This window comes from Pinus tabuliformis, chromosome Q, assembly GCF_031772625.1.
Source record: "Pinus tabuliformis cultivar Carrire ecotype Pingquan chromosome Q, CPIR1, whole genome shotgun sequence".
Taxonomy (NCBI): domain Eukaryota; kingdom Viridiplantae; phylum Streptophyta; class Pinopsida; order Pinales; family Pinaceae; genus Pinus; species Pinus tabuliformis.
Genome location: NC_142296.1, coordinates 201348854 through 201925569, shown reverse-complemented (window position 1 = coordinate 201925569; position 576716 = coordinate 201348854). Strand labels below are relative to the sequence as shown.

General features: G+C 39.3%; 1 protein-coding gene and 1 pseudogene across 1 annotated transcript; one reads left to right on the top strand and one right to left on the bottom strand.

Moving 5' to 3' along the window:
• Positions 1–143770: 143770 nt before the first annotated feature.
• Positions 143771–495919, bottom strand: LOC149218893 (Nuclear transport factor 2 (NTF2) family protein). The gene is made up of 8 exons (XM_089382500.1): positions 495753–495919; positions 398987–399110; positions 277538–277621; positions 277357–277396; positions 144750–144818; positions 144506–144580; positions 144337–144371; positions 143771–144225 (listed from the first exon to the last, which is right to left on the bottom strand). Exons 1-8 carry the CDS (start codon positions 495850–495852, stop codon positions 144090–144092), a joined length of 663 nt encoding a protein of 220 aa, XP_089238626.1. The 5' UTR covers positions 495853–495919; the 3' UTR covers positions 143771–144089.
• Positions 230992–233678, top strand: LOC149218894 (DEAD-box ATP-dependent RNA helicase 17 pseudogene; annotated as a pseudogene).
• Positions 495920–576716: the final 80797 nt, after the last annotated feature.

The following is a 576716-nucleotide window of genomic DNA, read 5'->3' as shown; positions in this document are numbered from 1 at the left end:
GCTTCTCAGGTGGTTCCCGTCTTATACCCATTGGGCCATTAGGGAAGGTCCCATTAGACTAGGATGAAAGGTTAACCTTCCATTTAAGGTGAGATAACAAGATCATGGTCCAAGACAATCCTATTTCCATATCACCCATAATTCATATCAAATTCCCAAATACAAATAAGCATAAGCACCCGATCGCAAAATGATTAAAGTACCTTTTGAGAGGAATCCCACCTTTGTCCATGTGCTCATGTCCGATGGTGAGAAGCATATGAATGATGCAAGTGGCAGGGATATAATGACATATCATCATCTAGTGGTGGCTATCAGGGGTTGTTGGCTATGTGGTTGACTAGATGGATATCAATAATAAGAGAAATTTTGTCTCCTATAGGTTTATCCATTCTGGTGGGTAAAAAGTTGCATAAGGTATTGGTAAGTAAGAATACACCCAAAGTTAGGACCTCACCATCCTGTTTTCCAAGGATAGTGTGGAATTTACTGAGGTGGGAACGCTTGCTAAGACACATTAGAATTATAAAACTGGAATGGATAACTCTACTGATAATAAGAAGGAAATTGTTGCACATGTTCTAACATTATACTTGAGGTTTTGGCTTCCAAGTATTCTTTGGTGCTAATGCACACAATTTCTTAGTTCCTTGATATTCTTCTTGGTACATTTCCTTTAGCCCTAGTAGAGAAGGACACTCTTATATTGAATGTTTACCTGTACAAATGGAACAAACATTAAAATTATCTGAAAGGGAATTCTTTAAGTGGATGTTTTTTTCTACATTTAGGACATAAAACAGATTTTTTTTTCATCTTCTTGATTTTTTTTGAGTTTTCAGGTACCCAACCACATACTTAGGGTTCCAAGAAGATCAATTTTGAAATTATCTAATAAATGTCCTAACTTTTCTCTAGTACACCACCTGTAGCTAACTTGGTAACTTTAAAAAAGGTGACTGGAATTCCCTTACTAGATTGAGCTTATCCCATTAAGAACCTTTTGCAAAGATCACCAGTTTTATCAAAGGTTAGCTATGACACATCCCCTACTCCCATCAAATTAGGAAGATTAATTGATTCATTAGAAACCCCCTAAAAAATATGGTTCTAATTGTGTTACGATTAACCTTATTTTTTGTTTTTTTTTCATATCTTTGAAGATTATATAGGAGTTGTTCTAGATAATCCTCTATAATTTAATCCTCTTTTTGTGCCATTTTGAAAATATCTTTCCTTAAGTCTCTAGATTTATAGTAATCCTGATATTTTGTAAGAAAAATTGTAGACACTTCATCCCATGTTTGTATGGTATTCTCTACCAATCCCATGAACTAGCACATGGATGAGTCCTTGAGAGTGGGAGGAAATAGCTTAAGTTTTTGTACATCATTAGAATAATCATAGCTATGGCACAATATATCGAATTCAAAGAGAAATGAATTAGGTTCTTCAATGACCATACCTTGAAAATGGGGAAATACTGATGGGGGAATATTTTTCATTTGAACATGTGCAATAATATCTACAATAGGGAATCCAAATGTTACCTCATCCTCATCTCTTATGTGCATGTCCTATTCTTCAAGAATATGAACTCCACCTTCTCTTTCCATATTCAACCCTCCAACAAAATTGAACTCCATGTCTACTGGAGGAGTCTCCATATCTCTAATTGAATTGGAGATGATTTCAAGTTCTATAAGCTAGATTTGACTTCCTAAAATGGATGTCTCTACTGTGGGTCTCTTTTGAGGGTTTACAGGTTCCATGGCCCATTTTGTTTTTATTTTTTAGATATATAGACTATGAGGCTTCAACTTTGTACCTATTAATGGGGTATTAACTATTGATATCTAAAATGAAAAATTGCTTGCCCCAATTGTCTTCTTTTAGACCCTCGAACTACTTTCCCCAAAGGTTGGATTTGCAAGTGGAGTCTTTTTTGTTTATCTTCGTTTATATGTACTTGCTAGCATGTTAGAATTGAAGGAGTTTACTTATCAAAAGTAACTACCTTTTCTCTTCTTTTAAACCTACCCATAGTGTCTCTAATTATATCCCTATTTATGTATTCCTAGCATTGCTTTTAGAACCAAGAAATAAACTATTGGATCTAGAATGCCAGTGTAAAAAGGAATTCACACAACTTGATTGCAACAATTAAAACTAAACCATCAATGTACTTATATCCTTAGTATCTCCATGGTAATAGTGCCAAAAATGTTGGTCTATTTAATTGCTTAAAGGACTTGACATTAAAATTATCAACCAAGATGTTCATAAACTTTGAGATACTACACTATATGTGCAAAGGTTAGATTACTGATGGACTTCTATCCTATCACTATGAAAGGAAATGACATGGAAAACCAAACCAAATGAAAATAAACTCACAGAGAACTTTTTCTCTAGACAATATACTTAAGGAAGATGGTGATAGGAATTTCACGAGATTATATTATTGCATAGGACAAATGTTAGATTCATATGTTATTCAAGTGACCTCAAACTAAGTCTTAGATTTAGGTTTATTATGAGGGTTAAAAAACCACAAGAAAAGGCATGGAAAACAAAAGGATTCTAAGTCTACTAGGGCCACTGGGGTTTCCTACAATGTCCTTGATTGACAAGACCTTGTTTGTCACGTTGACTAGACCAAATGATCATTGTTGTTGGAAACATTGAGAGTGAGGTGAATCAATATTTTTTTATCAATTAGTATATTTTTAATTCCACATAGAATTAATTGTTATTATCATAATATAAACATAAACATCATCAACACCATTTAAGAATGCATAACAAATAAAGACAATAGACACAAAGTTTTTTTAGGTGAAAACCCCTCCAAAACAAAAACCATTGAATGCTTCTTAATACTTGTCTTCAAAAGATTTACATCAAATTTTTAGCTCCAACCTATAGGACACTCCAATGCCCTATTTACCAACTACAACTAGGAGGGCACTCCAACACCCTAGTTTATAGGCTTCAACATGAAGGTGCTCCAACACCATGTGTACCAATTGCAACTGGATGGATACTTTAATGCCCTGTGTAAGCTCCAACTTGCCTAAAAACCACCCTACTACCCTGAAGTGTTCTTAGTCTCCAAACTGGAGGAGACTCCACTCTCTTTCATTGCACCACCCTACCACCCTAATAAGCCGATGGACCATGTTTCACAATTTTAAGACTAGATCCACCTATGCTCAAATAATAAATATATAAGAAATTGTTTTACAAGAGATCTACAACAAAAACTATGCCAATCAAATCTTCCTCTGCTCAATATACATACTAGCTCTAGCTTTCAATTGTCAATTGTCATAAATAATTCACCCCTTGTCCACTTTGCACATCAAGCCCTAACTGTCAATATTGACTATCATAAGCACTTCACCCTTTGTGCACTTTGCACATCAAGCCCTAGCTGTCAATATCAACTGTCATATGCTACATCAACTGCGAAAACCCTAGTCACTGTCATATATTCAAAGCACTATCCTAATGATCACTATCTCATCAAAATATAAGGTAGGTCACTATCATGTCACTATCTTACTACTACTAGCTTATTATAATTACAACATAGAAGTCACTATATGCTTCAAATAAGACAATGCTGTTGGCATTATGATTCAGGTGTTGTCCTTGATGGCAAACCCATTCAGGTGATAAATCAAGAAGGACGCAGGAAATATGTTCAGAAAGTGCGTCCCCGCAGGTATACCATACAGAACCCGCGTCCAGGGACGCAGGCCAGCCGTTCAGGAGGTGCGTCCGCCCAGTGCACACATTTCAAGGCAGAGAAAAGCACGTGGGGGTTTCTTGTGTGGTATCTAGCCGACGGTTTTGTGTTTCTATGGTGTCGGCTCGTGGTTTTGTTCCATGTTTTGGGGAGAAGCTTGCCTATATAAAGCAAAGGAGTTCATTTGGATTATGCATCATCTTGGTTGAACATCTTTTGGTGAGATCTAGTCCAGATCTATGAAGGCGAATCTTCTAATGGACTGTGATCTCTATGGCGCATGATCAGATCTGTGGATCTGAGTGTTTGGGTTGGTTCTGAAGTCCTCATATCTTTTATATCTGAAGGGACGCAGGTTCAGTGAAGGGAAAGTGCGCCGGGACGCAGTACAGTAAAGGCTCAGGTGCGTCTCTGAGGCAAAGGACGCGGCGCGACTGTGTTATTGGGTGCGTCTCTGAAGCAAAAGACGCGGCGCGATAGTGTTTCTGAGTGCGCCGGTCGCAGCAAAGCATAGAGGAACAGTGCGTCGGCACGCAGAACAGTGGAAGGTAGACTGCGTCCAGTCGCAGGTCACAGAAAGAAAATATGCGTCCCTGTCTTAAGATGATCTGTTGACTGTATATTTCTGTTCATAAGGTGTTCTGGGTTATTTCTGTAATTACTGATCTGATATCTGTAGTGGACTGTATCTGTTGTATACTTGTTGATCATTTGATTCTTCATGAAAAGAAGTAGGGGGTTGTAGCTCCCTTCCAGGGGAGACTGGAAAACGAGAGAGAGTTGTAGCTCTCTGCAGGTTGCAGCCTGCGTGCTGGTAAAGGACTGCACCAGTACAAAATCATTGTAAAAAGAATTTCTTGAAAGAAGATAGAGACATATTGCAGCAGGTGGTTTTCTCCCGCATTGGGTTTCCACCTTACATCTTGTGTTCTTTGGTGTGACTGTCTATTTTCTTTATTCATGCTCATTATTTTATGGTACTGATATGCAAGAATAATTCAAAAGATCAAATAAGGAAGATTTGGTAAATTGCTTGATAATACTGATTCACCCCCCCTCTCAGTATTATTTCCAACAATTGGTATCAGAGCAGGTCCTTCAGAAAAGCTTGATCGCTTGAAGGTAGATCGTTCATCATGAGCAACTACGAGAGAGAAGCATCAATCAGGCCACCAGTTTTTGATGGGACAAACTTCAATTATTGGAAGGTAAGAGTTACTGCATATCTTCAATCTCTTGGTACTGAAGTTTGGGACATTGTAGAAACAGGCTATGCTTTTCCTCCAGCTACTCCTACAGATCCAGCTGAGAAAAAGAAGTATGAAACAAATGCAAAAGCAGTCAGTACTCTATTAGGAAGTATATCCCAAACAGAATTCATGAAGGTAATGCACTTCAAATCAGCAAAAGAAATATGGGACAAAATGATCACAAGCTATGAAGGAGATGAACAGGTAAAACAAGCCAAACTTCAAACTCTCAGAATTCAATATGAAACTCTCAAGATGTATAATGATGAAAGTGTGGCTAATTATTTTCTTCGGGTAGATGAGATTGTAAATTGTATGAAAAATTTGGGTGAAGAAGTAAAGGAGTCTCTAGTAGTTCAAAAGATTCTAAGATCATTATCCCCCAAGTTTGAATCCAAAGTATCTGCAATAGAAGAAAAAGAAAATCTCCGTGTTCTTACTATGTCTCAGCTACATGGAATTCTAACTGCTTATGAAATGAGAAAGGGAGGACCATCAGACAGAAGGGAGGCTGCTTTTAAAGCATCAGGCAAAGAAGATTACTATGAAGCAAGCCATGATCCAGAAGAAGAGGAAGAAGAATCAAATTTTGTCAGAAATCTTCAAAGAGGTTCTGGAAGGTTCAGAGGTAAGCTACCTTTCAAATGCTTTGCTTGTGGAAGAGTAGGTCATTATGCTGCAAAATGCTCTTATAAGGATAAAGGAAAGGAACCAGTTAGATGGAACAAGAAACAAAGCGCAAATAAGAAAAGCTACTACACCCATGAAGATAGTGATGGCTTATCAAACAGTGATGAAGATGAACAAGGTAATAAATATAGGTTGTTAATGGCATTTGAAGATGATGATTATGAGGATGCTGTAGATGTGGATAACCTTTATGATGAAATTACTAGACTCAAGAGATGCATAGAAGAAAAGAACATGATTATTGATACTCTACAATTCCAAATTGATGAAAAGGAAAAACATCTTGAAAAATTAGAAGGTGAAATTGTTGGTCTTAGAAAAGAAATTGAGAAAACAAAAACTATTAATCTCAAGTTTGTCAAAGGATCTGAAACTTTGGATGAGATTATCAGTGTGCAGCGGTCTCCACTAAATAAGACAGGTTTGGGCTATAATGGAGAAACTTCTCAAGCATCCACTTCAAAAAGTTATCTTGATGCAGCAAGAAGAAATGAGCAAGAGCACAAGGAAGATCATCAGGTAAAGTAGGGACAAATGTCAAGCAGAAACTATCAGGGGCAATCCAGCTTAAGGGTGAACAAAAGCCACAACCAGCCACAGGTAAAATCTTCTCAATTTGGTTCAAGAATAGATGAAAATAGAAATTACAATCAGTTGGCTGGTAGATCCAATAATCCAAGAAGCTTCTTCAATGGACAATGCTTTTCTTGCCATAACTTTGGTCACAAAGCAGCTCAATGTGTTGCGTATAAAACAATCATGACTAGGGAAGCTCAAAAACAAAGAAGTATGACAGGGATTACAAAAAGGACCTATAACAACTTTTCAGCTCTTGAAAATGAAGTTGAATGTTCTATTTGCAATAATTTTGGACATAAAGACTTTGAATGCAGAAGCAGGTTTCCGGAAAGAAGGGTACAAGAGCAGAAAAAGGAACAAGCCTCAGGCGCCAAAACATGGAGAATAAAGGAACCTCAAACAGAAAGATGTGGGATAGCTTTTTATGCAGAAGGACAAGAAAATCTATGGTACATTGACAGTGGATGTTCGAAGCATATGACAGGTGATAAAGAAAAACTTGAGTCTTATTCTAATTTAGAAAAGGGAAAGAAAGTCTCTTTTGGAAATGATACTCCTGCAACTATAAAAGGAAAAGGTATTGCTCCTTTAAAAGAAGATGTTAAGGCTGGAAATGTTTTGTTTGTTGATGGATTGAAGCATAATCTACTAAGTGTCAGCCAGATGTGTGATCAAAGAACCGAGGTTATATTCAGATCAAATGGATGCCTTGTTCGTGATCTTGATACAGGTAAAACAGTTCTCAAAGGAAAGAGAACTCCAAATAATCTATACATATTTGATGAAGGACAACAACAATGCTATCTAAGCAAGAATGAAGAGCACTGGTTATGGCATCGAAGGTTGGGACATCTAAGCTTCTCACAAATAAGGAAAGCTTGCAAATATCAAGCAGTTCGCGATCTTCCAGATATCAAATTCCTGACAACACCATATGCAGATCATGTCAGTTTGGAAAACAAACCAGAACTAACTTTCCAGAGAAAGAAGGATCAGCCAGCATGCCTCTTGAGCTAGTACATACAGATGTATGTGGACCATTCAGAAAAAGAACACCTAGAGGAGAGGAATACTTGATATTATTTATTGACGATTTCTCCAGGTTTGTTTGGTTAGGTCTTATGAAGCACAAAGATGAAGCATTCGAAAAATTCAAAACCTTCAAAGCCTTGGCTGAAAATGAATCAGGTCACAAAATTAAGTGCCTCAGATCTGACAGAGGTGGGGAATTTACTTCAAATGAATTTTTCGATTTCTGTGATGAACATGGGATAAGGAGAGAATTCTCTACAGCTAGAACGCCTCAGCAAAATGGAGTTGTTGAAAGAATGAACAGAACAATCCAACAAATGGCTCGTGCTATGCTTGATGAATCAGGAACCCCCGCAACCTTCTGGGGTGAGGCTGCACATACTGCGGTTATTATTCTCAACAAGACAAATGTCCGGGTGAACAGCACTCAAACCCCTCATGAGCTCTGGAGTGGTAAAACTCCTTCGGTAAAGCACTTCAAAATATTTGGGAGCAAATGCTATATCAAGAATACTGAGGAGCAGCTTGGCAAACTTGATCCTAGAGCAGATGAAGGCATTCTTCTTGGCTATTCTCCACATAGCAAAGCATACAAATGCTACAATAAAAGACTTGGCAGAATTGTTGACAGCATTGATGTAGTGGTTGATGAAAAGGGATATATTCCTAGGCAAATACATCGTGAAGACATCGAAGAAGATGAGAGCTACCCTCAAAGACAGAATGATGAAGAAGAAGAACCTCAAGAAGAATCTCAAGAAGAATCTCAAGAAGAACCTCACGAAGAAGCAGAAGAACGGACAAGAATAGAAGAAAAGACTCCATCCAGATATGTTCAGAAGAACCATCCAGAATCTCAGATCATGGGACAAAAAGAAGCAGGTATACAAACTAGAAGAACAGTTGCAGAAGCTTCAAGCTATTTGGCATTACTTTCCTCCACCGAACCACAAAATGTGAAAGAGGCATGCAAAGATGAATGTTGGGTGAAAGCAATGGATGAAGAACTTGAGCAAATCGAAAAGAACAACACTTGGGAGCTGGTTCCTAGACCAAAAGATAAGAATGTTATTGGAACAAAATGGGTCTTCAAAAATAAATTGAATGAAAATGGAGAAGTAATTAGAAACAAAGCCAGACTCGTCTGTAAAGGGTATGCGCAGCAAGAAGGAATAGACTTTGAAGAAACTTTTGCTCCTGTTGCAAGACTTGAGGCCATCCGAATGTTCCTTGCTCTCTCAAGTTTTCAGAACTTCAAAGTATTTCAAATGGATGTGAAATCAGCCTTTTTGAATGGAGACTTGGAAGAAGAAGTGTACATTGAACAGCCAGATGGGTTCATTCTTGGAAATGATCCAAATCTTGTATGCCGATTGAAAAAGGCTCTCTATGGTCTCAAACAAGCTCCAAGGGCTTGGTACTACCGGTTGGACAAATATCTTCATCAACAAGGTTTCTTAAAAGGTTCAGCAGATAGTAATCTGTATATAAAAGTTGAAAATGACAAATTGCTAATACTTGTTGTGTATGTAGATGACATTATTTTTGGCAGCAATGAAGAAGCTATGAGTCAAAGCTTTGCCTCAGTCATGCAGAAAGAATTTGAAATGTCCTTGCTAGGAGAACTGACATATTTCCTTGGTTTGCAAATCCAACAGAAGGAAGGAGGAATCTTTTTATCTCAAACCAAGTATCTCAAGCAGATTTTGAAGAAATATGGCATGGAAGATGCAAAACCAGTATGTACACCCATGGTCACAGGATGTAGTCTCAGTGCAAATGATGAATCTGCAGCAGTACATCAACCAACCTACAGATCTATGATTGGAAGTTTACTATATTTGACAGGTACCCGACCAGACATCATGCATGCAGTTGGAATAGTTGGAAGATTTCAGGCAAATCCGAAGGAGACTCATCTTCAAGCAGTGAAGAGAATTTTCAAATATCTTCAAGGGACTCAAAATTATGGCTTATGGTATCCTAGAGATACAAATCTTACTCTTCATGCCTATACAGATGCAGATTGGGCCGGAAGCGTGGATGACAGGAAAAGCACAAGTGGTGGTGCGTTCTTTATGGGTCCCAGACTGGTCTCTTGGTTCAGCAAGAAACAGAGTTCAATTGCCTTGTCTACAGCTGAAGCAGAATATGTTGCTGCTGCATCTTGTTGCACCCAACTCCTTTGGATGATGCAGAATTTGCAGGATTATCAAATCACTTGTACTCCTCCAATCCCTATCTTATGTGACAACACAAGTGCAATCAGCATCTCAAAGAATCCGGTTATGCATTCAAAAACCAAGCACATACCAATCAAGTACCATTTTCTCCGGGAACAAGTACTTGAACAGAAGGTCAAGTTGGAGTATGTTCCTTCTAAGGAACAAGTTGCTGATATTTTCACCAAACCGTTGCCCAGGGACACTTTTGAATACCTCAGGCAAAAGCTGGGGGTTGTTGATGCATCATCTTACTGTTGATCATCTTCCTATTGGTGGTATAGGCTCAGGGGGAGCACATAATGCATTGTTGGCATTATGGAGAAGGAGATCTTGGAAATAGCTGCAATATGTCTCTATCTCCTTCATGATGGATTTCTGGTTACAGATCTGGAGATGCATGAGCATAGGGGGAGCATACCCTTTGCCCTTGATGTCAAAGGGGGAGAATGAAGCTGAAGATTATGTGGTTGCCATCAAGTCCAAAGGGGGAGATTGTTGGCATTATGATTCAGGTGTTGTCCTTGATGGCAAACCCATTCAGGTGATAAATCAAGAAGGACGCAGGAAATATGTTCAGAAAGTGCGTCCCCGCAGGTATACCATACAGAACCCGCGTCCAGGGACGCAGGCCAGCCGTTCAGGAGGTGCGTCCGCCCAGTGCACACATTTCAAGGCAGAGAAAAGCACGTGGGGGTTTCTTGTGTGGTATCTAGCCGACGGTTTTGTGTTTCTATGGTGTCGGCTCGTGGTTTTGTTCCATGTTTTGGGGAGAAGCTTGCCTATATAAAGCAAAGGAGTTCATTTGGATTATGCATCATCTTGGTTGAACATCTTTTGGTGAGATCTAGTCCAGATCTATGAAGGCGAATCTTCTAATGGACTGTGATCTCTATGGCGCATGATCAGATCTGTGGATCTGAGTGTTTGGGTTGGTTCTGAAGTCCTCATATCTTTTATATCTGAAGGGACGCAGGTTCAGTGAAGGGAAAGTGCGCCGGGACGCAGTACAGTAAAGGCTCAGGTGCGTCTCTGAGGCAAAGGACGCGGCGCGACTGTGTTATTGGGTGCGTCTCTGAAGCAAAAGACGCGGCGCGATAGTGTTTCTGAGTGCGCCGGTCGCAGCAAAGCATAGAGGAACAGTGCGTCGGCACGCAGAACAGTGGAAGGTAGACTGCGTCCAGTCGCAGGTCACAGAAAGAAAATATGCGTCCCTGTCTTAAGATGATCTGTTGACTGTATATTTCTGTTCATAAGGTGTTCTGGGTTATTTCTGTAATTACTGATCTGATATCTGTAGTGGACTGTATCTGTTGTATACTTGTTGATCATTTGATTCTTCATGAAAAGAAGTAGGGGGTTGTAGCTCCCTTCCAGGGGAGACTGGAAAACGAGAGAGAGTTGTAGCTCTCTGCAGGTTGCAGCCTGCGTGCTGGTAAAGGACTGCACCAGTACAAAATCATTGTAAAAAGAATTTCTTGAAAGAAGATAGAGACATATTGCAGCAGGTGGTTTTCTCCCGCATTGGGTTTCCACCTTACATCTTGTGTTCTTTGGTGTGACTGTCTATTTTCTTTATTCATGCTCATTATTTTATGGTACTGATATGCAAGAATAATTCAAAAGATCAAATAAGGAAGATTTGGTAAATTGCTTGATAATACTGATTCACCCCCCCTCTCAGTATTATTTCCAACAAATGCGAACCCAACACAAAACTCTTAGTTCCTTAGAATGATAAAACCTTGTATGTTATACTGTTGCAAAGGAGATATAACTATTTGTTTTTGCTTGTAGATGCCAACTGCTATCTAGTATATTTCAGTGCGTGAAGCAACTCATTAAAACCTTGATTGCCTAATCTTGCTACAACAAACTCCAAAATGATGACTGTGAAATGTATTGCAATATATATATATATATATATATATATATATATTCTGCATTTCTATTCTAACATTGTTGTCTTCCTTATCAAATGAATTCAATCCTTGTTGAAATTTCGAATTCTGTCTTTAGACAAGGAACACAAAATTGTGACTGCAACAATCTGCAAGAGGAAACCATACCTTATAAGATTGAATGCAAATACTGTTATTGCATGGTTTCAATCTTGAGATGCTTCAGATAGATCCACCAATAAGTGTCCAAGTATGACACAGTGATTGGCCTTTCAAACACTTCAGGGTCCTTTCTTATGTTCATAAATTTGTATCTAAGGAACACAATCTTCAAAGGATGGATGCTCAGAGTATCTTTGCAAAGATGAAGACCTTGGTGATGCCCCAATTGTGATTAGATTCTTCTTGGTGAAAGGACAAATACTCCTTCATTAAGCCACAATACTTGAGATGGAAAACATATTAGGATTAGACCAATGCTTCAAACATGCAACATGCCTCTAATTGTGAGCCCAATCAAATCACTTGTTCACTTGTTACAAGATATGCAAGACATTGTACAATTTAGAGATGTGGTGCCAAGAAGGTTATGCCAAGATCTTTTGTGCTAGAGAATTTTGTGTTTTAGATGTCTTATGCCCAAATGCTCGATGTTATAGGCTTAGATATCACATAGTAACTTCAAAGAATAGGCCACAAACATTTCTCATAGTCTGTGCCATCAACGAGTCTTCATCAAATTTCCTATGTGTATTGCGACAATTTGGAATGTGATTACAAGCCTTGATGCCCTTCAGAAAGGACTGGATGATATTGTGACAAACATTGGTTCCTTTTTAAGTATGAAAATTATGTACCAAGGATAACCTCCACCAAAAAATCACATAGATAATTCTTTGGTTCAATATTGATACCCTAATAGAGGCCAAGATGAACAAGACTTAATTGCCAAAATGTTCCAATATGTGACCTTTTGATGTGTTGACTTCTTTTTGAGATTGTGGCTAGGAAAATAAGGAAATCCAAACACATAGAACTGTAATAAAATACTTAAGCCCATTCAAACCCAAACAAATCCGTAAGAAGTGCCAATAAACCCTTCACTTTCTTAGAAAAGTAGTCCTATCTTAGGAAAGGAAAAGTTCTTTTCTTCGCTGATTTTCAAATCACACAAAAATATATGTGTGATCTCAGAAGTAGGTCAATACATGAAGATAAATATACTTGCAAAAATTTGCAAACGAATCCCCAAACACCAACCAAAATTGAACTCAAAAACCCTCTCTGTTGATCTTACGTTATCTCCTCAGGGGTCGAAATATTTTAGAGATTAGTCACAAAATGAGTGTTTAACTTTTCATACTTTTGGAGGTGAATATGACTTCCTTTTATAGGATTAGAAGGGATTTTCAAAAGATATAACGAGTCCTTTAGTTTTAGGGAGACTCCAAATTTAAATTTAAATTTTGGATGGAGACACCTCTCATAGGGTTTTGAATCTTGAACTTAATTTTCCTTTTAGGCCTAAAACCCCTTCTCTTTTTTCTTTATGATTAAGATAGATTTGTAAAATCCTCCATAATAAACTTCTGTCATAAATAAAATCTTTTGGGAAGGGCCTTGTAGTTTTGACCAAAGAGATGCTACCACCTCAACACCCTTTTGGGTTTTTCCCCTAAATTGGGTCCTTCAACTTCAATCAAGCCTAACTTACAAAACATGAGGGCTCTCGTGACATGCCACATACCACGGGAAACAACTTGACAAGCAAAATTCATCAAGGATGATATTGAGGTCAATTTTACCGCTCTTCATCTTAAAAAACCACTACGAATACAAGGCTACTAGGGTTTCCAACCATCCTTCGATTTGAGCTTCCAACTGATGCAATTTAGACAAATATTAAGAATGTTCATTAATGGATGTGAGCATCAATGAAAACACCGTTCAAAAATTGTACAACCAAGAGGGAAGAATAACTTGATGATATCCTCAGTGTGCTCTCTCACACTGTGAAATTCAGAAGTAAAGTTGCAAAATCAATGAATTATGTGGTAACAAACGAAATTACACGAGGAAATGAAACCTATCTATGTTTGCATGGAAAAGAAAGGCGTGGCCAAGATTGGATTTCGTGGGCTCATATATAGACTGATCATATGGATCAATGCTATATTTTGGGCAAGTGAAAAGGTCTATTATGGTATACCTGCAACACACTCAACATCAATATTCATACTCATACAAGATGACATGAATCTAGGAAACACTGCATACTTACATCACAATAAAATGTTAGCATAACAATGTATATGATAGAGTGAACAAAATGAATAAGATCCACAAAAAGCATAATAATACACAACCAAAAATGTGTGAGAGATACACATCAACAAATATATTTCACAAATAAAACCAAGATAGAGTATATAAGACAAAGAGTCACCACACACATTCAATATATAATGTGCAGAAGAGATGCAAGGCAGATGTGGATGGATTGGTTGGCCCTCCCAACTACACACATCGCTTGAGTTAGCTACCTAGATGAAGCACAAAGCATGTAGAGACATTCAATGTGAAACACCAACACACTGCATCATATTGATTTCATCCCAATTAAATTACATGTTAACTAGCATAAGAGAACCCCAAGAATGGGTCAATCTTATGATTGGATTAATGAAAATTATTTTTCTCCATTAATTCTTCTTCTCTTCTCTTCTCTCAATTGTTAAATATATTGCTTCTAAATTAGATTATAAGTCCTCTAGCAACTTGATCAATTGGATCTTGAAATCAAATGTAAAAACTAAAAGAACCATTATAGATCCAATCAACATAAAAAAAAAACAAAAATATGCTTATATTAGACCTTTATAAACCAATGATTCATCAAAAGTATTAGAAGATAAATATTCCTAAAAATAAGGCACAAGATAGAAGGATATTTTGTCATCATCTTAATTATAAAGGGCATCATTAAATTAACCCAATGTGAAATCAATATGAAAAGCGAAGTGAAGATCCTATAATATTGAAGAGAAGCTCAAGTGTGGAGTCCTATCATTTCTCAAATCATGAAAATTGTTGCCACATAGTTTCAAAGAAAATTGAGTGAGGGTGGTTTGACCCTTTCATAATAAGACAATTTTTCTAAAAGCTTCATAGTTGATATTATCTTGTATCATCAACTATTACAACTGCAAGAACAAAAGATCATGAGAAAAAATTATGATCTAGAGCAAGAAATAAAGCCTTTTCCATAAATATGCTTTGAGAACAAAATAATTCTAAAGGACAATAGTCTTTGTAGTAAATAATAAATAATGAAGTGGCACATGGCCATTCAAACTACATGACTAGTCAAAATGTATATATATTATCACGAATGTCATTATACATCAGTCTCTCATCTCTCATATTACATATTCAATACATTATTCTAAATTATACAGATTCTTTTATTTTATCCTATTTATTTTGGATATTCAGTTCATAAATAATGTTGTTAATTTCATATGTAGTAAATGAACTTTGTTCATTTCAACAATCATGCAATAGGGCCGATGTTGTTATTTTTATGCACCAAATTATATTTTTTCTCACTCAATGTGCATTATCTTTATGTCTTTGTTTTGAATTTCTCCCTCATCCATTTCCATTCTTGATGCTAAAATTTAATTAATGAAACTAAAAGTTTATGCAATTTTATTTGTAATTTTTACCTTGTTCCGAGGTATTTTTTGGTTCTTGATAGAAGCTTAAGTGTGCCAATCTATCTTAGTTTCACATGCAGATTTTATATATCAGAAAACAATGCACAAAAACCTTATGCATTGACCCCCTATGGCTAGAAAAACACTACCTTGAAAGAAGAGGAATCAAGTGGCCACAATGTTAGATTTCCTATAGTTATCTTGTTTATCTATTCCTTTTTCTTAGTGCATATTTGTGTGATAATAGTTCTCTAGGAGGAGGCTAATACATAGGTTAATTCGCTATCAAAATTTCATTTTAATATGAATATGTCTCTCTTTCCTTTCTTTCATGAGGCAATTGTGATCTCATAACCATTTCTCCCATTTTATGGAACTTATAAAATGAAAGGAAATGGAGGAGGAAGGATATTAAGAACTCCAATTTAAAATGTCTCTAAAATTTCTCATTAGCCATTCTTGTCCTCAAGGAATTGATGCTAACACTTGCGAGTGCAAGTTGTCTAAGAAAATGTCACTAAGAAGAATAATGTATGCTGTCTAAGTAAACTTATTAATATTTGATATATATATTATCATTTACCAATTTGGACTTCGAACATATTAATATGTTTTAGAGAATTTCATGTGTTATTACGGTTTGGATTTGAAACCTCCTTGTAAACTTTCAAGATGGTTTAAGGCTCCCTAGAAAGTAACTTATGGAGATAAAGTTGACTTGATTAATAAGTTCTAGATTTTCCTTTACCAATTTATTTGGAAAATATGCTTCAAAGAATTTCCTATCTCATTATGGTTTATTCACATTAGAAGCCTCTTCTTAATCTTTCAAGGTGGTAAGGGTTTCCTTGGGATGCTTAAATTCCATCAAAATTTCTTCCATAAACAATTCATATGCCATACATCGTTTTGTTTCAACATTATGTGGAGTTGATACATCGTTTTGTTTCAACATTATGTGGAGTTGAAGTTCAATTGTAGTTCAATTGTGTACAAAGATTTGATGGTTGAATGTATTATATTATTTTATGGAAAAACAATAATTTTGGCAAATAAATCTATTTTTTCTTCTAATTTTTTAAGGCTCTTAAGATCGATAACTTTGACCACACAAAGTTTACAATATATGTTTTTATTTGTTAAAAAACATTCAAAATTAAGACTCAATGTAGAATATCAAAGAAATATTATATTTTACTTGTGAAAGCTTGTTTAAAATAAAAGTAAAATAAAATATAAAAAAATATTGTTTTTAACATTTTACCTATTTAACAAAGAAATTAAAAAATAAATCTTAACATTTAAATTATTTTACTAAAACTTTGGTTATGGTACTAACAATTACTTTACCAAAAACTAACATTTTCCACCATTTAATTAATCCAATTCCTTTTTTCCACCATTTAATTAATCCAATAAGGAACTAGAAACATTCCATACTTTCATGGAAATTACTTTACCAAAGACTAACATTTTCCACCATTTAATTAATCCAATAAGGAATTGGAAACATTCAATACTTTCATAACATATAGAAATTAAAACAACATAAATTGGTTTTATCCCAAACTTCTCATTGTAGCCCACAAAGGTGTCTGTTTGTTTCCACAACTAATTTTAGCATCAAAAGGGACAATTGAGGTTTACAACCTAAGGATTTATTTATTTAATTTGATTTCTTTTATTTCCCACTTCACAAAATCCACAAGAAACTTGTATAAAGTGGGATCATTATTTTTTCCAAAGCTCTACAATTTTTTTTTTTAATGCATTAGAAAGAATGGATAATACAATTTCAAATCATAGTTTTAATATTCTTAATTGGGATTTAAAATTATATTTAAATTTTTCTGAGATTTTGAACCTATCTTCTCTTGAAGAATGTAATTAGCACCAATTTTCATAAGTGTATTTGAGTCATGATGTAATGTATTTGTCAAAAGAAAGGAAAAATAATTTTATTATTAAAGAAATTGACTTATTAAAGCATGAGTTTCAAGTTTGGGTCAATGATTTATAGGTCAAAGCCTCCATTGTAAGCTTCTAGGGTTTATGTCTAGTGTCCTTGCCCATGTCATAATGTAATAGACCCTTCTTGGGAATTATCTGCTAGTTTTTGTAGCATCAAAGGTGTTCTAGTCTCGAAACTTGGTGGAGAGGCTAAAACATAGGAGTTCTCCATAACCCATAAATCATTTTTGGAAATTCCACCTAAAAGTGTCTCAAATAGATTATTAACCTATTTTTTAATATTTCCTAAGTCTAAAATTAGGAAATCTCATTAATTAATTAGTATTAAATGAGAAAGGTGTGAATCATTTAGAAACTCACACGGATCTATTGAGATATGATCTCAACCATCGATTATGTTTCAATCTTGGTCGTTGGAGTCGCAAATGGAGATTATAAGAAGAGGTTGATGGGTAGATGGAGAACACACCAATTGCAAATACTCAGTGATTAAGGCAATTCAATTCTCCAGTAGCAGGTTATTCAACAGTGAGATCGAGCCAGTGATCGAGTAGCAGGTGTCAGAGGGGCATAGATAATGAGTTTGAAGGAATTCTTCCAGTTCCAGAGAGTTAGAAAGAGGAGGTTGATATTTTCTCCGAGAGGTTGCGCAGAGGTAGTGCATAGCCTCAAGAAGGTAACTCGATCCAGTTGAAGAGGAATACGCTTTCAGTTCCAGAGGCCAGGAAAGTTTTCCAGAGGTCCACATAAGCGTTTTCCTAGTCAACAATAGGAAGGACGACTTGATTCGTTGCTGATTCAAGTAGAGCATTTGAGGGACTATGCTAGGGTGACATAGGGCCTGCGCATTGCTAGTTGGACGACTAGATTTTCAGTGGCATTCAAGTGCCAAGATTGCTTGGAGTGAGAGTAATTTCCCTTAGATAATTTTTGCTAGTATTCCTCCTGGATAGATTCACCAACATGGGGATATTTATTGTAATCAGAATTCTCAATGTTGCTTAATAATAAAAACCCTCAGCTGCTGCACCGATTTTCCCAAGTTGGGTTTTTACAGAGACTTTAGTCCAAAAATAAGTGTGTCAATTTTTTTGTATGTGTGTGCAAGGATTTTCTCAGTTTCTAGTTTATCTTTCGCAAAATTTTATCTGATGAAAATTGTAGTTGTGAATTATTCATTGTCTGTGTGGGAAAATAAATTGTTAATTAATTTAAAGTTAGAAGAATAATTTCCAGTTGCTGCAATCATTGAAAATTTCACATGGTCTCAGAGTGAGGTTCATCAGATCAATTGCTCAGAAATGATGAAGGAGAAATTCGTTTTTCAGAGGGAGCAACAACAAAATTTCTCCAAGGTCTGCAAAGGGCATACCCAAATAGTGCGAGTGGTAGAGAATACGTTCAATTTCCAGTTGCAGAGTGGTAGGAAAAGTTCAAATTTCTCAGAGCAAAACTCCAACAGGTAGAGGTAGAGCCGGGAAGCATTTCGGGAGAGCAGTGCAACAAAATCATTGAGCAGATTCAACAGGAAGTGGAAGAGAAGTGCACACACAAAGGGTAATTTCTGTCAGGGGTTTCAAATTTCAGAAATCCATTTTTCTAGTTGCAGGTTGGCAAAAGTTGTGAGAAAATTTCGTCACTCCAGAAGGGAGTGCGAATAGAAAATCCAACAACCGAGCTAAGGGAAAGAGGGAGATTTTCAACTAGATTTAGAGATGGCCACCACTGGGCTTAGAGATCAGGATAGGTTGGAGGGAGCCTCCAACTATGTCATCTGGAAGGCTATGATGTCCTTCTTACTAGATGAATATGGCCTAAAAGCCTACATGGACAATGTGGTAGCAGTATTCCAGGATGCAGATTAGATGAAGAAGTACAGAAAAGAAATGGTGAAGGCGAAGCAGATGATCTTGGATGGAGTCCGAGATCATATTGCCTCACATGTGGCAGACACAGGTACGAACAAGAAAATGTGTGATGCTATCTCCCAACTGTATTAGAGTACTTCCAAGCAAAAAAATATGTTTCTCCAGGAGAAGTTGAGAAGGATAAGGATGCAAAAGGGTGAAGGCATAAATGCCTTCCTCACTAGGATTAAGGAGGTCCAAGATAATATTGCAACCATTGGGGAGGCACCTCAACCAACAGAGCTTGTATGATTGGCACTGAACAATACCTAAGAGGAGTGACAAGTGTTTTTCCAAAGTATCTTGGGTAGATACACATTTCCTAGATGGCACAAGATGTGGGATGATCTACAACAAGAGGATTTGAGGCGATATTTATTGAAGAGCACCATCAACGGAAGTAATAACAAGGGCATGAAGGGTGAGAAGGAAGAGGAGAATGTGGCCCTAGCATTGAAGGGTCCCAACCAGGGACAGGGGGAGAAGAAGAAGAAGAAGGACCTAATTAAGGTCAAGTGCTTTAGATGTGGCGAGTTTGGCCACTATAGTGCTCAATATCTGATCCGAATTGGAACCATAGAAGACTGTCAAAGAACCATGACTGTATCAGGTGGGAACAAAACCCTAAAGAATCCAAAACAACGATCAAAAACACCCTGAACCAGTGGCAATGGCAGCTAGTGTGGAACGACGAGGACCTCGGTCAAAGCGTGCTGACTGAGGCCCATGGAGACTGCGCGGGAGGCAGAATTAGCCCCTGGCAGCCTCGAATCGGGAAACGGAGGCGCCTAGTGCTAATAATGCATCGCTGGGTGAACAGGGCCGAAATGGAGGAAGTCTGAGCACTTGGTTGTGTTGGGAGCCAAAGAACCGCAGGCGGAAAAGGTAAAAGCACTAAAAGTACAAAGGCGAGACCCACGCTTCGGAAACTCGCAGTTTTGATTGGGGTGCCCTTAAATGGTAAGAGGTTTTGGAGGAGAGTGGAGTGATTCCATACATTGATCGACGCGTGGCAAGCAGAGGTGAGAGAAAACCGCCGTTGATCGCGTGTTGTCGGTCAAGCAAGTCAATCGCGTGAAATGTGCGTATGACATTGGATCTGGAGGACTCAAATCAGATAGCTGCGATTGCGCCCGATGGAGGAAACAGAACCAACGAAGGATTACACCGCATTTTAGAAGGATTTGGAATCCATTTGACTGCCACGGTGGGAGGAAGAATGCATCCATGATGTAATTGAAGAAACGAATCGACGGAGCATGCTGGCGCCGTTTAGAGGAGGACAAGTGGCCACTCCCTGAGCATTCATGATGACGCCGAACAGGGAACTCCAAGCACAGCTGCAGAAAGTGAATCGATAGAGGCAGAAGAGGAACCCAGTAGGCATAGGGGAACAGATGGCTAAAAGCCATGAACAGAGACAATCGAATCAAGGAAGTTAGATAGCTAGTTGAAGTTGAGAGACAAAGAAGTGGAATAGTGAACCCCGAGAGGAGGACTGAACACAGAGGATAGTAAAGCAAAGCAGAAGAGATAGAGGGCTGAGCTGACCAAAGGCAACATCCAGCATCAGAGTGGCTTGAAGATTCAAGCTATCCCATAGAGGAATCTGTCCGGATTGAGCATCACATTTGGCTCTTTCCACTGTAGACCAGAAGGTCACAGAGCTGGTAGGCGAGCCGAGTCTGTGCACTCCAGTGGCTTGGGGAATCCAAGAACCACCCTGCCAAGCAAACCTGCTTCAGGAGAACTCATATCGAGTCCCTGTATTGTAATTCTCTACTTAAAGGCACAATAAAACAAGGCCACCATTGAAAGCTGGACCGGAGACGTAGCCTTGGAGAATAGGGTGAACTCCTTATTAAAATTTTCTTGTGTCTTTGTATTTGCTTACTGCATTTCTCTGTTGTCTTTCCATTTAAATGTCTATGTATTAGCAATCTGATCGATCCGTTGCTTAAATAACACAGAACACACACCAACACATGAGTCTGTAATACCTTTATTTAACAAATATTTAACTGATGTCACTCATAGGGTGAATATCAGATCAAGTGGTATCAGAGTTTTAGGCTGTAAGGTTAGACAAGCTTGTGTTGGTTTAGTTGTGAATGCTCATAAGATCAAAGCTCAAATTAGGAGGAGAGTTGGTGGAAACTAATCCTGAAATTGGGAGAGTCTATTCTCAGAAGACAATGTCAGAGGAAGGTTTTGTTAGGCCAGACCCTCAATTCATAGAGAGTTTCCTAGCCATAAAGTCTATGGTAGAAGAAATGTACAGAGACTTTAGAAAGCATAAGGTGGAAGATTCATCAGGTTCTAAACAAGATAAAGAAGAAGATGAGTCTCACTCCCATGACCACTCCAAAGGAAAGGGGAAAGAGGAAAGCATTCTCACACCTCCTAATTGCCCTGTACATAATAAGAAAGCATCTTTGATCAAGCTAGATGTTAAATTTGATTTGCCTATATATGATGGAGAGCTAAATGTTGAAAAGTTGGACAATTGGATTAGACAAATTGATGTGTATTGTAGGGTATAGAACATAAACTTAGACAAGAGTAAGATTTAGCTGGCAAGCCTACGCCTAGGAAGCACTGCCTTGGTTTGGTGGGAAGGCAGAACCCAAGCTGATATGAAAAAACATGGTAAGACCATATATGTCTGGAGTGAATTTGTTTCTGCAATCAAAAAGTAGTTCTATCCATTGGCCTACATGCAACAAGCTATGACGAGTTGGCAAACTCTTCGACAGTTGAAAGGGAAAAGTGTGCAAGGGTATACTCAAGAATTCAGAAAGAGAGCATTGATGTTGGGTATCTCATTAGACTCACCAAAGACTCTTTTGAAGTACATTGGTGGTCTACACAGCTACATGAGGCATATCATCCTCATGTTTTGTCCAACTAGTATAGATGAGGTATCTGTACAAGCTACTCATCTAGAAGCTAGAGGAAAGAATGGAAATCCAGAAGTTAGGGGATCATCCCAACACACTGTAAGCAAGAGCAAGGAGAAAAGAAAGCAGAAGTGGAAAGCAAGGAAGGCTAACACTGCACAGAAAGCCAAAGCTTCATGCACTCACTGTAAAAAGGATGGGCATGATGATGAGCATTGTTGGATTCTGCATCCAGAGCTAAGACCTAAGAATTCTGAGGGCAAGAAGAAGAAGACTGCTGCCGCTATTCAGAAAGATTTGGGGTCAGACTTGGGAGATGAAACAACTATAGCAGCCACAGGTATAAAAGGTTGTCTACTTTAGAGAATGCTGAAATCAAGAAGTAGGTGCAGGAGTTGCTCGAGAAAGGATTCATCAGGCCTAGCACATCACTGTGTGGGTCACCAATCATTTTGGTGAGAAAGAAAGATGGCTCATGGAGAATGTGAAATGATTACCGAGCACTAAATAAGATAACAATAAAAAATCGTTATCCCCTTCCTCGCATAGATGATCTCTTAGATCAATTAAGGGAAGCTTTTTATTTCACCAAGCTGGATTTGCACAGTGGATACCATCAGGTCAGAGTTGCAGAGCAAGATGCATGGAAGATTGCTTTCAAAACAAAGCAGGGATTGTATGAATGGCTGGTTATGCCTTTTGGCTTGACCAATGCTCTTGCTACTTTCATGAGATTAATGAATGATGTACTCAGACCTTTTCTTGATGATTTTGTTATTGTGTATTTGGATGACATTATGATTTTAGTAAAACGTGGCAAGAACATTTAAAGCATGTTAAGCAGACATTAGATGTTTTGAAAAGAGAAAAACTTTATGTTAAACTCTCAAAATGTGAATTTGGCAAAACATCTCTAAACTACTTGGGTCATATAGTAGGGGGAGGTGAATTGAAAATAGATCCCTCTAAAGTGGTAGTCATTGTGAACTGGCCTAAACCCAGGTCTACTACAGAAATGAGAAGCTTCTTAGGAGCAGCACAATATTGGAGGAAGTTCATTTCTAAATTCTCCTCGATTGCAGCACCCTTACATGCTTTAACAGGATTGAATAATGTGTTTCAGTGGGGAGGCAACCATCAGAAAGCCTTCGACACCTTGAAAGAAAAAATTAGTACAGCACCTGTACTAGCACTACCTGATTTACAAAGACCATTTGAGATCCAAACTGATGCCAGTGACTATGCCATGGGAGCAGTGTTGACACAACATGGTAAACCCATATGTTATCATTCTGAGACCTTTAATCCTGTAGTAGTTAACTATCCTACATATGATAAAGAATTGTATGCATTAGTTCAGAGTGTGAAAAAGTGGAAACATTATTTAATGGGCAAAGAGACAGTAATACATACTAATCATCAACCACTTCAATATCTACACTCCCAAACTAAGTTGCAGCAATCAAGACATTATAGATGGATGGGTTTTCTACAACAGTTTCATCTAGTCATCAGATATAAAAAGGGCATACATAACAAGGTTGCAGACATGTTATCTAGACCTGTTATAAATGCATCTACCATACTTAAGCATAATTCTGTGCTACATGAGAGCTACATAGAACAATATGCTCAGGATATGGACTTTAAGGATGTATATGCAACTTTGAGCCAAGGCAAAAGAGTAGGAGAATTGGACTATCATCTGAAGGACCGACTCTTATATCATTGTGGGAAACTCTGCATTCCACAAACTGAGAGGATAAAGATAATTAGGGAAGCACACACTTCTTTGATATCAGGTCACTTTGGGGTAAGTAAAACAGTTGCACAACTGCAAAGATTCTGCTATCGGTCGAAAATGAATGAGACAGTTTCTAGGTATGTAAGAGGGTGCACCATGTGTGCTAAAAGCAAGCCCAGCAACAGAAAACTAGGCTTGTACACTCCATTGCCAGTTCCTTCTCACCCTTGGGAAAGTGTTTCCATGGATTTTGTTGGAGGACTGCCTAAATCTAGGAAGGGTCATGATTATCTATATGTTGTTGTGGATAGGTTTAGTAAAATATGTATTTTGGTACCTTGTAGTAAACAGGTTACAGCTGAACAGATTGCAAAATTGTTCTTTGAGCATGTATGGGTTCATTTTGGATTACCCACTTCCATTGTATCTGATCGAGACACCCGATTTGTGGGAAAGTTTTGGTCGAGTCTGTGGGAACTGATGGACACCAAACTGAAGAAAAGCACATCTTTTCATCCACAAATAGATGGCCAGACAGAAGTAGTAAATAGGACAGTGATCCAATTACCGAGAGGTTATTGCAGCAAACATCCTAAGCTTTGGGATGAACACTTGTGTTATGTGCTGCATGCTTACAACAGAGCCAAACACTCTTCTACACAGAGATCTCCTTTTGAGACCTGTTTTGGTTTCACACCAAGGTCTCCTTTGGATTTTGTCTTTGGTAAAGATACCATGGTTGATGGACATAGTGATGTGGACAAGGAAACTAGGTTCATTGAACAGATCTAGGAGATCCACCAGGCAGTGCAGGAATAGTTAGAAAAGAGCCAGGCCAAGTATAAGGCTAGGCATGACAAGCATCGTATGGAGCATAGTTTTCATGTTGAAGACCAAGTCTGGCTGTATATCGGCAAGGACAGGATGCAAGGTGAAGGTAAAAAGCTAAAGCCTATCAGGTATGGACCCTTTTGGATACTTGAGAAGATTGGTGAAAATGCTTTTCGCCTTGATCTACCAGCTTACATGCACATCTACTCAGTCGTAAATGCAGATTGCTTGAGATTGTTTGAACCTTCAATAATTGAGGACCATGAAGAGCAGAGTCAATTGCATTCTATTGATGTCTTGCTACCTGAATGTCTTAATGAATTGCAGGAAGACACAGTGCTGGATAGGAAGGTGAGGACAACGCATAGGGGGGATTTCGAGTACCTTAGGATTGGGCTCAAAGGTTCAAAGCCAAGCAGTGCAAAGTGGATTGAGATTGGACAAGTGAGAAAGCAATACCCTCACTTAGTCGATGCTTGAAAACCAAATTTTGGTGGTCCAAAAGCTTTTTCAGTGGGAAGGTCGTGATCCGAATTGGATCCATAAAAGACTGTCAAATGACCATGACTGTATCAGGTGGGAACAAAACCCTAAAGAATCCAAAACAACGATCAAAAACACCCTGAACCAGTGGCAATGGTAGCTACTGTGGAATGACGAGGACCTCGGTCAAAGTGCGCTGACCAAGGCCCATGGAGACTGCGCGGGAGGCTGAATTAGCCCCTAGGAGGCCCGGATCGGAAAACGGAGGTGGATTTTGATGCACGATTAGCACGCGCTAGTCACACATCGCTGGGTGAACAGGGCCGAAATGGAGGAAGCTCTAGCACTCGGTCGCATTGGGAGCCAGAGAACTATGGGTGGAAAAGGTAAAATCGCTAAAAGTACAAAGGCGGGATCCACGCTCTGGAAACCGACGATTTTGATCGGGGTGCCCTTAAACGATAAGAGTTTTTGGATGAGAGTGGACCGATTCCATACATCGATCGACACGTGGCAAGCGGAGGTGAGAGAAAATCGCCGTTGATCACGTGCTATCGATCAAGCAAGTTGACCACACGAAATGTGTGTATGGCATTGGATTTGGAGGACTCAAATCAGATAGCTGTGATTGCGCTCGATGGAGGAAACGGAACCGATGAAGGATTACGCTGCATTTTAGAAGGATTTGGAATCCGTTTGACCACTACGGTGGCATCCACGACGTAACTGAAGAAACGAATCAATGGAGCATGCTGGCGCCATTTAGAGGAGGACAAGTGGCCACTCCCTAAGCATTCATGATGACGCCGAACAGGGAACTCCAAGCGCAGCTGTAGAAGGTGAATCGATATAGGCAAAAGAGGAACCAAACAGGCATAGGGGAATAGATGGCTAAAAGCCATGAACAGAGACAGTTGAATCAAGGAAGTTAGACAGCTAGTCGAAGTCGAGAGATGAAGAAGTGGAACAGTGAACCCCAAGAGGAGGATTGAACATAGAGGACAGTAAAGCAAATCAGAAGAGATAGAGGGCCGAGTTGACCAAAGGCAACATCGAGCACCAGAGTGGCTTGAAGATTCAAGCTATCCCATAGAGGAATCTGTCCAGACTGAGCATCACATTTGGCTCTTTCCACTATAGACCAGAAGGTCACAGAGCTGGTAGGCGAGCTGAGTCTGTGCACTCTAGTGGCTTGGGGAATCCAAGAACCACCCTGCCAAGCAAACCTACTTCAGGAGAACTCACATCGAGTTCCTGTATTGTAATTCTTTGCTTAAAGGCACAATAAAACAAGGCCACCACTGAAAGCTGGACCAGAGACGTAGCCCTGGAGAATAGGGTGAACTCCTTATTAAAATTTTCTTGTGTCTTTGTTTTTGCTTACTACATTTCTTTGCTATCTTTCCATTTAAATGTCCGTGTATTAGCAATCTGATCGATCTGTTGCTTAAATAACACATAACACACACCAACACATGAGTCTGTAATACCTTTATTTAACAAATCTTTAACTAATGTCACTCATAGGGTGAATATCAGATCAATATCCACCGAGGAAGAAGAACAAGTAAGAGAGGTAGGACCAAGCCGAAACATCCGCAAAGATACACAAGCTATCCTCCAGGTTGGAGAAGATTTTGCAATGATGGTAGCTATACCTCTAGGAGTGAGGTGGGACGATATGGAGCTATAGTCCCATAGTTGTAGAGGTTGGGAAGGATACATTGCTATGGGGGCCCACAATATTCAATAGAAGGATCGATTAGTGTCAGTGATGTAGTTAGATTCCTGAGTGATAGTTGCAGACTAGTGGCAGTCAGGTGCTGAGGAGCGCAGTGTAGAGTTGGAAGTAGTGCAAAGTCATGAGCAACACAAATTATTTAGTGGACAGTGGAATGGCTAGTAGAAGTCATGAATCAGGAGACAAATGCAACATACACAATTGATTCAATAGTTTGGATGCTTCTCAGTTGCAGCAACAACATATGAGAGGGAGTTGCAATACAGATGTAGGGTTGGAAACAATATAGTAGAGTCATTAGCAACATAGATCCAATATCAGAGTTTCGCAATGGTTGGTGGATAGTGGCAGTTAGTTACAATGGCTAGACATCAACAATGTGATAGAGGGTGATACAGAGATAGGGTGTTGTAGCAGTGGTGCATCACTAGAACACCTTCCTTGCTAAGAGGGAGTGTTAATTTTTGCAGCATTAGAGGTGTTCTAGTCTAAAAACTTGGTGGAGAGGCTAAAACACAATAGTTCCTCATAACCCAAAATTTGTTTATGGATCCACCTAAAAGTGTCTCAATTAGATTATTAGCATATTTTTTAATATTTCCTAAGTCTAAACTTAGGAAATTTGGTTAATTAATCAATATTAATTGAGAAAGGTGTGAATCATCTAGAAACTCACACAGATCAATCCAGATATGATCTCAGCCATCGATTATGTGTCAATATTTTCCATTGGAGTCCCAACTGAAGATTATAAGAGGAGGTCGATGGGTAGATGGAGAACACACTAGTTGCATATACCCAGTGATCAAGGCATTTTGATTCTCTAGTAGTAGGTGATTCAACAGTGAGATCGAGCCAATGATCGAGTAACAGGTGTCAGAGGGGCAAAGATAGTGAGTCTAGAGGAATTCCTCTAGTTCTGAGGAGTCAGAAAGAGGAGGCCAAGATTTTCTCCAGGAGGCTGCAAGGAGGCAGTGCAAAGCCTCAAGAGGGCAATTCGATCCAGCTGAAGAGGAAGGTGTTTTTAGTTCCATAGGCCAGGAGAGTTTTCCAGAGGGTCGGAGAAGTGTTTTGCGAGTCAACAACAAGTAGGATGACTTGATTGGCAGCTGATTCAGGGAGAGAATTTGAGGGATTGTGCTAGGGTGATGTAAGGCATGCACAAAGCTGGTTGGACGACTAACTTTTTAGTGGCAGTCAAGTGTCGGGATTGTTCGAAGTGAGGGTAAATTACCTCAGATAATTTTGTTCTAGTATTCCTCTTGGATAGATTTTCTAGTTTGGTGATATTTATTGAACTTAGAATTTCTCACTACGGCTTAATAATAAAAACCCTCAATTGTTGCATCGGTTTTCCCAAGTTTGGTTTTTCAGGGGATTTTAGTCGAAAAATAAGTGTGTCAAATTTTTGTGTGTGTGTGTGCCAATTTTTTCTTAGTTTCCATTTATCTTTCGCAGAATTTAATTTGGTGAAAATTGTAGTTGTGAATTATTCGTTGTTTGTGTGGGAAAATAAACTATTAATTAATTTACAATTAGAAGAATAGTTTCCAGTCGCTGCAATAGTTGAAAATTTCACATTATCAATCAAGAAACAAATTTATTTTGATGTAAATTAGGTCTTCTAGGCCTCCTCCACCAATTCATCCTCAAACTAGACAAGCCAGACTAATTGAAGAGTAGAATCTCCTATCTAAAGGCAACAACTCGACCTCATTTGGAGCACTCACTCATCAAGTTCGATCTGCAATTTATGGAATAATAAAAGGGTGCGAATTTCAAGGAACAAGGAGGAAAGGGCTAACAAAAAATAAGGACTTTGTCAAGCACTAGAAGTCAAAGTTTTCTCTCTCCTAATCTCACATGTGCGAAGTTGTTGGATTGTTGTTGGGTCGAAGTTCTGAAGTAGCTGGGGTCAAAATTATGGATTGTTGCTGGGGGATGAGATTCGAAAGTTGTTGGGGGATGAGATTCGAAAGTTGCTGAGCTATAGCTATTGAACAAGAAGAGACTACCGAATTTTTTTGAATCATCTTGGAAGGCTAACTTGGTGGAGGAGGAAGGTGTTTACTAGTGGAAGAGTTTTACTGAGTTTTCCCCTATAGAAGGGATTTAGCCCTGACTGAGAGCCTACATCTGGTGTCACTGATCTTCATGTTTTTGTTTTGATGATTGCTTGATGATACCAATATAAAAGAAAAACATTAAAGAAAATAATAAGAACACAAGTAATTATCAACATTAATGAAATGTTTCTTCCTTTTTGATTTTCTAACATGGTATTAGAGCTAAGGTGAAGAAGGAAGAAAATGCAACTTGAAGATCTATTGAAGGAAAAGGGATCAAAGGAAGGTAATTAAGGAAAAGAATTATCTTAGAAGAGAAACCTACTATATATAGGAATTATTTCAACTACAATGAAGGGATAAAACAAGCTATAAGGGGCCTCCAACTACAGGGCATGGAAAAAGAGGATAGATCTTATCCTCGCTAAGAATAAAGCTTTTGATCTTGTTCAAGGAAAAGTAAAAAATCCTACAGATGGTGTAGAAAAGGATAAGTTTAGAGAAACCGAAATCTTGGCCATGAATCTAATAGTAGATGGAGTAAAGGACAATCTAATTCCATACATATCCAACATAGATTCTGCTCAAGAAATGTATGAATCTCTTTCCTAGGTATTCACCATTAAGAACATTGGTTAGATAGCTAGGCTCAAGAATGAACTAAGGAGAATAAGGATGAAAATAGATGATACTATGTCATCATATTTTGTAAGGATATATAGAATAAGAAATGAAATCCAAGTTATAGATGAAGTAGTACCATAAAAAGAATTCTTAATTGCCGCTCTTCTAGGTTTACCAAAATCTTGGAGTGCTTTTGCATTAGGAATTAACAATTGGAAGGATACTCCAACCTTCGAACAAATGTAGAATGCATGTAGTCAAGAAGAAGCTCTAATATCATTAGTAAACAAAAAGGAGGAGGATGAGGAAGAAAACACATATAATGCCTATTCTGCTCATGACAAGAAGAAGGGAACCTTCAAGAAGTTCAAAGGACCAAAGAAGAAAGTTGACCTAACCAAAATTGAATGTTACAATTGTTATAATATGGGTCATTATAAAAATCAATGTCCTCAGAATCCAAGGAATAAGAAGAGAGATAGGGAACAAGAAAATATTACCGATGAATCTCCACCCAAGAAGAACAAGAATAAAGAATTGGAAGTCAAAGACTTATACTACTAAGTCCTCTCTTACATATCCTTCTTAGTCTTCTATTCTAAGTTTTGTATTGTTTTCCATTATGTTTTCGTTTCTAGAGTTTGTAGGTCTAACATTTTGTGTTAGAACAATTTTTTAAGTATTTTGATAAGTTGTAGATGTCCCTAAAAAAGATTGAATTAAGAGGGAGACTTCACCATTTTACCAAAAGATAAGTATATTGTTCCTTGTTTTTTTTTTCTCTTTTATGTTTGGTTTCCTCTTCACATCAAGATTTGTTTGTATTGCATGCTGATAACTGTTTTTTCACCTTGGTAGGAAATATTGAAAAATACACATAGGTTATGGAGGAGACTTAAAGCATGGGAGAAATCCTGTTGCAAAGAAATACCTTCAAGAATTGATGTACTACAAGTTTTGTTAAAAGAACAACTCAAGGCATGTCTTACACTAAAAGTTTTGGTAAAAGTTTCTGTTCATAGTAAGGGTATCATAATTTTATTTTGAATTTTGCTTTACATTATTGACATCATTATGTCTAGGGTTTTGAATCTTAAAGATTCTTGTTAGGGCAATTAATCATTAGATTGAATCTACCCCTGTTATACTATCATTTAATCATTCTTGTGAAACCATAACCTTTAGGGTTCACTATAAAACCTTAGCCTCTTATTGCTAAGGGTATGTTGATGTTATATAATGAAACCCTAATCTACTTAGGGGTTGTTGATAAAGTCTAGAAATACTATTCTTTTTAAGTTTAGGGTTTTGATAATGTTACAGTAAAAACCCTAGTCCTTTAGGGTTTGTTTTTTATGTCTAAGTTATTTCTTCAAACCCTAGATCTTTAGGTTTTGGTGAATTAGGTTTTATGAACAAAACCCTTGTAATAGTTATAGTAAAATCCTAGGAATGAAACCCTAGGTGTATGTTCGTATGTTTGATCGAAACCCTAGCCTGGTGAAAATTGTTGTATATCTAACTTCGATGTATTGATGTTTGTTTCTTGGGTTTACCTAATTGATATTGATGTGAAATGCTAGTGCATCCTAGATATGTATATGCGAGTATGCTAACTTAATGTTTTAGCTTGTGAAATCTAGGGTTTGTAACAAAACCCTTGTAGAGATTGATATTCTAGAACATGATGATAGTGTTTTCTATTTTTGATATGATTTGGCCTCGATAATAGAATCTAGTGTTTGCAACAAACCCTAGTAGAGTTTGACATGTAATTCTAAAAAGAATATTGCTGAAACCTTAGATGTATAGTACTAAAATTGGATTTTTAATTTGATTGAATATAAGGCTTTATGTCTCGAAGATGAAGTCTAGGGTTTATGGAAAAACCCTAGCAAGAATTTGAAGTCCAGAATATAAAAGATATAACCCTTGCTGATTATGAACCTAACTAGGTTTAGGTATTTGATGTCTAAAGCATGAATGATTTGATGCTTCCATTGTAATGACATGATTTTGATATGGTTAACTTCATGCTTCTATATATTTGGTTGTACTTGCTATTAAAGTTTTGTAGGTACATGATCTTCAAGATGTTGAAGATGTTCATAATGATGAGCATGATGTAGGAAGCTATAAGAATGATGATGATCAAGATAACCTTGATGCCATGACTGAAGCCTTGAAAAGATGAAGTTACTCCAATGTTATGAAGCTGTTGATCTCCCTAAGTTGAGAGGGAGACATGGATAGAAGAAAAAGGGTATAGCTCCCCCGTTAAGAGGGAGGGCATATTATGATAGTCATAGTAAATACCTTGGAGAAAGAATGAAACTAAAGAATGAATGAAAGTAATACAGATGGATTTGCACAAGACTTAAAGAGTACTCAAACTATTTGGTGCCATTGAAGAAACAAAAGAAGAAGAATACTTTCGACAAGTTGTATTCAAACAACTTGATGACGATATAAGTAGCATCAGGATGATTGAGGACCTCAAAGGTTTGTGTTTACTTCTATATGTATGTTTAAAGGTTATTACTGAATAGGGTTGTAATTGTGCAAATCTATCCATAAATAGATTTAACATTTGAATCATGCTTGGAAGTGGTAGATATATATCTGATTTAGTTTATAAGGAGAGATGGAAGCATCTTATGGCCAGATGCTTGGGAGGACATCTGGCCAGGCTATGTTTTGATGTATAGATCCCGAAGTAGGAAGGCTGGCATTGGTCATGTAGCTCCAACCTTGGATATGCACCTAGATCCTTGGGTTGGTGATAGATCTTAAAAGGATGATGGTACCTGGAGTGGCTAAAGCTTGAGTTCACCTTAGTCCCACCCGATTAGAGTACCCTAGTCGGGTATCTAATATATAACACTGGGTGTGCTGTGACTCTTCATAAAGTATATAACTTGAGATCTTCCATGTATCTATGTATATATGTAATTATGAATACCTCCTTAGATAAGAGGGAGTGTATAAGAATGTAACTAGTGTTGGTCTTCATTTGAGTCATGATGTAATGTATTTGTCAAAACAAAGAAAAAATGAATGTTATTATTAAAGAAATTGACTTATTAAAGCATGGGTTTCATGCTTGGGTCAATGGTTTATAGGTAAAAGCCTCCATTGTAGGCTTCTAAGGTTTATGTCAAGTGTCCTTGTCCATGTCATAATGTAATAGAACCTACTTGGGCATTATTAATCAAGAAACAAATTTATTTTGATGTAGATTAGGTCTTCTAGACCTCCTCCACCAAGTTGGACTCAAACTGGATAAGTCGACCTATTTGAGGAGCACAATCTCCTATATAAAGGCAACAAATTGACCTCATTTGAAGCACTCACTCATCAAGTTTGATTTTCAATTTTTGGGACAAGAAAAGGGTGCAAAATTCAAGGAACAAGGAGGAAAGGACTAGCGAAAAGGAGTATTTTGTCAAGCACTAGAAGTCAAAATTTTCTCTTCTTATCTCACATGTGCGAAGTTGCTGGATTGTTGTTGGGTCAAAGTTCTAAAGTAGTTGGGGTCAAAATTCTTGATTGTTTTTGGTGGCCGAAATTTTGAAGTTGCCGAGGGTTGAAGTTTTGAATTATTGCTGAGTTATAGCTGTTGAACAAGAATAGACTTCTGAAGTTTGTTGAATAATATTGGAAGGCTAAATTGGTGGAGAAGGAAGGTCTTTTGGGTCTAAGGTCTTGGTCTATCTCAATTTGATTTACTAGTGGAAGAGTTTGACTGGGTTTTCCCCTATAAAGGGGCTTTAGTCTTGGCTAAGAGCCTACATCTGGTGTCGCTTATCTTCATGTTTTTGTTTTGATGATTGCTTGATGATACAAAGATAAAAGAAGTAAATTAAAGAAATAATAAGAACACAAGTAATTATCAACATTAAAGAAATATTTTTGCCTTTATGATTTTCTAACATTCTCATGGATTGCAAATTTTTATGATAATAGATTTAGTTTTCCAATTTCTTTGCCAATTTCCATAGCCATAAATAAACCACAAGTGATGCCCACTAAAGTGTTTACCCACCATTAAACTTGGAATACGTGTCCCATGACCTTGGTATTATTTTATATTTACATGGAAAATCAACTAGGGCTGTTACAGTTGACACTCTTGGGTGGAGAAAGTTGGCCCCTAGATTCCTTGTGTGTTTATGGTGGAGACTTGCTTCTCTGGAATCCCTGGTTGTGCTTGAGTAGAGAAGAAGCCTATGGATTCCCTGTATGTTTGATTCATTTCCATTAGGTAGATGAAGGGTAGACGCAACTGGTCTTTGAATTCCTTGTGCATCAATTAACTACAGAGTGGCTGGTGGTTGGAGGAAGGAGTTCCTCTAGAGTCCATGTTTTAGCTGCCAGTTGGTGTTTTCATCCCTTGAGAAAAACCCATTAGTATTTGGAATTTGGCTCGGGGGTGACTATTGCAAGTGAGATTGGTTGTGACATTCTATGCTTGGGTGGAGAGTCCTTTTCCCAGACTCAGTTTCCCAGAAACATTCCAAGATAAGTACTGTTATGTATTTACAATACTAATCAATGTGTTCACATTTCTAGCTTGAAATGATGCTTGTAAATATAATGAACATGTGTTCACATTTTTGGATTGAAATGTTGTGTTGTGTGAACTGTTTGACTGCATTGTTAATAGCACATAATAAATAACATACTGTGGAAGGTATAAAAACATTGAAAGGATCCCCGAGGATATGAACTAAAATATGACGACACTTGACACAAATATCTCTTTTATTAATGTAGAATGATTACATTGAAGACAACATGTTTGACAGGCTCTGTATATATATGTACAGGCTGCAAGCCATGCTATAATTATGTGGAATTGTGTTGATGTCGAGCATGACTTCCTCTCTTAACTATATTAACCCATGACCTTGCATCAAGGGCTTCTCCAACCATGAATTTTCAACAACAATTACCCCAGCTTCATCGGCACTGCTGGTGAACCACCTAATGATGGACTCTGTTGTTTGTGCCATGCCTTGTAGCCGAATGTCCTGGAAGCCATCAACAAGTGCCACAGTGTAGCCGATAAAGGCGATGCAAGCTATCAGGTTGATGAAGGCGATGCAAGCTATAGGGCCACTGGGAACCATTGGGTGTTCCTTGGCGTGTGGCAGGAGAGGTGGAAGCCCTTCAATAGTTCACTACCAGTCCTCAGTAGAGGGAAATCGAGGGATCACCAGTGTAGGCACGCCTGGAACTCCCTATCCACATGGGATAGGGAGGAATAACTCTTGCATAGGCTCAGGAGGATAACACTAGTGGGTGTTTAGTAAGCCATAACATTTATGGCAGAATGCTGATGCAGATCCAAACGTTTACAGATCCACTACAACCAAACCATAACTAAATCCATGATGAATGGCTAAATTCTGCATAGAGTTGTGCGCGACGAAGTAAAGCAGGAACTCAATTTATAATTTTATATACTAATCCTTATCCTTCAAATCTGAGGAAAACCTAGCCGTGGAAGCCAAGGATTGGATGAAGAGATTACCCCTTATCACCATTGGATGAAAGAAGGGTGACATCGTCCGGAGGTCGCATCCTGGAGATTCTTGATCGACAACACAATGAGCTGGCGAGGTGACGTAAGCCAGGCCACAGTGGCAGACATGTGAGTCCGACAATCACGTTATTGGATGGGGTGGACCCACCTAACTAGTCAACCTATTCAATAAACCCTTGAGTATTCTCAAGAGTACATGGGAAAGGAAGTGGGGTGGCCAACAACAGGATGTCATGGTGCTACCACAATGTGGGCCAAGAGAAATCAAGGGTTGTGCAGTGGTATGGTATGTCCCACTAACCATGTGGCATGAAGACCACACACCAGAAGATTTAATGAGAAACACAAAGGAAGGGCAGGGTTGGGCACTGGGCTAGCTAGGCTCATAGATTGGAGGCAGGGAGAAATCGCATTAGTTAGGATGGAGCCCACATGACAGCTCATCCCTGCGGTCATATCCTGGGAGTTCCTTTTTGTAACCCCAAGGAATGGTAGGGATGACCGAGCATCGGCTGAGCTGGGCTCATATATTGGAGGCAGGGAGTGTTCCCATTAGTCAGGATGGAGCCCATATGACAACTCATCCCTAAGGCAAAAATACCGTGAGCTAAAAAGGTAGCACATTTCGAAAAATGGGATGGCGTGGTAACGAGATGACTCAGCATAGGGTGTCATGACTCTAAACCTCATGGGCCAATAAGAGACTATAGTATGCATAGGGGAATGACTCACAGTCTTCACATAGCCGGAAGGTTCCATCCAAGAGGTGCGTGTATGAGTGGAAAAGGGAGTCACTAAGATGAAAGCACTAGGATGACGTGTCCTGGAGGCCCCACTTGGGAGGTGCAATAGGGAGTAGTTATGGAAATCACTGGGATAAGGCGCAATAGGATGATGTGGCAGTTGGAGAGAGGGGGCCCCTCTTGATGTCATTCAACTGTCAGCGAAATCATAAGCGGGTTTGGAAAATTGATATTGCCTTCTCCGACACCCATTACAATGGTTTCAAAAAGGGTGAGGGAGGGTGTCAGAATGAACGTGGGTTGTCAATTTGGAAATTGAGGATATTCCCTTACTGCCCATTCCAAGGGGTGACCCTCTCATTACCTTTGTGCACGTTACCTTATAGGAATTGCGTGCGATGACTTTTCTCTTTGTATGAGGGAGGATTCACCTGAAACTTGCACATCCTTTATGTGACATGACAGGGACCACTAGAGCAGCGACATGGAGAATTGTCATTAGCACTGGTGCATAAAGGCAAGCTCTATTGCATATGGGTGGCAGAGAATATAATAAACCAAGGTAAGGCATGGCTAATTGGAGTTATATATATGTGTGTGTGTGTGTGTGGCAGGGCCAATTATGAATTAGAAAATTATAATTGAAGTTCCTAAGGGAAGGATTGATAAGGAGGAATGTATAACAACAAAAGATTATTATTTGATTCTTCTAATAGTATAAGTGGAATTAGATTATCAAGTAGCAACCATTCCACTGGGGCAGGTGGGGTGGTTTGTTACAAGTGGTATCAAAGCATCCAGTTTCAACACTTGCGCTGGATGGGTTCTATCATGAGCAAGTGATGATTTTCAGAAATTAACTAAAACAATTGCTTAACACTGACTTAAATAAATTAACTGCATGCCTAATTGGCATATTAACTCTTTGATCTACTTAAAATAGCCGTAAACTAAATAATAGACATGTTTGATTAAATTAACAGCTGTAACAATTTGTGAGTTTGGTAGGCCTGAATGTTACATTTACTAATTTACTGTTTTGTTAAGAACCATGGGATAATGTGGATGTTTTGTTGCAGATAGGTCATCACAAAAACTTTGTAAGAGCAAGATCATGGACATAACTTTTCTGTTTATTTATTTATCATGCACTAAAAATTGGAATTTCTTGTATATGATTGATGCATATGAAATATACAATATGATTGAAATACTAACATGGTTGTTTTTTCATAGCAAAGATAGCCATGGAAGCTCCATGAATACGAAGTTCATGATCATGGTTGTGTTTATTTATTTACCACATGGAAAACGTTGGAGGGATTATTGAGAAAGAATTGACTTGGACATAATTTGAAAATCTCTTCAGAGAGCAATACTTATCTGAGCGCTACTATGATGGTAGAGCAAAAGAGTTCTATGAACTCAAGATGGGGTTGATGACCGATGATGAACATGTCACTAAATTCTTGGAACTATTGAGGTATGTGCCATATATCAAGGATGAGAAGACCAAGATTCAAAGATTTATTAGTGGGTTGCCTATGTTATTCAAAGACAAAATTGAGTTGTTGGAACCTCAAACTCTGAAGGATGCCATCAAGAAGCTGGAACACTGCTATGAGCAAGTAAAACACATTAAAAATAAAAGGTGATTGGAAGTCAAGAAACAACACTGGAATTAAGAAGAATTGGCCTAAGAAAAGTTCAGAAAAAAGGGAAGGTAAGTGCCCAAATCATACAAAGCAATTTCAACAGAAACCTAATGTTGATGTTAAGAGAAATGTGCAACAACCAACATCAAGGCATGATCTAGGTGGATCTTTAGATACAATGGCATGGAAAATCTCAAAATTCAAAGTGGTAGAAAAGCAAGTATCCTGACATCAGATCAAAGTGATCATCGCCCTGATTCCAATGGTGCGAACGACACTCCAATCCAAGTCTGGATGATGAAGTTGTGGCAGAAAGAGTTTGCCTTAGTTCCTTTGAGGCATTTTCTCTTAAAAATGGCTTTAAGCCTTTAAAAGGAAAAATCGCAATTGGAGGGTCCAAAGGGGCGGACTTAAGGAGCAGTAGCAGAATCCCCGATCAAGGATCTTCGATTAATTAGAGTCGGGGGCAAGCGATTAGCAATTGCTATCGAGACTTAAGGCCTACGATCGGTATCGGCGATCAGAGTGATCAGCTGATCGACGATCGGCAGGACCAACGACTAGGACCCCTGAGCCATAGCGATGCAAGATGCCGATCCGATAGGGCCGAAGTGATATGCCGATATATGCGATATCGACAATCGGCGGTCGGCAATCCCCACTAACATGACCAATGAACCAACGATATGCCAATTGCGATATGGCAACCAGACCCGATAGGCAAATAGAGATGATTTTATATATTTTGAAGTCCGACCTTTCGGATTTTTCAATGTTTTTTGTGTATATCGCTTTGAGTGGAAAAAGGGCTATTTTAAAGGGTTTGTTGTGCCCGTCGATCCTTCTACTCCACTGGTTTCCATTATAAACAAAACAACCCCGATTTCAGTGGCCTTTGTCACAAAAGAGACATATTAAAAGCCCAATGATTGGAAAAGTACGGAGGAGGGATTTACAGCACGCAGTTCGAGGCAAGAGAGCTTTCAGGTGGCCGATAGTGCACTTTTTCTAATTTGGACAAGTTTTATATGTTTTCAACCCCTCTCAATGCCACAGATGCATTGGTGCTGTCCATTTCTCCATATGAGTTCTCCATTTCACAACCATTTTCCATAATGGAGATATAAGCCTCTTTTTTATGTAATTGGTGAATGTAATTATCTTCTTTTCATGCCATTTAATATATGAAGCATCCCCATTGATCGAGCAGGGCCTGGAGACATAGCTCGAGTTGGATGAACTGCGTTATGAAGTCTTGTTGTATTATTTTTGTGCCTTTATGTGTTCCTTCTTCTTTTATGTGTGCACATTAGATTTTTGTGTTAAGCTGCAATTTCTACATGTGATTCTTTTCATACATCTATAAGCAAAAGATCCTTGGATCAAGTGGTATCAGAGCAGGTATTTTTAGATGTGAATTGCATGTTTGTATGCTAACAAGAGACAGACTCTGAAGAGGTGAAGGGGAATTAGATCCTTTCAATCCCGAAGTGGGGCGTGCAAATCGAAGGAGAAACATGGAAAAAGATGAAGCTCATCTTAAAGAGGAGCGCAATTTCCGCAAGACCTTCTATTCAATGGCAGAGAATATCAATCAGTTGGTTTTAAAGCTGGAGAATGTATAGGAGAAAAACCCAGAAGAACAAGGTTCAACACATGGGAATGGTGGAGAAGAACCCCCTCCTTCTCCTTCAACGAGTGAAGGTTCTCCTTCCTCTCACCACCACAATCGTAGAAATTCAAAGGATGCATCTAAGAAACCTTTCTTTAAATTAGATGTTAAATTTGATCTTCCCATGTTTAATGGTGAAAGAAATGTAGAGAAGCTTAATAATTGGATTAGGCAGATTGAGGTCTACTACAAGATTCAGCAAATTGTGGAGGATGAGGCAAAGATTCAGCTGGCCTCTCTACGGCTGAGCATCACCGCTCTCGTTTGGTGGGAGATCAAATTGCAGCGCAGTAAGAATGTGGGTAACCTCTTTTCCTCATGGCCTGATTTTATTTCTGCATTAAAGGAACAATTTTATCCCTTAGGATACAAGCAAAAAGCTTTAATGAATTTTAAGACAAGGTAAAGGTCAAGATGTTTAGAGTTTTACATAGGAGTTTAGAAAGCAAGCACTGAATTTGGGTATTGCACTTGATACACCTGAAGTTGTAACTAAGTATATTGGCTCATTGCATAGCTATATTAGGCATTCATTGTTGTTGTTTGAACCAACCACTATTGACTTAGCCAGTGTAAAGGAAATTCATATTGAGAACAGGGGAAAAAATGAAAGAGATGATCATTCCAAAAAACCACCGTTCAAATCTCCCAATGGCAAATCTAAAGCGAAATGGAAAGGAAAGGAGAAGAAGACGGCAACAGCCAAAGAAGGAGAAAGGCCGTATTGCAATCACTGCAAAAAGGAAGGCCACGATGACGATCACTGTTGGAAGCAGCACCCAGAAAAGCGTCCAAAGAAGTATGGAGGAAAAGGGAAGCAGAAGATAGTGGCAATTGCACAGTAAGACCTTGGATCGGATTCGGGAGATGAAGCATTGATCACAATAGCGGGAACAAAAGGTATTCTTACACCTCATGTTAATTCTGAATCGCATGAAGGCACTAGTTCTGTAAATGAGTCCCTTCCTAATGATCGAAAGAGAATTGAACTATTTCATATCAGAGTTGTTGTAAATCATACTAAAGTTGAAACTCTGTTTGATACTGGATCCCAAGAAAATTTAATTGCAGAATCCCTGGTAAAGAAACTTGGCTTAGAAACAAAACCACATCCGAAACCTTACCCGCTTGGATGGATACATGATAAAGCAAAACTAAATGTAACCAAGCAGTGTAAAGTCAAATTTGTAATCGCTTCTAAGCTAGTGGACGAAGTAGAACTGGATGTAATCCCATTAGATATCTATGCCATGGTGTTGGGGAGTCTGTATCTATATGATAGAAAGGAAATCTTTTTTCGTCATGAAAACAAATACCAAATCACAAAAGATGGGGTAGAATATATAGTAAGGGCTCATCAAAATAAAATCAATGCCAGCCTTGTAAGCGCTGGACAAATGAAAAGACTGGTGAATTCCAGTAAGGGTTGCATGCTTATGGTTGTAAGGGAAAAAGAGGCAGAATTAGCTGATGCTTTCCAGGGCTGCGATCAGGAACATAAACATGAATTATTTGAATTAATTTCTAATTATGATGAGTTGTTTCAGGAACCGAAGGGATTACCTCTGAAGAGGGAAATCCAACATGAAATCCATTTGCAGCATGACGCTCCTTTGCCAAATATTGGCATGTACAGGATGTCGACCATTGAGATGGAGGAAATCAAGAAACAGGTGCAGGAATTGCTGGACCAAGGGGTCATCAGGCCGAGCACTTCTCCGTGTGGCTCACTGATTATCTTAGTCCCAAAGAAAGACGACACATGGAGGATGTGTGTGGATTACCGCGCATTAAACAAGATCATGGTGAAAAATCGCTACCCTCTTCCACGCATTGATGACTTATTAGATCAGTTAAAGACTGATGTTTATTTCACCAAATTGGATTTGCGCAGTGGTTATCACTAGGTCTGAATTGTAGAGTGGGATGTATGGAAAACCACCTTCAAGACCAAACAGGGGTTGTTCGAATGGATGGTGACGCCATTCAGACTTTGCAATGCTCCAACCACTTTTATGAGGGTCATGAATGATCTCTTTCAGCCTTTCACTAATGAATTTGTTCTTGTATATTTAGATGATATACTTGTCTTTAGTAAGAGTTGCGTTGAACATATGTGTCATGTAAAGAAAGTGCTTGATGTACTGAAAAAAGAAAAACTCTTTGTAAAGTTGTCAAAGTGTGAGTTCGAGAAAACCTCTTTGGGTTACCTAGGTCATATTGTTGGTCATGGTTAGTTAAAGATTGATCCTTCTAAAGTTGAAGCAATTGTAAATTGGCCTAAGCCTACTAGTTTAATCGAGTTCCGCAGATTTTTAGGTGCAGTCCAATATTGGGAGAGATTTATTGCTAATTTCTCTATTATTGTAGCACCTTTGCACACATTGACAAGTGTGAAACAGGTCTTCCAATGGGGAGGAAGACAGTAGAAGTCCTTCGAAACATTGAAGGAAAAGATCAACACCATGCCAGTCTTAGCCTTACCCAATCTACAACAACCATTCGAGATCAAAACCAATGCCAGTGGTTATGCCATGGGAGCTGTATTGATGCAACAAAAGAAGCTGATTTGTTACCATTCTGAGAAGTTTTCTCAAGCTATGATAAACTATCCCACTTATGACAAGGAGCTTTATGCCTTGGTGCAGAGTGTGAAAAAGTGGAAACACTACCTGATTGACAAGGAGACCATCATCCATACGGATCATCAGCCCTTGCAGTACCTTCAGTCACAAACCAAGTTGCAGCAATCTCGTAATTTCAGGTGGATGGGTTTTCTTCAACATTTTCATGTGGTAATAAAGTATAAGGGCACTAGCAATAAAGTGGCCGATATGCTATCCCTCCTATTTCTACTTCTGTTATTTTGCATAATGCTTCGTTGTATTTTGAGAGTTATGCTGAACAATATGCTAACGATGATGACTTTAAGGAGATTTATGCAAAACTAACCCATGGTTCACAGGTGGACAACTATCATTTGCAGGGGAAACTGTTGTATCACCTTGGTAAATTGTGTATTCCCACAAGGGAAAGAGTACATGTAATTCGAGAGGCCCACACCTCTCTTGTGTTTGGACACTTTGGTGTCGAAAATACTTTATGTCATGTACAAAGATTTTGTTTTTGGCCTCATATGAAAAACATTGTGACTCGATATGTAAAGGGTTGTGTGATTTGTTCTATTTCAAAGCCCTCTAATAGAAAACTCGGGCTCTACACACCACTCCCTATTCTGAGTTGTCCATGGGAAAGTGTGTCAATGGACTTTGTAGGAGGTTTGCCTTTGTCTAGAAAGAGTCACGACTATTTGTATGTCGTTGTTGACCATTTTAGCAAGATGTGTATTCTTATGCCTTGTAAAAATTAGATCACTGCAGAGCAGACTGCTTCTCTTTTCTTTCAGCATGTTTGGGTCCATTTTGGATTACCCACATCAATTGTGTCAGATCAGGACTCTCGCTTTCTTGGAGAGTTTTGGACCAGCTTGTGGAAGATGATGGACACCAAATTGAAAAGAAGCACGGAATTTCATCTGCAGACTGATGGACAGACAGAGGTTGTCAACCATACCGTGGTACACTTGTTACGAGGCTATTGTGGGAAACATCCCAAGTTGTGGGATGAGCATCTCCCATATGTACAACATTCCTACAACCAAGCAGTGCATTCATCTACACAACGTTCACCATTTGAGACATGTTTTGGTTACCTACCAAAGGACCCTTTTGATATGGTCTTTGGAAAGTAAGATGGCTCTAGTGGATGTAATTATAGGGACAAAGCTTAGCAATTCATTCAATGAATCCAATTGATTCACCAAGCAATATAAGAGTAGTTGGAGAAAAGTCAAGCCCGTTACAAGGCTCGACATGACAAACACCGAGTCAATCATCAATTCCAAGTGGGCGACAAAGTGTGGTTCCACATCAGCAAGGAAAGGATGAAGGGAGAAGGGAAGAAGTTGCGACCCATTCGGTATGGTCCATTCACCATATTGGAGAAGATTGGAAACAATGACTTTCGTCTTGATTTGTCGATATATATGTAGATGTACTTAGTAGTGAATGTATAGAACTTAAAGCTATATGAGCCACCATTGATCATGGACACAGATGAGGTGGGCACCATTCCTACATTTGATGATTTTGCACCAGAATATCTCGATGAGTTACCAGAAGACATCATCCTTGACAGAAGGACCAGGACTTCACAGCAAGGAGACGTGGAATACATTCAAGTGGGTTTTAAGGGAATGCACCCCAACAAGGCCAAATGGTTGGAGAAGGAAAAGGTGAGGGAACAATTCCCTCACTTGCCAATTGACTAATGAAAGCTTTTGGCAGTCCAAAAGCTCCTCAATGGGGAGGATTGATCCAGGTGGATCTTCAAATACAATGGCATGGAAAATCTCAAAATTCAAAGTGGCAGAAAAGAAAGTATCCTGACATCAGATCGAAGTGCTCGTCGCCCTGATTCCAACGGTGTGAATGGCACTCCAATCCGAGTTCGGATGATGAAGTTGTGGCATAAAGAGTTTTCCTTAGTTCCTTTGAAAATGAGGTGTTTTCTCTTAAAAATGGCTTTAAGCCTTTGAAATGCAAAATCACAATCGGAGGGTCCAAAGGGGTAGACTTAAGGAGTAGCAGCGGAACCCCCGATCAACGATCTCTGATTAATCAGAGTCAGGGGAAAGCGATTAGTGATTGCGATTGGGACTTAAGACCTGCGATCGGTATTGGCGATTGGAGCGATCGGCCGATCGGCGATCGGCAGGACCAAGGACCAGGACCCCTAAGCCACAACGATGCGAGATGCCGATCCGATAGGGCCGATGTGATATCAACAATCGACGATCGGCGGTCGACAATCCCCGCTAACATGACCAGCGAACCAGCGATATGCCGATTGCGATATGGGGACTGGACCCGACAGGCAAATAGAGCCGATTTTATATATTTTGAAGTCCGGCCTTTCATATTTTCAATGTTTTTTGTGTATATCGCTTTGAGCAGAAAAAGGGCTATTTTAAAGGGTTTGTTGTGCCCACTGATCCTTCTACTCCACCGATTTCCATTATAAACAAAACAACCCCGATTTCAATGGCCTTTGTCACAAAAGAGACATATTAAAAGCCCGATGATTGGAAAAGTACGGAGGAGGGATTTTCAGCATGTAGTTTGAGGCAAGAGAGCTTTCAGGTGGCCGATAGTGCACTTTGTCTAATTTGGACAAGTTTTATATGTTTTCATCCCCTCTCAATGCCACACGCATTGGTGCTGTCCATTTCTCGATTTGAGGTCTCCATTTCACAACCAATTTCTAGAATGGAGGTATAAGCCTCTTTTTCATGTAACTGGTGAATGTAATTCCATTCTTTTCATGCCATTTAATATATGAAGGGTTCCCCATTGATCGAGCAGGACCCGAAGACATAGTCCGAGTTGGACAAACTCCATTATCAAGTCTTGTTGTCTTCTTTTTGTGCCTTTATGTGTTCCTTCTTCTTTTATGTGTGCACATTAGATTTCTATGTTAAGCTGCAATTTATACATGTGATTCTTTTCATACATCTATAGGAAAAAGATCCCTGGATTAAGGAAACTCAATACTAAAGGCCGAGAGACATTAAAGTGCTGGACATGTGGTGAAAACCATAGGAAAAGAGACTGTCCATATCAATAGAATGTTGGACCAAAGATTTATAGTGCCTAAGAAGCTCACACAGTGGGTGATGTAGCTCAAGATTTACCCAGGATTTATGCAGTTGTAGACAACCACCAAACAGATTACCATGCATCCATTATTGAGATGGAAGGTGGAACCAGAGGGAGAGTTCCAACCAGAGACATTGTGTATTCTAGACCAGAGGATTCCAATGTTCTAGAATCGAGCCACAAAGAAAGTCAAAGTGTAGTGGAGGCACTTTGGGCTAGAGGAAGCTACTTGGGAAATGGTTGACTCCATGAGAGAAACATATCCAATTTTATTTGTCGGTTGAAGAAAATGTGTATATATTCGTAAATACTATGTAGAGATGTCTGTATAAAGCTCCATGAAACGGTATGTGTTTTATGTTGTTTCCTATATTGCATATGAGCAGAAGAAAAATCGAGGGCGGTGTTCCCTCAAGGGGGAGAGGCCTATGACAACCCCAGCCTGGGTTTCCTCATGAAAATGCAATGTAAATATTTTACAAAATATAAAAAAGGGTAAAGTCAAAAGGGACACAATTTCCAGAGCTGAGGAGGTGGCTTGATTGGGAAGTATGAGGTTTCCTTATGAAGGAAACATGGACTATTTTAATAGCCATTAAAGGTTGGTTGGTGTGATTTTAGTAAACTAGATTCTAAATTAAATTTGGCTGCAAGAGAAGTATGCAGGCCCATGTGGTGTGAAATACTTACAAGGAAAAAAAAAGGGACATGAATTAATGAAAGAAAGGGAATGTGCATGCAACATAGGAAAAAAGGAGGAAAAGAGGGGTTCGACCTCATGGAAGTTGACACTCATTCGAATATGGAGCCATGGAAGTAGGTTTAGGGAGAAGAGCAGTATCCAACAGAGAACAATGCAGAAGAGAAGAGAAGAGAAAGAATTAAAGAATATAAGAGAAGACAACTATATCGATTCGGTTGGCATGACTGGCATGAGGATGTCTCTCCTTGGTGAGGAACACCGCCTCTCGAGTCCCTGTAAAGCTAGAGGGTGGAGATGGTGTTCTATGGATTCCATTGATGGTATGGGTGGATGATTGTGTCCTTGGATTCCTAGATCCAAGACCTCTGAAGCTTGTCTTGTTGTGATCTTGCAGTGAGTTCTGGATTCCCCAGAGTGGATGGAACCACTATGTTTACACTCTTGGGTGGAGGAAGTTGGTCCCTGGATTCCATGTGTGTGTTTAGGGTGGAGACTTTATTCTCTGGATTCCATGGTTGTGATTTGGTGGAGAAGAAGCCTTCGGATTCCTTGTATGTTTGATTGGTATCCATTGGGTAGTTGAAGGGTGGAGGGAAATAGCCTCTGGATTCCCTGTGCATTAGTTAATTGTTGAGTGGATGGTAGGTGGAGGAAGGAGGTACTATGGAGTCCCTATTTCAGCTGGTAGTTGGTGTTTTCATCCCTTGAGAAAATCCCCTTTGTCTCTAGAATATGGCTCGATGGTGACTGCTACAAGTGAGCTTGGCTGCAACAATCTATGGTTGGGTGGAGAGTCCTTGTCCCAGACTCAGTTGCCCAAAAAAATTTCCAAGATAAGTGCTCTTATGTATTTACAATGTTAATGAATATGTGTTTGAATTTGAAATGGTGCCTATAAATATAATGAACATGTGTTCACATTTCTGGATTAAAAGCACATAATAAATAACATATTGTGTAAGGTATAAAAAGCATTGAAAGGATCCCTGAGGATATGAACTAAAACACAACAACACTTGACACAAATATATATGTTATTAATGTAGAATGATTACATTGAAGGAAACATGCTTGAAAAAGTCTGTTTACACACACACACACACACATTGGCTACAAGCCATGTTACAGTTATGTGGCATTGTGTTGTTGCCGAGGATGACTTCTTCTCTTAACTATATTAAACCGTGACCTTGCATTGAGGGATTTTCCAGCCATGCATTTTCAGCAGCAGGTACCCATACTTCATTGAAATTACTAGTTAACCACCTCATGCTGGACTCTATTGTATGTGCCATGCCTTAGGGCCAAATGTTCTGGATGTCTTCAACAAGCACCACATTGTAGTTGGTGAAGGTGCTACAAGATATAGGGTTGTTGGGAACCATTGGGTGTTCATTGGCATGTGGCAGAAGAGGTGGAATCCATTCAGTAGTTCATTACCAGTCCTCAGTAGAGGAAAACCAATGGACCACCATTGCAGGCATGCTTGGAAGTCCTTGTCCTCATGGGTTAGGGAGGAATAAATCTTGCATAAGCTCAGGAGGATAACACTAGTGGGTATATAGTAAGCCATAATGACCATGGTGAAATGTTTGTGCAGATCCATATATCCGTAGATCCACTGCAACCAAACCATAACTAAATCCATGACGAATGGCTAAGTTTCAGATAGAGGTGTATGCGGTGAAGTAAAGCGAGAAATCAATTTTTAATTTGATTCCTCATCCTTCAAATCCAAGGAAAACCTAGTCGTGGAAATCAAATATTGGCTACCGAGATTATGCCTTATCACCTTTAGGCGAAAGGAGGGTGACGAGGCCCAAAGGTCACATCCTAGAGATTCTTGATTAATCGTGAAATGAGAGGGCAGGGTGATGTAAGCTGAGTTACGGTGGCAGACACTTGAGCTCGACAGTCACACTATTGGTTAGGGTGGTCCGACCTAACTAGTCAGCTCGTCCAATAAACCCCTGAGTATTCTCAAGAGTGGATGGGAAAGGAAGTAAGGTGGCCAATAGCAGGATGTTGTGGTATTGCCACAACATGGACCAAGAGAAATCAAGGGCCATGTGGTGGTATGGCCCACTTACGACATGGCCCGTAGAATAGACTTTGGAAGATTTTATGAGAAACACAAGGGAAGGGCAGGGTTGACGGGGCGTCAGGCCAGTTGGGCTCACATATCAGAGGCGAGGAGCATTCCCATTGGTCGAGATGGAGTCCACATGATAACTCATCCCTGTGGCCATATCTTGAGAGTTCGTTTTTGTAAACCCAAGAAATGGCAGGGATGACTAGGCGTTGGGCTCATAGATTAGAGGCAGGGAGTGTTTCCATTGGTTGGGATGGAGCCCATATGACAACTCATCTCTGAGTCAAAAATCTTGTGAGCTAAAATGGGAGCTCATTTTGAAGAAGATGATGTGGTGACGGGATGAATCAACATGGGGTTCCATGAATCTAAACCCTTTGGGCCAATCAAAGGCGATGGTATGTTGAAAGGAATGGTCCATAGTCTCCACGTGGCCCAAAGGTTCCATCCTAGAGGTGCATGTAAGAGTGACAAAGGGATTCTTCAGGATGATGTGTCCTAGAGGTGCAATGGGGAGAAGTTATAGAAAGCGTCAGGATAAGGCACAATGGGATGATGTGGCAGTTGAAGAGATGGGGCCCTGTTTATGACATGCTCCTGTAAGTGAAAACCATAAGCATGTTTGGAAACCTGATACTGACTTATCGACACCCCCTGCGGTGGCTTAAAAAGGGTGAGGGAGAGTATCAGAATGAATGTGGGTTATTAATCTAGAAATCGACGATATTTCCTTACTGCCCATTCCGAGGGGTGACCCCCTCATAACCTCCACACATGTTACCCTGTTGTAATCGCGTGCGATTACTTTACTGTTTGTATGAGTAGGGAGCCATCCAGAACCTACACATCCTTTATGTGACATGTGGAGACCACCAGAGCAAGTGACGTGGACAATTGTTATTGGTGCTAGGGCGTAGAGGCAGGGTCCATTACATATAGGCGACAAAGCATATAATAAACCAAGGTAAGGCATGGCTAAGTAGAGTTATGTATGTATGTATGTATGTATGTATATATCTATATCTATATCTATATATATATATATATATATATATATATATATAGATATGGCTGGGCCAATTATGAATTAATAAAAAAATTTAAAGTCCCTAAGGGAAGGATTGATAAGGAGGAATGTATAACAAAAGAATAAAATTAATCCCATTCTTCTAACAATATAAGGGGAATTGGATTATCAAGTAGCAACCATCCTTCTTTGAGTGAGGTAGGGTCTTTGAGGTCTTATTCTTCTTCAAAGTGTTGTTTCTTCTAGATGGTATGATCATTGTGATGAGATGGGTAGTCCTCTTTGATACTCCTTAGTTCATTTCTTCAAGATGTTGTGTGGATTGGTCCTTTGTGCTCGTCCCTTATGTATCCTTCTTCAATTGATGATATTCTAGCTATCTCTTATTGTCTTGTCACCTTAACTCTGATACCATTTTATTAATCTAGGGGCAACTATATTAGGTGATTTATCTTAATTTATAACTTCTCGTGATATATTTTTACTTAACTTGACTAACTTCTTCTTCAAATTGACTATTATTATGTTTTATATCATCAAATAGCTACCAAGAAATACATATCAATAAGAAAAGAGGACACAAGATATAGGCTATCAACCATGGCCAAAACCTCTCCTCTTGAGAGGAAAACCCACCAGAATTCTTCCCTTCTTATAAAATCTTCAAATGATGAATTCTAAGACCTAAGACCCTTGAAAAAGACCCCTCCAAGAACAAGTCAACCTTCCTTCTTGATGAGATTTCCTTACACATCTTGTAGCTACAAACTTTGACCTTCTAACAACAAATTCGACCCCAACAACTTCTCCATCAACTTCGATGATAACAACTTTTCCAACAACTTCGAACCCCAACAACTTTCGAGCAACTTCGCCTTCCAACAAATTTCTAGCAACTTCATCCTCCAACGAATTTCCAACAACTTTCCAACATCTTCGACCTCTAACAACTTTCACCTCACAACTTTAAAATTTCATTGCACTTAAGAGAGATGTTGGGAAAAATAATGGGGTGGGGGGGGGGGGGGGGGGGGGGGGGGGTGAATAAGTATTTTCAAACCATTAACCTTTTCAAAATCATATCCTGATTTATGTACACGACTTTACTGAATATAACTCGCGTGTGTATGCGACTATTATTCATACAACTAGAGTATATCCAGTAAAACATATTTTTTAGTTAATTTAACTTATGTTTATCTTAAGCCAGTGCATCAATACTTCATTCAACATTATATAAATAGAAACCATGTGTAGTAAGAACAAAATAAAACATAACACATAATCAACACACATGAACACCAAGATTTAAGGTGGAAACCCAATGTGGGAAAAAACCACCACTGCTATCGTATCTGTCTTATTTTTAATATAAAGAAAAACTTCTTACAATCTTGTACTGACACAGACTCATACCAGCATGTAGGCACCCACCTGTAGAAGGCTACAACCTTCATTCGTTCTCCAACACCCATTGGAAGGGAGCACCAACCCCCTGATATCGTTTACCGACACCCATCAGAAGGGAGCTCCAACCCCTTGATCTGATTTACTAGCTACCACTGGAAGCAAGCTTCAACTCCCTCATTGAAGGCTCCAACCCTCAACTCTTTCGGAGATCATGTTTCATAAATTTTCATACTGGATCCACCTGCTACAACACATGACAACTTGTAGGCCACGTTTCATCAAATTTTCAAACTAGACCCACTACCAACATTTAATCCCAAAACCAATTATCAAAATTGAAACTGATATCTGCAACAAATCACTCAATCATCATCTGAAACAAACAGTTTCTAGCCCAACTGAATCAGCCGAATCAACCAAAACTCAACCAATCAATTGAAACCCGAATGAATCAACTCAAACAACCAGAACAATGAGATCACAATAACCAGAATACTAATCAACATACCAGAACCAAATTCTATTACTACAAACCTTGATCAATCATATATCAAAATATATATGTTACTGTATAGTAGCAAACTCTCGTGTGTACGTGCTTCCCATGAAGCATACCCGGATACATATCTCAAACCATTGAATCCTAAAAATTGAACCACTGTCACTCTGAACTAAATACTGAATCCTACACAAATCCAATGCATCATTCTGAAACAATCACAAAACCTTCACTGAACTTCAATCACACACAACAAGTATCTTCGTCATTCCTCAATCATCCAATTAATCTTTTAAACATTATTGTTAAGCCCAAATCATTAAGAAGACTTCATTGGCAGACAACAGAAAGACAATAAGACTTAATAAACTAATCATACATCCTTCTCATAAAAACCATACTTTTTGTACACGCTTTCCTTAAAGCATATCCGCATGTATGCGCGCTTTTCAGGAAATAAACCCGCGTATACATATATGCGACTTACCAATATCACACCCGCGTGTGTATGCGCTTTGCAGGCTATAAAACCTGCATACAGATCTGCAATTTTAGAATCAAACCTTTAATGCAACACATAATTTCAGACATACACAGAAAAATCACATGTCAAGAGACTATCAACATAGATCGAATCACCTCATAATCAAGATCGTCATCTCATATCTATTGGATTTGATCTATCATCAAATTCCCGAGTGCATACTTAGATTTATATAAAGAAAAACATCAATAACCCATTACATGCATATTTTCTTCAGATCTAACTATTCATAAGATTTTCATCACTTTCACACCTGTCACTTTGATCTTCATCTCCTTATATAGCTTAACCTTTATTCAATACCACAGGTCAAAACCATACTCCAGTTGATGGTTTTCTTAGACGAGATCAAAACATCCGTTACAGGGCTCAATACCATAGGGCAATACCATGGTAAGGACCCTTGGTATTTAAAATACCATGGTGTGGAAGTTGTACGCGCCTTTTCTTCTTTATACCCGCGTGTGTACATGACTTTTCTTAATAGAACCTGCATATACTTCTTAAAATTTAAACTTTACCATTCCTCTGCCTCTAAATTGCTATGCCTTTGATCAAATTGTATGTCACATGTAGACACATCCTGTTTACATCTTCATCAAGTAGATTTCCATAAAAGGACAACTCATCAAGTAGGTTTTCATCAAGGACAACACATAATTCATAATGCCAACAATCTTCCCCTTTGGACTTGATGGCGACCACTTTGGCGTTTGGTCACCACAACCTATAGATACCTGTAAAACATCTCAAGCTAAGCACCAAGATTTTTCAAACACCAAAACACCAAGTTATGCCCACCCTTTTACATCATGGGCAAAGGGTTGACCGATGCTAAATGAAGGCTTCCGTAAATCTGAACTGTTGAGTACAAACACTGACCATGTTCCCCCTGAGCACATGCTGAAATTTATGAAGGATGTACAATGAAGTGAAAGACTCTATGACTCATATGACTTGTCCTATCATTAAGGACTCAAACTTACATCCATCACCCAATCACAGTGGGTTTACATATTTGAAATCATTATTACATCAACTTCCCAAGCACATCGAGGTTACAAATTACATCACATGGCCAAAAGGACTTGACCACAATAGTCCATACATGACTAAATTTTACAATGAGTACATCATAGGTCTTTACATGACCTTTACATCAAATGATAGATATGAAATTTATAACCAAGACAAAGAACCTCAATAAGACCATGATAGTCATCAACAACTATCATACACCATATATGATCTACACCATGAGCATCTATCAACAACATCAAGAACAACAAACTGTATATTTCCATCATCAATTTGCAAGATAAGACAATGTAGTTTTAATATCATCAACCCATGACCAAGTATGCCACATAGATATCTGCTATCAACTCATCCTCTTGACCTCATCAAGGCCAACTTTCTCTTTTCCCTTAGTAGAAAAAGCCTTAATCCATGTTCATCAAAGCATAGCTTTTCATGCATCAACTAAGAATATGCCACGTCTCCAAGCAGTGATAACCATATCTTCACATATCATCAACAACATCATCATCATAGCAAGAACTACATGTTCTTTCCCCAACATATCAAACATGTATCATTACTAGGGAGTTTTATAACATCCCACATCTGATAAGAATCAACCATGATTTAGCAACTAATGCATCAATCAACATATGTGAGAATCAAGCATGTCATCATAAAGTAAGATAGGGAGAAGTATCATCATTCCTTAACATCATCAATATGAGACTAAGTATGCCATGTCTTCATGAAACCTACAGTAACACCATTTTCTTGTCCCATTTTCTTCATGCAAGAAGAACTATGCAACTTAAGTAATCATTCATAAGATCCTTATATGTAATTCATACATCATAGAGATAGCATTATGTATCTAGCTTCTCATCAATGAGAAAAGACAACCATGAGCTCATCGTTATTTTTCAAACTTTGTTAGTAACTTATCTCCTTGATACCATCAAAAGCAACAATCCTCAAACAATATACCATGTTCAACTTATCATGTACATGTTAGAGCCAAGCACTATACGCGTCATCCATAGCTACATCATATGCACATCATGCATGACAACAACATAAAAATAATGAGCGACATTCATCAAATCAAGCTCTGTTTATCTCTTTGAATTTATGTAGATCACCATGTAACTAACATACCATATTTACCATATGCATTATCAAAAGAATCATCCATAAATTTGATCAGTAGTATGATAACAACTATGTGACTCAAGAAATATACAAGTATCATCCATGATTTCATCATAGGCAATCCATGACCACAACATGGCATGATGCATCATTTAAAAACTTCAGCAACATAAGCATCATCACCATTGATAATCATTATTATGTACCAACCAAACATAATGCCAATAATGCATTATTAGAAGCATAGCAAATGCTCCCCCTGAACCTATGCCAACTGTCCACTGTTAGATCTGATCACATCAATTCATCCATCAATTAGGACATCAAATTATATTCGTCAATCATTCACCTATCAACTTATAATAGACTGTAATCATCAACCATCAGAACAGGAAAGCCAAACAATAATTGACTGAAGCATATCAGACCCTTTTCCTGAGTCTGTCCCACTGTTTCTTCATCATACCAAGATATACACGATTGTTCAGTTCATAACTTGCATATACACATGACTTTTCTTTATAGGATCCGCATACAGAAAGTGAAATACTGAAATTTCACACCTTCAACTCCCCATGAGTCTGTTATTTCTATACCTGTTTACTGTTACTACACTAGAGGCATTGTCAATATTATAAGAAACATGAAAATAAAAAACAACCATGGGAATCAACATCAATACGAAACATGTATTACTCCCCCTGCGATTATACATCACTGATTCTGAGGACATAATAATCATCTTTGATCAAGTACCCCTCACCACTTCTGTAGTCACTATTAGAAATATTCATTTAAGAATAAGGGATTGCAATAGGCACCATCTTCTTTTACTCTGAGTCTGAATCTTTCTCATATTTATGAGAATTCCATTCTTCAAATACATATAATTTGTCTGGATTTCTATATCCTCTTGTTATGACTTTTCTAGTTAATTCATCCATAACCTTGCACTTTGTTGATGTAAACACAATTTTATTTCCCTTATTTTCCATTTTAACTACACTTAGAATATTCTGCTTTAGCCTTTAAACTAATAAAGCATCAGGTGCTCCTCCATTTTTATTAATTTTGGCTTTACCTTGTCCTAGAACTTTTACTGAAACATTAGTTCCAAGAATAACATTACCTTGTTGGTTCTTCTTGAGAGACTCCATTTTATTCTTATCTCCAGTCATGTGATGAGAACATCCACTATCTATGTACCATTCATCTTCATCTTTAAATGAGCAGAGAGAAAGACCACACCTTATCTGTTCTTCTTCTTCCTGCTTATTATGAGAAATGTTGGTGGATCCATCTTTTTCAGGTCTTCTGACATTAATGTTCTTATATGGTTGCTTACCATGTTGTCTGCGACGATCCATAGACTTGTTCCTACATTCTTTTGCTACATGCCCAAACTTGTTACAAGCATAACATCTTATATGTTTCATATTCCTTCTATTGCAATCAATGGCTTTGTGACAAAACATATTGCAAGCAAAACAATATCCCTTAAAGTACCTGGAAGCTAATGATCTTTCTATGAGACAGTTATTAGCTTGAAACATTCTACTTCTGCAATTGGCTGCAACATGTCCATAATTATGACATATAGAACATTCAACATTATTGATCAGAGGAGAAAATTGATTGACGCTTTTATATGTTGGGAACGGGTCCCCTAGGGTCAAATTTTGGGTTAAAAGCCCAAGTTTTGGGGCTAAAGGCCGAAGTTTTGTATAAAGAATGTAAAGTCTCCGCATTTTGTGGTCATGCAGCACGAAGATCTAAACAATCAAAAAGGGTTTCTGCCCTTAGTTTAGATAGCTTGTGTTGGCTTGATCAGATTCACCCTTGGTCCGCAGACCATGGGAAAGTATAAAAAGGAGTCTTAGAAGAGTCTAAGGCAGTTCAGTTCTTAGTAAGTTTATGGCGCAATTGATCAATGTAATGGGTTTGTGAGAGCTAAGAGCAAAGAGTCTTAGTGTAGGAAGAGGCTCTGCAACTGAGTGCGTAGAGGCCTAGGGTAGAAGTCCGCAGCTGAGTGCACAGACCCCTGCAGCTGTGTGCACAGGGAAGTTAGAGTTTGTACTGGAGATTTGAACCATCAATAAAGAGAATTATTCTGGAGATATCTATGTATGAGCTATTTTACTTCTGTTATGAATGTTTGTGGTTATGTTATGTTGAATACTGGGTTTATGATTTAATGCTATATTGATGCGCAAATCTATGTGTTTTACTTTGTCATATGAACGCAAGTAAGAATATCTGTTTACGCGAAGATAATCATAATGCATGTTGAAGTTAACCAATACTTAAGCTAATCTGGGTAGACACAGAAGTAAGAGTAATTACAAAGGCACATAAGTGTCTGAATTGACTATTTAGGGTCCGCGAAGGACGATTGGAGACCTTCGCGAAGGTTTCAAAGCCGAATAAAAGAAGTACATTGATAAGCCCTAAAGGGCTTATAGCTATGTTGCAGGAAACGTGGTACAGAGGTCCGTTTCCGTACGGAAACTAGTATGAAACGCGGAAATGCGTTTGGTACGACCGTGAAACACGTTTTCGATTGTAATACCACGTTTCCTGAAACGGAAACATGGCAAATACGGTCGGAAACGCGTTTCACGGCCGTACGACCCACGTTTCCTCATTAACTTGTGTTTTTTTTTAATTTGTTTTTTAATTTATTTTTAGGGTATGTTAGTGACTTCTAGTTGCTTCTACATGCGTGTCTAAAGTTATAAAAGTGAATTTTTCCCTAGTGTTGATACGCAGTTCATCAGGAAGTTTGAGGCATATGCAGTTCATGGTAATGTTAAATTCTTAAAGTAAATGTGATATTCTCCTTTATTTTTAATTTTCATCCTTTTACTTAAATTTTTAAAATTACCATGAAATGACTCAGGATGTTTGAGAGTGGTTTCACCCTCATTGGATTTCATATGAAGAAAGTAGAATTTTAGATCTCACTCAAAATCCAGCAGACTTATCTGTTTTTCAGGATTTCAAGATTGGGGGGATTGCAATGTTTCCATTGGATTTTATCATGTACTAGGGTATGGAACTTGTATTTAATCAAGAGAACCAAGCCCATATGCAGGGGAAACTCCCAATAATCAAGATCATGTAGGGTACTAGGGTATGAAACTCGTATTTAATCAAGAGCACTAAGGTCATTCGACTATGTAGGAGGAGACTCCCAATACAACAGTGGTCCTTCTAAAGAATGGGATGTGGATGCAGAAAATCCTGATTTGGATCTCTCTCTTGCAGCCTTATAGTCTTTATTGTACTTGCAGCCTCATATATTAATATAAATAAAGGTTGATTTTGAGATTTGGATATATAATAAAGGTTGCTTTTGGATATTCCGATATTTTTATTTTCATTATGTGATCATTCATGAGTAAATGTGACGTAAATTAAATCTTAATGTTTAAGTGTAATAAATTACAATGTGCCATTTATGCTTTATGATTGCACATATATATATATATATATATATATTTAAATATTTTCAATATATATATATATATATATATATATATATATATATATATATATATATATTCGCGTTTCCCCGTTTCCAAAATTTGGGGAGGTTGCGTTTCGTATCGCTTCCCGTTTCAGAAACTCGTACTTGTTTCCCCGTTTCATGCAACCTAGGATTATAGGTTTACACGAAGGAAGGGTTCGGGTATAAAACGTCATCACAACTATATTAGGGTGCGGAAACTTGGTTCTTGCATCCCCCCATACTGCTTCGGGTGAGACTTCAGTCCGTGCTCCGCGGATTGATGCCGAAAGGGCCAGTAGTGTAGGGATTTTCTTGGCTAATTAATGTTGAACCTGGGTCAGGGCCCATCAATCCAACACTATAGTTAGGAGTAAATGATTTCTTTGAAGATTTTCTTTCCTTGGTTGTTGATGGGGTTTACTTCTTATCTCATTGTTGAGCATTTCAGATTTTGCATTAGAATTCCTTGCCTCAGCTTGTGAACTAGATTCTCCTTCAATAGTTCATGAAAACCAAGACCAGATTTGATGGTAGGAGACCTTTTACTACTAAGAATATTATCCAAAATCTTAGTACTATCTTGAAATCACAAATGTTTATATTTTTCTTCTAATCTACCTTTTAGGATATTTACCTCAACCCGATATTGCTTTTCCTTTTCCAGATATTGCTTCTTCATAATTTCTTCAACCTTCCTTCCTTCCCCCATTTGTTGTTTTAATTTGAGAATCTCTTCTTTCAATCCATTTTCTTGTTCTTCAAAAGCTTGAAGTAGTTCTCCATTCCGCTTATCTTATTTTTCAAGATTTTCTCTAAGGTAGATGACCTCAACTTTAAGACCTTCACAATATTGGTTAGATACCATACTAGCATGGTCCTTGTTATAATAAGCATGTAACTTATCGTTAAGATTAACAATATTTTTTAAAGCAAGATCAAGTTTTGTTCTAAGATCAAACTTTTCTTCTAACCTGTCTTCTTTTGAATCAACAACTCCATCTGTCATTTTGGTCACATTGTTAGATATAAGATTACCTAAGAAATCTTCCTTTGGGTCTTCTTCATGTATTTGTAGCTTATCCCACACTTGCTTTGCAATAGTATACTGCATAACCTTATTCAATATTGAATCAAATATGATATAAAAGACGTTACTCAAAGTCTTATTGTTGTTTTGCACTTCCTTGTCTAATGGAGGAAACTTGGTGTAACCGTTGCACACTAGATGCCAGATTATACTTCATATTTCATTTCCATTGTTGATAATTATCTTTGCTTAGCATAGGCACATCTTCATTGTCCATTGATTCTAACTTGCCTTGATATGCTGCTTCAAGAGACATCATTTTTGAATATGTTTTCTCTTTAGAGTGCTTACTTTCACTTTTACCCATAAGTGAAAGCTTAGTGGTTTCACTATCATCATCACTATCATTGTTGCATAGAAAAGAAAATGGATCACATTTTGAACAAAAACCCATACTTGATGATGCTTTGTCTTCTTCATTCTTGATCAGTAGAAAGCAGGTTGCTCCCAAAATTGAATATTTGCTGACATCTATAACTGTCACTGCATCTGATATATTCCTGTCAACGTTTTCAATAAAATTATCGTTTTATCCTAGGCCATCAAACTTATTATTAATTTTATCTTCAAATTCCATAAGTAAGTGAAAATCTTGATCAAACTCACCTTCTTCACCATTTGAAAGACTATCACTCTCTTCATGTGTATAAAAACTTCTTTTATTTTCAAACCTTTTCCTATTTATTTTTGCAGCTTTATTTCCTTTCTCCTGATTTTCTTTATAGGGACACTTAGAAGCATAATGACCAACTCTACCACAAGCAAAACATTTGAAAGGAATCTTAACTCTGAATCTTACAGTACCCACTTGGAGTTTCTTTATGAAGTTTGCCTCTTCTTCTTCTGATAAATAACCTGATTCTTCCTTTTCTTTCCCTTTTACAATAGCGTTGAAGACTTCTTCTCTCATGTCTAAAGGACCACCTTTCCTCATCTAAAATGTTGTCAATATTCCATGGAGTTGATCAAGTGTGAGACTTTTCAGATCCCACATTTCTTCAATAGCAGAGACTTTGGAGTCGAACTTCGGAGTCAGTGATCTCAAAATATTTTCAACAATAGTAGCATCTTTTATTTCTTCACCAAGATTTCTCATGGAATTAATAATTTCATCTACTCCAAGAAAAAACACTGTAATGATTTCATCATCATGAATTTTCAATGTTTCATACTGTATTCTGAATGTTTAAAGTTTAGCGATTTTTACCTTGGTGTCGCCCTCATAACTTTGGATAATCTTATCCCACATTCCATTTTCTGTGTTCAGCTGCATTACCTTCACAAACTCAGACTCAGCCAGACTTCCCAAGATGGAAATTACAACTTTTGCATTGGTTTCATATTGTTTCTTTCCTGCAGTATTTGAAGGAATAGAGACTGGATATTCATATCCACTTTCAACGATTTCCTTGATATCGTTTACCGACACCCATGGGAAGGGAGCTCCAACCCCTTGATCTGATATACCAGCTACCACTAGAAGGAAGCTTCAAGTCCCTCATTGAAGGCTCCAACCCTGGACTCTTCCAGGGACCACGTTTCATAAATTTTCATACTAGATCCACCTGCTACAACACATCACAATTTGTAGGCCACGTTTCATAAATTTTTTAGACTAGACCCACTACCTACATTTAAGCCCAAAACCAATTATCAAAAATGAAAATTGGTCTTTGCAACAAATCACTCAAACATCATCTGAAACAACCAATCAACTGAAATCCAAATCAATCAACTTGAACAACCAGAACAATCATATCATTGTAACTCGAATACCAATCAACATACTGCACATCACAAAAACCAGATTTTGGTACTACAAAGCCTGATCATTCATTTATCAAAATATATACGCTACTTTACAATAGCAAACCCGCATGTGTATGCACTTTCCATGAAGCATACCCGCGTACAGATCTTAAACCACTAAATCTTGAAAGCAAAACCACTATCACTCTGAACTAAAAAATAGAATCATATATAGATCCACTACATCATTCTGAAACAATCACATAACCTTCACTGAACTTCAATCACAAACAACAAGTATCTTCATCATTCCTCAATCAATCAATTCATATTTTAAACATTATTGTTAAGCCCAAATCATCAAGAAGACTTCATTAGCAGACAACAGAAAGACAATAAGATTGAATAAACTGATTAGAAATCCTTCTCATCAAAACCATACTTTCTATACGTGCTTTCCTTAAAGCATATTTGCGTGTATAGGTGCTTTTCAGGAAACAAACCTGTGTATACGAGACTTACCAGTATCACACTCATGTGTGTACGCGCCTTGCAGGCTATAAAAACTGCATATAGATCTGCAATTTCAGAATCAAACCTTTGTTGCAACACATAGCTTCAGACATACCCAGATCTCGGCATACACAAAAAAATAATGCGTCAAGACACTATCAACACAAATCAAATCACCTCATAATCAAGATTTTCATCTCAGATCTATTGGATCTGATCCATCATCAAATTCCTAGGTGCATACTTAGTTTTAGATTAAGCAAAACAACAATATCCCATTACATGCATATTTTCTTAAGATCTAACTATTCATAAGATTTTCATCACTTGTACACCTGTCACTTTAATCTTCATCTTCTTATATAGCTTAACCTTTATTCAATACCACATGTCAGAACCATACTCCAGTTGATGATTTTCTTAGACGAGATCAAAACATCTGTTACTGGGCTCAATACCATAGGGAAATACCATGGTAAGGACCCTTGGTATTTAGAATACCATGGTGTGGAAACTGTACATGCCTTTGCTTCTTCATACCCGCGTGTGTATGCGACTTTGCTTAATAGAACCTACATATACTTCTTGAAATTTCAACTTTGTCATTCCTTTGCCTCTAAACTGCTATGCCTTTGATCAAATTCTCTGTCACTTGTAGACACATCCTGTTTACATCTTCATCAAGTAGATTGCCATAAAAGACAACTCATCAAGTAGGTTGCCATCAAGGACAACACATAATTCATAATGCCAACAAGAGAGAGAGAGAGAAAGATCCAAAACATTTTATTTCTTCTTGAACTTTTTTTGCCTTAGGATTTCATCCTTCTAAAATCGAACCCTTTTTCTTGCTTCTTCATATGTCTTGAATGTGTGTTCCAAATGAGGTCAAACACATCCTATATATATGCTTTCTAGGGTAATAATTGCCTCCATGAGGCCGAATTGTTGCAACTCTTTGACAAGGTCTTGGAGGGTATTTTATGACCCAAATAAATTTCTTTTACATAATAAAAGATGCTCAAAGGGGTCTTACATGTATGACAATGAATCTTTTGACTTCATAATTCTATGAAAAACCTAAAAGCGCTCAATGTGTGCTTGTCCTACAAACAAATTTACCGTGATCATGAAACCCATGCATCAAGAATTGAAATAATAAATTTATTTTCTCTTTTCATCAAATATAAAAATCATGATTACAATAGACATTATGAATACCAAACCTAGTTACGTATTTCAACACTCCCTATTAACAAAGGAGGTATTCATAATACATACATGGTCTTTAGAAATTCTCATACTAAAGAATTCTCATAATAAGAGTCAAATTGGTAATCCATATCATAAGCTATTAATTCAACTTATCTCATTGTATCTCATCATACCAACCAACATTGTCACATAGCAATGCCTTGACTAACGACTCTATTTCTCCACAAGATCAGAGCACAATGTTGGTGAGACAATGACTGATAGACACCATCATCATTGTCTCTCAAGGAACATACCCCACCCAATACAAGGTATGTCCTTATAGGGAAATTCCTATCTTGGATTACCACATCCTCAAGGAATTTCCTCTTCAACTACTCTTACCTATTGGATTCCCTACCACATCCTCAAAGAGTATCGAAAACTAGATGCTTACCCAATCCTCCATTCTTTCTTCATAACATGAAGATAAGAATGATGTGTCTATCTCTCCCTCTCAACTAGGGAGGAAATATTCTTTCCTATAAGAGGAATATACCTAAGATGCCTTTCAATAAGGGACTTTCCCAAGCTCCCTCTTAACTAGGGACTTGTTACCAAAAACAACTATCTTCTCTTCAGTGGAGATCATGGTACTATCAGTTGCTTGTAGAGCTCCTCCTTTCTGCATCATCATGTCATGGATGAGATTCAACTTCTTCATCATGGAGCCATCTTCTTCAATAATTTCTTTATAGGACATCGATCATCTTCTATATCACTTTCTTTTTAACGAATTAATAGCCATGTCATCCTTCTCTTCATAGGAAAGCGATCTTCTAGTCCACATCTGGCTATCCTTCATATAACTACCTTTACCAAGTCATATTTATTTCATGATCTTTCATCCATTCTCATGAGTAGATGTTGTAGGTGACTTTCTACAACCCTATTTCGGTAGCCTTGTAACAACCCAACCAAATGTTTTCAAAAATCAAAATGAATATCAAATCACAGTTTCCTTTTTATGATGACCTTTCGTCATGACATCAACTTATTGCAACATCAACATCCTGCACATGTATTGTTGGCTTAAGGGGGCTTGACCCAGGTTCAAAATTATTCGTGCCAATCAACAAAACCTAACTACTGGCCCTTTCGGCAACAACCTGTGTAGCATAGGCTGCAGTCTCACTCGAAGCAGTATTGGGGGATGCTAAAACTAGGTTTTTGCATCGAGAGGCCTGTGTGATGATTTCCTAGGGTTCTCAGGGTTTAGATCTACCTTCGCACATATCTATTCCTTCCAACTGTCAACTACTGCAACTTTATCAAAATGAACTTCAGATCCTCGTGAAGGTAGTTAATTATATTTATCATGTAAAACATTACAGATCTAGCAGTTCCATGTAGTAAATGTGTATTTTGAAGCCCTTCTGGCCTAGATCTACTGTCACGCAGATCTACCCTTTCTGAACAACTAACTACAACAGATTTATCTAACAACTTCCAACTCTTCGCGAAGGTCTTAAATCATTATTAACATGCATAAAAGATATAGATCCACTACTTTCATGTAATAAACAAGCATTAATTCATATAAGTCATAATAGATCACAGAGGAATTCAAACTTAACTGAAATAATAAACAAGACACAGATGCATAGATTCGGCTCAAAATAGTCTTTATTATGAATAAGCTTTCAATTACAAACTTCTCCTCCCTGCGCACTCAGCTGCAGGGGCCCGCACACTCAACTTGCGGACTTACCAAGGTCTCTGCGCACTAACTGCAGGAGCCTTCCCCTTTCACCTAAGTACAGGAAACAAACTTTTCTTGACTTAGTACCTTGCCCTTACAATGTTTCCTTACAAAAAGTTATCTTCTTAGACTCGCTATGACTCAACTATATATAGCCTTTTGATTACAATACCCTGGTCCGCAAACCATGGGCGGGTCTCAAAACCATCTTATCACCTACCCATACCAGGGACTAATGCCCCTTTGACTCTTACTTAGCTTTGCGCCTATTTCCACATTTCACGGAGACTTTACATTCTTTAACAAAAATATTACAGAAATTGACTTTAGTGACAAAAATTGACCTTAGGGATCCCATCCCAAAAGTCCCACAACACAAATATGGTGACTCACCCTCGAGTTACTCAGCTGGCTTCTCCACTTTAGTACAGAGGTCACTGAACTCCAACTTCAATACTTTGAGGTCCACTATGCTTTGTACTACGGCCTTCTGCACTTCTTCGACCAACTTCTCTGTAGTTGGCCCCTCCATTGCAAGGCACATGGTCCTTTCTGTCTGCTGGAAAGTATTCAGATTTTCCTGGATGGACATAGTACTCTGGCTTGCTTCCTTTGTCCATGGTTGAATCTAAGCCTTCAAAACTGCTTCTTTGTGCTGTAGCTCCTCAACCTGTGCCTACAAGAGCTTCATTTCTTGTAAGCGCGAAGTGTTGGACTGGTGCCAAAGTGCTCGCAGTCGCCCTAATCTCATCAACTTGCTACTGTGCCTCTCTGATCTTTGTAGGTAGTCACTGTAGGTTTGAGTCCTCCTACAACGTAGTCCATAGCTTAATTGAATTTTCAAAAAGACCGTTGCAACCTGATACTGCATTCTCCAAAGTAGACATGTGTTCTTTGATGGTTGCGTCGCGCTGCTCCTTGACCTCTAGCAGAGTAGTCGGTTGTAATTCTCTTCATCTGAAAATAAAAAGTAACTCAAACTACCTCATCCTTAGACTGTCACAACGCAGCGGCCAATTTTTGTATCTCTTCTGACGCTGCCGCATCCTATGGAATGTGTAGTTCTAGTACTGAATTACACACTTGTGTAATTGCTGCTTCTAGGCTCTGGCTTCGCTTTGCTAGATTTTCTTTTTCCTTAAGAGTCTAAGCCTTTTCGGTGAAGATTTGCTCATTGTTCATTTTGACTTTGTTAATTACCGATAGTGCATGTTACTCTCTGATTCGAAGCTCATCTGAGACCCCCTAATGAAGCGCATGGAGGGTCTGAAGGGGCAACGCAACTAAATTCATACCCATGCCTTTGATCTTTCTGAGTTGGGCGTTATCTTCCTCTGACTATGCGTAATGTCCCTTTTGGCAAGGGAATGACTCTGATGTCTAGATTCTGTTCTCTTTTCATTATGCTTTCGCTTGCTTGCTATAGGCTCACTTGAACCCCACTCGCTTGTCCCACACACGCCTGAATTCTGCTTGCTTGAATCTGCAACTCGCGCAGATCCTTCTGGACGCTCCCTAGCATCTTCATGTACTGCTACTTAAAGTGAGCCCAAAACTTTGTCATTGTGTCACGGACCTTATCCCCAATTTCATCCAAGCCCCCCTTAGTGAGGACCAGTGGATCCGCCTGTGCCTGCTTGTCTGATTTTTGCTTCTTCCTGGGTCCAGAAGTTGTCTCCTTGGTCCACTTATGCAATTTGAAGGGGGTGCTCTGCGCCTCACCACCACCTTCCTCCTCCTCCCTGGACCCATCATTGTCCGCAGTCTGCTGAGAAGCAAACGCCTCTACTTCCATTGCGGCCTATTTTGCAACGCGCTCCTTTTCGACAGCTACCTTAGCTGCAGCTGCCTTAGCAGCAATTTCTTTCTTCTTCTGATTAGCCAATTCCTGTGCTACTTCTTTCCATTTCTGTGCAGTTGTCATCTGCACGAGGAGTTGTCTTCACCTTTGCTGGTACCTGCGCCAAGATCTTTGGGTTGTCACCACTTCGGTGGCCATGTCCCCACAACCTCCTATACATCGACCTCCATAACTAGGTATGGAAACTTATGCCATGTCTTCTTAGGATGTCGCCTTGCACAGATGGAGAAATTATGAAAATCGGCCTTAAATTCCGCATAGGCTTGTAATTGTTCAAACAAGGTTGGAGAAAACCTTGGCCTCTGACTGATCATTGTGCAAAGGTCCATCTCGACTAGTATCCAGAAGACTTTTGACTCCGTGATCCTCTCCGAATCCTTCGTCACCCATAGTGAAGCAAACTTCGCTACCTTCGGTAAATCCTCATCCTGCAGAGGGAATTGACTATCCTCTAGAAGTCGCCATGCAATGAGTAAAATCAACAACAGGATCTAGGAATAATGAAATGCCTTGCTTTCATCCTATGCTTTGCGGAAATTTGCTAATAATTCCTTGCAGAGGTACTATGCCCAATTGCACTGCACCCCCTTTGCGCACTGTGCAGCCAATGAAATTACTGGTGCTAGAACCTCGTCCCTGCGACATTTTTGCATGACCTTCCCGGCCAAAATCTGAGTGGCAAATTGCACCGCGTAGTCTATAATAGAGAAGATAGAGTATCCATGCGACTTCTTGACCAACCTAAACTAAATTTTCATTTTATCTGCAAGTTCCTTCTCCTTGCTTTTGCCTCCAAACTCCTTGGTTGGATCTGCCCCTTTATAGGGAAATTTCGTAATTCTGTGGATCAACATGTCTGTTATGGGGATGGGTTCGCCTAACCACAAACACCCATCGTGCACCAACGCGAGCAATTGGCACACATAGAAAGTATTGATAATCAACCTGTGAAAGTGTGGCACACACAACATATGTAGCAATCCGGCTTGCTCAACCCCTTTTACCCATTTCATTGGTTCCAACTTTGTGACCCCAGTCTCTTCATAGTAAATCTTGGTCATGTACTTATTGGTGGCCAAATGCAGAAATTTCTTGTGATCGGCTAGATCCCAATCTTCTAGTTTTAACACAGGGATACGTGTTAAGAGCGCACCTTCAAATACCACTTCTTCTGGTAATAGTGGAGTAGAGATTGTGAACTTGCCCAAATCTGGGTCCTTGGGTACCTTCGCTTTCCCTTTTCACGGAGGGACATACGCTGGGAGCCTAGTGATAGGCTTGCCCTCCTTGGCATCCAACTCTTCAACACCATCATGGAGTTCTTCTTTGTCCAAATCCATGGGTTCATATGGTTGTTTTTCCTTGTCCATCCTCCCTTTCTGTTGAACCTCTGCGGGGTTCTTCCTCGGTCACTGCCTCACCGGTACAAGTTGTGGTCTCTTCTGCTTCTCCTTAGCAGCATATTGCTTCGGCCTAGGTGACTGCGGCATCGTAGCTTCCATTGATGCAACTTCAGGGGCTTTTTCTTGAGAGACATCAACTTCATAACTTACAGGCTCGACAAACATCTGTTCCAGGATAATCTTCTGGTTCCACTCAAGTAGTCTCGCAAATGCTGGGCTTGAAACTAAATCCTCCCAAACCTATCGATTCATAGAGTGAAAACAAGAGGTCTTATACGCAATTTGCAGAAGGAAAAGTTTTCTACGACAGAACAACATGCCATATTTATAGGTAATTTCGAATTCAAATCTGACTATTCCCTCCATTTTATGATCATAAATGCATCTTTGGCAGCAAATCTCCAAATATTTTTTCCATAAATGTCGCCTACCCACTCCTCCTAACGGGATTTTCACTATCAAATCATGAACAATGTCTTCAACGGCTACTTTTGGACCCATATATGCGGCACCATCCTCTTGGCACGTTGCTTGCTTTCCTCGCGCAGACCCCTTACTGCGTTTTCCTCTTCTTAAGGCAGTGTAGTTTATATTCCCGCTCTCCCTTGCAGTTTCCTGGAGCGCTAAGACTGTCCTGATACCATGTAGTTATTGCGCAGGGGAAGGATCCCCGTATACAACTTCAATCGATTTCCATTCACCCTTCCAAGGAACAATTCACCATTCATCTTCGCGAGCTGAACTGCACCACCATCTACGATTTCCTTAACAACATACAGGCCTAACCAGTACATTTGGAATTTTCTAGGAAACTTTGCGAATTTACTATCATAGAGCAAAACCAAATCATTCACCTTGAAAGTGCACAATTTAATATGCCTATCATGCCAGGCTTTCTCACGTTCCTTTTGCACTTGCCGATGAAATCTGGCAAGAAACTGGTCTTCTTCCAACTCCATCAACTACGCAAGCCGTTCCACCAAGGTCTCGCGATCCGCCATCTCTGTCAAAGCTGAAATGCGCAATTTTGGCATAATATATTCCATGGGCATCACCGCCTTGATCCCATAGACCAACCTAAATGGGGTTTGGCCTTTCAACTTCTTGCACGTCATCCTATATGCCCATAGGACCTCCAGGATGCATACATCCCAATCGCTTCTCTCCACATTACAAACCTTTCTCAATGCATTCTCCAGAATCTTATTGAATGCTTCCACTTTGCCATTGTCTTGGGAATGATAGGTCATACTGTTTTGATAGTAAACTTGGAATTCTTTGAGCATCACGCTGATTGTTTCATTAAGGAAATGTGTACCCCTATCACTCATCATTATCTTAGGGCACCAAAACCATGTTAAGACATATTCAAATAGCAACTTCGCAGCTGTAGGAGCAATACAATCCTTCACGGGTGTGCTTATGCCCATATGGTTAAGTATTGCATCGCAGTAATGATGTACTGCGCGCCTGTCTTCCTTCTTGGTGGTGGTATCGGACCTATAAATTCAATTGCCCATTTGTCAAATACTTGTAACGAAACCTGATGGTGTAAGGGAAATTCATTTCTTCACGAAGGCTTTCCCATCCTTTGACAAGCATCGAATAATTTACAAAGTGCCTTAGAATAGTTATGCACTTTCGCCCACCATAACCCTGCGCATAAAATCTTCTGCACAGTTTCTCTACTTGCATAGTGTCTTCCCGCCACTCCTTCATGGGCTGCAGTGAGGATACTAGTGCACTAAAACTCTGGAACATATCGGCGCAATATTTCATATGTTCCCATCTTATACAAATGTCTCGCTATAACAGAAAAATCAGCTACGCAGATCACTGATTCCTTTTTCTATTGAGTAGAATAGCCTTTCGGGGTTGTACCCGTGGTAAAAAACTGGATTATATCAGCAAAGCAGTCATCTGCAACGCACACAGAAAAGAGCTGTGCATCCAACAATCCTTTCCCAAATTGGTTGGTTCTTCACCTGTCTCGATTTGGCTTAGGTGATCCAGTCAAGAATTCAATTGTCCAGGCTTCACTCTTACTTCAAAGTGATACTTTTGGAACAACAACAACCATCTATAGATTCCCCCCGCCAACACAGGCTTGTTGAACAGGTACTTGAGAGTGGAGTGATCTATGTACATTTTGAAATGTGTGCGCAACAAATAATGTCGAAACTTTTACAGCGTGTAGACCATTTCCAGCCCTTTGCACTTTGTAGTGGAATAGTTATTTTTGGCTTTTGACCATTTCCTATTTTCAAAGGCTATTGGATGATCAATATCACCTTCGCTATGCTGGGTCAATACTGCACCCAACGCAATACATGAGGCATCTACATGCACATGGAATTCTTTCTTCCAATCCGGAAATACTAAGATGGGCGCAGTCACCATCTTGTCCTTTAACACATCAAGACTTTGTTGACACTCCTCATCCCAACAAAAAGTCGCATCCTTCTTTAATAGTTTCTCCATCGGCACAATTATCTGGGCATAAGACTTGATAAACTTCCTATAGTAGCTTGTGTGGCCCAACATTGCGTGCAGCTGCTTAACATTCTTGGGAGATTCTAAATTCAAAATCACTACTATCTTCGTAGGGTCCACCATCAATCCCTGCTTACATACTACATGGCCTAGAAAAATTCCAAAAGGCACAGAAAATATACATTTCTTCAAGTTCAGCGTGATCTGGTATCTACGACATGTATCCAACATGAGGCGCAGACTTGCAACATGGCGCTTCACCAATCCGAACACAGTCCAGTCATCAAAATATGCCTCCAAGAATTTATGAATAAACTTCTTGAACGCCACGATTACTACCAACAATGTAAACTTTGAAAGGGGAACTATAAACTCATAACGGGAACTCTGGCCAAAAGACCCCATAAAAACATAAAAAATAGTGCTAAAAATGAAAAGTGTGTATACTGGAACGATGGTTTTTTTTTAGGGTCAATTTTGAACATGTTTTAAAAATGGTAGTGAAAACGAAATTTTCGTGCAAAAAACACCCTGAAAACGAAAAGTGTTGATACTAGAACGATGGTTTTTTTTTTTTAGGGTTAATTTTCAACATTTTTAAAAAATGCTAGTAAAATCGAATTTTTATGTGCAAAAAAACAACTGTTTATGAAGAAAAAAACACACTAATGTTTTTGGTAGAATAACATTTTTCTTTCCTAAGTATAAATTCAACATGTTTTAGTAATGACCATAAAGATAAAATAATGGGATTTGAAATACATTAAAATTCTATTAGTTTTCATCCATGTTGTTAAACATATAATAACATCACACTAAAGATTGCTAAAATTCTAATTGTTTTCAACCATAACATTAAAGATACAAAAAAATTGGAATTTTTTCAACCATAAAATTAAAAAACCATGACATTATGAACAAATTACATGACTAAATTAATCACGGGCGCATTCTTCAACCCGAATGGCATTACTATATACTGAAAGCATCCCCACTCTGTCACGAAGGTCATCTTGCTACGATCCTCTGGCGCAATCTTAATTTGATGGTAACTTGAAAACCCATCAATGAACGAATATGCCTCCTGATCTCCTACATTCTCCGAGAGTTCATCTATAAATGGTGTTGGAAACAGATTATGCACGCATGCATCATTAAGATTTCTGAGATCTATGCATATCCTAATTTCGCTTTGCTATTTCTTTTCCTAAACAACCATTAGGCTCACCCAATCGGATTCTTCTACTGGCTCAATAATTTCGGCCTCTAGCATCTTATCTAGTTATTTGCCTACCTTTTCTCTATACTTAGGATTGAGCTGATAAGGTCTCTGCTTTACGGGCTTCACGTTAGGTTTCAAAGTGATTTTCGTTACACCCAAATCTCCTAAAATACCCTTTAGATCCGAGAACTTCGGTGGGAATAGATCTTGGTATTTGCACAGTATTTTGACCACCTTATCGATTGTATATTCGTCCAAATAGTCCCCTATCTTCACAAATTTAGGCTCCGCATTGGATCCAATATTTACTTGTTAGGTTTTGAGCAGTTCTATTACATTAGGGTTCTTTGTCTTAGGTCCTTCAACCTCACGCTGACCTTTAGTTTCAGGAATGTCAATTTTCTTAGATCATCTTCTTCTTCTTCAACAATCACATTGTAGCATTCCAGTGCGTGGTGCAACTATGTACTCCAGTCTGGTTATACCCATTCCATCGGTTCTTTAGGCATTCTAAAGATGGTGGCCTTAATTTCTTGTAGCGCTTCATCAATGCATTCAAATCCATCCTCAAAGATGAAAGTTAATAAGAAGCTTTCCCTCAAGATATCCCATTCGGCCGTCCCATGGCGTAGCTCTGTTTCCAAATACCAATTCATTGGAATAGTATCTAAGGTGTGATAGAAGATATGCACCCACTTTGGCTGCGACTCTTCTCCCCAAGCTTTAGTCCACCATGCCAAGTGTTCGTGTGGATCATCCTTCCCACTATATTTCTCAGTCATCCAGGTATTAGCATATCTAAATCACCGCTTCATCATTCGCTTGTATTCCTTCCAGTCAGAGATGCTTTCCTTATGCATCCCCCACCATCGAGTGGGCATAGTGCGCAGTGCCACTTCTAGTCTCTGGAATCGATGTTCCTCGGGCACCTCCTTTTCGAACTCATCCAAAAAGAGATTAAAATCATTTAAGCCATCATAATGTGGAATTTTTCTTACCTCTGTAGATATGTACCACAATGATTTTGTCATCATATTGCAACATAGCATGAATACCTCATGCAACCTGTTGTGCCAATGGTCGAGCTCTTCATCTGAATCTGAGGTACATGAGTTGTCTCTATCCCATGCGATCCGTTCATCTGCAATGGGGTTGATCCAATCTTCGTCTCGTGTCATTATCTTGTATATCTGGTTTAGATCATCATCATCCTTTACAACATCGCGAACAGGTTCAGTGTAGCACACTCCTTCAGCAGGGTCTAGTGGCACAATAACCCTGAGCGCCTTCCTCTCAAATGTCATCTTCTGCTTCTTCAGATTAATCACCACATCCATGTCTAAGGCCCAATCAATTCCTAGTAGTGTAGGGTAAGGATTGTTGTCATCAACTATTTCAATTACCTTGTAGTCAACCAATGGAATCGCTACTTTAATGTCCACCGTTACCCCATACAGGTGCCCCATAGGAATAATATTTTGCTGATTGGCCATGCGTAGTTGTATAGGAGACCATTGCAGCACAAGTCTCCCCATCCTTTCCCATGTCTGTTTAGGCAGTATATTTGCATCAGACCCTAGATCCAAGATTACTTGGTCCATTTTATACTCTCCTATCTGCACAGCCAACTTCATCTTGTGCCCTGTCCGCTTCTTATGCTTACCTAGCTTCCTTACAATGCACTGTTATGAAGGAATCTTAATCTTACCTGTACAATTGTCTATCAATTCCTGTAGTCCTTCTACTTCCTTCTTATCACACAACAACTTCATATAGGTCTTCAGGAAAGTAGCTAAAAACGAAGGATCCACATCTCACACTTCATTGTTGCCAGCTGATTTCTCTTGACTTCTGGACGTAGAAGCTTCAGCGAAATTATTTTTGGCCTCAATAAAAGTTTCTTTAGCCCAGTTGAGGTTGAACCTGACTTCCTTTTCAGTGGTCTTGCGCACCCATCCTTTGGTTTCTGGCTGCTTTCCCTTATCTTCACCTGTGGCCATACCACTGCGCGTTACGATATTGATGCTATGATCTTATTCGTGAGGCTCGACCCTCATCATTTGGATATTCTGCATAGGATGCTAGGTTTGGGTCTTCTTTTCTTGCGTCTTTTCTATAAGATCAGGCAATCTTCTATCACATGGTCGAACTGTCTGCAATATTGGCAAGACGAATGCGTTGGGTTTTGACATTCGTGTGCAAAATGTCCAACTTAGCCACAATTATAACAAATAACTTGTCCGTGACCTCTGCTAGCCCATCCTCGTCTTCCTCTTCCACGACCTTGGAATACTTCGCGCGCTACACTCGCTCCCTGATCCTGAGGCCAATTTTTTGCCTGCATTCAATAGGTAGGGGTCCTATCCATCATTAGTTCATAATTTCGATAATGGTGCTCATCATGACCTACAGATTTGCAGAAATTGCAAAAAAATTGTTGGGGGGTATATACAAAATTTTGTAGTAGATGACAATTGTCTATGCATGTTGTCCTATGACCTGACAAATAACACACCATGATGTTGCTCCTGCACTCAGCCCATCGGTATTTTCTGGCTTCAAGGGGACAACCCCCCCCCCTAGTAAGATAATTTTGATAAATCAGACAATGGTCCTTATCATTACCGCGACCCTTGCATTTCAAGCACCAAACTTCTGTGCGAACTTCAGGCTAGGCTTCCTTTCCCTTCTTCAGGCTCTGCAATTCCAGGTGTAGACTTGCTAGCTATGAGTGGATCTATTGTACTCCAATATTCGTATCTTGTATTGGCGAGGCTTCCAACCTCATCGCGATCTCCACAACTTCTTCTTCGTTGCTATCTTCTGCTGCGATAACGGTAATCTTAGGTGGGGCAAAAATGAAGCAATGTACCACTCTTTGTGTTGTTCATCTATGATGTTCATGTTAGCCTGCTAGATCAGGAATTTTAGCCTCTGATCGAAATCCCATGAGGATTCATTCACCACTTTCTTTATCTCCTTAAACTCTGTAATAGACTGTGCCTGAGATTTAGGCTTCTTAAACTCATTGTTCAACGCTTGCTAAGTATCTGCCAATGTTGCGCAAGGGTGATCTTGATAGTACTTGATATACAAGTCAATGCTCTATCCTACAGCATTGTGACTAGCTGCGCTTTCTTTAGATTATCATCAGTGATCTGCTGCGCTGTCCACACAACATCTGCAACAAACCAGAATTGCTCGGGGTCTTTGCTCCCTACCCCTTTAAACATCAACACCTTCATTGTGTTTGCCATGTTGAATGGTGAAGGTGGAGGTGGAGGTGTAGGCGTATGCGGTGGAGGTGGAGGTGGAGTAGATGGATGAGGTATCCGCGAGATACCCTGACTTACCAAATGTAGCGCACTTCGCGATGTATTCAGAATAGTTCCTTCTTTGTTGCTTCACCATCTCTGGAGTCCACACAATAAGGCCGTCAAGTCTTCACTTACCCCGACTGTCTGCCAATCGAGCAGTTCGCAAGGGAAGAAACAGAAAAAGCTCTCAGTTTCATCTGAGTATAGGTATCTATTCAACCACTATTCCTTGGGGAACCACGGGTTTCTATTCTCTCGAGATGCGAACGCGTGTTCCTTTCTATCGAGCCACTTCTCAACTTACTTCTTAGTAGGGAACCACTTATTTGACATCACACATTCCTTAGATTGATCCCAGTTCTGGCAACATAACCATTTGTTGGCTTAAGGGGGCCTGACCCAGGTTTAGAGTTATTCATGCCAACCAACACAACCCTAATTGCTGGCCCTTTCAGAAATACCTTGCGTAGCGCAGGATACAGTCTCACCTGAAGTAGTATTGGGGGATGCTAGAACTAGGTTTCTGCATCCAGAGGCCTGTGTGATGGTTTCCTAGGGTTCTTAGGGTTTAGATCTACCTTCGCAAAAATCTATTCCTTCTGAATGTCACTACTGCAAATCTATCAAAATAAGCTTAGGTCCTTGCAAAGGTACTTAATTATATTTATCATACAGAAAGATTATAGATCTAGCATTTCTGCGCAGTAAATGTGTATTCTGAAGCCTTTCTGGCCTAGATCTGTCATCGCGCAGATCTACCCTTTCCAAATAGATAACTACAGCAAATCTATCTAATAGCTTCCAACTCTTCGCGAAGGTCTTAAATCATTATTAACATGCATAAAAGATACAGATCCACTACTTTCACGTAATAAAAAAGCATTAATCCATATCAGTCATAATAGATCGCGGAAGAATTCAAACTTAACTGAAATAATAAACAAGGCACATATGCACATATTCATCTCAAAATGGTCTTTATTATGAATAAGCGTTCAATTACAGACTTCTCCTCTCTACGCACTCAGCTGTAGGGGCCCGCGCACTCAGCTTACGGACTTACCAAGGTCTCCGCGCACTTAGCTGTAGGATCCTTCGCCTTTCGCCTAAGTACAAAAAACATACTTTTCCTACCTTAGCACCTTGCCCTTACAATGGTTCCTTACAAAAAGTTATCTTCTTAGACTCGCAATGACTCAACTATATATAGCCTTTTCATTACAATACCCTGGTCCATGGACCATGGGCGAGTCTCAAAACCATCCTATCACCTACCCTCACAAGGGACTAATGCCCCTTTGACTCTTACTTAGCTTCATGCTTCGCTTCCACATTTCGTGGAGACTTTACATTCTTTAACAAAAATATTACAGAAATTGACTTTACTGACAAAAATGGACCCCAGGGATCCCATCCCAACATGTATGAATCCATCTCCAAGACATTCAATGTCAAAGGTTTCCTTTCTTTTACATACTTTATCAGGGTCTTCATACCTTCTCCATGGAGATGTCATAACTAATCCTTCTAGTCAATATCAAATGTTGATTCCTTATCTTATCTTATAGATGCATCTTCCCATGAACTCTTCTTTTATCTTCTTCACATATTGATTTCCTCATGATCTTCTTTACATGATTCTCTCAAGATAGGAACCATGATTCTCAACAACCTCATATTCCATAAGAGGTCATATTATGTTGATTTTATCTTATCAATATGTAGAAGAGTTCAAGGCACATTGTCTATATGCCTTCATGCATCATTCTAATGGAAGAGATCCTTCTTCTTTCATCATGCTCATGTAATAAATCATTTTAATTATGCTATATGAAACTATATGATGACATGACTTTATCTATTAAGTATATACATACCTTTTTTGTTAGGAAACCAGCTCACAAAAAGATAGAAAAGATAGATCAACGCCTTAGAATTCAACCTCTTCGAGGGGGCAACCTCCTTTACATTACACAAATGAACAATTCTTGGATGATACAAATGACTAAACCTCCCTTATATATATAGGAGTCTAAGGGGTCACAATATAATCAAGCCGACATAACAGTAATAACATAAGGGCACAAAAATAACAATAGTGGGTTTCTATGGGGCATACTAATAACAATATGGGGACAATAGGGGCATAATAATAACAATAAGGGATACAATGACAATAGTAATGGGGGAATCACTAGTATTATAGGGGTCTAACATGCCCCTCTCCTTCCGAAAAGCGTTGTCCTCAACACTTGAGTAGTTCTGGATGCTTCTATATAAAATTCTCATCCTCCCATGTGGAATCTTCAGTAGATAAGTTCTTCCACTTGATGAGATATTCTGAAATTGATCGATTTCGTAGCTATTGAGTTCTTGTTTCTATGACTGCTTCCGATTCCAGTATGATTTTTCCTTCCTCGTCAAGTTCTCGAAATATTGTTTGAACTGAGAGCTTGTCACCTATAACCTTTTTTAAACATGAAACATGTAAAACTGGGTACACTCGGGAAGCTGTAGGAAGCTCCAATTTGTATGCCATAGTACCAATATTTTGCAACACCTTGTACGAACCATAATACTTTGGTGTTAATTTATTATCCTTCTTAGCTTTCTTGAGGGAAATTTGTTTATATTGTTGTAGCTGTAGGAATACCCAGTCACCTACATCAAAACTTCTTTCGCTGCGATGTTGATATGCCTGTTGTTTCATTCTATTCTGCGCCAATGTGAGGTTATCCTTTAAGAGTTGGAGAACTTGTTGTTGATGCTCAATGTGATGTTCCACTGCTTGAACCCTAGAATTTTCTCTTAAATATGATGTGATGGATGGTGGATGATATCCATAAAGTGCCATAAATGGGGTCATTTTGCTGCAGTATGGAAGGAAGTGTTATACCACCATTCAGCCAAAGGCAACCATTTGACCCATTGTGTCTGTTTATCAGATACAGAGCAATGAAGATATCCTTCCAAACATTTGTTTACTATCTCAGTTTGCCCATCAGATTGAGGATGATAAGATGAGCTATGAGCTAACTGAGTATTGAGACAAGAAAATATTTTTTTCCAAAAATTTCCAATAAAAATGGGATCTCTGTCGCTTACAATAATCTTTGGGTTTCCATGTAGCTTTTGAATTGTTTCCATAAATGCAGTAGAAACTGTATTGGCTTTAAATGGATGTGATAATGCACAAAAGTGCGCATACTTGGTAAGTTTGTCAACTACCACCATGATGACACTCTTTCCTTCGGACTTGGGTAAACATGTGATAAAATCCATTGAAACCTCCACCCAACGTTGGCTTGGAATGGATAAAGGTTGTAATAGACCTGGGGTCTTAATTGATTCAACTTTATTTTGTTGGCAAACCAAACATTCTGCCACAAACTTTTGAATATCCGATTTAAGGCCATCCCAAAAAAATTCCTTCTTAACCCTATGGTAAGTTTTTAAAAATCATGAGTGCCCTCCTAAGGGAGAAGTGTGCAATTCCATAAGAATCTTTTGTTTGAGTTGGGAATTCTTACATAGGTATAAATGATCTTTGTACTATAACAAATCATTTTCCAGCTAAATGTATCAGATGTATTGGGATCTTGTTGTAGCTTTCGAACGAGTGCCCACACTTCTTCATCATTCTTCCATTCCTCCTTTGCTTCGTTTATCCAGTTTTGTTGGATAGTAGAAATGGCACACAACAATGTTCCACATCCTCATCCTTTCTTGAGAGTGCATCTGCCACAACATTTTTCTTCCATTTTTTGTAGATGATTTCAAAGTCATAACCCAACATCTTTGTGACCCATTTTTGTTGCTCTTCAGAGGATAATCTTTGTTCTAAAAAGTATTTAAGACTATCATGATCCGTTTTTACCTTGAAGTGTCTTTCCATTAGGTAGGGTCACCATTTCTTAAGTGCATGTAGTATTTCCAACATTTCCTTCTCATAAATAGCTTTGTGTAAATAGTTTCCCTTGATTGGATGACTTTCGAAAGCAATGGGTCTTTCATCTTGCATTAAAACAGCACCCATTCCATTTCCTGAAGCATCACATTCCATAATAAAGGTTTTTGTGAAGTCTGGCATAGCTAAGACCAGTGCTTGGCACATTGCCTCTTTAAGATGTTTGAAGGCTTTTGTTGCTTTTGGAGTCCATGAAAATGCATCTTTCTTCAATAATGTTGTTAGAGGTGTTGTTATTCTCCCATAATTCTTAACAAACTTGCGATAATACCTTGTCAACCCTAGAAATCCTCTCAGATGCTTTATGGATGTGGGGATTTTCGATTCCTTAATGGCTTTAATTTTGCTAGGGTCTACCTTAACACCTTCATGAGATACAATATGAACCAGATATTCCACCTCTTGTACTCCAAAGAAACTTTTTGAGCATTTTGCATATAATTGTTTCTCCTCCAATAGTTTGAGCACCCTGTCAACATGTTCAACATGATCCTTCCAAGACTTGCTGTAGATTAGTATATCATCAAAAAATACTAACACAAATTTTCTAAGGAAGGGTTTGAAAATGGAATTCATCAAACCTTGAAATGTAGAAGGTGCATTGGTAAGGCCAAAAGGCATGACCAAGAATTCATAATGACTCTCATGAGTTCTAAATGTTGTTTTCGGAATGTCTTCAATCTTCATTATGATTTCATTATGAATTGATGATATCTTAAACGAAGATCCAACTTGGTGAAGTAAATTGATCCATGCAATTCATCAATGACAAGAATGTGAAATTCATATTTAATAGTGAGCTTGTTGAGCTCCCTATAATTCAGACACATGCGCCATGATCCATACTTCTTGTGCACCAATACTACTAAAGCAGAGAAAGAACTTTGACTAGGTTGAATTATACCAGCCTCTAGCATTTCTGCAACCATACGTTCAATTTCACTCTTTTGGGCATAGGGATATCTGTATGGCCTGATGTTTGGAGGAACACTTCCTGGAATCAAATGAATAGCATGATCATGATCACGAATAGGTGGGAGAGCTTTGGGAGTCTCAAATACCTTGGAATGATTGTCCAAGACTTTTCGGAGATCTGGAGAAATAGATGATTTCAATGTGGGAACCTCTAGTGAACATAATTGTGCAATTACACCTCATTGTTCCTTCTTTAAAAGCTTTGTCATACCGTTAGAGCTAATTATCTTTCCCGGTTTCCCTGCAGTACCCCTTAATTCAAATTCCTTTCCTTCCACACAAAATTTCTTGAAAAGTTCTTGAAAATTAAAAGTTATTGTACCCAAGGATTATAGCCATTGGACTCCTAGTACAACATCAACACCACCCATTGGAATGGAAAGAATTGGGCTATTCAATACATATTCTCCCATGGATATCTTGATATTATGGCACTTTCCCGAGCAATTTATGGTTTCTCCACTTGCAACCATCACTTGACACTCTCGTGCTGGATATAGTTAGCAATTCAATTCCTTTGCTATCTTACAATGAATAAAATTATGGGTACTTCCCGAATCAATCAACACTATTACCTTTTCTTCTTGTTATGTACTTCTATTTTGATAGTTTGAGGAGTGATAATTCCAACCAATACATTACAAGATATGGTCAGATTCATTTCTTCTTTATCTAGGATTTGTTCTTGGAGTATATCCTCTTCTTTTGACATTTCTTGTTCATTTTCTTCCTCCTCTTCATAATCTATGTAGAATAATTTCTTCTCAACACACTTATGACCTTTAGTGTATTTGCTATCACAATTGTAACAAAGCCCTTTTGCTATTTTTTCTTCCAATTGTTGTGTTGTCAACCTTGTAATTTGTCGAAGGCTAGGGGCAACAACACTTCCATCTTTATAGTTGTGAGTGGTAGTATTTCTGGTTGCCATAATTTTGCTTTCCATTTTTCTTGCTAACCTGAATGTCTTCTCCAATGAATCAGGTTCCCAAAGGTGACCTCATGTTGGATATTATCCTTTAAATTTCCTATGAACACATCAATCCTATGCTCCTACGGAATATCTTTTACCCTTATGTTCAATTTTTGGAAGTCCTCAATGTGCTCCATCATTGAACCCTTTTGTTTGAGATTTATCAATTGGCTAAAAAAGGTGTTGCTTTTTGTATCCTCATAATGTGTTATCATTTCTTCCGTAAAAATTGCCCAAGTGACAATTTGTTTACGAGAGAAAAGCCATTGATACTATACAAACTGATTTGGTTCTAAATATAAAAGTTACAATACGTACCTTTTATGTGTTTTACACATTATGAAGATCGGAAAATTGCTCCATCTGTAGTGTCTATGTTCCAGGATCCTTGCCATCAAACTTCCTCATATCGATTTTTGGAACATGGTGGGTCTTCAATCCAACATTAGAGTCTATGTAATTATGATTAACATTTCTTTTGTTCTCATCATGAGTTTCCTTTACTACCCTTTCACCATTAGTGACCATTTCTTGTAGCAACTTAATCAAATTTATCTTCAATTCTTCCATCTTATCATCCATGCAATTCATCTTAGTGTCCATGCCATTCATCTTAGCTTCCATGCTATCCATCTTAACTTTCATGCCATTCATATTAGCTTCCACGCCATTCATCTTGGCTTCATTTACCTTTAGTGAGAGTGAAATTTGTTGTACTTGGTCTTGTTATTTAGATATATCATGTTGCATTTCTTCCTCTTTTTCACGAGTCATGCTAGAGATTTCAGGTTTCTTACTAGGTGTTTCCATTTAATTTCTTCGGGGAATTAATTAATGCTAATAATTCTTCACTATTCCCTTTGAATTCCTTTAAACTAATTTTTCAAACCAATCTTATGCAAAATTTAAAAAAACTACACACCTTTTTTTCACTTTGTAAGAGCTTGATATTGAATCTGTTGTATCTCTATAACTGCGGATCTTGAAAATCTGAAATCTCGTCCTGTGGTATCCCTTTGAGTCCTATTTCTAACCCCGCAAGTCTGATCACGATTGGATTCTCCAAGGAAGAGTTATGCCAAATCGTCCACAGTGATCTGATTATAGACTAGTTCAGTAGAGCGAATTTGTATGACGTGCCACGTGTCACTGTTTCGATCTTAGTACCTGAAACTGATACACATAAAACTACAGGCTGTTCTCTTTATGAAACTTCTTACGAAATTTCTAATATGATGCTCAAAACAAAAGTTATGACGATTTTCCCCAAGTAACCTGTTTGGAATCTAATTCGAGAGTCTACAAAAATCCTAACTTCCTCAGATCATATCTCCGCAAATATAGCACGACAAGTTCTGAAATTCGGAACCGTAGTTCATAACGATTTCGGCTCAAATGGGTGTTTTTTGTAGCTTATGAAATGTCACAGAAAAAAAGTTATAGCGAAAGTTCCATGATGACTTGTTTGGAGCAACGAAACCCTAGAATCCAAAGCTCTGATACCAAATGTTAGGAAACCAGCTCACAAAAAGATAGAAAAGATAGATCAACGCCTTAGAATTCAGCCTCTTTGAGGGTCAACCTCCTTTACATTACACAAATGAACAATTCTTGGATGATAAAAATGACTAAAACTCCCTTCTATATATAGGAGTCTAAGGGGTCACAATATAATCAAGCTGACATAATAGTAATAACACAAGGGCACAAAAATAACAATAGTGGGTTTCTATGGGGCATACTAATAACAATATGGGTACAATAGGGGTACAGTAATAACAATAAGGGATACAATGACAATAGTAATGGGGGAATCACTAGTATTATAGGGGCCTAACATTTTCCTTCTTTTGGTCATCTAGAATTTCTTCTAGCAACTTCCTTTTCTTGCTTGAATATGAAAGTACTTCAATCAACTTGACATGCTACACATCTTGGTCATCATACCTTATTCAAATTCTCCTTTATAATGATGATGTATGATGACCTTTTTTATCTTCTATCTTGCTAAATGACTTTGTACAACCATATATATGTTGGTACTTCAGTTGTCCTTATATTCTTTCAATGAAGATGCCATGAGTTTCTTCCTTTTTATCATGATGACTTCTTCAACCATGAAGACTTATATTTTAGCTATCCTTCCATGTTTCTATGATAATGTCATCTCTATCTCATCTCTGAAGCATTTTGATTATTGTGATTCTTTCCATCATGATTGCTATTTTCTACAAAACTAAAAAAAACTCAAGTATATTTTAGTCATAGTAAAGGTCTTTCACCTCCTCCTTCTTTGTCTTCTTTTCAGGTTCATCCACTTCTTTGGTGACATAGGCTTCATTTCTATCTTTTATTTTCTTGTTGTCCTTTTTGACTTCAGGACAATTCCTCTTAAAGTTCCCATATTCATTACACCAATAACATTGTATCTTTGACATATCGATGATCTTCTTTTTTCGAGGATCAATCTTTCCAAAATTTCCTTTTCTCCTGGCCATGATAGCATATGCTTGAACTTTTTCATTTGATCCAACATCACTCTTTGCCTTTAATCTAGTTTCTTCAATATTACATAATGAACAAAGTTCACTGAATGGAGTGGCTTCCTTCTTTCCATAAACACTTTATACAAAGTTGCCCCGTTCACCAGGTAGTGCATTGAGCACAATGGTGATCATTTCTTTATCAGACATTATTTCTCCTAGTTCTTGAAGTTGATCTCTTATTTGTGATATCATCATAAGGTATGAGGCTACCCCTTCTTCCTTTGATACATTCATTTTTTATAATTTGGTTCTCATTGATATAACGTCTCCTACAGTGGTTACGGAAAACAATTCTAGCAACTTATCATAGAGTTCTGTTGATTTTTCCAATTTTGCTACGTCTGGAATGAGATAATCTTTGATTGATTCGATGAGGACTCTTTGAGCCCTTACTTCTCCTTTCATGTACTTCGATGGTGCTTGAGATTCTTCTTGTGATGGTTTGGAGATTGAACCATTAACATGTTCAATAAATTCACTCTGAGGGTCAAATGTATCCTCTTCTTCCATGCAAAGAAATTTGATGACCCAACGAATTTGTTGCTTTCCTTGTAGAATGAAGTCATTTTTATAGTAGAGTCAGGCATAAATATGAAATACTTACTTGTCAAGTGAAGATGCTCCTTTTGTAGACGACATCTTCAACTTGATGTCTTCTTGATGGTGTTGATGATTGCAGATCCCTTCTTGATGATGATTGCTACTTTTTGCTCTCTTGGATGATGATTGTAGAATGTTGAGGCTTCCCAATGTGCTTCAAATGTAGAATCCTTCTTTGAGTGAGGTAGGGTCTTTGAGGTCTTCTTATTCTTAAAAGTGTTGTTTCTTCTAGATGGTATGATCCGCGTGATGAGATGGGTAGTCCTATTTGATTCTCCTTAGTTCATTTCTTCAAGATGATGTGTGTATTGGTCCTTCTTTGTGCCCAACCCTTGTGTATCCTTCTTCAATTTATGATCTTCAAGCTACCTATTCTTATCTTGTCACTTTAGCTCTGATACCATTTTGATTAATCTAGGGGAAACTAGATTAGGTGATTTCTCTTTATTTGATAACTGCTTGTGATTTATTTTTACTTAATTGATTAGCTTCATATTCAACTTGATTATTATTGTGTTTTCTATCATTAAATAACTACCAAACAATAAAGATCCATGAGAAAATAGGAAAAAAGTTATAGGCAATTATCCAGGGCCAAAACCTCTCCTCTTGAGAGGAAAACCCACCAAGATTATTCTCTTATAGAATCTTCAAATGAAAAATTCCAAGACCTAAGACCCTTGAAAAAGACCCCTCCAAGACCAAGTCAACCTTCCTTCTTGATAATATTTCCTTACACAACTTGTAGCTACAAATTTTCACCTTCTAGCAATAACTTTGACCACAACAACTTCTCCAACGACTTAGACCCCAACAACTTTTCAATAACTTCAACATCCAAAAAATTTCGAGCAACTTCATCCTCCAACAACTTTCCAACAAATTCGACCTCCAACAACTTTCCAACAACTTTATCCTTTAAAAAATTTCCAACAACTTCGACTTCTAGCAACTTTCACCTCGCAACCTTAGAATTTCGTTGCACTTAAGAGAGAGAGAGAGAGACCCAAAAATTTTGACTCTAGATTTCTTCTTGAACTTTGCTTGCCTTAGGAAGTATTCCTTTTAATATCAAACTATTTTTATTGCTTCTTTGTATGTCTTGAATGTGTGTTCCAAATTAGGTTGAATGCCTCTTATATATAGGCTTTCCCAGGGTACGAATTGCCTCCATGAGGCCGACTTGATCTTTCATGTAGACCGACTTGTTGTAGCTCATTGACAAGGTCTTGGAGGGACTTTTATGACTCAAATAAATTTCTTTTACGTAATACAAGATGCCCAAAGGGGTATTACATGTATTCCAATGACTCTTTTGACTTCATAATTATATGACAAACCTAGAAGCACTCAATGTGTGCTTGACCTAAAACTATATTTACCTTGAGCATGAAACCCATGCATCAAGAATGAAAATAATAAATTTATTTTTCTCTTTTCATCAAATACATAAAATCATGATTACAATAGACATTATGAAGACCGAATATAGTTACACATTTCAATAGTTTGTTACAAGTGGTATCAGAGCATCCAGGTTCAACATTTCGATTGGTTGGGCTCTATCAAGAGCAAGTGATGATTTTCAGAAATTAAATAAAACAATTGCTTAACACCATTTTAAATAAATTGACTGCAATCCTAATTGATGTATTGACTCTTTGATCTACTTAAACAACAATAAACTCAATTGTAGATACATTTGATTAAATCAACAGTTGTGCAATTTGTGAATTTGGTAGGCCTAAATGTTACATTTACTAATTTACTGTTTTGTTAAGAACCATGGGCTAATGTGGATGTTTTGTTGTGGATAGTACATCATAGCAGATTTGTAAGAGCAAGATCATGGGCATAACTTTGTTGTTTATTTATTTATCATGCACCAACAATTGGAATTTCTTGTATATGATCAATGCATATGAAATACCAAATATGATTGGCATACTAACATGGCTATTTTTTCACAATAGAGATAGCCATGGAACCTCCATGAATGCAAAGTTCATGATCGTGATTGTATTTATTTATTTACCACATGGAAACTGTTGGACGCATTATTGAGAAAAAAATGACTTGGACAGAATTTGAAAAGCTCTTCAGAGATAAATACTTATTTGAGCACTACTATGATGCCAATGATCTGGATTTAAACAGGAACGCAACAAATTACATATATAACCATAAATATAGAGATGCAACAGAAATAATGCTTCATTTCATTAATATAAAATATTGAAATATGCTTACAAACAGAAATGGAAATAGACCAGCTAGGGCGATGGTAGCTTATCTCTGAGAAGAGATGTGGCAGCTACATGCCTCTGAACAGTGTTACGATGAGGATCAAAGGCCTATTTATTGTTGAGAAACAATGGAAAACTCTAAACATCCAAAAACCTAACCCTAGGAGATGAAACACCAAACTTTGGGCCCCATTTGGGTAAATTGGTACATCAAATTCCCGAGGTCGTAACTTTGGCATATGATCTTCATTTGACGCGCACAATAGCTCGTTAGAAAGATCTATTCGAGGAATACAACTTTGGGGAGAAAAAAATTGGTCCATGGACCCATGTTGCTTCCAGATTTCCTAAAAAACGTCGTTTAGGGCCTCAAAACGACTCCGGAAGTTCATGACCTGAAAAACTGCTAAAAATAGTAAATTGTGCTACAATTAAGGAAACTAAAAAAGCTGAAAGAGACAGTTGTGGGGGTCCAAGTGGGATAGGTGGGTGGCCACAAACATCCACTTGGATCAATCAAGGCAAAAGCGCTTTATGATCTCAAGATGGGGTAGATGACCAATGATGAATATGTCACTAAATTCTTGGAACTATTGAGGTATGTGCCATATCTCAAGGATGAGAAGGCAAAGTTTCAAAGATTTATTAGTGGGCTAACTATGTTATTTAGAGAGAGACCAGCCTGGTCCCTCCGCTCTCGACCTAGCTCTATCTGCGCATTTTCTCGTTGCCTTGGCTTCCAACCGCAACCATGGCCCATCTGGAGCCTCCTTCGGATGGAGTTCTATCTCCAGCATCTTCTCTCTCGGCTAAGCATCCTCCAGAAGAGTCTTCCTATGCCTTCACCTCCTTGATATATTCTCTTGGTCCTCCTCGATCAAGGCCTTTTATCTCCAAATTTGTTAAGAGACTTGATGATATTCCAAAAATTGTTTTACCACCTTCTCTTCCTTGGCGAGTTGCCCTCTTCGTTTCAGAGCATGGCTTGGTGGGTAAGTTTACAGGCCTCTACCCTTCTCCTAGATCAGTGCAAAAGTGGGTTGAGTGGAAGTGGTCACCTTCAATCAATGGGAAAATCTCCATTCACTTATGTGGAAGAGGATAGTTCACATTCCACTTCTAAACCAAAGAAGATAGAGATCTCATATTGAGGAACGAACAATATTTCATGGACACAAGGGGACTTTATCTAAATCAATGGACACTAGATTTCGACCCTGAGCTAGATGTTCCAAATGTTGTTCCTATTTGGGTTCGCCTCCCCCAGCTCCCCCACCACTGCTGGGGAGATGAATTAGTGAAAGCAATAGGAAATGCAGTTGGAAAATACATACACAGAAGTGAACCAAAAGAGAACATGCACGCTTGTGAAAGGATTTGCGTGGCAGTCGATTTGGGAAAATGCCTTCCAAAAGTAGTAAAGATCGGAGTCAATAGTTGGATGCACATTCAACAACTAGACTATGAAAAAATCCCATTTAAATGCAAGGTATGTCACGAGTACGGTCATTTTGCTAACAAATGTCCAAAAAAGAAAGAAACTGATGAAGTAGAAGTCCAAGAAACCAAATGGGAACCAATAAAAAAAAATAAGACAACAAACAAATCTTCCTCTTAGCAAGCCCCATCCCAATCAGCTCCTCTGAATCCCTCCCCTCCTCTTTCAGCCATCCCCCAACCTCCCCTCCATGACCCCAATCCCTTCGGGTCCCTCGAACCCTCCTTCGATCCTTCTTTGGCCCTAAATGATCCCCTCATCCCCTCATCCTCTCCCCCCTCCTCCCTCCCTGTCTCCCTTCACCCTCTCTTCCTCCCTAATCATTCCTCTCAACCCTCCCCCCCCAATCCTTTGAGAGAATACTCACAAGGAATCAATCCTCCCTATCCTCCTCTGACCTTCACAAAAGACAAGGAAGAAGAACCAACAAGTAAGAGATGATGTGGCAGAAAAGGAAATGGCAATGGGAACATAACAATCGATGGATTCCTTCCTCGAAAAAAGTATGGTAATCAAGGAAAAAATCATCATTCTAATCGAGGGAAACATCCCTCCGCCTCAACCCAAAATAAATAATGATCTTGGTCTCCTGGAATTGCAAAGGATTGAGACACTCCTCCAAATTCAATTTAGTCAAAGAAATTCTATCAACTGAGAATCCAGACATCCTCGTGATCTAGGAGACAAAATAAATGAACAAGAAATGGGGAAAAATATCCAAAAAACAAGGAACTATGATGGAACAACTCTCCAAGCAACAAGGGCATCTGGAGGAATCTACACAATATGGAGAAATGATATCTAGGAACTACATCACCATTAGAAAGATCTAAATTGGATTAAAACATAATTAAGAAATAAAACAAATGAATAGAAAATATTCCTCTTCAATATCTATGCACCAAATCACTATAGAAATCACTACAGAGAGAAAAAGTTATGCGGGAACTCTCTCAAAGACACTTTACTTCAGGTCCATAACAAGAACATCATTATAGGAGGTGATCTAAATTTGGTAATGAATGCTGAAGAGAAATCTAGAGGCACCTTCCACGCCGATCCTTCTCGTGATTTGCTGGAAAGTATAGTCAAAATTCAAAATAGTCTAGACATTCCTCTGAATAAAGAGAAGTTACATGGAGAAAAAAAAAGAATAGGACAAAGCAATATAAAAGAAAGGTTGGATCGAATTTTAATTCAAGACAACATTATAGCCAAATACAGTTCAGTTATATAAAAAATTATCCATACTTCTACATCCAACCACAAACTTATTGTAATAAGTTTAGGGAACTTGGGAAATCTGGGACCTCTTCCATTCCGTTATTTCCCATCATGGAACAACAATGAAGAAGCAAAACAAACAATAGCTAAAGCTTGGTCGCAGGAAATTATCCCCAAATTTCGTTTGGGAAACAAAATTAAAAGCAGTGAAGAAATATTTAAAAGTTTGGGCCAAATCCAATCACAATGAATCAAATAACAGGAAAAAAGAATTGCAAAAAGAAATGGATATATTAGAGGAAAGGAAATAATGCACAGAAGAAACAAAAGAAATCCAGATTAAGGAGAAAGAATTATTTTGGGAAATCTTCATGAATAACAGAAATGAGGAAGAGGAATGGAGACTTAAATCCAGGAGCCTATGGATTCAAGCAGGGGACAAGAATACGACCCTCTTCCACAACATAACAATGGTGAGAATAATAATGAACAAGATCGACACTCTAAAGGGGGAGGGAGACCATGAAATCAAAGGGCAAGAAGACTTCAAAAAAGAAGCATTCACCCATTTCAAAAATCTTCTAACAGCTGACCCAACAACTCTTGAATTCGAGAATTTCATCAAGCACGTCCCAAAAATGATATATGGAGAATTAAACTAAGATCTTTTGAAAGAGGTTGAAGAAAGCGAAATCCAGAATGTTGTTTGGAGCCTAAAACCTGACAAGGTTCCCAAACAAGATGGTTTCTCAATTTCTTTCTATCGACACAATTAGGCCATGATAAAAAAAGACCTCATAAGAATGATTAGAAATGTCCTCAGGAGAAAGAAGATAGGTGGATACACAAAATCGACATTCCTAGCCCTCATTCCAAAAGAACCCAACCCATCATCCTTCAGTCGATTTCACCCCATCTCCTTGTGCAACTCCTCATATAAAATTATCACCAAAATCCTTTCTAATCATCTAAAACCTATTCTCCCCAACCTTATCTCTGAAAATCAAGGCGGTTTTGTGCCTAATAGACAAATCATGGACAATATCATGATTGTCCAAGAAGCGCTGCACTCAAGTTTAGCAAAAAATGAGCAAGGCATCATCATAAAACTCGACATGGAAAATGCCTTTGATCGAGTTAATCTATCCTTTCTAGTAGTTGTTCTTAAAAAAATTGGCTTCTCTGAGGAATTTATAGAAATCATAAAAGCATGTACTGTTGGTCCATGGATTGCACCCCTCATCAATGGAATACCAAGTGAGTTTTTTCAAAGCTCCCGAGGGCTGAGACAAGGCTGCCCTTTGTCTCCCTTTCTCTACATTCTTATTGCAGACTCATTGAGTAGACATCTTGAAAATTGCAGAACTGATCGAACCCTAACTGGTCTAACAATAAGCTCAAATACCAAAAGCATAAATCACTCCTTTTTTGCAGATGATACCCTCCTAATGGGAGGAGCATCATAGACAAATCATGGACAATATCATGATTGTCTAAGAAGCACTGCACTCAATTTTAGCAAAAAATGAGCAAGGCAACATCATAAAAATCGACATGGCAAATGCCTTTGATCGAGTTAATCTATCCTTTCTAGTAGTTGTTCTTAAGAAATTTGGCTCCTCTGAGGAATTTATAGAAATCATAAAAGCATGTATTGTTGGTCCATGGATTACACCCCTCATCAACGGAATACCAAGTGAGTTTTTTCAAAGCTCCCGAGGTTTGAAACAAGGCTGCCCTTTGTCTCCCTTTCCCTACATTCTTATTTCAGACTCATTGAGTAGACATCTTGAAAATTGCAAAACTGATCGAACCTTAACTGGTCTAACAATAAGCTCAAATACTAAAAGCATAAATCACTCCTTTTTTGCAGATGATACCCTCCTAATGGGAGGATCATCATAGAAAAATCATGGACAATATCATGATTGTCCAAGAAGGGCTGCACTCAAGTTTAGCAAAAAATGAGCAAGGCATCATCATAAAAATTGACATGGCAAATGCCTTTGATCGAGTTAATCTATCCTTTCTAGTAGTTGTTCTTAAAAAATTGGCTTCTCTGAGGAATTTATAGAAATCATAAAAGCATGTACTTTTGGTCCATGGATTGCACCCCTCATCAATGGAATACCAAGTGATTTTTTTCAAAGCTCCCGAGGGCTGAGACAAAGATGCCCTTTGTCTCCCTTTCTCTACATTCTTATTGCAGACTCATTGAGTAGACATCTTGAAAATTGCAGAACTGATCGAACCTTAATTGGTCTAATAATAAGCTCAAATACCAAAAGCATAAATACCTCCTTTTGTGCAGAGGATACCCTCCTAATGGGAGGAGCATCTTGCATAGTTGCTCAAAAGTTCAAAAAAATTCTAGACAGATTCATGGAGATCTTAGGAGGCCTTCCCAACAATAAAAAATGTCGTATCTATCGATGGAATGCACCATCTAGAACTCTTCAAAGAATTGCACAAATTTTGGAGATTCCCCTTCAGATTCAATGGAGCCATTTCTTATATCTAGGCCTACCTGTTTCCAAAGAAAACCCGAAATCATAGTTATGGATCAAATTCATTGAGAAAATGAAAAAAAGATCCAAAATTGGGGAATGATTTGGTTAAATCTAGCAAGTAGAGTAACTCTAATCAAATCATTGCTGTTAGCTCTGCCTATTTATCAATTTGCAGCAATATTAGCCCCAAAAAGTATCCACAAACAAATAGAACTAATCATAAGGAGCTTCCTGTGGCAAGGAGGAAAATCAGAAACAAAAAATTTCAGTCTAGTAAAATGGGATCAAGTAACTTCTCCCTATGAGAATGAAGGGCTTTCAATTAGACTGTCCGGACTAATGAATCTGGCCCTTGGAGCTAAAATTTCCTGGAGAGTCATTACTAGGGACTACTGCTGGTGGGAGCAGGTTTTGGAGTCCAAATATCTAAATCACTCACACTTCTCCCTCCTTTTAGAAATAAATGCATTCAAGGCTTGTACTCAAATGTGGAAGCTAATCAAAAAGGTCCTTCCTCTCCTCAAGGAAAACACCTCAAGACTGTCAGGGAATGGTCGTGAGATCAATATTTGGAATGAAAAAATATTGAGAAAGCCACCAATAACTGATCTTCCAGAAATTCAACGGTTAAGAAGATGGATGAGTACAAAAGGGCTCACCTCACTTGAGTCTATTTCACAATGGCATCAAGTTGACAATACATGGAAAAATTGGAATGCTCCCAACCTCCCCCACAATCTCAAAGATCAGTGGGAAGCATTAACCTCACATCTTAAAGGAGCTACACCTATCAACCAAGATTCCCAGGATTCTTTTATCTAGGATCCCTCTGGAGCTGACTATACAGTGAAGTCGAGATACATGAAACTCCAACAACAATAAGGGAATCAGGATTGGACCCCTTGGAAGTCAGTGTGGAAAGCTGAAAGTTTGCCAAAAGTCAAAATTTTTATTTGGACCCTTCTCAAAGGAAAAATTCTCACTGCTGACAATTTAAAAAAAAAGGAATTTCCGGACCCTCTTGGTGTCCTATGTGCCACAAGGCTGAAGAGAACATTCAACATCTTTTCCTTGATTGCTCATTTGCAAAAGAGTGTTGGACCTTGTTAGCAAGTCCTTTGGATCTAGATCTGAATTTTTAACACTCATTCAATGCGTTTTATCTTGCTTGGGGGAAAGATTATCTGTACTCTCTCAAAAATAAACACACCATCAAAAGATATCGGACGAGTATTCCCTCCTTCCTTTGTTGGCAAATATGGCTTGCTAGGAATCATAACATCTTCAATAACCAAACTCCTAAAATAGGTAAAGTTCTCTCGAAATATTGGGGGTTAACTTTTGAGTTTCTAGCATCCAAAGGCACGAAATCAATTGATTTTAATCAACTTCAGCAGGAGGAACGAGTCTGGATTTCATATGCAATCAGTAAACCCACTTTTCCATATACTCCAGAAAAGAAAGATACCAGCATGAAGTGGAAAAACAGACTTAAAGAGGAGGAATTAATCTTATGGATGAATTCCCTCAAAATGTCGTGCCTATTCTTCGATGGAGCATCTAAGTCAAATCCAGGGAAATCAGGAGGCGTTTTATATGAACATGGCAGGAAAAATCCCATTGCCTTTGAATGGGGATTGGGCTCAACTACAAATAATAAGGTTGAGGCTTACAACCTCCTCTTGGGTGCAAAAATCTTAAGAAATAGAAACACTCTAAATCCAATCATCTTTGGAGACTGAGCCATTCTTATTCAAACCATGGCCAATAAGATCAATCCAAAAAATGTTGCATTGAATCAAAAATAAAAAGGATTAGGAACCACCTAATCAATCAAGGATAGGTCACCTTCATGCGCAGTCCAAGGGATAACAACAAAGAAGCTGACATTCAAGCTAGCAAGGCTGTGTCACGACCTCCTGGAGAAGTTTTCATTATACATGATTATTTTCACCTCCCAATACCATAACACTTCCACCTTCTAACCAATCCAATTAGTGTCTTTTCGTAATCTGGATTGGTCTGCCACTAAATCTACACCTATCTTATCAATTCTGAACCATAATCCTCCTAAAAACCTATTTGATCTTATTCTTTGGTCATGTTTTCTCTCAAAGACTGATACCTTCCCCTTTGATTCCTGTGACTCCTCTCCCTCCCCTCCCATCATGCTATTTCCTCTCAGCCTCCTCGACTATTTATCCTCTATCTTCCTCGCTTATCCCCTCACTTATCTCTATAGCTTCCGCATTACTGGCCCCTTAGTCTCCCCCTCGGCTCTCCTTGCTCGAGCACCCCATGGCTTTATTCCTTCCCTCTCTTCAAGCCCGTCTTCCCTTGCTTTATCTGTTATTGCTCTCTCTGCTCTTTTTGTGATGAAGCTCTCTGCTCTTTTATCGATCTCTCTGCTCTCTTTGTTATTGGTCTTGCTGCCTTTCTGTTGCCATTGCCAGTCCCCTCTTTGCATCTCTGTTATTTTTCCATGTCGATCTTTCTTAGCACCCTTCTCCCTTTCTGTTTCTCCTCCTCCTTTGTCAAGAATCTCTTTCCTCTACATCTCATCGAAATTCTTCAGCCAACCCACTGCATCAAAGGCAACATCAAAGGCATTCCACTGCACCAAAGGTCACCATCAGCATTAAAGGCATCCCACAGAATCAAAGGTCATTTACAACATCATGGTAATTATGGATCCACTAGAAGCATCATCTAATAATGACAAGTGTGTTTATTGTAGATTGAACAAATTCATGATCGATCAGCTCTAAGAGACTATCAAAGACATATGGTACTAAGCAAGGAATGAAAACTCTCTACTCCTCAACAAACTTGCCAATCAAAATTCTGAAATCGAATTTCTCAAAAATCGCTACACTCACTTGGAGGAGACCATTACTTATTTGAAAGGAATTCTCCTCAATCAATCTGGAGAGAATTCTAGGCATCAAAGCAACAAAATCAAGTCAAAGAAAGAACCATAAGTAAATAAAAATTAGGGGCTATCAACAATTCTAATGATGTTCTGTCTTCAGTAATCTCCTATGAAATACAAATGTAATATTTTTCTGCTTCAGTTTGTAAGGCTTTATAAACAATCTGTAGTAGGCAAACTAGGATCATACGACCTCAACCTCCATGATGATTGGGTTTGTTTTCTCCTTGAATTGATTCTCAACTTGGATGGCACCAAAACCATTGTAATGAGAGTCCACTCACACATCTTTTTTGAATCAAACTCAGTAACTGATTGTGTTAAAAAAAAACTATGTTATTCAGAGACAAAATTGAGTTATTGGAACCTTAGACTTTGAAGGATGCCATTAAGACGTTGAAACTTTTCTATGAGAAAGAAAAATAGAGACCATAAATAAAAGGTGATTGGAAGTCAAGGAACAATGTTAGCATTAAGAAGAATTAGCCTAAGAAAAGTTCAGAAAAGAGGGAAGGTAAGCACCCAACTCATACAAAGCAATTTCAATAGAAAGCTAATGTTGTTGTTAAGAGAAATGTGCAACAACCAACATTAGGGAAACTCAAGATTAAAGGCCTAGAGCCATTAAAGTCTTGGACATGTGGTGAAAACCATAGGAAAAGAGATTGTCCACATCAACAAAATGTTGGACCAAAGATTTATAGTGCCCAAGAAGCTCGCACGGTGGGTGATGTAGCTCGAGATTTACCTAGAATTTATGCAGCCATAGACAATCGCTAGGTAGATCACTAGGCATCCATTATTGAGATGAGTTCCAACTAGAGCCATTGTGCATTCTAGACTAGAGGATTCTAATGCTTTGTTGACGGTGTTGGACCCTACAACATGTCAGGGGATCTCCCCGGTAAGAAGTCCCAACTAGACCTCAGACCATTTGGTGTAGGAGTCCCAGTAGTGGGGTAGTACAGTATCGCCTTGACTGCGATTGCACGTAGAGGTGAGTAAGATGTCTCTCTTGGTAGCAAGGGTGTGACATGCACAACAAGTCAAGGAAGGCGCATGAATGGGTCTAACACACGTAACAGGGGGAATGATTGCGCCCCTTAGAAACCTGTGACAGCACGTGGCTTGAAAGGGAACACACGAGAGAGATACATCACAAGCTGGAAATAAGGTTAGCCAACGATCCAAAGTGATGGTTAAACCAACAACACATCTCAATAAGATTCATACAAACATATATAGAAAAGTCCATACATACATGTGTAAACAACAAATACATATATCATTAGAGTAACCAAGATAGCTTAAATACAATAACAACATATGCATGAAATGTGCTGACTCTGTTATATTAAGAAAGTGAAAACTCCAATCATACATACAACTATGACCAACCATTAGTCCCGACAACAGAATGTTACAGTCACTGCCGCCAACTCCTCCAAAGAGATATACTAACTCTGCACTGTGGAGAAACCAAGGCTCGTTACAATACACTCCAAGCTTTCTCTAAGATACACCTATAGGAAGCTTGGCTCCCAAAAGCCTGTACAATGAGTTATGAGGTTCTATAAATAGAAAAGGGTGGGGTGACCCTTGACATTCCCCTTTGTGAATCTTCACCTACCCTCATGACTCTTCAACCACTACATGGTTGTTACATTCTACTATCGACACTTGGTCTTTCACTTTTACAAGATGTTACATTACAATCTGCAAATTTACCCATGTGAGACAAAATAGGCTTCAGCAAGCCATGCAAGACATTACTAAGACTCAAATAGTTGTGGGAAGACCAACTCTTCGACATCGTCATGATGATCGATGGTGACGAACTGATGCCAAGCTTGGTAGTCCACTATGGTGTCCGCATGCTCAATGGTGACATCTTGTTGAAAGCGAACTCTCGCCTTCGTTGCATCCAGGTACACTTATTTGGAACCTCTGTCCAACTTGTCTGATAACATGCACATCATAGTCTTGAGTGCAGCCGGACCAACAACATACTGATGCATAGTGTTTGTGCTGATCTCCAAGTCTGTGCTGGTGGCTACACACATCAACTCATCAAAGTACATGTCCAACTCCAGTCAGACTTGATTCTTTGAATTCACCTCGATGAGTGTGCCAATAGATGGGATTGCATACATGCGCACAATGACATCCATGCTTCTGAACACCCATGCATGTGAATCCTGCAAACTGGTTCCTCATAGTTCTGGATCTGACTTTAGATGCATGCCTTCAACTCTACCGACTTTGGATTCATCATCTTTGGCAAATGCAATGGGGCTCCTTTGTACCTCATTGTCCATGTTTGCATGCAGTTGACAACAGTGTGCAGAGTCAAAAAGATGTGTGCTCTCCTAGAAAAATGCTACTGCCAATCGTTGAGATGGACAAGTGACTTATGCACGGTGCCGAAACTGGAATAGAACATCCACAAGATTGTCTGTAGGGACAATACTTCATCCAATATCACTTTCTTCAACTCTGCTCTAGCAGATGATGTAACCTATTCTCCTCCCTGTTTGGCCACTTGTAACTCCTTAGCCATGCGCTCGTTTTCTACTATCAAGAATCGAACACTCGAGTTGGTGGTTTCGGCATATGCTATGGTAGCATCGGTTAATGTTGCTGGATGATTGCGCACATCGGATACGATCACTAGTTCTTCAAACTGAGAAGGAGATATGTGAACATCCGGAGTGGGCGCTCTACATGACTACACAACTCTATGTTGTGACTCATCGAAAGATATGTTGTGCATCTCTGCTTCTGAATTGTCTTCAAGGATCTCTGTGTCTCCTTGATCACTTGGGACTTGCTCTGCTTTCGGATCTGGTGAAGCCGGTGGGGTGACCTCCTAGTTCTAGCGCACGAGGTCAATATCCTGATCTTACTCTGGCTGCACCATATCCGTATCCATATGTTCTAGCATCTATTCAATCTCTTGAGCTAAGTCTTTCTCCTACGATTGCTCACCATGTCTGCTCGGATGAGTCTATAACCTGTATGGGTGCAGTTTTGTCAATCTGTGTATGTTGTGCCCCCTGTTGTGCCTGTCTCTGCTGCGCTTCCTTCTCTCTTCTGCGTAGATCCTGTTCTTCCCGAAGTTGCTGCTTCAGCTCCTGCAACTTCTTTTCTGTTTCCTCCATCCTCTATTTCTCTCTTAGCCTTTGTGCGATCCTCTTGTCGCGTTGTTGCCTCTTAGACTCAATCTCCAAAGCTGTTTTCATCACAATTGGATCTGCTTTGAACTTGCGGCTTTTTTCTGCCTCTCTGCTATCAACAACCTTTCTCTTGCCTTTGTCATGCAGAGGTACGTTACGCTTTGCTTCTAGTAATGATGGTGCTCTCCGAGATGCTGCTTCTTTCTACTTTTCCAACCACTCTACAACTATGTCGACTGGTTCATTGAGCCTGGAGAAGTGATAGCAATATATCCATGGGTATTCCTCAATCCAATGACATGCCCCGTGGATCCAAGGAAACCACACCCTCGCACAATGGTCCTTCACCAAACAATGCGGGTCATATAGATTGAAACTTCTGGTGTCGAAGGTGAATCTTTTGAACTCCTCTGTCTCGGCCTTGGCATGCTTGAGATTTCATATCTCGTACAACGTGATCTGCAAAGGAAGAGCGGGCCAAGGTGCCTTCTTATTCTTGTTCAGTGTTGCTGACAACCCTGTCGAGATGTGATATGACACCTCTTGCATGACGAGCTTGTCCATGGCAAAATTCGGTAAAACATGTGGAGCCTTCTCCGCGCTGTACATCCGTATGAAGGTGCCAAGGGGTGAGGCATACGAATATGCTATGTTGATCAATGCCTCCATCGCTGCTTGCGACATGTAAAGTGGATCCTACTCAAATATCATCTTGTACATCGGGGTGACAAAGTGGTCTGACAACTATGTGATAACTCTGTGGAAGCTTCATTCGGAGAAAAATCTGCAATAAGTGTGCACAGAGGTTTTCGAAGGTGTCCATGCCCAACTCAAGCCTGGGAACTGCTAACGGGCACAGACTGCATCTAGAATGTAAGTGGACATGTACATCTCCACTTGCTAACCCTTGTGCGGATGCCGGGCTTTTGTCACTTGTTCCTTCAACCTGAGAGCCAACATGTCGGACCAGTTGCAAGGTCTTCCTTCAGTGGCCAGTTGGTCCAATGCAATCACCCAACTTTGCGGGAAGGTTTATGTGCTTTCTTGGCCGTATAAGAGGCATGCAAAGATGACCAAGTACTAATATGCCTTTCGCAGTATCTTTGTCTTGTAAACCTGGCTGGGTGTTGTCCTGAACTTGGCTGGCTCTTTCGCCCAACTCTTCAAGATATCTCTTGAGTTTGCACTACTACTGGGTTTACTGAAAGGTTTCTCCACTGTGATCACCAGCTGTGGCAAGTGATACATCCCCAGAAAGCCCTGCGCCCTGAAGGTAGCAAGCTTTGTTTCACTGTCACTGCTCAACATCATCGTCTTGGGATTTGTGTGTGAGACAACCTAGTGGATCATGTCCGCGCATGGAAACATGGGATACCTGCGTGTAATCCGGTATAAGACAAACTTGTGAATGTTGACATAAACCCTACGGTCTTCCAGATTTTCCTCAAATGTGCCTGAAAATATATCATTGATGTCCTTCCATTTCATCTTGATGTCCTTATATATGAAAAACTTGGTGTCTTCGTAGATAGGTAAGCTCATAGACACTTGTTCAACTGCATCTCCAATTGCACTTTCGACGGTGTCCTTTGACCCTGCTCTCTTGGAGGCCATTGAACCTGAACTGATGAGAGAGAGACTGACACCTGCAATACCTGGAGACATAGCAACACTCATGGTAGACAATCTATCAGTTTAAAACTAAAAAAACTTTGAGGATTGACATGTAACATACCTGGGTGATTGACTGTGAAGATTGCGTAATTTTCACTGGGAGGCTGGGAGACTGACTGCCAAAATTGCGCAAGGCATAGTCCGGGCTGTTAGGAGGCTAACTGACTGCTAGAACTGTGCAATGCATAGTGCAGCCTGGCCCGCTGAGGGTTGAAACTGTACAATGCACAGTTTCAGTCAGCAATGACATGCAAACCCACAAACTGCATTGTGAAATTTCTGGGGCCAGCAGGGCACTGCCTTCCAAAATTACGCAATGCAATCCTGGAGGTCAGTGTTGGCCAGATTTGTGCAGTTTCTAGAGGGAAGGAAGAGCCTTCACTCTCAGAAATATGCATTGATGTCTGGGCAAGGCAAGGTCTGGGCCGAGGCAACCCAAACCCGCTGACGAGCGACTGAAAACATGAAAAGGTTTGAATGCATGGTGAGACTAAGTGTAAGCGAGAGTGAATGATCATGCATGCAAACAGTGAGTGCAGGATTTAGAAAACGGGAAAGCAAGCATGTGTGTGAAGCGGGTCGCCACAACAACGACTGTCAGTGCAGAAATAATGTCATGCATGCGACAATAGTGAGATGCAATGAAAAACTTGAAACAGTGCTTCTACAACCTAACATGCATTAAAACAACAACAGGTGTTCAAAAAAACCAAGCAAACAAAATTCATACAAAGTGAAATACAAAAAGCAACAGTAAGCAACAAATGACATGAAAAGCAAACTGACCTGGAAAAAGCTAAGTTGAATGTGCTGAAGAATCCTAGATGCGATCTGGAATGTCAGAGATCCAAGATCGATGTGAGGAATGAGCTTTGTAACATCGAATAAATAAGTTTGATAAGGATGAGGCTTATGACGCGCATGCCAAAAATCTAGGAAAAAGTGACACTTGGAGGGAAGTTTCTAAACGATCTTTTCATGTAACCTCCAGTTGCTAAAATAGATCCCTAAAATCTATGGATGCTTTTTTGTTTTTTGCTTTTTTTTCTTTTTCGGGAAAAACAACCCATGCATGTAAATCAGGGTTGTTCAGTCCTAGAGGGAACCGATCAACTTGAAAGCACATGTAGCAGTCTGCAAGCTTGGGGATGATATTTGCACAATTTCTGGGCTGAGCAAGACTAACAGTCCCTCATGCATTGCGCAATTTCTAGATTAAAGCCCTAGTTGTCAGTCAAAATTGCGCAATTTCTGAGCTTAAGCCTATTGCTGGGTTGGTTTGTGCAGTTTTCAGAGGGAAGGCTACTTGGATGGATTGCACATTTCTGGAGCCTAGCAGGATTGTGCAATTTTTGGAGGGAAGGATGGTTCCCCTCTAGAATTGCGCAATTTTCAGGGGGAGCATCTTAGCTACAAAATTTCCTAAGTCCAGAATGATAGCCTGTGGTGGGAGACAAACAAGTTGACATGCATAGGCTGGAAGGCCACTGAAACTTAGCTGAAGCCTATGTACTTAATCAGTGCAAGACATGCTACTAAGGATGGTTGGTAGGGAGGCTCCAAAACGAAGCTAAGGAAAAATTTTGGAGGGTGGTTCTAGCTGCTACAACATGCTCCATAATTGAGCTATAAAGCAAGTCAAAGTGTAGTGGAGGCACTTTAGGGCAGAGCAAGCCAATTGGGAAATGATTGACTCCATGAGAGAAACATATCCATTTTTGTTTGCTGGTTGAAGCAAATGTGTATATATATGTAAATATTGTATAGAGTTGCCTGTATAAAGCTCCATGAAAGAGTATGTGTTGTATTTCTTTTCCTGTATTTCATATGAGTAGAGGAACACCGCCCTCGGTGTTCCCTCAAGTGGGAGGGGTTTGTGACAACCCCAACCCAGGTTTCCTCATGAAAATGCAATGTGAATATTTTACAAAATATTTAAAAGTGTTGAGTCAAAATGGACACAGATTCCAAAGTTGAGGAGGTGGATTACTTGGGATGTATGAGGTTTCCTTACGAAGGAAATTTGGACTATTTTGATAGCCATTAAACACTTGTTGGCATTCTTTTAGTAATCTGGCTCTTGAATTAAATTGGACTACAAGAGAAGTGTGCGAGCCCATGTGGTGTGAAATACTTACAAGGAAAAAAAGGACATGAATTAATGAAAGAAAGGGACTATGCAGGAAGTAAAGGAAAAAGAGAGGAAAAGAGGGGTTTGACCTCATGGAAGATGTCACTGATTCGAATACAAAGGCATGGAAGCAAGTTCAAGGAGGGGAGAAATGTCCGGTACAGAACAACACAGAAGAGAAGAGAAGGGCAAGAATTGATGGAGAGAATAGTAGACAACTATAGCGATTCAGTTGGCATGATTGGCATGAGGATGGTCTATCCTTAGTGAGGAACAATGCCACTTGAGTCCCTATAAAGCTAGAGGGTGGAGATGGTGTTCTCTGGATTCCCTTGATGGTGTGGGTGGAGGATTGTGTCCTTGGATTCTTGGAGGGAGATCCTCTGAAGCTTGTCTTGCTATGATCTTGCAGTGGGTTATGGATTCCCTAGAGTGGGTTGAACCACTGCGTTGCAACTCTTGGGTGGAGGAAGTTAGCCCCTAGACTCCCTGTGTGTGTATAGGATGGAGACTTTCTTCTTTGAATTCCCTAGTTGCACTTAGGTGGAGAAGAAGCCTCTGGATTCCCTATATGTTTGATTGGTTTCCACTGGGAAGATGAAGTGTGGAGGTAGCTGGCCTATGGATTCCCTGTGCATTAGTTAATTGCTCAATGGCTGGTGGGTGGAGGAAGGAGGTCCTCTGGGGTCCTTGTTTCAACTAGCAGTTGGTGTTTTCATCCCTTGAGAAAAGCCCCTCAGTCTCTAGAATCTAGATCGAGGGTGACTGTTGCAAGTGAGTTTGGATGTAGTAGTCTACGGTTGGGTGGAGAGTCCTTGTCCTAGACTCAGTTTCCCAAAAACATTCCAAGATAAGCGCTCTTATGTGTTTACAATGTGAATGAGTATGTGTTTTCATTTCTATTTTGAAATGGTGATTGTAAATATAATGAACATGTGCTCACATTACTGGATTGAAATGTTGTGCTATGTGAAATGCTTGACTGCAATGTTAATAGCACATAATAAATAACATACTGTGTAAGGTATAAAAAGCATTGAAAGGATCCCTCAGGATATGAAGTAAGACACGACAAAACTTGACACAAATATCTCTTTTATCAATGTAGAATGATTACATTGAAGAAAACCCGTTTGACAGGGTCTGTATATATATATCTATATATCTATATATCTATATATCTATATATATATATATATATATATTGTGTCTGCAAGCCATGTTACAGCTATGTGGCATTGTGTTGATGTCAAGGATGAATTCCTCTCTTAACTATATTAACCCGTGACCTTACATCAAGGGCTTCTCCAGCCATGCATTTTCAGCAACAGGTACCCCTGCTTCATTGACGTTGCTAGTGAAGCACCTCATGCTAGACTCCATTATCTGTGCCATGCCTTGGGGCCAAATGCCTTGGAGGTCTTCGATAAGCACCACAATGTAGCTAGTGAAGGCGTTGAAAGCTATACGGTCATTGGGAACCATTGGGTGTTTCTTGGTGTGTGGCAGGGGAGGTGGAAACCCTTTAGCAGTTCATTACTAGTCCTTAGTAGAGGGAAGTCGAGGGACCACCAGTGCAGGCATACCTGGAACTCCCTGTCCCCATGGGCTAGGCGATGATTCCCATCAATAGGTATATTTTGAAGATCATTATGACATCCTCCAGCCTTAAATCTATCCTTCTCTCACATTAATTCACATTTTTTTGTTATATTACGCTTGGTAAGAGGAGTAAAAAGTGTTTGTCGTAGTATGTGGCCCAATGTGGTTTAATTGTAGGAAAAAGAAGCAATTTTTTAGGCTATTACTATGCAGGGGCTTGATGGAGACAACTAGGAGAGAATATAGGGGGGTTTTCCACCTCCTTAACTCCCTAACTCGGCTTGGGATCACAATATCCTCTCTCACTAGTTCAAATTCATTGGCAGCTGAGTGACTCCTAGTCTAAGTGAAGCTCAAGAGGGACAAGATCCACCATTTTCGAGATCAAGGACGAAATCACTCCTAATTTCAAGGGAGCTGTTATCAGCTGCCCTTTTGTATAAATAAATAAGAAGAAGATCTCATGGTCCTCAAAGTTTTTGTTCAGCTACGTGTAGCTATTGAGCTTGAAGCTTGACATTGTTACTTTGAAATTTTATGTGATGTATAAGACCTGCAATTTTAATAATGAGAAGTTGGATTTTAAGTTGCATCTGAGTTAGTTTCAGAGGGTTGAGACCCCTGGGTTTGGGTCCAACCCAGAGGCTTTGGTCCCTCTTTTTGTACTTATGTTTGTTCTTGATTCCAAGAAATTCATAGTTTCTTTAAGTTCAATAGAGATTAAGTTATAAAAACATGTGGTTTCAAGCCTATTCCTCACCTCTCTTGTGGGAGAATGAGTGGAAGGATTCAAAACCTCAGTTCGAAAATATTGTGTTTATGATTTCTTGGAAATAGATTAATGATTATCGTTCTTGTCTACCTCTTCATTTGGTCCTGATGATGAACCGCACTTGTTGGTTCGGAATGCATCGGCCAAAAATTTCTCTTATGTGATTTCTATTGAAAGAATTTTCTTAATTGATTATCATTATGCTTTACATTTGCTTTCTGTAGATTAGAAGTTAGTTTAGTGATTAGATTAGTGTTATGGCATAAACTAGATGTTATTTAAGTTCAACTCATATTTTCCATCATAGATTATCTGTTAAAATTGGCAACCAGGGCAAAACTTCATGTGGGTCATCTTATTCATGGCTAATAATATTTTTATTAGATTCCTCTCGTCGAGAGGTGTAGGATTGATATAAAGATCATCCAATTCCGATAAGTATTCATGGAGATATGAATTTATTTTGATTATGGAACTATTATCAAGCCGACCTACAACTCATGTAGGCTCAGAAGCCCAACAGTCGCATCTATTCACCCACCAACGTTGTGTATAAATATAAGAGGACTTTTCCTCATTTGGACTCACTCATCTCATCTCACATCTCTCTCTCTCTACTGCGCAGATATGAGTCTCTTCTCTACTGCGCTGAAATGGGTCTCTCTCTCTCTCTCACACATGTGAAGTCGGAAGCTGTTGAATTTGAAGCTGCAACTGCAGAAGCAAAGATTGACTTGCGTGGCCTAGAATATCTCCTCTTTGGAACTGCACTGTAGGTTCATCTGAACCTCCTCTGAAAGCCACAACTTTTGGTGGTGGAATGAAGTCAATCCGACGAACGGTTTGCAAGATATCGACTGCCCTAGTTTGAAGCCGGAAACTGCTGAAACTGAAGCTGCAACTGCAGAAGAAAAGATTGACTTGCGTGGCCTAGAAGATCTCCTCTTTGGAACTGCGCTGTAGGTTCAGCTGAACCTCCTCTGAAAGCCGCAACTTTTGGTGGTGGAATGAAGTCAATCCGACGAACGGTTTGCAAGATATCAACTGCCCTAGTTTGAAGCCGGAAACTGCTGAAACTGAAGCTGCAACTGCAGAAGCAAAGATTGACTTGCGTGGCCTAGAAGATCTCCTCATCTGAACTACGTTGTAGGTTCATCTGAACCTCCTCTCGAAGCCAAAACTTTTGGTGGTGGAATGAAGTCAATCCGACTGTCGGTTTGTGAGATATGGTCTGCCCTAGTTTGATAATGAAGTCGCTAATGCTGATGCTACTGATCTAGGGTTTGCTACTGCTGATATGAATCAGATTTATTGTACTATTTCTCTCTGCTGAATTATTGAAGATGAAAGAAGATTTGATCAAAGGGTTTCCCCACACATTGTGGGGTTTGTCCCTGGATAGCCGCCACATCTTGTGTCTCTTGTCTTGGCTTGTTTTCTGTCGATCGTTTAATGTTCTATGTGCACTTTACTTTATGTACATGTGATTGCTAATCGATGGAATATAATAAGAAAAAGAAGTAAACTGTTATAAGCATAGAACATACCATATCTTAACATTATCTCATTTTGTTAATGATAAATTAAAGTATGCATGTGTTTGATTGCAGAGTTGTGTTGATCTGAAGGGAAGGGCACCTTTATCACTTCCATCTTGAGCTCCTTCATCTTCTCTTTCCACCTTCAATTCTATCCCAAAACTCTGTTTCCATAAGTCATTTTTCCTAAGTATATCGTGAGCACTCATCCTAGTTAAAAACAAAACTCTAAGAGTTCCTGAGCTTATCTAGGGGCTCAACCTAACCTTCCTTCATTTGATTCAACCTTCATCCACCTCTCCATACCTTCAAGACACCATTCTCACTATCAAAAGCCACTTAGAATCCTTCCTATAGCAATATAGTACCTCTTGTAGTAGCCACTTGTAGCAATCCTGTAGCACCACTTTCCTTCATTAGTTTTGATCCCCACTGCAACTTTGACTTAGTCAAGATGAATAATGACCCCCAACTATGATTTGATGATCAGGGGAAGCTCCTAGGCCACTCTAACCATTCCTTTTCTTCATTGCAAAACATAGTAGAATTAGTTTCTTTTATCACAAGTATGATGCAAGTAGGCTACTGATTTTCAAGCAAGTGTGAACTAGGTAGATGGTACATGCAATTATGATTGGTAGTTTGATGAATTATGCAAGATAAAATAGCTTCCTTTCTGCAAGTAGATTTGGTAGTTTGATGAATTTTGCAAGATAAAATAACTTTCTTTCTGCAAGTAGATTATCCCTTGTCCTTTCATGAATTGATTAATTAAGCATCTACAAGTTGAGTAAATGGCATTTCCACTTTCATAGCTAGAAGTAGTTTCCAATTGTACTTTCATTAACAAGTTTCCACTTTAATTCAGCAGGAGGAATGGTCTCTGAGAACTTTTGATCTAATGTCATGACTGAGGGTGGCATGAGTGGAATCCAATCTGTTGTGCATATAGCATTGTCACCTCTAAGTTTGTATGAACCCCGGGTTGATAATTTGAGTTGAGGAGCCCTTGGGAGTTGCAACATTCTTGGTGCAATACCAAGGCTCACCACTTTTTGGCGTCGTTGCTGGGGAGGTGTCTAAGTAGATGTTGTTTTTGCTTAAGTATTTTTTTCTATTTTGCATACAGGTTTTGAAAAAAGTGAAAAATATATATATATATATATATATATATATATATATATATATATATATATATATATATATATATATATATATATTTCTTTCATGCCTCGTAGGAGTAGGGATAATCAAGGAAAATTCTTACCAAAAACCCCCACACCCTCAAACAATCAACCTTCACTTTTCTTCAGTGACTGTGAGCTTCCCTCTCTGATTGTAGGGGAGTTAGAAGACCCTCTAGGCGAGCAACCTGAAATTTTGAATAACCTATCGAAGACGAAGAAGAACCCACTTCACCTACCCAAACTATGGCTGAAAACATGGACAATTAGGTTTTCCTTATAAGAGAGACCAATGGAGAGGATATAATGAAGAACATAAGCCCTACTTCCCTTCCACACTTCTAGGATTAACCTCTGAGGATCCTACCACCTTCATGTTTTAATTTTCTATTGTTTGTAGGACCTATGATTGTGTCTCTAATGAGAAGAAGTTGAAGTTATTCCCCTCCACCCTTAAAGATGTAACCTTGCGCTAGTTTATGGGTCTGCTTGGGGGTAGCATCACTACCTGGCCCAAATGCAACAAGCCTTCAATAGCAAGTACAGGGACTACTGTAGGTCCAAAGAAACCAAGGAAGAAATATTTAGGATGAATCTTGGACCTGATGAATCCCTAGAAGACTATGAGGAGAGATTTCAACTCAGTTATAGGAGAGCCAACTGTACCCTTGATCCTGAATCACTTAAGCTAATTCTTTTCCCAGGGATCACAGAGGATATGTTGGAAACCCTAAACAAGCTGTATGGAGGGGATATCCACTAGTTATCCTATGATGACATCAAAACTGTGTTCAAGAATCACTCTAGGGCTACCAAGAAGAAGGGTAGGGCTAGTCAAGGCTTGGTCAGTTCCTCTCCCTCCACAACATCCATCAAGAATGAGATAGGGAACATGTTGGAGGATTTCAAGAGTGAAATGTTGCATACATTTGCATTGCAAATGGATACCATGCAAATCAAAAGAAAGGAGGAAGCAGGAAGGGAACTAGCTATTTTTTGCCCTAGATGCACCAAAAGACATCCTAGGAATGAATGCCCATTGAATGTCATAGAAGTCTGCCTAGTCTGTGAAGAAAATCATGCAAAAAAAATTCCCTTCTTTTCCAGGACTAAAAGTTGTATATCAAGGGGCAGAAGGTGGGTCAGAGCAACTTTGCTTCATTAATCAAAGAAGACCTCAAGGAGCTCGACCATATCAACAAGGCATGCAAGGTGAAAACTACTCTTATTATAATCCAAATCAAAATGTACCTTTGCAACCTTGGTACTCTTCTACTCATCCATCCTGGTCCACACCTCCTTCTTGGCTTTATGCTCCTCCATATTCTCCTCAACTTTTCAAGTCAACCAACGTCCAGCTTTACTGCCTCTACCCCAACCTCAACCACAACTCACTCATCCTACTCCACCTAAGCAACCTGAAATGTCTGCTCAACCCAATCTGAACTTGAACAATAAGCAAGAAAAACAGGTCTACAGTGGAGAGACATCCTATCCTGCTTATGCTGTGGAAATCTAGGAGATTAACCTTCGGTCTGGGAGAGTGATTCCATATAACCACCCACCTTTTCCACCTGAAGAGCTTGAAGAAGAGAAGGAAGAGAGTTTTCCTCAAGTCAATCCACCTCCTTTTCTTGAGAGGTTGATCCACCCTAGCCAGCACACTCTAGAAGAGGCTGAACTTTTGGGATAATTGAAGAATTTGTGTGTTAAGATACCCCTTCTCCAAGCCATTAAATATGTTCCCATCTATAATAAGCTCATCAAGGAGAAATGTTTCAAAAATCCCGAGAGAAGAAAAAGAGACACCCCCACAATAAATGTTGTTGGGCAACTATCTGATTTGATACTTGGGAGGGTGATTTTCTTGAAATATCTAGACCCTGGAAGCCCAGTAGTAGATATGCACATTGATGGCCTTATAGTCCCTAACACCCTAGTTGATCTTGGGGCTGTAATCAATGTGATGACTAAGGAAACCATGATAAAGCTAAATCTCCAAGGGGATTTGAGGAATACCACCACAATGTTGCAACTTGCAGACAGGTCCACAATAGCTCCTGAGGGAGTTGTTGAAGATGTTATGGTCTCCATTGACTCTTGGGAGTATCCTACTGATTTCCTAGTTCTCTAGCCCAAAACTAAGTTTAATGGCTATCCTCTCATCTTGGGAAGACCGTGGTTAGTCACTGTTGATGCTTACATTAGTTGTAGGGTTGGGAACATGACCATTAAGAATGGAGATTTGTCAAAACAATTGGTATTTTTTCCTCCTGCTTAGCCTTTTATTGAGCATGACTTACCCTTGTGGTTAGAAGAGGAGGAAGAAGATGAACTGTATCACACACCCCCTACCCGATCTTCACTCTAGATACTTATTATAGGAGAGGGGCAACCTGATGAAGATGACCTCATTGACCATATCCTTCAGAACCAACCTCCCACTCCCATACCAATTGATGAATTGATGAAAGAATCTGGGAGTAGTCCTTGGAATGACTTATGCCTTATTGACTCAAGTCTAGGACATGTCAAGATTGTAGAGTTTGGCACATCCAGAACCTTAAAGATCAACCCTTCTCTCTCATCCAAACATGAAGAACAATTGTGCAAAGTGCTGAGGCAACACTTGGATGCTTTTGCTTGGGATTATAAGGAAATGAAAGGTGTGCATCCCTCAGTTTGTACTCATCATATTTACATCAAGGAGGGATGCAAGCCTGTGTGCCAACCCCAAAGAAGGATGAACCCAACTCTTAAGGACATTATGAAAGAAGAACTACAAAATATACTGGATGCAAAGTTCATATACCCCATTTTAGATAGTGAGTGGGTGTCACCTCTTATTTTAGTTCCTAAGAAGAATGGGAAGTGGAGAATCTGTGTTGATTACTGGGAACTTAACAAGGCTACAAAGAAGGACCATTTTCCTTTACCCTTCATTGACCAAGTCCTAAATGGCCTTGCAAGGAAGAAATTCTTCTCCTTCCTAGATGGATTTAGTGGATACAACCAAATCCAGATCAGCCCTGAAGACCAATATAAGACCACATTCACATGTCCTTGGGGTACCTTTTCTTATAGAGTTCTTCCATTTGGTTTATGCAATGCCCCTACTACTTTCCAGAGGGAATTTTTGAGTATTTTTGTTGAACTTTTTCATGACTCTGTTGAAATATACATGGATGATTTCACTCCTTATGGATGTGACTTCCATGAAGCTCTCTCCAATCTGTGCAAGGTCTTGAAGAAATGCATTGAAATGAATCTCTCTCTAAGCCCTGAGAAATGTGAGTTCTTGATGAATGAGGGGACTGTCCTTAGCCATTCCATATTGAAGGAAGGCATACAGGTGTTAGAAAATTATATATTATGGAGCAATGGAACACCTAAAATATTGCAGAAATATAAACACAGAAAGCGCATAAAACAAGAGAGACACAGATATACGTGGTTCACCCAGTTTGGGCTACGTCCACCCCGAACAGCCAGTCCTTCCTTTCTATTATCCAGCAAAATGAAGAGACACAACCTACAACAGATCTGCTGTAATATCCTCTGTTTTCTCTCACAGTCTCACCTCTCTCTGTTTCTTGCCGCCCCCCCAGACCCCCCCTGCAGCAAATATTTTACGGGCGGCATTGCCGCCCCCATTTCGAACTGGGGTCCAATGTGGCAATACCTTTGAATATAGAAGATAATTAGGCTCCACACCTAACAATCTCCCACTTGGAGACTGATTGTAGCAACTCCACCACTGCTCCATTTGCTGGACAATGACTCCTCTTTGGACCTGGCTATTTCTCATCTTCATCGTCATCCTTGAAGACCAATTGAAACTGAGCATATTCTCAGTTTCTCCCTGGTTACAACTTTTGTTAGCATATTTGCAGGATTCTGGCTAGTGTGTATCTTTTCCAGCTTCAACTCTCCATCTTCCAACACTGATCGTATGAAATGGTACTTGAGCTGTATGTGTTTAGTCCTGGAATGAAATGCTGAGTTCTTTGCAAGATGAATGGCACTTTGGCTATCACTGTATAACATGCCCATATCATGCTCCTTACCTAATTCACCCATAAACCTTTGTAACCAAATCATTTCTTTACTAGCCTCTGTAGCAGCAACATACTCTGCTTTTGTTGTGGAAAGTGCAACAACACTTTGGATTTTTGAAACCCAATTGACAGCTGTTCCTCCAACAGTAAATACATATCCTGTAGTGCTCCTCATGTTATCTCTGTCACCTGCCATATCTGCATCAACATATCCTTGTAGGGAGATGTTTGAACCACCAAAGCATAATGCTTGATTTGTGGTACCTTTCAAATATCTGAGAATCCATTTCACTGCCATCCAATGTTCCTTTCCTGGATTGTTCATGTACGTGCTTACAACTCCCACTGCATATGCAATATCAGGCCTTGTGCAGACCATTGCATACATTAAGCTTCCAACTGCTGATGCATATGGAACTTTAGACATATAATCCATGTCTTCTTGGGTCTTTGGGCACATTTCCTTGCTAAGTTTGAAATAGCTAGCAAAAGGTGTACTAACTGGTTTTGCATTGTGCATGTTAAATCTTTTCAGCACCTTTTGTATGTACTCATTCTGAGACAATGTTAATTTACGATTTTTCCTGTCTCTAGTTATTCTCATACCAAGGATTTGTTTTGCAGCTCCCAAATCCTTCATTGCAAATGAATTTGCCAATTTTCTTTTGAGCACATTTATTTCCTGCATGTTAGATCCTGCAACAAGCATGTCATCTACATACAATAACAATATAATATAGCTGCCATCATTTTGCTTTTTCAAATAAACACAATGATCAGAGTGACATCTAGTATAACCTTGTTCAGACATAAACTTGTCAAATTTTAGATACCACTGCCTTTGAGCCTGTTTTAAGCCATACAAGCTCTTTTTCAACCTGCACACTAGTTTCTCCTTCCCTTTCACCTCATATCCTTGTGGCTGCTGCATATATATCTCTTCCTCCAAATCCCCATGGAGAAAGGTTGTCTTTACATCTAACTGCTCAAGATGCAAATCTTCAGCTGCTACAAGACTTAAAATAGTTCTGATTGAAGTCATTTTAACAACAGGAGAAAATATTTCATCAAAATCAATACCTTTCTTCTGTGCAAACCCCTTCACCACAAGTCTAGCTTTATACCTCTGTTTTCCTCCATCTTCTTCCTTCAGCCTGTAAACCCATTTATTATTCAATGTAGTTTTTCCTACAGGCAACCTGACTAAATCCCAAGTCTGGTTATGCATTAAGGAGTCCATCTCTTCTTCCATGGCTACCTCCCACTTCTTCTTGCTTTCAACCTGCATTGCTTCTTCATAACATTCGGGTTAACCGGAATCAGTCAACAATAAATAATATAATGAAGGAGAGTATCATTCAGGGGGTCTACTTATCCTGGTAGATCTTCTAACACCACTTTCAGGTGTTTGGGGTGCCTGTTGTTGTTGTGGTTGTTGATTATTATTATTTTTAGGAACCTTTACTTTTTCAGTGATTTCATCAAGGACTGCATATTCCTTGTTTTCCTTTTCCTTTTTATTTTCCTGCAACTGATTCTTATACAAGACCTTTTCGTTGAATATTACATCTCTGCTCCTAATTATTTTGTGATTTTCATATAAGCGATAACCAAAATCATTAACACCATATCCAATAAAGGTACATTTCTTTGACTTTGCCTCAAGCTTTGTTCTATTTTCTTTATCAATATGGACAAAGGCCTCACAACCAAAAGGCTTTAAAAAAGAGTAGTTTACCTTTTTACCTATCCATGCTTCCTCCGGAACACCACCATCCAAGGAACTTGAAGGCCCTCTGTTTATTAGATAAATAGCAGTATCTATAGCATCTGCCCAAAACTATAAAGGCAATCCTGCATGCAATCTCATGCACCTTGCACGCTCCATGATTGTTCTGTTCATCCTTTCTGACACACCATTTTCTTGTGGTGTTTTTGGAACTGTATTCTCTCTGCGAATTCCATGTTCTGAACAGTACCTATCAAACTCTTTGCTGCAATATTCACCTCCATTGTCTGATCTAAGACACTTCAATTTCTTTCATGTCTCAATCTCAACCAAAGCTTTCCATTTCTTGAAAGTATCAAATACATCAGATTTATTCTTAATACAATAAATCCAAGTTTTTCTAGTTGCATCATCAATAAAAGTAACATAATAACGAGAGCCACCGAGAGATGATACCTGAGCAAGTCCCCATACATCTGTATGCACAAGCTCTAATTTTTCTCTCTTCTTTTCTTTCCCAACTCTGAGAAATCTGACTCTCTTCTGTTTTCCATAAATGCAATTCTCACAGAAGTCCAAATCAACATTCTTCAAACCCGGCAACAAATTCCTTGAGTGAAGAATCTTCATCCCCTTTTCACTCATGTGTCCGAGCCTATGATGCCATAATGTTGCATCTGCTCCTTTGGAAGTTAAAGCATTAACAGAGTTAGAAATACCATTGCATAAATACAATGTACCAACCTTTTCGCCTTTTGCTATTACCAAGGCTCCTTTGGTGACCTTCCAAGCTTTATCTGTGAAAGTTGTCACACAACCTTCACCACCTAACTGCCCTGTTGAAATCAGATTTTTCTTTAGATCTGGAACATGCCTTATCTCCTTTAATAGCCATTGGTTTCCATTCTGCTGTTTTACAAGAACCTTACCCATTCCAACGATTTTACAGGGTTTATCATCACCCAGATGAACTTGTCCAAAATCTCCTTAAACATAGTCATGAAAGTATTTCTTATCAGGTGTGGCATGGAATGAAGCCCCTGAATCTACCACCCAGGAATCAGTAATATTTTCGAAAGAAAGAATCAAAGCATCTTGTAACACCTCACCTGTCACATTTGCTTCATGATTGTTTTCTTGCTGTGCATCTCCTTCTTTTCCCTTCCGAGATCTACAGTCTTTCTTTAGGTGTCCTTTCTTTCCACATTTCCAGCACACTATCCCTGATCTGGACTTGGATCTGCCTTTCCTTGATTTACTGCGATATCCTGAGCTCTTTCCTCTTTCCATTTTTCTTCCTCTAGACTCTGCACTCAAAGCATTTCCCGATGTCTCACCGGAGCTTTTCCATCGCATTTCCACGCTAAGGATAACACCGACAACATCATTAAACTTTAAAGTACTAGATCCAGAAACGGAGTTACTAATGGCCATTACCAAACCATTTCAACTTTCTGGTAATGAGCACAAGAATAACAGAGCTCTAACTTCATCATCAAAGTTTACCCGTACAGAACTTAACTGACTTGTAACTGTATTAAAATCATTTAAATGGTCTGCAACAGATCCATCTTCCGACATCTTCATATTAAATAACCGTTTCATAAGAAATACCTTGTTTGAGGCCGAGGGTTTTTCATATAGTTTCGACAACATCTGAATCAAACCCTCTGTCATGGTTTCCTTCGAAATGTTGAAGGTGACTCACGCAGCAAGGCACAACCGTATTGTTCCGAGTGCCTTTCTATCGAGAAGGTTCCATTCTTCGTCTGTCATACCCGTCGGCATCTTTGATTTTCCGCCCAATGGTAGGTATAGATCTTTCTGATACAGATAATCTTCCATCTGCATCTTCCACAGCGAAAAGTTTTGGCCGTTAAATTTCTCGACCCTAAACTTACCATCTTCTGCCATTGCTCCCACTCGAACCAGGAACCCTTCTTTCCTGCGAGTTTATCAGCCAAATAGACCTTCGACTCTGATACTAGTTGTTAGAAAATTATATATTATGGAGCAATGGAACACATAAAATATTGCAGAAATATAAACACAGAAAGCGCATAAAACAAGAGAGACAAAGATATACGTGGTTCACCCAGTTTGGGCTACGTCCACCCCGAACAGTCAATCTTTCCTTTCTATTATCCGGCAAAATGAAGAGACACAACCTACAGCAGATCTGCTGTAATATCCTCTGTTTTCTCTCATAGTCTCACCTCTCTATTTCCCGCTCACCGAATACACATCTATCACATAGCCTCGAATACAATGCCCTCATGCAAAGAGAGGGGTTACCTTCTAGGGCAAAAAACCCTAAACTAAACATAAGTTCTACTGTCAGATCATCCGCCTAATGAATGGCCCAGATTGACTAGAAATTACTATATTTTTACAAGGCAATTTTACAGCTGATTTTAGCTTCGGGGGCGCTGCCCCCGAAACCCCCCACCAGGGGGGGGGGGCTCCCAAAGGTCGCAGCCGCCCCCCCTGGACCCCCCCTGCAGCGAATACTTTACGGGCGGCGTTGCTGCCCCCATTTCGAACTGGGGTCCAATGTGGTGATACCTTTGAATATAGAAGATAATCAGGCTCCACACCCAACAACAGGTTGACTCAAACAAAATTCCCATCATCAAAAGGGTCCCTACCCTCAAAATAAAAGAGATGTCAGGAGTTTCTTGGAACTAGCTAGGTATTATAGGAGATTCATTTAAGATTCTAGTAAAGTGGCTTCGCCTTTGTTTGGGTTATTGGAAAAAGATTTAGATTTCTATTGGACCAACAATTGTCAAGAGGTCTTTGAAGTGTTGAAAGAAAAATTGACCACTGCACCCATCCTAAGAGGTCCCAACTGGGCATTACCTTTCCATATCCATACTGATGCAACTATATCATTGGGTATCAAAATTTTGTTCATACTGATCATGCAACCATTAAATATTTGATGAACAAGCATGATGTCAATGCTAGGATAATTAGATGGTTGTTATTGTTACAACAATTTGATTTGACTATTATTGACAAACCAAGGAAAGAAAATGTGGTTGCATATTTTTTGTCTAGGTTAACCTTGCCTACAGGTAATGAGGAGATGGTGGATGATCAACTGCCAGATGAACACCTCTTTTCCATCTCGGTGCTTTCTCCTTGGTTTGCTGACATAACCAACTACTTGGTTGTTGGGAGGTTCCCTCCTAATCTATCATCCAGAGAGAAAAGCAAGATTGTAAGGAAAAACTCTCCTTTCACTTGGATTGGGGGCAATCTTTTTAGATTGGGACCAGATCATATCTTGAGGAGATGTGTAAGAGAAGAGGAGGTCTTTGACATCCTCTCAACATGTCATGATGGACCTTGTGGAGGTCATTTTGTTGCTAAAATGACAGCCTTTAAAGTTTTACAGGCTAGTTACTATTGGCCCACTTTACATCAAGATGCAAGGAAATGCACCACTAGATGCGATCAGTGCTAAAGGATGGGAAAACCCACACCCAATGATGAAATGCCCCTACAACCTCAAGTGGCCTTAGAGCCATTTGACAAGTGGGGCATGGATTTCATTGGGCCAATTGATCCACCATCAGGACATAAGAAGTACATCATTGTGTGCACTGATTACTTAACAAAGTGGGTTGAGACAAAGGCAGTCAAAGCAACAACTGAGTAGAAAGTGGTGGAGCTTTCAAGATAAAACATCTTCTACAAGTTTGGGTATCCAAGGGAGGTAGTCATTGATCAAGGAGCACAATTCACATCAAATTTGATTGAAGATCTCATGAGGCAACACCATATCAAGCAGAAGACATCCACTGCCTATCACCCTCAAGAAAATGGGAAAGTAGAGGTCACAAACAAAGCATTGTAGAGCATCCTCACTAAGGTTGTTAGCAACAGTAGGAAGGATTGGGCAGAGAGACCAGTAGAGGCCACTTGGGACTACAACATGATGCAGGAGCATGAGGCTTGAAGACAAAAGACTTCGAATTTTATTCAAAAAATAAAAAAAAAAATTTACAAGCAAAGGAGTGGGATCCTTTAGCTGTCACTTTACAAATATTTCTAGATAGGATTTGAGCTAGAATTTAGGGATTTGAATTATCTTGTAATTAATTCAAGTATTTAGGCTTAGTTGAGATTCTTGAGGAGAATATCATGTAAATTAGATGTTATATAGGATTAGGCAGATTCGATCCATCGATTTAGGATCTGATTGTTCTATGTACAGGTATTTATGTAAGTTTTGAATTAGTAGAATGGGATTTTGACAGATTTTGGCTGGATTTTCGCTGAGGAGGATTGGAATGTAAAATTTGGAATTTCTCTGTATCTCTGTGAATATTGTGCATGAATGGTCAAATCCTGGAGGTTTTAATTTCCTTCGAAATATTTCTGAGTTTTGTTGAGTTTGTATAATCTTGTGTTGTCACATCTAAATCTTCACTCACTGTGTATTTAAATAAACTTGGCAGAAGTGCTAAGTCTGGCAGAACGAGGAAACCTGACAAATTCGCGAGAAACCCAGGAAAAGATCTGAATCGTCCGATCGGACAGATCCAATAGATCTAATGGTCATCGCGTGCCAACAAGTGCAGACGTTAATCAGAATAGTAGAGCAGTCTTCATAGGTGTAAGCAGTATCTTGCGCGGTCAAAAGGTGGTAAGTGGTATTCTACAATTTCACGTGATTACCCTTAGCGGGTGACATGTAGCACGAGAAAACTACTTTTCTCACGCACCCTTGACCTGATATCGGTTGTGCAAGAATCCACACGAGATTACGCGATAGCCGTTGGATCAAGCGGGATTGATCGACGATGGGGATCGGCCAAGCTAGTTGGCGAGCGGGTGATGCGATAACTGTCGGATTGAGGAATGAGATCGACGGTGAATCTTTAATGCGTTAAAGGTTTGTGGAGTGGCAAACGCGATAAGGCTATGAGCTGGGGTTTTTAATTCCTTTTGGTTTTGTGGTTATTTTGAAGTTTTGCCATCCAATCGAGTAAATTAAGCAGTTCTGCTATTTTAGCAAAATAACTAAAATTGGAGGTTGATGATTGATACTCCAAAGGAAAACCAAAAAGAATTTCCACCCGAACTAGAAGGAATAGTTGCTAGTTTTGAATGATTATCCTTAACACCTGCAACCAACCCACCATTAGTGGTATCAGAGCAACCTACTGACACTAAGCAGGATCTCAAAGATCAGAAAAAGAAATCCAACATGGCTTTCAGAGTTGGAGGAAGACGTGGTGGTGGTCAAAGAAGAGGAAGACCAGTTGCAAATGCTGAAGTGTTGGAAGCTATGCAACAGATACAAGCTAGATTAGAAGCAGTGGAAATGGGAAATCAAAGAGACGCAGGTGATGGAGATGTCAGTGAGCCTGAAGTTGAAGCTGTAGAAGAAGAGGAACCTGCAGAAGTTACTCTTGAAATGAGATTCTTTAAATCAGTGTTGGGATCCACATCTAAACCCAGACTTGAGGTTTCAGTTTATATAGGAGGTTTAAACCTTGAGGAGTTGATACACTAGATTAATGACATGGATAAATTCTTTGATTATGAAGAAATGGAAGAAGGAAAGAGAGTGAAATTTGTTGTCACAAAATTGAAAGGACATGTAGCACTTTGGTGGGATGGAGTGTAGGTAGAAAGAAGGGGACTTGGTAAGAAGCCAATTAAAAATTGGAACAGGATGGTGGCAAAGTTGAGAGGTAAGTTTTTGCCAAGTGATTATCAACTTTCATTATTTAGACAGATGCATAATCTTAGACAAAGGTATTTGACAATGAAAGAATACACATAGTAATATTACAAAGTGAGCATAAGAGTTGGATAAATTCAAGATACAGACGAGAAGGTTGCAAGATATATAAATGGTCTCGGAATGGAGATCTAAGATGAGATAAGTGTGTTATCTCCTAAAATAGTAGAAGAGGCTTATCAGATGGTATTGAATGTTGAAGAAAAACTCATGAGGGAGCAATTTGCCAGTAGAGGTACTTTTCGAGGAAGAGGAAGTCAAGGTGGTAGAGGAAGATCTACAACACTTAGAGATGGAGCTAGCAGCAGCTCGAATTAGCATACACCCAAAAAACGTGATGCAAGTGGCAGAAGGAGTTTTTTCCGAGGAAGAGGAGGCAGAGGCAGAGGAAGAGAAATCAGTTGTTACAGATGTAACAAGATGGGACACTGAGCCTATGAGTGCCTAGAAAACACAGGGACAAATCAAAGAAATTTAATTGTTACTCAAACTGAAGAGGAAGCAACAAAGGTGCCAGAAGAAGAAAATGTACCAGAGAAAGGGGAATCTTTGGTAGTTAACAAAGTTTTGTTAGAGCCAGCAAAGGAAGTTGTTGAACCAGCGCAGAGAAAGACTTTGTTGAGGATTGTGTGCAAGGTTCAAGGAAAATGATTTCAAATGGTAATTGATGGTGGCAACACCGATAATTTGGTCTCTACAGAAGTGGTGGAAAAGTTGAAATTAAAGACAAAGAAACATCCAACACCTTACAAGGTGTCATGGCTTCAAAAGGGACATCAATTGTTAGTGAAAGAACAGTGTGAAGTGGAGTTGCAGTTGAGCAGCTACAAAGATAAAATTCTGTGTGATGTGATGCTTATGGATGTGTGTCACATATCGCTGGGAAGACCTTGGCAGTGTGACAGAGGAGCTATGCATGATGGGAAAAAGAACACATACAAATTTTGTAAAGATGGTATTAATCATACATTGCTGCCTATGGAAGAAGAGGATGCATCAACAAAATCTGATCCAAAGACTCTATTGCTAAGTGGAAAAGAATACTTACAGTAGATTGAAGAGAATGAGGTAAATTTTGCATTGATTTGCAAACCGAAGGTAATAATTACTTCCACTAAAATTTTCGATTTTCCAATTGAAATTCAAGAGATGGTGGAAAATTATTGTGATATCATTGTAGATCATTTGCCTAATGAGTTACCACCCATTAGAAAAATCAATCATCATATAGATTTGATTCTAGGGGAAAATCTGCCAAATAAAGCAGCTTACAAGATGACTCCCACAGAAAATGAAGAAATCAGGAAACAGGTTCAGGAATTTTTAGATAAAGCACTGATTAGAGAGAGTTTGAGCCCTTGTGCAATGCCAACAGTGTTGAGTCCAAAGAAAGATGGAGGCTGGAAAATGTGCACTGATTCAAGAGAAATTAACAAAATAACAATCAGGTACAAATTTCCTTTACCTATAATTGAATATTTGATGGATTGTTTAAGTGGAGCAAGATATTTTACAAAGATGGATTTAAAAAGTGGGTATCATCAAATAAGGATTAGAGAAGGTGATGAATGGAAAACTGCTTTTAAAACGAATGAAGGACTGTATGAATGGATAGTAATGCCTTTTGGGTTATCAAATGCTCCTAGTACATTTGTGAGGCTTATAAATGAAGTGCTGAAAGAATTTATTGGTAAATTTGTAATAGTATATCTAGATGATATATTAGTTTACAACAAATCTAAACAGGAACATATGAGACATCTGAATTATGTCTTACAAAAGCTACAACAAGAAAAGTTATTGCTAAATTTAAAGAAATGTTCATTCATGAAGGAAGAGTTGGTATATTTGGGCTTTGTTGTTTCTACTAATGGATTAAAGATGGATCCAGAGAATATAAAGGCAATCATAGAGTGGCCTTCACCGAAAAGTGTTTTTGAGGTAAGAAGTTTTCATGGCCTTGCTAGTTTTTATAGAAAATTCATAAGGAATTTTAGTAAGATCAATGCTTCTATTATTGACACTATAAAGAATGATAAACAACCATTTAAATGGACTATTGACGCAGAAAAGAACTTCCAGCTGTTGAAAAAAAAGATCATTGAAAAACCTATTTTAATTTTGCCTGATTTTAATAAACCTTTTCAAGTGAAATGTGATGCTAGTGGAGCAGCTATTGGCATTGTTTTAAGTCAGAAGAACGAAGCTGTAGCTTATTTCAGTGAAAAACTAAATGAATCAAAGAAGAAATATTCTTCTTATGATAAAGAATTTTATGTAGTTGTGCAGTCATTGAAAAAATGGAGACATGACTTGATGTCTAAGGAGTTTATACTTTATTCAGACAATCATGCATTGTCATACATATGCAATAGCCAAAGCTTAGTCAGAAACATGCAAAATGAGTAGAATATCTTCAAAGTTTTAATTTTGTATTAAAACATATAAATGGCCAATCAAACAAAGTAGCATATGCCTTAAGCAGAAAAAGTATCCTAGTTTAGGAAAGTCAAATTCAAGTGTTAGGTTTTGATTTTCTTAAAGAATTATATGAGAAAGATTTAGATTTTAAATAGGCATTTGAAGCTTGTAAAAATACTGTTTTGTTAGACAGAAGTAAGTGGCTGGATTTTTTCTTGCAAGAAGGATTGTTGTTTAAAAGAAATCAACTGTGCATACCAAATTTCTCTATGAGAGAAAATTTAATCAAGGAGAAACATAGTGGTGGACTTGGAGGACATTTTGGAGCAGACAAGACTTATGAATAGTTGAATCGGTTTTATTTCTGGTCGAAGATGAGATTTGAAGTGGAGAAGTATGTAAAAAATTGTAAAATCTGTCAGTATGCAAAGGGAAGGAGCCAAAACACAGGTTTGTATATTCCATTACCTATTCCAAATAGACCTTGGGATATGCTAAGTATAGATTTTGTTTTGGGTTTACCAAAAACTCAAAGAGGAAATGATTCAATTTATGTTGTGGTTGACAAATTTCCTAAAATGGAACATTTTATTCCATGTTATAAAACCAGTGATGCTACTCACATTGCTAATCTGTTTTTTAAGGAGATTGTAAGGTTGCATGGGTTACCTAAGAGCATTGTTTCAGACAGAGACACCAGATTTGTTGGTCATTTCTGGAGGACCTTATGGAAGAAACTTGATACTAAACTGAGTTTTAGTTCAACTTATCATCCTCAGACTGATGGACAGACTGAAGTTGTAAACATAAGCTTGGGTAATCTTTTGAGGAGTCTTGCAGGTGAACATCCAAAACAGTGGGATCAAATTTTGGCACAGGCTGAATATGCTTATAATTATTCTCCCAACAGGAGTACAGGACAGAGTCCATTCCATATAGTTTATGGAATGCACCCAAAAGGAGTGTCTGAATTAAGAGACTTGGGAAAAGCTGAAATGAGAAGTGCTAAAGGAGAAGATTTTGCTTCAGAGATTCAAGCAATACATGAACAGGTAAAACAATAGTTATAGGATAGCAACATAAAGTACAAGAGCAGAGCAGATTTGAAGAAGAGAGAAGTTAATTTTGAGGTTGGAGATTTGGTTTTAGCACACCTAAAGAAGGAAAGATTTACAAAAAGGGAGTATAACAAGTTAAAATTTAAGAAAATTGGACTATGCAGAGTCTTGAGGAAATTTTCTGCAAATGAATATGAAATTGAATTACCCCCTGACATTGGAATATGTCCAATTTTCAATGTTGCTGATTTGTACAAGTATGAAAATAGAAATGCAGATGATACAGCATAAGATAAAGAAGAATAGGAATTTAATTGGGTAAAACAGTTACCTATAGCAAAGGCATTGCAGCCAGAAAATATTTTAGGCAAGAGATTGTTTAAAAAGACAAGAGGACAGGAGTATTTTCAATATTTGATCAAGTGGAAGGATCAACCAATTGCTAATGCTACCTAGATGACAGATGCCATGCTACAGAAGTTGGGTAGTTCTATAGAAGAGCTCATGGACAGAAGCCCATGAAGAAATTTGTCCTCAGGAGTTTGATGCAGGAGCATGAGGCTTGAAGACAAAAGACTTCGAATTTTATTCAAAAAATACAAAAAAAAAAATTGCAAGCAAAGGAGTGGGATCCTTCAGTGGTCACTTTACAAAGCTTTCTAGATAGGATTTGAGCTAGAAATCATGGATTTTAATTATCTTGTAATTAATTCAAGTATTTAGGCTTAGTTGAGATTCTTGAGGAGAATATCATGCAGATTAGATGTTACCTAGGATTAGGCAGATTCGATCCATTGATTTAGGATTTGATTGTTGTATGTACAGGTATTTATGTAAGTTTTGAATTAGTAGAATGGGATTTTGATAGATTTTGGCTGAGGAGGATTGGAATGTAAAATTTGGAATTTCTCTATATCTCTGTGAATATTGTGCATGAATGGTCAAATCCCGGAGGTTTTAATTTCCTTTGAAATATTTCCGAGTTTTGTTGAGTTTTGTATAATCTTGTGTTGTCGCATCTAAATCATCACTCACTATGTATTTAAATAAACTTGGCGGAAGTACTAAGTCTGGTGGAATGAGGAAGCTCGACAAATTTGCGAGAAACCCTGGAAAAGATCTGAATCATCCAATCAGATAGATCCAATAGATCTAATGGTCATCGTGTGCCAACAAGTGCAGACATTAATCAGAATAGTAGAGTGGTCTTCATAGGTGTAAGCAGTATCTCGCGCGGTCAAAAGGTGGTAAGTGGTATTCTACAATTTCACGCAATTACCCTTAGCGGGTGACACGTAGCACGAGAAAACTACTTTTCTCGTGCGCCCTCGACCTGATATCGGTCATGTAGAATCCACGCAAGATTACGTGATAGCCGTTGGATCAAGCGGGATTGATCGACGATGGGGATCGGCCAAGCTAGTGGCGAGTAGGTGACATGATAACCATTGGATTGAGGAATGAGATTGACGGTGGAGATTTAATGTGCTAAAGGTTTGTGGAGTGGCGGATGCGATAAGGTTATGAACTGGGGTTTTTAATTCCTTTTGGTTCCATGGTAATTTTGAAGTTTTGCCATACCATCGGGTAAATTAAGTAATTCTGCTATTTTAGCAGAATAACTAAAATTGGAGGTTGATGACTGATACTCCAAAGGAAAACCTAGAAGAAGTTCCACCCAATCTAGAAGGAATAGTTGCTAGTTTTGAACGATTATCCTTAACACCTGCAACTAGCCCACCACAACACCACTTGGAAAACCACCATTGGTTTCACTCCATATGACTTGGTTTATGGGAAGAAGGCTTTTCTTTCTATTGAGTTTGAATATAACACTTTGAGAATGACAACTTAGTTGGACTTAGACTTCACTACAACACAACAAGAAAGGTTTCTCCAACTTAATGGCTTAGATGAGTTCAAAATGCAAGCTCTCCTACACATTGAAGTCATACAATTGCAAATGAAGGTCTGGCATGACAAGCATATTAAGGAAAAGGCTTTCCAGGAAGGGGATTGGGCCCTGTTATATGATTCTAGGTTCAAATATTTCAAAGGGAAGCTAATGACAATATGGTTGGGTCCATACCTAGTAGAAAAGTGTCATGAAAATGGATATGTCCATATCAGAACCATTGATGAGGAAGGCATTCCCTTACCTGTAAATGGTTATAGGTTGAAGCTATATAGAATACCTTTGTCCAAGGAAGAATTTATTAGTTCAGTCAACAAAGAATTAAATGTGATTGGGAGTTTCATAGCTTCTAGTCCACAACATTCCTAGAAATTTGAAAAAAAATTAAAAAAATAAGAAGGTCTGGATGAAAACCTCTATGAGGCATATGAGGCCAACTCCAGGGTTGAAAACCTCTCTGAGGATGACGCACCTAGGGTAAGCATGCAGGTTGAAAACATCCTCAAAGGTAGTGTGTATGTCTTAAGAAAAAAAAGAGAAAAAAAAAGAAGAGGAAAATAAGAACAAGGAAGAAGCTTATACCATGTCTGCTAACCTTTCTCTTGTTTTGCAGAATTGCACAAAGTGGCAGATTTCATGGCTACAAGCCAAAGCCTACAAGCTATCATCCATCCTCCCATCCATAGACCTCATATCCATCCTCTCCATTCATATGACCATCTCTCTCCACCATCCCATCAACAATAAATTTGAATTTCACCTCCTCTTTGTGATGCTACAGGAAGCACTGGTATTGCTACAGGAGGTCTTGTAATGCTACAGGAGGAGCCTGTGAAACTACATGAGAGAGATACAATGAGGAGAATAGCCCAAAAGACCATCATGACTCGCGGAAATGATAAAGAGGGTCCTCCAATGATTTTTCCATCATCCATCCATTCCATTTCACCAAACATTTGGTCAAATTTTCCACTATGTCCTACCTTTAAAAAAGCACAAAAGCCATTGTTTTCTATTTTTACAATGTATGCACTACTCATTCATGACTCTAACCCTGTCCTCATGACTTATCATAATATTCCTTAGCACCATCATGCAAACTGAAGACTTCAACGGGGGATCAAAACTGCTACAGGAAGAAAAATCCTCCTGTAGCAGCTCGTGCAACCACAATAGAAATCACTGATATTACTTTTTTTTTTTCCACCACCAGAAGGGATGATGGAGCCTTGTCGCAACTGTGAAGAGATACATCATCCTCAGGGAGGTTTTCCACCAACAACAACAACTTGAACATCAGAGAGGCACCTACACACACACAACAAAAGCAACAGTAAAGGTATCATCAAGAATGAAGACATGAACATGAAACAAGTCAAAGAGTCAACTCCCTTGATCATAATGATATATGGCCAAACTCCCCTTTGCAACAATGATCCATAGGTGGGCTCAGGTATGGCAACCCTCACCTACTCCCTATGCATAAAATGACTAAAATGTGTTTTGAGCGAGAGAGGTCTGTTAATACGCTACAAGTGGCTAGTGAACTTGGCCACCCTCGGCTAGTAAACTTAAGTTTAAGTTAAGTCACCCATGCAACGTGGAAATGTCAACTCAAAATGAAGTGGTTTCCTCAAATAGTGGGGTGATAATCACGAGGAGAGAGAAATGATTACAGTTAGTGGGGACAATGGTCCAAAAGAGGAAACTCGTGTTAATGCCAAGTCACTAGAGCGCTCCAAGATTTTAACCAAAAGAGGATATTATGTGTTGGGCTCGACTTCATTTGCACCATCACTCATTCCAAAAATAGGTAGAGGAAGGACGAGCTAGTGCATCAGACAACCTAGGGTGCCACCGAGGAGTTTCGAACCATGTCTGCAAGTGCTATAGGAGAAAGCTATAGGCAGACCTGCAAGTGCTACAGGAGGGTCGAGAGGAGCTACAGGAGAAATTGGGAGGAGAAAAAGGAGTCACAGTGGCTCGATATTGTCTCAAAACCTTCATGCACACCCAAAATTGTTTTGACAAGAAGTAAGTGACACCCTCCTTCCTCGTTTCTACATCCATTTGCATGAGAAGTCTGCTTGAAATTAAGAGCCTGTAACAATGAATTGATTAGTAGGAGGTATTTTTGAAGTTTTTTGTGGTTCAAAGAAGAGAAAAATAGTTTGGTTGATATAAATTCAAGCACCCTTCTCCCTCACTACTACCAAGCAATTTAACACTGTTCACCACTGACATTGCTTGAAAATTTTTGAATTCCACACCTACATAGCATCAAGGAGGAATAATAGAAGAAATGGGGGGAGGATTTAACAGAAGAGAACCCTCAAACACCAGGAGAATTCACCAACACCCTCCTGTAGTGGACATCTTCAGAAGACACTAGTGGTTGGGTTTCTTTGAGTTGCTAAAGGGGTATGATGATGATCTTGCTCATGAATTTTCCATGGAATTACATTCTCAAGAGGAAGACAATGCCACTATTGTTATCAGAGGGTTGGCCATCTCTCTCAGTCTTGAAACCATAAGTAGAGTGACCACCTTGCCTCTAGGAATTAGGTGGAGCAAAGAAGACAAGCGAGTGTCACAACTAGGAAAAACTTCTTCCTTTCAAAAGAGAAGCCTGTAGAAGATAAGAATGGAGTGAGAAGGGAAAGTCTACCTTACCTTGGGATGAGGTAGCTTACCATATCCTCAAGTATATATCTTGTGAAGGAAGATTAAGTGTGGTTTATGCCTACCACTTCAGATTGCTCCATGAGCTGAGATTCAAGGCAAAATTGCCTCTCCCTCAAAGACTTAGTGTCCCCCATTTCCTCCTACAATCAATCATGGAGATGATTCAGAAGGTGGGGGAAGGTGGGGGGGGGGGGGGGGGGGGAAGGGGGGAACACCAACATTTATCTCACCATGGCCTCATCAAATTAATAGTGGTGGATGCTCTGAACCACTAGCCGTCACACCAGGAGAGACACCATCCTTTCTTATTGGAGGTAAAGAAGGCAAAACAAAGGAAGAAGGAGCAAAAATGGAGGAGGAAGAGGCAACAAGAACATAAGAGGAAGAGAGAAAAACATAGGAAAAAGAGGCAGTAGAGACAAAGGAAGGAGAAGCAGAGAAAAACGGAGCAGAGGGGGAGAAGAAAGTAGAAGAAAGAGTAAGCCCTACGGATACTTCTCAACCCTAAGGAACATAATAACAACCACATTAGACAAGTCTATCTCTAGGAGATATTGAACATGAAGTAGCTGCAACATTAGCTACATTGGGCACTCCTGTCAAGCCCAAGAGGAAGCAATCAAGACAAGGTCCCATGTATTTTAGAACTAGGAAGAGCACCAGAATTAGACAAGGGAAACCAAAAACTCCTACAAAGGTTCCTATAATTATTGATGATTCACCAAGCAAAAAGGAAGAAATAGGACCCAGTGAAGGAAAGATTGAGGAGGTCACTCCTCCTAAAACCAAAACAAAGTCACCTATAGCACCTGTGAGTAGGCCTACCACTAGGTCAGTCACCTTCAAGAAGCCAAGGACATAATATGCCTTTGAGAAAGAAGAAAAAGAGAAGCTACAGGAGGATCATGGTTTGCTACAGGAGAGACAGGGTTTGCTACAGGAGGGGTAAAGTCTGCTACAGGAAGAACAAGGGAAGCTATAAGAGCACAAGAAAGAGCTACAAAAGGAAGCCACCACCTCAAATTCAGTTGGAAAAGACCTACAAGAGCTCCAAGATCCTAACCCACAACCTAGCTTGGGGTCCTACTACAAATTTATTGAAGGAGGAAGGATTATCCCTGAAAAATTTGCAATCCCACTCCTCTATGAGCTGGAGATAGAGAGAGGCAGAACCCATAGGTGGACACAAATTGCTAAATCTAAGAATGTGGAAGATGTGGGCCTCATGGAAGATAAGGTCATTGAAATGGGAAAGGAGTTAAGTGATTTGAGACTGAGGGAGTCTATTATGAAGGAGCAGTGATAGGAAGAAAACATATGGTTGAGAGAGAGGCTACAGGAGAAAGAAACACAACTTGCCACCATGGAAAGTCTCTCTATGGAAGCCCTACAATGCAGGAAACCATCAAAGTCTTACGCTCTCTTTCTCAATAACAATGGATACAGTTCCAAATCAAAACTCTAGCACAATATGGATCGGGCTATAGGTAGTTTATTGAGTTTTGAAACCAAACTAACATGGAATACAAGGAAAAATTAACTAAATTTATATGCACAATCTCACTTTGAAAAATCAGAATTTTTGGGATCCCAATTCAAGATTGGGAGACATGCATCTAATGGCCTTAGCATCTTGGTTGACTCGTGAGGAGACAAGAGCTGAGGAGGTGAAAAAGTTAATGGCAAAGTAGGAGAAGGAACCCTTGTATATCAGAGTAGAGCTAGTGAGCCCTAAGGCTGTCATTAACAATCATAGACTCATCTCCAAAGATGCTACTTTAGAATCCAAATACATTGCCACCCAGGAGCAAGACATTCTAGACTTTGAAGACACATTTAGGATGTTGGGAAAAGAAAGTTTGCAAGCCTGCTAGAGAAGATTGCATGCTTTACCCCACAATCTTCAAATTAGAGAATATCACTCTCCTGAAAGGCTAAGGAATGCCTTGGAGAGGACACCATTGTTGTTAATTTTAGGTATGTTGTATGCTAGGAGCAATTTATTTCAATTTTCACATTTAGCTCAATATCTTTTCCAGATTAGCAATCACATCACATTAAAGTAAATTGTAGATATAACATAAACATAAACCGCAGAAGACAAGCCAAGACAAGAGGACACAGGATGTGGCACTAGCCAGGGACAAACCCCACAATGTGGGGAAACCCTTGATCAATTCTTCTTTTATGTTCTTCAAAGTTCAACAGAGAAAGTGAGAGAGATAGTACATTTACAATAGAAGTCAACACTTTGACTTTTGATATCTGCAGAGATCAATTGAAGACATATTGCTTCAACTAATTCTCTAAGGTGACTCCTTCACCTATCATAGTGCTGCCTCTCGTCCATTTGCTGCACATAACCGTGTGATATCATGCTGTACCGTCACAGTGTTGAGCCTTGATGACTGAGCTGCTCTCATTTGCTCTCATCATCATGCTGCTCATTATTTATCATGCCTACTGTGCTACATCTTCCATGGTCTCATTCATCATCATGCTGTCCATGCCCATGATCTCATTCATCATCATGATTTATTTCGTTATGCCAGGACTGACTTCTATCATAATCTTCATTCAGTCGAGAGAATAATTCTGTCACTGCTATTCATTGTGATATGGCTACTACAGGTATGCCACCGAGGTTTCAATACAATATAACATTGCTTGAAACCCTCGTCACTGCTTCTCCTTATGCCCAGACTTTCAGTAATTCATTAATCTGAGTTCTCCTCACTATGACTGCGTATGGAATGAGATACATACTTATATGCTGAGGTTGCAGTTCCTCAAGCATCCGAGTTGATGATTGTTCCTAAAGCGAGGTGCAGTCAAACCCTTTATGGCGGCTCAACTTCATGCGGAGATGACTGCGGCTCCTCTTCATGACTGTGGCTCTCTGCAGCTATATGTCTTGACAATGATTCCTCTTCATAACTGCGGCTGCGTATAAAGAGTCTCCATTGCTGTGTATATCATGACAGCGTATAGACTGTGCATATATAGTCTCCATGCATATATCATGACAACGTATAGAGTGTTGTGCGTATATAGTTTCCATAACTACGTATAAGGTGACAGCATATAGACTGTGTGTTATATCATGACAGCGTATAGACTGTGCATATATAGTCTTCATTGTTGTGCGTATAGATGACAGCGTATAGAGTCTCTTCATTGTTGTGCGTATAGTTGCTGTGTATATGCATGACAACGTATAGAGTTCATTGTTGTGCGTATAAAGTCTCCATTGCCAACGGATTAGGGCATCACGTAGATGTTTCCATTGTTGTGCGTATAGTTGCTCCATTGCCAATGGATTAGGGCATCACGTAGATGTTTCCATTGCTGTGTGTATAGAGTCTCCATATCTGTGTATAAGCTAGGGCATCATACAAGGCCAGCATATCTTCATTGTGTCTCTCCTTCACCAAAAACCCAAAACGTGGAGAGGAGGAGATCACATGAAGAGTGAGTGTGTCTCAAATGACTTCAAGTCCTCTCCTATTTATACTAAAACGTAGATGATGAATAGACATGACTATTGGGCTTCCGAGCCTACATAAGATGTTGGCCGACATGACAATTTGTCTTATAATAAAAATAAATTCATAACTCCATAAATACTTATTGGAATCGGATGATCTTTAGATCAATCCTACACCTCTCGATGAGAGGGATCCAATAAAAATATCAGCTGCGATAGATAAGCTGACCCACATGGAGTTTGGCCCTAGTTGCCAATTTTAGCAATTGTACAAGAGAATCATGTAGAGGATGAAAATTAGGTGGATAGGACTCAAAATCAGTACACCCTTGCTGCTATGCTTACAAGAAGGAAGAGATGAAGCATAAGAGCAAAGGGAGTGGACAAAGATAGAAATGAATGCAAGTTTTTATCCACAAGAAGGTATACCATTTGAGGAGCCATGGGATGTCAAGGAGGCCACCGGGGCCATGAAAGAGCTTCACATGGATGACTGAGTTGCTCAAAGGATGAGCAACAACTTCAGCAGGGGGTGACGATAAATCCCATCAATAGGTAAATTTTGAAGATCATTACACCATCCTTCAGCCTTAAAAATATCCTTCTCTCACATTAATTCACATTTTTTTGTTATATTATGCTTAGTAAGAGGAGTAAAAGGTGTTTGTCATAGTATGTGGCCTAATGTGGTTTAATTGCAGGAAAAAAAAAAGCATTTTTGAGGCTATTACTATGCAGGGGCTTGATGGAGACAACTAAGAGAGAATCTAGGGGGTTTGTCCACCTCCTTAACTCCCTAACTCGACTTGGGATCATAATACCCTCTCTCACTAGTTCGTATTCATTGGCAACTGAGTGACTCCTAGTCCAAGTGAAGCTCAAGAGGGACAAGATCCACCATTTTTGAGATCAAGGAGGGAATCACTCCTACTTTCAAGGGACTTACTATCAGTTGCCCTTTTGTATAAATAAACAAGAAAAAGAACTCATGAGGATTCAAAGTTTTTATTCAGCTAGGTGTAGCTATTGAGCTTGACGCTTGACATTGTTACTTTGAACTTTTATGTGATGATTGAGACCTACACTTTTTGATAATGAGAAGTTGGATTTTAAGCTGCATTTGAGTTAGTTTCAGAGGGCTGAGACCCTTGGGTTTGGGCCCAATCCAAAGGCTTTGGTCCCTCTTTTTTTACTTATGTTTGTTCTTGATTCCAAGCAGTTCATATTTTCTTTAAGTTTAGTAGAGATTAAGCTATAAAAAATTGTTGTTGCAAGCCTCTTCCTCACCTCTCTTGTGGGAGAATGAGTGGAAGGATTCACAACCTCAGTCCAAAAATATTGTGTTTATGATTTCTTAGAAATAGATTAATGATAATCATTCTGTTTTACATTTGCTTTATGTAGATTAGAAGTCAATTTAGTGATTAGATCAATGTTATGGCATAAACTAGATGTTATTTAAATTCAACTCATCTTTTCCATCATAGGTTATCTCATTTTGTTAATGATAAATGGATGTATGCATGTGATTGATTGTGGGGTTGTGTTGATCTGCAGGGAAGGGCACATTTACCACTTCCATCTTGAGATCCTTCATCTTCTCTTTCCACCATCAATTCTATCCCAAAACTCTGTTTCCATAAGTCATTTTGCCTAAGTATACCGTGAGCACTCATCCTAGTGCAATAGACCTCTCAGAGGTCCTGAGATTTGCTAGGGGCTCAACCCAACCTTCCTTCATTTGCTTCAACCTCCATCCACCTCTTCATACCATCAAGACACCATTCTCACCCTGAAAATCCACTCGGAGTCCCTCCTATAGCAGTACAGACCCTCCTGTAGCAATACATGACCTCCTATAGCAGCCACCTATAGCAAGCCTGTAGCACCACTTTCCTTCATCAATTTTGATCCCCATTGCAACTTTGACTCAATAAAAATGAATAATGACCCCCAACTATGATTTGATGATAAAGGGAAGCTCCTAGGCCACTCTAACCATTCCTTTTGTTCACTGCAAAACATAGTAGAATTAGTTTTTTTATCACAAGTATGATTCAAGTAGGCTACTGATTTTCAAGCAAGTGTGAACTAGGTAGACGGTACATGCAATTATGATTGGTAGTTTGGTGAATTATGCAAGATAAAATAACTTCCCTTTTGCATGTAGATTTGGTAGTTTGATGGATTTTGCAAGATAAAATAGCTTTCTTTCTGCAAGTAGATTAGCTCTTGTCCTTTCATGAATTGATTAATTAAGCATCTACAAGTTGAGTAAATGGTATTTCCACTTTCATAGCTAGAAGTAGTTTCCAATTGTACCTTCATCAACAAGCTTCCATTTCAATTCAGTTGGAAGAATGGCCTCTGAGCACTTTTGATCTAATGTCATGACTGAGAGTGGCATGAGTGGAATCCAATCTGTTTTGCATATAACACTGTCACCTCTAAGTTTGTACGAACCTGATGAGCACTAGTATTGCAACAAGAATGCTACAACTCCTGGGGCTACCAACTTTACTTTATCAACCGGGGTTCGTACACATTTGGAGGTGACAGTGCTGTATACACAAGTAGATGTGATGGGTCCACTATTTGTCACTGCTAAGTTGGCGATAGACGACTATGGTTTCTCAAACCAGCCTTCTATTGATTCAGAAGGAGTTTGATTACTAATGAAGAAAATGGAATTTTGCACTAATTGGGAGAATTGAAATATTGTCTACTGCAGTAAGGAAAGACTGAAATCAATGCTTTAAACACACCACTCATATAATTAATTGCTAAGAGATATTGCTTCAGAAGAATTCTAAGCTAACATGTGTGCAATCCTAACTGTCCTAGGCATGCAATCTGAAATAACCAAACATTCTATCGCTGTGCATATGAATGAACACAATAATTTTTTTCCTTTTTATCCTTTTTTTTGTGAAAATGTGAATGCTAAATCTTCTTGGTGATGTGACAGGTAGGTTAGAGATGGTGATGGAAGGTCATATGGCTTGGGAGGCAAGTAGGGGTCTTCTCCTATCTTCCTGGATGCCTTTTCCACAGATTGGCCTCAAAACAAGCCACTATAGGTAGTCCTATAGGATGTCCTAATGCTCCTACAGGATCCCCTGTATTCCTATAGGATCCAACCAAGAGCAACAGAAGTGACTTGGAAGGTGGTATAAGTCTTAGGGAAGGTGAATGATTGAAGATACAAGGTAAGGGGGTGGCTAAGACTTCCTCATAGCTCAAACCAAAGTTTGTAAGATGGCTGGATTTGCTCAACAAACCTGGAAAGTTGTTCTTATGGAATGATGAATTGGTTGAGGGACTTGGTGGCTTTTGGTGATCATGGATGGATGAGGTTAGGCTAGGGTTGTTGGCATGAGATTTTCCTGCACTATTGAAACTCCTTCAATACATACATTACTGGCATTGATTCATGAATCATATCAAACAAGGAAGATTTCTAATCAACTTAAGAAAACAAAATTTCATTATTTAGTTGCCTAATTCATGCATGGAAATACTTGCAGAATATTGTGAAACACCATGAGATCTAATACAAAGCTGAAGATATCAGAAATGGCTATTGAAACATATTCTTGAAAACTGAAAAGATGCTAGCCTAAGTAGCAGAAAACCCTAAACTCCATAAGAAATCAGAATTCTATCTTTTTGGGGTTGAATAGGAGTTTTTCCTCAAACCATGGTCCCTGAAGGGAGGAGTGAGGCCAAATCCACCTATTATCAGCCTTTTTGGTATTCCTTTATCTCTCTAAAGCTACTGCTAAAGCAATGCACAAATGGAAGCAAACTAATCAAATTCACCACTACTTGCAATGAAACAATGCTAAAATCAATTCAACACTTAATCTATGAAATAACCTAAACATACAAGTACAAGAAGAGGAGCCTTTGCTGCTAGGGTTGGGCCCTAACCGAAGAGCTTCAGCCCTCTGAGTCAACTCAGTGCTGGATCAAGGAAATGCTCATTCTCATTATCATATCAGAAAAATTACATAACAATGTTTTGCCACAAAGCTTGAACTCGAAAATGCTTAGTGCTCTTACATAAATAAATATAAATCCTAATGAGGATCTAGGTCTCATTTATACAACTGAAGTCTCCAACAACTTCCTTAAATCTAGGGAGGCTTGGCTCCCAAACTCAAGATGAATTGGCTCTTAACTATCATTGGCTCGACTGCCCATGATCTCCATGACTCGGCTGCTTGCAACTCTGAGCTAGTGTGATTTGATTGAGGAATATTCAAATGAGTGAGGATTTAATGAGGATCTATTTCCTATAATCTCTCCTTCTTGTCTCATTCGAGTTTTGGTCTTAATTAGGCAAAATTGCCATGATTTTCTCTCAAAAACCTGCAATCAATGCACATTAGACCACTAGACATACATCTTACTTTTACTCATCTCATTAAGAAAAATATAATTAAAACATGTAAGGAATTATGAGAAGAGTTGATTTTAATAAGCTTGGAGGTGTATTAAGGTCCATATAGTTACCCAATGATGAGACTCATCAGAACCCCAGGTCGATAATTTGAGTTGAGAAGCCCTTGGGAGTTGCAACATTCTTGGTGCAATACCAGGGCTCACCAATAGGGAGGAATAACTCTTGCGTAAGCTCAAGAGGATAGAACTAATGGGTGTTTAGTAAGCCATAGTGGCCATTGTGGAACGCTGACACAAATCCAGACATCTGCAGATCCATTGCTACCAAACCATAACTAAATCCATGCAGAATGGCTAAGTTCCGCACAGAGATGTGTGCGGCGAAGTAAAGTGGGAACTCAATTTATAATTTGATTGACTAATCCTTATCCTTCAAATCTGAGGAAAACCTAGCCGTGAAAGCCAAGGATTGGTTGCTGAGATTACGCCTTATCATCACTGGGTGAAAGGAGGGTGATGTGGCCCAGAGGCTGCATCTCGAAGATTCTTGATCGACATCGCAATGAGCGGGTGGGGTGACGTAATTTGGGCCACAGTGGTAAACAATGATCCCAACAGTCACACTATTGACTTAGGATGGACCCACCTGACCAGTTAGCGCGTAGAATCAACTCCTGATTATTATCAAGAGTGCATGGGATAGGAAGTAGGTTGGATAGCAGTAGGATGTCGTGACATTGCCATAACGTGGACCAAGAGAAAGCAAGGGTCATGTGGTGGTATGCTCCACTTACCACGTGGCTCGGAGACCACACCCCAGAAGCTTTGATGAACAACGCAAAGAAAGAGTAGGGATGACGGGGCGTCAGTGTTATGAAACCAGTTCACAAAAAAATAGAAAAGATAGATCAACGCCTTAGAAATAAGCCTCTTCGAGGGGGCAACATTCTTTACATTACACAAATGAACGATTCTTAGATGATACAAATGACAAGACCTCCTTTCTATATATAGGAGTCTAAGGGGTCATAATATAATCAGAGTTGACATAACAATAATAATGTAAGGGCACAATAATAACAATAGTGGGCTTCTATGGGTCACAATAATAACAATATGGGGACTACATGGGCACAACAATATAATAAGGGAGTTGTACTAATAACAATAAGGGGTTACACTAGTAGTATAGGGACCTAACATGCCCCTCTCCTTCAAAAAGTGTTGTCCTCAACGTTTGAGTAGTTCTTGATGCTTCTCTATAAAATTCTTGCCCTCCCATGTGGAATCTTCAGCGGGTAAGTTCTTCCACTTGATGATATACTTTGAAATTGATAGATTTCGTAGCTATCGGGTTCTTGTTTCTATGACTGCTCCAAGTTCCAATATGATTTTTCCTTCCTCGTCAAGTTCTGGCAATATTGTTTGAACTGGGATCTTCTGCAACTTTTGAATGAGCGGCCACACTTCTTCATCCTTCTTCCATTCATCCCTTGCTTCGTTTATCCAATCTGGTTGGATAATAGAAATAACAAAAAACATTGCTTCCACATCCTCATACTTTCTTGAGAGTGCATCTGCAATAACATTTTGCTTCCCTTTTTTGTAGATGATTTCAAAGTCATAACCCAACATATTTGTGACCCATTTTTTCTGTTCTTCTAAAGATAATATTTGTTCTAAAAAGTATTTAAGTCTATCATGATCCATTTTTACCTTGAAGTGTCTTCCCATCAAGTAAGGTCGCCATTTCTTAAGTGCATCTAGTATTTCCAACATTTCCTTCTCATAAATAGCTTTCTTGAGATGTAGTCGTAAAAATTACCCAATTGCCTACATCAAAACTTATTTCACTGCGATGTTGATCTACATATTGTTTCATTTGATTCTGCAACAAAGTGGAATTATCCTTTAAAAGTTGGAGAACTTTTTGTTGATGCTCAATGTGATCTTTCACTGCTTGAATTTTTTTCTTCTTGATATGTACTTCTATCTTGAGAGTTTGAGGAGTGGTAATTTCTTCCAATGCATTACAGGATATGGTCAGATTCATTTCCTGATGCTCGATGTGATCTTTCACTTCTTGAACATTTTTCTTCTTGATATGTCCTTGTATATTCATAGTTTGAGGAGTGATAATCCAGCCAATGCATTACAAGATATGGTCGGATTCATTTCTTATTTCTCGATGTGATCTTTCACTTCTTGAAACTTTTTCTTCTTGACATGTCCTTCTATCTTGAGAGTTTGAGGAGTGGTAATTCTTGCCAATGCTTTACAAGATATGGTTGGATTCATTTCTTCTTTCTCTGTGGTTGGTGCCTGGTGTATATCCTCTTCTTTTGATGTTTCTTGATCCTTTTCTTCATTCTCTTCACAATCGATGTAAAATAATTTTTTCTCAGCACACTTGTGACCTTTAATGTGTTTCTTATCACATTTGTAACAAAGTCCTTTTGCTCTTTTTTCTTCCAATTGTTGTGGTGTAAACCTTGTAGGTTGTGGAAGGCTAGGAGAAAAAACACTTCCATAATTATAGTCGTGAGTGGTGGGATTCCTTGTTTCCATAATTTCGCTTTCAATTTTTCTTGCCCACTTGAATGCCTTCTCCAATGAATCAGGTTCCCAAAGACGAACCTCATGTTGAATGTTATCCTTTAAAGTACCTATGAAGACATCAATCCTTTGCTTCTCTGGAATATCTTTTACCCTTATATTCAATTTTTGAAATTCCTCAATGTGCTCTGCCATTGAACACTTTTGTTTGAGATTTATCAATTGGTTAAAGAATGTGTTTCTCTTTGTATCTTCATAATGTGCTATCATTTCCTCTGTGAAAATTGACCACGTAACAAGTTGTTTATGAGAACAAAGCCCTTTATACCATAAAAATTGACCCAGTTCTAAATATGAAGATGCAATACATACCTTTTGTAACAGTTGCACCTCATGTAGATCAAAATATTGCTCCATCTGTAGTATCCAATTTACCGGATCCTTGCCATCAAACTTCCTCATATCACCTTTTCTTGATTTTAGGATCTCGATCTTGAAACGATTGTAACTTTGTAATTTAAGATCTTCCAGTTCTAAAATCGTGACTTGCAGTAGCCCTTTGCATCCTCCTTCCAATGCCACCAGTTTGATCGAAATTGGATTCTCCAAGAAAGAGTTATACACAATCTCCCAAGATGACCTGATTATATACCTTTTCAGAATAGCTAACTTGTATGAAGTGCCACGTGTCACTGTTTTGACCTTCGGATCTGAAAAATATACACAAGAAACTACAATCCGTCCTCGTTCTGTAACTTCTTATGAAATTTCAATCTGATACTTAGAGAGACAGTTATGACGATTTTCCCCAGGTCACCTGTTTGGGATGTAATTCGTGAGCTTGCAGAAACCCTAAATTCCTCAGATCATATATCTGAAAATATAGCGAGACAAGATCTGAAATTCGGACTCGAGGTTCAGACCGATTTCTTCTCAAATGGGTTTTTTGTTTAGGTTCTGAAACTTTGTAGCGAAACAGTTATAGTGAAAATTCCACGATGACCTATTTTAGATGAAATTCTGGAGCTTGCAAAAACTCTAACTTCCTCAGATCATATATCCTAAAATATAGCGAGACAAGATCTGAAATTCAGACCCGAAGTTCAGACTGCTTTCTTCTCAAATGGGTTTTTCTTTTACATTCTGAAACTTCGTAGTGAAAACGTTATAGCGAAAATTCCATGATGACCTTTTTTAAATGAAATTTTGAGCTTGCAAAAACCCTAACTTCTTCAGATCATATCTCTGAAAATATAGCGACACAAGATCTGAAATTCGAACCCGAGGTTTAGCGCGATTTTGTCTCAAATGGGTTTTTTGTTAGCTTCTGAAACGTCCCAGAAGAAAGTTATAGCGCAAATTCCACGAAGACTTGTTTGGAGCAGCAAAACCCTAGAATCCAAAACTCTGATACCAAATGTTATGAAACCAGCTCACAAAAAGATAAAAAAGATAGATCAATGCCTTAGAAATAAGCCTCTTCGAGGGGAAATCTCCTTTACATTACACAAATGAGAAATTCTTAGATGATACAAATGACAAGACCTCATTTCTATATAGGAGTCTAAGGGGTCATAATATAATTAGAGCCAACATAACAATAATAATGTATGGGCACAATAATAACAATAGTGGGTTTTTATTGAGCACAATAATAACAATATGGGGAGTACATGGGCACAACAATATAATAAGGGGATTTTACTAATAACAATAAGGGGTTATACTAGTAGTATAGGGACCTAACAGTCGGGCCAGCTGGGCTCCCAGATCGGAGGCGGGGAGTGTTCCCATTTGTTGGGATGGAGCCCACATGAAAACTCATCCTTGCGGCCATATCCTGAGAGTTCATTTTTTAACCCCAAGGAATGACATGGATGATTGGGTATTGGGCCAGTTGGACTCACAGATAAGAGGTAGGGAGCATTCCCATTGGTCAAGATGGAGCCCACATGACAACTCATCCCTGAGGAAAAAATCCAATGAGTTAAAAGGGGAGCTTGTTTCAAAGAATGGGATGATGTGGTGACAGGATGACTCAACATGAGGTGTCGTGACTCTAAACCTCGTGGGCCAATCAGAGGCTATGGTATGATGAAAGGAATGAACCACAATCTCCACGTGGCCCAAAGGTTCCATCCCAGAGGTGTACGTAAGAGTGGAAAAGGGAGTCCTCGAGATGAAAGCATCGGAATGATGTGTCATGGAGGCCCCACCACAGAGGTACAATAGGGAGAAGTTATGGAAAGCATCGAGATAAGGCGCAACATGATGTTGTGGTGGTCGGAGAGAGGGGTTCCCTCTTGATGTCACGCACCCGTCAGTGAAAACCGTAAGCAGGTTTGGAATCTCGATATCGCCTTTTTCAGCTCCCATTGTGGTAGTTTCAAAAAGGGCGGTGGTTTCATTCTCTCACACTCTCATTCTCTCATACTCTTGCACACTTAAATCATTCTTAGAGCATGCTTGGAACACTCTAGCAATCTCTTGGATTGGAGAAAGAAAGCAAAGGAAAACAAGAGATCGCAAGGGAAAAGTTGGATCAACAACTACAACAGGGATACTTTACAGGTAACAGGTTGAATGTGTGATTTCCTTGCTCATTTTTGGATGCATGGTATATGCATGTGATTCATTGGTTATATGTTGTCACTGGCATGGAGATTTTCCTGGATTGACAATGGTTTCAGCCTTGCCTTTCCTTTTCCTGGATAGCCATGGTGTTGTGGGTTTCCCACTTGTTTTTCTGATTGTCGCTTAAATTCCCTATGGCTGTGGGTTGGAGCAAACACTCTAGAAGGCTTGGAACAACTTGGGTTGAGTTACTAGTTCCTGGAACCTGTAGGTTGGGACAAACGCTCTGGAGCCTTGGTGGTTGAGTTACTAGTCCCTGGAGCCGTGGGTGGAACAAATGCTCTAGATTCTTGGTTTAGCTGTGGTTTGAGTTACTAGTTCTTGGAGCCCTGGACAACTTGGGTAGAGACCGATTTGGTTGATGTTAGTGATTTTTGGACCATATAGGTCAAATCACTGTGGTTGAGGGTTGAGGTGGTTTGGCCTCTAGAAGCCCTGGTTGGTTTTCTCTTGGTTTATCCCATGAGATCCCACCTTCATGCTTGGAATATGGCATGAGGGTGATTTCCTAAAAGAGAGATTTGGTTCATCCCAATCTATGGCTGGGTGGTACGTGGAAGTCCCTGACTTGGTTGGCGCTTTCATATGTTAATAGAGCTATTTACCAATTGTCATCTATGAACACTTGTATTGGTTATCATGTTGACATTATGGATGATTTTCCATGGTTTCTATTCTAGTTATTGTTGGTTATATGATGTATTCTATCTATGGCTCTTGACATGTTTTGATAAGTTATTGAATGGTTGATGAATGCATGGGCTAACAAGTGTTATTGCAGCTGGCTAGAGAGGGCATACGTCATTCTTGGTGATTCTCATATGAAGACTCTCAATTCATGATTACATATATGAATTCATGACCTATAGCTTTCATGTTCACCATATGTTTGACGTAATGTCTATCATGGAATAGGCATGTCTAGGTCAAGTTCTTGCTTGAATTTTGATTGATTAGCATTGTCATCACCTTTGATAACATTTGGGAAAGTTGCAAGAAGTTTTGGGCAGTGGTCTAGAGGCTAACCTGAAAACGTGGCTCAAATCTCTGAACCATTGGCACTGAACTAGGGATTTTGGGTCATAACCATATGGAAGTAAGCCTGTGAGTGCAGTTATAGGGTTCCAACCGCATGGAGGCAGTGTCAAGGGTGCAGTTATGGGCTAGGTCATTGAAAAAGGCTCTAGTTCAAGGATTGGCCATCTAGAGTGGTTTGCAGTCTCCTGAGTGGTTCGTGGTCCTTGAGGGATGTCAAATTGTTGTTGAATTTTCGGCCCCACTTCCATAACTAGAACTTGGAGGTCGAGTCATGTCATAGTGACACTCATCTCATGTTTATCCTGGTGAGCATGTAAAAGTGGGTGACTGTGGGAGGAGGTGGTTACACCAACTTCAAAGTGGAGAGATCTCTTCATTCACCTTAGCAAAAAGAAAGGCAAGTGCATGGAAAAATACATCATTATACCTCAGTTTTGGGAATGACCTAAAAATGGGCTGCTCAAATCCCAAATTTGACTACACCAGTGAAATCGTTGGGAAATTTTGAGTAAAATGAGTATAAACTCAGTTAGATTCCAATAATGTCAACTCTAGACCCCCAAGAGAATCTCTAAGATTGCACAATAGAATCTTTGGGAATATTCTTAAGAATATTCCCTAGGAAGATACCTCTTGAAATTTGTGCCCACTCAAGTTTCTACACCTCTTGGTTCCTATGCTTCGGGTTCCGTGCGCCCGGTTCAATCTCCACCTGTCGGCCCTCCTCTGTTGTTCGGTTGAATGAAAAGGTACGAGTTTAAATGGCAATAACCTGGTGGATAAAATAAAGCTTGTCAAGTTGGCAGGTTGGTTGGTGCATCATGTGTTAACACTATTTGTTGGTTCGATGGGTTGCGGGTTCAAACCTCGCGAAACCATTTTTAATATAAATCAAATCTCCGTTGTTATAAACATTGATACTAACCATATATGGTTTTAATAAATAACAAATGTGTTATAATCGTTGACCAATATTGTCACTAATAATAATCGTTTGAAACTTATCGCTGCCATGGGTTAGTTGGGGCCAATTTGGCCACCTGTTGGGTGCCACATGGCACCATTTGATTGAGCCATGTGGCCCCATGCTATTGGGACAACAAACTGCCTCGAAGTTTAGCGGGTTGTCGCCATATTTGGCAGTTTTGCCAAATTTAACCCCAACTAGCTTTGTTGCCAAATTTCACTGACTACTATCAAATTTAGCTGCCATTTTGGCCGGACCGCGAATTTGATGATGCCCCAAATTTATCTGGCGCCAACAAAATTTGTCCTTTTGCCAAGTTTGATTATAACTTTAACTGCGAATAACTTTCACATACGAACTCACACTGAGGTGTCGTTTTGCCATTGGATTCCTAGCAATGAGATATTTGATTTGACGCTGGCTTCGCTGAGAGTTGAGGACTTTGATTTTTAGGCCTTTTAGGGATCCTTTTGGATCACTAGGTACTCTAGGTAAGAGGAAACAATGAGATCAACCACCACTGTCACTTTAGTGGTTGTTCTCTTTTTGTATCGTGGTTGGATGTCATCTCGACAAGGGAGGCTTCGTTGATAGGCCTCATAGATTAAGTAACCCAAGAAATCCCAAATTAAATACCGTCCTAAAAACCCATTATATTTATACCCTAGAATGATGCTCAATAAAGAAAGGATTTGGGTGAAAAGAGGTGACAAGTTCAAAGAACTTATGGCTAAGTATAAAGGGCTACGATAAGTTTAAGATATCCTCAAATAGATTCCAAAAACATGCCACCATTCAATTAAAGATTGTTGTTATAAATTATGGTTTTAGAAGAAGACAATTTAGCATCATGCAAATTTATGACAACAATATAAAAACAACCTATAAAATATGATATGCAATAATTTCTCAAACGTTATTTAAAGAGTAAATAAGGGATGAAGTTTTAGCAATTTTCAATGGCAAAAAATGCACAAAACAACTAGTAAAATCTAGACATCAACCCTAAAATTATGGTTGAAAGATGCATACAAATGATATTTTTCTTTTCCAAATTATGATATGCAAACCCTAACCCTAGGACAATAATGTATAGGTAAAATTTAGTTATCAAGTGCAATTTTTTCCAAACACTGGCCTTATTTTACTATGCAAAAGGTGATTTTTTTTAAAGGATTGGCACACAAAGGCTAGTGCTTTATCCACCTTGGGTATATGAAGTTCCGAAGGGTGAGGTCAAAGAAGGACCTTGGTTCGAGTGAGTTAGAGAGAGTATACTCTCAATCAAACCCTAGTGATTTTTAAAATTCAATGGAGATTTAAAATCAAGGAATGCAATTCCATCTTCCTTAATGGATACCTAGTGACAAATTTTACAAAGGAGATTTTAGAGCCATAAAATCTTCAACATAACAAGAAAAATTCATTAACACCCTAATTATACAACTGTGAAACAAATGGAAGAAGGTACTCACAATAGACTTGCACAATTCACCATAGCATCACTTCCTCAATCTAAGAAAATCATTCCAAGTCAATCTTGTCCTCCCCAAGACAAGTCACTATCTTTAGTGATCCATTGCATACAAGAAGACAAGACTACTAGTGCGCATTCTTTCACAAGAGGTATGAGAGTGTGTGTGGCAATGATCCTCTCCAAATTGACTCCCCTATATCTATATGAGGTAACTAAGTCAATTTGGGATAAATTTAGACTAAAAAACCCTAAAATAATATTTAAAGTGTCTACAAGTGAAACAAGCTACAAGCTGACTAAAAAGATAGCTCTCATAATGATAAAACATAAGAAATAGCCTCTTTTTACCTTACGTGTGTGAGTAAAAGGCTCTCCAAGCATGACATGATCCTCCAAATGTGAAGATGTCCCTCAAGCAAGGTGTTGGAAATGGTCAAAGGGTGCTCCTCATTCTAAGCCATCTCCTCAACATCAAAGGCACATCATCAAGCCATACCTCTCACCAACCATACATCATCATCAATAAGCCCCACATCATTACTCTAGGACATGCAAGGGTGATGTCACAAGCCTAAGGCATCGTGTCATCATAAAAAAGAAGTGTAACATCCCTCCAAATGGATCGCAATCAACATCATCATCAATAGGATCTAGGAAGAAGGAAACATCATCAAGAAGGTGCAAGGCTAACTTTGGGGCATCTTCTGGTCATTGAGGTACATCATCATTAATAGTAATGTCCTAGATTCATTGTGTAGTGTTTCAGCTTCTAGAGAGGGAGAAGGTGACAAGCATCGATGTTGAACCCATCCCAAAGTCAACACTCATCTCAAGGTGATCAATGTTGTAGCTTCAAGGTCTCAAAGTGCCATCATGCTAGGCCAGATGTCCTCATCAAAGTTCTGGAGAGGTGTCAAGACATCCCTCAAGAGACATCAAATGTACCTAGGAATAAACATCTGAAACATACCCTCAAAATCAAATGAAACCATCATCATAGCTAAATAACCATAAAGATATCATAGTGGGTCATATCTAATGCAAAAGGCATAAGAGTACTTCACACAAGCATTTTCACCAAATGTCTTTTTAGTTGATGATTTGTAAACAAGTTACCATACTTAGATATAGGAGGGTCATCCAAAGGCCCTGTTAAGTGCTTCCAATGTAAGGGAAGGAACAGTTCCTAGGCTGGCCTATTAATCAATAGGTCCATGTGAGAAGTGGACATGGAAGGAGTTAACTTCATGGAAGATTGCAAAGTCTTAGTACCAACTTTTAGAGTTCCAATATCTTGAGTCTAATGATGTGAAGAGGAAGCAATCGTGGGACTTGAGTTACCCCTTTTCTTAGCTTATTTTTACCACCCCTCTTGTGCGCTTTTTTCTTTTTATGGATAGCTTGGGTTCCAAGCTCATTTCATGCATTCAAATAGCCCTCAAAGATGTAGCGGTTTATTTCTCATTGAAGTTGGAACATTCAATGTTCCTTTTATTTAGATAGATCATGATAAACTAGGAATTGGGTGAGGGATTGTTTGGGGGGCGGGGGTGTAGAGCGCAAGTTAAGCTCTTGTCCACACACCACAAATTTGCCACAATGCTATTTTGGATTTTAGAATTTTCTTTCTTGTGTGGCCATATATGCTTTTAATGTTCTTTTCGCTGCATCAACCTCTCAAGGGAAAAATTTCTAGGTTGTTGCTCAAAGATGAGGATAATATGGAGTTAGTACTAGTGATAGATAACAATCAACCTGAAGAATGGATGTGGATATAAGGGATATGCGGAAAGTGGTAATTGTTGGGTATGTGTTATATTCTTTGCATGACTTATATGCACCATGAACATTAGGGGGGTCCCATTTGATTTTGGTAGTTTTTGGCCCATGATTTTGTTAAAAGCAATTTTGTGGTGCATGGTGGTTTTGTAGTTTTGGTTAAGGAACTACGATTGGATTGGTGGTTTATGTATGCCACGAGATATATTGTACATAAAATATAATGAAAAAAAGCTTGCTAGTTTTCTTGGGTTTGGGTTTCCAGGATGAAATCTCAATGTAAATTTTGTGTGTTTGCCATTGTATCATTTCTGTTTTATTAAGAATCTGTTTGCAACAATTAATTGTACAGAGTTAAAACTTACAGTAATTATGGATTACCATAGGCATGCGATATCAATTGGTGCCTCCTATTCATGCCCCTCTTGGACAATGGAAAGAAAGGCCTCAAGGAAGATCACATTAGACTAGGGCCAAGGGATAACCATCAAGGCGAAGTAAGGGAACATGGCTACAATGAAGAGCTGTCAATCAACCAACTCAACCTATGATCTATACTAGAGTGCCCTTAACATTATATACAGCACAAATTATAGAAATGATTAATGTACTTAATAATAGATGACACACCTTCATTCAAGAAGTAAGCTAGATGATGAAAAACACTGATTGGAGCATGGTTGGAGGGCTTTGAGGCATAGCTATCTGTAAATCATCATAGGGCTGCTGGCTGCCAAGCTGAACAAATAGGAGAAAAGTTATCTCCTAGGGGTTACCCACTTGTGTGGTTCATGGATAACAGTACCAAAATCCTTATCATTTCTCCTTCAACTAATCTAAACAAGAATTTACAAGATGAATTTGTCATTGAATCTTGTTTTTAGTTCTTGAAAAATATATATTTCTCATTGCACCAATCTAATTAAGAATTTGAAAGATGAATTGGTATCAAAATCTTTATGATTTTTCATTGCACCAATCTAAATAAGAATTTGTACAATGAATATATTTTGTACCTAATTCCCAGAGTTACATTTGGGTCCCAAGTCTCCAGGTCAAATAAGATAAAAAATAATAGCATAAGAATTTTACCCTATACAAGCACATACACTACATTGAAAAAACTCAAAAGCGTTACTTCAAACAATCCTAAATCTGTAGATTAAAAGAAAAAGGACTACATGCTGGCAGGAGGGAGCAGCATAGCAAATATACAAACTATCATGCACAACTAAACCTTCATTAAATTTTCTAGTGAAAATTAAGGATTTGGGTCTTTGCCACAGCCCATCATAGCATGAGTTAAAAGCATGGAACATCTGCGCATCCCTTCCACCATCCGCCCAACTAAGGGTACAACCACTGTATGCCTATTCCACAGGGGCTTCTTATCCCACCTGCAACCAAAAAACCCTGCCATTTTTAGCCCCATTTAAACTTTTAATTCACACCCCATCCCTTCATTTTACAGTCACAGAAATCTACATGAAAGAGAAGACAAAAATTACCAGTCCTCATGTCGGATGACCTTCCCCTGTTCAACCTGCAAGGATGTCAATTGTACTCAATTTTACTGAAACAAAAAAAAAAATCACGACAATCACATTGAGTTCTTCAAATATCTAAACAATTTCTTATTCCATCAAACCTTTTTATTATATGTTATGATGTCCATACCTGAAGTTTGATGAGACTTGTCACATCTATATTTTTCCCCATAATTTTGTAATGTTGCTTGTTCTCAATTAGTATCTGCGAATAAACAATTTTGACAACTTAGATATTGTAGGCTTCACTGAAGAAAGCTCAAAAAAGGAGAGATCAATGAGGAACTAATGTTCGTCTTCCACCTGTTTCATATTTTTTTGTAAAGATAGATGTTTAATATTAGAGTAGAAGGTAATCTCTTAAAAATAATCACCTCTCCGTTGCTAGGGGAATTTTCATTTTCTTGCACACTATATTCAACAATTTTTGCTTCACTGAATACCTGCAGCATTATGCCCAAAACTACTGTTAATATAGTTTTCCAATATTTGCATTCTTCATCACGGTGTCATAAAATAAAGTAAAACAATACTCAATACATCATCCTAGGGCATATATTTCCCATCACTTAACATGATGAACATATGCATGTCGAAGTAAAAAAATAGCATGTTAAATCATATGCATTTTACAAAATGACATGTATCATCGTATTATAAATACCATATAGAATCACAATGGCAGTGACAAGAAAAAACAGTAATAAAGGATAATCAGGCCATAGGTCAAGAAACCATACTGATTCAAAATGGAAGAGAAACATAGGGAAAATATGTTGTAAATTCACTAGAATTTACTGCTGGTCCATATTTCCCTTTTGATAAATGTAAATCCCAACACATGAGGGTTGTAAGTCCGTCAAAATGACAACAATGTGCAAGCCACTATACTACATGTGTGGGTTGCTACTCTAGAGGAATGCCAAAAATCCTGAAAATCTGCATCACTCTCCTAATATGTGGATCATTGAACTATGTGTCAGTCACGTTGTTTCTCTGACATGTGATGAGTTGCTGTTGTGGAATGCTGAGCAGTGGCTAAGGTGGAACAGTGAGTTGTTTGTTGGTTTGGCTGCTAAGCTGGCACAAATATAAGCTGCTCACACCCAATGTTGCTAAGCTGGCATAAGGTGCTCACACGTTGGGTGTGACTAAGGATGTGTATTGGTTGTGCAAGAATGAAATACGATGAATGCAAAAGAACCTCTAGCATGGATTTATTTTCGCATATTAAATTGAAGCGAACAAAGTTCCTTCTATAGATTAATTACTCCAAAAGACTTGGAATGTCAAGATATCCACTTAGGATATAAATATTATATTAAATAAAATGAATAAGAATGAATGATGATTTACAATGAGAACAAGAGGCTTGCTTATATATCACGCAAGTGTCTCTTCATGAAGAGTCATGTCTCATTTAGACATGCCTCTTCAACCTAATTACTAATTAACTAATAATTATTTATGCCTATTATCATTTACATTATTTTATATTTATTTATATATATTTTATTTGTTACATTGCCTCCTTCTTCAAAAAGCTTTGTCCTCAAAGCTTGTCGATGAAAAAGGCTTGATCTCTTTTTCGGCTTCGAAAATCTTTCTATCTCGAAATAGTCATCCTTGTCGATACAAGTTGATATGATCTTCTTAGTGACAAACAAAATTGTCGCACTGAGAAGGGATCAGACCATCTCAGATTAATCTTCTATATAGCATTCTGATCACTAAAATTTTGTAACGACTTGTCAGCATAAGGCGAAATTGATGTTATGTCATTATTCTCTGAAACATTAAATTGTTGTCTACGGTTTGAATGGTCCTGATACACAGCTTGGTTGATTTGTCTATTCTCATGATTTGGATGCCGATATAAAGTTTTTGGATTTTCTTTTGGCGAAGATGTTGTTGAATTGGTTATTGAACATTTACTTGGGATGTCCATTGTCTTTACTGCAACATCTACATGTGTCGTTTCTTCAACTGCCTTGTCTTCTTGAGTTGTCATATTCACTGGATCGGTTTTCTTTCCCTTATTTTCAACTTGAATTATTGTGACTAGAGATTTTGATACTTCTTCTTGAGTGACTTGTTCCAACTTATCTTTTAATGCTTTCTTATCCTCCTTAAGTTTCTTAGTTTGATTGAGCAAACTTTGATTATGATTTCTCAAACATAAAAGTTCTTTGGTTTTTGATTCATCAACCTTATTTTTAGTGTTTTGAATTTTAAGTTTTTCATCTTTTAGATCTCTGATTTGTTCTAATAAATTTTTATTAAGGTTCTTTAAACGTAAATTTTCCTCTTCTTGTTCTGATAAATGCTGCTTGAGTTCTTTCTTTGAGACTTTAGTCTTCTTCACTTGTGCCAGTAATTTTTCGACGTGGTCCTTGAGACGAGAAATTTCTTCGTCCTTTTCCATTATTTCTTTGTAATGCATATCCACAAGTCCAACATATTGTTGCTTAAGTATTGTGATTTCTTGTTTTACATCTCTTTGGAATTGTTTTTGTTCATTTCTTAGAGATTCCATTTTTTTCACTTCTTTTATCTTCCTTTTTTTTCAACAATTTATTTATTTCTATTATTTTTTTTTTTTTTTTTTAATGATATATTCTCTCTCCTCTTTTTATTTTTTATATAATTTCTCTCTCTTTTTTTTAACTCTCTTTTTATAAAATTTTTATATAATAATAATTTTTTTTAGTATATATAATTATAAATTATATATATATTATATAATTTTAATTTATATATATTATAAAATTATAATTATATAAAATTTATATATACTTTTTTGAGACCCATTTTTCCTTTTATATGTAACTATATAAGGCTTATATAGCATCCTTTTTTATGATTATAATAATATTTTTTTCTCAGAAAATTTGGATGAGACGTGACTCTTGGTACGGTCACAATCTTTAGATTTGAACGATTAAAATTATTTATATCATACCTTTTTTCTCCAATGTTATCAAAGTATATTTTACTTTTAAAATACCATGGGCAATTACCATGGGTTGTTTCTAAAACCACAGGCTTCTCCACGTAAAAAGTTTTAAATATCACTTGGTATGAGATTTTGTATCCCTTTTGTTTTTTATTTTACTTTTAAAATACCATGGGCTATTACCATGGGTTGTTTTTAAAACCTCCTGTAAAAAGTAATATTTACCTTTCACGTAAGAGCTTTTGTATCCCTGTTTTTTCTTTAACTTTTTAAAATACCATGGGCTATTACCATGGGTTGTTTTTAAAACCATGGGCTTCTCCACATAAAAAGTTTTAAATATACTTGGTATGAGATTTTGTATCCGTTTTGTTTTTTCTTTTACTTTTTTTTCTTCTTTTTTTTTTAATTTATTTACTTATATATTTTTTTTGGTTATTTTTTTTTTTTTTATGGCCAAAGGCCTAGAAAAATGGAGAAAAGGAGAAACTCCCAAATATTTAGCGAAACGCTTGAACTGCAACAACAATAAATTTGATGAAGAGTTGATAGCCAAAGACTTGGATCGGAGAACGAGCTCTGTGCACTCGTTTAGCAACCTAGAGGAACAAACTACTCTGATACCGAATGAAGCGAACAAAGTTCCTTCTATAGATTAATTACTCCAAAAGACTTGGAATGTCAAGATATCCACTTAGGATATAAATATTATATTAAATAAAATGAATAAGAATGAATGATGATTTACAAATGAGAACAAGAGGCTTGCTTATATATCACACAAGTGTCTCTTCATGAAGAGTCATGTCTCATTTAGACATGCCTCTTCAGCCTAATTACTAATTAACTAATAATTATTTATGCCTATTATCATTTACATTATTTTATATTTATTTATATATATTTTATTTGTTACATAAATCCTGAGAAAAGTCTGGCATGAACCAGGAGTGCACAGATTCATAGATCAATCATCCATCTAAATGAGAAATGGTCCCCTATTATGTCAGAATGAGGAGTGTTGGTGCCCATTTTATTAGAAGTATTTTTGAAGAAAGCTACACAACATTAGCTAAAAAAAGTGGTAACTTTTGTTGCAACTGCTCAAAGTATAAGTACTTGTGTTGGGAATTGACATGCTTTGACAATCTCAAAAAGTTGGGTTTACTTGAATGCTGTCCTTATTGGTCACTTTATGGGCTGATTTTCACATGGTTTGAGGGCTTATTTGCATTTATGACAGCAACAGGGTATTTTGATGCAATAGACGGGAGGACTTGGATTATTTTCACTCTCTTGTTGAAGCTTGGATGATGTGGACTTGCCTTGAAGAATAAATGAGGTGGAATGAGGACTGATTGCATTTTATTTTGACATTACTTGGCTGGATATGGGTTTAAGGACCCAAATTTTGACTTGTGGAAGAATTTGCCATGCCTTTTGGAGTGCCTTGACCTGAGGCATGACCATAAAGGCCTTCATTTGGAGCATTATTTGGAGGTGATTGATCCCTAAATCACATGATTTATGGAACTGTTATCATGATGCCACCCCTTTGATGGACTATCACCACATCTCCATGAGGTCGTTGCACTAGAAAAGGAAGAATGTTGGACATATTTTGACTTGCGACAACACTTAGACCACCATCTACCTTGGATCGTTGACCATATACATCCCTTTTGGACCATTGGAGGCTTGACATGGCAGCTTGGACCATTATTATGTCTTCTTAGGTAGATCAACCTTCCTTGTTGGGTTTTATCTCATGTTGTCATTGTAAATGTGGCTTGACCACTTTATGTTGTGTTAGATGTAATGTGTTTTTCTAAGGAGGAGGAGATAAATAAATGACTTTCTAATTAATTAAGAAATAAACCCTTATAAAGTCATTTTAATAAAAAAGGAAAAAAGGCGTCCATGGTATGCAAATGACCCATGGTAATCGCCCATGGTATTCTGAATCCAATATCTCATGACATTAAAAGGAAGATGGGAGCTTGCTCTTGGATAAGTAGAATTGGTTATTGATTTGTTAATTGTTTTGAGAGCTCGTAGAGCTTGAATAAAGGTGAAGCCCAGTGTGAGGAGGGTAGTTTTGGTGGTGCGAGATCCACCTTAACTGATCTAGCTAGATTGGTTTCGGTGTTGTGAGATACACTCTAGCTAGTTGATAAGGAGGGATTGCTTCAGATTACTCATTTGTGCTTACATCGAAGGATAAGGAGGAATTCATATAGATTCCTCACTGGAGTTCAACATAAAAATTTATTTGTTAGTGATCATGGAAGCTGGACGAAGAATTATTCATCATTGCAATAGCTCTATTTAGTGGAGGTTGAATTATTGTAGGTTCCGAAGATAAATTGGAGAGGCCAAATTCATCAAGCGAAGGACATGTCATTGGGTTTGTTGACCACACTTTGTCAACAATCCAAGGAAGCAAAATGCAAAGATAGAAGAATTTTTTTCAAAGTTCAAAGTCATCAGCCAACACAATTTTATCATTGTAAACCCAATTTCTACAAGTTGTATTTTAAATGATGCTAGTATGACCATTTAATTATGTAACAACACCTAGGTATGCCTCTGATTTTGGCAAAGGATTTCATCTTAGGAATTTTTTTAACCTCACCGAATTATGTGTGTTTCTAAACAGGGATAATGGGCAAAGTTTTTCTTCCAACTTAAACCCCAAAGCTAGGGTGGAATTCTTTGACAAGGTCTTAGGTGAGTCCTAGTATTATATCGACTTTGTAAAGTGTGTTTGAGAATAATTGTAGCACATTTGGCTAAATTATTTTATTACAAGCACACTTGGTTTCATACTAAATCATATTGTGTCGCAAAATTGGGTAAATTATTGGGGGTATGACTCTAAATGTATATTTCCCCTTTCAATGGTTGATTTTGTAATAATTTGATGTAAAAAATATTTTAGTGTATAGTTACTCATAGTTAGAGACCATGGCTAAAATATTTGAGGGTGGAAAAATCATTAAATCCCCTCTAGTGTCAATTAATTAATTTATCTGGCAAAATTAAATAAAAATCCTAAGCCAAAAAAATAATTAATTTTGAGTTAAAAATAATTATAGAAAAATTAATTCTTTCTCTTTAAGTGGAAAATAGTTAGAAATTCGTGGGTCAAAGAGAAGTCAATTTTTGGAGGTCCCCCACCAAGGGAAAAATAGATATTTTAAGAAAATTTGAGCCCTTGGACCTTGGTGGTTAAGTCAAACTCAAATTTTTGAGGAAATCAATCCAAAATATTAACTTTTGGATTAATTAAAAATGAATTTTAAGAAAAATTCGGTTTTTTCCTCAAAAGAAAAGATTCAACGGTGGAGATTAAAAGATGATCAAATTATTTTCAACAGTCGAGATTATTTTGACGAAGATCAATCCAAATAGCCATTCTTTTCCACTTGGAGGGGTTTTTCTAGATAAAGAAGTTATTGAGCTTCTATTTGATATCTTTGGATGAAGTGATTTTTTTTGTACCCGGTTACAACTTTGTTGGGAACATTTTTTATTATAATAAAAAGACTTTGGGGTTCAGTTCATGGTGTTGTTTTGTCTATTGATCTGTGGTATGTGTTGGCTATGTGTTTATCCTATATTGTGCTAAATATTGTTTTTTAGCCGTTAATTTCATTTATCAGTGATAAGAACATTCTATTGATACAAGTATCTTAGGTGATTTGATTCACCATATGAGCTAACGGTTTATCTTGAGAATTTATAGAGATTTACAGGTATGCTAGCGCTTGGGCTCCAAGTTCACAAACTATGGGGAAGAGCCAACTTTGTTTGGGCTCTAAGCTTTCATTTTGGTAAATTATTTTGCAGGAGGGTTTTGGCTTGGCTATCTTATGAATATTATTCATCCATAAATTATTTCAAAATTCTAAAAAAAATGTTTTTGATCTTGGGCTAAAAAGAATTATTTTTCTAATAAGAGCTTGTAAATTTTAATTTGTAAATATTGTAAATTATTTCTAACCCTTGTTTTATTTGCATCTCTTAGGGATTTTGGGGTTTATTGAAATTTTTGTATATTGGGTATTTGGGTTTCTATTCTAAATTTGTTTTGCAAGTGAAATCTTTCAATGATCAAGGAAAAAATTGGCGTTGGAGACCTCAGAAACCCTAGACATGTAGGGTTTGAGGTTGAACTTCCTGAAGGACATTAGCCATTTTTGGCTCATTTCTGGAGGGCCGTATTTGTCCTAAGGCTAGATTTGGCCTAATTGGGCAGCCACAACCCTAAAGAGGCTAAATTAGCCTAGCCACTGCCCTCTTTTACCCTATTATGCTTAGCTGCAAAGATTTTGAGGGGGTTATCATTGCTATAACTGTTATACTCTGATCCAACTTTGTTTTTGTAGGCCTAAACGAAATTTCTCTAAGGGTTTTTGGCAATATTTTCTAGTGAAAAGGAAAAGGTTTGAAGCATTTAGGCCAAACGTTGCTATAGGGCCTTGAGGGTTTCATTGTCTTCCCTAATCATCCATTGCTAATTGATTTCTCCTTTTTTGTAGCTAAAACAACTCACTGTATCACTGTCATAATCCTAGATCAGATGTGAAGTTGATCATACAGTGGCATAAATCACATCATAATCACTCTAAGGAGATCCTAGATAACACCAAGACTTATCACAAATGTTTGGCTGCCACCTTATGTAATTTTGATGACTAATTTAGTCTATTGAAAGATTAACATTATCATTGCAGAAGTTTGATACAAGCTTGCAGCAGTCTGATATTTCCTTGTAGTGATTGTGTAGTGGCATCTTTACATTGTTTCTAGTGCATAAGCTTGGATTTTTTGATTCGCAGTATTCCTAGCATCTTGGGTATGTTGGAAAATCAAAGCAGTTATATGAGGGTTTGATTCTCCTTTATTGATAATTACTTGTGAGTGTGTTGGCTTCTTTGACTTCTTTATTATCTTATCTTTCATCAAGCAATTACCATATTATGTGTGTATGAAGATCACAAAACAAGAGACACAAGATGTAGGCACTATGCTAGGGAAAAACCCCCCTTGAGGGGAAAACCCAGTCAAGAAAATTCTTCCTTTCAATAGTATTCTTTGACTCTTCACCCTAGACAAAGACCAAACTTTCCCTCCACACCAAGTCAGCCTCCTAGATCTTCGACCTCTTTCCAACAACTTCGACTAGGCAGACAGTTTTCGGCATCAACGAAACTTGGAAGACTTCAATCTCCCAAACCAGGGCACGAAATTGAGAGAGAGAGAGGCACCACAAGTTCGATTTTCTTCTTCTCCTTAGACTTTCCCAAACTCACACTTCCTTAGACCCACGTTGTCCTACTTTGCACTTCTCCAACTACTCTTGAGATATCGAACTTGCTTAAGATGAATTGCTCCAAATGACTTCAACTTGCTTGTATTTATAGGCTCCATGTGAGGTCAAATTAGAGTCCTTAGGCCGACTTGGTGTGGAGGATACATAAATTAAATTTGACTCAAAACTAAACCTTTTTACATGATTCAAAAGTCCAAGAAGGGTCTCTTTGAATATACAATGACTCTATAAACTCAATATTAATCCTAGGAGTCCACAATGGAGAATTTGACTAATATAATGATGACCCAAGCATGAAACCCATGCTTTAATAAGTCATTGTTACAATAATAAAAATTATTTTCTTTATTCTTTTGACAAGTACATTTCATGATGACTCAAATATATTAATGAAGACCGAACCTAGTTACATTTTCCAACACTCCCTCTTAACTAGGGAGGTATTCATAATATACAAATACAATGGAAGATCTCAAACTATATGAACAATGAAGAACTTTAGGCACCGCAATGCCATGGAATAGATTCCTGACTAGGGAAATCTATCCATTGGTCTCTCAACAATTTAGGAACTGCAATGCCACAAAGTAGATTCCTGACCAGGGCAATCTATCCATGTGGGAATAAGATGGACTCAAGCTTTCAACATCTCTAGGTACCACCAGGCTTATTTTCTAACCACCAACCCAGGGACCTAGGTGTGTATCCATGTTCGGAGCTCTACGACTCACGCCACCTTTCCTACTTTGGGACCTAGACATCAACACAAAGTACCGACCAGATGTCTTCCCAAGCAATGCTTCACTCGCAAAGCCTCAACAAATCTCTTCCACATTCTTATCATCAATGCAATCAACAATATCTACCAAACCAAGCAGGTTCCTTAGATATTCAAACTTATTATTAGGAAGAGCCTTTGTTAGTATGTCTGCTACTTGTTCATCTGTCGAGACATACTCCAACTTCACAATCCCATCCTGCACTAGGTTCCTAATAAAGTGGAACTTATTGTTGATATGCTTCGTTCTAGCATGAAACACGGGATCTCCAGACATCTTGATACAACTTTGATTGTCACAATTAATCACAATAGGACCCAAATACTTTTCGAACAAATCTGTCAGAAGCTTCCTTAACCAAACAACCTCCTTTCCTACTTCACATGTAGCCACATATTCTGCCTCAACACTACTTAAAGCAACGAGATCTTGCTTCCTACTCATCCATGAGATCATAGCAACTCCCAAACTAATACATCCTCTGGTAATGCTCCTTCCACTGGTCTCACTGCCACCTCAATCAGATTCTGTGAAGCCAATTAGCTTGAATTCCTTACTATCATACTTTAGACAGTGATGTATAGTGCCACGAAGATACCTCAATATATGTTTGGCATCTATCGAGTGATCATGACGAGGCTCCAATTGAAATTGACTAAGGATGTTTACTGCAAAACATATATCTGGCCTATTATTTACCAAATACATTAGGGAACCCACCAACTGACAAAAGGAGGAAGGATCCATGAGACTAGGGTCAGAGCCCCTCAACTTCTTGAGATTGGGGATCATAGGAGTAGTCATCGGCTTAGAATCCATCATTCCAAATTTCTGCAACAACTTGACGATGTACTTTCCTTGCCCCAAATATATCTCCCAAGGTCTATGCCATACTTCTAGACCAAGGTAATAGTGCATCAGTACTAGATCCTTCATTTCAAATTCAACTGCCAACATCTTCTTGCATTCTTGCATTCTTCACTCTTACGTGTGATGAATAGATCATACACATATAGTAGAATAATGATGGGCTCATTATACACAACCTTGATGTAGAGATTCAGATCAACATAACTCTTCACGAACCCAATTCTAGGCAGATATGCATCCATCCTAGCATACCAACCATATAGGGCCTTCTTAAGTTCGCAAACATGAGAGTCCCTGCTATTAACTTCAAAGCCTTCGGGTTGTTCGATATACACTTCCTCATCAATGGTCCCATTCAGAAATGCAATCTTCACATCCATTTGATGGATATTCCACCCCATTATAGCAGCCAATGAAACCAACGATCTAATGGTAGAGTACCTAGCTATGGGTGCAAAGGTTTCTTCATAATCAATGCCTTTCTTTTGAGAGAAATCCCTTGCAACGAATCTTGCTTTGTACTTGTCTATACTTCCATCAACAACATGTTTGATCTTATAGATTCATTTAGATGTGACAACCAATTTTTCACTAGGTCTAGGAACAATTTCCCAAACCCCATTCTTCATGATGGATTGATATTCTTCCTACATTGCTTTCTTCCAAACCTCTTGATGCACAACTTCCTTGAATGTAGATGGTTCGGCTTCAATTAACTTTGTCATATATGCAGCATAACCAGAATATCTCTTTGGTCTCTTACTTTCCCTGAAGGATCCTTTCGCAGCTTCATGTCCTTCAACATCTTCTAATGTGGCTTTTAACCAATTTGGCCTTTTCCTTGTGGTTGGGATGACCACCAACTGAATAGGCTCACTTAGTCCTTCTTCTTCTTGAGTTGTAGTAGGGTTTTCATGATGTACTTCTTCTTCTCCAAATATGGGAACTTCTTCATCATCAAAATCAATAGGAATATCCTTTGATTTCTTGTATGCTTGATTTTCATCGAATATGACATCCCTGCTTACTTCAATGTGTCTTCCTTCCTTTATGTAGATTCTATATGATTTTGAGGAGAGACTATATCCAACGAATATTCCCTTGATACTTGTAGAGTCCAACTTCTTTCGCTTGTGCTTTGGAACATGGATATATGTTGGACTACCAAAGATTTAGAGGTGATCCACACTCGGCTTCTTTCTTGGAATACTTCTTCGAGTGTTGTATTATCAAGACTCTTATGAGGAATCCTATTTTGAATGTACAGGACTGTCATTGCTGCTTCTCCCCATAAGAATTTTGTTAGGTCTTGATCAAGAAGCATAGTTTGAATGCCTTCTTCAATTGACCTATTCTTTCTTTTGGCCAATCCATTTTGTTCGGGATAATAGGGAACAATGAGCTCCCTCTTAATACCTGCTTCCTTACAATATGCAATCAATTCCTTAGAAGTGTATTCCCCACCATTGTCAGACCTTAGAGTTTTTATCTTTCTTTCGGTTAGGGTTTCCACTTCGGCCCTAAATTCCTTGAACTTATCAAATACTTCATCTTTTGTTTTGAGGAGGTAGAGCCATGTCTTTCTAGAATGATCATCAATGAATGTCACATAGTAGAGATGACCTCCAAGTGATTTGTCAGACATGGGCCCACACACATTAGAATGGATGAGGTCTAATATCTCTTTAGACCTAGTTTCACTATTATGAAATGGCTTTCTTGTATGTTTTCCCAAAGAGCATCCCTTGCACACACCTTCATGATCTAACTTCATATTAGGAATACCATGAACCAATTGACTAAGAGTAGGGATGATCTTATAATGTAGATGACCATACCTCCTATGCCACAACTCAATGGGACTTATTTCCATATGAACCAAAGCTTAAGGAGGTGGTGTAATGACTCTATAAAGACTTCCTTCATGAACTCCAATAACCCTAGCTTTATCAATGCTAGAGTCTTTTCCCCAAACTAATACTTTTCCATCAACAAAAGAAACTCTTTCCCCTTTATCTTCTAAACAAGAAATAGAAAGCAAATTCTTTTTCAAACCTAGAACATATAGAATGTTGTTGAGGTGCAGCTTCGATCCATTATCCAGCTTCAACGATGTTGATCCCAAGCCTCTAACATCATAGATTTTGTTGTCACCCAATTCCACTGCATGAGAAGATGGCTCCTTTGATAGTGTATGAAGTTGTTTACTTTCTCTTGTCATGTGTCTCGATGCTCCACTATCAATGATCCATGCATTGTCATCATTAAGAGAACCTATAAGAGCAGCCAAGAACCCTTGAATTTTGACCTTGTTGAATAAGTAGTAGATGACCTTCTTGATCTAACCTCCAGTAGTGTTGATACCCATTCTTATATAGTTCATCAAAGAGGGAGAATCCATGCCAACAAAGTGATCTTCGACTTTTCCTGACCTTAGCTCCGATAACATGTTGGAAAATCAAAGCAGTTATATTAGGGTTTGATTCTCCTTTCTTGATAATTACTTGTGTGTGTTGGCTTCTTTTACTTCTTTATTATCTTATCTTTCATCAAGAAATTACCATATTATGAGTGTATGAAGATCACAAAACAAGAGACACAATATGTAGACACTATGCCAGGGCAAAACCCCCCTCGAGGGGAAAACCCAGTCAAGAAAATTCTTCCTTTCAATAGTATTCTTTGAGACTCTTCACCCTAGACGAAGACCAAACCTTCCCTCCACACCAAGTCAGCCTCCTAGCTCTTCGACCTCTTTCCAACAACTTTGACTAGGCAACGGCTCCCAGCATCAGGCATCTTTCGCCATCAGCGAAACTTGGAAGACTTCGATCTCCCAAACTAGGGCACGAAACTGAGAGAGAGGCACCAAAAGTTCGATTTTCTTCTTCTCCTTGGACTTTCCCAAACTCGCACTTCCTTCGGCTTCCTTAGACCCACTTCGTCCTACTTCGCACCATTGTTTTAAAAAACGGCCGTTTCGATACCGAAACGGCTGAGTTGATCCGAGCTGATATCCTCAGCAATGACTCGGCCCTTGAAACGGTACGTTTGATTGACTCGACCAACTCGGCTGTTTCCGTTATGACTTGACCGAGTCAGAAAAAGCCGGCCCAAAACACGTTAAACAACGATTTAACATTTTTTTAATGGATTTTTAAGGTGATTTTTGATTGGTTTGGACTCCAAGGTGTTATATGAATTTGCTAAATGTCATTTGGGGTCCATTTCCCCCTCCCAAACCCTATTTAACACACTCAAGTGCTCTCATTCTCTCACAACAATCTTATGCATTTGAGTGAGAGTCTTCTTTGAGAGTTAGTGAGCAGGTCTTCTTTGAGAGTTAGTGAGCAGTTCTTGAGCTTGTTTTTGGAGCAGCAGTGAGGAGTATTGTAGGAGCATTATAGCTGGAGTGAGGAGCTTCTTGGGCAGCCATTTGGAGCAGCATTGAGGAGCTGATTCTTGGAGCAAGCTTGAGGAGGCAGTTTGTGCCTGGAGGTATTTTTTTTCACCTCTATAAATCTGTTTTTGCTTAGTAAATTTTAGGTGCATATGATGAAAGCTTAGAGAGTGTTTTCTGTCAAATAAATGAACATTGAATCAATGTTTTTTTTTTTTCATTTTCAGATTGTTTGCTTTCATTTCCTAGTCAAAAAATGGCACGTAGAGCAAGAGATCCTGCTTGGGCATATGTTGAAATGGTTGATAGTCAAATGCAATGCAAATTTTGCCATAGGAAAATTAAGGAAGGTCCTGGGGGCATTAATAGGCTGAAACAACACTTGGCAGGGATTAGAGGCCAAATTACCCCATGTACCTCACCAGAAATTGGGGAGATTAGGAAGCATTTGTCGGCCAGCTTTGAGAAATTTAAAGAAGATAAGGCTAGGCAAAGAGACATACAGGCTGAAATTGGGAGGAAGAGGGAGATATAAAAAATGATGGCTACCAACCCCCATTATGATTTTGAGGGTTCTTCCTCTATCCCTCAAACTGATACATCCAACCCTTTCCGATATGTTCCTCCCTCTTTTGGTTCTGTTCAAGATAAGGGAAAGGGTAGAATGAATTTGAAAAAGGGTGATGTGACTATCAAAAGTTATTTTACTCCCTCCTCTCCATCAGATGCACATGGTCCTGAGGTTAGTAAAACTCAAATACAGCCCACTTTAGATGACCATTGGAAGAAAGAATTGAGGGAGACTGCTTGTGAGTACATAGCTAGATGGTGGTATGATGCTGATATCCCCTTTAATGCTGCTCGTTCACCATATTATGAGCCTATGTTTGATGCCATACATGCTGCTGGAAAAGGCTTCAAAGGCCCTACTATGCATGAGCTAAGGGGGTTTCGTTTGCAGAAAGAAATTCAATCCATTAATGAGTATTTGCAAGAGTTCAAGGACTCATGGGCAAGAACAGGGTGTACCATCATGTCAGATGGATGGACTGATCAAAGAAACTGTACCATCATAAACTTTCTTGTCTTCTGCCCACAGGGAACCATGCTTGTTGATGCATCTGATAAGGTAAAAGATGGCCACTTGTTGTTTCAGCTATTGGATTAGGTTGTTGAGGAGGTGGGGGTGGCTAATGTTGTTCAAATCATCACAGATAATGCCTCTAACTATGTTCTTGCTAGTAAACTGTTAGAGGAAAAACACAAGACCATCTTTTGGACCCCATGCACTGCACATTGCTTAGACCTCATGCTTGAGGATATTGGAAAATTAGATTGGGTCAAAAACACTATAGATCATGCCAGAAGCATAACAAAATTTATCTACAATCATACATTGGTTTTGAGCCTCATGAGGAAACACACTGGGAGCAAGGATATTATTAGGCCTGCCATCACTAGATTTGCTACACATTTTTTGACATTGCAATCTATGCTTTCCCAACATAGAAACTTGCAAAAGATGTTTTCCAGTGATGAATGGAATCAAAGCAATTGGTCTAACAAACTAGAAGGCAAAGAATTTAAAAGGAAAGTCTATGAAGAAACTTTTTGGAGAAAGGCAGTAGAGATTGTGAAGCTTGTTGAGCCACTAGTTAAGGTGTTGCGGTTGGTGGATGGGGAAAGGTTGGCTATGGGCTTCATTTATGAGGCTATGGATCAAGCAAAGAAGCAAATAAAGACGGTATACAAGGATAGAGTGGCAAAGTATGGGCCCATTTGGGCAATCATTGATGAAAGATGGAACAATCAACTCCATCCCCCTATACATGCAGCTGGGTATTTTTTGAACCCACGGTATCATTATAAAGCTAAGGAGTCAGGAGCTTTGAGGGGGGAGGTCAGAGATGGACTGATTGATTGCATTGATCGCATGATCCCATTGGAGTCTGATCAGCTGGAGATACACCGACAGGCCAATATCTTCAGCAATGCATCAGGTACCTTTGGGAAGAACCTAGCAAAGATTGCAAGAGAAGTAGATGAGCCAGGTAAACAAAAATTTCAATTTTCAAATTCTTAATAGTTTTACTTTTTTTTTTTAAAGTTTGTTAAATCGTTTATAATTTTAAAGTTAGATATAATTTGTAATTTTGTTGAGCTAACTCATTACACTCCTATGTTTTTTGCAGCACAATGGTGGGAGGCCTTTGGTGGCCATTGTCCTGAATTGCAAAGGTTTGCAATTCGTATTTTGAGTCAAACTTGCAGTGCATCTGGGTGTGAGCGCAATTGGTTTGTCTTTGAGAGGATTCACACAAAGAAGAGAAACCGTTTGGATCAAAAACGGTTAAATGATCTAGTTTATGTCCAATACAACCTTCGGCTCAGACGAAACCATTTGCTAAACAAAAGACCTGATTCAGATCCCATTGTGTTGGAAGACATTGATCCAACATCAGATTGGGTAGTGGAGAGTCGTCTAGCAGAGTTTGATCCTGATGAGGATCTTGATTTAGATTTAGATTTCGAGACATCAGTTGAACTTGAACATGCTGTTCAACTTTAGCTTGTTCAGTTGAATGCAGATCCCAATCCACCAGCCTCAGTCTCACAGCCAGCAAGGACTCCAGTTGTAGGTGCTTCCTCTGCCCAGCCACGACAGAAGCGCAACCGCATATCTACTCTATCTCAGCTTGCATCTGCTGCAGTTGCACAGCCTGCTAGTGGTACCACTTCTACAGTTGCAGTTGGAGATGATGATGATGATGAGGAGCCATGGGCCCCCCTGTCTGACTCTGATGATGATGATCCAGAGATTGATCGACATGATCTTGGCTCCTTTGGCAGTAGCTACTAGCCAGTACTAAGTAGTACTAGTACTGGAGTCTCGTCACCGTCACAATTTACTTTTGTTGTAGAGGCCATTTCTAGCCTCCTTGGTTATGTGTTTTTGTTTTGAGTCTTTGATCATGTATGACAGTTGACTATGTATTGCCATTGGGTACCATTTTGATATAATGGATTGGTTCATGAGCCTACTTTGATCATATGTTGTCTTCCATCTATATTATAATGCTGTGTGTTTGGAAACATGAATGGAAATCTTTAAAATTATGTTTAAAATCTTTAAAATTATCTTTTTTTATGAAAAAATAAATATTTAATGTATTTTTTACAACGACCGAGTCATTGAAATTGAGCCGGCCGAGTCATTACCGTTTCGGAGTCGGAGTCGGAGTCGATCCTCGGCCAAGTCGGAGTTTTAAAACTATGCTTCGCACTTCTCCAGCGACTCTTGAGATATCGAACTTGCTTGAGATGAATTGCTCCAAATTACTTCAACTTGGTTGTATTTATAGGTTCCATGTGAGGTCAAATTAGAGTCCTTAGGCCAACTTGACCTCTTCTAGGCCGACTTGGTGTGGAGGATACATAAATTATATTTGACTCAATACTAAACCTTTTTACATGATTCAAAAGCCCAGTAAGGGTCTCTTTGAATATACAATGACTCTATTAACTCAATATTAATCCTAGGAGTCCACAATGGGGACTTTGACTAATATGATGACTCAAGCATGAAACCTATGCTTTAATAAGTCACTGTTACAATAATAAAAAAAAATTCTTTATTCTTTTGACAAGTACATTTCATGATGACTCAAATACATTAATGAAGACTGAACCTAGTTACATTTTCCAACAGGGTATGATCTTGTGATTAAATAGACTGGTATATATTTGATAACAAGCTACAGTGAGCTTATAACTGAGGTCTGGTGCATGTTTTCTTTTGAATAGACAGCATATTGTTTTGTTGCGGTGATTCCTTTTGTGCCTTGATTTTCTAACTTTCTTGTGATTCTAGGAGGTCTGATATACTGCTTCTAAGGTCTGATATATGATTACAGTGGTCTGAAATGCTCTCTTGAAAGTCTGATACATAAGCTACAGAGCTTCATCTCTATTGTTTTGAGTGTTTGGGACTGATATGGTATAACTGTGGGCTGATTTATATAGCAGTTGCTTCTTTGAAGGTCTGGTGTGTTTGATTGATTGCCAAGTCTCAAGTAACATAGCTGCATTGGCATTCTCCTACTAACCCTCACTTGTAGCATTTGCATAGTTACATTTTGACATCATTGCACTTCTGCATAGTATTCCTTGGAAACTTTGCATCCCATATTTGGTTAAATGCATCTAGTCTTTTGAGAAGTTTCTCTGGTATCATTTCATTTCCAGTCATATGCAATTTTCATCTTGTTGATACTGTGCTTAAGGAAATTGTGGCAAGTCTCTATTGTCTCAAAATAAATTGCTGCATAGGTAGCAAAAGATTGTAATTTCACCATTATACTATCATAATATTTGAAACCAAAGGGAACTCTAATAAGCATTTCATTTGATAGAAAATCTCCTATTCAAGCTTATCGACTAAAATGTGTCATTAACATCAAGTAGAGAATAATATCATTGAGCATAAGTTGCCTAGTGTTTCTAATTGCAAGCACTAATACATTGTGTTGCCTAAAGAATTGCTAATTATATTCTTTTGTCTCTGATTGGCACATTGGCATTTTATTGTTATAATCTAAGCAATCCTAAGAAATTGCTAAATTATCATTGTCTAATTTTGTTCTCTAGCATTGTTTGAAGAAACATTGGATTTGTTTTAGGAGCAATTGTCTATTGTGATATTGGTAATCTTGATAACATTTCCTGGCACCATCTATTTGGCTAATTAAGAACTTTCTTTGGTGAAGATTGTCACTGTGCATTGTTAAGTACTTCATTGTTCTAAATCGAATATCATTGTAATTTGTCTCTAAGTACTTAAGAATATTAACAATTTCACCTTAAGTTAATCTCGCATCTTTCATTTGCATTCTAGGATTAACCTTGCACTAATTAATTCACCTCCAAGCATAAGCTTGGTTGAAAGACTCTAGGACAACCTTTTTCATCTGCTCGTGAATTCTAGACCCTCTTTAGTGGTTAACACGGTGACATTGTAGTCATCAAAGACAGAGTATCTGCACTGTCGAAGGCATAGGGTGGTTAGAACCCCAGGGGAGGTATCGTTAATCAAGCCATAGCTTGCTTCCCCTTGGTTTCTATCCACAACTTACTCTAGAGACTAGCCTCAAAACAACTAGGAGGAAGGATTCAACTAATTAGGCATATAATTTAAAATAAACCAAGATCCTGCATTTCACTTAGCATTTAGGTGTTGTATTTCATATAGGATAGCGAAGCATCCTAAAGAAGCAATTTCTCATCTGGTAGCTTGGTAGATAATTCAATTAAGCAAGTGTTTTGACTCCATTAAGGCACTGGTCTCTCAATATAATATAATCAAATCATTAAGCTTGCTAAATTAACCAAGTTACTAGGACATTCAGTTGTGTCTCCCAGACTTGTCGGTTGTCGACCGGTCTTTCGTCTTCACATTTTATAGGGACTACCCCCCATAGCCTGTTGTTGGGAGACAGTTAGAGCGGAGAGGTCGGGGATTAGAGTGAAAACCCTCGACTTGATCGTTGTCACATCCTAGCTGTACAATTTGAGCAACAACAGGGGTCAAATTCCTTATGCAGTTCGAGGGGCGAATTAGGGTTCTTCTGGAAAAGGTCGAATTCCCATGGCTGAGTTGAGTAAAGGGGAGAATTAATTGCTAGGGTTGTGAAAACCCTTTTTGATACCCCTCTTGTAAATGTCACTATGAAATGTAATTCATGTAAATAATGTGGAAATACAAATAATGACTGAGCTGGAGGAGTGGACACAAATTCAAAGATTGAGGAGGAGTTGCTTGTGTTGAGTGTAAATCCAAGCCACTTCATTTATATTACCACCTATCTCCCTAATGAATTTATGGCCCTGTTGGTGCAAGCATTGAAGTTTTGTATGGGATGCTTGAGTGAAGGACAAGGCCATATTGTCCCTATTCTCATGGGGCGTTTTGAGGAACTCAACACACAAGAGGCAGAGAATGGATCGACATAAAAGAGGAGACTGATTGGAAGAGAAAGGGGAAAGAGATGTGCAGTCTGGAAACAAGAGAGAGCTCGCATAAGAGAATGCGAAGATTAGCGAATGTAGGAGCACGCAGAGGAGCGTGGTGTGAAGAGAAGAGAAGATGGGACGATGTTCCCCATGAATTCTAGTGTATGACCAGTGATGTGTATCAGTTCTGTGATGGGCCAATGAAGTCTCAAAGGAGAATTTGACTCATTAGTGCTAGCTGTCTTGGCTTGGAGCCTATAAGTGCTTGCCTTGGGGCTGCGAACCACATAGAATTGGTTGAAGGGAGATTAAATCACTGGGGTGCTTGTTGGAAGACCATTAACAACTTAGCAGGTGGAGACATTATGTGCTCTGGATTCCTGTAGTATTTAGTAGGTGGAGACACTGTGTGCTCTAGATTCCTATAGTGCTTAGCAGGTGGAGACATTGTGTCCTTTGGATTCCTGTAGTGGTTGCCTTGAAAATCTAACTAGGAACCACCTCAAGGTGAGATCATACTCTTGGAACTGAGCATACCTTCACTGTGCCTAAGGGTGAATCTTTGTGATCTATTTTGAGAATATAACGAACAAGGTTAGTATACGCAACAATAAGCTTTAAAATACTTCGAAGACAAAGACATCCATTGTAGGACAAGTAATTGTATATTAAATATTATATAAGAATTGATATGAGATGGTTACAATGAGGGTGAGGGCCTGCTTATATACCATAGACAGGTACCTCTTCACCAATGGTTATGTCCTTAGGGACATACCTTTTCATTAACTAGTTACTAATTAATCAATATTTATTATTATTATTGTTTTACATTATTTGTATTATTTTATATATTTTTTAATTCATAACATTGCCTTCTTCTTCAAAAAGCTTTGTCCTGAAAGCTTACTGATGAAAGGACTTGATCTCTTTTCCTGTTAAGAATATCTTCCCATCTCATAACTTTCATCTTTGTTGATACAAGACCCTAAAAGAAAAGATGACCCTTTGGGGCAACCAAGTGGTTGGTTTTTGGATGACACGTGGCACCACTAGAGGATGCCCCATTGTAGGACGATGTCACCATGACATGCTAACATGACATCAGTAAGACGGGGTGTAAGAAGGGTGACATGGAGCTAAGTGATGTGGCAGAAGAGAGGAGGTGGCACCATGAAAGAGTGGAGCATATACGATAAATTTTGGGACCCCCCGTTAATTAATCGTTGGGTAGGCGGGGGGACCCTGAAATGGCTCTTTAGTCATTCGATTAGGCATATCACATGGAGGCATATGGTGTGATTGGGAAAGGTGTGAGAACTTTAGTCGCACAAGCGATAAAATTCGACCCCTCCTTGTTAATTGTCGGGTAGGCAAGGGGGACTCGGGATGGTTGTGGGCCGTGGTTAAATTGTGGTTATGTGAGTCACTGGTGGTTTCCATGTGGGGTTCCTCCCTGATGTGGCACTAATTGATTGGCCAAAATTTAAAAGGGCATAATTCTCAATCCAAGACTCAGATTGAAATAAAATTTATATTGTCGGAAATTTCTCGATGAGTTGAACGTGATGGTGACTCTTGCTTTGTATTTCGACGAGGTTGGAAAAATAGGATTTTTATAACCCCATCTTCATAACAAAGTTTGAGGGTTGGGTTAATCATAAAATAACAGCTTCCACAACCCGAGATAATACAAAGGGGTGGAAAGGAGTGTTACAGTGTGGTATCAGAGTGCCCATGTTCAACACTCAAACTAAATGGGCCTAGGAGGATAAAATTAGAACTCCGTTACAATGTGGTATCAGAGCAAGAGTTCAATATTGGTCCCTCGGGAAAATAAAAATTGGTTTCCTTTACATGGTATAAATTATAGAGTGAGGCATTTAAAGGATGATTGTTTGTTGTGTGCAGATTGTAGAATTTTAGTTGGTGAATGTGTGGTTTATGCATATATGTGTTGATATGAAAATTTTGAAATGATAGTAATGGCCGGCATGGCAAATTTTGATCTTACTTCCTAACTGGAACACTAACTTGAGATTTGATGTTTCAGATAGCCTCACATCAACATGCTTATTGCAAATATGCCAAGGTGATGGGTAAATATGTTTATTTGTAATTTTGGTTGGCTAGTAGTTATGTGTGTGTAAAAAGTTAAACCACATAAGAAGATACCAAGGAACACCAAGAGAGTAAAGGGATGTGCAACAGAATGGTGCAGTACAACACTAATAGATCCCAACGTTGTCAGGAAGAAGAGTTAGTTGGAAAGAGGAGAGAGAAAGACTCCCTGAAATGGATGGACACTCAGAATTTTAAGAGCTAAGTTGAGAAGTTGTAAGGCCAAAAATGAGAAGATTGTCAGAGCTCAAGAGAAGTAGGACGAAGGAAATGCAGTAATATAGAGCCTCTCAGACTTGCAAAGACAAGAAGCAGCATGAGCTAGGTGCCAACTACCTAGGAAAATATGATTTTAGGAAGATTCCATCAGGACTTTGGAAGCATGAATTGGGGACGAATGGTGGAAAAGGCATAAGATATAGTGAGAGGAGGAACTCCACTAAGTACTCCAAAGAGAAGAATAGGTAGTCATGAACAACTGTCTAGTGCTACAACTAAGAGACATTACCAACAAAAAAGGAAAGAGAAATATTTGATGCTAGAAGAATTTAAGAAGGAAAAACCTCCTACATTTGATGGAGAGGTGAAGAAGGCCGAGGAAGCAGAAGCATGGTTATTGGGGATGAAGAAGTATTTCAGGGTGCATGATTACTCTAAGAATATGAAGGCAAGAGTAGCCATTTTCAGCTTGAAAGGCAAGGTTGATATCTGGTGGGAAGACCTGAGGAATGTCAAGGACATTACAGAAAAGGAGTTGTCTCAAAGGAGATTTGAGAGGTATATCCGGGAAAAGTACCTATATGAAAGGTACTATGACAACAAGGTCAAGGAATTTCATGAGCACAAATTGGGGCAACTAATAGTTGATGAAAACACCAATAAATTCTTAGAGTCGCTGAGATATGTGCCTTATATTAAGGGTGAGAAAGTAAAGATAAAAAGGTATCTCAGTGGATTGACGCAAGTTTACAGGGATAGAATAGAGTTTGATGAGCCAAAAACCTCGGAGAACACCATTCAAAAGATGGAGTACTGCTATGAACAATCCAAGCATAAGACTGAGTTCTGAACTAATTGGAAAGCAAGACGTAAGCCCAAATTTAGAGGAAAAGGGCAGAAAACTACAGGACCAAGAGGAAGGCGTGTGAAGTTTACCACTCCTGTCAAAGGTGAGCTTCAGTAGAAATCTACTACTACTAATAGAGATTGGTTCTCTAAGGCTATAAGAGAGCAAATCGAGGGGTTCAGAAGAGGACCTATGCAATGTTGGACTTGTGGAGAAAATCAAAGGCAAAAGGACTATCCTTAGTGACAATAGAATGGTCCAAGGCTGTACAATGTGCAAAAAGTAGAGACAGTGAATGATGTGGTCCATAATGTGCCATGAATCTATGCCACGTTGGACAACAAGCAGGCCGATCACCAAGCATCAGTGATCGAGATGGAAGGTATGGTCGATAACTAGCCCATTTAGAATTTGATTGACCCAAGTTCTAATTTAAGTTATGTTAGCCCAAAAGTTGTAGAGAAGAGTGCATTGTAGAAGGTAGCCCATGAAAAGTCGTGGTTAGTTAAGCTAGTAATGGTGACTAAGAGTCGAATTGAAGATGTGAAGTCATGCCCAATAGTGATAAACAACATGCCCATGTTCACAGACTTGAGCCTATGGCCATTGGGTTCATATTATGTACTAGTCGACATTAGTTCGATCAAGAAAGAGAAAAATGTGTGAAGGAGAGAAGGACAAGAAGAAGAAAAGAAGAGCGAGATTTTTTACTATTTTGGGGCCATATTTCTCACACGTGTGAAGTGTATTAGGGCATCCTTCTGCAGTAGCAAGTACCGAATACAATCACTCGAGAGAGTCAAGTTTTGGGTCAAAGGAAGTCTCCATTGCAAGCCGAGTTAATAAGAAGAAGGATTCATCTCAAGCGAAGGAGAAAAGAGGACAAAATCACTATAATTCTCTCACACGTGTCACCTAGGGTTTCTGCAAAAGAAATTGCTGGAGTTCGAAATTGTAGAAGAATCTACTGGGAGGTCGAGTTGCAAAAGAATCTGCTGGGAGGTCGAAGTTGTTGGAAGGAACACTCATCAAGGAGGAAAGATTTGACTTGGTCTTGGATGAGTCTTGGTCAAGGGTTGTAGGTCTTGGAATTTGTCAATTGAAGTTCTATAAGAAGCGAAGAATTCTTGTGGGTTTTCCTTTCAAGTGGAGAGGTTTTGGCCCTAACTGATCGCCTATATCTTGTGTCCTCTTGTCTTACTGTTCTTTATGATTTGGTAGTTGTTTTACGATATGAACACTAAACATAATCAAGAGAAAGAAGAAGCTAATTAAGTTAAGTAAAAAGACATCACAAGTAGTTATCCAAAGAAGAGAAATCACCTAATCTAGCTGCCCTAAATTTCTCAACATGGTATCAGAGCTAAGGTGACAAGTCAAGGAAAGGCAACTTGAAGAAGGACCATAAAAAGGATCAAAGAGGGAATCGAACTATCAATAAAGGATACTCAAGGGCCGAAGCACAAGAAAATCATTTGCGAAACATCAAGGGCATCAATCATCAAAGGACTAAACCACTCATCATCTTAAAGGAAGTAACTAAAGAGACCTCAAAACCCTAGCTCGTTCAAAGAAGGGTTCTACAATTGAAGCATTACAAACTCCATCACAAGGAAAAGAAGATCTCAAGGACCCTACATCCACTCAAGAGGAGGACTACACATTGAAGCATCTTGAAGTCTCTACATCCAAGGGAAGCAGGAAGAAGCACTGCCATCATCATTAAGGAATCAAGGTGATCTCCCTCTCGAGTCAAGAATCACTATCAAAGCATATTTGAAGGAAGACATCTTCTACCATCAACATCATCAAGAAAGGCATCAAGTTGAATATATCATTATCAAATAAGCATCTTCACTTGACAAGTAAGTATCTTTATATTTATGTCTCGATCTATCAAAATGACTTCGTTTTGCAAGGAAAGAAACAAATTGGTTGGGTCATCAAATTTCCTTGCATGGAAGAAGAGGACAAATTTGATCCTCATAGAAAATGAAGTCATTGGTCATGTTAAGGGTTTAATTGTCGAACCACCAAAGGAAGAAGCTCAAGCTCTAGCAAAGTATATGAAGGGGGAAATAAGGGCTCAAAGAATCCTTATAGAATCAATCAAGGATTCTCTCATCCCTTATGTAGCAAAATTGGAAAATCAAAAGACATCTATGAAAAACTGGTAGAATTATTCTCCATAATCACTACAGGAGAAGTAATATCATTGAGAACCGAGCAATATAAGAAGAAGGTATCAAAAGAAGAAGAAATACCCTCATATCTTATGGGGGTGTTAGAAATACGGGATCAACTGCAAGAGTTGGGGGAAATAATGTCCGATAGAGAGATGACCACAGTTGTGCTTGATGCACTAGCGGAATAATGGGACAACTTTGTTTCAAGTATCTATGGAAAGAAGGAAGCCACCCCATTTAGTGAACTTTGATCATTATGTAAGATTGAAGAAACCATGCTGAATGCAAAAAGCGATGTAGGATCAAATGAGCAAGTTCAAGCATTTGCTGCCATGGCTAAGAGAAAAGGAAAGTTTGGGAAGTTTGGTCCTCAGAAAAAGAAGAAGATCAATATGTCGAAGATCCAATGCTATGGTTGTCAGGAATATGGGCATTTTAAGAGAGATTGTCCTAAAATCAAGGACAATAAGAAAAGAAAAGAAAGGAATGAAGCCCATATCACCGAAGACGTAGAAGAACCTGAAAAGAGGCAATCAAAGGAGGAAGTGAAAGATCTCTACTATGACTGAGATAATCTCCTTCACTTAGTTCTTTTCAATTTTGTAAATAATAGCTATCATGGTAGGAAGCATTTTAAGTATGATAGGATGCATCATATTAGGAGATGGCATCATAATGGAAGCATACAATTGAACCAAGAGCTCATGACAAAAGATTGAAAGAAACGCTGAAGTAGAAGTCTACATGAATAGAAAGGAAGTAGCTCTTAGCAACCTCACTAAAAGCATCAGTAGCACACATGATTGGAAGAAAGTCATCTAGCATGGTAAAAAGAAATCATCATACATCATCATCAATTGGAAGGAGCATTTGTAGAATGAGGATAATTAAGGTCCGCCATTCAAATCTTCATTAAAGGTTCACCTCTCTTGGAAGAAGCGTCTCGTTGATCATTCCACCCTGTGTGGGATCCATTGTTTAGAAGGATGATGGTATGGTGACAAAGGAGAGCAGCATGTCAAGATGGTTGAAGTACTTTCAATCAAGGAAAGAAAGTTGTTGAAGGAACTCTAGATGACCAAAAAAAGAAAAGAGGTATATATATTTGATAGATTAAGTCATGTCATCATATAGTTGCAGATAGCATGGGTAAATGCTCTATCTCATGGGCATGATCAAAGAAATGGAATCTCTTCCTTCGGAAAGATGCATGAAGGCATGGTTCACATATTGACAAGATGAAATCAACATAATATGTCCTCATATGGAATATGAGGTAGTTGACAAAGATGAAGGAACCATGGATGAAAGTTCCTAGGGAGCAATATGTGAAGAAAGAAAGAAGAGATCGTGAAAGATGCAACTATGGTCACATAAGAAAAAGGAAATCAACATTCGATGACTAGAAGAATTGGCCATGACATCTCCATAGAGAAGGTATGAAGACCCTGATAAGGTTTGTAAAGAAAGGAGACCCTTGACATGTAAAGTCTTGGAGATGTTTTTATGAGTGTGCAGGATGTTGATGTTGCAAGCAAGATGTCATGATGAAAGGGCATCACAAAAGGTAACTTTGATTTGATGTTCATTTTTTTTATTTTTTTTGAACAACATCTGGATGGGTTGATACAGGGCTACCAAAAGAGAGTTGTAGATGTCACCTACAACTAGCACTCGTGCTTGGATGGAAGATCCTAAAGGAAACATGAAGAGGTAATGGTATGAAGAAAACCCAGATGTGGACTAGAAGATCACTTTTTCATGAAGAGAAGGATGACATGACTGATATCGTTTGTGAAGGAAAGTGATGGATGGCCGATGCCCTACAATAGATGAAGGCTCCATAATGAAGAAGATGTAGTTCATGACATCGAAAGGAGGAGCCCTGCAAGCAGTTGATAGTACCATGATCTCCACCAAAGTGCTAAGAGTTGCTGTTGGTAACAAGTCCCTGGTTAAGAGGGAGCTTGGACAAGTCCCTGGATAAGAGGGAGCATGGGTACATTCCTTTTATAGGAATGGGTATATCTTGCCTAGTTAAGAGGGAGAGATAGACACATCATTCTTGTCTTCATATTGAAGAAAGAATGGAGGTTTGGGTAAGCATTTGGGATTGATTTTGATACTTTATGAGGATGAGGTAGGTCATCCAAGATAACAGTATTCGAACAGGAAATTCCTTGAGAATGTGTTATTCCAAGATAGGAATTGTCCTAAAAGGACATACCTTGTGAACACCCAGGTGGGGTATGTGCCTTGAGAGAAAATGATGATGGTGTCTATAAGTCATTGGTCTTGCCAACATTATGCTCTGATCTTGTGGTGAGATAGAGCTGTTAGTCGAGGCCTTGCTATGTGACAATGTTGGTTGATATGATGAGATGCTCTAAGTTGGCTTACCAATCCGACTCTTCTTATGAGAATTATTTAGTTTGAGAATGTCCAAGTACCTTGTATGGACTATGAATACCTCCCTAGTTAAGAGGGAGTGTTGAAATATGTAACTAGGTTTAGTCTTCATAATGACATAGGTAATCATGATTTTATGTATTTCATGTAAAGAGAAAAATAAATTTATTATTGTTATTCTTGAGGCATGGGTTTCATGCTCAAGGGAAATTAATTTATGGGTCAAGAACCCATTGAGTGCTTCTAGGGATTATCATTGAGTCTACAAGTCAATTGAGTCATTTTCATGTATGGAAGACTGAGCATGTTACATATTGTAAGAAAAATTTATTTGAGACAAATCTAGAGTCAAAGACCCTCCAAGACCTTGTCATGGTGCAAGATCAAGTTGGCCTTCACAAGTGGACAAGTCGGCCTAAAAGAAGCAATTTGACCTAGTAGGAGACCTATATATAAAGGAGACTTTGACCTCACTTGGAAGATACACTCACTACACAAGTTCGATCAAGAAAGAGAAAAAGGTGCGAAGAAGAGAAGGACAAGAAGAAGAAAAGAAGAGCGAGATTTTTTACTGTTTTTGGGCCATCTTTCTCACACGTGCAAAGTGTATTAGGGCATCCTTCTGCAATAGCAAGTAGCAAATTACAGTGATTCCAAGAGAGTCGAGTTTTGGGTCAAATGAAGTCTCCATTGCAAGCTGAGTTAATAAGAAGAAGGATTCATCTCAAACAAAGGAGAAAAGAAGGACAAAATCACTATCCTTCTCTCACATGGGTCACGTAGGGTTTTTGCAAAAGAAACTACTGGAGGTCGAAGTTACAAAAGAATCTGCTGGGAAGTCAAAGTTGCAGAAGAATCTGCTGGAGGGATGAAATTGCAAATGTTGTTTAGGTTGAAGTTGCTGGAAGGAACACTCATCAAGGAGGAAAGGTTTGACTTGGTCTTGGAGGAGTCTTTGTCAAGGGTCATAGGTCTTGGAATTCATCAATTGAAGTTCTATAAGAGGAGAAGAATTCTTGTGGTTTTTCCTCTCAAGTGGGGAGGTTTTGAACTTGGATGATCACCTATATCTTGTGTCCTCTTGTCTTATTTTTCTTTATGATTTGGTAGTTGTTTGACGATATGAACACTAAACATAATCAAGAGAAAGAAGAAGCTAATTAAGTTAAGTAAAAAGACATCACAAGCAGTTATCAAAAGAAGAGAAATCACCTAATCTAGTTGCTCTAGATTTCTCAATACTTCCTCCACCTCCTCCTGTTGAGAAGAATGATGATGACATGGACCTACTAAAAGGTCCTTCCATGCTGAAATTTGAGAAGTATATTGTTGATGATCCCATGGAGCTTATGGACACCTTGGATGCTCCTCCAAGCAAACCCCCTGCTAGGAAGAGATCATTGTGGCTTTGTGACACATTACACGATGCTGAGAGACATATTACTGCCAAAGGTACTTTTAGAGAGAGCAAGAAGTCATGTCGGTAGTAGGGATACGTTGTAGCTATGAGCTCCATCATACAGGCTGAACCTCCCACTTTAGAAGAAGTAGTGAAAGGGCAAGTTTGGAAGGATGCCATGGCCGAAGAATATGAATCCATTATGAAGAATGACGTATGGGATGTCGTTCTGAGACCTAAAGGGAAGTCCATCATAACTTCGAAGTGGTTATATAAGATCAAGCATGGAGTTGATGGAAGTATTGAGAAATATAAAGCGAGGTTCGTGGCTAGAGGTTTGTCCCAGAAAGAGGGAGAAGATTATGATGACATATTTGCACCTGTTTCCCGCTACACCACCATTAGATCGATTGTTGCCCTCGCTGCTAGTCAAGGATGGAATTTTCACTTGATGGATGTCAAGACTATGTTTCTTCATGGCATACTACAGGAAGAAGTATATGTTGAGCAACCTCAGGGATTTGAAGTGAAGGATAGGAATACTCACGTTTGCAAGTTGAAGAAGGCATTTTACAGTTTGAAGCAAGCCCCCAGAACTCGGTATGCCCGTATTGACAGTTACCTGATGAAGCTTGGATTCACAAGAAGCAATGTTGACCCGAACCTCTACTTCAAAGTGGTCCAAGATATGCCTTTGATTTTGGTTTTATATGTTGATGATCTATTCTTGATAGGTAGTGAGCCTTTGATGCTCGAGTGTAAGAGGGAGCTAGCCTCTGAGTTCGAGATGAAGGATCTTGGTTTGATGCATTACCCTGGGATTAAAGGTATGGAAAAGACCTAGTGAAATTTTCCTTTATCAAGGAAAATATGTCGTAAAGCTATTGGAAAGATTTGGAATGGTAGAATGCAAGTCCTTGGCCACATTGATGGAGATGAACTTCAAGAAGTTATGCAAAGATGCTGCTAGACCTGACTTGGAGAATCCCTCTGAGTATTGACAGTTGATTGGGGCATTGATGTTCCTTGTGAACAACCGTTTGGACATATGTTTTGTAGTGAAAACTTTAAGTCAATTCATGACTGAGCCTCTTCATGCACACTGGGTTGTTGCCAAGCATGTGCTGAGATATTTGCATGGGACAATCAATCTTGGTCTGAGATATACTGTCAAAGATGTGAGGCTACATGGATACATTGATGCTAACTGGGTTGGAAATATTATTGAAAGAAAGCAAACATTCGAATGTTGCTTTAGCTTGGGATCTGCCTTGATATCTTGGATGAGTAGGAAACAAAAGTTTGTGGCTTTAAGCATGGCTAAGGCAGAGTATATTGCTCCTAGCATGGCTAGTTGCAAGGTAGTTTGGTTGAGGAAGTTCTTTGGAGATTTGTTTGAGCAGGTCTTGGATACAACAGTGATATATTGCATTTGTGACAACAAAAGTGAGATCTGATTGGTAGGGAATCTCGTATTTCATGAAAAGTTCAAGCACATTGAGATTAGGTATCACTATATTTGTGATATGGTGCAGAGAGGAGCAATGAGACTTCATCACATTTCGACTAATGAGAAGATAGCAGACATACTCACCAAGGCTTTTCCAAAAGGGAAGTTCTATAGCACATGGTGCTAATGCTGATGCTCCCACAATCTCCTCCTCCTACTCCTCCTCCCCCTCTTCCTCCTGCTCCTCCTCCTCGTCCTGCTCCTCCCTCGAGTCCTCCTCCTCCTCCTCCCCCTCTTCCTCCTGCTCCTCCTCCTCGTCCTGCTCCTCTTGCTACCCCTGTTCTAATGGATACTCTGGCTCTATCCATGAAGGTGACTCTTCCAAGATGGGAACCTCAGACTCCACCCTCCACTGAGACAATACATCAATATTGTCTAAGGAAATGGCATCTGGACCCATTGGTGCTTCTATTTGCTTCACTCGAAGTCGGATATTGTAATGCAAATACACTAAATCATTGAGACGTGAGAACTCTGACTTGTAAGAGTGTAAAAAAACTAATGAGACTTGAGTCTTGACTCTTGACACTTGACACTTGAGGGTCATAAATTATTTTTTTTTTTTTACAATAAATGTAATTGCTCAATTGAAGGCTAAAGCTCAACGTTATACTTGTTGCGCTTTTTTGAGTGTGTTTTCTCAAATACACTCCAATTGCGCTCACACCCTGAAGAGATACATGTTTGACTCAGGATTCTTATGGCCAATTTCTGCAAATTTGGTGCCCTTGCACCATAGCTCTGCCACCAAATATCTAATAATAATAATAATAATATCCATTTTTAAGGTCACAACCAAGCCAAATACCAAATTGGTGTATGAGACCAAAAACAAAATAAAGAAATAAAAAAGTCAAAAACTTAAAACATAATTAAATTTTCAAATAAAAGTTACATAATTGAATTTTAAAGATCTAGAATTATAAATAAGTAAATTCTAAATTGAAAATTCTAATGAGTGATGACTTGTCACTTACGTGGCATGAAGAGGGTCCTTTCCCTATAGCATCATTAAAGCCAAATAGGCCAACACAATCCCGATAAAAATGTATCTCACGATTGATTTTGTTACGAAGCTCAAGAACATGTATCATCCTTTGAATACAGGAATGGAGCCCTCCCATCACCTCGCCATCAAAATCAAAGGCGCATTTGTATGAAAATGCAGGGTTGAGGAAGAGTGTTGTTGCATGAATGGGTCGATGAAACATCCCTGTCCACCGAGTATCAATCAAATCCCATAACATCATATGTCTATCAAGCCTAGTGAAACCCTTGTCTGCATAATAAGAATGAATGAATTCCTTGGCCCTATCAATGGCCTCATACAAATAAGCCATTGCAGGCTTGTTCCCATCTACCAATCTCAGAACCTTTACTAGGTTCACTAACTTAGCACACTTCTACTCCCTGCGATAATGTGTCAGTGCACACCATTTTTGTAATGGCTCTCCCGTCCTGTATCTCGTTGTATCTACAATCACGCCACTCATTAGAAACAAACATTTGCTTCAACTCAAATTGGCATCGAAGCAAAGATTGAAGAGTAATAAAGTTGGTGGCAAAACGTGTGATTGCAGGACGACGCAACACCTTGTTTCTAGTTTATCTCCTCATGAGGCTAACAAAAGCATGGTTATATATAAACTTGGGGACGCTCCTAGCCATATCAATCACCTCCTTGATGAAGGAGAGTTTCCCCATATCCTCAAGCAGCAAATCGATACAATGTGCTACACACGGAGTCCAGGACAATGTGTAGTGCCTCCTCATAAGCATCTTGCCGACAGACACATAATTAGTTTCATTATTTGTTATGACTTGCACCACATTCTGCACACCAATCTCCCGGATGAACCCATCTAACAACTCACATATCATTGCTGCATCTTTTATATGTGCTGATGCATCCACTGATTTAATAAACATGGTACCTTTAGGACAATGTACCAAGAAATTTAGAAGGGTCCTACCCTTCCTATCTGTCCAACCATTAGACATCACTGTGCATCCAAACACTTCCCATGTTTGTTTCAACTCCGCCAATCTAGAGTTGATGTCCTGCTTTTTTACTTGAAGGATTGGCCCCCACAACTCCTCATATGTAGCACTTTTGTACCCTAGCCCACAACAACAATAACATCACACATTGGCTGCCAAAATGGATTGGTTTTGGTGATGCTGAGAGGTAAGTCACTCTAGAAAAGACACCTCCCCATAACTCTATCTGCTTCTTGCTTCTCCCTTTTTTTAACAATTGATTTTATGGAAGGTTGTGCTCCATGTCTTGTTTGTGGAACAAAAAATGATGACCTCCCACTCCCAGTAACATTAGCACTAGCAGTAGTAGGTGACACTGTGGAGCCCCTCCCACTACCCTCAGCCTCAAAATCAGAAGAAGATATCCCGAAAGATCTACCTGCACGTTCAACCTTGTTTCTTTCTACCTCTTCCTTCTTTCTGTCTTTTTCATCAATTGCTTCAAGAGCTTTTTGTATAAGCTCCGCACTAGAAATCGTACAAAGCCCAACATCATGTCCAGAGAGTCTAGCCAGATGGTATTTCAATCTGGTAACCCATCCTATCATCTTGGTCCCACACAATTTGCATGATAGATATGCCCAATTTGTCCCACCATCAGCCTCCCCATACTCCCAAAATGGGTCTAAGGCTTTTGGCATATTTATAGTGAACTAAATCAAACCTAGGGCACCAAAAAAAAATTGCCATTAATGATTAAACAACCATACACAAAAAAAAAGTAATAACCACCTTATTTTAAAAAATATTATTTTTAATACATTATTTGCAATGTGAATTCAATGAAAAATGGCAATAAGAGGGTGCATAAGAAAGTTAAAACAAGAAATGAAGCTTGCTGTCCAAATATGGAGAAAACCATTGCATTGGCTCATATGCATGAAAATCACAGCAAATGAAAAAAAAAAGAAAAAGCAAAATGTTGGTAGGAAAAGAAGCAAGAAAGCATAACCCTAAATCTATGAAAAAAACCATTAACATAGGGGTTTTTAAGAACATACCAGTTAATGGAAGAAATGAAGTTTGTCTCATTGTTCTTCAATCTTTGATCCACAAAAAATTCTTAGTTGGTGGTGATAATGGTTGTTTGATCTTCAATCCCTGTTAAGTTATGGTATGTTCTATGCTTATAACAGTTTACTTCTTTTTCTTATTATATTCCACCGATTAGTAATCACATGTACATAAAGTAAAGTGCAGATAGAACATTAAACGATCGACAGAAAACAAGCCAAGACAAGAGACACAAGATGTGGCGGCTAACCAGGGACAAACCCCACAATGTGTGGGGAAACCCTTTGATCAAATCTTCTTTTATCTTCAATAATTCAGCAGAGAGAAATAGTACAATAAATCTGATTCATATCAGCAGTAGCAAACCCTAGATCAGCAGCATCAGCATTAGCGGCTTCATTATCAAACTAGGGCAGACGATATCTCACAAACCGACCGTCGGATTGACTTCATTCCACCACCAAAAGTTTTGGCTTCCAGAGGAGGTTCAGATGAACCCACAACGCAGTTCAGATGAGGAGATCTTCTAGGCCACGCAAGTCAATCTTTACTTCTGCAATTGCAGCTTTAGTTTCAGCAGTTTCCGGCTTCAAACTAGGGCAGTCGATATCTTGCAAACCGTTCGTCGGATTGACTTCATTCCACCACCAAAAGTTGCGGCTTTCAAAGGAGATTCAGATGAACCTACAACGCAGTTCCAAAGAGGAGATCTTCTAGGCCACGCAAGTCAATCTTTACTTCTGCAGTTGCAGTTTCAAATTCAACAGCTTCCGGCTTCACATGTGTGAGAGAGAGAGACCCATTTCAGCGTAGTAGAGAAGAGACTCATATCTGCGCAGTAGAGAGAGAGAGATGTGATGAGATGAGTGAGTCCAAATGAGGAAAAGTCCTCTTATATTTATACACAACGTTGGTGGGTGAATAGATGCAACTGTTGGGCTTCTGAGCCTACATGAGTTGTAGGTCGGCTTGATAATAATTCCATAATCAAAATAAATTCATATCTCCATGAATACTTATCGGAATCGGATGATCTTTATATCAATCCTACACCTCTCGACGAGAGGAATCTAATAAAAATATTATCAGCCATGAATAAGATGACCCACATGAAGTTTTGCCCTGGTTGCCAATTTTAACACTCCCTCTCAACCATGGAGAACTTCATCTGCAATCTTTCTATCGGTCGTTACTATTCATCCATCAAATGCACTGCCCTGTACAGCCTGACCCTTGCCCTGCTCTGCTCTATTCTGCCTGTTCTGCTTTGTCTTGTTCTGCCTGCACTGATCTGTACTGTTTTGCTCTGTTCTGCTCTGCTCTTGCATTGTTCTGTTCTGCTCTGCTTTTGTCCGAATTATGAAGAAGAAGAAATGATCGAGGATGTATCATACTGACTCAAAGTCAGTCTCAGAGTATGTACCACTGGTCCCAGACCAGTCTCAACCAACCCAAAGTCAGCGTCATAGTGAGTACAACTCCAATGGTCCCAGACCAATATCATCCTCCACTGACTCAAAGTCAGTCTCAGAGTATGTACCACTGATCCCAGACCAGTCTCAACCGACCCGAAGTCAGCGTCATAGTATGGTACAACTCCTACCACTGGTCCCAGACCAGTGTCATTGATCCCAGATCAATGGAGGTCATCCTAGCGTAGGGAGTACGGTAGTTACAACGATGCGTCCATCGGTACTACTATGGTCCCTAACTTCATTTCCCTGCTCATTGATCAGATGAGAGGTACTTCCCATGAGTCCCAGACTGCATGGGTAGGATGCCTTGACAGGAGAACTAATCAATCTTGTCCTCACAGGAGAACACATCAATCCTGCTACAATTGCCATGGAGAACACATCAATCCAGGCCTCACAGGAGAACACATCAATCCTGCTACAATTGCCATGGAGAACACATCAATCCAGGCCTCACAGGAGAACACATCAATCCTGCTACAATTGCCATGGAGAACACATCAATCCAGGCCTCACAGGAGAACACATCAATCCTGCTACAATCGCTGTGGAGAACACATCAATCCTACTACAATCGCCGTGGAGAACACATCAATCCGGGCTGCCATGGAGAACACATCAATCCAGGCCTCATAGGAGAACTAACCATCTTGCTACACAGGAGAGCGAATCATCCTGTTCCACAAGAGAGCGAATCATCTTGTCCCACAAGAGAGCGAATCATCTTGTTCTAGTGTGCACCACCAGGGGAGGGTGAGTCACCCTGTGGTCATATGTTGCTCCAGTAGGAACCGCAAGCCCTTAGAGCTCCCAGAGCTCAATGTATGCAACATGCAGGACCCTTGTACAAAGGTTTCTTGCCGACTCCAAGTCGTTTGGGAAAATCACAGATTAGATCTTTCCTCGGGGCTTTGACAAGGTGTATCAACCTGTACATCATCTTAATGTGATGGAGCTTCCTTGCTCATCGACTTACCATATCCCAGATGATGTCTATCTGCTGGAGCAATTGACGAATACGAGATTCCTCAATAATCGAATCCCACCTCTGGTTGTTACAGAGAATCACAGTGGTATCCAATGTAAATCCAAACAGCTCACTGAAGAGCTTTCGCAACCAGACTGCCTCACATGAGGTTATGCTAGCAACAATATATCCTGCTTCGGCGGTGCTCAAAGCCACCGACTTCTGCTTCCTGCTCATCCAGGATATCGAAGCAGATCCCAAGGTGAAACAGTACCTGGAAGTGCTCTTACGGTCCACCACACTGCCTGCCCAATCAACATCAATATATCCAAGTAGTCTCACATCTCCGGCAGTGTATCTTAATCCATGAGAGATTGTGTCCTGAAGACATCTCAGAAGATTCCTGGCATCAATCCAGTGAGGCTCAACCAAATATGAGCTCACAATGCTAACTGCAAAACATATGTTCGGATGGAGATTCACCAAGAACATCATTGCGAATGAGTTTTTGAAACTCAGAGGCATTTCCCAAGTCTGGTCCGACATCACTACCATATAACTTCTAAAAGTTAAGATCCTCGAGGTAGTCACAGGCTTGCAGTCCATCATACTGAATCTTTCTAACATATTTACCACATATTTTCCTTGAGATAGGAAAATTTCCCTTGGCTTCTGCCACACTTCAAGTCCTTGGTCCTTCATTTCAAATTCAGAAGCCATCTCCCTCTTACATTTGTGAATGAGAGGGTTTGCACCTGTTAGAAAGAGGTCATCCACATACAACACCATTATGAGAGGCTTGTCATCTTCAACCTTAAAGTAAAGGTTAGGATCAGCTTCACTCCTAGTGAATCCCAGCTTCATCAAGTAGCCATCGATCCTCTCATACCATGCTCGGGGTGCTTGCTTCAGCCCATAGAGAGCCTTCTTCGACCTACATACATGAGATTTTCAATCATAAATCTCAAATCCTTCAGGTTGCTCCACATAGACCTCTTCTTTGATAGAACCATGCAAGAACGCGGTAACATCCATCTGATGTAGGTTCCATCCTTGTGAAGCCACAAGGGCTATGATCAAGCGGATGGTCGTATATCTGGCAACAAGTGCAAATATCATAGTCTATACCTCCCTTCTGGGATAAACCACGAGCAACAAAATGAACCTTATACTTTTCCATACTTCCATTTGCTGCATGCTTTATCTTGTAAAGCCATTTTGAAGTAACAATTGTCTTGTCCAGGGTCTGGGAACTACTTCCTAGACATCATTCTCCGTAATAGACTCATATTCTATGGTCATAGCATCCTTCCATAGTTAATGCTTGATGACATCTGAGAATGATGAAGGTTCATTTTGTATGATCGTGCTCATGATGGTCAGGTATCCCTGATACTTGTTAAGTTTCTTACTTTGATGGAAGGTTCCTCAGGGTGCAGCATGTCCTTCAGCATCATCAAGTGTCCCCTAAGCCATGAAGGCCTCTTCCTAGAAGAGGAAGGCTCATGTGGATGAGGATCAATCGGATCCATGGGTTCTTCTACATAAGGCATTGATTCATCATCCTTTTCTTTCGGTTCCTTGGTGTCGGCTTCTTGAGAGCTACTCAAAGTCAGCAGATTGTCCACCTTGCTGAGAGCCATATCTTTGTCAAAGGTGACATCATGACTAATCACGACTTCCCTTTGACCGGTGGTGAACATTTCTTCAGGAGTTTAGGAACCCAATGCTTGATGAGGGCATCGATTTTGTACATATACAGCGGTGATTGTAGTTTCATCCCATAGAAACTTTGGAAGTCTTTGATCATGTAGCATGGCCCGGACAGCTTCCATCATCGTGTGGTTCTTCCTTCCCACCACACCATTTTGATCAGGAGTATGTGGTGTAGTAGTCTCCCTCTTAATGCCAACCTCAGGTATGCCTGAGTAAACCAATTGTAATATATCGGAGGTCTTGCTTTGGCTTGAGGGGAATGGTCCCCTTTTGAGCTTTCCTTTGGCACATCCCAGACATACACCTTCTTTCTCTACTTGGAATTCGGGCATCCTTGTTACCATCTATCTTACATCAGGTAGAGCTTTGTAATGAAGGTGGGCAAACCTCCGATGCCAAAGTTCGGACTAAAGAGTTGTGTCACAAGACATGACACCTAGCGGACTTCCATCGACCTGATATAATGAATCAACACTAAACCCAAGAGTAAAGGCATCTTTAACATTATTTTTCCATATACATACCTTGCCATTGCTAAAGGTTACCTTGTAGCCTCTGTCTTCCATTGCCAAGATGGACACTAGGTTCCTTTTGAGGTCAGGTGCATTTAGTACATCCTAGAATTTCTAGCCTTCTTGAATGCTTGTCCTCTTCCTTGATTTCCAGCTCTCCTCTTACCTTTGCTGTTGAATTTGTCATTCCTTTGATTGCCATCAGAGGGATTTCGAGTTGCACCACTGCATACTGTACCATGCTTCTCTAATCATGATTATCATCATGCTGCCCATGTCCATGATTTTATCCATCATAATGCTGCTCAAACTAGTGTGCATCATCATCATGCTATCCTATATGTCCATGATCTCATGTTGCCCTTTATGTCCATGATCTCATTCATCATGATGCTCATGTTCTCATACATAGTGACTTGCTTTATCGCAAATGTAACATCATCATTTTCTTCTAGCCTTAGGTCCAGCCTTTCCTTTTGATTTAGTCCCAGAATTATTTCTTTTCTTTGCATGAGAAGAAAAGGCAGCAGGAGGACCTTTAGGCATGGGCATTTCTTGCACTTCTTCCCTTGTTTCTTCTTGAATGCATCTAGCCATTAATTCCTCGAAACCAGGAATTACATTATAGTTCAAAAGAGTAGTCCTGAACACATACCATTCAAATGGCAATCCTCCAAGAGTTGTGAGTGCCATTTCTCTATCAGTAATAGTTTCCCCAATAGATAGGAGATCGTTCTTGATCTCGGTGATTCTTAAGAAGTATGCTTGCATACTTTCATCTTTACCTTTCTTGATTTCCCTCAGCTTATTTCTAAGAAACAAAACTTGATTTGCATCATTAACTTTAAATAAACTCACCAGTCTATCGTAGATTTCCTTGGAGGTGTCCAGTTCAGAGATGTAGGCCACCAAGTGCTTGTCGATAGAGTCCCGGATGATCTTCTATTGTTTTGACTTCTCCAATTTTTCATTTGTTCCAGGCAGCAGCGGATGCATTTGATGGAGGCTCAACAATATTGCCTCTCACATGATCCAACACTCCTTGATTCTCAAGGGTTAGATCGATAGACATCTTCCATCCGTGATAGTCAGCTTTCTCACGGAGCTTGTCTTCAGCAGGAAAGAGTGTTGAGGACCCCATAGTTCTTTTAGGATAGCCTTGCCAATATTCTCTTCGATGATTGCTCTTGCTCTTGCTCGGGCTTTGTCTTCACCTCAGCTCTGATACCATGTTAAGTTATGGTATGTTCTATACTTATAACAGTTTACTTCTTTTTCTTATTATATTCCACCGATTAGCAATCACATGTACATAAAGTAAAGTGCAGATAGAACATTAAACGATCGACAGAAAACAAGCCAAGACAAGAGACACAATATGTGGCGGCTAGCCAGGGACAAACCCCACAATGTGTGGGGAAACCCTTTGATCAAATCTTCTTTTATCTTCAATAATTCAACAGAGAGAAATAGTACAATAAATCTGATTCATATCAGCAGTAGCAAACCCTAGATCAGCAGCATCAGCATTAGCGGCTTCATTATCAAACTAGGGCAGACGATATCTCACAAACCGACCGTCGGATTGACTTCATTCCACCACCAAAAGTTTCGGCTTCCAGAGGAGGTTCAAATGAACCTACAGCGCAGTTCAGATGAGGAGATCTTCTAGGCCACGCAAGTCAATCTTTACTTCTGCAGTTGCAGCTTCAGTTTCAGCAGTTTCCGGCTTCAAACTAGGGTAGTCGATATCTTGCAAACCGTTCGTTGGATTGACTTCATTCCACCACCAAAAGTTGCGGCTTTCAAAGGAGATTCAGATGAACCTACAGCGCAGTTCCAAAGAGGAGATCTTCTAGGCCACGCAAGTCAATCTTTACTTCTGCAGTTGCAGCTTCAAATTCAACAGCTTCCGGCTTCACATGTGTGAGAGAGAGAGACCCATTTCAGCGCAGTAGAGAAGAGACTCATATCTGCGCAGTAGAGAGAGAGAGATGTGATGAGATGAGTGAGTCCAAATGAGGAAAAGTCTTCTTATATTTATACACAACGTTGGTGGGTGAATAGATGCGACTGTTGGGCTTCTGAGCCTACATGAGTTGTAGGTCGGCTTGATAATAATTCCATAATCAAAATAAATTCATATCTCCATGAATACTTATCGGAATCGGATGATCTTTATATCAATCCTACACCTCTCGACGAGAGGAATCTAATAAAAATATTATCAGCCATGAATAAGATGACCCACATGAAGTTTTGCCCTGGTTGCCAATTTTAACAATCCCTTCTTGACAACCACTACAAAGCTCTTCCCCTTCCTTCTCCAAGGCTCAGAAACTGAAATAAGCAAATTACCTTTTCTAGCCACGGCCTAGCCAGCCCAGCGATTTTTCGTATCGCAGTGCGATATTTTGCCGAGATATCGACAATTTCTCGGAAATATCGTGAAATTTTCTCGACGATATTTCAGTTCGCCAAAAATATCGTGATATTTCCGAAAATCACCAATATCTCGGCGATATTATCAACACTAGTCATAGATCAATAGGATAGAGTGTGATCCTTACCTTATGGTAAGTGGTATCCTTCCTATTGTCCTTGGATCGAGGGTGGTAGCTTGAGCTCCCCTATGATGTCAAATTCTTCTTTTAGATCGACAGTGTTCAGCAGATGAGCAAAGACGACATTGATAACAAGTCATTTGAGATGGGACATATGATGCAACAGGAAATTTCTCCCTAGCTGAGGAGGAGTGTTAATTTGAAAGCTCAGGGATAAATTCCTTCCTTTGGACAACTTTCCTCATTCGGAGAACACCCTCTTTGCCCTTGGAAGAATTTAATTTATTCAAGGAAAAATATATTTTTGATGTGAAAACCCATATGTGCACAAAAGTTCAAGTTGGCTTTAAAGACAAATTGGTTCTCCTCCAATGCTTATAAATACAAGTCAAGGATACCTCATTTGGACACACATCTCATACATCTTCTTCTTCTCTTTCTCCCTCTCACACATGTGAAGGGTTTGGAGGCAAATCTGAAATTCTGTGTTGAATTCTATTTGGGACAGTTTGACCAGGTTGTTGACCATCTTTGACTTGGTTTGACCAGTTTTGGATGTTTGAAGCTGCATTCTTTGGCACAAAAATTGAGGAATTCTAGGCAATTTGACTTCTGTTGACCACAGACTTTGACCACTAATTTGGCCAATAGACTTTCTCTCTTCGTTGACCAGCTTTGACCAAGTTGTTTGAAGTTGTTTTGACTAACATTGCATGAAGTAGGGACGTTTTTTGGAAGTGGGGATGCAGAAGCATCATTTCCCAAAAATCTAGGAAGCGAAGCGTCTACTATATATATATATATATTCCAAAAAACATCACAAATACCAAATTAGTTGTAGAAGACATGAAAACATGCATATTTTTACATAAATCAAGAAAGATATGCTATCCATGATTCCATTGTACATCAATGATTAATTATTCGAGCATCAACCATCTAGATTCTAGTAATTACAAACATACATCAAATTTTTAAGCATATCATAAAACATAAAACATAAAACATTAGAAGATAAAATCATCAAACATTCAAGTAACTTATCTAGCAAGTGAGCAATTGTCAACATGAGTCATGTCCAAAATTCAAATAATAATGTTTACAAAATAGGCCACTTGGCCACCACCAAGACTCAAGTACACACTGAACTAGGAAGAGTAAGACAAAAAAGTTCAAATTCACAACAAGCCTACAAGTCTAATGATTAATCTATGACAAAAGTAGTAAATTGTGAATATATCTACTAATCTCTCCTCCTTCCACCACGAATAGTACATGGCAGTGGGCCTCCACATGGTGGCAATGAAGAAGATGGTGCCTGTGGAAGTTGTGGCACTGAAACTGATGAAGATGAAGCCCCTGCTGTTGGTGTTGAAGCATGGAACCTGGGAACCAAGGTACTAGATGGGGGTGGCATCTCAACTCGATCATCATCATCCTGGATAAGAGCATCCCCTAATTGCTCTAATCGCAACACTCCATCCTCCAAACCTTTGGATTTCTGTCCTAACCTTAAGGTCTTTATTAGTCTTTGCATCATCACAATGATGGGACAACAATCGCAAGTTGTAGTGAACATAAACCAAGCTCTCTTCCCAGTCTAAACTCAACCTGTTCCTTTTAACACCATGGATGAAAGAATAAGAGCTCCAACACCTCTTTGCAGAAGAAGTGTTTACCAACTGTGATAACACCCCCAATGCCAAAGTCTATAGAAGTGGAGTAGCACCTCCATGCATGTTCCACTACTCAAGAGAAGAAAAAGTCTCCTGATCTCTAATTGCATGCATGCTCCCAAATGGACCTGTGCTAAGCGTATAGTTGCTCAACTGTTTCTGTACCATGGTAGACTCCTCCTCATCATGGACTAATTTATCCAATGCTCTCATATAAGCCTCTAGAACCTCTGGATCTAGGTGTGGTTTTCTCCTGCTCCTCCCCCAGGTGTTGGTGTTGAAAGCCATGATGGATGATAGTATTTAGGTGTTAGAACATATGCTAAGGCATGCAATGGAATGTTTAGCATATCCCATCGGTTTTCCACCTCTGCACAAATATAATTGTACAAGGTGATATCTCTAGGCTCAACAATGTCTTTAATCTGCCCCAACATGCTATCCATTTGCTCATACACCTCCCCAATTATTGGTCGATTTGAATCTGCAAACTTGATCATGTAATAAATTGGTTTGGTGAATTGCAAAACATATTTAATCTGTGACCAAAATAACATGTCAAGAATAGTGTCCTTGGCTACATTAGCCCCATCTCTATCATTGTTAATTTCCTCCCATGATTCAGAGGTCACCATATTAGTTAAAGCTTGTCTCACCTTCACTAGCTGCCTAAAGGTGAGGTAATAACTTGCAAATCTTGTTTTTGCAAGTTCAAGCAACTGCAACTTGGAGTCAGTGCCATAGAAGTATTTTACTCTTGTATGCCCTATGATAAATTTAATGAGTTGCTTCCCTCTCTTGTAAAGCTCATTAATCCATCCACATTATTTATGCTTCACAATATCATGCATCAAAAGGTTCAATGTGTGCACCAAGCACCCAAACCAAAAGATGTGTGGATGAGTACACTCAATAAATTTTCCTGTTGCCTTACAATTCGCTGCATTATCAGTGATCATCTGAACCACATTATTAGGACCAACATCTCTGGTTGATTGCAATAGGAGATCTGCAATGTTTTGGGAAGTTGCACTGATTGAGGAGGAGTCATGACATGTAATAAATAATGTACCACTAGAAGAAACACCAAGAACATTTATCAAATGTTGGTTTCTGATATTTGTTCACCCATCTGATACAATGGATACCCCACAATCCACCCACTCATTTGTAAAACGTGTCAAATCTCTTTGAACCTTTGCTTTTTCTCTTTCTAATAACATTGTTATAGATTTCTCATAGTTGGGGCTTTTGTATCCTTTTGGGGCTTCATTTATGGCCTTAGCCATATGATGCCAATAGGGAGAGCGAAGCACATTGAATGGTACACTGCAAGCACAAATAAATTGGACTATCTTTCCATCCACATCAACCCTCACAACAACATTAAGGAATCCCCTATTGTTCTACCTCCATAGCTTGCAGAAGTACCATGAGGAGATGAGCTACCAAATCTAGAGGTTGCACTTGATTCAGATTGAGTTTTTTGTTTCTTGCCTTTTTGTTGTGCTACCTCCTCTATTTGGATGTATTTTTTTCTTTGTTCAGTTGAAATGTTTGGGCAAATTTGTATCCCCCCAACACCTTTTTTCTCCTCACTGTCCATCACCCCACAAAGATACCTCCTCACACGGGTATATGAACTACTATATGGTTTTCCTCCATGACAACCATGAGGGTACAAAAATTTGTAGTTTCCGCCACCTTTTCCCCCTTCAAGTTTGGTCACATAGTTCCACAAAGGTGTTAATGTAGCTTTCCCCTTTAGTGTTTCAGTGTTCCCTTCAGGTTCATCCCCTTCCTCTTCAAACCCTTCCTCCTCATCATACATTGGGTCACTCATATGGGGACCACTATCCTCTTGTTCTTCTTCCCTTCTATTCCTACTCGCCCTTGCCATCATGAAAACCAAAAGTGGAATGATACATAGAATCCAAAAGAACATCATCTTGGAGTATGAATATAGGTGGTGGACAACTTGCAATTAAATGAGCAAAAAGAAAGAATGAGAAAGAGTAGGAGAAGGAGGAGAAAAATACAAAAAACAACGACAAAAAAATGAGGGAGTTTGGGGTTTGCACTTACCACTTTAGCTCTTGTAGATGGAAGCCCTTCTTTACTCCTTCAAGCTTCCTCCTTCTCCTAGCTCCTTCTTCTTCACTCCTCCAAGCTCCCCTCCTCATCATACATTGGGTCACTCATATGGGGACCACTGTCCTCTTGTTCTTCTTCCCTTCTATTCCTCATCCTCCTTGCCATCATGAAAACAAAAAGTGGAATGATACATAGAATCCAAAAGAACATCATCTTGGAGTATGAATATAGGTGGTGGACAACCTTCAATTAAATGAGCAAGAAGAAAGAATGAGAAAGAGTAGGAGAGAGAGGAGAAAAATACAAAAAACAATGACAGAAAAATGAGGGAGTTTGGGTTTTGCACTTACCTCTTTAGCTCTTGTACATGGAAGCCCTTCTTTCCTCCTTCAAGCTCCTCCTCCTTCTCTCCTCCAAGCTCTCCTCAAGTCTTTCCTCTCTTCTCCAAGTGCTCCAAAAATACAAGAGTGAGCAACCCAACTTAGACCCACCCCCAACCACAATTTATATATGTATATATATATATATAAAACGAATTAGTGGGGCCACATGGTAGAACCAACCGACAACCCACAGAGTCGGTCGCTATCCATACGGAAGCGGCCCCAATTCGCGACAATTCGATAGGGTGATCCGTCCCCCAAAACGCGGATTGGGCCGGACGATTCCCACAGGCCAAGAAGTGTCTTTTTCGGTCTGATCCGCGTTTTGGGGGGCAGATCACCTACAAATCCATACAGTTTGCATTTCCGGTTTTGATCTGGGGGGGGTTCATGCAACACTGGTTTTGACTGATCTTTTACCATGTTGGAAGGCCATATTGATTGGCAGTTTGACCGAGACTTTTGGAGGACTCTTTGACCATTGACTTATGACTAGTTAGGGCATCATTTGCTATTGTTGGCTGCTGTTGATTTTGACCGGATTTGACTTGGGACAGATTTGACTATTGGCTCATCATTTGGATTTTGGTTGGTTGATTTTGTTGGATAGCCAAAGGATTGACTTTGGCTTTTGATTGATGAATTGGAATATTGTGCTCTCTCTATTGAATATTTTAAGACAATCTAATAATAAGAATGCTAAATTTTGGTTAACATGTTCTTTGCTTAGGACAGTTACTTCAATGTTCAACATTAGCCCTTGTATCAATCCATTTTATTTCTATCAACAATCAAAATAGTAACTGAAGAAAGAACATAAACGATAAATGTGGAAGACAAGCCAAGACAATAGAACACAAGGATATGGCTCAAGCCAGGGAAAAACCCCAAGATGGGGAAAACCCTTGATCAAACCTTCTTATTATTAGTATCAAGTGTTCAACAGAGAAAGAGTTCAATAATTCAGAGTCAAAATTGTCTTGCCAAATTGGAGATCCAATATCACTGCCCCTAGACAAAGAGTGTTCTCATAAGCTGATGACATACTATTGTAGAAGCTTATTCTGGTTAGGGTTCCACTGTCTCACTTAGCAGCTTCAAAATGCCTCCTATCAACTGCTTCAATCTCTTTGTTCCTATGTCCAAACATTGGTCATCCTTTGTTGCCCTTCAAGCCCTTTTCTAAATGCTACAACAAGGATAATGGCCTTCCAACCAAAGAAAAATAGCTCTGATCATAGCGTTGCTCCTTGGAGTGACTGTGGCTAGGGTAGAGAAGCCCACCTAGCCTTCTCGGGACCCACTCAAGTAGTCCCTTCACACAACTGTAACCTACAGTAAAGACAATGACCTATTATTGGTGACTGCAGCTCAGTGAGGAGGCCCTAAATCAAACATTTCATCCATCGAACAACCTCTGCTTGCGGCTAGGGTACAACTCCTACTTGCGGCCTTAGAACAAAGGCAAAACCCTCATACATTACATGCCCAACTGGTCAGTAAGACTGCGGTTTGCTAGAGAAGACTTCTTTGAGGCGACAGTATACCTAGATGAGAGATCCCATATCATAGAAACATACCCAATCACTTCAAGTCTTCCTATGCACGTGGTTAGCTTGAAGATAACTCGAACCTACAATAGTAGAAGATCGATATGCCCAGAACAACCTTGTCTTGTCCTTCAACCAACTTCGCTGCCACAAAGAAGAATTATCACAAGAATGGTGTACAAGAATGTGTCTAATGAGGTTGGAGACCACCTCTATTTATATAAATCGATGGGGTCAAAAGACACATCCATTGGGCTCCATGAGCCTATAAGATGATGTGGCCGACCTTGTCAATTTACACATGTGAGGGTATAAATTCAAAAACATACTTTTGCTTGTCCAAATTTGATGATATTTAGGTCAATTTTGGTCCTCTCTAAGAAAGGAATTTAATGCAATAATCAATTTCATCAAATGAGATGTCTGAAGTGGAATTTGGCCCTAGTTTCCAATTTTAACACTCCCTCTCAACTAGGGAGAATTCCATCTGCCAATCCATCCATTATCTTGATCATCATGTCATCTTGATGTCATGAACCATCTTTGTATCTCATCTCTACTCTGTTGAACACTAATATAGATAATAAAGAAGAATTGATCGAGACTGAGTCACAAGACCTTATCACTCTCCACTAACAAAAGTCAGTCCAAGGGTTGAACCCTAATTAGACTTGATCCCAGATCAGTTTGTTGAGCATCATGTATCCTAGACATAGGGAGTATGACAGTACACTATGCGTCCATCGATAATGTTATGGTCCCTATACACTTTTCTCAACTCATTGGCTAGATGAGAGGTATTTCCCATGTATCCTGGACAACATGGGTGGGATGATGGTAGGGCAACAATAGGGAAAGAATAAATCACATCTTGCTCACAACCATACGTAGGGAAAGGATGAACCACATCCTACAGTCACATGTCACAACCATCATAGGAAAGGATAAGCCACAACCTATGCACATGCAAATCACCGAGAGTAGGGAAAGGGTGAACCACGTCCTACATGCATGGCAACCAACAATTGTAGGAAGGATCTTACACGTGGGGAAAGGATGAACCACATCTCACCAACATGTCAACTATCGATTGTAGGGAATGCGCATCCTACATGTGGGGAAAGGATGAACCACGTCCCACTGACATGTCCACATGTGACAACAAGCAGATGTCTATATGCATCTCTCACTGGGGTATCAGCAAGAGAAGGTGAACCACTCACCCTACTCATATGCCATAGGAGAAGGTGAAGCACTCATCCTATGCATATCTCAACAATCGTAGGGAAAGGTGAACCACTCACCCTATGTGTCATATATAATCATGAGGTATCACAGGGGTGTTGTAATTTCTAAGTCTAACCCATTAGAAATTTTCCTGCACTATCTGGTTTATTTCACCTACTTGTTTAATTACTGAAAAAGTTATTTAACCATATAAATACTGAAATAAACACAATGCAGTCTCAACCACCTACAAATCATCAACTGAAAGAAATAGACAAACACACAAGGGACACTGTTATTTTTGGACAATCGTCCTCGAAAAAACCCAACTTGGGAAAACCTATGCAACAGTTCTGAGGGTTTTATTATTAAGTAGATTTACTTGAGTACAACTGGGTGCCAAACTGGCTCACTCGATAGAGAAATCAATATGGCAGCAATACCTCTCTTCGGAAGCGGATATTTTGAAAGTCTACTCCACGAAACTCTCTCCAACACTTCTCTGAGGCTCAGCGTCAGCCCTCTGAGGCTCTGCGCAACCTCTCTGGCCCTCTGCGTCACTCACGCAGGCCCTCTAGCCCTCTGCGCAGTCACTGTTGGCCTCTGCGTGGGTCCTTCTGGTTCTGCGTCTGCCTCTCTGCCTTTGCGTTGGTCTTCTGACACTATCTCAGCCTCTCTGCTATGACTCACTACCCCTCACTGCAACTTTGATCACGGGTTCGATTTCTCTTAGCAAACCCCGCTCTAGAAAATCGAACTGACTGATCACTCTAGTGTGTCTCCCACTAACCCTGAAGCCTCCTCTTATACTTTTTCTGTTGAGTCTCCAACAACCGAGATTAAATCTCTAATCAACAGCTAAGATTAGATTTGGCTTGATCCATGTCATTTAGAACCTTCTAACCCAGTTTTATATTAATACCATTAATATTTTTATTTTCCTAAGTCTAGACTTAGGAACCCATTAAAAATATTAATTATTTTAATATCTCCTTCACCAGGTAGAATTTCCCCAAACCATTTCTGGTTCTTGGAGATCTCATGTGCTTTAGCCTCTCCACCAATTTTCACGGCTAGAGCACATACGATGCTACCCCAAATCAACACTCCCTCCTAGCGAGTAATGTGCTCTAGTAATGCTCCATCACTGAACATCACTTTGATCATTTGGCACTGGTACCTATGCTGATGTTTCGCCTAGCTACCCAACATCCTCTGTATTGTTGCCCATGGCTCTACCACTGCCACTGCTAGATCTGTACGACAACTCCTCTGCATCTGTGCTACTCCTTCCTCCCAACACTGCAACCCTCTCTCATCATGTTGCATCGTGCTGCCCATAGCACTACCACTACCACTGTTGCACTGCAACTCAGTTACTGAGACGATGATAATTGATCTACCCAACGATTGACATCCTTGTCAAGATAGAAACCCTCCTGATGTTGAAGCTCTCTTTGCCGCTATCCTGTGCTCCCTTTGCTACCTCTGCGTTGCTGCAACAACTCTGTGCCTCTCGCACTACTGCAAACACTTATGTGCCTTCCTGCACTGCTGCAACCTCCTCTGTGCCTCTCGCACTGCTGCAACCCTCTCTGCACTGCCAGGGACTACTGCACTCTAGCACTCTCTGTCGCTCCATCCACATCCACTTCTACCGACATCCGCCATCTTGCTACTGTCACTTCAGGGCTCCCGTAGCCGGATATGATCCAAGAGTTTAGGTACCTCAAGGATCCTGTCCCTCATCTCTTGTAGTCCTCCTGACTATAGCTCGATGTCTCCCCACCTCTTCTCTAGAGGTACATGAGCACTCATGGCACAATTGTCATCATCCTCTACCTCCTTCTCTGCCTTCACTGGTGCTGCCTTGGAGTCAGACGCCTCTCCCTTATTCTTCTTCCTAGGACACTGGGTTGCATAATGGCCCAGCTCCCCATAGTTGAAGCACTTAATCTTGGAGAGGTCCTTTTTCTTCCTCTTCCCTTGCTACCCTGTATATGCCAGAGACGCATCCTCTTCCTCCTCTTTCTTGACCTGGGCTCCTTTGCCGCTACTTCCTGTCTTGGTCAGTCGTCTGATCTCTTCTTGGCGAAGAGCTGCCCACAATTCTTCCCATCCTGGAAGATTCGCTCTACCCAAAATGCTTTGGACGAATGTCTCCCACTCCTCGGAGACTGTGTTCAGGGTGGTCCTCACCATCAACTCCTGATCTGGCGTGGCCCCTATGGAAGTTAGTTGGTCCCGAATCTCCTGCAACCTGCTGAGGAAGTGATCTATCTGCTCCCCCTTCTGCATCTGATATGACCGCAGCTGATTCTCCAGTAGCATCTTCCTCTACACGGAAGTGCCTTGATACAATGTCGTCAAGGTGTCCCACATCTCCTTTGCCATATTCTTCTCGGCAATATGTTGAACTACATGATCCTTGACCCCATCAAGGATTATGCACTTTGCCTTGGCCATCGCATCCTCATACTTTTCGTTATCAGCTGGGTCGACTGGGATAGCCACGGTTCTCAAGGCGAAGGCCTTGATGCGATGTCTATCTAGAATAGACAGGATCCTAGCCTTCCAGATGACAAAGTTGGACGCCCCGTCCAGCCTATCCTGATCCCTCAATCCATTCATGGCCATCTCTGCTCTTCTTTTTGACTCCTCTGAGTCTCTACTTCCCTCTTGGAAGTTCTCTCTTCGACTCCCTCTGAGTCTCTACTTCCCTCCTGGAAGTTCTCTTCTTCCAACAGTCGAATCGCACCTCTCTGATCTCCTTTGCTCCTACAATACTGATCTGAATTTCTTGGCTAGAAATCCGCCTAGGTAGCGACTCCCTTCAACCTTGGTTCTATCCCGTTAGGTACTGTTCTACCTCAATAGCAACAACAACCCACTAACTTCACACTCCACAATCTGCCCACAACTTCCTATGCCCCAACAACTGAAGAATTGAGCCTCTAGGCTCTGCGCAATCTCGACAGTGGCTGAATCGCTCCACTAGCCAACTGCATCACTCCTACTTGGCCGAGCAGGATGACGTGGCTCTTTGTGAGCTCCTTTTGCCTTTCACTGCTTCTACGTTGACCCCTTCTCTAGCTCGAACTGATGACGCAGGCCCTCTGCGTCACCCCTTCTCTGCTACTTTCTGCTTAGGAACAACTTCTGTCACTCGAGACAGTTGTTTCTGCTACAAATTATCTGATTCAGTTGGTGCCTTCAACTCTCCTATGATCTGCAATGCTATGATACCATGTTGTAATTTCTAAGTCTAACCCGTTAGAAATTTTCCTGCACTATCTAGTTTATTTCACCTACTTGTTCGCTTATTGAACAAGCTATTTAACCATATAAATACTGAAATAAACACAATGCAGTCTCAACAATCTATAGATCATCAACTGAAAGAAATAGACAAACACACAAGGGACACCGTTATTTTTGGACAATCGTCCTCGGAAAATCCCAACTTGGGAAAACAGGTACAACAGTTCTGAGGGTTTTATTATTAAGCAAATTTACTTGAGTACAACTGGGTGCCAAACTGGCTCACCCGAAAGAGAAATCAATCTGGCAGTAATACCTCTATTCGAAAGCAGACATTCTGAAAGTCTGCTCCACGAAACTCTCTCCAGCACTTCTTTAAGGCTCAGCGTCAGCCCTCCTGGCCTCTGCGTCAGCCTGAAACCCTCTACGTTAGCCCTCTGACGCTCTGCGAAGCCTCTCTGGCCCTCTGTGCAGTCACTGCTGGCCTCTGCGTGGCTCCTTCTAGTTCTGCGTTTGCCTCTCTGCCTCTGCGCTAGTCTTCCAGCACTATCTCTGCCTCTCTGCTATGCACTCACTACCCCTTGCTGCAACTCTGATCATTGGTTCGATTTCTCTTAGCAAACCCCGCTCTAGAAAATCGAACTGACTGATCACTCTGGTGTGTCTCCAACTGACCCTCAAGCCTCCTCTTATACTTTTTCTGTTGAGTCTTCAACGGCCGAGATTAAATCTCTAATCAACGGCTAAGATTAGATTTGGCTTGATCCATGTCATTTAGAACCTTCTAACCCAGTTTTATATTAATACCCATTAATATTTTTATTTTCCTAAGTTTAGACTTAGGAACCCATTAAAAATATTAATTATTTTAATATCTCCTTCACCGGGTAGAATTTCCCCAAACCATTTCTGGGTCTTGGAGATCTCATGTACTTTATCCTCTCCACCAATTTTCATGGCTAAAGCACATCCGATGCTACCTCAAATCAAAAAGGGAAAGGTGAACCACTCACCTTGTACCTAGCGTACCTATAGGGGAAGGTGAACCACTCACCCTATGGTCGCTCATAGCATCAAGAAGTACCCCAGGCCCATAAGAGCTCCCGGAGCTCAATGTTCAATCGAGACCCTCTTAATAAGGTCTATTCATGAAATGAGGGTGGATTATAGCACCTCGATGTGCTCTTTTCATTCACCATTATGCTAATCCAACAATTTTTTGTAGAGTACCTCAAACCACCACAAGTTGTCTATATCAACATCAATAGCTGTCCATAACTCCTCCTGAATGTAGGGAAAGTGACCTTGCCAGAACATAATCGTCAAGTTACCTGTAGCCTGACCCTTTTCTTGCTATAGACCCTTTGATCCATGTGCCAAAGTCATCAATCATAATTATACAGCTTTCATGCAGCCTTTGAAGTAACAAGGATATATCTAGGCATCATCAAAGTCATCATACTCATAATCAGCTGCCATGAAAACATTTGGCAAGAAGAGTCATTGGGTCATATTGCCAGGGATTAATCTTCAGTTTTGTCCTCTAATACTATTGTATCATTGCCAATGATGCCTGCTGCTATCACTACTTTGCATGCTGCTCTTTTCAGAACCAAATGTGTTGCTCTAGAAACCCTTACAAATTCTGAAGGAAAGATCCTCCTTGGGTTTTGAACATTGTTCGACATCTTAGCTTTTCTCCCTTTTATAAGATAAATGTCCTGCAATCTGAAGAAATGCGATACTACAGATCGGTGACTTGGATGCCACGGCCCTTGCAATACTACCTTGCCTTCCGTAAAGCCCTAATTGTGTAATTTTAACCAAAGAATATAAAGCCCTAACTTTATAGACAATGACTGGAATTTAAAGAACAAATAAATTTGCAGGAGAATACCTAGAAATCAGTTGAAGATGTTTTGGAGTGTTGTTCCCGCTGCTGCAATTACCAAACCACCATTTTCCTCCCAGCCTATCTGGGGTCTACCTATATGGTCCCCAGATCCAGAAGACAAGTCTTCTGGCCCCCGTGCCCAAAAACCCAAGAACAATCAAGCTCAATGTCTGTAACTCTGTTAGAACTTCTTGCTCTGTCTCTTTCCAACTCAAAACGAATTTCCTACGGTTTGAAACAAAATGGTGTGTTTTTCTTCATCCCTCCTTCATTCCTTATATGTTTAAATCCACCGCCTTCCAACCACCTTGCTGTCGACCTCCTCCTCCCTTCCACTGACTCATGCTTCCTTTCGCTGCCATCCTCATACATTCTGGACCTTTCCTTATTATAATTAAACTAAAATATTATTTAAATAAGCTTTTGGTTGATTATATGATTATTTCAAACAATAATTTATTTACATTATGACATGGGTTATTAATAAGAATAGTTAAGTAGTAAAATGATAACTATTAATACTATTTAATAACTAAAATAATAAAGAGATATTTACTATTTTTATTTTATTTTAGAGTGTCATGTCTAGGACAAGATCTACCTTCTTAATGGTTTAGGTATTCAATCTAATATACTTTTCTTTAAATAATTAATTTGTTTATCCTTTATTTAGACATCATTCATAATCAATTAGTAAGTATACTAGTGCAATGCATGCGATGCATGCATATGTAGCTATCATATGCATGCTTCGTACGCATACTAATACTCTTATTATGTCCGTAATTCAGGATGGGTCGTTACACCTTCGCAGATTCTAAAGATAAGGATGGAGAACCTATGCATATAGAAGATGAGAAAATAGATCATAGGGAATTCAGTTCTCTTCTTGTGCTCTAGGATAAGTTCAACCTTAACCTTTCTGTCCATTAATTGCAACGTTTCTTACATAAGGGCAAAGATACAAGAACTTGTGATTTGAGGCGATCACTTTCAGAAAATTTAATTTAGTGGAGAATCTCAAATTTTAATAATGATAAAAAAAAGAACATCCTCAGCAAAGAGGGATCATAATGAAGAGCTTGATCTCCTTTTCAGGCTATTTTTCAATGAAGAAGCACTACTATAGGTGCCTTCTGTCCTCACATCGTAGATCGGACAAACCCTAAGGCCACACATACATTTGAAGAATCAATTTCAGGGCATTGATGAGGATTATTTTAGTTTAAGATCAAAAGGTGTTCCGAATGGAAGGAGGAATGACCTTGGATGCCCAACGAAATTGTGAGCCTCGTCATTTTCAGTTGGAGCCTCGTCATTCTTAGTCAGTTTCAATTGGAGCCTCGTCATGATCACTAGATAGCTGCCAAACACATATTGAGGTATCTTCGTGGCACTATACATCACTGCTTAAAGTACGATAGTAAGGAAGTTAAGTTGATTGGTTATATAGATTCTGATTGGGGTGGCTGTGAGATTGATGGAAGGATCACTATTGGACGATGTTGCAAGATCTCGTTGCTTTAAGTAGTGTTGAGGCAAAATATGTGGTTGCATGTGTAGTAGGAAAGGAGGCTACTTGGTTAAGGAAGATTCTAACAGATTTGTTCAAAAAGTCTCTGGGCCCTACTGTGATTAATTGTGACAATCACAGTTGTATCAAGATGTCTGGAGATCCCGTGTTTCAAGCTAGAATGAAGCATATCAACAATAAGTTACACTTTATAAGGAACCTGGTGCAGGATGGGATCGTGAAGTTGGAGTATGTCTCAATAGATGAACAAGTAGCAGACATACTAACAAAGCCTCTTTCTAACAAGAAGTTTGAGTATTTGAGAAGCATGCTTGGTTTAGTAAATATTGTTGATTGTATTGATGATAAGAGATTGGAAGAGATTTGTTGAGGCTTTGCGAGTGAAGCATTGCCTGGTATTACATCGGGCCAACACTTTGTGTTGATGTCTAGGTCCCAAAGTAGGGAAGATGGCGTGGGTCGTAGAGCTCTGACCATGGATACACACCTAGGTCCTTGGGTTGGTGGTTAGCAAGTAAGCCTAGTGGTACCTAGAGAGGTTGAAAGCTTGAGTCCACCTTATTCCCACTTGGATAGATTGCCCTAGTCAGGAATCTAGTCCATTGAATTGCGGTTTCTAAATTGTTGAGAGACCAATGGATAGATTGCCCTGGTCAGGAATCTAGTCCATGGCATTGCGGTGCCTAAACTCTTCATTGTTCATATAGTTTGAGGTCTTTCATTGTATTTGTATATTATGAATACCTCCCTAGTTAAGAGGGAGTGTTGGAAAATATAACTAGGTTTGGTCTTCATTAATGTATTTGAGTCATCATGTAATGTACTTGTCAAAAGAATAAAGAAAAATAATTTTTATTATTGTATCAATGACTTATTAAAGCATGGGTTTCAACTTTCATGCTTGGGTCATCATCATATTAGTCAAAGTCCCCATTGTGGACTCCTAGAACTAATATTGAGTCTACAGAGTCATTGTACATTTAAAGAGACCCTTCTTGGGCTTTTGAATCATGTAAAAATGTTTAGTATTTAGTCAAATATAATTTATGTAACCTCAACGCCAAGTCGCCCTAAGGACACCAATTCGACCTCACTTGGAGCCTATAAATAGAAGGAAGTTGCATTCATTTGGAGCATCTCATCTCAAGCTAGTTCGAATCTCTAAGGAAGCTAGAGAAGTATGAAGTAGGAAGAAGAAGCCTAAAAGAAGTGCAAAGTTGGGTCAAGTCTAAGGAGAAGAAGAAAATCGAAGTTTTGGAACCTCTCTCTTGATGTTTCGTGCCTTAGTTTGGGAGATCGAAAGCTTCCAAGGTTTTGCTGCTACCTGATGCTGGAAGCTATTGCATAGTTGAAGTTGCTGGAAAAGGGGTCAAAGATTTGGAAGGCAGACTAAAATCGAAATTTCAGAACCTCTCTTTCTCTGTTTCATGCCCTAGTTTGGGAGATCGAAGTCTTCCAAGGTTTTGCTGCTACGTGATGCCGGACGCTGTTAAATAGTCGAAGTTGCTGGAAGGAAGTGTTGCTGGAAAAGGGGTCGAAGATTTGGAAGACTGACTTGGTGTGGAGGGAAGGTCTGGTCTTTGTCTAGGTTGAAGAGTCTCAAAGAATACTATTGAAAGAAGAGAATTTTGACCGGGTTTTCTCCTCAAGGGGGGTTTTGCCCTGGCATAGTGCCTACATCAATGTCTCTTGTTTTTTGATCTTCATACACATTTAATATGGTAATTACTTGATGAAAGATAATATAATAAAGAAGTAAACGAAGCCAACTTAAATCACAAGTAATTATCAAGTAAGAGGAATCAAACCCTAATCTACTTGTATTGATTTCTCAATAGTTGGTTGTTGGTTGGAAGAAGATGATTAGGCAAATGTTTTTCTAGGGGTACCCACTTTTTGGTGGGTTACAAGGCCTCACAAAACAAGAGCTAAACCAAGGGACAACACTATGAGGTGGAGGCCCACTGTCACCACAACTTACCAACTCCTCTTTAGTGGATTTTCACCACAAGGGAGGCTTCCCTATGTAGGTCACTTAATAGATATTTAAACTCTAAGGCTTAGAAGTGACTAGGATAGGCTTAGGAGCACCACTCAACTTAAGAACAAGGCTCAATACAACAAGGACAAGGCAAAGCGTGCACTCCAAGAGACTTATCTAGGGAACCTATGACCTAGGGTTTATTGAATAGCAAGGAAAAGGCTTGTTAAAGATGGGTATGATAAAAATGGAGCATCTAGACTTCAAAAAGCCCTAAGTTGAAGAATAGGGTTAGGTTACAGTTTACCCTAGCACAAAATTACCTAGGAGTTGTGACGTCATCCCTAAAATGCTAGAATTTATTGTGGGAAAGATTTGATTTTGAGGCAATGGGACACAAACCACATGTAGTACCCTTCCACAAGCCAACACATTCCTAGTTGGATTCGACCCTAGCCCTAGCCTAATGGCTTGCCTTGAAGGGCCGAAAATGTGAGAAAAAGAGGGAAAGATAAGTTTTAAAAGATTTTCTATGGTGTGATCAACTATGTTGATGGCTAGTTCTTGATCCTTGGGTGGAGTCAAAGGGAGACCTACTAATGGAAAATTGAACCATAGTATGGAATAAGGGAAAGAAAAACCCTAGTTTTCAAAACCCTATCTATCATTTTATGAGGGGATAAAGTCATTGAAGAGAGATTAACATGAAGATTCATTCAAGGGATTGTCACATATTCTTTAGGATAATGCATACAATAATTTGCTAGGACTTCATAGGAAAATATTCAATAAGACTAGCACATAGAAGCCCTAACAACAACCATTCAATGCAATAACCATAAAAAGATATTCAACATAAAGAATACTTACAAGAAATGCATGAACCAATCCTTTATTATCCCAAAATAATGTCTGCACTAGGGTTACGGGGGAGCGCCCCGCCCCGCCCCTCCCCTCGAACCCACTCTCGGAGCACGCTCCCTAATTTTTTTTCGCTCCCTGCCAATTTAGGGGTGATAGAGGGAGCAAATGAAGATTGGAAACAAGAATTTGGCCCTAGTGTTGATATGCAGTTCATGGTAATGTTAAATTCTTAAAGTAAAAGGATGAAAATGAAAGATAAAGGAGAATGCCACTTTTATGAAAGTAACAGTGACATTCTCCTTTATCTTTCATTTTCATCCTTTTACTTAAATTTTTAACATTACCATGAAATGACTCAGGATATTTGAGAGTGGTTCCGATCTCATTGGATTTCATATGGAGAAAGTAGAATTTTAGATGTCACTCAAAATCCAGCAAGCTTGTCATTTAATTAGGATTTCAAGATTGGGGGGATTGTAATGTTTTCATTGGATTTTGTCGTGTACTAGGGTACGGAACTTGTATTTAATCAAGAGCACCAATCAGGAGCACCTAGGGTACTAGGGTATGGAACTTATATTTAATCAGGAGCACCAAGGTTGTTCGACTATGCAGGAGGAGACTCCTAATAAAGCAAGAGACAAGAAATTAGAAATTTCTCGTGGCAAGAGGCTCAGGCAGTAGATAATAGATTTACTTGTCTTTTCTAGTTTCTAGTACTTTTTATAACTATTGACTCTTTCATCTTTATTATGGTATTTTTTGTAAACAATATATGACAATTTAATTTTGAAGTTGGCATTTATAACTCATTGGTAATGAATTATGAATATGATGCTTCGTGAAAGTTGAAACATTTCATTTCATGTTAGATATTCTTTGTTATTGTTTGGTTACTTGGTAATGGTAATGGTTACAAGTATAAGTTACAACTTTTGTGATCAATGATGATAAATGTTACATATCGAATTTTGAAAGCTTGAAACTTTAAGATTGATGAATCATGAGACTCGATATGTTGTATGTTACTAAATTGTGGACATGGTTGATGAGATTATAACCTCTAGATGATTGATGTTATATGGTTCAATCCGTGTTTTTATGCTTTTTATATCTAATTTATCATTCTACATGCTTTTGTTGACATATATGCATCAAAATATAGAAAAATATATATTATATAAAAATTCACTCCCAATTCGCTCCCGAACAGGGAGCTTTTCAAAATGTCGCTCCTTGCTCTCGCTTCCGCTCTCGCTCCCAAGTAACCTTGGTCTGCACAACAAGAGAGTCTCCAAAAGAAAAATCTCCACACTAGATCACATCTCCACAAATATACAAGACACTTTCAGCTAGGTCAAAATCCTCTAAGGAGGCCGAGTTCTCCACAAGTGATGATGAAAAATCAAAGTGAGGTGACCTCTATTTATATGAGGTCTACCTCAATGAATTTTAACTAATGAAAGCCCCTAAAACAAATTTGACAAGAATTAGACATTGGGTTACAAGCCAACCTACTAGCCTAATGATAAAACAAGCCATAAATGCTCACACGTGTGAGCCACGACTTCCAAATGTGTTGACATCATGCCCCTTTAGGGCTCCAAATGCCATGCCATGGTGAAGTGAGGTCTGAAAATGTGTCATAGTGCTAAGATCACCCAAGATTTGAGAAGTATCCCTCAAATCCACCTCAAATCCTCCTTTGGGGTCCCAAATCCAGCTGGGGGTGTCTCCATGTCATCTCCATGGGTCTCCAATGGTCAAAACAGGGCCTCCTCTCTCCAACATTAGGGCTCCTTCAAGTGCAACAAGCCCTCCCTAGTCTCTCAATGGGAGACCATCCTCATCTAGGCTTTGAATCATGGCTTGCCCATCAGGTAATGCCAGGGCGGGCATGTTGGGTCCAATGGTGCCATAATTCAAAGTCCTCTATGTTGGGTCAAATTAGACCAATGTCCTGGGTCTTGAGGGTGCTCTGGGACATGTATCATCTAATTAAGTCATCAAGAGGCCCAACTCTCTCAACACTACATCTGCTAAGTCATGTATCTCTTTAAAAAGGTTTGGGTACCTAGGGAGTGGGTGCCCTCAAGGCCTGGGCCTCTGTGAACCACCTAACAAAACTAACCATGAACTCAAGTGAAAGCAACCATTCATCAAAGACTAAGGTCATATGAGCATCTAAGTGGACCAAATTTGGATGTTAAGGGCATGTTAATACTTCAAACAAGGCTTATCTTCTGATATCTAACTAGACCAAGTCTCATAAAGGTGTTCCCTACCTTGATAGAGGTGGCTAAATGGTAAACCCTATTAGGTGCTCCCAACCCTCAAGGGGAAGTGATTTCTAAGGTCAACCCCTCAATCAACAGGTGTCAATGTAAATATATGACAATGAAGGGGAAAAAGTTTCATGGTTAAGTACCATGGTCGAGGGGACTAGCTAATGGGGAGTCCACACCCTGAGTATATGAATGTAAAGGAGGGAGAAATCATGGAGGCATGAGTTTCCCTGCTCAGATTGCTTTTTCCACCCCTATAGTGCACCTTTTACTTCTTTTTGATAATGCTTTGTATTATGGTGCATAGATCAAGGGTTAGAACTTGCTCTTTATGATGTCGCATCTTATATTACCCCTTAAGATGAGACAGTTCGTCACTCATCACGTTCAAACATGCAAGAGTTCCTTTTAATGTAATGGAGCATCACGTGCTCAAGAACTGGGTGATGGCCAAATGAGGAGGGTAGAGCTCATGGTAGGATTTTTCCCACATGCTAAATTATGTCTCGACCATCTTTTGTAATTGATTTTATTCTTTTTCCTTTGTTGTGGCCATGATATGTTTTTCCATTCTTTTAGTTGTATCAACCTCCAGGGCAATGTTTTATGGTCCTACTCAAGGAGTGAGGACATGAGGGTGCCAAATCCCTATGAACCAATGACAAGTTAGACTAGAAGAATGGATGTGATATATGGGGCTTGTTATCTGTGATGTAGGGTGTCAAGTATGGTGTAGGGGATAATGAACATGCTATTCCAATTCAGGTTTTCCAGGTAGTGCCCCTCCTATGACCATGTTGTCGCCCAGATTGTACAGGCACCGCGACAACGCTCAGGACGGGGGTTGTCACTCTGATCCCCGCCCACTCTGTTCTAGTTGTCTCCCAACAACAGGCTATGGGGGGTAGTCCCTATGGAATGAGGTGAAGGAAAGTAAGTTGAGAAATCAACTTACCTAGGAGACCGATGAGTGTCCTAGCCACTTGGTTGGAAATAAGCAAGAATATGATTATATTAGATTTTCTATTATGAGACCAAGGCCTTTATGGAGTCACAAATTCTTGCTTCTTATGAATTGAAACCAAATGACCAGATGGACACCCGCTGCTTGAATGATTAACTAACCTATATGATGTGCAAATTTCAACAATATACCAAGATACCAAGATACTCAAGATGTCAAATGCCAACAGTAGTCAATAAAGATGCTGATCACAGATTTATGACAATGTATCTCAGCAATAAATATTCAGAAAATTCAGACTTGATCAATGTTATAACAACAATAAGAAAATGCTAAACCAACAATGCTTATGCTTGCCCAAGATCACAAAAATATGCCAACTTAAAAAATATGTATGTTAGCTTTCTCAAGATATATTTCTGTAAAATTTCAGATCTGAAGTATAATTTGTAGCAGTAAGTTAATCCACAGATCAACAAATAGTGATGTCAGCACCAATGCCCAAAAATGCCTAAAAATAGTAAAAATTGTCAAACTTGAGAAAAATCAATTTTTAGGATTTTTTAGGGCTTGACTAAGAAAATTTCAGATCTGATATACTTATTTCAGCAGTGAAACAATGACAGATCAACAAGATAAAATTGCCAAAAATAGATAACCAATATTTTCAAAAATGACAAAATACACTAAAACTTGAAAATTTCCAATTTGAGGGCTTTAGGAGAGTTTGATTCAGCAATTTTCAGAACTGATAAGTTTATGACAACAGTATATTAATGATAGATCAACAAACTGAAAATATTACAGATAACCCCAAAATGTCAAAAAATAATAAGTTTGCAGAAAAAAATGAAAATTCAGATTTTTTAGACTTTAATTAGGATGTGATTCAGAAATGTTCAAATCTGATTTTTTATAGTTATGTAGAAATTTCCAGCAAGCTAAAATGTCAGATCTAGGTCAAATTAGAGATGCCCAAGTGGCAAAAAATTGTGAAAACGAAGATTTTGCAATTCTAAACAATTTTGACCATATAGAATTTGATTTTAGGGCCTAATTATTTGTGATTTAATTGTTGTAATGAAATTGAAGCAAAATGAAGGTTTGGAGGTCAAACCCTAGGCCCAAGGCCTTGAAGATCCCACCGTTGAAAATTGTTGAAATTTTGGGATTACCTTGCCGCTTGCTAGATATGAATTTTGAGACCTTAATCCTGCAAAACCGCCAAGTATTTAGCCTTAAAACTTCAGCTTAGGGTTTCGGGTCAATTTTGGGGCAAAAGAGGCCAAGAATTGGAGAACAAGGCTAAGGAAAGCCAATTTGTGGGGATAAAAGGGTTGAAATGATAGATTGGGGGCTGAAATGGCAAGAGGAGGCCAAAAATTGAAAACTCGTGTCTTGAAAATTTCCAGATCTGAATTTTGCTGTCAAATCTTCAGTAAATGGCCTTGCAAAATTGTCTAGAGACTAGATCTTACCCTCAAGGGCCTAGATCTAGCTCTTCTCTCACTTGATCCCTTGATCCAACCTGCAAAAAATGAAAATAAAAACACCCAAACCCCAAATATATACAAAATAGATCTAAAACCCCAACCCAAGTTAGAAAAAATAAATTACAATTACAATTTACAATTTAATTTACAAAATATACATGGGTTTTTAAATGGATTTTGAGAAAATAAAATTTTCAATATTTTTTACTTGAAAGAATGACTAAAATGCTTCAGAAAAATTAATGATTCACTATAGCCCAAGCAAAGATTAAATCCACCATATAAAAACTAGAGATCCAAGCAACAATGATTCTTGCCCAAGTTTGTGAACTTGGAGGCCAAGGACTGAAGTACCTGCAAACACTATGTATTTATCTCAAAAAATAATCTGTTAGATCACATGGGGAATCAAACCACCTAATATTAGCCCAAAACTATCAATAGTATGATTTTATCTCCATCTAATGAAAAATAGATCTTACCAATATTCAACACAACATAGAGATGCTCGTAGTCAACACATACCACAAATCAATAAGCAAGAACACTTTGAATTGCACCCCAAAGTCTTTTATTATGATAGAAAAAATAGTTCCTAGTGGGACAATAGTTTACACAATGCTTCAGCAGCAATTCTAGTTAGAGATCAAGATGACTAGAGACTCAAATGACTCTCTAATTTATAGATAAATTCTCCAAATGGAAAAATAATGGCTAGTTTTTTTGATCCTTGTCAAAATAATCTTGGCCATTGATAAATACTTCAAGATCTTTTAATCTTGGCCCTTGATTTCTTATTTTTGAGGAATTGTTATGTAAAAATTAGATAGGATTATGTAAATTTGATTAGCTGTAGTATTTAGGCAAAAGGGCATGACCAAAGATCATGCCCTTTCACCAAGAGGCACCTAAGGTTGTATATAACTGGGGCTCTCTCTAAAAATGTAATCATCAATTCAGTATTCATTTATTAATAAATGTTAAATTGGCAACTAGGGCCAAACTCCAAGTGGGTTAGCTTATTTTTGGCAGCTGATATTTTTATTGGATCCCTCTTGTCGAGAGGTGTAGGATTGATCCAAAGATCATCCGATTCCGATAAGTATTTATGGAGATATGAATTTATTTTGTTTATGTAATTATTATCAAGCCGACCAGCACTTATGTAGGCTCTAGAAACCCAACCGACGTGTCTATTCAACCTCTACATTTTTAGTATAAATAAGAGAGTATTTGATGTCATTTAGAACACATTCTCCATGGGAACTCCTCCTCTCCACATCTCGGTTTTTGGTGAAGGAGAGAGAGACACCAAAGAGTGATACGATGGTCTTCAAGTGATGCCCTAATTCCTGTCATGGAAAAGACATCAAGATGCAGAAAGGAGGAAGAGGCTCCCAGCCACGTGAAGCTCTAAAACACCGTGATGAACTACTGACATATGCAACCCTAATTGCAAGTGCCCATACGCTGTCTAAGATTTGATAGCGTAGATCAAGCTCTGTGTATAGTGGATCTAGTAGCGTAGTTATATACGCAGTTCATGCAGAGATACGTTGCTCGTGGAATCAACGCAGTCATGATAACAGGCTCCACGTATAGTGGATCTGGCAGTGTAGTTATATATGCAGTTCATGCAGAGACACGCTATCGACGCAGTCAGGATAATAGGCTCCGTGTATAGTGGATCTGGCAACGTAGGTTTTATATGCAGTTCATGCATAGATACGTTGCTCGTGGAATCAACGCAGTCATGATAACAGGCTCCATGTATAGTGAATCTGGCAACGTAGTTATATATGCAGTTCATGCAGAGACACGCTATCGACGCAGTCATGATAATAGGCTCCGTGTATAGTGGATCTGGCAGCGTAGGTTTTATATGCAGTTCATGCAGAGATACGCTGCTCGTGGAGACATATATACACATCAACGGAGTCGGCACTTATACGCTGTCCTGAGGTGTAGCCACTGTCAATGCATGGAAGCTGTAGTCACATGCTGTTCATTCCTGAGGTATAGCCACTATCAATGCATGATAGCCGCAGTTAACGCATGGAAGCCGCAGTCACACAATCGGATCCGCATTGAGATGAGATGTGTCTAAGGGTTCAAGCTGCCTCCTCGGATGGGTTAAGGAGCAGTAGAACCAAGGTTGGTCACCCTCTCAGCATACCTGTAAATTGAAGGCATTCTCGTATGGAGAGAGTAGCTTGAGCATTTCGGCATATCTATCTCGGATAGATGACAAACTTAGGATACTCCTGTAGCAAAGTCTGGGTAATGATCACTGTGGTATTACTTCACAGTGAGCAGTATGACTTAGATCTATATGTCTCAGCATATGAAGCAGTGTTACAGTCTATAAGGAGAAGCAGTTCTAATGTTCAACATAATGATGAAATATGTGATACTTGGCATACCTGTAACCTGAAGGAAATATCTTCGGATGAATAAATTAGAGAAGGCTAATTATGATCTCAGTATATCTATGAGCAGCATTTATGATCTGGGCAATAACGTTGTATGATCTGGGCACATATATATAATGCAGTCTTGGGCAGCAACATGATATACTGTAGATGGGTTGTGCAACGAATACATGAAGCATGGGCAGCAGCATGATGGGCAGCACTATGAAATCATGTGCATGGGCAGACCAATGATACATTAGCAGGGGCAGCAGCATGATAATGATGCACATTAGTCTGAGAAAGATCATGGACCTAGACAGCAGCATGGGGCAATATGCAGTAGTGCAACTAGAGGACGAGATGCAGCGCGATGATAGGTATCAGTTGAAGCTGAATGTCTTCAACTGATCTCGTCGTTATAGGAGATGATCTATGCTTAGATCTAAACAAGTCAAAGTGTTGACTTCTGTTGTAATTGTACTATCTCTCTCTCTCTCTTTCTCTGCTGAACTTTGAAGATAAAAGAAGATTTGATCAAAGGGTTTCCCCACACATTGTGGGGTTTGTCCCTGGCTCGCGCCACATCTTGTGTCCTCTTGTCTTGGCTTGTCTTTTGCGTTTTATATTTATGTTCTATCTGCAGTTTATCGTAATGCTGATGTGATTGCTAACTGTGAAAATTTAAATAAATTGCTCTAGCATAGAACATACCTAATCTTAACATGGTATCAGAGCTGAGGTGAAGACAATGCCCAAGCAAGAGTGAAAGAGCAATCACTGAAGACAGTTGGGACAAGACAGAAGGATCAATGGGTTCCTCATAATTCACCTAGGGTGAAGTCAAAGCAGAGAATGTTATCAGAATGGTGCAGCGGAAGATTCTGATGGTCCATCTTAAGATCACTTCATTGGGAAGTTCGGATCTAAGGGTGGAAGGAAAGGCGGATGCCTTGTTGAAATAAGTTCGGTCGTTATGCGAAGGAGTGTCCAAATGGCAGAGACACATCTCTTGATGAAGATAACAATCATTCCTGGGACATCTTCCATGATCAAAAGAATGACTGGTAATGCAGGTCATCAAGGAAATGATCGACTCTTCCACAAAAGCAAGGAACCCCAAAATCTCTTTTATGTACCTAATCGAACCTGATGTCCATCTCGGAAATGGAAGTCAAAGGTTACAGGGTGGCACTTATCGATGGAAATGTACGTAGATCTTTTAAAGATACTTTTGAGTTCAAGGTTGTATCAAGTTGCAGGAAGTCCACTGGGGACCATGTCCATTGACTTAGCACCGAAGGTCTGTGAGTCAGATGGTGAATAGGATGCCTGAATTCAAAAGAAGCATGAAGGTACATGTCTGAAATGTACCGAAGTAAAATATTATAAGGCGACCATTCCCCTCATGCAGCTGGTTCACAAGTTTGGAACAACCCGAGGAGTTTGAGAATCATGATCAAGGAATCTCATGTATACAGGTGGAAGAAAGCCCTCTATGGCTTGAAGAAAAACACCTCGGGCATAGTATGAGAGGATTGATAGCTGTCCAATGCAGCTGAGATTCACTAGGAGTGAAATCGATCCAAACCATTACTCGAAGGTTGTGGATGATGAACCTCTCGTACCAGCACCTATGTCTGACAGGTGCAGACCCTCTCATTTATAGGAGACAGAGGGAGTTGGATTCTGAATGCGAGAAGATAAGCTGCAAGCTTGTGACTGCCTCGAGGATCCTAACTTTCAGAAGTTATATGGTAATGATGTCGGACCAGATTTGGGAAATGCCTCTGAGTTTCATAAACTCATTCGCATTGATGTTCTTGGAGAACCTCCGTCCGGACATCTGTGTTGCAGTTAGCATGGTGAGCTCATATTTGGTTGAGCCTCACTAGATTGGTGCCAAGAATCTTCTAAGATATCTTCAGGGCACAATCTCTCATGAATTGAGATACACTGCCGGAAATATGAAACCACATGATTATTCGAATGATGAGTGGGCAGGCAGTATGGAGGATCACTAGAGCACTTCTCAGTGCTGTCTGCCTCGATATCCTGGAAGAGCAGAGGAAGCAGAAGTCGGTGACTCTGAGCACCACCAAGGCAGAATACATTGCTGATAGTATGGCCTTCTGTGAGGCAGTCTGGTTGCTGAAGCTCTTCAGTGAGCTGTTTGTACACTTGATGAATACCATTGTGATTCTCTGTGACAACCAGAGATGGGATTCGATTATTGAGGAATCCCGTATTTGACAATGCTCCAGCAGATAGACATCAAATACTGCCTTATCTGGGATATGGTAAGTCGATGATCAAGGAGGCTCCATCGCACTAAGATGATGTACAGGACAGAGCCCCGAGGAAAGATCAAATTTGTGATTTTCCCCAACGACTTGGAGTCGGTAAGAAACCCTTGTACAAGGGTCCTGCATGTTGCATACATTGAGCTCTGGGAGCTCTGAGGGCTTGCGGTTATTACTGGAGCAACATATGACCACAGGGTGACTCACCCTCCCCTGGTGGTGCGTACTGGAACAAGATGATTCGCTCTCTTGTGGGACAGGATGATTCGCTCTCCTGTGTAGCAGGATGATTAGTTCTTCTGTGAGGCCTGGATTGATGTGTTCTCCATGGCAGCCTGGATTGATGTGTTCACCACGGCGATTGTAGCAGGATTGATGTGTTCTCCTGTGAGGACAAGATTGATTAGTTCTCCTGTCGAGGCTTCCTACCCATGCAGTCTGGGACTCATGGGAAGTACCTCTCATCTGATCAATGAGCAGGGAAATGAAGTTAGGGACCATAGTAGTACCGATGGACGCATCGTTGTATCTACCGTACTCCCTACGCTAGGATGACCTCCATTGATCTGGGATCAATGATACTGGTCTGGGACCAGTGGTAGGAGTTGTACATACTATGACGCTGACTTCGGGTGGGCTGAGACTGGTCTGGGACCAGTGGTACATACTCCGAGACTGACTTCGTGTCAGTGCAGGACTGGTCTGGGACCATTGAGAGTCGTACATACTATGACGCTGACTTCGGGTCAGTGGAGAATGGTATGAGACATTCTCGATCAATTCTTCTTCTTCATAAGTTCAGCAGAGCTAAGCAGAGCAGAGAGCAGAGCTAGCAGAGTAGAGCAGAGCCAGCAGAGTTGAGCAAAGTTGGGCAGAACAGTGCAGGGCACTGATGGCAGAGATAGTACAGTCGGACTTATGGATCAATGGATGGAGTTTTCCCTAGTTGAGAGGGAGTGTTAAATTGGCAACTAGGGCCAAACTCCATGTGGGTTAACTTATTTCTGGCAGCTGATATTTTTATTGGATCCCTCTCGTCGAGAGGTGTAGGATTGATCCAAAGATCATCCGATTCCGATAAGTATTTATGGAGATATGAATTTATTTTGTTTATGTAATTATTATCAAGCCGACCAACACTTATGTAGGCTCTAGAAGCCCAACCGACGTGTCTATTCAACCTCTACATTTTTAGTATAAATAAGAGAGGATTTGATGTCATTTAGAACACATTCTCCATGGGAACTCCTCTCAACGTCTCGATTTTTGGTGAAGGAGAGAGAGACACCAAAGAGTGATACGATGGTCTTCAAGTGATGCCCTAATTCCTGTCATGGGAAAGACATCAAGACGCAGAAAGGAGGAAGAGGCTCCCAGCCACATGAAGCTCTAAAACACCGTGATGAACTACTGACATATGCAACCCTAATTGCAAGTGCCCATACGCTGTCTAAGATTTGATAGCGTAGATCAGGCTCTGTGTATAGTGGATCTAGTAGCGTAGTTATATACGCAGTTCATGCAGAGATACGTTGCTCGTGGAATCAACGCAGTCATGATAACAGGCTCCATGTATAGTGGATCTGGCAGCGTAGTTATATATGCAGTTCATGCAGAGACACACTATCGACGCAGTCATGATAATAGGCTCCGTGTATAGTGGATCTGGCAGCGTAGGTTTTATATGCAGTTCATGCAGAGATATGTTGCTCGTGGAATCAACGCAATCATGATAACAGGCTCCATGTATAGTGAATCTGGCAGCATAGTTATATATGCAGTTCATGCAGAGACACGCTATCGACGCAGTCATGATAATAGGCTCCGTGTATAGTGGATCTGGCAGCGTAGGTTTTATATGCAGTTCATGCAGAGATACGCTGCTCGTGGAGACATATATACACATCAACGGAGTCAGCACTTATACGCTGTCCTGAGGTGTAGCCACTGTCAATGCATGGAAGCTGTAGTCACATGCTGTTCATTCCTGAGGTATAGCCACTATCAATGCATGATAGCCGCAGTTAACGCATGGAAGCCGCAGTCACACAATCGGATCCGCATTGAGATGAGATGTGTCTAAGGGTTCAAGCTGCCTCCTCGGATGGGTTAAGGAGCAGTAGAACCAAGGTTGGTCACCCTCTCAGCATACTTGTAAATTGAAGGTATTCTCGTATGGAGAGAGTAGCTTGAGCATTTCGGCATATCTATCTCGGATAGATGACAAACTTAGGATACTCCTGTAGCAGAGTCTGGGTAATGATCACTATGGTATTACTTCACAGTGAGCAGTATGACTTAGATCTATATGTCTCAGCATATGAAGCAGTGTTACAGTCTATAAGGAGAAGCAGTTCTAATGTTCAACATAATGATGAAATATGTGATACTTGGCATACCTGTAACCTGAAGGAAATATCTTCGGATGAATAATCAGAGAAGGCTAATGATGATCTCAGTATATCTATAAGCAGCATCTATGATCTGGGCACATATATATAATGCAGTCTTGGGTAGCAACATGATATACTGTAGATGGGCTGTGCAACGAATACATGAAGCATGGGCAGCAGCATGATGGGCAGCACTATGAAATCATGTGCATGGGCAGACCAATGATACATTAGCAGGGGCAGTAGCATGATAATGATGCACATTAGTCTGAGAAAGATCATGGACCTGGACAGCAGCATGGGGCAATATGCAGTAGTGCAACTAGAGGACGAGATGCAGCGCGATGATAGGTATCAGTTGAAGCAAAATGTCTTCAACTGATCTCGTCGTTATAGGAGATGATCTATGCTTAGATCTAGACAAGTCAAAGTGTTGACTTCTGTTGTAATTGTACTATCTTTCTCTCTCTCTTTCTCTGCTAAACTTTGAAGATAAAAGAAGATTTGATCAAAGGGTTTCCCCACACATTGTGGGGTTTGTCCCTGGCTTGCGCCACATCTTGTGTCCTCTTGTCTTGGCTTGTCTTCTGCGTTTTATATTTATGTTCTATCTGCAGTTTATCGTAATGCTGATGTGATTGCTAACTGTGAAAATTTAAATAAATTGCTCTAGCATAGAACATACCTAATCTTAACAATATATATATATATATATATATATATATATATATATATATATATATATTTCTGTTATCAAGAAATTTACACTTCATCTGGTATCAGAGGTACAACCCTCGACCTAGAAACCCTCGTGTTCTACGGCCTTCAACCTGCAATATTTCACTACGTTATGCCCTTCGCTACCTATTCTGCTTCTGTCCACCACCTATATTTCCTGTCAACACGTCCCCGCATCGTATCTCCGCTTTCTCCAATAATCTGACTGTTATCACCTATCTCTGCTTTCGCTTCGTCTAACAGTGGACAACATCCCTGTTCCACTGTACCCTTATCGTCTGCATCCTGGTCACGCCATCTGCCGAGAAGACTGTTGCATCCGTCACCCGTGTCCCTGTTGTCCTGTCCGCTGCCATCCGACCTTCCGACTGCCATTTCCGGCCGCTGACCATCCGCCGCAACACCGTAGTCCCTGCTCCATTGCGGTAGGCTGTGGTGATATCCCCACGAGGGTCAAACGTGACTGTTAGGAGTAAGTGATATCTGCCGGAGGTGACGGATCAGTCAGACGTGACTATCCGTACGATATATATAACATATACTATAATTTAATTATAAGTTATATAATATATAACTTTAATTTAGTTATAAGTTATATATATATATAAGTTAATTTAATTAATTAAATTTATTTTAATTAACTAAAAAAAACTTATGTCCTATAATTAAATTAATTAATTTAATTTGATTATTTAAAAAAAAAAATTAAGTTGGCAGATAAATACACGCCCCTGCAAACTCGCTCAATGTCGACAATGACAATGGCGGATTTCCAAAAAAAATTGGTGGACGCAAAGCATAAGATAACTAACAACCACGACGAGGTCAATAAAAGATTAGATGAATTCCAGATCAAGCTTGAGGGGCAGGCTGACAATATCAAAAAACAAGATGACAAAATAAAAAATCTTCAGGATACGACAAATTGAATAGAAATAAAGATGGAAAATCAACATATCCAAACAGAAGTAGACATCAGAGAGGCCTTAACAATACTGAAAATTCTGTGTAAAAAGGCAAATTGTACACCCGAACAACTACTAAAAGAAAATGACAAGAATCAAGAACACATCTCATCAGATTCAACAAAGTCAACGGACTCTTATGAAAAAGTTGAATCCCCAAAAAAATCAGCGACACCCCACCAAGAAGTGAGTAACGCAACCCTTACAAACAAGCAACTCTAGGATACCTTTACCAATCAACACCCCTTTTTCACTCAACCATTAGCAACATACCAGCGAAGGGCAAAAGTCGAGATGCCTAAATTCAATGGAAACAAAAAAACAATGTTGCATGGATAAATAAAGCAGAAGAATACTTTGAGATATATGACATCAATGATGATGACGAAAAGCTCAAGTACATCCATGAAAATGGAAGGGGAATCATATAATTGGTATATGTGGTAGAAAAAGACAACACACGTCATTAGCTCGAGAAAGTTCAAGGATGCATTCTTTAAAAGATTCCAAGGTGTAAAAGAAGAAGAGTTCTTTTCAAAACTCATCAAATTACGACAAAAAGGAAGTGTGGACAAATACACTAAAGAATGGGAAACCTTAGTAACACGAGTACCTGGGTTATCAGAATCTCGTTTAATTCAATCATACGTCTCAGGACTCAAAACCCATTTACAAGTAGAACTTGAGATGCATGACATTTCATCAATAGAAGTAGCAAGACGAAAAGCAAAAACAACCGAAAAGAAATTCGAACAAATATTTTGGTCAAAATCCGAAAAAACATATTCAAGACGAAGAATACCTCAGTATGCAAACGCAAAAAATACAAGATATGTTCCACCACATCGTCGTGAAGATGAAAAATCTAATGTGGAAACACAAAGGATAAAAGAGGGTAAATGCAAGCGCTGTGGTGAGAAGTGGGACCCCAAACATAGGTGTGCTAAAGGAAAAGAACCAAAGAACCTATATAATTGTGAAGCAACCAATGATTCAAACAGTGAAGATTCTGACATAGAAGAAACAGAAGATGCCCCAGAATTCTCACCAGAATTAGATGACGAAAGTATTCCGCAAGTGTCATTATCAGCTATGACAGGTATATCACAACCTCAGACTTTAAAGTTAAAAGGACACATAAAGAAGAACAACGTGGTGGTTCTCATTGACTCTGGTAGCACACACAATTTTTTAGATGCAACCATGGTAAAGAGGCTCAATATTTTTTCATTTCTCTTACCAAACATGAAGGTGATGGTAGCTGACGGTAAGAAGATTGAAAAGGTGGGGAAATTCCATAAGGTTAAATTGCAGATTCAAGACTTTAGTTTAAAGTCTCCTTTTTTCACGGTACTGTTAGGAGGAGTAGATGTAGTCTTAGGTATCCAGTGGTTACAAACTTTAGGTACTTATGCTGCCAACCACCAAGTACAATATATAAAATTCAAATGGGGAGGTCAGAAGTACAAATTACATGGATTCCAAGCACCAGAAAATCAAATTGTATCATCATCTCAGATGATGAAGATGATTCGAAAAGGAGCACCCGCTTATGTAGTACAATGTCACCAATTAGAAATGTTATCTGCAAATATGACTAGTGAAGAGTCACCAGAGATACAAGAGCTAATCGGAAGCATGAAAAAGTATTTCAAGACCTACCTATGAAGATGCCGCCTAATAAAGAAATTGAGCATACAATAGAAGTCAAGGTAGGATTAGACCCTGTCAACATCAAGCCATACCGATACCCACATCACCAAAAAACAGAAATTGAGAGATTAATCCAAGACCTCTTAAAGTGTGGGATCATCTCGAAAAGTAAAAGTCCTTACGCTGCTCCAGTGGTGTTGGTAAGGAAGAAAGATGGTTCATTCAGGCTATGCATTGATTATAGGGGATTAAACAAAATAACAATCAAAAACAAGTTCCCAATCCCCTTTATCGATGAAATGTTGGATGAGCTACATGGCGCAAAGTATTTCTCAAAATTGAACTTAAGATCAGGCTACTGTCAAATTAGAATCAAATTAGAGGACATATCAAAAACAGCATTCCGAACACACGAAGGTCACTATGAATTTTAAGTAATGTCGTTTGGATTAAACAATGCACCAACAATGTTTCAAGCAACCATGAACGAATTATTTCGTCCACATCTTAGGAAGTTTGTATTAGTATTCTTTGACGATATTCTAATCTACAGTAAAACTTGGAAGGAGCACTTGCAACATTTGGACAAAGTTCTTACACTACTTAAAGAACACCAATTTTATGCAAAAAAAAATCCAAATGCACCTTCGGAAAGAAAGAAGTAGAATACCTTGGACACATTATATCCCATGAAGGCATAAAGGTGGACCCTAATAAAATCAAAGCTATAAAAGAATGGACCAAACCTGCTAATGTATCCAAGCTAAGTGGGTTCTTAGGTTTGACTAGATATTACCAAAGATTTATTAAAAACTATGCACATATAACTGCACCTCTAATAAATATTTTAAAGAAGAATTCGTTTCTATGGGATGAGGAGGCAAGAAGGTGTTTTGAAAAATTAAAGGAAATTATGTCTAATGCTCCCGTATTAGCAACACCAGATTTTTCTAAACCATTTATCATTGAGTGTGATGCTTCCAGATTCGGTATAGGTGCAGTATTAATGCAACAAGGACATCCAATAGCTTTTGAAAGTAGGAAGCTCAACAAAAGAGAACGCCTCAAATCCACATACAACAAAGAAATGCTCGCTATCATGCATGCACTAGCTAAGTGGAGGCAATATCTTTTGGGAAGTAAGTTTTCTATTCGAACAGACCACAACAGTCTCCAGCACCTCCTTCAACAAAAAACACTTTCCGAAGAACAACAAAAATGGATTGAAAAAATTGCCGCTTTTGACTTGGAAATACTACATAAAAGAGGTAAAGACAATGTGGTAGCAGATGCCCTATCCAGGAAAGATGAAGAACCAACACTACTTGCAATTTCGGTTGTTGTCCCTGAGTGGCTTAACGAAATTCGAAGTGAGTATGCCAAGGATCCAGAAATAACGGCAATAATCAATAACCTTCCCAACAACTCAAAATTTGAGTGGAAGAATGATATCCTATGGTACAAGGGAAGAATCTATCTAAATACAAATTCCAAGTTTAAGTTTAAGATACTCAAGGAATCACATGACTCACCGTCAGCTGGACATGTAGGATTCTTTAAGACTTACTACAATGCACGTCAATCCTTCTTTTGGAAGGGAATGAATCGTGATATTCAGAAATATGTAGCAGAATGTGACACATGTCAAAGGAATAAAAGTGAAAATATTACGACACCAGGATTACTTCACCCTTTAAACATTCCAAATCAGAAATGGGAAGAAATCTCGATGGACTTTATCGAAGGATTACCAGTATCTGAAGGCAAGGACAAGATTTTCGTAGTAGTCGACAGACTCACCAAATATGCTCACTTTATGGCAATAAAGAAGTCATACTCAGCAAAAGAAATCACTGAAATATTTTGCAAAAATATATATAAGTTACACAGTTTTCCGAAAGTCATTGTGAGTGATAGAGATGCCAAATTCAAAGGTAATTTCTGGAAGGAATTGTTCAGCCATATAGGAACCTACCTAAATATGAGTTCCGCTTATCACCCTCAAACAGAGGTTGTCAATAAAATGTTTGGAGGCCTACCTATGTTGCTACACTACAAAAAAAACAAAATAAGTGGGCTCAATGGTTACATCTTGCTGAGTGGTGGTATAATTCCACTTATCATACATCAGCAAAAATGACGCCATTTCAAGCTTTATATGGGTATGAACCCCCGAAATGAAAGGATCTAGCTGTTGTCCAAACAAATCTACCTGCTGTTAAAGATCAACTAGAAGAAACCCAAAGAATCATCCAAATATTAAAAGAAAACCTGAACAATGCAAGGAATCGTATGAAGCAACAAGCAAACCGTAACAGAACCGAAAGAGAGTTTGAAGTCGGAGAATGGGTATTTGTTAAGCTCCAACCATACAAACAATTATCCTTAAAATAGAAAGGAAAAAACAAATTGGCACCAAAGTTTTATGGACCTTATCAGATCAACAAAAAAATTAGCCAAGTTGTGTATGGTTTAAGCCTTCCAGAGACAAGTAGTGTTCACAACGTCTTCCACGTATCTTGCCTTAAAAGGGCACTAGGTAACAATCAAACAGCGCAAACAATGCTTCCATCCTTAGATGATGAGGGAAGAGTCATTCTAGAACCAGAAGGTATTTTGTCTACTAGAGAAAGAAAGCTTCGATATCGTACTATCAAGGAATATTTGATCAAGTGGAAGGACTTACTCGAAGAAGAAGCTTCTTGGGAGAATGAATCATTTTGTCAACAACATCCGTCGTTACGTATGCTTTGAGGACAAAGCATTCTTTCGAGAGGAAGGCAATGTTATGTAAAAATTAGTTAGGATTATGTAAATTTGATTAGCTGTAGTATTTAGGCAAAAGGGCATGACCAAAGATCATGCCCTTTCACCAAGAGGCACCTAAGGTTGTATATAACCGGGGCTCTCTCTAAAAATGTAATCATCAATTCAGTATTCATTTATTAATAAAAATATATATAAATTTATGTTATCAAGAAGTTTACACTTCAGCAATTTTCGAAATTATCATTTAATTTCATTTTAATTAGCTCAAAATTAATTATTTAGAGCTAATTTCCTAAAAAAATTGACTTTGACTTAACCACCAAGGTCCAAGGGTCCAAATTTTCTTGAAAAATACAATATTCCCTTGGTCGAGGACCTTTAAAAATTGATTCTTTCAAGAACCACAAATTTTTCCATTTGGAGAATTTATTTTCCTAGAAATTTTACTTTTGACTCTAATTAATTAATTTTCAGGCTTATGATTTAATTTGATTTTTCCAAAAAAAATATTTAATTTACACATGAGGGGATTAATTATGTTTCCAACCCTCTATTACATATGTTTTTTCTTTCAAAGACTCAAAGAGGGAATACACATTTGTCTTAGACCCTCAAGACACAAAACCCATCTACGATTCAATATGATCTAGTAAACCAAGTGATTTGTAATAAAATGATTTAGCTAATTAGCTTAAATTATTCCCAAACCACTTTTACATCAGAGTTGACTAAACCACTAGGACTCACCAAATAATTTGACAATAAATTTCATGCTAGATTTGGGGGTTTAAGCTGGAGGGAAAAAACTCTTCCGATTAGTCATGTCGAAAAATACAGGTAATCAATGAGGTTAAAAAACCTCCTAGGATGGAATTCGTCATCAAATTATAGGCTTACCTAGGTCGTTACATAGACTCATGGTTTTACTAAGATCATTTACAATATATAGCTTGCAAAATGGGATGACTATGACACAGGGACTGCTGATATGTGATCCGATCCTTGTTGAAAAAATTGGTACTTTTGCTTCCTTGGAACTTTGACAATTTGAGTGCAACAGACCCTAAGGCCTCAAGGGAGGACCCACTAGACTAAGGCTAAAGATTAGCCCCCGTGGTAAGGTGAGAGAACATATTTGCAGTCAAGATTGGTCAATCTTCCAAATAATCCCTTTATCAATACTAAATGCCCAAAACAAACAAGTATAAGCACCTAATTGCAAAATGATCAAAGTACCTTTGAATCCACCTTTGTCCAAGTGGTAATGCCACATGGGGAGAGGTATGTGGCTAATGCAGATGGCAGAGGCCTAGGGCACATCATCATCAAATAGTGGTTGTCAGGGGATGCTGGCTAGTTGGCTATTCGACTAGCTATCAAATGTAGGAGAACAATTTTCTCCTATGGGGTTATCCATTCTTGTGGGTAACAAGACCCTTGGAGTTGCTTTGATACATAATTTGAGGATTTTCCTCAAATTGAGGATAATCATGGTGCTTGGGGACATTTTCAACCTTAGTTTTACTTTGATGGAGAATTTGTTGCCTTAAAAGGGCATGAATTCATCACATTTTTATCCCTATGACTCACATGTGTGGGCTTATAATGGCAAATTAAGTTGTAAAGCTAGTGGGTTGGCTTGTAAACCTAATTTACTTTTTGTCCACTTAAAATCAAGCTTGTGTAGGGAATTTTAATTAGAAATTAAGTGAGGTAAACCTCATATAAATAGAGAGTCACCTCAGGTGTTTATTCATCATCAATTGTGGAGAACTCGACCTCTCTTAGAGATTTCGGCCCAACTTGTTGTACTTTGATACTTTGTGGAGATGTGATCTTTTATGGATATTTGGCTATTGGAAACTAGTATTTGTTGTGGAGATGTCATTTTGGGATAAACAGACCTTGTTTGTTGGATATAGTGTGAGTACCTTATATTAAATTTCTTTTATAATTATTGCATGTAATGTTGCTAGGTTTTCTATGTTCCATGTTTAAAGTCTCTTGTTTATATGAAATATTTGGTGAATTTTTTCATGCTTTAATTTGTATTCTTGAACTTCCCTAGAGAACCTCCTAGAGAGCTTTTCTCTAGTGAATTTATCCCCACATAAAGTGATGACTAGGGTTTTCCCCGTTACTCCCTTCAAAGATTTCATATTTCCATGGTTAAATTCCCTTAAGACTCCATCACGCAAGTAGATAGAAGGCATCCATATTGATGGTCAAAGATCATAAAATTTTTAGCTTTTTATCTCTCTCCTAGAATTTTGTCCCTTCAAGGCAAGCCACCAGGGTTAAGGTTTAAGGTCAAATTCAACTAGGGCAAGAGTGTTGAGTTGGTTGGAGGTCATTCTACCTTGTTGATCCTTTAAAACATCAAAACCTAGCATTTTGCATGGTTAGAAGTCTCTCCCTCGGGCTGATTCCATCAACCCTAGGCGATTCTAGGGTTAGAAAAACCCTAATTCTGCACTAAGGCTTCAATTTAGGGTCAGTTGAAGGTTTGTGCCTCTTGTTTTTTATTACATCATTAAGGCAAACCTTTTCTCTCTCTTGTATGCCTAGTTGGGTTAATATTGAAGCATACATCAAAATCCTAGGCTACAAGTCCTTTATAGGTTGCTTCATAGGTATGCTACTCCTTGTATAATAGAATTGAGCCTTTCCTTAGCCTGAGTACCTTGGGTAGGATTATTTATTTGTCACCTTTGAACTCTAGACCTAGAATATCCTTTAGGTGATGTAAATTGGGAAGCTTCCTGTGTGGTGAAATTCCACTAAAGAGTAGGAAGTGGATCACAGAGGTGATAGCGACATCCACCTCATTGTTGTTTCTTGGTCTGCCTTTTGCCTTGTGAGGCATCTCACAAGACCTTCTAGATTTAGAGGTAATATGGACATGCAAGGGTTTCCTTTATTATGTGATGAAGCATCAAGTGCACAGGAATAGGGTTATGGCTAATGAGGGGGTAGAGCTCATGCTAGGTTTTTTCCCACGCATTAATTAATCACAACCATCTTTTTCATTTTATCTTTTCTTTCATTGTGGCCATTTTATGCTTTTACCTTTCCTGTAGTTGCATCAACATCTAAGGCAAAGTTTTCAGCCTACACTCAAGGATGAGGATATGAGGATGCCAATACTAATGAACCAAAGGATGGACATGAAATTAGGGGAATGGTGAAAAGTGGTAAGTATGGAGTGGTTATGGACATGCTACTTCAATCCAAGTTTTCCTAGTGCCCCTCCTATAACCCTAAGGCCTTAAAGGAGGTCCCACTAGACTAGGTCAAAAACTAATTCCCCTGGTAAGGTGAGAGAACAAATTTACTATCAAGATCAGTCAATTATCCAGACCACCCCTTAGTCCATGTTAGATTGCCCAAAACATTTAAGTAAAAACACATGATTGCAAAATGGTTAAATTACCTGCCAAATGGTGATCCACCTTCCTTCAAGAGGAATGTCGGATGGTGAGAGGTGTCTGGTTGGTGCAAATGGTGAAGGAATGTGGCATATCATCATATACTGAGCAAATGTAGGGTGTGTTACCCACCAAAATGGGTACCCCATAGGAGAAATACTTTTCTCTTACATTTGACAGCTAGTCAGATAACCAGCAACCCCTGACAACCACTATTTGACGATAATATACCATGTTCCTCCGCCATTTGCATCATCCATGTGCTTCTCACCATTTGGAATTTACACTTGAATGAGGGTGGGCTACTATTCAAAAGGTATTGTGATCATTTTGCAATCGGGTGCTTATACTTGTTTGTTTTGGTCCTTTAGTATGGATAAAGGCATGATCTGGAAGATTGACCAAGCTTGATCGTGATTTTGTTCTCTCACATTACTAGGGGGGTTAATCTTTATCCCTAGCCTAGTGGGACCTCCCTTGAGGCCTTATGGTTATAGGAGGGGCACTATCTGGAAAACCCGGCATGAGATAGTATGTTCAATATACCCTATACCATACTTAACACTTTTCATAACACATTACATGCCCCATATCTCACCTCCATTATTTGGGTCTAACGGGTCATTGGTTCGTTGGGATTTGGAACCCATATGTTCACACTCCTTGAGTAGGTTCATAAAACTATTGCCCTAGAGGTTGGTGCCACTAAAAAAATGAAAAAACATATCATGGCCACAATGGAAGAAAAAGAAGAAAAGCAAAACATAGAAGATAGTCGAGACATAAGATTAGCATGTGGGCAAAATTCTAGCATGCCATCACCAAGTTCCCGAACACATGATGCTCCTTTACATCAAAAGGAACCCTTGCATGTCCCAACCCTGATAAGCAATGAACTAACTTATCTTAAGGAGTAATAAAAATGCTACATCATTAAGAGAAAGCTCTAACCCTTGAGTGGTAATAGAAAGAATGATCAAGAAGAAGTGAAAGGTGCACAAGAGTGGTGGAAAAAACACGCCGAGCAAGGAAACTCATGCCTCCATGATTGCTCCCTCCTTTACATTTGTACACTCAGGAAGTGGACACCCCATCAACTAGTCCCTTTGATCATGGCACTAGGACATGAAGCCTTTTCCCTTTCATTTTCACATGTTTGCGCTAACACCTATTGATTGAGGGGTTGACCTTGGATCTGTCACTTCCCCTTAAGGGTTCAAAGCACCTAATAGGGTTTATTTTAGCCTCCTCTATCAAGGTAGGGAACACCTTTATGGGACTTGGTCTAGGTAGATATTAGCAGGTGATCCTTCTTTTAAGTATTAATATGCCCTTAACATTCGAGTTTGGTCCACTTAGATGCATTATTGATCTTATTCTCTGATGGATGGTTACTTTCACTTGAGTTCATGTTATTTTTGTCAGGTGGACCACATCATCCTAGGCCTTGAGGGCACCCACTCCACAAATACCCAGGCCTTTCAGAGAAATATACGACTTAGCAGATGTGACATTGACAGAGTTGAGCCTCCTGTACCGTCGAGACCTAGGACGTTGGTATACTTTGACCTAGCATTGAGGATCCTTCATGATGACACCACTGGACCTAGTGTGCCCCTAGGATGGCCTTGACACAACCTATTGGGCAAGGCCTAATTCAGAGCCCAGATGAGGATGGTCTCCCATTGAGAGACTAGGGAGGGCTTCTGCACTCGAATAAGACTTAACACTAGAGAGGGGCCTTATTTGGACAGTTGGAGACCCATGGAGACCACATCATGGTTCCCATTCTGCACTTGGGACCCCAAAGGAGGATTTGAGGGCAATTCCTCAAATTTTGGATGATACAGGCAATTTGACACTTTTGGATGCCTCAATACACATTGGCATGGCATTTTCAGCCCTAAAAGGGAATGTCGTCAGCATTATGAGAGGCTATGACTCACATACGTGGGCATTTATGGTCTAATTTTTCATTTTGCTAGTGGATTGGCTTGTAACGTGTAAAGACAGTAAACAATATCCTAATTTATATCATGAACCTGTAAACAAATTTCCTGAGATCTTACAAAAATCAATTAACAGCACTGCTGGGGTACCTACCTGTGTCACTGGGGTTGAATATGCTGTGCCCCTGCAGTTGAAGATGCCTCCAGTTGCGCTGCTACAGTTTCCAAAACACTGAATCCACCCAGCCAAACTGAGCAGAACCTGGCTCCTCAATCCAGTAAGCTTCTTAACAGAAGCCGACTATTCCCCCATGCCCAGAACCTCAAAACACTCAAGTTCTTCCTGTGGATGATTTCCTCCTCCTTCACAATTCTTCCCTCTGTTTTTCTCCCCTTCACAATTCCATGTCCCGTGGTTTTATTCTGTTGTTTGGCGGTGGCCGCTCTTCCATCTGCAACCCACCGCTCAGCCTGTTGATGACACGCTTCCCCCTTACGTATTCATCCCTTATCTCTTTTAAGGTCGAGGATGTACATGATTTATGTTTTGAATTCATATTCCATTTTTATTAAAATATTCTTTTAATATAAATACTATATTGTATATATCACTTTATGTTTTAATATATATCACATTTAAACATTATAAACATTATGATTTAATATATCACAATGTTTTGTATATATATATATATATATATATATTTAATATAGCTTTATAACTTTATACTTAGATCTCCTTTTAATTAATTTCTTATATATATTTTATTAATTTATTAATATAATTCTTTTATCAATAATCTGGAATATATAATTTATATAGTCCTCTTTTAAGATCTACCCATACATTAAGCAATATTGATGAATGAGTAGAACCTCTATTCAAAGAAGTGTCATGGTATTTAGCACTTATAATCAATTTAGTATAAAATACTAGTGCGGTGTATGCGACACATGCATATGTAGCTATCATATGCATGTACCGTATACCTGCTATTATGCTTGCGTTCTTTATATTTATAGATGGGTCGTTACATACACTCCCCCTTCAGAAAACTTCATCCCGAAGTTAGAGTTTTTATCTTATCTGATTACTTATGATAGCAATTAGTACATTCTTCTTAGGTTTGTAAACCGAGGTTAAAATTCTTATTTAATATAAGGAGACTATAAAATTGGTGTTTTGAATATTTTTAGGTTTATGATTTTAATGGTCATGCCTTGCCCTATCCAGGTTCTCAAGCTATTCTAAAATCATCCTATCATTCCTAATCTCTTCTGCTCCCATCCTATCCGTCCTCTACTGGAGTATGCCATGGCGTCAGTTTTACTAACCTAACCATTCATAAACTCTAAGGTGACAGCGTCGGTTATACCGACCTGATTCCCAGTAGGCATCCGGCAGTCATCATCACACGTCTAGGGGAGCGTGATTCGCACAGTCCTCCCATGACTCTAGGGTTCGGAGGATAAACGGTGGGCAACACCTCCACCCCTCCCAGTAGAATTAGGGTTAATACCCTATCATAGAATCTCTTCGAGCCTTAATTGTTCTGAGGTTCTGTCATCACGTGGTCATTTTGGTAACTGTTTATTATCTGCAATCATACACTTATCCATGCATTTATAAAATGTGCATTAGCATATTCAAAATAACTTATGTATAATTCACATATGTCAACTACAGTATAACATATTTTGCCATATTCTATTCATGTCATTGACTTTCATTTAAAATGTAATTATTCCTTGATTTCTATTCCATCGATCATATTGACATGTATAAATAAAACAGATTTATAATATCTTAATTCCTATCAGAAGTAAAATCATTTAATTGTCTTAAACTTTACTTTGACAACTATAATTTAGTAAGATCAATAACATATTTTGTTTTGGTATCCATGTACCAGCAGAATTTAAACATAGATTATGTCACAAAATTTCACATTTATATATAATCATTCAAAATGGTTTTGAGTCTCTGATTGCAGTGAAGTAAATATATACTAAACATAGCTTAAAGTTCTTCAAAATTAACACAGATTTTGGTATCTTTGACATATGCCTTTTGTATCTTTCCAACTAGCTGATCCAGGACTATACTTGTCCCACTGGACCTTAACTTGGTCTACCAGGCGATTCTTGAGCTGTCAAACCCTACGTTCCAGTATACGTAATGGTTCGACCGATACGATTCCCTCGTCCGATACCTGCAATTCCTTCCATTGAAGGTTATGAGATTGATCAACTATATAATGTCTTAATACAGATACATGAAATACATTATGAATTTTATGCAGGTGAGGTGGTAGGGCAAGACGATAGGTGACAGGTCCAACTCTTTCCAGGACTTTAAATGGTCCAATAAATCAGGGTGACAACTTTGTCCCTTTTCCGAATCGAATAGTACTTTTATTTGGTTTGATGCGGATGAAAACCTAATCCCCTACTTCATACTTCCTATCAATTCTATGAGCATCAACATAACTCTTTTGTCTATCCTGTGCTTCGTTTAATCGTTGTCTAATTTGTCTTACCTGCTCTTCCATTTCTCGGATTAATTTTGGTCCTATCATCACTCGATATTCTAACCTGTCCCAACTTAATGGTGTTCTGCAAGGTCTGTCGTATAATGCTTCAAACGGAAGCATTCTAATCGAACTGTGGTAACTGTTATTGTATGTGAATTCGACTAAGGGTAAGTACTTTTCCCAGTGTGATTGCTGATCCATAACATACATTCTCAACATATCTTCAAGTACTTGATTTACCCTTTCTGTTTGCCCATCAGTCTCAGGATGGTAAGCAATGCTTAAATTTAGTTGAGTTCCTAAGGCTGACTGCATGCAAGTCCAGAATCTTGAAGTGAATCGCGAATCTCTATCGAATATAATCTTCTTAGGTACTCCATGAAATCTGATAATTTCATTTATGAATACTCGAACTACGTCAGCAACATCGTAAGTATCTCTTACGGGAATGAAATGGGCGCTTTTTGTTAATTTATTTACTACTACCAGAATGGCATTGTGTCTTTGAGAAGTAAAAGGTAGCCCAGCGATAAAATCCATAGAAATAATCTCCCATTTGGTCATAGGAATGTCGTGAGGTTGCAAGAGACCTACTAGATGACAATGATCTGCTTTTACTTGTTGACATTCCAAACATTTTGCAACAAATTGGGCGATATCATGTTTCATGCCTGACCAGAAGAAGAATTTCTTAGTATCCAAATACATTTTCTTTACTCCAGGATGTGCACAATATACTGCTCTATGGGCTTCCCTAAGGATAGTGTCTCGAAGATCCTTATTATCAGGAATATACATCCTTCCATGGAATCATAAGATTCCATCATTTTCTAGTTCATATCCTTCAAATTTAGATTCTTTTGGCTTTTTACCCTCAAGACTAGATCTCACCTTTAAATACCAGCTATCTTTTATGAGATATTCCAGTACTCATTGTCTTAAGTCTACTTTAATAGGTATGAGAGAAAATATCCAAGGTCTTCTGCTTAAAGCATCTGCTACTACATTTTCTTTTCCCTTAATGTATGATATTCCAAAGTCATATTCACTTAGGAATTCACTCCATCGCCTTTGTCTGGCATTTAAGTCTCTTTGGGTGAACAAATATTGTAGACTTTGATGGTCGCTTTTAAGTGTAAAACTTCGCCCCACTAGATAATGTCTCCAGATCTTTAAAGCTAGTACTACAATGGCTAACTCTAAATCATGAGTAGCATAGAGTTCTTCATGAGATTTTAACTTTCTGGAAGCATATGCTATCACTCCTCTATCCTGCATCAATATTGCACCCAGCCTTTGCTTGGATACATCAGTACATACTGTAAAGTCTTTGTCCATATCAGGGACTCTTAGAATTGGTGCACTGGTGAGTAGTCTTTTGAGTTCAGAGAATGCTTTATTACATTCCTCAGTCCATTCATACTTAACACCTTTACGCTGAAGTGTGGTAATCGGTTTTGCAATTTTGGAGAATCCCTCCACAAATCTTCAGTAATAACCGGCTAAACCCATAAAGCTTCGTATTTCATGTGCGTTTTTTGGTATTGGCCATTCCATGATTGTTTTTACCTTCTCTGGGTCTACTGAAATCCCTTCACCTGATATGATATGACCTACGTAATGAATCTTTTCCTGAAAGACTGAACACTTGGATAATTTTCCATACAACTGATGTTCTCTAAGGCAGGACAATATTATCCATAAATGATCTTCGTGCTCTTTCTTATTCTTGGAATAGATGAGAATATCATCTAAAAATACTTGTACAAATTGATCAAGATATTCGCAGAAAACACTGTTCATAAGATTCATGAATACTGTTGGTGCATTTGTTAATCCAAATGGTACCACAGTAAATTCATAATGTCCAAAACGTGTCCGGAATGCAGTCTTAGAAATATCGTTTTCAGAAATCCTTAGCTGATGATAGCCTGATCGAAGATCAATTTTTGAAAAGACAGCAGCTCCTTTCATTTGATCGAAAAGATCATCGATTCGAGGCATAGGATATTGATTCTTTACTGTAGCTCGATTCAAGTCTCGATAATCTATGCATAATCTTAAAGATCCATCTTTCTTCTTCACAAAAATTACAGGAGCGCCCCAAGGTGATATACTGGGTCGAATATGTCCTATATCCAGTAGTTCCTTCAATTGAATTTGCAATTCTTGAAGTTCTGGAGCTGTCATTCTATAAGGCGTTTTAGAGATCGGTTGGGTACCAGGTTTTAATTCAATAGTGAGATCCAGCTCTCTTACAGGGGGTAATCCTGGTAGTTCTTTTGGAAATACATCCGGAAATTCGGCTAACACCGGATATTGTTCTAAGGATGGTCCTTTTTCTTTGCTTACTTCTTGAATTACATATGCCTGACAACCTTTCCTTAAACAACGCTTCATTTTCATTGCTGATATGTAGCGTAAAGATACTTTTCTCTTGATTCCTTGAATTTGGATTGCTTCTCCTTCATCATTTATACCTAGAATTCTTTTCCCATAACAGTCTACCCAAGCTTGATGAGCTTCTAGCCAATCCATACCTATGATAAGATCATAAGTTCCTAAGGTTGTGACATAAACTTTCAGTTTAGTCGTACAGACCCCTAGGTCAATTTTGCATTGATCCACACTTAAGCCCACGGATTGGAGTTCTCCTGAGGCCATTTCCACCTATTTGAAATCATTTTGTCTGCGAGCTGCCAACCCACATTTGTTTAATGCATATGACGAAATGAAACTATCTGTGGCACCAATATCAAATAAGATTTTGAGTTTTATACCATTGATAATACCTGAAGATTCCACTATAGTGGATTGATGTGCTGCTTGGTCGTTGCTGACTACTGCATGAATTCTATGATTACCTTGATTATTTGATATTGGTTCCTTTCCAATCCTATGCAATATATTTGACGAAGCTTCTAGACAATCACGTTGAAAATGCGGTCCTCCACATCCCTAACAATTACGCTGCGTTGATCGTCTTGAATCAGGACGTGAATTTTTAGATAAAGAGCTTCGTCCTCTCATGTTGATTCCTCTCGAATTTCTTCCTCTACTGGCAATTCCTCAAGATGTCCATGGACTGGTGTTTGATGATTCTGTGGCTATAGTGTTCACTGCCATGGGAGCTCTTGTTCCTACATTTCTTGGGGTAAATCTATTACTGTAAGGTGGCCTCGAGCTACCTCCTCTGAAGAAATTTTGGGGAGTCTTTCCTGGAAATCCTGATTGTAAAGGTTATGTTGGCCCTACATATTTTTTGATTCCAAGGTGCTCTTCTGCATAATGACCACATTCTACTGCCTCAGCTACTGATGATGGTTTCCACATGCTCACCAAGGCTTTGATGCGAGGATTTAACCCAAATATGAAGCGTTCAGCTTGACGTTCATTAGAATCTAAGTAGTGAATGTATTTTACAAGCTCCATAAACCTTATCTCGTACTCTTCCACTGTTTTATTACCCTGTACTAAGGTATGGAAGGCTTTGGCTTGTTGTTGTTGAAAGTATGGAATTAATACTTTGTGCGGAATCTTTCCTCAAATAGTTCCCAAGGGACATTATCTGATGTAAGGTGCAGTTGCTTTTCCAGATTTCCCCACCAAATCAAGGCACTTTCCTTTAATTGAAATACAACAATTTTTGTTTTTGCTGAAGAAGAATATTCTCTTAATCTAAAGCATCTGTTCATTCCTTCTAACCATGCCTCAGCGCATTCACCTACTCGACCTCCTGAAAATTCTGGGAGTTTAATTTTCTGAAGCTCCCTAGAAATATCTTCTTTTGATCTTTTGGGCTCAAAATTCTTTGGTTCCGCTGAACTGGTAGTTAAGGATTGAAGTTCTTCTTTGGTCTTAGCCTTAGTTGATTCTTTTAATGTCTCCAATAAGGCTTCCAATGAGTTCATTATCACGGTCAACTGTGGTGCTGGAATGATTGGTGTTGATAATGGTCTTGGTGGAGACGACGGTGATAGTGGGGGCGATGGGGATGATGATGGCGACGGTGGCGGCATTAATGACAGTGATGCTACCCGATCACATCGTTATCGCTCATATGTCTTTACCATTGTAATGTTCCCTGTGTACATAATAAAATTCTATAAAAATTTGAGGTAGACATTCGAATTTAACATATAGTTTTCTTTTTGCAATTTCACATTCATAAACAGGTATAGTTTTTTTGCTATTTTTATCTGCTAGGCAGATTTTACTGGCACTGAGGTCAGGGAGGGTGGTCTCGCGACCTCCTTGTCCTAATGCAGGGTATTCTATCCTAATATGAAATAATGCAGAAGGGTATGGTTATTAATGCCTAGGGTAGATCATCCAAAATTAATTACTAAGTAACACTCGCAAAATTAAATATTTAAATATTAATTATCTCGTTATAATGAACATCGTCAACACACCCATCACGCCTCAAACTATTACCTTTTTTAAAGAAAGACACACATCGTTACAATGGTTAATATGTTACTTAAATGTATACTACTAGAATATCAATTATAACATTTTTTTTTTTTAAATATAAGGGTTAAACTTAAATGGTACCAATTTAAACAAAATATCATATATTTTTTATTATTATTTTTTTAAATAAATATAAGGTCAAACTTTAATAGAACCACGTAACTTAAATGGTACCAATTTAAACAAAATATCATATTTATTTATCTAACATAGTATTTACATTATTTTATTCTTCTTATCAAAGTTTGAGTTATAATTAATTAAACAATATCATTTACTTTGAACTACAACAAATATAAAAACAACGAATATTTAACATGACGTCCATAGTCGACAGAGACGTGTCCTTTTCATTTGAATTCACCTTGATCATTGTTGCAGTCAATGAGACATATGGTGCTCGAGACTAGGCTCACTAATACCACCGGTTGAAATGTGTAACATTATAAGATGCTACGTGTCACATACTACATGGTATTACTCCATCCACCTTCCACGTAGCATCGATGCTGCCACCAGACCGGGAAATTCAAACAACTGCTCCTATGCTCCGTGCGTTCCACTTACTATAATTGTATTCAGGTTATGGGAGATGGATTTAACTGTGCATTGTTAATACGCTCACTAATGCCACAATAGTCGCTGGCCCTCGATTGTGAATAAAACTGTCAATATATTCCAAAACCACTGATGCCACAATAGTCTTTGGCCCTCGATTGTGAATAAAACTGTCAATATATTCCAAAACCATTGAGCATCCTTATGTTGATCACACAGAAGCTACAACGGTCTTCAGGCAGAGGGCTGAGATGACACTCCCGCTGCTATCGCCGCAGCGTTGCTGACAAGCTGGCGATTGCTCGAGGTAGCCAAGACAATATTACCGTAGTTGTCGTGGATTTACAGAGACGCCGACACCATCAGAGCAGATGATTTATTCATTCCTTAATATGTATTTCTTGGTATGATATTGTTTTTAAACACAGCGTCTTTATTATGTATGAAGATCTAGCAATTTTTGGTTTCCAAATACAAATTTAAATGTACAAAAACTATTGCACCGCTTCCATTGGCTTGTTCCTGGCTATATAACAGGTGGTGAGAATCGGTCAAAGGAAAAAGCGAGGTTGTATAAAGGAATAACCATTCTAGTTGCTACTCCTGATTGGATTTTGGATCACTTAAAGCATACATCCTCCTTCGTTCATAATCGCCTTCGCTGGTTGGTTTTTGATGAAGCAGACAGACTTTTGGACCTAGGATTCGGTAGAGACATAAAGGAGATATTGACCCTGTTGGAGGCTGGGAAACTTGGATTCGTCAATGAGAATATAGCAAATAACCGGTCTTTTGATGATGAGTACCAGAGGCAGAACTTGCTCTTGTCAGCAACACTGAATGAGGAAGTTAATGATCTTGCAAAAATAAGCTTGAACAATCCTGTCACCATTGGGCTGAAAGAGAGAATTTTTTCTCAAGGTAAGACCAAATTATATTCTGGTCTTTCTGCAGAAGCACTAACAAATGAATGGGCTCTGCCTGGAACTTGTAGTTCAGCATCAGAATACAGATTTCCAGCTAAGTTAGTTCAGAGTTACATCAAGGTGCCATGTCGTTTAAGGTTTGTAGTGTTGTTGGCTCTTTTGCGATCTCAATTTGAAGCAGAACCTTCTCGCAAGGTTGTTGATTTCTTCTCAACATGTGATGCAGTGGATTTCCACTATGCTTCCATAAGTGAGTTTCACTGGGTTTCACATTTTCAAGAGGTGGATGAAGAAAAGGGAAGATTCATAAAATGCAAAACATTTCGTCTACATGGAAATATGGCACAAGCAGAACGAAAGGAAACTTTTCATGGATATAATGAAGAAAAATGTGCTCTTCTCTTATGCACTGATGTAGCAGCAAGAGGCTTGGACTTTCCGAAAGTTGGATGCATTATTCAGTATGACTCTCCAGGAGATGCAAATGAATATGTGCACAGGGTTGGTAGAATAGCTCGTCTAGACCAGAAAGGTGAAGTTGTGTTATTTTTGCAGCCTATTGAGTTGGATTATTTGAAAGAATTGCAGAAACATGGCGTGCCCTTGAATGAGCTTTCAGTTCAAAATGTTTTGGATCATATTCGAGTGCGTGGAAGGACATAGATATGCATCCTGGGGCATTGGCTATGTAGAAGGCTTTGGAATCAATTTACAGACAGTATTCAAGTCAAAATTTAGCAAAACGCAGGTGGGTTTTAATAATTTGAGGTCGGAGGATTAAAGGCTCTGATACCAAATGTAAAGACCATAAACAATATCCTGATTTATATCATGAACCTGTAAACAAATTTCCTGAGATCTTACAAAAATCAATTAACAGCACTGTTGGGGTACCTACCTGTGCCGCTGCGGTTGAATATGCTGTGCCGCTGCGGTTGAAGATGCCTTCGGTTGCGCTGCTACAGTTTCCAAAAGACCGAATCCACCCAGCCAAACTGAGCAAAACCTGGCTGCTCAATCTAGTAAGCTTCTTAACAGAAACCGACTGTTCCCCCGTGCCCAGAACCTCAGAACACTCAAGCTCTTCCTGTGGATGATTTCCTCCTCCTTCACAATTCTTCCCTCCGTTTTTCTCCCCTTCACAATTCCATGTCCCGTGGTTTTATTCTGTTGTTTGGCGGTGGCCGCTCTTCCATCTGCAGCCCACCGCTCAGCCTGTTGATGACACGCTCCCCCCTTACGTATTCCTCCCTTATCTCTTTTAAGGTCGAGGATGTATATGATTTATGTTTTGAATTCATATTCTATTTTTATTAAAATATTCTTTTAATATAAATATTATATTGTATATACTATATATCACATTATGTTTTAATATATATCACATTTAAACATTATAAACATTATGATTTAATATATCACAATGTTTTGTTATATATATTTTTTAATATAACTTTATAGCTTTATACTTAGAGCTCCTTTTAATTAATTTCTTATAGATATTTTATTAATTTATTAATATAATTTTTTTATCAATACCCTGGAATATATAATTTATATAGTCCTCTTTTAATATCTACCCATACATTAAGAAATATTGATGAATGAGTAGAACCTCTATTCAAAGAAGTGTCATGGTATTTAGCACTTATAATCAATTTAGTATAAAATAGTAGTGCGGTGTATGCGACACATGCATATGTAGCTATCATATGCATGTACCGTATACCTGCTATTATGCTTGCGTTCTTTATATTTATAGATGGGTCGTTACATAACGCAAGTTTATCTTCTGTCAAAATTGTTGTAGGGGCTTCAATAGACTAAAATTACTTGAGGTAGACCTCATATAAATAGAGGTCACCTCTATTTCATTTTCATCATCACTTGTGGATCAATTCAGCCTTCTTACAGATTTTTGGCCTAGCTGAAATTTGCCTTGTATCTTGTGGAGATGTGATCTTTTGTGGATTTTTTGCTTATGGAGCTATTCTCTTGCTTTGGAGATGTCATTTTGGAACAATAAAGGATTGGTCCATGCAATCTTATTGTAAATATTCTATGTATTTAAACATATTTATGGCTATTGTATGGAATGGATATTGTTAGGGTTTCTATGTGCTAGTTTTTATTGAAATTTTTCTATGAAATTTTTTCAATGGTATTGTGTGTACTACCCTATTTAAGATTTTGTGTGACAATCCATTGAGTGATCCTTCATGTTGATCTCTCCTCAATGACTTTATTCCCTCATAAAATGACAGTGAGGGTATGTGTTAACATTGGCAAATAGGGCCAAATTCCACCTTAGGACAACTCATATGACGGAGATGATTATTGCATTGGATTCCTCTTTTCGAGAGGTCCAATTTTGATATAAAGATCATCTGATTCTAACAAGCAGAAGCGTAATTTTGAATTTATTCTATCTCATGCACAAATTGTCAAGGTCGACTTCAATCAAATGTAGGCTCAAGAAGCCCAATGGATGTGTCTCCTCACCCTCAATGAATTGTATAAATAGGAGTACCTCTCCTCATTTGGACATCACTCATCACATTATTTCATCTCTCCCTCTTCTCTTGATTGGTTCGTACAGCTTGGGGTAGTCTCTCTCTTCTTCGCACGTGTGGCAGGAGATCGAATATTTCTGGGACAGAATAGGCCGAAATTTCAGAGCAACAGTCTAGCGTTGACCAAGGTAGATTTGACCATCTTTAACTTCGGTTTTCAGGGCATAATTCCGATTTTTCTAGGCCAAGTTGTTGGGCACAAAAATCGAGATGTTTTGGGCAGTTTGACCAGCATTAACCACAGCGTTGACTTTCGATTTGACCACATAAATTACAGTTGTGTTTCTCTCTCCTTTAATTAGGTTTGACCAAACTATTTTGGGCTAACTTTGACTCTCCTTGAAGGCCAAATTGCACTATTGTTGACCAGGCTACTTGGAGGACGTTTTGGTGTTATTTGACCAGCATTGACATTCTGGTTAGGGCTGAAGTTTGACTACAAATTTTCCAGGGTTGTTTTGGGCAAGTAAATTTGATATTTGTACTCTCTCTCTGCTGAACTATTGAATAATAATAAGAAGATTTGATCAAAGGGTTTTCCCCACATTGGGGTTTTTTTCCCTGGCATCCGCCAAATCTTGTGTCCTCTTGTCTTGGCTTATCTTTTGGACTTGTTTTTATGTTCTATGTGCATTACTATCAATGCGTTTAAGTTAATGTGATTGCTACTGGAAATAATTGGAAATTGTCATTGAGTTGATAAGGAACATTGAAGTAAATTTTGCTAAAGCATAGAACATACCATTTTTATCTAAAATTAACATGGTATCAGAGATTAGGTGAAGACAAAGCCCAAGCAAGAGTGAGGAAAAGAAATCACTAAGGGAAGTTGTTGGACAAGAACTTGGAACTAGTCCCAATGACAACTACATCCTACTTCAAATCCGACTATCATGCATGGAATATGTCTCTAGATTTGACATTAGAAGAAAATAATGCCATGGATTATGTCAAAGGAAGAATAGTGGAGCCTCCTTCAAATTAATCCGTAGCTGCACAAACTAAGTACAAGAAAGGTGAGGTTAAAGCTAAGAAAATTATTGTTGATTCTATTCACAAGCCTTTGGTTGCCTATATTTCTGATTTGGGAACATCTAAGGAGATTTATAACAAGCTGGTTGGGATGTTCAAAGTAGATAATGCAAATCAAGTTCTCTTTCTCAAGAACAAGTTGAAAGACATCAAAATGGATAGAGGAGAATCCATTCAATCCTACTTCATGAGGATTACTGAGATCAAGAATGATCTCCTATCTATTGGAGAAGTCATTGGTGACAGGGAGCTCACTCTTATTGCACTTGGAGGCCTTACAAAAGAATGGGATGTGTTTAACACTACCATCCTCAACAATGATAGGATTCTGAGATTTGATGAATTATTGGCTAGATGTGCTCAAGAAGAAATAAGGATGATGGAAAGAGACAAGCCCTCAAATGGAAACAATCATACTACCTTCTCTGCTCATGCTAAGAGGAAGAACAATCTTGGTCCAAGAAGACAAGGTCAAGGGTTCAATTTGGGATTCAAAGAAGGAAGAAAAGGAAGATGCTTCAATTGCAACAAGTTTGGACATTTTTCTAGAGAGTGTCCTCACAAGAAGGATACTCCAAGAGATGATGAAAACCATAACAACAACTACAAGGGAAATGGCAATCAAAGGAACAACATGTTCAACAACAAAGGAAAGAGGAATGCTCCCGCTGCTCAAAATGGAAATGGTCGTCCTCCCAAGAAGTCAAGAAACTCTAGGTATGAAGAAGTTAATGTTGGTGAAAAGAAAAAAGAATTTTATCTTATTTCTTCCCTCACCACCACCTCTCCTCTAGATACATTAGATCATTGTTTGATTGATAGTGGTGCCTCAAGGCACTTCACTGGGTACAAAGAGACTCTCTCAAACTTGATTGAAAAGAAGACAAATATGGAGATTATACTTGGGGATAATGACACTTATCCCATGAAAGGAATTTGGATTGTTACTCTTCACTTAAATCAAGGTCAAACCCGTCATTTACAAGAAGTGTTGTATGTACCTGATCTGAAAAAGAACCCAGTCTCTATTTCTGCAATGGAAGATAAAGGTTTCAAAGTGACATTAATTGATGGGAAGGTTTGTGTTTGGAAAAGGAACCCAAAAGATGCATTCACTCTTAGATTCAAAGTTGAAGGTCTCTATCAGGTTGGAGGAGGTCCGTTGGGAGCAATGACTTGTTATACTTCTCTTCAATTCGAATTATGGCACCGAAGATTTGCTCGCCTTCATTACAAAGCCTTACCTGATGCAAGGAAGATGGTCACATTTATGCCCAAATTCAACTTGAATCATGAAGGCGTGTGTCAGGGTTGTGTAGCTGAAAAACATACAAGGGGAGCATCCCCTAAAGTGAAAGTCAAACTTCCAATATTATTCAATTGGTCCATTATGATCTATCAGGTATGTTTCCCATGACATCTTTGGGTGGATATTTGTACGATGCAATTTTGTGGATGACTTCTCTTGCAAAACATGGATCTATTTCTTGAAGAAGAAGGACGAAGTGTTCAAATGGTTCTGCTTTTTTAAAGCCTTGGTCAAGAATCAAACAGGGAAGAAGATCAAATTATTGAGAACTGATAATGAGACCGAATATCAATCAAATGAATTCAATGACTATTGTAGAGAAGCTGGCATTAAGAGGGAGACCACTACTGCATATACTCCTGAACAAAATGGTGTTGCCGAAAGGAATAATCGAACTATTATAGAAGCCACCCGTGCCATGCTTCATGACCAAGGTCTACCACAGTTCTTATGAGGAGACACTGCCAACACCATTGTGTATGTTCAAAATAGATGCTCACATCAAGCATTGCACTTCAAGACACCCAAAGAAGTATTCACTGGTAAGAAACTTGATGTTTCTCATTTTAGAATTTTTGGTTGTCCCGTATATTTTCATGTGCCGAAAGAGAAAAGAAACAAGCTAGATGCATCTGGGAAAAAAGGAACGTTTGTGGGCTACAGTGAAACATCGAAGGCACATAGAATTTATGTGCCTAGTCAAAGGGAAGTGGAAATAAATCATGATATCACTTTCGATGAAGATTATGCCCTTAGAAAAGTTTGAGATCTTCCTATCTTTAGGAAGGATAATGATGATGATGCAGGAAAGCAGGATGAACGTCCGACTGATTACCTGATGCCTGATGTTGAAGGTTCGATGGATCCCATTGATCCACCTCCTAGTGAGTCATCTACTTCAAGAAAAATACCTTTGTGGCTCAAAGATACTCTTGAAGATGCTGAAAGACATATTGCACCAAGGGGGACATTTCATGAAAGCAAGAAGTTGAACAGGTACCAAGGGTACTTAGCCGCCATGAGTACTATTGTACAATCTAAGCCTTATACATTCGAAGAAACTGTGAAACACCAAGTCTAGAAGGATGCAATCAACGAGGAATATGAGTCGATCATGAAGAATGATGTCTGGGATGTGGTTCCTAGACCCAAGCACAAGTCAGTGGTCACTTCAAAATGGATCTACAAGATCAAACATGGAGCTTATGAGAGTGTTGAAAAGTTGAAGGCTAGATTCGTTGCTCGCGAATTCTCTCAAAAGGAAGGAGTACAATACAATGAGATATTTGCACCTATTGCTTGATATACCACCATCTGTTCAATTATAGCCCTTATTGCCTCGCAAGGATGGAGCCTACACCAAATGGATGTCAAAACTGCCTTCTTACATGGCTCGCTTAAGGAGGAAGTCTGTTGAACAACCCCAGGGATTTGAAGTTCAAGATCGTAAGACACATGTATGCATGTTGAAGAAAGCCCTCCATGGGTTGAAGCAAGTCCCCAGGGCCTGGTATGAGAAGATTGATATCTATCCTATGAAGTTGGGATTTACAAGGAGCGATGCTGACCTGAACCTATACTTCAAGGTTGAAAAGGACAAGCCTCTCATTTTGGTCCTTTATGTGGATGACCTCTTTCTAACAGGTGATGACCCTCTCATTCATCAAAGTAATAGGGAGTTGGCTTCCGAATTTGAGATGAAGGACCTAGGACTTGATGCACTACTTCCTAGGGCTAGAGGTCTAGCAAAAGCCAGGTGAGATTTTCCTTTCTCAAAGAAAATACATTGTGAAGCTACTTGAGAGATGTGGGATGGTGGATTGAAAGTCTGTATCTACTTCGATGGAATTCAAGTTCAAGAAGCTATGTGGAAGTGTTGTTGGGCCCAGATTAGCGAACCCTTCTGAGTATCGTCAACTTGTGGGGTCCCTGATGTTCTTGGTAAACTCCCATCCTGACATATGCTTTGCTGTGAATACGTTGAGTCAATTTATGGTCGAACCTCATCACATTCATTGGATTGTTGCTAAGAATCTCTTGAGATATCTCCGGGGCACAATCCACTATGGACTGAGATACACTGCCGGGAACTTGAGGCTACATGGATATTCAGATGCTGACTGGGCTGGCAGTGTGGTGGATCGTAAGAGCACGTCTAGGTGTTGCTTCTCTTTGGGGTCTGCTTCAATATCTTGGATGAGCAGGAAGCAGAAATCGGTTGCTTTAAGCACCGCCGAGGCCAAATACATTGTTGCGAGTATGGCCTGTTGTGAAGCTGTTTGGTTGAGGAAGCTCTTCAGTGAGCTATTTGAGCACGTGCTAGATACCACTGTGATCTTCTGCAACAACCAGAGTGGGATTCGCCTATCAGAGAATCCCATGTTCCACGATCGCTCCAAACACATTGATATCAAGTACCACTTTATCCGGGATATGGTACAATGGGGAGCAATAAGGCTCCAACACATCAAGACGGATGAGCAAGTCACAAACATTCTCACAAAGCCTTTGGGGAAGTTCAAGTTCTTAACCTTTCGCGAGAGACTTGGAGTCGTCAAACGACCCTCCTATGAGGGTCTCGTATGAGTTGGACACTGAGCTCTGGGAGCTCTTGGGGGCTTGGGGTACTTCTTGGAGCTATGAGCGACCATAGGGTGAGTTGTTCACCTTCCCCTAGCCGTGCACTAGATATAGGGTGAGTGGTTCAACTTCCCCTGTGATAACCCCATGATCGTTGACATGTGTGTAGGGTGAGTGGTTCACCTTCCCCTATGATTGTGGACACATGTATGTAGGGTGGGTGGTTCACCTTCTCCTACGATTGACATATGCATAGGATGAGTGGTTCACCTTCTCCTATGGCATATGAGAAGGATGAGTGGTTCACCTTCTCTTGTCGATGCCCTAGCACACATCCTACCCATGGAGTCTAGGACTCATGGGAAGTACCTCTCATCTAGCCAATGAGTTGGGAAAAGATGGTTAGGGACCATAGCACTACTGATGGACGCATTGTGTACTATCATACTCCCTATGACTAGGATGCATGGTGTTCAACAACTTGATCTGGGATCAAGGACTGACTTTAGTCAGTGGAGAGTGGTATGATCTTGTGACTCACTCTTGATAACTTCTTCTTCATTATTACTTCATGGTTCAGTAGAGCAGAGCAGAGCAGTGATGACATGATGGTATGATGATGGTAGATGGATTGACAGATGGAATTCTCCCTAGTTGAGAGGGAGTGTTAAAATTGGAAACTAGGGCCAAATTCCACCTTAGGACATCTCATATGATGGAGATGATTATTGTATTGGATTACTCTTTTTGAGAGGTCCAATTTTGAGATGAAGATCATCTCATTCTAACAAGCAAAAGTGGAATTTTGAATTTATTCCCTCTCAAGCACAAATTATCAAGGTCGGCCTCAATCAAATGTACGCTCAAGAAGCCCAATGGATGTGTCTCCTCACCCTCAACGAATTGTATAAATAGCAGTGACCTCTCTCCTCATTTGGACATCACTCATCACATCATTTCATCTCTCTCTTCTCTTGATTGGCTTGTACAGCTTGGGGTAGTCTCTCTCTTCTTTGCACGTGTGGCAAGAGGTCGAATATTTCTGGGACAGAACAGGCCGAAATTTTAGAGCAACAGTCCAACGTTGAACAAGGTAGATTTGACAATCTTTGACTTCAGTTTTCAGGGCAGAGTTTTGATTTTTCTAGGCCGAGTTGTTTGGCACAGAAATCGAGATGTTTTGGGCAATTTGACCAGCGTTGACTTCAGATTGGACCGCAAAAATTATAGTTGTGTTTCTCTCTCCTTTGGTTGGGTTCAACCGAACTGTTTTGGGTTGACTTTGACTCTCCTTGAAGGCCAAATTAGACTGCTATTGACCAAGCTGCTTGGAGGACGTTTTGGTGTTGATTTGACGAATGTTGACTTTTTGGTTAGGGTTGAAGTTTGACTGCAAATTTGTCAGGGTTATTATGGGCAAGTAAATTTGAGATTTGTACTCTCTCTCTCTATTGAACTATTAAATAATAATAAGAAGATTTGATCAAAGGGTTTTCCCCACATTGGGAATTTTTTCCTTGGCATCCACCAAATCTTGTGTCCTCTTGTCTTGGCTTGTCTTCTGGACTTGTTTTTATGTTCTACCTGCATTTACTATCAATGTGTTTAAGTTAATGTGATTGCTACTGGAAATAATTGGAAATTGGCATTGCTCTGATAAGGAACATTGAAGTAAATTGTGCTAAAGCATATAACATACCATTGTTATCTAAAATTAACAGTGTGAACTAGGTTTTCATATTCCCTTACTCCATTCTAGGGTTTAGATTTCTCCTAAGCTAAGTTGCAGGAAAAGTTGGAGAAGGGTCCGTTTCCGGCCGGAAACAAAACGGCAACAAGGAAACTCATACCGTACAGCTTGGAAAAGTGACATTCTCCTTTATTTTTCTTTTTCATCCTTTTACTTAAATTTTTAACATTACCATGAAATGACTCAGGATGTTTGAGAGTGGTTTCACCCTCATTGGATTTCATATAGAGAAAGTAGAATTTTAGATGTCACTCAAAATCCAGCAAACTTATCTGTTTTTCAGGATTTCAGGATTGGGGGGATTGCAATGTTTCCATCGGATTTTGTCATGTACTAGGGTATGGAACTTGTATTTAATCAAGAGAACCAACCCCTCTATGCACCAGAGACTCCCAATAATCAAGAGCACGTAGGGTACTAGGGTATGGAACTTGTATTTAATCAAGAGCACTAAGGTCGTTCGACTATGTAGGAGGAGACTCCCAATCAAGCCGGAGACAAGAAATTAGAAATTTCTTGTGGCTGATTTTGGATATTGCTATTTTCATTATGTAATCATTCACGAGTAAATGTGATGTAAAATTAGAGACTTATAATTTATGCATTGACAATTGACAATTTAATCATAATGTAATAAATTAGAATGTATCATATGTGCTTTATGATTGCACATTATTTCTTAAATGTCCTAGTATATATATATATATATATATATATATATTGCGTTTCCCCGTTTTTAAAATTTGGGGGGGTCACATTTCTTACCCGTGCCCATTTCGAAAACTTGTACCAGTTTCCTCGTTTTGTGCAACTTAGCTCCTAAGTAGATCTCCCTCTAAACACCATCCCCCAAGGTCAAGAACTGGCCTTTTCCACATTGTCAATGACACCATAAATCATCCATAAATTTAGTTTCTCTCTCCTATCTTTGATTTTCGGCATCTTGAGGAAAGTTGCTATGCTAAGGTTAGGGTTAAAATTCAACTAGAGTGCATGTGTTGGCTTGTGGAGGGATTCAACACATGATTTCTAAGACACTTCCTCAAAATCATCATTTTCGCGCGGCTAATTGTTCCATTTTAGGGTTGACTTTATTTGCCCTAGGTCAACCCTAATCTAGCCCTAGGCTTCAACTTGGGGTTAGTTGAAGGCTTGTTGTTCTCGAAGTTGATCATGTCCATTTATTCAAGCCTTTTCTTGTCCTTTTGCACCTAGGCAAGCTTGTTAACCTTTCCCATTCACAAACCCTAAGTCACTCGCGCACTAAATAGGTCTTTGGGGTATGCATTGCCTTGTTTGAGCTAGTTGAGCCCTGTTCTTAAGTTGAATACCTATTCCTAGCCTATCCTTGTCGCCTCCAAGCCTTAGACTTGATTTATCCATTAGGTGGCCTAACACAAGGACTCCTCCCTTATGGTGAAAATCCATTAAAGTGTAGGAGGTAGTGGTTGTAGTGATGGTGGGCCACAACTCATTATGTTGTCACTTGGTCTAGCTCTTGCCTTGTTAGCTTCCATCACAAGACCTCGTAGATTTTGAGGCAGCGGGGTTGTTGGTTGGCTTGATGTCCAAAATAGGAGAAAAAAATTCTCCTATAGATTTACCCACTTTTTGGTGGGTAACAATGGTCATGGAGTGGAAGAGACTTCAAGGAAGATGCCACATCCATGAGACCATCTAATGGGGGTCCAACATCCCTAATGTAATGATCTAAAGGGAGAGAAATCATGATGGCATGAGCTACCCCTTTCTATGGCCCGTTTTTTTCACTCCTCAGGTGTGCCTTTTACTTCAATGATTTTATCTTTATTTGGTGCATAGCTTAGGATCCTAAGCTTGCTTTATGCATTTCCAATACCCTTTAAGATGTAAAGATACTCTATGATGAATAAAGGCTCAATTCTTCTTGATAAAGGAGCAACAAGTCATGTGCCTAGACTAGATAGAGACTTGTATAATCTAGGGTTTCTTGATATGCAACAACAAAGGAGTACCTAGACACATAAAAGTCAAAGAAAGGGTTTGCTAAAAGATTAGGTCAACAAAACAATAGAGCAAACCCTCAAACTAAGCCTCAAGTTGAAGTTAGGCTAGGGTTAGGGTTTCCAAGGCACAAAATTTATCTAGAGAAGGATGACATCAGCCCTCCTAGGGGAAGGCTTACCATCAATATGGCTAGATTTTGCATTAAAAAGGATTATAAAGATAAATCTTAGGTTTTTATTCCACAAACATACATCCACAATGCCCTAAATCAATTTGGCCCTAGGAAAAAGCCCTAATGGCTTACCTTAAAGGCCTAGCAAAAATAAAGAGAAGAGATTTAATTTTTGGAGGCTTTTGATCAACACAAAATTCACCAATGCTTAATCCTACTTGGGTGATGGAGTCTTAGGGAAAAATTTAGAGATAAATGACAAATGATTGGAGTAAAGGGGGAAATCCTTTTTCCACTTCGTAAAACCCTATCTATATTTTATGTAAGGGGAGAAATTAAATAGGAGATGCACACTAGGAGTTCACATATGAATTTCAAGGAATAAATAATTAACATGCAAAATTTAACTAGGATTTCCCACAAATATTATGCATTTAGTCATGGATCATAGGAAAACCATAGCATTAATTCAATTACAAGTAAAACAACGAAAAATCAACAAGAAACTTGCAATTATTCCATGGAAAGATCTTCTTTCAATCCTAAAAAGACATCTCCAATACAAAAACCAATCTCCAATAGCAAAAGCTCCATAAAAATCACATCTCCACAAGTAGTGAATTAGATAAAGGCTAAATCGTGCCCTAGAAGAGGGGCCAAATCTCAAGTGTGATGATGAATAAATTCAAGTGAGGGATCCTCTATATATATGAGGTCTATCCCTCACTTTTACAAAATAAAATTAGCCTACAAGCCCTAAAACAAGTTTAATTTTGAGTGTTCATCAAGATAAGGGGTTACAAGCCAACCCCATAGCTCAAAATAATAAAATTATGCCATAAAATTCCACACATGTGGGTTGATATCCTCCATAAGCATGACGTCATGCCCTTTTTTAGCAAATAACTGTTGTGAAAATGCATGGATGGACTAGTGGGATGTCCCATCATCATAATCTATTATAAATCAAAAAGGCATAAAGATTTCCTTTAACTTGATAATTACTTGTGATTACTTAGAGATCTTTCATAGCTTTTTCTTTTTTCTTTTTCTCATCAAGAAACTATCAAAACAAAATATGAAGATCAACACAATAGAGACACAGGATGTAGGCTCTCAGTTAGGGCTAAAACCCCTCTTCTAGGGGAAAACCCAAAAATTCTCTTCTTTTCCTTAGAATCAAATCAAATGAGATAATCAAGACCTTTGACCAAACCAAAAGACCTCCTTTAGCCCACCAAGTCAGCCTCCCAAGATGATTAGCCAAACACCAAAAGTCAAATTAAGTCAAACTTCCTTTTACCTTGGAACAACCTTAGATTTCGGCCCTCCTGTAACAAAATTTTGGCCCTGCTGCAGACCTGCAACTTCGGCCCTCCTTCTGCAACCCAGAAACTCGTACGTGTGAGACAGAGACGAGAAAATCAACCTTTGACTTCGCTAGGGTTTCTTCTTCCTCTTCTAGGTATTTTGCTCTTCTTTCTTCCTCCTACAACTGCATATTGAACTTTCTTGATTGGATGTCCAAATGAGGTCGAGTAGCTGCTTATTTATAGTGGTTTTGTGTATTCGAATTCCCTTGATGAGGCCTGTTGACCACTCCATGTCAACTACCCTATAGAAGTACACATTTTTCAAAGTAATTCCATCATGTTTGAGAAATCAGATCATCCTGAATTCATCATCATCAGTCGTCAGTTGTCAGAGTTGTAAACCCATTCTGCAAAATGTTAATGTAAATGATGCTAGTAAAACCATATATGCATATAACAACCTAGGTGAGCCTATTACTTTGGCGACGAATTTCATCCTAAGAGGTTTTTCGTCTCACTAATTTGTTTGTGTTTCTAAACATGGATGATCAGCATATTTTTTCCCTCCAACCTCACCCCAAAGCTAGGGTGGAATTTATCGTCAAGGTCTTAGGTGAGCCCTAGTGTTTTAGTCACGTCTTTTGTAAAAGTGATTTGGGAATAATTTAAACAAATTGGCTAAATTATTTTATTATAAAACTTGGTTTACTAGTTCATAGTGAGTCGTAGAATTGGGCAATAAATTGAGGGTCTATAACGAACGGATGTTCCCCCTTTGAGGGTTGAATTGTAATATTTTATGTAAAAAATATTTTGGTGTATGGTCCCTCATATTTAGACACCATGGCTAAAATATTAAAGGGTGGAAAAATTATTAATCCCATCAAGTGTTAATTAATTAAATTTTCTAGCAAAAATAAATTAAAATCCTAAGCCATAAATTTAATTAATTTGAATCAAAATTAAAATCCTAGAGAAATTAAATTCTCCAAGTGGAAAAATTCATGGGTATCAAAATAATTATTTTTTGGAGGTTCCCCACCAAGGGAATATTGGAAATTTCAAGAAAAATTGGACCCTTGGGCCTTGGTGGTTAAGTCAAAATCAAATTTTTGAGGAAATTAGCTCAAAATAATTATTTTTGAGCTAATTAAAAATGGTTTTTATGAGAAATTTGAAAAATTCCTCAAAAATAAAGATTTTCGATGGTGGAGATTAAAAGATGATCAAATATCTATCAACGATCAAGATTAATTTGACGGGGATCAAGCCAACTAGCCATTATTTTCCGCTCGGAAGATTTATCTATAAATTAGAAGTCATTTTCTTCTCAAATTACTGAAATTTTTTGAAGAAGCTTTGAGTCAAGCTCTGTTGTAATATTTTTTCTAGAAATAATAAAGAAGACTTTGAGGTTTATTCATGGTGGTGTTCCTCTTCTGCTTCTTGTGGTAAATTATTTTGAATCATGTTCTTAATGCTTTATTGAATAATATTTTATAATTTATTTTTCTTTAACCATTGATTGGATTAGCTATTTGCATAGGTATCTTGCATTAGCTCTTGGGTTTAGAGAAAGCATTCTAACTTGATTGATCTAGCAAGTATCTCTAGATCTTGAGGTTTATGATGTCTATCTAGCCCCTACTGATCTAATAACTTGATCTTAAGTGTGTAGAGATTCCAGGGATTCAGATCTGAGGCATGAGGCGAAGTATTCGGTTGGACCAACCAACTCCCAAGACAAGAAAGCTTAAGAGCCCACTTTGTTAAACTTCAAACCTTATCTGTTGATTGGCTTTTTGCAGAGATCTTGGCCAGTGCTCACCCATTTAAATTATTTCACTCATCTATTTTTATCTATTGTGCATTTAACAAATAGATCTACTAATAAAATCCATAAATCATTATGTATATTGTATAATAGAAATTTTGTAAATAATTTAAATTTCTAACCTTTGTATAGATGTGATTTATTTTGTACATATCTTGTATAAATCTAACGTGGGTTGTCTAGATATAGGATTTAGTTGCTAGGATCTTGTACATAAAGTTCCTTTACAAGTGAAAACCCCATCAATTTGGAGGAGAAACAAGTTTATTTGAAGATCTAATTTCTTCCACTATAATACAAGAGTTTCGAGGTTTTTTTCTCTTTTTTTGGGTAGCATTTTCATTTGGGCAAGGATTTAATGGGGCTTCAAAGCATATAGGCCCCTATTGGGCCTCGATCTACAAAACCCACCTATTCAATCTTGAACGCAGAGGCTATAAGTGAAATCTGCTTGACAAGTGTGGCATTTTGCTGAGAAATTTTGGTGAATTTAAGATTTGAAGCGAATCTAAATTTTTGTAGGGCTTCCAGTGTAATTTTTTAGGGTTTTTGGCCTAGCATGGGCACCTTTAGCCTTTTTCGTGAGCCAAAGAGGCTTCCTCCTCTTGGCCGCAAGCCCTAAGGGCTGCCTATACCTCCGCCGTGGCCTTTTTTCCTTCATTTTTCTCTGTCGCTAGCCCTAAGGCACCATACCTTGTCTACTGTAGCCTCACTCCTGCTCTTCCCTTCCTTCGCAGCCCTTTTCCTGCCATACTTTGCCTTCCATTTACCCCGCTGGCCCTCAACCCCTCAACGTGGGCCTAAAAGGCCTCTCCAACCCATCCCTTTGCTTGTTGTTGCCACCAAAAGTCTTCCGCTTCCCTTCTTCCAGCCTGTCGTGGCCTCTAAGGCCCTCATTTCTCACATCAGCCTCTCTCCGCCTTCTTCTCTGTCCTTATACCCCTGTCGTAGGCCTAGAGGCCTCTTTTATCTTAGACCGCAACAGGGTTGCGAGGGAGCAACTAGTTTTCTTGTAGGACCTCTCAAGCATCCAATATTTATTTCAAGGAGGTTGTGGACACTAGAAGGAGCTGCAAATAAGGATAGGCCGTGGGCATTTGTGGACATTGTAATTTTTAGATTTTACCAAGTCTTCATTGGCCCTTGAGGTTTCTATTGTTGGAGGAATATTATAGCTATTTCTAGCTCCAAATCTTGTACTATTTCCCTTCATCTTTTGGGCAGCCCTTTAAGAGGTTTTAACTCCGTTTTAATATCATAATAAAATATCTCTTTTTTTTGTGGGAGCTTGGGTTTTCCTAAGACATCCTTTCTCCTCTTTTAGAAGGAGGATTTTGTGTGGGTGGATTAATTTTGCATCTTTTCAAACTTTCCTTTTTAGCTCATTTTAAAATTAACACAACCTCACCATCACATTTCAATTTCTATGTTAAATTATGCTACAAGTTTTACTTGATGCTTTGCATTTCATCTTACTTTGAAGTACAAGTTGATATTTTGCTTTAGAGCAACTCATTTCTTACATGCAAGTATTTGGAGTTATGTGGCAAGTTTAATTTAGTTGCTTAACAATTTGCTTTCTTTGGGATACAATTGCCTCACTATAGGCTCATTTGTTATTTTGCTCACTTATTTTCCAAGCATATTTTACAAGCAAACATTCACTTTTCTTTAGCTTCATCTCATTTCCAATTGCTATAAGTTTATGGTTTGTGGCATTTACTTGGAGCAATTTACAATTTCATTTGCTTATGAAGCTTATGTTTATGTGTCTTGAACAATTTTGAAGTTATATCATTGTGAGCATCTCCCATTTACTTGAGGCAATTCCTCTTTTGCAAAGCAAACTTACTTGCATCACTTTAATTCATTTTCAAGCTAATTTCCTTTTCCAATTGAAGTTACATTTGCAATTTACTTTGAGCACTATCTCATTTCCATTATATTGAAGCATTGCAAATCTCTCTTGGGAAAACTTACTTGCATAGCATTTAGGCATTTTAGCATAGTTTGCATTTTAACTCAATTAACCTCCAAGCATAAGCTTGGTTGATAGACATCATAGGGAAAAGACTTTCTTGGAAAATTTTTCCAATTGGTACGAAGTAAGGTAAAGAGTGTGTGACCTTGTAGTTATGAAGGTGACTTGTCCCCTTGTAGGAACAAAGGCACATGCTAGCTAGTAAGACTCAGGAGAAGGGTATTGTTAACAACACCATCGTGTCCTCAACCCCTCTTCTTACAGTCACCCCGATTTTTACCTTTTGGCAAGAGTTCAAGAGGAAGACCTCTCACTTAAAGTAGGCATTTAGTTTAAAATTAATCAAGATAATTGCATCTAATCTTAGTGAAGTGCATTTCATATTAACACACTTTACCTTTCAAGCTATTTTACTTGCAATCCATTTATATACTTGTCATGATAAAGATGTTTTGAATTGATTATTTTGTAATATCTCATTTGGGCAAGTACCATATCTTTCATTTTGCAAGTGAAGTTTTAGCTTGTTTCATTTTGCAAGTTATTTTATATTGCTTCTTTACATGCTTTAGAACTGTGAATGGTTATACTTTGAAAGCATTTATTTGAGAGCAAATTTAAATCTTGTGAGTGATATCTAACATATATTTGATTGACAGGGTTACTTGAGTTTCACTTTGAAACATTTCATTTCTAGAGCAAGTGTTATTTGTTTTGAAGCGTTATTGAAGGAACTAGTTTTATATGCTCATATTTTATTTGTGTGTTGATGGTTATTGAAGTATATTTCATTTCATATTGCTCATTATATTTTCTCATAATCTCAAGTAATCCAAATTAACCTTGACATCTCCTAGAAACCTCACATCACCTTTTAACTTAGTTTTTTCATTTAGGGACCACCCCCCTTAGCTTACCTAGGAGAGAGCTTAAACAAAGAGAGTTGGGAATAGGTGACAGCCCCATCTCTTAATTTTGCCACCAACCACACCTTGTGAGATTAAGGGTTTTTCTCACTAACTTAGGTGTGTGTGTGAGGCGGAAACAACAAGTACATCAACTGTTTTCCTAACACTAATAAAGCTCCAGTAAATTTCTCCACTAGCAAATAATCTGGAAACACAAAGTTTCCTCTGTAAAAATAATTTTAACCTCCTGCCTATAGCTTGCACCCTTGTCTGCAACTTGCACTAGCAAAATCTGGAAGCGCATACGACCCACTTGGAATTCGCACTGCCTCAGGAAATCATTCCTGCAACCCCTTCGCCTTCTTGCAACTCGCACTTCCTCCGACACTGTCTCCAGAAACTAAAATCGATTTACTGCACACTAGCTAACCCGTACTGCTAGGGACGACCTCTCTACAGATAAATTTGGCCTATATTCCCTTCTCTCAGAATGTTGGAATCTCGTGAAGAATTCCTCCAACAATCACTCCTCAATTCTTCCAGTTGAAACCCTTGCTACTAGTGTCTCCTTCTGCTTCAACTACACCCTTGCTAATCACTGCAACTGGGTAAGTCGAACTACTCAAGTGTCTCCAAAAGCCCCATCGATTTGATCTTATAATCTCTCGTTGAGCAACCAACGACCATGATCTAATCACAATTGATGGCTAAAATAATCTTGACCCCATCAAGTGACTTTTTCTAGAAGTCCCTAGAGCAAAATCGATTTTCCTCAATTAATTTGATTTAATTAACAAGTTTCCCTAAATTAGGAAAATAATTGATAATTGGCTAATTAATCTAATTGAGGTGTTTCTTGTGAAACCTTTTCTGGGTATTGGAGAAAATATGTTCCTTAGCCTCATAGACACCATAGAGACTATAACACTCGTCCGCTGCTCCAAAAACTAACATACCCACCTTCCTTTAAGAGAAATGTTGGATGGTGAAAGGTGTCTGACTAGTGCAAATGGTGGAGGAATATGGCATATCATCAATTACTGAGCAATGAAGGGTTACTAGTTGGCTGCCTATCCAATGAAGGAGAAATGTTTTCTCCTATGAGTTTACCAACTTTTTGGTGGGTAATAGGGGCATTCTAGTGTTCCTTTTAGAATGTAGCATGAAATGCTAAGACACTGAGTGATGGCTAATGAGGGAGGTAGAGCTCAAGCTAGGATTTTTTCCATGCGTTTAATAAGTCCTAACTATATTTTGAATTTTTATTTTCTTTAGTTGTTGACTTATATGCTTTTATCATTCCTTCAGCTACATCAACCTCACAGGGCAAGTTTCTAGGCCCTAACTCAGAGATGAGGATATAAGGTGCCAATCTCCATAACAAATGACAATCAAGCAAAGAATGGATATGGATAGTAAGGGAGACATGGAATTTGGTAAGTATGGACTACCTTGAGTACGCTAATTCAATCAATGCCTTCTATTAGTGCCCCTCCTTAATGAAGGACCTCAGGGGATGTCACACAAGACTAGGGAAAAAGGATTGTTGAAAATAGCAACCAAAAATGCTAAAAATAGAAATGTTATAAATAGCATTGCTATAGATAGCATTTCAGGTACCAATGTTGAAAATAGTAACAAGGAATGCAAAAAATAGCATTGCTATAGATAGCATTTCAGGATAGATTCCAATTTTAATTAGTCCCTAAATTAAAATTGAGAATTCAAATTCAAATTTAGTCTCACCAGTTATTTGAAAAATAATTAATTAATTCATCTTGAGTTAATTAGTTGGAGAAAATAAAACATGAAGTCTTTGTGAAGACATGCAACAATTATCCCTTTGATTGAGGAAGTTATCCCTTAATTAAAGTAATAAGGATGAGTTGTATTTGAGTTGTAATTAGTTAGCTCAGTTAACTGAGTTAAGTCCAGTTAAATTAGTTCCAAATAGTTTGTGGAACTTGTTGACCACTACGTGTCAACTACCCATAGCAGTGCACCCCCTTTTTCGAAAAAAAAGGATGGCGCTTGATCGATATGTCTGTGCCATTCGACTGTCATCATCAACCGGATCATGTTATATTGTAAACCTGGTCTGCATGTGTAAATTGTAAATAATCTTAGTAGATCTGAGTCATGTATGTAAATTGCCTAGGCAAACCTAATTTTCTAGTGATAATCTACGTTTCGAAAGGTTTTTTGTCTCACCAATCCATGATCGGAAAAGTTTTCCTTCAGCCTAACCCCAAAGCCTAAATGGATTTTGCCATTAGAGTCTTAGGGAAATCCTAGTGTACTTCGATTCTATGTAAAAGTAATTTGGAAATAGCTCTAACTATTTGGTTAGGTTACTAAAAATTGCTTGATCTGCTAGATTATATTTGTGCGCAGAACTGGGTGGTCTATGTCAAATGGGTTTTCCCCCTTGAGATGTAAAATTGTAAAAGTCATGATGTAAAGTGTCTTGAGGGTTAGAAATATTTTAATCCCCTCATAAGTCCTAAGTCCTAGGTCCTAGGTGATTTTTCCAAAGGGCTAAGTTCAAGGATCCAAAAAAAAAAAAAAAAAAAAACAATAAAAAATAAAAGATATAAATAATAAAAAAATTAAATTAAAAAATTAAAAATCACTAAAATAATAAAAGATAAAATTTTAAAAATAAAATAATAATAAGTCAAAGTTTTGAGAAAATAAATGCAAAGTTTTAATTTTTTTAATATATTAAAATGCATTTAAAATTTCGACAAATGAGATTAAAGGGGATTTTGATCCTCATCGATGGTCGAGATTAGTTTGACATGGATCACTCGAGCTAGCCGTTGGAAATTTTTCCTTTAAATAGGGTGTTAGGGGTCATTTGAGAGAGGATTCGATCTGTGAGTCTTGTGCTAAAGAAAGCTCCCTTGTAGTCACTTTTTGTGCAATAAAGAAAGACTTTGGGGTTGAAAATCTTGTTGGTGTTACTCTTTTGGAAATGCTGTAAGATGTTTTATTTTTCTGCATAATTTTATTTTCATCCATTGATGTAGCTTGATGAAGATTGATTTAGGCACAGGTATTTTGTCTGATCTCTGGGGTTTGAATGATAGTTTAATTTCTGAAATATAATGGCAGGTATCTCCATTTGATTTGAATTTCACTGTTGTTTTCTCCTTCTATTTTAATGGTTGATTTACGTTGTGCAGGATATCCTTAATTTTGAGTTTACTGGGCGTTAGGGGAAGTTCTCGGCTGAACCAGCCAACTCCTAGATTGCGTTTTCTGAAAGAGCCCAGCCAGTTTTTGATCCTGGCTTCTCATTCGAAATTTTTTTTATGAATGCATGAAGGGTTTTCTAAAGCATCTCGCATTAAGTTTAAAATTCTGAAGATATTTCTGTGGCATAACGATAAATCTGGCTATTTTAGAGCCTGCAGCTGTAATTACTGTAATTATTTAGCTGGTTTTAGGGTTTTTAGGTTTTGTTTCTTGCACATTTTACTTCTGGGTGTTCTTTTTTTGCCATTGCAGGTTGCAAGTACAGATCTTGAAAATTTTTCAGGGTTTTCATTAGACAAATCTGAATGCAGGGCAATTTAAAATTTACTGGAGAATTTGCAGGGTTTTTCTGAAGAAATTCGAGGTTTTCCAAGCCATTTGTCTGCTAGGGTTTCATTTTCGCAGGAGAATTTCAAATTTTTTATAAAAAAAGCAAGTTGTGCTGTGCATGTTGCTGCCATACCCTCTGCCATTTCAGCTCTATCCGCATCCTCAGCTCCTCTATTCTCTGCATGATTCCCTTCACCCTTCACAGTGCCCATTCTCCAAACCTGCAAAAGGAAAACACATTTTGCTACCCAACATTTCCACCCAGCCATCCCTTTCAGCGTCCTCTGCTCCTACGCAGTCCCAATACGCAGTTAGCTCTGCACGCATTTTTTTGTTACCCTCTTGCTCCTCACGCCATCTCCAGATCCACGCAGCAACAAGCTCAACCACCTACAAAACCATCACGCTGCACGTAGTCTCCACGCTGCACGTAGTCTCCACGCTGCTTGCCCCTCGCTCCACCATTGAAATCCTTACGCTGTCACAAAAATCCGCATCACTCCCGTTAACCCTCCGTCCAGCAAACCTTTGCCTTGCGTGATTTTTCTTTTGCTGCCATTCCACAGTCGTTCCTTCCGCCGTCACAACCTGCTGCAGCACACTTCAATTTTCTTTGTTTCATACGTTATAAGTAATGAAAGTTAGATTACGTTTGATTTATTAGGTTAGCATATAGTTTCATATTTCTTTTAGTTTAGTTTTAATTATATTCCAATTATATCTTGGTTTATTTTCGATTTTTTCTTTATATTGAGTTAGGCTTTAGTTTTGACAATTAATTTTTTTTTTTAAGTTTAGTTTTGCTTTATTTTTTAATAAATTAAAAAATCATAAAAAATATAAAATATAAAAAATCATAAATGGTTTAGAAAAATTAAAGGGTTCCTTTTCATTTTTTAGAATTTTAGTTTAGAATAGATTTTAGCTTTATTCTGATTTTTAATTTTAGAATTTAAAAAATATAAAAAGTTCCTTTATGGTTTTCGATTAGATTTAGGATTTTAATTTTGTTCTAAAATTTTGTAGGTGGTTGAGCAACAAGCTCAACCACCTACAAAACCATCACGCTACACGTAGTCTCCACGCTGCTTGCCCCTCGCTCCACCATTGAAATCCTTACGCTGTCACAAAAATCCGCATCACTCCCGTTAACCCTCCATCCAGCAATCCTTTGCCTTGCGTGATTTTTCTTTTGCTGCCATTCCACAGTCGTTCCTTCCGCCGTCACAATCTGCTGCAGCACACTTCGATTTTCTTTGTTTCATACGTTATAAGTAATGAAAGTTAGATTACGTTTGATTTATTAGGTTAGCATATAGTTTCATATTTCTTTTAGTTTAGTTTTAATTATATTCCAATTATATCTTGGTTTATTTTCGATTTTTTCTTTACATTGAGTTAGGCTTTAGTTTTGACAATTAATTTTTTTTTTTTAAGTTTAGTTTTGCTTTATTTTTTAATTTATTTTTTAATAAATCAAAAAATCATAAAAAATATAAAATATAAAAAATCATAAATGGTTTAGAAAAATTAAAGGGTTCCTTTTCATTTTTTAGAATTTTAGTTTAGAATAGATTTTAGCTTTATTCTGATTTTTAATTTTAGAATTTAAAAAATATAAAAGTTCCTTTATGGTTTTCAATTAGATTTAGGATTTTAATTTTGTTCTATTTTTTTTTTTAGCTTAGAATTATATAAAAATGAATAAAAATTAAAAATTTTTGAAAAGCTTAGCTAAAAATTGAAAAATCATTTTGGTGTCTTTTTGTGGTATCTATGTTCCACTTCTCTATAGTTAAATGCACTTAAATGTTTATTTAAAGTTAGCTATATGAAAGTGGTAGCTGGTCAACATTTAAATTTTATGATCATTTAAAGCATTTGATTTTTCTTAAAATTTAATTGCTAGAAAATTGTTAAAGCATTGTGCATTTATTGAACATCTTGCATCGCTTGGGTTATTTGATAATAAATGGTTGTTTTACAAGGTTCATATTTCTGCAATATTTAATAAATAATCATTTAATCATTAACTCCATAAGGCACTGATATATTAATTTCTAAAATCAATCAAGTGCTAAATTGCCTTGCTCTGTCTCCCAACCCAACTGGTTCATAGTTGGTCTTCCTTTGTCCCATAGGGTCTACCCCCCTTAGCCTCGGGAGATGGCTTAAACGGAGAGATCAGGGATCAGGGTGACAACCCCCGGTCTGAACGTTGTCGCGCTGCCTGGAAAATCTGTGCGACAACCTTTTTTGGCGTCGTTGCCGGGGAGAGTTTTTTCTGCCCTTGATTTATTCGACATTCAGCATTCTGTCTTCTTTCTCATCATTTGAGCTAGCAAAGTCAACATTTTTTGGCATCATCTCATCTTTTCTGCCATTCATTAGCCTGTCAAACGGCCAACATTCTTTGGCGTCATTTGATCTTTTCATCACCTTATCTTTCATCATATCGTTTAATCGTTCCTTCAGCACTTACTCTTCAGTTCGTTTCTTGTTTGGGTGGCGACTCCATTTCTTTTCATTTATTTTTCCCAAACAAGAAGCCTCCTTCATATCTGCTTGTTTGTTGCTTTTTGGATCTTAGAATTAAATTCATTGTTCAAGTAGCAACTCCACTTCTTTCATCTCTTGATTTTCTTGAGCAAAGATCTCTTTCTATCATCGATTTGATCCCTCGTTATTCATCATGGATTATTCGTTTAAACCATGTCATTTTACTGATGATCTCCATGATTTTCCAGAAGTGGCCATTTCTAAATTACCTTTGTTCTCGGGTGGTGATTCAGTCGTTGTTAGAAAGCATTTAAACAAGTTTACTTGTATAATGGTCATATATTGTAGACTTCTTCAATATAATCATGAAGATGTCAAAATGCATCTTTTTGTCTGTTCTTTAGAGGGTGATGCTTTGAATTGGTTTAATAATTGTCCTGAAGATTCCTTCACTTCTTTACAAGACATTGTCAATGCTTTTAAACATAGATATGGTTATCCAAATAGCTCGCCTTGTGCCCCTAAAATTGTGCAACAAAATGAAAGTAATCTTATGAAAGGTTCAGTTGTCGATGAAATATTTTAAGACAATTCTTCATATCAGAATTTTCCATCCACCTGTACCATTGCAGATCAAATCCATGATAGTGTAAAAGCAGGGACAAATTGTAAAATCAGTGTTGACAATGAAAAGGAAGATCAGAAGCAAATTATACAAGAACTAATGCGGTTGCTAAAAAATATGGAGATTAATCAAACTAATTACGCCAATGATGTGAGAACTTTATGCACCCACCTGGAAAAACGTGATAAGGAGATCGAAATCATGAAAATTAAACACTTTGATCACGTAACCAACATACAAAGTCAGCATGCTAAGGAAATTGAGACCATGAAAACTAATCATGACAGGGAAATTAGTTTCATGCAAAGCAAGTTATCAGGCTTAGAGGAAAATATGACGACCATGGAAGCTAATCAGATATGTCTTCAGAATAAGTTATTGACCATGGAAGAAGACCATGCCAGGAAAGTCAGTACTATGAAAGTTGAACACTCTAGCCAGATTGATGCCATTACAATACAGGTACATAAATTTCAACAGAGGTTAAAGGATGAAAGAAACCAAGACACATCGACAGATCAGAAGCCTCCTTATTTGCTGCAACAAACTCCATCTTATTATGAGGAGGTCATTGGTTCGATTGAAAGGTGGTTAATTGAAGGTGATCCAAATAAAATTAAAAACGATAAAGATCAGATGCAAGATGAAGAAAGACATGTCACACATATCTTACATACTTCATCTGAGAGCTTTGAAGCAGAATGTTCCACATCATCAGTGATACAACCTGCCACGAAGAAAAAACGCAAAAGAAAGAGAACAAGAAGAAGATTTGATGCATCAGACGGCCGCGAGCAGCTTGATTTTCGGATAGGAAAAAGTCCTACCATATGCAAAATTGGACATGGCACATCCGATAAGCAGCCGACAGATTTGTTTGAAAGCAGGCAAATGCTCAGTATACACTATATTGAACACATCTGATGCCATGGGGCATCCTCTATATTTCTAACCCTACTCCTTGTCTTTTCAGCATTTTCATTTCTGTTTTAGGATTAGATTTACTTTTCATGTTACTAGATAGTTAATAAATGAAGAGATTATATCTTTCCTGTGCTTAATGTTATATGATGATTTTTGGATGGACGCTACTTATTTTTTATTGTGTGTTGCGTGGATGCAGATTCTGGATTCTTACATTCCTATAGTGCAGCAACATGTCCCCAAGTAGAGCCAGATGTTGACCACTACGTGTCAACTACCCATAGCAATGCACCCCCTTTTTCAAAAAAAGGGATAGCACTTGATCGATATGTCCGTGCCATTCGATTGTCATCATCAGCCAAATTATGTTATATTTTAAACCCGGTTTGCATATGTAAATTGTAAATAATCTTAGCAGATCTGAGTCATGTATGTAAATTGCCTAGGCAAACCTAATTTTCTAGTGATAATCTACGTTCCGGAAGGTTTTTTGTTTCAGCGATCCATGATCAGCAGAGTTTTCCTTCAACCTAACCCCAAAGCCGGAATGGATTTTGTCATTAGAGTTTTAGGGGAATCCTAGTGTGCTTCGAGTCTATGTAAAAGTAATTTGGAAATAACTCTAACTATTTGGTTAGGTTACTACAAATTGCTTGATCTGCTAGACTATATTTGTGTCGAAAAACTGGGTGGTCTATGAGGGTCTATGTCAAATGGGTTTTCCCCCTTGAGATGTAAAATTGTAAAAGTCATGATGTAAAGTGTCTTGAGGGTTACAAAATATTTTAATCCCCTCATAAGTCCTAAGTCCTAGGTCCTAAGTGATTTTTCCAAAGCACTGAGTTCAAGGATCCAAAAAAAAAAAAAAAACAATAAAAAAATATATAAATAATAAAAAAGTTAAATTAAAAAATTAAAAATAACTAAAAAAATAAAAAATAAAATTTAAAAAATAAAATAAAATAAAAAATAATAATAAAAAAATAAAATAATAATAATAATAATAAGTCAAGTTTTCAGAAAATAAATGCAAAGTTTTAATTTTAATACATTAAAATGCATTTAAAATTTCGACGGATGAGATTAAAAGGGATTTTGATCCTCATCGATGGTCGAGATTAGTTTGACATGGATCACTCGAACTAGTCGTTGGGAATTTTTCCTTTAAATAGGGTGTTAGGGGTCATTTGGGAGAGGATTCAATCTGTGATTCTTGTGCTAAAGAAAGCTCTCTTGTAGTCATTTTTTGTGCAATAAAGAAAGACTTTGGGGTTGAAAATCTTGTTGGTGTTACTCTTCTGGAAATGTTGTAGGATGTTTTATTTTTCTGCATAATTTTATTTTCAGCCATTGATGATAGCTTGATGAAGATTGATTTAGGCATAGATATCTTGTCTGATCTCGAGGGTTTGAATGATAGTTTAATATCTGAAATATAATGGCAGGTATCTTCATTTGATCTGAATTTTACTGTTGTTTTCTCCCTCTATTTTAATGGTTGATTTAAGCTGTGCAGGATATCCTTAATTTTGAGTTTATCGGGCGTTAGGGGAAGTTCTCGGCTGAACCAGCCAACTCCCAGATTGCGTTTTCTGAAAGAGCCTAGCCAGTTTTTGATCCCGAGCTTATCATTCGAAAAAAAATTATGAATGCATGAAGGGTTTTCTGAAGCATCTCACATTAAGTTTAAAATTCTAAAGATATTTATGTGGCATAACGATAAATCTGGTTATTTTAGAGCATGCAGCTGTAATTACTGTAATTATTTAACTGGTTTTATGGTTTTTAGGTTTTGTTTCTTGCACATTTTACTTCTAGGTGTTCTTTTTTTGCCATTGCAGGTTGCAGGTACAGATCTTGAAAATTTTTCGAGGTTTTCATTAGACAAATCTGAATGCAGGGTAATTTAAAATTTACTGGAGAATTTGTAGGGTTTTTCTGAAGAAATTCGAGGTTTTCCAAGCCATTTGTCTGCTGGGGTTCCATTTTCACAGGAGAATTTCGAAATTTAAAAAAAAAGCAAGCTATGTTGTGCATGTCGCTACCATACCCTCTGCCATTTCAGCTCTATCTGCATCCTCAACTCCTCTATTCTCTACATGATTCCCTTCACCCTTCACACTGCCCATTCTCCAAACCTGCAAAAGGAAAACGCATTTTGCTGCCCAGCATTTCCACCCAACCATCCCTTCCAACGTCCTCTGCTCCGTACGCAGTCCCAATACGCAGTGAGCTCTGCACGCATTTTTTCGTTACCCTCCTGCTCCTCACGCCATCTCCAGATCCACGCAGCAACAAGCTCAGCCACTTGCAAAACCCTCACGCTGCACGCAGTCTCCACGCTGTCTGCCCCTCGCTCCACCATCGAAATCCTTACACTGTCACAAAAATCTGCATCGCTCCCGTCAACCCTCCGTCCAGCAAACCTTTGCCTTGCTTGATTTTTCTTTTGCTGCCATTCCACAGTTGTTCCTTCCGCTGTCACAACCTGCAGCAACACACTTCGATTTTCTTTGTTTCATGCATTATAAGTTAGGAAAGTTAGATTACGTTTGATTTATTAGGTTAGCATATAGTTTAGTTTTAATTATATTCCAGTTATATTTTAGTTTATTTTCGATTTTTTCTTTATATTGAGTTAGGCTTTAGTTCTGACAATTAAATTTTTTTAAGTTTAGTTTTGTTTTATTTTTTAATAAATCATAAAAAATATAAAATATAAAAAATCATAAATGGTTTAGAAAAATTAAAGGGTTCCTTTTCATTTTTTAGAATTTTAATTTAAAATAGATTTTAGCTTTATTCTGATTTTTAATTTTAGAATTTAAAAAATATAAAATGTTCCTTTATGGTTTTAGATTAGATTTAGGATTTTAATTTTGTTTTATTTTTTTTTAGCTTAGAATTATATAAAAATGTATAAAAATTTAATTTTGAAAAGCTTAGCTAAAAATTGAAAAATCATTTTGGTGTATTTTTGTGGTATCTATGTTCCACTTCTCTATAGTTAAATGCACTTAAATGTTTATTTAAAGTTAGCTATATGAAAGCGGTAACTGGTCAGCATTTAAATTTTACGATCATTTAAAGTATTTGATTTTTCTTGAAATTTAATTGCTGGAAAATTGTTAAAGCATTGTTGATTTATTGAACATCTTGCATCGCTTGGGTTATTTGATGATAAATGGTTGTTTTACAAAGTTCATATTTCTGCAACATTTAATAAATAATCATTTAATCATTAACTCCATAAGGCACTAGTACATTAATTTCTAAAATCAATCAAGTGCTAAATTGCCTTGCTCTATCTCCCAACCCAATTGGTTCATAGTTGGTCTTCCTTTGTCCCATAGGGTCTACCCCCCTTAGCCTCGGGAGACAGCTTAAACAGAGAGATTGGGGATCAGGGTGATAGCCCGCGGTCTGAGCGTTGTCGCGCTGCTTGGACAATCTGTGTGACAACAGAACTAATTGTGAGTTCAGTCAGTTAATGCATGCATGCATGCATGCAACTAGTGTTCTCCAGATAACTGAATATTCTCTCATATATAACTCATACATGTCATTTCAGTCAGAGACCCAGTTGAGATTAAAGGAAGGGACAATGTACTATCAATTGCTAGGATTTTCTGATAAGAAAATCTCTTCCATGCATAAGGAATTCATTCCTTTATGATTGTGTAGTTACTACAGAGGTCAATGCTGTGTGTGAGGTGAGAATCACACAAGTAGCAGCTGGAGGACCCAGGAGAAACTGCACAAGGAAATAGGAGGCTTGGAGGACTGAAGGAAGGCATATGTGTTGTCTATCCTGTCTATGAGCAGCAGTGAGGGATTGTACTGATAGGTGGATAGCTTGAAAGCTAAAGCTTTGTGTAACCCTGAGATATTTCCACTTGTATGATAATATAGATAGCGAGGTTTTTAGCTGACGCTTTCCCCAAAGTATTCTTTTGTGTTTTGTATGTGATTGAATTTTCTTCTCTGTTATATGTGTTTTGTTTGATCTTGCTCAAAATCAATTAAGCTTTCGAAAGTTTGATTGTAGAAGTAGATTAAGTATTTTGCTTAGTACATTGCATAATCAGTTTAATCTACAGCGAGAATTTCTACATGGTATCGGAGCAAAGGTGATCAAAGCGGAGAACAATATACAAATAAGGGAGAAGTTCGAAGTTTGAAGTTCTTGATTGTCGGTACAGAATCAATTTCTTATCACATCTCAAAGTTCACCAATGGCGTTCAATGGCTTGAGACTCAAGTATGCCCTGGATGGCAGCTCGAATTACATAGCCTGGAAGGATCGCATGGAAGCAGTATTAGAGGACAACGGGTTGAAGGAATTCATTGATCAAGAAGTCCCCAAGCTAGCAACAGCTAATGCCCAAGAATTGGCGGAATGGAAGAAATGTGTGGCGAGAGCGAGGAGGATTCTTTTGGAGGGAGTTCGAGACCATATTGTCTCAATTCTCCATGGGTAGGACACGCCGTTTTCAATGTGGAAGACATTGAAAGATCTATATCAAAACAGCAGCGACCAGAGGAAGTTGGCGCTGAAAGACAAGCTTCAGAAAATCAAGTGTGAAAAGGGCGACACGATCTCTACATATCTGAACAAGCTCACCACCTGTAGAGATGAGCTTGGAAGCGTAGGAATCACGACAGCTGATGATGACATGGTGAGTCTTGCTCTCCTCGGTCTTCCTAAGACCTGGCATAGCTACCAGGACTCAGTGAATGGAAGAGAGAAACTGCCAGATTGGGAATGACTGTGGTCGGATCTAATGCAAGAGGAGATCAAGAGAAGCACCAGAGATGGTTCTTCATCTAAAGCTTGATGATGAAGAAAAACTAGCCTTAGCCATTAAGGCAAGGAAAGGGAAGGAGAAGGATTCTCATTCCAAATCGAGTTCTTCCCATGGTGGGAAGAAGATTGACAAATCTAAAGTGAGATGCTTTAATTGTCATGAGGTGGGCCATTATGCAACTAATTGTCCATTGAAGAAATCCAAGAAGGGATCCTTGGAAGGATCTGAAGGTGAGGCATTGGCCTCTCAGTTCGAATTGGATTTTACCCTCATCACATGCATGGTTTCATCGATGATGGGTTGTGGTTGGTTTCTTGACAGTGGAGCCTCATTCCACATGACCAGCGATAAGAGTTTGTTTAGTACCTTGGAGGAGAAAGACCTCTAGATGCGCATAGAGATGGGTAATAATGAAAAGTATAATGTTTCAGGAGTGGGCACAGTTGATTTTCAAAGGGAGCATGGAGCTCTCATTACCTTGACAGATGTGAAGTATGTGCCAGAACTGAAGAAGAACTTGGTATCGATCGCGATGTTGGAGGACAAAGGCTACGATGTTGTCTTCACTAAGGGAAAGGTTTTCCTTAGACACATCACCACGAGACAGGTGAAGCAAATCGGTTCACGAGTCAAGAACCTGTATGCTCTTGAGGTTCAAGATGCATGCAAGGCCTTGAGGAGCAAGGCAAATGTTGGAAACTTGGTGGTTGAGAGGGAGAGTTCATTACCTCTCAACATGCAACCCCAGAAGAAGTCTCAGACAATTGTGGAAGAGCCACAATTGGTGAAGCAGTTTCAGGAGGTTGTGGAGCAGCCACAACTGGAGAAGCCAAGAGGAGATCGAGTGGAGGCATCCACTCATGCAAAGACCTCCAGTAGGGGGAAATTTCGAGCCAAGTGGGCAGAGGGATCACATGCAGCCATACCTTCAGGTGTGAGGTGGGGCAATGTGAAGAGATAGTCCCAAGAAGGCTGAAATAGGGGTAGGATCCTTGAGGTGCCTAGCCTCTTTGATTATACCTTGCTACAAGAGCCCCGACGAGGAGTAGTAGGACTGGTTGAGTGGGTAGAGACAGATGCGGATGGAGCGGCAGAGGGAGCTTCAGCATCAGAGGGTGTTTCTAGCCCAATAGGGAGGTCAGTTGGGAGATCAGTTACTTACTTCTCAGTAACTGAGTTGCAGTGCAGCATTGGGCAGCACGATGCAACATGATGAGAGGAGGTGCAGTGCGGATGCAGTGTTGGGAGATAGAACTAGCAGCAGCACGGATGCAGCGGGAGGAATCAGTGGGATTGATGCAGTCAGAGATCAAAGTGATAGAGGCTAAAGCAGTCAGATACTGAAGAGCACAGAGGTGCAGAGTTTTCAGTCGATAGAGGCAATAGTAGTCAGAGACTTTGATGACAGATGCATCATACTGATTCAGGTTGTATATTTTTTTGTTTCTGGAGTTGCTGCAACAACAACACTTGAGAGAAGTGTTGCATGCAGAACATTTCAAAGGTTCAAGATCGGGTTCAAGTTGAATGCCTTTCTTGTTGAGAGGGAGTGTTGAAAATAGCAACAAGAAATGCTAAAAATAGAAATGCTATAAATATATTGCTATATATAGCATTTCAGGTACCATTGTTGAAAATAGCAACAAGGAATGCAAAAATAAAAATACTAAAAATAGCATTGCTATAGATAGCATTTCAGGATAGATTCCAATTTTAATTAGTCCCTGAATTAAAATTGAGAAGTAAAATTCGAATTTAGTCTCACCAGTTGTTTGAAAAATAATTAACTAATTCATATTGAGTTAATTAGTTGGAGAAAATCAAACATGAAATCTTTGTGAAGACATGCAGCAGTTATCCCTTTGATTGAGGAAGTTATCCCTTAATTAAGGTAATAAGGATGAGTTGTATTTGAGTTGTAATTAGTTAGCTCAGTGAACTGAGTTAAGTCCAGTTAAATTATTTCCAAACAGTTTGTGGAACTAATTGTGAGTTCAGTCAGTTGATGCATGCATGCATGCAACTAGTGTTCTCCAGATAACCGTATATTCTCTCATAAATAACTCATGCATGTCAGTTCAGTCAAAGACCCAATTGAGATTAAAGGAAGGGACAATGTACTATCAGTTGCTAGGATTTTCCTATAAGAAAATCTCTTGCATGCGGAAGGAATTCATTCCTTCAGGATTGCGCAGTTACAACAGAGGTCAGTGTTGTGTGTGAGGTGAGAATCACACAGGTAGCAGCTGAAGGACCCAGGAGAAACTGCGCAAGGAAATAGGAGGCTTGGAGGACCGAAGGAAGGCATATGTGTTGTCTATTCTGTCTATGAGCAGCAGTGAGGGATTGTACTGATTGCTGGATAGCTTGAGAGCTAAAGCTTTGCGTAATCCTAAGATATTTCCACTTGTATGATAATACAGATAGTGGGGTTTTTAGCTGAGGCTTTCCCAAGAGTATTCTTCTGTGTTTCATGTGTGAATGAATCTTCTTCTCTGTTATATGTGTTCTGATTGATCTTGCTCAAAATTGATTAAGCTTCTGCAAGTTTCATTGTAAAAGTAGATTAAGTATTTTGCTTTAGTACATTGAATAATCAGTTTAATCTATAGTGAGAATTTCTACATGGTATCAGAGCAAAGGTGATCAAAGCGGAGAACAGTATACAAAGAAGTTCGAAGTTCTTGATTGTAGGTACAAAATCGATTTCTTATCACATCTCAAAGTTCACCAATGGCATTCAATGGCTTAAGACTCGAGTATGCCCTGGATGGCAGCTTGAATTACATAGCCTGGAAGGATCGCATGGAAGCGGTATTAGAGGACAACAGGTTGAAGGACTTCATTGATCAAGAAGTCCCCAAGCCAGCAACAGCTAATGCCCAAGAATTGGCGGAATGGAAGAAATGTGTGGCAAGAGCGAGGAGGATTCTTCTGGAGGGAGTTCGAGACCATATTGTCTCGAGTCTCCATGGGAAGGAGACTCTGTTTTCAATGTGGAAGACATTGAAGGATCTATATCAGAACAGCAGCGACCAGAGGAAGTTGGTGCTGAAAGACAAGCTTCGGAAAATCAAGTGTGAAAAGGGCGACACGATCTCTACATATATGAACAAGCTCACCACCTGCACAGATGAGCTTGGAAGTGTAGGAATCACGACAGCTGATGATGACATGGTGAGTCTTACTCTCCTCAGTCTTCCTAAGAGCTAGCATAGCTACCAAGATTCAGTGAATGGAAGAGAGAAACTGCCAAATTGGGAACAACTGTGGTCGGATCGATGCAGGAAGAGATCGGGAGAAGCACCAAAGATGGTTCTTCATCTAAGCATGATGATGAAGAAAATCTAGCCTTAGCCAGTAAGGCAAGGAAAGGGAATGAGAAGGATTCTCATTCCAAATCGAGTTCTTCCCATGGTGGGAAGAAGATTGACAAATCTAAAGTGATATGCTTTAATTGTCATGAGCTGGGCCATTATGCAACTAATTGTCCATTGAAGAAATCCAAGAAGGGATCCTCGGAAGGATCTGAAGGTGAGGCATTGGCCTCTCGGTTCGAATTGGATTTTACCCTCATTGCATGCATGGTTTCATCGATGATGGGTTGTGGTTGGTTTCTTGATAGTGGAGCCTCATTAAACATGACTGGCGATAAGATTTGTTCTGTACCTCGGAGGAGAAAGACCTCCAGATGCGCATAGAGATGGGTAATGATGAAAAGTATAGTGTTTCAGGAGTGGGCACGGTTGTTTTTCAGAGGGAGCATGGAGCTCTCATTACCTTGAGAGATGTGAAGTATGTGCTAGGACTGAAGAAGAACTTGGTATCGATCGCGATGTTGGAGGACAAAGGCTATGATGTTGTCTTCAGTAAGGGAAAGGTTTTCCTTAGACACATCACCACAAGACAGGTGAAGCAGATTGGTTCACGAGTCAAGAACCTGTATGCTCTTGAGGTTCAAGATGCATGCAAGGCCTTGAGGAACAAGGCAAATGTTGGAGACTTGGTGGTTGAGAGGGAGAGTACATTACCTCTCAACATGCAACTTCAGAAGAAGTCTCAGACACTTGTGGAGGAGCCACAATTGGTGAAGCAGTTTCAGGAAGTTGTGGAGCAACCACAACTGGAGAAACTAAGAGGAGATCGAGTGGAGGCATCCACTCATGTAGAGACCTCCAGTAGGGGGGAATTTCGATCCAAGTGCGCAGAGGGATCACATGCAGCCATACCTCCAGGTGTGAAGTGGGGCAATGTGAAGAGATAGTTCCAAGAACGCTGAAATAGGGGCAGGATCCTTGAGGTACCCAGCCTCCTTGATTAGACCTTACTAAGGAAGCCCCGACGAGGAGTAGCAGGACTGCTGAGTGGGTAGAAACAGATGCAGATGGAGCGGTAGAGGGAGCTTCAGCATCAGAGGGTGTTTTTAGCCCAACAGGGAGGTCAGTTGGGAGATTAGTTACTTACTTCTCAATATCTGAGTTGCAATGCAGCATTGGGCAGCACGATGCAACATGATGAGAGGAGGTGCAGTGCGGATGCAGTGCTGGGAGATAGTACCAGCAGCAGCACGGATGCAGCGGGAGGAATCGGTGGTATTGATGCAGTAATAGATCAAAGTGACAGAGGCTAGAGCAGTCAGATACTGAAAAGCACAAAGGTGCAAAGTTTTCAGTCGACAGAGGCAATAGCAGTCAGAGACTTTGATGATAGATGCATCATACTGATTCAGGTTGTATATTTTTTTGTTTCTGGAGTTGTTGCAGCAACAACACTTGAGAGAAGTGTTGCATGCAAAACATTCCAAAGGTTCAGGATCGGGTTCGAGTTGAATGTCTTTCTTGTTGAGCGGGAGTGTTGAAAATAGCAACAAGAAATGCTAAAAATAGAAATACTATAAATAGCATTGCTATAGATAGCATTTCAGGTACCAATGTTGAAAATAGCAACAAGGAATGCAAAAAATAAAAATGCTAAAAATAGCATTGTTATAGATAGCATTTCAGGATAGATTCCAATTTTATTTAATCCCTGAATTAAATTGAGAATTAAAATTCGAATTTAGTCTCACCAGCTATTTGAAAAATAATTAATTAATTCATCGTAAGTTAATTAGTTGGAGAAAATCAAACATGAAGTCTTTGTGAAGACATGCAACAATTATCCCTTTGATTGAGGAAGTTATCCCTTAATTAAGGTGATAAGGATGAGTCGTAATTAGTTAACTCAGTTAACTGAGTTAAGTCCAGTTAAATTAGTTCCAAACAGTTTGTGGAACTAATTGTGAGTTCAGTCAGTTAATGCATGCATGCATGCAACTAGTGTTCTCCAGATAACTGAATATTCTCTCATAAATAACTCATGCATGTCAATTCGGTCAGAGACCTAGTTGAAATTAAAGGAAGGGACAATGTACTATCAGTTGCTAGGATTTACCTATAAGAAAATCTCTTGCATTTAGAAGGAATTCATTCCTTCAGGATTGCACAGTTACTACAGAGGTCAATGTTGTGTGTGAGGTGAGATTCACACAAGTAGCAGCTGGAGGACCCAGGAGAAACTGCGCAAGGAAATAGGAGTCTTGGAGGACTAAAGGAAGGCATATCTGTTGTCTATTCTATCTATGAGCAGTAGTGAGGGATTGTATTAATAGTTGGATAACTTGAGAGCTAAAGCTTTGTGTAATCCTGAGATATTTCCACTTGTACGATAATACAGATAGCGGGGTTTTTAGCTGAGGCTTTCCCCAGAGTGTTCTTCTGTGTTTCATGTGTGATTGAATATTCTGCTCTGTTATATGTGTTCTGTTTGATCTTGTTCAAAATCGATTAAGCTTCCGCAAGTTTGATTGTAGAAGTAGATTAAGTATTTTGCTCTAGTACATTGCATAATCAGTTTAATCTACAGCGAGAATTTCTACATGGTATGGGAGCAAAGGTGATCAAAGCGGAGAATAGTATACAAAGAAGGGAGAAGTTTGAAGTTTGAAGTTCTTGATTGTAGGTACAGAATCGATTTCTTATCACATCTCAAAGTTCACCAATGGCGTTCGATGGCTTGAACTCGAGTATGCCCTAGATGGCAACTCGAATTACATAGCCTGGAAGGATCGCATGGAAGCGAGATTAGAGGACAACGGGTTGAAGGACTTCATTGATCAAGAAGTCCCCAAGCCAGCAACAGCTAATGCCCAAGAATTGGCGGAATGGAAGAAATGTGTGGCGAGAGCAAGGAGGATTCTTCTTGAGGGAGTTCGAGACCATATTGCCTCGAGTCTCCATGGGAAGAAGACTCTGTTTTCAATGTGGAAGACATTGAAAGATCTATATCAGAACAACAGCGACCAAAGGAAGCTGGCGCTGAAAGACAAGCTTCAGAAAATCAAGTGTGAAAAGGGCGACACGATCTCTACATATTTGAACAAGCTCACCACCTATAGAGATGAGCTTGGAAGTGTAGGAATCATGACAGCTGATGATGACATGGTGAGTCTTGCTCTCCTTGTTCTTCCTAAGAGCTGGCATAGCATCAAGACTTAGTGAATGGAAGAAAGAAACTGCCAGATTGGGAACAACTGTGGTCGGATCTGATGCAGGAGGAGATAAAGAGAAGCACCAGAGATGGTTCTTCATCTAAGCATGATGACGAAGAAAATCTAGCCTTAGCCATTAAGGCAAGGAAAGGGAAAGAGAAGGATTCTCATTCCAAATCGAGTTCTTCCCATGGTGGGAAGAAGATTGACAAATCTAAAGTGAGATGCTTTAATCGTCATGAGGTGGGCCATTATGCAACTAATTGTCCATTGAAGAAATCCAAGAAGGGATCCTTGTAAGGATCTAAAGGTGAGGCATTGACCTCTCAGTTCGAATTGGATTTTACCCTCATTGCACGCATGGTTTCATCGATGATGGGTTGTGGTTGGTTTCTTGACAGTGGACCTCATTCTACATGACCGGCGGTAAGAGTTTGTTCAGTACCTCGGAGGAGAAAGACCTCCAGATGCACATAGAGATGGGTAATGATTAAAAGTATAGTGTTTCAGGAGTGGGCACGGTTGCTTTTCAGAGGGAGCATGGAGCTCTCATTACCTTGACAGATGTGAAGTATGTGTCAGGACTGAAGAAGAACTTGGTATCGATCGCGATGTTGGAGGACAAAGGCTACAATGTTGTCTTCACTAAGGAAAAGGTTTTCCTCAGACACATCACCACGAGACAGGTGAAGCAGATTGGTTCACGAGTCAAGAACCTGTATGCTCTTGACGTTCAAGATGCATGCAAGGCCTTGAGGAGCAAGGAAAATGTTGGAGACTTGGTAGTTGAGAGGGAGAGTACATTACCTCTCAACATGCAGCCTTAGAAGAAGTCTCAGACAATTGTGGAGGAGCCACAATTGGTGAAGCAATTTCAAGAGGTTGTGGAGCAGCCACAACTGGAGAAACTGAGAGGAAATCGAGTGGCGGCATCCACTCATGCGGAGATCTCCAGTAGGGGGAAATTTTGAGCCAAGTGGGCAGAGGGATCACATGCAGCCATACCTCCAGGTGTGAGGTGAGGCGATGTGAAGAGATAGTCCCAAGAAGGCTAAAATAGGGGTAGGATCCTTGAGGTACCCAACCTCTTTGATTAGACCTTGCTACAAGAGCCCCGACGAGGAGTAGCAGGACTGGCTGAGTGGGTAGAGACAGATGCAGATGGAGCAGCAGAGGGAGTTTCAGCATCAGAGGGCGTTTCTAGACCAACAGGGAGGTTAGTTGGGAGATCAGTTACTTACTTCTCAGTAACTGAGTTGTAGTGCAGCATTGGGCAGCACGATGCAACATGATGAGAGGAGGTGTAGTGCGGATGCAGTGATGGGAGATAGAACCAGCAGCAACACGGATGCAACGAGAGGAATCAGTGGGATTGACACAGTCAGAGATCAAAGTGATAAAGGCTAGAGCAGTCAGATACTGAAGAACACAGAGGTGCAGAGTTTTCAGTCGACAAAGGCAATAGAAGTCAGAGACCTTGATGACAGATGCATCATGCTAATTCAGGTTGTATATTTTTTTGTTTCTGGAGTTGTTGCAGCAACAACACTTGAGAGAAGTGTTGCATTCAAAACATTCCAAAGGTTCAGGATCAGGTTCGAGTTGAATGCCTTTCTTGTTTAGAGGGAGTGTTGAAAATAGCAACAAAAAATGCTAAAAATAGAAATGCTATAAATAGCATTGCTATAACTAGTGTTCTCCAGATAACTGAATATTCTCTCATAAATAACTCATGCATGTCAATTCAGTCAGAGACCCAGTTGAGATTAAAGGAAGGGACTTTGTATTATCAGTTGCTAGGATTTTCCTATAAGAAAATCTCTTGCATGCAGAAGGAATTCATTCCATCAGGATTGCGCAGTTACTACAGAGGTCAGTGTTGTGTGTGAGATGAGAATCACACAAGTAGCAGCTAGAGGACCTAGGAGAAACTGTGCAAGGAAATAGGAGGCTTGGAGGACTAAAGGAAGGCATATGTGTTGTCTATTCTTTCTATGAGCAGCCGTGAGGGATTGTACTGATAATTGGATAGCTTGAGAGCTAAAGCTTTGTGTAATCCTGAGATATTTCCACTTGTATGATAATATAGATAGTGGGGTTTTTAGCTGAGGCTTTCCCCAGATTATTCTTCTGTGTTTCATGTGTGATTAAATCTTCTTCTATGTTATATGTGTTCCGTTTGATCTTGCTCAAAATCAATTAAGCTTCCGCAGGTTTGATTATAGAAGTAAATTAAGTATTTTGCTTTAGCACATTGCATAATCAGTTTAATCTACAGTGAGAATTTCTACAAAGATAACCTTTCAGGTGAAGCATGGGAACAAAGGTACAATCAAGAGCAGTCAATCTTCCATCTTGGCTTGTGATCCATATTAGTATACCCAAAACATTAAATGAAAGCATATGGTTAAGAATGGTTAATGTACCTTCTAATCGATGACCCAACTTCCTTTAAGAAGCATGTGAGATGGGAGAGAGCACTAACCGGAGCATACATGGAGAGATCTGATGTAAAGCTATCTGTAAGCCATCTTGGGCTGGTGGTTGGGTGGATGTCAAATGAGGAGAAAATTTTTCTCCTATGGGTTATCCACTTTTAGTGGGTAACAATCCCAAGACAAGGGAATTGATGTGCAAGTTAATAGTAGCACTATGCTAACAAGTTCCAAATCCATGAGAAGCCAAGGGGCCTTCTACTCAACTTCAACAAGATTGGTAGGAGTTTTCCAAATAAGATCCTAGGATTAGGCTTGACTTCCCAGCACGCAGATCCCACTTATAGACGACGACGACAACCCCCCCCCCCCCTTCCTTGCATGAGGTGGAGAGACACACAATGGAGTCATAGACCAGCTATTCTTCCATCTCTTCTGGATGATCTTCTATCATGAGCTTTTTATCTTCAACCTCAAATTGTGGTATTGATACTTACATAAAGAAGGATGACATGCAATGCAATGTCTCCTCCTATTTTGGAGTCGATAGACTCAGTAAATAACAGTTATACACATATATTTTATTAATAAATTGAAGGATGATTACAAAGAATGAGGGCTCAGGCTTCAATATAGCCCAAGGGCCATTACATGAGGGATGTGATCTTTGATCGTTCCCCAGAGTCTAAAAAGTTAATTAAGTTAGAATAATTTTATACATAACATTGCCTCCCTCTCAAAAGAATGCTTTTTCCTCAAAGCATGCATAACAATGGGTGTTGTTGATGAAATGCTTCTATCTCCCAAGAAGCTTCTTCTTCTAGTAAGTTCTTCCACTTGATCAGGTATTCTTTAATTACTCGAGATCGCAACTTCCTTTCCCTGGTGGTAACAATTCATTTTGGTTCTAAGATGAACTTGCCTTCATCATCTAATATCAGAAGCATTGTCTATGCTGATTGGTGTTTGCCCACTTCCTTTTTAAGACAAGATACATGGAAAACATTGTGAACTCGACTATTATCCAAAAGGCTTAAGTTGTATGCTACTTGGCTGATCTTTTTGTTAATCTGATATGGTCCATAAAACTTTGGTGCCAATTTGTTTTTTCCTTTTTGCTTTAGGGATAATTGCTTGTAAGGCTGAAGTTTAACAAATACCCATTCTCCAACTTCAAATTCTCTCTTTGTTCTGTGTCGGTCGGCCTATTGCTTCATGCGATTTCTTGCAATACTTAGATTTTCTTTTAATGTTTGAAAGACTTTTTGGGTTTCTTCTAACTGCTCCTTAACTGCTGGAACTTTTGTCTCGGAAATGGCCAAGTCCTTCCATTTAGGAGGTTCATATCTGTACACAGCTTGAAATGGGGTCATCTTTGCAGAAGTGTGATAAGTTGAATTGTACCACCATTCAGCGAGATGTAACCACTGAGCCCACTTATTTTGTTTGTTTGCTGCAAAACAACGAAGATAAGCTTCTAAGCACTTATTGACAACTTTTGTTTGATTGTTTGTTTGAGGATGATATTCAGGACTCATGTCGAGGTATGTTCCAATATGTTTGAAAAGCTCCTTCTAAAAATTCCCTTTAAACTTTGGATCTCTATCACTAACAATGACTTTAGGAAATCCATGTAATTTGTAGATATTCTTGCAAAATATCTCAACAATCTCTTTTGCTAAATCTGATTTCTTCATTCCTATGAAGTGTGCATACTTTGTGAGTCTGTCTACTACTACAAGAATTTTATCTTTCCTGTTTTACATGGGTAATCCTTCAATAAAATCCATAGATATTTCTTCCCACTTTTGGTTTGGCATATTTAAGGGGTGGAGCAAACCCGGGGTTATAATGTTCTCACTTTTACTTCGCTAACATCGATCACATTCTGCTACATATTTTTGAATATCATTATTCATACCCTTCCAGCAGAACGATTGACATGCATTATAGTAGGTTTTAAAGAAACCTACATGTCCGACTAACAGTGAATCATGGGACTCTTTGAGAATCTTGACTTTAAATTTGGAATTCGGACTTACATAAATCCTTCCCTTGTACTACAAAATATCGTTTTTCCATTCAAATTTTGAATTTTGAGGAGAGTTATTAATTATAGCAATTATTTTTGGATCTTTTGCATACTCACTTCGGATTTCATTAAGCCATTTTGGGATTATAGCTAAGACTACAAACAAGGATGTTCCTTCATCTTTTCTAGAGAGAGCATCTGCCACTACATTGTCCTTTCCCCTTTTATATAATATCTCCATGTCAAACACAACAATTTTTTCAATCCACTTTTGTTGTTCTTCAGAGAGTATTTTTTGTTGGAGGAGGTACTCGAGACTATTAGGGTCTGTTCGTATGGAGAACTTACTTCCCAAAAGGTATTGTCTCCACTTGGCCAAGGCATACATAATGGCAAGAATTTCCTTGTTGGATGTAGACTTGAAATGCTCTTGCTTGTTGAGCTTCCTTCTTTCAAATGCGATTGGGTGACCCTCTTGCATTAATATTGCTCCTATGCCAAATCCTGAAGCGTCACATTCAATTACAAACGACTTTGAAAAATATGGAGTTGCCAATATAAGTGTATTAGACATAATTTTCTTCAAGTCTTTAAAACACTTTTCTGCTTCATCACCCCATCGAAATGAGTTCTTCTTTAGAAGATTCGTTAAAGGTGCGATTACATGGGCATAATTTTTAATAAACCATCGATAGTACGCAGTCAACCCTAAGAACCCTCTTAACTTGGAGATGTTAATTGGTGTAGGCCATTCTTTTATAGCCTTGATCTTATTAGGATCTACTTTTACTCCTTCCCTGGATATTATGTGTCTGAGGTACTCTACTTCTTGTTTTCCGAAGGTACACTTGGACATCTTTGCATAGAACTGATGTTCTTCTAATATGGTGAGAACTTCCTCCATATGTTTTAGATGCTCTTTCCATGCATTACTATAGATTAGAATATCGTCAAAGAATACTAACACAAACTTCCTTAGATATGGACGAAATACCTCATTCATGGTGGCTTGGAAGGTTGTTGGAGCATTAGTTAATCCGAAGGGCATTACCTTAAATTCATAATGACCTTCGTGGGTTCTAAAAGCAGTCTTCGATATGTCCTCTAGCCTTATTTTGATCTGGTAGTATCTTGATCTCAAATCTAATTTCGAAAAGTATTTATCTCCATGTAGTTCATCCAACATTTCATCGATAAACGAAATTGGAAATTTGTTCTTAATCGTTATCTTGTTTAGCCCTCAGTAGTCTACGCATAGTCTAAATGATCCATCTTTTTTTCGAACTAATACAACTGGAGCAACATAAGGGCTTCTACTTTTTGTGATAATACCACACTTTAAAAGATCCTGGACTAATCGCTCGATTTTTTTTTTTGATGATGGGGATATTGATACGGTTTGATATTGATATTATCTTGGGGTATTTGATCGGGTGTAATCTTCAACTTGTCACAAATATAGGTCAACATCACCATTGCTTGATTATGATTTAGATCCACCTTATTTGAAAGAATTGCATGATCTTTTTCAAATTCGTTATGGTTAGGTTCGAGCTGACTTTCTATTCTCTTTGTTGTATCTTGGAGCTCCTCGATTTTTTTGCCGTGTCTGGTCATCTTAGTCTCTAGTTCTATCAATCTTTTATTAAAATCGTCCATCAACATTGATGAAGACATTGATCGGGTATGTGGTGGTGTATATTTATTCAGCTTAACCTTTTTTCACAACTTGTCCCTAATTTTTTTTAGTTCTAAATAATATTTTTTTATAAATTTATATAATTGTAATTATATAGTACAATTATAATTTATATTTATTAATTAAAAAGAATATATATATATATATATATACATATATATAATTCAACTATAGTTTATGAAATCAAACATTGTGGCAAGGGACGCAATATAATAAATCGATAAGTCATTTTTAATTAAATCTAAGGGTGTCGGCTTGCTAACCGCAACGCTAGAAGAAATGTCGGATGGTCGGGGAGTGCAGAACAAACAATTTGTCAGGCGAACAGTGACTCGATAGGGAGACGAGGGAAGCGAGGGAATGGGTAGCAGTGATTGGAGACAGGTATGGAAGACCAGACGGCTGGAATGGAAGACGGCGAGAAGACAGTGAGGTGTAGGGCGGCGGACAAGGAATTGAGCGACAGGATTTGATGGTTGAAGAAGTCGTGACTGAGGTTACGATGGTTAGACGACAAGATGATAATGCGCGGTCGGAAATAAGATGTCAGGGACGAGAAGCGGGGAACACGACAAATGAGCGACAATGGAACAGTGAGGAAAAAAATCGACAATGTGGAACAAGGATAGGAGAGGGTTGACGCTGGAGAGGTAAGAAAATGTGAAGAGCAGAGGATTGAAGGAGAATGGATCAGCGCAGCAAGAGGTGTGGTTGAATCGATAACAGGCGAGAGGATCAGAGGCTCTGATACCAAATGGAGTCGACAGACTCAGTAAATAACAATTATACACATATTTTATTAGTAAATTGAAGGATGATTACAAAGAATGAGGACTCGGGCTTAAATATAGCCCAAGAGCCATTACATGAGGGACATGATCTTTGATTGTGCCCCTTAATCTAAAAACAAAGTTAATTAAGTTAGAATAATTTTATACATAACATATTCCTTCAGTTACAGATCTAGAGGACTCTAAGGCTTCTTCCCCTAAATCTCCTTTGAAGCATCCCTCCAGGGAGGTTTTGGGTTTTGGCCCTTAGCAGTCCATGCAACACTCCACATTTCCTAACAGCACGTTCTTACTAGCTATTAGAATTTAGATTAGATTTGCTTTTGGTTTGAGAGACACAATGGAGTCATGGACCAGTAGCTCTTCTGGATGATCTTCTATCATGAGCTTTTTATCTTCAATCTCAGATTGTGGCAGTTATATTTATATCGAGAAGGATGACATGCAATGCAATGTCTCCTTCTAGTCCTTCAGTTACAGATCTAGAGGACTCTAAGGCTTCTTCCCCTATATCTCCTTTGAAGCATCCCTCCAGGGTGGTTTTGGCTTTTGGCCCTTAGCAGTCCGCGCAACACTCCACATTTCCCAGCAGCACATTCTCACTAGCTATTAGAATTTAGATTAGATTTTCTTTTGGTTTTTATGAGAGTGAGCTTTTCCCTCCCACAATATATTAATACTATTGTACTTAGCAGTCAAATTGACCTATTTCTGGTCATATGTTGAACATAAATAGCATTCTCTTATCTTATCTCAGACATTTAAACTCTCACATCACAATCAATAATTTAATGAAATCAGACAATATTTGCATACATAAAGACATGAGAAAAGAGTTCTAGGTAATTGATTAAAGCTGATCAAATTCATAATTGTTGGTTCTGAGAATTTACTTAAAAAGCTTCAAACAGCATTGAATGCAATCTTGAAAATCACATCAAAAGCAAATATGGGAATGGTCAAGTAGCACCTTTGGAAGCGAATAGAAGGATGATTTTATCTGCTTCACCCTTTACAGCCAGCATATGTGCAAAACCATAATAGAGTTCAGTACACAGTCAATAATGTGGATGATTCCTCTTGATGTCAACCCAGTCAAACACAGAACTTAAGATCACTAAACAATTTATGCACAACAGAAAGAGAATTACCCATGAGCACGCATAAGGGGGTCTTCAAAGGTTGCATTGGGCGCATAAATCTCGAAGTCACGTGCTGTTGCAGAGCAGCCATAACTGCCATCCATAAACAGGTAATACAATTAAGATCATGCAACTTATATTTCTCTATTTTGGCACTCATCTACAACACTCCTCTACAACTTCATAAATTAGGCATACTTAACAAATTGAATCTTCCAATCAGAACAATGATTTTACGGTTTCACAAATGTATGTACTCATTCTATGTTAGAATTCCGGCATCTTCTTCCTTTTATGTTAAGAAATAACTTAAATACTAAAATTGTCTACTCAAATATAGGCCTATAGAGAACTTTTGATAAGTATTTTACTCAACATTCTCTTGTAGCAGGCTAATCCACAAACATATACAAATAATCTAGTGATAAGTTCGATGAATCACAACTATACCATATTGGTTTTTTGGGAGTACAAATTTGTAAAGCAATTGTGCAACAAGACCGAGTGAATGTTCCAGGACATCTTTTAGAGACATGTTCAATGGAGAGCAGCCCTTTCTGTGACCCATGGTTTTGTAAGAAGGTAACACTGAGCTTCAGGTTTGTGCTCTTTCTTACAGGGATAACCTTCATATTTTCTAGTAAGATGAAGGGAGTCTTCTGATGAGGCTATGCCAAAGCCATTTTTTTAAAAGAATTGTCCATTGGTTTTATGTAGAACATAGCAACAGCGATTTATGCAAAGGTCCATCCTATTAGGAAATATTTCATATCAGCTGATACGGGGCTTACTCAAAGATGCTTACCCTCTTTTCATATGTACTGAATGGATGCAAAGCTCCACAACACACCTTATTATGTCCTCTGCTTGATTTAGTACAATAATTTCACTATTTTTGGGTGAAAAAAAATCATAGTTATAACATGTGAAATAATATATAATAGCTCTTGTTGACCACTAAAGTTGCATTTGAAGATTTGTCTAAGACTCCATAATCAAAGTACACTTTAGAGCATTCCAGCACCATCAAATCAGTCAGATTTCCAGACTTCATCAAAGCTTTTAATCCCCTTCTTTTTCTCATCATTTTGTTCTTCAGATTCCACAGCCCTGCGGGGACTTTGTAAAAATGATGCTAGTATGATGAAACAGAGTCATGTAATAGGCCTAGGTAGCTTAGGAATTTACTAGAAAGTGAGTTCACTCTAGAGAGTTTTTTCCTTAGCTAATTATTTGTGTTTTTTAACACTGAATAATTAGTTGAGTTTTTCTCCCAAATATACCCCAAAGCTGGAGTGCAGCTTGATGGTAGAGTCTTAGGTGAGTCGTACTGTCTAGAGTCAATGTATATTACCATACTAGATCATCTCTAAAGTCTCGCGGAATTTGGTTAGGTCTAGGTGTCAATTTTTAATTGTTAAAAATTTCCCACAGGACAGGATTTTTAATAAATTTTTGATATAAAATGTAATAAGTGTTGTCTAGAGAAGTTGTAGGGGGTATGAGTACTCAAAATTAGACCTCTACACCTCAACTTTCTACTAAAACACACTTTGAGGGTCAAAAAGTGATTATTCACCCCTCATGACCCACTTTTTCTAAGTTTTGGCAAAAGCTAGCAAATAATTTAGCCATAAAATAATAATTACGAGAAAATAAAAATTCTCTCCGAGTGGAAAATACTCAAAAATGAGGTGGAAATTCACAAAAATTAAAAGTCAAGCCAAAAAGTTTTTGTGGATCCCATTCATGAAGGAAGATAACCAAAAGAAAATTTCGATGGTTCCAGCCACAACGAATGGTCCAAAAATTCACATTTTTCAAGGAAGACAATTAGAGTTCCAAGATCTGACAGGGATTTCGATTAAGTTTTGGTCAAGGATGAGTTTGAAAAGGGTCTCCACCACTCCAACATTTAATTGCCACTCCACCCAGCTACTTCCAAGTACAAATGACTATCTTCCTTAAGGATTTGCGCAGGGCATCAAGAGGGTTGCGATTTTCTCCATGGGATCTAGATGTTTCTCCTTGGGATCAAGACGTTTGGCCTTGGATCAACTACTTGGCACTTGGAGATGAGTTCTAGCATTGGGATCTACTCCCATTTTCTCTATAAATTCAACTTTTAGCTCCTCATTTGATATATAAAAAATCGATGCTACTGGGTGTTGAAAAAAATGTAGCAAGAAAGGCTCAATTCGACTTTAGCCTCAGTCAAATCGAGTAAATCAAAATTTCCGCATCAGCAGGACAATTTGGAGGCAGTTAACTAGTGTGACATGGCTCTTGTCACTTAGTTCAGTGAATTCGAGTTAGAGGGCTTGGAGTTCAGTTATGCATGTGTGATTGCTAAATTTTAGTAATCTCGTGCAGTTATTTTCAGTTGTATTTAGTTAACTGACCTCTAACTATTGATAGAGTCAATTGAAGGTTAGCTGTGCAGTAGGACAACTAATCAATTAGCCCAAAATAGCTAGTGCATGCAAGGAATTCGAGTTCCTCAGCTAGAGTGGAGATGACAAGGCAGTATAACATCAGTTGTAGACTAGTTTTAAGTGTATAGGTGTTGCATGAGTCAGAATATCAATCCTTGGAATTGTGCAATCAATTTAGAGGAAATTCCTATTTTTTAGGGGCTAATTTCCTTAGGATTTGCGCAAGGAAATAGAAGGCTCGGTGAGAAAATAATTGGCTAAGTGTTGGCCAAAGTTTGTCATTGAGCAGAGAGAATAGTTATTCTTTTGCAGGTTGAGCTTAGAGTTGGAGCTAGCAATTGTAATAGTTTCTCTATTCAACTGATTAATGCAAAGAGGCTCGAGGGATTTTTCCTAGTTGGGTTCCCTTAGAAAACATTGTGTATTTGTGATTTTTCCTCTTGCATGTCTATGCATGTTGTTTTAAATTTTGGTTTTCATTCTGCAAATTAGTAGAGTAGAATTGTGTCTCTTATTTTTCAGTTTGAAATCTTGAGCAATTGCAATTTCTATCAAATTTCTACATGGTATCAGAGCCCTAAAATCACATTAGAACCAATATTTTGAACTTGTCTCTCAGGAATTTTGATTTGGCAACTTCAGTGTAGTAGTTTTTCTTCAGGATCGAGAGAATTTCTTTCAATGGACTGAGATTGGAGTATGCCCTGGAGGGTAGCTCGAATTTCATAGTCTGGAAGGATCGAATGGAAGCAGTGCTCGATGACAATGGTGTGTTAGAATATGTTAAAACTGACATTGCAAAACCCCAGCAGTCTGATGCACAACAATTAGCCTAATGGAAGAAGGATGTTGCAAAGGCCAGGAGAATTCTTTTGGAAGGTGTGAGAGACCATGTGGTCTCAAATCTCCATGGCAAAGAGACACCATTTGCTATGTGGAAGACACTGACTAAGCTATTCGAAAATAACAATGACCATAGAAAATTGGCCCTGAAAGACAAACTTCGAAACATAAGAATGCAAAAGAATGATACTATTCCACAATATCTCTCCAGGTTTACACAAGTTCGATATGAGCTTGGAGGGGTTGGGGTGAACGTTGCTGAAGATGACCTGGTGAGCCTAGCTCTTTTAGGCCTTCCAAAATCCTGGCACAACTACCAGGACTTTGTGAATGGAAGGGAAAAATTACCGAATTGGGAAAGGTTGTGGTCCGATTTGGTTCAAGAAGAGTTCAGGAGAAATAACAGAGATGGAACATCATCCAAAGTTGAGGATGAAGAGAATTTTGCCTTGGTTGGAAAGGGAAGAAGGGCAAAGGGAAGAAGACCCAGAGAAAACCTGAATCCAGCCAAAATAATGGCAAGAAGAAAGACTTGAGCAAGATAAAATGCTTCCACTACCACGAATACGGGCACTATGCAACAAAATGTCTACACAAGAAGTCTACTAAGAATCCTTCAGGAGGAGTAGGAGGTGAAGGCTTCACAATTCGAATTATACTTCACCCTAATAACATGCATGGCTAGCACTATTGTGGGGAGTGTGTGGTACCTTGATTTCGGTGCCTCGTTCCATATGACAAAGTGCAAGGAGTTTTTCAGTAGCCTGGAGGAGAAGGACCTCCAGATGCGTATTGAAATGGGCGATGATGGGAGGTACAGTGCTACAAGAATTGGTATTGTCACTTTTGAGAGGGATAAAGCCTCTCATCTTCGCCTCAAAGATATTATGTTTGTACCTGGGCTGAAGAAGAACCTAATCTCTGTAGCAGTATTGCAGGATTGTAGCTATGATGTTATTTTCAGTAAAGGGAAAGCCTTTCTAAGACACATAGCTACCAGACAAGTGAAGCAGATCGGGTTCGTGTGAAGCACCTATACAAACTTGAGGTGGAAGATTGCACTGCATTAAGCAATAAGGACGAAAAGGTGCAGAGTCGAAATGTTGGAGAACTCTAGCACAAGAGATTGGGTCATCTACACCATGGTTCCTTAAAAATCATGCAGCAAATTACCACTGATCTCCCTAGAGGCTCCCTTGACCAACAGGATGATTGCAAGGGTTTCACATTGGAAAAATTTGTCAAATCCACTTTCCATGATCGAGAGAGCAGAGAAGATGCAACCTTGGAGCGAGTTCACTCTGATGTTTGTGGACCATTTTCTACAGCCTCCACTGCAAAACATAAGTACTATGTTATTTTTAATATTTATTGATGATTTCTATAGAAAATGTTGGATCTTCTTCATGCGAAAGAAGGATGATTTTTTCTCAAAATTTGTTGAATTCAAGGCATTGGTTGAGAAGTAGACTGGAAAGAAGGTGAAGGCTCTCAGGAGCGATAATGGAGGTGAATTTGTTTCGCATGCCTTCAAAGATTTTTGTGCGAAAAAAGATATTTGAAGAGAGTTGATAGCACCCCATAACCCACAACAAAATGTTGAAGTTTCTAAGTTTACTCAGTTAGAAACCCTCCATGCACTTTATCTGATTTATTCCTACCTACTTGTTATTTTTCCTTAACAAGTTATCTACAATGTAAATAAACACTAGTGCATGCTTAACATATTACAGATCAGCAACTAATAGAAACAAGAAAAAACACACATATGACACCATTATATTTGGACTAATGTCCCCGAAAAAACCCATTGCGGGAAAACTGGTGCAGCTATTTGAGCGTTTTCCTATTAAGCAATATCAGAGTACAATCTGGGTGCCAAAACTGGCCTACCCAACAGAGAATTTCCTTAGCAGTAATACCTCTCGATTTCTGGCTAATCTACTGGCTGAAACCCAGGATAATCCTTCCGGCAGCTACTCAGCCCCAATCTGTGTTATGAAACTAGCTCACAAAAAGATAGAAAAGATAGATCAACGCCTTAGAATTCAGCCTCTTCGAGGGGGCAACCTTCTTTACATTACATAAATGAACAATTCTTGGATGATTCAAATGACAAAACCCCTTTTCTATATATAAGAGTCTAAGGAGTACAATATAACCCATCCAACCTAACAATAATAGTATAAAGCCACAAAAATAACAATAGAGGGATTCTATGGGGCACAGTAATAACAATATGGGGACAATAGGGGCACAACAATATTAATAAGGGATACAACTACAATAGTAATGGGGTAATCACTAGTATTATAGGGACCCAACATGCCCCTCTCCTTCAAAAAAGTGTTGTCCTCAACGCTTGAGTAGTTTAGGATGCTTCTGTATAAAATTCTCATCCTCCCATGTGGACTCTTCAGCGGATAAGTTCTTCCACTTGATAAGATACTCCGAAATTGATCGATTTCGTAGCTGTCGAGTTCTTGTTCCTGTGACTGCTTCCGGTTCCAATATAATTTTTCCTTCCTCGTCAAGTTCTGGCAATATTGTTTGAGCTGGGAGCTTGTCGCCTATAACCTTCTTTAAACATGAAACATGGAAAACTGAGTGCAATCGAGAAGCTGCAGGAAGCTCCAATTTGTATGCCATAATACCAATCTTTTGCAACACCTTGTACGGACCATAATACTTTGGTGATAATTTATTATTCTTTTTAGCTTGCTTGAGGGACATTTGTTTATATGGTTGTAGCCGTAGGAATACCCAATCACCTACATCAAAACTTCTTTCGCTGCGATGTTGATCTGCCTATTGTTTCATTCTATACTGTGCCAACACGAGGTTATCCTTTAAGAGTTGGAGGACTTGTTGTTGATGTTCGATGTGATGTTCCACTGCTTGAACCTTAGAATTTTCTCTTAAATATGATGTGATGGATGGTGGCTGATATCCATAAAGTGCCATAAATGGGGTCATTTTTGTTGCTGTATGGAAGGAAGTGTTATACCACCATTCAGCCAGAGGCAACCATTTGACCCATTGTGTCTGTTTATCAGATACAAAGCAACGAAGATATTCTTCCAAACATTTGTTTACTATCTCAGTTTGTCCATCAGATTGAGGATGATAAGATGAGCTATGAGCTAACTGAGTACCAAGGCAAGAAAATAATTCTGTCCAAAAATTTCCAGTGAAAATGGAATCTCTGTCACTTACAATAATTTTTGGTTTCCATGTAGCTTTTGAATTCTTTCCATAAATGCAGTAGAAACTACACTGGATTTAAATGGATGTGATAATGCACAAAAGTGTGCATACTTGGTAAGTCTGTGAATTACCACCATGATGACACTCTTTCCCTCAGACTTGGGTAAACCTGTGATAAAATCCATTGAAACCTCCTCCCAACGTTGGCTTGGAATGGATAAAGGTTGTAATAGACCCGGTGTCTTAATTGTTTCAACTTTATTTTGTTGGCAAACCAAACATTCTGCCACAAACTTTTGAATATCTGATTCAAGGCCATCCCAAAAAAATTCCTTTTTAACCCTGTGGTAAGTTTTTAAAAATCCTGAGTGCCCTCCTATGGGAGAAGTGTGCAATTCCATAAGAATCTTTTGTTTTAGTTGGGAATTCTTACAGAGGTATAAGCGATCTTTGTACCATAACGAATCATTTTTCCAGCTAAATGTATCAGATGTATTGGAATCTTGTTGTAACTTTCGAATAAGTGCCCACACTTCTTCGTCATTCTTTCATTCCTCCCTTGCTTCATTTATCCAATCTAGTTGGATAATAGAAATGGCACACAACAATGCTTCCACATCCTCATCCTTTCTTGAGAGTGCATCTGCCACCACATTTTGCTTCCCTTTTTTGTAGATGATTTCAAAAGCATAACCCAACATCTTTGTGACCCACTTTTGTTGCTCTTCAGAGGATAATCTTTGTTCTAAAAAGTATTTAAGGCTATCATGATCCGTTTTTACCTTGAAGTGTCTTCCCATTAGGTAGGGTCACCATTTCTTAAGTGCATGGAGTATTGCCAACATTTCCTTCTCATAAATAGCTTTGTGTAAAAACTTTCCCTTGATTGGACGACTTCCAAAAGCAATGGGTCTTTCATCTTGCATTAAAATAGCACCAATTCCATTTCCTGAAGCATCACATTCCACAATAAAGGTTTTTGTGAAGTCCGGTGTAGCTAAGACCGGTGCTTGGCACATTGCCTCTTTAAGATGTTCGAAGGCCTTTGTTGCTTTTGGAGTCCATGAAAATGCATTTCTTCAATAAGGTTGTTAGAGGTGTTGTTATTCTCCCATAATTCTTAACAAACTTGCGATAATACCCTGTCAACCGGAGAAATCCTCGCAGATGCTTTATGGATGTGGGGGTTTTCCATTCCTTAATGGCTTTAATTTTACTAGGGTCTACCTTAACTCCTTCATGAGATACAATATGACCCAGATATTCCACCTCTTGTTCTCCAAAGAAACATTTGGATCTTTTTGCATATAATTGTTTCTCCTCCAATAGTTGTAGCACCCTGTCAACATGTTCAACATGATTCTTCCAAGACTTGCTGTAGATTAGTATATCATCAAAAAACACTAACACAAATTTTCTAAGGAATGGTTTGAAAATGGAATTCATCAAACTTTGAAATGTTGAAGGTGCATTGGTAAGGCCAAAAGGCATGACCAAAAATTCATAATGACCCTCATGAGTTCTAAATGTTGTTTTCAGAATGTCTTCAATCTTCATTCTGATTTGATGATATCTTGAACGAAGATCCAACTTGGTGAAGTAAATTGATCCATGCAATTCATCCAGTAATTCATCAATGACAGGAATGAGAGACTTATCTTTAATAGTAGTAAGCTTGTTGAGCTCCCTATAATCCGGACACATGCGCCATGATCCATCCTTCTTGTGCACCAATACTACTGAAGCAGAGAAAGAACTTTGACTCGGTTGAATTATACCAGCCTCTAGCATTTCTGTAACCATACATTCAATTTCACTCTTTTGGGCATAGGGATATTTGTACGGCCTGATGTTTGGAGAAACACTTCCTGGAATCAAATGAATAGCATGATCATGATCACGAATAGGTGGGAGACCTTTGGGAGTCTCAAATACCTTGGAATGATTGTCCAAGACTTTTTGGAGATTTGGAGAAATAGATGGTTCCAATGTGGAAACATCTAACGAACATAATTGTGCAATTACACCTCTTTGTTCCTTTTTAGAAGCTTTGTCATGCCGTTAGAGCTAATTATCTTTCCTAGTTTCCCTGCAATACCCCTTAATTCCACTTCCTTTCCTTCCACAGAAAATTTCATGAAAAGTTCTTGAAAATTAAAAGCTATTGTACCCAAGGATTGTAGCCATCGGACTCCTAGTACAACATCAGCACCTCCCATTGGAATGGAAAGCATTGGGCTAGTCAGTACATATTCTCCCATGGATAGCTTGATATTATGGCACTTTCCAGAGCAATTTATTGTTCCTCCATTTGCAATCATCACTTGACACTCTGGTGCTGGATATAAGAAGCAATTCAATTCTTTTGCTACCTTACAGTGAATAAAATTGTGGGTACTTCCTAAATCAATCAACACTATTACCTTTTTATTCTTGATTTGTCCTTCTATCTTGATGGTTTGAGGAGTGGTAATTCCTGCCAATGCATTACAAGATATGGTCGGATTCATTTCTTCTTTATCTAGGCTTTGTTCCTGGAGTATATCCTCTTCTTTTGACCTTTCTTGCTCCTTTTCTTCTTCCTCTTCACAATCTATGTAGAATAATTTCTTCTCAGCACACTTATGACCTTTAGTGTATATGCTATCACAACTGTAACAAAGCCCTTTTGCTATTTTTTCTTCCAATTGTTGTGGTGTCAACCTTATAGGTTGTGGAAGACTAGGGGCAACAACACTTCCATCTTTATAGTTGTGAGTGGAATGCTTCCTAGTTGCCATAATTTTGCTTTCCATTTTTCTTGCTAATCTGAATGCCTTCTCTAATGAATCAGGTTCCCAAAGGCACACATCATGTTGGATATTATCCTTTAAAGTCCCTAAGAACACATCAATCCTATGCTCCTCTAGAATATTTTTTACCCTTATGTTCAATTTTTGGAACTCCTCAATGTGCTCCATTATTGAACCCTTTTGTTTGAGACTTATCAATTGGCTAAAAAAAATGTTGCTTTTTGTATCCTCATATTGCGCTGTCAATTGTTCCGTAAAAATTGCCCAAGTGATAATTTGTTTACGAGAGCAAAGCCATTGATACCATACAAACTGATTTGGTTCCAAATATAAAGTTGCAATATGTACCTTTTGTGTGTTTTGCACATTATTGAGATCGAAAAATTGCTCCATCTGTAATATCCATGTTGCGGGATCCTTGCCATCAAACTTCCTCATATCGATTTTTGGAATATGGTGGATCTTCAATCCCACATTAGAGTCTATGAAATCATGATTAACATTTCTTTTGTTCGCATCATGAATTTCCTTTACTGCCTTTTCACCATTAGTAAGTATTTCTTGTAGAAAATTTGTCAAATCTGTCTTCAAATCTGCCATGTCTGTCTTCAAATCTGTCTTCAAATCTATCTTCAAATCGTCCATCTTAGCTTCCATGCCCTTTATCTTATAGATTCCATGCCATTTATCTTAGCTTCTGTTAGCTTTTGTGATAGTGACATTTATTGCACTTGGTTTTGTAATTTTGATATATCATGTAGCATTTCTTCCTCTTCTTCATGAGTCACACTAGAGATTTCAGGTTGCTTATTAGGTGTTTGCATTTTCTTTCCTCGGGGCATTAGTTACTGATAATAATGCTCTACTATGCCCTTTGAATTCCTTCAAAATAAATTTTCAAACCAAGCTTAAGCAAAAATTTAAAAAAATCTACACCTTTTTTCACTTTGTAAGAGCTCGATATTGCCTCTAATGTATCTTTGTACTTTCCGATCATCCAGTTCTGAAATTGCGATCTGTAGTAGCCCTCTGTGTCCTCTTTCCAATGCCACCAATCTGATCCAAATTGGATTCTCCAAGGAAGAGTTATGCGAAATCTCCCACAGTGACTTGATTATAGATTAGTTCAGTAGAGCGAACTTGTACGACATGCCACGAGTCACTGTTTCTACCTTTGGCTCTGAAAAATATATACAAGAAACTACAGTCTATCTTCTTTCTGTACCTTCTTTTAAAATTTCAATCCGATGCTCAGAGAGAAAGTTATGACGATTTTCCCCAGGTCACCTGTTTGAAATGTAATTCAAGTGTCTGCAAAAAGACCAACTTCCTCAGATCATATCTCCGCAAATATAACGCGAAAAGATCTAAAATTTGGACCCGAGGTTCAGTGCGATGTCTTCTTAAATGGGTTTTTTTTTAGCTTCTGAAACATCGCAGAAAAAAGTTATATCGAAAATGCCACAATGACCTATTTGGAGCAGTGAAACCCTAGAATCCAAAGCTCTGATACCAAATGTTATGAAACCAGCTCAGAAAAAGATACAAAAGATAGATCAATGACTTAGAATTCAGCCTCTTCGAGGGGGCAACCTCCTTTACATTACATAAATAAACAATTCTTGGATGATTCAAATGGCAAAACCTCATTTCTATATATAGGAGTCTAAGGAGTACTATATAACCCAGTCGACCTAATAATTATAGTATAAAGCCACAAAAATAACAATAGAGGGATTCTATGGGGCACAGTAATAACAATATGGGGACAATAGGGGTACAACAATATTAATAAGGGATACAACTACAATAGTAATAGGGTAATCACTAGTATTATAGGGACCCAACAATCTGCCCCAGAAACCCCAGCATCTGCCCAATCTGGACTGCGTCATCCTTTCGTAGCCCAGCGTTGGCCCTGCGTCAGCCTCTCCTAGCCCAGCGCTGGCCCTGCGTCAGCTTATCTTGGCCTGCGTCATCCCCAGGAGGCCCTATGTCAGCTCTCTGAGCCTCTGCGTCAACTACGCTGGCCCCGCTGGTGCTTTGCGCAACACTTAGCTGCCTTTGCATGGCCTTGCGTGAGCACTGGCTGCTCTCGTGTCTCTCTTTCTGGCTGCTCTACTGCTATCCCGACACTATCTCTGCCTCTCTGGTATTCTTTTCAATTTGCTCAAGTTCTCATTCATGGCCTTGACCCAACATTCATCTTTGCATGCTTCATTTACATTTTGAGGTTCGGTGGAGGATAGTAATGCTAAATAGCTTGAGGTTTCTGTAATAGTTCTTCTTGTCTGTACACCTGCCTCTTTTTCCCCTAAAATTTGAGTTTCTGGATGATTTTTCTGAACATACCTATATGGAGTATTTTCTTTTACCATTCTCTCTTTTTCTGGTGCTTCATTGGTTTCTTCTTCAGAATCATTGTGATTTGATGTGGGAAAATAATCCCCATCTTCTTCATTGTTATAATCTTCGGTTTTTATCTGTTTTGGATTTTTGCATGCTTCATCAACTACAACATCAATACTTTCAACAATTTTCCCAAGTCTTTTATTATAACATTTATATCCTTTACTTCGGGAAGAGTAACCAAGAAGAATACTTTCATCTGCTCTGGGCTCAAACTTACCAAGTTTTTTATCAGTCCTTTTGATATAACATTTGCTTCCAAAAACTTTAAAGTATTTTACAGTAGGAGTCTTATCATACCAAAGTTCATGTGGAGTTTGAGTGCTGTTTACCCGAACATTTGCTTGGTTGAGAATAGTTACGGCGGCGAATGCAGCTTCACCCCAGAAGGTTGCAGGAGTTTCAGATTCATCTAGCATAGCTCAAGCCATTTGTTGAACAGTTCTGTTCATTCTTTCTACCACTCCATTTTGTTGAGTCGTCCTTGCGGTGGAGAATTGCCTTTCTATTCCATGTTATTCACAAAAGTCAAAGAATTCATCCGTGGTAGATTCCCCCCCTCGATCAGATCTGAGGCACTTGATTTTGCGATCTGATTCATTTTCAACCAAAGCTTTGAAGGCTTGGAACTTTTCAAATACTTCATCTTTATGCTTTAGAAAACCTATCCAACACATTCTGGAAAAATCATCGATGAACAAAATAAAGTATTCTTCTCCACGCGGTGACTTTTTCCTTGATGGTCTACATAAATCAGTATGGACAAGTTCAAGAGGCTTACTAGCTGACCCTTCTTTTTCAATGAAGTGAGCTCTGGTTTGCTTACCGATTTGACATGGTTTGCATATTGTATTTTCAGGGATGCTGATATCTAGAATATCATGAACAACCTTGAATCTGCATGCTTTTCTTATTTGAGAAAAGCTTATATGTCCCAATCTTTTATGCCACAACTAGTTTTCATCATTTTTGCTTAGATAGCACTGTTGTTGTCCTCCCTTGAGTATGTATAAGTTGTTTGGAGTTCTTGTACCTTTGATCACGGTCTCTCCTATATCATGCTCACGAACAACACATCCGTTTGATCAAAATACCACTTCATTTCCTTGATCACACATTTGACTGAAAGTCAACAGGTTATGCTTTAGACTGTCTACATATATAACATTTCCAACTTTAACCTTTTCTTTCAAGAAAACAGAGCCTTTACCTTTTATGACAGCAGGAGTGTCCTTTCCAAATGAGACATTCTTTTCCTTTTCTAAGGCATTATATGAGTCAAGTTTTTCTTTGTCACTGTCATGTGTTTTGAGCATCCACTGTCGATGTACCACTGATTTTCTTATCCTTCTGCATACAAGGCTATACCACATCTTTCTGTGTTGGGTCCCTATAATACTAGTGATTACCCCATTACTATTGTAGTTATACCCCCTATTTATATTGTTGTGCCCCTATTACCCCCATATTGTTATTTCTGTGCCCCATAGAATCCCTCTATTGTTATTTTTGTGGCTTTATATTATTATTGTTAGGTCGGCTGGATTATATTGTGACTCCTTAGACTCCTATATATAGAAAGGAGGTTTTGTCATTTGTATCATCCAAGAATTGTTCATTTATGTAATGTAAAGGAGGTTGCCCCCTCGAAGAGGCTGAATTCTAAGGCGTGGATCTCTCTTTTCTATCTTTTTGTGAGCTGGTTTCATAACATTTGGTATCAGAGCTTTGGATTCTAGGGTTTCGCTGCTCCAAACAGGTCATCGTGGCATTTTCGCTATAACTTTTTTTCTGTGACGTTTCAGAAGTCGCAAAAAAAACCCATTTGAGAAGAATTGGCGCTGAACCTTGGGTCCGAATTTCAGAGCTTTTCGCGCGATATTTTCGGAGATATGATCTGAGGAAGTTGGCCTTTTTGCAGACTCCTGAATTACATTCAAAACAGGTGACCTGGGGAAAATCGTCATAACTTTCTCTCTGAGGATCGGATTGAAATTTCGTAAAAAGGTACAGAAAGAGGATGGACTTTAGTTTCTTGTGTGTGTGTTTCAGATTCAAAGGTTGAAACAGTGACTCGTGGCACGTCGTACAAGTTCGCTCTACTGAACCAGTCTAAAAGCAAGTCACTGTGGGAGATTTCACATAACTCTTCCTTGGAGAATCCAATTTGGCTCAGACTTGTGGCATTGGAAAGAGGACGCAGAAGGCTACTACAGATAGCAATTTCAGAACTGGATGATCCGAAATTACAGAGATACATCAGATTCAATATCAGGCTTCTATAAAGTGAAAAAAGGTGTGTAGTTTTTTTTTAAATTTTTGTGTAAGCTTGGTTTAACGGAATTCAAAGGGCATAGTAAAGCATTATTATCGGTAACTGATGCCCCGAGGAAAGAAAATGCAAAACCTAGTAAGGAACCTGAAAGCTCTAGCATGACTCATGAAGAAGAAGAAGAAATGCTACATGATATATCAAAATTACAAGAACAAGTGCAACAAATGTCACGCTCACAAAAGATAACAGAAGCTAAGGTAAATGGCGTGGAATCTAAGATAAAGGGCATGGAAGCTAAGATGGAGGATTCGATGGCAAATTTGAAGATAGATTTGAAGACAGACATGGAAGAATTGAAGAAGTTGCTACAAGAAAGGGTCACTAATGGTGAAAAGGTAGTAAAGGAAACTCATGATGAGAACAAAAGAAATGTTAATCATGATTCCATAGACTCTAATGTTGGATCGAAGACTCACCATGTTCCAAAAATCGATATGAGGAAGTTTGATGGCAAGGATCCCGCCACATGGATATTACAGATGGAGCAATTCTTCGATCTCAATAATGTGCAAAACACACAAAAGGTACGTATGGCAACTTTATATTTGGAACCAAATCAGTTTGTATGGTATCAATGGCTTTGTTCTCGTAAACAATTTATCACTTGGGCAATTTTTACGGAAGAATTGATAGCACATTATGAGGATACAAAAAGCAACACTTTTTTTAGCCAATTGATAAGTCTCAAACAAAAGGGTTCAATAATGGAGCACATTGAGGAGTTCCAAAAATTGAACATAAGGGTAAAAGATATTCCAGAGGAGCATAGGATTGATGTGTTCATAGGGTCTTTAAAGGATAATATCCAACATGATGTGCGCCTTTGGGAACCTGATTCATTAGAGAAGGCATTCAGGTTAGCAAGAAAAATGGAAAGCAAAATTATGGCAACTAGGAAGCATACCATTCACAACTATAAAGACGGAAGTGTTGTTGCCCATAGTCTTCCACAACCTACAAGGTTGACACCACAACAATTGGAAGAAAAAAGAGCAAAAGGGCTTTGTTACAATTGTGATAGCAAATACACTAAAGGTCATAAGTGTGCTGAGAAGAAATTATTCTACATAGATTGTGAAGAGGAAGAAGAAAAGGAGCAAGAAAGGTCAAAAGAAGAGGATATATTCCAGGAACAAAGCCTAGATGAAGAACAAATAAATCCGACCATATCTTGTAATGCATTGGCGGGAATTACCACTCCTCAAACCATCAAGATAGAAGGACAAATCAAGAAGAAAAAGGTAATAGTGTTGATTGATTCAGGAAGCACCCACAATTTTATTCATTGTAGGGTAGCAAAAGAATTGAATTGCTTCCTATATCCAGCACCAGAGTGTCAAGTGATGATTGCAAATGGAGGAACAATAAATTGTTCTGGAAAGTGCCATAATATCAAGCTATCCATGGGAGAATATGTATTGACTAGCCCAATGCTTTCCATTCCAATGGGATGGGAGGTGCTGATGTTGTACTAGGAGTCCAATGGCTACAATCCTTGGGTACAATAGCTTTTAATTTTCAAGAACTTTTCATGAAATTTTCTATGGAAGGAAAGGAAGTTGAATTAAGGGGTATTGCAGGGAAACCAGGAAAGATAATCAGCTCTAATGGCATGACAAAGCTTCTAAAAAAGGAGCAAAGAGGTGTAATTGCACAATTATGTTCGCTAGATGTTTCCACATTGGAATCATCTATTTCTCCAGATCTCCAAAAAGTCTGGACAATCATTCCAAGGTATTTGAGACTCCCAAAGGTCTCCCACCTATGCGTGATCATGATCATGCTATTCATCTGATTCCAGGAAGTGTTCCTCCAAACATCAGGCCGTACAGATATCCATATGTCCAAAAAAGTGAAATTGAACGTATGGTTGCAGAAATGCTAGAGGCTGGTATAATTCAACCGAGTCAAAGTTCTTTCTCAGCTCCAGTAGTATTGGTGCACAAGAAGGATGGATCATGGCGCATGTGTCCAGATTATAGGGAGCTCAACAAGCTCACTATTAAAGATAAGTTCCCCATTCCTGTTATTGATGAATTACTGGATGAATTGCATGGATCAATTTACTTCACCAAGTTGGATCTTCGTTCGGGATATCATCAAATCAGAATGAAGATTGAAGACATTCCGAAAACGGCATTTAGAACTCATGAGGGTCATTATGAATTTTTGGTCATGCCTTTTGGCCTTACCAATGCACCTTCAACATTTCAAGGTTTGATGAATTCAATTTTCAAACCATTCCTTAGAAAATTTGTGTTAGTATTTTTTGATGATATACTAATCTACAGCAAGTCTTGGAAGGATCATGTTGAACATGTTGACAGGGTGCTACAACTATTGGAGGAGAAACAATTATATGCAAAAAGATCCAAATGTTTCTTTGGAGTCCAGGAGGTGGAATATTTGGGTCATATTGTATCTCATGAAGGAGTTAAGGTAGACCCTAGCAAAATTAAAGCCATTAAGGAATGGAAAATCCCCACATCCATAAAGCATCTGCGAGGATTTCTTGGGTTGACAGGGTATTATCGCAAGTTTGTTAAGAATTATGGGAGAATAGCAGCACCTCTAACAACATTATTGAAGAAAGATTCATTTTCATGGACTTCGGAAGCAACAAAGGCCTTTGAACATCTTAAAGAGGCAATGTGCCAAGCACCGGTCTTAGCTACACCGGACTTCACAAAAACCTTTATTGTGGAATGTGATGCTTCAGGAAATGGAATTGGTGCTGTTCTAATGCAAGATGAAAGACCCATTGCTTTTGAAAGTCGTCCAATCAAGGGAAAGTTTTTAAGCAAAGCTATTTATGAGAAGGAAATGTTGGCAATACTCCATGCACTTAAGAAATGGCGACCCTACCTAATGGGAAGACACTTCAAGGTAAAAACGGATCATGATAGCCTTAAATACTTTTTAGAACAAAGATTATCCTCTGAAGAGCAACAAAAGTGGGTCACAAAGATGTTGGGTTATGACTTTGAAATCATCTACAAAAAAGGGAAGCAAAATGTGGTGGCAGATGCACTCTCAAGAAAGGATGAGGATGTGGAAGCATTGTTGTGTGCCATTTCTATTATCCAACCAGATTGGATAAACGAAGCAAGGGAGGAATGGAAGAATGACGAAGAAGTGTGGGCACTTATTCGAAAGCTACAACAAGATTCCAGTACTTCTGATACATTTAGCTGGCAAAATGATTCGTTATGGTACAAAGATCGCTTATACCTCTGTAAGAATTCCCAGCTAAAACAAAAGATTCTTATGGAATTGCACACTTCTCCCTTAGGAGGGCACTCAGGATTTTTAAAAACTTACCACAGGGTTAAGAAGGAATTTTTTTGGGATGGCCTTAAATCAGATATTCAAAAGTTTGTGGCGGAATGTTTGGTTTGCCAGCAAAATAAAGTTGAAACAATTAAGACACCAGGTCTATTACAACCTTTATCCATTCCAAGCCAACGTTGGGAGGAGGTTTCAATGGATTTTATCACAGGTTTACCCAAGTCTGAGGGAAAGAGTGTCATCATGGTGGTAGTTGACAGACTTACCAAGTATGCACACTTTTGTGCATTATCACATCCATTTAAAGCCAGTACAGTTTCTACTGCATTTATGGAAACAATTCAAAAGCTACATGGAAACCCAAAGATTATTGTAAGTGACAGAGATCCCATTTTCACTGGAAATTTTTGGACAGAATTATTTTCTTGTCTTGGTACTCAGTTAGCTCATAGCTCATCTTATCATCCTCAATCTGATGGGCAAACTGAGATAGTAAACAAATGTTTGGAAGGATATCTTCGTTGCTTTGTATCTGATAAACAGACACAATGGGTCAAATGGTTGCCTCTGGCTGAATGGTGGTATAACACTTCCTTCCATACAGCAACAAAAATGACCCCATTTATGGCACTTTATGGGTATCAACCACCATCCATCACATCATATTTAAGAGAAAATTCTAAGGTTCAGGCAGTGGAACATCACATCGAACATCAACAACAAGTCCTCCAACTCTTAAAGGATAACCTCGTGTTGGCACAAAATAGAATGAAACAACAGGCAGATCAACATCGCAGTGAAAGAAGTTTTGATGTAGGTGATTGGGTATTCCTACGGCTACAACCATATAAGCAAATGTCCCTAAAGCAAGCTAAGAAGGATAATAAATTATCACCAAAGTATTATGGTCCGTACAAGGTGTTGGAAAAGATTGGTACTATGGCATACAAATTGGAGCTTCCTGCAGCTTCTCGATTGCACCCAGTTTTCCATGTTTCATGTTTAAAGAAGGTTATAGGTGACAAGCTCCCAATTCAAACAATATTGCCAGAACTTGACGAGGAAGGAAAAATTATATTGGAACCAGAAGCAATCACAGAAACAAGAACTCGACAGCTACGAAATCGATCAATTTCAGAGTATCTTATCAAGTGGAAGAACTTATCCGCTGAAGATTCCACATGGGAGGATGAGAATTTTATGCAGAAGTATCCAGAACTGCTCAAGCGTTGAGGACAACACTTTTTTGAAGGAGAGGGGCATGTTGGGTCCCTATAATACTAGTGATTACCCCATTACTATTGTAGTTATACCCCCTATTTATATTGTTGTGCCCCTATTACCCCCATATTGTTATTTCTGTGCCCCATAGAATCCCTCTATTGTTATTTTTGTGGCTTTATATTATTATTGTTAGGTCGGCTGGATTATATTGTGACTCCTTAGACTCCTATATATAGAAAGGAGGTTTTGTCATTTGTATCATCCAAGAATTGTTCATTTATGTAATGTAAAGGAGGTTGCCCCCTCGAAGAGGCTGAATTCTAAGGCGTGGATCTCTCTTTTCTATCTTTTTGTGAGCTGGTTTCATAACATTCTGTTTGAGATTCTTTCCTTCTCCATTTCTTGGGATTTAATGGAGTTTGCTCCTTTTGAGATGTTTAACGAAATTTGCTCCTGCATTCAGATTCTTCATGACCAAAGTTGTTACAGATTGAGCATTCTATTTCATTTTCAAGAAGAGAAAAGTTATTATAGGAACATTTCTTGATCCCTGTCACATTCCTTTGATTTCGTGCTTCTCTAGTCATGATGGTTTTGTAAGCAACACATTGAACAGCTTTGTGTCCAAAATTATGACATGAAAAACATTGCCCATTAAAGAAGTTCCTGCGACTATCGAATCTATTGACCTGGTGATTGTAGTTTCTATTGATATTCATCTTTGGAGCAAATTGAGTATGATTTACCTGAGGTTGGTTGTGGCTTCTGTTCATCCTTGGAGCAAATTGAGTCTGATTTACCTGGTGATCTGCTTTATGCCTTTGCTGACAATTGTCATACTATTCACTGTTCTTTGCTGCATCAAGATAGCTTTTAGTGGAGGTTGACAGCTTCTGTGATTGAGATGCCTCTTCAGTATATCCATGACCTGTCTTTAACAGAGGAGACCGCTGCACTTTGATAATTTCATTTAAAGTTTATGATCCTTTAGCAAATCTAAGATTGAGAGATTTCGTTTTCTCAAGATCCTTTCTTAGGCCCACAATTTCACATTCTAGTTTTTCATTGTGTTTTTCTTTTTCAGCAAGTTGGTATGTCAAGGTATCTATAATCATATTCTTTTCTTCTAAACAGATTTTGAGTTTAGAGATTTCTTCATGAAGGTCATCCTCTTCTAAAGCATCCCAAAAATTATCATCGTCATAAGCCATTAGAAGTCTATAATCATTACTGTTTTCATCTTCATCACTATTTGATAAACCATCGCTATCTTCGTGAGTATAATAACTCCTTTTATTTACAACTTGTTTTCTATTCCATTTTGCATATTCCTTCCCTTTTTCATATTTATCTTTATGAGGACATTTGGCAGCATAATGACCGACTCTGCCACAGGCAAAGCATTTGAAGGGTAGCTTACCTCTAAATCTTCCGAAACCCCGTTGAAGCTTCTTGACAAAGTTTACCTCATCTTATTCTTCTGAAATATGTCCCGATTCATTGTGTTCTTCCTTTCCTTTTGTTGAAGCTTTAAAAGTGACTTCCCTCATATCTGATGGTCCTCCTTTTCTCATCTCAAAGGCAGTTAAGATTTCGTGAAGTTGTGTCATAGTGATAGTCTGCAGATCCTGATTTTCTTTTATGGCAGACACTTTTGATTCAAATTTAGCAGACAAGGATCTCAAAACTTTCTCAACTAAGGTAACTTCCTTTATTTCTTCATCCAGATTCTTCATACAATTAACAACTTCATCTATACGTAAGAAGTAACTAGCTATACTTTCATCACTATGCATCTTAAGAGTTTCATACTGAATTCTAAGAGTTTGAAGCTTAGCACATTTTACCTGAGAGTCTCCTTCGTAGCTCAAAACGATTTTGTCCCATATTTCTTTGGTTGATTTGAGCTGCATGACTTTGACAAATTCTGATTGTGACAGACTTCCCAATAAAGTATTGACTGCTCTGGCATTGGTCTCATATTGCTTTTTACTTGTCATATCTGTAGGAATTGTTGTTGGAAATGTATATCCTCCTTCCACAATTTCCCAGACATCCGTTCCAAGTGATTGTAGATAGGTTGTGGTTCTTATTTTCCAATAAACAAAATTTCTCCCATCAAAGATTGGCGGTCTGATGGATCCCACGCTTTCTTGATTACTCATGATGATGGATCTCCCTTCAAGCGATCAAGCTTCTTCTGAAGGACCTACTCTGATACCAATTGTTGGAAATAATACTAAGAGGGGGGTGAATCAGTATTATCAGATCTATAATTTTATTTCCCAAATAGATTTATATATGCTACTTCAGTGAAGTGAACTAGCATGTACACGCAACTGTACTTAAAGCAACCAGCGTATATGTAAAGAAATATATCATGTATTGAACTTAAACCAGTATACCAGAGATTTATTAGACAGTGCAGTAAAATCAGAATAAAGCATCACACATAAGCAACACACATGAACACCAAGATATAAGGTGGAAACCCAATGTGGGTAAAAACCACCTGCTATTGTCGTCTCTGTCTTCTTTTTAATAATAAGAAAATTTGTTTACAATCTTGTACTGGTGCAGACTCATACCAGTACGCAGGCACCCACCTACAGAAGGCTACAACCTTCTCTCGTTCTCCAGCTACTACTGGAAGGGAGCTACAACCCCCTAGCTCTTGTACTAGCCAATATGTTTACTAGTACGTAGGTGCCAGCCTACAGAAAACTCCACTCTTCCACTAGGGACCACGTTTCATGAATTTTCAGACTGGATACTCCTAGAATACAACACCACAATCTGAAGGCCACGTTTCATCGAATTTTCATACTGGACCCATCAACAACATTGAAACTCAGAAAATCATAACTACAATACTACTATCAAATACATCTGCATCAACCAATCGCTGAAACCCAATCATCACTAAATCAATCAATCACTTGACAACCCATCATCACTGAAATCAATCTGATCATTCAGAACACTGTCATCAGAATACAGTTACCAAAACACAAAGCAAAACTCAGAACTCTGCAACAACAAACAGAAACAACTAAAACTTTAAAAATCAAACTTCATAAGGTATACGCTACTTCCATGTGCCGAACCTGCATGTATACGCACTTTTACCAAAGGGAACCAACTTATAGATCTACAAATTCAAATTTATGATGTATACACTACTTTGATTTGTTGAACTAGCGTGTATACGCTCTTTTACGAAAGTGAACATGCATACAGATTTGTAAATGATAACTTAAACATTACAACTATTCCAGACTTCAGTCATACCCAGATCATCACATTTACAGAATACAACATGCGTCAGTGTTCAAATCTAGACTATTCAAGATCAAACCACATAATGATAATACTCTTAAGCCTTTATGATTCCAGTTCCATCATCCTTTATCAGCCTTATAGGTGCATCCTTAGATCAAATCAAGCAAACCATCAGAAGCTCATTAAGCTGCATATATGATTCAACACTTCATAAGATATTCAGATCCCTTGCACGCCTTGGCCTAATGATCTTCTCCTCTTTATATAGTTTTAGGCCTTTCTCAATACCATGGACCAAAACTACTTAGGACCAATACCTTGGACCAAATACCTCGGACCAATTACCTTGGGTCAAATACCTTGGACCAAAAACTTTGTTTTCCCAAGATATACGCATTTTTCCTTCTGTGAAAGTGCGTGTGTACGTATACGCTCTTTTTGTTTAGTAAACCTGCGTGTATACGCAACTTGGTCAAGGTGAACCTGCGTATACCTCTCTTTCTTCATTCTTTGTAGTATGAACTGTAATTCTTTGTTGTTGACATGCTGCACTATGATCTTTCATCTGAGTGAGTTGCCATCAAGGACAACACCTGTATCATAATGCCAACATTCAGTCCTCCGAGGAAGGTGTCAATCGATTATCCCTTCTTCATCTGATACGACCTCATCTGATTTTCGAGCAGCATCTTTTTTGCACAAAAGTACGCTGATACAGCTTCTTGAGAGCCTCCCACATCTCAAATGTCGTTTCCTTCTTAGCTATATGTGGTACCACATGATCCTTGACCCCGCCAAGGATAATGCACTTAGCTCTCGCCATCGCCTCTTCGTACTTCTCATTATCATTGGGGTCGACTGGGATAGCTATTACCTTCAGGCGAAGTTCTTGACACGATTCCTGTCAAGCACTGATAAGATTCTGGCCTTCCAGACTGCGAAGTTCAATGCTCCGTCCAGTCTATCCTGGTCTCTTACCCCATGTAGTGCCATGATGCTCCTCTACTTCCCTCCTGGAAGTTCTCTATTCGACTCCTTTAAGTCTCTACTTCCTGTTTGGAAGTTCTCTTCTGAACTCCATCTGGGTCCTGATTTCCCTCCTGGAAATCCTTCAGCGGTTTGTCGAGATGCCCCCTACTCTGATTGACTTGTGCAGCTGCACTTCTGATCGGGGTTCCTCAGCTAGAAACCCTCGGTAATAACCCCTCTGGCCCTGCTCTATCAGGTATTGTTCTGACTACAATACCTCACCAACTCCACTCTGCAATATTCCTGCAGCCTTCTAGACACCAGCAACTGCCTCTCTGTGAACTGCGTCAACCCCTCTCTGCCTCACGCTGGCTCTGCATCAGCCCTCTGGCCATCTACGTCAGCAACGCTAGCCTTTCTGGGGCTCTGTGCAACTCCCGGCTTCCTCTGCATGGCCCTGGTTGGCTCTGTGTCACACTCCTTGGCTTCTGCGTTGCTAGAAACAGCTTCTGTCACCTCGGGACAACTATTTTCTACTGCTATTGCTTGGCTCGGCTGATGTCTTCTAGTCCTCCTGTGATTTGCAATCACGCTCCGATACCATGTTGAAGTTTCTAAGTTTACTCAGTTAGAAACCCTCCATGCACTTTATCTGATTTATTCCTACCTACTTGTTATTTTTCCTTAACAAGTTATTTACAATGTAAATACTGAAAATAAAAACTAGTGCATACTCAACATATTACAGATCAACAACTAAAAAAAACAAGAACAAACACACCATATGACACCATTATTTTTGGACTAATGTCCCCGGAAAAACCCAATGCGGGAAAACTAATGCAGCTATCTGAGGGTTTTCTTATTAAGCAATATCAGAGTATAATCTGGGTGCCAAAACTGACCTACCCAACAGAGAATTTCCTTAGCAGTAATACCTCTCGGTTTCTGACCAATCACTGGCTAAAACCCCGGATAATCCTTTCGGCAGCTACTTAGCCCCAATTTACCCCAGAAACCCCAGCGTCTACCCAATCTGGACTGTGTCAGCCTCTCCTAGCCCAGCACTAGCCCTGCGTCAGCCTATCTTGGCCTGCGTCAGCTCTTTGAGCCTCTGCGTCAGCTACGCTGGCCCCTCTGGTGCTCTGCGCAACACTTAGTTGCCACTGCGTGGCCTTGCGTGCGCACTGGCTGCTCCTGTGTCTCTCTTTCTGGCTACTTTGCTGCTATCCCGACACTATCTCTACCTCTCTATCTCTCTATACTCAATGCCCCTCAGCTGCTCTCCCGATCACTGATTCTATCTCTCTTAGCAAACCCCGCTCTAGAGAATAGAATGACTGATCACTTTGGTGTATTCTCCAAGTGACCCTCAAACCTCCTCTTATACTTTTCATGTTGACATCTCAACAGCCGAGATTAAGTCCCTAATCAATGGTTAAGATTAGATTTGGCTCGATCCATGTCTTTTGGACCACTCTAACACAGATTCATATTAATACACATTAATATTTTATTTTCCCTAAGTTTAGATTTAGGGACTCCATTAAAAATATTAATTATTTTAATATCTCTTGATCTGTTTAGAATCTGCCCAAACCCTTTCTGGGTATTGGAGATCTCATGTGCCCCAACCTCTCCACCAACTTTCGTGGCTACCCCAAATCAACACAAAATGGGGTAGCTGAGAGGAAGAACAAAAGCATAGTGGGAGTAGCAAAGGCCATGTTGCATGATTAGGGGCTACCGTGTCCGTTGCATCTATGGGCAGAAGGATGCAATACAACAATCTACTTGCAGAACCAGAGTCCTCATAGAATACTTGGCATGATCACACCAGAGGAAGCTTTCTCTAGGAAGAAAGCCTAATGTGTCTCATTTTAGAATTTTTGGAGCTTCAATTTATTTTCACCTCTCCAAGGATTTGAGGAAGAAACTTGAGCCTACAGTAGAGTTGGGAATTTTTGTAGGATACACTGAAACTCCACATAATTACTGGTGTATTTTCCTTCACTGAGGATGATAGTTGTGAGGAGAGATGTCAAGTTCGATGAGGAGAAGGCTATGAGATGCTCTTTGGAACGAGAGTTGAGTATCCCACCGGAGCAAGAGCTTTTAGCTCCAAAGGAGGAGCCTCATGATGAGCTTCAAGAGGTTGTGGAGCAGCCACATGCAGTGGAGCAGACAGGAGGCACCCACTCAACCATAATCTTCCAGGGAGGGGAGAAAGAAAACTTGAGAAGTTAATAGATTGTTGCAAGATGCTAGGGAGAATGTGGGAGCCCCTACATCATAGCACAGGCAGAGGAGGTCACCTGATAGGTACATTGGTTACATGGCTCTCATGACAGAGCTCATTGAGACAGAGCCTTCTTCATTTGAGGAAGCAGTTTCTCAACCTATTTGGGTTGATGCCATGGTGGAAGAATACAAATCCATCATGAAGAACAGTGTATGGGAGGTGGTGCCAAGACCAGAAGGGAAATCAGTGGTTGGTTTAAGATGGATCTATAAAGTGAAGCATGCAGCTGATAGGAGCATCGAGAAGTACAAGGCCAAATTTGTGGCCAAAGGATTCTCTCAGATAGAGGGAGTGGACTATGAGGAAACTTTTGCACCAGTTGCAAGATATTCCTCAATCAGATCCATTCTAGCATTGGCTGCGCAGATGGGGTGGAAAATCCACTAGATAGATGTGAAGCCGCCTTTCTCACCAGTGTTGTTGAGGAGGACATTTACATAGAGCAGCCATAAGGATTTGAGACATATGATCAAGATTCGTATGTGTGCAGACTCAAGAGAGCATTGTATGGTCTCAAACAGGCGCCTTAAGCATGGTACACTCGGATCAACAGTTATCTAAGTGGACCAGGCTTCACCAAAAGTGAAGTAGATGCGAACCTCTATCACATCGTGTTAGATGGTAAGTTGCTTATTCTTGTCTTTTATGTTGATGATTTAATATTGACAGGTGATGAGCAGTTGGTCCGCTCTTGTAAAGAGGATCTTGCCAGGGAATTTGAGATGAAAGACATCGGCCTAATGCATTACTTCCTCGGGTTGGAAGTATGGCAAGGTGATAATGAATTGTTTGTGTCTCAGGGGAAGGATGCCTCTGAAATACTTAAAAGATTTTACATGGAGAATTGTAAGCCCACGAACACACCTCTAGCTACAAACTGGAGGAAGGAGAATACCACTTCGGGTGAAGAGGTTAATGCTACCATTTACAGGCAGATTGTGGGGTCTTTGATGTATCTTGTGAACACAAGACCCGACATGTGCTATGTAGTAAACTAGCTGAGTCAAGCTATGGTGAGGCCTACCAAGCTGTATTGGAAGGAAACAAAGCATGTGTTACGGTACCTCAGAGGCACTACCTAGTATGGATTATGGTACACGAAGACAGAGGGAGTGAAGCTTTAAGGCTTCATTGATGCAGATTGGGCAAAGGGTCCATCAAACAGGAAAAGTACTTCAGGTGCTATCTTTAGTGTTGGGTCTGTAGCTATTTCTTACTAGAACAAGAAGCAGAGGTTTGTGGCACTCAGCACAACAGAGGTTGAATACACAGCTGCAAGTCAAGCAACTTGTGAGGCTATATGGATGATGAAAATACTTGTGGGTCTTTTCGATCAAGAGATGGATCCAGCAGTGATATATTGTGATAATCAGAGTTGCATTAAGCTCTCTTTCCATCCGATATTTCATGACATGTCCAAGCACATTGATATCTGGTATCATCATTTGCGGGACTGTGTGCAGAGGAGAATTATGTTGTTACAGTACATTCCAACTGAGGAGCAAGATGCTGACATCTTGACAAAGGCATTGTCAAGAGGTAAATTTTAATTCCACGAGTGCAAGATAGGGGTGATGAAAAGTCCCTTTCTTGCTAAGAGGAGGTGTTGAAAAATATGTAGCAAGAAAGGCTCAATTTGACTTTAACCTTAGTCAAATTGAGTAAATCGAAATTTCCACATCAGCAGAACAACTTGGAGGCATTTAACTAGTATGACATGGCTCTCGTCACTTAGTTAGCTCAGTAAATTCGAGTTAGAGGGCTTGGAGTTCAGTTATGCATGTGTGATTGCTAAATTTTAGCAATCCAATTCAAGTTCAATTGTTTTTAGTTGTACTCAGATAATTTTCCTCTAACTATTGATAGAGATATTTGAAGGTCAGTTGTGCATTGGGACGATAGTCTAACTCAGCGATCTGTGAGTTAATTGATCAATCAACTCAAAATAGCTAGTGCATGCAAGGAATTCGAGTTCCTCAGTTGAAGTGGAGATGACAAGGCAGTTTAACATCAGTTGTACACTAGTTTTGAGTGTACAGGGGTTGCATGAGTTAGAAGATCAATCCTTGGGAATTGTACAATCAAATTGGAGGTGATCCAAAATGGATCTAACATAGACTTCTAAGTCTATGAATTTTCCTCACAGAGGAAAAATGAAAGTCATTGGATGATTTTGAAAATAGTCTCATTGCAGAGATCTCTTCATTCTGAATCTAACACAATTTGAATGGGCTAAAACAGACTTCGGATGAAGGAGATATTGTAAAAAGAAAATTGCCCATTGTCCTTTGAAAAGGAGGCATTTTCTTATTAAATGGGACTTAAGAGAAATAAAGGCTTTCTATGGAAAAATCGCATCGGAAGGTTCAAAGGGAGGACTTAGACCAAAGGCCTTAAGAACCCCCAATTGCGATCTCCGACCTATCACATCGGAGGTAGGCTACCATGCGATATCGGAACCCGGGCGAGCCGATAGAGCGATTGCGATCGGCGGATCGGCAGTCGAAAAAGTCAAAGGGAAGACCCTCGGGGCCGTTGCGATAGCGATATAAAGGGTTGTTGTCACATATGCGATAGAGCGACTTGCGATAGCGTCGATAAAGTGATTGCTATATGCTGATAAAGCGATCAGCAATAGTTGATCGCATCGCAAAAAGGCATGGGGGATGGACCATGACTCTTGGGCAGCGCGATTGCGATTAGCGATCAAGGCACGAACTCGATAAAGATTATAAACGCGATTGAATAATATTTGAAATCCAGATTTACGGGATTTCTTTGTATTTCCGTGTATTTGTCAAATTCTTGGGTTTTAAGCATTCCGCCTGTGCGATTGCGATTTGTGATGACAGGACGGACCCGAGAGGGATATAAATGCGATTTAAGGCCACTTGAAGTCCTAGCTTAAGGCCCATGATGGATTTTTCTGTGTATTCCTTTCCATTTCCATTCCAAACAAAGAATGCATTATTTCGTGGATTTCCTTCTAGAAAGAGGTCGCTAGTTCATTTCCATTTGGAAACAGCGAACACACCTGTGCCACACTATGAGCGAGCGTTTTTGTAACAGGGATGCATTATGAAGCACGCAGAGCTGAAGAGTCGCAAGGGAATGATTCCTCATGATTGGGGACAGAGGAATGGATGGAAGCCGCAGAGTCGGAGGATTCCTCAAAGGCCAAAGAGCCAAGCAAAGGAGTAGTTTTTCCCTTCAGAGAACTGATAGAGGCAGAGCCACCAGAGGTTGGGGGTGATGGCAAATGGGTGATTCCTCAGAGAGCTGAGCGTAGCAGAGTTGCAGAGCCAGAGAGCTGAACGCAGCAGAGTTGCAAAGCCTGAGAGCCTGAGAGCCAAAGAGCCAGAGGGCAAACAGAGCCAGAGAACAGCAAAGAGATCAAATGATCAAGCTATTGCTGATGTCCGATGTGTGCTAAAGACAGAAGGAGTTCCAGAGACAGTTAAAAGAACTCTGAGGGAGTTGGTGCAAGCTAGAGCTCAAGATAGCTCAGAGCGCTGATTGAAGGAGTCTAGTCTAGAGAAGCCTAGATCTGTCTGCAGAGTATGGACAGCCAGGGATAAGATGGTATTCTAAACCCATAGGTTCAATTGTAAACCAATGGAGTTGAGTGTGGAACTTGTAAAAGAAAGATTACCATAATCCCAGAGAGCCTAGTCGAGTTGACTAGAGCTCACGGAGACATAGCCCAAGAGGTTTGGGTGAACTCCTAATTATATTGTTGTCTTATGTGTTTGCTGATTTGCTGCTTTATTTACTGTTATGTGTGTTTAAATATCAGCATAAGCAAATATACATAAGCACTTGAACAATTTAAAAACAAACACAAACATACACCTCTTTCAAGCACTTTTAATTCCACAATTATCAATCATAAGCATAGATCGTGGGAATATATAAGCTTTGGAGTGGGAAAGGTTCTTGTAAGCATGACAAGAAGCCTTTAGTTCCCCATTCCAAATCGGGAGGAAATTCCTATTTTTTAGGGGCTAATTTCCTCAAGATTTGTGCAATGAAATAAGAGGCTTGGTGAGAAAATAATTGGCTAAGTGTTGGCCAGAGTTTGTCATTGAGCAGAGAGAATACTTATTCCTTTGCAGGTTGAGGTCGGAGTTGGAGCTAGCAATTGTAATAGTTTTTCTATTCAACTGATTAATGCAAAGAGGCTTGATGGGTTTTTCCCAGTTGGGTTCCCTTAGAAATCACTGTGTGTTTTTGTTTTAGCTTATTGCATGTCTATGAATGTTGTTCTAAATTATGGTTTTCATTCCGCAGATTTGTAGAGTAGAATTATGTCTCTTGTTTTTTAGTTTGAAATCTTAAGTAGTTGCAATTTCTATCAAATTTTTACACTGGGCTACTGGCTCCATGATCCGAATTGGATCATTATATTGTTTTTCATCCATCTCGATGCATCTAGAGTGGAAAAAGTGGAGGAATCAACTCATGGGACCGTTTTTACCAGTGGGACCTAGTTTGGAAAAACAGGGTCTGAAACCTTCCAGGAGCGTTTTGAGGCATCAAATGATGTTTTTTGGGGGTAAAACTTTGCCGATTTAGTGCGCCAACTTTTCATGCTATTCTACACACTGAGATCCTTCCAACGGCACAAGAAATGTGTCAATCGGAATCTGTATGAAAAAGTTATGCCACTCAGAAGTTGACCTTCCTGTTTTCACACCTATAATTCATGAGGATGCCGCGTCAGGCCCCATTATTCATGGAAAAGAGGTTAGCCACGTGTTTGTGATGTAAACTACTTTAGAAGAGTCTATATTGTAACTCTAGTTAAGAGTTGATGTAGTCAAACTTAACCACTAGTAGGCTATCAGGGTGTGTTATAACCGGGCCACTAGGTGAAAGAGGCATTCCATTCTTTCGAGAGCATTTTGTTCCATAGCTGAGCAAAGATAAAGGAGAGATAGGAAGTAGAGCACACAGATAGGATATGTGCAATGTAGTGTGAAATTTTTATCTATTGCAGCAACTGGAAATTATTTTTCTAACTGAAAATTTTATTAAAAAGTTTATTTTCTACTGCAAACAGTGAAAAAATCACCACTGCAATTTTCACCATAAAAATACTGCGGAAAATAAAATACTAAAAATTGAGAAATTCTAACACACACACAAGAATGTTGACACAGTTATTTTTGGACAATTGTCCCCCGAAAACCCAATGTGGGAAAACCGGTACAATGGATGAGAGTTTTATTATTATGTTCAGCAACAATTTTGAGTACAATAATTTAGATAACTAACTGGAAATCTAATCTGAGGAAAATACTAGCAAAATTATCATGAGAATTTTTTATCACCCCACAGCTATTTTCTGCTACCGAAATTGCCTCCCTGGCCTCTGCGCTAAGCTCCCTGCGTAACCCTCTGCACAGAGCTTACGTTGGCCCTCTGAAAATTTCTGCCTTCCTTCCTTTGCCTCTTTTGGGGATTGGAAATCTTATTCTCGGAATGCTACTGTACTCCTCTTCCAACTGCTACTCACCCTTTGGCTCTATCGTTTTTACTAAGCTGCTGCTACTGAGAAAATCGAACTACCTGGGCAATTGAGTATTTGCACTGGTATATTCTCCATCACTACATCGATTTCCTCTTATAATCCATTGTTAGAGCAACAATGGCCAAGATTAGAACTTAATCAATGGCTCAAATCATCTTTGGATCGATCCGTGTGAGTTTCTAGATGATTCTCACCTTATCTCAATTAATACTGATTAATTAACCATATTCCATAAGTTTAGACTGTGGAAATATTTTAAAAACGGTTAATAATCTAATTGAGACACTTCTAGGCGGAATTTCCAGAAACGATTTCTGGGTTTTGGAGATCTCCTATATTCTAGCCTCTCCACCAAATTTTGCGGCTAGAACACATCTGATGGTACAAAAACTAACACTCCCTCTTAGTGAAGAATGTGTTATAGTGCTATTGCACACCCTATAGCAGCACCTTGTCTCTGTATCATCTCCTGTCACACTGCTAAAGTCTGGCAATACTGCACACCAAACACTGCGCAACTTTGATATTCGTTGCATCTGTGTTGCTGCTAACCCTACTGAACTGTTGCCAACCACTGCAACTCCCTCTCATCTGTTGTTGATGCAACTGCAACATCTACAACTGAAAATCATCCAAAGTAGCCTGTTCCTGTGACTAAAATGGGTTCTCCACCATACCCATTTTTTCTCTAAAATAAACGAACTTAACTCTCCCTAGAGCTTTCGTGAGTATATCTGCAACCTGTTCTTTTGTGGGAACGTATTGTAGTTGGACTGCTCCACGCTGTACACAATCTCTGATGAAATGACACCAAATATCAATGTGCTTCAACCTGTCATGAAACACTGGATTCTTAGAGAGCTTTATGCAACTTTGTTTATGACAGTAGACACTGGTCGCCTCCAACCTCTGCCTGAACAAGCTTACTAGCAGCTTCCGAAGCCATATAGCTTCACACATAATTGTGCTGGCTACCATATACTCTCCTTCTACAGAGCTCATGGCTACCGACTTCTGCTTCCTGCTACACCAAGAAACCATCTCTGATCCAACACTGAAGCAATACTCAGAGGTACTTTTTCTATCCACCGAATTCCCTGCCCAATCCGCATTTGTGTACCCGCAAAGTCTTACGTCATCTCCTCAAGTATATCTCAACCCATACTCAACTGTGCCACGAACATACCTCAGAATATGCATTGTTGTTGACAAATACATGAAAGACCCAATAAGTTGTCTATACAAGGTGGGGTCAGCATCCTTGTCATTTGATGCATCTATCTTCTTCCAGTTGGTGATCATGGGCATAGACATGGGTCTGTAATCTTGCATTCTGAACCTCTTCAGAATATTTGTAACGTATCTTCCGCGCCCAAGGAATATCTCCCCATCCTTCTTCCACACTTCCAATCCTAAGAAATAGTGCATCAACAAAAAATCCTTCATGTTAAATTCTGTTGCCAGGTTCCTCTTAGAGTCCTCCATTAGCCTTGATGATCCTGTAAAAAAGAAATCATCCACATACAAAACTAGAATGAGTGGCTCACCCTCTACTGTCAAATAGTAAAGGTCGGGATCTGTGTCACTCTTGACAAATCCCATCTGCTGCAAGTAGCTGTCAATCCTACCATACCATGCCCTGGGAGCCAGATTGAGTCCATATAAAGATTTCTTCAATCTGCACACATGAGTGTGTCTCTCATGAGTCTCAAAGCCCTTTGTTTGTTCTATGGACACTTCTTCCTCTACCACCCCGTTTAAGAAGGTTGTCTTGACGTCCATTTGGTGAATCTGCCATCTCATCTAAGCTGCCAGGGATATAACTGACCGGATAGAAGTGTATCTAGCAACTGAGGCGAAGGTCTCCTCATAATCTATCCCTTCTTTTTGTGCATACCCCCTTGCCACAAACCTAGCCTTGTACTTTTACACACTATCGTTTGCTGCATATTTGATCTTATAGATCTATCTAGAACCTAAAACTGATCTGTCTTCCAACCTTAGCACTACCTCCCAAACATCATTCGTCATGATAGATATATACTCTTCTACCATGGCATCTACCCACACTTGATGTTGTGCGGCCTCCTGAAAGTTGGAAGGTTTTGCAACTTGAACCACCATCGCTTGGTACATGTCAGGCTGTCTAAACCAATCCATGGAGTGGTGGGGAGTCCCAACTGGGTCCCAACGATGATCTAGCCCTCGAGCCCCTCTGGAAAACCACGACTCCTATTGAACTATGCTCCCGACCATGGATGTATCCAAAAACCTAATCAGTGCTATCAGGTACCAACTCAATACCTCGTGCCACCCAACCCCATGAGAGGGATCAAATGCAAGAGTCCCCAAGTACGTAGCAAGTCCATCATGCGAATGTTGCGCCCTTCGTAACTCATGTCGCCTCCTCTCACTAGCCTAGTCATCATATACAACCTGTCTAGGTAACCCAACCAATCTCCCTCCAACGTGCAGAGGTAACCTAGCTGTGAAAAATTCTAAATCTACACATCAGAAATCCTACTGCAATCACTGGTTTATCATCTCCTACTTGTTTTTACATTCAACAAGTTATTTAATTAGTTAAATAGCGATGAAAACACTATTGCAAACTACACATACATACAGATCATGAAATGAAGTAGAAGGATACAAATACACAAGGGACACCATTATTTTTGAAAAACCGTCCTCGGGAAAACCCAATTCGGGAAAACCAGTGAAGCATATAGAGAGTTTGTATTATTAAGAAAGCAGAATCTAAGTACAACACGTTGCATCTCACACCGGCTAACCTTTCAGAGAAATCTCGGCAGCAAGAAATACATACGAGGGTTTACCTCGTTCTCCAAGTCACAACTGATCCACTGAACAGCGGACTTCGACAAGCACTAGGAAACTCCCAGCACAATCTGCTCGATGTGGGCCAATGTCTTGCCTCTGGGAGACTACATCACTTCTCTGCTGGATCGATTTTCTCACAGGCGCTTCGACTTCAGCCCTCCCGGCTCAGAACATCAAACTCCTAGCAAATCTCGAACTTCCCTCCCGATTATCTCACACTACCACTGCAAGAACCCTCTTGGCCCGAGTCAGCTCTGCGAGAGCCCCTTCTTAGGATGTGTAGCACTCTACGCTACCTCTCTGATGCTACTGCTGCCTCTCTGCCTGGTACTCATTTGTTCTGTACTCCCTTCTGATCCAAATCTCTACTACTGCCCCTCTCACTACGACAGATCACTTGTTCGATTTTCTCAGCAAACCTCACCCCAGAAAAATCGAACTGACTACTCTCCCCAATGTATCTCCAACTGATCCTCAAGCCTCCTCTTATACTTTTCCTGTTGATGAATCAACGGCCGAGATTAAGTCCCTAATCAATGGCTAAGATTAAAACAAACTTGATCCTCGTCACTTAGAAGTTTCTCACCCATATTCTTATTAATACCCATTAATATTTTTATTTTCCTAAGTTTAGACTTAGGAACCCATTAAAAATATTAATTATTTTAATAACTCCTCATCCGAGTGGAATTTCTCCAAACGATTTATGGGTTTTGGAGATCTCATGTGTTCTAGCCCCTCCACAAAATTTCGGAGCTAGAGCACATCCGATGCTACCCAAAATCAACACTCCCTCTTAGCGAGGAATGTGCTCTAGTAACACTTCTCAACATAAGTACTACACTGATCCACTGCATCAGTCCTCTGTGCTACTGATGCTTGGCCTGATGCCCTTCATCCATTGCATTGTTGCTTCCTGTACTGCTACCCATGACTCTGCCACTTCCACTGCTACATCTGTACTACAACTCCTAAAAATGTTGCCTCATGCTGCCCATAACACTGCCACTGCTAACTGTTGCACTGCAACTAAGTTGCTAAGAAGTAAGCAACTGAAACTTCACCCAAAAACTGACATGTTGGTCAGTCTAGATGCCTCGTGATGCTGAAGCTACCTCTGCTCCTAATCTGTGCACCCTCTGCTACTATTACACTGCTGCAAAATGCTTTGTGCCTCTCGCACTGTGTTAAAATTGGCAACCAGGGCAAAACTTCATGTGGGTCATCTTATTCATGGCTAATAATATTTTTATTAGATTCCTCTCGTCGAGAGGTGTAGGATTGATATAAAGATCATCCAATTCCGATAAGTATTCATGGAGATATGAATTTATTTTGATTATGGAATTATTATCAAGCCGACCTACAACTCATGTAGGCTCAGAAGCCCAACAGTCGCATCTATTCACCCACCAACGTTGTGTATAAATATAAGAGGACTTTTCCTCATTAGGACTTTTCCTCATTTGGACTCACTCATCTCATCACATCTCTCTCTCTACTGCGCAGATATGAGTCTCTTCTCTACTGCGCTGAAATGGGTCTCTCTCTCTCACACATGTGAAGCCGGAAGCTGTTGAATTTGAAGCTGCAACTACAGAAGTAAAGATTGACTTGCGTGGCCTAGAAGATCTCCTCATCTGAACTGCGCTGTAGGTTCATCTGAACCTCCTTTGAAAGCCGCAACTTTTGGTGGTGGAATGAAGTCAATCCGACGAACGGTTTGCAAGATATCGACTGCCCTAGTTTGAAGCCGGAAACTGCTGAAACTGAAGCTGCAACTGCAGAAGTAAAGATTGACTTGCGTGGCCTAGAAGATCTCCTCATCTGAACTGTACTGTAGGTTCATCTGAACCTCCTTTGAAAGCCGCAACTTTTGGTGGTGGAATGAAGTCAATCCGACAAACGGTTTGCAAGATATCGACTCCCTAGTTTGAAGCCAGAAACTGCTGAAACTGAAGCTGCAACTGCAGAAGGAAAGATTGACTTGCGTGGCCTAGAAGATCTCCTCATCTGAACTGCGCTGTAGGTTCATCTGAACCTCCTCTGGAAGCCGAAACTTTTGGTGGTGGAATGAAGTCAATCCGACTGTCGGTTTGTGAGATATGGTCTGCCCTAGTTTGATAATGAAGCCGCTAATGCTGATGCTACTGATCTAGGGTTTGCTACTGCTGATATGGATCAGATTTATTGTACTATTTCTCTCTGCTGAATTATTGAAGATAAAAGAAGATTTGATCAAAGGGTTTCCCCACACATTGTGGGGTTTGTCCCTGGCTAGCCGCCACATCTTGTGTCTCTTGTCTTGGCTTGTTTTTTGTCGATCGTTTAATGTTCTATCTGCACTTTACTTTATGTACATGTGATTGCTAATCGGTGGAATATAATAAGAAAAAGAAGTAAACTGTTATAAGCATAGAACATACCATAACTTAACATGGTATCAGAGCTGAGGTGAAGACAAAGCCCGAGCAAGAGCAAGAGCAATCATTGAAGAGAATATTAGCAAGGCTATCCTAAAAGAACTATGGGGTCCTCAACACTCTTTCCTGCCGAAGACAAGCTCCGTGACAAAGCTGACTATCACGGATGGAAGATGTCTATCGATCTAACCCTTGAAGATCAAGGAGTGCTGGACCTTCATCAAATGCATCTGCTGCTGCCTGGAACAAATGGAAAAATGGAGAAGTCAAAACAAAGAAGATCATCCAGGACTCTATCAACAAGCGCTTGGTGGCCTACATCTCTGATCTAGACACCTCCAAGGAAATCTACGACAAACTGGTGAGTTTATTTAAAGTTAATGATGCAAATCAAGTTTTGTTTCTTAGAAATAAGTTGAGGGAAATCAAGAAGGGTAAAGATGAAAGTATGCAAGCATACTTCTTAAGAATCACCGAGATCAAGAACGATCTCCTATCTATTGGGGAAACCATTACTGACAGAGAAATGGCACTCACAACTCTCGAAGGATTACCATCTGAATGGTATGTGTTCAGGACTACTCTTCTGAACAATAATGTAATTCCTAGTTTCGAGGAATTAATGGCTAGATGCATTCAAGAACAAACAAGGGTAGAAGAGCAGGAAATGCCCTTGCCTAAAGGTCCTCCTGCTGCTTTTTCTTCTCATGCTAAGAAAAGAAATAATTCTGGGTCTAAATCGAAAAGAAAGGCTGGATTTAAGGGTGGAAGAAAAGGACGATGTTTCATTTGCAATAAAGCAGGTCACTATGCAAGGGAATGCCCTGATAGAAAGGACTCTCACCGTGACGATGATCAAAATCCCTCTGATGGCAAATCAAAGGAATGAAAAATTCAACAGCAAAGGTAAGAGGAGAGCTGGGAATCGAGGAAGAGGACAACCATTCAAGAAGGCTAGAAAGTCCAGGATGTATTAAATGCACCTATCCTCAAAAGAACCTGGTATCCATCTCGGCAATGGAAGTCAAAGGCTATAAGGTAACCTTCAGCGATGGTAAGGTACGCATATGGAAAAATAATGTTAAAGATGCTTTCATTCTTGGGTTTCGAATTGATTCTTTATATCAAGTCGGTGGAAATCCGCTAGGTGTCATGTGACACAACGCTTCAGTCTGAACTTTGGCATCGGAGGTTTGCCCACCTTCATTACAAAGCTCTACCCAATGTAAGACAGATGGTAACAGGGATGCCTGAATTCCAAGTAGAGAAAGAAGGTGTATGTCCGGGATGTGCCGAAGGAAAGCTCAAAAGGGGACCATTCCCTTCAAGTCAAAGCAAGACCTCCGATATATTACAACTAGTTCACTCAGACATATCAGGTATGATGCCTGTGAACTCCTTGGGAGGATACTCATATTATCTCACTTTTACAGATGACCATTCTCGAAAGACCTGGATATACTTCTTGAAAAAGAAGGATGAAGTGTTCCCTTGGTTTCGACACTTCAAAGCCCTAATCGAGAATCAAACCGAAAAGAAGATCAAGATCTTAAGAACTGACAATGGGACTGAATATGAATCTAATGAGTTCCATGATTTTTGTAAAGAGGCTGGCATCAAGAGGGAGACTACTACACCATATACTCCTGAACAAAATGGTGTGGCAGAAAGGAAGAACCGCACAATTATGGAAGCTGTCCGGGCCATGCTACATGATCAAAGTCTTCCTAAGTTTCTATGGGCTGAAGCTGCAAATACTGCCGTATATGTACAAAATCGATGCCCTCATCAAGCATTGGGTTCCAAGACTCCTGAAGAAACATTCACCGGTAAGAAACCTGATGTTTCTCATTTTAAAAATTTTGGAAGCCCTGTATCCTTTCATGTGCCGAAAGAGAAAAGAAATAAATTGGGAGCATCTGGAAAGAAGGGAATTTTCATGGGCTATGGTGAAAATACTAAAGGCTATAGAATCTATGTAGCCGGTCAAAGGGAAGTCATAATTAGTCATGATGTCACCTTTGACGAAGATATGGCTCTCAGTAAGGTGATCAATCTTCCAACTTTGAGGAGCTCTCAAGAAGCCGACACCAGGGAACCGAAAGAAAAGGATGATGAATCAATGCCTGATGTAGAACCCATGGATCTGATTGATCCTCCTCCATATGAGCCTTCCTCTTCTAGGAAGAGGCCTTCATGGCTTAAGGGGTTACTTGATGATGCTGAAGGACATGCTGCACCCCGAGGAACCTTTCGTGAAAGTAAGAAACCTAATAGGTATCAAGGATACCTGACCATCATGAGCACGATCATACAAAATGAGCCTTCGTCATTCTCAGATGTTGTCAAGCATCAAGTATGGAAGGATGCTATGACCGAAGAATATGAGTCTATCATAAAGAATGATGTTTGGGAAGTAGTTCCCAGACCCCAGGACAAAACTGTTGTTACTTCCAAATGGCTTTACAAGATAAAGCATGCAGCAGATGGAAGCACGGAAAAGTATAAGGCTCGTTTTGTTGCTCGAGGTTTCTCCCAAAAGGAAGGTATAGACTATGATGAGATATTTGCACCTGTTGCCAGATATACGACCACCTGCTCGATCATAGCCCTTGCCGCTTCACAAGGATGGAACCTACATCAGATGGATGTCAAGACTGTGTTCTTGCATGGCTCGATCAAAGAAGAGGTCTACGTGGAGCAACCCGAAGGATTTGAGATTTATGATCGAAAATCTCATGTATGCAGGTTGAAGAAAGCTCTCTATGGGCTGAAGCAAGCACCCCGAGCATGGTATGAGAGGATCGATAGCTACTTGATGAAGCTGGGATTCACTAGGAGTGAAGCCGATCCTAACCTTTACTTTAAGGTTGAAGATGACAAGCCTCTCATACTGGTGTTGTATGTGGATGACCTCTTTCTAACAGGTGCAGACCCTCTCATTCACAAATGTAAGAGGGAGCTGGCCTCTAAATTTGAAATGAAAGACCTAGGACTGATGCACTACTTCCTAGGACTTGAAGTGTGGCAAAACCCAGGAGAAATTTTCCTATCTCAAGGAAAATATGTGGTGAAGATATTGGAAAGATTCGGAATGGTGGACTACAAGCCTGTAACTACTCCGATGGAGCTTGACTTCAAGAAGTTAAGCGGTAGTGCTGCTGGACCTGTTTTTACGAAATGCTACAGAGTATCGGCAACTCGTAGGAGCATTAATGTTCTTAGTGAACTCCCGTCTAGATATATGCTTTGCAGTCAACACGTTGAGCCAGCATATGGTTGAACCCCACCACATACACTGGATTGGTGCCAAGAATCTGCTGAGATATCTTCGTGGCACTATCTATCATGGATTAAGATACACTGCCGAAGATGTGAGACTACTTGGATATACTGATGTTGATTGGGCAGGCGGTGTGGTGGACCATCAGAGCACTTCCGGGTACTGTTTCACCTTGGGATCTGCTTCGATATCCTGGATGAGCAGGAAGCAGAAGTCGGTGGCTTTGAGCACCGCCGAAGCAGGATATATTAACCTCGTGTGAGGCAGTCTGGTTGCGAAAGCTCTTCAGTGAGCTGTTTGGATTTAGATTGGATACCACTGTGATTCTCTGTAATAACCAGAGGTGGGATTCGATTATTGAGGAATCCCATATTCGTCAATTGCTCCAACAGATAGACATCATCTGGGATATGGTAAGTCGATGAGCAAGGAAGCTCCATCACATTAAGATGATGTACGGGTTGATACACCTTGTCAAAGCCCCGAGGAAAGATCTAATCTGTGATTTTCCCAAACGACTTGGAGTCGGCAAGAAACCCTTGTACAAGGGTCCTGCATGTTGCATACATTGAGCTCTGGGAGCTCTGAGGGCTTGCGGTTCCTACTGGAGCAACATATGACCACAGGGTGACTCACCCTCCCCTGGTGGTGCACACTGGAACAAGATGATTCGCTCTCTTGTGGGACAAGATGATTCGCTCTCTTGTGGGACAAGATGATTCGCTCTCTTGTGGAACAGGATGATTCGCTCTCCTGTGTAGCAGGATGATTAGTTCTCCTGTGAGGCCTGGATTGATGTGTTCTCCATGGCAACCTGGATTGATGTGTTCTCCATGGCAATTGTAGCAGGATTGATGTGTTCTCCTGTGAGGTCTGGATTGATGTGTTCTCCATGGCAATTGTAGCAGGATTGATGTGTTCTCCTGTGAGGACAGGATTGATTAGTTCTCCTGTCGAGGCATCCTACCCATGCAGTCTGGGACTCATGGGAAGTACCTCTCATCTGATCAATGAGCAGGGAAATGAAGTTAGGGACCATAGTAGTACCGATGGACGCATCGTTGTAACTACCGTACTCCCTACGCTAGGATGACCTCCATTGATCTGGGATCAATGATACTGGTCTAGGACCAGTGGTAGGAGTTGTACCATACTATGACGCTGACTTCGGGTCGATTGAGACTGGTCTGGGATCAGTGGTACATACTCTGAGACTGACTTTGAGTCAGTGGAGGATGATATTGGTCTGGGACCATTGGAGTTGTACTCACTATGACGCTGACTTTGGGTTGGTTGAGACTGGTCTGGGACCAGTGGTACATACTCTGAGACTGACTTTGAGTCAGTATGATACATCCTCGATCATTTCTTCTTCTTCATAATTCGGACAAAAGCAGAGTAGAACAGAACAATGCAAGAGCAGAGCAGAACAGAACAAAACAGTACAGATCAGTGCAGGGCAGAACAAGACAAAGCAGAACAGGCAAAATAGAGCAGAGCAGGGCAAGGGTCAGGCTGTACAAGGCAGTGCATTTGATGGATGAATAGTAACGACCTATAGACAGATTGCAGATGAAGTTCTCCATGGTTGAGAGGGAGTGTTAAAATTGGCAACCAGGGCAAAACTTCATGTGGGTCATCTTATTCATGGCTAATAATATTTTTATTAGATTCCTCTCGTCGAGAGGTGTAGGATTGATATAAAGATCATCCAATTTCGATAAGTATTCATGGAGATATGAATTTATTTTGATTATGGAATTATTATCAAGCCGATTTACAACTCATGTAGGCTCAGAAGCCCAACAGTCGCATCTATTCACCCACCAACGTTGTGTATAAGTATAAGAGGACTTTTCCTCATTTGGACTCACTCATCTCATCACATCTCTCTCTCTACTGCGCAGATATGAGTCTTCTCTACTGCGCTGAAATGGGTCTCTCTCTCACACATGTGAAGCCGGAAGCTGTTGAATTTGAAGCTGCAACTGCAGAAGTAAAGATTGACTTGCGTGGCCTAGAAGATCTCCTCATCTGAACTGCGCTGTAGGTTCATCTGAACCTCCTTTGAAAGCCGCAACTTTTGGTGTTGGAATGAAGTCAATCCGACGAACAGTTTGCAAGATATCGACTGCCCTAGTTTGAAGCCGGAAACTGCTGAAACTGAAGCTGCAACTGCAGAAGTAAAGATTGACTTGCGTGGCCTAGAAGATCTCCTCATCTAAACTGCGCTGTAGGTTCATCTGAACCTCCTTTGAAAGCCGCAACTTTTGGTGGTGGAATGAAGTCAATCCGACGAACGGTTTGCAAGATATCGACTGCCCTAGTTTGACGCCGGAAACTGCTGAAACTGAAGCTGCAACTGCAGAAGTAAAGATTGACTTGCATGGCCTAGAAGATCTCCTCATCTGAACTGCGCTGTAGGTTCATCTGAACCTCCTCTGGAAGCCGAAACTTTTGGTGGTGGAATGAAGTCAATCCGACTGTCGGTTTGTGAGATATGGTCTGCCCTAGTTTGATAATGAAGCCGCTAATGCTGATGCCACTGATCTAGGGTTTGCTACTGCTGATATGAATCAAATTTATTGTACTATTTCTCTCTGCTAAATTATTGAAGATAAAAGAAGATTTGATCAAAGGGTTTCCCCACACATTGTGGGGTTTGTCCCTGGCTAGCCGCCACATCTTGTGTCTCTTGTCTTGGCTTGTTTTCTGTCGATCGTTTAATGTTCTATCTGCACTTTACTTTATGTACATGTGATTGCTAATCAGTGGAATATAATAAGAAAAAGAAGTAAACTGTTATAAGCATAGAACATACCATAACTTAACACATTGCTACCACATCCACTGCGCTGCCTCAGACTTTGGCACTCTAGCTCTGCCACTGTCGCTCCATCACACCTCGCTCCAACCGACACCCGTCATTTTGCTACTATCATTAAGGGCTCTTGTAGCTGTATGTGATCCAAGAGTTTGGGCATCTCAAGGATCCTGCCCGTCATGTAGTCCTCTCTACTACAACTCCATGTCGCCCCACCTCTTCTCCAGAGGCGCATGAGCACTCATGGCACAATCTTCATCCTCGCCTTCCCTGTCAACTGTCGCTAGAGTAGCCTTCGAGTCAGAAGCCTCCTCCTTGCCCTTCTTTCGGGGGCACTAAGTGGCAAAATGTCCAAGTTCCCAACACTTGAAGCATCTAACCTTGGAAATATCCTTCTTCTCTCTCTTTTGTTGCCTTTGTTGTTCTGATGATGTGAGAGCTGCATCCTCCTCCTCCTCCTTTTGGACCTGGGCTCCTTTGACGCTACTCCTTGCCTTGGTCAACCTCCTGATCTCTTCTTGTCGAAGGGATGCCCACATCTCCTCCCAACTGGGGAGAGTTGCTCTGCCCAAGATACTTTGGGCAAATGTCTCCCAGTCCTCGATGATTACATTCAGGGTAGTTCTGACCATGAACTCAGGATCTGGTGTAGACCCCACGGAAGTCAATTGGTCACAAATCCCTTGCAACCTAAGGAGGAAGAGATCGATCTCCTCTCCCTTCTGCATCTGGTACTGTCTCAACTGATTTTCTAATAGCATCTTCCGTTGGATGGAAGTGCCCTAGTACAAGGTGGTCAGCGTCTCCCACATCTCCCTTGTTATTTCCTTCTCAGCAATGTGTGGTACTACATGATCTTTGACCCCGTCTAGGATCATGCACTTGGCCTTTGCATGGGCCTCCTCATACTTCTTTAACGGATCAGCGTCGACCGAAACAACAACTACTTTCAAGGCATAGTCCTTGATGCGATGTTTGTCTAGGATTGCCAGGATCCTGGCCTTCCAGATGACAAAATTGGATGCTCCATCCAATCTGTCCTGATCCCTCAATCCATTGACCGCCATCTCTGCTCAAAAATATAGGACTGGTTCTTTTCTCCCTCTCATGTTGTTACTGCAGCAAGACTCAGATCTGGATTTCTTCGGCGTTAGAAATCCTCTAAGGAACAAGCTCCTCTAGACTCCCTCTGAGTCTTGGTTTCCTTCACGGAAATCCTCCAGCCAAATGTCAAATCACTCCTCTCCAATCCTCCTTTGCTGATGCAACCCGGATCTAGATTTCTTTGGCTAGAAATCTGTCAACGCAGTGACTCCCTCTACCTCAACTTTGTCTCCACAAACATTGTTCAACACCAACAACAATAGCGTCCCACCAACGCCACTAATCGAATCTGCACTACTTCTCCAGCCCCGACAACTGACTGAATTGAGCCTCTCAGGCTATGCGCTGGCCCAAAGAGCTGACACAGTCACTGCGTGAGCTCCTCTCGGGTACTGCGTCACCCTCTACAGGCTCAGAATGCTGACACAGGCACTACATGAGCCTCTACATCACTCCTCTGGCTCTGCGTCAATCCTGCAGCTGCTCCTCTGCCTCTGAAACAGCGTTGTCACTCAGGGCAGTTGCTTCTCTGCAGCAAATTCTTTGGATCTCTCAGCTGGTGTCTTCAGTCTCCTATGATCTGCAATGCTCTAATACCATGTGAAAATTTATGAATCTACACATCAGAAATCCTACTGCAATCACTAGTTTATCATCTCCTACTTGTTTTTACATTCAACAAGTTATTTAATTATTTAAATAGCGATGAAAAGACTATTGCAGACTACACATACATACAGATCATGAACCGAAATAGAATAAGACAAATACACAAGGGACACCATTATTTTTGGACAATCGTCCCCGGAAAAATCCAATTCGGAAAAACCAATGCAGCATATAGAGGGTTTGTATTATTAAGCAAGCAGAATCTAAGTACAACAAGTTGCCTCCCACACCGGCTAACCTTTCAGAGAAATCTCGGCAGTAAGAAATACATACGAGGGTTTACCTCGTTCTCCAAGTCACAATTGATCCAATGAATGGCTGACTCCGGCAGGCACTACGAAAATCCCAGCACAATCTGCTCTGTGTGGGCCAACATCTTGCCTCTAGGAGACTGCGTCACTTCTCTGTTGGATCAATTTGCTCACAGGAGCTTCGACTTCAGCCCTCCCAGCTTAGAACATCGAACTCCTAGCAAAATCTCGAACTTCCCTCCCGATTATCTTGCACTGCCACTACAAGAACAATCTTGCCCTGTGTCAGCTCTGCATGAGCCCCTTCCTGGGCTGCGTAGGCCTCAACACTGTTGTTGCCTCTCTACCTGGTACTCGTTGGTTCAGAAACCTCTTCCAATCCAAATCTCTGCTACTGCCCATCTCACTGCAACAGATCACTCGTTCGATTTTCTCAGCAAACCTCGCCCCAGAAAATCAAACTAACTAATCTCCCCAATGTATCTCCAACTAACCCTCAAGCCTCCTCTTATGCTTTTCCTGTTGATGAATCAAAGACCGAGATTAAGTCCCTAATCAATGGCTAAGATTAAAACAGACTTGGTCCTCATCACTTAGAAGTTTCTCACCCATATTCTTATTAATACCCATTAATATTTTTATTTTCCTAAGTTTAAACTTAGGAACCCATTAAAAATATTAATTATTTTAATAACTCCTCATTCGGGTGGAATTTCTCCAAACGATTTCAGGGTTTTGGAGATTTCATGTGTTCTAGCCCTTCCATAAAATCTCGGAGCTAGAGCACATCCGATGCTACCCAAAATCAACACTATAAATAATGTAGGCCCCATCTACATAAGCCTAAAGAAGGCTAGTGGCTGGAAGTACTATAGCTCTGTTGGTTGCCTGGGCATCTATCTGCTCCCCGTCAATGGCAGGCCCGACAAATGATTGCCCATTCTCCTCTACCATGGGCATAACAGGAGTCCCGAGTTATCCCTCCACAAGTAGCTCATCAAACATAACATCCTCATCTAGCTCACGCTCCTCAAGGTGCTCTCCATGCTGCTATAGGTAGCTGTCGTCTGAGAACTCTATCACGGCTCTAGGTACCTTTGTGCCTATCAGCACCTCACCAATGGATGTGTCTCCCTGCACCTCCCTAATTTGTTGTGGGTTGCCATCACCTGAAAACTCGAACATGGTACTGGACACCTCATCAATGGATACCTCAACAACGGATGGCACCTCATCAACGACGGACACCACATCATCAGATGGCTCTATAGGTGTATGATCCACTCTCCTCATCTAGGTGTCAACTGGTGCTATCAAAAAGGTCTCCAATAATGGTGAGTCATGTGCCATACTAGGTACATCAATGTGCCCCTTACCATCCTGCGTGTCCCCCTGCTCAACCTCCTCCTCGAGCTTCTGACATCTAAATCCCGGTCTCCACCAGCAGAAATGCCTCCTAGTCTCATCCTCTAACTACACACTTCTACATGATGGTCCAACCCCTAACTATACTTCTCCTTCTTCTGTTCATCCAAGGAATGAGGCATGGTAGGATGGTTAGACTGACCATACGTGTGGGTGTTGTACTGCTAGGATGCACATGTATGTACTTGGCTTTTGTGTTGGTTGTGTATCAGTTGTTGCATCCCCTCTAGAATTTGTTGGTTCTGCCTCACCAATTGTGGACTCTACCTCATCAACTCCTCCATGATCTTTCGAGCTCCCCCGCCCACAGCTCACTAAGATCATGCTCTGATACCACTGTAATATTCCTAGGGATTTTTTACAGTAAATAACAAAGCAAACACAGACATAAAACCATGAAAATCAGACCATGGAATTTCAACAAAATCTGTGTTGCTAAGCCATTAAAGTATAATAAGAAGAGGGTACAATGGGCTGCTAGAAAAAGTACACCTGGGCTTGCTCACAACAAGCTAGCTAATCCCAAATGAACAATAAGAAATCCCCCTCCAATGTGTTGCTGCTCTCTCTTGGCTCTGCGTTGAAACTACCTAGAAATATGCTGCTGGCTGTGAAGAATTGTTGCTAGGACCTCCTCCGTTGCTCAGAAAATTCCGGGAAATTAACCCCGAGCTCTCCACCAAATACCAAGAATAACCCACGAAGGAATTGGCCAAATGTTGACCTCGGAATTTCGGCCCAAATTCCCCCTATCTGTTGGCTGAGTTGGGACTTCTGTTTGAACCCTCAAATCTGCCCATAAAATTCTACAAAATTAATCCCAGGCTCCTCTCACCAAACCCACAAAAACCCAGAAAGGGTTTGGCCTGAATCCACCGACCCAAAATTACCCAAAATTGGTGCGTTCTCCTCCAACTGCTGGCCCAACACCCAGTTCAGAAATCTCTACTAAATCCCTGCTCCAAAAATCCTCCACTGAGTTGGAAATTCCTACAATATTTCAATGGGAAGAGAAGTGAGAGTCCAACCTTCAAATCTCGCCAACTCTAAGTAATTTTATTGTTGCAAGCTGAGCCTAGAAAATCACTGCGCATGACCTAAGAAGGCAAATTCGTCCCACATTGAAGCAAGTACCTCTAGCCCTGAAAATTACTCCATAATTTTGTCCTTCCCTAGGGAAATTTCCTGTAAATTCCGAAGGGAAATTCTCCATGAATCTCCTCCTCCAAGCACCACAAATTAGCTTTTGCGTCCCTGTCAAGAGGTAGGAAATTCGACCCAAGTGATAGCCTCCAATCCAGCCTGAAAATCCCTATCCAAACTCTAGTCTAACTATAAGAGAATATCTTGCAAATCCTCAAAGCCTCTAATCCACGCTTGCTCCCACAATGTGCTCCACGGAGATACCTCTGCACCCAAGAAATGTGTACTGCTAAGTAACTCCTGCAATGATGCCCAAAGGAAACTCTGAATTGAGCTCCCCAAATTTCCTCACTAGGGAGACACTCGAAGTTCTCCGAAATGAGGGTGGAATTCCCACTCGGAAATTCCTTGTGCTAAACAACACGGTTGTCTTGGCTAAGCAGCTCAAGAGAACAATTGTTAGATTGTCAAATGATCAAAGATGCCCAAAAGTGAGACCCCCAAGCTCTATTTATAATTTGTTGGTCCCTTCTCTCCTTGTGGTCCCCACTCTCTCTCTCTCTCCTAATTCGCACTTCCTTCTCTTTCCTCTCTCCTCCAAGAGTGCGAGTTCCCTCCTTGGGTCGAATTCTCTTTCTTGTGGCCCCCACATTCCACTAGAGCCGCAATTTTTCCCTTTTCCTCCTAAGTCCCAATGTCAAAATTGCGTCCTCTCCCAAAACTCATCTCTAATGCTGAAAATCAAAATTGGGGATATTACATCACTAGAGAGAAAATGGATATCAGCGAGAGGTCCATGTTCAAGATAAGCAAGAAATCTACAAGAAGAGGGCTTCTGACAGAAATTCTTATAGAAAATGGAACAAGTGTTGGAAAATGTAACTAGGTTTGGTCTTCCTTAAATGTATTTGAGTCATCATGTAATGTACTTGTCAAAAGAATAAAGAAAATAATAATAATTAAAGCATGGGTTTCATGCTTGGGTCATCATGTTTTAGGTCAAAGTCCCCATAAGACTTCTAGGATTTATATTGAGTTTATAGAGTCATTGTACATTCAAAGAGACCCTTCTTGGGCTTTTGAAATATGTAAAAAGGTTTAGTATTGAGTCAAATATAATTTATGTATCCTCCACACCAAGTCGACCTAGAAGAGATCAAGTTGGCCTAAGGTCACCTATTCGACATTCCTTGAAGCCTATAAATAGAAGCAAGTCGAATTCATTTTAAGCATCTCATCTCAAGCTAGTTCGATATCTCTAAGGAAGTTGGAGAAGTGTGAAGTGGGTCTAAGGAAGCCAAAGGAAGTGCAAATTGGTTGGAGTCTAAGGAGAAGAAGAAAACCGAATTTTTGGTGCCTCTCTCTCTCTATTTTGTGCCCTAGTTTGGGAGATTGAAGTCTTCCAAGTTTTGTTGATGCCAAAAGCTGCCTAATGCCGGAAGCTGCTACATAGTCAAAGTTGCTGGAAAAGAGGTCGAACTTTTGGGAGGCTGACTTAATGTGGAGGGAAGGTTTGGTCTTTGTCTAGGGTGAAGAGTCTCAAAGAATACTATTGAAGGGAAGATAATTTTGACTGGGTTTTCCCCTCGAGGGGGGTTTTTCCCTGGCATAGTGCTTATATCTGGGGTCCATCGTTTTATGTGATTTTTTCTTTGGTAATTGCTTGATGAACTAAAAGAAAGAAGATATAAAGAAAACCTAATACGAAGTCAAGAACATCACAAGTAATTATCAAGTATAAGAAAATCTTTCTTCCTTTCTGATTTTCTAAAATGGTATCAGAGCTTTGGTGAAGAAAGAAGCTAAAGGCAGTCTCAAGCACTTGATCAAGGAATCACTAAACTAGACTATTTCAAGGAAGAAGTTTACTATATTCAAGAAAGATTTCTAACACAATCAAGGGAGAGAGCAAACTTGAAGGAGCCTCAAACTACAGATCTTGGAAGAAGAGGATTGACCTCATCCTTGAAAAGAACAAGGTTCTAGATGTGGTGAAAGGAAAAGAAACCTACAAAAGACTCCAGTGATGCTGATAAATATAAGTTCAGAGATTTGGAATTGATAGCCATGAACCTAATTGTAGAAGGAATAAAGGACAATCTTGTCCCATTTATAGCCAACATTGACCATGTTCAAGAAATGTATGAAGCCTTGTCAAAGTTATTTACTATTAAGAACATTTGTCAAGCTGCAAACCTGAAGAATGAATCAACAACCACAAAGATGACTAAAGAAGATACAGAGGCCTCCTTCTTTGTGAAGATAGCAAGAATGAGAGATGACCTTTGGCCATAGATGAAATTGTTCCAGACAAAGAACTTGTGATCACTATTATACTAGGATTACCTCCTACTTGGGGTGCATTTGCTGTAGGTCTCAATAGTTGGAAGGAAGCTCCCACGTTTGAAGAATTATGGACCGCTTGCAGTCAAGGAATGAAGAATTTCATTAGTTGCCAATCCTAAAGGAGTGTCAAATGCCTATGTTGCTCAACACAGAGGAAACTTCAAGAAAGGACCAAGGAGGAAGGTTGACATCTCCAAAGTAGAATGCTATCAATGTCATAAGAAGGGTCACTATAGGAGTGACTATCCCGACAATCCAAGAAACAAGAAAAGAGAAAGAGATCAAGCAAATGTTGTTGAAGAGAAGACCTAAAGAAAGCCAACCCTAAAGAATCTGATATAAGGGACTTACACTACTAAGTCCTTTGCTTCTAGTTTTAGATATTCTATCTTTGTATTTTTTATGTTTCAGAATTTATAGGTTTTAACATATTTTTGGAACAAACATTTTCTTTTGTTTTTATAAGTTTATAGGTATCCCTCAAGCTTTGGAGGGAGCCCCCAAAATCTCCCAAAGATAAGTATCTCATTTCTCTTCAATATATGTTTTCATGTACTTATTTAAGTTTTGATTATATTAATACTAATTACTATTCTCCATCTATTGTCTTGATTAGGAAAACATCTATTGTATCCTCAAGGAGCATGGAAGAAGGTCTCCCAAGACAAGGTTTGTCAAGAAACAAAGGTATGTCTCAAAACTACAAAACATTGATAAATGTTCATTCATTTGACAATCCATTACTAACATCGTTATGCTAGTTATATTGAATCATAATGATTCTTGTTCTGGGTGATTCATCACTTGATAAATCTACCCCTCCTCATATTCTTAATTGATTTTATAGAACCCTAGACAGGTTTTCTGGAAAACCCTAACCTAAGGGTATACCAATGTCAATGTTTGAAACCCTAAAACTGCTTAGGGTTATTGGGAAATGCTATTTGAAGTTTTGATGATGTCATGTTTGGGATTTCGGTATGATCATGAAGACCTAACTTGTTAAGGGATGAATGATGTTTGTCTGAGATCCCAAACCTTTGAAGTTTAGTATAGTAAGGTTACTTTGTTATGAAATCATAGATCTTTAGGGTTTTGTTGGGTCTATAAGAAAAACCTTGTTATGTATTTAGAGTCCTAGGAATGAAACCCTAGGTATGTGTCCATTTGGTTGAAACCCTAGCCTGTTCTAGATCAGAATATGTCTAACATACAATATTGCCTGACATATGATGTGCTTATGATACACTGATGAATTCCTAGATATATGTGTTGACCTAATTATTATTGGTCATGAGACTTAGGGATTAATATAAGCCATTGTCTGAGTTTATAATGTAGGTAAATGCTAGTCACGATGTTGATTACGTTGTGATTAGCTTTGATTGTTGGAGCTCATGTACAAAATCTAGGGTTTACATGAAGTACTTGTAGGGAGTCTAACATATGAAATTTGAAAATTGTTAGATGTATTAATCTGATTTGTTTCTAGGGTTTGTTATATGAAAGATCGTGTCTTATCATTGAAAGAATATTGAAACCCTAGATATAATGAGTTTGATATCTTGATGAGTTGTATTTGTGATTTAGGGTTTGTAGATAAACCTGGGTAAGAAGTTGAAGTATAGTCTCTTGTTGATTATGTCTAATGCTTCCGTTGTTATAAGATTTATGTTACGGCTAACTTCATGCTTCTACAGTTTTGGTTATACTTGCTATCTAAGTTCTGTAGGTACACAATCTTCTAGGTGGTGAAGATGATCGAAAGAAAGGTTATGTGATAAACATGATATGAACAATGATGGTGACTTTGAGAAGAAGGATGGAAGCCACGAAAAGATTCTCCGATGATGAAAAGAAGAACCTGATCTCCCTAGATTAAGAGGGGGCCCAGATAAAAGAGATCTCCCTGAGTTTAAGAAGGAACCTCGATAGAGAAATTCTCCCTAGTTAAGAGGGAGAGCATAGTTTTGATTGGAGAATGAAGTTTGAAGGATATGTTGTTGTATGTGGAGTTGAAAAGTAAAGATTCGGTTGATAGGCCTATAGTGTTGAAAAGCAACATCAGGAAACCCGAAAGGTTTGTGTTTATTTATGAATATGTGAAAGTATATTATTGATTGGGGTTGTGTTTAAATCTCTCGAAGGTTTTGATAGCATGCTCGTTACCAATCAGTTTGATTGGGAGAGATTGGTTGTCCTTGATCTGCTGGATCAAGGACTGTTGAGGCTTTGTGAGTGAAGCATTGCCTGGGAGGACATCTGTTAGAAAGGTGGCGTTGGTCACTGAGTTCTAACATGCACCTCAATCTCTAGGCTGATGGTTAGCAAGTAAGCCTGATGAGACTTATAGAGGTTGAAAACTTGAGTCCATCTTAGTGTTGATTTTTGTAGCATCAGATGTGTTTTAGCCACGAAACTTTGTGGAGAGGCTAGAATACATGTAGTCTCCAAAACCCAGAAATCGTTTCTAGAAATTCCACCTAGAGACGACTTAATTAAAATAATTAATCTTTTTTTAATGGTGCCTAACTCTAAACTTAGGAAAACTGATTAATTAAAGGGTATTAATTAAGTCATGGTGAGAATCTTATAGAACAAGACATGGATCAAGTTCTAGTTAATCTTAGCCATTGATTATGTTTTAATCTTGGTCGTTGATATCTCAACAGGAGATTATAAGAAGAAATTCGATGGGGGTTGGAGAACACACTTGTGCAGTTCGATTTCGTTGGGAAATCGATTTCCAGAGTAGCAGTTGTGTGTTGCCGGAAGTGATCTAGTAAAGTTGAAGCAGTGAGAGAGGGGCATGGATAGTAAGGCCAGAAGAAAGTTTCTCCAATCCACTGAGTGCGTAGCAGACAGATAGTGAGAGCCACAGAGAAGTAGTGCAGAGCTTCAGTGGGAGATCCATATTTTGCTGAGAAGAAGTCGAAATTCAATGCCAGAAGCTGGAGTGGGAGCCCGAAGGCCAGGAGGATCAATTTTCCAAATAACAGCTGATTAGATAGCAAGAGAGACATTGGTCCGAGTTGTGGGACGCAGATCTACATAGGCAACATAGAGGCAACAATGGGCAACACGTCTTGAGCCAAGGTCAGTGTCAGATCATCGGTGGGAGTGAAAATTTTCTCACTAGATCTCCTATCAGTATTTCTCTGTATGGAAAGCTAGATTTGAGCTTCCACAGATTTTTACTCAGACTTACTACTACATAATAAATAAAACCTTAGCTGCTGCACCGGTTTTCCCAAGTTGGGTTTTTCCGGGGACATTGGTCCAAAAATAACAGTATTATTTATGTGTGTGTGATTCTATTCTTCCAACATTATTTTTCTTTCACAATATTGTATTTGTGAACGCTACAGTGTATTAGTTTCAATATTTACCGTAGAATACAGTTAATAGTTTGTTCAAGTTATTTAACAAATAGAAGAAGCTTAATCAGTTGCTGCAGTAGGATTCGGGGTTTCCAAATTTTCACATGGTATTAGAGCACAAACAGAAGCCGAAGATCTCAGTAGCAAAAGAGGAGTGCATAGGCAACAATTTGAAACCCTCAAGAGGCAGCACAGTCCCTTGGGCCAGGAGGGTCAGTTTTCCGAGGAAAATTTATTTCTTGGAGACAGTCGATAGAGAATAGATTTTCCAGATCAAAGGTTACCAGAGGTAGTGGGAGCAACAACATTTCCCTTGCAGAGCAGATCTTCAGCTGGGACGCAGTTTGCTAGTGCAAAATAGCGTTAGGACGAAGGAAGAGCACACACTTAGGGAATTCTTTTCTCAGGGGACTTTTAGCCCAGAAGTTCGGATTTTCCTAGCAGAGCAGCAAAAGTTGTGAGCAGATTTGCCCACTCCAGCAGGAAGTGCAAAAATCCAGTCAGCAGTTGCACAGAGGAGAAGAGGAGGAATTTGACATTTTTGCAGAGATGGCATCAGTAGGGCTGAGAGATTAGGATCAATTGGAGGGAGCCTCAACCTATGTGATCTGGAAGGTACGAATTTCCTGTCTTCTAGATGAGTATGATCTCAAAGCTTATATCAATGGCGCGGTAGTTGTACCCGCAGGATGCTGATCCGCTTAAGGGCTACAAGAAGGAAATGATGAAGGCAAAGAGGTTGATTCTCGACGGAGTTCTAGATCACGTGGAGTCTCACATAGTTGGCAAAGATATTGCCCAACAGATATGGGAAGCACTTGCTACGCTATATGAGGGATCTTCCAAGTAGTGGAAGATGTATCTTGAGGAGAAGCTGAGATGCAAGAAGATGCAGAAAGGGGAGCATATAGACCCCTTCCTTAATAGGATTTAGGATATTCGAGATCAGTTGTCTGCAATAGGGTCAACGCCTCAAACTACTGAGATGGTGCGGTTTCCTCTAAACAACGTTTCCGAAGAGTGGCAAGTCTTCCTCCAGAGTATTCTGAGCAAAGAAAAGTTGCCAGACTAGGATCGTATGTGGGCTGATCTGCAGCAGGAGGAGATGAGGCGAGATTTGGTGAAGACCACCATCACTGGCAACAGCAACAGCAGTCGGACGAAGCAAGTAAAGGAAGAGAAAGATGTGGCCCTCGCATCAAAGGGGCAGCAGGAGTAGCGCAGGAGGAAGAAGGACATTTCCAAAGTCAAGTGCTTCAGATGTGGTGAGCTTGGCCACTACAACACTCAATGTCCTCTCAAAAATAAGGACAAGGAGGAGAAGCAGGATTAGCAGGCTGCATCCGCAAAGATTAACAGGATGTCCTCCAGATTGGAGGAAGAGTTTTCCATGATCACCGAGATACCTCAAGGAGTGAGGTGGGGTGATTTGGCTTTGCAGCCCCAGAGAGCTACAGGACAGGCAAAATTTTTGAGGAGGTCCACCTCATGAATCAATACCTTGCTATTGGAGCCCATAGCATGCAATGGCAGGATGGATCAGTGGCAGTTGGTGCAGTCAGGTGCCAGAGTGACAGTGCAGTAGCTAGTAGCATGTGAGAGACTAGGCAGTGCAGAGCAGAGTTGGCAGCAGTGCAGTTGGCACAGAGCAGAGTCAGCAACAACGCAGAGGCTTCAGTGACAACACAAAGACTAGCAACAATCAGGACTCAAGTGACAGATGTATCATACTGACCACATTTGGTTCAGTATTTTGGATGCTTTTCCGTTACAGTTGTTGCAGTTGCAGCAGCAACAGTTGGAGAGGGAGTTGCAATGCAGATGTAGTGTTGGTAGTAGTTCAATAGGGCCAGCAACAACATGAATGCAACGTTTATCAGAGTTGCACAATATTTGGTGGGCAGCAACAGCCAAACATCAGTAGCGTAACAGGAGGTGGTGTAGATACAAGGTGTTGCTTCAGTGTGTTGCAACGCTAGAACACATTCCTCGCTAAGAGGGAGTATTGATTTTTGTAGCATCATATGTGTTCTAGCCACGAAACTTTGTGGAGAGGCTAGAGTACATGTATTCTCCAAAACCCATAAATCGTTTCTAGAAATTCCACCTAGAGACAACATAATTAAAATAATTAATCATTTTTAATGGTGCCTAAGTCTAAACTTTGGAAAACTGATTAATTAAAGGGTATTAATTAAGTCATGGTGAGAGTCTCCTAGAAGAAGACATGGATCGAGTTCTAGTTAATCTTAGCCATCGATTTTGTTTTAATCTTGGTCGTTGATGTCTCAATGAGAGATTATAAGAAGAAATTCGATGGGGTTTAGAGAACACACTTGTGTAGTTCAATGTTGTTGGGAAATCGATTTCCAGAGTAGCAGGTGTGTGTTGCCGGAAGTGATTCAATGAAGTCGAAGCAGTGAGAGGGGCAGGGATAGTAAGGCCAGAAGGAAGTTTCTCCAGTTCAGTGAGTGCATAGCAAAGAGGCAGTGAGTGCCACAGAGGCAGTTCAGAGCTTTAGCGGTAGATCTGTACTTTGCTGAGAAGAAGTCGAAATTCAGTGCCAGAAGCCGAAGTGGAAGCCCGGAGGCTAGGAGGATCAATTTTCCAAATAGCAGTTGATTAGTTAGGGAGAGAGACACTAGTCCAAGTTGTGGGACGCAGATCTGCGTAGGCTGACACAAAGACAGCAAGGGGTAGCTCATCTTGAGCCAAGTTCAGTGTCGGATCACCCGTGGGAATGAGATTTTTCTCACTAGATCTCCTCTTAGTTATTTCTCTGTATGGAAAGCTAGATTTGAGCTTCCATAAAAATTTTACTCAGATTTACTACTACATAATTAATAAAACCCTCAACTGCTACATCGGTTTTCCCATGTTGGGTTTTTCTAGGGACATTGGTCCAAAAATAAAAGTGTTATTTATGTGTGTGTGATTCTATTCTTCTAGCATTATTTTTCTTCCACAGTATTGTATTTGTGAACGCTACAGTGTATTAGTTTTGATATTTACCATAGGATGCAGTAAATAATTTGTTCAAGTTATTTAACAAATAGAAGAAACTTAATCAGTTGCTATAATAGGATTCAGGGTTTCTGATTTTTCACATTGTAGGAGAAAACAGACAAAAGCCGAAGCGCTTAGTAGCAAAAGAGGAGAAGGAGGTTCGAATTTCTGCATAGGCAACAGTTCGAAACCCTCAAGAGGCATCGTAGTCCCTTGGGCCAAGAGGGTCAATTTTCTGAGGAAAACTTATTTCTCTGAGAGGGTCGACAAAGAATAGATTTTCCAGATCAGAGGTTACCAGAGGTAGAGGGAGCAACAACATTTTCCTTGTAGAGCAGATCTTCAGCTAGGACGCAGTTATTTTGCAGCAGTTTTCTAGTGCAAAATAGCGTTAGGAGGAAGGAAGAGCACACAATGAGGGAATTCTTTTCTCAGGGGACTTCTAGCCCAGAATTTCAAATTTTCCTAGCAGAGCAACAGAAGTTGTGAGCAGATTTGCCCACTCCAGCAGGGAGTGCAAAAAGCCAGTCAATAGCTACACAAAGGAGAAGAGGAGGAATTCAATATTTTTGTAGAGATGGCATCAGCGAGGCTGAGAGATGAGGACCGATAGGAGGGAGCCTCCAATTATGTGATCTGGAAGCCAAGAATTTCCTGTCTTCTAGATGAGTATGATCTCAAAGCTTATACCAATGGCGTGGTAGCTGTCGTTGAGTTTTCTAAGTCTATCCGTTAGAAAATTAATCTGTATTCTGCTGGTTTATTTCTTCTACTTGTTTAAATTTGAACATCTACATATCATCAACTGAAATCAAACAAGCACACAAGTGACACCGTTATTTTTGGACAAATGTCCCTGGAAAAACCCAATGCGGGAAAACCGATGCAGCTATTCAAAGGGTTATATTATTATGCAGTCTTTCTAAGTACAACTGGGTGCCTAACTAGCTCACCCGACAGAGAAAAATAAACGACAACAATACCTCTATATTCGGAAACAGTTATTCAGAAAACCTGTCCCACGAAACCCTTTCCGGCACAACTGAAGCTCAGCGCTGGCCCTTTTGGCCTCTGCGTCAGCCTCCTACTAACCTACATCAACCCCAGGTCCCTCCGCATCAGCCCTCTGAGGCATTGCACAGCCTCTGGGACCCTCTGCATCACTCCAACAGCCTCTGCATGGATGACGCAGTCCCTCTGGCCTCTGCGCTAACTCTGTTGGGCTCTGCGTAGCCTGGACTGGTTGTTGCTCTCGCTCTCTTTGCTTCTGCGCTGGTCTCTCAGTACTGTCTATGCCTCTCTGCCTCGTACTCACTACCCCTCGCTGCTGATCACTGATTCAACTTTGCTTAGCAACCCCGCTCTAGCAAAATGAATGACTGATCACTCTGGTGTATTCTCCAACTGACCCTCAAGCCTCCTCTTATACTTTTCTCGTTGGTCCTTCAACAGCCGAGATTAAATCTCTAATCAACAGATAAGATTAGATTTGGTTTGATCCATGACTTTTGGAACCTTCTAACCCAGTTTTATATTAATACCTATTAATATTTTATTTTTCCTAAGTTTAGACATAGAAACTCCATTAAAAATATTAATTATTTTAATATCTCCCAAATCGGGTACAATCTGTCCAAACCATTTATGGTTCTTGGAGATCTCATGTGCTTTAGCCTCTCCACCAATTTTCATGGCTAGATCACATCCGATGCTACCCCAAATCAACACTCCCTCTTAGCGAGGACTGTGCTCTAGTAATACTCCACAGTGAGCATCACCCTAATTATTCGGCATCGGTCCCTATCCTGACGCTAGGCCTCCCCACCCAACATCCTCTGCATTGTTGCATCCTATACTGCTTCCCATGGCCCTGTTAATGACATTGTTGCATCCATACGACAGCTCGCTCTGCATCCGTGCTGCTGCTGGCCCACCCTCCCAGCACTGCATCCCCCCCATCATGCTGCATCGTGCTACTGCATACTATTACTGCACTACAACTCAGTTACTGAGAAATAAGTATCTGATCCACCCAACTTCTAACATCCCTGTCAGGCTAGAAACACTCCCGATGCTGAAGCTCCCTCTGCCGCCAACAAGTGCTCCCTCTACTGACCTCTGCGTTGCTGCAACAACTCCCTGCATCTCGCATCATTGCACACCTCTCTGTGCCAACCCGCACTGGTGCAACACTCTCGTGCCTCTCGCACTGTTGCAACCTGCTAGCCTCACGTTGCCCGGGGACTCCTGCACTGTAGCACTCTCCGTCGCTTCATCCACATCCGTCTCTATCGACATCCGCCAATCCTGCTACTCTTCGGGGCTCCCATAGAAAGGTATAATCCAAGAGGTTGGGTACCTCAAGGATCCTGCCCCTCATCGCCTATAGTCCTCCTGACTACAGCTCGATGTCTCCCCCCTTCTTCTCAAGTGGCACATGAGCACTCATGGCACAATCGTCATCCTCCTCGACTTCTTTCTTCGCCCTCGCTGGCACTGCCTTCGAGTCAGAAGCCTCTCCCTTACTCTTCTTCCTTGAACACTGGTTCAGATAGTGACCCAGTTCCCCACAATGGAAGCACTTGACCTTGAAGAGGTCCTTATTCTTCCTCTTCTCTTACTTTCCTGCAGATGCTAGAGCCACATCCTCTTCTTCCTCCTTTTTGATTCTAACCCCTTTGTCGCTACTCCCAGACTTGGTTAGCTGTCTGATCTCTTCTTGACGAATAGCCGCCCATAATTCTTCCCAATCCGAAGACTCGTCCTGCCCAGTATGCTCTAGGCAAATGTCTCCCAATCCTCGAAGACTGCGTTCAGTGCAGTCCTTACCATCAACTCTTGATCTGGCGTGGCCCCTATGGAAGTTAGGTGGACACGAATCTCCTTCAACTGACCAAGGAAGACATCTATCTACTCTCCCTTCTGCATCTGGTATGACCTTAGCTGATTCTCCAAGAGCATCTTCCTCTGCACGAAAGTATGCTGGTACAATGTCTTTAAAGTGTCACACATCTTCTTTGTCGTTTCCTTCTCGGCAATATGTGGTACCACATGATCCTTGACCCCATCAAGGATGATGCACTTTGCCTTCGCCATTTCCTCCTCGTACCTTTCATTAGCTACCGGGTCAACTGGGATATCCATCACTCTCAAGGCGAAGCCCTTGATACGATGTCTGTCTAGCATGGACAAGATCCTAGCCTTCCAAACCACAAAGTTGGACGCTCCATCCAACCTGTCCTGATCTCTCAGCCCATTCACGGCCATCTCCTTGCTCTTCTATCGACTCCTCTGAGTCTCTCTCCTTCCCGCCTGGAAGTTCTCGGTTCGACTCCTGCTGAGTCTCTCTACTTCTCGCCTGGAAGTTCTCGGTTCAACTCTTGCTGAATCTCTCTACTTCCCATTTGGAAGTTCTCGGTTCGACTCCTGCTGAGTCTTTCTACTTCCCGTCTGGAAGTTCTCTTATGGACTCTCTCTCTGAGTACTGATTTCCCTCCTAGAAGTCCCTCTACCAACTATCAAGTTGCTCCTCTCTGATCGTCTGTGCAACTGCAACACTGATCCGGATTCCTTGGCTAGAAATCTGCCTCCGCAGCAACTCCCTCTACCTTGGTCTTGCCCTGTTAGGTACTGTTCTAACCACATTACCCCACCAGCTTCGCTCTGCAAACTACCCACAGCCTCCTATGCCCCAGCGATTGAAGGATTGAGCCTCTTGGCTCTTCGCAATCCCGACACTGGCAAAACAGCTCCCTCAGCCAACTGCGTCAGCCCACCTGACCTCTGTGTGGCTCTGCATGAGCCTGTTTCTGCCCTCCTCAACCTCTGCGTTGCCTCTCATTTGGCCCAGACTGATGACGCAGTCCCTCTGCGTCACTCCTTCCTCTGTCGCTTTCTACAAGGATCAGGTCTGTCACTCAGGACAGCGGAATCTACTGCAAATGCTCTGCTAAGCTGTTGCCTTCAGTTTTCCTGTCATCTCCAACCATGCTCCTATACCATGTTGAATTTTCTAAGTCTGTCTGTTAGAAAATTAATCTGTATTCTGCTAGCTTATTTCTTCTACTTGTTTAAATTCGAACAAGTTATTTAATACATTAAAATATCAAAATAAACACAATATAGTCACAACATCTACAGATCATCAACTGAAAGAAAACAAGCACATAAGTGACACTGTTATTTTTGGACAAATGTCCTCGGAAAAACCCAATGTGGGAAAACTGGTGTAGCTATTCAGAGGGTTATATTATTATGCAGTCTTTCTGAGTACAACTGGGTGCCTAACCGACTCACCTGACAGAGAAAAATACATGGCTGCAATACCTCTATATTTGGAAACAGGTATTCAAAAAACCTATCCCACGAAACCCTCTCTGGCACAACTGAAGCTCAGCGCTGGCCCTTCTGGCATCTGCGTCAGCCTCTTGCTAACCTGCATTAGCCCTAGGACCCTCTCCGTCAGCCCTCTGAGGCATTGCGCAACCTCGGGGACCCTCTGCGTCACTCCAGCAGCCTCTGTGTGGATGACGCAATCCCTCTAGCCTTTGCGCTAACTCTGCTGAGCTTTGCATAGCCTGGACTGGCTGTTGCTCTTGCTCTCTCTTCTTCTGTGCTAGCCTCTCAGTACTGTCTCTGCCTTCTCTGCCTCGTACTCACTGCCCCTCGTTGTTGATCACTGATTCAACTTTGCTTAGCAACCCCGCTCTAGCAAAATGAATAACTAATCACTCTGGTGTATTCTCCAACTGACCCTCAACCCTCCTCTTATACTTTTTTCGTTGGTCCTTCAACAGCGGAGATTAAATCTCTTATCAACGACTAAGATTAGATTTGCTTTGATCCATAACTTTTGGAACCTTCTAACCCAGTTTTATATTAATACCTATTAATATTTTATTTTTCCTAAGTTTAGACTTAGGAACTACATTAAAAATATTAATTATTTTAATATCTCCCAAACAGGGTACAATTTGTTGAAGTTTCTAAGTCTACCAGTTAGAAACCCTCCATGCACTTTACTAATTTATTCCTACCTAATTGTTATGTTACTTAACAAGTTCTTTACAATATAAATACTGAAAATAAATACAAGTGCATGCTCAACATATTACAGATCATCAACTGAAGGAAACAGATACAAGCACACAAAATGACACCATTATTTTTGGATCAATGTCCCTGGAAAAACCCAATGTGAGAAAATCGGTGTAGCTATCTGAGGGTTTTCTTATTAAGCAATTTCAGAGTACAATCTGGGTGCCAAATCCGACTTACCCAACAGAGAATGCCTTTGGAAGTAGTACCTCTCAGTCTGAGACAAATGTCCCGGCTAAAACCCCAGATAAACCCTCCGGCAGCTCCTTAGCTCCAATCTGCCCCAGAAACCCCAGCGTCTGCTTTTCTGGACTACGTTAGCCTCTCTCTGCCTAGCGTTGGCCCTGCGTAACCCTAAATGGGCTTGCGTCAACCTTAGGAGGCCCTGCGTCAACCTTCTAGCCCTCTGCGTCAACTACGCTGGCCTCTCTGAAGCACTGTGCAGCTCCTAGTTGCCTATGTGTGGCCCTGCATGAGCCCTGGCTGCTACTGCGTCACTCTCTTTGGCTCCTGCGCTGATCTCCCGACACTATCTCTGCCTCTCTGTCTCTCTGTACTCACTGCCCCTCAGTTGCAACTCCGATCACTGATTCTATCTCTCTTAGCAAACCCCGCTCTAGAGAATAGAATGACTAATCATCTTGTGTATTCTCCAAGTGACCCTCAAGCCTCCTCTTATACTTTTCTCATTGACATATCAACAGCCGAGATTAAGTCCCTAATCGACAGCTAAGATTAGATCTGGCTTGATCCATGTCTTTTAGACCATTCTAACATAGTTTTATATTAATCCACATTAATATTTTAATTTCCCTAAGTTTAGACTTAGGGACTCCATTAAAAATATTAATTATTTTACTATCTCCTAAACTGTTTAGAATTTGTCCAAACCCTTTTTGGGTATTGGACATCTCATGTGCCCTAACCTCTCCACCAAATTTCGTGGCTAGAGCACATCCGATGCTACCACAAATCAACAGTCCCTCTTAGCGAGGACTGTGCTCTAGCAATACTCCTCACTGAGTATTACTCTGATCATCCGACATCGGTCCTTGTGCTGATGCTAGGCCTGCTGCCCACCATCCTCTGCACTACTGTATCTTTAACTGTTGCCCATGGTTCTACCAGTGCCACTGCTGCATCTGTACGACAACGCCCCCTACATCTGTGTTGCTGCCCATGGCTCTGCCACTGCCACTACTGCATCTCTCATCATGCTGCATCGTGCTGCCCACTACTGCACTGCAACTCAGTTACTGAGAAGTAAGTAACTGATCTCCCAACTCTGACCTCTCTGTTGGGCTAGAGACCCTCTTGATGCTGAAGCTCCCTCTGCCGCTGACAAGTGCTCCCTCTCTGACCTCTGTGCTACTGCAACAACTCCCTGCATCTTGCACTGTTGCACACCTCTCTGTGCCATCCTGCACTGGTGCAACACTCTCGTGCCTCTCGCACTGCTGCAGCTTGCTAGCCTCGCACTGTCTCAAGACTCCTACACTGTAGCTCTCTCTACTGCTTCATCCGCATCCATCTCTACCAACATCAGCCAATCCTGCTACTCCTCTTCGGGGCTCCCATAGCAAGGTCTAATCCAAGAGGCTGGGTACCTCGAGGATCCTGCCCCTCATCGCTTGTAGTCTGTTTGACTACAGTTGGATGTCTCCCCACTTCCGCTTAAGTGGTGCGTGTGCACTCATGGCACAGTCATCGTATGTCTCCACTTCCTTCTCTGCCCTTGCTAGCGCTACCTTAGTCTTGGAAGACTCTCCCTTACTTTTCCTCCTTGGACACTAGGTCGCATAATGGCCTAGCTCCCCACAGTGGAAGCACTTGATCTTGGAGAGATCCTCCTCCTTCCGCTTTTCTTGCTTTCCCTCAGATGCTAGGGCAACATCTTCATCCTCCTCCTTTTTGACTCTGATCCCCTTACTGTTGCTTCCCACCTTTGTTTGCCGTCTAATCTCTTCTTGGTGAAGAGCCGCCCACATCTCATCCCAAGGTGGAAGTGTCCCTCTACCCAGTATACTCTGGACAAATACCTCCAAGTCTTCTGAGACTGCATTCAGGGTTGTCCTCACCGTCAATTCCTAATCTAGCGTGGCCCCTATGGAAGTCAATTGATCTCGGATCTCATTCAGTTCTCCGAGGAAGGTGTTAATCGGTTCTCCCTTCTTCATCTGATATGTCCTTGTCTGATTTTCTAGTAACATCCTTCTCTACACAAAAGTATGCTGGTACAATTTCTTTAGGGCCTCCCACATCTCATTTTCCGTTTCCTTCTCGGCAATGTGTGGTACTACAGTCGTTGACCCCGTCAAGGATGATGCTCTTGGCCCTCGCCATTGCCTCCTCGTACTTGTCGTTCTCAGTTGGGTCGACTGGGATAGCTATCCTCCTCAAGGCGAAGTGCTTGACATGATTTCTGTCAAGTACGGATAAGATTTTGGCCTTCTAGACTGCGAAGTTTGAGGCTTCGTCTAGTCTGTCCTGGTCTCTTACTCCGTGTAGTGCCATGCTACTCTTCTATTTCCCTCCTAGAAGTTCTCGATATGACTCCCTCTGAGTCTCGATTTCCCTCCTAGAAATCCTTCTGACAATGTCAAGATGCCCCCTACTCTGATCGTCTGTGCAACTGCACTACTGATCCGGATTTCTTGGCTAGAAACCCTCGGTAGCAACTCCCTCCTCCTTGGCCTTACTCTGTCAGATATTGTTCTGACTACAGTACCCTACCAACTCCACTCTGCAACTTTCCCACAACCTCCTAAACTCTAGCAACCAGAAGGTGAGAGCTCCTAGGCTTTGCGCAATCCCGGCACCAACAACTCAACCTCCTCAGCCAACTGCGTCACAACCCTCTAGTCCTCTGTGTGGCTCTGCGTGAGCCTCCCTTTTCCTCCCTTGGCCTCTGTGCTGCCTCTTCCTGGCTCACCCTTGATGACGCAGGCACTACGTCACCCTTCCCTTGTTGCTGCCCTACTAGGAACAACTTTTGTCACTCGAGACAGCTATTTTCTGTTGTTATTGCTCTGCTCAGCTGATGTCCTCAGTTCTCCTGTGATCTGCAACCACGCTCCGATACTATGTTGAAGTTTCTAAGTCTACCAGTTAGAAACCCTCCATGCGCTTTACTGATTTATTCCTACCTACTTGTTTTGTTACTTAACAAGTTATTTATAATGTAAATACTAAAAATAAACACAAGTGCATGCTCAACATATTACAGATCATCAACTGAAGGAAACAGATACAAGCACACAAAATGACACCTTTATTTTTGGACCAATGTCCCCGAAAAAACCCAATGCGAGAAAATCGGTGCAGCTATTTGAGGGTTTTCTTATTAAGCAATTTTAGAGTACAATCTGGGTGCCAAATCTAGCTTAACCAACAGAGAATACCCTTGGCAGTAGCACCTCTCAGTCTGAGACAAATGTCCTGGCTGAAACCCCGGATAAACCCTTTGGTAGCTCCTCAACTCCAATCTGCCCTAGAAACCCCAGCGTCTGCCTTTCTGGACTGCGTCAGCCTCTTTCTGCCCAGCGTTGGCCCTACATCACCCTGAATGGGCCTACGTCAGCCTTTTGGCCCTCTGCGTCAGCTACGCTAGCCTCTTTGAAGCACTGCACAACTCCTGGCTGCTTCTGTGTGGCCCTGCGTGAGCCCTGGCTGCTACTGCGTCACTCTCTCTTTCTCCCACGCTGATCACCCGGCACTATCTCTGTCTCTCTATCTCTCTGTATTCACTACCCCTCAGCTGCAACTCTGATAACTGATTCTATCTCTCTTAGCAAACCCCACTCTAGAGAATAGAATGACTGATCATCTGGTGTACTCTCCAACTGACCCTCAAGCCTCCTCTTATACTTTTCTCGTTGACATATCAACGGCCGAGATTAAGTCCCTAATCGACGGCTAAGATTAGATCTGGCTTGATCCATGTCTTTTTGACCATTCTAACACAATTTTATATTAATCCACATTAATATTTTAATTTCCCTAAGTTTAGACTTAGGGACTCCATTAAAAATATTAATTATTTTAATATCCCCTAAACTGTTTAGAATATGCCCAAACCCTTTCTGGGTATTGGAAATCTCATGTGCCCTAACTTCTCCACCAAATTTCGTGGCTAGAGCACATCCGATGCTACCACAAATCAACACAAACTGTCCAAACCATTTCTAGGTCTTGGAGATCTCATGTACTTAGCCTCTCCACCAATTTTCATGGCTAGAGGGCATCCGATGCTACCCCAAATCAACAATTGTACCTGCAGATGCAGATCCTCTTAAGGCCTACAAGAAGGGGATGGCGAAGGCAAAGAGATTGATTCTCGATGGAGTTTGAGATCATGTGGTGGCTCACATAGCTGGCAAAGATATTACCCAACAGATGTGGGAAGCACTTGCTACGCTATACGAGGGATCTTCTGAGCAGTGGAAGATGTATCTTGAGGAGAAGTTGAGATGCACGAGGATGCAGAAAGGGGAGCGTATAGACCCCTTCCTTACTACGCTTTCGGATATCCAAGATCAATTGTCTGCAGTAGGGTCAGTGCCTTAGCCTACTGAGTTGGTGCAGTTTGCTCTAAACAACGTTTCCAAAGAGTGGCAAGTCTTCATCCAGAGTAATATGGGCAGAGTAAAGTTGCTAGCCTGGGATTGTATGTGGGCTGATCTGCAGCAGGAGGAAATGAGGCAAAATTTGGTGAAGACCACCATCACTGGCAGCAACAACAACAGTGGGACGAAGCAAGTAAAGGAAGAAGAAGATGTGGCCCTCGCATCAAAGGGGCAGCAGGAAAAGCGCAGGAGGAAGAAGGACATTTCCAAAGTCAAGTGCTTCAGATATGGTGAGCTTGGTCGCTACAACACTTAATGTCCTCTCAGAAAGAAGTACATGGAGGAGAAGCAGGATCAGCAGGTTGCATACGCCGAGATTGACGAGTTGTCCTCCAAATTGGATGAAGAGTTTACCATGATTGCCGAGATACCTCCAAGAGTGCTGTGGGGTGATTTGATTCTGTAGCCCCAGAGAGCTACAAGATGGGCATGATTCTTGAGGAGGTCCACCTCATGGATCAATACCTTGTTACAGGAGCCCATAGCATGTAATAGGAGGATGGATCAGTGGCAGTTGGTGCAGTTGGTGCGTTGGATCTGTTCTTCCTGTTTCAAAATCAATGCTTTGATACCATGTGAAAATTCCTATACTCAAGGAACCCCTACTGCAGCAAAACTGAATTTACTTCACCTACTTGATTTTAATATACATTATCAAGTTATTTTCTGAATAATATTGAAGTAAATTACTTCTACAGCCTACACCAATTTAATTTGATTACATGAAATAAAAAACTAAGCAAAGAACAAGATACATAGGACACCATTATTTTGGACAAAATAGTCCCCGGGAAAACCCAATGCAGGAAAACCGATTCAGCAGCTCTGAGGGTTTTATATTATTAAGCAGTAATTATGGCGGAAAAATGAGTGAGATTACCTCACTTCACTTGGCGGTTTCCGGGTTATCCGACAACAGAACTAGCTAACCCCACTATCTCCGCGCTAGCCCTACGTCAGTCTTACAGGTTCTGCGTCAGCTCTGCGCTGTCTCTTCTGCCTCTTAGAGCTTTTGTGTCAACCTTCCCTGGCTGTTTCGACAGCTCCCCAACAATATTCTGGATTTCTGCGCGAGGGCGGCTTCTCCTCTGCGCTGGCTCTCCCTGGAACAACGTCAGGGCTATGTGGGCCCAGACTGGCCCAGGATCAGTCCCTCTAGGTGTTGTGCTACGTCCACTAGTGGCTCTCCGCCTCTCTGCCCAGTGTTCCCGAACAATCTCTGCCCCTCTGCTGTAGAATGATCACTTAGTTCGATTTTCTCAGTTTCCTAGCCCCAGAAATTTCGAACTCTACATCAATTTGTTCTCTTCATGTGTGTTTCTAAATGAACCCCAAGCCTCCTTCTTATATGTTTCTCGTTGAGGCTTCAACAGCCAAGATTAAGTCTCTAATGAACGACTAAGATTAAAAACTTGACTTGATCCACTTTCTAGAACATTCTCACCCATATTTTGATTAATAGCCATTAATACTTTGAATTTCCTAAGTTTAGACTTAGGAACCCCATTAAAAATATTAATTATTTTAATAAAATACAACCCGAGTGGAATTTCACCAAACAGTTTCTAGATTCATTAGAACTCATGTGTCTTAGCCTCTCCACCAATTTTCATGCGTAGAGCACATCCAATGCTACTGGAAAATAACACTCCCTCTTAGCAAGGAATGTGCTCTAGCAACAATGTCCATGTGCATGTTGCTCAGTCTCTGAAGCATCTTCTTTCCGCACTATTGATGCCACCAACACTGTGCTACTGATGCTACTGTACTGCTCCCCATGACACTACCACTGCCACTGTTGCATCTCTACTACAACTCCCTCTCAAATGTTGCATCTGCTATGCTGCTAACACTACATTCGTATTGCAACTCAGTTGCTGAGAGAAGCAACTGAAAAACACCCAAAACTACTGAACTAACTGTATTTATCATAATACGATGTGAATGTTGGAATCTGGAAGCTACTAGTCTCTGACCCTCTGAATCTTCTGCGTTGCTGCTGACTTCTACATTGTGCCATCTGCATTGTTGCCAACCTTGCTTTGCGCTGATCAGTCTCTGGTCTCAGGCTACTGCATCTGTCTCTCTAACCGACCCACTACATCATCTGACACTAAGTCCATCTCTCTACTGCTGAATCTCAGGCTCCTGTAGCAAGGAACTGATCCAAGAGGTGGGTTCCTCAAGGATCCTGCCCACATGTAGTCCTCCCGACTACAATTCTATATCGCCCCATTTCCCTCCTGGAGATGCGTGGGCACTCATGGCAAACTCATCTTCATCAATTTTTGCTAGAGCGGCCTTAGAATCATGTTTCTCATTCTTATCCTTTTGCTTCAAATGACACAGGGATGCCAAGTGACCCATCTCACCACATCTGAAACATTTCACCTTCGAAATGTCCTTCTTCCCCTTCTGCTTCTGCTGTCCCTTTGATGCTAGAGTTGCATTCTCCTCCTCCTCCTTGGTCTTCGTGCCAATCCCACTGTTTCCATTGAGGTGACCTTAACCAGATCCCTCCTTAATTCTTCCTGTTGAAGGGCTACCCATATCTCCTCCCATGAAGGTAGTCTTTCCCTGCCCAATATACTTTGGACGAAGACTTTCCATTCATCCGAGACTCCATTCAAGGTCGTCCTTACGATAATAGTAGACTGAGGAGTAGACCCCACTGCAGCAAGCTAGTCTCTAGTGTCCTTAAGACGTTGACGATAAGAGTTAACCCCTTCTCCCTTCTGCATCAATGTTCACTGCAACTTTTGTTCTAAGTACATCTTCCGCTGTTCGTAAGAACCTTCATACAGTGAAGACAAAGCTTCCCACATTTCTCGGGTTGTATATTTGCCCTACAAGTGTGAGACCACATGATCTCGAACTCCATTAAGCATGAACCTTCGCCTTTCCCTGCTTGGCCTTGTACTTCTTCTTCTGATCATTGTCCGCAGGAACAACCACAACCTCTTGACATAAGCTTTGAGATCGTACTCCTCCAGAACAACTAAGATTTTGGTCTTCCATATGACATAGTTGGAAGCTCCTTCCAAACTGTCTTGATCTCTGAGCCCATGTGATGCCATCTCGGCCAAACTCACTCTAGTCACTGCACAGCACTAGTCTGATCCCCGGCAGGTGAAAAATTTGAACTTTTGGCGCGAAAAGTCCTCTAAAGAGAAAATTCCCCTTCTATGTGTCTTTGCTCTTTTTCCGACAGATTTCTACCCTGGCAAAAACTGCACCCTTCAAGCACTGCATTGAGGCTCTGCGTCACTCCCTCTGCCTCTGCAAGCTCACGAACTGGAAATCGTACCTCTCTGTCGACTCTCTTAGGCAGAGATTTCCTCGGAATCTCTGCTTTCCCGGCAAGGACTACCCAATCCCTTCAGGGGGGGATTCAAATTGCTGCCAAATGCAGCTATTGGCCTCTCTGCTCAACGTTGGATCTATTCTTCCTATTTCAAAATCAACGCTTTGATACCATGTGAAAATTCCTATACTTAAGGAACCCCTACTGCAGCAAAATTGAATTTATTTCACCTACTTGATTTTAATATACATTATCAAGTTATTTTCTGAATAATACTGAAGTAAATTACTTCTGCCACCTACACCAATTTAATTTGATTACATGAAACAAGAAACTGAGCAAAGAACAAGATACATAGGACACCGTTATTTTTTAACAAAATAGTCCCCAGAAAAACCCAATGCGGGAAAATCGGTGCAAAAGCTCTGAGGGTTTTATATCATTAAGCAGTAGTTCTGAATACAATGTTGGATGCCCTCCCGACAATCCAGTTGCAGAGATAAATATAATGGCGGAAAACTGAGTCAGATTACGTCACTTCACCCGATAGTTTCCGGCTGATCCGACAACAGAATTGGTTAACCTGGGCTATCTCTGTGCTGGCCCTGCGTCAGCCTTATAGGATCTGTGTCAGCTCTGCGTTGTCTCTTCTACCTCTTGGAGCTTCTGCATCAACCTTCCCCAGATGTTCTGGCAGCTTCCCAGCAAGATTCTGGATTTCTGCATGAGGGCAACTTCTCCTCTGCGCTGGCTCTCCCTGGTTCAGCGTCAAGGCTGCGTGGGCCCAGACTGGCCCAACGTCAGTCCCTCTAGGTGTTTCGTTGCCTCCACTATTGGCTCTCCGCCTCTCTACCCAGTATTCCCGAACTATCCTTGTCCCTCTGCTGCAAAATGATCACTTAGTTGGAATTTCTCAGCTTCCTAAGCTCAAAAAATTCAAACTCCTGATCAATTTGTTCTCTCCATGTGTGTTTCTAAATGAACCCCAAGCCTCCTTCTTATACTTTTCTCGTTGAGACTTCAACAGCCGAGATTAAGTCTCTAATCAACATCTAAGATTAAAAACTTGACTTGATCCGCTTTCTAGAACATTCTCACCCATATTTTGATTAATACCCATTAATACTTTAATTTTCCTATGTTTAGACTTAGGAACCCCATTAAAAATATTAATTATTTTAATAGAATACAATCTGGGTGGAATTTCACCAACCAATTTTTGGGTTATTTAGAACTCATGTGCCTTATTCTCTCCACCAATTTTTATGGCTAGAGCACATCTGATGCTACCAAAAAATAACACTCCCTCTTAGCGAGGAATGTGCTCTAGCAGCAATGTCCAACTGCATGTTGCTCTGTCTCTGAAGCATCTCCTTTCCGCACTGTTGCTGCCACCAACACTATGCTACTGTTGCTACTGTACTAATGCCCATTACACTGTGCTGCATCTGTACTACAGCTCCCTTTCAAAAGTTGCATCTACTCTGCTGCTAGCACTGCCACTACTAACACTACATTCGTACTACAACTTAGTTGCTGAGAGAAGCAATTGAAAAACATCCAAAATTATTGAACTAACTGTGTTCAGCATAATACCATGTGAATGTTGGAATCTAACTACTACTAGTCTCTGACCCTCTGAATCTTCTGCGCTGTTGCTGACTTCTGAACTGTGCCATCTGCACTACTACCAACCTTGCTTTGTGTTGATCAGTCTCTGGTCTCAAGCTACTACATTTGTCTCTCCAACCAACCCACTGCATCATCTGACACTAAGTCGATCTCACTACTACTGAATCTCGGGGTCCTGTAGCAAGGAACTGATCCAAGAGGTGGGTTCCTCAAGGATCCTGCCCACATGTAGTCCTTCCGAGTTGCGACTATAGTTCTATATTACCCCATTTCCCTCCTGGAGATGCGTGGGCACTCATGGCAAATTCATATTCGTCAATTTTTGTTGGAGCAACCCTAAGATCATGTTTCTCATCCTATCCTTTTGGTTCGAAGGACACTGGGATGCAAAGTGGCGCATCTCGCCACATCTGAAACATTTCACCTTCGAAATGTCCTTCTTCCACTTCTGCTTTTGCTGTCCTTTTGATGCTAGAGTTGTGTTCTCCTCCTCCTCCTTGGACTTTGGGGCACTCCCACTGCTGCCATTGAGGTTGATCTTAACCAAATCCCTCCTTAATTCTTCCTATTGAAGGGCTGCCCACATCTCCTCCCATGAAGGTAGCTTTTCCCTGCCCAAATTATTTTGGACAAAGACTTTCCATTCATCAGAGACTCCATTCAGGGCCGTCCTTACCATCGCGGTAGACTGAGGAGTAGACCCCACTACATCAAGCTGGTCTCTCGTGTCCTGAAGACGTTGAAGATAGGAGTTAACCCCTTCTCCCTTCTGCATCAATGTCCGCTACAACTTTTGTTCTAAGTACATCTTTCACTGTTCGGAAGAACCTTCATACAGTGAAGCCAATGCTTCCCACATTTCTCGAGTTGTATCTTTTCCCTACAAGTGTGAGACCACATGATCTCGAACTCCATCTGGTATGAACCTCTTCTCCTTTCCCTACTCGGCCTTGTACTTCTTCTTCTGATCATTGTCTGCGAAAACAACCACAACACTCTTGATGTAAGCTTCAAGATCATACTCCTCTAGAATAGCTAAGATTTTGGTATTCCATATGACATAGTTGGAATCTCCTTCCAACCTGTCCTAATCTCTGAGCCCATGTGATGCCATCTCGCCCAAACTGTCGAATTGACTCCTCTAGTCACTGCGCAGTACTGGTTTGCTACCCGGCAAGTGAAAAATTTGAACTTTTGGTGAGAAAAGTCCTCTGAAGAGAAAATTCCCCCTTTATGTGTCTTCGCTCTTTTTCCAACAAAGTTCTGCCCCGGCAGAAACTGCGCCCTTCAAGCACTATGTTGAGGCTCTGCATCACTCCCTCTACCTCTGCAAGCTCACGAACCGGAAATCATACCTCTCTGTTGACTCTCTCAGAGAGAGATTTCCTCGGAATCTCTGCTTTCCTGGCAAGGACTGCGCAATCCCTTCAAGGGGATTCGAATTGTTGCCAAATGCAGCTATTGGCCTCTCTGCTTAGCACTGGATTTGCTCTTCCTGTTTCAAAATCAATGCTCTGATACCATGTGAAAATTCCTATATTCAAGGAACCCCTACTGCAGCAAAACTGAATTTACTTCACCTACTTGATTTTAATATACATTATCAAGTTATTTTCTGAATAATACTGAAGTAAATTACTTCTGCAACCTACACCAATTTAATTTGATTACATGAAAAAAGAAATTGAGCAAAGAACAAGATACATAGGACACCGTTATTTTTGGATAGAATCGTCCCCGGTAAAACCCAATGCGGGAAAACCGGTGCAGCAACTCTGAGGGTTTTATATTATTAAGTAGTAGTTCTAAATACAATATTGGATGCCCTCCCGACAATCCAGTTGCAGAGAAAAATATAATGGCGGAAAACTGAGTGAGATTACCTCACTTCACCCGGCAATTTCCGGCTGATGCAGCGGCAAAACTCGCTTACCCCAGCTATCTCTGCGCTGGTCCTGCGTCAGCTCTGTTTTGTCTCTTTTGCCTCTTGGAGCTTCTGCGTCAACCTTCCCCGACTGTTCCGGCAGCTCCCCAACAAGATTCTAGATTTCTGCGTGAGGGCAATTTATCCTCTGCGCTGGCTCACTCTGGATCAGCGTCAGGGCTGCGTGGGCCCAGATTGGCCCAGCGTCAGTCCCTCTAGGTGCTATGTTGCCTCCACTAGTGCCTCTCTGCCTCTCTTACCAGTGTTCCTGAACTATGTCTACCCCTCTGTGGCAGAATGATCACTTAGTTCGAATGTCTCAGCTTCCTAACCTCAGAAATTTCGAACTCTAGATTAATTTGTTCTCTTCGTGTGTGTTTCTAAATGAAACCCAAGCCTACTTCTTATACTTCTCTCATTGAGACTTCAACGACCGAGATTAAGTATCTAATCAATGGCTAAGATTAAAGACTTGACTTGATCCGCTTTCTAGAACATCCCATATTTTTATTAATACCCATTAATACTTTAATTTTCCAAAGTTTAGACTTAGGAACCCCATTAAAAATATTAATTATTTTAATAAAATACAATCCGAATGGAATTTCACCAAACGGTTTTTGGGTTCTTTAGAACTCATGTGCCTTAGCCTCTCCACCAATTTTCATGCCTAGAGCACATCCGATGCTCCGAAAAACTAACAGTTGGCATAGAGCAGAGTCAGCAGCAGCACAGAGGCTTTAGTGGCAACACAAATTCTAGCAACAGCCAGGACTTAGGTGACAGATGTATCATACTGACCACAGTTGGTTCAATATTTTGGATGTTTTTTCGTTCCAGTTGTTGCAGTGGCAGCAGCAGTAAATGGAGAGGGATTTGAAGTGCACATGCAGTGTTCACAACAGTTCAACAGGGCCAGAAGCAGCACAGATGCAGAGTTTATCAGAGTTACGCAGTAGTTGATGTGCAGTAGCAGCCAGACATCAATATCATAACAAGAGGTAGTGCAGAGACAGGGTGTTGCTTCAGTGGGTTGCAGCGTTAGAACACATTCCTCGCTAAGAGGGAGTGTTGATTTTTGTAGCATCGGATGTGCTCTAGCCATGAAACTTTGTGGAGAGGCTAGAATACATGTATTCTCCAAAACCCATAAATCGTTTATGGAAATTCCACCTAGAGACGACTTAATTAAAATAATTAATCTTTTTTTAATGTTGCCTAAGTCTAAACTTAGGAAAACTGATTAATTAAAGGGTATTAATTAAGTCATGGTGAGAATCTTCTAGAAGACATGGATCGAGTTCTAGTTAATCTCAGCCATCGATTATGTTTTAATCTTGGTCGTTGATGTCTCAACAAGAGATTATAAGAAGAAATTCGATGGGGGTTGGGGAACACACTTGTGCAGTTCGATTTTGCCAGGAAATTGATTTCTAGAGTAGCAGCTATGTGTTGCCAGAAGTGATTCAGTTAAGTTGAAGCAATGAGAGAGAGGCAGGGATAGTAAGGTCGGAAGGAAGTTTCTCCAGTCCAGTGAGTGCATAGCAGATAAGCAGTGAATGCCACAAAGAGGCAACGTAGAGCTTCAGTGGGAGATCTATATTTTGCTAAGAAGAAGTCGAAATTCAATGCCAGAAGTCAGAGTGGGAGCTCGGAGGCCAGGAGGATCGATTTTCCAGATAGCTGCTGATCAGTTAACGAGAGAGGCACTGGTCTGAGTTGTGGGACACAGATTTGCGTACGCTGACGTAGAGGCGGCGCAGAGGGAGCAAGGGGCAGCTCATCTTGAGCCAAGGTCAGTGTCGGATCACCGGTGGGAGTGAGATTTTTCTCACTAGATATCCTGTCAGTTATTTCTCTATATGGAAAGCTAGATTTGAGCTGCCATAGATTTGTACTCAGATTTACTACTGCATAATAAATAAATCCCTTAGTTGCTACATAGGTATTCCCAAGTTGGGATTTTTCGAAAACATTGGTCCAAAAATAACAATGTTATTTATGTGTGTCTGATTCTATCTTCCAGCATTATTTTTCTTCCACAATATTGTATTTGTTAAGGCTATATTGTATTAGTTTCGATTTTTACCGTAGAATGCAGTAAATAATTTGTTCAAATTATTTAACAAATAGAAGAAACTTAATTAGTTGTTGCAGTAGGATTCGGGCTTTCCGAATTTTCACACTTAGTCCCACCTGGATAGATTTCCCTAGTCAGGTATCTAGTCCATGGCATTGCGGTGCCTAAACTATTAAGAGACCAATGATAGATTTCCCTGGTCAAGAATCTAATCCATGGCATTGCGGTGTCTAAAGTTCTTCATAGTTCATATAGTTGAGATCTTCCTTGTACTTGTATATAATGAATACCTCCCTACTAAGAGGGAGTGTTGGAAAATGTAACTAGTTTCGGTCTTCATTAAATGTATTTGAGTCATGTAATGTACTTGTCAAAAGTTTTTTTTTTAATATTATTTTTCAAAAATTAGCTGTTTAATATAGCGGTTACTTACTAATATTTTTTTTAATAAATTAATAAACTAATATCATAATTTAAGTATTATTTTTCAAAAACTAGTCATTTAATATAGCCGTTACTTATTAATATTTTTTAATAAATTAATAAACTAATATCATTATTTAAATATTATTTTTCAAAAACTAGTTGTTTAATATAGCCGTTCCCTATTGATATTTTTAATAAATTAATAAAATAATATCATTATTTAAATATTATTTTCAAAAACTAGCCATTTAATATAGCGGTTACTTAATAATATTTGTTTTTCATATATTAATAAATTAATATCATAATTTAAATATCAATGTTCAAATATAGCCATTACCTGAAATTATGTCTCTACATTGCTCTCTATTTAAGCCTTTGCCATGGTCTGCCTGTTCATCTGGTCCTGATGATGAACCACACTTGTTGGTTCGAAACGCGTCGGCCAAAAATTTCTCTTATGTGATTTCTACCGAAAGACTTTGCTTAATTCATTATGGATCACGGAAGGCTGAATACATAAATTATTATTATGACTTATTAAAGCATGGGTTTCATGCTTGGGCATCATGTTTTAGGTCAAAGTCCCCATTGAGGAATTCTAGGATTTATATTGAGTTTATAAAGCTATTGTACGTTCACAGAGACCTTTCTTGGGCTTTTGAATCATGTAAAAAGGTTTAGATTGAGTCAAATATAATTTATGTATCCTCCACACCAAGTCAGCCTAGAAGAGATCAAGTTGGCCTAAGGACACCTATTCGACCTTCCTTGAAGCCTATAAATATAAGCAAGTCGAATTCATTTTAAGCATCTCATCTCAAGCTAGTTCAATATCTCTAAGGAAGTTGGAGAAGTGCAAAGTGGGTCTAAGGAAGCCAAAGGAAGTGCGAGTTGGGTGAAGTCTAAGGAGAAGAAGAAAATCGAACTTTTGGTGCCTCTCTCTCTCTATTTCGTGCCTTATTTTGGGAGATCAAAGTCTTCCAAGTTTTGCTGATGCCAGACGCTGCTACATAGTCAAAGTTGCTGGAAAAGAGGTCGAAGTTCTTGGAGGCTAACTTGGTGTGGAGGGAAGGTTTGGTCTTTGTCTAGGGTGAAGAGTCTCAAAGAATACTATTGAAATGAAGAGAATTTTAACTGGGTTTTTCCTTCGAGGGGGGTTTTGCCCTGGCATAATGCTTATATCTGGTTTCCATTGTTTTATGTGCTTTTGCTTTGGTAATTGCTTGATGAACTGAAAGAAAGAAGATATAAATAAAACCTAATACGAAGTCAAGAACATCACAAGTAATTATCATGTATAAGAAAATATTTTTGCCTTTCTGATTTTCTAACAAGAAGTGGAGTCGCCACTTGAACACGAATCTAACTCTAAAATCCAAAATGAAAAAAACCAAAAGTTAGTCAAGAAGATGCAAAGGGATATCAGAGAGGGCATCCTATCTGAGAAAGATTAAAATGCTCTCTAGAATGTAATTTGTTTAACCGAGCTCTTAAAGACTTTTCAGGATCGAGAGCAGGGTTAACCAAGCTACCAAGATTTCTTCTAGAGTAAGCTCTTGTGAATGAATGAATTAGTGGAGTCACCACCCAAACAAGAAACCAACCGAAATGTCCAGGTGTTAAAGGTGCGGATAAAGAGGATGAAAAGATTAGTAAGAGGAGAAAAGATAAGGTGATGAAAAGATGAAGAGATCACAACGGTGCCAAGAATGTTGTGGAGTTTTCGGTTAAATAAAAACAATCAAATATGAATGATGAAGATGAAAGATTGAAAAAATATCATTGAAGCGTCGAGAACAAGAAGGCCCCTGACAACGACGCCGAAAAATGTTGTCGCTTAGATTATACAGGCACAATGCGACAACAACTCAAGGCGGGGACTGTCACTCTGATCCCCGCCTACTTCGTTTCAGCCATCTCCCAACAACAGGCTATGGGGGGTAGTCCCTAGGAAGATAGAAATGAAAGACAAGTTGGCAACCAATGAGTCCAGGAGACACGATTGAATGGCCTAGCCACTTGGTTGATTTAGCAAGCTTTTAGAGATTAGATTAGATTCAATTGTGAAACCAATGCCTTATGTAGTCAATTTCTTGCTTATTGTTAATTAAGGACCAAATGACCGGATGAACAACCACTGCTTGAATGCTTAACTAACCTACATGTTATGCAAATCCTAAGACTTGGGTGAAATGCAAAAAACTTGGTTACTTTTAATTATATGCTTGTTCTAGATGGTTCCTTCCTCTTAACTATTTTTTAACTAGTCTCTAGAGTAGGTTGTGGGGTAAAAGCCAACGGGAAGCAAGCAGAGGCTTGATTAATGATATCTCCCCCTGTGTTCTAACCACTCGATGCCTCCGGCACTGCAGAAACTGTGGCTCTAACAACTGCAAGGTCACCGTGTTAACCACTAAAGAGGTGCTAGGCTCCTCAAGCTAGGTGAGAAAGGTTGTCCTAAATGTCTATCAACCAGGCTTATTCTTGGAGGTAAATTATTAGATGCAAAAATGTTCCTAGAATGACATGCAGGGATTATGAGTGAGTCGAGTTAAGATTGTTTATGTGATTCAAGTACTTAATGTTGATTATCTTATAACAAGAGTACTTAACAATATATTGAAAGACAATCTTAAACAAGACCAAGTGCTCAATGATACAAGTGCTAACAACCAACAAGAGATCTTCTTACAATAATTCCACAAAGATATTGACCAACAAGTGATAACAATGATAGCAATTTAGGAAACTTAGAGCACTTATCTAATTAGCCAATGACTACCAATACAAGATGCCAATGACTAAAATTTAGCCTTCAACCATAAATGATTATGAATTGTAAAATTTCCTTACCCAATTTTAGATACTTATATATGATATATTATTATTACAACATTGTATTCAGAGGTCTGCAATTTTATATCAGCAGTCGAGAAGTGATGCAAGATGCCAAAGATAAGCTAGAAAATCAATGCATTTAACTCCCAATGATATTCACTTGATTATAGGACTTCTTAGACACTGTAGATCAAACCTCAAAATGGTGTATATCATATCTATAATAATTCAGAAAATCAGTGATTCAGTCCTTAATAAACCAACAAGGTGCCTAAATATTAATGCCAATTAAGCTCCAATGATTAGCTAATCAATTTGAGTAATTTTTAGATGATATTTAGTGAATTTTGATAATTCTTATTTAGTTTATATGGCCTCATAAATGGCTGTAGCAAACATATCAGATCTGGAAATTGTCCAACAGTCCTAAAAAAATAACTTATATGCAATCAATTTAACCACAAGATTAATGTTCAATGCCTTAAGCGACTTGTTAATGAATTTAGGCTTATTTTATGTGTGTTTATGCCTTGAATACACTGTTGTAACAATTATATCAGACCTGAAACTTTTAGATCAGACCTCTGCAATTTCAAATCAGACCTTGAAAATTATATGACAGCCAACATAAAACAATAAAATTGATAGATCAAACCCTTGTAATTTATTTTGATGTCTTGTATGAGTTATTAGCTTAATGTGTGGGTTCTTTAGGCTTGTATTATGATGATTATGCCACTGTTATATCAATATATCAAATCTGATATAAATTATGCAGTCAATTAAAATGAGAGATGAAGGCAATAGAAGCAAACCCCAAGGCCTAATGGCCTATGCCAAGTTTGGAGATGTGAGAGAAATCACTCCTCAACACCTGCACTCACAAAATGTTAGCTCAAAACCCAAAGATCAGACCTTTATGATTGCTACAATCACAAATTATTAGAGATAAAATGTCAATCCCTTGAAGAAACCCTTGTTTGCAATGAGATCTAGCCCTTGTAGGGCTTACGGCCTTCTTAATGCTTGCAAAATAGGTCTCAAACACTAGTCTTTTAGCTTGGGTAAGGGCTAGGGCTTTTGGAAAATGGGTTTCTTCCCCAATTTGAAAATAAGCAATTTGCAAAAATGGGCTCAAAAACCCTAGACGTCTAGGGTTTTTAAGGGTTGGAAACTTCAAAAGTTTACTCCTTTCTTTGATCCCTTGAGAGATTTCACCTGTAAAAATAAAAATAAATTTTCCCAAAAACACCCAATATATAAAAAAAACCCAAGAAATTATATACAAGAAAAAATTAAAATGCAAAGGGTTAGTGAAATTATTTGCATAATAGAAAATACAAGGTGAAAGGTTAGTATATATAGACACAAATTAGAGAAACTATTTTCAAATTTTGAATGTGGGATAAAAACTTTACAAGTAAAATTTGAATTTCAAATTAAAAGTTAAATCTAATTAAAAAAATTTAAACTACAAAATTAAAACTTAAATCAAATAAATATTTACAATTTTGAAATCTAAAAATTATTTACAAAATAAAATAAATCTAAAGAATATTTACAAGTATGCTAAAACCCAAAAACATAAAATTTAAAATAAAACCCCAAACCCAAATAGCTGCAAAACAAGGGTTAGAAAAATTTATTTACAAAAATTATTCTACAAAAATAATTTACAAGTTATATACAAATATACAATGCTTGGAAATAAATATTTTTGAGTAAATAATTTTTTAAATGATGAATAATGACCATAGATCATATGTGTTTCAAAAGTTATGGTATTGCCCACAACCTTAGCGAAGTAAGAACACTAAACAAAATTCTCGGAGCCGAAACAAGGTTGGCTCTCTTCCAAAGTCTGTGAACTTGGAGACCACGGGTTGGGAAACCTGCAAACTCTATATATTTTCTTCAATAAAGCTTGTTAGACATATGGCGAACCAGATCACCTAAGATAGCCCCAAAATCTACCAATAGAATTTTTTTTATCACCATCTAATGAATAAACAAACTTTAAAATTTTAAGCACAATATAGGAAGGCAGATACTCAACACATATTGCAGATCATCAAACAAAGAACACCATGAAATGAACCCCAAAGTCTTTTATTACGATATTTCAAACGTATCTAGTAGATCAGTGGAACAAAACCACCAGTGTTACAAAACTATATAGACTAGAGTCATAGCTTGATCCCCGTGGAAAATAAAGGCTAGTTGGCTTGATCCCCGTCAAAATAATCTCGACCATTGATAAATATTTGATCATCTTTTAATCTATATTGTCGAAAATAATTATTTTTGAGAAATTTTTGAATTTATCATAAAACCCATTTTTTATTAGTCTAAAAATAATTATTTTGAACTAATTCCCTAAAACAATTGACTTTGACTTAACCACCAAGGTCCAGGGTCCAATTTTTCCTTCAATTTCCAATGTCCCCTTGATGGGGGACCTCCAAAAATTAACTTCTTTTAGACCCACCAATTTTTCCACTTGGAGAAATTAATTTCTCTAACATTTTAATTTTGACTCTAAATTAATTCATTTTCTTGCTTAGGATTTAATTTTATTTTTGCCAAAAAAATTAATTAATTGACTCATGAGGGAATTAATTATTTTTCCACCCTCAATTATTTAAGCCATGGTGTCTAAGTATGAGAAACCATCCACTAAAATATTTTTTACATTATATTTTACAAATTCAACCCTCAAAGGGGCAATAACTGCTCATTATAGACTCTCATAATATTTACCCAATTCTGCGACACAACATGACCTAGTAGACCAAGTGATTCGTAATAAAATAATTTAGCAAATTACCTTAAATTATTCCCAAATCACTTTTACAAAAGACTCAACTAAAACACTATGACTCACCTAAGACATTGACGATAAATTCCACCCTAGCTTTGGAGTGAGGCTGGAGGGAAAAACTCTTTCAATCTTTCGTGTTTAGAAACACAAATAATCAATGAGACGGAAAAAATTCTAGGATGAAAATTGTCACCAAAATCATAGGCTTACCTAGGTTGTTACATAATTAAAGGTCGTACTAGCATCATTTACATTACAAATTTGCATAATGGGTTTACAATGACATAATAACCTGTTGGTTGATGTTTCTGAACTTTAAAAAAAATGGTACAACTGATTCCTTGGAACTGTGACAAAACGTGTGCAACACACCCTACAAGCATTGACCTTAAAGTTCAATGAAGAACTAGGGCTTCGTTCTTCCAATGGAGTCGCCACTTGGATATATCAATGATTGTGAAAATTTCTAACACGAAATTCTACTACAGTAACTGATTTATTTCTCCTACTTAAATAAGTTATTTATAAAACCCTTCAGTAAACATTAAAATAAATTCTACTGCAATTGTCACATAATAGCACAGAGAAAATAATAGGGATATACAAGCACAAGAATCAATCACATCAACACAGTTATTTTTGAACAATTGTCCCCGAAAAAACCCAATGCGGGAAAACCAGTGCAACAGATGACAGTTAATTTATTATTCTTCAGCAACAATCTCTTTAAAAGGGACGATTTTACAGAATATAGAGACACATCTGAGAGAAACACCTGAGACAATTTTTCCCTTTGCTCTGGAGAAATTCTAACACCCCGGAGACCCTTCAGCCCTCACCGCATCACCCCTGCGTCACTTCTGTGTGAGGCTTGCCACCTCTGCGTCACTTCTGCGTGAGGCCTACAAGAGGACTGTGTCCCTTGCTGCGCTGTCTCTCTGATCTCCCTCTGCGTTGTCCCTTTGATGCTCTGCGTCACCTCCTCCTTAGTCTCTGACTAATGCTGATGCCGTCCTCTTCCTTCACCCTGCAACTCACCCTCTGAAATCGAACTCCTTCTCCTTGAGAATCGATTTCCCTCATATTACTGAGTATTTGCCTAGTGTGTCTCCAAATGACTCTCAAGTCGTCTCTTATGCTTTTCTTGTTGATGATTCAACGGCCGACATTAAGTCCCTAATCAATGGCTAAGATTAAAATAGACTTGATCCTCGTCTCTTAGAAGCTTCTCACCCATATTTTTATTAATACCGTTAATATTTTTATTTTCCTTAAGTTTAGACTTAGGAACCCCATTAAAAATATTAAATATTTTAATAATTCACAATCCGGGTGGAGTTTCTCCAAAAGATTTATGGGTCTTGGAGATCTCATGTATTCTAGCCCCTCCACAAAATTTCGGAGCTAGAGCACATTCAATGCTACCCAAAATCAACATCCCTCTTAGCGAGGAATGTGCTCTAGCAATACTTCCCAACATAAGTATCACACTAATCCTCAGCATCGGTCCTCTGCACTGCTGAAGCTCAGCGTGTTGCCCCTCATCTACTGCGTTGTTGCAACCTGTACTACTGCCCATGACACTTTCATTGTCATTGCTACATTTGTATTGTAACTCCGTCTGAATATGTTGCATAATGTTTCCCATAGCACTGCCACTACTAACTATTGCACTGCAACTCCCTGTATTATCTGCTTCTTCTACTGAAACGGATTCTCAATCATCCCCATCTTCTCCCTGAAATAAACAAACTTTGTTCTTCCTAGAGCCTTGGTGAGAATGTTTGCGACTTGTTCTCCTGTCGGGGTGTACCGTAACTGTATTGCCCCTCGTTGGACACAATCTCCGATAAAGTGACACCTGATGTCAATGTGCTTCGATCGATCATGAAAAACGGGATTCTCAGAGAGCTTGATGCAACTCTGATTATCACACAAAATATTGGTCACTTCCATCCTTCTCCTAAATAGATTCACAAGCAACTTCCTAAGCCATATGGCTTCACACGATGTTGTGCTAGTTGCCATATATTCAGCTTCAGCTAAACTCAAGGCTACAGATTTTTGTTTCCTACTACACCAGGAGGTCATTCCTGATCCAATATTGAAACAGTACCCAGTGGTACTTTTCCGATCTACTGAACTTCTAGCCCAATTTGCGTCAGTGAACCCACTCAACCTAATGTCATTGCCTCAGGTGTACATTAGTCCATGCTCAATTGTTCCTCGTATATATCTGAGAACATGCTTGGCTATCACCCAATGCGCCCTCTTTGGTTCCACCATGAACTGACTGAGGGTGTTGACAGTGTAAAAAATGTCTGGCTTGGTATTAACCAAATACATTAGGGACCCTATGAGCTACTTGTACAAGGTGGAATCAACTTCTTTATCTTCAGATGCATCAATCTTCTTCCAGTTGGTAATCATTGGAGTAGCCATAGGTCTATAGTCCTGCATTCTGAACCTTTTCAGAATTTCTGTAGCATATCTCCCTTGTCCAAGGAAAATTCCATCCTTCTGCTGCCAAACTTCCAACCCCCGAAAATAATGCATCTGCCCCAAATCCTTCATGTCAAATTCTGTAGCTAGGTTTTCCTTGCAATCTTTGATGAGCCTGGGTGAACTTGTTTGAAAAAGATCATCCACATATAACACTAGAATTAGAGGCTCATTCTCTACAATCAGATAATAGAGGTTGGGATCTATGTCACTCTTGACGAATCCCATCGTCTACAAGTAACCATCAATTCAATCGTACCATGCTATAGGCACCTGTTTAAGCCCATACAAGGCTTTCTTCAACCTGCATACATGAGATTTCTTCTCATGTGTCTCAAAACCCTCTAGTTGTTCAATGTATACTGCTTCTTCTATCACCCTGTTGACCACTACTGGTCAACTTCCCATGCAGTACACCCTCTTTTCTTGGCAGAAAGGGGTAGCACCTGAACGACGTGTCCGTGCCAGCCTACAGTCATCAACAGCTTGAGGATTTCAATTGTAAACCCAGTCTGCATATATGAATTGTAAATAATCTAAGCAGACAAGAGTCAATGTATGTAATTTGCCTAGGTGGACCTAACTTTCTGTTGATAATCTACGTCCCGGAAGGTTTTTTGTCTCACCGATCCACGGATCGGCAGAGTTTTCCTTCAAACCTGACCCCAAAGCCGGGATGGATTTCGTCATCAGAACTTTGGGAGAGTCTTATATGTTAGTCTGCTAGATTATAGTTGTGTCGCAGAACTGGGTGTTCTATGAGGGTCTGTGTTAAGTGGGTTCATCCCTTTGAGATGTAAATTGTAAAAAATCATGATGTAATGTGTCCTGAGGGTTGAGAAATGTTTTAAATCCCCTCGTGAGTCCTAAGTCCTAGGTCCTAGGTGATGTTTCCAATGGCTTAGTTCGATGATCCATTTAAAAAATGAAATAAAATAATAAACATTTAAAAATTTTAATAAAAAATAATAAAAGATTAAAAATTTAAAAATAATAATAATAATAATAATAATAAAAATTCAAAAAATAATAATAAAAAATAATTTAAAAATTTTAAAAATAATAATAAAAAATTAATTGAATAAATCGACGGATGAGATCAAGAGATGTCTTGATCCTCATCAACGGTCGAGATCATTTTTACATGGATCAATCGAACTAGCCGTTGGAGCATTTCCTTTAAATAGGGTGCTAGGAGTCATTTTCAATTCATTCGATCTGTGAGTCAGTACTGAAAAAGCTCTCGTGTAATCTGATTTTCTGGTTAATAAAAGAAGACTTTGGGGTCCAAATTGCGCTGGTGTTACTCTCTGGAATTGCTGTGAGATCTTAAAATTTTCTGCATTATTTCAGTTTTCAGCCATTAATCATAGCTTGTTTTTTGAGTAGTGTGAGCACAGGTATCTTGTTCACCTGCTAGGGTTTGAAGGCTGCTAGGGTTTCTGAAATAATGGCAGGTATCTCCATTATTTTCTGAGATCTAGCAGTTTTCCTTCTCTCTGTGCTGATGGTTGCTTGAGATGTGCAGGGAAACCTGTTGATAGAGAATATTGGTGGGCGTTTGGGGAAGTTCTAGGCTGAACCAGCCAACTCCCACAGGCTTTTCTTTGCAGAGCCTAGCTGATTTTGGCCCTGGGTTAATCATTTGAATTTATTTTTCTGGTTTGCATGAGAGATTCCTGAGTCTGTTCACAGGTTATCGTTTGCCGTCCAGGGTTTTGCAGATCTAAAAAAAAAAAAAAAAAAATAAATATTTGCTAACTCAGAGGTCTATCTCCGTGGATCCACCTAAAATCGTTCTCAATCTCAGTCAATACTGTCGCCTGATGACCGAATCTGTCAATATACTGTCTGGCATCTAAGATCGGATCTAATCAACATACATTTCAAAATTTGTATTGCTATACCCTTCAGAAACGCCCTGAGGACACAAGCAGTTGTCTTCTGGGTAAAAGGAAGTTATCTTGGGCGGCTCTCCAAAACTGAAACATCGGATTTCTTTACCTGCTCGCTGTGATCGTATCACTTACGGAAAGGTTCAGGACGTCGATCAACAGCAGATCCACACGCAGAGCAGGGTTTCCAAACAATACGCACAAGGGGAAAGCACGTATCTCGCCGTTTCAACAGTTCGAATTTCAAAACCGATGTCTTTTGCCACTGTTGACTGTGTATAAATTACGCCAATCGCCCTCACGCATTCAGTAATGGAATATTACATTTTGCTGTTGTTGTAATCGCGTTTACCCACCTTCGATATTCGCTATTACAGCATCCTTCATCCGCCGTCTTAGTCTCACGCAATCCTCAGCGTTCTTAACATCTGCAAATTGGTAACGTTCTGTATGCCGTCTCTCTTCATTTTCGGGCCAGGTAAAGTCGTAGTGAAGCCTGCATATCGTTTTCGGGTCAGGTAGATCGCGGCTCAGGTAAGCTCCAGGTAAATCCGCTGCCAAACCTGCGTGTATTTCATTCTGCTCTGCGTTGAACATCCGTCCGAGGGTTGCTGCGTTTCCTTTTCTTTACTGTTTTAGATTTTGACATTTTTTTATATCACGTGATTCGTAGGTTAGTTTTAGGTAGGGTTAGCATAGATTATAGTTTAGATTTCATTTTTTTTGTTTCATTTTGAATGCGTTTAGTTTCAATATAGTTAGGTTTGATTTATTGTATTTTGAATTATATAAAATCAAAAACAAAAACAAAAAAGGATAGCGTATAGTTTGTAATTAGATTTCCTTTAGTTTATTTTAGGGTTTATTTTATTTAGATTTTGATTTAGTTTTATTCCAAAATCATAAAAAAGATATGAAAAATAAAAAGATTTTATTTAGTGTCTTCTTAGACTTAGGTTTATTTTATAGTTAGTATTTTAGATTCTATTTAGAATAGATTTTAATTTTATGTTTTAGATTATAATTAGATTTTAATTTATTTTCTATAGTTTAAATTTAAATTTTTTTAGAAAAATAAAAAATTGAGAAAAGATTTAAAAAGTTTAAAAAATATATATATATTAACATTTTGTGGAAAATTAGTTTCGCCAATTTCAGTGGTTTTTCTCGGGAAATCATTATACTGTATTTTCATTCTGAGTCTGCACGTCTTGAGGGTCAGTTGAATATGGTATCTGGTCAATAACTGTGTGATTGATTAAAGCATTTATTTCTTTTTTAGTTGCTGGATATCGTTGTTTGAGATTAGATCTTTGCAGGAGCTTTGTGGTTTTACTGGATATTCAAGCCCTGCTCAAGTTTGATGATAAATGATTGCTGTTTATGGTCTATATTCTTACATCGTTTAGCAAGTAATCATTCAGAAAATCAATCTCATAAGGCACTGGTCCACCAAAATTAATACAATCATCTTAGTGCTTCTCGTCTCCCAGCCCAACTGCTTGGCAGTTGGCCTCCATCACCTCACAGGGTCTACCCCCCCTAGCCGCAGGAGACAGGCTTAAACGGAGGGATCGGGGATCAGAGTGACAGCCCCCGGTCTGAGGGTTGTCGTGCCAATCCGCGCGACAACATTTTTTGGCGCCGTTGCCGGGGATAGAGTTTTTCTGTCCTTGGTTCTTGCTTTGCAAGCTTTCCTGTGCTTAACTTCTTGTTCAAGTGGCGACTCCACTTCCTATATTATCTGCAAGAGTGTACACTAGAAGACATCCGAGCAGTCTGTGCAATCCTACTCCTGATCCTGAAAAGGTTTATAGGGTGCGATCACACAAACTCGCTTCTCGTACACTTCTTGGAAATCTTGGACAAGAAGCTCTCTCCGATATTCATTTGCTCTTTAAAGGTCAAGTTAAGCGCAGCACCATGAGTCTGTTTGCCCCTTGTAATTTTTCTAACATTCCTGGAGCCCCCAATGATATTCCATCTGTTGGGATAGACAAATTGCCTAGCTTTCATGGAGATAATGCCATTACTGTTAATTCCCATTTGCGAGATTTCAACATATGGATGGCTAAGTATGCTAGATCTCCTGATTTTGATCATGAAGATGTCAGGATGACCCTGTTTGTCTTGACTCTAGGAGGTGATGCTCATGACTGGTATACAGAAAAACCTCCTAATACTTTTGATTCTCTACAATCACTCATTAATGCATTTAGAGAAAAATTTGGAGATAAGAGAGAGGGAAGACATCTTGTAAGAGCTCTTACTCTGATGAAAAAGAGAGAAGACGAAACTGTTGAAGAATTTAACAGAAGGTTTAATGGTATTATTAGAGAATTACCTCAAGACTATAAACCTACAGATAAAACTCTCCTAGATTTTTACATTGATGCCTTCAGTCCTGAACCATCTTATGAGTTAAGGCGTGCTAAACTCACTGATTATCGAGATTGCCAAGCCTTAGCTATAGAGCTTGAAAAGGACAAGGCAGCTTCTGGGAAATCTGAAATCCCAGGTTTTGATAGGGCTGCTACGAAGCTAAAGGAACCTAAGGGAAAAGCAGTCCAGGAGCCAGAAAGTGAGCTTGTTCTTAAATTGCTTCAAAAAATTGAAACTATGGAAATCAATCATAATAAGGAGATAAACACTTTGCAGAATAGATTGATTCAGATGGAAAGAACGCAATCGCAAAATTTTCAGCCTCGAAATAATAATAACAGAAATAATAATTGGCAAAGAAGGGGTCAACCTAGTGAGCAGAGACCCCCTAACCCGCTTACTAATCTGGTAGATGATGCTCCTCCTTACTGTCGTGCTTGCGATGCTTTGCACGAAGAGTCCTCTTGTCCCACTATCAGAAGACTCTTGGATAATGGAATGCTTGGGACAGGTGAGCAAATAAACGTCGTAGGGAGCAAGTTTCCTGTGCCTATGAATGATTGGATAGAGATTAAGGAAAGGAGCTATGATGTTATGGATTCTTCATCTGCTTTTAGTATTAATAACCTTGAAAATGAAGATGACATTTTGGCTAGGTTATATGGTGAGAAACCCTCTCCTGAGAAAATCTTAGAAATTGCTAGAGATAGGGGTTTGACATACCACAGAAGGGATAAAGATCAGAGCGGGAATCAAATTCCCCCTCGAACTTTAAACCCTGGCATAAGCTCTGGAATAGATGTTGATTTGGGAAGTTGGTTTAACAATGCAAAAATCTGGGTCCCTGTATCTGAGATCGCTAAGATCCCTTCCCAAAAGGACAAGTTACTAAAGGCAATTCAGGGTCCTCAAGTCAACACTTCTCAGCAGAAGATTCACGAGGTTGACTACCATGATGCTCCTATTTATCTGCAAAGCGTAGATGCTGATAACAAAGATCATCAACCCTTCTTTATCACCTTATTAGTCAACGGGTATAAATTGAATAACTGCATGTTGGATTCAGGCGCATCTGCTTGTGTTATGACTAAAAGGGTCATGGAACAGCTTAACTTAAGAGTTTCTAGACCCTACTATAATATATGTGCTATGGATTCTAAGAAAATCGAAGTACATGGTTTGATCAAGGATTTACAAGTTCACCTTTCAGTTTACCCGGACATCATGGTTGTTATGGATATCGTTGTCGTTGATGTACCTGATGCTTGGGGTATGCTGTTATCTAGAAAGTGGGCCTCTGATCTAGGAGGAAGCATTCAGATGAATTGGTCATATGCTATGATTCCTTCTCCTAGCGGTGATGGTTTTGTTAGGCTAAATAGAGAGCCCGAGAGGAAATTTCATGTTGAAAATCCTAAGAAGCCTCATAACGAAATAATTAGAGAACAATCTGACATCGGGAACTACTCTATCATGTCTAATTTCATAATTCCTCCCGACGATGAGATTAAAAATCTGAAAGATGAAGTCTGGTATATGTACTTCGATGGTGCGTTCTCTAGTCATGGTAAGGGTGCGGGAGTAGTGCTTAAATCTCCCCTTGGTCACATATTAAAGTTTGCCTATCGTTTAGAATTTGAAGCAACCAACAATGTCGCTGAGTACGAGGCTATATTGCTGGGTCTTGAATTGGCCAAAGCTTTGAGGATTAAATTGCTTAGCATCAAGGGGGATTCCGATCTGGTTATCATGCAACTTAAAAACAAATTCACATGTAGAAATCAGAGATTAAGAAATTATCGAAATGCTGTGTGGGATACTATGGAGCACTTCGATGCCCTTAACCTTGAAGCAATCCCTCGAGAACAAAATAGTTTGGCGGATGAGCTTGCCGTAGCTGCTACCACTTTCCAGTTGTCTGACGAGTTAATTAACGATAAAATTAAAATGGAAGTAATGTTCAGACCATCTGTTCCAGACAACTCAGAGCATTGGCAAGTTTTTAACGATGAAAAACAAGTCTTTCGTTTTCTCAATAGTTTGGATGAGTTTGAAGATTTTCGGGTAATTTCTCAGGAGGATGGATCTTTAAATCATGAACATATCATAAATCCTACTCCTAGAAATGTGGTTGCCTTAGAGCAACATTTTGATCGGCATGATGCCACGAAGCTTAGAGAAGAAAACAAGATGGACCCAGGCGAGTACCTCGAAATCAACATGGGTACTTCTGAAAATCCGAAAACAGTTAGGATTGGTAAAGGTACTAGTTTGGAGGAAAGGAAAAAGTTAACTGATTTACTTCATGAATATAGAGATGTTTTAGCTTTTTCCTATGATGAATTGAAGGGCTATAGGGAAGATGTTATGGAGCATACTATTCCCTAAAAGGACGAAAATGCTAAACCTTTTCGGCAGAAACTTAGGCAAATTAATCCGAAATTAGCCCCTTTGGTCCAAAAAGAACTTGCAAAGATGCTTTCAGCAGGAATCATCGCTCAAACTAGGCATTCGACATGGTGTTCGAATTTGGTGATTGTTAGGAAAAAGAACGGTTCTATAAGACTTTGTGTCGATTTTAGAAACCTTAATCTAGCATGCAAAAAGGATAATTACCCTTTGCCAAACATGGAAACTTTGTTGCAAAGAGTAACTGGGTCTGGAATGATGTCATTGCTGGATGGCTTTTCTGGGTACAATCAAGTTTGGGTTAAGAAGGAAGATCGACACAAAACCACATTCACAACACCATGGGGCACATTTGAATATATTAGAATGCCATTTGGGTTGACAAACGCTGGGGCTACTTTCCAGAGGGCCATGGATTATGCCTTCAAAGGGTTAATCGGGAAAATCATCGAAATTTACCAAGACGATCTTACTGTTTTCTCTAAAGATGGTATCAGCCATATAGATCATCTTAGGAAGGTTTTTGATAGATGCAGAGAATATGGAATTTCTTTGAATCCGGCTAAATCTGTCTTTGGGGTAACTGAAGGGAAACTTCTGGGTCATATCATTTCTAAGGAAGGAGTCAAGGTCGATCCTGAACGAGTTGAAGCAATTCAAAAGATTCCTCTCCCGCATAACCTCAAGTCCCTTCAGTCTTTCCTTGGAAAGATAAATTTTATTAGAAGATTTATCCCGAATTATGCGGAAATAGCTAAGCCCATTCAAAGTCTTCTGAAGAAAGATGTGAAATTTGTCTGGCAGGAAGAAGGCAAAAGGGCTTTCCAAGAAATCAAGTCTGCTATCGCGAAAGCTCCTGTCCTTGTTAGTCCTGATTACTCCAAAGATTTCATGATTTTTTCTTTCGCTTCTGAGGATACCATTGCCGGTGTCTTGCTTCAAAAGAATAAAGATGGTCACGAGCAGCCTATTGCTTTCATGAGTAGAGCACTTCAAAACTCCGAATTGAAGTACAATACCATGGAAAAGCAGGCTTATGCCTTGGTCAAGTCTCTTAAGCATTTTAAAACTTATGTGGGTTATTCTAAGATCATTGCTTTCGTCCCACATTCTGCTGTTAAAGACATATTGACTCAAACTGATTGCTTAGGGACTCGTGCTAGGTGGGTTACTAAGATACAGGAGTATGATTTAGAAATTAGACCCACCAAGCTGATCAAAGGCCAAGGTTTAGCTCAAATGTTAACTGAAAGTAATGAAAAGACTCTTGGTTTGTTCTGCCTTGACGATCTACCTTCGCCAGAGTTGAGAAGATTAGCCGAGCATGAATGGTATAAGGACATAGTTTACTATTTGACCAATCTTGCATGTCCTAACCATTTAGTCGCTCATAAAAGAAGGGCTCTTAGACTAAAAGCCACTAAGTACTGCCTTATGAAGGATGGCCTTGGATGGAGAAATCCTGAGGGCATAGTGCTTAGGTGTGTTGATGATATTGAGTCCAAAAGATTAATCTCCGATTTTCATTCAGGATTTTGTGGTGGTCATTATGCCGCTAGAACTACCGCCCACAAAATCCTGAGAGCTGGCTATTACTGGCCTTCGATTTTTTCTGATGTGCACAAGTATGTTAGAACGTGTCAAGCCTGTCAACTGTTCACTGGGAAGCAAAAGCTTGCTGCCCTTCCTCTACAACCTGTTATTGTGGAGGCACCTTTTCAGCATTGGGGTCTGGACTTCATAGGGAAGTTCCATGAAAATTCTAGCAATGGCTACTCATGGATTTTGACTGCTACCGATTATTTCACTAAATGGGTCGAAGCCATTCCTGCTAAGAATGCCACTGAAAAGGTGATTATGGATTTCATTGAGAATAACATCATTACTAGATTTGGTGTCCCCGCTAAGATCACTACAGACAATGCCAAGGCTTTTAGTTCTTCAGAGTTTACATCTTTTTGCTTCAAATATGGCATTGTCTTATCTCATTCGTCGAATTACTATCCTCAGGGTAATGGTTTAGCTGAATCAAGTAATAAAAATCTCATAACCATTATCAAGAAGATAGTAGGAGATAACAAGAAGTCTTGGGACAGCAAAATCAAGTATGCTTTGTGGGCAGACAGAATTACTAAGAAGAAGTCTACTGGTAAATCTCCCTTTGAATTAGTTTATGGCTTGGATGTTACCTTACCTATGCACCTAAAATTGCCAGCCTATCAGCTTCTCCAAAATTTTTCCACTAATAAAGATGTTGTTCAAAATAGGATAGATCAGATTGTGGAATTAGATGAGGATCGTCGGACAGCTTTTGAGGCTATATGTAAAAATCAATCTAATATTAAGAAAAGCTTTGATAAATGCTCTCGATCTAGATCTTTGCAGGTTGGAGATATGGTTTTACTCTGGGATCGCAAAAATGAAAAGCCGGGAAAACATAAGAAGTTTGATAGTTTGTGGCTGGGACCATACATCATCAGAGATATAGCTGGGCCAAACTCATTCTACTTGAGCAGATTGGATGGCGAACCACTTGATCTACCAGTGAACGGCCAAATGCTCAAGCTGTTCTTCAGAGATGATATCTGATGCCATGGGGCATCTTCTGTATTGTATTTCTATCCCTACTCCTTGTCTTTTCAGCATGTCATTTCTGTTTTTAGGATTAGATTTACTTTTCATGTTATTAGTTAGTTAATAAATGAAGAGCTTTTATCTTTCCTGTGCTTAATGTATATGATGATTTTGGACGGACGCTACTTATATTTTGTTGTGTGTTGCATGGATGCAGATTCTGGATTCTCACATTCCTACAGAGCAGCAACGTGTCCCCAAGTAGAGCCAGATGTTGACCACTACTGGTCAACTTCCCATGCAGTACACCCTCTTTTCTTGGCAGAAAGGGGTAGCACCTGAACGACGTGTCCGTGCCAGCCTACAGTCATCAACAGCTTGAGGATTTCAATTGTAAACCCAGTCTGCATATATGAATTGTAAATAATCTAAGCAGACAAGAGTCAATGTATGTAATTTGCCTAGGTGGACCTAACTTTCTGTTGATAATCTACGTCCCGGAAGGTTTTTTGTCTCACCGATCCACGGATCGGCAGAGTTTTCCTTCAAACCTGACCCCAAAGCCGGGATGGATTTCGTTATCAGAACTTTGGGAGAGTCTTATATGTTAGTCTGCTAGATTATAGTTGTGTCGCAGAACTGGGTGTTCTATGAGGGTCTGTGTTAAGTGGGTTCATCCCTTTGAGATGTAAATTGTAAAAATCATGATGTAATAATGTGTCCTGAGGGTTGAGAAATGTTTTAAATCCCCTCGTGAGTCCTAAGTCCTAGGTCCTAGGTGATGTTTCCAATGGCTTAGTTCGATGATCCATTTAAAAAATGAAATAAAATAATAAACATTTAAAAATTTTAATATAAAATAATAAAAGATTTAAAAAAATAATAATAATAATAATAATAAAAATTCAAAAATTCAAAAAATAATAATAAAAAATAATTTAAAAATTTAAAAAATAATAATAAAAAATTAATTGAATAAATCGACGGATGAGATCAAGAGATGTCTTGATCCTCATCAACGGTCGAGATCATTTTTACATGGATCAATCGAACTAGCCGTTGGAGCATTTCCTTTAAATAGGGTGCTAGGAGTCATTTTCAATTCATTCGATCTGTGAGTCAGTACTGAAAAAGCTCTCGTGTAATCTGATTTTCTGGTTAATAAAAGAAGACTTTGGGGTCCAAATTGTGCTGGTGTTACTCTCTGGAATTGCTGTGAGATCTTAAAATTTTCTGCATTATTTCAGTTTTCAGCCATTAATCATAGCTTGTTTTTTGAGTAGTGTGAGCACAGATATCTTGTTCACCTGCTAGGGTTTGAAGGCTGCTAGGGTTTCTGAAATAATGGCAGGTATCTCCATTATTTTATGAGATCTAGCAGTTTTCCTTCTCTCTGTGCTGATGGTTGCTTGAGATGTGCAGGGAAACCTGTTGATAGAGAATATTGGTGGGCGTTTGGGGAAGTTCTAGGCTGAACCAGCCGACTCCCACAGGGTTTTCTTTGCAGAGCCTAGCTGATTTTGGCCCTGGGTTAATCATTTGAATTTATTTATCTGGTTTGCATGAGAGATTCCTGAGTCTGTTCACAGGTTATCGTTTGCCGTCCAGGGTTTTGCAGATCTAAAAAAAATAAATAAATAAATAAATATTTGCTAACTCAGAGGTCTTTCTCCGTGGATCCACCTAAAATCGTTCTCAATCTCAGTCAATACTGTCGCCTGATGACCGAATCTGTCAATATATTGTCTGGCATCTAAGATCGGATCTAATCAACATACATTTCAAAATTTGTATTGCTATACCCTTCAGAAACGCCCTGAGGACACAAGCAGTTGTCTTCTGGGTAAAAGGAAGTTATCTTGGGCGGCTCTCCAAAACTGAAACATCGGATTTCTTTACCTGCTCACTGTGATCGTATCACTTACGGAAAGGTTCAGGACGTCGATCAACAGCAGATCCACACGCAAAGCAGGGTTTCCAAACAATACGCACGAGGGGAAAGCACGTATCTCGCCGTTTCAACAGTTCGAATTTCAAAACCGATGTCTTTTGCCACTGTTGACTGTGTATAAATTACGCCAATCGCCCTCACGCATTCAGTAATGGAATATTACGTTTTGCTGTTGTTGTAATCGCGTTTACCCACCTTCGATATTCGCTATTACAGCATCCTTCATCCGCCGTCTTAGTCTCACGCAATCCTCAGCGTTCTTAACATCTGCAAATTGGTAACGTTCTGTATGCCGTCTCTCTTCATTTTCGGGCCAGGTAGAGTCGTAGTGAAGCCTGCATATCGTTTTCGGGTCAGGTAGATCGCGGCTCAGGTAAGCTCCAGGTAAATCCGCTGCCAAACCTGCGTGTATTTCATTCTGCTCTGCGTTGAACATCCGTCCGAGGGTTGCTGCGTTTCCTTTTCTTTACTGTTTTAGATTTTGACATTTTTTTATATCACGTGATTCGTAGGTTAGTTTTAGGTAGGGTTAGCATAGATTATAGTTTAGATTTCATTTTTTTGTTTCATTTTGAATGCGTTTAGTTTCAATATAGTTAGGTTTGATTTATTGTATTTTGAATTATATAAAATCAAAAACAAAAACAAAAAAGGATAGCGTATAGTTTGTAATTAGATTTCCTTTAGTTGCCCACGGGGTTTTGGATTGACGGTGAATGGGTGCACTATTAAGGCACTCCTTGCGATAGGTCACTGGTTCAAATCCCCCGTGGGTACTTAGGTTAGTCTTAACTAGAAAAAAAAATTAGATTTCCTTTAGTTTATTTTAGGGTTTATTTTATTTAGATTTTGATTTAGTTTTATTCCAAAATCATAAAAAAGATATGAAAAATAAAAAGATTTTATTTAGTGTCTTCTTAGACTTAGGTTTATTTTATAGTTAGTATTTTAGATTCTATTTAGAATAGATTTTAATTTTATGTTTTAGATTATAATTAGATTTTAATTTATTTTCTATAGTTTAAATTTAAATTTTTTTAGAAAAATAAAAAATTGAGAAAAGATTTAAAAAGTTTAAAAAATATATATATATTAAAATTTTGTGGAAAATTAGTTTTGCCAGTTTCAGTGGTTTTTCTCGGGAAATCATTATACTGTATTTTCATTCTGAGATTTAAGAAAGTCTGCACGTCTTGAGGGTCAGTTGAATATGGTATCTGGTCAATAACTGTGTGATTGATTAAAGCATTTATTTCTTTTTAGTTGCTGGATATCGTTATTTGAGATTTGATCATTGCAGGAACTTTGTGGTTTTACTGGATATTCAAGCCCTGCTCAAGTTTGATGATAAATGATTGCTGTTTATGGTCTATATTCTTACATCGTTTAGCAAGTAATCGTTCAGAAAATCAATCTCATAAGGCACTGGTCCACCAAATTAATACAATCATCTTAGTGCTTCTCGTCTCCCAGCCCAACTGCTTGGCAGTTGGCCTCCATCACCTCACAGGGTCTACCCCCCTTAGCCGCAGGAGACAGGCTTAAACGGAGGGATCGGGGATCAGAGTGACAGCCCCCGGTCTGAGGGTTGTCGTGCCAATCCGCGCGACAACACACCCCATTCAAGAACACGGTCTTGATGTCCATCTGGTGAATCTCCCACCCCATTTGTGCTGCAAGGGATAACACGGATCTAATAGAAGTATACCTGGCTACTAGGGCGAAGGTCTCTTTGTAGTCTATCCCTTCCTTCTAAGCATGCCCCTTAGCCACTAACCAAGCTTTGTATTTTTCCACACTGCCATCTGCAACATATTTGATCTTGTAGATCCATCTTGAACCTACAACTGACCTATCCTGAGGCCTAGGCACCACTTCCCAAAAAACTCGAAGTTTAGACTTAAGAACCCCATTCAAATATTAATTATTTTAATAACTCACAATCCGGATGTAATTTCTCCAAACGATTTCTGGGCCTTGGAGATCTCATGTATTCTAGCCCCTCCACAAAATTTCAGAGCTAGTGCACATCCGATGCTACCCAAAATCAACAATGATGTCATATGGGAACAAGACACATGTCTCGCGTCCCCGACAACGACACCAAAAATGTTGCTGCACAAACTAACATGCCTAGTTTGTAGGCTAAAACTCAAGGGCACAACAACACTTTAGAACTAAGGACCACTGTCACCACAGCCTAAGTCCCCTTCTCTTCTCGGATTTTCACTACGGGAGGAGTCTCAGTATCCCTCACTCATGCTTAATGAGTCTATAACAAGTTTCAAAGTGAGGCAAGGATGCTCATTCAATGGAAAGGTTCAATAAATATGTAGGTTTTGGGAGAAGCTAGTAAGACTTTCCAAGAAAAAACCCTGAAAAAAGATCTTGCACGAGACCTAGGGTTGAGATATATGATGATATATTAGCACATCCAAGGTCAAGGTAGGCAAAAGAAAAGGCTATGAATGATATACTTCAACAAGTAATAAAGTGCAAGCCAAGTTGAAGGATTAGCTTCTAGGGTTCCCACTTGGTGTGATAGCTAGGGCATCAATTATATCGAAATTCCACCATCAGAATTTGTTCAAAACTTTAGGACTCCTAGAGGAGACACACAGGAAGAACCCTATCAGGACGGAATTCAAAAAATCCTCCTCTCTAATATTTCGCACCAAGCCCTAGATGACCTCCTTATCCTTTAAGGGACGAACTTTAAGAAGAGAAAAAGGAAAATTCATGGATTAAATCCAAGTTTGACTTCCAAGGGACTCGACTAGTGCCTAGAGCATTGGGAGTATGGATTCATGGGTGCTTATAGTAGGCTAAATTGACCTTCAAGGAGGCTAAAATAGGAAGCCCTAACTACCCCTTTCAACAATTACCTTCATTAGCATTAGTTAATGGAGTTTCATGGATAAATTATGACAATTTTCCACTAGGAACATTCATTTCATACCATCAATGAGTAACACATGCAAAACTTCCCAAGATCACAATTCGCACCATATCAAGTAAATTAGGGCATAAATCTTCACTATGAGAAAGAATTCCATGCATTAGACATTTACATAAATATATTCAACAAGAAAAAACACTTACTAGACAATATGAAGTATATCCATCCATCAATAATGCATTTAGAAACTCCAAAAATGTAGCAATATATCCATGCATCAAAGTGCATCCCAAAAACATCCAAATCCTCTCTGTAATTGCAGGTTTGAATCCTTTAATGAGGCTAGCAAAAATCCAAAGTGTGATAATCCAAGTGAGAATGACTCATTTATACATGCCATATAAGTTCAAAAACTAAAAGAAAAGCCACTCCTATGCCTAAAATGCTAAGTAACCCACCCATGGTTACAAGCCAACCATGATAGCTCAATAAACAAATCAAATTAGCCTTCTTAGGGCCACGCTAGGCTGACGTGGAGGCCTAGAAGGGTAGCGTTGAGGCCTCATGTGCCAAAAATAAGAGTGAGGGCCTAAAAATCAATGGTCAAGAGCGGGATGCCCTCCAAATGTTGTATAACATCTCCAAACCCCAATTTAAGCTTTGTGGGCTCCAAATGGGTATCATGGATCTCTAAATGACTCAGGGTCAAGTCGATGCTCCATCAATGAGGGCTAGAAGATGATACATGCCCTCCCATGTCTCCCCAGAGAAGACAAAACCTCCTTTGGGCCCTGGATCAGCTGCCAAGTGTTGGGTGCAATGTGTAGCCAGCTAGGTAGCATGGTCCAAGTGCATCATCATCTTTGTATAATTAGGGCACAAGTAAGCAATGTGGTGGTGTTGAAGAAGCCCATGGCGTGGCAATTAATGCTCTGCAAGACTAGAGGCCCATGGCTCTCAACGCTCACCCTACAAGTGCCATTATGACCCTCTGGAGGGCTTGGATCCCGTATAGGGAGGCCAAGTCCAAGATGAAGACCCACCTGCAATCCTGTATAAGATCCAATGTGTCTCCTCACCTTCCAGTACAATTAATCATTAGTGCAATTGAGTAAATAAGCTCGCTAATCAAGGGCAGAAGTGGACACTTCATAGTGGCATGCCCTTCCAAATGGGCTTTAAACATGTATAGGTGTTACCTTGCTCGACAAGAGAGGTTAGTGAAGGACCCTATTAGGTGGTTTCAACCTCTAAGGGAGTGACAGGTCCATGGTACATCCATCAAATGGCAGGTGTCATGTGAATAATGATGGAACAGAGTGGGGGCAAGAGGGAAGGCTCCAAGCCACATGCCATGGTACAAGGGTAGCTATGATGAAGGAAGCCTACACATTGGATATATTAATGTAGGAGGGAGCAATTGTGGTACATGATGTTGAGAAATCTACAGGGAAATGATTAGAGTGATTTGTCTTTATTTGATAATTGTTTGTGATGTTTTTTTGCTTATTAGCTTTGTTACTTGTTATTATGTGTGTGTATTATCAAAAAACTACCAAAACAAGAAGAACAAGAGAACAAAATATAGGCTGCAAGCCAGGGCCAAAACCTCTCCACTTGAGAGGAAAACCTGCAAATCTCTTCTCTTCCTTATAGATTCTTCAATTGATGAATTCCAAGACCTTAAGACTGAACCCAATACCCTCCAAGACATGACTAACCTCTTTGGATGATGTGCTAACCTTGATCCAGTAAAACCTAGTCAAATCTCTTCCAGTAGCACTTCTTCGACCTCTAGTTATAGAATTTTAGCCTCCACTGCAGATCTAAAATTTTCATCCCCCCCAGCAGTTGCTGCTGCCACACGTGTGAGCCTCGATTTGCCTTCTGAGCCTTCCTTTGACCTTCGCTTGCCTTTCTCTGACTTCTAGAGCTTGAGGATGACCCTTGGTGACCTTTGCTTGACCTTCTTGCCTTATTTTCTCCAAGATCGAACTTGTAGATAGAAACCCTAGATTTGCTGCAGAAACCCTAGTCTTCCTTAGCACGTGTGAGAGAGAAATAGCCCAAACAAAAGTCTCCTTCGTCCTCTTCCTTCTTCACTGCCTTCTTCTTCCTCCTTCACTAGAATGAGTGATGGATGAATGATTCTCAAGGAGGTCGAGTTTCCTCCTATATATAGGCTCTTCAAGGTGGACATGGCTCTTTCGTTTAGGATGACTTGCCAGCAACCAGGTCAACTTGGTCTTGGAGGGTACCTGGACACTTTTTAAGACAAAAATATTTTTTCTTTATAAGTTACAATGTGTCCGATGGGGTCTTCAACTTATGACAATGACTCTTTTGACTTCCTGACCTAGGACAAACCCTAGAAGCACTCAATGGGTGCTTGACTTATAAAACAAAAGACCTTGAGCATGAAACCCATGGTCCAAAAATAATAATAATAAATTTTCTTTCATTTTACACTTTACAAGAATCAAAAGTACATTTCATCTATATGAAGACCAAACCTAGTTACACATTATTCAACACGAGTTACCTCGACCTTTGTTTTTCCACCCTTCTTCATATGCCTTTTTTCTTTTATTGATTTGTCTTGATTTTACCGCTCAGGGCTCAAGGGGATGAGAACATGATTTGTAAGATGCAGCAATGAATACCCCCTTAAAGTGGGGCAGTTCATTACCCACTAGGGGTTGGGACAATCATGAGTTCCTTAATGATGCAAGAGGCACTCACAGAGGCCCTAGGAACCAGAGTGATGGCCATAATGATAGGGGGTAGAGCTCATGTTTGGCTTTTTCCCACGTGCTAAATTATTTTGTCCCGGACATCTTTTGCATTTTGTGGTACATTTCCTGTTGTGTGTGGCCATGTTATGCTTTTATCTTTCTTTTGAGCTACATCAACCTTTAGGGCATCGTTCCAGGCCCAACCCAAGGTGTGGAGAAGGGGAAGGGGAGGATAACACCTTGTGGACCCAATGGACGAATGTGGACCTGTTGTTGCCGCCTTGCACACACACCTAAGTTAGTGATAAAAACCTTTAATCCCACAAGGTGTGGTTGGTAGCAAAATTAAGAGATGGGGTTGTCACCTATTCCCAACTCTCTCCGTTTAAGCTCTCTCCTAAGCAAGCTAAGGGGGGTGGTCCCTAAATGAAAAGCTAAGTCAAAAAGTGATGTGAGGTTTCTAGGAGATGTTAAAGTCAATGGGATTACTTTGAGATTATGAGCAAGTTTCAACAAATATGATGAGCAATATGAAATGAAATATACTTCAATAACCATCAACACATAAATCAAAGATAAGCATATAAAACCAGTGCCTTCAATATTGCTTCAAAGTAAATAACACTTGCTCTAAAAAAATGAAATGTTTCAAAGTGAAACACAAGTAACCTTGTCAATCAAATAGATGTTAGAAAAGATGATATCACTTGCAAGATTTAAAATTGCTCTCAAAGAAATACTTTCAAAGTATAACCATTCATGATTCTAAGCATGTAAAAAAGCAATATAAAATAACTTGCAAAATGAAAATAAGCTAAAACTTTACTTGCAAAATGAAAGATATGGTACTTGCCCAAATGAGATATTACAAAATAATGAATTCAAAAAAATTTCATCATGACAAGTATATAAATAAATTGCAAGCTTGAAAAGTAAAATGAATTAAGATGGAATGCACTTAACTAAGTTTAGATGCAATTATTAGGTCAATATCACATCTTTTACCCCTATGCATAATCAAGAGATAGAACAAATATACATCACAATCAACAATTAGTATCTCATAATACTCAATTGTTAGATTAGAGCAATAAGGGTGGGTGGAGGTAAAAATGCAATAAGTTAATCATGGCTAATCTTTACTACCATGAAAAAGGATGGATGATGAAAACGAAAAAGAAAAATTTTTCTTATACCCTTGGATCCTTTCTTGCATCATGAATATAAAGTAATCAATCATCAATTTTAAGCACTCTTGTCCAATAGCTATCTTAGGCATGCAATTCTCATTGATGTCACTATGGACATGTTGAGAATGGCATGAGGGGGGAGATGATTGAGATACAAGGTCTCAACAAACAAACTACTCGTCACCAAAATATGATTCAAAAGGGGCAACCAATGTTGGCTCATCACATTCACCATCGATGGAATTTGAATATGACTGAGGAATGTTATCAGAAGGAAGTGAAGATGGCTCAAACATATTAGTAATCATATCCTCTTGATCATCATATGGAGTGTAGGGCTCATTACTAACAAGATCCTCTTCATCACTACTATGACCTTTACTTGATTCATGTTATTCTTCTTTAACTTATCCCTCAACATCTTCAGAAGAATCAAAGAGGCATTCCTTTCAGAGGGTTATGGCCAAATCTTTAAGGGTATCTTCACAGGTTTGAAACGTTGGCACTGATACTCGTGAAATTTTTTAATGAATACCTTACTGGAGGGGATGTCTTTAGGTTCACAAGAATATTTAACCCCTTCACTTTGATCTATCCCAAGAGAATTAATGAATAACCTCATGAGAGCATCCTCACGACCCATATTGATCTCTAAAGCATACTTAATGAGTTTTACCACATGATCAACTGTTGAAGAAGGATCGCCATCAAATTTTGGAGCATTTGTCATGCAATTTGTACCATAATGATTAGGATATCTAGGAATATCCACGATAACCAAATTAGGGTACATTTCATGCAAATCCCAAGGAGCCATTGTCTTGAATCTGGCATGACAATCAATTGTCAAATTGCCAAGGTGAACTTAAATACCTTAAATATGCTTGTTTTACCCTACAAGCATGGAATCTTTGAATCTCAATGAAGAACTAGGGCTTTGTTCATCCAATGGAGTCGCTAGATGAGCAAATTTATCCTTGTCTACGGGATAAGGTCAATTAAGAAATGAGGCTTAGGCATCAAATTACGAGGAGGTGGAATCAACCCCTCCTTGCCAACAATGCCAAAGATGTTGCCACAAAATCTAGTAGGCATGGTGTGAAGCTTCATTGTGCAAGAGGGAAGATCTAATGGCAACAATGAGGAATGGTTGCCACTGTCACTTCAACAACCTTCCTCCTACTCCTTAGTGGGATTTACACCACAAGGGAGGTTTCCCCAAATCACCTATAAGGATATTCTAATAGTAGGGTCAGGGCGATAAGTTTTTGAAGGTATAAAGATGGATAGACTACTTGGAAGGGCCAAAGGTGACCTAGGTTTTCAATGCTAAGGTTCAAGTACTCTAAGGTTAGACCACTATATGGGCTGCTATAAGTTAGGGTTTGGATGATCTTCAATGATATGGCATTCAATGTCATATAGAAGCCTTAGAAAAGGCCTTAAAATGATCTTCAACAAGAATGGGACAAGGCCTTCAAATAGATCTTAGGGTTTGACTAGCATAAATTGTGTTATCGTTGTAAGATATGCATAAACAACAAGATAAAAGCACAACATCAGCCATTCTAAGGGATGTTAGGCTATCCAATGTGGTAATTTTGCTTGTGGATGATTTATGGAGACCAATCCTAAATTATGAGCCACCCACATGCAATAAAATGACACTTTCTATGCATAAATCAAACCTAAAGCCCTAGTGGTTGCCCTAGCCATCTAGGAGAGAGAGAAAAAAAAATGAAGTTTCGTGGTGGTCAACAAAATCTTAGACCAGCACCTTATCCTACCACAGTTAATGGAGTCCTTATGGCACAAACCTTCGAGGAAGGATTTTGAAGACCCTAGCTATTGCTCCTCTGAAGGGTGAAGTATAAGGTCTACACATATAGAGTTTCCTTATAGGCCTTAAAGAGGACAATCTCACATGCAATACTGAAGCAAAATTTCAGCAATGATAAGCATTTATTCATGGAACAATTGAAACCCCACTTTAAACAATAAAGCATACAAAATATCAATAATAGACAATAAGCTTACAACAATCCTCCACAAAGGCACTTCTTTCAATCCTAGAATGTCTCCATTGAAGAACCACATCCATAAGAAAGTTGCACCATTAAAGACTACATCTTACCCATTGTAGTGAAGAAGGTTAGCTCACATTCTTTTAAAGAGGAGAAGAATATAATGTGTGATGATGAAAAAACAAAATGAGGGGAGGATCTATTTATATGAGACCTATCCCACTCATTTTCATAATAAAACAAATAAAGAATCCCTATTAACACGTTTACTTTAAATGTTCCACAAAAAAGAGGTTACAAGCCAAACTCATAGCTCAAAAACATAACGAATGTGCCATAAAATCCCACACATGTGGGAGAAAATGCTCCAAAAGCATGACATCATCCTCCAAATGAGTTGTCTAAGCCACCAAAAGGTGCGATATGAGCTAATGAGTGCTCCATACTCCAATTTACATTTGAAAGATCATGTGAAAGCTTCCAAAGTCACCTTATGCCAACGCATCATGTCCATGGTGCCCTACGCCACCCTCAAAGGAGTAAGAGGGGTGACGTGGCACTCTATAACTTAAGCATGGGGCTTCAAGGTGATGTACAAGCCCTCCCTCCTCATCTCAAGGATGACCATCATTATCTAGGATCTAGAACAAGTGATGCCCATCAAATAGTGTCAAAACTAGCTTGGGGGCATCCTCGGTCCATTGGGCACATCATCAATATCTCCAACACCAAGCTCCATGGGCTTAGCATTTCAACATCTGGGGGTACCTCCAAGCATCAACCATCATGTGGGGTCATCAAATATCCCAATACTCAGCTCTAGATAGGCGGTGTTGCATCATCAAGGTCAATCTCTCTCTCTTCAATGGATGGTACGACCTCTGCTACTCTACTGAGAAGGTGGGGCAATCACCTCAAGAAGCCTCTTGTGAAAATTCTGGAAACCGGAATCCCTACTGCAACAACTGATTAAACTTCTCCTGTTTGTTAATTACTGAAACAAATTATTTACTGCTTCCTACAACAAATATCAAAGCTAATACACTGCAACCTACACCAATTAAATTATATGCCCAAAACAAGAACAAAACAATAGAGAAGGATACAACACAAATGACACAGTATTTTTTGGACAAATGTCCCCGGAAAAACCCAATGTGGAAAAACCAGTGCAACAGATCTAAGGGTTTTTATTATTATGCAGAAGAATTATGAATACAATCTCTGGATGCCCTCTTGGCAATCCAGTTACAGAGAAAATCACTTGGGAGAAAAGAATGGTGAGATTACCTCACTCAACACTGCTAGTCCCGGCTAATTTGGTAGTTGAACTGCGAGTTCCCCAGCTACTTCTGCACTACCCCTGCGTCAGCCTCTAAGTCACCACGTCAGCTCAACTAAGAATTGATCTGCCTTCAAAAGCCTTTTCCAACCCTCCTGTCTCAGAAACATCAGCTCCTTTAGCAAATTCGTGTTGATTTGGGGTAGCATTGGATGTGCTCTAGCCATGAAAATTGGTGGAGAGACTAAAGCACATGAAATCTCCAAGACCCAGAAATGGTTTGGGCAGATTCTATCCGGTTAAGGAGATATTAAAATAATTAATATTTTTAATGGAGTTCCTAAGTTGAAACTTAGGAAAAATAGAATATTAATGGGTATTAATATAAAACTAGGTTAGAAGGTTCCAAATGACATGGATTAAGCCAAATCTAATCTTAGTCATTGATTAGAGATGCAATCTCGGCTGTTGAAGGACCAATAGGAAAAGTATAAGAAGAGGCTTGAGGGTCAGTTGGAGAACACACCAGAGTGATCAATCATTCGTTTTTCTAGAGCGGGGTTTGCTAAGAAAAGTTGAATCAGTGATCAGTTTGCAGCGAGGGGCAGTGAGTACGAGACAGAGAGGCAAAGATAGTGTCGAAAGACCAATGCAGAGGCAGAGAGGCAGACGTAGAAGCCACAAGTAGCCACATAGAGGCTAGCAGAGATAGCGCAGAGGCTAGGAGGGCCTGTGTCATCCACGCAGAGGCTGCTGGAGTGACGCTGAGAGCCAGAGAGGCTGCGTAGAGCCTCAGAGAGCTGATGTAGAGGCCAGGAGGGCTGACGCAGTGCTTCAGTTGTGCTGGAGAGGGTTTCGTGGGGCAGATTTTCTAAATATCTGCTTTCAAATAGAGAGGTATTACTGTCGGATTATTTTCTCTGTCAAGTGAGCCGGTTTGGCACCCAGTTGTACTCAGATAGAGTGCATAATAAAATAACCCTCAGAATTGCTACACCGGTTTTCCCAAGATAGGTTTTTCTGGGGACGAGTTGTCCAAAAATAACAGTGTCACTTGTGTGTTTGCTATTTCTTTCAGTGGTTGATCTGTAGATGGTTGAGACTGTATTGTGTTTATTTCAATATTTATATGGTTAAATAACTTGTTCGTAATTAGCAAGTAGGACAAATAAGCCAGAGAATACAGATAAAATTTCTAACAGGTAATACTTAGAAATTTCAACATGGTATCAAAGCGTTGCATATCACAAGAGAGATGAAGGCACCAGATGAATTAGAGCATTTGCAATAGAAACAGTTGTCCCAAGTGACAGAAGTTGTTCCTAGCAGAAAGCAGCAGAGAAGGGTTGACATAGAGGGACTGTGTCATCAGTTCGGGCCAGAGAGGCGCCAACACAAAGGCTGAGGAGGGCAGAAAAGGCTCACGAAGAGCCATGCAGAGACTAGGAGGGTTGACGCCGTTGGCTAGTGGAGCATTTCAGCCAATGTCGGGATTGCACAGAGTGTAGAGGCTCAGTCCTCCAGTTGCTGGGGCTTACGAAGCTATGGGCAGATTGCAAGGAGTGAAGCTGGTGGGGTGTTGTTGCTGCCAAGATAGAACAATACGTAACAGGGCAAAACCAAGGTAGAGGGAGTCGCTACCTGGGCAGATTTTTAGCCAAGAAATCCAGATCAGTGTTGCAGGTGCATAGGAGATCGGAGAGGTGTGACTTGACGGTTGGCAGGCGGTTTCCAGGAGGGCAATCGAGAATCAGAGTGAGTCGAAGAGAGAACTTCCAGAGGGAAGTAAAGACTCGGAGGAGTCGAAAGGAAGAGCAAAGAGATGGCCATGAATGGACTGAGGGATCGGGACAGGCTAGACGAAGCGTCCAACTTTGTGTTTTGGAAGGCCAGGATCCTGTCCATTCTAGATAGACATCACATCAAGGCCTTCGCCTTGAGAATAGTGGTTATCCCAATTGACCCAACCGACAATGAAAAGTACACAGAGGCAATGGACAAGGCAAAATGCATCATCCTTGATGGGGTCAAGGATCATGTGGTCCAACATATTGCCAAGAAGGAGACGGCAAAAGAAATGTGGTACACCTTGAAGACGTTGTACCAGCATACTTCCGTGCAGAGGAAGATGTTACTAGAGAATCAGCCACGGTCATACCAGACGTAGAAGGGGGAGCAGATAGATCACTTCCTCAGTAGAATGAAGGAGATCCAGGACCAACAGACTTCCATAGGGGCCACACCAGATCAGGAATTGATGGTGAGGACCGCTCTAAACGCAGTCTCCGAGGAGTGGAAGACATGCTTCCAGAGAATTCTGGGCAGGGCAAATCTTCCTGATTGGGAAGAATTGTGGGTGGCTCTTCGCCAAGAAGAGATTAGACTGCTGTCCAAGATGGGAAGTAGCAACAAAGGAATCCGGATCAAGAAGGATGAGGAAGAGGATGTAGCTCTGGCATCTACAGGGAAGTAGGAGAAGAGGAAGAAAAAGGACCTCTCCAAGATAAAGTGCTTCAACTATGGGGAACTAGGACATTATGTGAACCAGTGTCCGAGGAAGAAGAATAAGGGAGAGGCGTCTGACTCCAAGGCAGCGCCAGTGAAGGTGGAAAAGGAGGTAGAGGAGGATGGCAATTGTGCCATGAGTGCTCATGTACCTCTAGAGAAGAGGAGGGGAGACATCGAGCTGTAGTCAGGAAGACTATAGGTGATGAGGGGCAGGATCCTTGAGGTACCCAAACTCTTGGATCAGATCCTTGCTACGGGAGTCCCGAAGTGACAGTAGCAGGACTGGAAAATGTCAGTGGAAACAGATGTGGATGGAGCGGCAAAGTGCTACAGTGCAGTAGTCCCGGGCAACGCAGAGCTAGCAGGCTGCAGCAGTGCGAGAGGCACAAAGGAGGTTGCAACAGTGCAGGATGGCACAAAGAGGTTTGCAACAGTGCGAGAGGCAGGGAGTTGTTGCAGCAGCGCAGAGGAAGTAGAGGGAGCACTTGATAGTGGCAAAGAGAGCTTCAGCATCGGGAGTGTTTCTAGCTTGACAGGGATGTCAGTAGTTGGGTGGATCAATTACTTACTTCTCAATAACTGAGTTGTAGTGCAGTAGCACGATGAAACATGATGAGAGGGGGTTGCAGTGCAGATGTAGTGTTGGGAGAAAGGACGAGCAGCAACGCGGATGCAAAGGGAGTTGTCGTATAGATGCAGCAGTGGCAGTGCTAGGGCCATGGGCAGCAGTACAGGATGCAGCAGTATAGAGGATGTTGGGCAGGGAGGCCTAGCATCAGCACAGGTACCGGTGTCGTATAATCAGAGTAATGCTCAGTGTGGAGTATTACTAGAGCACAGTCCTCGCTAAGAGTGAGTGTTGATTTGGGGTAGCATCGGATGTTCTCTAGCCATGAAAATTGGTGAAGAGGCTAAAGCACATGAGATCTCCAAGACCCAGATTGGTTTGGGTAGATTCTACCCGGTTAAGGAGATATTAAAATAATTAATATTTTTAATGGAGTTCCTAAGTCTAAACTTAGGAAAAACAAAATATTAATGGGTATTAATATAAAATTGGGTTAGAAGGTTCCAAATGGCATGGATCAAACCAAATCTAATCTTAGTCCTTGATTAGAGATGTAATCTTAGTCATTGAAGGACCAACAGGAAAATTAGAAGAAGAGGCTTGAGGGTCAGTTGGAGAACACACCAGAGTGATCAGTCATTCATTTTTCTAGAGCGTGGTTTGCTAAGAAAAGTCAAATCAATGATCAATTTGCAGCGAGGGGCAGTGAGTATGAGACAGAGAGGCAGAGATAGTGTCGGAAGACTAGCGCAGAGACAAAGAGGCAGACGCAGAAGCCACAGGGAGCCATGCAGAGGCTAGTAGAGACAGCGCAGAGGCCAGGGGGGCCTGTGTCATCCACGCAGAGGCTGCTGGAGTGACGCTGAGAATTAGAGAGGTTGCGCAGAGCCTCATAGCGCTGACGTAGGGGGTTTTCAAGCTGATGCAGAGGCCAGGAGGGCTGATGCAGAGGCCAGGAGGGCTAACACAGTGCTTCAGTTGTGCTAGAGAGGGTTTTGTAGGGTAGATTTTTGAATATCTGCTTCCGAATAGAGAGGTATTACTATCGATTATTTTCTCTGTCGAGTGAGCCAGTTTGGCACCCAGTTGTACTCAGATAGACTTCATAATAAAAAAACCCTCAGAATTGCTGCACCGGTTTTCCCAAGTTGGGTTTTTTCTGGGGACGAGTTGTCCAAAAATAAAGGTGTCACTTGTGTGTTTGTTATTTCGTTCAGTTGTTGATCTGTAGATGGTTGAGACAGTATTGTGTTTATTTCAATATTTATATAGTTAAATAACTTGTTCATAATTAACAAGTAAGAGAAATAAACCAGAGAATACAGATAAAATTTCTAATGGATAATACTTAGAAATTTCAACAATTCGGACCTCTGCGCTGGAATTTGTTGTGTTGCTCTGCCTGGGGCCTGCAGGAGCCCTTCTTGGCTCTGCGTCACCCTCTCTACCCTCTGCACTGCCTCCTTTGTGTGTCTCTCTTCCTCTCTGCTGAGTATTCATTGCTCCAGAGAAGATCCTCCAACCAAACTTCCTCTGCCCCTCTCTGCACAAGCTCACTATCAAAATTCTCCCGGCAATTGCTCTGCTTCAGAAAATCGAACTTCTGAACTCACTCTGTGTGTCTTCCAAGTGACCCTCAAGCCCCCTTAAATAATCTCCTCGTCGATATTCAACGGCCCAGATTAGAAGTTAATAATGGCTAAGATCATTTATGCTTGATCCTCGTCTTCTTCTAGAAGTTACACCCACAGTTTATATTGATAATGTTTAATTATTTTATTTTCCTTAGTTTAGACTTAGGGTCCCATTAAAAATAATTAATTATTTTAATAAAATTGTTTCTGGGTGGAATTTCCCAAATCGCTTTCTAGGTTATTTGGAATACATGTGCCCAAGCCTCCCTGCAAAATTTGAGACTTAGAGCACATCTAATGCTACCAAAAATCAACACTCCCTCTTAGCGAGGAATGTGCTCTAGTAATGCAACCTGCTGAAGCATCACTCTGTTCTGTAACATCTCCCTTTGCACTGCTAATGTCTGACATGCTGTCCACCAACCACTGCGCAAATGCTGCATCTGTACTGCTGCTGACCCTGCCACTATCAACACTGCATCTGTACTGTGACTCCCTTCTAAGTTTCTGCATTTGTGTTGCTGTTGGCACTGCCACTGCCAACTTCCCCTGTTGTGCAAATTCCTAAACCGGAATCCCTACTGCAGCAACTGATGATATTTCTCCTACTTGTTAGATTTACATGAACAAGTTATTTGCAGTTTCCTATGGAAAATATTGAAATACATACACTGCATCCTTCACTTAATTAATTTATATGCGGAAACAAGAGACTGAGAAAGAAAGAAAATACAACACAATAACATCGGTAGTTTTGGACAAATGTCCCCGGAAAAAACTAATGCAGGAAAACCGGTGCAACAGATCTGAGGGTTTTATTATTATGCAGTAGTAAATTTGAGTACAATTCTTGGATGCTCAACTAGCAATCCGATACAAAGAGAATCTGGACAAAACGAATGGTGCAATACTCTCGAGTCTCACCCTGTCACTGGGAGAATCTAAGTCTGATCACGTTGAACTGGAGCCTCTACGTAGCCTCCGCACAGAATTGCGTCACTCACGCAATTCCTGCGTCACCCCTACTGGGTATCACGCTGCTCCTTCTCCAGACCCTCTGCTGGCTAGAAAATTTGAATCACTGCCTCCCGGTCTCACACCCTGGCTCCCAACTACTGAAATTTGATTTCCTCAGCAGGAATTCGATCTCCCTCTAAGACATGTGCTGCCACTGCTTCAGCTCTGCATGGGACAACGTCTGCCACTCTCTGGACGTCGTTCTGCCCTCTCTGCCTCGTACTCTCTGGCCCAAGAAAACTTCCTTCTTCCGGATACTCATTGCCCCTCACTGCGAAAGCTCACTTCGAATCTCTCTCCAACGGATGCTCTGCTTCAGAAATTCAATCTCCTTAACTCTCTCAGTGTGTTCTCAAAGTGTCCATCAAACTTCCTCTTATAATCCTCTCGTTTATCAACCAACGACCCAGATTAGATCCTAATCAATGGCTAGGATCATATTGACTTGATCTTCGACTTCTTCTAGAAGTTTCACCCACAATTTATATTAATACCCTTTAATTATTTTAATTTCCTAAGTTTAGACTTAGGGTCCCATTGAAAATAATTAATTATATTAATAAAACTATCTTCAGGTGGAATTTCCCAAAACGATTTCTGGGTATTGTCTAAGCCTGCCTGCAAATTTTGAGACTTGGAGCACATCCGATGCTACCAGAAATCAACACCTGCACTGCAACCTGCTACTACTACTGCATCAGTAATGGAAAAACATCCCAAATTACCGAACTAACTGTGTTCAGTATGATACTATGTGAATGTTGGAGCCTGACTGTTGCCAGTCTCTGTGCTGACCCTCTGAATCTACTGCGCTGCTGCTGACTACTGCTCTGTGCCATCTGCACTGCTGCCAACTCTGCTCTACACTGCTCAGTCTCTAGCGCTCCTAGCCACTGCAACTGTCTCTTCAACACTCCTCGCCACAATCCGACACTAGTCCATCCTGCTACTTTTGATCTGGGCTCCCTTAGCAAGGAATTGATCTGATAGGTGGGTTCCTCAAGGATCTTGCTCATCTGTAGCTTTTTCGAACTATAACTCCAAATTAGCCCACCTCCCTCCTGGAGGTATCTCGGCTATCATGGCAAACTCGTCCTCGATCTTCGCGAGTGTAGCCTTTGGATCGTGCTTCTCATCTTTTTCCTTCTTCCTGAGAGGACACTGTGTAGAGTAGTAACCCATTTCACCACACCTGAAGCACTTTATCTTCGAGACATCCTTCTTCTACCTCTGCTGCTCCTATCGCACCTTCGATGCAAGGGTTGCATTCTCCTCCTCCTCCTTGGGCTTCGACCCACTGCTGCTGCTTCCGTCAAGTTTACACTTGACCAAGTCTCTCCTCAGCTCCTCTTCCTTGAGAGTTGCCCACATCTCATCCCAATTCGGTAAAGTCACCTTGCCGAGGATACTTTGGACAAAGACTTGCCACTCATCTGAGACAGAATTGAGGGCCAATCTAACCAACTTTGAGCCTTGAGGTGTAGACCCCACAGCAGATAAATAATCACGAGTCTCCTGAAGCTTCGTGAGGAATGGATCCACACACTTCCCCTTCTAAGTAGATCTTAGCTTCTGCTCAAGGTACATCTTCCGCTGCTCGGAAGATCCTTGATACAACGTAGACAACGCATCCCACATCTCCTTAGCAGTCCCTTTGCTAGCGATGTGACAGACAACATGATCCTTCACTCCATCAAGGATCATTCTTTTTGCCTTCACCATCTCAGCCTTGTATTTCTTCAACGGATCAGCATCTGTAGGCACAACCATCGTGTTGTCGACATATGTCTTGAGGGCATGCTCATCTAGAAGGAATGACATCCTTGCCTTCTAGATGACATAGTTGGATGCTTCATCCAACCTATCCTGATCTCTCAAGCCACTGGTCGCCATTGCTTCCATAAGAATTGTCAAATGACCTCCTCTCTCCTCTGTGCAGCACTAGACTGGCCTATGCACTCCCTGCTGGAGCTTGTAGATCTGCCCATTTCCACTACTGCTCAAAAAGTGAGAATTTGGACTCCTTGGCTAGAAATCCTCTGAGGAAGAAATTCCCTCAACCGTGCTTCTTCCTTCTCTTCTAACGTCTTTCTGAACAACAAAACGCCATGCAAAAAAGATTGCATCCCACCAGCTTCTCCTCATGCTAAGGCTTCAGCGCTACTCCCTCTGCCATGACAAGTTTTCAATCTGGAAGCCCTTCTCTCTGTCGACTCACTTAGAGAGAGACTGCCTCGAAAATCAGCCCTCCAGCTAGGACTGTGCAAACCCCTTGAGGGATTCGAATTGCTGCCTCCTGCAACTTTTTCGATCTCCCTCTTCTGCTCAGCGTTGGGTTCTCTGGCACTGTTCTTCTTACTTCACCTGCACTAGTTGTGATACCATGTGAAAATTCCAGAAATCGGAATCCCTACTGCAACAACTGATTAAACTTCTCCTATTTGTTAATTATTGAAATGTTGATTTGGGTTAGCATCGGATGTGCTCTAGCCACGCAATTTGGTGGAGAGGTTGGGGCACATGAGATCTCCAATACCCAGAAAGAGTTTGGGCAGATTCTAAACAAATCAAGAGATATTAAAATAATTAATATTTTTAATGGAGTTCTTAAGTCTAAACTTAAGGAAAATAAAATATTAATGTGTATTAATATGAATCTATGTTAGAATGGTCTAAAATACATGGATCAAGCCAGATCTAATCTTAGTCGTTGATTAGGGACTTAATCTCAGCTGTTGATATGTCAGCAGGAAAAGTATAAGACGAGGCTTGAGGGTCACTTGGAGAATACACCAGAGTGATCAGTCATTCTATTCTCTAGAGCGGGGTTTGCTAAGAGAGATAGAATCAGTGATCGGAGAGCAGCTAAGGGGCATTGAGTACAGAGAGACAGAGAGGCAGAGATAGTGCTAGGAGAGCAGCAGAGTAGCCAGAGAGAGAGACGTAGGAGCATCCAGTGCTCACGCAGGGCCACGCAAAGGCAACTAGGTGTTGCGCAAAGCACCAGAGGGGCCAGCATAGCTGACGCAGAGGCTCAAAGAGCTAACGCAGGGCCTCCTGGGGCTGACGCAAGCCAAGATAGGCTGACGCAGGGCCAACGCTGGGCTAGGAGAGGTTGATGCAGTCCAGATTGGGCAGACGCTGGGGTTTTTGGGGCAGATTGGTGCTGAGTAGCTGCCGGAAGGATTATCCGGGGTTTCAGCCAGTAGATTTGTCAAACACTGAGAGGTATTACTTCCAAGGAAATTCTCTGTTGGGTAGGCCAGTTTCGCTACCCAGATTGTACTCTGATATTGCTTAATAAGAAAACCCTCAGATAGCTACGCCAATTTTCCCACATTGGGTTTTTCTGGGGACATTAGTCCAAAAATAATGGTGTCATATGGTGTGTTTGTTCTTGTTTCTTTTAGTTGTTGATCGGTAATACGTTGAGCATGCACTAGTGTTTATTTTCAGTATTTACATTGTAAATAACTTGTTAAGGAAAATAACAAGTAGGTAGGAATAAATCAGATAAAAGTGCATGGAGGGTTTCTAACTAAGTAAACTTAGAAACTTCAACATGGTACCAGAGTGTGATTGCAGATCACAGGAGAACTAAAGGACATTAGCCGAGCGGAGCAATAGTAGTAGAAAATAGTTGTCCTGAGGTGACAGAAGTTGTTTCTAGCAGAGCAACAACAAGGAAGGGTGACGCAGTGCCTACATCATCAAGGGTGAGCCTGGAAAAGGCAACGCAAAGGCTAAGGAAGAAAAAGAAGCCTCAGGCAGAGCCACACAGTAGCTGGGAGGGCTGACGCAGTTGGCTGAGGAGACCGGGTTGCTGGTGCCAGGATTGCGCAGAGCCTAGGAGCTCTCACCTTCAGGTTGATGGGGTTTAGAAGGTTGCGGGAATATTGCAAAGTGGAGCTGGTGAGGTACTGTAGTCAGAACAGTACCTGATAGAGCAAGGCCAGAGGAGTTGCTACCGAGGGTTTCTAGCCGAGGAACCCGGATCAGTGGTGCGGTTGCAGAAGACGATCAGAGTAGGGGGCATCTCGACAGCAGCAAAAGGATTTCCCGAAGGGAAATCAAGACTCAGAGGGAGTCCAAAAGAGAACTTCCAGACGGGAAGTAGAGACTCAGAGGAGTCGAATAGAGAATTTCCAAGAGGGAAGTAGAGGAGCATCATGGCAATACATGGAGTAAGACACCAGGATAGACTAGACGGAGCATCGAACTTCGCAGTCTGGAAGGCCAAAATCTTATCTGTACTTGACAGGAATCAGGTCAAGAACTTCGCCTTGAAGGTAATAGTTGTCCCAGTGGACCCCAGTGATAATGACAGGTAGGAGGAGGCGATGGCGAGGGCCAAGAGCATTATCATTGACGAGGTCAAGGATCATGTAGTACCACACATAACCGAGAAGGAAATGGCATTCAAGATGTGGGAGGCTCTCAAGAAGTTGTACAAGCATACTTCTGTGCAGAGAAGAATGCTGCTTGAGAATCAGTTGAGGTCGTATCAGATGAAGAAGGGAGAACCGATGGACACCTTCCTCGGAGGACTGAATGAGATCCGAGATCAGTTGACTGCTATAGGGGCGACACCGGATCAGGACCTTATGGTGAGGACAACCCTGAATGCTGTCTCAGAACACTGGGAAGTATTTGTCCAGAGTATACTGGGCAAAGGGACACTTCCACCTTGGGACGAGATGTGGGCAGCTCTTCGCCAAGAAGAGATCAGACAACAGTCGAAGACAGGTAGCAGCAGCAAGGGGATCAAAGTCAAGCAGGAGGAGGAAGATGTGGCCCTAGCATATGAGGGAAAGCAGGAAAAGCGGAAGAAGAAGGATCTCTCCAAGATCAAGTGCTTCCACTGTGGGGAGTTGGGTCATTATGCAACCCAGTGTCCAAGGAAGAGGAGTAAGGGAGAGTCTACTGAGACTAAGGCAATGCCATCACGAGCAGAGAAGGAAGTTTTGACAGACGATGACTGTGCCATGAGTGCACATGCACCACTTGAGCGGAAGTGGGGAGACATCGTGCTATAGTCAAGCGGACTACAGGCGATGAGGGGCAGGATCCTCGAGGTACCCAGCCTCCTGGATTAGACCTTGCTACAGGGGCCCCGAAGAGGAGTAGTAGGATTGGCTGAGTGGGTAGAGACAGATGCGGATGGAGCAGCAAAGAAAGCTACAGTGCAGGAGTCCCAAGACAACGTGAGGCTAGCAGGCTGCAGCAGTGCGCGAAGCACAGGAAGGATGCACCAATGCAGGATGGCACAAAGAGGTGTGCAACGATGTGATATGCAGGGGGATGCTGCAGCAACACAGAGGTTAGAGAGGGAGCACTTGTCAGTGGCAGAGGGAGCTTCAGCATCAGTGGGTGTCTCTAGCCCAACAGAGAGGTCAAATGGAGGATCAGTTACTTACTTCTCAGTAACTGAGTTGCAGTGCAGCAGTGGGCAGCACGATGCAACATGATGAGAGGAGGTGCAATGCTGGGAGAAAGGACCAGCAACAACACGGATGCAGAGGGAGCTATCGTATAGATGCAGTAGTGGCAGTGGTAAAACCATGGGCAGCAGTACAGGATGTAACACTGCATAGGATGTTGGGTAGGAAGGCCTAGCATTAGCACAGGTACCGATGCCGGATGATCAGAGTAATACTCAGTGAGGAGTATTGCTAGAGCACAGTCCTCGCTAAGAGAGAGTGTTGATTTGGGGTAGCATCGGATATGCTCTAGCCACAAAATTTGGTGGAGAGGTTGGGGCACATGAGATCTCCAATACCCAGAAAGGGTTTGGGCAGATTCTAAACAGATCAAGAGATATTAAAATAATTACTATTTTTAATGGAGTCCCTAAGTCTAAACTTAGGGAAAATAAAATATTAATGTGTATTAATATGAATCTGTGTTAGAATGCTCCAAAAGACATGGATCAAGCCAGATCTAATCTTAGCCGTTAATTAGAGACTTAATCTCGGTCGTTGATATGTCAACATGAAAAGTATAAGAGGAGGCTTGAGGGTCACTTGGAGAATTCACAGAGTGATCAGTCATTCTATTCTCTAGAGTGGGGTTTGCAAAGAGAGATAGAATCAGTGATCGGAGAGCAGCTGAGGGGCATTGAGTACAGAGACAAAGAGGCAGAGATAGTGCCGGGAGAGCAACAGAGCAGCGAAAGAGAGAGACGCAGGGGCAGCCAGTGGTCACGCAGGGCCACGCAGAGGCAGCTAAGTGCTGCGCAGAACACCAGAGGAGCCAGTGTAGCTGACGTAGAGGCTCAAAGAGCTGACGCAGGGCCTCCTGTGGCTGATGCAGGCCAAGATAGGCTGACACAAGGCCAACGCTGGGCTAAGAGAGGCTGACGCAATCCAAATTGGGTAGACGATGTGGTTTCTGGGGCAGATTGGTGCTGAGTAGCTGCTGGAAGGATTATCTGGGTTTCAGCCAGTAGATTTGTCAGAAACTGAGAGGTATTACTGCCAAAGTGCCAAGGAAATTCTCTATTGGGTAGGCCAGTTTCGGCACCCAAATTATACTCTGATGTTGCTTAATAAGAAAACCCTCAAATAGTTGCATTGGTTTTCCCACATTGGGTTTTTTCGGGGACATTTGTCCAAAAATAATGGTGTCATATGGTGTGTTTGTTCATGTTTCTTTTAGTTGTTGATTTTTAATATGTTGAGCATGCACTAGTGTTTATTTTCAGTATTTACATTGTAAATAACTTGTTAAGGAAAATGACAAGTAGGTAGGAATAAATTAGATAAAAGTGCATGGAGGGTTTCTAACTAAGTAAACTTAGAAACTTCAACATGAAACAAATTATTTACTGCTTCCTACAACAAATATCGAAGCTAATACATTGCAGCCTACACCAATTAAGTTATGTCCAAAACAAGAATAGAACAATAGAGAAGGATACAACACAAATGGCACAGTGTTTTTTGGACAAATGTCCCCAAAAAAACCCAATGCGGGAAAACCAATGCGTCAGATCTGAGGGTTTTTATTATTATGCAAAAGTATTCTGAATACAATATATGGATGCCCTCCCGACAATCCAGTTACAAAGAAAACCACTTGGCAGAAAACACTGGTGAGATTACCTCACTCAACACTGCTAGTCCCGGCTGATTCGACAGCTGAACTATGAGTTCCCCAGCTACTTCTGTGCTGCCCCTGCGTCGGCCCTGCTTCAGCCTCTAAGTCACTGCGTCAACTCAACTAAGAATCGATCTGCCTTCAAAAGCCTTTTCCATCGCTCCCGGCTCAAAAGCGTCAACTCCTTCAGCAAATTCAGACCCCTGTGCTAGAAGTTGCTGCACTACTCTGCATGAGCCCTTCCTGGCTCTGTGTCACCCTCTCTACCCTTTGCACTGCGTGTGTCTCTTTGCCTCTCTGCTGAGTATTCTTGGCTCCGGAGAAGATCCTCTAGCCAAACTTCTTATGCCCCTTTTTGCACAAGCTCACTATCCAAATTTTCCCAGCAGCTGCTCTACTTCTGAAAATCGAACTTCTAAACTCACTCTATGTGTCTTCCAAGTGACCCTCAAGCCTCCTTAAATAATCTCTTCATTGATATTCAACGGCCTAGATAAGAAGCTAATCAATGGCTAAGATCATTTCTTCTTGATCCTCGTCTTCTTCTAGAAGTTACACCCACGGTTTATATTAATACCCTTTAATTATTATATTTTCCTAAGTTTAGACTTAGGGTCCCATTAAAAATATTGAATTATTTTAATAAAATTGTTTCTAGGTAGAATTTCTCAAATCGCTTTTTGGGTTCTTTAGAATACATGTGCCCAAGCCTCCTTGCAAAATTTGAGACTTAGAGCACATTTGATGCTACCAGAAATCAACACCTTTGTTGTTGTGATGAGAACCACCTAACAAAACATTCTCAAGATCAAGTAAAAGAAAACAATCATTAGGTAATAAAAACCATGCATGCAACATAGTGGACCATAATTAATGATAAGGGCATAATAACACTTCACACAAAGATCACTTTAAAATATCTAACTAGACCAAGTCCCAAATAAGTGTCCCTCCTTATGTTAGGGATGGTTAGATGGATAATGCTATTAGGTGTTTCCATCCCTCAAGGGAAAGTTATAGGTCCCAAGTTAGCCCATCAATCCATAGGCGCATGTGAAGATGGTGGCAACGGAGTGTGGATGACCTCAAGGTGCCATAACCAAGTGACCAGCTCATGGTGGTCCAACATCCTAAGTGTATAGATATAAGGAGGGAGGAATTGTGGAGGCATGAGTTACTCTTTTCCTCTGCCTACGTTTTCCACCCCTATGGTGCATTTTTTACTTTTTTATCATAATGTTTTGATTTGGGTGCATAGCTCAAGAGCCCAAGCTTACTTTTTGAGATTTAGCATTTATTACCCCTTAATGATGAGGCATTTTATCGTTCATCAGAGTTGGGACAATACAAGGGTTCTTTTTCATGGATGGAGCATCATGTGCTCTAGGAACTGGGCGATGGCTTATGAGGGGGGTAGAGCTAATGCTATGATTTTTTGCACATGCTAATTTTTGTTCTAGCCATCTTTTGCATTTTATCTTTTTCTTTCTTTTCTTTTGTCTTTCATTTAGCTACATCAACCTCCAGGGCAAATTTTTCCAGCATAGACTCGAGGATGAGGATGAGAAGGTTCCAATACCTATGAAAATTGAGCACTAGCCTAAAGAAGGAAAAGATGGAAAGTGGTGAGTATGGAATACTAGGGACGCACTACTTCAATCAAAGCCTCCCAATAATGTCCCTCCTAAAACCCTAAGGCCTCAAAGGAGGTTCCAACGGACTAGAGTCAAAGACTAACCTCCCAAGTGAAGTGAGTAAACAAGAATACAGTCAAGATTGGTCAATCATCCGGATCACCCCTTGTTTCATATTATTATGCCTGAAAACTTTAAGTAAAAGCACATGATTAAAAAATGGTTAAAGTCCCTATTGATGAATGACCCACCTTCCTTGAAGAAGGAATGTTGGATGAGAGAAAGAAACCTAACAAGAGAAATAGGTGGAGGATCTATGAGATCATGTCATGTGCTAATCAATAGAGTTGCTGTTTGGTTGGCTATCTAAGGAGGAGAAAATTTTCTCCTATGGGTTACCCACTTTTTGGTGGGTAATATGCATGTAGGGAAATTCTTAATGTGCAAACGCTATATTTAATTTCTCTCCTCACAAGAATAATAGTTAGGGTTTTAAAAGTGGATGCCCCCCTTACTCCATGAAGGCCCTCCCTTGAAATTTTACCCTAAACAGTCGATTAAACCCTAGTAGGATAAAGCACTAATCATTAGTGTGTTTATCATCCATAGATCTTTCTAAATTTCATCTTCTTTTTTTCTCTCCTAGATGTCTAGGGCAGCTGTTAGGTTTCGAGGGATGATTTATGCATTAAAGTGAATTTTGTGTGGATGAAAGTGGCTCATAAATTAGGATTTGCATCTATAAATTGTTTAAAGGAAAAATCTAGCATAGTGCATGGTCATATGCTCCTAGTTAGGGTTGTTGTCACCTTCCTTTTGTTGTTTATGCACATCTAACAACCCTAGAAATACATTTCCTAGACTAATCCTAGCTTCTATTGGAAGATCTTTAACCCTTTGTTGTTGAATATCATTTTAAGATATTTTCTTAGGCTGCTATATGACATTGAACCCCCTTTCATTGCATATCATCCAAACCCTAACTTATACCAGCCTCACTCTTGGTCTTAGGCATAGAGTACTTGAACCTTGTATTGAAAATCTAGGTCATCTTAGGCATTGTCGGTACTCTATCCAACATTATAAACCTTTATTCCTCGCCTTAAGCCATAATATTGGAACATCCTTTAGGTGATTTAGGGAAGCCTCCCTTGTGGTTCAGTTCCACTAGAGAGCAGGAGGAAGGTTGCTGAGGTGACAGTGGAAACCCTTTCTCTTTCTACCATAAGGTCTAGCCGCACCCAGTGAGGCTTTGCACCGGGCCTGCTAGATTTTGCAGCAACAAGCCGTTGGATATATCATACATCCATGGAGACCCACATGACATGACAGAAAAATACATTAAGTGACTTCCAAAGTTTCCAAGAAACAATGTCATTTTAGTTGAGGAGAACATTGAGAAATTTGAGAATGCTATCGAAGAACATGAAATAGAGGATGACCATGAAGATGTGGTCATGAAGCTCTTTCCCCTATCTTTAGAGGAAGATGCTAGAATGTGGTTTCAAAATCTTAAAGATAATAGCATTGCAACGTGGGAGGCTTTTAGAGATGTGTTCATGGAATACTGGAAATTGGAAAAGGATATTACATTGCTTATAAATGAATTAAAAAGAAGGAAAATGAAACCGTTAGTTAGTTTAATTTGAGATTCCAGAAACTTCTGGATAAATTTCTCTAGGATATAAAACCATTGACAAATCTATTCTTCTATATTATATCAATGCTTTTGAGGGGCATTTTGTTTCTTATTTAAGAGATAAGTCTCCCACTACCTTCAAAGTACTCGAAGACATAACTGGACACTTGAAGAGAATTACACTGCCTCGGGTAAAGTGGATATTTTAGTTCCTCCAAAGCATCAACATCAAAACCTGAATCTATGCCAACAACGTTGAACTTGTTTGATCCAGCTCTGAATCTTTTGACAAATTTAACATAAACATTTAAGTAGCTTACTACATCTCTTAACCAACGACAAATAGTAACAAATAATAGGTTACTTCACTTAGAAGTTTTCAAAACCAATATCAGATAAGGAAAACCAGGTGGGATAGAAATAAACAGCCACAGGATCAAAGGCTTATTGTGTCATTAAATCAACCAAATATGGGAAATGAAGAACATTTTCCTTGATGTAGTAAGTGTCAGGACTTGCATGATGAAAGCTCATGTCTAGCTGCTGAGATTTGTGGGACAGCTGAGAATGATGGATTGGATAATTTAGACAACCTAAATTATGTGAATGACAATGATTATATTTGCAACGTGCAAGGAAAGTCATTTCCCATGATGAATCACCAGATGAAACAAATAAAGGGAAAAAGGTATCGAGGTTGATAAACTTACAAGATAGCATAGTCCAATGCCTTCTTAAAAAGAGATCCAAAAAATAGTAAGAGAAATAACTCTGAACACCTATCAAAGAAGAAATCCTAATAGTATAGAAATTGCAGATTGGGAAGCAAGCTTTTCAAAAAGTGTCAAGTGATAGTCATCCTGTTCAGTAAGAAAGGGTACTATGGATTCACCTTCAGGAAGTCGACCTATAAGTCCTGACTTTGAATCAAACATTAACTTTGTGAATGAGCTATCTAACACAAAGTTTATGGTTCCTTCGATTAAGTTAGCCAAACTTCCTTCTTAGAGAGGATAATTGAAGAAATTTTTGAATGAGGATGATCAAGTGGAAGAATGTTCTGTAGTCTTCTAGGAAATGAATCAGGGTGGAAAAAATGGTGGTCATGCTCCTTTCTATATCACTTTGGTCATAAATGATCTTATGCTATATTACTGTTATGACCGTAAAAGTAATGAACCAATTGGGATTAAAGATCAACCATCCATATATAAATGTTGTTAAACAATTATGTTACACCAGCAATAATAAACAGAGTTCTATATTGCATGCTTATGATGGACTGTGCCATCATTACGATTTCACTACCTTCTAATATTATTATAAATCCTAAGGATGCCTCAACTCTATTAAACCATTTATATGCAATGAAACTCAAACGAAGCTAATAAAATAATTAAGCTTCAAGGAAACTGCATGAGATCATTTACACCAAAATAGAAATACTTACATATTGAGAATGTGGGGAATGATGTTGCATGAAAGCGCTCCTAATTCCTTGTTGCAATCAATTCTCTTTGGCCCTTTATCTGTACTATCATCACCTTGTTTTTTCTCTCGAGCACTTGTTTCAACTGTCAGTAAGAAGGCAAAATGCCATGTGAGAAAAGAATTGACGAGTGCAATGCCAAGCATGCAGATCTGTCGTTGTAAATTCCCATCCGCTACATGATATTTCTCATTTGAATTACATCAACAGCACGATCAAATAAATGGAAAAACATTGAAACTTGGAAAAAATACTTTGTCCATTCAAAGTAGTATCGACATTAGAATCCACCAAGGCAACAAGAAAATATTTTGTCAAAGGCAATAATACAGAGCTAAATAAGAGTTATTAAAATTGTAAATGATTTTCTAAGGAATTGATACATCCATATTAAAAAAAGACTGCCCTATCCTACCTCGTAAATAACATAATTGGTGGAATAGATAAATATAGAAAAAAAAATTAAACTTCTAAAATAATCCTACTAAATCTCCTTAATGCATGCGTACCATCATATCATAGACAGTCTATATAGGTTCATTAGGTTGAAGGTTAGCCACTAGAGAACTTCAGGGGTATTTGCTCTTGTACCGGGCAACTTCCAACAAAAGCATGCGGAATTGTTGGCCAAGATCCCGGGGTCCAGAATACTGCAAATGGTTTCACCACCATAAACCCTTCCAATTTTCAATCTGGGAGCATTAGCTTACGACATGGCTTTCAACACATAGACCCTTGTTGGAATTACTAGTCACTATTTTTGTAGAATTTTTCTATATCATTGTAAAAGAAAACAATCTATCCACTTGGAAAGAATAAGTATTGTTACGATAATCTTAAAATTCAACACATCTATCTCACATAATCTATTTGCCAAAATAAATAAATCATATCTGCAACCTGTCACAACTACTGAAATGGCTGCTGAAATATGAAGAACAAACCAAAAAATCCTATGCAAGGAAGAGGAGGTGGCCGAACCCATGTCAATGCGAACACAGAGTGAATTGTGAAATAGCATATACTTGTGCACACCTGTGAGCGAGATGGGTCAAGTTTTTGGTTGAGCGTAGAGGCCGAGTGCACCTGTGAAGTGCGCTAAAACCAAATTGAATACCTGTACCGCCATGTGATGTAGATATGAAAGAGGCAGAGCCCGCGTATGGAGCTGCGATTTGAGGAAGTGAGCATACATCTAACAGCGATGGTTGATTGGAGCTGAGGGTGTGATCAGCATTATAGAGGTCGATCTGGATATGGAAGTGCGCATGTGTGCAATGATAGTTTAAGCTGGCAATTTCAAATTGTATACCTGAGCGCATAGATGCCAAGGGTGTGGAGTAAAGTACGAATGTGAATTTGCCTGAATTGAATGCAGCGCGTGTAGCAGTGCGTATGGTCTGTGCAGAGGTGGTATAAGATCTGAGCAACAAGTGCAATGGACAGAATGTGTGTTCAGATGGATTGTGAACGTGAGGAGATGCCAAGAGGGCTCTATAGATGCTGGAGTCCAAATTTGGTTGTAGTTGCTGTATATTTGTATGGCTAACAGTATTTTTGCAGGGTCGATGGCAGCCAGTATTGACTCTTGAGTATACATTGGTTGATCAAATGTACCAAAGAGCTGGTCTGTGAAACAGAGCCACAGAGGACAGAGTTGCCTGAAGAATATTATGCTAATATTGTTGTGGTTGCAGGGGTCAATGTTGTTGGAGCTGTTGCAAGAATTATGGTAGCTGCCACAATGAGTTTCATGCTGTGATATGCTAGCAATAAATTATTGCTGCTGGCACTAGTTGTTGTATGAGCATCCTATATGTGGAGCAGTACTAGCATGTGTTGTGACTGAGTGTAGAGCATGCTGCTGTTCATTGTTTATGGGCTCAGAGTGATAGTGCTAATTTGATGTATGCTTGTTGACTTAGTGAGTTATATGACAGAGTATGTGGGGTCAGCTTATGTTTGAAGAGAGAGTTTAGTATGGCTGAGTAATATTTTGTATGGCAGTAGCTTCTGTAATATCCTTGATTTCCCAAGTTACATAGGAGAAATTCCAATTTTGATCAAATTTGACCTTGGCAGCAAATTTTGGCACTTGACTTAGGGATATGGGAAAAATCGAAATTTTGGTGGTTGTGGGGGCCACTCACCAAAGAATACTCACGTTTGGAAGCAACGCGCACTTGTGGAGAGAGAAGAGGAGGTTGGTCGAATTAGTGGAATAAGGGGCCCACAAGGAGAGGATAAGAAGCAGCAAGTATAAATAGGAGGTAAAGGGGAACAATTGCCGCTTTTTGTCGAATTGAAAACTAAACCTTTGTTCGGTTAAGTTGTTGAGCCAAGTCAACAACGTGTTGCTTAGCAACAGAGAGTGTCCAGGCGGAAATTCAACTCTTCCTTCGGTGAACCTAGAGTGTCACCCTAGGAGATTCCATATTTCACTTTGGAGTTGTTCCTGAGAGTTTTGCAGGGGCACCATCATTCCTTTCACGTGTAGCTGGGTGCATAACAGAAATTCGTGCCACTCAAAGGAGATCTGCGTTTTGTTGCTAGCTTCCGGAAATTGCAGGGAGTGGGGAGCCTTGAATTTGCTGAAGAATTCTTGTAGTTTGTGGAGCAATTTTTTAGGGGAGATTGCAGTGTTGAATCTCTCATTTCTGGAGCTGTGCAGAGGCTCACTAGCAGGGCCTGCGCAAGTCTTGGAGGAGTTGGGCTTTAGGGGTGAACAAGGCAAGGGAGTTGAAGCTGCTGAGTAAAGTTTCACTCCAGGACTTTGGAGAAATTCCAAGGAGGTTTGGCTCCTGTTGAGGAGCTATTTTCCAGGAGGAGCGTATTGTAAGTCCAAGAGGGAATTCACACTTTTTGTGGTTTTTTCAGCTGTTGGGTTTGAGACCAATTCCTTTCTGGGTCCAGTGGAGATAATTTAGGAGAGGTACCAGCTGCAATTTCAAAGGATTCTGAGCACAAGGGAAGCAAAAATCACCATTTCCTTCCTCCTACAACAGTGACAGATTTTTGGGTTAGCGCAGAGCTTTGTGGGCAAATTCTCTAGAGCTTGGACATCAGATTTACACCCTAGGATTGGCCTTGCTTTCTGTAGCAAGCCCGGGTTCATCTTTCCTCAGCTATATTGTACTCTTTGTGCTCAGAATTTAATAAAAGAATCAGATTTTGGTGTTGCTAATTGTGTATTTGATATTTTGTGTGAGCTTGCTATTTCGAGTATTGTTCTTGTTACATGTTTCTGCTATTCACTGTAAATTTCTAGTTAGGAATATTACAGCGTCTGTGTATTGTTCAGCAGAGGATTAAATTGGAGTGTTGAGTATGCTTGCTGGGGTAATGAGATGTGCTAGGGTTTGGTTGTTGATCAGTAAGCATATGTTGTTGAGGTGATTGTATAAGCAGACTTGATTGTGTGTTGCAGAGAAAGTCGTATTGCAGTGTTTTATGTATGTAACCATTCTATGTCCCTTTAATGTAGTATACTGCAGCTATTATCATCGTTATATATTGTTGCTAGGGTTTGAAAGGTACTAATGTTGCTAGGGTTGATGATCATCCAGTGAATAATGGAGTTTTTAAAACGCCCCTTAGATCAGCACATTGGTACATCATTGGACTGCAATATAGACCAAAGAAAAAAGAAGAACCGCAAACCCTTCACAAGAGGAGTCCATGCTATTCTTCAGCTGGAGCAACCAAGGGATATGGCATAAGAACAGGAAATTGGAAACAAACTCTTTGCACTTGGGTCAGATTTGAAAATCATGAGGGTGACAGTGAAATCCTTTCTCAAATTGGAGGAATTAGACTCACATCTTTCCAAGGTGAGCCAATCAGATTGGAGGAGTTTAAATTGGGCCCTAAACCATCAATGTTTGCCTTGATACAACACAAGTTCTTGGAGCACCGTTGTGAAGGGATAAAACTTATAGTTGCCTCCTATCTCAGTATGATCATAAGGATAACTTCACCTATACCTCCTTACAATGATGATATTATGAGGAAAGTTTTCCAGCTAATAGTAGAAAGCTTCCAAGAGTTGGATAACATCATGGGTCTTACCTTTGGAAAGAAGCTCAAGATTTTAGAAGTCATGGCTGGAGTCAAATCATATGACATCATGCTTGATCTAGAGTGCAATGATTTGATTCTTCAAATGTTCCAATGCTTCTTCAACATTAAGGAACATCATCCAAACAATGTCAAAACAAACATGCAGTTTATTTTGTCTTCAATTATGGGGGACCGTGATGCCATTTGCAAGCAATTGCAATCCAAGTTGTTGACCTTTTCAAGGAAGGAACAAATTGTCTCACTTGTTGCTTATGAACTAGCAAAAAAGTTGGTTGAGCAGAACATGAAACTGTTCAAAAGGAAATTGGCCAAGGAGGAACTAGTGAGGATGCAAGTTTGTTCATCTGATTACTTGAGCAATGTTGGTGAGGACAAGGATGCCTCCTATTCAAAGGTTCAAATAGGCAGCACGAATGAATTAAGGAGGAAAAATCTATGTCTCAGCTACAAGGGACCTTGTGAGCCTAATCACTTAGCTCAGGTAAAATGGTAGAGATGACAGGGGTATAACAAGGGGAGATTTCTTCTGATAATTCTGATGAGAAGGAGATGGGTTCTTCTACTATAGTTGAGTCCATTGAGTCTCATGAAAGCACCCATGAAGAGTATGAGCAATCATGTGGAGATGTTGACAACAGTTCACCTATGCATCCATGTTCGATGGCTGAAAATGGCGACCAACAGATTGCTCCCATATGTGAAGAAGGCCAAGGAGAAGACACTCAGGATGACTTAAGGGATGAGCTACTAATGATGATCCAACATGAAGAGCACTCAGAGGTGCATGAACAAGAGACAGAGCATGACATACATAGTGTCCATGATGAGTCATCTTGAGAGAGCCAGTTGAAGGCTCAAGTTGGACCCAGGGTTGAGGGAGATGAGCATTCATATTTGGGGTCATCCCTTGATGAGGTGCAAGTAGTTGCAGGGGCATCCAATAGGGCTACTAGACTTTTAGGTGAAAGCCACCAGAGAGAGTGTGAGCATATCAAGACAGATTTTATGGTAATGAGGAGGAAGGCCCAAACACTCCAAGGCACCATTTTGCAACAAATCAGTTAACTTGAGGAGCTTGGAGTTGTGTGCCAAGTCAGAGGCCAAGCTGTCTAGTATTAGGGAACAACTAATGTCCCTAACTAGGCAGCCAGGGGAGCATATTCTGCAATTACAGAGCAGCCATCTTTAGGAGTACATAGACAGGGCTTGTAACACCATCAACCCACCTCTATACATTGGAGAGGGAGGAGCAAAGTTTTCCAGATGGGTTTTATAGGTTGGCCAAAACCAAGCAACAAACTAACAATTTAGGAGTATCCCAGTGAGAATCAAAGTAGTGCAACATCAACATGGTGGGAATGTTTCTTGTGTGGGTATTTATTCACGAGATTCGTGCTAGAGGATAGATTGGAGAGAAGTGATGAGTTGGTATCCTACTGAGTGGATAATTTATGGAGAATCATCCATAGTCAAGGGCATAGCACAACAAGAGCCCTTAGACATGGGCAATGATGGATGGCCAAGGTGGCATTGGGATCCAGGTGGATCTATTGGTGGCAGGTTGAGGAAGAGGTTTGTTTGGAATTCAGATATTGAGGGTCCATTCATAATTGGGTAGTGTTACCCACCATTTTGTGAGTGATATCCCTAGGAGAAAAAATTTCTCCAAGATGGTCTTCAATCGGCAGTCAATAGCCCCTTGCAACCACCAACTAGCTCGTTGTATCATTTCTCCACCACCTGAGTTAGCCATGTGGTCCCTCACCCATTTGCCATGATCATATGTTTGAAGGTGGGCATCCCGAACCTAAAGATATGCCTTGTCATTTGGTAATTGAGTATTGTAGTTTGCTTATCATGGAAACTTTTGGGCATGGATTTATGGGGGGATTCAGTGGAAAGAATGGGATAAGTTTGTGCTCTTGTCCCCTAAACCTCTTTTTGGATGTTAAAGTTGGACCCTAGTCCTGTGGGATCTCTTTTACTAGCCCTTAGGCTTTAGGGATGGTATTACATGGGAAACCCCGATATTGGTTGCGTGATTCTGCTCCCTCGTCCATATATATTACTCCCCTTCTACTCATTATAACCCCATTCATCATTTCTCCCACTTGGGTCCACATTCTTCCATTATGTCCACATAGGGTTAGCCTTCCTCCTCCCCTTGCCCACACCTTGGGTCGGGCCCGGAATGATGCCCCGGAAGTTGATGCAGCTGAAAGAAAAGTAAAAGCATAATTAGCCACATTCAACAGGAAAATGTACCACAAAATGCAAAAGATGGTTGGGACAAACACATTTAGCACATGGACAAAAGCAAATACATGAGCTCTACCCTATCATTATGGCCATCACCTTGGTTCCTATAGGCCCTAGATGAGCCTCCTATATCGTTTATCAACTCATAATTGTCCCAACTCTTGTTTTAACTTTTGCAATTGCGGTCAAATTCCACCTTGGATAGCTCAAATGATCGAGATGATGATTGCATTAGATTCCTCTTTTGAAAGAACCAAAATCAACCTCAAGATCACCCAATTTGGTCAAGCAGAAGTTGAGTTTTGAATTATTTTATTCATACATGTATTATGGAATGGGTCAGCCCTAACCACATGGGTAACTACTTAGGTCAGCCTTAACCCCAAGTAGACCCTCATGAAAGCCTATAAATAAAAGAGACCTCAAGCTCATTTGTACACATTGATGAAGCCATCTTCTCTTCTCTTATTGTCTTGGTTCGCACAGGTCTGTCGAAGAAAAGTTCATGCAAGGGTCCAAAATCTCAAGGTCAAAGCTCCCACTGATCTAGGGTTTTCTAGATCTCGGACACTGGAACAAAACTGGGCATTTTAGTCCCTGGACGCTAGAACACAGTGGTCCTAACAGCATCTAGGGAGCCTTGGACACTAGCACAATGTCTTATGGGAGCGTTTAAGGTTTCAGAGACAAATCGGGCGATTATTCCTCGGATGCTTGCAAAGAGTGGTCCTGAGACCCATAGACGCTCGCACAAAAGCCTTGTGAGAGCATCCAGGGTTTGAAGCAGATTTGGGTATGTTTGACTCTGGACGCCCTCATACAGTTCACCTGGGAGCATCCAGATCTTTTCCGGACGCAGTCTTCCTGTTCTGCAGAGAGCATCCAAGACTGCTATAGATGCTCCCACAACTCCTCCTCCTTACGTCCGGGACTCAAAGATGAGATTGCAGTATTTCGAAGATTTTGCTCAGTGACAACAGTGCTCAGCATAGTGACAGCAGCATCCAATGATTGACTACAGTCAGTGACAACACATTAAACCATCAGAATAAGGGTTTTGATTATAAGCATGATTAGATCTATTTCATGGATATCATATTTGTTTTGTTGCTTAGATAAAGTTATGTATCATTGTACTCGCTTTTGCTGAATCATTTGATGACGATCTAAGAACAAGAAGATTTGCAAGGGTTTTCCCCATAGTGGGTTTTTCCCAGGTCTCGAACCAATCCTAGTGTCTCTATGTGTGTGCATGATTTTCTTCTATTGTTCCTTTATGTTCCACTGCATTGATGATAATGATGTTGCTCTTTCTATATAATTGCATATGTTGATGAATAATGGTGTAGATCTGAATAATGTAATAATGATATGGGGTGAAATTAATGTATTAATGAAGAAATGCAATTATCAAAGAAAAAACAATGCAGCCCTATGAAAAATTAACACCTTGGTGGGCAATGAATTGCCCTACCTTACAAGGGGTATCCACTGCTACATCTTACACATCTTGCTCTTACCTCTTGAGCCCTGAGAAGTTAATTAAAGAAAAATCATAAAAGGCAAAAGGCATACAAAGAAGGGTGGAAAAATCAAGGATGTGACACCTCATGTACCACGATTGCTCCCTCCTATACATTATATACCTAAGTGTGGGCTTCCCTTTTACTAGCTACCTTTGCACCCCAACATGTGACCCAGGGCTGCCCCTTTTCATTCCCTACTCCACTCATCTCTTTACCACATGCCACCACCTTTTAAAAGACGTACCTTGGACATGTTATCCCCTTTAGAAGTAAAAACTGCCTCATTGGATACTTGGTTAACCCCATTTGGAGCTTGGAGACATTAGCATATGCTAAAGCCCATTATGGAAGGGCATGCCATTATGAAGTCCCCACCTATTGTCCATGGTTTGTAAGCTCTTCTACTCGATTTCCTCAATGACTTGTTGTACTAGAAGGCTAGGGGAGGCATTGGATCTTATGCAGGATTGTAGGCGGTCTCCATCTTGGGTTTGGTCTCCCTATACAGGGTCTTAATTCTCTAGAATGCTACATTGGCACATGTAGGGTGTGTGTCAAGGTCCATGGGCCTCCACAGTAGTAGAAAACACTCCATGGATCCCCAGAAATGTTCAGAGATTGCTCGAGATTCACCTATTGGACGAGGAAGATGCACCTGGTTCACCTTTGCCCAACCATCCCTACAATTGCACTATGCACTTGGCAGATAACCCTGGACTTGTATGCTGATGTGGAATCACTCACACCATCATCTGAGCCCTTACAGATAGTCTACAGACATCTTCGACTTACTTGGAGACCCATGAGGTCACTTGTGTGCCCTCATAGCCATTGGGAGCACCACAGGTTTATTATGTGGAGAACAAGGAGCCAACCCCTTATCCATTACTTTTGGAAGTCCAATTCATCATTATGGCACTTATGGACTTCATCAGGTCTCTTAGAGAGCCCAACGACATGCATTATTGATTATTAGACCTCTTGAAAGGTTTATTATTTTGTTTATGAGCTAGTTTGGTGGGCTTGTCACCAATAGATAGTTATTTGCACATTATTTTAGTTGATGGGCTAATGTAGGCTCAAATTAGGTAATTCGAAATCCTAATGAGTGTATAAATAGGAGGGACATGAATTCATTTTGATCATCACTTGGTTTGGATCATTCTCTCTCTCGAAAATTTCACACTTTTTTCTTGGAAAATGACTTGGAGCATGGATGAATTTAGATGTTTGGATTGGATTTTCTTATCTTGGAGCTTCTTTATTGGCAAATTTATTGATGGTTGGATATATTCTCTTACATGTAAGTACGATATTGATGCTATTTTCTTTTACTTTGTCACATACATTGATCATGGGATTTTCACTATTTTAGGGCTAATTGTTGCATGCATTTAATGCTTCATTGTGGAATTATGTTTCTATATAGCATATCTCTATGTATGGACCATGTTTGTTGAATGAATTGTCCTAGAGATCGAAGTTATCTTGATAAGCCATCTTCATTTGCAAGCGAAGTATAAACGCTTTAAGGTCACTTTCGTTTTTTGCCCTAACATTGGACGAAGTTGCCCTTAGAGCCTCCTTGAGCTAGAAACGAGATCCTTTTTCATAATTCTTCTTGACTCCATATCCCCAAAAGGAATTAGGCATTGATCCACCATAAGGTGATCACCTTAAAACCTTTTTCTTCACCTTTTTCCCCTCTTTTCTAGGTCTAGCCATGTTAGGCCACCTAGGGCATCACTTTCCTAACAAAGTGGCCATAGAAAAAGTTTGATCTCCTAGCCTTTACTGTGTTGGTGTGTCCCTAAGGTCTCCTCCAAATTTGAAGAAATTTTGATGGTGGGATTGTGAGATACCCCAAGCCCTAGCTCTGAGATCAAACTTTGCCCTGGTGTTCCCTAAGGTAGTACCTCATAGGATCAATTTGACACCTCTAAGTGAAAACTCTTGTTTTGATCCTTTCTCCTTCCTTGTCTGGGTTAAGATCATCAGTGGTTGCTAAACTCCCTCCCCTTAACATAGGCTAGGTCCACTCGGTCCCATGTGATCCCATACCTTTGAAAAGTTAATTCTTCAAAACCACTTGGGAAACCAAGTTCAATAAAGATTTTAGGGATTGGGAAACTCCTTTACAAGGCATATTCCTTAAACTTAACCCTTGAATCCCCACCTCCTCCTAGAAAGCATAGTACCTTGCTTAAAGAGCAAGCAAGCTCCATTAACCTCCTTCTAGGAAAAGGATCATTAAGGTCACTTCACATCCATTTGTTGATTCATCATTCACAAGTGACTCTCCATAGACCAGGTCTCCTCCCATCAGTGAAAGTTTGTAAAGAGTAGGGAGTCTTATTTGAGGTGACAGTGGGCTAAGTCTCCATTGTTTCCCTTGATCTAGCAGTTGTCCCTTTAGGAGTCCCTTTTAGGCCACCTGCTAGTTTGAGCAGTAACAAGTAGCATGGAGGCATGATGTGACACAATGGTTCATATGGGATCTTGGTATTAGTGTACAACTGTCTTTACAATTGGCAGATGTGGATTGCTTGAGAACAAGCAATCTTGGGGCGAAAGGATTTGTAATTTCCCATTTTTAATTTCTCTTATGATGTCATTAGGGTGGATTTCTAGGGTTTGTGTCATTCAGGTCATAGGAGAGAGATTACGTCATCAATGTTGGGTGTGTGTTATATTCTACCCATGACTAGCCGCATGTGCGAAGCGGGGGATTAGAGGGGAGGGTAGGGCCCCCTTCGTTTTGTCGGGCGCAGCAGGGGGTCACAAGGGGTGCGGCAGGCCCCCCTTTCAGGGGGTTTGAGGGGGGCAGTTTCCCCCCTCTACTATGTCCAGGGCAGCACCCCAGGAAAAAAAATAAATTTGGACCCTATATTAGGTGGCCAGAGCTACCTATGGTTTTGTGCATGGGTTTTGCACATGATTTTTGGGCATGATGGTTTTCTGCCTATGGTATCTTGTAGATCTGATCAAGGGAACTACGGTTATGTTCTAATCCAGGGTTAATGGATTGGGATTTATGAATGCTTCAGCATATATAAATATGTGTTGTAACATTGAAAGGAATATAATAAAAAATCAATCTAGTAGTCCCGGTTTTGGGATCTAGGGGAAATCTCTGTGTATTTGTTTTATATTCTCACCATTGTATATTTTCTGTTTTTTAAAATTCGTTTGCAAGTAATTTTTGTACAAGGTTAAAACCTACATTTGGTATCAGAATTGTTTCGGCTTCAAGGGGACGCCTTTGTTGCTGAGGGGTTTTGCTCGAGCCTGTGGTAGACCTTGTTTAGTGGGAGATCTGTGGGATCGATTCTTGCGGTGAAAGAAGATGGCGAGCAGTGGAAAGATAGAGATCGAGAAATTTAATGGTCAAAGTTTTGAGTTGTGAAAACTCAAGATGCAAGATTTGTTTGTAGATAAAGATCAGTGGATCGCGGTAGATCCGGGTACTAAACTAACGGCAACGTCATACGAAGACTGGACAAAGTTGGATCGGAAAGCAAAGAGTACATTACGGTTGTGTATCTCAGATTCAATATTGTTGAATGTATCAAAGGAAGCTACGACGAAGACTTTGTGGGACAAGTTAGGGACTTTGTACCAATCTAAGTCTCTGGTGAACAAACTGTTCTTACGGAAAAAGTTGTATAACCTGAGGATGAAAGATGGAGACTCAAGGACAGAGCATCTGAATGCCTTTAATACTGTGGTAAGCCAGTTGTTATCTGTTGATATTAAAATTTCAGATGAAGATAAGTGCATCAGTTTGTTGTGTTTTCTACAGTGAAACAGGAATCGGCGATTTTCCCGATTAATCGCGATTCCCACTCGGATCGGCCACCAAACGAGCAGACTTGAATCTTCCCGAGTCAAATCGCGTTGACCGAGTTTGACTCGTGGTCAACGCGATTTTGACTCGCGCGTCTTCCGATTATTCCGACTCTGCGTTTTTTTCCCGAGTCCCGCCAAAATTTTTATCGGGTTCTGGGTTTCTGTTTGTGTGATTTATCGCGTTATCGAGCTGTTTCCCGCGTCCATACTCCCGCGTCCATACTTCCGCGTCCACCGTCCAGAAACCACACAGTCGAGTCGTCGACAGTGGACACCCCGCCGCAGAGCCTCGAAGCTGCATTGTTGAGAATCGTATACCTGGCAACCTGCGCAGTGCGTGAGCCTTCAGGACCCAGGTAACTGTTCTGGGTTTCTGTTTGTGTGATTTATCGCGACTATAAGTCAGTTGTGTCCAGCAGTGCCTTTCTCCTGTGTTCGATTGGCGCCTCATAGACTGATTATTACCTAAAGGCGTTATCAAGCTGTTTCTGTTTGTGTGATAATTGATTTATCGCGTTATCGAGCTGTGATTTATCGCGTTATGATTATAATAGTGGTACACTTAGTGACATTACAAGATCAGATTGCATGATCGTCTACTCATCCCCTTTGTTCCATTTTAGTGGAACATATCTCAAGACTTGTATTGTTGTCATATAGTCTCGACTCTCTAACTGAAGCTAAAATTATTTTTTGTGGATTTTCTTAAAGATCAGTTAATGGACTGCTTTTTTTGAACTGACAATATGATCATTTTCATCTTGCATCATTTTGTATGTGATTTGGAAATGTACGCATTTGAAATTCTGATAGCATTTTTTACAATGCAGTTTTGGTCCTGAATCATCAATGTACTGATTACCAGATCTCAGTAATGCACAGTTAAAGACTTTCACACGCTCTGCCCATTCAATATATCAAATTTCAATAGATATCTCAAATATGACTGTCTGTATGATGTTGCCAAGGGACTTGCTCTGAATTTGCTTTGTTCCAAACTTTTATCCAAGAGACTCGGACTCCTTTTTAACTTTCCAATATAGGAAAACTGTGTTCATTCACTTGGTTGTTCATATATACTTGCTGTCTTAATTTTTTAAATAGATGAAATGGTCAAAACTTTGGAATCATTCTTCTAAAGTTACTATTTTGGGTTTTACATTTCATCTATGGATCCTTAGTTTAATTTTCTTTTCCAATTAACAACTTCGGATCTACTCATCTGAATATTCAGTGCCTGTTCTTTTCCATGTCATGCTAATGAGGATGTTATGTTTTGAATCTTGATTGCAGGATGATACTGCATTTGAGAAACAGAGTGCATTATTTGCCTTGGCTGTTTCAGAGTCAATAATTGGATCACAGTGCGAGTAGATTAGAATGTTATTTGGTTCGAGAATGTCATCAGCAGCACTTATGATTGTAGTTAGTTGTTCATGACTTTACTTCAAATAAGATAGACATTTTTGTGGTAGGCCTGCTAACCAGATAGAAAACTTCATGTTTTGACACACGTGACACTCCTATGAAGGCATATGTCAACCTCTGGACAGGTTACACAACACCATATTTCGCAAATTTTGTAATTTGGGGAGCTGATTCTACTTTCTTTCAAACAAAGCCACCTTTGACAAAGGCAGATAAATAAATATGAAATTGGTGATTTTGCTTCATCTATCATAACATTAGATATATCTGATATTTTTTTCCAAACCCCATCCATATTCCAGTAACCTTAACATGGTTACATGACTGACCTTTGAAATTGTTCAAGGACTCAAACAGTTTAAAGCAAATTAGGAACCAATATGGTTTTGTAACAAAGATTATCTTTATCAGCCCTTGTTTCCATTTTCGTTTCAAGCAATGCCATGAAATTCAGACATAGTGTTGATAGCATATTTTTAAATTTCTAGTATATTTTAAATTTTTGGATCATTTTTAAATTTGATTTTTTGTTGTCTTTCACAGGAGCCACAAATTAAATAGAAGCCAGACTCCAAATCTTAACAAAAGCAACACAAGTTCAAAGCAACAATAATGCCGAGAGAGCGGGACTTTGCTTGGGCTTATTGTGACAAGATTCCCGGAAAATCCTTGCTCCTTTGTAAATTTTGCAAAAAGGAATGCAGTGGAGGCATTTATAGATTCAAGTTCCACCTTGCAAAAATACCTGGCCATGATATAGGTATTTGCCGCAACGTTGACGACAATGTCCAATACCAAGCAGCCTTGGCCCTTGATATGTTAGAGCAGCATAATGCCAAGAAAGCAAAGCAAAATGCTGAAATAGGAAATGTTGGAGTTGATACTTTTTCTGCCACTAGCCCCATGTCACCTCAATCTGTTGAATCCTCAATGCTGTTCCCAAGTTTTCCACACATGCCTCCAAGGCCAAGTCAAACTCAAAGCCATGCCAGTCCTTCAACTCCTTCCTTCAACACTGGAGGTGGAAACATAAACACCTTTTTTGCTCCCCGCACAAAACCCGGTTCCCAACCTACCTTGGATGGCACTGGTTGGAAAAAAAATATCTATAGTCAGGCAAGGAAGGCCATTGCTAACTTTTGGTACTATTCTGACATACCTTTCCACTGTGCCAGAAGTCCTTATTGGCAAGCTATGATTGATGCAATTGTTGCTGCAGGTCCAGGGTTCAAAGCCCCTACATCAGAGAGCCTTAGGACAGATATGTTGTTAGAGAGTGTTGAAGATGTCATGCTTGTGCTAGCTGAGTTCCGTTCATTATGGGTAGAAACAGGGTGCACCATCATGAGTGATGGATGGACAGATCAGAGGAATAGAACTTTAATAAATTTCCTTGTATCTTGTCCCGCAGGCACAATGTTTCTCAAGTCGATGGATGCTTCAGATAAGGTTAAGACTGCCCAACTTATCTGTGAAATGATGGAGGAAGTCGTTCAAGAAGTGGGAGAAGAAAATGTTGTACAAATTGTCAACGATAATGCAGCGAATTATATGGCTGCTGGTAGACTTTTTGAGATGAGGCACCCCACTATTTTTTGGACCTCTTGTGCTGCCCATTGCATAGATTTAATGCTTGAGGACATTAGTAAGCTTCATTGGATACATGAGGTTGTGGAGAAGGCAAAATCCATAACCAAATACCTATACAACCACACTATTGTCCTAAACACTATGAGAATATACACTGAAGGTAAAGAAATTGTTCGACCTGCAGTGACTAGATTTGCAACAAATTTCATATCTTTGCAATCTGTGGTTGAGCAAAAGATAAATCTGAAGAGGATGTTCTTGGGACCTGAGTGGATGGGATCTAAACATTCCAAGACCCCTGAAGGCATCGAAATCGCTGCACTTGTGTTTAATGATGGCTTCTGGAAAGATGCCGAAGAGATTATTGCTGTGACGGAGTCCCTTGTTAGAGTTCTCAAGTACTTTTAGTCTTTTAACTTTTTCATTTTTTAAATTTCATTTCAAGCTTCTTTTTATTTACAATGTTTCATATTTCTTTAAATTTGAATGCTTGAACTTTCAGGATGGTTGATGGTGACAAACCCGCTATGGGTTACATTTATGAGGCGATGGATCTCGCAAAGGAGGCCATCAAAAGAAGATATGGGGATGATGAGACAAAGTATATGCCTCTTTGGGACATTATAGATGCACGTTGGGATAGGCAATTGCATTCCCCCTTACATGCTGCTGGGTACTTCTTAAACCCACAATATTTTTATGATAAGAGCAAATTTAATGAGGATGGGGAGGTTGGCAGAGGACTTATGACATGCATGGAAAGGTGCTTCCCTGATCTAGAACAACAAAGTCGTGTCTTTTCCCAACTACAAGATTATAGGGCACCATCTAAATTGTTTGCCTATACCAATGCTATAAGACAAAGGTCAAAGATGTTGCCAGGTACCCAGCTTGAAGGCTTCATCAATTCATTAAATTTGTTTAAACTTTATTTTGTATGTTAAATGTTTTATTAAATTTTCTTTTCTTTTTAAGTTTTTACTATTTACTAATTTGGTACTTCTAGTCTGCTACTCACAAACCCTTACCACTTGCTAGGTCTTTGGTGGCAAAACTTTGGTAGTGATACGCCAGATTTGAAGAGATTTGCCATTCGAATCTTAAACCAAGCATGCAGTGCTTCAGGTTGTGAACGCAACTGGAGCATGTTTGAGAAAATACATTCTAAGAAGCGCAACCGATTGACACAAAAACGCTGGAATGACCTTGTATTTGTCCATTACAATCTACGACTTCGCAACAAACAAATACAAGGTGAGATTCGAGAGCTTGAATTTGAAGGTTTCATAATCTAGTTCGTACTTTAAAAGTTTAAAGTTCAAACTTCAAAGTGAAATTTTACTTCACATTTCAATGTCTCATGATAATGACAAGTATGGATCATTCACCAATCGACCTTGAAGAGATAGATTTGCAAGCTACAAATGCGGTAGAATGGGTTCAATTAGATGAGCCTCCTCTTTTTAGCCTTCATGACTTGGAGAACTTTGAGAGTCAAGCAAGCGAAGGAGTGGAAGGAATCGCTTCTAGTTCTCACTCTTAAGAGTCTTAGACTCTTAGTTGCTGATTTTTTTCTGATTAGTATGCAGTTTTTAACTTTTTTGTAAACTTTTAGAAGCATATGCTTCTAAGGACTCAAGACTCAGTGCTTTGGATCATGTGTGGACTCATAACATATATGAGATACTTATTTATTCATGATATTTTGGACATCTATTGATATTATGCATTGTTTGGACATACCTTTACCCAATATTAATGAAAAATGGTTTTTTTAATTCAATATATGTGTATATTTTTATTTAATGAATTTGCCGATTTTTTCCCCATTTTTTCCCAATCCGATTAAAACTCTTTGCTCTTTTGCCTCGCCGATTTATTGCCGATTCGAAGTCTGGTAACATTGGTTTTCTACCAAATTCATGGGATAGTCTGGTTGTTGCACTAGGTAGCAATACAACTACCTTGAAGTTTGATGAAATAGTCTCATCCTTGCTGTCGGAGGAGATGAGACGGAAAAATATGGAGGGCCATAATGGAGATGCCTTGTCTATACGAGGACGGTCCCAGAACAGAAACAAAAATAAGTCCTCGGGTGGGAGATCTAAATCTAGGGAGATTTACATCTCCAGGAAAACCTTTAAATGTGTGCTGGAAATGCAGAAAGGAAGGGCACTTCAAAAAGGACTATAGATCTAAAGCTCCTGATAAAGGAAAGGAATGTGATGATTCTCCTTCTATAGAGGCGAAAACCACCTCAGATTAAGGTGGGGATGTGTACTTGGCTTCTTCTTCAAGTACACATGTAGATCATGAGGCATGGTTGATTGATTCAAGTGCATCCTTTCACTTCACTCCCCACAGAGAGCGGTTCTGCGAGTATGAGAAATATGATGGTGGTGATGTCTTCTTAGGGGATGACAGGAAGGCTAGAATCGTCAGACGCGACAAAGTCAAGCTGAAATTGCAAGGTGGAAGGATTATAACACTTTCGGGTGTTCTGCATATTCTTACATTGGCTAGAAATCTAATTTTTGTAAGCAAGATGGATGATGCAGCTATAAAAACAGTGTTTAATAAAGATACCTGTAAGATGGTTCGGGGAGCACTAGTATTGATGCAGGGAGTTCAGATTGGAACTCTGTACAAGCTTCTGGGTAGTACTGTTATTGATGGGTGCAATAGTTTTGTGGTTCCCGAAAGTGGAGCAGAAAATCTAGTGGTCCTTGGAGAAAAGACCATGCTATGGCATCAAAGGCTTGGACATATTAGAGAAAAGGGTCTTCGAATACTTCATGGTAATGGTATGGTAGAACGTATGTCTAATGCTCTCTGGATTTTGATTTTTGTGAACATTGTGTATATGGGAAGCAGAATCGGGTGAGTTTCCCCTCTAGTGCTAAGAGGGCGAAAGGGATATTAGAGCTTGTACAAAGTGATGTGTTTGGACTTGTGTCGATTCCATCACTGGGTAAGTTTGTGTGATATGTATCATTTATAGATGACTTCTCAAATAATACATGGATATATTTCCTTAGGAGAAATCTGAAGTCTTTGACAAGCTTAAAGAATTTAATTCTCTGGTGGAAAACTAGACAGAGAAGAAGATAAAGGTGTTGAGGACAGATAATGGTGGAGAGTTCTATAAGAAGGAATTTGAAGAGTTCTGTAAAAAGTGTGGTATAGCACGCCAGAAGACTAGTCCATACACACCTCAGCAAAACGGAGTTGCAAAAAGAATGAACAGGACATTGATGGAAAAGGCAAGAAGCATGCTCAGTGGTGTCAGGTTAGGACGAGAATTCTGGGTGGAGGCGATGGAGACTGCACGTTACCTGGTTAATAGATCACCTTCATCAGCATTGGAGGATAAGTCTCCACATGAGGTATGAACTAGTAAGAAACCCTCTCCTTCACATATAAGGGTATTTGGTTGTGATGCATACGTACATGTTCCTAAGGAGAAAATGACCAAAAGGTTATTCCCAGAACTATCAGGGAGGCAGTAGATTCAAAGGATAGTAAACTCTGGAAAGAGGCCATGGTTGATGAAATGGCATCTTTGGACAAAAATGAGGCTTGGGATTTGGTGGAGTTACCGGTTGGAAAGAAACCCATTGGAAGCAAATGGGTGTTTAAGAAGAAGATGAATGCAAAAGGCAAGGTAGAAAAATACAAAGCTCAGTGGTTAGCAAAAGGTTATTCCTAGGTGTCGAGAATTGATTTTGCTGATATTTTTTTTCCTGTTGCTAAGGTAGCTTCTATTAAATTACTTTTATCTGTTGTTGTTGCTTTTGATTTTGACGTAGAATAGATAGATGTGAAGACAACATTTCTTCATGGGGATATGGAAAAAGAGATCTACATGAAGCAACCTAAAGGCTTTGCAGTGAAGGGAAAGAAATAACTGGTATGCAGGTTAAAAAAAGTCTCTATATGGGTTAAAACAGTCACCAAGGATGTGGTATCAGAAATTTGATACATTTATACGAGGACTTAGCTTCATCAAAAGAAAAGTGGATCATTGTGTATATTTTAAATTAATTTGTGACCGTGTTATTTATCTAGTCTTGTATGTGGATGATATGTTGCTGATTGGAAATAACAAAGAAATTATTTAGGAATTGAAGACCCAATTGTCCTCCAAATTCGACATGAAAGAGCTTGGTGCTGCAAACTATATTTTGGACATGGAAATTAAATGAGATCAGGCAAAGAGGAAGCTCTAGTTAAATCAGAGGAAGTATGTCGAAACAATACTACAAAGGTTTAATATGTAGGATAGTAAACCGACGAAAGTTCCTATACCTGTAGGTATAAAGTTATCTGCTGAATAGTGTCCCAAGACACAAGAAGAGGAAGAGGACATGTCTCAGGTTCCATATGCAAGTGCAATCGATAGCCTGATGTATGCAATGGTCTGTACTAGACCAGACATTGCACATGCAGTGGAAGTATTGAGTAGGTTTATGTCAAAACCAGGGAAGGAGCATTAGACAGCAGTGAAGCGGGTTTTTAGGTATATGCATGGCACTAGTGATTATGGTTCGTGCTACCAAGGAAGATCAGGATTAGACAGAGTTTTGGACATCCGTGGCTTTGTTGATGCAGATTGGGCTAGAAATCTGGATCAGAGAAGATCTACAAGTGGGTATGTGTTTAACCTATTTGGAGGTGCAGTTAGTTGGATGAGCAAGAGACGGTTTGTGGTGGCACTTTCAACTACAGAAGCAGAATACATGACAGCCAATCATGCAAGCAAGGAAGTAGTTTGGTTGCAGAGATTGTGTTCAAGTATGGGGTTAGTACAACAGTCTATAAGGATAGACTGTGATAGCCAAAGTGAAATTTTCTTGGCAAAGGACCCTGCTTATCATTCAAAGACAAAGCACATTAATGTTCAGTATCACTTTGTGAGGGATATGGTTGAGGACAAAAAGGTGTTGCTGATAAAGGTGGACACTTTGAAGGATGTTGCAGATGCATTGATGTTAAGTTATGGTATGTTCTATGCTTATAATAGTTTACTTCTTTTTCTTATTATATTCCACCGATTAGCAATCACATGTACATAAAGTAAAGTGCAGATAGAACATTAGAACATTAAACGATCGACAGAAAACAAGCCAAAACAAGAAACACAAGATGTGGCGGCTAGCCAGGGACAAACCCCACAATGTGTGGGGAAACCCTTTGATCAAATCTTCTTTTATCTTCAATAATTCAGCAGACAGAAATAGTACAATAAATCTGATTCATATCAGTAGTAGCAAACCCTAGATCAGTAGCATCAGCATTAGCGGCTTCATTATCAAACTAGGGCAGACCATATCTCACAAACCGACAGTCGGATTGACTTCATTCCACCACCAAAAGTTTCGGCTTCCAGAGGAGGTTCAAATGAACCTACAGCGCAGTTCAGATGAGGAGATCTTCTAGGCCACGCAAGTCAATCTTTACTTCTGCAGTTGCAGCTTCAGTTTCAGCAGTTTCCGGCTTCAAACTAGGGCAGTCGATATCTTGCAAACCGTTCGTCGGATTGACTTCATTCCACCACCAAAAGTTGCGGCTTTCAGAGGAGATTCAGATAAACCTACAGCGCAGTTCCAAAGAGGAGATCTTCTAGGCCACGCAAGTCAATCTTTACTTCTGCAGTTGCAGCTTCAAATTCAACAGCTTCCGGCTTCACATGTGTGAGAGAGAGACCCATTTCAGCGCAGTAAAGAAGAGACTCATATCTGCGCAGTAGAGAGAGAGAGATGTGATGAGATGAGTGAGTCCAAATGAGGAAAAGTCCTCTTATATTTATACACAACGTTGGTGGGTGAATAGATGCGACTGTTGGGCTTCTGAGCCTACATGAGTTGTAGGTCGGCTTGATAATAATTCCATAATCAAAATAAATTCATATCTCCATGAATACTTATCGGAATTGGATGATCTTTATATCAATCCTACACCTCTCGACGAGAGGAATCTAATAAAAATATTATTAGCCATGCATAAGATGACCCACATGAAGTTTTGCCCTGGTTGCCAATTTTAACAATTGACGAAGCCTGTGAGCACTGAGAAGTTTTCTTGGTGTAGAGAAACAATGGTTGTTGTAGGGCTGGACCAATGACTAAACTCTCCTGTGACCCCTTGTGTGGAAAGAAAACAACAAGTGGGAGAATGTTGGATGTGTGTTATATTCTTTCCACGACTAACCTTCACGCGCGAAGCGGGGGGTTAGAGGGGGGGTAGAAGCACCCCCTTCGTTGCGTCGGGCTCAGCAAGGAGGTCACGAGGGGGACGATAACCCCAATTTTTTTTTGGACCCTATATTAGGTGGGCGGACCTACCTATGGTTTTGTGCATTGGTTTTGCACATGGTTTTTGGGCATGATGGTTTTCTGCCCATGGTATTTTGTAGATCCGGTCAAGGTAACTACAGTTATGTTCTAATCCAAGGTTGATGGATTAGGGTTTATGAATGCTTTGGCATGTATATATATGTGTTGTAACATTGAAAAGAATATAATGAAAAATCAATCTGGTAGTCCCAGTTTTGGGATCCAGGGGAAATCTCTGTGTATTTGTTTTATATTCTCACCATTGTATATTATCTATTTTTAAGAATTCGTTTGCAGATAATTTATGTACAGCGTTAAAACATACAATCAGTGGCCTTGAAAGGTTTTGGAGGAGTTTTATGGGGTCTGTCGGGGTTTGTGTTTTTTTGTAGCATCAGATGGTGTTCTAGTCTGAAACCCCTTGTGGAGAGGCTATAACACAGGAAATATCCAAAACCAAGAAATCATTTCTGAAAATTCCTCCTAGAGACAACTCAATTAAATTAATTGATTAATAATTAAAAACTATCTAACTTAGGGAAATTGATTAATTAATAGGAATTAATTGAGAAAGGTGAAAATTCTTTAGAAACTCACATGGATCGACTTAGATATGATCTCAACCATCGATTAAGATTTAATCGTGGTCGTTGAAGACTCAACTGGAGGTTATAAGAGGAGGTCGATGGGGTTGATGAAGAACACTCTTGGAGAGCGAATTCCTTAGTAGAGGTCGAGTTTCCCAATTGCAATGATTTGGCAGAGGAGAATTTGAGCCAGAGAGGGGATGCAGAGACAGTGAGTCTGAAGGAAGCTTTAATGTTTTGGAGAGTCAGCAGCAGAAGGGCCACATTTCCCATAGAGGTTGCGCAGATAGCTTCAAAGGGAGATCGATTTTGCTAAGGAGAAGGGTGATTCAGTTGCGGTTGGTCCAGAAAATTTCTAGGAGGCCAAGCGAGTCACTTCCAGAGGCAGAGCCAACCAGGACGCCATCTTTCCAGCAATTCCAGGGGCATAGCGAGTAGAGCCTACGCAAGCACTGCACAAAGGCTCGCGCAGCCGTTGTACGAGCAACTAGATTTGCCAGTTTTCGGAGCTGGATCAAGCGTGGTGTTGAGGTATTTGCCTGACAAATATTTTGGCCAGATTATTTTGCTAATTTGATAGCTAGTTGGGCATCCAGAGATTGTACTCAGAATTTCACTGTTGCATAATAATAAAACCCTCATCTACCGCACCGGTTTTCCCACATTGTGTTTTTCTGGGGACAATTGTCCAAAAATAATTGTCACTTTTATGTGTGTGCTAGCATAGTGTGATTTATTTGATATTTAGCGTAGCAAATAAACTGCATAATTAATTTATAGTGAGAAGAATAAATTTCTAGTTGTTGCAATTAGACTTGTAAATTTTCACATGGTATCAAAGTAGTGTTGATCCAATCATGAGCTCAGTAACAAAGAGGGAGAAAATTATGCAATTCAGAGGGAGTCTGAGTGATTTTCTTTGATATCTGCCTAGAGGGCTAGCCAGGCAGTTTGAATTTTTAGGCAAAAATTCAATTTCCAGACCCAATCAGGTGGAAAAGTTATATTTGCCCAGTAGCAATTCCAGCGGGCAGTGGTGTTGCCAAGAAACAGTTCCGATGAGCATATCAGTGATTTCGTTGAGCCAATCTAGGCCCATTGATTTTTAAGCAGGTTTTGCAGTAGCTGATCAGTGTCGAGTGGAAGAGAAAAGCACACACAGAGGAATTTCCAGAATTTCTCAGAGGGTTTCCAGATCCAATTTTCAAAAGGAGATCCTAGATTTTCAGTTATAGCAAGTCGTGCGAGTTTGCCAATCAGATAGTGTGAGCTTCAAGAACAACAAATCGTGTCTCGGATTTTGGAGAAGGACTTCAGAAGGTTGAGCGAGTTGTCCAATTGAGGTAGTAGGCAAAGTGAAAGTCGGAGGACTTCTGAAGGCAAACATGAGCAGATCTGCACATTCCTCAAAGAGTGTGAGTAGCAACAGGAGAGGCAAATCAAGGAAGAGGAAATTTCCAGCTCCAGTCTCCAGTTATTTGAGTTTCGCAAATTTTGTAGCGTTCTAGAGATGGTCGTACAAGATTGCCAGCGCAGTCCATGTGAGATAGCTGGAATGCAAATTTGGGCAGCAGATCAGCTTCCAGTTGCCAAAGATAGGTGCCAGAGTAAGTACGAGATGTCTAGTGTGAGTTGCAAAGCAAAGAAGGGTCCCAACAAGGGACAAGGCTCGAAAGGAGATAGTGCGACACCAGATCCAGGAGCAGGTAGAGTTCGATTCTCCTACATATCTGGAGGGGCAAGGTTCAGTGCAGATGCAGCAAGGAGATCAGTCAAATCAATTCCAGATTGTTGTTGTAGGGCCATCACCTTTGCTACGAGAGGGCATAGTATCATAGTAGCAAGTTCAGTGTCAGCAAGATGCAGCCAGATGACAGCTGCAGTCAGTACTCAAGAGACAGTTGCAGAATTAGTTGCAGTGACTCAAGCAGCGGGAATTGCCCAGTTGCAGAAGGCAAGGTGCAATTCCAGCCAGAGTAGTTTCTAGTTTTCTGGAAGAGGAATGGAGGCCGAGTTAATTCCAACAGAGGAAGTCGAGGGAGGCAGTGCAAATTGGCCAATTGCAGAGAGGAAGGCACAATTCTAGCAGAGAGAATCAGCTAGTCCATGTTGCGGAGCCTACAAATCATATACCAGTACTGGGAGGAGATCCAGAGGCAGAACGAGTAATTACAATCGATCAGTCTGTGTTATAGAGGCTACAGTATCAGGGGGAGATCCAGAGGCAGAACGAGTAGTTACAATTGGCCAGTCCGTGTTATAGAGGTTACAGTGTCGGGAGGAGATCCAGAGGTAGAACAAGTAGTTTCAGTATGCAACAAGAGGCAGAGTGTCTATCGGAAAGGGTTTCTGAAGACAAGATTGAATTTCCCACAGCAAAATCTTGCAGTCCAATTAGGCATGCAGACAGGAGTACGAGTCATAGCATAGAGGCTTTGTTGGAAGATGGCGGGATTTCCCAATTCCGTTTTAGTGGGAGATCAAAACTTAGAGGGAGTCTAGCTTCAGAGGGAGCAACCCTATGGAAGCTTAGTACTTCAGGATTTGAGGTGATCAGTACACATCGCAATGATGGCAACAACATAGATGCAATACAGTGTAGTGGTAGCACAAAAGCAATAGTGCAGAGGCTTCAACAGTGTATGATCAGTGTTGCGCAGTAATAGTGCACGGTGATGGTAGCTACACCTCTAGACGACAATGGAGCATGATCCAAAGTTGCAAACATTTGGGCAAGATCCATGGAGGATAGCATCAGATAGATGTCTCCTCATGAATCATTACCTTAGCTACAAGGGCCCACATCGTTTTAGTAGCAGAGGGATCATGATCAGTCAGATTTTGAAGGATATTTGCAGAGCTAGTTGCAGTCAGATGCTGAGAAGCGCAGAGCAGTGTTGATAACAGTGCAAGAGGCATAGTGCAGAGTCAATAGTAGCACATATTTCCCAGTGGACAGTGTCGAGGTTAGTAGCAGTTAAAGACTTAGGAGATAGTTGCAGCATGTGATCATAGTTGATTCAGTATTTTGGATACTTCTCAGTTGCAGTAGTTGCAGCAACAACAACAACAGTGAGAGGGAGTGTTAGTTGGGTTGCAGTGCAGATGCAGAGTTGGCAGTAGTACAGGGTGTGCAGTGTAGTGTCAGCAGCGACACAGGTGTAGCATGGTTCAGCTACAACCAATAGCAGATGAATCAGAGTTAAAGTAGTGGTTGATGGACAGTGGCAGGCAGCGACAACTGTCAGACATCAGCATCATGTATGGGAGGATGATGCAGAGACAGGTGTTGTAGCAGTGCAACACTGGTACACCTTCCTCGCTAAGAGGGAGTGTTAGTTTTTGTAGCGTCGAATGGTGTTCTAGTCAATGTTGCACAAAGCAGGGACAAAACGAGGACGTTTTTTGGAATCGGGGACGCGGAAGCATCATTTTCCAAAAGTCTAGGAAGCGAAGCGTCTACTATATATATATATATATATATATATATATATATATATAGATTGCATTTATACTCAAAACAAACATCCCAAATACCAAATTAGTTGTAGAAAACATGAAAACATGCTTGATCGATGATTTTGACTTGATTGAAAGGTAATTTTTTGCTAAAGGCATGACAAAGGAGTTCAACAATTAACACCACCAACACTAGGGTACATATAGGGCTTGGTGCTCTTGATTAAATGCTAATCGCATACCTTCATACTTGATATAATCTAATGAAATGCCACAATCCCATTAATCCTGAATTCCTGAAAACTGTTAAGTCTGCTGAATTTTGAATAGGATATGAAATTCTATTTTCTCCATATGAAGTCCAATGAGGCTGGAACCACTCTCAAACATCCTGAGTCATTTCATGGTAATGTTAAAAATTTAAGTAAAAAGATGAAAATGAAAAATAAAGGAGAATGTCACTTTTACTTTAAGAATTTAACATTACCATGAGGGAGCATCTGCTATATTTATATTTTTTTTAATATTTTTTTTGCCTTCATTCCTCACCCTAACCCAAGGTGGACCCACCCCCAATATGCAAACTCACCTAAAATTTAAAAAATTTAAAAAAAAAATGATTTTCTAAACAGAGCAGCGCACTTTGTGAAACCGTATGATTCACCCTCCGAAGCACCGTGCTTCTGCGCCTCGGAGATTCCGAAACGCATTTCAAAGGGACGCTTCTTGAATTTCCAGGAAGCGTCCATATCAGTCCGAAACGCGTTTCGGAATTTTAGAACCGCGCTTCCGGGGACGCTTCCTGGACACATCCGTACCATACGCGCTCTGGGCATTAGATCCGGGGGGGGACGTTTCCTGCAACATTGGTTCTAGTCTCGAACCTTGTGGAGAGGCTAAAACACAGGAGATCTCCAAAACCCAGAATCGTTTCTGGAAATTCCACCTATCAATTAAATTGATTGATCAATTATTAAAAATTACCTAAGTCTAACTTAGGGAAATCAAATAATTAATAGGAATTAATTGAGAAAGGTGAAAATTTTCTAGAAACTCACATGGATCGACTTAGAGATGATCTCAGCGATCGATTAAGATTTAATCGTGGTCATTGAAGACTCAACTGGAGATTATAAGAGGAGGTCGATGGGGTTGATGGAGAACACATTTGGAGAGTGAATTCCTTGGCAGAGGCTGAGTTTCTCAGTTGCAGTGATTGAGCAAAAGAGAATTAGAGCCAAAGAGAGGATGCAGAGACAGTGGGGCAGAAACAATGTGTTTGGAGGAAGTTTTCCAATTCCGGAGAGTCAGCAGCAGAAGGGTCGCATTTCCCAGAGAGGATGTGCAGATAGCTTCAGAAGGAGATCGATTTTGCTAAGGAGAAGAGTGATTCAGTTGCATTTCGTCTGGAAAATCTCCAAGAGGCCAAGCGAGTCACTTACAGAGGCAGAGTCCGCTAGGGTGTCATCTTTCTAGCAATTCTGGGGGTATAGAGAGTAGAGCCTGCTCAAGCACTACGCACAGCCTAATGCAGAGGTTGTACAAGCAATTAGAATTGCCAGTTTTTGGAGCTAGGTTAGGCGTGGTGTTGAGGTATTTTCCTCACAAATATTTTGGCTAGATTATTTTGCTGATTGGATAGCCAGTGAGGCATCCAGAGATTTCACTAAGAATTTCACTGCTGAATAATAATAAAACCCTCATCTGCTGCACTGGTTTTCCCACATTAGGTTTTTCGGGGTCAATTGTCCAAAAATATTTGTCACTTTTAATTATGTACTAGCAGTTTCTCAATTTCCAGCATTTTATTTTCTACAATATTTTTATGGTGAAAAATTGCAGTGTGATTTATTCGATATTTGTCGTAGCAAATAAATTGAATAATTAATTTACAGTTAGAAGAATAAATTTCCAGTTGCTGCAATTAGGCTTGTAAATTTTCACATGGTATCAGAGCAATGTTGATCAGATCAGGACCTCAGTAGCGAAGAGAGAAAATTTCGCAATTCGGAGGGAGTCTGAGGGAATTTCTTCCAGCTCTGCACAAAGGGCCAGCTAGGCAGTTGAATTGTTAAGCAAAAATTTGATTTCCAGATCCAATCAGGTGGAAAAGTTCGATTTGACTAGTGGAAGTTCCAGCAAGTAGTGGTGTTGCCGGGAAACAGTTTCGATGACCAAATCGTAGATTTCGTTGAGCAGATTTGGGCGCAGTGTTTTTGCAGCAACTGATCAACGTTGGGTGGAAGAGAAAAGCACACATAGAGGAATTTCCAGAATTTCTCAGAGGGTTTCCAGATCTAATTTTTAGGAGGAGATCCTAGATTTCCAGTTGCAACATGCCGTGTGAGTTTTCCAGTCAGCTAGTGTGAGCTTCAGGAGAAGCAGATCGTGTGTCGAATTCTAGAGGACTTCCGGAAGGTTAAGCGAGTTGTCCAGTTGAGGTACTAGGCATAGTGAAAGCCAGAGAAGGACTTCCGTAGGCAAACAAGAGAAAATCTGCGCATTCCTTGAGTGTGAGTAGCAGTAAGAGAGGCCAACAGGGAGAGAAGGAGATTTCCACATCCAGTCTCCATTTATTTCTAGAGATGGTTGTACGAGATTGCTAGAGCGGTCCATGCGAGTTAGCCAGAATGCAGATCTGGGCAGCAAATCAACTTCTAGTTGCCAAAGACAGGTGCTAGAGGAAGTACAAGATGTCTAGTGCGAGTTGCAAAGCGAAGAAGTGTCCCAGCCAGGGACAAGGCTCGAAAGGAGATAGTGGGACACTAGATCTAGGAGGAGGTGGAGTTTGATTCTCCTACATATCAGGAGGGGCAGGGTTCAATGTAAATGCAATAAGGAGATCAATCAGAGCAGTTCCAGATTGTTGCTGCAGGACCATCACCTTTGCTACAAGGGACCCACAATGTCATAGTAGCAAGTTCAGTGTCAACAAGATGCAGTCAGATGACAGTTGCAGAACTAGTTCTTGTCATTACTCAAGAGATAATTGCAAAAATAGTTGTAGTGACACAAGTAGTGCAAATTACCCAGTTGCAGAAGGCAAGGTGCAGTTCCAGCCTGAGAAGTTTCCAGTTTTCCGGAAGAGGAACAAAGGCCGAGTTAATTCTAGCAAATGAAGCCAAGAGAGGCAGTGCGAATTGGCCAGTTGCAGAGAGCAAGGCATAATTCCCGTAGAGACAATCGGTCAGTCCGTGTTGGAGAGGTTACAGATTGTATACCAATACCGGGAGGAGATCCGAAGGCAGAACGAGTACTTTTAGTATGCAGCAACAAGTAGAGTGTCTATCGAAAAGGGTTTCCGAAGACAAGATTGAATTTCCCAGAGAAAAATCTTGCAGTCTAGTTACGCACGCTGACAAGAGTGTGAGTTGCAGTATAGAGGCTTTGCTGGAAGATGGCGGGATTTCCCAGCTCTGTTTTAGTGGGAGACCGAGACTCAGAGGGAGCAGCCCTATGGAAGCTTAGTACTTCAGGATTTGAGGTGATCAGTACACGTTGCAATGATGGCAGTAGCGCAGATGCATTACAGTGTAGTGCCAGCACAAAAGCAGCAATGCAAAGCCTTCAATAGTGTATGATCAGAGTTGCACAATAATAGCGAATAATGATAGCAGCTATACCTCTAGACGAAGGTGGAGCATGATCCAAAGTTGTAGAGATTCGGGTAGGATCCATGGAGGATAGAATCAGACAAATGCTTCCTTACAGATCATTACCTTAGCTACAAGGGCCCACAGCATTTTAGTAGCAGATGGATCATGATGTTCAGCATGGTGCAGTAAAATTTTGAGGGACAGTTGTAGAGCTAGTTGCAGTCAGATGCTGAGAAGCATAGAGTAGTGTTCATAACAGTGCAGGAGGAACAATGTAGAGTCAATAGTAGCACAGATTTCCCAGTGGACACTGTAGAGGCTAGTAGCAACCAAAGACTTAGGAGACAGTTGCAGCATGTGATCGCAGTTCATTCAGTATTTTGGATACTTGCCAGTTGCAGTAGTTGTAGCAGCAACAACAATAGTGAGAGGGAGAGTTAGTTGGGTTGCAGTGCAGATGCAGAGTTGGCAGCAGTACAAGTTGTACAGTGCAGTGTCAGCAGCAACACAGATACAGCATGGTTCAACTACATCCAGTAGCAGATGAATCTGATTTAGCGCAATGTTTTATGGATAGTGGCAGGCAACTAACTTAGGGAAATTGATTAATTAATAGGAATTAATTGAGAAAGGTGAGATTTCTCTAGAAACTCACATGGATCGATTACGATTTAATCATGGTCGTTGAAAACTCAACTGGAGATTATAAGAACTGGGGTTAAATCAATATTTCAGATCATTCCTAAGGTTGAAGTTCACAAGAACTAGATCAAGGAAACCTCCAATGTGAGGTGGAATTTATGAATTTACAATAAAAGTCATTAACACAACGTTTTAAAATTGAATTCCTTTATTTTCTTTGGAAAAGGCATAATGATGTGATTCTTAATGGTAATGGGCCTTCTTGAACATTTTCCTGGTATGACAATGAATTGACTTGGGGTATTGTTTCCTTGCCAATCATTGTGCAAGACTATAAGATCCAAATGAAGATGGACCACCTACAACAACTTCTAGAATTCTAGAGTGAGTCCCTATGCACAATGAACCTGGAGCTACCTAGCCCTTCTAAAAGACCTAGTAAGCTCGACCACATCACGATTGCATCCAAGAAGCAGGCAAACAGGGTTGGGAGAGGAGGAAGTGTGGTCATAGCTAGCCTCCCACCCCTACTGGAAATGACAAGGAATTTCAAATCCTACCCCTTGCTATCTTGAAGGATTGATAGTCCCTCAAACCTATTAATGATAGATGGGAGCAGCTCAATCATGAGCCTGCAAGGGTGGGGCTAATTTCTACACCTTATAAATTTTTGTAAACTTTAAAAATGAACAATATAAATCAACAAAAATATAGGAAAACTTGTCATGTCACTAGAAAATCTCCCTCTCCATTTAGGTTGCTGCTTGGCAACCTTAGGTTTGTTGTTCTAATCAGTAACTATACAATAAATCATACAAAAACAGCAAGGTAGTGATTGTTTGACCAACAAGTTAGTGGCCAAATAAGTGTGTAAAAAATCATCAATATAATGTGTGTAATGGTCCTTTGCAAATCAGCCTTTAATATGGAAAAATAAAGAAAAACATATTTAAGTGGCTAATTGCCCAAATAAATAGCTGAAATAACTCCTAATATATTGTAGAAAATATCATTGAATCAAACAAACTAGAGTCAATGGAGCAAAACGGAATTTTATTCCGCAAGAGCCAAAAGGTTGGTTGCACCAAGATAACTATCACAAAACTTGAAAACGATGATATCCTAACTGAAAATAATAAGAGCTATAAGAAAGAGAAAAGAATGATAGAGAGGAAAGAGAAGGTTGATTGCTTTGCTCAAGACAATTCAAATTGGAATGTTGACCTTCCCTTGTGTTTATAATAATTTTTCCCTTCAATTCAGAAGGAAGAGGAGGTTGAATTCCCTATTATTGGTTATCAATGCTCATGGTGGGTCGAACTAAGCTCTGACTTTAGAAGAAAATTAAGTTAAGTGGCCCTTGCTAGAGTTGAACTAAAGAATCTCCAAATTGTCGTGATAAAATATCTGTGAGCACAAACTTAGCGAATTTGACTTAGGTAAAAAGCTCCTTGAGGTATTATTGGCAAATTTTCTCATAATAAAAATATCCCAGGACAAGTTTAGCAATTCAATTTTCCTACTTTTGCCTCAAGTAATTCGACCTAGCTAATTTTCCTCCCTCGCCATCTTTGGAAATTCAACTTAGCCAATTTTATGAAGTCGAGTTGGTATGATTTTTAATTGAGGAAAAAAGGGAGTGAAATAAGGAGGAAAAATAGGAAAAGGGGAGAGAAATGAGGGGGACAAGGAAGAATACGAATAGAAGGGAAAAAAGGAGTATAAGTAAGAGAGAGGACAAGGTAGGGAAATGCACTAGAAGAGAGAATATATGAGAGCGGAAAATATAGTTTCCTTAATTGTCATGTCAACTCATGCACTTTTTTATCTCACGGATGACTCATCTGAACTCTTGCCACTTCTCCACTCACAACATTGACATATGTCAACCCCTCACATTGCCACATCATCCTGCTATGAATAGACATGCTAAAAATAACAATCCTCCTAAAAAATAAGTAAAAGTAGAAAATGCCCAGAATAGATCAGGGGAGCCTACCATATATGGTATGGCTAAAAATAGAAATTTCGCCAAATGCCCACAATATTACACTCACTAGATTGAGAATCTAATGGGGAACCTAAATACATTGTCAGCATTGTTATGCCAAGACTGCTAAAAGTAAAATTCCTCAGAATCGGATGATCAGAGCTCAATGGAGAGTTTAAATGTCTAATCAGACCTAACATGCAACCACTACTAAAATAGAAATCCCTCGGATTCTCATCAAATCATACTCATTGGATTCATCTTTCAGTAAGGAATACAAATCCATGATCGAAATCGACATCCAAGTATTACTAAAAATGAAAGTGCTCACATGTTACCCCCATAGAGCTCATTAGACTCAGAATCACGCAAGGATACTGGATATACCATTATCTTTGATATGTGAGTCCCCAAACAAAACCTGCTAAAAATAGTAAGTAACATGCATGTCACTCAAAGAAACCACACTAGAATCATGAATTCATAAGCACTCAAAATATGTGATAAATTCTATTGGACCATCCTTGGAAATCCCTCTCCTGCAAAGTAGGGGACCTACTAAAAATAGCAACTCTCTTCGATCAATGCAAAAAATGTCCCTGGATCATCACTTAATCAATCCTCCAACTGGTCTCCTTGAGAACTATTACCCACCATTTTGTGGGTGATATCCCTAGGAGAACATTCTATCCAAGGTGGTCCTCATCCAGTAGCCAGCAACCCCTTGCAGCCACCAACTAGTTTGTTGTGCCATTTCTCTGCCACCTGAGCCAGACATGTGGTCCCTCACCCATTTCCCTGATCGTATGTTTGAAGGTGGGCGTCCTTATTAAAATTGGCAACTAGGGCCAAACTCCATGTGGGTCATCTTATTTATGGCAACTGATATTTTTCTTGGATTCCTCTCGTCGAGATGTGTAGGATTGATCTAAAGATCGTTCGATTCCAACATGTATTCATGGATATATGAATTTATTTGTGTTATGGGACAATTTTTCAAGGTCAGCTAGCGACCAAATTGCCCCCATCTATCCTCAACGTTTTACTATAAAAAGAGGTGGCTTGCAAGTCATTTGATACACACCTCTTGTGATCTCTTCCTCTCCACTTGTCTTTGGGTTTTGGTGGGAGGAGAGATCCTAAGAGTATACACTGCCCTAAGAGGAGATGCCCTAGACCTAGATGTTGTCATGGGTAAGAAGGATCTACTCAGCCCTAAAGAAGATGCCCTAGCTCCAAACGTTGGCATGGAAATAAAGCCCTAACGTTGCTTAATGAAGAAGCCTCCTAACCCAGTCATGGAACAAGGGTTCTAACGCTGTCATACCCTAAATGCAGAGAGACCTAAACTCTGTGCTAAAAGAATCATGGTTGCAGATCAATAAAGGCCTAACGCAGTCATGAACGAGGACAACCCTAATGCAGAGTAAGGAGAGGTCTACATGCTGGTCTAAAAGAGACCTAGCCGCAGTTCTACGTATGCACTAGTCACGGTCTGGATGCACTCTAAATGCTAGCCTTATTCTGCAGCAAAAGAAGTGCTCTATGTTGCCCTAATGCAGTCCTAGGAGATATAATCTGCAGCCATTAAGGGTTCTATGCTATAAGAGAAGGATTCATGTACGCTGGAAAGAGGAGGTCTTAAATAGCTCTAGACGCAGTCAAAAGGAAGTGTATTCAAGAGTGCCCCAGCCGCAGTCATACCACAACTATATGAAGCCTAATCTGACATCTATTTGGACAGGGACGTCTGCAGCTATAGCCTAGCTGCTCTGCTAGGCTGCAAGCCATAGCAAGAAACTAAGGCTGGTATGCATTTGTAGCAATGGATGCAATATGTTAAGTGCAACATAAGTATTACAACAACATGGATGTAGTGCGGCAACATGATGTGAGTAGTGCAGCGGCATGATGTATTGTAGTAGCATAATGATGATGAGTGCAGCAACATGATGTGAGTAGTGCAGCAGCATGATGATGATGTATTGCAGTATGCATTGAGTGTATGAGGGGTACAACATAGTGCAACATGAAGGATGCAGCATAATGATGATGAAGAGCAACATGTTGGGTACAACATGATGATGAGGTACAACTCAGTGATAGTGCAGCACAGTGATGATGGACATGGTATGATGGGTGCAACATGGTGCAACACAGTGGTGATGGTGTAGCATGGTGCAATACAGTGATGATGGACATGGTATGATGGGTGCAACATGGTGCAACACAGTGATGATGGGTGCAGCATAGTGATAGGTACAGCATGGTGATGGAATCACCTGAGTTCAGATCTGCTACCTCATGTGTCATCTTCTTAGAGAAGATCTCTGCTCTTATTTTGACAAGTCAAAGTGTTGACTTCTGATGTATATGTACTATATCTCTCTCTGTTGAACTATTGAAGAACATAAGAAGAATTGATCAAGGGTTTCCCCACATTGGGGTTTGTCCCTAGCTGGTGCCACATCTTGTGTCCTCTTGTCTTGGCTTGTTTTTCTGCGATTTATGTTTATGCTCTATCTACATTTACTATCATGCTAAATGTGATTGCTAATATGGAATTGATATTGAGCTAATATGGAAAATTGAAGTAAATTTGCTCTCAGCATAGAACATACCTAAAATTAACATGGTATCAAAGGTGAGGTGAAGACAAAGCCCAAGCAAGGGTGAAAGAGCAATCACCAAAGACAGTTGGAAAGGACAAAAGGCTCAATGGATTCCTCATACCACTTCAAATTCACCAAGGGTGAAGTTGAAGCAGAGAAGATTATCAGAGTGGCGCAACGGAAGCATTTGATGGCCCATAAGGCAGATGCCTTAAGTTTGGCCATTATGCGATGGAGTGTCTGAATAGAAAGGACACATGACTTGATGATGATATCAATCATTCCAAGGGCATCTTCATTGATCAAAAGAATGATGCAAAGGAATAAAAGGAATGCAGGGCATCATCAAAATGGCCAACTCTTCAAAGTAATCAAGGAACTCTAAGTATGAAGAATCAAATGTTGTTTCAGATAAGCTAAAAAGGTATTATCTTACATTGGCCCTCTCCACTACTTCTCCTTCGGACTCTTTGGGAATCTGGCTTATTGATAGTAGTGCTTCAAAGCACTTCATCGGATAGAAGGAACCTTTCTCTAATTTAATAGAGAAGGAAACAATCATGGAGATTATATTTGGAGTCAATGCCACCTATCCCGGAAAGGGTGTAGGGAATGTTACCCCTCAATTGAATGAGGGTAACACGATCCATTTTCAAGAAGTTCTTTATGTACCTAATCTCAAGAAGAACTTGGTGCCCATTTCGGAAATGGAAGTCAAAGTTTCAAGGTGGCATTCATCAACGTAAAGGTACGTGTGTGGATAAGGAATTTTTAAAAGATGCTTTTAAGTTCAAGGTTGGCAATTTGTATCAAGTTGCAGGAAGTCCAATGGGGACCATGTCGATTGACACATCTCTTCTATAGCACCGGAGGTCTGCTCATTATGGGGCCCTACCCAATGTGTGTTAGATGATGACAGGGATACCTGAACTCAACAAGAGCATGAAGGTACATGTTCGAGATGTACTGAAGGAAAACTTGCATGGGGACCATTCCCTCATGTAGCAAGTCCACAAATTTGGAACAACTCGAGGGGTTTGAGATTCATGATCGGGAATCTCATGTATATAGGGGGAAGAAAGCCCTCTATGGCTTGAAGCAAGCACCCCGGGGTTGGTATGAAAGGATTGATAACTATTTGATGAAGCTGAGATTCACTACGAGTGAAGCCAATCCAAACCACTGCTTGAAGGTGGTGGATCATAGACCTCTCATACTGGCACCTTATGAGGACAACCTCTTTCTAACAGGTGTAGACCCTCTCATTTGCAAAAGTAAGAGGGAGCTGGATTCCAGATTTGGAATGGTGAATTGCAAGCCCATGACTACCTCGATGAAGCCTAACTTTAAGAAGTTATGCGGTTGTGATGTCGGACCTGATTTGGGAAATGCCTCTAAGTTTCATAAACTCATTCTATCATTGATGTTCTTGGTGAACTCTTGTTCGGATATATGTTTTGAAGATAGCATATTGAGCTCATATATGGTTGAGCCTCACTAGATTTGATGCCAAGAATCTTTGAGATATCTTCGGGGCACAATCTCTCATGAATTGAGATACACTGCCGGAAATATGAAGTTGCATGATTATTCGAATGCTCATTGGGCAGGCAGTGTGGAGGATCGCAAGAGCACTTATGGGTGTTGGTTCTCTTTGGATTCTGCTTCGATATCCTGGATGAGCAGGAAGCAGAAGTCGGTTGCTTTGAGCACCGCTGAGGCCGAATACATAGCTGCGAGTATGGCCTCGTGTGAAGTTGTCTGGTTGTGGAAGCTCCTCAGTGAGCTATTTGGACACGTGTTGGATACCATCATGATCTTCTGTGACAACCAGAGGGGGATTCGATTGTTGATGAATCCCGTGATCTATGATCGCTCCAAGCATATAAACATCAGGTACCACTTTATCTGGGATATGGTACATCAAGGAGCAAGAAGGCTCCATTGCATTAGCACTGATGTGCAGGTCGCCGATATTTTGTCAAAGCCTCTGGGAAAGGTCAAATTCTTGACTTTCCGAGAACGACTAGGAGTTGTGGAGAGACTCTCTTCTAAGGGTCCTATATGATATGGACATTGAGCTCTAGGAGCTTCGGGGGGCTTGGGGGTACATCTTGGAGTGATGAGTAACCACAAGGTGAGTGGTGTAGCCTTCCCCTAGTAGTTCCCTATGTAGGCAGGATGAGTGGTTCATCCTTCTACTGAGACACAGTCATAGGGTGAGTGGTTCAGCCTTCCCCTAGTGATTTGTTGTGTACAAGGTGAGTGGTTCAACTTTCCCCTGGGATACCCCTAGTGACATGTAGGCAGGATGAGTGGTTCATCCTTCTCCTACTGAGACATTCTACCCATGCAGTCTAGGACTCATGGGAAGTACCTCTCATCTGGCCAATGAGTAGGGAAATGAGGAAAGGGGCCATAGTAGTACTGATGGACGGATCGTGTTACTATCGTACTCCCTATGCTAGGATGATATTGATCTGGAATCAATTGGAACTGACTTCGGGTCAGTAAGAGTGATATAACTCACTCTCTTTTGGAACTGATTTCAGATCAATAAGAGTGGTATGATACACTCTCTTTATTTGGAACTAATTTTGGATCAGTAAGAGTGGTATGATACACTCTTTATTTGGAACTAATTTCAGATCAGTAAGAGTGGTATGATACACTCTCTTTATTGGAACTGACTTCAGGTTTGTAAGAGTGGTATGAGACACTCTCTTTTATATGGGACTGACTTCAGGTCAGTAGAGGATGGTATGATACATTCTCGATCACTTCTTCTTCATAGTTCAGTAGAGCAGAGCAGTGTAGGGCACTGATGGCAGAGATCGTACAGTCTAGCAGATGGATTAGCAGTTGGAGTTCTCCCTAGTTGAGAGGGATTGTTAAAATTGGCAAGTACGACCAAACTCCATGCGGGTCATCTTATTTATGGCAGTTGATATTTTTCGTGGATTCCTCTCGTCGAGAGGTGTAGGATTGATCTAAAGATCATCTGATTCCGACAAGTATTCATGGAGATATGAATTTATTTGTGTTACAGGACAATTTGTCAAGGTAGGTCAGCAACCAAATTGCCCCCATCTATCCTCAACGTTTTACCATAAAAGGAGGTGGCTTGCAAGTCATTTGATACACACCTCTTGTGATCTCTTCCTCTCCACTTGTCTTTGGGTTTTGGTGGGAGGAGAGATCCTAAGAGTATACACAGCCCTAAGAGGAGATGCCCTAGACCTAGATGTTGTCATGGGTAAGAACTGTTGAGATTGCAACAAGATGATGGAGCTTAGTGAAAAGAGTCGCCTTCACTAAGTGGGCCCGCAGGCTATTTTTGGCGCAAGTCTATTTTTAGACTATGTCTATTTTTAGACATATGGATCATGTCTATTGATTGCAGGTTGCTGTTTATGGATGATTGATCAAGTTGGGAAAAAATAGATGGACTTCTATTTTTGATGAAAGTGTGAGTGATCACAGTGTGAGTGATCAAAGTCTATTTTTAGATTGGCTGTCAAAAATAGAAAAGTCAAATATTATTATCTCACAATAATATTTGGACTATAAACTTAATCTTATTCTCTTGGAGCACTTCAGTTTGAGCTACAGAGGTGGCACATGCAGCTGTCAGAAGGAAATACGCTTTTCTTATGAGTCAATTGAGTTGTTGCATGCATGACTTCAGTTAGAACTCAATCAATTGAGTTTGGTGGAGTTGATTGTGGAGTTGATGGAGTTGTGTTCAGTTTAGCTTTGTTAAACTGGTTGTATTTAGTCTAACTGACAAATAGACTAGAGATGAGTTGGGTGAATTAGTTATTAATTAATTCACAAGTTATTAACTCATAATACAACTAATGAATACATCAGTTAACTCAGTTGCATGTCAGTGCATGTTCAGTTCAACAGGGACAGGTGGTAGAGAATCAGATTGCTATCAGTTGTGACTATAGTTGTGCACCAGATCTTGCACAATCAAGGGATTGAGTATGCCAATGAGTTTGCTCACGTATTTGCCCACATTATAGCTTGTGCTCACGTCCAACAAAGTGTGAGTGACTATTTTGCAGGTGAAAAACGAGTTTGGTGAGCCATTCTCATCAGTTCTTGAGCAGGTATTGAGCAGTGGAGGCAGGCAAGCAGTGGAAGAGATTTGGAGATCAGATCTGAGCTGTATTGTGTGTAACAGAGGTGGAGATACTTGTGAGAAGTATTATGCTGTGTAATGTTACATGACTCAATCATTAATATACAGATAGTGTGGGGTTTTTAGCGAGATGCTTTCCCCGGGATACATACTGTGTTAATGTGTGAATGCTCTTGATGTTTTATTGTTATTGATGCTGCTATATTGTTGATCAACGTAGAGAAGCTTATGTATTGTGTATGTATTCCGCAATAGTACATGATCAGGATAATCTCTGTTGAATATGTGTTAAATTATTCAAAATTTTCTACATGGTATCAGAGCTGCTTGATTTGTAGAAGAGATTTTTACAGGATATCAAGCGAGGATTGATCATCAGATCTACTATTCAGGAAGTGTTTACATTCTATTTCTTCAGGCAGAGTCTGTAATCGGGCCAGGTAGCCTCTGGATTCATCCTTCCTTTGGAAGGTGAGATATCCGGTGAATGCCCATACAGTCAATCTCTGTACGAGAAATATTGTGTTCTCACGAATTTTAGATCGGAGGCAGTTGAGTTGGTAGCTGGTGGAATTCGAATTTGCAGCAGCGTTGTTGAAATGTCTTTCAACGGATTGCAAATGTTATTCCAAAGCAAGAGCGACCTGGCACTCAAGGATAAACTCAGTAACAATAAAGGTGAGAATGGATCTTCATCAAAGGTATCTGATGAAGAGAATTGCGCTTTGGCTGCCAAAGCAAAGAAAGGGAAGAACAAGAAAGCTTCTCAGTCTGGTGCGAAAGGCAAGAAGCAGGATATGTCCAAGGTGAAGTGTTTTCACTGTCACCAGCACGGACACTATGCCACAAATTGTCCGCAGAAAAAGAAGAACAAGCAAGCTGCTGGATCTGCAGGGGGAGAGGCCTTAGCTTCTCAGTTTGAGCTTGATTTTTCATTGATCACATGCTTGGTTTCAAGTGTGATGGGATTAGTGTGGTTCTTGGACAATGGTGCGTCTTTTCACATGACGGGAGATAGAGATTTGTTCTCTGATCTGGAGGACAAAGATCTTGGAGTGCACATCGAGATGGGCGATGATGGTAGATACAGTGCGACCGGTATCGGTACCATTTCCTTTGAGAGGGAGTCTGGTAAACCCTTTGTATTGAAGGAAGTCATGCATGTTCCAGGATTGAAGAAGAATCTCATCTCAGTGGCGATGTTAGAAGACAAGGGGTATGATGTTGTTTTCAGCGAGGGAAAGGCCTTCCTGCGCAGCAAGACAACTGGTGAGACCCGGAAGATAGGGGTTCGAGTGAGGAACCTTTATCAGTTGCATGTAGATGGATGCGCAGCAATGGTAGGCAAGGCAGAAGGATTGGTGAGCCGGGATGATGGCGAGTTGTGGCACAGGAGATTGGGTCACCTTCACCATGGAGCCTTGAAGATACTGCAGCAGATCACTACAGGGCTTCCTAAAGGCACACTTGCACAGTCAGATCAGTGCAAGGGGTGTACTTTGGGGAAGTTTGTGAAAGCCACCTTTCACGAGAAGGATAGTCGCGCCACGACGATCCTTGAGAGAATTCACACAGACGTGTGTGGACCTTTTTCAGTTGCTTCGACAACAAAACACAGGTATTATGTGATTTTTGTTGATGATTTCTCTCGTAAGTGCTGGATCTTCTTCATGCAGAAGAAGAGCGAGACATATTCAAAGTTTTGTGAATTCAAAGCACTGGTCGAGAAGGAGTCGGGGAAGAAGGTGAAGGCTCTTAGGAGCGATAATGGTGGTGAATACATCTCGGATGAGTTCAAGGATTTCTGCAAGACAGAAGGGATTCGTAGAGAGCTCATAGCTCCCCATAACCCACAGCAGAACGGGGTAGCTGAGCGGAAGAACAGAACGATTGTGGGTGCTGCACGGGCAATGTTGCATGATCAGGGCCTACCCCTTCACTTGTAGGCGGAAGCATGCAATACAGCAGTTTATGTGCAGAACCGTTGTCCTCATAGGATACTTGGCATGAGTACACCTGAGGAGACTTATTCTGGTAAGAAGCCTGATCTTTCTCATTTGAGGATTTTTGGTGCTAACGTTTACATGCATGTGACGAAGGATGCCAGGAAGAAGTTGGAGCCGACCGCAGAGGTTGGGATATTTGTGGGGTACACTGATACGCCCCACAACTATCGTGTGTATTTGCCAGACAGTGGTAAAACTGTTGTGCGACGGGATATAAAATTTCAGGAGGAGAAAGCCATGAAGTGTTTGCTTGAGAGGGAGCTACACTTGCATGCAGATGAGGAGCTATTAGTTCCTAAGGATGAGCTTCAGGACGTGGATCAGCCACAGGACGAGGTTCATGGAGTAGAAGAGACCACTCATGCAGCGCCAACCATCAGAGGGCGAAAGCGCTTGACAGAAGCTGAGCGATTGGCTCAAGATGCAGAGAAAGTTGTAGGACCACCTACAGCCCAACGCAGGCAGAGACAGTCACCTGATCGATACACTGGATACATGGCTCTTATGAGCAAGTGTGTTGTGACTGAGCCATCCTCTTTCGAGGAAGTTGTGGAGGATCCCGCATGGGTAGACGCCATGGTGGAAGAGTATGATTCTATTGTCAGAAACAGTGCATGGGAGATTGTTCCTAGACCGGAAGGGAAATCAGTGGTGGGTTCAAGATGGATCTACAAAGTTAAGCAGGCAGCTGACGGGAGTGTGGAGAAGTACAAGGCAAGGTTTGTTGCCCGAGGCTTTTCACAGATTGAGGGGATCGATTATGAGGAGACCTTTGCACCTGTCGCAAGGTATTCTTCCATACGGACGATTCTTGCTCTCTCAGCGCAGATGGGATGGCACATTCATCAGATGGATGTGAAGACTGCGTTCCTCAACGGAGTCATTGAGGAGGAGGTGTACATTGAGCAACCCGAAGGCTTTGAAGTCTTCAGCAGCGAGTCGCATGTGTGCAGGCTCAAGAGAGCGCTGTATGGGTTGAAGCAAGCACCACGTGCTTGGTACACACGGATAGACAGCTATTTCACAGGACTTGGATTCTCCAAGAGCGAGGCGGATCCGAACCTATACCAGATTGTGGTGGAGGGTAAGTTGCTTATCATTGTACTGTATGTTGATGATTTGATTCTAACGAGTGATGAGCTGTTGATACTGTCATGCAAGAAGGATCTTGCTACAGAGTTTGAGATGAAGGATTTGGGCCTCCTTCACTATTTCCTGGGATTGGAAATATGGCAGCGCAGTGGTGGACTATTTGTTTCTCAGGGCAAGTATGCTCAGGAGATACTGGAGAAGTTCAACATGCATGGCTGCAAGCCTGTTGATACTCCTCTTCCTGGAGGTTGGAGGAAGGAGGATGCCACTTCGGGAGAAGAAGTGGATGCCACTGTTTATCGACAGTTGGTGGGGTCGCTGATGTATTTGGTCAATACACGACCTGATATATGCTATGCAGTTAACCAGCTTTCACAAGCTATGGTTAAGCCTACCAAGCTCTTCTGGAAGGCGGGCAAGCATGTATTGCGCTACTTGAGAGGCACATCGGGATATGGTTTGTGGTACAGACAGGAGGATGAGGTGAAGCTATGTGGCTTCACGGATGCAGATTGGGCAGGGAGCCCAACAGACAGAAAGAGCACATCAGGAGGGGTCTTCAGTATTGGATCGACAGCAGTTTCTTGGTACAACAGGAAACAGAGATCCGTGGCACTCAGTTCAGCGGAGGCCGAGTATATGGCAGCAAGTTTGGCTGCATGCGAGGCTATATGGATGAGGAAGATCCTAGTTGGTTTGTTCGGTTCTCATTTGGATCCTACTGTGATTTACTGTGATAACCAGAGTTGCATTAAACTCTCGACTAATCTTGTATTTCATGATAGATCTAAACATATTGACATCAGGTACCATCATATCAGAGATTGTGTGCAGCGGAGGATCATGTTACTTTCGTACATTCCAACGGAGGATCAGGATGCTGATATTCTGACGAAGGCTCTCACCAGGAGCAAATTCGAGTACCACCGAGGTAGGATAGGGGTTGCTGATAATCCATATCTTGTCGAGAGGGAGTGTTGAGATTGCAACAAGATGATGGAGCTTAGTGAAAAGAGTCGCCTTCACTAAGTGGGCCCGCAGGCTATTTTTGGCGCAAGTCTATTTTTAGACTATGTCTATTTTTAGACATATGGATCATGTCTATTGATTGCAGGTTGCTGTTTATGGATGATTGATCAAGTTGGGAAAAAATAGATGGACTTCTATTTTTGATGAAAGTGTGAGTGACCACAGTGTGAGTGATCAAAGTCTATTTTTAGATTGGCTGTCAAAAATAGAAAAGTCAAATATTATTATCTCACAATAATATTTGGACTATAAACTTAATCTTATTCTCTTGGAGCACTTCAGTTTGAGCTACAAAGGTGGCACATGCAGCTGTCAGAAGGAAATACGCTTTTCTTATGAGTCAGTTGAGTTGTTGCATGCATGACTTCAGTTAGAACTCAATCAGTTGAGTTTGGTGGAGTTGATTGTGGAGTTGATGGAGTTGTGTTCAGTTTAGCTTTGTTAAACTGGTTGTATTTAGTCTAACTGGCAAATAGACTAGAGATGAGTTGGGTGAATTAGTTATTAATTAATTCACAAGTTATTAACTCATAATACAACTAATGAATACATCAGTTAACTTAGTTGCATGTCAGTGCATGTTCAGTTCAACAAGGACAGGTGGTAGAGAATCAGATTGCTATCAGTTGTGACTATAGTTGTGCACCAGAACTTGCACAATCAAGGGATTGAGTATGCCAATGAGTTTGCTCACGTATTTGCCCACATTATAGCTTGTGCTCACGTCCAACAAAGTGTGAGTGACTATTTTGCAGGTGAAAAACGAGTTTGGTGAGCCATTCTCATCAATTCTTGAGCAGGTATTGAGCAGTGGAGGCAGGCAAGCAATGGAAGAGATTTGGAGATCAGATCTGAGCTGTATTGTGTGTAACAGAGGTGGAGATATTTGTGAGAAGTATTATGCTGTGTAATGTTACATGACTCAATCATTAATATACAGATAGTGTGGGGTTTTTAGCGAGATGCTTTCCCCGGGATACATACTGTGTTAATGTGTGAATGCTCTTGATGTTTTATTGTTATTGATGCTGCTATATTGTTGATCAACGTAGAGGAGCTTATGTATTGTGTATGTATTCCGCAATAGTACATGATCAGGATAATCTCTGTTGAATATGTGTTAAATTATTCAAAATTTTCTACAAGAACGATCTACTCAGCCCTAAAGAAGATGCCCTAGCTCCTAACGCAAGCATGGAAATAAAGCCCTAACGTTGCTTAATGAAAAATTCTCCTAACGCAGTCATGGAACAAGGGTTCTTATGCTGTCATGCCCTAAACGCAAAGAGACCTAAACTTTGTCCTAGAAGAATATGGTTGTAGATCAATAAAGGCCTAACGCAGTCATGAAGGAGGACAACCCTAACGCACAGTAAGGAGAGGTTTGCACGCTGGTCTGAAAGAGACCTAGTCGCAGTTCTGTGTATGCCCTAGTCACAGTCCGAATACACTCTAAATGTTGGCCTTATTCCACAGCAAAAGAAGGGCTCTATGCTGCCCTAACCGCAGTCCTCCTAGGGGATATAATCCACAGTCATTGAGGATTCTATGCTACAAGAGAAGGATTCATGTACGCTGGAAAGAGGAGGTCTTAAATAGCTCTAGACGCAATCAAAAGGAAGTGTATTCAAGAGTGCCCCAACCGCAGTCATACCACAACTATATGAAGCCTGATTTGACATCTGTTTGGACAGGGACGTCTGCAAATATAGCCTAGATGCTCTGCTAGGCTGCAAGCCATAGCAAGCAGCTAAGGCTGGCATGCATTTGCAACAACGGATGTAGCATCTTAAGTGCAGCATAAGTATTACAGCATCATGGAGGTAGTGCAATAGCATGATGATGATGAGTGCAGCAACATGATGTAAGTAGTGCAGAAGCTTAATGTATTGTAGCAGCGTGATGATGATGTATTGCAGTATGCATTGAGTGTATGAAGGGTACATCATAATGCAACATGATGATGAAGAGCAGCATGCTAGGTACAACATGATAATGAGGTACAACTCAGTGATGGTGCAGCACAGTGATGATGGACATGGTATGATGGGTGCAGCATGGTGCAGCACAGTGGTGATGGTGCAACACAATGATGATGGAGATGGTATAATGGGTGCAACATGGTGCAGGCTTACAACATGGTGCAACACAGTGATAGATACAACATGGTGATCGAATCACCTGAGTTTAGATCTGCTACCTCATGTGTCATCGTCTTAGAGAAGATCTCTGCTCTTATTTTGACAAGTCAAAGTGTTGACTTCTGATGTATATGTACTATCTCTCTCTCTGCTGAACTATTGAAGAACATAAGAAGAATTGATCAAGGGTTTCCCCACATTGGGGTTTGTCCCTGGCTGGTGCCACATCTTGTGTCCTGTTGTCTTGGCTTGTTTTCCTATGATTTATGTTTATGTTCTATCTGCATTTTACTATTGTTGACCACTACTGGTCAAATACCCATGCAGTACACCTCCTTCCTGTTGGCAGAGAAGGATAGCTCCTGAGCGACATGTCCGTGCCAGCCTACAGTCATCGACAGCTTGATCTTTTTTGTTGTAAACCCAGTCTGCATGTTTGAAATGTAAATAATCTAAGCAGATCAGAGTCATGTATGTAAAGTTGCCTAGGTGGACCTAACTTTCTAATGACGATCTGCGTCCCGGGAGGTTTTTAGTCTCACCGATCCATGGATCGGCAGAGTTTTCCTTCAAACCCAACCCCAAAGCCGGGATGCATTTCGTTATTAGGACTTTAGGAGAATCCTAGCGTGTTACTCTGCTAGATTATAGTTGTGTCGCAGATCTGGGTGGTCTATGAGGGTCTATGTTAAAGTGGATTCATCCCTTTGAGATGTAAATTGTAAAAATTGTAAAAAATCATGATGAAATGTGTCTTGAGGGTTGAAAATGTTGTAAATCCCCTCATGAGTCCTAGGTTCTAGGTGCTAGGTGATGATTCCAACGGCTGGGTTTGATGATCCGTCTTAAAATAAATTTAAAATTTTTTTTTAATGAATAAAAATAATAAAAATTAAAAAATAAAAATTAAAAAAATAAAAAATTTAAAAATTTAAAAATTTAAAAAAAAAAAATTTAAAAAAAAAAAAAAAAAATAATAATAAATAATAAAAAATGAAAAAGGCATAAAGCAAAAACCCTAAGCAATAAAATAATAATATTTTTGTGGATCACCCAAAACTAGCCGTTGGGATCATTTCCTTTATGTAGGGTCTTAGGAGGTCATTTTCGGTTGATCTGAACTGAGTCTGTACTGAAAGCTCTCTCTTGTAAACTGATTTCTGATTAATAAAAAGACTTTGGGGTTCAAACTGGCTGGTGTTACTCTCTGGGATTTGCTGTGAGATTTTGCTTTTCTGCATATTTCAGTTTTCAGCAGTTAAAATAGCTGTTTTTCAGAGCATTGTGAGTACAGGTAGCTTGCTCATGTGCTAGGGTTTGAATGTTGTAGGGTTTCTGGAAATGTGGCAGGTATCTCCATCATTTCTTGAAATTTAGCAGCATTTCTTGCCCTCTTTTGCTGATGTTTGTTTGAGGTGTGCAGGAAAATTTTAGGTGAAGGTTATTTGTGGGCGTTTGGGGAAGTTCTGGGCTGAACCAGCCAACTCCCACAGGCTGTTCTGTGCAGAGCCCAGCTAATTTGCGCCCTGGGCTAATCTTTTGAATTATCTTGCATGTTTTACATTTAGAGATCTTCTTATGTTCACAGTGAAGTTCAAGTTTCTGACATTTCAAAATATTACTGCAATTATTGTAAACCTGGCTGTTCCAGAGCTTTAAAATTTTGATTTGAGGTTAGTTTTGAAGGGTTTTCACTTTAACTCTCGCATATATCGTTGTGTGGCTGTAGCAGGGGTTAAACACTGAATTTTGAAGGGGACAACACCAGTAAACCACACTACGGATAGCGTACAAGGAGCTGGTCATTGTATTGAAGTTTACTGCGCTGTCTTGTATACCAGGTTCCATCGTTTCTTCACTGCTGTAGCCTCCGTCAATGAATATAGAATGATTGTATGAGTTCCAGCTTGATGTTAATGCATTATATTTTCACTACCGCCATTATCTGTGCATATGTGGGCATCAAAATCTTGTGCATGCCATCAAAACGCCTTTCCTGTCAGCTGTGTGATCTTTCTTTTTGCCCCAGCATAGTGATTTTGTCCCCTTCGTTTCAGATTTCACGCCATTTCTCTCTGTTGGGCATTGCTGCCATCTTCACAAACTGAAATCGTCCTTTCTTTCAATCGCAGTCAGTGGCATTAGAAAAATCGAATTCTTTTCTGGGTATAGCGTTGAATTTAACTGCTCGTTTTTTTTTATGGTGGTTATGCTTTCACACATTGAATCATTTGCTTCAAAATCGTTTTCATGGTCGAAGTCTCTCAGTCATTAGCGTATCCATCTGCGTTTTTTCCTTTTGGGGTTTGGCTTGCGGCCCTGTGCTTATCGAAATTCCATATCTGCAAACCCCCAGCCTCCATCGAGCCTTGCTTCATTCGACCTGCACAGATAAACTGAAAAGATTCCTTTCGCTGCCGTCTCCTGTGCCCATCGAGAATTGCTCCACGCATTCAAATCCTTTCTTTGACGTTGAGTTTCAGTTTTACGCCTCTTCTGGCTGCCGTGAAGTGATTTCTGAGAGCCCGTTTTCTCCTTTGATGTATCTGGTATTGCTTGTGGAACCCTTGGCGTATTCTCTCGGTCTGCCTGGAGTAACGTATCATTATCAAGCGTTCGAAGACTGCCTCAGCTATGCGCACTTGTGTCATATAAAATCGTTTCCCTTTTCCAGTTGCGTAGGCCAGCGTGAGGTTAATCGGATCCGTTGGGTAGGTTAGTCTTAGGATTAGCTTTAGATTAAATTTTCAATTTATTTTGTTTATTAGTTCTGTTTATAGCCATAGTCGTATTTTGATTTTCATGTTAGTTCTTTTCTTTTTTTTTTTAGGGATTTAAGATTTTAAATTTAAATCTTAGTTTAGTTCATAATTTTATTTGTTTAGGATTTAAATTATATAAAAAATAAAAATAAAAATATTTTATTTTGATTAGTTTCTAGCTTTAGATTTTAAATTTTCCTTTTGGACTTAGGATTTAGAGATTTTAAATTTTCTTAGATTTGATTTTTTATAAAAAAAAAAAAAATAAAAAATAAAAAAAAAAAAAAAAAATTTAAAAAATTTCGAAAAAATATAAAAATTTCGTGGAAAGTTTATTTTTGTCAGATTCAGTTGTTTTCCTGTTATATCTTTCATGCTGAATTTTAAAGCCGAGACGTGAAATTGATATCTGGTTAATGGTTTATGATTCTCGTGATTAAAAGCATTCATCTTTTCAAACTTTCGGTTGCTGGATATCATTTTGAGAATTGTGATTTAGTTAATGATAGATGATTACTGTTCATGTCCATTTTTCTTTATCATTTAAAAAGTAATCATTTAAATATTGACTCCACAAGGCACTGGTCTGCTCAATTCGTCAAGTCATTTTAGTGCTTTTCGTCTCCCGGTTCAACTGTCTGGCAGTTGGCCTTCATCTTTCCTCAGGGTCTACCCCCCTTAGCCGTGAGAGACAGGCTTAAACGGAGAGACCGGGGATCAGAGTGACAGCCCCTGGTCTGAGCGTTGTCGTGCCAGTTTGCGCGACAACATTTTTTGGCGCCGTTGCCGGGGATAGAGTTTTTTCTGTCCTTGGTCCTTGTTTTTCAAGCTCTGCTGTGCTTAACTTCTTGTTCAAGTGGCGACTCCACGTCCATTATTATCTGCCAGAGTGTACACTAGAAGACATCCAGGCAGTCTGTGCAACCCCACTCCGGATCCTGAAAAGGTTTACAGGGTGCGATCACACAAACTCGCTTCTCGTACACTCCTTACAAATCTTGGACAAGAAGCCCTTTCTGACGTTCATCTGCTCTTTAGGGGTCAAGTTAGGCGCAACACCATGAGTCTGTTTGCCCCTTGTGATTTTTCTAACATTCCTGGAGCCCCCAATGATATTCCATCTGTTGGGATAGACAAGTTGCCTAGCTTTCATGGAGATAATGCCATTACTGTTAGTTCCCATCTGCGAGATTTCAACATATGGATGGCTAAGTATGCTAGATCTCCTGATTTCGATCATGAAGATGTCAGGATGACCCTTTTTGTCTTGACTTTAGGAGGTGATGCTCACGACTGGTATACAGAAAAACCTCCTAACTCTTTTAACTCTCTACACGCACTCATTAGTTCATTTAGAGAGAAATTTGGAGATAAGAGAGAGGGAAGACATCTTGTAAGAGCTCTTACTCTAATGAAAAAGAGAGAAGACGAAACTGTTGAAGAATTTAACAGAAGGTTTAATGGTATTATTAGAGAATTACCTCAAGATTATAAACCTTCAGATAAAACTCTCCAAGACTTTTATATTGACGCCTTTGGTCCTGAACCATCTTACGAGTTAAGGCGTGCTAAACTTGCTGATTATCGAGATTGCCAAGCCTTAGCTGTAGAGCTTGAAAAGGACAAGGCAGCTTCTGGGAAGTCTGAAATCCCAGGCTTTGATAGGGCTGCTACGAAATTAAAGGAACCTAAGGGAAAAGCAGCCCAGGAGCCTGAAAATGAACTTGTTCTTAAATTGCTGCAAAAAATTGAAACTATGGAAATCAATCATAATAAGGAAATAAACACTTTGCAGAATAGGTTAATTCAAATGGAAAGAGCGCAACCGCAAAATTTTCAGCCTCGAAATAATAATAACAGAAGTAATAACTGGCAAAGAAAGGGTCAAACTAGTGAGCAGAGGCCCCCTAATCCGCTTACCAATCTGGTGGATGATGCTCCTCCCTACTGTCGTGCTTGTGCTGATTTTCACGAAGAATCCTCTTGTCCCATTATCAGAAGACTTCTCGATAATGGAATGCTTGGGACAGGTGAGCAAATAAACGTAGTAGGGAGCAAGTTCCCTTTGCCCATGAATGATTGGATAGAGGTTAAGGAAAGGAGCTATGATGTTGTGAATCCTCAATCTGCTTTTGGTATAAATAACCTTGAAAACGAAGATGACATTTTGGCCAGGTTATATGGTGAGAAACCCTCTCCTGAGAAAATTCTGGAAATTGCTAGAGATAAGGGTTTAACATACCAGAGAAGGGATAAAGATCAGAGCGGAAATCAAATTCCGCCTCGAACCCTAAGCCCTGGTATGAACTCTGGAATAGATGTCGATTTGGGGAATTGGTTTAATAATGCTAAAATCTGGGTTCCCGTGTCTGAGATCGCTAAGATCCCTTCCCAAAGGGACAAGTTACTAAAAGCAATTCAGGGTCCTCAAGTCAACGCTTCTCAGCAGAAGATTCGTGAGGTTGACTATCATGATGCTCCTATTTATCTGCAAAGCGTAGATGCTGATAACAAGGATCATCAACCCTTCTTTATCACCTTATTAGTCAATGGGTATAAATTGAATAACTGCATGTTGGATTCAGGCGCATCTGCTTGTGTTATGACTAAAAGGGTTATGGAACAGCTTAACTTAAGAGTTTCCAGACCCTACTATAATATATGCGCCATGGATTCTAAGAAGATCGAGGTACATGGTTTAATCAAGGATTTGCAAGTTCATCTTTCGGTCTACCCAGACATCATGGTGGTTATGGATATTGTTGTTGTTGATGTACCTGATGCTTGGGGTATGCTGTTATCTAGGAAGTGGGCCTCTGATCTAGGGGGAAGCATTCAGATGAATTGGTCATATGCTATGATTCCTTCTCCTAGCGGTGACGGTTTTGTTAGACTAAATAGAGAACCTGAGAGGAAATTTCATGTTGAAAATCCTAAAAAGCCTCATAACGAGATAATTAAAGAAAAATCTGACATCGGGAACTATGCTATCATGTCCAATTTCATAATTCCTCCCGATGATGAGATTAAAGATCTTAAGGATGAAGTCTGGTATATGTATTTCGATGGTGCGTTCTCTAGTCATGGTAAGGGTGCTGGGATTGTGCTTAAGTCTCCCCTCGGCCACGTATTCAAGTTTGCCTATCGTCTAGAATTTGAAGCAACCAACAATGTCGCTGAGTATGAAGCCATATTGTTGGGCCTTGAATTGGCCAAAGCTTTGAAGATTAAATTGCTTAACATAAAGGGGGATTCCGACCTGGTTATCATGCAGCTTAAGAACAAATTCACGTGTAGAAATCAGAGATTAAGAAACTATCGAAATGCTGTGTGGGATACTATGGAGCATTTCGATGCCCTTAACCTGGAAGCAATTCCTAGAGAGCTAAATAGTTTGGCAGATGAACTTGCCGTAGCTGCTAGCACTTTCCAGTTGTCTGATGAGTTAATCAACGATAAAATTAAAATGGAGATAATATTCAGACCATCTGTCCCAGACAACTCAGAGCATTGGCAAGTTTTTAATGATGAAAAGCAAGTCGTTCGTTTTCTCAATAGTTTAGACGAGTTTGAGGATTTCCGGCTAGTTTCTGGCGAGGATGGGTCTTTGGATCAAGGACATATCATAAATCCCACTCCCAGAAATGTAGTTGCCTTAGAGCAATATTTTGATCGGCATGATGCCACGAAGCTGAGAGAAGAAGACAAGTTGGACCCAGGCGAGTACCTTGAAGTTAACATTGGTACTTTTGAAAGTCCGAAAATGGTTAAAATCGGTAAAGGTACTAGTCTGGAGGAAAGGAAAAAGTTAATTGGTTTACTTCATGAATATCGAGATGTTTTGGCTTTTTCCTATGATGAGTTGAAGGGTTACAGGGAAGATATTATGGAGCATACTATTCCCTTAAAGGACGAAAATGCTAAACCTTTTCGGCAGAAACTTAGGCAGATTAATCCTAAGTTAGCCCCCCTGGTCCAAAAAGAAGTTGCGAAGATGCTTGCAGCAGGAATCATCGCTCAAACTAGGCATTCGACATGGTGTTCGAATTTGGTGATTGTCAGGAAGAAGAACGGTACAATAAGACTTTGTGTCGATTTTAGAAACCTTAATCTAGCGTGCAAGAAGGATAATTACCCTTTGCCGAAAATGGAAACTTTGTTGCAAAGAGTAACTGGGTCTGGAATGATGTCATTGCTAGACGGTTTTTCTGGGTATAATCAAGTTTGGGTTAAAAAGGAAGATCGACACAAGACCACGTTCACAACACCATGGGGCACTTTTGAATACATCAGAATGCCATTTGGGTTAACAAACGCTGGAGCTACTTTCCAGAGGGCCATGGACTATGCCTTCAAAGGATTGATCGGGAAAATTATCGAAATATATCAAGATGATCTTACTGTTTTCTCTAAAGATGGTATCAGTCATATAGATCATCTTAGGCAAGTTTTCGATAGATGTAGAGAATATGGAATTTCTTTGAATCCGGCTAAATCTGTCTTTGGGGTAACTGAAGGGAAACTTCTGGGTCATATCATCTCTAAGGAAGGAGTCAGGGTCGATCCTGAACGAGTTGAAGCAATTCAAAAGATTCCTCTCCCGCATAACCTCAAGTCCCTTCAGTCTTTCCTTGGAAAGATAAATTTTATTAGAAGATTTATCCCGAATTATGCAGAAATAGCTAAGCCCATTCAAAGTCTTCTGAAGAAGGATGTGAAATTTGTCTGGCAAGAAGAGGGCAAAAGGGCTTTCCAAGAAATCAAGTCTGCTATCGCGAAGGCCCCTGTCCTTGTTAGTCCTGATTACTCCAAAGATTTCATGATTTTTTCTTTCGCTTCTGAGGATACCATTGCCGGTGTCTTACTTCAAAAGAATAGAGAGGGTCACGAGCAGCCTATCGCTTTCATGAGTAGAGCACTTCAAAATTCCGAATTGAAGTACAATACCATGGAAAAGCAGGCCTATGCCCTAGTCAAGTCTCTTAAGCATTTTAAAACTTATGTGGGTTATTCTAAGATCATCGCTTTCATCCCACATTCTACTGTTAAAGACATATTAACTCAAACTGATTGCTTAGGGACTCGTGCTAGGTGGGTTACTAAGATACAGGAGTATGATTTAGAAATTAGACCCACCAAGCTGATCAAAGGCCAAGGGTTAGCTCAAATGTTAACTGAAAGTAATGAAAAGACTCTTGGTTTGTTCTGCCTTGACGATCTTTCTTCACCAGAATTAAAAAGGTTAGCTGAGCATGAATGGTATCAGGACATAGTTTACTACTTAACAAATCTTGCTTGTCCTAACCACTTGGTCGCTCATAGAAGAAGGGCTCTTAGACTAAAAGCCACTAAGTACTGCCTTATGAAGGATGGCCTCGGATGGAGAAATCCAGAGGGCATAGTGCTTAGGTGTGTTGACGATGTTGAGTCCAAAAGATTAATCTCCGAATTTCATTCAGGATTTTGTGGCGGTCATTATGCCGCTAGAACTACTGCCCACAAAATCCTGAGAGCTGGCTATTATTGGCCTTCGATTTTTTCTGATGTGCACAAGTTTGTTAGATCTTGTCAAGCCTGTCAACTGTTCACTGGGAAACAGAAGCTTGCTGCCCTTCCTCTGCAGCCTGTTATTGTAGAGGCACCTTTTCAGCATTGGGGTCTGGACTTCATAGGGAAGTTCCATGAAAATTCTAGCAATGGCTACTCTTGGATTTTGACTGCTACTGACTACTTCACTAAATGGGTAGAAGCCATTCCTGCTAAGAATGCCACTGAAAAGGTGATTATGGATTTCATTGAGAATAACATCATTACTAGATTTGGTGTCCCCGCTAAAATCACTACGGACAATGCCAAGGCTTTTAGTTCCTCAGAGTTTACATCTTTCTGTTTCAAATATGGCATTGTCTTATCTCATTCGTCGAATTACTATCCTCAGGGTAATGGTTTGGCTGAATCAAGTAATAAAAATCTAATAACCATTATCAAGAAAATAGTAGGAGATAACAAGAAGTCTTGGGACAGCAAAATCAAGTATGCTTTGTGGGCAGACAGAATTACTAAGAAGAAGTCTACTGGTAAATCTCCCTTTGAATTGGTTTATGGCTTGGATGTTACCTTACCTGTGCACCTAAAATTGCCAGCCTATCAGCTCCTCCAAAATTTTTCCACTGATAAAGATGTTGTTCAAAATAGGATAGATCAGATTGTGGAATTAGATGAGACACGTCGGACAGCTTTTGAAAATATATGCAAAAATCAATCTAACGTTAAGAAAAGCTTTGATAAATGCTCTAGATCTAGATCTTTGCAGGTTGGAGATATGGTTTTACTTTGGGATCGCAAAAATGAAAAACCAGGAAAGCATAAAAAGTTTGACAGCTTGTGGTTGGGACCGTACATCATTAGAGACATAGCTGGACCAAACTCATTCCACTTGAGCAGATTGGATGGTGAACCACTTCATCTACCAGCGAACGGCCAAATGCTCAAGCTGTTCTTCAGAGATGATATCTGATGCCATGGGGCATCTTTTGTATTGTATTTCTATCCCTACTCCTTGTCTTTTCAGCATTTTATTTCTGTTTTTAGGATTAGATTTACTTTTCATGTTATTAGTTAGTCAATAAATGAAGAGCTTTTATTTTCCTGTACTTAATGCATATGATGATTTGGGAATGGACGCTACTTATTTTTATTTTGTGTGTTGTATGGATGCAGATTCTGGATTCTCACATTCCTACCAGTGCAGCAACGTGTCCCCAAGTAGAGCCAGATGTTGACCACTACTGGTCAACTACCCATGCAGTACACCTCCTTCCTGTTGGCAGAGAAGGATAGCTCCTGAGCGACATGTCCGTGCCAGCCTACAGTCATCGACAGCTTGATCTTTTTTGTTGTAAACCCAGTCTGCATGTTTGAAATGTAAATAATCTAAGCAGATCAGAGTCATGTATGTAAAGTTGCCTAGGTGGACCTAACTTTCTAATGACGATCTGCGTCCCGGGAGGTTTTTAGTCTCACCGATCCATGGATCGGCAGAGTTTTCCTTCAAACCCAACCCCAAAGCCGGGATGCATTTCGTTATTAGGACTTTAGGAGAATCCTAGCGTGTTACTCTGCTAGATTATAGTTGTGTCGCAGATCTGGGTGGTCTATGAGGGTCTATGTTAAAGTGGATTCATCCCTTTGAGATGTAAATTGTAAAAATTGTAAAAAATCATGATGAAATGTGTCTTGAGGGTTGAAAATGTTGTAAATCCCCTCATGAGTCCTAGGTTCTAGGTGCTAGGTGATGATTCCAACGGCTGGGTTTGATGATCCGTCTTAAAATAAATTTAAAATTTTTTTTTAATGAATAAAAATAATAAAAATTAAAAAATAAAAATTAAAAAAATAAAAAATTTAAAAATTTAAAAATTTAAAAATTTAAAAAAAAAAAAAATTTAAAAAAAAAAAAAAAATAAATAAATAAATAATAAATAATAAAAAATGAAAAAGGCATAAAGCAAAAACCCTAAGCAATAAAATAATAATATTTTTGTGGATCACCCAAAACTAGCCGTTGGGATCATTTCCTTTATGTAGGGTCTTAGGAGGTCATTTTCGGTTGATCTGAACTGAGTCTGTACTGAAAGCTCTCTCTTGTAAACTGATTTCTGATTAATAAAAAGACTTTGGGGTTCAAACTGGCTGGTGTTACTCTCTGGGATTTGCTGTGAGATTTTGCTTTTCTGCATATTTCAGTTTTCAGCAGTTAAAATAGCTGTTTTTCAGAGCATTGTGAGTACAGGTAGCTTGCTCATGTGCTAGGGTTTGAATGTTGTAGGGTTTCTGGAAATGTGGCAGGTATCTCCATCATTTCTTGAAATTTAGCAGCATTTCTTGCCCTCTTTTGCTGATGTTTGTTTGAGGTGTGCAGGAAAATTTTAGGTGAAGGTTATTTGTGGGCGTTTGGGGAAGTTCTGGGCTGAACCAGCCAACTCCCACAGGCTGTTCTGTGCAGAGCCCAGCTAATTTGCGCCCTGGGCTAATCTTTTGAATTATCTTGCATGTTTTACATTTAGAGATCTTCTTATGTTCACAGTGAAGTTCAAGTTTCTGACATTTCAAAATATCACTGCAATTATTGTAAACCTGGCTGTTCCAGAGCTTTAAAATTTTGATTTGAGGTTAGTTTTGAAGGGTTTTCACTTTAACTCTCGCATATATCGTTGTGTGGCTGTAGCAGGGGTTAAACACTGAATTTTGAAGGGGACAACACCAGTAAACCACACTACGGATAGCGTACAAGGAGCTGGTCATTGTATTGAAGTTTACTGCGCTGTCTTGTATACCAGGTTCCATCGTTTCTTCACTGCTGTAGCCTCCGTCAATGAATATAGAATGATTGTATGAGTTCCAGCTTGATGTTAATGCATTATATTTTCACTACCGCCATTATCTGTGCATATGTGGGCATCAAAATCCTGTGCATGCCATCAAAACGCCTTTCCTGTCAGCTGTGTGATCTTTCTTTTTGCCCCAGCATAGTGATTTTGTCCCCTTCGTTTCAGATTTCACGCCATTTCTCTCTGTTGGGCATTGCTGCCATCTTCACAAACTGAAATCGTCCTTTCTTTCAATCGCAGTCAGTGGCATTAGAAAAATCGAATTCTTTTCTGGGTATAGCGTTGAATTTAACTGCTCGTTTTTTTTTTATGGTGGTTATGCTTTCACACATTGAATCATTTGCTTCAAAATCGTTTTCATGGTCGAAGTCTCTCAGTCATTAGCGTATCCATCTGCGTTTTTTCCTTTTGGGGTTTGGCTTGCGGCCCTGTGCTTATCGAAATTCCATATCTGCAAACCCCCAGCCTCCATCGAGCCTTGCTTCATTCGACCTGCACAGATAAACTGAAAAGATTCCTTTCGCTGCCGTCTCCTGTGCCCATCGAGAATTGCTCCACGCATTCAAATCCTTTCTTTGACGTTGAGTTTCAGTTTTACGCCTCTTCTGGCTGCCGTGAAGTGATTTCTGAGAGCCCGTTTTCTCCTTTGATGTATCTGGTATTGCTTGTGGAACCCTTGGCGTATTCTCTCGGTCTGCCTGGAGTAACGTATCATTATCAAGCGTTCGAAGACTGCCTCAGCTATGCGCACTTGTGTCATATAAAATCGTTTCCCTTTTCCAGTTGCGTAGGCCAGCGTGAGGTTAATCGGATCCGTTGGGTAGGTTAGTCTTAGGATTAGCTTTAGATTAAATTTTCAATTTATTTTGTTTATTAGTTCTGTTTATAGCCATAGTCGTATTTTGATTTTCATGTTAGTTCTTTTCTTTTTTTTTTTAGGGATTTAAGATTTTAAATTTAAATCTTAGTTTAGTTCATAATTTTATTTGTTTAGGATTTAAATTATATAAAAAATAAAAAAAAAATATTTTATTTTGATTAGTTTCTAGCTTTAGATTTTAAATTTTCCTTTTGGACTTAGGATTTAGAGATTTTAAATTTTCTTAGATTTGATTTTTTATAAAAAAAATAAAAAATAAAAAATAAAAAAAAAAATAAAAAATTTAAAAAATTTCGAAAAAATATAAAAATTTCGTGGAAAGTTTATTTTTGTCAGATTCAGTTGTTTTCCTGTTATATCTTTCATGCTGAATTTTAAAGCCGAGACGTGAAATTGATATCTGGTTAATGGTTTATGATTCTCGTGATTAAAAGCATTCATCTTTTCAAACTTTCGGTTGCTGGATATCATTTTGAGAATTGTGATTTAGTTAATGATAGATGATTACTGTTCATGTCCATTTTTCTTTATCATTTAAAAAGTAATCATTTAAATATTGACTCCACAAGGCACTGGTCTGCTCAATTCGTCAAGTCATTTTAGTGCTTTTCGTCTCCCGGTTCAACTGTCTGGCAGTTGGCCTTCATCTTTCCTCAGGGTCTACCCCCCTTAGCCGTGAGAGACAGGCTTAAACGGAGAGACCGGGGATCAGAGTGACAGCCCCTGGTCTGAGCGTTGTCGTGCCAGTTTGCGCGACAACAACTATCATGCTAAATGTGATTGCTAATCTAGAATTGATATTGAGCTAATATGGAAAATTGAAGTAAATTTGCTCTCAGCATAGAACATACCTAAAATTAACACTCCCGAACCTAAAGGTATGACTTGTCATTTGGTTATTGATTATTATAGTTTGCTTATTATGGACACTTTTGGGCATGGATTAATGGGGTATTCGGCGGAAAGAATGGGCTAGGTCTGTGCTTTTGTCCCATAGACGTCTTTTGGATGTTAACTTTGGACCCTAGTCTCGTGGGATCTCTTTTACTAACCCTTGGAATTTAGGGATGGTATTACATGGGAAACCCCAATTTTGGTTGCATGCTCCCGCTCCCTCATCCATATATATTACTCCTCTTCCACTCATTATAACCCCAATCATCATTTCTCCCACTTAGGTCCACATCCCTCCACTGGGTCCACATAGGGTTAACTTTCCCCTTCCCCTTGCCCGCACCTTGGGTCAGGCCTTGAAAGATGCCCCGGAGGTTGATGCAGCTGAAAAGAAATGTAAAAGTATAATTGACCACACTCAACAGGAAAATGTACCACAAAATGCAAAAGATGGTCGGGACAAACACATTTAGCACGTGGGAAAAAGCCAATACATGAGCTCTACCCCATCATCATGGCCATCACCCTAGTTCTTACAACCCCTAGATGAGCCTCCTTTATCATTTAGTAACCCATGATTGTCTCAACCCTTGGTGGGAAATGAACCGCCCTACCTTAAAGGGGTATCCACTACTATATCTCACACATCATGCTCTTACCCCTTGAGCCCTGAGCTGTTAATTAAAGAAAAACCATTAAAAGTGTTATAGCTCCTAGAGACAACCCCTGGGTTGAGGAGAGATCGGTGCCTAGGACATCTTAGTCTCTTTTGAAGATGATTCATTACTACTCAAGAGATAAAGGAAAAATGATTTTTAATCTAGTTCAATTACCTTTCACAGAGATGGATTCAAACATACACATAAACAATATAGATTGTCCCAAGAATAAATGTCCAGGTCTAGTGTCCTATACACAGTAAATGCAACCCAGTTTGTCATTGCAGTAAATATGGGAAGAGGGAAAGTAAGGAAGGAATTCAGCACAAAGGGTTGGACAGACCCAAAATCTTAAGTAATAAATCCCAGTAGAATTATGGAAGAGTATGGAAACGAAATGCAGAAATTATAGAGTGCATTTTAAGGTTTCGAGGTCAATAATTCATGGGTACATTCTGCTATAGTATAACGTAGTAAACTTGCAATCTCACAGGAACTGTCTACTACAATATAACATAAGTAAATCCATGATCTATGAATGAATCCAGCAGCTACAACTTACACACTTTTTGAGGAAGAGAAACACATATGAAATGATATATAGAGGAAGAACACATACTACACATTACTGTGCTTGGAATCACCAGATCTTCTTCATTAATCTTCAAAAATGGAGTCCATATCACACGTTCAACACAGTTGAAATTTTGTATAACAATTACCACCTCTTGAACAAGCAATTAAACCAAAACTTGGAACCTCTTTCTCTGCAAACAGAACTCAGAATTTCTGAAAAGACAGAATTTGGACCCCTGAAAACAGAATTTCGGAACCCTTCTAATGAGTTTCTTCCCTCTTTTTATAGGGAGAACCAAAGCAAAACAACTTACAAAATATCTCCAAATGTTACAGTTATCTAAATAGCACAGTTGTCTAAGCATGTGAATGGCCTAGTTGTCCTAATGATTACAAAACAAATACGATTCTTTTCTTGAAAATGGAAAAAATAATCGAAATAACAAAACATGAGAAACGGGAGGTGTCATGATGGACATAGCAAAATATCTCCATGTAGATTCTTCTGATTTCCTTTGATCAGACCACGCCTCTACCATGATATTCCTCCATAGTTACCGGTCCATTCGCCTGTCACTTTCTTCCTTTAATTGTTTAATTTCCCCTCTTGGAGCTGGCCATGATCAGGTGTGGTGGTGTTGAAGATGCCCCATGACATAGCTACTGATCCATCCACCCCTTTATTACCTCTATGGTACACTATCAAAGCCCAATACATCTCTTAACATTTCCATGGTGCAATTTCAGAGCCGAGGCGAATCGTAACTCTATTTAAAATGACATCACGAAAACACAAAGCTCTGATGCCTTTATCCCCCTTTGCTCTTAGCTCCTTATTGCTCATATACCATAGAACCACTGCTTGTGACCACCAGTATAACGCTTAGGGGTTGCGGTATTGGAGCCTCCGTCAATCGTGAATCTATTAAAATAGAAGTTATGGAATCATGCCATCTCGATGCTCTTAGCACCTTCTTAAGTTTGGCCCCCTTACTGTTTCTCCTCTATGGGACCCGATGTCGTGATCGTAGGCTCAACGCTTGGGTGCTAAAGCCTTTGGGCTTCTGTTGGGGGCCTATCTCCCTTTATATTCGTGCTATGCCCTTGGTCCTTTGGGTCCTCATGACCAAATGCCATTCAACATTGAAGCCCCTTTCATCGAAACTTTTTCAAAAAGCTTTGCATAGGAGTTCTGATGTTCACATCCCGATATGGTTCATACTACATAGCACCTAGGTGCTAGATCTTCTCTCCGCTCTGGGTTCTTTGGATCTCTCCCGACCATGTGCCAGTCCGCATCAGAAGCCCTTCTCATCATGATTTTTCCAATTTGGAATTAAAAACAGAGTTCTGATGCCACCTCCCTCCGATATTCTCTATAGCACTTAGGTGCTCATCCCAGCTCTGCGCCCTTGGTCCTTTGGGTCCTCATGACCAAACGCCATTCAACATCGGAGCCCCTTTCATTGGAACCTTTTCAAAAAGAAATTGCACAGGAGTTTTGATATTCACATCCCCGATATGGTTCATAGCACTTGGTGCTCGGCCCAACTCTACGCCCTTGGTTCTCTTGGGTTCCCATGACCGGGTGCTAATCATACATCAGAGCCCCTTCATTGGATCATAACTTTTTATAAAACAATTTAAACAAGGGTTACGAAATCTCTTTCCTCCGAAATGCCGACCTCCGAGATGATGTCACACTAAGGTCATCATCTCCACATGGTGCCTCTTGAGTGGTGACATGTGTCACCCATATTTTCCCCATTAGGCCCCCGAAAATGCCGAAACCAACTGCCATGTGTCCACCTTATGGCCATGTCTGCTTCTCGAAGCTAATCACCTGCCGCCATGTCTTCTTAGAGGAGATAGAAAAGGGGTCCATCGATTCTTGGTTTTCATGTGATTTCCTTTGTAATTATATTTTCCTCGCTACCTCGGGGCTTCTAAAGAATTGTAATTGTTAAGGAGTTACGAAACTCCGAGGCTCCGAAAGCTCTAGGCTTCCGAAATTAGATCACTCTGAGGTTCTGATATCAGGTCGGTCTTTGAATAGACCACTGAGGTCCCTTAGTTCTGACCTCTGAAATCTCGAAGTCCCAATATGCCTTTCTGTCGCTCCTTCCGATATCAACCCTCAATATTCTAAGTCTATCTCCGATATCCATCATTCCGAAAATCGGCTCCCGATATTTCGGTTCTCATTTTTCAGATCCCTTCTATATCTTGGCCTTTCGAACTTCGACACCTCCTCTTGGATTTCGTCTTCCAAATTTTGGCACTTCTCCTTTGATTTCGACGTCCAAATTTCGACACTTCCTTTTGGATTTCGGCTCTAAAATTTCGATTCTCCCTTTGATTTCAACGTCCAATTTTCAGCTCTCCTTTTTGGCTTTCCCTTTAGTCCACCAAGAATGCACCTGTCAGGCTAGGCAATAACTCCAATAGGCAGTAAAACTGATTCGATTCATTTCATTAGGTATGCTATTGTTATATACAAAAGGGTGTGACTGCTCAGTTCATCTCCTGATGACTGTTCACATTCCTAATTTAACTATTTACATAAATTCACCCAATCGTGAGGATTAGGTGTCAACATTCCCCCCCTTAATCTGAAGGGATGTTGGTGAGTCCAAGCATCGTTCTGAATCTTTCAAGCTTTTCTCTTCCAAGCGCTTTGGTGAAGATGTCTGCAATTTGCTCATTTGTGGAACAATGACGAAGATGGATTGTTTTGGCCTCAACATGATGTCGGATCAGATGATATTTAGTATTGATGTGCTTTGTTCGATCATGGAACTTTGGGTTCTTGGCCAACTTTATTGCAGAGGTGTTGTCAATCATGAGTGGAGTTGATTGTACTTGTTTTACCTGCAAATCTTCAAGAATTTTCCTAAGCCACACAATTTCTTTTGTTGCTTCAGCGGCTGCCACGTATTCTGCTTCTGTTGTGGAATCTGCTGGCACTGATTGTTTGTGTGATCTCCAGGAGACAGCTCCTGATCCAAGACTCATAGCATATCCTGAAGTAGATACCCTAGTTTCTTTGTCTCCATCGAAGTCTGAATCAGAGTATCCGATCAAACTGAAGTCATCCACCTGTGTGTACTTGATTCCAAAGTCTTGAGTTCCCTTCAAGTACTTTAGAACTCTTTTTGCAGCAGACCAATGTCCCTCACAAGGCTTTTGCATAAACCTGGAGAGGATTCCAACAGCAAATGAAATGTCTGGTCTGGTAGTAGTAAGGTAGTTGAGACTTCCTACAAGCTGTCTCTACTTTGTTGCATCCTCAAATTCCTTTCCTTCAATAGATGTGAGCTTTAAGTTTTGTTCCATTGGAGTAGTAAGAGGATTGCACTCTGTCATGCCAAATCTGTTTAACAAATCTCCAATGTATTTCTTTTGAGAAAGAAATATGGACTTTGAATGTTGGGTTACTTCAATGCCAAGATAGTAATGAACATAGCCCAAATCAGTCATTTCAAAACTTTTCCCCAATTCCTTCTTTATGGATGCAATGTAGCTTTCATTGTTCCCTGTCATTAAAAGATCATCTACATATACCACAAGATATACAATTGTTTTGCCAACTTTCTTGACAAATAAAGTTGCATCATCAAGATCAAAATGATTGAAGTTGAGTTTCAGAAGATGCTCAATTAGTTTTTCATACCAGGCTCGCGGTGCTTGTTTGAAGCCATACAAGGACTTCACAAGTTCGCATACTTTATATTCATGTCCTTTCACAGCAAATCCTTCAGGCTGGGACATAAAAACATTCTCTTTTAGATCTCCATTCAAGAAGGCAGTTTTTACATCCATTTGATGGACTTTCCAACCGTTCTGAGCTGCTAGTGCAAAGAGTGTCCGGATGGTGGCCCATTTTGCTGTGGGGGCAAAAGTTTCCTCATAATCGACCCCTTCCTTCTGTGCAAAACCTTTTGCCACAAGCCTAGCTTTGTGCTTGTCAAGTGAGCCATCAGCTTTGTACTTGTTCTTGTAGACCCACTTGCAGCCAATTGGTTTGGTTCCAAATGAAGGATCAACCAGCTTCCAAGTGTCGTTCTTTATGAGGGCATCATACTCCTTTTGCATCGCTTCTTTCCATTCATCATGAGAAGCAGCTTCTTTAAAGGAAGTTGGTTCAAAATCTGTAGACAAGTTCAATTCACAATCATAAGAAACATCCATATCAACAGGTGAATTAGAGTCATCTACATCACCTCCATTTTGCCGGTTTGAATTTCTGGTTCCTGATTTTCCAATTTCATCAGGATGAACACTTTCAAGTGTCTTTGTCAGCCACTTTGGGGGACCTTTCTGAGATGGTCCAGGATGTTCTGTTGATTGAGTTGGGACTGAATCAAGATTGAGTCTCCCAATTCTATCAATTACATCACTTAAAGCATCATCCGTTGTTGGAGTTTCATTCGGGGGAGAGTGTTCTTCAGAAGAAGATTCCACATGTTGATCTAGAATAGGAATCCCCCCTTCAAGATGTGGAATCTGATTATCAAATTCTTGAAATGATTTTGTTTTTGCAAATCTATCCAAGCGATCAAGTTGCCGCTCAACAACATTGTCAGATTTGGATGATTCAAGAAAAATTACATCTCTAGATACAACAAACTTTTTATTTACTTCATCATAGAGGCAGTATGCTTTGGAGGTGTTTGAATACCCCAGGAAGATACACTTACGACTTCTAGCACCAAATTTGTTTCTATGTGCCTTTGGTATCAAAGCATAACAGGTGGAACCAAAGACCCTGAGATGTTCTACCGAAGGAACATGTCCATACCACAATTCATAAGGAGTCTTGTTTCTTATAGCATTAGATGGACATCTATTCTTTATACATGCAGCACATAGAACAGCATCAGCCCAAAACATTATCTTTACATTTTTGAAGAAAAGCATGGATCGTACCATATTCAAGATTGTTCTATTCATTCTTTCAGCTACACCATTCTGTTGGGGATTATAAGGCACAGATGTTTGATGTTTGATCCCATGTTGGCGAAGATAGTTTTCAAATTCATTTGATGTATATTCTTTTCCATTATCAGTGCGAATAGACCCAATATGAGATTGTGCATCATTTTCAATCCATTTATGAAAATTCTTGAATGTTTGGAAAGCATCAGATTTGTTCTTCAATAAATAAACCCAGCACATTCTGGTGTAGTCATCAATAAACGTCATGATATATTTATTTCCATTTGCAGAAGGAACAAGCATTGGACCACATAAATCTGAATGAATGAGTTCAAGTTTCCTATGTGCTCTTGAATGTGAATCATGAAAAGACTGTTTGCTATGCTTTCCTAGAATGCAAGCATCACATTGCTTAAGTTTCCTAGGAATTGTAGGCAAACCAGCAACACCATTTTTCTTCAATAAGCGGAGACTGTCATAGTTTAAATGTCCAAATCTAGCATGCCATAATAAACTTGATGGAAGTGTACCTTCTTCATGATGAGAAATATATGAGAAATGTTGTGCATGAGTAGAGGTTCCTTGCAGTTTGAGAAGCCTTTCTTCTTCTATTCCCCTCATGACAAGTGAGTGGTCAGATTCTTTTCTTACCTCAAGCTTGCCATCAAACATATGAATGGAGTTACCTTGCTGGCGGATGTGGACCAAGTACAGCAAGTTTCTCTTGAGCTGTGGGAGATATAGAACATGATCCAGAAGAAAGTTTGGAAGACCAGGCAGTTTAAGCCTGATTGTGCCAAGCCCTGATGGCTTGATTTTTGATTGATCTGCAAAGTATACTGCTCCATCAACATTGTCAGTGAAATCTTCAAAAAAATCTTTTCTATGAGACATGTGGCAGGTTGCTCCTGAATCAAGCAACCAATCATTTTTCCATGAAGCAAGTGAAGCATTAAGCAAGTCTTCATTTACTCCAACGTTACATTGTGCCTCAACATAGTGAGCGGATTCAGGTGCTTTACCTTTGTCTGTATCATCAGTTTTACCTTTCTGTTGGTTTCTTTTCTGCTCAATTTTGTCCCATGGTAGCTTGCATGTAGAGGCATCATGTGATCCATTTCTTTTGCAGCGAATACAGTGTAAATCTGCCTTTTCTCCTTGAGAATGTCTGCCCCCCCTGCCTCTGAAATATCTTCCTCTTCCTCTTCGTCCACCTCTTCCTCTTGTAGAATCTTGAGCAGGATGCTTTTCTTTATGAGCAAGGCACACAACCTCTTCAAAAGATTCAGGGGCTGTCTTCTTTCCGAAAGCTTTCTCTCTTTCAGCAAACTTTTTCACAAGAGAGTCAAAGGTTATATCTTTGAGATTTCCATTTGCTTGCAATGACTCAAGATAATTGGAGTAAGTAGGATAAAGTGCCTTGAGAAAAGCAATAAGAGGAATATCCAATTCAACCTTAGTGGATTTGATATCATGCATTATAGACTTTACTTCAGATGCGAGAGCAAGAGGATCATTATTTTGCAGTTCAAGAGTGAAGAGTTTAATCATGAGTTAGACAACTTCAAGTGCAGAATGTGAGTCAGAGAGTTCTTTCAGCTTTTGTAGGGTTTCAAAGGCAGTTGAATATGACAAAATATGGCGACTCACCTCTTCATTTACAGATGTTGCGATTAATGCATAAGCTTTGCTGTTCTTGTTTTCCCAAATGACGAGCTCTTTGTCTGAGGTAGGTTGTACTGGGTCATTGTCTCCTTCTCTGACACACACTCCTTTCCACAACTCATTGAAGATGAGGGTGTGTTTTATCATCTGGGACCATTCAGGATAGTTCTCTTTGCCAGTGAGAACTATTCCTACCATGGAGATGATTGAGTGCATTCTGTAAGAAAAAATTACTTCTGCTGATAGAAAACAATATATATGTTATACCTTCCACTTCTCAAATATATATGCTATACCTTCCATATACCATATAACATATCACCATAAAAAACTTAATGAATTTCAGGTTCACTTTTATTCCCATTCAAAATAATATATTATCACTCCATATAATATATTATTATTTTTACACACATGAAATTCACCGCACCAATGTTTTCATGTAAAAAAATATCGCACCAATCTGAACAGTGATTTAAAACTGCGCTGGTATCCAAACAAAAATCACCAGATACCATTGCTTGAAATGTTGCATAGCAAATGGAATTCGTTGGATCGTATACCATTCAGGCAGCATTCGAATTTATTTGAAATAGCAGCAAACGTATTTGAAACAACAACAAACGTATTTATTTGAAATAGCATTCAAAACGTATGTCAGCAACATTCAAAACTTTCATAACCAGAGTTCAAAACTTTCATAACCAGCGTATGTTAAGCAACATTCAAAACTTTTATAGCCAGTGTTCAAAACTTATGAGATCTCCGCCTGGCACCACGAACATGGGAAGAGACCTGGGTCCTGGGCTCATCACGCTTCCGCTGCGCTCACACACCATTCACTATCTGAATACCATTACCATACACATTACCATATGACAATGTTATATCACAGGACAGCGTGGTTTGGAGAGGCGGTATTGCGGGTATCACAACTGTTTGAGAACCGGTGGTATAACACAGTCAATTCAATCGATGGATCAAGCGGTGGAGGGTGTATAACACAGTCAATTCAACAGCGTTTAATCGGTGGAGGGTGGTATAACAGGGAGATACACAGTCAATCTGGACGTTAACCAAGCAACAAGGAGGAGCGGTCAAACGCCATTGATCCCATCACTATTTCCCATGGCAATCCAGCGCAACACGGATTGCAGTCAAACGCATACAAAATGCAGTAAAACGCAATACCAGTTCACCGAAAAACGTTTGTCTGCCTTCCGCTCTGGACAGAGGCGTTGAGGCAATGAAACACAACGCAGAGGACAGAGGACAGAGGCGTTGAGGCAATGAAACACAACGCAGAGGACAGAGGCGTTGAGGCAATGAAACACAACGCAGAGGACAGAGGTCAGTCAGAACAGTGCTCAGGTCAGAACGACAGAGGACAGCGCTCAGTGGACAGTGCTCAGACCAGCGTACAGCCCACAGTAGCAAAAATGAAGGGAGTTACAACTATTTTGAGAACTGGCTCTGATACCATGTCAGGCCAGGCAGTAACTCCAATAGGCAGTAAAACTGATTCGATTCATTTCATTAGGTATGCTATTGTTATATACAAAAGGGTGTGACTGCTCAGTTCATCTCCTGATGACTGTTCACATTCCTAATTTAACTATTTACATAAATTCACCCAATCGTGAGGATTAGGTGTCAACAGCACCTTTCCTTCTCTGCACCATGGATGAAAAATAGGACCATTTGACACAAATATAAGATGGTGTGACAGGTGACAACATCGGCTCCAATTGGGGGCAGTGCCTCGCTGGAAAGGTGTTGAGAACCTGTAGACTAGTATCCTTCACCATTGGGCATGGAGTCAAAAATATATTGAACCTATAAAACCAGAAAATCTCCATGGAACTTTATTCGCTGGGAGTCCTCTTCTCATAATACTTAAAATGCAAAACTACAACTTCTAAAAACTGAAAATTAAACACTCACATAGTGAGCTTATTTATGTACAACTCCTATTTATGTCCAAGGCTCAATTCACCCAAGTGAAGTCAACCTTGCAATGATACCATTCATCTGAGTATCGGACCTTATGCCATTGTTCTCTAGAAAGTTAACAATTAAAACAGGGATGCACCATTTGAAATTTGCAAGTAAAACATTTAATACATACCCCATAATTGAGATTTGCTACTGACCAAAGAAAGATTCCATATAGTCAGCTATTGGATCATAGAACTGATGAGAAAAATTTATAGCTGCCTCCCTTTCTTGAACAGTTTCCAGGCAAGAATCTTTCTGCAAAAGGTAGCCACAGACACTGCTTGGCTCTTCAACTTTGGGCTCTTCTTGAAAAAGTTGTTGCTGATAATCTTCTCCCCACTTGCTAGTAAGCAAATCCCTTTGAAAATATGCAACAATTTCACCCTCCTCTGAATCATATGAATCATAAATAGGAGAATCTTCATCAACTTTATTGCTAGCTTCCTGAACTTCAAAAACAGAGGTAGGTATAAACATGGGCCAGTGAAACTGATCGGCAACCAATGATATATACTCAGAGGAAGAGGTTGTCTTTATTTGCTAGGAATCATCTTCTTCTTTTGGTTGTCTTGGGCATATGCTAATACTTTGTTCTCCATCTGAAGGATGTAAATCATAAACTAGAGCCTCTTTGTTAACCCCATTGTCATCTTCCTCTTTTTGTGCAGCTTCCCATGACTGGGATTGTTGTGGTTCTGCAACACCCAACTCCCCACCTAAGTCATACAAATCATATAAAGGAGAACCATCAAGTTCAACATAATACGATCTCTGAGGGTTTATTTGCAACTCAACGATGTCTCCTTCCTTTTCTTGATTATTGAGCAGTGTTTCTTGATGCAAGTATATGTTTTCTTGGAGTTGAGCTCCACAAATATCTTCAATAGCATCATCAGTCTTGGAAATATTTCAACATTAAAATGTTCACAACAATCTTTAAATAGAGAAGTCAGTGGATATAATCTTTTGTTAAAATCATTATATGCTATGTGAAAGCTCTTCTGAGAAGATATGCTGCCATGAGGTAATATTTTGTACCAAACCCTAGCATCCTTATCCAAAGAATACATGAACAATTTCATTTTCACATCTTCGTGAACAATACCCTGTTGCTCCATGCATTCATGAAAGTCCTTAAGGTGTTGGTTCGGGCTTCCATCTGCGCTTCCATTGAATCTAGGCAAATAGGCAGACCATTCTTGAAATGGAGGAACATGATGGGGGTAACCAACGACGGAAGAAAAATCTAATGGGGCAAATTTGTTGGCCAAGAATGCAGGAAGAGCCATTTTGAAAACCCTTTAGGTGAGAGATCTCAGGGTCGAATTCAAGGGGAGTTTTCTATCAAGAAGTGTTAGAGCGAGTATGAGGCATTTTGAAAGCCAGGATGATCAAACGAAGATTTAAACAGTGGAGTTGCCAAGGTGAGAGATCTTCAACCCACACTTCCTTTGCTCACCTGACAAAAGGAATGTATTAATGTCGTACCCAGGGAAAAATACTCTGATTTGTTCCCCGACAACGACGCCAGAAGATGTTGTAGCTCCTAGAGACAACCTCGGGGTTGAGGAGAGGTCAATGCCTAGGACATCTTAGTCTCTCTTGAAGATGATTCATTGCTTCTCAAGAGATAAAGGAAAAATGAATTTTAATCTGGTTCAATTACCTTTCATAGAGATGGATTCAAACATGCACATAAACAATATAGAACATCCCAATAATAAATGTCCAGGTTTGGTGGCCTATACACAGTAAATGCAACCTAGTTTGTCGTTGCAGTAAAGATGGGAAGAGGGAAAGTAAGGAAGGAATTCAGCACAAAGGGTTGGACAGACCTAGAATCCTAATTAATAAATCCTAGCAGAATTATGGAAGAGTAAGGAAATGAAATGAATAAATTATGGAGTGCATTTTAAGGTTTCTAGCTCAATACTTCATGGGTACATTCTACTATAGTATAACGTAGTAAATTTGCAATCCCACAGGTACTTCCCGCTACAATATAACATAAGTAAATCCATGATCTATGAATGAATCTAACAACTACAACTTACACAATTTATGAGGAAGAGAAACACATATAAAATGATATACAGAGGAAGAACACATACTACACATTACTATGCTTGGAATCACCAGATCTTCTTCATTAATCTTCAAAAATGGAGTCCATATCACAGGTTCAACACAGTTGAAATTTTGTATAACAATTACCACCTCTTGAACAAGTAACTGAACCAAAACTTGAACCTCTTTCTCTACAAACATAACTCGAAATTTCTAAACAGACAAAATTCAGACCTCTAAAAGCAGAATTTTGGAACCCTTCTAATGAGTTTCTTCTCTCTTTTTAAAGGGAGAACCCAAGCAACACAACTTACAAAATATCTCCAAATGTTACATCTATCTGAACAACGCAGCTATCTGAGCATGCGAATGGCCTAGTTGTTCTAATGATTACAAAACAAATCCAATTCTTTTCTTGAAAATGGAAAAATTAATCAAAATAACCAAACATGAGAAATGGGAGGTGTCATGATGGACATAGCAAAATATCCCCATTCATATTCTTTTGATTTCTTTTGATCAAACCACGCCTCTGCCATAGTAATCCTCCAAGATTATCGGTCGATTCACTTGTCGCTTTCTTCTTTTTAACTATTTAATTTCCCCTCTTGGAGCTGGCCATGATCAAGTGTGGTGGTGTTGAAGATGCCCCATGACATAGTTGTTGACCCATCCACCCCTTTATTACCTCTATGGTACACTATCAGAGCTGAATACATCTCTTAACATTTCCATGGTGAAATTTCGAAGTCGAGGTGCATCGTAACTTTATTTAAAATGACGTTACGAAAACGCAAAGTTCCGATGCCTTTAGCCCCTTTTGCTCTTAGCTCCTTATTGCTCATATACCATAAAACCAATGCTCGTGACCACCAGTATAGCGCTTAGGGGTTGTGGTATCGGAGCCTCCGTTCATCGTGACTCTATTAAAATGGAAGTTACGAAATCATATCATCCCGATGCTCTTAGCCCCTTCTTGAGTTTGGCCCCCTTACCGTTTCTCCTTACGAAATCTCTTTCCTCCGAAATGCCGACCTCTGATATGACGTCACCCTAAGGTCATCATCTCCACGTGGTGCCTCCTGCATGGTGACATGTGTTACCGTGATTTTCCCCATTAGGCCCCCAACAATGCCAAAATGACTGCCACGTGTCCACCGTATGACCATGTCATGCCGACATCATCTACCATGTCTGCTTCTTGGAGCTAATCACCTGTCACCATATGTCTTCTCGGAGGAGATAGAAAAGGGGTCCTTCAGTTCTTGGTTTTTCATGTGATTTCCTTTGTAATTCTATTTTCCGAGCTACCTCGGGGTTTCTAAAGAATTGTAATTGTTAAGGAGTTACGAAACTTCGAGACTCTGAAAGCTCTAGGCTTCCAAAATTAGATCGCTCTGAGGTTCTGATATCAGGTCGATCTTTTAATAGACTGCCGAGGTCCCTGAGTTCCAACCTCCGAAATCCCAAAGTCCCGATATGCCTTTCTATCCATCCTTTCGATATCGGCCCCCGATATCCTGAGTCTATCTTCGATATCCATCGTTCTGAAAATAGGCTCTTGATATTTTGGCTCTCCTATTTTGACTCACTTCTATATCTTGGCCTTCTGAACTTCGACACTTCCTCTTGGATTTTGGCTTCCGAACTTCAACACTTCCCCTTCGATTTCGGCATCCGAATTTCGGCACTTCCTTCTGGATTTCAACTCTGAAATTTCATTCTCCCTTTGATTTCGACCTCTGATTTTCGTCTCTCCTTTTTGGATTTCCCTTTAGTCCATCAAGAATGCACCTATCCTTCTTTGCACCAAGGATGAAAAATAGGACCGTTTGACACAAATATAAGATGGTGGGACAGGTGTCAAAAAAAAGCAAAAGGCATATAAAGAAGGGTGGAAAAATCAAGGCCGGGGCACCTTATGTACCACGATTGCTCCCTCTTATACATTATATACCCAAGCGTGGGCTTTCCTTTTACTAGCTACCCTTGTACCCCAGCATATGCTCGAGGCTCCCCTTTTCATTCCCTACTCCATTCATCTCTTTATCACATGCCACTACCTTTTAAAGGATGTACCTTGAACATACTATCCCTTTATGCAGGCTTGTAGGTGGTCTCCATCTTGGGTTTGGTCTCCCTATACGAGGTCCTAACCATTCATAGGACTACATTGGCACCTGTAGGGTGTGTGTTGAGAGCCATGCACCTCCACAGCAGTAAAAAGCACTCCATGAATCCCCAAAGATGTTCAAAGATTTCTCGAGATTCACCTATTGGACAAGGAAGATGCACCTGGTTCACCTTTGCCCAGCCAGCCCCACAGTTGTACCATGCACTTGGCAGATGACCCAGGACTTGTATGTTGATGTGGTATCACTTACACCATCATCTGAGCCCTTATATATGGTCTACTAGCCTCTTCGACTTACTTGGAGATCCATGAGGTTACTTGTGTGCCCTCACACCCATTGGGAGCACCATGAGTTTATTATGTGGAGAACAAGGGGCCAACCTCTTGTCCATCACCTTTGGAAGTCCTATTCATCATTATGGCACTTATGGACTTCATCAGGCTTCTTAGAGAGCCCAATGATATGTATTATTGATCATTTGACCTCTTGAGAGGCTTGTTATTTTGTTTCTGAGCTAGTTTGGTGGGCTTGTCACCAAGAGTTAATTATTTGCACATTGTTTTTATTTTTGGGGCTAATGTAGGCTCAAGTAGCTAAATCGAACTCATTAGGAGTGTATAAATACAAATAATGAGATTTCATTTCTCATCATCACTTGGTTTGGATTTGTATCTCTTTTGAGATTTTCGCTATTCCTTCTCGGTGGACGAAATTTTGGAGCATTGATGAATTTTGATGTATGGATTGTCTTTTCTTATCTTGGAGCTTCATGATTGGATATATTCTCCTACATGTAAGTACAAATTTAATGCTATTTATTCTTTTACTTTGTCACATGCATTTATAATGATATTTTCGCTATACTAGGGCTAGTTGTTGCATGCATTTACTGCGAAATTGTGGAATTATGTTTCCATATAGCATATCTCTATGTATGGGCCATGTATGTTGAACAAATTCTCCTAGGGATAATTCTATGGTTGAATCTATCTTGACAAGCCTACTTATCTTGCAAAACGAAGTACAAAAGCTTTTAAGGTCACTCTCCTTTGCCCTAATGACAAGCAGAGTAGATCTTAGAGCCTCCTTGACCTAGATACAAAGTCCATTTTCATATTTGTCTTGACTCCAATCTCCCCAAAGGATTAGGCACTGGTCTACCATAAGGTGATCACTTAAAGAATTATTTTTCTTCACCTCTCTTTCTTTATTCTAGGTCTAGCCACATTAGGGCTCCTAGGGCATCATTTTCCTGACAAACCACCCAAAGAAAAACTTCAATCTCTTGGCCTCTACTGCATTGGTGTCTCTCCTAGGCTCCTCCAAATTTGAGGGAATTTCGATGGTGGGGTTGTGAAATATCCCAAGCCCTAGCCTCGAGATTGGTTTTTGCCCTAAGTTTCCCTAGGCTAGTTCCTCATAGGGATCATTTTGCACCTTTGAGTGAAAATCACTTCTCTGATCCCCTTATCCTCCTTTAGGTCAAATCTATCATTGGTTTCTAAACTCCTTCCTCTTGACCTAACTTGGGTTCACTTGGCCCCGTGTGGTCCCATGCCTTGTCAAAGTCAACTCTTCAAAAACCTCTTGAGAAACCAAGTTCAACAATGATTTTAGGGTTTGGGAAGCTACTTTACAATTCACATTCCTTAAACCTAGTCCTTAAGTCCTCATCCCCTTCTCATAGAAAGCCTTGTACCTTGTTTAAGAAGCAAATAAGTCCCATTCTTGAGCCTCCCCTACGAAAGGGTCCCCGAGATCACTTCACATCTATCTTAGTTAATTTATCCTGCATAAGTGATTCTCTATATATCGAGTCTGCTCCCATCAGTTAAAGTCTATAAAGAGTAGGAAGCTATAGCTGTGGTGATAGTGGCCTTTAGCTTCATTGTTGCTCTTGACCTAGCAAGTGCCCCTCTAGGACCCCTTGCTAGTTTGAGCGGTAACATTTTGGCGTTGTTGTCGGGGAGGAAGAAGGTCTACCTCCCTAGTAAATCATTGAGGAATTATTTCCTTAACGACATCTATAAACATTCCTCTGGTGACTCCATTCATTGTCCAAACCCCTGGTTTTGAAGACGACAACATTCCTCCTTTAACTAGGGCTACTGCAAGAAGGGGAGAATGAACTCCATCACCTATTAGAACCACCCTTATCCCTAAATTTGAGAAAGTCAGTGATCCTTCCCCAAAGATGGCATCTAGTTCTAACACTGACCCAAAACAAGACCAACCCAAGATGACCAAAAGTGAAAGACGTTTGGTTAGTGTCTTTGCCCCTTCGAAATTGAGTGATGATCCCAAACCATTACCTGAAAAGTATAACCGATGGTTACTCGAGTTCAAAGGGGATGCTACTTGGACTGCCCATGACTTTGTTGAGGAATTCTATTAGCAGATGTCCCCTAGGATGATCTTCGATGAAGATAGGCTCATGATGCGTTTTGCTCTATATCTTGAAAGATAGGCAAGAGAATGGTACCTTAGCCTTCCCCAACATGCATAGAAGACTCTAATGACTTCAAAGACCTATTCATGAAGAGATGGTCATGCAATTCCCAAGGAACCTTTAACATTGAAAAATTCTATCAAATAACTAAGGGAAGGGAAGACATACGGGAATTCATTCAAAAATTTGATAGGGTAGTCAAGGATATCCCCGATCATTTGAAACCCTCCGAAGCTAATATCCTTGATAAATTCATAAAAGTTGTGGGTGGCCACTTAACCTATGCATTAAGGGACAAGAAACCTTCCACATTGGCTGAAGCCAAAGAGATAGCAATGGAAGTTGAGGAAAACTTACAAATCTCAAAGGTAGACGTCACTAACCACCCTAGAGCTAAAACTGAGGTCAAGAAGGAGAAATCCAAAGATCAACATGAAGAAACCCTCCTAGCCATCCTCAAGAAAATGGAAAAGTTTACTGAAGAAACCAACTCACGTGACAGGGTTATCATGAATAAAATCACTGCCTTGGAAAGGGCCCAAAAATCTAGTTATATTCCAAAAGGAAAACCCTTTCCCAAAAAGAAAAATGAAGAAGATAGGCCAAGCTCGTCTCAATTCCCAAACACTTTGGCTCCAACTAATGTTGTTGAGCCAGACTCATCTTCTGAGGATGAGGGAAGTGAAGAGGAAGAAAGTGAGGATGAAGAAATTGATGAGCAAGCTAACCTTGTGGAATTCGACGTCTTCAACATTTCACTCGGAGGCTCCTACACACACCCTCCCATTAGTGAGGCCACCCTTAAGGAAGAAAAGGAGGAATGCAATCTTAACTCTGATAGCAAGGGAAGATTTAAAGGGATCCAATATTCACGAAAAGAAAATAACAAAGACCCTGCAACCTCTAAGGAACCATCAAAAGAAGACTCATTGCCCAAGCAAGCCCCTCCCAAAGAGCCTCCCCCTGAAATTCCTCTAAAGAAGGATCCCCTAACCAAATCCAATTCAAGAAAGGAAAACATCAAGTAGAAAGAGAAGGGAAAAGAGGCTAAGCTTGACATTGACATAGGGGTTGCCATAGGGAAAATAACCATACCCATTCCTTTGAAAGAAATTGCAAAACTTCCCGAGCAACAACAACAAATCAAGAAATCTCTAGGTATCCAGGAAGAAGAATTACACAAAGACTTACAAAACATTCATATTCCTGACTGAAACCCTGGGTACGAACCATTTATGCTCACTTTGGCTATCATTGACCTCTTCTTACACAATTGTATGTTAGACTCAGGGGCTTCTGCAAACATCATGCCTCTAAAAGATATGAAGCAATTGGGTCTCAACATTACTCGCCCATACAAAAAGGTTTGTGGTTTTAACTCTAAGCTCATAAAGGTGGAAGGTCTCTTTGGCTAGGAACCCTGATATATCGCTTCTCATGGATGTTGTGGTCATAGATGTCCCTGATGTGTGGGGGATGCTCTTGTCTAGGAAGTGGGGAGCCACGGTTGGAGGCCATCTCTAAATGGACCTATCATATGCAACTATCCCGCAAATTGATGGTAGTACCCCTTTTCTCCTCTATAGAGAGCTTACCTACTTTTCCATGTGATCAAGCCTGGACCAATCCCATACTATGAAACACATGAAATCGAGAAACCTTCTACTATTCTCCCGTCACAAGAAGTCTGCATTCTCAAACGACCAAATCACAAAACAAGCAAAAAGTGGAAGCCTGAAAAGGAATATAAGGTCGAGGACTTGGTCTTGGTGGATAGAAGCCCAATGCCTGTCAAGATTCATGGAAAAGTTGGGGAGGACTATTATTACATTGCTAAACTCAACGACAAACTTTGGCCTGAGCCGGTCAAATTAAGTCGTATCACCCCTTTCCTTGAGACTTAATATTGTATCATATGCATGGTAGAGTAAGATGCATTGCATATTGATTTTGCATTAGAACTAATGTCATATGATATTTCTCATGATAGATTAGCTGCATTTATGTTTAAAAACTACATTTTACTTCTATGAGTCGATTTTATGGGCCTAATCCAAGCATGTGCGATCATGAGATGTCGCGAAAGCGTGTTGCCCCATGTTTTTCATCTATTGAAAGTGCAAGTAGCAGGTCTGCGGTAACCAAGAGCTTGTTGGAGTTCTCGTGACCTCCCGTTCGAGTAGCTTCATCCACTTCTTCGAGAGATCACATCTCAGTTGGAGCCAGATGTTACCCACCATTTTGTGGATGATATCCCTAGGAGAAAATTTTATCCAAGGTGATCCTCAGCTAACAGCCCCTTGCAGCCACCAACTAGCTCGTTGTGTCATTTATCTGCCACTTGAGCTAGCCATGTGGTCCCTTATCCATCTACCACGATCGTATGTTTGAAGGTGGGCCTCCCAAAACTAAAGGTATGACTTGTATTTGGTAATTATAGTTTGCTTATCATGGACACTTTTGGGCATGGATTAATGGGGGATTTGGCGGAAACAATGGGCTAGGTCTGTGCTTTTGTCCCCTAGACCTATTTTGGAGGTTAACTTTGGACCCTAATCTCGTGGGATCTCTTTCACTGACCCTTGGGTTTTAAGGATGGTATTACATGGGAAACCCCAACTTCGATTGTGTGGTCCTACTCCCTCATCCATATATATTACTCCCCTTCCACTCATTATAACCACATTCATCATTTCTCCCATTTGGGTCCACATTCCTCCACTGGGTCCACATACGGTTAGCTTTCTCCTTCCCCTTGCCCACACCTTGGGTTGGGCCTTGAAAGATGCCTCAGAGGTTGATGCAGCTGAAAAGAAAAGTAAACGAATAATTGGCCAACCTCAACAGGAAAATGTACCACAAAATGCAAAAGATGGTCTATACAAACACATTTAGCACATGGGCAAAAGCCAATACATAAGCTCTACCCCATCATCATGGCCATCACCCTAGTTCCTATGGACCCTAGATGAGCCTCCTTTATCATTTAGGAACCCATGATTGTCTCAACCCCTGGTGGGCAATGAACCGCCCTACCTTAAAAGGGGTATCCACTAGTATATCTCACACATCATGCTCTTACCCCTTGAGCCTCGAGCGGTTAATTAAAGAAAAATCATAAAAAGCAAAAGGCATATAAATAAGGGTGGAAAAATCCAAGTCGAGGAACTTCATATACCACGATTTCTCCCTCCTATAACTTATATACCCAAGTGTGGGCTTCTCTTTTACTAGCTACCCTTGTACCCCAGCATGTGTCCTGGGGCTACCCTTTTTCATTCCCTACTCCATTCATCTCCTTATCACATGCCACCACCTTTTAAAGGATGTATCATGGACATACTATCCCTTTTAGAAGTAGAAACCACTTAATAGGATACTTGGTTAACCCCATTTGCAGCTTGGAGGCATTAGCACATGCCAAAGCCCATTATGGAAGGGCATGCCATTACGAAGTCCCCACATGTTGTCCATGGTTTGTAAGCTCTTTTACTCGATTTCCTTGATGGCTTGTTGTACTGGAAGACTAGGAGACACATTGGATCTTATGCAAGATTGCAGGTGGTTTCATTTTGGGTTCGGTCTCCCTATACGGGGTCCTAACCCTCCAGAGGGCTACATTGGCACATGTAGGGTGTGCGTTGAGGGCCATGGGCCTCCACAACAATAAACGACACTCCATGGATCCCCAGAGATGTTCAGAGATTGCTCGAGATTCACCTATTGGACAAGGAAGATGCACCTAGTTCACCTTTGCCCAGCCAGCCCCACAGTCGTACGATGCACTTGGCAGATGACCCAGGACTTGTATGCTGATGTGGCATCACTTACACCATCATCTGAACCCTTACAAATGGTATACTATCATCTTCGACTTACTTGGAGACCCATGAGGTCACTTGTGTGCCCTCACACCCATTGGGAGCACCACAAGTTTATTATGTGGAGAACAAGGGGCCAACCTCTTATCCATCACTTTTGGAAGTCCTATTCATCATTATGGCACTTATGGACTTCATTAGGCTTCTTAGAGAGCCCAATGATATGTATTTTTGATCATTCGACCTCTTGAGAGGCTTGTTATTTTGTTTATGAGCTAGTTTGGTGGGCTTGTCACCAAGAGTTAGTTATTTGCACATTATTTTTATTTTAGGGGCTAATGTAGGCTCAAGTAGCTAAATCGAACTCATTAGGAGTGTATAAATACAAATGATGAGAGTTCATTTCTCATCTTCACTTGGTTTGGACTTGTATCTCTCTTGAGATTTTCACTATTTATTCTTGGTGGACGAAATTTTGGAGCATGGATAAATTTTGATGTATGGATTGTCTTTTCTTATCTTGGAGCTTCATGATTAGCAAGTTTATTGGTGGTTGGATATATTATCTTACATGTAAGTACAAATTTAATGCTATTTATTCTTTTACTTTGTCACATGCATCGATAATGAGATTTTCTCTATACTAGGGCTAGTTGTTGTATGCATTTACTGCAAAATTGCGGAATTATGTTTCTATATAGCATATCTCTATGTATGAGCCATGTATGTTGAACTAATCCTCCTAGGGATACCTCAATGGTTGAATTGATCTTGAAAAGCCACCTTACCTTGCAAAACAAAGTATAAAAGCTTTTAAGGTCACTCTCCTTTGCCCTAATAACAAGTGAAGTTGATCTTAGAGCCTCCTTGACCTAGAAACGAAATCCATTTTCATATTCTTCTTGACTCCAATCTCCCCAAAGGATTAGGCATTGGTGTACCATAAGGTGTTCACTTAAGAATTATTTTTTTCACCTCTCTTTCTTTATTCTAGGTCTAGCCAGATTAGGGCTCCTAGGGCATCATTTTCCCAACAAACCACCCAAAGAAAAACTTCGATCTCTTGGCCTCTACTGCACTGGTGTCTCTCCTAGGCCTCCCCCAAATTTGAGGGAATTCAACCGGTGGGGTTGTGAGATATCCCAAGCCCTAGCCTCGAGATTTGTTTTTGCCCTAATTTTCCCTAGGCTAGTTCCTCATAGGGATCATTTTGCACCTTTGAGTGAAAATCATTTCTCTAATCCCCTTCTCCTCCTTGTTTAGGTCAAGTCTATCATTGGTTGTTAAACTCCTTCCTCTTGACCTAACTTGGGTCCACTTGGCCCTGTGTGGTCCCATACCTTGTCAAAGTCAACTCTTCAAAAACTACTTGGGAAACCAAATTCAACAAGGATTTTAGGGTTTGGGAAGCTACTTTAAAATTCACATTCCTTAAACCTAGCCATTAAGTCCTCATCCCCTTCTCATAGAAAGCCTTGTACCTTGCTTAAGAAGCAAGTCCCATTCTTGAGCTTCCCCTAGGAAAGGGTCCCCAAGATCACTTCACATCCATCTTAGTTGATCTATCCTTCATAAGTGATTCTTGATATATCAGGTATCCTCCCATCGATGAAAGTCCGTAAAGAGTAGGAAGCTATAGCTGTGGTGACAGTGGGCTTTAGCTTCATTGTTGTTCTTGACCTAGCAAGTTCCCCTCTAGGACCCCTACTAGTTTGAGTGGTAACAAGAACCAACCTCCAACCTATATATGTATCTATCTCTAGACCTCCAACCTAATGAAATGTGTTGGTCCTTAACCCTCCAAATTTGCAAGGGGAAAATTTAGGGGTTAACAAGTACATACAGTGATTTTCAGTTTTGACAACACCATTGTAAGTTTGAAAAGATGCAAGTCAAAAGCCTTGTAGGCCATGTGAGGTTATGTATTATGGTATCCTAGGCCTATTATGGTTGTCCATGCTAAACCCTCTTAGACTCCACCCTTAGGTCCTTCCGTCCTGGATGGAATTGGAGGGTTTATGATGGATCTACTTCAACACATGGTTTAAAGGAGCCATTATTTTTGTAGGGGTGATTGTGAAAATTCCGAGCGGAATCCTATTGTAGCAACTGGAAATTATTCTCCTAATTGTTAATTAATTTTAACAATTTATTTACTATTTCCTACAGAAAATAGTAAATAACTCACACTACAACCTACACAAATAAAACTGCGAAAGAATAAACGTTGGAAGAAACGCTAGCACACACATAAAATTAACACAATTATTTTTGGACAAAAGTCCCGAAAAAACCCAACTTGGGAAAACCGGTGCAGCAGTCAAGGGTTTTACTATTATGCAGCAGTGAAATAATCTGAATACAACTAGATGCCAAAACTGGCAATCCTACGAAGAAATACTAGCAAGAAAAATTTAGTGAGGAAATCTACTCACTCCACAGGAAAATCTGGGCTCTGACCTCAACACAAATTGAGCCATCCAAACTGAGCAGCTACTGCGTCACCCTAGTGCAGTCCCTCTGCACTCAGTTCAAACCTGTTATCGTTCTATATTTTTGAGGTTGTGGGAGTAAATACATTGGACAACATCAAAACCACTTTTGAAGCTGGGATCTAGCCCTACCAGCTTCAAAGAGGAATCTCTCTTTATGATTTAACTTGGCTTTTAGGTTGAGTTTAGGCTAGTTACGATTATGCTTGGTTGTTTGTTTGAATTTGGTTGATTGGTTGGTTGATCTGATCAAATCACTTTCTTTCCATTGGGCTATGGAGTCAAATAAAACTGGATGCTGCACCAAAAGTTCAAAGGAGTAATCATAGGGCAAGCTAGCTAGATTTATTGGATCTTTTAAATTAAATTATAGAAGGGAGAAAAGGTGTGCTTCAGCATGGATTGAAAAGCATTTAAGAATTTCTCAATCAGACTTCAGAGGAAAACATATCCAAATAAGGTTTTCAAAAACATATCTTATTTTTCACATCTCCTATTTTACAATAAGATTTCAGATGCATAACATAAGAGAATAACAATGAAAACACAATTACAGTAGGAAAAACATCACCAGTATTTCGTAACACAAGTATCCTGTGAAGAGTCTTTTTATTAATGGTGCTCCAGCAACGCGGAAAGAGTACAATGCTTGATAGAAAGAGTTACAATGTTCAGGAACCAACCCTCAATACTTCGACAGAATGAAGTATTTAAACAAAATTTACAAAAAGATTACAATTAATGCCTCAGTGACATGGCATTCTATTATTGACTTCGAACTAACATAAATGAAATAATGCGATCAAAAGAGATGAATCTAGTGAAGTGATTTGGACATCTGGCACTGCTTTGGAGGAGAACAGTTGTTGAGTGGCCACTATTTGGGTGTTGCGCTAGTGAAGCTGACCTGTTCTTTTAATCCTGGAATTCACATAACTTATCCCACCGCTCCTCATCTGGAATGGCAATTTTTGTTACTTTGCGGTAAATTTCATCTACCTCGGTATATCGAGCGAATGTGGGTTTTACTGCAAAAATGTGTTTTATCTCATGTTGGATAAAACTCATGTTGTTGATAGCTTCATAAAAATCTATCCCTATCATAGCATCTTTGATGTGGGAAGACTTGACTGTATCCTTTGCAATGTCTTAGGAGCTTCTTCATGTAATCTTCCCTGGTCATCAATTTGTCATTGATCACAAATAAAGAAGGTAGAGCTTTCTTGTTCAATGCTTCTATTCTAGTGAAAAACCTGTTCACTGCTACCTCCAAAGTGTGACATTTCTCTGTCAGCTGCACAACCAAGTTCTTCTTTGTTAGAACTTTCTTTACTTCTAGGATCGTTTCTGTTCTGTCATCTACTCCCAAATCATCCAGCTCATATCTGTTTTTGGAATTGAGAAACTTTATGATGTTGTTGGCTGTGGCAGGCATTTCTCCCAATTCAGCATTGATAGTGGAAATGGTTTGCTTGGCTTTCTCCATCAACTCTTTCTATTCAAATATAATTTGGATACATGGCCAGATTTCATCTATTTCCTCAATGATATTGTTCCATATAATTTCTTTGACTTGGGCCAATGTGTGGCCAACAGAGGACTCAGTTGCTGATTTCCTCCATATTTCTACCTGGTTTTGAGCTCTCTGTAGCTCTACTACATGGAAAGTCTCAGTCTTTGTCTTCTGATCTTGTAGAAGATTGACTTGAGCCTACAATCTTTTGATTTCTTCAATCTGGAGAGACATGTTCTGTACTGCATTTGCCAACTGATCAGCAGTTGCCCCTGTGCTTGTTGTAGAAGATGTAGCTGTAGGAATTGTTGTGATAGGGAGTGCTTCCAAAGGGACAACAACCATTTTGGCAGCTTGCTCCTTTTCTTTGATCATCTTTTCCATCTCTATCTCCATTTTCTTCAATTGTGCACTCTGCTCCATGATGAGCTTCATCATGTCTGCCTTTTGTGTCTTTGTTTCTTCAATGTCCTTGGCCAGAGGATCTTTTGTGGCTGGTAACTTCAACTACTTCCTTAATGCTGCTATGTCTAAATTCTTTTTCCTTACAAGCTCTTCTGCAGCATTGATGTTTGCAGGGTCATAACCTACTTTGATCACCAAGTCCTCCAAAGCTTTGATCCTAGTGTCTTTGGCAAGTGCAGAGACTTTCTCCATCTTCAATTGTGATCGAACATTGGCCAATGCAACTTGCAATTTAGACAAACTCATAGCAGTGTTAGTGAGAGTAGATGAAATCATCTGCCCAGTTTGCTTGTGCATCTCCATTTGGTCAATGGGATGTATGTCTTTTCACATCAAATTCAAATGATGTCTTTTCGTAGTCTGATGACACCTTGGGCTGGGGAATCTGTGCTTGGAGGAATGCCATTTACATTTTACCTTTCTCTTAATCAAAGGCTGATAGCAGCCTGCTTTGAGAACTGGAAGTCTGCTTCCAGAACTGAGCATATGTGTTAATTTTCAAGGCCTCATTCCTTACTTTAATTTCCTTGAAAATGTCAAATATACTCTTTTCTGTCTCCCAGATGTGTTGGTCTGCATAACCTACTACTGATCCTGTGAAGTTGTGGAGGTAGTGGGAGAGAGTGTAGTGTGATCACCTATCAATGAGGAAAGAAGGGGCTCTTTGGAGGTGATGATGTTCTCCTGCTCTGAATCCTTGCTGAGGCTTAGTTTTGAACTGAGCTTGGCCTTCTTCCTATACATGATTTTGAAGCCTTCACTGAAAATCTCAGTCCCTGAAGGTGACTCTTCTTCTCTGCTTCTCTTTGCTGATTTCTCCTTTGTGATAGGAGTCTGCACTGTGGAGGATGACACCAGCTGCTCCTTGACCTCTTGTAGGGTGTTCTCAGTCCATTCTAGCTGGTTCTTATACTTTTCTATCTCTGGTCTGGTTGTGTGAAAATAAGCAGTAGATTTATTTTCTACTCTTAACTTAGAAATGACCCCTAATGGATCATATGACCAGGTGAAACTAAGGCTGAACTACATCTCTTTCAGTAGCTTATCTTCTTCTTCCCCTACTGCCCTGCTATTGCAAATGAAAGGCCCTATTTGTGTTTTGATTTTGAATTGGGACTTCTTTTTGGCAACTACAAAGTGGATCTCATCCATATTGAGCATTTCCTGATATATTTTAGAGCAAAAATCCTCATTGGGAGGAATTTTGGGATCTTGTAAGGGGCAAGCTCACACCCAAATATCCTTAGTTCTGTATAATTTTGATAGAGGTACCAATCCCCTGTCTGGACTTGGTTTGATAGCTGCAAAACTTTCTTAATTTCTTCACTGATCCTTGGCTCTGACCTACTGCTTAGGAGACTGAGTGTTGGATGTACAAACATCTCTATGAACTGTTTGTATGAGTATTCCTTTTGTTCCTTCATCACCAGTGTAGTCTAGAAGATGACTGACTGTTGATTTCCTTCTTCATCCAGCTTTTGTAAGGCAAGCTTGATGTTGTCTCCCTGAAAATATAAAAACATATAAACCAAGACAGAAGCATATTTGAATACCTCCTCAGTCTAGAATTTGATAAACTGCTCATGGATAGAATCTGCAAGAAATTGGTTGAAGTTGAACAAGATTGAAGGCTTGGAATCAGCAGAGAAAATGGAAAGAAATCCTATAATTGCCTCATCTACCCACTGATCTGAGTAATAGCCAAGGAGGTAGGAGATGACTGTGATAATTTGCTTGGCTCTCTTAGGGAAAATAGAGGATGGATAGGGAGGATTTTTCTTTGGTAATGGGGCATCTTCTGTCAAGAATAGCTCAATGGTTTTGGCTCTCTTACAAAGTCCAATTTATGATACAATTCAACAAGTGCTTCATGGGAAAAAGGAGTGAAATTCTCTACTTTAGGAGCCTGCATCATTTGGTCTATAGCTTGAGGAGTGATAGTGAAAAGAATTTCTCCAGTGGGGGCAATGATAGCTCTTTGGCTAGGCAGATAGCAAGCATGACACTTCCTAACAAATTCAGGGGTGTTGTGGGTACGAGGAAAAATATAGTGGGGCAAATTAGATTCCCACAGTTGAATATCATCGGATTTATCTATATATTTGTCCTCAAGCCAGCAATACATCTCAAAAAGATCAAATTCACAGAGAGTTTCATGGATCTTATAGTCTCTGTCTGCCAAAGGGATGTGGTGAAAATCAATGGGAGGGTGGATCAGAGGACTCACAGGTTCTTCTAGTCCCTTGTCTTTTGGAGGCATGATTGGCTAAAGCTATGGACAGTGGTGAAATGTGGATTACAGGTTCATAGTACGCGGAGAGGACTTGCACACCTGTACAGAAAATGGAAATGGCAGCAAAACAATGGGAATGGCAGTGTATAGACTCAGTCACCGGTTAATGAGCAAAGGGAGGGATTTTATAATGTTCTGGGCTTTCCCGTTGATGGTGGCGCAGGTCTGTTGGATTAACAGTGAAACCATTTAATTGTTTAACGACTTAATTCTGGAGGGAGCGGAGGTGATTGGTGGGATCAACGGGCAGATGACATGGCGGAGGGTGAGTGGCGAGAGTGCAACGGATAGAGGAGTGGTATCGGGAGGCGGAAAAATTGCTTTTCGGTTGGGGGGGGGGGAGGCGATTAGTGGTTTCGCCTGAGGGGGGTGCGAAATCACCTGGTGTTGACATGTAACGACAGGCGCGGTTTCGAATACCACCCATTTCGCCCCTCCCCCTCCCCCGACAGTAAAGTTCTGATGGTGGGGGGGGCCAAAACACACTGTGGGCCGTCAGATGTTGGGAGGTGGGCACAGATGAGGGGAGAAGTGGCAGGGTGTTAATGTGATGTGACGGGGCGTTTGGTGGGGTCGGGAGAAATGATTTTAATGTAGAGCGGGGAAAAGAATTAAGTGTATGTTGGGGTAGGGGATGAATGAAAATGTGAGCGGAGGGGTGACTTTGGGGTGTTAGAACTTAGGAATAGGAGATTAATATACCAAACATTAATTGATATAAAAAACTTTAGAGTAAAACTTTAATCCTTCACCTTTTTCTTCTGCACATGAAAATAATATTTAACATCTGACTTTGGGATAAAATCTTCATGTCTTTCTTGTAATCATTATAGCGCTTCTACCTACCCTTTTGCATTTCAATTCTTTTTCGAAGCTAACATTTTCTCTTGCTGTTTTGCAGGATGCATTTAAACTAGCAGACCCAAATCACTTTTCTTTTATAAACATCTACCTTATCCTATCACTTATTTCGCCATTGACTCATATTAAACTATTGAGTCAATTTTATTTCTACCTAGCTACTGATGTACCAAGATTAAACTGTTTGGTAAATCTTTATTCACTAACCTATTGAACAGAAATTTAAATGTGTTCAATTATGATTAAATTGTATGACTTGAACATAATTTCAATCATTGTGGCATTTAAAAACAATTTGCACACAACCTTATTTGAAAATACAGTAAAGAACTAACTTATCAATAGTGGCACTTGGACTTGCAGTGCTTTTAGTATTATTTTCTATTTTTTCTTTTGTGGGTTTCTTATTTCCTTTTTTCTTATTTTTTTTTTAACATACCCTCTTTTCATTTTCTTTTTTCATATTTTTGGAAATCATTTGAATATTGAAATTATGTACAATATGAAATCACAAATACAAAATACTCAATCACCTTGAGATCCTATAATTTATAGGACCCTAACAGAACCACCTTTTACTCAAGCCGTCTGGTCTACTGTTGTCTGGGAAAATGTCTCTCCTGCCCTTTGAAACCTCCGCTCAACTTCTAGCACTGAAACTCGGCCCACATCTTGTCCCACCTTGGCAAGGTATATCTACCCAAAATACTTTGGACAAATACCTGCCACTCATCGGAAACATTTTTTTAGTGCCAATCGCACTAGCTCTGTAGGTTGAGGCGCTGCTCCAACAACTAACAACTGATCTCAAACCTCCTAAATTCTGGTGAGGAAGGGGTTTGTGCCTTCCCCCTTCTGCTTTCTGATGCATCTCAGCTTTTCTTCTAAGTACATCTTTCACTACTCAGAAATGCCCTGGTATAGCGTGGAGAGAGTCTCCCACATCTTTTTGGTCATTCCCTTGGTCGTTATATGTGAGACAATATGATGTGGAACTCCATCTAGGATCAATCGCTTCGCCCACACCATCTCCTCTTTGTACTCCTTCAGCTAATCTGCATCTTGGGGAACTGCTACCACTGCATCAATATATGGCTCCAGGCCATATTCATCTAGAAGGAAGGACATCCTAGCCTTCCAGATGACATAGTTGGAAGCTCCATCCAACCTGTCCTAATCATGAAGCACAACAATGGCCATCTCAACAAATGTCGAAAATCTCCTCTTCCCTTCTACTCAGCTGCTGCTCAGCGATTCCAAATCCCTTCTGGAGTGAAAAGCTCTGCTCACGACGACTGCTGCTTTGCAAGGAAAATCAAACTTCTTGGGACTAGAAGTTCCCTAAGGAAAATTTTCCCTCAGTGTGTGCTCTTCTTCCTTCCTCCCGATGCTAGCTCTACTCTAGAAAACTGCTGCAAAACTACTGCATCCAACTAGAGATCTGCTTTGCGAAAATATTGGGTTGCTCCCTCTGCTTATGGAATCACTTGATCTGGAGAGATCAAATTTTTTGTCCCTCGCACAAATAATCGAATCTCCTCAAGTAACTCGGCCTCTCAGCAAAGTGATTGCGCTGCCTCTGGCGTTTCAATCTGTTGCCCACACTGAACAACAAAACTCCTTTTGTCTTCGCGACTGAGCTCTTTGGCTAGTCAACTACGCTCTGATACCATGTGAAAATTTTGAGTGGAATCCTATTGCAGCAACTGGAAATTATTCTCCTAATTGTTAATTAATTTTAAAAAAAAATTACTGTTTCCTACAGCAAATACTAAATAACTCACACTGCAACCTACACAAATAAAAATGCGGAAAAATAAACGTTGGAAGAAATGCTAGCACACACACATAAAAATAATACAGTTATTTTTGGACAAAAATCCCTGGAAAAACCCAACTTGGGAAAACCAGTGCAACAATTGAAGGTTTTAGTATTATGCAGCAGTGAAATAATCTTACAACTGGATGTCGAAACTGGCAATTCTATAAAGAAATACTGGCAAGAAAAATCTAGTGAGGAAATCTCCTCACTCCACCGGAAAATCCGGGCTCTGACCTTAGCTCAAATTGAGTCGTCCAAACGAGCTCTGCGTAGCTACTGCATCACCCTAGCGCAATCCCTTCTGTACTCTGTTCGAACCAACTTCTACTCAAGCCGTTTAGTCTATTGTTGTTTGAGAAAATGTCTCTCCTACCCTCTAGAACCTCTGTCCAGCGTCTAGCACTGAAACTAGGCTTTCCCCAACAGATTTGAAGTTGCCTCTAGAGGCTATTGTGCTGCTCTCAACCTCATTGTGGCTCACTTGCCTCTCTGCAAATGCACTCACTGGATCTGGAATCCTTCCTCCGACTTCACTGTCTCTGCCCTTGACTCACTATTTCGATCTCACTAGCTCTCTCTCCGACAACTGACTGCTGCTACTCAAGAAATCGATCTGCTCATGAAATCAAACTACTCTAAGTGTATTCTCCAAGTGCCCATCGACTTCTTCTTATAATCCTTTTGTTGGGACTCCAACGGCCAAGATTAAATCTTAATCAATGGTTAGGATTAACTTGAAGTCGATTTGTGTGAGTTTCTAGATCATTCGCACCTTGACTTAATTAATTCTGATTAATGGCTAATAATCTAATTAAGTTACTTCTAGGCTGAATTTCTAGAAACAATTTTTGGGTTTTGGAGATCTCTTGTATTCTAGTCTCTCCACAAAATTTTGTGGCTAGAACACATCTGATGCTACAAAAACTAATAGTGATCATAATTGTAGGGCTCTTCCAACCCATGTCTTATTCACCTATGTTTTTTCCACATGGTCATGTATCATAGAGTTTGTATGCATCTTTTGGGCCATGGTACAATATATTTTAATTTTTCAACATGGCAGTCTCATAATTCATGACATTCCATATTTTATGGGGCACTACACATATCCCAAAGTGCAGGGCTCTAAGGACCAAAACTCAATAGTGGCTCAAAATGATCATCATGATGCCTACTTGACATGCCACATCAAAATTGTGGCACAAAAAGGATATCTGTGTTAAATTTCTAATACCAGCCAAATTTATTTTCTCACGGCAATTTAATTTATCCCCAGTAGTTTATTTATTTACCCACATAATTACGGAAACGCCGAAAAAAAAAATCGTTGGTAGTTTTAACTTCAAGAATTAGATATATGTAGTGGAAATAAACCAGAGAGGTCAATCACACATTGCAAAATAAAATCACCCACAACAATTCTTTGTCATTTAATTATTTGAATAGAATATAATATAGTTGTGACCAAGCATTATAAATCCTAAGCCATGGAATATAATACAGTTGTGGCATAGTTAAAATCACACGTGGATAAACAAAGTTGGTTGTAATGCTCTCCAAACCCAACCATAAAGACTTGTGAAAGCCACAACGTATAAAAGGTGGGCCAATACTCTACGTAAGGTTCAAAGGGATATTTGTTTAGTGAATAAAGAAAAGTCGTCTAGCCACCAATGAACAAAGGATTTCCCAATTTGCATGTGGGGCCACTCCATGCCATCAATAACCAAGTAGTAAGTAGTCATGAGGGTTCGTGGGGCCAAATGAACATTGCAAATTCGATCGAGACCCATTGAAGGTGCTTTATGGAATTTCACACAAGTTGGGTCTACTCGATGCCACACAAGGGGATGTTCAAACCAAGCATTGAGATGTAGATCCCCAATTGAGTCAAATTGTTTTCTGGACAATTGTATGAAGCATCGTAGCATCCAAAGAGGGTCATGGGAGTTTTAGTGGCCAAATTATTCAAAGCAACACGTGGGATATTTTTAATCAAACCATTGGCTATCATTCATTGTTTCAAGCTAGTTAAAGGGTAAAGAAAGTGAGATGTTGTCTTTTCCTGCATATGAGTGGTCAAATCAAGTGGGTCCTCCCCCTCTTGTGGACAAAATTTTATGCAGAAAATGGTATTTTATTGTAAAAGTGACTTAGTCTCCAATATGTGGATAACAAGTCAATTACTTTTTAACAAATGGAGGAAATTAGTTGTTAACCAGCTGTTATTAGAAAAATTACAAAAGGCTAGTTTCTCTTATTTTGATTGTTGTTGAACCATGAGATCATTTTGATGCCATGATGGGAACTTTTCATGTGCAAATACTTTTTGTGGATTGAATTTTATATGCTCCTTTTTCTCAGTGTTGTGCTATAATATTCATCTTTCGTAGAATAGACACAAGTGCTTTTGGTCACTATTACCCACCAAATAGTGGGTAACCTCATCGGAGAAAATATTCTCCTTCTTTGGACATCCAATCAACCAACAGCCCTACATTACTTAGTACATGATGATATGATCCTCCACCATTTGCACCGGTTAGACACCTCTCACCATCCGACATTCCTCTTGAAGGAAGGTGGGTCCTCATTCGGTAGGTACTCTAACCATCTTGAAATCATGTGCTTTTACTTAATGTTTTGGCAAGTTAATATGGATTAAGGGGTGATATGAACGATTGTCCAATCTTGATTTTAAACTTTTTCTCTCACTTTACCAAGGAGGTTAGTTTTGACCCTAGTCGGACCTCCTCTTAAGCCTTAGGGTTATAGGAGTGGCACTACTTCGGAGACTTGGATTGAAGTAGCGTGTCCATGATTATTCCATACTTGCCATTTTCCATCATTCCCCAAATTTCATCTCCATTCTTTGGGTTTGTGGTCATTGGTTCATTGGGATTAGCACTCTCTTATCCTCATCCTTGAGTATGGGACAGAAACTTTTCCCTGGAGTTTGATGTATTTAAAAGAAATATAAAAGCATGAAATGTACAATGAAAGAAAAAGAATGTTTAAATGCAAAAGATGGTCGAAACATTAATTAGCATGCGAGCAAAAGCCTAGCATGAGCTCTACCCCCCTCATTAGGCATAACCTAGTTCCTTGAGCACTTGATCCCCCATCACATAATAAAGAAACCCTTGCATGTCCCAACCTTGATAAGAGATAAACTGGCTTGTCATTAAGGGGTAAATAAATGCTAAATCATTAAAAGAAAGCTTGGGCTCCTAAACTACGCTCCTATTCAAAACATTATTGAAAAGTAGTAAAAGGCGCACTAGACGGGTGGAAAAAGCCAAAGAAAGGGGTAGCTTATGTAACTCATGCCTCCATAATTTCTCCCTCCTTACATCTATACACTCAAGATGATGGACCTCCATCAGCTAGTCCCATGACCATGGCACCTTGCCTTGAAGTCCTTCCCCTCCATTGCCACCATTATCACAAGCACCTATGGATTGAAGGGTTGACCTAAGACATGTCACCTCCCCTTAGGGGTTGGAAACACCTAATAGGGTTGACCATCTAGCCATCCCTAACACAAGTAGGGAACACTTTTACAAGACTTGGTCTAGTTAGATATTTGAAGGTGATCTCAGTTTGAAGTGTTATTATGCCCTTAACAATTAAGTATGGTCCACTATGATGCATCTATGGTCATTTTCCCTAATGATTGGTGGCTTTCACTTGATCTTGAGATGGTTTTTCCAAGTGTTCCTTCACACAGTAGTAGAGGCCTTTGAGGGAACATTACGTCGCTCCACTAAACAACTTTCTCATGCTCTTTTGAACCTTCTAGAGAGCAGTGTTGACCTTGCATATGCAGTGTTGCCCCTTTAGAGCAAAGCATCGGGTACTTTGATGATTTCAACTAATGATTGACACCCCGGAGTATCCCCAAATGTTGAAACACTGAGATCCTCTTATTTGGTGTTGGATTTTCATGATGTTGTACCAAACAGACCTAGGACGCCCCTAGGCTAGCCTTGACACTATTTGATGGGAATTACCTAATCTGAAGTCCAGATGATGATGGTCATCCCTAGGATGACATGGGAGGACTTGTACTCACACTTGGAGCCCCAATATTGGAGACAAGTGATGCCATGTCACTAATCTAGTCCTTGAGAGTGATGCGAGACTCCCAAAGCGTGGTTCCTTGAACATGAAGGCACTTTGAGGTATTCCTTGATGTCTCCCTCAAAACTTGGAGTTGATTATGATGATGGAACATCTCACTAGCACACCCCATGCATTTTTGTAGCATTTATGCCCAAAAAAGGGCATGACGTCATGATTTTGGAGGATATCAACCCACACGCGTGGGCTTTATGGCATTACTTTATTGTTTTGAGCTATGGAGTTGGCTTGTAACCCCTTGCCTTGTCAAACACGCAAATTCAATTTTTTTTTGGGGCTTGTAGGCTAATATTATTTTTCTTGTTTTAGGGCTTGTAGGCTAATATAAATAGAGGATCCCTCACTTGGTCTTTTTCATCATCACACTTGAGAATTCGACCCTATCTTCTTGGATATAAATTATCTTTGTCTTTTCCATGCTTGGTAGAGATGTGATTTTTACGTAGCATTTGCTATTGGAGATTGGTTATTGTATTGGGGATGTCCTTTTGGATTAAAAGGTCTTTTCTTGGACGAATTTGTAAGTTTATTGCTGATTTTTCATTATTTTGATGTGAATGAATTAATGCTAGGGTTTCTCTATGTTCCATGACTAAAGGCATATTATTTATTGGAAATCTTGGTTAAATTTTGCATGTTAAATATATTCTTCCTTGAAATCCATAGAACAACTAGTGTGCATCTTCTATTTAAATTCTCCCCTCACAAAAAGGATAGTTAGGGTTTCACAAGTGGGAAACATACTCTCCCCCCTTACTCCAATCAATTGTCCTTTATCTCTAAAATTTGCCCTAAATTTCCATTAGCCCAAGTAGGATTAGGTACTAGTTGATTTGTGTTGATCAAAAACCTCTAAATAAAATAATTTTCCCTTTTTAGATCTCCTAAGCTTTTTAAGGCAAGCTGCTAGGGCATTTTCTAGGACCGAATTGTTTGTAGGGTTATTGTGGATGCATGTTTGTGAATGAGAACCAAGGGTTTACCTCCTTATACCTTTTAAATGCAAAATATAGCATATTTTGTCATATATTTTCCCATAATATGGCTGACGTCATCCTTCCATTATCAATTTTGTGCTTTGGGAGCCCTAAACCCTAGCCAAACTTCAACTTGAAGCATATTTGAGGGTTTACATTATTTCTTTGTTGATCTAATCTTCAAGTAAACTCTTTCCTTAACTTCTATGTGTCTAGGTATTTCATTATCATTGAATATAAATAAACCCTAGTGTGTAGAAACCTTTATCTAGTCTAGGGGTAAGATACGTAACTCCTTTATAAAGAAGAATTGAGCCTTATCCAATTTAAGGTATCTTTCCCTAGCCTATTTACATCAGCTGGAACCTTAGAACTAGATAATCCTTATAGGGGAATACGGGGAAGCCTCCCTTGTGGTGAACTCCACTAAACAAAAGGAGGAAGATTGTTGAGGTGACAATGGCAATCTCCCTCATTGTTGCTATAGGGTCTGGCACTCACCTCGTGAACCCCTCACAAGGCTTGCTAGATTTTGCAACAGCAGTTACCACAAAGCTGCTAGACCAATCCATTGAGGGGCCACAAGTCACGTGGAAGTGGAGATCTAGGGCCAAGCCTTCACCTCACCCTATGCTAGTGCTAAAGGTGTTCAAACCTAATGGTTGAACAAACCCTTTTAGAGGGTATCTTCAACAAATGTAGGATCTTGTTAGTGTTACAATTAGTTTAGTGGTTTGAAAATTCTCAAATAAAGGGATTTTCATAGTGGAATTAGGGAGCTTGTGTTGACATTCTAGGCTAAATTGGGTGGGATAGTCTCAACTCCTATCCCAATTTCTAGTCCAAAGGAAAAATGGGGTTGTGATCATAATCTGGCACGTTGAAGGTAAACCTCACTATAGCAACCACATCTATTAAAAAATATCAAATTCTTTAATTTTCTATCATATAAAAAGAAAAAAATACAGAAATAGAATAAAATCCTAGCTTGTGCATAAATCGAGATTTTGATAACTAGTAGATCTTGAGGATTTAACTATTAGATATATTCACACCTCAAGATAACTTACCCTCTCATTTTCTACATTAATATTTCACATTTCATGAGGGTATTGTGAGAAGCTTTGCAGATCTACAATTTATTACAGCAGCTTCCATAGCAGATTTGGCAAATTTACCATACGAAGGGGCATAAACAAGTAAGTAATCATCCCTTGGACCCTTTATGTTATTCCAAATTTTATACCACTGCATCATCTTTAAATTTCTGGAGTAAAAGCAAGTGATTTCCAATCATTACGAGCTTATTTTACTTGCTGGAATTTTTTCTGTGGTTTAACTCAAAGGGGGATTTAACCCAAAATCACCACAAGTGATTTCCAACTTGTTGGAAATCCATTTACACCTACAGGTCTCAGGTTTTGTGCTGTCACTTTCTTCATTTATTTGTTTCCTGAACCTTTTCACCCATAGATCCACCAATCTAAGGTGTTTCTACCTGTATGGGTGGACCTAAGAGGACAATTAGCTAGTTGTTTTCTATACTTTTCTGCATATTTGAAGCTACAGGACAATAAGGAAATTAAATAGAACAAGGAAATTATCACATACTTGGTAAGGGTACTTATCACTCTTTTCTTGTGTTAATTTAGATGTAAAAATATTAGAATTTTAGTGATCTTATTTGCTGATCTACATTATTTTTGCATAAAAATGTTATTTATAGATCAATAAAGTTAAATAATTAACTCCTACATCCCATTAGATACAGATATTAGGCACTAGTCTAATCAAAAATACATATATTAGGCACTAGTCTAATCATTTTGGTAGAGATACTTGTGTATGTAGGGAAGCCTCCCATAGCCATTCATAGAAGTTGGACTTAAAAAGTAGAGACCTGTGTCGACATGTTAGTGGACACTTGTCCTATTTGGTACCAGATAACACCTCATGAGAACCTTGATGAGACCGCTAAACCGGTCGGTAACAGGGCCCTACCCTAGATGACCATGATGAGCCCTAGCCCATCGTTGGCATTATTGGGTAGTGCTTATGTATCAAGTTGTAAATTCATATTCCTTGTGGCACCATGGACTTTGCTACTTCGCTATATGGTTTATCAATGGCATGTTCTCAAGTGTTTTGGCATAAGCCAACCCACTTTTGAGTCTTGGTTAACATTTTGCTAGTCCTTATGGAGGTTGCTTGTGCAACTTACCCCTTTTTTGAATTAAAGCAATGTAAATAATGTTTTATCAATAATCAAAGGAAGCTTTAATGTCAAACCAAAATAAAAAGATAGACTGTTTCACAAATATTGGTTTGAAGTCATACTTCATCAAAAACCAAATTTGGCTTTCCTCTTTTGTTGAAATCTCTTCTCAATAGTGTGAAGGGTTGCAATAGTTAGAAAGCTAGACTTAAATGAGGAAATATGGGGTGTGTCTGCTTCTTATATGCATTTAAAAGAGTAGGCATTTCTACGAAGGAATAGCCATACAGAAAAAACTTATTTTTCTAGAAACTTCAAAAGTAAAATAGTGCTTTTTACAGCCTTAAGTAGTTATTGTTCTTAATTGGAGCGTTAATAAGAGCGTTATGATGTGTACTACCAGAGAGATCATTCATAAAGTTTTCATGAAACATCCATAGCTATTTAATAGGGTTACACTTACAAAGGCTCAGATGTTATCAATCAAGGGGTTGTCGTCCAGTAGTGAAAATAATGGCATGTCAAGCCACCCAGCAAAGTTCAACTTTCCTCGAGACATGAACAAGAGGTTCAGTTGGAGGGAAAACCTTGTGTAGTTATATATTCTCAAATGTTTTATGTCAGCCAATGGGATTCTGGTTAAGTTATGAAAATAATGCCATGTCAAACCACCAACAAGGTTCAATTCCCCTGGAGATGAACAAATTATTAGGTCAAGTGTGAGCCATGGGTGATTTTGATGGAAGAGTGTTTTATGTCATAGGCGCTTTACCCCAACAGAGATACTATTGGGGCCAAGTGCAAGCCCTAGGTGTTTTGACCAAAGAGTACTCCCACCATGTCAATTTTACTGAACAAAAGTGCTTATCTTCAATTCCCCTAAAGGAACATACAAGAAGTTGGGACCAAGTGCAAGCCACCAACCAAGGTTCAATTCCCCAGAGACACGAACAAGCAATTGGATCAACTGTGACTCATGGGTGATTTTGAAATTGGGGCCAAGTGCAAGCCACCAACCAAGGTTCAATTCCCCAGAGACACGAACAAGCAATTGGATCAACTGTGAGTCATGGGTGATTTTGATGGAAGAGTACTCCCTGTCATGACAATTTTACCAAACAAAGGTGCTATTGGGACCAAGTGCAAGTTCAAGTGCAAGTTCTACGTGTTTTCAATTGAAGAGTACTTCCTATCGCGTCAACTTTGCTAAACAAAAAGTCGTAGTCTATCTGTTATATGTTTTGGACTTTTTCTGGCATATTTTCTGATCTAATTTGCCCGGAATTGATTGGAATCACATGTTTAAGTTATAAATTCAAATTAGAACTCACTAAATCTGAGTTCCCCAAAGGTTTTTCGGGATGTTGACGTCAAAAATTGATTTTAGACAATAAAGATCAAGATTTGACCCAAAAAAAATTCAACAGATTCTGACAAAAACTCCAAAAAGTTATAGACAACGCCAATCTCCAATTCGAAAAGACATGAAATTAGGGCCAAACGCAAGTACTGGATGTTTTTGACGCAAAATTACCCCTTGTCATGGCAACTTAATCAATCAGGTACTCATCTTCAATTCCAAATAAGTGGTTGGGCTAAGATCAAGTACTCGGTGATTTTGACGGAAGGTTATTCCCTTTGACGGCCACTTAAGGCCTGGGTGATTTTGACGAATATTCCCTTTCACAGAACAGAAGTGCTTGCCTTCAATAATTCGCCCCTCGAGGGTTGTTTTACTGAACAAGTGGGTTGCTTCTGGTCTCGAACCTCTTTGGGTCGGAGTAAGTGGCCGCTTGCGGTGCCTTTTGGCGCCGGCACAAGTGGCCTGTTTATGGTGATGGGCCTTTCAGAGCCACAGTTGTAATCTTCTCTGAAGCTTAACGTGGCACTTTCCAAAAAGAAATTTTGAAGACAAGTTTTGTAAAGAACATGCACGAGTAAATATATAGATATGTGCATACTATTTGCAGATGAAGTACTTTCAGCATACATAGCCCAGCAGTTGTACGCAGTGAGTATCAAAATTTGAATGTGTGGAACACCCGGATTTCATATAATTGTAAATGAGTATTTTATAGTGGTAGATCATTTTTCTTTTCTACATTAAACCATTAAATAATTATATAAATAAATTTAAAAATAAAAAAAATAATTATACAGCTTGCTATCTATATACAGAATCATGTAACCTGTTTAAATTCACGTGATCTGTACATATAGATGTCAAGGAATCAAGAAAATCATGCCCTTAAGAGGCAATCAGATGTCGTTTTGAAAGACAAATTCATATTTGGATCTTTCTTAATGAAAAAGTTATAGAAATTTAGAAAATTTGTCTTACCAATCCCTGGTGTTTCTGCCATGCTCTTCAGCGTGCTGAAATGCAATTCTCGGAACTTGGGCTGGGAAAGGAGAAGAATAAGCGATGTCCTCAGTGGCATTGACAGTATTCCCTTACACAGAAGTTTTAAGTCGAACGACTCCAGAGGTCTTGTTTGTCTCGTTCAGGGGCAAGGAACTCGAGGCCTAAAAGAGGCCAACACGATGTCACATCCACGGTTGCACGATTCGGGTGCATTCGCATGTTGGACTCACAGTCGTCGATCTAAAGCCTTTGAAATAGTAAATATAAATTTTGTTAATGATACGCGTTGATGGTAAAGTAGTTACCAAGTTTGAATCCAAAATTCAAACTTGATAGGAAATACGGAAAATGTGCATGAAAAGAAATTCAATATCCGGCAAAAATTTATGAATATATTTTGTTAAAATTTACTAAAGGTTATAAATAAGTATTTGTATATTTTATTTTTATTTTTATTTTAGCAAATTTTATTTTTGTGTGTGGAGATGCTTTTTAATATGAAAGAGATGTTGTAATGCTTTTTGTCGAGTTAAACATTTTGACAAAACATCTATCTTAGACGCTCTTTAATATGAAAGAGATGTTGTAATGTTTTTTTGTCCAGCTAAGCATTTTGACAAAACATCCATCTTAACTCCAGATCTATCATACCCCGGGGAGGAATCAAATCTCTTTATGTGCAAACCTTCATAGTTAAGATGGATCTACACTAGTTTACATGATAGATAATTATACAAAAATAAAACATAAATTTTAAGACATAAGGACTATAAATACATGAATCAAAATCATTGAAATGAGATTCCCTAATTTTTTTTTTTGAAACTTTGTCTATAAGACACTCAAGTTTTCCAAATTTTTCAAACATGAGGACCATTCACAAAAGCTTGAAAGGAAGTAGTTAATACAATTTAATATAAACACTCTCATGTGGGAGGACGAGGATAGATAGAGGTATTTTTGGTGAAAGAATTTTCTTTTATTTGTACAAACCATTCACAAATGATTTAGAATATAATTTAAAAAGAAAAATAAAGAGAAAATAACTCTGGCTTTTAAATTTATTTTAAATTAAGAAATTATAATAAAAAAAAGTTACCAAATTTTTCTCTTTTTCTTTTAAACTTTGCCTATAAGACACTCCAATACAAAAATAAACCCTAATTTGGTATTAGGGAAGGTTTATCTCAACCAATAATAGCCACTTATGAGATTGACAACTTAAGGTCCTAATCCCCCAATCACTTTGTGAATTTTCTATGTCTATATATAGCTCACATTTATAGCTTTCACACCAAAGGATTCAAATCTCAAATTTGGCACAACTAATTGATGCTTGGTTGCCTATAAAACACTCTCAAACTGGTGGACAACAATAATCATACAAAAGTAAATCCCAGTTTTTCAGACATGAGGACTATAGATACATAAATCAAAATCATTGAAACCAGATTCTTTAAAAAAAAATTAAAAACTTTGTCTATAAGGCACATTGATACAAAAATAAAACATATACAAAAATAAATCATAATTTTTGAGACATAAGGACTATAGATACATGCATCAAAATCATTGAAATGGGATAAAGAGAATATAAATCTTCAATTTTTTTTTTTTTAAATTAACAAATTACAATGAAAAATGTTTTCCCTAAAAATTTAAGACTTTGCCTATAAGACAATCTCATGTTGGAGGACAAGAATAATTATACAAAAGTAAAGCCTAATTTTTCAAACATAAAGACTATAAATACATAAACAAAATTACTGAAATGAAAACATTGTTACAAAGCACTGATACAAAAATAGAGGTATTTTTGCTCTGAAAAACCATTGGCAAAATATTTAAAATATCATTTAAAAAAAATAAAAACAAAAAACTGTCCTTTAAATCTTTTGTGTCTATATATAGCTCTCACACAAAAGGATTCAAATTTGGCACAAGAAATTGACAATGGGCTATTTTTATGTGTGGAAAATTCGTTAAAATTTTATGCTTTTAAATACTCTACATTAAAGAAGCCAAGGGAAAAAACCATGGGTTGTAAAACTGAGTCAAAATGTTTACATAACTGTAAATTGACTAGTTTATTTTAAGTAAATAATCTATTTTTTTATTTTACACGCTACATTAGAGAATAATACCATGGAAAAAACCATGGGTTGTGAAAACAGTAAGTCACAATGTTTCATAAAAGTAAAAAGTGTCTTAGAGCTTTCCTTAAGGCTAAAAAAGGCCCCAAGATTAAGAAAGACCTGAAATATCAGTTTTCACGGGTTCATCTTTCATTTATTCAAGGAACCACTAAGATCCTAAAGAAGTATAAGGTTCCTTCAACATTTAGGCCCCCTAAACCTATTTAAAGCTCCCTTAAATCTGTGAAGGACCCTGTGGACCCTAAAGATGGGAAAGGTGTTTATATCATCCCATACTCTTGTGGGACTCCGTGCATTGGTGAAACCGGCCGCTCGATAAATCAAATAATTCAAGAACACACACACAGCCGACATCAAACATAGGAGGTCTCACTCCTTAGCTTTGGGGAACATGCAAAAAAGACAAAATATCACATCTGCATTGAGTGGACCCTAAAGATGGGAAAGGTGTTTATATCATCCCATACTCTTGTGGGACTCCGTGCATTGGTGAAACCGGCCGCTCGATAAATCAAATAATTCAAGAACACACACGCAGCCGACATCAAACATAGGAGGTCTCACTCCTTAGCTTTGGGGAACATGCAAAAAAGACAAAATATCACATCTGCATTGAAAAGGCTAGGATCATTGCAAGGGTTGATCATTTTCATCACCGTAAGTTTAGGGAAACCATGGAAATTGAAAAGAAATTGAAAAGAAACCTAATAATTTGAATAGAGATGATGGTTGGAATAATAGCAAGTGTTGGATCCCTACCATGTCTTCTTAATTTTTTAGAATTCATATTCTTACTTTATTATTATTATTTGATTATTATTCTCTTATTATTCTCTATTTCTTTATTTATTTGTTTATTATTATTATTATTCTTTTTTCCTTTTATTTTTAATTATTTTTATTTATTTATTGTATGTTATGTTATTTTTATTTTTATTTTTGTTTACATTATTTATCCATTTTCTTATTATTTTATTGTTTGATTATTTAGGTTTGACTATTTTATTTCATTTATTTTTTTACCTTTATTTTTTACTAAAAAGAATTAATTTAATTTGCTAACAGTTACTTACTTTATAATAAAATAAAATAAATAATTAAGCAATAACAGATATCTATTCTTTGGTGAAAACTAATTGTTATACTCTAATGGCTAATAAACATTTATCTTCATCTATTTATTTGATGTCATGATCTCGTTTTTCATCTTGTCCTTACAGTGAACCACATTTGATGGTTCGAAACGCGTCCACTAAAAGTCTCCTATGTGATTTTTACTGAAAGATCTCTCAACGTGGTGAATTGACTATTTTACTTTAATTGAATAATTTTATTTTTTTATTCTATTTTATTTTTATATTATTATTTCTTGTTTTATTATTTTATTTTTATTTAATTATACCAAGTCAAAGTGTTTTATTAATAATTATAATCATTAATCCCCGATCCGGGTGTGAGTTGGACAACGCTATCACAGTGGGTGATTAGTGAGGGTCTTTTCGAGGCAACTACCTGCCACCCTCCACACATGTAAGGCATATGGAGAGGTGGCTCTATGCATGCGGAGACTAATTACCATAGTGGAAGGTGGCAAAGTCTTTAGTGTTTGGAAGAATTTCATAACCTCCAGGTGTGAGTTTGGTAGTTTTCTGGTCGACGAGAGTTGCCTCTCGTGGTGTTTGGGTGCTCGGCTCTATGATTTGGCTCAGGTTCAACTTGCAAAGGATCTTTGGACATGCCTCCAGTCTCGACTTCTCCTCGTGTTGGTAAATGGGTATGTGGTCTGTTCTCTTTACATTGCCCCCATGCATCAATCTTATTACCTATTGGCCTTTGGTTTGTCAAGTTTTGAGTCATCGAAGTCTCAAAGGAGGATGGTTTTTTAGCAAATGTATGTATCTGTATGGAACTTGAATTATGTATTAAGGTTACCTGGTTTCCCGTGTTTGTAATCTTCGTATCCTTTTATCCTAAATGGGGTTATTTTGTTGGTGGTCTCTTTATCGGTTATATCTCAATGATTCTACTTTATCCTACCCTCGAGGTCGGTTATTGTATCTATGGGTTGGGGGTCTAATGACCGTACCCTTCAGGCTTTACCAAAAGGTTGTGTCATTCGATAAAAAGGCCCGCCGAATCCTTGAGAGGATGGGGTGCCCTGATGGCTTAATGGGGTTAATGTATTTGTTTTTGTCTATCTGTGACAGAATTTAGAATTGGATAAACGACAGGGCGACTCTCTAGGTTTCATTCGAGCAGTATTTGGCTCACTTATGTCCTCTGGCAGGTTTGTGGATCAGTGGCGTCCCCTGGAAGCCAGGTGCTTATGGGTTTTGGCTAACATTTGAGCCGATTAAAAGTTTGGTTTTAGTTTATCCAGGCAATTGCAGGTCCAGGAGGATGGCTCATTCAGCTGTAGCAAAAGGTAAAGGCGGCCCAAGCTCAAGGGGTTGTGGCAAAAGAACTATGGGGTCTCCTGCACCCAGCCAACCCATGTCCTCTAGGGTCTGAGCTCAAAGCCACAAATCGGTCTCAAGCATCATAAACGATGCGGCCATGACATACCATGAGGGAACTTCAGAAGAGATCTGACGGTTAATTGAAGAATGAGAAGAGGATCTAAACAAGCGGGTAGGCATGATGGACATATATGTGGAGGACTAGTGGGTCTTGGTGCCAGATTCAGGGCACACCCGAGGCCGAACCATGCAGTTTAAGCAGACTTTGTTCTTGTATTGGTCAATGAAAAGTATTCTGGCGAAAGCCTTGGAGCAGAACTTCGCGAGAAAGGAAACTACAGTTCACAAGTTTCCTTATTATAAAAAGGAGTTTCAAAAACTCCATTTCCAACTGCAAAAGCAGGATGGCAGGCTGCGTCGCATTAAAGAGTATATCCCATGCATAACACAGACAGAGCTTCCAAGTTCCACTGCTAAGGACCGGGCTCTGGAATTTGTTGATAATGATGAATGGTTTCATAGCTATGCCCATAGATTTTCCTTTTTTGTATGTAGGAAGACTTTAAATTTCATTATGTTCTTAGTTATGTTTTCAGCAATCTATAGTATAGTAAGTTTAAAGACAATTAGACGTATTTGGCTTGGTTGGATAGACTTATTATTTTTTGTTTGTGGATGATTTATCACGTCGTTAGGTGGCCAACATACTTGGTTTCCCTCTGCGCAAGTTGAGGCCACCTAACTGTTTGCATGTGGATGTAACTTGCCTTTTTGAAACTAATGAAAAAGAAAGGACCTACCCAGCTTACAAAAAAAATATAATCATTGTTTTTTTAATTTAATTAGTTTTTTTAATTAAATTTTAATTTTATTATGTTTTTATATAATTTAACCCAGTCTAAATGTTAAATATTACAATATTTCTCCCATAGTAGGTTGTAGAGTTTTGGAATTTTTTTTTTTTTTTTTTTATTTGTATGTAATTTGATCAAACCAAAATGTTTAATAGGACAGGGCATGACAGGACATTATAACACCTCTTCCATACTGGGATTGGAGAGCACCTTTCAACGCAATAAAATATAAAATAAAATTATTAATTATAATTATTAATTATAACATTTTGATTCAATCAAATTACATAAAAATAAAATAAAAAGTAATAATTTAAATTGTAATTAATAATTAAACCAGCATAGATCTATTTTAACTTTGGATCTATCAAGGACCGAGAGAGATCAAATCTCTTAAGATGCAAACCTCAAACCTCTTTTAAAGTGAAAAGAGATTGATAGATTCAAGGTTAAGTTGGATTTAGGTTGGTTATTGAACAAACCTTTTTTAAAATAAGGAAATTTTGTAAGATATTTTTTCCTTGCAATAATATTTTTTTGGGGCAAGTTAGATATGAAATTATCAAAATAATTTGATTTAAAATTAATATATAATGGTCATGTAAATGAAGTATTACATGCAAGGAGGTCTGGTGTTCAAATATCCTTGATTCATCTTGTGCATGTGGAAGGGGCCTACATACATGCCTAGAGTTTAAAGTGACAGCGGTTGGAATCAATTGTGTGTGACACGAGTACGAGACTAGCATAGTTGTTGATTCCTCTAGTTCACAAAATAATAATCATAATTATAATATATAACTTTAATGTTTTTCAAAAAAAAATTATTAATAATCAATTATATTAATAAATTAAATGATTTAACATTAAAAAAATTGCTCTTTTTAATTGACTTCTTTATATCATTAAGGGTATATATGCTTCATATAGTAGTCAAATTTCTTAGGTGTAGTAATTTGACTTATGAAGGTGTACATACTCTATCCCTATGTTTTAACATACAACCTTTTATAACAAAACACATACTCTTAACAATTAAACTCACTTATACTATATCTAACTTCTAACAACGCTAAACTATACATCATCGACAAAAAACATCATCAATTATATCTATTATAATGGTTACACCTCGCGTAATCTTTACCAAGTCATCATTGACCAAGTGTAAGATATAAGGGAAGTTGTAGATATGATATGGCAAGTTGGGATATGACGAAAGAAACGATTTGCATACTCCAAATTTCTCCAAACTAGTTTAGTTTGTGAGCGTAAGATTTCTTGAAGATGTCCAAAATCTTGAAAACAAATGCCAACATTGTGAAAGACCTGGTCACGTGGAGAATCAAGGTTTTGATCTCCATCCTTGTGTTCATCGTGGGAAGGCAAATCACTCATCAGAAAAAATGTCAAAACGGAAGGAGGTTAAGAATATAGTTAATTGTAGATGAATAAATTCTTGGAGATGTAATGTACAAATAAGAAGCTACATCAATCTTACCACCTAGTTAAGATAGAGGTAAAGATAAGAAAAAAAAAAGGAAAAAGCAAAAGCTATCAAACAAGTATTTTAGATGATTTAATGAATGAGAAAGATGTAATTAAATATATTCTTTGAATTCAAAGATGGTACTCTTCACACCTCCAAGTGAGGAGCACAATGATAAAAGAAACTTTCATACACCTTTAATGGTGGGGGATGGGGGCGGGAGCGGGTAAATTGATGATGTGAAGATGGTTAGTGGTAAACTAGAAACCACCACATTATTCAAATCAGATTGATTAGTGGTAAACCATAAACCACCAATTTCCATGGATGATGGTTAGTGTTCAACCAACAAAACCACCACCTAAAGAATCCAAAGCCCTAGCTTAGATATTTTCAAGAATGAACTATTGGAAAAACTTCTCATCTTACACTTGAAAAGGGAGGATATCAAATATGAGGCTTCAAGATTCAAAATCAAAATTCAATCAACATTTGGGAATTCCAACATAGTAAATAGTATCCTCAAATCAATTAAAATTAGAATAACTGAGAATGTTCAAACATAATAGTTGTTCACATCTAGATATTGGAAATTGTTTAGGCATATCTTCATTAGATCTTAATTCAACGGTTTCAGATTGAAGATGAAAAAACTTATTGATAACATAATTCAAACTTATGATTGAGGGGGGGAATGTTATATTGTGAGTCCATAGATAATCACAAAGTTCGAGACCACATAGACATGAGTTGTAAACATTATCCTTGACGAGGTGTTTTCATGATCCACTAATGAATTGTCAATTAAACCTAAATTTGGAATGGTCTAATTTATGTACTGTAAATTCAGATCTTGAGATCAATACAATGCATATGAGAATGGCTTAAGGCCTTTTCTACCACTTTTCTTGTTTTTTCTTACTCACCTAATTATTAACAGATCTTCTTAGGAGTAAGAGTTTATGGCGACTAGTTAATGGTGAACATATCCAACCTATAAATGTTAAAGACATGGCTATATGGGAATAACGATGTGATCAAGCAAGAGGATCATTTGTCAAATGGTTTCATATAGTCTTCAAATACATATTGAGGCTTAATATAACCCAATTTAGTTGTGGAACAATTTAGTTGTGTTATTTGATAAATTTGATGATGTATCTACTTACTGCCTTAAAGATAAAATATATGAGTTAGACCCTAAAATTTTTGATAGGATAGAATTGTTTCTTCTTGAACTCATAATCCTAAATGAAAACTACATAATTACGGAAAATATTACAAAAAAATTGATACAACCCTAGTCAATCTTGTAGAAAGTAAATTCCCCTCTTATTTTGATATGTTCATCCAAACTAGGAATAGAGCAATTGAAATGTCTAACACATAACTTTGAATGTTTTTGTAAAGGTTTGATTAAGCAACAGTAAAGGTTAATTGCTTTAGGACAACTAACTATTAATTAATCTCTAATAGCACATAATAAAAAGAATCCTAATAAAGATTTTAATAAAAATCCTAAATCGCATACTAAAGGATCTTCATGGCACTCTTCTAATTATGCTTCTAATGAAAATAGTAAAAATAGGTGTTTAATCATTGTAAGTCTTGTGGAAAAAATAACCACCCTGAAAAGATTTTCCTTAAACGAAGATATAATATTGCTAAATCCAAGAAGAAATCCTTTGTTGAACATTAGATTTCTCTTTATGCTTATTCTATTCAACTAGGTAAATATTCTTTTGTGGAATAGACCCTGGATTCTAGTGCTTCTAACCATATGCCTAGTACTAATTTGTTTTCTTCTTATGACACTCACAAGCACACATCATAGAAAGTTTATGTTCGTGATGGTAAACAATTTTCAATGTTCGGGTGACCTTAAAGTTCCTAATGGTATACTGGAAGATGATTTTCATGTTCAAAGCATGCCCATCAATTTGATTTATATTTATCATGCATGTCAAAAAGGTTATAAGTTTTAAGCAAGGCCAAATAAATATGTTCTTAAAGATATCAATCATAACTTTAAAGTAATTTATTTTGGTCTTGTTGATCATGATTTTGGTTTATATAAATTTTACTGGTTTTAATTTAACTAAAAATCAACTATTTTATTCACATGTTGCTCATGTAGATGACCAAAATAAATTATGGCATGAAATATTAGGTCACTTTAATTATGATAAAATGCAAATGTTGTCTAAAATGGTACTTAGATTACCTCCAATTTCTTTCACTAAAGGTGTTTGTGAAGGTTGTGTGCTTGGTAAACATCATATGGAAATGTTTGATAAAGGTAAATCTTTGCATGCTAATGAACAATTGTTGGGCATGGAAACCCCCCCAAGGCATGTTTTGGGGCTCAAAGCCCAAGTTTTGACCCAATTTTGTTGTAAAGATCTGTGAATTACGGGCGCGGGGCGCAAAAGTATAATAGAGTTGCAGGGTTGCCCGCCCTAATTTTGTAATGTAATGTCGGCTGGATAGACCTACCCCTGGTCCGCGGACTGTGGGATTGTATAAATAGAGTGAGGCTCTAAGTGTAAAAGAGAGAGAAGGATAGAGAAGAATAACAAATCTAAGTAATTGAGTCACCAGTGTAAAGTGTGCCTTTGGGTCATAAAGTAGGAGAAGGCTTTGCAGCTGAGTGCGCAGAGGCCTAGTAGTCTGTCACTGAGTGTGTGGACCCCTGCAGCTGAGTGCGCAAGGCGGAGTCGAGTCTGTAACTGAGGAAGAAATTAATAAAGAGAAGTTTTATCATAATTCTGTGTATCTATTCTTGGGTTAATGCATGTTTGATATGATTTGCAAATATACTGTTTATTTACTGCGCGCACCTGTATGAATGGTTTATATTGTTAAGTATACTTAAAGCACTCAAGTAGGCAAAGTTAATTAACTAACGTTGGAATACCATTGAGGTCTTGGGTAATAACGCAAAGCGTGACGTTCAGCCCCTCGGTAGGGCTGCGCGAAGGCAACATCTCAGGCTGCGAGGTACGGGAAAGTGCGTGAAGTGACTTGCATGCAAGGTCGAACTGCGAACCACTTGAACTCATCAGACATCTCCAAGGTGCGAAAACCTAGTTCTAGCACCCTCCCTTACTACTTCGGGTGAGACCTCAGTCCACGCTCCGCGGACTGTTGCCGAAAGGGCCAGTAGTACCGGGATTTGTTTGGCTAACTTAACTCTGAACCTGGGTCAGGCCCCAACAAGCCAACAACAATTGCAACTATTTTTGGATAACAAATGGAAAAAATTAGAGCCCAAGTCTCACAAATGTATATTCATTGGTTATATTGAGGATTCTAAAGCCTATGAGTTGTTTGATCCATCTACCCAAGGTGTTATAATTTGGCGAGATGTTCAACTTAATGAACTTCCTCCTTCCCGTCTTTTGAACCTCATGTTACCTTGAATTTTCCTTCTTCTTCTATTACTCCCATATCGGTTGTCCCTTCTTCTAGATATGTGCCTAATCTTGCTCCTAGTTCACCTACCTTTTCAAGTTATCCTCGTGAATTTTCCAAAGATAATAGAGTGGTTCCTGCTACTACCCCTCTTCCTGTTTGGACTAGAAAAAACTCTTGAATATGTAGGTTCTAAGATCAATATTCATTTTTATGCTCGTCGGACTAGATCTAAATTTTCTCTTATAACTAAATTTTTGGATACATATGATCCTTCCACCTATGCTCAAGATAAGGACAAACCTTAATGGGAAAAATAATTGACTACAAAGTATAACTCATTAATGAAGAAAAAGACTTGGAGTCTTGTTCCCTTCTTCCTGGATAGAATTTAATTGGCTATAAATAGGTATAAAAGATAAAGTTTACTTTAACTGAACAAATTGAAAAGCATAAATCCAATTAATGGAAAAAGCTTCTCTCAACAAGAAGGTGCTGATTAAAGATGAATCCTTGCTCCATTTGCTAAAATAAACACTATAAGGACTATTATTTCCCTTGTTACACCTTATCAATGGGAACTACACTAAGTGGATGTCAAGAGTGCATTTTTGAATGGTGATATTCGTGAATACATTTATATGCAATAACCACCTAGTTTTATCACTGTTGAAACTTCAAGTTTGGTATGCAAGTTACACAAGTCTTTATATGGTCTTAAATAGGCACCTAGAGTTTGGTATGAGAAAATTGATACTCGTTTCTTGAAGAATGGTTTCAAACAATGTATATATGATCTGAATCTACATGTAAAGCACTTTGGTGATGAAGCCCTTAATGTTGTATTATATCTTGATGATATCATAATTTTCAACATCCATCTTGCATCTATACATGAATTGAAGAATAATCTTAAGAATCAAGTTGAAATGACAAATTTAGGAATCTTGCACTATTTTTGGGGTCTTTAAATTTGACATATGTCCAACAGAAGATTTATTTCACTTACTAAATATGTGATAGATCTACTTGCTCAATTCCATATGAGTGATTGTAAGCATTCACCAACACCATTTCAGTGTGGCATAAATTTAAATTTAAATTGTACAACTCTCTTGAGGCCACTTTTTACCATCAATTTATGGGAAGTTTGATATATTTGACAAGCAACATGCCTAATATATCCTTTTATGTCAGTATGGTCTCAAGGTTTATGCACAACCCTTATGAAATCCATTGGCAAGAAGCAAAGAGCATTGTCAAATATTTATAGGGGATAATTAATTATGGTGTTTTCTATTCAAATATAGTTAGGTAATAATGTCTAGGTTATGTTGAAAGAAATTGTAATCTTATGTAGAAGAGGTATATCCCACATTCATCATAGAGTAAAATACCCTTGTAACCATTTATTATATAAAGAGGTGAAATTACATTATCCCACATGTATTATTTGGTTGTAATTCATTCATATATCTTGGTATATAATAGAGGTGAGGGGGACCCATGGAACATATAATCAAGTATCAAAGTATTATCTTTGTAAAGGGTGAAGTATTTTATCAAGGTGCTCTCTATGCAAGATTGGAGATTTCTAAAGGTAATAAAGATGTCATTATCTTCTCGTAGATGTTTCTCCAATTGGGGTTTTACCATGTATATACAATGTGCTCTTTCTTTTGGCTCTTTTCTCTCTTCTTATATTAACTAAGTGTTGTTATATGCATAGTAGGATAGATTAGTAAGGTTTTGTGTTTGTTTTTATATTGTTGTATGATTATTCATATTCTCAATATTCCAACATGGTATTAGAGTTGGTTACTATTTTCTACCTCATTCAGTAAATTTTTTATGTAACAACATTTTCTTCAATTATTTTGAACACTTATTATTTTGTAGTTTTTCCATCATATCTAGTAGTCATTACGGTTTCTCTTTAGATTTAGGCATTTTCACTACAAGATTATATTTTATTTATTTATTTTGACTTCATTGTTGGCTCTGGAACAAAAAAATCAACTAGGATTCACTCTTAGTTCGTTAATGTGGCTTTGGTTTTCCTATTTTTGAATTAGTTTGCCATACCTAGCCATGGTAAATTTGTTTTTTCTAATAATCTAAAGATTTTTGGGCAATTTTCTAGGTTTGGTGTTTACTAGGCCTAGTTTTTAACTAGAACTATTTTTTTACGAACCTAAATATTCTTCTAAAGCTAATATCTTTTGTGGCATGAGTCTGTTTTCAATGGAGTTTTTTTGTAGGGTTCGTTTTTTAGTGATCTAGTTATTCAACCTCCTTATTCATCTCTACACACATTGTATGAGCCTAAATATGAGAATAGGTCTGCTACCCAATTTTTGGGAGGTTGAGATCTGGTTTTTGGTGTGTGTGTGATCCATTCCTCACTACTTTGTTGTTGTTTTTTTTTTTTTGGGAGGGGGGGGGGGGGGGGGGGGGGGGGGGGGTGGGGTGAGGTGTCATATACTCAAAAAACTATTAAATGAGCTACTGGAAATGTGAGCTTAATAATTTGGATAGTCCATGCTTAATCTAAACAGTATGACAACCAACTTGAACCCAACCATCCTTCTATAAGAGTGATGTACATGTTGTTTTATTACAAGAAATACACACTGCAAGAGCTCAAAATGACTATGGAGTAGTTGTTATGCTTGTAACTTAATGGGTGCTTAGGTCTACGTTGACCTTAGCGATCATCTCTATGCATTCTCAAAACAATAGAGCTCCCACATTACATGGTAGGTCAAGGGTGATTTTCCTTTTTCTAGTGTTTGTTATGGCATGGATTAGGATAGACTTTCAGAGTTGGGGGCAGACAGGTCACAAGTGCAAGTTGGCGTCATCAGCAGGCCCAAGGGCTTTTAAAGGGGTTTTGAGGAGTTTTTACGAGGTCTGATGGCATTCGCTTGGTAAATTCCATCATCCGCACAATTTTCCTTTTTTTCCGTTGCATTCTAACAACTTTCAAATAACAGAGTTATTAATGGGCCTAACTCAATTAATTATGCTTAAGGTAGCATTTTGGGAGGAATGCTTGGCAGAACACCTTAGTGTAATAGCTCATTGGAACCGAAACGAGAATATATATGAGATGGAATGGTTAGAAGTGATTTTAAGTGGCCTGAGGAAGCATGGTGGTCAATTTACAATTTTTCCACATTAAAAAAAATATTTTAATTAAGGAGAATGTGCTTAATGATTAAATAATAATAAAATAGGAGCTTCTAGAGGGGTCCATCAGATCTATAAAAAGAGGAGGAGGCTTAGATGACATCTTGGATTTGTTTTTTCTTCTTGTGGATAGGTTTGAGAACCTGGTTCTCTACTTCAGCAGTAGCCCTAGGATAGAAACCCTTAGGTGATTCAATGATATTGGCGAGTATCCATATCCCCTTGGTGAATTCACCCAAAATTCACAGGAGAGCTCAACAGTGATATTTCAGTTCAGTTTTGGGAGGGTCAGCACAACATTGGAGTATATTCTGGAGGCCAATTTTCCCATCTCAGCGATTTTATTGTATCAACATGTAAACTCCAGTTTCTATTATAATAAAAGATGATATTATTTTTTCTTATCATCTCTTCTTTTTTTGTAAGCTTGGTAGATCCCCTTTTCTATTAATATTTCATAATAATAAGTTTGGTTTCAACAAAACTGCAGGTGGCCTCAACCTGCCCACAAAAAACCAGGTCTGTTGGCCACCTGTCTCCATCAAATGTTGTCCAAAATTTAAAAAGAGTTATTCTAATCATCCATGCTACATTGGCTACTTTATCTTCTATATGCTTCATGCTTAAAAAGTAAATGCTCACTGTCATCAAAACAAAAATTAACTACCAGGACTGCTTCATTCATCTGAAGAATCAACTAGTGTCTAGGCTTTCACGCTCGATCCCGGTACTTTGCTTCGCATCATATTCTGGAGATTTTGTTCGACCCTATTCAGACAGAGATTGTTTTGATACAGCTACATTTGGAGAAACTGTATCTCCCTCTAAAGATCCTTCAGACTTGGTTCTGTTGTCTGTCCTCTTCCGGATCTTCTCTTTCCTTATAGGTGGTCATTGCTCGAGCCAGGATGTTTTTCATAACCCAATATTGTTGGATGGTCTGTCGAAACAAAGTTTGGCAACCTCTGGTATTCCCTGGATCTTTGAATATTGTCTTCCATTCCTCTGCCTTAATCTCTTCATTTTCGATGTTAGCATTTAGTTCTCTTTCCCATTCGGAGATGACAACTTTCACCTTAGCTAGGGTTCCTACATAGTATGCGTTGATAAGGTTCTGCATACTTTCCTTTCCTGTTTTCTTTCCTCTTTTCCTCGGTTCTTTTCTTGTAGTGAGTTCCAAGCCTTTCATATTTTTTTCTGTCTTTCCCGATCTTATGTTCCCTTTCCTTCCTTGTCCATTGCCTTCCTTTGCCATCTGACTCTTCTCGTTGCTTTTTTCTTTCCTATTTGAATGACTCACCTGGACAGGGCTGGGTACTCACTGGCATTGTTCAAGTGTCGTGCCGTCAGAGTCTTCTGCACACTGGTTTTTAAGCTACCTATAACAGAAACCAAAATTAAAACATTATGAACCGTAATCAAATTTTCCATAGTGGACACATAGTAATTTATTCTTTGTAATTTGGTCTTGGTTTTAACATAATTCCTTATATTCTTGCTTTGATACTGAGCCTAAGGATTGGCCTTGTTCCTTTCGGAATTCCCAACATGCTTCCCCAATTCCAGATGAGACTACTTTTCATCCACTCCGTGCCCTCTTTACTATTTTTACCCCAGTCGATACCCAGGTTCTACTCACTTCCCTCAAGGTTTTGCAATATAGTGACAGCTCCATCTTCCAAGTTGTTGTCCATGAGCAGTTGAATTGCCCCTCTGTCCGACTCCTGCAAGACTACCATGCGCCTCTTCTTATCATCTTATTGATTGCATGCATTTTTCTTGTTTTATTTCACATGACAATCTTATGTTAAAAGAAATGGAATTTTTTTATGAAGAAATTTGGTTGAGTTAAATTTGTGCATAATCAGCAAAATATTCCATTTGGGATATTATAGTGGTATCAAAGCTGGTCTTCCTGCCCGCCTCAAGGTTTCCTTGCCAAACCAAATTTATTACAAGAGTTAGAAGGAGGATTTTCCTAAAGATAAACCATAGTTAAAAGGATAAATTTCTGAGCGCAAAGTTGTCTCCTGAATATTAATTGCTCAACAAAATGCTCGACAAATTTTAATGGTTGGCCCATGGGCAAGTTGTCTTGGCATTAAAAATTCTACAGAAGAAATCCCATATTGTCGCATCTGTAATAATTATTGGACAAATTTAGGAGCCAGTTCAAATTATTTAAAGTGGGTGCAAATATATTATTTTGGGCCAAATTAATAGAAGTTGTATCCAAATATGCTCTTTCGTGAGGGCTTTGAAATGACGAAAGAGCTTTGAAATTCCAAGGCCAAGTAGACAGGCGAATTGCTCAGGAAAAAGGCATAAAATGTAACCCTCATGGAAGTTGCATTCCCCCTGAATAGTTAAAGTGGAATTTGTGGGGTACGTAGCACCATGAGCAAGGACAAATTCGTTGTGGCCGAGTTTAAAATTTTGGGGGTTGAACTACCAAATTCGGTCGTTATTATTGAAGGGTTGCATTCGTCATTGTTGCAGAACGAAATTAATTCGGAAACAAAAGAGTGGTGGGGGCCTCAACTTGTAAGCTAATCCACACCATTCCTTTTGCATGGTTCATCCTTTCACTACAAATTCAGTGTGGTGGTAATAGGTTGTGGGTACCACCTCAAGGTGGACACTTTTGATAGGGTTGGGTGGAAAATGACCTAGCATGCCAAGTCATCGAAATCACAACACTCAGAACAATTGAATTGTGCCACCGTGGGTATTCTGACGTGGCTCCGACTTGCAAATGGAATGACTGACAGAAGCATAAGCCACGTTACAATGAAAATGTGCATGTAAAAATCAGGATCCTTGAGTGCGGTCAAGTGGCATCAGTCGTGATCCATTTTGAAAACTAAATTTATAGCTAAAAAAGAGACAGGTGTATCTGTCATCATACCTTTAGTAGTTGAAATCGAGTTTGTAAAGTCGTCAATCGAATTTCCATTGACAGTGTCGAGTTGCTGACGGCGTGCTTCATCTCGGGAGTTCCTACGTTGATTTCTGTGGTGAGCGAAATTACACCAGTCAAGTCGATCAGTTTAATAAATCTTTATTATTTACACAATCAATTGGAGCACCGCATCATTGACGCCAACGCGTGGATAGAGTAGTCGCAGTTGGTAAAATCAAGTCCATACCATACTCGTTGGCCGCAGGGACCGAGAATCACCTTGTCTGCAAATGCACAGTCTGGGAATGTTGAAGGCATCAAGGACAAAATCCTATAGCGGATCGTACCTTGCTCGCGGATTGATTATTGATTGTATGTGTACAACAGAATGATGTGATTGAAGTAATTCCTGATGAAATCATGTGACGGAGAGCTCGATATTGTCACCTGTGCATGGGTAGCCTTGTGTAACCATAGCCAAGTTCGTGGTATATTTCAAGGGGGGGAGTTTCTTGTACAAACATAATCAAGTTATTTTAAAGGCACATTTGGCTGTTACTTAACACCAGAGTAATAATGTGTGACTATACTTGGAAGAGTGAATAAATTTTACGTGGCTGATGAGAGAGGAGGTAATATGTTCAGTTTGTTTCCAGGTTCTATTTTCCTTTCCTCACTTCCAATAAACATAATTGAAATTGCCAATTCATCCTTGGTTTATTGGTAACATATATTTTCTTTAAACTTGAATCACTACCAATCAAATTTAAAATAGAGCAGCAGAATCTAGGTATTATGGTGCTACCAGTTGTGGCCAATCAAACACATGTAGCAGAGCATTACCTATTATTTTATCACAGTTGTTATCAGAGGAGCTAATATTGATATTGAGAGTATAGTTTATGATTTTTGTTGTTGCTCGAGTATGCCTGAGCTATTTGCTAAAGATGTTCGGCCTTTGTATATTTTAGTATGTCTTGAGCATCGTATGACTGCGTTTTCTTGGGATTTAAGGGTTTTGAGGGAAATTTGTATTGCTTGAGAGAGAGATGAGTTACCAATTTATTGTTGTAGTTGTCTTGCGTCAGGGTGTATGTCAATGGCTGTTGGTATATTAGTTATTTGGTTGTCAGACAAGTGGTAGGTAAGGGGTTTGGTCATATTGTTGTGATATTATTGTGTACCTTGTTGACTATCTTGCTTGATGTGCTTGTCATCATTAAACTAAAACATGGATAAAACCTTCATAAACTCCCTTAATAAATTAGCAACAATGATGAATAGATCCTTGTCCAAAGAGATACTTACTATGCTATAGCAAGAGCAGCCACAGAAGGAACATGAGTTGGGATAAAAAATCTTTACACTTGGGACAGATTTGAGATGCATGGGGGTTGTAGCAAAATCCATTTTCAAACTAGAAGAACTTGCTTCATTCCTCTCCAAGGAGCATCAGTAAGATGGGAAGAGCTTGATATGGGCTCTAAAACCAGTCATGCTTGTGCTCATACAACACAAATTTTTGGAGCATCCTTGTAAAGGAGTCAAACTTCCAGTTGCCTCTTGTCTTAGTAGTATCATGATGCTAACCGCACCTATACCTCCTTACAGAAATGACATTATGAGGAGAGTCTTCAGACTTATAGTGGAAACCTTTTAGGATTTGGATAACAGTGAGGGCCCTACCTTTGGGAAGAAGCTAGAGATTCTAGAAGTCATGGCCTTGGTTAGATCTTATGACCTCATGTTTGACCTGGAGTGTGATGAGTTGGTCTTGCAGATGTTCCAATGCTTCTTCAGCATTAGGAAACATCATCCTGATACAGTCATAACACACATGTAGTCCATTTTGTCCTCATGTATAGGAGGCCATGATGTCATTTGCAGGAGATTTTAGTCTAAGTTGTTGGTTGTTATGAAACTAGCTCACAAAAAAAGGAAAACATAGATGAATTCCTTAGAAATAAGCCTCTTCGAGGGGGCAACCTCCTTTACATTACACAAATGAACAATTCTTGGATGATACAAATGACAAGACCTCCTTTCTATATATAGGAGTCTAAGGGGTCATAATATAATCAGAGCCGACATAACAATAATAATGTAAGGGCACAATAATAACAATAGTGGGCTTCTAAGGGACACATTAATAACAATATGGGGACTACATGGGCACAACAATATAATAAGGGGGTTGTACTAATAACAATAAGGGGTTACATTAGTAGTATAGGGACCTAACATGCCCCTCTCCTTCAAAAAGTGTTGTCCTCAATGCTTGAGTAGTTCTTGATGCTTCTGTATAAAAATTTTGTCCTCCCATGTGGAATCGTCAGTGGGTAAGTTCTTCCACTTGATGAGATACTCTGAAATTGATCGATTTCATAGCTGTCGAGTTCTTGTTTCTGTGACTGCTCTAGGTTCCAATATGATTTTTCCTTCCTCGTCAAGTTCTGCCAATATTGTTTGAACTGAGATCTTCTACAACTTTTGAATGAGTAGCCACTCTTCTTCGTCTTTCTTCCATTCATCCCTTGCTTCATTTATCCAATCTGGTTGGATAATAGAAATAGCACAAAACAATGCTTCTACATCCTCATCCTTTCTTGAAAGTGCATCTGCAACGACATTTTGCTTCCCTTTTTTGTAGATGATTTCAAAGTCATGACCCATTTTTTCTGTTCTTCTAAAGATAATCTTTGTTTTAAAAAGTATTTAAGAATATCATGATCCATTTTTACCTTGAAGTGTCTTCCCATTAGGTAAGGTCGCCATTTCTTAAGTGCATGTAGTATTGCCAACATTTCCTTCTCATAAATAGCTTGCTTGAGATGTAGCCGTAAAAATACCCAATCACCTACATCAAAACTTTTTTCACTGCGATGTTGATCTGCCTGTTGTTTCATTTGATTCTGCACCAAAGTGGCATTATCCTTTAAAAGTTGGAGAACTTGTTGTTGATGCTCGATGTGATCTTTCACTGCTTGAATCTTTTTCTTCTTGATATGTCCTTCTATCTTGAGAGTTTGAGGAGTGGTAATTTCTTCCAATGCATTACAAGATATGGTCGGATTCATGTCTTGATGCTCGGTGTGATGTTTCACTTCTTGAATATTTTTCTTCTTGATGTGTCCTTCTATCTTGATAGTTTGAGGAGTGGTAATTCCGGCCAATGCATTACAAGATATGGTCGGATTCATTTCTTCTTTCTCGATGTGATATTTCACTTCTTGAACCTTTTTCTCCTTGATATGTCCTTCTATCTTAAGAGTGTGAGGAGTGGTAATTCTTGCCAATGCTTTACAAGATATGATCGGATTCATTTCTTCTTTCTATGGGGTTCGTTCTTGGTGTATATCCTATTATTTTGACGTTTCTTGATCCTTTTCTTCCTCCCCTTCACAATCAATGTAAAATAATTTCTTCTCAGCACACTTATGACCTTTAATGTATTTGTTATCACAATTGTAACAAAGCCCTTTTGCTCTTTTTTCTTCCAATTGTTGTGGTGTCAACCTTGTAGGTTCTGGAAGGCTAGGAGAAACAACACTTCCATCTTTATAGTTGTGAATGGTAGACTTCCTTGTTTCCATAATTTTTCTTTCCACTTTTCTTGCCAACCTGAATGCATTCTCCAATGAATCAGGTTCCCAAAGACGAACCTCATGTTGAATGTTATCCTTTAAATTCCCTATGGAGACATCAATCCTCTGCTTCTCTGGAATATCATTTTCCCTTATATTCAATTTTTGAAAGTACTCAATGTGCTCTGCCATTGAACACTTTTGTTTGAGATTTATCAATTGGCTAAAGAAGGTGTTTCTATTTGTATCCTCATAATGTGCTATCATTTCCTCCGTGAAAATTGACCTCGTAACAAGTGGTTTACGAGAAAAAAAATCCCTTTATACCATAAAAATTCATCTGGTTCTAAATATGAAGATGCAATATGTACCTTTTGTAACAGTTTCACTTCATGTAGATCAATAAATTGATCCATCTGTAGTATCCAATTTACCGAACCCTTTCCATTAAACTTGCTCATATCTTCTTTTCTTGATTTTAGGAGCTCGATCTTGAAACAACTGTAACTCTGTACTTTCATATCTCCAAGTTCTGAAATGTCTCCTACAGTATCCCTCTGAGTCCTCTTTCTAACCCCGCAAGTTTGATCATAATTTGATTCTCCAAGAAAGAGTTATGTCCAATCTCCTAAGATGACCTGATTATATAATGTTTCAGCGGAGTGAACTTGTATGACGTGCCACGTGTCACTGCTTTGACTTTCGATTCTGAAAAATATACACAAAAAACTACAGTCCATCCTCTTTCTGTAACTTCTTACGAAATTTCAATTTGTTGCTCAGAGAGAAATTTATGACAATTTTCCCAAGGTCACATGTTTAGAATGTAATTCGGGAGTCTGCAGAAACCCTAACTTCCTTAGATTATATCTCCGAACATATAGCGAGACAAGATCTGAGATTCGGACCCGAGATTAACCAAGATTTCGACTCAAATGGATTTTAATTTCAGAATCTGAACCTTCGTAGAAAAAATATTATGGTGAACATTCCATGATGACATGTTTGAGATGAAATTTTGAATCTTGAAAAAACCCTAAATTCCTCAGATCATATCTCTGAAAATATGGCAAGAAAAGATCTGAAATTCGGATCCGAGGTTCAGACCAATTCCTTCTCAAATGGATTTTCTTTTTAGCTTCTAAAACTTTGTATAGAAAACATTATAGCAAAAATTCCACGAGGACCTCTTTGGAGCATCGAAACCCTAGAATCCAAACCTCTGATACCAAATGTTATGAAACCAGCTCACAAAAAGATAGAAATGATTGATGAATTCCTTAGAAATAAGCGAGGGGGTAACCTCCTTTACATTACAGAAATGAACAATTCTTGGACGATACAAATGACAAGACCTTCTTTCTATATATAGGAGTCTAAGGGGACACAATATAATCAGAGCCGACATAACAATAATAATGTAAGGACACAATAATAACAATAGTGGGCTTCTATGGGACACAATAATAACAATATGGGGACTACATGGGCATAACAATATAATAAGGGGATTGTACTAATAACAATAAGAGGCTACACTAGTAGTATAGGGACTTAACATTGGCCATTTGGAGGGAGGAATAGTTTGTTTCACCTGCTTCTTATAAACTAGCCGAAAGGTTAATTGAGTAGAACATTAGATTGTTCAGGCGATGGTTAACTTGGGAGGAGTTGCAGTGTATTTATGGTGACCAACCATGTAGCAGGAATGAGTTGGGGAGGAAGGATATTTTCTTCATCTGCAAAGAACCTTGGGGACATGACCACTCATGCTTGAGTGATGCGGAGGAGATGACAGTGGTAGAGTAGAAGGAGATCCCTTCTGACTTTTAGGGTGAGGATTTTGCTTTTATGGATGAGTCCATGGGGTCATATGAGGATTCCTATGAGGAGAAAGTCATGTGGAGTTGTTGACAATGATATAGATTTATATTTCGATGTGTATGGTGAGTAGTCAATGGACCCTACGAGAAACATTCAGGATGATGAGTCACCACTGATGATTCAACATGAGCAGCGTATGGTGAAGCATGAATCAGCTGAGGAGGATGATATTCATAGTATGCATGATGAGCCTTTTGAGGAGAGCTAGTTGGAGGTTCATATTGAGCCCGTGATGGAGTAGGATGAGCAACCACCCTTGGGGTCAGTCATTAATGAGGAGTAGGTAGATGTATAGAAAGCTAGCAGGGTGGCAGTATTTGTAGACACATGTCCTGAGGAGGTGCAAGGGTCTAGCAGGATAGTTTTGCAGGAAGGTTGTACATTGGAGGAGCATGGAGTTTTCAGTCAGATGACGGGGGTGTTTTTGAGATGGTGGTGCATCCACCTTTGGGCCTACCCATTGATGAGGTGCGAGTACTTGCACAGGTGGCTGGAAGAGTTGTAATACTTTCAAGGAGAAGCCCTCTCCAAGAGTACATAGACAAGGCTTGCAACACATCTTGCCCACTTTTTCCTATTATAGAGAGAGGGGAAAGTTTCCTAAGGCAGATCTTGTTGATGGACTAGACCGAGCGACATGAGTTGAGCATGGACCAGTGGAAACATAGTAGACTTGTTCTATATATAGGTGTCCATGCATTTGATTATTTTGACAGATAGATTGGTGTGAAACCATGAGTCGGTATCATATTGATGGAGTATCATTCTTAGTCTGGGGCACAATACAACGGGAGCCATTAGATGAGATGGTTACTGCATGTTTCTGTGCGTAGTGGGATGTGGATCGACAACTCATCAATATTTCAGTAGCACTAACCCAACATTAGGAGAGTGGGGTTGACCTCGGACTATATTAGAGTTTGGATTGGAGAGAGATGATGAGTTGCTATTCACTTGATGGAGTAGCAACTATAGCAGTAGACATAGCACAATCAGAGCCATGGGACTTGGGCAATGATTGGACGTGGTGGCATTGGGATCTAGGTGGATCTATGGGTAGCAGGTTGAGTCAGAGATGGGCATGGGATCCAGGTATTGAGGGATCCAATCATGATTAGATTACTTGGAGGCATGATGTGGACCAGTGGTTCATATGGGATCTTGGTATAAGTTTGTAGATGCCTCTACGATGGACAGGTGTAGATTGTTTGAGGGCAAGCAATCTTGGGGCGGGAGGATTTGTGATGTTCCTTATGGCATTGATTAGGATTGACTTTCAGAGTTGGGGGCAGATAGGTTATAGGTGATGGTTAGCGTCATCAGCATGCCTAGGGGATTTTGGAGAGGTTTTGATGATTTTTTATCAGGTATGATGGCATTCGCTTAATATATTCCATCATCCGCACAGTTTTCCTTTCGTTCCATTGCATTCTGACAACTTTCAAAAAACAAAGTTATTAATGGGTCTGACTCAATTAATTATTCTTAAGGTTGCATTTCGGGAGGAACACTTGGAACAAAAACTTAGTGTAATAGCTCGTTGGAACCCGAACAATAATATCTACATGATGGGATGGTTAGAAGTAATTTTCAGTGGCCTGAGGAGGCATGGTGGCCAATTAACCATTTTCCCACATTAAAAAGAATATTTTAATTAAGGGAAATGTGCTCAATGATTAAATAATAATAAAATAGGAACTTCTATAGGGGTCCATCAGATCTATAAAAAGAGGAGGAGGATACTATTAGAGGACATATCAGATTTGTGTTTTCTTCTTGTGGAGAGGTTTGAGAACCTAGTTCTCTATTTCAGCAGTAGCTCCAGGATGGAAACTCTTAGATGATTCAGTGAGATTGGGCGAGTACCCATATCTCCTTGGTGAATTCATCCAAAATTCACATGAGAGCTCAACAGTGATATTCCAGTTCAGTGTTGGGAGGGCCAACACAACATTGGAGCAGATTCTGGAGGCCAGTTTTCTCATATCAGCTATTTTATTATATCAACATGTAAATCCCAGTTTCCATTATAATAAAAGATGAAATTATTTCTTCTTATCATCTTATTGATTGCATGCACTTTACTTGTTTTATTTTACATGGCAATCTTCTGTTAAAATAAATGGAAATTTTTTTATGAAGAAATTTGGTTGAGTTAAATTTTTGCATAATAAACAAAATATCCCATTTGGGATATTACAGGATTGAACCCCAACCTTGTGCACACCCATGATAAAACTAAAGTTTCCATGCAGGTCTATGGCATTGTTAACTAAGGTCTGTAAGCATCGTGGGAGTGATTCTATATGTCAACTACTATGCAACACCAAATCTCCAATCACTAGAAAGCCTTGTCCCTTGCATGAGCCTAAGTAAATTTCGATTGTTGTAATCATTGCATCTCAAGGTTGACATTGTTTTGCTAAAGTTTTGTTTCTAGGATTTGTTGCATTCTCTATTGTTGTTATTCAATTCAAAACACACACACACACACATGATCATTAATCTTCAACATCATCTTCATCTCAAAACATGTTCATGAGTTCAAAAACATATTGACAATAATCATGACCCCCTATTCCCAAAAATTTGTTTGCAGCTCCCCTCTTTCAAATCACAAAAAAATTCTAACCAAGCCCCTTTTTTTTCAAAATATAATTTGACCCTCTAAATAACCCACAAAAACATTATAAAAATTATTTGTTCTACATAATGCACCTTTTCATTCAACTTCCTACAAAATGCATGTCCTGCAGAATGCACACTTTCGGTTTGTTACTTGTTCGACAAAATAAATTTTTGTGGAAAAAATAAAATATCAACCTACCTAATCGAGCTCGAACCCTTGACCTGTCGTGGTGAAACAAAGCACATCACCAATTTCATTATCGTGTTATTAGTTCAACCTTCACATATGATATTAATATCATACCTTTGTTGTTGATCATACTCATATATACATTACACCAATCATTGTGCCAAACATTCAAACTATGAAGATCTTAGTCATATACAGAGAGCGCGAAGAGTCGGGTCAAAACCTTTATACCACATTCACACCACAAAGACTCATGTCATACATAAAGAGCCACTGCAATGAGATCCATGCCAGTCATACCATGAAGAGTCATGCCATACAGAGAGAGCCACTCCAACGAAAACCATGACAATCATACCACGAAGATCCATGTCGTACACTAAGAGCCATTGCAATAAAAGCCATGCCATTCATACCACAAGGAGCCATGCCATACACAAAGATCCACTCCAACGAAAGTGATGCTAGTCATACCATAAAGAGCCATGTCATACATGGTGACCCATAACAACGAAATCCATTCCAGACTCAGTCACAATCACAATCACACTGCAACAAGAGCCATACTAGTCCCAGTCACACACACTGCAATGAGAGCCATACCAATCACACTACAACGAGAGCCATACTAGTCCTAGTCACACATTTCAATGAGAGCCATACCAATCCATGAGGAGTCATATCAAAAAATATTTTGCCTCATACCACTGCAATGAGAGCTACACAATTATACTACAAATATCCAAGTCACACACAGAGAGCCACATCAAAAAAATTGCACCATACCACGACAATGAAAGCCATATAGTCACACAAATATACCAGGTCACATACAGAGAGCCATACCACAAAGAGAGTATCAAATCCGCAACATTTGAGACTCAAGGACTCCACTACCTCATTCAAACTAGGAAGGCGTAGCCCATGCTCATTTCTCCACACACATCCAATTGCTCATCAACCTTATGCAATATTCCTATCTATTTATATGAGTGTAGGGGCTTATTTTTTGTATAGAGTCGACATCCAAAACCTACATGGGACCACACCATGTGACCCAGACCTAGGGGTCCACAATCAACTTGTTGTTGATGACAACATGATGTCACAACCGCCACATGACACTCTCTGAGTGGTGCCACGTGTTGTCGCTGTTATCACCCCAAGAAACTCACCTAGGTTGCATATCGGTGATGCTCGGGAACATTACAAATTCAACAAAATAGTTGGATAAATGGTGGATGAATGAAACAAATGCTGCATATTCAAGCCAGATAACCACTTCTACTATGATTGACCCCAGACATGGGTGAACACCCCCAGACTACAAGGCTTTTAACCACCAATTACTCACAGTTTGAGGATAAGGTGATAATGGAGAAGACTGACCACACCAGCAGATGCACAAGACCCTGTGATGGCCGGCTGCAACCAATTAAAAGGTCTGTAAATCTAGTTTTTAATACACAAACAGGATGACAGCTCTCTATGCATTAAAAAACAGAAACCTGCATACACGTTCAATGATACATGCTAAATCCTAACACAAAGGTGGGATGACAGCCCCTCTAATGCTAAACATTAACAGAACATGAATCAATGCAAACAGGCACAGCCTGGAACAAGAAAGAGAAGTGGAAAGTGAGCAATTAATAGCAAAAGAAGCTTGTATTAGCTGGAAATGAAGACCAGACACTGCAGGTTACAAAGTAGTTACAGTCTCCAAAAGTTGAACCTTACAACAGAGTCACCTTCATCTAACACTCATCAACCTGATTACATCTATGTTCTCAGTATATATGGTGTCTCATTACACAACATTTCTGCTAAACATGCGTGGAGGAGCCAATAAATGGCCACCAACCACATTTACACTCAGAAATGGGCCTCTGATATAAATCTGGCTGTGTTGTAAATGGATTTGACCCCTCTGGTGCTCTGCAGTCCTCCTTTGAGCAGGTGGCGTGAAATACAAGTGTAACCATAACCATTGAATGCTCTGAACTGATCAGCGGTGTCCTGCTTCCTCCTCGGCCACACTATTGATTAATTTCAGTCGCTGAACATTAAAACGGCTCAATCATGACTGTTTTGCTTATAAACAGCGAAACGTTGCCAAACTACTCATTCCTGCCCATCACTGCTTCTTTTGGACTTTAAAAGTCCTCAGGCATGGTTCAATCATCTATCGGGTCCACCTTTCGAGTCGCAATGCATATCTTAACCGGCCAATCCTCTGTTTCTTTATATTTGAAAATACACATAAAACTGCTGCAAAAACATGAAAAATAGCTTTGGCAGACTTGAACAATATATATATTTTACTTCCAAACCCTTTCGGATCCGAGACTCATCGCAATCGGCACCTGCCCAGGCTTCCTTTGTATTTTCTTATATTTCGTTATATAAAGAAAATGTGCCCAAAACCATTGAAAACGGCCTTAGCGCGGATTTTGAAATTTTAACAGAAATCATTCATAATGCCATCAGGTCGGACCCATTGGGTCGGAGGCGTGTCATATGTAAAGGCCCCGTCCCTTTGGCTATCTCGATAGCGAAATGCCGATGCGATATATTTTGACTTATGCCTGGAAAACATTAAAAATATGGGAAAAAGGGCGCTGGCAGAACTGAAATAACATGAAATAAAATGTTGAATACCCGTCGGGTCCGGCTCATCGGATCGCCAATATATATGTGCGAAAGGCCCTGCCCCCTTTGAAAGCGCCGATGCGATACGCCGATGCGATATCAGCAATCGCTCATCGCAAAATATAAAAGCCGAGACCTCTTTGTAAGTCCTCCATTGCGACTTGCCGATGCGATATCGGCGATCGCTCATCGGCGATGTCTTGTGCCCCGATCCTTAGTGAAGCGCCGATGCCATATCCACCGATGAGATCTGGACCATTGATCGGCCAGATCGAACGACTGCGGTTCATTTGGACCTTTAAGCCTGTAATTCAGGCTTTTTGCATGGTTTTGGAGTGTCTTTGCCTCCTGATAGCGTATTTTTGCTTTCCCAAGGGCTTTTCTTTTGCAACCAATTCGATCGGTGGACGGCTTTTAATCAAAATTTGAAGATTTCAACAGCAACAATGGATCCTCTGGCATGATTTTAAGTGTATTTGCAACCTTTGAGAGTGTTTTGAATCCATTTTTGATCCTTTTGCATAGCAGAGCTAACACTGGCTCCTTCTGGGGATGAGATCCTCCCTGTGAGGTCTCAAGAACCTGCAGATGAATGCCTTTCCAGCAACAAACAAATTAGCCAAAATTCCTAGTGTTGCATTGGGCATGGAGTCTACTATAGCTATACTAGAACTGATAAAAGCACAATATTTACAACTTTAAGGCCAAAGACCTTAAATCACATAGTTTTTCAAAAACCGCCCATTAACTGGGCCATCAAAAACTGGTTCTTCTTCCATACTTTTCAGTATGAAGGTATTGTTCCCTTGAATTTGTGAAATGATGAAAGGGCCTGTCCAGAGAGCATCAAATTTCCCATGATTTCCTTTCTTTTCTTTAAACGCATCCCATTTTAGAACCAAATCCCCAACCTGCAAATTATTTCTTTTTGCCTTCTTGTCAAAGACTTCCTTGATCTTTTTCTGATGTGCTATAGCTTTTTCAATCAATTGCTCTCTGATATGATACAATTCTGTTAAATCAGTGATTCTATTGGCCATATCATCTTCTTCATTCTGCGCTGTTTGGAGCAACTTTGCCATAGGGAGGGTAAGTTGAATTGGAAAAACAGCATCGGTACCATATACTAGCTTGAAAGGAGAGTAGCCTGTAGATCTCTTGATGGTCACTCTGTCTGCCCAAAGCGCATACTTGAGCTTGGCATCCCAATTCTTCTTATTTTCCTCTAACAGCTTCTTAATTATCCTGATCAAACTTTTATTAGAGGATTCTGCTAGACCATTCCCTTGGGGGTAATAGGAGGTGGAATGAACAAGTTTAATGCCCATTGAATCACACATTTCCACCAACTCTTTTGCCCTGAAGGCTGCTACATTATCTGTTATAAGCTTATGTGGGCAACCAAATCTGCTGAAAATGTTTTCTGATAAGAATTTCATGACCACATTATGATCAGCCTTCCTTGTTGGGATTGCTTCAATCCATTTTGTAAAATAATCAGTGGCAACTAATATCCACCTGTGCTGGCCACTGGAGTGTGGGTTGATTTCACCGATGAAATCCAAGCCCCACTGTTGAAAAGGTCCTTTTGCAATTATTGGCTTTAGGGGCAGGGATTTTAACTGCTGCTTACCTTCAAATCTTTGGCACTTGTCACAAGATTTAACAAAAACAAATGCATCAGAAAATAAAGAGGGCCAATAGTACCCAGCTCTGAGAATCTTATGGGTTGTAGTCCTCCAATAATGATGTCCTCCACACATGCTGTTATGGAATTGCTGCATAACCTCTACTGATTGTTCTTTGTCCAGGCACCTTAAAAGCACTCCGGATGGATCCCTCCAGTAAAGCAAGTTATTATTGATGCAATATTTTGTTGCCTTGAGCTTTAAAGTTCTTGCTTGACTTTGAGAAAATTCTGAAGGGACTTCTAGCTTTAGAAGCAAATTAATTATTGCAGCATACCAACTACATGAAGCTAGGTTCTCGGCCACTGACGGTTCTCTCTACAATTCAGCTGTTTCATGCTCTTCTATTTGACCATTTTCTGCTACAGTGAACAAGAAATCAATGTCCAAAGACCTGCAATTTTCTTCAGCCAACAATTTAGCAAGCCCCTGACCTCTTACTAGCTTGGTGGGCTTCAGCTCTATGTTGAATTCTATCATTTTTGCAATCTATTTTGCTCTTTTTCCATCAGCATCAGGCTGCGTTAAGACATCCTTTATGGCAGCAGAAGGCATGTATGCAACTATCTTGGAATGCAAGATATACACTCTGAAAGCTTTCAAAGATTTGATAAGAGCATAAGCCTGCTTTTCAATAATATCATACCTTAGTTCAACATCCCTCAGATTCTTGCTGAAAAAGGCCACTGGATGCTCTTGACCTGCTTCATCTTGCTGCAACAGGACAACTGCAATGGTATCCTTAGAGGCGAATGAAAATAGGTGAAACTCCTTGCTATAGTCAGGGCTTATCAGCGTGGGAGCTTCCACAATAGCCATCTTAATGGACTCAAAAGATTTTCTGGCCGCATCAGTCCACTTTACCTCTGCTCCCTTTTTCAACGTGGAGGTTATGTGCTTGACTAGCTCTGCAAAATTAGGAATGAACCTCCTTACAAAGTTAATATTGCCAAGAAAAGACTGTATATCTTTCTTTGATCTTGGAAGAGTCAAAGCCTGAATTGCTTTGACTCTTTCTGGGTCAATTTGAACACCTGCAGCAGACACTACATGCCCCAACAGCTTGCCTTCTTCCAAATCAAATTGGGATTTTTTGGGATTGACTGAAATTCCAAACTTCCTGCACTTCAAAAACACCCTTTTCAAATGCTGTAAATGATAATGATGGCTGCTGGAATAAACTGTTATGTCATCAAGGTAGATTAGCACAAATTTATCCTTCTCTCCCACAAAAGTTATATCCATAGCTCGTTGAAAGGTGGCTCTAGCATTCATCAACCCAAACGACATTTTGGCATACATGAACGTGCCCCAAGGAGTGGTAAATGCAGTCTTCTATTTATCATCTGGGTGCACAGCGATTTGATTAAAGCCTGAAAATCCATCTATAAAAGACATTACTTTGGCACCTGAGACTTGTTGCAACAAATGCTCCATTTTTGGCAGAGGATAATTATCCTTTTTGGAACATTTATTTAGATTCCTGAAATCAACACACAGTCTGATTTCTCCATTCTTCTTCCTCACAACAACCAGATTGGCCACCCATTTAGAATATCTGAGAGGCACTATAATCTTAGCAGCCAACAACTTTTTAATTTCTTTCTCAACCAGAGGAAGGAGCATAGGATTCATTGGTCTCAGCTTCTGTTTGAAAGGAATAGTGTCTTTCTCAAGCGGAATTTTATGCTGAATTATATTCTTGTCATATGTTTTCAGATCATTGTACTCCCAAGCGAACACATCAGCAAATTGCCTCATTAACTTGCAGTATTCGGCATTCTGATCAGCAGATAGATTAGTGGACAGATTTATGAATTTGGGCTGACCTAGACTTCCTATATCATGCTTACAAATTGCAGATTGATCTTCTTTTTGGGCAGCTTTGTAAGGCACATCATTGTGATCAAACAATCTCTCAAGAGGAATTAGACCCTTAGGGATATGGTTACTAGGAAGCTGGACTATGCTATTCTTGCCAATCTTATTTATAAGCTGGGACTTGGGATCTTCTAACAAAGCATCATTATTTTGGTCAATTTGGATTTCAGAAAACTCATCAATGACTTGAAGGAACCTATTTAACTCATAATCATCATAAAAAACCTTCCAATGGTGGACATTATCAGGCAAGGAGGATCTATACTTCATTTGTACCTCATAAACTAGTTTGGGAGGCGATGGAGGGATGAACAAACTAGCTGAAACAACAAGGGAGTCAGCAAGCTGATTTTGAGCTCTAGGAATGTATGAAATGCAAAAAAATTGAAAGAACTCTTTGACTCTCCATACCTCATCTCTGTAAGCTCTCAGCCTTGGATGCTTTGCTTGGAATGTTTTATTTACTTGCTGAATTATCAGATCAACATCTCCAAACACCTTCAGATTTTTTATTCCTATATCTTTGGCTGCATGAAGGCCCAACAACAGTGCTTCATATTCTGCTATGTTGTTTGTCACCTGAAAAACTAGCTTTAGAGACAATTGAACTATTTCTTGTTGTGGAGATACTAGCACCACCCCTGCTCCTGCAGTTTCCTTGGTACATGCTCCATCAAAGAACATCTCCCAAATCCGACCTCCTGTATCATGCTCAGCCTGAGCTATTGGTTTCCTGATCTGCAATGTAGCGTTCTGAGACTCTTCTATTTGGAGAATTCAAGCTCCAAAATCAGTGTCCACTGCATATATGGGATGGTTTGTAGGATTCTTCTCATCACTAATGATATATGCCAGTTGTGCTTCTCTATATAACCTCCTGCTTTCTCCTCCAAACACTGGAACAGTTGCATAAGATAGATCATTCTGCAATGTCCCACCTAGTCTCTTAATCCACCCTCTAGGCAACAGCATACCAAACTTCGGAGGAACATCGGCCACCACTATATCCATCATCATACTTTTCATGGGCAGCTGGGTTAAGGTAATGGCCAGATCCTTAATTAATCCAAGGCATTTTACCTTCCTTGAATCAAAAGAGAACAAATCATGATAAGGTCTGGTGATATCAAGGCCCAACTCTTCCATGACAGTTTTAGGCATTAGATTGTGGCTGGCCCCTGTGTCTAGCAGGCAATTGTGGAGGATTTTATCATGGATAGTTAATGAAACATAGAAAGATGGAGAACTATTATCAGCAGGTTCAATCATGGGGCTAAGCACAATAGCAGGCTTGTCATCTTGCAAATTGACAGAGTCAATGGAGGTTTGTTTAGATTCTAGTTCAAGGGCCTCAAGGATGGGTTTTCTAAATAATTCACTCTTCACCAACTCAGCCAGAGGCATGGATATTTTCAATTTCTGAACTTCTAACTCAAAACTAAAAGAAGAGAATACTTTATCAGCAGTTTTTACCTCTTGAACTGGAGCTTTGAGGGTGACAGGATCAGCTGTTGGTCTTCTTTGCTTGCTATTCTGTGGCGTTGTTTGAGCAGCTGCTTCTTGTGCAACATTTTCTTTGACATTCTTTGCATTGGATCTTAGATTATATTTTTGCTGCTGCTCACCAGATTGCAGAACAGCACCACTGTCCCACCTCTGACTGTTTTGCTCTTGCAGCAATGACTCTTCATATTCGGCCAATGTTAAAAATGCAGCGCTGCCTTTATCTTCCAAGCAGTGAATTTCATCCTCATCTTCTTCAAATTGTTCCCCCTCCATGACTACATTTTGAAAGGGAACTTTAACTTTATGATCTTCTTTTATTTCTTCACCCCTTTGCATAATTTGTAACTGCTCATTTGCTTTCCTGAATAGGTTTGGATTTCTTGGAGCAAATGTGTTTTGCTGCCTTGTTTTCCCTGAAGTCTGCTCAACCTTTAGCTTAGAAATTTCAGCAGCCAATGACTCTATCATCTTAGTCATTTTGTCTAACTTAGGCTCTGAGGTTGAAGCATGGGAAGAAGAAGCCTCCCCTCTCAGCTTTCTTCTATCAATTTGACTTTTTAACTTCTCTGCTGCCATAATATTGGATTCTACCTCCAGGGCTGCTTCTTGCATATCACCCAAAGTAGCACATCGTCTTTCTCTCAACAATAAGCAGAAATCAGGATCAAAAGCATTGGCATATGTGAGTTTGGCGGTGGTGGGAGTAGGCTTTACCTCAGCTGGTATTTTACTATACATTTTATTAAATCTTTTATTGAAGTCAGGCAAAGACTCACCCTTTTCTCTTTTCAAGTTTCCAAACTCTGTATGATAATACAACAAGTCCTTCTTATCTCCCCATTGCTTCAAAAATGCATCATCCAATGCTTCAATATCTGTTATAGATCTTTGGGGTAATTCTCTAAACCACTTCCTAGCCTCTCCATCAAGGCTCTGGACAAAAACTCTCATCCATACATCATTCTCATTTATATCTAAATTATCAGCATAACTGTAAAAGGCTTCAAGATGTTCTTCTGCTATCACTCCCTCTGTTCCAGTAAATTTAGGCATATATTTTTGATATTCTCCCACAGGCATAGGATTTAGAGGCACAGGCAATACCAAAGGTCCATATCTAGCAGCAACAATCCTCTCAATCCTAGTAGGTGCTTGTTGTCCTGCCATGTTTGGAATATGTGGAAGAATACTAGCAGATGGAGCAGTATGAAATAATGCGATGGATGGCAGAGATATTGGGATGTTTTGGACAGTATGGGAAGCTTTCTTTGGACTGAGATTCAAAGGGGAACAAACTGCACAAGGAGCTGAACTAATCTCTGAAGGAATTTCTTTATTAACAGTGCTGGGCTCTAAGACTTCAAGCTGTAATTCTTCAGTTATGAATTCATCTTCCAGAGATAAATCAGAGTTTTTAGGCTTACCTGATCCTGATGCCCCTTTCTGTGATGATTTCTTCGATTTAACAATTTTCTCAGGGTCATGCAATGGTTCAGCTGGAGACTTCTGCGGATTTCTTCTAGTATGCCTCACAAACTGAGCCAGAACTTCAAAGTGGAGTCGCCAAAGGATGGTCTTCCACCAATGGAGTCGCAAGATAGAAGATTACAACCAATACTGTGTTCAAACCTTGTGTGTCATCAAAGCTTGAAACTATGCCGTTCTCCCAGGGAAGCTTGAGCTCCGATTCTCCTCTCCCCGGCAACGGCGCCAATTAATGTTATCACCCCAAGAAACTCACCTAGGTTGCATATCGATGATGCTCGGGAACATTACAAATTCAACAGAATAGTTGGATAAATGGTGGATGAATGAAACAAATGCTGCATATTCAAACCAGATAACCACTTCTACTATGATTAACCCCAAACATGGGTGAACCCCCCCAGACTACAAGGCTTTTAACCACCAATTACTCACAGTTTGAGGATAAGGTGATAATGGAGAAGACTGACCACACCAGCAGATGCACAGGACCCTGTGATGGCCGGTTGCAACCAGTTAAAAGGTCTGTAAATCTAGTTTCTAATACACAGACAGGATGATAGCTCTCTATGCATTAAACAACAGAAACCTGCATACACGTTCAATGATACATGCTAAATCCTAATACAGAGGTGGGATGATAGCCCCTCTAATGCTAAATATTAACAGAACATGAATCAATGCAAACAAGCACAGCTTGGAACAAGAAAGAGAAGTGGAAAGTGAGCAATTAACAACAAAAGAAGCTTGTATTAGCTAGAAATGAAGACCAGACGCTGCAGGTTACAAAGTAGTTACAGTCTCCAGAAGTTGAACCTTACAACAGAGTCACCTTCATCTAACACTCATCAACCTGATTACATCTATGTTCTCAGTATATATGGTGTCTCATTACACAACATTTCTGCTGAACATGCGTGGAGGAGCCAATAAATGGCCACCAACCACATTTACACTCAGAAATGGGCCTCTGATATAAATCTGGCTGTGTTGTAAATGGATTTGACCCCTCTGGTGCTTTGCAGTCTTCCTTTAAGCAGGTGGCGTGAAATACAAGTGTAACCATAACCATTGAATGCTCTGAACTGATCAGCGGTGTCCTGCTTCCTCCTCGGCCATACTGTTGATTAATTTCAGTTGCTGAACATTAAAACGACTCAATCATGACTCTTTTGCTTATAAACAGCGAAACGTTGCCAAACTGCTCATTCCCGCCCATCACTGCTTCTTTTGGACTTTAAAAGTCCTCAGGCATGGTTCAATCATCTATCGGGTCCGCCTTTCGGGTCGTAATGCATATCTTAACTGGCCAATCCTCTGTTTCTTTATATTTGAAAATACACATAAAACTGCTGCAAAAACATGAAAAATAGCTTTGGCAGACTTGAACAATATATATATATATTTTACTTCCGAACCCTTTCGGATCCGAGACTCATCGCAATCGGCACCTGCCCAGGCTTCCTTTGTATTTTCTTATATTTCATTATATAAAGAAAATGCGCCCAAAACCATTGAAAACGGCCTTAGCGCGGATTTTGAAATTTTAACAGAAATCATTCATAATGCCATCGGGTCCGACCCATCAGGTCGGAGGCGTGTCATATGTAAAGGCCCCGTCCCTTTGGCTATCCCGATAGCGAAATGTCGATGCGATATATTTTGACTTATGCCTGGAAAACATTAAAAATACGGGAAAAACGCTGCTGGCGGAACTGAAATAACATGAAATAAAATGTTGAATACCCGTCAGGTCCGGCTCATCGGATCGCCAATATATATTTGCGAAAGGTCCTGCCCCCTTTGAAAGCGCTGATGCGATGTCGGCAATCGCTCATCGCAAAATATAAAAGCCCAGACCTCTTTGTAAGTCCTCCATTGCGACTCGCCGATGCGATATCGGCGATCGCTCATCGGCAATGTCTTGTGCCCCGATCCTTGGTGAAGCGCCGATGCCATATCCGCCGATGAGATCTGGACCATTGATGGGCCAGATCAAACGACTGCGGTTCATTTGGACCTTTAAGCCTGTAATTCGGGCTTTTTGCATGGTTTTGGAGTGTCTTTGCCTCCCGATATTGTATTTTTGCTTTCCCAAGGGCTTTTCTTTTGCAACCAATTCGATCGGTGGACAGCTTTTAATCAAAATTTGAAGATTTCAACAGCAACAATGGATCCTCTGGCATGATTTTAAGTGTATTTGCAGCCTTTGAGAGTGTTTTGAATCCATTTTTTATCCTTTTGCATAGCAGAGCTAACAGTAGCCCAATTTGAACCTCTTTAAATTAGGTTATTTATGCAAATTATATTTCACTGGGACCCTTATCTTATTACCATTATCCTTGTTTTGTCTCTCAAAACTCATCTCCGCCATGCTAATTTGCCCCTTACAGTTGACCTCTACCTAAATTTTTTAAAGTCTCTAATCAGAATCACACCCCCTCTGAATCATTGGAGCATAAAAATGATATAATGAGTGACTACATTTGAATCACATAAAAGGGCTAATCATTGAATAAAATTTAAAAACTTCAACAATAACGAGCAATATTAAACCATATTAACTAATTTTACATATCAATAGAAATGTATATAATATGCATATTATTATATACTTGTTTCATTATATAATAATATTATCAATCACATATTAATATATACACATATAGTTTTAACATTAATTTAAGCAATGATCATATTATTCCAAATGATTAACACTACTAAATATCATTAACAATCATAATACATATCAATAACTAATAATGCCCATACAAAAAGGAAATATATCATTAAAATATGAATTATAATAAAAAGCTTCACATAAACCTAATTATAAGATGGTTATGATAAACATGCAGTTTAAATATATTTACCTTTCTTTTAACACAATATATCACATATATTATATATAAAGTTGTAATACTATAACCTACATTTATATAGAACCATAATCCTACCAAGTAAATATTGGTCAAAATCATGTCAACTTTTATAAACCAAACTTTTATTCATGCTCAACTTAACAAAGGAACGTGAATTTTTAAATGATATCAGGTAAAGCTTAAAGGTTAAAATCCTCACTACTTTTCACTTGAGATGATTCTTCATCATCGATCTAAATAATCTTTCACCTTTGGATTTCATCAGAGAATTTTCTAAAATTAAACTCTCACTTTCATTATTTATAATTTTATTAAACTTTATAAAGTATTACTTAAATTCACGTGAAATCCCACTTGACATTCACGTGTGTGAAATCCCATCAGGTTAGAGCAAGGGATTAATGGACGAACAACTCTCTAATCCAATGTAAATTCCAACCATCCATCAAGGTTAATCCTAACGAGTGGATCCCATCGGATCTCAACTTTCAACTTAATTTTTCTCTCTCCTCACTTCCTGATGGGCATAATATTTTTTTCTTAAAAACCGTGCTTTCCATAAAGTTTTAAAATCACTTTATAAAACCTTATTAAATATTATCTACTTAATTCAGGTGAAAGCCCAATTTAAGCATGTGTATAAATTCCCATCGGATCAATGCACATGATTAATTCATGGATATGTTCCCACTCCATATAAATGAAGGTCATCCATCAAAGAACATATGAGCCCGTAGATCCCATCGGAATCGTATGTTCCCTTAAAACTTCAAATGAATTCTCCATCTGATGATCATTACAAGCTGCCATTTATCACCTCCAAAGTTTATTTATTTTTGTGATGAGTTTATTGAACAATGTTAAAATTGTTCTTGTTCTTGAACCATGTCAATGCTACCTAATTGTTCTTGTATCTTCATGTCGAACTATTATTCTTGTGAATAGATTTTCTTCTTCTTCCTGGGAAGTCTTCCTACTATCTACACACTCCTCCTCTTAGAGGCCGGAGGCATATTATTTTTGAAGTCATCCCTATATTTACATATGAGATATAATTTCCATAATCATTTGCACAAATGTTTGATCCACTCTATGTGTCTGAATATGAACTTCTCAACTTTCTTGGACTAGTCACCTATTTTTTTTGATAAATGATTGATGTCATATGTGCATACTCTCCTTTCACATCAGTAATATAACTCCCCTGGATTGCTCAATTTCTCCTTTTGATAATTTCACCCCTATGATCTTCCTTCCTTTTTCACATGCATATATCTTGCATAATCTTGCTTCTTCAAGTTTCATTTCAAACATCTATATTATTGAAGAAGTTATCACCAATGGATTAGATTTGAGTGATCAAATCCATCCCTGGTTCTTCCTGTTTCATTCTCCACGCCTTAGTGTTTATTCTTGGGTTAGCAAAGAGTCCTTATCCCTTGAACCATCTCAAATTGATCCTGCAATCACGTGTTATATTCCATTCATTGTGGCACTTGTAACATTCTATATTGGGATTGAATATTGGAAATAATGACTTGCTTTCATAAATTATGATTCCATTCCACAAATTTGTTGATCTTGGAAGTTTGATAATATCTTCTATATATGCCGTAATCATTTGTGGCATAGGTTCTGCAATCCCTTGCTTTATGTACAAATATAGTGCATGAGAAAGAATGACCAAACAATTTTTTTGATACCTGGATGCATGAATTTTTCCTGATGAATATTTTCTTCTGAAGTTGTTCCTTGGAAGAGATTCATCTATTCATTGATCTTTGATTCCTATTCCATTATTTCTTGTAGATCCCTTGAGAAGATTTGATGTCATGGTGGTCCTTATATTTTCATTTTGGTTTCCTTACTTACTTGGGATAGTTGTATCTTGTTGGTGTCTTTCTAGGTGTCATTTGAGATGCTAAAGTGAATTTGCCTGGGTCGTCCGATCACCTTCTTGGAATCTTCAATTGTGTTGTTGCTAGATCCAATGAATGTATGCAAATAGCTCTTAAGTTGTTCTCCATTTGGTGTCCTTGAGGGATCTTCATCTTTGGATGTCTCACAATCTTCATGATAAACAAGACCTGTTTTGATGAGGGGAGATCTTTGGATACCAAGGATGTGATCTACTGACTCAAACCCTTTAAGGAGCTTCAAGTTTCAATTGATTTTTTCTAATTCTCCTCTCAAAAGAAAAACTTATTCTTCCAATTTTTCACAAATTTCTTCTTTTTTATTTAGTTTTTTTCACATAAATTTTTTTATCCTTTGTTTCTTCTTGTTCAACTTTGAGAGGGATGATAAATTCTGTATCATGATCTTTAACTTCATACTCTTGCAATTTCAGTTCTAGATAATTGACCATGTTTCCTAGTGATCTTATTTTGTTCAAGGAACTGATGGGTTCTCCCTCAAGGTATACTTCTGCTTCAATTCCTTATTCTTCAACTATAAACAATATTTCTCCTCTTTAATCATTAACCATGCTTCCGTTTCTTTCATAATCACTCTCTTCCTTGGAGTACAATATTTTCTTTTTGGCATTCCATCTTTTTTTATAATCATTAGATTTGAATTTCACTTCATCATCACTTCATTCATTTTTTCATAAGGGCATTTAGAAGTATAGTGTCATATACTTCCACATTCAAAACATTTAAAAGGAATATTACTTTTGAACTTTCTAGTTCCCTTCTTTAGTTTTCTGAAAAATTTGGCTTCTTCTTCATCTAATTCATGGTTGGAGCCTTCATGCTTGCTTCATTATTTAGTTTCTTTGAATGTGACTTCTCTGGTTCATGTATTGTCCTTTTCTACCTTAAATTCATATTCAATAAGAGTTCCATGAAGGACAACCATGCTCAAATTCTACATGTCAGATAGTACTTCAAGGGCTAAAGCTTTAGGATTAAACCCTAAAGGAAGTGATCTCATTATTTTCCAAACAATGTTAGCTTCTTTGAATTCATCATCGAGACCAAAGATAGAGTTGAGAATATTGTCTACTCAAATAAAGTATGAAGTTATATTTTCATCTTCTTCCATTTTCAAACTTTCAAATGGAACCTTGTAAGTTTTTAGCTTGGCATCTTTTACCTTCTTATCTCCTTCATAAAAAAATTTGAGCTTGCTCCATAGATATTTGGTTGTCTTGCAATGCATTACTTTGACAAACTTAGTATCTTATAAGCCACTTAAGATGGAATTTGTGGCTATTTCATTGGATGTATAGAGATCCTTACTAGATATATCAATGGGAGGAGTAGTAGGTACTTGATAATCATTCTCAACAACTACCCAAACATAGTAACCTAAGGAAATGATGTAGTTTTCTTCTAGAAAATGTAGTTTGTTCCATCAAATTAAGGAAGCTTCACTAAATATCTGACAATGGCCATCTTCCCTGATCAACCTTTCAGTGATTAGCTTTTCCTGAAGGAACCTGCTATTCAAATACTAATTGTTATACTAATGATTACACTGGGGGGGGGGGTGAATTCATGTAATGGCCACTTTTCATCAATTTAAACAATTTTGTGATAAATCAAAGTTGTAAACATAATAATGCATCATTAAATAACACCATCACATCATCATAAGAAAAAAAACGAATGTGCATGGAAACCCTTGCGAGAGAAAACCACAATTTTTTTTTTTATCTTCTTTAGTTTTTTATTACCTAGATTTGCAGGCAGCAACCCCCAAAACAAATTTGTAGGAACAAACTTGCTATATGCACCAACCCCGAGAGATGTGAAAGCACTAACTTGTTGTAGGCTACATCCTGATTGAGGAACCAACCTCTGAAATATGCAAGCACCAACTTGCAGTAGGCTCCAACCTGATTGAGGCACCATCCTCAATGGAATCAACCACCTCCTTCTTCACACTATTGTGGACCACTTTTCACAATATTTCAAACTAGATCCACAAGCTCAAAGCACATCCAAATCAACCTGTTCTTTAATCATTAATATTCAATGTCTTCTTTATCTCAAAACCTATTCATGATTTCAAAAGCGTATTGACAATAACCATGACCCCTTGTTCCCAAAAATCTATTTGTATATTCCCTCTTTCAAATTACAAAAGAATTCTAACCAAACCCTTTTTTTCAAAATATAATTCGGCCCTCTAAATAACCCACAAAACATTATAAAATTACTTATTCTACATAATGCACATTTCTGGTCCGCTCCCTACAAAATGCACCTTTCCGGTGTATGTTTTTATAGAATGCACACTATTAGTTTGTTATTAGTTCAACAAAATGCATTTTTGTGGGAAAAATAAAATATTGGCCTACCCAACCAAGCTTAAACCCTCGACTTGTCGTGGCGCAATAGAGCACATTACCAAATGTGTTGTCATTTTACTCATTCAACCTTTAAAGAAGATATTAATATCATATCTTTGTTGCCAATCATACTAAAAAATACATTGCGCCAATAATCATGCCAAACATGCCTATGAAGAGCCAAGCCATATATGGAGAGCATGAAGAGCTAGGTTGAAACCTTTATACAACAATCATACCATGAAGATCCATGTCATACACAGACAGTCACTGTAATAAGAGCCATGACATACACGAAGAGCCACTACAATGAAATCCATGATATTCATACCACAACGACCCATGCCATACATGGAGAGACACTACATTGAAATCCATGCCAATCATTCCATGAAGAGCCATGTCATACATGGAGAGCCACTGCAACGAAATCCATGCACTTCATACCACAGACAGCCATGTCATACATTGGAGCCGCTACAATGAAAGCTCTAGTTTTTGTATCATTAGACGGTGTTCTAATATTGACAATTGTCAAAGAGGCTAAGAAACACCAAGACTCCATAACCCAGAAAAGGTTTCAGGAAAATCCACTTATAAATTCCTTAATTAAGTTAATTAATCAATAATTAAAATTTTCCTAACTCTAACTTAGGGAAAATGATTAATTAACAACAATTAATTGAAGAAGGTGAAATTTCTCTAGAAACTCACATGGATGGACTAGGAAATAATATCAGTCATTGATTAAGTTTTAATCTTAGTCATTGAAGTCCCAACTCGAGGTTATAAGAAGAAATTGATGGGTAGATGGAGGAACATACTTGAGATCAATTTCCTTGGGCAGTTTGACTTTCTAGAGGGTAGAATCATTATGTCAGAATAGTTTGAGCTACAGAGGGGACCCAGAGATGGAGAAGGACAAAGATAGTGAGTTCAGAGGAAGTCTTCTAGTTTTGGAGAGTAGCTTGCAGAGAAGCATAGATATCTGCAGAGAGGCTAACACAAGGGATACATAGTAGCCTCTATTGAGAAATATAGGGCATGTAGTAGATAACAAGTTATCTTCTTGATAATTGTTTGTGATGTTATTTTACTTTCTTATTCTTGTATTCAATTCCTTGTTAGCTTATTAATGTGTTCTTTAATCAAGGCAATTATCAATATGCATAATAATAAAAGAATCAAGTGACACAGTATATAGGCTTCTTCAGCCAGGGCCAAAACCTCTCACCTCTAGAGAGGAAAACCCGATCAAAATTATTCTTCTTAGATCTTCAATTGATAAGTACCAAGACCATGACACAGACCCTTGACTCTAGTATCCTTCCAAGAACCTTGTCACCAACCTTGATACTCTACCTCTTCCTTTTCTTTGCCTTTCTCTTTTTTCTTTCCTTGACTCCTTCTAGAGAACTCGGTCTCTATTCTTCTTACTGTTTCTCCTCGACTTTCCCTAGAGAATCTCGGCCTCTAGGTATTTCCTAACTTCCTCTAGAGAGACTCGATCTCTAGATATCTACTTCGACCTCCTAGAAGAATCCTTCTCTTGCTGCCTTAACTTCGCACTTCCCAGAAATTCGCACTACCCAGAAGAAACTGCTACCCAGAACTTTGCACTGCCCAGAAGAAACTGATGCTCATAAATCTGCACTACCCCAGAAGATTCCCTTTCACTGGCCTAGAAGAAACCCTAACTTCGCTTTCCAGAATAACCTCTTTCTCTCTTCTTCGCACTTATGCTTCTCTTCCTTTGTTCGTCCTTCTGATTCTTCCTTACTTCTCACTTCTTCTTGTCTCAAGTGAGTCATGTTCTTGTCTTCAAATGGAGGACGAGTTAGATTATATATACCCCTCCTTCATTTCCCTTTAGGCCGACTTGACAGTTGGAGTTAGGCCAACTTGATCTAACAACTTTCTCATTGTTTGTAGGTCGACTTGAAGAGGTTTGGTGACAAGTTCTTGGAGGATATTTTACATAGATAATATTGATCTTTTACAAATTGTAACATGACTTCATTTACATGACAATGACTCTTACATTTTATGACTAGATGACAAATAAATCCTAAAGACTCTCAATTGGAGTCTTGACTCAAAAACAAAATCCTTGCTCATGAAACCCATGAAGCAAGTCAATAAAATAATTTCATTTTTCTTTATTTACATCTTATTACATAAAATCATATTTACATGTCATTATGAAGACCAAACCTAGTTACACTTTTCAACACTCCCTCTTAACTAGGGAGGTATTCATAATGGTACCTTGGAATTTCTCAATCTAAAGAATCTTTTAAGAAGAATTCGGATTTGTAACTCATTAATTATAGCATCATACTAACCAGCATTGTCATATAGCAAGGCCTTGACTAACAACTCTATCTCTCCACAAGATCATAGCAGAATGCTGGCGAGACCCATAGGGGCTACACCCTAATAACCTTTGACATATCACATGCGTTCATGGAATACTAAACAATACCCCTAATTTAACTACATATTGGAAAATATCTCTAAAAATCACATTATTTAACCCCCTACCAATACAAACCCAATACACCTTCACAATTTAAAAAACCCCTATTTTCACTAAATATTGTAGGTATCCATTTTTTCATTAAAATTTTTTATACCCATTTATATTTTTTCATTAACTTTGAGCTCCATTTTTTATACCTCCCAATATAAAAACCCTTTACCCCCTATTATATGCTCAATACATTATGTCATTTTTTCCTCAATATATATCCCCCAATATGAATGCACGTGCTATAGTATTGCTCCCCTAGTGAAGCCCCCGTGGCGAGACCAATGATTTATAGACATACTCTTCATTGTCTCTCCCACAACATAACCCACCCAGGTTCTCTCAGGGTGTGCTCCATGATGACTATTGATATCTTGCACTCCCCAGTCCTCAAAGAATATCGGTGTTCCACAACTACTCTTACTATTGGATGCCCTATCTCATCCTTAATCAGTATCAGATGCCAAATGATTAGACAATCCTCCATCCTACCTTCCTAGGTGAAGAACATAACAACATGTCTATCTCTCTCCTTTTCAAACGAGGAGGATATACCATTGAAGGAATGTAGTCATTCCATCACAAAGGAATGTACCTAAGCTTTCTGCTTAGGAATTTCCAAGTTTCTTAAAAGAAACGTATTTATCATGCTACCTCTTAACTAGGGACTTTCCGCAACTTCTCTTTTGGAGATCCTGGAACTACCAGCTACTTGAAGAGCTCCTTCCTTTAATGCCATGAATTTCTTCTTCATTAAGGAGTCTTCAACTTTGGGGACTTTTACATAGGGCACAATTCATTCATCACTTTTATTCATGAGCTAGTCATGTCTTCAACTCATCAGAAAGTGATCCATCATATCTTTCATCTGTCTTTGCTTCATGTTATTCTGCTTTCATGCCATATTTTTTGGAAGGACATTACATCCTTCTATATGGTCCACCTACATAAGCTCATCCAGATATTAGTTCAAAAATAATCAACGAACATATCAAATCAAGGTTACCTTTACCATGACATCTTCCTTTAAGTATCAGCATCCTACATGCAGATTGACACATCTCCCACTAATATTCATTGTCAAGGGTCTCTATCTTTTTCCGAATTTCATCAAAATCTTCCCATCATTTCAGAAGATCTTTTAGTAAATTATTCTTGGACTTCGGATGTTGAATTACTTATCTTTGTTGCATATTATTACGATCTCTTCCTATCTCTTCACAATTTATTCTCGTGAGCTTCCAATCTTAGTTCCTAATCGTATTCAACTTCCTTATGATTCATATGAGAACATATTATGTTGATTTCATTTGGTGTGACTTATGCTTTGCTACAAACTTTCGGAGGAGGAGATCCTTTTCTTTTATTTGACCATAGTGATCCATATTATCTGCAACCATATGACTTCTACCATAACCTATGTAAGCATACATACCTCATCTTCCTTTCGGTCATTTAGACTTCCTATAGCAGCTTCATTTGAACGAGGGAACTTCATCTTGCTATTCCTATGATGTCATCATACCTTCATTCCTTGAATCCCACGAGATGGAATTCTTGTTGAAAACCTTTTGCTTTCTTTCTTGATTAGTGAATCCTCCAATGATAATTCCATCAGAGAGACCCGAGGATGTTTCATATCCTCACCCAACAGATGTTTTTTTTATAGATTCCATATGATGACTCTAGTCTATGATGACCTTCATTTCTTTCTATACATATCACTGAGGTTTCCTAAGAGCTTCCTTTTCTATTGTAAACAATAAGAATTATCCCACACATACTTTTGTCTTCCCATGTCACGAGCTCTTACTTCTAATTCTTCCATCATGATGATATGTTTATGTATTCTATCCTATCTATAATTTACAAGTGAAAAGTACATTCTTGTTAGGAAGATCATCTCAGTCATAATAGAGATCTATTACTTCTTCATTCTTCATCTTCTTAGTCTCAGGTTCTTTCACTTCTTCGGTGATGTGGGCTTCTTCTCTATTTCTCTTGTCCTTACCACGTTTAGGAAAATCTATTTTGTAGTGCCCTAGTTCTTGACATCCATAGGATATTACTTTATCCATGTTCCTCCTTTTCTTTTGAGGATAAAAACTTCCAAATTTTGCTTTCCTTCTTGTTGTAGTAGCATATGCTTGATTTTGCTCATCTGGTCCAGCATCAAGCTTTTCCTTCAGTCTCGTTTCTTCGACGTTACAGAGTGACCATAGATCTTGAAATGGAGTAGTGTCTTTATTCCCATATAAAATTGAAGCGAATTTACCCCATTCCTCTGGCAGTGCATTCAGCACCACTATGGTCATCTCACTATCAGACATTACTTCTTCTAATTCTTGTAGTTGATCCCGAATTTATGATATCCTCATAAAGTATGAGGCTATTCCATCTTCCTTTGATATCTTTAGTTTGTACATTTCTTGCCTTAGAGAAATTACTTCTCCCACAGTACTTATCAAAAACAACTCTACCAGTTTGTCATATATAGCTTTTTTGGTTTCCAAATTTGATACATATGGGATTAGGGAGTATTTTATAGATTCTATAAGAATCCTCTGGGCTCTCACTTCTCCCTTCATGTATTTGGCATGTGCATGATTATCTTCCTTCGCAGGTTTTGTTACCGATCCTTTGATGTGATTCATGACCTCATTTTCAATAAGATTAAGGTGTTTCCTTTTCTCCCATGCAAGGTAATTTTCAACCCTAACCAATTTATTGCTTTCCTTGCAAAAGGACATTATAATATTATCAGATTTAGTCATAGACTTACTTGAGAGTTTGTTGTGTGCTTCCTACTCGATGTTGAGAGAGGATCTGCTTCTTGTGAGGTTGATGAGAGAGAGATTGATTCACAATCCTTCTTGAGTGTTCTATTCTTCCTTCAATTTGAAGAGCTTCAACTTCCTTGAGTGATGATCTTAGAAGAGATTCTAGGGTTTTTTATCTTTCTTCTTGTTTTACTTCTTGAAGATGACTTCAATATAGTACATGTAGATCTAGGGTTTCAGATTGATGAATATCTAGATTTCTTGCTTGGAGTACTTTGACTTGCTTTGATCCTTCTTTGAAGTTTTTCTCTTGTGTGCTCACTTTCCTTGACCGCCTTTTCTTATCTTCAGAACCTAAGCTCTGATACCATGTTGAGAAATATAGGGCATGTAGTAGAGAAAAATTTCTCTTCTTGATAATTTCTTGTGATATTTTACTTGCTTATTCTTGTATTCAATTCCTTGTTAGCTTATTAATGTGTTATTTCATCAAGACAATTACCATTATGCATAATAATAAAAGAGACAAGTGACACAGTATATAGACTTATTCAGCCAGGGCCAAAACCTCTCACCTCTAGAGAGGAAAACCTGATCAAAATTATTATTCTTAGATCTTCAATTGGTAAGTACCAAGATCATGATGCAGACCCTTGACTCTAGTATCCTTCCAAGAACCTTGTCACCAACCTTGATACTCTACCTCTTCCTTTACTCTGCCTTTCTCTTGCTGCTTTCCTCGACTCCTTCTAGAGAACTCGATCTCTATTCTTCTTGTTGTTTCTCCTTGGCTTTCTCTAGAGAATCTTGACCTCTACATCTTTCCTGAATTCCTCAAGAGAGACTCAGTCTCTAGATCTCTACTTCAACCTCCCAGAAGAATCCTTCTCTTGCTGCCTTAACTTTGCACTTCCCAGAACTTCACACTGCCAAGAAGAAACCGTTGCCCAGAACTTTGCATTGGCCAGAAGAAACTGTTGCTCAGAAATTTGCACTACCCCGGAAGATTCCCTTTCGTTGGCCTAGAAGAAACCCTAACTTCACTTTCCAGAAGAAACCTCTTTCTCTCTTCTTCGCACATCTGCTTCTCTTCCTTTCTTCATCCTTCTGCTTCTTCCTTACTTCGCACTTCTTCTTGTCTCAAGTGAGTCGATTTCTTGTCTTCAAATGGAGGACAAGTTAGGCTATATATACCCCTCCTTCTTTTCCCTTTAGGCCGACTTGACAGCTGGAGTTAGGCCAACTTGATCTAGCATCTTTCTCATCATTTGTAGGCCGACTTGAAGAGGTTTGGTGACAAGTTCTTGGAGGATATTTTACATAGATAATATTAACCTTTTACAAAGTGTAACATCACTTCATTTAAATGACAATGGCTCTGACATTTTATGACTAGATGAAAAATAAATCCTAAAGAATCTCAGTTGGTGTCTTGACTCAAAAACAAAATCCTTGCTCATGAAACCCATGAAGAAATTCAATAAAATAATTTCATTTTTCTTTATTTACATTTTATTACACAAAATCATATTTACATGTCATTATTAATACCAAACCTAGTTACACTTTTCAACACCCTCTAGAAGACAATTTGATCTTGTTGGAGGGAAGCTCGTTTTGAGTTCCAGAGTTTGGAAAGTTTTTCGGAGTGCCAGAATGATAGTTTCACAGTCAGCAGCAGACATGATGAATTTAGTAGAAGTTGTTCCAGGAAGCGCATTTGGCAGGCTACGCAAAAGTGACATAAGGTTTGCACAGGCTAGTTTGGATGGCTCACTTGGAGCTGGCAGTCAGAGCCTAGATTTCTTATGAGGTGAGGAAAATTCCTCGTAATATTTTTTCTAGTATTTTTCTCTGCACGATTTCCAGATTTCAGCATCCATTTGTACTCATAATTTTCTCACTACCGCTTAATAATAAAAACCCTCAACTGTTGCACTGGTTTTCCCACACTAGGTTTTTTTTTTAGGGCTTTTGTCCAAAAATAATGGTGCTATATTTTTTTGTGTGTGTGCCAATATTTTCTTATTTCCATTTTATCTTCCACAATATTTATTTTGGTGAAAATTGCAGTTGTGAATTATTCATTATTTGTTGTAGCAAATAAACTGCTAATTAATTTACAATTAGAAGAATAATTTCTAATTGTTGCAATAGTTGAAAATTTCACATGGTATCACAACGAATTTGATCAGAGGCCAGTAGCAGTTCCAACAGGTAGTGGCAAGGTCAAGAAGCAATTCTGATGAAGAAAATCAATATTTTCGTTGAGAAAATTCCATTTATTTTGCGCGGGAGGTTTTTGCAGTAGTTTTGTTAGAGAAAAATCAGCGTCGCGTGGAAGGGAAAAGTGCACACACAGGGAATTTCTCTCAGAGGGTTTTTGGTTTAGAAATCTAAATTTCTAGTTGCATCTGGCAGTAGCTATAAGCATATTTTCTCACTCTAGAAGGGACTGTGAATAGCAGAATCAACATTTGAGCAGGAGAAAGAGGGATTTCCATTACAGTTTCATAGATGGCCACAACTGGGCTTAGAGATCGGGATATGTTGGAGGGAGCTTAAAACTACATCATCTAGAAGGCTACGATATCCTTCCTGTTAGATGAGAATGGCCTGAAAACCTTTCTAGAGAGCATTGTGGCAGTACCAACCGATTCAAATCAGATGAAAGTGTACATGAAATAAATGGCCAAGGCGAAGCAGATGATCCTAGATGGAGTTTGGGACCATATAGTCTCACATATATCTGGCAACAACACTGCCAAGGAGATGTGGGATGTTGTCTCATAACTATACCACAATCCTTTTGAGCAGTGGAAGATGTTCTTGAAAGAGAAGCTGAGAAACATCAAGATGTATAAGGGTGAAGGCATCGATCCCTTTCTCACCAAAATTCAAGAAATTCAGGATCAACTTGTAGCCGTTGGGGAGTTATCTTAAGACACAAAGCTTGCACGTTTGGCACTGAACAATGTATAAGAGGGTTGGGATATCTTTGTCTAAGGAACCTTGGGATGAGACAATCTACCTAGGTGGGACAGGATGTGGTTAGACCTTTAGTAGGAGGAAATGAGGTGAGCACTAGTAAATACCTCCATCAGGGGAAGTAGAAGTAAGGATTTTGTTGACGATGATGGATACCTCCACCATGCAAGGGGGCCTCCCTGATGAAAATTCCCAATTAGACTTCACATCGTTTGGTGTGGGAGCCCTTTTAGAATCAAGGCCCAACTTCCATATATTCTTATATATTTTCCTTGGCTACAAATTTCAGCAAAAGAGAGAAATGTACATTAGATTTCAGATGAAAAAGTGGATATGCCTTATGGAATATTCAATTGTAGAATGTATCAAGGTTCTTCTACCGAAAGAGATAGGGAAAGTGAGCCTTTAAAACAAGAGTAATAGTATTGATCTAATAAATACACACGATCATATACATAAGAATGAATAATTGTTTAACCATTGAAATATTTCACACAGAGGCAATGATTGTTAAAACAAATACAACACACCTTCAATAAGATAAGTACCAAATCCACCGAAATAGTTCAATTTCCTTAGTACAGATGAAAACAACATACATCACAAACATTCAAAGAATAGTCTTACAATATTTACGACATACACATGAAAGTGTGTTGGCTCAATGAGATTTTTAATTAAGCAAAAGTTCCAAGGTACATCAGTACATAAACATCACTAGCTCCAATAGTGGAGCATTAGAGCAATGACTTGCTCCTCCAAAAGAATTGTCTTTCTCTCTTATGCATGGTAGGAGGAGCCAAGGTGAAAAGCCATTTACATGAGTGATGAGGGTGCATATATAAAAAATGGGGTGATCATTCACCTCCCTTGTGACTCTTGGACTACCCTCATCACTGATTGAATTTTATATGACCTTTCAACTCCTACATGACTTTCACATTTTATACATGTCTCTTGGAGTTCCACTTTACATTACATTTCTGATATAATGAAATTACAAAATCCACAAATGATGTGGCCAATAATCACATGACAAGACATTGATTACATGGACTACATGATGATGTGGCAATGTCAAGCCATTCTTTCTGCTACTATCTTTGACTCTTCTTGAAAGATAGTGCATGTTCTTTTGTTTCCTTCTTCATTAAGATTGAAGATAGGTAGCCTTTAATGAAATCTTAATTTCCAGCTGCTACCGCAAATTGGTGTCCCTTTGCCTTCTCTTGATCAATCAACTTAGCTTTGCAGCTACAAAGGTGTCCTCTAGCAGGGTCTCCTTCTTCATCTCCTTCGTCATCATCCTGTCATGACATGACATAATACCTGCAACTAAAATCAACTCATGATAAGAGGACATCAATCCTATAAACCCATAGTATAACATGATTCAGGATGATCCATTAACTAAGCTGGAACCGGGTGACAGGATAAGACATAGGCTCAAGGATTACGCAGTTGTGCAGCTCAAGAGGTCAGGGGCTAGGACTGAGCTTTGAGACTACGTTGTACACATTTTAGGTTGGCCATGGTTAGACATCTGCTTAGTTGAGGGGCTCAAGGTTTTAGGCTAAGGGCTTGAGGCTTCCCACTGCGCAGTTCCAATGGGACAAAGGCCCAGGGATTATGAAATTATGCAATTTAAGGGCTCAAGGCTAAGGCTTGATGCTTTAGATTGCACATTGGGTAGAATAGATTGACTGAAGGCAGGGACTGCGTAGTTCTGGAGCTCAAGGGTCGGAGCTTAGCACTAAGACTGTGCAATGCAAAGTTTCGGAAGGCAAGGAATACATAACGCACAATGCCAAGAGGCAAGGTTGAAGCTTGAGGACTAAGAATGCACAGTACGTAGTTCAGGAAAGTTGAGTGATGTCAGGTTCCCTTACTTGTACCTACTCCCTCGTAGGTACAAGTGTAGGTAAAAATTATTTCCCAAGGACAAGTAGGTAGAAGTAAGGGAACTACGCACTCTTTAGAACTCGTCCTTGGGAAAGAATGCATTTTCCTGAACTTGAAAGTTCCCTTCAAGTACTTTAGAACTCTTTTTGCAGCAGACCAATGTCCCTCACAAGGCTTTTGCGTCAACCTGGAGAGGATTCCAACACCAAACGAAATGTCTGGTATAGTAGTAGTCAGGTAGTTGAGACTTCCTACACGCTGTCTATAATTTGTTGCATCCTCAAATTATTTTCCTTCAATGGATGTGAGCTTTAAGTTTTGTTCCATTGGAGTAGTTAGAGGATTGCACTCAGCCATGCCAAACCTATTAAACAAATCTCCAATTTACTTCTTTTGAGAGAGGAATATAGACTTTGGATGTTGAGTTACTTCAATACCAAGATAGTAGTGAACATAGCCCAAGTCAGTCATTTCAAAACCTTTCCTCAATTCCTTGTTTATGGATGCAATGTAGCTCTCATTGTTCCCTGTCATCAAAAGATCGTCTACATATACCACAAGATATACAACTATTTTTCCAACTTTCTTAACAAACAAAGTTGCATCGTCAAGATCATAATGTTTGAAGTTGAGTTTCAGAAGATGCTCAATTAACTTTTCATACCAGGCTCACAGTGCTTGCTTGAGGCCATACAAGTATTTCACAAGTTTGCATGCTTTATGTTCATGTCCCTTCACAACAAATCCTTCAGGTTGGGACATAAAAACATTCTCTTTCATATCTCCATTCAAGAAAACAATTTTTACATCCATCTAATGGACTTTCCAACCGTTTTGAACTACTAGGGAAAAGAGTGTCTGGATGGTAGCCCATTTTGTTGGGGGGGGGAAGTTTCCTCATAATCGACCCCTTCCTTCTATGCAAAACCTTTTACCATGAGCCTGGCTTTGTTCTTTTCAAGTGAGTCATCAACTTTATACTTGTTCTTGTAGACCCACTTGCAACGAATTAGTTTAGTTCCCAATGGAGGATCAACCAGCTTCCAAGTACCATTCTTTATCAAAGCATCATACTCCTTTTGCATCACTTCTTTCCATTCATCATGAGAATCGACTTCTTGAAGGAATTTGGTTCAAAATCTGTAGACAAATTTAGTTCACAATCATACGAAAAATCCATATCAACTGGTGAATCAGAATTATCTACATCACCTCCATTTTGCCTGGTTTAATTTCTTGTTCTTTTCTTTCCAACCTCATGAGGATGAACACTATCAAGTGTCTTTGTTAGCCACTTTGGGGGACCTTTCTGAGATGGTCCAGGCTACTCAGTTGATTGAGTTGGGACTGAATCAAGATTGGGTCTCCCAATTATGTCAATCGCATCACTCAAAGTATCATCAGTGGTTGGAGTTTCATGCGGGGGAGAGAGTGCTTTAGAAGAAGATTCCACAAATTGATCTAGTGTAGAAACCCCCCCTTCAAGATGTGGAATCTGATTATCAAATTCTTGAAATAATTTTTTATTTCCGAATCTATCAAAGCGATCAAGTTGTCACTCAACAACATTATCAAATTTGGAAGATTCAAGAAAGATTACATCTCTAGATACGACAAACTTTTTATTAACTTCATCATAGAGATGGTATGCTTTGGAGGTATTTGAATACCCCAAGAAGATACACTTATGACTCCTTGCACCAAGTTTGTTTCCATGTACTTTTGGTATCAAGGCATAACAGGTGAAACCAAAGACCCTGAGATGCTTTACCGAAGGAATGTGGCCATACCACATTTCATAACAAGTCTTGTTCTTAATAGCACTAGATGGACATCTATTCTTTACATATACAGCACATAGAACTGCATCAGCCCAAAACATCAATTTTACATTCTTGAAAAACATCATGGAACGTACCATATTTAAGATTGTCCTATTCATTCTTTCAGCGACTTTGTTCTGTTGGGGATTATAAGGCACAATTGTTTGATGTTTGATCCCATGTTGGCGAAGATAGTTTTCAAATTCATTTGAAGTGTATTCTTTTCCATTATCAGTGTGAATAGAGCCAATATGAGATTGTGCATAATTTTCAATCCATGTATGAAATTTCTTGAATGTTTGAAAAGCATCATATTTGTTCTTCAATAAATAAACCCAACACATTTTGGTGTAGTCATCAATAAATGTCATCATATATTTATTTCCATTTGCAGAAGGAACAGGGATTGGACCACATAAATCTGAGTGAATGAGTTCAAGTTTTCTATGTGCTTTGGAATGTGAATCATGAAAGTATTGTTTGTTATGCTTTCCTGGAATGCAAGCATCACATTGCTTAAGTTTCCCAGGAATTGTAGGCAAACCAGTAACACCATTTTTCTTCAACAAGCGAAGGTTGTCATAGTTCAAGTGTCCAAATCTAACATGCCATAATAGACTTGATGGAAATGTACCTTCATCATAATGAGAATTGTATGAGAAACTTTGTGCACGAGAAGAGGTACCTTGCAGTTTGAGAAACCTTTCTTCTTCTATCCCCGTCATGACAAGTAAGTAATTTGATGCTTTTATCACCTCAACCTTGCCATCAAACATATGAATGGAGTGTCCTTGTTGGCGGATGTGGACCAAGGACAACAAGTTTCTCCTCAACTGTGGGAGATATAAAACATCATGCAGAAGAAAGTTTGCAAGACCAGGCAATTTGAGCCTAATTGTGCCGAGCCCTAATGGCTTGAGTTTCGATTTGTCTACAAAGTATACTACTCCATCAACATTGTTAGTAAATTCTTTAAAAAAATCTCTTCTAAAAGTCTTGTGGCAAGTTTCTCTTGAATCAAGCAACCAATCATTTTTACACGAAGCAAGTGAAGCGTTAAACAAGTCTTCATTTACTCCAATATTACAATGTGCCACAACATAGTGAGTGGATTCAGGTTCTTTACCTTTCTCTTTGTCATTGGTTTTACCTTTGGGTTGATTTATTTCCTGCTCAATTCTGTCCCAAGGCAACTTGTATGTGGATGCATCATGTGATCCATATCTATTGCAACGTATGCAATGTAAATCATACTTTTCTCCTTGAGTGTCACTGCCCCCCCTGCCTCTAAAATTTCTTCTTCCTCTTCCTCTTCGACCACCTCTTCCTTTGGAAGAATCTTGAGAAAAATTCTTCTCTCTATGTGAAAGACACACAGCTTCTTCAGAAAACTGAGGAGTTGTCTTCTTCCCAAAATCTTTCTCTCTCTCAATAAATTTGTTCACAAGGGAGTCAAAGGTAATTTCTTTGAGGTTTCCATTTGCTTGCAATGACTCAAGATAATTTGAATAAGTGGGATAAAGTTCCTTGACAAAATTTATCAGAGGAATATCTAGTTCAACATTAGTGACTTTGATATCATGCATAATAGATTTTACTTCTGATGAAAGAGTAAGAGGATCATCATTTTGTAATTTAAGGTTGAATAATTTAATCATCAGTTTGACAACTTTAAGCGCAGAGTGTGAGTCATAGAGTTCCTTCAATTTTTGTAAGGCTTAAAAAGCATTCGAAAATGGTGAAACATTGTGACTCACCTCTTCATTTACAGATGTTGCAATCAAGGCATAGGCCTTGCTGTTCTTGTTTTCCCAAATAGTGAATTCCTTGTCTGATGTAGGCTTTGCTAGTTCATTGTCTCCTTCTCCAACACAAACTCCTTTCCACGGCTCATTAAAAATGAGAGTGCGTTTGATCTTTCATGACCATTCTAGATAGTTCTCTTTGCCGGTGAGAAACACTCCAACTATAGAGATCAATGAATGCATTTAAATGTGTACTATGTAAGAAAAAACACGCTCCTCTACTAGAAAAAAATTGCACTTGTTATGTAAACAAAACTATGAAAATATGATTCTGATATGTAAATATCAGAGGTATATATGGGGGAGTTATATATGGCAAAGGATTTTTAATGGGGAGGTATATATGGTGGAGGAGTTTTAACGGGGAGGTATATATGGGGGAGGGGGTATGTGGGAGGGTGTATATGTATGAGGAACCGAGCAGTGGTATAGCTTAACGGCGGGACAGATGACCGTTTCAATACTATATTGAGAGGGCGACTATATGGAGGGAGTAATAGTGAGTTCAGGCCCCACGGTGGTATTTGCCAACAATATATTAAAAACACAGTGAATATACCACCGGTGTTGCGAGCAGAGTGGTATGGGGAGACGAAGTTGTGAGGGGACCAGTGCTACGAGCATAGCAGAGACTGAGAATCCACATCCTTCTATTGATCAATTCGTGACATTCCACAAGATTCTTGCACAATCAATGACTGCTTCTGAAGCTCTTGCCAAATGCAAGGCTCGTAACAAGTATGGGTGTTGACTTTATCAAAATTTGTGTAGAAAAGGAAAAGAATGCAACACAATTAGTCAGAATTGCATTAGCAACAAACTTAACATCAATTTATATTCTTGGTAACTATATCCATAAGAGTTTGAACTCGAAAGAAGCTACGAAGCTCAAAGCAACTACCAGCAATCCAAATGCTACATTATATGATTCCTCAGTTATACAGAATCTCAAGATTCAACCCTCTTCTCCATCTTCTAGGAAGTCCGGTCATGTCTCTCTTGATAACAAAATTCCAAGGAAATCTACATTGGCATCTGCCTCAAAGACGACAAGTGATAAGAATCCAACAAAATGCCATTCTCTCATCACTTCTTTTGGTTCTAGAAATGAAAAATATTCATGTAGCGACAGATGTAGTGATAAGGAGACAACGAAAATATAATACAACAATTATTTAAAATACCATAGGGACAATATGGCAGAGATCGCAGAGAGTGGCATAGAATTGAGGGATAGAATATGGCAGAAGATTGATACTAAGAGTTACACAAAAGCTAATTTTGGGAGTTGGCTCTAATACCATGTGAGGTCAGGAGGTAACTCCTCAAATCAATTATGTTTATTCATTAATATTACTCTTTGTTATATACATTAGGGAGTGACTCTTGGGTTTCACCTCCCGATTACTCTTCATTTTCCACTATTTACTATTTACATTATTTACAAGTGTTCACCCAATCCCCATGATTAGGTGTCAACAGTTTTGTGCGGTCTACTTTTTCCTTCTTCTTTCTCAGCATGCTTGTACTTCTTATCATTCATTGATTTCTCCTCTATATACACTTGGCTTTATTTATTAAAACTTAAGAGTGAATAAAATGACATGTTTTTTGGCCTACAAGACCCTTGTATAAAAATAATTTGGACATAAACTGCAAAGGTTAAGTATAGATAATGGAGATGGATATGTTAACAACAAATTTACAACTTACTATGATGCACAAGGCATTCCAATGCAACATATTGCTCCATATATACCATAACCAAATGGTATTGCTAAGAGAGAATTAAAAACTAAAGAAAATGGAAAACTGTATGATCTAATCTAAGTGATTAAGTCTTCATTATTGGGTAGAAGCCAATAATTGTGTTCACTTCATAACAATTTGCACTATGACAAAGGATTTTAAAAAATATATCACGAGAAGAAGCATGGAATAAAATTAAACCATAGGTAAGTCACTTCCATGTATTGGGTAGTGAATCTTGGAATAACAATAGTGATGAGAAAAATGAAAGAATTACAACCTTCAAGTGAGAAGTGCATTTTTTGGATATTGTGAGTTGTCAAAGGATATAGACTTCTTCAACCTCATTCCTCCAAAATTATTACTAGGAGAGATGTTAAATTTGATTAAAATATCTTAGCCATCAAACCTAATATGGTATATGTGCCATGTTCTCTTCCAAAATTTTCTATTAGTGATCCTATTATGTTTTCTTCTTCAGATGATGATAGTGATAACGAAAAGACACCTCTTCCTTCTCACCTTCCTCTAGATGATTCAACTAAACATGAACCAACACCAACACCATAACTTTCTAGATGGATTTGTTCAACATGAGAAGTAGTAGGCAATCTTGTTGGCGAGCCTACAGATTAGTGACATACACATTCAATCTCTAGCGAGCATCCTCTCTTTTGGATCAAGTTTTAGAGACTCGTGACCCATAATCATTTAAAAAATATTTTGGCAATTTAAATTGGAACATAATAATGAATGAATAAAATCATTTATTAATGGTGAATGATACTTGGGATATTGTACCTCTTTCCCAAGGGATAAAAATTGTTAAATATAAATGGGTGTATAGATGTATCAAATGGAAGTGTTGAAAGACATAAGGTTTGATTATGTTCCAAATGATTCTCTCAATTTGAAGGCATTGTCTATAATGAAACCTTTACTCTTGTAGCCAAAATGAATTCCATCTAAATTTTCCTATTTATTGCTACCTCACATAAATGGGAGGTCCATTAGATGGATGTTAAATCCACCTTCTTGCACGGGGATATACAAGCAGAAAATTACATCAAACAACCTCTTGTCTATGTTCATAATGACTCCATCCTTATTTGTCACCTTAATAAATAACTCGATGGTATTAAGCAAGCTCCTTGAGCTTCGTCTAATAAAATGGATATCTTTCTTTTGAATATCGACTTTTCTATATTTTTACTTGAATGTTTGTACCAAGAAAGTATAAAGCCATTTCATAATACTCTCTCTTTATTTTGATTTTACCTTATACTCATTGGTAGTGTCTCTAAACTTTTAACCCATACAAAAATCTATCATGAGGAATAAATTTCAAATGATAGACTTATTTTCTTGCCCACCAAATGTAACAAACCAAGGAGGGAATTTATTTTTCTTTGCTTATTTCACATAGAATATTATAAACCAACCCATTCTACCTTCTAATCTAGAGTTAAACTTGCTACCACATGTACAACAACTGAAGGAAATGCCACTTTGTACCATCAATTAGTTGGTAGCCTTTTGTTTTTTTATTCATACTCATCCTGATATTTCCTTTGTTACTGTTTTTGTTGCTTGATATATGTAAAAACCCAATGAGAGCCATTGGAAAGTAGAAAAAGGGATACTTCATTATATCCATGGTACATTTTAGTTAGAAATAAATTACAGTTCGTGGTGGACTCCTTTGTTGGTTGGTTTCATTGATATCTATTGGGTTGACAACCCTAATGATCAAATGTTTGTAGGTTATGTTTACTGTCTTGATACCAAACCTGTCACTTTTGATTATAACAAATAATAGGATCTTTCTCTTTCTTCAATGGAGGCATAGCACTATGAAGTGGTTAACACAAGTTAAGTAGCCTTGTGGCTTTGGCATATCCTTTTAGAGTTTAGATTCTAGCAACAACATCTAACCACTATGTGGTGTGACAATCATAGTGCCATCAAGCTCCCCCAATATCTGATTCAACATCTACACAACAAACAAATTAGCTACAAATGCACTTCATCAAAAATCTCAATCAAGAACATTTTCTTGAAGTGTTATTTTTCCCTATATATGATCAAGTTGCAGAAATGTTCACAGTCTATTACATAAGCTAAGCCTTCCAAATTCTATTTATATTAGGAGTTCAATATGTTGTCATTAAGAAGGGATAAGATATAATTACTCTTTCTTTCTCATACAATGTGTAATTTCCCTTTCTGACAACAAAAGTTAGGAGTCAAATAATTTAATTATTTAAAGCCATCTCTAAGGTGATAGTAACTAAAAAAAAAACTTATTATTATGTTACTTTTGATTAATTAAGGAATAAAACCTTATAAATTCATTTTATATTATTGAATGAGAAAAAGGTAAAAAGGGGAGATCCATGGCATTTTGATGACCAATGGTATTGACCCATAGTATCCTGATGACGCATTGTATTTTAATGATAAAAGTTGTAAAAGGAGAATTGGAGCTCACTTTTGGATATGCATTGGTGATTGTCTTTAATATTGATTATGGACTCCTTGAGCTTGACTTAAGGATGTGAACCTATGTAAGGAGGATAGTTTTGGTGGTGTGAGATCCACCCTAGCTGATTTGGCTATATTGGTTTTGATGTTGCAATGATACACCCTAGCCAATCGACTAGAGGGATCACTTCATATCTCTCAATCGCACTTCAAATTGAAGGAGGAGAAATGATTTATTTATTGTAGCAACCCATAGTTTCATCTTCAAATATCGAATTGAATATAAGGGGTCGATTTTAATTACAAAATTTTATTAACCTTAACAACGGAGATTAAATAATTGTGGATTCCAAATTCATTTGTTGGGTTGAGTTAATTCCCGAGGAGGGATGAATTGTAAGGGAATCCAAATTATTGTAGGAGTGAATTATTCAATTTTTGGAGTACCTTCTAAAGAAGTTAACTTTCCTTTGAAGACAACATTAATTCGAGGAGGAACCAGTCACGCCATTGTTGTAGTAATCATCAGGTTCAGTACAATAAATTGCATGTAATTTTCTAGAATTAGTATGCTAAAATCGGCCAAGGTATTTCTACCAAATCCTTATTGGGAATACTTATGGTTATTGGTCCCTTGATTTTATTGCAAAGAAAAATCTCCCTTATTTGCATTCCAAATATTTGAAAACACAAATTGTGCAAAGTGTTTTTCTAAAACACTCGGAATTTGTTTTTGAAAAGAAATTTGGTAACATAAGCAAGTAAAAATTAACAAGGGACATTACACAATGCCACCTTTGTAAATCCTTCAGTCCTATACCCAGTTTTTGTTAATGGGGGATGTTAGTATATTTATAAATTTACGAGTTAGTTAAGATAAACTTGGTATAATATGTCTTTAGGTAAAGGTATCTTTCTTTAGTATGCATTTTTATATATGTAATATAGTAGTCATGGTATGTTCTAGACATAACATGATATAACAATTGATATTCTCATCAATATTAACAACTATTAATCCATGGATTAACACCCAATTGGTTTGTGATCTCTATTTAAAGAGCATGGAGGATCATTTGTTGAAGATGGAATGTGGTAACCTGTCATGTACACTTTTTTCTTTGCATTAATATATTTCCTCAAGTAGTGCATTGATTGGTGTTGTGGATTATTTCCCTCTTATAGGGTTTTAACCACATAAAAACAATGGTGTATTGATCTTTTATATGGTTATGTGAGAAGTTGCTTAAGGTGATCATGTTGTGTTGAAATACCCTGTTTTGTCAAATTATCCACATTCGCCATTGAGTACACATAGATATAGGGATATATATTGAATCTATAATATTTGTTTCCTACCTTTTTTAACTCTATAAAAAGACCATATCTCAAAGAATTGATTTCACAAATAGGGTTTAGTGGAGAGTTTTAGAGGGGGTTTTAACAAAGTTTGTTTTTAGTAAAACCTAGGTGGGTGGAGCTTTTAGCAAATGCTTTTTCAATGCTCATGTACCTTGAGTTAAGACCATGGAGAGGTCACTTGGTAAAAAATGTTTAAGATATATATGTTCATGGACTTATACAAATTACCCATAATTTAGTTATTTGTAGCATGATCCTTTTATTTCTCTAATCCCTAGTGGTAAATTGATTTGTAATTATTAATAACCCTTTGTGGAAATATTTCAACTTTTCATTAAAAATGCATCACTAATTTAAGAAAAAATGTTCATATATAATTTCAAAGTCCCCTATCCTAATTATTTACCATTATACTAAATATATTGAGAAAATGGTATTTATCAAACTACCAAGATGACCCTGCTTGGTGATTAAGGTGTGTCGATGCCCCTCAAACTTAAGGAGCATTGTTGTGTTATATCTTTGTGCACACCACCAAATCCTTATAGTGCTAACAACAACTAGTATGGCTATAATGGTGTTGTTTTGTAATGTGCACACCCATGTGTTAAGCAATGATAGATGCAATGATGTTTTATTTAATGAAGTTTTATTGGTGGACTAATTAAAATAGGGGCACAAGTTCATATATAAATATAATGTGCACTAGTGCCTGGATCCATTCAAAGAGCATTTATGTACACAAATGCCTGAAAAATATAATTATGTTTTGGAGCCACAATGCCTAGGGTGCTCTAACTAATGAATTCACACGAGTGATCAAATTAACACTAGGTGCATCAATGCCTATGTAAATCCATTGTGCATTGGTGTAGACAAATGCTTGAAAAAAAAATGTTGTTTTTCAATTCCATAATTCCTAGTATGTGATATAACATTTTTTACAATTGCACAAAACAACTTTTGAATTGTTGTTGTTGTCTATAATATTTCAAATATCGGTTTAAAAAATCAAATAATGAATATAATAAACACTACATGATTTCATTGCATCATTTAAACAACTAAAACCATTGATTACTTATATGTTCATTGTCATAATGCAAATCATGTGCGTTTAATCAACAACATAAATCTTACAGCATTGCAATGAAATAAGAAACTTGTTACATTATTTAATATTTTCCCATGACAAAAAAAATGTTTGAGTTTTAAAGACATGCAATTATTATCCAACAAATTTTCTAAGAAAACATTCACTCGCACACACAAAATCTTATATTCAATTATAGCAAATGTCAAATCATACAAACCTTATTTCTTCATCATTTGCAAGGTATGTTGTACTTGATAGTGACATTACTTGACATATTAGCTTGATTTTGTTCCTTTAGGTATTCTTGCGATAAACTTATAAATAAATTGTAATTAGTATATTAATATCTACAATATGATACATATGGTTGTGGAAATTGGCAAAGTTACCACATCTGTCAATACTTCATGAATAATACAAATTCTTTCAAAGTCATTCATTATGTAATATTCTAACATCTATTTTGTTGGCGGCACTATGTACTTTCTTTCCTATGAGTTTTAAATGTTATGACAAAGTTTAGATATAATCATAAGTTTCTTGTTCCAATATTAATAAAATGGGGGATGGAAAACAACATATTTACTTACAAACTTCTCAATTATCACTTGATACTCCAACATATACTCACAATACATATTCATTCCAAGTCTAGTTAAATGTTTTGACTTCTCTTCTTTATAGGTGAGTGTCTGATAGAGAACATCGATGGATGATTCTAGAACAAGGAAATTATAAAAATATGAAATTTTAGCTAAGGAAAAGGCAATCATTACCCACAAATTTTGCGATTAACCCATGTTTTCCCTATTCTCTTGTCATATGTTTGAAATGTGTTCCTTTTTTTCCATCTAGTTGATGAGCCCTTAAATTGTCATTTTATTTCCCATCCTATTGTCATTATTTTGATACATTTGCTTCACAAACCTAAGACCTTCCTATACATAGTTACTTTTGAATGACTAAACTAGATGATTTTGGCTCATGCTTATTTAAATAAATATGATTTGCTTAACTTTAGTTGAGTGTAATGTATGTCTAGTATATTATGTGTTTTTTAGATTAATTTTCTAGTTTGCATTACATGATCTAATATGGTTTTGCAAGCAAGAATATTAATAAAATCTCGATGAAGAATTTATAGATCAATCTCATGCAAATCCATCAAGAAGGGTTCAACCTTCATACTGTTGACCTTCTTGACTATCCATCACATCTCTATCAACCGAGGGGGTGAGTAATCCAAGGGATTTTTGTCCCCCATTACTAAAGAATAACCTCTAAACTACTAGCACTAGGAGGCAGTGATAAAATCCCCAAGCACTTTGACCTCCTTCAAATTTTTATTGTATCGAGGAATTCAAGTAGTATAATATTCGTTGTCAAAATTTCTAGATGATTTCAAGACCAACAATGTTAGTCTATGGTTATGTTTTGGAATAAGAACCTTTCCCTATATCAATTGCTTATGTTGATTCCATACACATAATCAACTATTATTTTATACACAATATTTTCCTTAAATGGTCATTGGATGAGAGAGAGTAATAAGAATGGACCATTGTATGTATATTCCCCCAATCAAAGCATTAACACATGGAATGATATATAAGATATATTAAAAAAAATTATGGGCCTTTACCCAACAAATGAGACATGCAATAACACACACACACACATTCATTAATCATGTTACTTAATGATGTGTGTGTGTGTGTGTGCATGTGTGTAGTTGCACGTAGCATTTGTTGGGTAGAGCCCCACAATTCGTGTGAAGTGCATATATGAGGAAACCAAGATGGATTTTAATATTGACTTGGAATCCAAGAAGGGGTAGCTAAGGAAGGTCCAGGAAGGAACTGGCAAGATGAAACTCAATAAGATAGTAGTCATAGTAAAAAAGAGGAGATATCCTAATAGGTATTACAAACATTGGACATGGATGGGCACATGGATGTAAAGTGTTGATACTTCATCCACAATTTCATCCAAAGAGGAAAAAGCCCAAGAAAGGAGAAATAATGTAGCCATTGAGACAAAGGAAACAATGATAGATAGCACCTCCAATTTTGATGAAGTCATAGTCTACACCACATTATGATATTTGAGGGAAAGTGGAGAAATGAATGCACTATTCCAATTTAAGATTCAAGTGAGGAATTAGAAAGTACTTATTTATTTGATAGTTGTTCTTAGTATAATATGGTTTCTAAAGTGTTAGTTGATGAGTTTGGTCGAGGAACCTATAAGCTAGTGCAACCAAGTTCACTAGCAAGATTTTGCAAGAGAAATATTTTATGAGAATAACTTAGAGATGTAAATTCAAGTTTGCTATTAATGTTGCTTATGTGGATGAAGTATAAAGTAATGTATTCCACGTGATGCATGAGAGGTGATGTTTATAAACCCTTACATATGAGAAAGGGACACGACCTTCTATAAAAAAGAAAAAAAAATACCACTTGCATAAAAGTGGTAAGGCCTACTTCATCAAATCACACGTAGGGAGAGTAAAAGCACTTATAATGGAAATGGAACAAGGGCATACTAGCAACTCAAAGGGTTCAAGTAGTGTCATGGTGGGCATGGGGAAGCAAGTAGAGGCCATGTACTTCCATTTCCTCCATGGAATAGCTTTTGGAGACTGAAAGCCTCTCAATGGGGAGGCATTTTCAAATAGGGATGTAGAACAAACATTTAATGGTGGAAGACTTAGTTTATGGAAAAATATTCAATTCATAAGAAACATAGTGGAATGATGAAGGTGTGGCGGTGATCATGCTGTGTAAGGCATACACCCAACGACTCGATCAAAACCCTATAACCTTATTAGCTACCAGAAAGACAAAATTAGAGAGAGAGAGAGAGAGAGAGAGAGAGAACCATTGTTGCTTAGGGGCACTGGATTGTCAAGTATAATTGACCTTTTGGTTGCCACTAGGAAAAGGAAATGTGATCTATGACTAACTGATAAGATGTAGATAGCATAATGAAGACAAATATTTTGGGTATAATTTGATAGAGACTACACTTTCCTTCATAGTAGATTGATATAACCTGGGAAGAGGCAGGATACTTTGTATTTATTTATAAACACCAATAATAATGGATTAATATTTTCCATTCGTATGTAGCTTTCCCAGATTTGATTTAAAGGGTAAAATTGTTGTCTATTATGGGATACTTGTGCACATTGTTTAATTCAATGTTCATTATTTGTTGAGGATTTTCATTAGTGTTGCATGAATACTTAGCATAATGACCATGCTAGTTCCTTCATTGATTGAATAATACACTTATCTCAAAAACACTTGCATTCCTTATGGTTATCTCTTGTAGTAATTGAATTTAATAATTATTATATTTAATTTTTAAAAATTTGGATGATTTCAAGAGCAGTGGTGCGTGTCTATGGCTATGTGTTGGCAAAATATCCTTCCCATCGACCACTATTCCTAACTCCATACACAACATCCACTCTTGTCTTATACACAACATTTCCCTTGAATGGTTTCCTCGAATGAGAGAGTATATCTAGTGATTTGATTCATTACAAATTGCTAGTTTCAATGTGATCATATGTAACCATTTATTTTGTCTTAAAAATAATAGTATTTCTATTGGTTAGTCACACTACTTACAAAACAAAAGTAAATCATTCATCAAGTCATACATAAGTAATAGATGCACCTATTACACACACACACACACACAGATTTATTTTGTCTTATACATCGTGGCTTGATGAAGGTGTTATTCATCAAGTTGTTTTATGGAAAATAACAAAACCAAGGCATCCTACACATGATAATATCTCCCTACTTTAGGCTAAATTGAAAGTTTAAAATTTCCTTCAAATAAATTGAAGGAATTGCCAATCCCTAATTGCAAGAGTTGAAACCATCAACTGTAATGATTTAAAAACAAAGGGGCTCAAAAATTGTTTACTATAAGGATGTAATATTTTTTATGAAGGGCACCATATTTTTTATTAACCAACAAGAGAAATAATATAAAAATGAAACAGAAAGACAAAGCATCAGTTAATTATTCTAAATAAATTTATGCATGATAGATTGTATTTAAGAAGAATACAAATTAGGAAAATGAAAAAAAAAACAAAATAAAATATCGCCCCAAGGGGGGTGCCCAAGAGTGAGTGTCTCCCCACCCCCCAAACCTTGATATGATTCCAACTCACATTGTTTCCGGGAAAACTAGTGTCTTTTCGATCTGCTAGTCCCACTAGGATTGGCAGTTATCCTAGAAACAAACAATCAAAGAAATTTGCGATTTCCTTTATGTATGGTAGATAAGAGAGGAGAAAAGGGACCAACCTGGATATTCCGCTTGACTCCTTGCTTGATTTCTCTCTCCCTTGATAGAGCTTGCACCTCTTCTCCTACTTATCCCGCTCAATGAATACCTGTAGAGACAAAGTAACAAAACACCATCAAAGCATCTCGATCTATTATATCATAAACAATGCAGAATCAGAAATATATTGATCATATTGTTAGTGTCAGTCTTTCCAACCTTCCTCCAGTGATCAAATATGCTCTTACAAAGTGGTCTCAGAGTGTCAAGGTCAAATTTTGTCATTTCAGTGAGTCTTCAAGCAAAATTTGGTCACTAGGCATTAGGTCTAGGGTTTGCTTTCACTCCTTCTAAAATTGCCCAAATGCCAATCTATGTCACTATTCAGCTGAGTCTATCATCATTCATAGGGTTTTCATTATTATGTCAGTGTCTAATGAGTCATTTTACACCTTGTTCATGCTTCAGTTGCGCCCAGGCAAGGTCATTTCCCTCTCCTAGGGTTTTGAAGGCAATATCTCTTGGACGGTCAAATCATTAGCGAAACTTGTATCCTGATGTTCATACACCTTCCCCTATCCTTAAAGTACCTTATCAAATGCTTCCCATCACTGAGATCCCCCAAAATCCTCATTTTCGCACAAACCCTAGTTTCTTGCTACAACCTGGCAATTTTCTAGGTTGGGCCTGTGTTTTGCCCTTTTGGACCCCTTCCCCTCACTCAATCTCTGAGATTCCACTTTCCCCTACTTCCTAACATTCCTCCCTACTCCCAAAAATTTCCTCAAGAATTTAGAAGCCCCTTATCCCCTTCATTTCGCTTCATTTCGACAAAATCCCTTGTTCCACACATCGGGATAAGTTTCACTCAAAAGATGTTTCAGAGCAATCAAAGATGAATTTGGGAAAAATGAGAGAGGTTTTTGTCCACAACATGCCAAAGAAGAAAAACCTCCTTCAATTTTTGTACAGGTGTCATGGTTTTAGAGAAATGTCAAAATTACAATCGCCAGATCCAAGGCGGTTGGCCAAGGCACTAAAACGACTGAAAAGGCCCGATCCACTCCAAATTTTGGCCAAAGCCTCTTTGAATGAGAATGGTACTTGATTGGGGACTCCCAGCCCAAATTTCAAGAAATTTGGAGAAAATTTTGTCAATTGTGAATTTTTTGTGCCAAACACAGGTTTTTGCCCTCAACGCGTAGCGCGCCGCGCGCGACCCTTAAGATGGGCAACTCCATTTTAGGAAAACTCAGCATTTTTGGATTTGTCATGCAAAAATACACTTTCTCAGCAATTGCCAAGAAATTTCACCAAGTTTTGAGCCTCCAGAAGGTCAAAAAACATGCAAAAAATGACTTTCTGCCACTTTTTTGACACACAGGAAGCAGTCTTGGGAGATTGCAATTTTGGAGGGGCAAATGGACACCAAATTTAGAAATTCCACTTGGGTTGGAAAGTAGACATCTAGACCTTTCCAACAAGCCCACTTTTTCCTCATTTTGACACCTAGAAGTGCCTCAAAAGTTGCTCCAAATGCGCGCTACGCGTTCAGAATCAGGGCGCTACGCGTTGGGCAATTTTCACAGAAATGCACCTACAGCTCGGCAAAGCGCAGTTTTGACTGGATTTGACTTTTTGGAGTGGATTTTGATCCTCCTTGTTGTAAATGATGTAATTTTATGATATTTTGACACTCATTTATCTCTTCTGGAAGATTCATTCATGAGATAGGCAAAAATTTAATGAATGAATTAGTTTCCTAGCTTATAGAGGCAAGTTATTTTGACTGCCTAGTTTTCAGTGCTCAGTTTAGAATTGGTTGAAACAGCTCCTAGGATAGTGAGCTCGACCCCTAGAGGCAAGGAAAGATGTTAGATTGCCTATATTATGCACTTTCTTGGTCATTTTCATGGTTGGACTCTTGAGGGAGAAAGCTTCTATTGTATTACTCATTGTATTTCTGCAATTTTGGCAAAGGAAGAAAGACCAGGGTTTTGCAGTCCTTTTTGGGATTCCTGTAGTTACATGTATTGATGGTGTGTTTCTCTTTGTACTTGTAAGTTTGTTATGTGATTCATCTTCTTACTTTTCCTTCTGCAAATTAGGCAAATGAAGTGTTAAAGTAGAATTCATGATTGCCATGCTCTGCTTTTAAGTTTGCTTAATATCAATGTTTTCATCTGTTTAAGGAGAACTCAAGGTGTTTACTTGCTCTCCTTAGCTCCTCACCAGTCATTCTTGCCCATCTGACTCTTTCAAAGGCATCAATACAATCTCCTACCTTGCCCCAAAGAACCCCCTGCAAAAACTGTGTCCAATCCTCGCACCAAAAATTGCCTTTCCCCGATTTTCCACCAAAATCCTAAAAATCTCAAAACAAACCTTTTATCAGTTTACTAGCCTAAAATCAATGTTCTTTATTGGTTATCTCCGCCCTTTGAAGATCTTTGCCGAGATATACCAGAGAGAGCCCTCTCCTGCCCCGTAGGGCTAGCTACGAGGCTAAGTGGTTTGATGTTGCCTTTCTCAGCCTGAGGTGAAATTTCAAGCGCTGACACATACAATGGCATTCACAAATAACAACATTCACAAATACATGATTGTATGGAGGAAAACTCAAAGAACTTTATTAATAATAGAAGGGAGAATTACAACCCAGTTGTCTGATCCAGCATCATCCTCCCAGCATCAAAGCCCTCTTCACCTCATGAAAAGCAAGATAACCCAACAATACAATGTTCTTTCTCAAAGACAAACTATCAGCACTTCCTTACAAAATACAAAATTCCAGCCTCTAGATCTCTCAGATGAGGGATCCATTTATAGATGTCTGCAAGGGTGTGAGTCATCTCTGGGTTTTTTATCAGTGTCATTCCACTTGTTGTTCTTGGTTCCACTTGGAGATTTCTTGGATCTCTTACTCATCCTTGGGAGAATTTAGAGAGGCAAGTGTCACAGGAGAAGTTTCTGGAAGATTCCATGAGCATCCACTCAGCAAACTGTCTCAGACATTTGTCCATCCTCGCTCATCGCACCCTACAGAAGGCCTCTTCAGTATGCATCATACCTAGCTAGTGTAGAAGTCAATATGCATCTCACCTTGATAGTGGGGCAGTCAGTATGGTCTAGTTTTGGCCGGTTCTAAGTGGTTTTTCAGGTGGAACTTTTGGGAAATGATGTAATCAGTTGACTATGATCCTTTAGGGTATGAAACAACACTATTAGGGGTTAAAGAGCCCTTGTTTTATCGACATATAATATTGGGGTTGCAGTGCCCAAATATGTCTATAACAGTTGCCCCCTAAAGCATGAAGTCGTAAATCTTTTGATGTTGGGTGAAATGCTTTATCATGAGGATCCAAGGTATTTGACCTGGAAGGTGACCTGTATAAGATACAATACAATACATCATCTTCATATTATTTTCATGATCTAGCTGAGGCGGGCATTCCCATGCTCAGCTTTATAAATTCATTTTCATGTACATAAGATAGATAATTGTTTGTTGTCGCAGATTGGTTCTTCATATGAAGAGTCATCTTCCCTGGCTTAGATGACTATTTGTGCAACTTCTGTGTACATTTGATGTCTTTATATCCCTGAATATATTGAAGCCCGGATGGATGAAACTAGATCCGAGGTCTTCAAAACTCTTTCAATCTTCCCCTGATGTACAAGTCGATCCATGTGAAAAGATGTTACGAAGTCGAACATGGAAAGACATCGCCTGATTACCAGCCAATAATGTAAGTTGTTAATATGCACGAGAGGAATCACCGATAATGATAATGACCCTAAAGGTACTACAGTACAATTCATGTGGTGTGAATATATGATCCAATGTCGAACACCACGCAAAATATTTCGATCGAAGGCCATTGATGTAAACCTATCGCCAGAAGTGAGAAACTTGCCATTGAGGCATGCAAGCTTCAAAGTACTGAAAGGGTTGTTTCTAAGTCAACTTCTTGGATAATGAGCTGATGTCGACAAGAAGTGACCCATCGTAGGAGGGCCTTAATGTATCCCACATCTACAACACAAAACGAAGCAAATGATTTTCTGGAGGTGAAAACGATCTGATGATACAAGGTTCAGGAATGGCGGTCATGAAAAATGGAGGGTGAAGATATTACATTGGATGAGGCATTGACTGGATGGTGAATTCTCTAAATAAATTCTCTTGAACATATCGGCAACACTGAGATGGATTGGTAGTGTTAACCCCAAAAGATGGATGGTATGGAGGACCAGTGGTGAACGGAATAACCCAACCCGACTCAATCATGGCAATGGAGTGAAAGTGTCATGTTCAAGAGCGACCTACTACCATAAAATTCTTCAAGTTTTCTTCCCTTTTTCCCCAGTCATTGTTGACCAGTACCTCTTTATTTTTGTCAAGCTTGAGGAGGATAACATATGCTTGTTCTATAATTTTCCTTTCGGGCAAACCTGTCACTATGTTTTAGCGAGTCTAGTGACAGTGAAACTTGTTCTTGTCTGGGTGGACAAGTTTGTCGCTATTGTTTTAACGAGTTTAACGACAAAGACAACTCGGTCCTTTTCATGTTTAGAGAGTTTGAAAAGGGACGAAAAGAGAACTCCAGTAGTTATTTTTCATAGCATAATCCCTTAAGTCCGAAAAAGATTAAAATAATACAAAAGGGATGACTTTTCGATCACTTTAGCGAGCCGGAAAAGACAAGCGCTTGAACTTTTTTATGAGATAATCCCTCAGGTCTGAAAAGTTTAAAATACACAGGAGGGATTGCGCTTCCAATCACTTTAGCGAGTCTGAAAAGGGTTTAAAGTGGACTCATTTTTTGAGGAACGAGTGGTATCCGGGTAGCAACTGGTTCCGGGTAATCTTGGAACTTCTCAAAACATGGTGATGTGAAGAGGGTGGCTAACAAGACCACTCATTGCAGCTATTCCTAAAAATGGTAAACAATCAAGTGGAAGCATATGATCGGCCAAACGGATGGAGGTGATGGAGGAAACACAACCAAGGTTCAAAAGGCTGATATAATTTGCGATCACAAGGGTTATTTACCAAAGGTGGGTTCATTTTTTAACGAGCTTGAACTCTGGGGGAACATATGCTCATTGGTAGGTTTATTTTTTAACAAGCTTGAACCATACGATAACATTGCTCATTTCCTTTTTATGTAAGCTAGAAACGACCAAACTACAAAGCTAAAAAATACTAAAAAGCTAAGGAACTACTGAGGTTAGGTAGGACGGTTTCATCAACAGCTTAGACAAAACCCTTCCTTTGCTTCTGCCGCAGAATAGACGAAGGTGAATGGTGTGTCAGACCAATCACCTAACCTAAGAAGTTAAAACTAAAAAGCTAAAAAAATGAAATTGGTCGTTTTTCGCTTGCATAAAAAGGTTTTCATGCCCCCAGGCATCAAAAGAGAGTCTCCAGGTAACCATATGGAAACTTACTGTGGTTAAGCAGGATGATTTTTTGTCAGTGTTTAGACAAAACACTTCCTGCACTTTTTCCGTAGAATAGATGAAGGTGAAAGGTGTCAGAGACCAATCACATAACTCACAGCGAAACTTATTTTTTCAGCTAGGTTCATCCGCCAAATAGACAAGGGTGCATGCCCCCTAAGCTTTGTTTCATTCACCAGAATACTTGCGGTAATTAGGTGGATGAAATGAAGGTTGAAGAGACACTCTTGATGCAAAAGGACCATTTAGAGATGATGTTTGACTTGAAGCTGTGTTTGAACCGGGGAACGAAAGCTGGTCAACAGTGACAATTTTGCCTTCATGCGGGAAACACATCACTCGAAAGAGTGTTGAAACAATAGCTTCCATGTTGTAAACATAGTCACATCCGAGGAGTATATTGAAATCTAACGGTCCTTGGACTACCATCACGTTCAAGTGAACGGTTTTCCTTCTCAAAGTTATCGGCAACTTGGGAAGGATCCCTAATGGTCGAGTGGTTCCTTTATTAAAGCCTAACAAATTCTGTGTAACAGGCATAAGTGATGGAGAACCAAGCGCTTTCCAAGCAGTTGAGGAAAGGATACTCACTGAAGCCCCTTCATCTATGATAGTGTCAGACACGATCATTTTGTAAACTTGTACTATGATTCGGAATGGTACATTATAAGGAAGGCGATATCTTGCTAGTCGGTTCCAATCAAAGGAAGCGATTAGACTGCTTAGAGGGGGTACCGAGTAAACGGGTGAAATAACTTCTTGATTAGCGGGAACTGGGGGATTCTCTGCCTATTGTGAAGGAACAGGTGGATTGCCCCCAATTTCATCAGACTCTGAATTGACAAAAAGAATTTGAACAGTATCGTTCTCACTCTCTTTCGGAATGATATCATCTGAAGGTGGATCTTCTGAAGGCAAGACTGGGTTGACTGCCATCTCGACCTATTGACTTTGGTCCGGTGTGGACTTAGAAGATTTACTTTCAACGATAGGTGTTTCGACCAACGGTTCAGTTAAGTCAGTCGGATTTTCAACTAGTAAAGGACTAGGGGAAAGTTTCTTGTATCCAAGTGGAAGTCGCTGTGGTGAAGCAGGACGGTTATGCAAGACTCTTTTGGCCTCATCCAAAAAAGGACAATGGGGAAGACGATGGTCCCCTTCACATATTCCACATGGAGTTCTGACCTTTCCTTTCTGTCCAGGAATTTCATTTTCACTAGTTGATGGTGTGTTGTCAACATGATCACCAGAGTTTGATGACACCGGACGGTGCGAACGGGGATACCACTCTCTCAAGATCCGTTGAATGCAAGGACAATCTCGATGAAAATGGTTTCCTTCGCAAATTAGACAAGGATATTTTGAAGATTTAGTGTGCGGATTTTCACCAGATGATTCATGGTTGCCCCCTTGCTTAACTAACTTCTTCTTTTTCTTCTCCTTTCCTTTCTTCTTCTTCTCAGGCACTTGGTTACTAGCATCACTATTTTCACCAAGCGAAGATGAAGAAGGGGAGGGAGAAACAAACGAAGAGGAAGGTGAAGGGTCAACTTCAGTATCAACTGGATGCTGATTCGATTGCTAAGGAATCACGTTATTTTGAACCACAGAGGTTGAGAATAGCCACACTGGCAGGCCAATAGTCAGACTTGGCAGAGACAATGTGGCCATATGAGGTGCACCAATATTTCCCCAAGATGTAAAAGGGCTAGGAATCCCCTCAAGAGGGATTCCATGATTGGTAGACTCCATTAACTCAACCTAAGATCAACGAAGGAACAGTTGATGTTATTCTGAATTTAAATAAATTTTAATGACGCTTTGACACAACTTTGCTTTTTCAATTTTTAAGAGTTGAGAAAAATCTAAAAATGACTCTAGTCCCCTTCGATTTTTAATGAGCCTGAAGTGACAAGTGCTCAGATGGACCTTTTCTTTTAAGGAGTCGAAAAGGAACGAAAGTGACTACTCTGGAGATCTAGACAGAGGGATTACCAAACCAATCGCAAAACTACAAAATACACCTTGGTGATAAATTAAAGAGAAATTACCAAGGACTTATGTATGACAGTCAATCTTCCCGAATGTTGTGTTCAGTGCATTGCGATCGATAGGGCAGCAGACACGGCTTCCTATGGATAAAGGATATCAACCTATTGTGGTCTCCCAATATATACTCGACAGTACGAGGAGCACAAGTCTGTGCTAGCACTTGTTGTATCAAAGAGGAGGAATCACCCAACCTTCGATGAAAACGATAGTTACTAGATTTTACGATGCCGGAACACGTCTCTATCCTAGACCTCTAGATGTGTTGCGTTAGGTTCCAAAGCATTGTTAAGTTCATTGAAATTTATTTTAGAGTTGATATTGCTTAGAAGTTTGCCTTTCAAGGTTCATCGTGTGATGTATATGTAAAATTCCTAAATATGCAATCTAAAATGATAAACAATCATTGTTACGGAAAGAAGATTGTGATTCTTTCAAACAGAGAGCAAACAACACACACTAAATACACTTTTCCTAAATCATTTTCCACACACAGTCTAAATGCAAATGAAAATGCATGTATTTTTTTTTCGTTCCCTTAATGTCTGAAAGGCCAAAAAGGAAAATTGAGTATAGATCTGAAATATTTTCTTCAAAGCGACATTTTGACAATTTCTTTTTCAAAATGAAAGGAAGACTTAAACGACACTTTTCAATTTCGAATAGAAAATGCTTTCGACACTTTAAAATATCAATAAATCAAATCAAATACACAACAAAAAGTCCAATCGACTATCCAAGGAAGGAATACTCAACGACACTTCACTTTTTGATACAAAACGACAGTTATGACACTCTTTTGCATCAAAACGACAATTCGATTTTATCAACTTTTCGACAACGGATTGCAAATGATGGACAAATACATAAAAAACATTTACTAATCCTAATCAATGGAGGCTGAACTATGTAAAGCAAGGAGGATTCAACAATGAGATATTGTTCATAAGCAGCAAAACAACTAAAGAGAGTTGAAAACAAGGACAAAAAACCCAAATTTCAAGGAAAGAAATAGGATTACTTAGTCATTGCACCTGTGCTTCACAGAATCAGGGATGCATCTCACTTGCTACACTCGGGAGGTGCGATGCATCCTGGTTCCCAGTGGTAGACAGTGCAATGGGCCACGGAGTGCAACTGAGGTGGGTTTTGGCTCAAATTTGCAGCTGAATTCTGTGAGTTAAGCTGAGATATTATGAATAGTAAAGAACAAAGTACAGGGGTATGATCTTGGAGGGTTATTGAGCTACCAACAGGGCATATAGAATGCTTGTAAGTCAGATGTTCAAATCATAAACTGAATCGGAGATTGATTGAAGTAGCATTCATCTACTTTTCAATTGCAGAGCAAAAGCGGTTCGAAGGCTATTTGACTAACTTCAGGCTCCGTCTATAGTTTATAAAACAAACAATCAACAACAGATAAACAAACCATTCGATCCCCAGCAGAGTCACCATTTTGTTTCCGGGAAAACTAGTGTCTTTTTGATCTGCTAGGGCTTGGCAGCTATCCTAGAAACAAAAAGTCAAAGCAATTTGCGATTTCCTTTATGTATGATAGATAAGAGAGGAGCAAAGGGAGCAACCTGGATCTTCCGCTTGACTCCTTGCTTGATTTCTCTCTCCCTTGATATAGCTTGCACCTCTTCTCCTACTTATCCTGCCCAATGAATACCTGTAACGACAAAGTAACAAAACACCATCAAAGCATCTCGATCTATTATATCATAAACAATGAAGAATCAGAAATGCATTGATCATACAATGGAATTCACAATTAACAACATTCACAAATACACGATTGTATGGAGGAAAACTCAAAGAACTTTATTAATAATAGAAGGGATAATTATAACCTAGATGTCTAATCCAGCATCATCCTCCTAGCATCAAAGCCCTCTTCACCTCATGAAAAGCAAGGTCACTCAACAATACAATGCTCTTTCTCAAAGACAAAATATCAGCACTTCCTTACAAATTACAAAATTCCAGCCTCTAGATCTCTCAGATAAGGGATCCATCTATAGATGTCTCCAAGGGTGTGATTCATCTCTGGGTTTTTGATTAGTGTCATTCCACTTGTTGTTCTTGGCTCCACTTGGAGATTTCTTGGATCTCTTACTCATCCTTGGGCGAATTCAGAGAGGCAAGTGTCACAGAAGAAGTTTATGGAAGATTCCATGAGCATCCACTTAGCAAAATGTCTCGGACATCTGTCCATCCTCGCTTATCGCACCCTACAGAAGGCCTCTTCAGTATGCATCACACCTGGCTAGTGTAGAAGTCAGTATGCATCGCACCTTGACAGTGGGGCAGTCAGTATGGTCCAGTTTTGGCCAGTTCTGAGTGGTTTTTTAGGTGGAACTTTTGGGGAATGATGTAATCAGTTGACTATGATCCTTTAGGGTATGAAACAACACTCTTAGGGGTTAAAGAGCCCTTGGTTTATCGACATATAATATTGGGGTTACAGTGCCCAAATATGTCTATAACAACATGAAGGGGGTTGTGGATCCCAACATAATTGGCACATTTCATATGCTCCCATACTTCATCAATCATGGCATAAATCTGACACGAGGTTAAACGTAATTTGAATATTGCGGGCCACATAGAGAGGTACATGAGGACTCGACAAGCGAATTCTATCATATTGGTAGAGCCAGAGGAAAAAATTGATAGTATATACTGCAAGTTGACCATTCTAGTCCAAATATCATCCAACATCTTCTTCACCATGGATGATGGTAGTGACGAGCCAACACAAATGCTTGGACATTCTACCCAATAGTTGTTATGATCACCGATTTTTCGCTTGCAACACTAATAGTCTTTTTTTCATCTCATATCGATGTATGTCAAGGTCCTGTTTTTATAAGTTTCTATTTACAAGATGTTTCAATTACATGAGGTCTTAGCAACATCAAGACTCTAAACTTATGTTACTGGTTTCCCTTTGGGCAAAACAGGAAATTTTGGGTCTATATAATCCTCATTTGATACAATGCAAAGCGTCTAACTATATATATATATATATATATATATATATATATATAGATGTCTACTAAATATATCAATTAATATTCTTTAATTTCATCATATTTTAATAGTAGATACTATAAACATAGAACTGAAACAAAAAATCTAAATCATTAATATGTAAACCCATTAATAGAAATAAGTCATCAAGTGAACAAATAAATTCTATTTTATTCAAACTTCAAATGTTACATAAAAACTTTCCTTCGGAGAAAATTGCCAAAAAGATTTTTTACTTCAAATTTTGAAGTTTCCAAATAAAATAAAACTACCAAAATAAGATGGTTAAACCATAGATAAATACTCTATTACAAATAAGACGTATTCATGTGAACAACTATGATTCCAAATGACCAAATAGATTGATTGTTTGAAGCGCTTATTAGTCACTCCCTTGCCAGGGACTATAGTATTCGCCTCACAGTTAAAGTGAATTTACTATGCATTATTTTCCTGTTCTTTTGCAATTTTAACCAAAGTTTCGGGAAAATGCTCAATATTTATATTTATGTAAATTAAAAAATATTTTTCGAATTTTCTGGAAATCTTATTTCTAATTTTCTCAACGAAATGGAACATAATTTCCCTGGTGGAGGGTTTTTTATTTTCAAGTTGTCTTTAGTGCCACTTTTTGGAAGCTTTTCCGATGGGTTTTTCCCATCTAATTTCAATAAAATCATGCAGGAATTTATTGAAATCACAAGTTGTATGGGTAATCCCTGCACAATTGAAGTGCCCTAGGGGTTTTTCAGGGTGTTGAATCCATATATACAATCAAAAAACCAGTTTAAATCACACAAATAAAGATTTCACATCAAAGTTTTCCGCAAATCAAGATTTCACCTCAAATTCACCGGAAAGTCCAAAAAGTCGCACTAAAGACATCTCCTTTTATTTTTAGTATTTGTGAGTTGTCTATAAGACATTTAAAAAAAAAACTAATTTTGTGAGTGGTTATTCTCAGTGAGTGTTGTGAGTCTCACACTGACACTAACATTGTTATGCTAATGCTCTTCCCAATGATTCTAGAACTGGCATTGTTGCAGGTCCTTTACCTAAAGAGAAAGTGGCCCCTAAACAAATATCAAATTAATAACTTCCTTGTGTGGAGATTTCATGGTGGGAAGAAGCTTTCTCAGCTCATTTCTCTTAGTCTTTTGGGGTCACTTGGATAGAAGGCACTAGATGTGTGGATTTGGATTGGCATTGACTTAATTTTATTTATTGCATCTCCACAGTAACTAGTTTTTGGATTGGCGTCAACTTAATTTTAATTATTTTATCTCCACAATAACTGGTTTTTGCGTTCCCCACCCACCAGTAGGCACACAATTCAAATTTTCTTACTTGGTGACTTTGCTTTTCTTCATTTGTAATATTTGTGATTACTACAAACGAGATGGATGCCAATGCCAAAGGTAGAGGGAAGGCTATTGGCATCGATCTTGAAACAAGTACAGTTCTATGACAATAACTTGCAAGCACTGTATAGAAATCCAACCTCAGGCGGTGAACATTGAACCTTCAATATTGACAAACAAACATCAAGAATTTTGCTCAAACTCAAAGTTAGTTAACTCTTTATCTATTGCATGCATTAATTTACTAGTCACATTGCACAAGCCATCTCCTGGTAGATTAAAAGCTCTTATCAACACTCTATGCACAATCTAACACTAATCTAAAGAGGCCACAGTTATGTGTCCCTTCTAAGGTTCTGTTGTAGTTGTGGCAACATAAGCGTGATCTGGTAATAGATGTTAAGCTCCCATAACTGCCGCCGAGTCGGCTCCCTTTACGGCCGCCGATTTATTATGGAAACCAAATCTGTCGCCAATTTCGTTAACCATCTGCTGCCCATTCCAAAAATTATGGAAACCAACTGCAGTTAATTAATTTCTTGTTGGGAGCTCCTGGAGTGGTCCATTACTCCCTCTGCAGTTCTCTACCATGTTCTGTGGAACATTTGACACATAGCCAACAGAAGCTTGATGGAAGTTTGGCTATAAATATTTTTGTTTGGTCCCCAAGCTCACTTACTCAATTCCCTTCAGCCTTACACCATCAAATTAGAGTGAGCAGAGCTTGGAAGTGCTATGCAGATTGATTGGAGCGAATGGGAACGTTTTGAACGTAAGGAATCAATGTGAAACGTCACGGGTTCTAACCTGGTCAAGCACGACTCAAAGCTTTCTTTGCACTGAGCTTTTCAGCTTGTTTCATAAATATGCTTGTGTTAATCTATTTTGCAGGTGGATGCACGCCAAATGCTTCCAAGAGTTTTTTTTGCATGTGATTTACAAATGCGTAAAGTTTTATCCTCATCTTCGACAATATTGTGCCGCCGAACTATCAATTTTGTCACGAATAGCACTGGAGTATCAAGCTGTTGCTAATCAACAAAGGAGATCATTATGAAAACACATCAGCAAGTCTATTGGTTTTGATCGAGCCAATGCCGTCATAAACACATTAGTAAGTCTGGTATTGGAGTGTGATTAGCGTCAATGTCTGGAGGTATGATTTGTTGGGTATTAAAGTTTTTGATTCTTTTAAGTGTTTATTCCGCATTATAGAATCGCTATTATGCTATCATTTGGTATCAGAGCCAATTTTTGTCTCTGCCTTGATGTTTATAGACATGCTCTATTTGGCTCAATTCCATATTTAGAGGATTTTTTGAATTAAAGAATTTATTTGGAAATATGTCTAATTTTTGCACAATTTTTATGCTTATAATATTTATTTGGTTTAATTATATGCAATCTGTATAATTGTTGTGCAAATTTATTAATTATGCTCATATTTAATTTGCATGAATTGATTACTTCTGCTCTAAATACATGCTATTTTAGATTAGTATACGAGACCCATCATTGATTGTTATGCATGAATATTATAGTTTTATTTATGCAATTTATAATTATTCTCATATCAAACTAATTTTTATGCATAAAAGAAATAATGTCTAGTGATCCATATAATTTTTAATTGATTAGAGAATAGGCACAATATCTCTAATTAAATCATATTATATATTATGATTAATTAGGGTCACATAAAGAATATTTAGACATTAATTGTAATTAATTATACTAAATATAATAAATTTTATCCCACGGGAATTTTTATTATAATTATATAATTTTATTTTTTCTAAATTATGCTAAATTCTATTACTAAAACATAATGGTACACTGAGGCTTTGGCCTTTGCATGTCCGTGCCATGGATTATGATCCGGATTTAAATGGGAACGCAACAGATTACAGAGATAACCATAAATACAGAGATGCAATAACCATAAACACATAGATGCAGCGGAAATAATGATTCATTTCATTAATGGAAAATACTGAAATATGCTTACAACCAGAAATGGAAATAAACCAGCTAGGGCGATGGTAGCTATCTCTGAGAAGAGATGTGCGGCTACATGCCTCTGAACTGTTCCGAACTGTATTACAATGAGGCTCGAAGGCCTATTTATTGTTGAGAAACAATGGAAAACCCTTCACATCCCGAAATCTAACCCTAGAAGATGAAACGCCAAATTGTGGGCCCCGTTTGGGTAAATTGGTACATCAATTTCCCGGGGTCGTAACTTTGGCATACGATCTCCGTTTGACGCGTACGATAGCTCGTTAGAAAGATCTATCCGAGTACTACCACTTTGGGAGGCAACATGGGTCCATGGACCCATGTTGCCCCAGAATCCCAAAAAAACGTCGTTTAGGGCCTCAAAACGGCTCCGGAAGTTCAGGACCCGAAAAACTGCTAAAAATAGTAAACTGTGCTACAATTTAGGAAACTGAAAAGACTGAAAGAGACAGTTGTGGGGGTCCAAATGGGTTGGTGGGTGGCCACCAACATCCACCTGGATCATTCCTCCCCCCTTAGGAAGCAATGGTCCCCATTGCGTTGAGTTCCTCCATCTGCTGAACTTGTCCTGCAATCTCTGATGTGTCCAGTGATGGTGGGAAGCATGGTCGACGATCGTCCACATTGAACATTTGGTGCAGGCGAAGGAATGGAGGAATGATGTGCTCCAAAGCATTGTCCCCCATAGCCTTGGTACTGCTGTAAGGACCCTGTCGGAGTGATCTGAGCTTCTGATGGGTTCTGGTAAGGCGTTCTTTCTGTCGATGCAACCAGACTTTGTTGCCCACCTGAAACTTGTGTGGTACCCATGTGGGTGAGGAGAAGTTGTTCCTGTGTTTTGTCATGACCGTATCCCTTTGCTGCTGCTGCTGCGTGGAGGAACCCTTTGCAGGGGTCATGGATCTAGCAACGATCTTCCCCTTATTTTGGGAGTGAACCAGACAGATGAATTTCCTGGTCTGTGATATGAGCTTGTTGCCTTTCTTGGTAGTGATCAAGGATGTGGCAGTAGGTGGGGCTACCT

Excerpts from the sequence above, each read along its gene's own strand:
- LOC149218893 (XM_089382500.1), bottom strand. The coding sequence starts at position 495,852 with ATGCCACTGAGGACATCGCTTATTCTTCTCCTTTCCCAGCCCAAGTTC. Across the intron at positions 399,111-495,752 it reads GGCAGAAACACCAGGGATTG|TTGAAACAAGTGCTCGAGAG; the intron begins GTAAGACAAATT and ends TCTTACTGACAG. Across the intron at positions 144,226-144,336 it reads GTCATCCGACATGAGGACTG|GTGGGATAAGAAGCCCCTGT; the intron begins GTAATTTTTGTC and ends TTTTGGTTGCAG.